The following is a 576,716-nucleotide window of genomic DNA, read 5'->3' as shown; positions in this document are numbered from 1 at the left end:
ATACTCTAAGTTCTTTTCAAGCACTATTATTCGTCATAAAATGTTATTGCATAGTCATTATGACTATGTGCTTAATTATTTCCTTATTGAAAGGGCTGTTACCAAATTTTGGTGCCACTAATAATGATGTGCTATACTTATTTCCTATTATTGGATTCTTACTAAGTTTTTGCACTCTGATGAGAACAGAAGTGTAGGAAGCAATTGATCAGAGCCAGAGCTAAACAGGACTTACACTGATTTTATAGAAGATACAGGAGTCAATAATTCATTCATTCAAGTATTTTGGGGGAAATGCCTGGGTGGCTTAATCAATTAAGCATCTGCCTTTAGCTGAGGTCATGATCCCAGGGTTCTGAGATTAAGCCCCACATCAGGCTCCCTACTGAGCCTGCTTCTCCTTCTCCCTGCTTGTACTCTCTTCTCTCTCTCTCTCTCTTTCTCTCTCTCTCTGTCAAATAAGTAAATAAAATATTTTTAAAAGTATTTTTTTAAATAACTGCTCTTTTTTGGACATGGTTCTATTGGGGACACATCAGTAGACCAAATTTCTAAACATCCCTGGTTTCATGGAGCTTGGGTCCCAGTGTTCTCATTGATTATGATAGAGACAAAAAGAATTAGAAACAGTGTTTTGTGAGTTTTTTGGTGGAGAAGGGAAGCTGGTAGAGTTGTGTAAAATTCTGATTCAGAGATGTTGAATTTGTGGTGCCAGTGATGTATGCAAGTAGAAATTCACCAAAGGGGATCAGGAAATGAGTCTGGGTTCTATACATTGACTCAGGACTCATCAGCGTGCAGATGGAGCTTCCACCAGGGGAGTAGATATAGTCATCCAGGAAAAATTGCTGCTTGAGAATTACCAAAAGTGGAGGACATGACACCTGTGGAACACCAACATTTCAAACAGAGGTATTTGCAAAAGAAATGGACAGAGGAAAGAAGGAAACTCCTAAAATTAATTGTGCAGCCATGGAGCCGAGGGGAATGTATTGCCAGGGAAAGGAAATAGACAGTGCTAACCCTTCTGAGAAATCCATCAAAATAAAGACTGACCAAGTGCACATTGTATTTGGATACATAAAGTTCTTTACAACACAGATTAGAAATACAATCCATGGGGAGACTACACATTTCTTTGATCTCTTAGCTCCATCCTCATCCTTCATTTTAGCCACCTCCTGCTCTGGCCATACCTGCCAATTACGTTTTGGTTTGTTACTGTGCCATTCCTGAAATCACGAAGTCAGACACTACACTGTGTACATCTCATGCACCAAATGCTCCCAATGTACAAAGCTACTTGACATGAAGCCTCCCAGTAAATATACTCCCTTTCTTTCTACCCATTAGCCTTTTCCATTCCATAGTCCAGCACTCTTCCAAGAATCTTGAATGACTTTGACCTAGGAAAACAGGAACACTTCAGAGATATTGATCCTGTGACAATGTGCCTCCACTTGGGAACCAAAGGAAATGTTACACTGAATAGGAAAACATAGTGTATTCTGTTCTTATAAGATGTGTGTTTTTTTAAAACAAGTGAGAGATGAGTTCTAGCAAATCTCCTTTAATTGCATAACACATCAGGAGGCATACCTATGGTTCCAGAGTGGAAGGTGCAACTAAATTTCCATGAAAAATTCTTAACTGTCCTGTGATATCCATTTTAAAAAGTCTACCCACTCACTTGAAATTGCCACTTATCTCATAAGTTCATTTAGAAATCTGCTAGAGAGTGATAAGATCTGAATCTATGGAAACCAGAATGGTTGGGCTAGATGATGTTGTCTTAGTTTGAGTTCCTATCACATCTTAAGGATTCTTATCCTTAAGGATAAGGATTCAAGTGTGAGTGGTTTATTTGGGTGCGATAGTAGGAAACAACAATTAGAGGAAATGGTTTGGGGTGCAAGTGAGACAGAAAGAAAGGCAGCCAATAAATAGTGTGTTATTATACCAAGTAACCCATTATGTTTCTGGAGCTTAGTCCTACTGAGGAGCTGCGGGGTTCAGTGTAGAACCTGTGACTCAGAGTTATCCCCACTTCTCCTTTGCTCTCAGGAAGGAGCTGGAGTTTTTATATTCACCAATAATCCTCAGTTAACAGTGCCCCATTTGGGGTGTGGGTGTCAGTAGGGACAGAGGAGAGGTAGAGAGGAAGACAAGGGACAGGAAAGGCCTCAGAAGCAGACATCATGCATTGCAAAGCAAAGACAGCCTCTGTTCCAGCCTCTCCAATGATGCTCTAATAGCTCTAACATTTTATCTCCAAGGTATAGGATTCTGTAAAATTGTATGGGCTCCTATTTTGGGAAAGGGTTTTGTTTAAAAATTGTTATTTGAATTTGAAAAGTTCTAGATGAATGATATTCAAATTGTTCCCAGTTATGTTAATCAGCAGACCCCTTTTCTGCTAAATTTCATTCAAATAAACCAATATGGGGACTGTTGGTTTTGTCTAATGATATAACCCAGTAGAAAGAGATGGTTGCACACATGCAGATGGTTAAATAAGACCAAACACAAGAGTTTGACCTTGTTCTCCTCATTTTGTTCTCCTAATGCCCCTTTAACCAACATAGGCTAGTGTTACTCTAGCATAAAAACTAACCCCCAAATTCTAAGAACTTAACATATCAAAGGGTTATTTTTCACTCACACCATGTCCATTATGGCACCACAAGGATCTCTGCCCCATATAGTTATTTGAGGAACCAGGCTGACAAGGGGTCCATAATCTTATAGCTGCACCCTATGCAAGAGGCAGCCTCTTTAAACACAGTAGCAAGGGAAGAGAATATGATGAACCACATATGCGTTTCCTTTGTTTCAACTCAAAGGAGACAAACTTTTTTGCCCATATTGACCAAAACCAATCACAATGTGATGCCTAACTGCAAGGTATAAGGAATATACGGGGCCAGAGAGAGTATGTGATGATCATTATGGTTTTTGCCACACATATCAAATAGAAGACAACTTGACGCTCATCCACAGGGAGGTTCCAAGTGTGCATTCCAGAATTATAGTGCTCCCAGCACCCCCTGGGGGTAGAACAGTTATTCCACACACACACACACACACACACACACACACACACACACACACCCTGGCCCATGTTAACCAGAAAAGCTTTTTCTTTAGTATTGGTGTACATATTAATGCCCCTCACAAGATTTGGTTTGAAGAAAGGATTCTTAAAGAATATGGAATACAGCAAATGTCCAATTGCTTCATTTTTAAGATAAGAAAAATTGAGAACTTAAGCAAGAAATAATTTGGGAAAAGAAAAGTGAAATAAGAAAAGAAATCAGGAGAGACGGGTGGGGCAGGGAGGAAGTTTTGGCAAAGTGAAAAAGGGATAAAGTGAGAGAGCCAGAGAGAGAGAGAGGTACAGGAGGCGTGAGAGGCTGAGAGCCCAAATGAGAGAGCCACTCAGTCTAGACTCCAGATGTGAATACATGGCTTCAGTGAGTTCAGTACTGGACTCTGCAAATACTCCTGCCAGATGTCATGGCTGAGCTACAAATCCTTGGATGGGTGACAGAATTGGCTGTTGTTCTGTTCAATGTTTCACTTCTTATTGTGTGACTGGTCAGTCTGCTGGTTGCTCTAAGGTTATAACACCAGATAATGACTTTAATCCAAAAGTTAACATTTTGGCTGACCTCAAAGAAGCAAAGCACAGCACTGGAGCCCTCTTGATTGTCCAGAGGTGGGTTGATAGACTCAGACTAGCAGGTATGGTCATCTCAGAGGGAGGTCAACCTAACCCCAAGAAAGGTCAAACTATGGAGAGACACAGAGTACATAAAATAGAAAGAAGCTACCCGCTGGCAGCAAGATCTTGGGTAAATTGCCTTATCTTTCTGGGACTCTGTTTCCTCTAAGGGATTTAATTAAATGGTCTTTAGCTTCCATCTGAACATAGACAATCCATAATCCTATGCAATGGCACCATGAAAAAGGATAAACGAGGAAGCCATGTTCTTTCCAAGCTTATATGCTAGAACAGCAAAAAGCAAAACACTGCTTTGTTAAATAAACAAGGTAAAAACTTGTATTTGTTCTCTTCAAGTGAGCAATTTGTACAGTCTAGTGATGAGCTTAACACGTGAGAACTAAAATGGAACAGCTCTAAGGACAAAGAATGGTTCTAGAAAAACGAAAATATTAAAGGGCCAGCCTCATGCAACAAATGAGAAGTCCACAGAATTTGTGTTTCTAATTCTTCCAATATTCTTCCCTTCTTTATACCAATATGTAGTACCTGTTGTATTCCATGGCCTAGAAATTTGATGACAAGGGAGATCGCTTGGTCTTCATCTTTGTCAGGCCTATGATGCACTGATGGGCACAGGCTTAAGCAAAGCTACAGTCTGGTGCAGATGGGACCATCATAGGGAAAGAGATATGGAGGATGGGGTAGGAGAGGCATGCAGATCAGGCTTGGAAGACCTGAGATCAGTGGAGGAAGTGAAATTGAAGCTGAATCCTGAAAGAAAGGTGAGAAATAGTCAAAGAAGTGGAGAACAGTTGTAGGCAACCACTTGAAGCATGTTCAGGAAACTGAAAGTAATGCATTATGACTCTGAGACTGTTGCCCATGTGACATGAGCATGCTACTTAACATTTCAGAGCCTCAACTTTCTCATCGGAAAGATGTAATAGTAACAGGTTGAGCAGAGGCCTGGACTTAGCGTTAAACAAGATGGTATATATATCACCTACTAAGAGCCTACCACATAAGAGGTGCCCAATAGATAATACAATCACAATATTACACTGCTAGATTTGGAAAGGACAACATAGGAATCAAATTTAGCCCAGGTTTTTAAGTTTGGGGGGATTGGTTAAATGGTATCACCGACACTCATTTAAGGAATATAGGAAGAAAAGGTAGATGGAGGAGGGAAGAGCAACAAGATAGCAGATTCAATTCTGGACATACTGAGTTGGTGGTATATGTGTACTAGTGAATAGTGTCCAGTGAGTGCTTTAATATATAAATTAAAGGAGAAAGATGAGGGCTGAGATGTATATTCAACTTAGTACATGTATTATTAAAAAACAATCCTCCCATTTCATTTTTCGTCGTGTCATGTTGCCCTTCTGGAAAAACTCCTTTCTCTGATCCATGTTGTTATTGCCTCATAGCTGTCAACTCCTGAATTATTAGCTGATAAAGAATTGCATTTTAATAGTGAGAAATTAAAGACATTTAGAAAACTGAAATTCTTTCAGGACCCCAAGAGACAGAGTACCAGTGGACAGTCACCTGAGGTTGAACTCTTCAGCCAAGATGGACAGGCTACACAATCAGTTGGAGGCTCTGAAGCAGAGTTTTCTCAACTCTCATATTACGTTCTGACAAGAAAATGGCGGTGGGTTAATAGGAGGCAGCAGACATCATTGCTAACGTGAATCCTTAAGATTTCCCTGACATTTCTTCCTACCTAATAAATCAAATTAGCTACAAAACATCATCAGTGTAGCAAATCTGCCCGCCCCTTCTTTTCTGTTTTTCAGTTCAAATTAATATCAGATGAAACAATTAATGCCTCTCAGAGCATTTTAAAGATCAAAAACACGCACTAATCACATGACAAAACTGGCATTTAAAGAGGAAAAAAAAAACTCCACAACTTTATTTAACGTAAAACTTATTGAAAAATTCAAAGGCTGCCAACTGGGCAGGAAATGAAGGTGAGCTCTCTGAAAAGTCTCTCTGCTCATCAATAGGAGGGAACAGCAGGAGGTTTGGCTGCCATTCCCTAGATGTTTCCAACGTGAAGTCCTTGTTTAGTGAGGCTATAAACTGTCCCACATATTATCTCCTTCCCTCCCACTGAGTATAAAATCCTATCAAGCCTCTACTCTAGAATTAAATTCTCAGCATACTAAGGCTCCTTTTCTGCTCTTTCCTATGACCTCACACTTTCTGGAACAGCAATTTCTGGTTTACAACCCCTTTCACTTAGTCCCTGAGCTCTGTCTTCAGTGCTGGGTAAGCAGTAGCAGGAGAAAGCTTAGACTTAGGTGGAAGGCTTTTTGTTTTTCTTTCAAATGGGGGTGGGGATGAAGGGTGTTACATCCTTGGAAGAGTATTTAATTAATAAGTGCTTATTCATCCTAAATCTGATATGTAACCAGAACTCTGAGCCAATGCCCACTGCTTACATTGAGGATACAGCTGCTATTGTTGCTTTCAACAACATAAGATTTCATGTGGAATGTGCATCCCAGCTGTATCTTTAATACCTGTTTGAAATTGGGCAAGTCCTTATCAGGACTTTGAAGTTCAATTCTCCCCTCCCTAAGAAAAAATGGAAAGCCAGATTTTCTCTCTGTGCTCCTGTTTCATTTTATTCATGTCTCTGTTTCAGAAATTCTCCCCTTTAACTGCAGTGATGATTTGCATGTCACTTTGATCATGGACTATACCCAAGACACCTCTGTATTCCCAGGATTTAGAACGTTGCATGTTGTAGATGCTCCATGAGGGCTTATAAGAAAAATGAAAAGCATTCCTACATCACAAAATTGTCAACTATATTAAGAACAAGCATCACAGTTGCCTGAACTGAAATGTGGATTTGCCTTGTCCTTCAAACCCTCAGAAATAGGGGCTATAACAAAATGATGCTCAAAATAAAAGGAAGGAAATCCTCATGTGGTTAAAATAAATAAGGAAGTCAAAGCCAGAATTTCTAGCTTTGCTAATATTAAGGTTATGAGAATATATACCAAACGGCTAGCTAAAAGGGTTATAATGCCTATGCTGGAGAAAGGAGATGTGGCCTTTTAGAAAAAAAAATTATTGGGAGAATTTACTATCCACTAACCCTTGCCATAAAAACTCTAGAAGAATGAGTATCAGCAGGAGAGGAATCCAACCCAAAGGAGGAAGCAAAAGTTCAAGAATCAAAAGTGATCACGTAGCTCAGAGAGCAAAGAAACTGATGAATAAAACTAAGGAAGCATGGGTTCTGAACAGCCATAATAATTCAAATAAATGGTTTTAGTGGGGTTTGTGAACAAGGTAGAAGTAAAACACAAAATTGTAACAACAAAATCGAAAATGCAGTTTAAAGCACTTAATGTCCTTAGTTTTGTGGGGCTATAGTAGAGAAATTGTTTAACTCTCAACATGGTTGAATTAAGAATGCCATAAGAAAATAGAAATAAAATGAATAAATGTATAAATTCTAACCCAGTACAAAAAGATAAAAAAGGAATGAAGGAAGGAAAGAATTAAGTTTCTATCAGTGCAGTTAAGTCAGGAAAGGAGAATACTATAGCAAAGAAAAAAACATAGTTGCAGGAAACAAAAGGTTCCAAGTGTATTAGTAATCTCAATAAAAGTAAATAGACTTAAATTGCTTATTTTTTTTTGTCAGTGATCATAATATAGAATTGAACCCAGCTACCTGCTGTTTTTGACAAACTTAAAATGTAAGCACACAAAAGGTTCGGAAGTTAAAGGATGAAAAAGATATCTGAGAAAATACCATTAAAATAAAGCTTGTTTAGCCACATTAATAGCAGATTAAAGAGAATTCCAGGTAAAACTTATTAAGGACAAAGGCAATTATTATAATGAAAGAAGGAAATGTTTGCAAGGTTTACATAGCAATGCTAAATTCTTTTGGCACGGACAGCCTCATTTTTGTTCCATAATGATCTATTATATAAATATAAATATATTGCAGACAGAACTGCAATAAAAAACTGAAAAATGAAAAGTTAAAAATGTGGACCAAAGTCACAAATAAAACTTTGAAATTCTTAGAGAAACATAAATTCAGAACACATAAGATTTGAATAAAAAATGACAAGCTAGATCTAGTGGACTTACATTGAGCTCTGTAATCAGCAATTAGAGACTACACAATCTTATCCGCCATGTAGTGAACATCTCTTAAGTCACAATCAAAATAACAAAAAAAATTATATGAGGCCATGCATTCTGATTTTAAAGCAGGAAAATTGGCATTGGATTATAAAAAATAGCTATAAATTCACAAATTTGAAAATTTTGGAAATTCACGGGTGAATAATCTTTGGGTCAAAGAAGCGCTAATAGAACTTGCAAAGTATTTAGTACTAAATGATGAAATACCACATAGCAAAACTCTGTAATGCTGGTAAAATACTATTGACATGTAAATTTATGGCTGACCTGTATAGATTTATGTAAATGAGTCCCAGTGCCCTCTGGCTTCATAGTGGAGCCACAGCAGGGGATCAGACTGAGTTTGGAAATTGATGTTAGGGGATTTGTTCTCCTGGCATTTAGCCCAAGAGGTAGGCTAGCCCTGTCCCACAACAGTTTACTGCTCCTCTCAAAGGACCGGACTCTGCTTCACTCTCTGGGCTTCTGGGTTCCAGTAGGTGCTCCCTGCTCTCATCTCTTTGGGCCTGCAGGTTAACTACCCAGCTGCTATCAGCTCTGGATTACTTTGCTGTCCCTTGCGGTTCCCTCTACCCACATCTTTGTAAACAGTCCTGTTGTAAATAAACCCTTCTCAAATTATACTGTTTGGAGAGTGCCATCTGTTTCCTGTTGGGACCACGACTGAATCAGTGATACAGACTTAATTTAAAAGACCCGCAGACTCTTGGAGAAAGGGAGGGAGGAGAATAAGTACAGGAATGGCCTGGCTTTTCTGGTAGAACTATAATCTGGACACTGGTGCTGGCTGGGTCTGGCAGGTGCACAGTCGATGCCCTTTCTTTCCCAGGGCACAGTTATGGATTCTTCAGAAACTCCGCACCCTGAATATCTCACCTGTAGCTTCCTTGGCCTGGCACCTTTCTCCCTGGCCACCCTTAGGCCACCATTGACTCACCACTCAGGTGCTGTGCTTCTGGCAGGGCAGGCAGGCAACTCCCCTGTTTCTTCAGGTCAATGGTAAGAATAGAGAGAGGAAATGTAATTGGATGTGTGAAAGGCTAGCATTTCGACTGAGTGTGTAATATTTTATTTCTACATCTCAAAAAAGATCTTTAACAATCTCAAAATATTAGCATTAATAGTCACATGTTCAAATGTGGATGGGGAGTAGAGTGATGTTATATTATTTTCTGTGTGTTTGAAAATATTTAATACTTAGGAAAACAACAACGTTGAAAAAGACTAAGGTGACAAGGTACGTAAGTCTCTCACACAGGAAGTGGCACAGAGGGATTTAGCACATTTCTGTGACATGCTGCCCCCACCCCATCCCACTGCTGCTACCACCATGTGATTTCAGGTTGCAGTACCTTCTGCCCACTGCATCCCAAAGATCCCTCACCAGTTTGCCAAACAAAATCGCTCCTCATTCTTTGGGTTGAGATTAGATTGGGAAGGGAGGAGAGGAAGATGAGATAGGGTTATGGGATTTCCTAAAGAGTTTGAGCCCTCAATTTGGGCACTCTCCAATCCCATAAGCAGACACCCTGCTGTGGCTGCTTCTTTCTCTTATTTCTCTTCCCTTAATCGGATCATCTTCACCCCAGCAGCCACTGCTTCTCTTTGGGGAAACTTCAGCTCCTCTTTATTTCCTTATCTCTGCAAAACCACACTCCAGTTCTCTGTAATTTAGGAAATCTCTGAGCAGTGGGAGGTGTAAGGTTTGCCTTGTGGCCCGGGTAACAGGACATAGAAGGTTCATTGGGAACGGTTGAAGATTGAATACAAGGCCCCCATCAGGATTTAAACAAGAGCCTGATAGCACTTTATATAATTAGCTCCAAGATTCTTCTGCATTAAAGAGATTGTCATGAACTTGAATCATACCTAAAACTTGGCCCATACCATCTGCAGACTCCAAGATTTTCCCTTAACTAACAGCCAGGATATGTTTATTTGTATGTATTTGTATAAGATTACATGGCATATAGAAAATAGAATATTCAAGCCAAATCTTTCAATTTAGAGATAAAGACATTGAAATCTTACAGTTTGTTAGCAGCCAGATTTTAAGTCAGGTTTTTCTCTGACAGTAGGCCAGTGCTTTTTCCAACTGTTAGATAAGATATGTGGATATCTGTAAAAGCATATAAATTTTCTCAGTTAATAAGTATAATACTATTTTGAATGAAATACAAGAAATGAGAAACCACTGACCCAAGTTATACAAACATTTTTTTATTAACATACTACTTTATCAAAAATTATAAAGGACCTATTACACACCAGATGCTGTTGTCCATGGGTCATACAATTCCTGAAAGAAGCCATGGTGCATTTGCCCAAGATATATGGGCTTAACTAACAGAAGTAGTTATTTTAGGGACTGCTTATAAATTTAATACATTTATTTTTATGAGCACATCATAATGTTCTCCCACTTTTTCGGAGAGCAATGTGCATTCAAGATCTTGGTGCTCTGATGTTATCCAGGACACTTCCCAGTTTATTTTCTAATAATAAATGTATGAAGAGTTATCATTGGCTTCTAAGGTCCTTCCTTTAAAGTGGCCAAATACTTTCCTGTATCCATGTTTGGGATCCATTAGAAACCAGTCCTGTCTAGTCTCTCCCTTGTTACAAGAGTTTGAGAAGGAAGATGACACCTGACTGTAGTGTGCTGATCATTGTACAGAGAAGTAATGCCTTCAATCGGCTGCCAATCCATCCTAGTGATGTACTGAAATACGGAGGAGAAATCAATGTGCATTTCCTAGCAAGGCCTTGTGGACTAATCCAAAGCTAACGATGGATAAATTTATGTAAGTTGGGAGCAGCAAGGAGAATCAAAGCTAAAGAGGAAGATGGTGAATAAGAAACAGGTCTTTCTTTCTGTGGGAAGAAACTCATTTACCACTTACCCTCAAAACTCTCCATTTCAAGTGGCTTCTATTTGGCTAACACTGTTACTTTTTAAGGCACTTACCAGCATATTGTTGCCATCTGGTCCTTTAGAAATCATATAGCATTGGCCAGGACATTGGGGCTTACCAAAGCTATGTGAGTCTCAAGGATAGAGCCAAAATCTAACTCAAAAGCTCATAGATCAAGACAGGTAGAAGGTTAGAAGGCCTAAAGGAGGGGAGCATGACATGAAGCAGAACTGAGGGAACAGAAGCAGTTGATTTGGGAAAGTAATTCTGAAGACTTAATGAAAATTATTGAGATATTGATGGTTACCTAAGGTAGTGATACAATTTGGTGCTGATAAGGACTCAAAACCTATTCAAGTGTATTGCTTCCATTGATTAACCATTTGGAGCTTCTTTTTGAAGTTGGCTCTAATGAAATGCACTTTTCAGGCATTGCAGCTTCTCAAGAGACTGGTCAGTCTTGGGGACCTTTCTTGACTTCAAAGCCCCAAAGTCAAGCCATATTCTAGGACATGCTGACTTTATTACTATTTTCATATCTCCCATATCTCCTTTAGCCCTGGCATCCTGGTCCCTGCTGTGATAACTAATACCCTGTGAGTCATGGTCAATGGCCCAGCAAACCATTTCCCACCTGGACTATGAACTTTAAACTACCCTCCTCTTTAGAAAACTTTGTGATGACTCTTGGAGAGAAGAAGGGAATTAAAGTGTATTACTGTTCAACCAGGTTCTGGATTAGGTACTTTTCACATTTAATCCTGTAACATTTGTTTGAATTGCCTGTTAGTATACTGTTTTGCAGTTGACAAAAATGAAGCTCAGAGTGTTAAGTAACTTGTGTCTGTCACACATGGGAGGGCCAGAAGTTATAACATTGCAATTTGCTCGTATAAACATAATTTCATTATAAAACCACTATCTCATACTCCCAAGTAAGTAGTGCTTTAAGTTTTGGCAGAATTATAATGGTGGGAAGGTACACTTCTCTTGCATCTTCAAGTTAGAATGAACACACAATGACATTTATAGAAGAAATGGGTCCCAGAAGCCTCTCCAATAACTTCTCCTTTTGTTTTGATGCTGACTTCAGCCTTCTTTTCCACAGAGTTCCTGGATTTTGTGCCCTCCTACCCACCTTGCCTTGTATTCAGATTAGTATGATATGGGCATTGAGGTTTTACTTAAGTTGTAATCAATTTCTCCCTGCCTTGATAGGCTTTTGTATTTTCCCCAAATAGAATTTTACTAAGGCTGTTGAGATAATTTGATGTAACCTGCATTTTGGGGGTTTTCTAAAGGCTTTTAAATATTTTACAACCTTGAGTATTGGCTTACACTCCTATACCATGTAGAATACCCAGCACCTCATCTACTATTGCTGAGGATTTCTTGGGGAGTGATATTTCTCCCAATTACCTGGCTTTATATCCTGCTTCTGTGCTCAGTCTCCACACTTGATTTCCTAAAGATGCTCTTCCTTTCAACACTCTACCTTATCATGGGAAAAGCCGTGGTGCTTTCAATTTCCAGATAAGTGTACAGCAGATAATCCTGATGGCCTAAGGCTACATACTGCTGTTACATTACAGAACAATCAAGAAAGCTACTCGTCCTTTATAATCCTTGGCCAATCTCACATTCTTGCCTCTAGGAAATGTTCTCCATCTTCCTCATCATCCTGGATTCAGTGTCCCACCACGATGCTGGGTTCTCCTTTCTCTCAATGAGTCCCTTCTCTTCCTCACTATTTTTCTGTTGGTGACCTTCCTACAACCCCACTGTCCCTACTTATATTAACAGCAAGAGCCCTTGTGCTCTGTCCTTACAGAACAGAAATACTTTTCAACTATCATGATATTGTTTGTGGGATGACATAAATAACTAAGACATAAATACTTAAATAAGTAGATATCACATTGGTGTAAAATGAATCCTGCTACCAAAAGAGTTAAGAAATTATAGATTTTGAATAATCAGCTATCTGATAAAGAGAATTCCCGAGAGTAACATGTATGGGTTAACATTTTTCTTAAATTTTAGAGAATAACTAAAGTACTCTTTCCACTAAAATTACACTGAATAGAATCTGCTTGTTCTTGCAAAGCATAGGAGTATTTCAGCATCATAGAGTACTTCCAATTTATGTATGTTGGGTTTTGCATTAGAAGAGCACAAAAACGTGTTAACTAATAAATACATTTAGATACTAAAGCTCTGAAAGCAGAAAATACAAAAGGCAACTGATAAATGTGTGGGTTAAAATATATATGCAAATGTCCCCCAGTGACAATAAGCACACAAATGAATAATTGTGACTCTAGATATCTGGAGAGACAGACAAAATTACACAGGGGTGCAAATGTTGCCTTCACATTGAGCTAAGTCCAAGGAGCATTTGCCATGGGCTTTAGTACCAGAGACTGACATTAGAATTGCCAGAGTATGGACATTGCCTGGGAAAAAGTGGTTGATTCTGTATAATGAATTCTCAGACTGAGAAGTATGTGACAAAGACTCTCCCCACACTGTACAACAAGGCCATCCATGGGCTTTAGCAGATTTGACCCTATTTGAAGTTTTTTTTTTTTTTTTTTAAATAAAGCCCTGATACCACATTTGAAATGTGACAGGGCCAAGCTTTCCATAGATTTTTTTTTCTCCATCCATACAAAGCCCCTGCCCAGTTGTTTTAATTTCTCTTTCTACATTTATTTTTACTATATTGTATTGCTTCAAATCATTTCAAAATGTTTTTAATACAATATATCTTAGAAAAAAAAGTTCTGAATTCATAAGCAATCCCTATGGCATGTCCTTGGCATCAGCTGTAAAATTCCAAAGTACCTAATTTGTTTGATTTATTTTTCAATGTTTTAAAGGGTACCAAGCACAGCGGTGTATAATCTTTCTCTTATTAAATGGAATATGAATGAATAAAAGATAATTGCAATTTTTTTTGTATTTAGTCTGTTGTCTTGTGAAAGATTTTTTTTCTTCTATCTTGCAGTTCTGAAGTGAATGAGAAAGATTCTTTCTCTTTTTATAGCAGTAACAGCTCCCCCCACCATTCCTCAACAAGGTTTATAGGCAGGCCCAGCCCTCTTATGTTACCTCAACCCAGATGCTGCGAATGGCCCACAATTCCAGTGAACACAGCAAACTAGGGAGGGACTGGGGCATGCTTGGACCTTTCCTGTTTAGTGGGAAGAAAAGCTGTCCTCTACATTTTTTTTTTTCTAGTTGAAAGATGCATCTCCATTCTCTGACAGTTTGCAGACCTAAGCACAATGCAAAGAGATTAGGTATAATTTTCCCAAGGAAGCAGGTGGATACAGCCTATAACTTAGATAAGGGCTACATAACATGACCTTGAAGAAGCAATTCTTTTCTTATTTTCTCTTCTCTCACTTCCATCCAGCTTCAACTTGGTTAACATTATGAGGTCGGCCAAAAAAAATCGCAATACTTATCTTGCTGACCACAACAATTGCTCTTTGTAATTCCAGTAGAGGAGCATCAGGTGGTTATGAAGGGGCCAGAAGGCTGAAGGACAGGAGAAACTATTGCTATAAACCCATTTTGTTAACACCAACATCTCCATGGGCAGCTGCTTGCCACACACGAAGCGGTCCTATCTGCAACTCTGGAAATCCATTACCTTAGGAGAAAGTTGGACAAAGTCAAGTTGATTTTAAGAACACTTTCTAGATATGATAATGAACTCCTCTTTCATCTTTAAAAACCAGGAAGAACTTCAACCAATTATTTGAAATTTTTATTTTGTTAGTCTGTTTTGGACGGGAATGATAATGACAGGAGCAAAGTAATTCTCTCTGAAAAATCCATTTCAGGTTTTGTATATGATTATAAGTACCCTCTTAAATTTGGTTTGTCACAGAAGCAAAATCAAACAAAAATGTGAATTTTTCATTCCAAGAATAATAAATTGGTTTGTTTTCATTTCTCTAAACTTAATAGAAAAGCACACTAGGGTGAGGTTAAGGGAAATGATCCTGTTATTTGTTTTTGCCATAGGCCTTTGTAAGGTTTCAGAAGGAAAATTAATCAATTATGGAGTATAGACGGAGTACTGACACTGTGCAACACTAGACCAACAGCTTCCAATGTAATCTTCAGGGTTCTCAAGTTTTCTACAAGATTAATCTTCAAGGCTCAGCACCTCTCATGGGATCCTTATGCAAATCAACTAGTAACCTCCAAATCTGTGACAAGACTGTATTTATATGGCCTCTCAAAGTACATTGCATCACAACTATGGAGAAATACAGCTGCAAGAAGGTTTAGCAGTATAAGTTTTAGCCCAACACTGGAAGCCAGAAGCACTTTGTCAGTGGTCATGTCAAAACAGCAAAAGCAGAGAATATCTGAGAAAGCGTCTGGCTAATGTGTTTATGTAGTGAGCTGAGCTAAGGTGCAGACAACCTCCTAGATTAAAGACCTACTTGTGGTGTGCTCATTGTCCCCAGACATTTATAAGAATCAGCAACAATAAAGCATATTTTTCAGAGTGCCATTCTAAATTTCACCAGAAATCATTTTTTAATAGTTCCCTCTACCACACATTCACTTTATGTACTGGAGTGAATGAGCAGATTTTTTTTTTTTTAGGGCAATTTCTCGTGTTGGGGCCAGAGACTTGGTGAGGAAAGATATTTTGTAATTAAAGCTCATCGTTTGCACTTGAAATGACTGTTCATTTGATTTTGTTTTTGTCTTTCGAAGAGTCAAGCTTCACTAGATTAGGGAGCAGGATCCAGTGCAATGATGGTGTTCTAAAAGCAGTACTGCAGGAATCCCTCACATTGACCCATTATGAAAGGATGACTTAATGTCATAAATGTCAAGGAGCAAAAACCAAGGAAACAAATGGAGGAACTTGGCATAGAGGCACAATGCAAAAGAGCTTAACACCAGTAATTGCTATATTCACCTGCAAACATTGTACTGATGAATCAGCTCAATCTGAGCATTGTCACCAGTAATCTCGAGTCTGAAAGATTTATTCTGAGAAGATATTCTTATTTGTGACTTCCCTTCTCTTCCTAGGAAGTGGTAGCAACAGCTGCTGAGGAGATAGAAATGAAGTGGGAAGGGTTCAAAGGGACTGCAAGAAAGATGTCAAGGCTCCAGGGCCTTATGTCCATCTAAGGGAGATATCTAGATGCTGAGAATATCCTTCTCGTGGGAATGGGTCACACCTCCCAGTAGATGGCATGAACTCTGGCATTAGATAAATTACCTCAGAAGATTTACTCACATTACATAATTCCATATACTATTTTGTTCCATAAAAAAATCTTCCCAAGAAGACAAACTTAATATATACAGCATGGAAAGGGAAAGAGATTCCAGGCCTACAAAAACAAATGAGGGACAAAAATAATATCATTCAAGAACTAACAAATAAATTAGAAACAGCAAGAACCACAACCTACATAATTGTCAATTACAAAGAGAAATGTCTGAGGTAAGTACAGTGAAGGCTCATGAAAAAAAAATGTAGAAAAGAAGGCAACAGAGAAAAGCTAATAGAAATGGAAGACAGAGAAGAATGATCCTAAGTATAGTAGTTAAGCATCCATGATTTTTAGAACTCAGCAAATTGAGAGGAAAATGCATTCAAAAGTACGAGAAGTCTTCTTTTGGAAAAAATTTCTAAGTTTGCAAATTAAAAAGGCACACTATAAGTCAAGACACCTCTTACTGTATTGGACTTCAAGGAAAAAGAAACAATTCCTCTGTAACCCTGACAGAAAAAATGAGTGACCTCCAAGTAGAAAGAACAGATTTCTCTTCAGCCATGTTCAGTGACGAGAGTTAGATATTTTTCAACAAAGTTCTGGATGATGGGTGTTATTCTGTATGTTAGTAAATTGAACATCAATAAAAAAAATAAATAAATAAAGCAGCCAAAAAAAAAAAAAAAAAAAAAAAAAGAAACTGTGACAAAGAAAATGAAGCCCCAGAATGATGCAATTCAAATCTAAAGGCAAAAGGCTGCATTCAAGAATGTGACAGAAATTCAGGAATTACCACTACAGAACCCAGTCCAGTGCTCATAGTAACTTAAAAACAGAGCCAAACCCATTCATATGAGGACAAAATTTAAACGAGGGGTGAAATTACTGAAAATAAAGAATTGAGGAAGATAAGATTTAGAGAGTGTGTGTATAGAATCCTCTTTAATACTGAATTAACTCTAAAAATCTTGCAGCTTATTGTTATAAAATAGAATGAAAACAAAAGAAAATTTGAAAATATGAAACAAATAATTAACAAAATCAGGAGGAGGAAGAGGAGGCAAATGAAGAAAGTGGCACGAGCCTTAGTATTCTCATCTTTCACTGCTGGGAGTCAGTCTGCAAGGTGTCCAGTAAAAACATAACCAAAAACAATAATGATACTTGTTTCTCAGTTTTTCGTAGATTACTTTCTTATTCTTAAAATTATCTTTTAGAAAATGATAAATCTATCTGCTGCATGGAATAATAAAGCAGAATTTCTGCTTTCTTTCTGTCTTCCTTCAATTTTCCTTCTAGAATTAAATTCAAAGTAAGATTTACCATATATTTTAAATAGCAAATATGTTGATATCTTTCTTTTTGTTTCATCAGGTAGGATTTACATAGAGTAAAATTCACCTTTTTTAAGAGAAATATTCTGTGGGTTTTGACAAATGTCATGTAACCACTACCATAGTCAAGAAGTATATAAATATTTCTATCATGATGAAAATTTCTCCTCTTAGGTCCCTTTGTGGTCATTCCTTGCTCAAATCCCTGTCCCCCTTATGCCCCACTACCCCAGCAAATGTCTCTGGCCAAACTAATTCAACCACTGATGAATTTCCAGTCTCTCTAGTTTTGCTTTTTGCTGAATGTCATATAAAGGGAATCATATAGTACATTTGTTTTTTTTTTTTAATTTTTAAAGGTTTTATTTATTTATTCATGAGAGACAGAGAGAGATAGAGAGCGTGAGAGAGAGAGAGGCAGAGACACAGGCAAAGGGAGAAGCAGGCTCCACGCAGGGAGCCCAACACGGGACTCGATCCCAGGTCCCCAGGACCACACCCTGGGCAGAAGACGGCACCAAACCACTGAGCCACCCAGGCTGCCCATATAGTACATTTGAATTTGATTTTTATTTTTAGCATAAAGCCTTTAAGATTTATGCAAGTTGTTATTATGTGTATTTATTCTTTTTTTATTGCCACATACTATTCTACTGTAGAGATACCACCATTTGAGGGACATTTGTATAGCTTCCATATTTTTTAATAAGTCTGAACATTCACATACAGGATTTTCTGTAACACTTATTTCCATTTCTCTTGGATATTTAAAAATGGTTTTTTTGGCCATATAGTAAGTACATATTATTGAACTTTATGAGAAACTGTCATACCATTTCCCAAAGTAGTTTGATCTTTTTGTATCACAACCAGCAACATCTGAGAATTCCAGTTGCTCTGCATCTTTGTCAACACTTAGTATCACTGTTTTTTTAAAGATATTTTTGTAGGTGTTTAGGTGCTAGTAAATGAAAATTGAATTTTATAGTATAACATCCTAATGAACATGTATCACTTAGAATCTAAGATCAATAGCAAAAATATTGGGGAGGAAAGAGCCATCTAGCATTTGTATTTGATGCTTAACCATTGACAAAGTCTTCCAAAAAAACTAACCTAAAAAGAAACATTAATTAAATTCATCTTTCTATGTATTCCTTATGGGAATTATCTATATCAAAGCCATACAGAAAAACAGCAAACTCCAATTATTTGATGAATCTCATGCTTTCTTAAACAACAGAGATCTGCAAGGATGCTATGACACCAAATAGGATATTCCTTTAATTATATGAGTTATCTAGATAGATTTTTCTAAAGATATCATTAACATGTCTATCAAACATTTATTAGGAGTCTTGTATATGGAAAGTATTGCATAGGCATTGATAGAATAACAAAGATGAATAAATCATAGTCTTTCCTTTCAAGGGATATACAATATCTGCTATAGAATGGGTGTTTGTAGTAAAATGGTAGCAACTTTGGGTTTAGAAGAATCCTAGTTGAGCATAAGGTTAAAATAAAAACAATCCACTTTGAGGGTTTATGTGTGTTACTAAACCAATTCTACTCAGTGTTATATTATTTAAATAAGAGGCAAACTTCTATACACCACAATACATGCCTTGCTATGTCCCCATTATAACTCTGTCAGATGTAATCTTGCCAACAGAGTCTTTAAAAAAGTGAAACAAAGGACAGGGTGTTGAGTCAAGAAACCCAAGTTATAATTTATTTATATAAAAGGCATTCAGCTGACAAAATAATATTTAAGCTGCTTTTCACTCCAAGATTCCTGATGTCACTCAGGTTAATATTGCTTCATTTAACCAATTAGTTCTGCTAGTCTGTCTTGGGCCATTATTTTTGCCACAAGCCAAGAAGCAGAACTTTAAAGGTGCTAAGCATGCAAAACGGTGTACCCAGGCTCTGAAAACACTTAATATAGTTTTCTTACTTTCTGAGACTCTGAAATGAAGATTTTAGCTAGAGTTCTCATTCAATCTTTACACCATAAAGAAGTGTGTAATACCTACATGATGAGATGTCATTATTCCTATCACACAACTGGTGAAAATGAGACCTGAACACACATATACATATATTTCTAGTGATAGATGTGCATATGCCTATTTCTAACGATACTTATCTATATACTAGACGTCTCTGTCACTGGGATACAAATCTTTTACTATGTTATGAAATTTTCTCTAAACTCCCAGACATATATATTTTTGATCAAAACAGTTTATATCATGACAGATGGTCTATCCACTATGGTACATTTAATAATCCAAGGCTTGCATTATACAGTAGATTATTTAATTTTACGTTCACTTGAGATAACATTTCATCACAGTAGTCTTGGAACAGATTGAGGCTGAAAAAAAAAAGTGGCATCGAATACCTCAGAAGCCCATAATCAGATAGCCAGGACTCCAGAGATGCGGCTTAGACAGAATTCCATCTAATGACACTCAAAGAAGTTATCATCGTGGACTGAACTCAGATGGCAGGGAGGCAGCTCAAGAATACCTGCCTCTTGGCAAATTGTATAAAGGCCTTTCACCAGAAGGTTTGCAGAACAGCAAGAGGAGCAGTGAGCAAGGCGGCCACACTTCTGAGCTCAATTTGAATTATTATGACAGTAAACTAAATTTTCTAAATGAACATTTAATGGTATTGGGGCAAAGAAAAGAAGCAGAACTTACATCAGTAGAATCTGAGACAGCTGCAGCCCCTCACAAAAATATCCCCTGTGAATTGTCAGACTTTGGTAACATGTGACCTTGTGCTATTTATAAAAGGAGCATTCCTCCAAGAGCCAAGATCTAAGGCATAAAACACAATTGAAGTATCATAGAGTTTCAAGGGAGTAAAATGAACCTCGGAAGTTAGAAAATGTTACCAATCTGATGGACTTTTGCCCCAAGAATTAACCTCTGCCTTCCTTCAAAGTAAATATTATGCGTTAATGGGAGGAATTTGCCTTTGGATTCAGACTTTTTTTTCCATTCTCTTATTTATTGTGTGCTAGATGTGCCTGATGTGGGTCATGATGACATATTAAAAGAAAAATAATAGCACCTGTATCCTTGGCACCTGCTATTTTTTTTTCCTGCACAGCACCATGCAAGCAGCATCTCGTTATTCTCACGACACCCTTATGAGCCTGCATTTAAGCTGATTGGGACAAGAATCTGAAACATGGGGATGTAAGTGGTTGATAGAGCTCGGACATGGTGTCTAGTCATCTGACTCCAAGGCATTTGTTTTCAGTCCCTGCATTGTCCTAATTTAAAACCAGGAGACAGAGGCGCCTGGATGGTTCGGTTGGTTAAGCATCCGTCTTTGGCTCAGGTCCTGATCTCAGGGTCCTGGATCGAGTCTCGCATCGGGCTCCCTGCTCAGTGGGGAGTCTGCTTCTCCCCCTGCCCCTCCCCACTGCTTGTGCTTGAGCTCTTTCTCTCTCTCTGTCTCAAATAAGTAAAATCTTTAAAAAAATAAAATAAAACCAGGAGACAGCCTGTCATGCTAAGCCTTACATTTAGTTGAACTTTGAAAAATAACTAAAAGATCAAAAAACTAGTTTGGTGGTTGTTCTCCAACTTAAGTTCAAACGCAATAGGTCCTACCTTGCACTTTTCTAGGCACAGTAGAGAGAGAAGAAGAAATGTACAGTAGAGCTCCCAGGTGTTTGTGGGCTTTGGTCGGGGGAGGGGGACATTATTGACCATAACAAGACTTCCATAACACAAAGGGTAGCTAACACTTAAGGAACAATTTCTAAGTGGTACACATGCTCCCCTATGCTCTATATGTGCTAAATCTTAGGTGTGCTCTGAGGTAGGTAAGATTAAGGTCTCTCTCTCTTTTTCTTACTGATCTTGATTTTATGGCAGTGTAGGAACATTTCTTTATCTTTTTCTTAAGATTTCATTTATTTATTCACGAGAGACACAGATCAAGAGGAAGAGACATAGGCAAAGAGAGAAGCAGGTTCCTTGTGAGAAGCTTGATGCAGGACTCGATCCCAGGACCCTGGAACTATGTCCTGAGCCGAAGGCAGACACCCAACCACTGAGACACCCAGGTGTCCCTGTAGGAACATTTCTAAACACAGAATCTGTACTTCTACCCAATAGGCTCCCCTAAAGTCTGGGATCTCCATACCTCCCTATTGCCTTAGAATAATGATTTGACTCAACTTTCTATCCAAAAGTATTAATTCTAGCTTTTGTTAAAAAAAATACTATCAATATGAGGCTGCTTTGAACCTGTTTGAGTGGAAGGCAAATAGCTCAGAAAAGGGCCTAGTCTCTTTTCTACTTAAAACATCAGACCAGAGTGCACCATTACTAGTGGCTTGGGGAAAGTTGTTTAGGGGGACGTTTGCCCCCTCCTGACCAGGACATGCCCTGAGGGATTCAATATACATCCCTTTATGTCTGAAAGTTGATGTCATGGTTGTTTTCACCGATTCTATTGCTTGTCCTAAGTCCTTGTTTTGGAAATAGGTGCTGCTGAATGGTTTCCATTTTAATAGTTTGATACTGTAATATAGTTAATGGTTCAAAAAATCAAAAACTGCTTAAAAATACAGAAATACATATGGTGAAATGTCTTGCTCTAACTCTGATCCCCATTCACTTCTTCTCAATTCACATCACCTACTCCAGGAAAGCACTGTCTGCTATGTATCCTTCCAGATTTTCTTAATGCACATGCCAACAAATATGAATATATATTAATTCTGTCTGTTCTTAGACAAAAGCTAGCATACTATATACTGCTCTGTATCTCCATTTCTTGATTAATAATATACTTGGAGATCTTTCTATATTAGCCTATAATTTTTCTTTCTCCCTCCCTCTCTCTTTCTGTTTTTTTAATGTCACTGCCTAGTGGCCCCTTGCTTGGATGACCATAATCTATCTGATCCCTGGTAAACACTTTATGGACATTTGGATTCTTTCCAATATTTTGCTATTACAGATACTGATATACTGGATGATATATCCAGTGTATATGATGCCAGAGACCTGAGGAGGTCAGCTCCTTCCAGCACAGAGGCTGGGAAGCTCTGGGACAACACATTTCCATCAACAATAGGTGAGAGCGCCTATTTCCCACTCAGCTTCTCTAGTGAAGAGCCATAAGCTTTGGCATTTGAGTTAACCCTATAGATCAAAAAGGTGGTATATCTGTGCAGTTTTACTTTAGTATGAGTGAAGGTGATCATATGTTATACGTTCAAAGGTGTTTGTAAGCTTTGTGCATGTAAACTATTTAAATCATTCCTCTCTTTTTTCTACTCAACTTTTATTATTGATGTGATGAAGCTAAATATTGAGAAAAAAATCTCTGTGCCTAAGTGATATGAATTGCAACTCTTTTCGGATTTCTATCTGTATCTTGACTTTATTCATGGTGTTTGCTTTGTTTTGTCTTGTCTACATTTGCTTACAGAAGTTTCTTTTCTATTTTCTTATGCTGTCTTTTACAGTTTGGATTGGGAGTTGTTAGTTAGAAAGGACTTTTCCACATTGGGTTGACAAATGAATTCTGCCCTCCCCCCCCACCCCCCCAGTAACTTTTAGGACTTCATTTCTTTAACGTGAAAAAAAAGATTCCATGTGAAATTGATCCTGGGACGCCTGGGTGGCTCAGCGGTTGAGCGTCTGCCTTTGGCTCAGGGCGTGATCCCGGAGTCCTGGGATTGAGCCCCACATGGGGTTCCCTGCAGGATCCTGCTTCTCCCTCTGCCTGTGTCTCTGCCTCTCTCTGTGTGTGTGTGTCTCTCATGAATAAATAAACAAAATCTTAAAAAAAAAAAAAAGAAATTGATCCTGATGTTGAGTACGCAATACCAATGGATTTGAAAATTTTCCCCAGATGGTTTATACTAACACCATTCATTGAAAGGTCCATATTTGCCTTCACATTTGAGAAGAGTTTTAATTTTTCTTCATATGGATTTGTGTACTTTTATTGTTTATTTCTAGAAATATTCGTTTGCTTATTTTTGCTGTTTGAAATGGTTTTCCTATTATGTGTTCTAACTGCTTGTTTTTTTGTACATAATACATTGATTACTTTCCATTTATTAATATTTATATCCTCTAACTTCCCTGAGTTCTCTCACTCTTTGGTGTTTTAATTGATTTTCAAATGTACCATCGTATTATCTTCACATTGTTATATTTTTACAATGTTTATGCTTCTTATTTTCCTTTATCTTGTCTGATTTTATTGGCTAGTAATGCCCATACTTTGTGGGATAATGGAGGTGACAGCATTTTTGTCTTGATCTTGATATTAGTAGGAATACCTCTTAGTATATCTCCACTGAGCATAATGCTGACTTCTGGATTGAGAAGAATATATGTTTACGGCTTTAAAAGGTGTCCATCCATCCTGATTTAACTTAATGAGTTTGTGAAGAATGGCTATTGTATTTTATCAAATGACTTTTCGGTATGTATGGAAATGATAATTTTTCCCCGACATTATAAGCTATATTTTAACATATTTCTTAATAATGAACCATTCTTGGACTTCCAGAATACATTCCCCTGTCAAAAGAATTATTCTTCATATGCTTTTGGATTGTATTCACTACCATGTTCCTTAGCTCAGTTCCATCAGTATTTAAACAGAGATTAATCTATAGTTTTATTTGTGCATGCAACATCTTTATCAGATTTCACTATCAATTGCATTCTTTCTTTCCAAAATGAATTGGAAGGTTTTCTTTTGTCTACCATTCTCTAGAACAGTTTAAATAACATTGGTGTTATCTGCTGTTTAAATTCCGTTATGAAAGTGTCTAAACCTGCTGCTTTGCTGGAAATAAACTTCTGATAATTGTATCCATTGCTTCTATTGAAATGATTCTAGATTTCTTATGTTTCTTGATGCTATTTTGTATAAATCACATTTTTCTGAAAAAATCAATTTCATGCAAGTTTTAAAATTTAGTCTATTCATAAATCTTAAATTTCTTCAGTTCCTGTATAGCTAGTTCTTTTTCTGTTCAGTTGTGTTTCATTGTTTGTTTTTAATTATAGTTTTTCTCATTTTTTTTTCTGAATAAGTTAGCTAATGATTTGTTATCTTTAAAAACAAACAAACAAACAAACCAGGGATGCTTGAGTGGCTCAGTGGTTCAGTGCCTGCCTTCAGCATGCTTGGTCCAGGGGTTCTGGGATCAAGTTCCATATCAGGCTCCCTGCAGGGAGACTGCTTCTCCCTCTGCCTGTGTCTCTACCTGTCTCTCTCTGTGTCTCTCATGAATAAATAAATAAAATATATTTTTTAAAAAACCAACAGATATTGGAGGTACCTGGAAGGCACAATCAGTTGAGCAACCAACTCTTGATTTCAGCTCAACTCATGATCTGAGGGCTGTAGGATCTTACCCCACTCCAGGTTCCCTGTTCAGCTTAGCGGGGAGTCTGCATGTCCCTTTTCACCTGCTCACTCGTGTATACCCCCTCACTCACACACACCCTCTCTCTTTCAAATAAATAAATAAAACCATTTAAAACAAAACAAAACAGATTTTTGTCTTAACATATTAGATCTATCATTTTTCTTGTCGGGATGAGCACTGGGTGTTATACTATATGTTGGCAAATTGAACTCCAATAAAAAAATATACAAAAAAAGATCTATGATTTTTCTAATTTGCTGCAATTGGAAAATACAGACCATGGAGTCTCTGTCACAATTAATCAGCTTTTCCATTATAACACAAGAGTAGCCAAAGATAATATGTAGATAGATGAGAATGTCTGTGTACAAATAAAACTCTTTTATGGATACTGAATTTTGAATTTCTCACATTTTTCACATATCATGAACTATTAACTTCCTTTTGATTTTTTTAACCATTAGAAATAAAGGAAAAACCATTCTGATTTTGTAGGCCATATAAAAACGGGCAATGGACTAGATTTTGCTCATAAGCTGTGGTTTGCTGGTCTCTACTTTATCTTAATGTCCAAAATATATAAAGAACGTATACAACTCAATACCAAAAAACAAATAATCTGATTTAAAAATGGGCTGAAGACCTGAATAGATATTTTTTCAAAGAAGACATACAGATGGCCAACAGACACATGAAAAGATGCTCAACATCACTAATCGGGAAATGCAAATCAAAACCACAATGAGATAACACCTCACACCTTTCAGGATGATATGTCTTTAGTATATATATTGTTCCCTCTTATTTAAATTCAATTTAGTTGACATATAGTGTATTATTACCTTCAAAGGTAGAATTTAGTGATTCATCAGTTGTATATAACACCCAGTGTTCATCACATCATGTGCCCTCCTTAATGCCCATCACCCAGTTACCCCATTCCCCCCATCTTCTCCCCTCCAGCAGCCCTCAGTTTGTTTCCTGTAGTCAAGAGTCTCTTATGGTTTACCTTCCTCTGTTTTTATCTTATTTTTCCTTCCCTTCCCCATGGTCATCTGTTTTGTTTCTTAAATTCCACGTATGTGTGAAATCATATGGTATTTGTCTTTCTTTGACTAACTTGTTTCACTGGGCATAAAACCCTCTAGTTCTGGCAGCCCTGGTGGCTCAGCGGTTTAGTGCTGACTTCAGCCCAGGGCCTGATCCTGGAGACCCGGGATCGAGTCCCATGTCAGGCTCCCAGCATGAAGCCTGCTTCTCCCTCTGCCTGTGTTGCTGCCTCTCTCTCCCTCTGTCTCTCGTGAATAAATAAATAAATAAATAATCTTAAAAAAAAAACCTCTAGTTCCCTCCACATTACTGAAAATGTCAAGATTTCATTCTTTATAATCGCTGAGTAATATTCCAGCGGTGTGTGTGTGTGTGTGTGTGTGTGTGTGTGTTTATTACACCTTTGTTAATAGCAGCAATGTCCACAAAGCTAATATATGAAAAGAGACCAAATATCCATCAACAGGTGAATGGATAAAGTAGATATATATTTCTTTATGCAATATTTAGTAGTTACCTAATATGAACAATAGTAGAATATTTCCTGTATTTTTTCCTGTACCTTCTTTCCTTCATCTTATTTTCTTTATCAATATTCTCATATTTGTTGTTTTACTTTGTGCTATTAAGAAAACCTCTATTTTCCTTATGTGAGTTATTAACATTTATTGTCAAGCTTTGACCCTGAGTTATCACAGAGGAGTCAACTCAGAAATGTATCCAATTTCTTTCACTTCTCCAATTTCTTTAGCATCTAATATTTACATTGTCAGTGAAGATAGATTGAATGTGGGTATACATATCCACATTCTACCCACATTTGTTTTATCCACAATCCTATGAGTAAATAAATTCAATGCTGACCACCAGTTTTGTTGACATAGTTCCCACTCTTCCTTAGCTGAAGATGATCTACTGGTAGTTTCCTTAAAAGAAGCTTAGGTTTTATACCCTTAAAATCTTATTCTTGAAGGTAAATGTATCTGGATAAGAAATTTATGCCTCGTCTTTTCTTTTTTTTAATATATTTTATATGTTCTCTACTGACTTCTGACTTTGTATATTGCTGTAGAGAAATACGCAGACAGGTGTACTTGGGTGGCTCAGTCATTTGAGTGGCCAACCCTTGGTTTCAGTTCAGGTCATGATCTCAGGGTCATGAGGTCGAGCCCTTTGGCTGGGTGTGGAACCTGCTCAGCCCCTCTCCCTCCGCCCCTCCCCTCATTCACACTCTCTCTTTCTCTCTAAAAAAAAGAGAGAGAAATATGCAAACAACCTGATCATTATATCTTGTCTCATTTGGAGATTAATCTTTTTGCTTGAGCACTCAAATGATCCTCTTGTTTCAATCTTGAAATCCCAACAGCATTATAAGCATAGTTCTGGTGCTTTTCCTCTTGTTTCACTGCTCAATGTTCATTGTCTTCCTGGCATAAGAACTCAAGGAAGATTCATTTTGGAGAAATTTTCTTTAATTATTTCTTTACAAATAAGATATTCCCATTCTGTTGTTTTTGTTTCTTACTTCAGGGATTCTAATGATACGTAATATTGGCTTTTTATGTTTGCCTGCTTTCTACATTGATCATTTTATTTCTGACCTTTAACACTGTTTATTCTGCTAATTCTAACACATTTCATTTATATGTCTCATTTCTATTATCTATTTCCTTTACTATATTTTCCACAGTGTATCCTGGTAATTTTCATCTCTAGCTCTATGCTGAATTTAGTTTTTCTTCTAATTCTTCCTGAGTTCTACCAGGATAATTTTTATCTCCTCCAACTTCAATTCCCATATTTCTCTGAGTTTTAGTATTGCTGACTAGTGATCTAAATTTTTAACAGATACTGTTTAATTAATTAATTAATTTTTTATTTACTGGAAAATTTTGAGGGCAAATATTCACTATGTCACCGTTTTTCTATAAGAGTTCCTTGTGGGGTAAGATACTATTCTTTGCCTGTGTTTTCATGTAAGAATTTTGTATGGAAAAAAAAGATTTTTGTATGGTTGTTGGTCTGGTTCTTTTCACATTCCCTGTCATTGAAAAAGCTGGATATTCTTGGATCAGTATCTATAGACATTTGGTGAGAGAAAGTGGAAGCTGCAGCCAGAGTGATGTTTGAATTTTCACTACCCAAGGTGAGGTTCTATCAATAGCTTGTTGACTTCACTTCCACCCGATTTAAAAAAAAAAAAAAAAAAAAAAAGAAAGGTTATAATTTTAAACTCCAGATGAGCCCCTCACTTCCAGTCACTACAATTACATTACTACCCTCTGAGGTCTGCTGCTGTTGGGCTCCTTCTCACTCTTGGTATTTCATAGATTTACTGTCTCCCAAGAGAGTTCTGGCAATTGCTTATAGTTCCAAAATCCCATTTTTTTTAAAATAACTGCCTTCTGTGTTTGATAAAATTAGAGTTTCTAGAGGTTTTTGTTGGTCATCTGTTGCTATTATATGATTTCCAGGAGGGAAAGAAGGACCATGATGACTTTCTTAGCCATGTTTATGCAAGAATTCTATAATGCTATGCTTTGGAAGAGTTAAGCAAGACAGGGGCACTTATGCCTACTTTTCAACAGATGGAGTGTAAACTCTGAGAAGCAAATACAATGCGATGATGAGACGGTGAAAACCTGAAATCTCCAAGGATAATCCTGGAGTAAAAAATCTAAAGAATCAGCCTAAATGATGGAGATCATAAAAATCATAAGAGTTCAGATGAAAAGAAAATTGTGTGTTGACAGGAGCAATGACTGAAGGGGTTATATGGGAACAGAGATCAGAAGGAGTCATTGGAAGCTTTAGTAAAGCTAACGCATGTTCTTCCTTTAATTTTTTGGTCTAAGAAATTTGGAAAATTCTTTCTCACTACCATTCTGTGTTACTGGTTGCTTTTCACCTACTTCAGGATATGTCAAACTGTGAAGAAAATGGAAAGAGATAGAACTAATTGAGGGGGAGGAAAAAAGTTTTGGAATAAAAAAATATTTTTCCTCTCTGTAGTCACCAGAGCCTATGCCAGTTCCCCAGAACCAAACCAGGCTCCCAGAGGCATTCTGGACCAAGGGTTCTTGGCACAGACAAGATTCCAAAAGACAGAGGTGCCTTTGAGCCATACCCAGGAACCTGAAACCAAGCCAAGATAGCTTGGAGAGCAAGAGCAGGGAAGTGGCTTCAGAACATTTTGTCAGATACTTTTTGCTGGTCTCTTTGCTTTATAATCTTTTAAAAATGATTTTTTTCCTTCTGAATATTTTCATCTATTTTAACTAGTTATTTCAAGGAGAATCATAGAAAGACCTGGGGAAGGCTGAACCCACATTCCTCTTCCCGCCCTCTGGTGCAGCCCTCTGCCTTTTGTCTCTCCATCATCGTTTACTTATAAGCTTGGTTTTGGCAGCCAGTAAGTTTATTTTACATTTTACTGAAGTGTGAGGGGAAATACTGATAGAAAACTAAACAAAATCCCTCACAAAATGGTATCACCGAATAAGCAAAGTACCTGAAAGAGGCAAACATTCGGGTGCCTAGAACTCAAAGCCTGATATTTCTTCCCTATAAGGCACCCTCAGAATCTCTTCCTGCTCTGGCTGGTGATCAGATCATCTGAAAATTAATCACTGGTGGAGAGAAGACTGTATTCACTGTCGAACTATGCTGCAGTCCGTGCCTCTGAATCCCTGCCTCTCCAGGTTTCATGCTTGTGTTACCATAAGCTTTTCAAAACAAGGTGCATAAGCTCCTTTGTCATTCTTTTGAAGATATGAAAATGCTAGTTATAGTGTAATTTTTTTCTTACTCCTGCCTCAACTATTAGCAATTATTGAAAAATAACATAAAAATAATTTCTGTCTTATGCGTAATTATGTATATCACCTTTAAAATACATATTTTTAAAGGGAGAGCTACAATGGCCATACATAAAACTAAAGATATATAAAAAGACTTTGGAAAGCATTAGTTTACATAATTTTTCACAGCAATTCAATGAGAATAGACATTAATCAGATGTATGTGTGGGGGGTGGAGTATGTGGATATATATGTGTGTATGCATATATCTCAAAATAAATTATATTTTCCATTAAGTATGTCAATGGTTAACTGTTACACATCCCCATAACTTTTTTGGAGTAATGTGCCAATTTCACACAGAAGAAGGATAAACCTTTTTTCTTTTCTTTTCTTCTTTTCTTTTCTTTCTTTACTGGATTCCATTCCCAGTGTGGACCTCAGTGTGAGACTGAACTCACAACCCTGAGATCAAGAGCTGAACTGAGATTAAGAGTCTGATACTTAACTGACTAAGCCACACAGGTACTCCTGAGGAAGAATATAACTTTCAAAAGTAAACACAATAGCTAGAAAAAGTTATCCTCAAAGAATGTAAGAGAGGGATAGGTATTATTTGTTAAATGAAAAAGGAAGAGCAAGAACTTGGAGATATTTGTGAATAGAAAAATACACACAAACTGAGAAACCCTACACGTAAAGAAATCTAACAACGATTGACAAGCTGTTTGTAGAAAACCAATGCCCACTTTATTTCCAACTTTCCACATCTTTGGGTGAAACTTGAGGACTTCATGAAAATTTCAATGCATTCTTTCTACAATGAAAATATCAACTCAGGGCTCCTGAGTGGCTCAGTCAGTTACATGGCTGACTTTTTATCTCAGTCCAGGTCATAATCTCAGGGTCCTGAGATTGAGCTCCACATCAGGCTCCACGCTGAGAGCAGAGTCTGTTTAGCATTCTCTCTCTCCTTCTCCCTTCGCCCCTCAATTGCTCTCTCTCTCCCTAAAATAAATAAATAAATAAATAAATAAATAAATAAATAAATAAATCTTTAAAAAATAAAAGAAAATATCATGGGTTGTTGACAGCATATTTGTAATCTGGCTTGGGCCTTCCACATTCAGAGGTGGCCCAGATGTGAGCTGAGATGTTGATTACACTGATGAAATTCATTTCCCTGAGGAATTCAATAGTATTAGTAAGAGTAGCTAAATAGATAATGGAGAAGTAAAAAGCACACATGTCTAGCAAGAAAAAAAACAAAGCTGGAGGCATCACGGTTCCGGGCTTCACTCTGTATTACAAAACTATAATCATCAACATAGTATAGTACTAGAACAAAAACAGACACATAGATCCATGGAATAGAATAGAGAATCCAGAAATGGACCCTCACTTTATGGTCAACTAATCTTCAACAAAGCAGGAAAGAATATCCAGTGGAAAAAAGACAGTCTCTTTAACAATGGTGTTGGGAAAATTGGACAGCCACATGCAGAAGAATGAAACTGGACCACTTTTTTTAAACCATACAAAAACCAAATAGATGAAAGACTTAAATTTGAGATAGGAACCCATCAAAATCCTAAAGGAGAACACAGGCAGCAACCTCTTTGACCTGGGTCCAGCAACTACTTGCTAGACATGTCTCCAAAGGCAAGGGAAACATAGCAAAAATGAACTATTGGGATTTCATCATGGTAAAAAGCTTCTGCGCAGCAAAGGAAATGGTCAACAAAATTAAAAGGCAACCTACAGAATGGGAGAATATATTTGCAAATGACATATCAGATAAAAGGACCAGTATCCAAGATCTATAAAGAACTTATCAGGGATACCTGGGTGGCTCGGTGGTTGAGAATCTGCCTTTGGCTCAGGTCATGATCCTGGGGTCCAGGAATTGAGTCCTGCATCAGGCTTATGTCAGGGAACCTGTTTCTCCCTCTGCCTATGTCTCTGCCTCTCTCTCTCTCTGTGTCTCTCATGAATACATAAATAAAATCTTCAAAAAAAAAAAAAGAATTTATCAAACTCAATACCCAAAAAACAAACAATCCAGTCAAGAAATGGGCAGAGGACATGAACAGATATTTCCCCAAGAAGACATACAAATGGCCAACAGACACATGAAAAAAATATTCAACATCACTCAGCGTAAGGGAAATACTAACCAAAACCACAATGAGATACCTACCATCTCACACTGGTCAGGATGGCTAAATTTAACCAATCAGGAAATGACAGTTGGCAAGGATGCAGAGAAGGGGGAACCCTCTTAGACTGTTGGTGGGAATCTAAGCTGGTGCAGCCATGCTGGAAAACAGTACGGAGGTTCCTCAAAAAAATTGTAGAACTACCTTACAACCCATCACTTGCACTACTCCATATTTATCCTAAGGATACAAACATTGATTTGAAGGGACCATGTCAACCCCAATGTCTATAAGTAGCTATGTCCACAATAATAAAAATATGGAAAGAGCCCAGATGTTCATTGACAGATGAATGGATGATGAAGATGTGGTATAGATATACAATGGGATATTACTCAGCCATTAAAAAGATAGAAATCTTGCCATTTGCAACAACATGGATAGAGCTAGGTGTACTATGCTAAGTGAAATAAGTCAGTCAGAAAAAGACAAATGCCATATGATTTCACTCATATGTGGAATTTAAGAAACAAAACAAATGAACGTAGGGGAAGGGAAGAAAAGTAAAATAAGATAAAAATGGAGAGGGAAGCAAACCATAAGTGACTCTTAACTTTAGGAAATAAACTGAGGGTTGCTGGCGAGGAGATGGGGGGAGGGTAACTGGGTGTTGGGCATTAAGGAGGGCACATGATGTGATGAGCACTGGGTATTATACACAATTGATGAATCACTAAATTCTACCTCTGAAAGTAATAATATAGCATATGTTAATTAAACTCAAATTAAATAAAAATAGAAATAAAAAAGTGTGAGCACAGGTCCTTAGTCATCCAAAAAGGGAAGCCCTAGCTTTCCACAGGGAGTGCAATTTACTCATCATTGTGGTGCATATCTGGCCATAATAATCACCCCCAACAGTGTTTGTTGGAATAAATGGTAAACTGTCAGTTTCAAAAAATAAAACCTCATTAAACTTTTCTCACTACTCCTTTTTAATATTGTACCAGAATTTCTAGCTAATGTAATAAGAGAAGGAAATGAAAACTACACAGATTGGGAAAGAAGAACTACAACTGTCTTGTCCACAGGTGAGATGATCATCTCTGTAGAAAATCTGAAAAAAAAAATCAAGAAGAGAACTGGAATATTCCATTATAACAAGGTTGCATGATACAAAATTAATCTAAAACCAACTGCTTTCCCTGTATAAATAACAATGAACAAACGGAATTTGAAATTTAAAAATGCTATGTCATTTACATGAACACCTTTAAAAGGAAATATTAGGTATAAATCTATCAAAATATGTATAAGGTATATAGGAGGAAGACTATAAAACCATGATAAAAGAAATCAGAAAGGAAAGAAAGAAATAGAAAGATAGTCCGTGTTCCTAGGTAGAGACTCAATATTGGTAAGATGTCAGTTCTTCCCAACTTAAACTGTACATTCAATACAATACCAACCAGAATCCCTCCAGGTTATCTTGTGAATAACAAAACAAATAACAATATCAAAAAATTGATTCCAAAGTTTATATAGAGAAGGAAAAGATCCAGAATAGCCAATACAATATTGAAAAAAAGAACAAAGTTGGAGAATTGATACTATTTGACTTCAAGGGTCACTATAAAGCTACAGTAATAAAGATAATGTGGTATTGGTGCAAGAATAGAAAAATGGATCATAGGAACAGAATAGAGAGCCCAGAAATAGACCCACAAAAAAGCAAAGGCAATACAATGAAGAAAAGAGTCTTTTCAACAAATAGTGCTGGAACAACTGGATATCCACATGCAAAGAAAAATAAATGAACCTAGATACAGATCTTATATACCTCACAAAAATTAACTCAAAATATATCACAGACCTAAATACAAAATGCTATAAAAAACTATAAAACTCCTAGAAGGTAAATAGTAGAAAATTTAGGTGATCTTGGGTCTAGCGATGATATTTTAAATACAATGCTAAGAGCAAGACCCATGAAATAAAAAATAATAAATTGGACTTTATTAACATTAAAACCTTCTGATCTGTTAAGAACATTTTTAAGATAAACAGAAGTCTGGAGAAAATTTTTGGAAAATACAAATCTGATTAGGAACTGTTACCTAAAATATATAAATAGTTCTTTTTTAAACTCTATAGTAAGAAAAAAAAACTTAAAAATGGGCAAAAGATCAGAACTGTTACCTCACCAAGGAGAATATACAGATGGAAAATAAGCAAAGAAAAGATGTTCTACCTCATATGTCATCAGGAAAATGCAGATTGAAACAGCAATGAAATACCACTTACATACCTATTAGAACAGCCAAAATCTGAAATACTAACAACACCAAATGCTGAAAATCATGTGGAACAACAGAAAGTCTCATTCATGCTGATGGGAATGCAAAATGGTACACTTTGAGAGACAGTTTGGAAATTTTTTATAAAACTAAACATACTCTTACCATGAGATCCAGAAATCACACTCCTTTGTATTTATCTGAAGGAGTTGAAAACATGTCCACACTGAAATCTGCACAAGGATGTTTATAGCAGTTTTGTTCATAATTGACCAAACTTGGAAGCAATTAAGACGTTCTTCAGTAGGTGAATGGATAAATATACAGTAGAATATTATTCAGTGCTAAAAAGAAATGAGCTATCAAGCCATGAGAAGACAGGAAGGAATCTTAAATGCATAGTACTAAGTGAAAGAAGCCAACCTGAAAAGGCTACATACTGTAGGATTCCAACTTTATAACATTCTGGAAAAGGCAAAACTATGGAGACAATAAAAATATTGGTGGTTATCAGAGGTTGGGGAAGTAGGGATGGATAAACAGATAGAACATAGATTTTTACATCAGTGAAAATACTCTGTATGATAGCAGAATGATGAATATATGTCATTCTACATTTGTCCAAACCTGATCAGTGAGTGTGCAAAACCAAGTGTAAGCCAGAATTTAAACAATGGACTTCAGGTGAAGATAATGTGTCAGTGTGGGTTTATTGATTGTAACAAAATGTATCACTCTGGTGGAGAATATTGGTAGTGACTTTTCAGCAAAAATTTATAAGTTGATCCTAAAATTCATATTGAAATACAGAATTATGTATATTTAAAAAAACATTATTCCAACTTCAAAACTTACTACAAAACTATATAATCAAGACAGTGTGCTACCTTCATAAGGATAAATATATCAACCAATTGAACAGAATCACAAGTCCAGAAATAAATCCTCACACTTATGGTGTATTTATTTTTTAACAAGGTTGCCAAGACCATTAAATGAAGGGAAGAATAGTTCCTTTAATAAATGATACTGGAACTAACTGGATAGCTACCTGTTGAAGAATGAACTTGAATGCTTTGCTTTTAACATACATGAACATTAACTCAAAGTAAATTATAAAACTAAATGCAAGAACAAAAGCTATAAAACTCTTAAAACAGAGAGGCAATACTTGCAACCTTGGATTAGACAAAGACTTCTTAGATATAACAGATAAAGCACAAGTGATAATGGGAAGCACAGAGAAGATGAAATTCAGAAAATTATCCACAGAGTGGGAAAAAATACTTGCAAATCATTTACCTGACAAGAGAATCTTAAATCAATAAAAAAACGATCAATTAAAAACGAGGAAAACTAAAGGCAAACATTTTGCTATAGTTGGTAAATTTGTCACACATTCAGCAAATATATTTGTATGTTACAAATAAAGAGGAAATCCTGGGACAAACTTAGTGGTGCTGGACCGGAATCAGAAGTATTAGGATAAATTTATGATTAGGTAGATGGTGAGGGATACATGATAGATTATATAGATAGATAAATAGATAGATATAGATATAGATAGATATAGATATAGATTCATGAGTATATATAAATTAATACACATGATGTATTTTCTACTCCTGTCTGGTAAGAAGGCCTGGAAACACTGACACTCCAGTAGCAATAAGCACCCCCTAGTGCCTAGATACCCCTAGCACCAGTATCCAATAAAAGAAACCAAGTTTCCTTTGATAATTGGTTGGTTCCAGGGATGGAACAGACAAAGCACAAGTTGAGCCTGGAAGATTGTATGGTACCAAAAAGAAAGAAGGAAAAGTTGGGGACACATTGAAAGGACATAGAAGTAAATCTGAATGAACTCCCCATGGCCAATTGTTCAAAGCTGGAACAACTTGAATAATAACATTAGCATTAGACTGTAAGTTAAATAATAAAATAAATATCTATGTGCCCATATTGATATAAAATATATATAGAAAAATTCCAATCAATACATGTAGAAGAAATGATAAAAATGGGAAATCAGGGATCCCTGGGTGGCACAGCAGTTTAGCGCCTGCCTTTGGCCCAGGGCGCGATCCTGGAGACTCGGGATCGAATCCCACGTCGGGCTCCCGGGGCATGGAGCCTGCTTCTCCCTCTGCCTGTGTCTCTACCTCTCTCTCTCTCTCTCTGTGACTATACATATAAATAAAAAAATTAAAAATAATTAAAAATAAAAAGCAAATGCTTTAAAAAAATGGGATATCACCACTAGAGCACCAATAGTGCTGTAATAATAATAGTTGCCACAGGCATGATCATCTGATGATGCTAAAAATAGTGAGTGATATTTAAGGAAAAACAGGATATTTGCATAGTTCCAAAGTCCCTCCACACAAGATACTTACTAATTATAATAGGGAAGTAACAACTTTATAGTGAAGAGACCTGGCAAACACCACCTTGACTCAGTGATCAAGGTCAACATCACCAGGAATAAGACAGAGTGACATTGTGTACTTCCTGACATGATGCACTGAGGAGGCATATCACCTCTGTGGTTTTCTCTCCCAAAATACAGTCTCAACCGCAGCATGAGAAACTAATATTGATGGACATTCTACAAAATATTTGAGGACTTGGAACACATGTCAAAGTCATGAAAGACAAGGGAAGACTGGGGGATTATCACAAATTTGAGGAGTCTAAGGAGACCTGATGACTAAATGCAATGAGGAATTCTGAATTGGATATTAGAACAGAAAAAGAACATTATCAAAAAGCTGGTAAAATGTGAATAGAATCTAATGAGTTAACAGTATACTACCAACATTGATGTCATTTTGAAGAGTGTACTATGGTTATGTAAAACGTTAACACCTGGGGACGCTGGGTGAAAGGTACATGGGCACTTTTTGTAAAAATTATTTCAAAATAAATAAAAAAACTTCATCTAACTCAAATGCTCATCAGCAGTAGAGAGATAAATTATTGTGATGGTTTCTGAGGTGCTGGTGACATTCTGTTTCTTGTTCTGCATTGTGGTTGCAGTTTTTCACTTTGTGAAAATTGAGCTATAATTCAATTTTACTCTTAAGTTCCAAACATAGCATTGGCTTCTAAATTCGAATCGTTCTATTATGATCAAGATTCATTGGTCAGGTTTACATCTAAAATTAAAGGCTTGTTAAAGAATGATCTGGTGCTTAAACAAAAGTCTCATTACAAACGTAGCGTTCAATGAATGAACACACTGGCCCCATAAAGGGACAGTCTCAGGGGTGCCCACCAGATACCACCTGGGTTTTCCAAGAAGACAGTAATACTATTGGCAAATAATAAACATGCTTTCCTTCCTTTTCTAAAGTTAAAGATTTTCTGTCAAAATCTCAGATAGTTTTTTTTTGTCTATTTTACCAGTTTTATTTAATTTGTTAATAATTTTGGTAAACATGGTATATCAATGGCTTTAGCCCTACATACTAGAAATCCCACGTAAAAGTGGCTTACACAATAAATAAGATTAATTATTTCATGTCAAATAACCCAAGGCTGGTTATTGTATCTCTGCAACATCATTAAAAAGTCCAGATTCTGGGACACCTGCATGGCTCAGTCAGTTAAGCATATAACTCTTGATTTTGGCTCAGATCATGGTCTCAGGGTCATGAGATGGAACCTCACATTGGGCTCCTCACTAAGCCTGTAGCAACTTGAGATCCTCTCTCCATCTCTCTAAAAATTAAAAAAAAAAAAAAAGTCCAGATTCTTTCCATCTTTCCTCTCTGCCATCTTCAGGAAGTTGGCCACTCCTGGTTGCAAAAAGGATGCCTTCATATCAGGTTTTGAATCCTCCCACCAAAACATACTAAAACCAGAATACAAAAAAAAAAAAAAAAAAAAAAAAAAAAAAACAGAATACGGTGACTTTCATGCCTCAATTTCACCCATTTCCCCAGAAGCCCCACAAGAGTTATCTCCTATTTCGTTTTTAGAATGTTATCATTTGCTCTATTTTAGGTCAGTCTTCACCCAGGCAAACAGAATATTACCAGGATTGGCTCAGGCTTCCAAAGTTTGGGCTCTGGAACTGGAGAAGAACCCAGCATCTTACAGAGTACATGACAACTTGGTGCCTGAATCATACTGAGGTTCTATTAGCAGAGGAAAGAAGAAGCATTTCTTGAGTAGGAATTCACCAGCTGCCAGAGTGGGTATGATTCTATTATTCATTACTGTAATGTATTCTTTACAGGAGCTCTAGTGTTCCTCTGAGGAATGATGCAGCTGTTGGTTGAGATACTCATTATAATATTAAGAAAGTACCATTTTATTTCTAGTGTACTGAGAATTTTTATTGGGAACTGATGTAGTTCTGCAACAAATGACTTGTTTTGTTTCTAAAGGTTTTTGTTTGTTTGTTTTCCAAGAGGGCAAGTGTTTGCCTTGATCTAGAAAATATATTTTAGCTTACGAACATGCTTTATTTTATTAAGAAACATTATAATATTAAGTCCTCCTTATATTCTCAGAATATATCTTCCTCAGGCATAAGGATACTTGGATTTGACCTAAAATTTTTCTTCCAAATTTTTCAAATACACATTTGCACAGTATGTGTTTGATCAGTGGTTATAATAATAATCATAAAAGGATTTTAAGGTTTTCCATTTGTTTTGTGTTTCATTTACTTTATGAACTATCTGGTCCTTAGAATTTTGAAATATCTTTTCTATAATATCATCAGGCCCTGGAATCTTTAATATATCTTGGCTTCTGGTTTATGTAGGTTTATCATTGTTTAGGAAAAGGGATGAATTTTGTGAATTTATTCTTTTTTCTCAAAAGCCATGAATTTCATCAAAACACACAAAAAAGGTAGCCTAAAGGTATAAAAAATATTACCATATATTTTCTCTCTTTAATTATATCTGTTTTTCTTTAAATTTCTAATCTTGAGTATTTACATTTTCTCTAGTCTTCCCAAATTGTTTTCCATTTTATCAAATTTTTCAAAGAACCAATGTGTGGGTGTATTTGTTAAATCATTAATTGTTAACTTTCATTTTTAATATTTTTATTAAATATTTAATATATTAAATATATATGATTATTTTTTCTTAGGGTTGCTTTGTTGTGAATATTTGATTTCTATTATTGAATACTTTGTTTACATATTTTCATTCTTCTAGTATAATGTTGGCATTTAGGGTTCTTGACTAGATATTTGGCTACATACCATAATTATATTTTTAAATCATATTATGATTATTTCCTAAATAGTCTAAAATCAAAAACACTATACCTTTATTTTATTCCTTGTTAACAATGATAAAATTTCAAGTGGTACCGAAATATATACCTAAAAATAAATTCTCTTGTCTTCCTTACCTCAAACCAATTTTTCAAAGTGCCAACTGTTAAGAATCTCCTTATTCTTTCAAATATTATTTTATTCACACAAAATACATTACATTAAAAAGGCTGTAACAATTCTTGTGCTCAAACTGTTGCCTTCATGGTAAATACTTCCCTACAATAGATTCCAGGGAGTGGGTTTCCTAGGCCCAGGAGTATGTACATGTCTAATAGTTTTTTTTAGGATTTTATTTATTTATTCATGAGAGACACAGAAAGAGAGAGAGAGGCAGATACACAGGCAGAGGGAGAAGCAGTCTCCCTGCAAGGAACCTGATGCGGGACCCGATCCCAGATTCTGGGATCAGGACCTGGGCCAAAGGCAGATGCTCAACCACTGAGCCATCCAGGCATCCCTGTACATGCTTAATTTTGATAAGTACTCTCACATTGCACTCCACAAAAGGCTCTATCAGTTCACACAACAATAGTATATATTTATGCCCATTTTCCTACACTCTGGCCCACCTTGGTATATAATCAACATTTTAATTTATAATTTGTACTCAGTGGTATTTAGCAGATAAGTTTTAATTTTTCTGAGAAGCTGGACATTTCTGTTGGTGGTGGTGGCTGTTTAACCTTTTGTCATTGTTCCAGAATTATTTTTGCCATGATTCTATATGAAAATATGATTGGTTAAAACTTTACCTTCCAAAATTTATTGTGGTTTCCTCTGGAGATTTTTAAAAGAGCTATATACAGTAAAATATGCCATAAGTGCCTAAAAAAGATGAAGTCTTGTCTCCCTGTCGGGTATAATTTTAATATGTGTTCCATATTAATATATTACTGTTATATTGGGGAGATTCTATATATCTATATATTTTTTAAGATTTTATTTATTCATTCGAGAAAGAGAAAGAGAGCTCGAGAGAGAACACAAGCAGAGGGAGAGGCAGAGGGACAGAAGAGAGGCTCCCGGTCAAGCAGGGAGCCTAATGTGGGGCTCAATCCCAGGACCCTGGGATAATGACCTGAGCTGAGGCAGATGCTTAACCGACTGAGCCACCCAGGTGCCCCTATATATCTATATTTTATATCTGGTTAATTTTCTACAGAATTTGTCTAAAATTTTTACTGCTATGTTAATTTCTTATCATGTTCATAATCATTTTTGTTCATTCAAAATTACCATGTATCTCTGAAATCAAATTAAAGATTTCTGATCTGACTAAGAAGTAAGTCAACATATTTCTAGTTTACGTATGTATAAATGATATACATTTATATGCAAACAACAAGTCCAGGCTTCTGGCTTCCTCCCTTCAACTCAAATCTGGAGGTACCACAGCAACTAACAAAAGGTTTCAGTAAATACCTTGAGGGGAGTTAGAGGTGAGCATGTCCCAAAACGTGGGGAGCAGCTGCCAGTGGGAGAGCTCCAGGGTGCACACTCGTGGCCTGACCTAGGGACAATTTTCTAGGGGTGCTTTTTTCTCATTGTTTTCTCCTTAGCTCCACTGGGCAGCCAACAGTAATAAATGTCAGCATGTCTAAACCATTTTCTTCCCACTCCCTAAAGCAGACAATATTCTCAGATGGCAGCTACACTTGAATTAAAACATAGCTTGGGCCAGAGGCACTGGGTGCTTCTCTCTACAGTCAAGAGATGCCTGGGGAGACAAAGAAGGAAGGAATGTAGAGTAGAAGTTCTGTCCTATAATGCTCCTTCCCTTTAGCCTCACTGAGGTAAGTACAAGCGAAGGCCTATGTTTTCATCAATTCGTCTAAAGTAGACATTACTAGCCTTTGTAGGTGATAATGAAGAGAGGATAAAATTTAGGTTTCTGGGGAAATCAGGATTTAAGAGAATATTAAAGTAAGTGGTAAGTATAAGAAGCTGTAGAAAAAGAAGTAGACCTAATGGAATACAAAAAATAAGAATTTAAAATATGTATGGGTGGAGGAAGATACTGGAAACATGAAGTAGAAACAAGCAGCCAAGAAGAAAAATTAATTGGACATATCTTGTATAAGAGATACAATTAGTGAAATCATCTCTAAGGACAGGCTAATGAGCTACTTAGGGAGCAGGAGGTTAGCTCAAAGAACATTCCCGAAGGGCATCAGGAAAGAATAAACGGTGAGCAAATGGTGAAATGGTAACAAAAATAGAAGGAAACAGAAAACATTCAGTAAATATTCAGAAAACATTCTAGAAGTTCCAGAAAAAGAAGAGGAAGCATTTGAGCCGATAATGGGGATTTTGCAAATAGTAAATGATGTTGTAATATTTCAGATTAATCAGGCTCAGATTACCTAAGGAGATAAGAACTCTAGGTGGTTTCAGTAACATTGAAGACAAAGAAATATTATAAAAGTTTCTAAGGAGAAAAATCAGATCTTTCCCAAAGCAGTAAAAATTGGATGGACATTAGATACCTTAACAGCAACATTGGCTTGAGAAGATAATAAAATTTTATTCTGAGAGTCCCAAAGAAATGAAACGAATAACTTCATAGACAACTGAATCTGCATCTAATGCACGAAAGGATCCAAGATACTCTCAGGCACGGTGAGTCTCAGGTAGTTCCAAGAATATCATCTTTGAAAGCATTCTTAGAAGTCATTTTTCAGGAATAGGAAAAATAAATGGAGGAAGAGAAAACAAGAGAGAACAGGGAGGGGATGGCCTTACTAAGGTTTATGTTTTGGTCCAAATAAGCCGCTATTTATAAAAATTGGGTTAATTCCTATAATCAGGTATTGAAACTCTAGAAAATATGAACTTGACTGGAACCTGGTGATGGTGATCAGGGCACCAATAGAAAGTGAGAACACGATGACCTGCCTGGAAATATAGAGATGCAGCTTAGCTTTTTAGAAGTATGCACTTGAGTCTTCATAAATGAGAGGAATAGAGAATGTGTGAGTCCAAGATAAGTAGGGGTAAATGTGCCATTTATCCAGTGGTAAATATGAAGTGGCATAAGAAGAAAGCTTAAGAAACAGAAAACAAAATAAAATGGCAGGAATTAAGGCCGCAGCATAAGGTGGCAACTCCAGTACCAAAATAGTTCATTTATACCTCATGAGAGTCTAGAAATGAATTGTGGTGACTTATAAAGAAAAAAATGTGTACAGTAAGATAAACTAAACTTAACTGGGAGAGGAATTCGGGCAATGATACAAGTACGGGCAAGGCACATGTACTCAGTGCTGTCCTTGAACAAGACCACACAAAAAGGTTGATAATCAACACCTGTTAGAATAAGTGTATAAACTCAAGTACATGATATTACTATTTCCTTCTGACATGTCACCTCACAGGACCCTGCTTAATTGGTCTATGGCTCCAACTTCAATTGCTACTCGCTGTCAGCTGCTAAGGTTTGTACAGTGTTAACTACCTGCACTAAAAAACAAACAAACAAAGACAACAACAAGAAAAAAACAACTACCCACACTAACACCAAAATGCTACTAGGTCAGGGTAGTCACCTCACTAAAAATGTTCCGTCTGTTTGCTTTAAGCAGGTTACAGTCAGGGCACCTTGGTGGCTCAGTGGTTGAGCATCTGCCTTCAGCTCAGGGCGTGATCCCAGGGTCCTGGGACTGAGTCCCACATCAGGGTCCCTATAGGGAGCCTGCTTCTCCCTCTGCCTATGTCTCTGCCTCTCTCTGTGCCTCTCATGAATAAATAAATAAAATCTTAAAAAAAAACAGGTTACAGTCTATCTCTCTGAAATATCAATGCTGCTCTATAGTCCAAGTCATAATGATCTGTTCCTACAAAGACATAGTTGTGTGTTATCACATAGTGCCAAAGAAGAGAATGTCTGATATTTCTACAGGATCGTTTCTTCGTTTTCTTAATCCTATATCCAATAAGAAAGCATCACAGCGAAAACTTCCCAACACATCATTTTAACAAGTTAGACCACCACAGAGATTTAAAACCTGTACGCACACTGGACAAGTCACTTCACCTTTCTGGGCTTTGAATGTCTCCTCAGTAAAGACAGATGTTGGACTAGATGACATTTAAGATTCCTTTTGGTCTTCATATTTTATAATGACTTCCCATGTCAACCTTGCCCTAATTTATTCATGCTAATAACTTACTTTAAAACTAATGTTGATACCTTTTGTTTTGTTGTATTTGTTATAGAAAGCAAGAGCAAAAATGTGAACCAAAAAACTCACCTATAAATCTGATCATCTCTGTCTCTTAACATCAGTTTATATTTCATTCCTTCTTGCTTATGGATTTAAACGACTGAAATCAGATTTCCATAAATTTTGCAATATGTTTCAGTTGCTTAATACTATTATAATTCACATGCTACATAAATCTTTACACATTTCATTTAATATTCTATAACATGATCATAATATATGATCATTTGCTTATTTTTTCTTTATTCTCTCATATGTGGTCATTATAATTGCCTCTGTCATAAAGGTTGCAGTGTTTGTCTTTCTGCTTTTATAGCTGTTTGTATTTAAGAAGTTTTTCTTGGGCTGCCTGAGTGGTTCAGTTGGTTAAGCATCTGTCTTCAGCTCAGGTCATGATCCCCGGGGTCCTGGGATCAAGCCCCATGTGGGGATCCCTGCTCAGTGGGGAGTTTGCTTCTCCCTCTGCCTCAACCCCTCCCCTTGGCTTGTGCATGCTCTCACTTTCTCTCAAATAAATAAATAAAATCTCTTTTTTAAAAGACATTTTTTCTCAATAGAATTTCTATATGAAATGATATAAATAATGTTTTATATGTTGGTAACAGTTTATGGAGGCTTACTATGTACAGACATTGTTTTATGTGCCTCACGTAGATTAACTCATGGATTCCTTAAGTCAATCTACTGGAGTAGGTACTATTATTATCATCCCTTTTTACAGAAGCAGAATCTGAGGCACACAGGAGAGAACAAATAACTTCCTCATGGCTTGATGGTAAATGGCAAAGTTGGAGTTCAAATCCAGGTTCCAAGGGTGGAGCACTGCAGAAGCACCTGTGACCAGGTATACCAGCACTGAGCGCCAGCCTTTCCAGAACGATGCACAGGACATGCTATTGTATCAATTCTCCATTAAAGGGGTATCTGGCACCTTCATGGCATAGACAGATTCGAGCTGCTTCAGTGTCTCTTTTAGATAAAAGAGCATGCGTGCCGCATTTCTGTTTGGAGGCAGTCTCCCCCGTCTATGAGGTACTAAACTACTCAGGACGTCTAAGATTCATTTGCCTACATTTCCTTGTGCGATGAATAGAGAAGAATTTATAAGGATCCTTAAAAGCACCCTAGGTCTCAATGCAGACATTATTTCTGGTTTTATATAAAACGGTTTTTAAAATTTATTTATGTTTTTAGCTTTCTTTGCTAATTTATCATTTTTAATAACCTGAAAGCACGAGTCATTTAAATAATAAACTACTCTCTGAAGAAATTGAACATGAACTGTCATACTCCCCCTTTCCTTTTTAATTTCCGTTGGTGTTAAGTGACATGGTCAGTAAGCAAGGCATGGGAAGCATTTAATTCACCATGGATCTAGCCGTACAAATGCAGTCTCAGTATGGCGTAAGCAAAACTCCACAGTATCATTTTTATACTTAGGTTTAGTATTTAATTAGTCAAGTTTTCATCCACATCGCCTATTTGTCTACTGAACCCTGCCAAATACACTCTTTGGCAGATGGTGAAATAATGAAATTGCTGGCTTGAAAATCCAAAATCTTGGAGATAATTAGAAGACTTGATACAGGTAACATTTATTAGTCATGAAAAGCTTGACAGCATGGTGAATTTTTCAACCCACACAATTTTGAAAGGGGAGAAAAGATCCTCTTTTTGAATGCCGATCAAATTACACTTCTGTGACAAGAAGAGAGAAATACACTCAGGAAGCTTAGCTGGACAGCTCCGTCATTTAAACACCACCTAAACAGAGAGAAGGAAAAAAAAAACAAAAACAAAAACAAAAAACCTTTATAATGGTGATTCCACTACAGAGCCACAACCTCACAAAAACGTATGAACCACTTTTTGAAAATTTCCTCTGCTCCTAGTTAAACAAATTGCAAGCTCACTAGATAAAAGTGAGCACCAAGAATAATCTTTGTAATCACTAAAGTAGCTGCAAATGAATTAAAATATCTTCTAACTGGTCCTTCTTAATGTAAGCATCATTCTTGGGTTGGGAAGGAGCCCTCTCGTTGTAGAAACTTTCCTGGTTATAGAAGCTTCATGTTTTAACGTTTTACCATGTAGCTATTTCACACCTACCACTCCACACATTAGCTGCAGGGGCAACTTTATCCATATTTTACCAAAGTGCCACTTGTAGACATAGCAAATCAAATTCTGATATCGAAACTAAAAAAAGGGGTAAACAGTATAGCTGATTTGGGGTTCAGAACTCAGGGCAGGTCAGACTGCTGTAACTTGATCATGGACATGGGCTGTCTTCCTGGAGTCAAAGCATTTCCATGCCAAAAAGAACTTTCAAGATCTCCAGCTTCATTTTCTCATCTTTTAGAAGAAAAGAAAATCGATGCTTGGTAAAATTAAGTGACTTGAACAAGCTATACCCTGGAAAGCTTCAGACTTGATCAGAGATGTTCTGACTCCCTGCATCTTGTCTTTCCCACTGCATCATTGCTGCAAGTTTGTATGATGCGGTATCTGGCCAAATTCATTAAGCCTAGTGACCCCAATCATGTTCTATGAATTGACCTAGAATGAGTGTAAAGCCAAATAAAATTGCAATGTGTAAATTTTTGAAAGTTAAATTCAAAAGTGAATAATCAGTTGAAAGCCTTGGGAAGGAAGGAGAGGAAGAAAGATATGGGAGAAAGAGGGAGGGAATGAAGAAGGGAGAGAGGGAGAGAGGGAGGAGGGAGAGAGGGAGGAAGGAAGACAGACAAGCACTTTTTTTTTCCTGTTTTTCTAGTTGAAATAGAATGACCCTTAAAAGGGAAGTTCAGAAGAGAATGACTGACTCTATATATGTTATCAAAGACTGAGATGAATTCTTCTGGCTTATGAAAATGGAATGATAAGCTGGCAAGGAATGAAATATAGCTAAGCAGACAGGAAAGATGTTGAGGCAAAACAAAGTAAAAAGCCAGTGGAAAAGAGAAATCTCTCTTCAAAGGTTTGGACATGTACCATTGAAATCAGGAGATTTAGCTGGTCATACTCTGTGAAATGCGGCCAGGGAAAGAGGGAATATCAGTGTGCAGAAATAGAGATGAAGCCATCATGGAGAAGGTAGGACAGGTGTGAGTCCGGAAGGGATTTAACACTCCAGATTTCACCTGTTTTGGGGGTCTCACTGCATTCCTGCCTTTGGACTCCATAATGCTCTCCACTAGCATTTCAATAAAAGGGCTACTTAGAATTGATTTGTGAGTAAGAGAGCAGCGTTTACTTTGGTCTTTATTTAAATATGACCTAGAAATTTTTTTGCTTTTATGTTTACAATTATTTTGCACTTAAATTTGAAATATGTTGTGATTTCTAAATTCCATTTTATGCAAAAAAGAAATGTAATATAATTTTACTTTGATTCATCTCTACCTTCCCCTTTCTGATCGTGGTCAGTGTAGCTTGCTGATAACAACCAGGAATGTGGATGCTATTCAATCAATTTGTTGTTGTTGTTGTTGTTGTTTTAAGATTTTATTTATTTATTCATTAGAAACACAGAGAGGAGAGAGAGAGAGGCAGAGACACAGGCAGAAGGAGAAGTAGGCTCCATGCAGGCAGCCCAACGTGGGACTCGATCCCCGGTCTCCAGGATCAGGCCCTGGGCTGAAGGCGACGCTAAACCGTTGAGCCACCAGGGCTGCCCTGAATCAATTTGTTTAATATTAAATGTTTTCTTTAAGGAATCACTTTGTCTTTTGAATTTAAATTTGTCACCACGTTTACTGGTATTTATATATATTTCTAAGTGTTTACTGCTATTTCTTCCTTCTTGCATTTTAACTTATAGTTCATGGCATTGATGGCTAGAATATACTTCTAGTAACTATGTCAAGAATCGTGCAATGTAATCTAAATCTTTACATACCTTGAAATGACATATGAATGATACAGTAATAAGTGTAGCATTTGCTATCGATGCTGCATATCCCTTGCACCATGTATTTCCAGCATGTTCCACTTTCCAACTGCCAGGGTCTATGTTTCTGTGCCTGAATAAATTTTTTCACTCCACAGAAAGCTACTCTTGCCTTGCCTGTGCAGTAGTCTAGAAGTTTTGGGGAATCAACAACCCCAGAAAGAAGCTCTCAACCAATGACTGATGATTGGCATGAGGTAGGGTGTGAATGCCTCAGCTTCTTCACCCAAGTGAAATAACTCTGAGACATGTATTTTTCTAATGTCATAAATCATTTTTGTTGAAGCGATTAAAAAGGTGATGAATGGAGGATCATCAGAAAAATCCAAAGTAAACAGTTTGGTGATGGGGGAGCCCAAAGGAAAGCACTTTGCTTCTAGAGTCAGATATTTAAAGTGCATCCAGTACATCTGATGCGCAGGTGAGCAAACACAGGCTCTTCTTGCTGGACTAAACAGAACCTTCACTGAGAAATAGGACTCTGGCCTGGAACCCAGGATCCTGGAGGTCTAGTCTTACAGAGTAGCAGATGTGTAGCAAATTCTGGCAGGAAGCAGAATTCTGCTTTTAAATTCTTTTAAATTCTGCTGAGAATGTGATCAGTGAACAGCAGGGCTTAAGAAGTTGACACAGGGTTGATACCCCTCTAGAATTGGGTTTTTGAAAACTATTTTGCTGAATACTTTTATTTTTTTAGTTATTTTTTAAATATTTAATATTCACTTCACCCTTTTGTCCTCCCCCACTTGTCTCTGGCAACCACCCCTTAATGTTGTATTTTTATGAGCTTGGTTTTTTTGTTTTTTGGTTTTTAGATTCTACGTATAAAAAAGATAATATAGTGTCTGTCTTTCTCTGTCTGCTTATTTCACTTTGTGTAATATTCTCCAGGTCCATCAATAGCATGAATGACAAGATTTCAATTATATATATATATATATATATATCTATGAGAAAGCATACATCTTTTCAAGTTAGTGTTTTTTTTTATTTTCTTCAGATAAATACCTAGAAGTGGAATTGCTAGGTTACAATGATAATTCAATTTTTAATTTTTTGAGGGACCTCTATACTCTTTCCCATAGTGGCTGCACATTCCCACCAACAGCACACATCCTTACAACATCCTCACCAACACTTGTTATTTCTAGTCTTTTTGATAACAGTTATTCTAACAGGTGGGAGATGATATCTCATTGTGGTTTTGATTTGGTGATGAATGAGTGATGTTGAGCATCTTTTCATATGTGTGTGGGCCATCTGGATGACTTCTTTGGAGAAATGTCTGTTCAGATCTTCTGCCCATTTTTAAATTAATTTTTTTGTTTTGTTTTGTTATTGAGTAATATGAGTTCTTCATATATTTTGGATGTTAACCTCTTATCAGATACATGATTTGCTAACATTTTCTTCCAATTTGGAGATTGCCTTTTTATTTTGCGATGGTTTCCTTTGCCATGCAGAAGCTTTTTAATTTGATGTAGTTCCACTTGTTTGTTTTGGCTCTTGTCATCTTTGCTTTTGGTCAAATCAAAGAAATCATCTTCAAGACCTATGTCAAGAAGATTACCACCTGTCTTCTTCTATAGTTTCAGGTCTCATATTCAAGTCTTCAGTCCATTTTGAATTAATTTTTATGTATAGTATATGATCCAGTTTTATTTTATTTTTTGCATGTAATTGTCCAGTATCCCCAATACCATTTATCGCAGATACTGTATTCTTGGCTCCTTTGTTGTAAATTAATCAACCATGTAAATTGTGGATTTATTTCTGGGCTCTTTATTCTGTTCTATTCATCTATATGTCTGTTTTCATGCCAATACCATACTATTTTGATTACTATAGTTTTGTAAGACAATTTGAAATCAAGGAGCATGATGCCTCTAACGATGTTCTTTCTGAAAATCATTTTGGCAATTTATTTACGGTTCCCTTTTTGGAAGTCTGCACAGAAAATGATTTCTTATTCTTATTCATCTGGATCGTAATGGAGAATCTTTTTCTTTCCAGAAAAACCTCTAGAGAAAATTGGTTGTTTTTAGTTTCAGCTACTATGACCCGTTTTCATACAGTTTTACGGTCACATCAATGGGAATTGGGAAAGGATCACATTCCAAAACTGAAAAGCAAAACTAAATGGCTGCATGTGAAACTATGAATTTGTATGTCTATGTTTGGAAGATAGTGGGAGGTGGATAATTTAAGAGGACTTTAAATAGAGTACACTTGAGTCACTGCTGCCTTCTCTTAAAATTTGAAGATCATGAGTGGAGGGCACTAAGCTGGTGCCACAGCCCAAGAGAAGGTAATAAAATAATGAAGTAGCAACCTAGAGCAAAAGCAGCTAAATATGCCTAAAGCAGGAATTTTTTTAGCTTAGTCTTTCTCCCACTCCTAACTATTAAAAAAGCAGTTGGCTGTTTCTTTAACTTAATCCTTTGTCTATTTTAGAGTTGACAAAGAAAATTCTGTTTAAAGGAGACTTTTATATTTTCAAAGGAGAAAAAATGAAGTAAGGTGGCATATATATGAAGAAACTTTAAAAATCTTCATAAAATATATATTTTCCAAGAGAAATGTGTGAAGGGGAGAATCAAATGAGTCAAGGTTTCCTTATTTTCTGCATACTCTCTTGACTTGAGCTCTTATCTTAAAACCCTGCCACATAACTTGGCAGACTATTTCTATCTGTTTGGACAGCAGGTACTCCTGATCTTCTGGATTTCCTCATGAGGTTTTTAAATTCTGAATTCCCTCCAGTGACCCAAATTCCTACATAATGTGGGAGAAGCCTTCACACTGCATTTTGTTCTGTAGGACCACTGGCTTGGGAGTAGATCCAGATTAGTGGTCTTACCATTTCATCTAACCAAAATGCTATATTATTGTCTGCTTTCTCAGCATAAGTGAGGGGGAGTCTTAGACTGAAATGAACTATCTTCATCTCAATCTGGACAATACAAATACTGCTCAGCAAGAGCAAATATCCAGAGGAACACACACTTTGATTGTCCCTTATAAGAAAATCACATGTCTTAGTTCAGCTGGTAAACTTTTCAGCCATAAAGCTGTATTGAGTTCATATCCACAGCACTGGGAGAGACATCAAGGACTTATCTCTTGTGTGCCTTCAGCTCTTGTAACTTAAGTCAACTCTCCTAGATAAGTTGAAACACAGTCAGCTTTTGATTAGCCATATACATGCAAGCATCCTTTGGCATAAATGACCCATACCAGCAAAAAATCCATGAATTAAATATATCTGGCCTTGAGATACATTATGTTATTTTGCCTTCATCAATTTATACTTCCACTTAGGTAAAGAGGGAAAAATGCATATTTCATTGATCCAAAGATGCTTATTTTTCAGATGTTAATATTTCTCAAATTAGGGTGCATTTTATAATTGAGTTATAATCTTTATTGGTGATGTCATTTGGGGAGATTTTATTAAAATATTTTAAATTACTACATCTTAAAATTGATATGGCTCTTAAAATCTTAGATTAGATGAAATACAAAAATTGAAATTTCTTGGAAAGTTTTATCTTGGTAGTTCTAGGAATAAGGATGAAATAGGAAGTGAACTTGGAAAATGAACTTGGGACTATTAGGGATGAAAGTTTTCTAATTTTTTTAAGATTTTATTTATTTATTCATGACAGACACAGAGAGAAGAGGCAGAGACACAGGCAGAGGGAGAAGCAGGCTTGACGCAGGGAGCCTGACGTGGGACTTGATCCTGGGACTCCAGGATCATGCCCGGGGCCAAAGGCAGGCACTAAACCATTGAGCCACCCAAGGATCCCTGAAAGTTTTCTAAATTAACCTTGATATGTATTTGGTTCTCTTGCCTCTTGTCAGTTTTTTTAAGTGCAGGGATTAACTGTTTAATTCATTTATTCAGTACAAAACCTAATCTATTATGAATATTTGCTAACTATGTAGTCATAATGTAAATAACAAGTAGTCATTCATTGTGAGAGGACAATATCACTAAAAAGAAAAAGAAGGACCCAGCATTAAGATTCTGACTTACCATTTTTATTGACCAATTCTATATAATAGCATTATTTTCCATTATCTTGTACAAGAACCTCCCTGTTATAAACATATATGTTGATTTAGGAAAATGCCATTAAATACCCCTGGAATCAAGGATTTTTTTATACCAGTGATTCTCATATGTTTGCACAATAATATCACCTAAGATTTTAGAAAATACTGATATCTGAACTCTATCTCACCCTGAATTAAAGGAGAACACCTGGGAGTATGGCCCTGGCATTTAAAAAAACAAACAAACAAACCAATAATAGAGAAAATCGACAACACCAAGAAGTAGTTTTTCAAAAAGATAAACAAAATTGACAAAACTTCAACTATACTAAGAAAAAAAGAGACAAAGCTCAAAATCAGAAATAAAAAGGGGACATTATTGCCTATGTACAGAAGTAAGAAAGGATTGTAAGAGAGTGCTGTGAACAATTGTATTTAAAAAAAAATCATACATTCAAGAGATTGAATCAGTAATCAAAACCTTCCAAGATAGAAAAGCTCAATTTAAGATAGCTTCACTGATGAATTTTTCTAGACATTTAAAGAAATAATACCAATCCTTCCAAGAAACTGAAAAGGAGCAAACATTTCCTTACTCACTTTATGAGGTCAGCATTACCCTGATACCAAAGCCAAACAATGATATTACAAGCAACGAAAACTATAGATCAACATCTCCTATGAATATTAATAAAAAAAACCCTCAACAAATACTAGCAAACCAAATTCAACCACATATTAAAAGGATTATATGCTGACCAAGTGGGATTTATTTCCAGAATGCAAGGATGGTTCAACATATGAAAAATAATTTACAAACTTAACACATCACATTAACAGAGTGAATGACAAAAAACACATGATGATCTTCATTGATAAAGAAAAGCCATTTGACAAAATTTAACATCATTTCATAACAAATACTCAACAAACTAGGAACAGAAGCAAATTACCTCAACATACTAAAAACAATGTATAAAAAAATCCACAACTAATATAGTACTCAATCAGAAGACTGAAAGTTTCTTGTATAAGATCAGAAAAAAGACAAAGATGCCTGCTTTAATCACTTTTATTCAACACTATACTGGAAGTCCTAGCCAGAACAGTTAGGCAAGAAAGAAATAAAATAAAATAAAATAAAATAAAATAAAATAAAATAAAATAAAATAAAATGCATTCAAATTAGATAGAAAGGAGCAAAATTATCTCTGCTCACAGGCAATATAGATAACTCTAAACATTGCACCCTTCATACAACTGTTAGAATTAATAACTATATTCAACAAAGTTTTGTGGTACACAATCATTATTCCCAAATTAGTGGCATTTCTATGCTACAACAATAAACAATTTGAAAGGTCCTGTTCATGTGCTTTAACAAAACCATCTTTTTGTACAAAAAAAAAAATTAAATGAGATATTAAGAAAACAATGCAATTTATAATAGCATCAAAAAGAACAAAATGCTCAGGAATAACTGTAACAAAGATTGTAAAAGACTTGTACACTGAAAACGAAGTAACATTGAAAGAAACTAAAAGGCACAGATAAATGGAAAGACAACCCATGTTCATGGGTTGGAAGGCTTAATTTGCTTAAGATGTTGATACTACCCAGGGTAGTCTTCAGATTCAATGCAATTCCTATCAAATCCAAACTTTATTTTTCAAGGACATAGAAAAAGCCATCTTAAGATTCATAGCCAAGATGGTCTTGAAAAAGAAGAGGAAGTTCTTTCGTATTTGCTGATTTCAAAATTTCAAGCTATAGTAATTAAAACAGTATGTTAATATCATAAAGATAGACATATAGACCAATAGAATAGAATAGAGCCTGGAAACAAACCCTCATATATAAAATCAAATAATTTTCAACAAGAGTATCTCTTTTAAAGGTAAAAGACAGTTAAATGTTCTTGGGAAAACTGGATGTCTACATGTAAAAGAATGAAGTTGGACCTTAATTTTACACCATGTTAAAAATAATAATAATAATAAAATGGATCAAAGACCAAATGTAAGAGTTAAACTCTATAATTCTTCAAATATATGAAAAAAGCTTTGTGATATTGGACTTGGCAATGATTTCTTGCACATTGTACAATTGTGCATTTATGGACACTATGAACATAGTAAGAGGGAGACTCAGAATGGAAGAAATTATTTGTGAATCATACATTTAATAAGGAGTTAATATCGTAATGTAAAGAACTTCTCCAACTAACTCCATGACAACAGTAACTAAAAACAAACAACTTAATTAAAAATGAACAGAGGTCTTGAATTAATATTTCTCCAAAGGAGATATACAAATGCCAAATAAGCACAAGAAAACATGTTCAACATCACTAATCATTAGGGTAATGCAAATGAAACCCATAATGACATACCACTTTATACTCCTTAGGATGGCTATTATTAAAATAATAATGATGAAAAACCAACAATAACTGACAAATGTTGGTGAGGACATGGAGAAACTGAAAACCCTTGTGCATTGCTGGTGGGAATGGAGAATGGTGCAGGTGCTGTTGAAAATAGAATGACAGTTCCTAAAAAGAAAAGGAAAATTAATCATAGAATTAGCATGTGATCCAGAAATTCCACTTCAGGGATTATACTCTAAAGAATAGATACTTGATGTGGAAATAAGCATAAAGATAGATAGCTTGTCAAGTGTGTATTTCTGATGTGTCTGGCTCCAAAAGTTTATGTTTTTACCCACTATGGTCTTCTTTGCAAAAAGGAAGAGTTACTAGTTCATTCAGGTGGTCTTCCCACTCACAGAGGACTTGTTGGGGTCATTTTCTACTGACAGCTTGACCAACACTGTCACAAGAGGCCCCTTTTGTTTCTACTAAAAGTACATCTAAGGAATTTGTGTCATGTATGGCTTCAGAGGAAGCTCTTCAGAATCAAAGGGCTTCAGTTCGGATCCTAACTATACCATGAGGTCTGCATGGCATTAAATAAGATACTTCCTCTTTCTGTGCCTCAGTTTCCTTAATGGTGCAATGGGCTAATGACTGTATCTAATCCATAGAAGTATTGTGAAGATTACATGATGGAAATCATGTACAGCTTATAGAATTGTGCCCAGAACATTAAACACTCTGTATCTGCAACTACTGTTACTGTGATGTCTTTAAATATTGGCTCTTAAGTTTTACTATTATCCTCTATTTTTACAGTCAGATTTGGAGTGCTTTTATCAATTTCTAGATTGTGTTTCTCTATCCACCACCATGTTGTAAAATGATCCCGCTGATGTTGTTAGGTGGCAAGACATAAGATGAGCTCTGGTTTCCCATTTATTTTCCTGTGAGCAGTTACATACTAATTCTCCTGCGGGTATAATTGTGGAAGAATGAGTCGAGTTATCCACACCACCAAAATTTATCCTGCAATTTCATGCAAAGTGATTTCGCATAAGAAAAAAATGTTATCCTAAAATATGTGCATAAGCTATTGTAATATTTGTGGTTGCAAAATGAAAGCTATTCCTTCCTTTTGCTACACCCTTCAATATTTGCTCAGGTGCAATTTGATTTCCACATGAACTGATTCGGAAAACTTACCAGAGAGTTAGAGTGGTTGTCATTCTGGCCTCTAGTAACTTCTCAAACAAAATCATATTCCCGAAAAATGGTTACATAAAATACCTCTAATAAATCTCTGTGTGTTTGTGCCTTATTATAAACCCCATCGGCAATCTGCCTTTAAGCATGAGCACATTTTTAATCAAGCGGTAAAGCATTCAGAATATAAAGGTCATCAAAGCTGGAGTTGCAGTGAACTGTTCTGTCCCCCTGGTGAAGGAGCTTGGCTGGAGAGTTTATGCAGTTGCCCCAAAGTTCTGTTCCCTGTCCGCCTGACTGCACTTCCCCAGTGACAGCGAAGAAGACACTTGAAGGAGACGATGTCGTTTTACTTATACTCAGGCCCCTAATTCCAGATGGAGAGGGGTTTTTCCTAAGAAAGGAAATGTCTACAAAGTCTCCGCTAAACGTACCTTGCTTCAAGGACCACACAAGTAATAAAATCATAAGTAGTAAAATAAAGCTCAATTAACACCAGAAGTAGATGTTATATTTACAAAACATAAAAAGAGGAAGTAGAAATAGCAAACTGCAATGGAGCTTAGGTCTCAAATCACTTCAGCTTGAAGCCAGTGTCCCCAGTTTCCTATTGGATGCAAGACCATCGCCTCCACAAAGGCGATGACTTCTGATCTCGAAGTCCACTGCCAATATTATGTCCATTTGTTTGCAGATTTATTCTTCAGTGAATTACATGCATTCTCCCAAACTGGTTGGCAGTGTCTTGCTGACTTTTTACAAGTTTGCATATGATGACTTAGCATAAAGAGGAATAGAGAGTAAAGTAACCTAAACATACCCTTGCACTAGCTTTAATTTGAGACATGACTAGTAGGTGAAGTGAAATACACTTTGAAAATAAACACATTTTCGGATGCATATTATCTTATTTCCAAGTATGAGATAATTATATCTTCATCTCTATGTCTAGCTATGTGTTTACATCTCTTTCCATGATATTTATCTCCACAGTGTGACTTAAAAATAAATATTTAGACAGAATTTACAGTTAGCAGATCAATGAGGCATTTAAAGCAGTCTGCAAGTTCAAAAGAAAGTACAGGACTCTGCAAATTTAGTTAGTATTCCGAGTATAATCATGAGTCATCACTGATCTAGAATTGATGGCAGTATTACTTTGAAAGAACGAGCAAATGATGAGCCTAAAGAGACAAATTAAGAAAGGAAGGAAAAAAAGAGCTAGGGGAGGCTGGATGCTCACATTTCTATTATGATTGAGTATCTTGGTCCAGATGATTGGTATTATGCTGACTCTTATAGGAAAAATATGGATGAGACTCATTTTTGATCCCAAATCTTAATTTCCTGTCTAAGTCCAAACAATGTAGAGTAAACTACGCCAATGACTACTATGCCTGTCTGGTCATGGCCACTGGAACACGCCTGTCAAGCAGAGTCTGACTTCTCCTTTCCTGTCTTCCCAAATGCTGTTCCCAAGCTTATCCGTCATTGCCTTATCCATTTTTCTCTTTCTTGTAGAGCCTAATAATCTCTTTTTCTTCTACTTTCCTTTGCTATTTCATTTCCATGTATTTTTAGGACATCCAGACTCAGGAGTATCTCTTTCATTTTCTTTACCTCTCCTTAGATTTATGCTCTATTCACAGCACAGACTAAAAGTGTTCCATGAATACTCACTCCATCCCCCTCCCAACCTTACAAAAAAGCAGCCGGCTACATCTTGTACAATAATATTTTTTTAAAGGTAGAGCCAGAGATGATTATTACTTTTTGCCAGTGACCTGGCTTAATAATGAAAGGCTTTATACACACTAACAATGAACACTTTTTTCCCCCAGTAACAATTTTTAAATAAAGCCACTGAATTGAGGTACTTTTGTTTTTACAGCTGGAAGGGGTCTCAGTGACTATTCAGTCCCACACCTTTATTTAATGAAAGAGGCACCTAAAGCCCAGAGAGACAAAGTGTCTTATCTCTGCATGGCAGCAGCAGGGCTGAGAGCAAGTACCTGGGTTCCCAGGTAGGCTCTTCCCACTGCTACACTGAACCTCTCTGAACCTTGCTTTCTCTCTGAACCTTGCTCTGAACCCCTGCGCTGAACCACTAGGGTTAAATACTGAAGTACAATGTTCTTATCTGTGTCCAGTCACCAAATGGTCGTGACTTTGAAGAAATTACTCGGTCTCATTCTTTGCATTTGAAAAAAACTGCATAATTCTTCATTTCTCTACAGTCCATTTAGAGAGAGAATATATGTGTATGTGTATATACATAAATGAACACAAAGAGGTCCTTTCAAATAAGCAGAACTTTCGAAGGCATCATTTAGAAACTGAGTTTTTGCTCAACAAGCAAAAGCATGATCAAGAGAGGAAATAAATTGCCTTCAGTCTTTAAGCATCAAGAAGACTCTATTTCTTATCCTCCAAGAGCATCATTTAATTACCTCTAGTGTTACCAACTCAATGGACCACCTATCCCAATTAAACAGCAGTGCATGCTAATTATCATTAGACTTAATTGGTTTCCCAATTCAGCAACTTCCCTGATCAAGTCTGCCCCAGTTAAGTGGCATTTATTGAACCACCTGAATCTTGCTTAAAAGAAACAAAAGAAAATTTCCCATCTCAAGTTCAGCAAATATGACCAAGTCTCACCAAGTCACACTAGCCAGTTTATAATTAATTTTGCAAAGCATACCCTGAGGTTGAGTATGGTAAGCGTATCTTCTCCAATTAGAGTGCATATTTTATTACAATCAAATAAGATTAAGCAAAACATTTCTAACAACAATCAGTAAATGTGTGAAAGTTAACAAATATTTACTAACATATATCCCTCTCCTTCTTGTACACTTTTTTTTTTTACCAAGATGTTATGATTATTTCATCCTTTCAGATTTTCCACCCTTAAAACTGTGTTTGGCAATAACACCTGTTCTGAAGAGTAGATAAGCATAAAGAAAGGAGAAATTATGTGCTTGGGCTTAGCCTTCCCAGGGAAATTTATGTGCATAATAGATCCTTTGCATCAGCAAAGTAGATGAATGTAAAATCTGGTACTTGAGAACAGCTCAGGACACGTAGGATCCTAGCTGAATGGTCCTCACAATCTGCATAGATTTCGGAAGGTCAGGGCTGAGGATAGACAGGAAGGAGATGACTCTCCTTCTGGAAGCTTGGCATTTAGAATGGCATATCATATAAGCACATATGTTCTGATGTTGGGGGAAGTGTGACTCTGGAATAATTGTTCCAAGTCTGCTCTGTGACAGCTCAAATGAGCTCATGGGCCTCAAGAGGGTAGATGAGTGTCTTTTAGCTCTTTCTTGGAAGTCTAGAATTCTCATCTCAGACTCTCCCTGCCAAAGTGAGAGCGTAGCAACAAAGAGAAATCTATGATTCCAAGGCTCCTGGTTTCCTAGGTTCCCCCAAGGAAATAATGGGACAAGAGGATAGGTAGGAATTGCTGGCAGAATCAGGTTGTCTTGGGACTACATTTCGTTCCAGAGCAGTAAAACTGTTCACTGTATCTCTGGGGGGAAAAAAGCCCATGGCCACTCGGAGGCAGAGGTGGAGATGGGAGTGGAGGCCCTCCCTAGTAGCCCAATGCATGGGCACCAGCAATGGATCACCCAGCAGTGAGGTGGCATGCTGTCTAATGGTCTTACCAAAGCCTTGTTTCTGGTAAGTGCACTGGGCAGACAAGGGTTTGAGATCAGCAGTGAAAACAGTAAAATGCCCAGTTGCATACTGAGTGGGAGGAAGGGGTACCATCCCATGTAGAGGGCAAGTGGTAAGAGCTCCTTGAGTGGGGCACTTCACCACTCTCCTTCACCAGAGCAGCTCCATCCCAGATGGCCTAAAAAAAGGCCTATTCAGGAACCCAAGGTTAACTAGAAAGAGGAAACTCTCATGAAGTTGGTGGTTACCTAGAAGCTACATTCTCAAAAACATGGAAAGGATGGACATTCCTCAAAAATTGTCTTTTTTTCCCCCTGCATTCTAGTGATATTGCATCAGAGGGGCTTCTTATGCCACCAATAGAGAATAATTTATAATAATAATAACAATCACGATGATGATGGGAAATAATATCATCACATTTGATCTTAGCTTTCTTTAAAATGCTTGAAATTTGGGCCAAGGGCTCCAAAAAGAAAACAAGAATGTATCACATAGAGCGCTTTCCCTTTTCTTGAGAAACTAGTGCACGTTTAGATTATATAAGAGTTGATGGAGCCCATTGCTAGAGTAGAGCCCTTTATTGGCAGCATGAAAACATGGAAAGTAACCTAAATTTCTAGGATGCTATTTAACTAATTAAATCAATGTTCCTAGTAATATGTGAAATTACCTCCAATACAATTTCTATGTTTTCTCATAATTGAATTAAACTGTTCTGGCCTAAAGCAAAATTGTAAAGTGGAATCATTGGAGGTGGAGCTGGATGAAATATTACTCCTTATCAGTTACTCCCAGGTTCTCATTCTACATCTAAGGTTCACTTTGGTCCTTTAATTATGAATGGATTTGGCCCAAGAAGAACCAAGTTTGCCACTTATTGTCTAGGAGTGATTCTGTTATTCATGGTGGAAGCCTCTTAGAAACTTCCAACTGGGATTTCTGATTCCTCCCTTCTAACTCAAACTGGATAAGATCTGCTACCAGTTATTCACTGCTGGCTTTCTGAAGATCTGATTGGGTCAAACAGCAATGTGTCCTCACACTTAGATGCATTCTATCTGCAGCAGGAAACTTTTCTTAGGAAGTGAGGGGACACAGCCAGGTAACAGGAAAGAATGGAGGAACATGAGCTACTCCAACTGCAGGGGCATCACTCTGGTACTTGTCAGGGAGTATATGATTAAAGTTCAACTATTTGTAAGATGAGTGGAAAAAAAAAAAGCCTCTGAACATTGATGCGTGTTCTTAAACTAGTTAATTAACAATAGAAGATTAAAAGCTATAAAGATCTGTCAAAAAATAGTACTAATTACGGTTATTTATGTGGACTACTAAACTATTGGCCTGAAATGTCATGGAACAACACGTATCATTAAATATGTGTCAGATTAACTTTGTTGTAAATTGTATTTCATTCATTTTCTGTCATCGGCAATTATCGAACACCTGCTATACGCAAGATTGCTATTTTTTTTCTCTTTTTTTTCACTCATCTCCAACTTCCTCCTTTTAGCATCTCCCTGTCTTTCTCTCCTCATCCCTGGTGATCATGAGATAGCCCTGTCATAACTGCATTTATTGGTTGTCTACCAATGCTATTCCTTATCTTTGCTGAGGAAACCAAATTTTCTTGAGATACATTTTTTTTTCCCACCATGCAGCCAAGTCCTTGAAAAAAGGACAGCCTTAGCTCCAATAAATTTTGATTAATCTAAATCAATTGTGGTAATTTCATTTCCTTTATCAATGATCTGTTTAGAAAGGACCAAGTGACCCAGCTCTGGCTAATGAAATATGAAAGGAAGATCACTGGAAGAGCTTCAGAGAAACATTTCTTAGCTCTTAAAGGATGTCCAAAAGAAAACACAGGGTTTTTTTTCTATTTTTAATATTGTATTTTGACCTTTGACCTTGAAATATATGAATGAGATACCTGAAGCTAGACTATGAGGAGAATTAACATATCCACTGAGGGTAGAAGATGAAAGAGATGAAAGGAAACCGAATTATCTATGATACTTTGAATTACTTAGTGATCAGACACTAGAGCCATACCACTCAGTGTCATATGTTACATGAGATAATATGTGCTTATTATTTAAGCCACTTTGGGTTAGATTTCCTGTTACTTGTTGCTAATTGTATTTACAGATATAGCAGCAAATTGATTACATGATAAGATTTGGGGGTCAGGCAGACCTGACCCCCAAATCTGCATAAATCTGTTTTTATCCGTAAAATATAAAATGCGTAATATATGTCTAATGCATAGTATTTGCACAAAGAGAGTTTGTTAATAATTAAATAATGGTCTGAGTGACATAAAAACATTAACAAAGTAAAAAAAATATTAAAAAAAAATATTTAGATAGGACATCAAGAACAGTATCAAGTGGTATAAAACATGCAACTCTGATTTGGATTTCTGTTTTCAAATTTCAGAATTCACCTTCCCCGATCATTGAGTCAGAACTGAAAAATTTCCAAAAATTATGCCACAGCTCTGAATGTGTCTAGGGCTGAAACACAGAGTAGCAGTAATTGAGGGAAATTTCTTTTGAGCACCTTTTAACACACTGCTATGTCCTTCGGGTTACACAAGAATGAATAAGACACCTAAACAAAAGTTAAGTTTGAGAAAATAAAGCTAGTGTCAAACTTTAATTAAAAGTATACATAATCATGTTTATTAAATGGCAAAAAAATTAATTTAAAATGATTTTACTGGGCAGCCTGGGTGGCTCAGTGGTTTAGCACTGCCGTCAGCCCAGGGCATGATCCTGGAGACCGGGGATCGAGTCCCACGTCGGGCTGCCTGCATGAAGCCTGCCTGTCCCTCTGCCTGTGTCTCTCTGCCTCTCTCTCTCTCGTGTCGCTCATGAATAAATAAATAAAATAAATTTAAAAATAATTAAAAGGATTTTGCTGTCAAATTGTTTATTTGCTTGCCATATAAGGTATTTCTTAGTATAGAAAAGTATGTGTGTGTGTATTTCTGTGCATGTGTGCATGTGTGTGTGTGTGTGTGTTCTGTGTGCATGTGTATGATACAGCATTCTTTATCTTATCCTTTCATATTAAAAATAAGTCAATTTAGGGGTACCTGGATGCCTCAGTCAGTTAAGTGTCTGCCTTCACTTCAGGTCATGATTTCTAGGTCCTGGGATTAAGCCCCATATTGGGCTCCCTATTCAGCAGGGAGCCTGTTTTTCCCTTTCTCTCTCCCCATGCACCCTGCTTGTGCTCTCATTCTCACTATCTCTCTTTCTCTCTCAAATAAATAAAATCTTTTTTTAAAAAGTCAATTTATACATGGGACGAACTAAAAACTGGAAGACATATATTAAAATATTTGCCATAGCTAATCTAATGGCTACCCTCAGTTGTCTAAATTATTATATTCCCAAAGTACATCACTTTCTCAGAGCATTGTATTTAAACGATAAATCTTTTTTTTTTTTAAGATTGTATTTATTTATTCATGAGAGACACACAGTGAGAGGCAGAGACCTAGGCAGAGGGAGAAGCAGGCTCCCTGTGACCCCAGGATCACAACCTGAGACAAAGGCAGGCCACTGAGCCACCCAGGTGTCCCACAATAAATCTTTTTGAAATGGAATATTCAGATTGAAGAAAATAGTGCTTTGAGATTATTTCATTTGAATAACATTCTGTGCAAACTCTTAACATATTGATTTACAAAGAGGTCTGAGAAAGCATTCCAGAATATTGCTCAAGAGCAGTAGATATAGAGAAACACCATCTTGGGTGCCTTTAAGTGTCTGTTTGAAAGTTTCCTACTGGTAAGGTACAATGTCACACATGAATGTCTAAGAGGAAAGGCTTATGCTTCTTAAGGTTTAGGAACACATCAAATTGATGCTTATATCCATTCTCCTTATTTTTACTTTTTAAAATTTTTTCCCTTAAAAAAAAATGCCTTCTGGGGGCACCTGGGTGGTTTAGTCAGTTAAGTGTTAGACTCTTAATTTTGGCGCAGGTCATGATCTCGAGGTTGTGAGATTGACCCCTGAGTTGGGCTCCACACTCAGTAGCGAGTCTGCTTGAGATTCTCTCTCTCTCTCTCTCTCCCTCTGCTTTCCCTTCCACTTATGCTTTCTCTCTCTAAAAACATAAAAAATGTCTTCTGTAGTAGACACATGCTCAAAGATGTAACATATTTGAAAGTAATTTGAAGCCAAATACTTAGCTCTGGAATGGTGGAGGATGGAGGAACCTATAAGAGAGATTAAAGTAGATAAATTTCTTAGAGGAATAATTATAATTAGATCATATTGCTTATCCAGAAACCAAGGAGTGGGAAGAAATGCGTAGGAAAGGGGTTCACTCAACAAATGTCCAGTGATCACTATGTGCCATGCAGCATGATAGGTGTCGGGGACACGTATGTTCTGTTAGAACTTTCTGTCAGATTTACCATTCAACAACCCATTCCACACACGTATCTGGCTGATGTTAATTTCCAAGGTAAAGTGTTAAAAATGAAAATAATGAGTACACGTCAAAATTATTTAAAATATTTATATTGGTTATATCCCAAGAAGAATGTTATATTTTGTCTTATTTTTAATGAAAAGTTTATTGTCAGAGGAGAATCTCTTTACAAGCAGTTGCTGGGAAAAAAAAAAAAAAAGAAAAAAAAAAAAACCTGGATCTGGGATATTCCAGAGATCTCTGGCTGAGGGACATTCTCTGCTGATTTACAAAGTGGCAATCTGATTTTTCTTTCCCACACCTGGAGGAGCTCAGCAAACAGCAGCTCACAGGTGTCACCCAAGTGTGGCTAAGGCCGGCTCCAGCAAGTCTAGCCAGGATCTGGCTTAGGTATGCCCTGTCCTTGGAGGGGGCCTGCCTCCCGTGAGCTTGGGCTTGAGTACATGCATGTGGGTGGCTGGGCATATGTAACATTCTGGGTTGTAACTCTCCACCTTTCTGCATCTAAATAGTAGTCAAACACTTAAAATAACATTAAGACACGTTCCAGCTTGTCCTGCCAGTCAAAGGGATAGCAGGGGGAAAAATTGAAACCCTGCATTTCAGAGCCCCAAGGGCTTGCTGATTTGTTAGGTTTAGCGGTTCAGAGGATTAAAAAGGCAGCAATATTAAGAAGGAAAAAGAGAGAAGAAAGAGCCAGCATATCCATTGAAGCAAATCTAATGGGCTGCTGGAGCACAAGAAGAAAAGGTTCTACTACCTGAGCAAATCTTATTTATTATTCTTGCTTCGCAATTAAAAATTTTTTAAAAACTAATAATAATTTCTTAGACATTTGTCTTTTTTTGCTATGCTAGTCACATTCCCCAAATCCTTTATCAACGCTGCTCTGCATATGAATGGGCTGTAATTGAACTGTCACATTCATGAAGGTCAGTAACCTTTCATTAGTAAGAATGTGTCTTTCTTGATAAATTATAAAGTCTCTGAGGATTTGAAAGCATATTTTAAAAAAAATTCTCTCTACTATACCTTGAAAAACAAAATACAGATTTTTTTCTGTTATTCTGTGTATGGGGTAGGAGAGAATGATTGCTTATGTTTCTGTTTAATTTGCTTTGTGTAGGTTTCTTCCTTTCTCTTTCTTTCTTTCTTTCTTCTTTCTTTCTTTCTTTCTTTCTTTCTTTCTTTCTTTCTTTCTTTCTCTTTCTTTCATTCTTTTCTTTGTTTTTTGAGTAAAGAGTGGAGAATCCTCTCTATACCCCACCAACCTTGGCTATTTTGTTTTTTGTTTTTAATCAGCAGCACTATGCAAAATTGTGTTGTGTGAGCTTTTCCTGAGTCCTTCTTATAAGCAAAAACGGAAAACTTGAACTCCTTCTCCAAAAAAAATTACAGCTAGTTATACTGTCTGTTGCATTAAAAACAGTAATTATGGATGTTTTTCTTTCTCCTTATAGCACACTTCAGCATTTGCCATGGAAAAGACCAAAGTCATTATGTGCAAATGAAGACCCACCTGAGTTATGCATATTCTGCTAATCCCACCCAATGATTTAACTGGTAATTAACTCACACAAGCACTCAGCCATCCCACCTTTGCGTTCAAGATGGCTGACCCCAGAGCATTTCACGTCCTGCAGGAAATGTCTGCTTCTGCTTCCATGTAATTGGACTTGAGACCCCTCTGGGGATTTTCAACCAAAGCTGCAGACTTACTCAACCAGGACCCACTCCCAGCAGCCCTTTAAGTCCAACTGATCTTTGGTCAAAAAGTGCAAGTTATGCATGCCTTTTAATGCTCACCAGTATTTTAGATGAGGAACCTGGGAGATAGCCGACAATTTGGGACATAGTTTCTTTATTCAGCTTTATCAACTTTAAATTGGATTAAAAAGATTCTTGTGGCATTACTGACAGTGTAAAGCCCTTAAACCACTTAACATGAATTTGAAAGACAATGGCGCAAAGACGGAAAATGAAGTGACAGAAAGGACTCCATGCACTATTGTTTCTGCCACATTGACAGCCTGTGTGCCTATTGGACACACTTAGAGCTTCAATTCCTTAAGAACTTGCTTACCACTCAAACATGTGAACAAGCATCAGTGCAAAACATATAATCTGCGGATGGAAATTTTAAATTTTCATAAAAGAGACAAAGGAAAATAGAAGGACTTGAGCATGAGATGACTCCACTTTCAAAGAATGTTATCATCATTTGCAGTTCTATGCAGTGGCATAGTGCGTGTATTAAAAAAAACAACCTTCTTATCAGAAAGATTAATATTTTCCTACAGTATTAGTTAGGTTCCAACTAAGAAAATAAGACCAATGCCAGGTAATTCAAAAGGCGGAATGTAACAGTGGTAAATGTTTTCAATGCCGCTAGCAGAGCTGAAGGAGGAACTGGTTTAAGAAGGTGAGTAGCCACTACAGAAAGTTCATAACCACCCTTAGGGCTAGAGGGATAGGAGAGGAGATGGTATCAGTGAGGCCTTAATGCTGATGGCAGGTACCAATACTTGTGCATTGGGAGGTCACAGCTGAGATCTACAAGTGCTCTTCTAAAACATGATTCCAAAGAAATCAATCTAATCATTCAGCCAAGTCTATCCAATTTTATATCCAAATAGTTCAGCTGAGGGAGCTGGAATTGTAGCAGGTGTGTCTTGTGGGAGCTGGGAACTCTAAGGGAGGTACTGAGGAGTGGAAGCTGATGCCACTGGTAAGACACAAAAGAGACCTTACAAAGCAGAGAGAGATGGGATTAATCTGGTATCTCCTTCTTCTGATCCTACAACCTCCCACCAGTGTCTTCTGTTTTAGAACTTACCTCGAAGCAACTTGGCCCAGAAGTCTGGGAAATGTTGGTACAGGGTTCCCCCTCAGGGTTCCAATGGAAAGGGCATTGAAGACATTTGAGAGCAAAGAGGTAGAAGGCCATCAGGACAGCTCTCCCCCTGGAATGTGCCATCTAGGGCAAACACTATCGTTGCCCTGCTAGGTTCTGCAAAGAGGATACACAAGCAGGGAATAAAAACCTATTCTATTAGAATAGACAACAAGTTATCTCATTCATCTTAGTGGTCAACTGAAGTCAACCAAAGTTCCTGAGAGATTTCTCAAAAAGTAGAAAAGAGAAGCTCATCAGGTGTGAAGCTCACCACAACAGTATCAACACAGAGTTCACAATTTCCTGGGATGGCCTCCATGGTTCCTGTTGGTTTGGTGGTACTTCCTGCAGGTGCCGATGCATGTGCTTTGGGATGTTGAAAACCATGCCTGCACCTACAAAATATGGTTTCAAAGAAATAAAACATTTAAAAAAAATATGTCAGAATTCACATGCAAATAGTTTTTCTCCTTTAATTTCCTTGGCAAATTTAAACTTTAAAAAAAAAAAATCAAAGTAAAAATCTTTGAATAGTGCACATGAAGGATAGACTATTGTTAGAAATACATAAAATTCTACTTTGGATTCTTTTTAAATTTTTATCTCTTTAGAGAGGGAGAGAGAGAGAGAGAGAGAGAGAGAGAGCGCATGAGTGGGGGGAGGGGCAGAGGGAGAGAGAGAATCCCAAGCTCGTTCTACGCCTGGCATGGAGCCTAACACCTGAGATCGGGACCTCAGCCAAAATCAAGAGTCTGGTGCTTAACTGACTGAGCCACCCAGGAAACATTATTCTTCACCAGGAACAACCTAACCATTGTGGTTACTTCTCCTTCTACAGATAAGAAAGAGTTCATATGACAGACGAAAGCTAAAGGAATCATCTGGTACTTTTGATGTAAGCTCAGAATTTCTAAGCCCTTGGAGAAGGAAATTACCCAGGATTCACACCAAAATGATTCCTTGGGTTGATGTCCTTGCTCTAAAAGTGGTTTCAAACTGGAATCCAGCAATCTCCTAAGCAGTACAAAGCAGTGTTTGAAGGGTAAAGGGGAATGAAGGTAGACACAAGAGAGGGGAGAACTGTCTGTGCCCTCCACTCCTACCTCAATCACAGCAGCTTCAATAATTGCTGTATGGATGTTGTGGTTCACTTCCTAAATCATTCTACTAGTCCCTCATTCTGAATTATGAGAATTTTTTAGTTTCTGATTAGTCCTCAAGCCAATCACATAATCTCAAAGTCTCTTTTACTGATTGGTTCACAGACCCAGGCACAACCCAATCAGTGGATGCCATTCCCCTCTAGGTACATGGATCTGGTGGTTCATTGAGACCAAAGGGAAGGAGCTTAACCCATGTTAGGAGAGAATTCTTTCTCCCACCAGTTGTGAACAAGGCAGAACTAAAGCTTCAGTATGCATGCAATCATCTCATGACTACTGAGGAATCACGTGGGATAAAATAACAGTGGAATTTGTAGGATAGAAAAAATGAAAGAACCGGTTCCTTTATGAAACTATTGAACAACCGAATCAATCAACCCTAGAACTCACTCTTATATCTGGTAGTCTTTTTTTTTTTTTAAAGATTTTATTTATTTGGGGATCCCTGGGTGGCACAGCGGTTTAGCGCCTGCCTTTGGCCCAGGGCATGATCCTGGAGACCCGGGATCGAATCCCACGTCGGGCTCCCGGTGCATGGAGCCTGCTTCTCCCTCTGCCTGTGTCTCTGCCTCTCTCTCTCTCTGTGTGACTATCATAAATAAATAAAAATTTATATAAAAAAAGATTTTATTTATTATTCATGAGAGACACACAGAGAGAGGCAGTCACAGGCAGAGGGAGAAACAGGCTCTCCGCAAGGAGCCCGATGTGGAACTCGATCCTGAGCCAGAGGCAGACTCTCAAGCATGAGACACCCAGGTGCCCCTTACATCTGGCAGTCTTCACACACAGGTGATGATTTCCCTAACCTTTCAATCTATTCCTTGTGTTGATTTCCAGTCACCAGCAGCAAAAACCATAACTGGTAGCATTCTATCTTTAGAAAGATTGAAAAGTACTGCCCTGGAGAAACTTCTAAGAAACCTCAGATGTTAGATGGTTTTGTTTTCCATTTTCCATCCTCTATCATCCTTTCCTGCCTTATGCCGCCCCTACCCCTTCCCTTCAGCCCAGCATCGTCCTCATTCTGAGCCGGGCTGCCCAGGATCTTGCTAGAGGGTCTTCCCCGGACCTGAGTCTTCACCCGACGTTTAGTTACCCTGTGTTGCCTGAAGCCAGTTGACTGGCATCATTGATGAATTTTTTCATGGCTGGTAATGGCAGTGGAGACTTTATGTGAGATCACGGTGCCTTGAATATAACAGAAGATTTATATGTGTTGCTGGCTCAATAAAAGAATTAGTGAAATAAATACGTGATATCATCTATAGGGTATTTATGATTGATGAGAGAACTTATAAAATATTATGTCAGAACCCCAACAGACGAACCTGTGATTGAATCTCAGACCCAGCGGCCAGGCATGGGACATTTCTGCAAAGAGGTGCCTTCTCGGAGCTTTTTCAATCATTTTTCAATGAAAGCATTTATTTAACCATGTACTTCACTTTGCACTAAACCAACCTAGGTGGCAAAGGTACTCATAATAATAATAAAAAAGACCTGACCACTGGAGACAGGTGTTGGGAAACGCACCCTTCGTGTTAGCATGAACACCGTCCAACATTCGAAGAGCGCCTCACGCGTCTCTGCTGGGGCCTGGCAGCCGGCCCTTCCAACCCCCTTCCCGTTCTGTGCTGCTTCATGTTTATACAGCGAAAACGAAACTGTTGCCAGTGTTAATACAGCAGAATTTATAAGCTGAGAAGAGAACTCAGCATGCATTCCCTTTTCAAGTGAAACAGACTGTTATTTTCGGAACCAACTGAAGGGTGGAGACATTTCTTGGAAACCAGAGGAACTGCTGATTCTCTAGATCCTTTCTGCTTCATGGGACCCACATCTCATGAGGCAGGCAGGACCAACCCACAGAAAAGCTTGGTCTGACAAACCTGTCCCCTGAATTATAGAAGGCAGATTCATCTGATGAGACCATTCCTTCTAGGCTCCAAAAAGTCTTACTTACTCCTCTGGTCCAGAAAGAGGTGCCAGGGACTTGAAATCTGAAACATTGTTATTAGAGGGGGCCCATAGCCCAGAGTCTATTTCTTGCCCATTAGGGGGGTGCTGCAAAGCCAGACCCTATCTCCAAAGCTGGACATAGGACACAAAATCCTAATCCCCAAATAAATGTATTGAGATTCTATAATAGACATCATATGTATCCATGTCATATCCATTTTCTTTTGCTTCTAACGTAGCAACTGAGGTTTTTGACTGTAAACATTCATACACATACACTTCCAAATTCCAGGACCAATCTTAAAGAAAGCAGGAGGTAAGATTTCCTAGAATAACTGCATCAAATCTATCTTGCTGGTCCCAACCCAAATTCAGTAATTATAGCTCTCCAAAATTGGGTTTCTGTATCCCCTCTAGGTCTCCCAGTGATTTTACCCTTGTATCCAGTCTCCTAATTACTGAGTCTATTATATTTCTTTAAGGCATCTGACCTCTCACACCTTCCCTCTGAGACTTCCATGGCTCTTTTGCCAGATTACTGGCCTCTCTAGATTGTGGACTTGAAGCGGCCTTTGTACAGTGTAACTTTCCACCCTACCTTGAAATTTTAGACTTATTGTTAAGCTTACATTTCTATTTGCCTGCCCTTGCAACCATGTGCTGCCATGTATAGATGCTCAGCTTTGGCCTAGCCTCATGCGATCTATCTGGATGACAACTAAAAACCAGTTATAATAGAATATTGAGCCCTTGAGACATGATGCCCAGGATCAGAATGGGTCAATTATGCTGATTATCCTGCTAATCCCCACCATTAGGATAAAGAGCCATGGTATTCAATGTAGTGTAGGATAGGACTCTCAGGAATAAAGCTGGAGGGTCCCTAATGTCTGGGAAGAGCTTGGTAATGATCCACATCGCATTCCACTGTGATGGCTTCAACCTTCACAGCTGGACACATATCACCTATATGATGAACTTGGCTTTGGACACTAAGATCCAAACTGGAGCTAGAAAAGCATGACAGCTGCTTAGTGCTATTTTGAGTTCCTTGATGTCTGGGTGACTGTCTTACACACATTTTTTTTTCCCTCCTATTCTTCCATTGCTAAACCACGCATGTCTTTGACATAAAATATTATATCTATTGTATCTCATAAAATCCCATTAAAGTTTAACATTTCTGGAGCTATAGGCAGGCTTCCAATCTGTTGCTAGTCCATCAGTACTTTATTGGAAACCGTTCATTCAAGAATTATTCACTGCTATTATTTTCCAGTGTAATTGGTGAATGAGAAGAACGGGACCTAGAACAGATAAATTTTGACTGCAGAAGAGAAATAAGTTATGGAGAAATAAATTTCTCGGAGTTTTCTTTTGGTGGAGAGGGTAAGGCAAAAGCTAACCTGGAATGAAGGCCTGGGAGTGTGCCTCTAGGATTCCACTGTAGCATTGCCAGGGAATAAAATAATCCCAGACACATAGAGGTAACAATAGAGACCGACCCTCCAACTCTGGAGGGAACTGACTGCCTCCCTTTATTCTCTATTTGCCAAATACCCAGCTCTTCCCAACCTCCTTCCTATTGGAGTTCTTTCAACCAAACCAACATAGGCATGAAGATGTTTGCTACATTCATCTTAAAATTAACCCCAGAAGCCTATAAAATGTTGAAGTTAGCTAGAGAAACCTATATAAAAGTATTTCGATTTCCCAAGACATACAAGGTGGGATTAAGGCACCATTTTTTTTCCAAGAAGAGGCATCAGGACTGTAAGATTAACAATGTCGGTTCAAAGCCCATGGGAAATAAAACCACTTGAGGTACTTCATGGATTAGTTAAGCAAATCTTATTGAAGTAAATAAATTTTAAAGAACAAAACAGAAAGACATCTAGGTTCATGATGTTTTTAAACAATCCAGTTCATATTCTCTTGATCCCTCTGTCTCACTTATCCCCCATTGTTGTGCTCGATCTGCCCCTCTACAGGAAGGGGCTTCATGAGAGTTCATGGCAAGATGAGTTTTCCTGGCTTGTCTGCCAGCCACATGAGTTTTTCCTGACAGCCTGGTTAGGAGTCACTTCATGACCTCAGTGTCCCACAGACACACTGTCTTGTCTCTTTGAAAGCCATATGGTGGCAAGAGTCATCAGGCCCTTGTCTAAAATGCTAGCTATTAGGTAGGGGTCTATTGAAGCAACCCATGGTGGGGAAATTGAAAAATAAAAGGAGGAGTTTATTTTATTTTATTTTATTTTATTTTATTTTATTTTATTTTATTTTATTTTATTTTATGTTTTTAACATTCCAGCCAACAGGCTTCAGCAAGACTTTCTCATCAGCTAAGTGAAACAAATTTGAACAGAACATTTTTCTTTTTGGTTCTCACAAAACCACCCAACACAAACATGGTAGATAAAACTTGAAAATGCCAGGTTTCATCTTAAAAGTATTATAGGCTATTCCTCTTCCATTATTAATTAAACTACGGGGGCAAAGATCAGAGTAACAGTGTCCATTACCTTATAATAGGCAAGTCTGTGTTCCAGCTGATATGTATATTTTTCCTTTCAGAAAGCCAAACTTAAACTTTTTATTCTCTTCTCAGGTGGTTTTTAAAGATGTCCATTTGGCCTTTAGAAAGATTTAAGTGAACATTTTAATAGAATGATGTTTCTAACTCTAAAAAGTTATAAATATTATTATGTACAAAAACAACACACCCTTACATAACAGGATCCTGTCAGGTCCAGAATTGTTACCAGCTGTAACGCTGCAAAATATATATAACTAGGAACCGTGTTGCATTCTCACTGGTTTGAATTTGGACACGTTAACAGATTGACAATACAAGGTAAGTGCCCTCAAATAGATTATGAGGTTCTGGGAAGTATTCAACAAATCAGAAACAATTTCCGATTAAGTGTCTTATACTCTAGATGTCCCGGTAATCAGTTTCAATGGGTGTAAACAAGAGATGTCCTGACTCTTGAAAGCTTTACAAGATTTGGTTAGTGGACATTCAAAAATATATGGACACTCAGAATAAGCTCCTTGCAAGGACAAAGGCAGCCCTGTCTTTCGTTCAGAAACAGTCAGAAAGGCAGAAAGGAAAGCTTCTCAATGTGTGACTAATTTTTTGGACCTAGGTAATAATGTCTTATCATTCTTGCTCTTCAAAAATACCTCAGGAGGCATTTGGTTGTCAAACAATTCCAGACACTGTTGACTTCCCCCGGGTAAAAATGTCGTGTCTCCCGTGGCCGTGGCAATCGCAGCTACTGGTAGGCATTCCCACTTCAACACAGACCCAAACCTGGGTGCCAGGAGGACAGGAGCTTCCGGATCACAGAAGGCTTCCCCAGCGGCTGCCCTGGGGGAGACCCCGCTGTGTGGCCCCAGGAAATCCTGGCACTGCTAACAACAATGTAAACATCTATGAGTCCATGATGACACCAGATTCAGAAGCAGGCATAATCTTTCTTACCTCTTAGAGACTGAGCCACATATTTACACGACCTTCACTCTAATGTCTTTCTGGCATCAAAGACAAAAAGGGATAGGAGCCTAAGGGAGACTAGAGAGAAATAAGAAAATGTCATGCGTCTTTCCCTACTGAATCTCCTACAGGGAAAATAAAGCTATAATGGCATCTATTGAGACAGTTGGGGGAAAAGGAGTACGGATTTTGTTTTTTTAATCAGATAATCATGCTGCATAAAATTTAAATGTCCTGATACTGGATTGTGGTTATGCAGGGGAATGCCTTCGTTGTTGAGTGGATGCTAAAGTATTAACAGATAAAGTGTCATGATGGATGCAAATAACTTAAATGGTTCAGGACAAAAATGTTGATAGTTGATAGATAGATGTAAAGCAAAATGCAAACAGTTGGTGATTCTAGGTGAAGGCAATGACATATGGCTGCTCATCACACTTTTCTTGAAAATTTCTCTGTGGATCTGAACGTTTTAAAATAAAAAGTTAGGGGAAGAACACCAGTCTGGGATGGAGGAAGTGTAAAGGATTCAGATGAAAAAATATTGGTCGTGTGTCAATGATGGATTCCATGGGCAGAGCAGTTCATGGGAAGTTTATCAGATCAGTCTTTCCATTTCTGTGTGTTTCGGAAGTCTCTATAATAAGAGCATTTTATTTTTTATAGAGCAGGAATATTCCCTCCTCACCCATCTCCATGCTCTGGTTGGCTCAGCGCTCCCTCCCACTATAAATAGCCAGAAAACCAACCACAAGCACAGCTCCATTTTCGGGACAGGACACTACAGAGTAGGTGTGACATAGGTTGGCAGCAGCTGAATGGTTGACCTGCTAAGCCTCTCTTCGTCCCCCTTATTAATGTCTTCAAAACAAAAAGTATTTGCGGGGCATTGGCTTCATTTGCAGCTAGGAGCTGGAAGGAGAGGACAGTCATGTGAGAACAGTTCAATTTAAGAGAAAAGTCTTCACGGAAACAACCCAACTGTCCTGGGTGGATGATTGGATAAAACGTGGTCTATCCAGACAATGGAATATCGTTCAAAAGGAAGGACAATCTGGCACACACTACAACATGGGTCAACCCTGAACACCCACTGAGTGCAGTAAACCCATCACAAAAGGACAAATACTGTGTGCATCTTCTCATATGAGGTCCTTAGAGCCATTAAATCCCCTGGGACAGAAAGTAGACTGGTGCTTGCCAAGGTCCAGGGAGAAGGGGAAATGGGGAGTCAGTGATTAATAGAAATAGAGCTTCAGCTTGGGAGGATAAGAGATCTGGAGGCAGATGGTGGTGGATGCTTGCAGAGCAATGAGAATGTACTTCATGCCACCTAACTGTACACTTAAAAATGGTTGAAATGGCCAAAAAAAAAAAATTTTGTCGCGTGTATTTTATCAGAATGGAAAGGAAGGAAGGAAGGAAGGAGGGAGGGAGGGAGGGAGGGAGGAGGGAAGGAAGGAAAGAAGGAAGGGAGGGAGGGAAGGAAGGTAGGGAGGGAAGGAAGGGAGGGAGGGAGGGAAGGTGGGTGGGAAGGAGAGAGGGAGGGAATGGAAGGAAGACAGGCAGGCCAGCCTCTGTCCTTAAGGAGGATCTCTGGACTGTTAAAGCATCCCTGCTTCATTCAATGTTTGCAACAGCCCCGGGTAAAAATGTCGTGTCTCCCGTGGCCGTGGCAATCGCAGCTACTGGTAGGCATTCCCACTTCAACACAGACCCAAACCTGGGTGCCAGGAGGACAGGAGCTTCCGGATCACAGAAGGCTTCCCCAGCGGCTGCCCTGGGGGAGACCCCGCTGTGTGGCCCCAGGAAATCCTGGCTGCCCAGAAGTGGGTCGGGGTGAGGGGTGGGGCTGAACAGTTCCCGGCAGCGTCTTGTAATACCTTGTTAGTGCTTGTAATCAACGGGGCCAGGATGAGAGAAGTCGGCCTTCAGAACAGAAACACTGCGCTTTAAATTAAATCAGCTCCCTGCTGTGAGCCACTTACTCCCTTCCTCCCCGCAGCCGGGGACACAATTCAGAGGCTTCTCTGCGCCGTTAGCAGCATGAGTGACCTTCAGTCTTTCCACTTAAAAATCCATTCAAGATGATCACACTGGTTTAAATTAAAGTCTCCATCCCAGCCTCCCTGCCTCTCCTCTTCTTCCCAGTGGCCTGGCTGTCATCTCTCTTTGTGTCTGCCTCTATCTCTCTGCCTATCCTTTGTCTCTGTCTCTGTCTGTCTGTCTGTCTGTCTCTCTCTCTCTCTCTCTCACACACACACACACACACACACACACCAACATATTTCTTTTCTGCATCTGTGGATAAGAGTTGCTACACTCACCTCCAAGTGCATTGCCCTTCTACCTGGCTCGGAACTGACAGTGAGATTTTTCACCTCCTCGCTCTTCTTTCTCCTCTCTGAAGAACAAGGAACCAGATGGCCATCCCCCAGTCTCCCAGCATGAGTTTGACTGACAGGAGCCTTTGATAAACCTCAGAAGAATGAAGTCATCTCCAGGTCACTGCTGCTGCCTGGCCTTTAACACCCCACACAGACCACCATTATCTGCTGAATAGGAGACAAAGGAAATTAGCCCTGCTTCCCTATCATCCCCATTATTTCCAGGCTGATTTAAACAAGGAAGCAATGAGATGCCCTTCACTTTCCTCCAAAAGGTACAAATGTCAGCTGTTAAAAAATGCAAACAAGAGGCTTTCCTATGTTAATGGCTGGGTTTCTTTGTTAAGGCTGAGGAGTGGAAAGTGGCATTTTATTCTCTGCCTTTGAGGAAAGACTTAACAAGCTTCTAAACAACTTCCTTAACTACCCGTACCTTAGACCAGCTGGTGGGTATTCTCAAGCCTTCAGGTTTCAGCCAGAAAAGGAAGATGGAAGAGAAGCTTCATTTCTAGTCTTTAACAGCAGATAATCACAGAACCTGGAGAGATGAGTGAAAGAAGTTTCCTATCAGTTTCACCCTAAAATTGAAAAAGAAGAAGAAAAGATCCTCTCACCTTTCCCCAAAACATTTTTTCCCCCCAGAAACTAAATGTTTCAGTGTCAGCAGAGCTAAAAATAAGGCCTGGGTACCATGTGCCCTTGTAGATATGACATCAGAGGAAATTGTTGCTGACCATCTCTCGCCATGTTGTGAAGGGCAGATGTGTGTGTATGTGTGTGTATGCACGTGTGTACTGTTATTTGTTGTGATGGGTTAGTACCCCAATGTTAGCTAGAAAATGGAAAATTATGACAGAAAGGCCCATTATTGGGAAGGAATTTGTTTCACTATTCCACAGTTTCTGAGTCTTGAGGTTTGGAGTACGTTTTCTTTGGATGACAGTCTACACTTCTAAAAAGGCAATGTTTGCTGTTGTCATCATCCGGTCTATTCTACTTTAAAATTGTGGGTTCTACAAAACAGCCCTGTTTTGTAGGAGATTGCAATAAAAGAGCAGATCTCAGAAAGATCATGATAATCTAGATAAATTAATGACCCAATTAATAGACACTTGTTAGGCATCTGAGCCAGACACTGCATGAGGTCATTCAGGAGATACTCATTTGGAGACATAGTCCCCACAAGGAGTTCACAGTCAGGGCACAGGAGAGAGACTATACTTCATTCCTAAAAGACAGATAGGACCTAGATAAGTAAAACCAGGAGAGGAAGAAACAAAAGCCTGGGGAAGAAAGCACTGTGTTGAGAGATTTCTTTGGAATGGGAAGCACTTTTATGAATGAGGTGAAAAGAAAGTAAGAATCAAATTGTTGGTGTCTGGATGAGGAACTCACACTTTTTCCTACGCTAGTTGGCTGGGGCTGCCATAACAAAACACCACAGACTGGGTGGCTTACACGATAGAATTGTATTTCTCACACTTATAGAGGCTGGAAGACCAAGAGCAAGGTGTTGACACCTTGTCGGCGGATTTGGTTTCTCCTGAAGATTCTCTCTTTGACCTACAGGCTGCCACCTCCATGATGTAGCCTCCCATGACCTTTCCTTGGTGTGTGATCATGTCTGTCTCTTTTTCCTCTTGTAAGATCGTTGATATTACATTAGGACTCTACTCTTATGTCTTCATATAGCCTTTACTACCTCCTTATAGTCTCCATCTCCAGACATAGTCACAATGGGGCTTAGGGCTTCAACAATGAATTCTTAGGGGATGTAATTGTTCCTAAGACTTCCTTAGGTAACAAGAAGGCAAGGGAGTGATGGAAGAAGGGATCCACAGGATGAAAAGTTGCCTTAGAAGCACAAGCGATTAGTGAAGAGAGAGGACAACTAAGAGATAAATCAGGAGGTTCTAAATCAGACAAGGCCTGACTTGATGTTGGCAGTAAAAAGAACTTGTTGTAGGCAGATGCAAAGTAAAAGTATGAAGGGAAAATGAATAGGACTTGAGGATTAGTTAGATATGGCATACAAAAGAAAAGATGTCCTCAGATCATTAGTTCTGAGATACTGGGTAAATAGTTAAAATATAGAATGGAGGGATCCCTGGGTGGTGCAGCGGTTTGGCGCCTGCCTTTGGCCCAGGGTGCGATCCTGGAGACCCAGGATCGAATCCCACGTCAGGCTCCCAGTGCATGGAGCCTGCTTCTCCCTCTGCCTATGTCTCTGCCTCTCTGCCTCTCTGTGTGTGTGTGTGACTATCATAAATAAATAAAAATTTAAAAAAATATATAGAATGGATATGTCAGAGATACTGTTACCACTGGACAGAGTAGGAAGAGTAGGAAGGTCTTAAGTTCTGCGGTCAGACCTACTGTGTTAAAAAAAAAAAATTAGGGCAGCCCGGGTGGCTCAGCAGTTTAGCACCACCTTCAGCCCAGGGCCTGATCCTGGAGACCTGGAATTGAGTCCCATGTCAGGCTCCCTGCATGGCCTCTTCCTGTGTCTCTGCCTCTCTTCTCTCTCTCTGTATCTCATGAATAAATAAATAATCTTTAAAAATATATAAATAAATAAAAATAAATTAAACTTTATCACCTTTTAGATGTACAGTTATAGCAATTTGCTTAACCTACCTGGGCCTCAATTTCCTCTCTTATCAAGTTGGGATGATAGAACCAACCACATTGAGTGGCTGATGTCTTATGGCTGAAAGGATATCATCTAATTCAACCATGAGAGGGAATTCAAAATTACTCCAAAGATTGCAGAAGAACCTTGATAACAATGTATCATTTCACTGAGATTCTTTTAGGTAAAAGAGTGTTGAATAAGTAAGACCTACAGCAGCCATGTAGATGTAGGAGTCACCATGAGATAAACATGAAAGCTCTAATATAGTAGCTTTCATTGGCAAGAAAATGAGCCTGAGGTTGGGCACACTCAATAGAAACATATCACTAGAGAAATCTGAAGTAGTTCTTTGCACTGGAAGATAGGACATAGAAAAAGAAGTGAAAGGATAAAACAGTGAGCTGAGGAGGAGATGGGATCATCTCACATAAACCAATGAAAAGTTATTGTTTGGAGACTAGTATTCTATTCTCCACCCCTATATAAATGGGACAAGGGGGAAAGTGGACCCAAAGCAAATCAGAATATAAATTATCTCTGTGAAAGAAATTCTGACAATGTGGTTAAGTATATGTTATGGGTTGAACTGCTGCTCTCCCCTTCCCTCAAAAAAAAACAAAACAAAACAAAAAATCACATGCTGAAGTCTTAACCCCTCTTTACCTCAGAATATGACTGTGTTTAGAGATAGGGTCTTTAAGAGAGATGATTAAGTCAAATGAGGTCGTTAGGCTAGATCCTAATCCAATACCACGAGTGAATTTATAAAAAAAAAAAAAAAAAAGGGATCCCTGGGTGGCGCAGCGGTTTGGCGCCTGCCTTTGGCCCAGGGCGTGATCCTGGAGACCCGGGATCGAATCCCACGTCAGGTTCCCGGTGCATGGAGCCTGCTTCTCCCTCTGCCTATGTCTCTGCCTCTCTCTCTCTCTCATTCTCTCTCTGTGACTATCATAAATAAATGAAAAAAAATTTTTTTTAAATTAAAAAAAAAAAAGTGATTAAGACACACAAGGCAACACCAGGAAGGCACATACAGCAAAAATGCCATATGAAGACATAGCAAGAAGCCAATGAGAGAGACTTCAGAAGAAACCAATCCTGCCTACACCTTGATCTCAGACTTCTAGCCTCTAGAACTGTGAGGAAATAAATTTCTGTTGTTTAAACCACCAAGTCCATGATATTTTGTTATGGCTGCTGTGTTTAGGACATGCTACCCCCAAGAAAACATGGCACCTTGGCATATTAAATATTTTAAGCTGAAGAGGAATTTGAGAAAATAGAAAAATCAGGAAAAGCATGTCATAAAACTCTCAAGTGAGAGGTGCCTTTCCTGAACCTGGAAGAAAGGAGCATCCTTACCTCTGAAGACAAAACGACACTGAGGAGAATCTAAGTTTCCCAGTTTGCGACACTCACTTTATACTCCTTAACCTGTCCTATTTCTCCACTCTTCATCCAACCAACAACTTGTTTATTCAAGTCTTCATTTCCTTATGAAGGCCCCATGTTATGTAAAACTTTCATGTAAAACAGTAAATTCATTGCATTTTTCCTTAATCTGTCTTTGTCAGTTTAATTTTCAGACCCAGCCAGAGACCTTAAGAGAGTCAAGGAAAATTTTTCTTAGACCCTAAGAGAGCCAAGGAAATTTTTTCCCCTATGGTATCTGGTGCCCAGGTGTAAAATTCCATCAGTTGAAGACACTCTGCTTAGTCCAGAAGCTGCAGTTAAGAGATCCTGGACTTCAGACAGCAGCTGACACAAGGTGAGTGTTCTTACCATGTCAATCTCTTGGGTCTCTGTCTATGGGGACTGGTTGTATAGACTCTTTTCCTTTTCAAATTCAAATTAGCAGAAGAAAAACATTTGTCTAAAAATTAGTTGTTTGGAGAGTGATTCATATTAAAGTTTCGTTTGGGGGTACTCACTGATTATCAATTCCTTCCCCCCAAGGGCCAGTTATTATTTTCCTGTTTGTCTTTGATTTTGTGTCCTTGGCTTAGCTTTCTATCCCTTAGGGCACACAAGTGTTTGTTTATGTGTGTGCAGTTGGCCAGTTGTCAGATTGGAGACCCCCAAAATATGTCCAGACAGAAGTGTGGGTTGCACCCCATTTGTAGCTAATATCATACCAGCTGTTGCCCATTCTCAAGAAAGTTGTCTATCTTTCTTCAGGCTATCTTTGAGAGTGGCTCTGGACCTTAAGAGGGTGGCATCTTTTGCATCTTCTTTGGCATCTTTTGCATCTTTTGCATCTTCTTTGAGAATGCCTCTTGCATTCCTGGTTACATACTGATTTTGGTTTCAAGTTCCTTGATAGATATAACTCTGGTTTAAATACTTAAATTGTTTTAAAAGACTTCTATGGTCAAAAGTTGGACAAACTGGAGGCTGATACTCAGAGCCTGATAAAACCTATTTTCTCCATTTAGGAGAAAAGGAACTATGTATTTAGAGGGAAAGAAGCCTATGTAGAACAATTTATTAAAACATTCCAAAGACACATAGCTCAAAATCTAGGTCTTGGGCAGCCCTGGTGGCTTAGCGGTTTAGTGCTGCTTTCGGCTTGGGGTGTGATCCTGGAGACCCAGGATGGAGTCCCATGTCAGGCTCCCTGTATGGAGCCTGCTTCTCCCTCTGCCTATGTCTCTGCCTCTCTCTCTCTCTCTCTCTCTCTCTCTCTGTGTCTCTCATGAATAAATAAATAAAATCTTTTTAAAAAAATCTAGATCTTAGTTGGAAAGTTTCTCCCTGATATAAAGAAGTAAGTTGGAGGTAATTAAGATAATGGATGGGTAGGTCAGCCCCTTGATATCATTCAGGCAATGACTCAATACTTGAAGAATTATAAGCGACTGGCCTTGTCTTATAAATCAAGTCTTTACAAAACCAAAAATGTGGCCCTTGAAGCAATTCAGAGCTTACATATCCTTACCAATCTCCAAACCTCCCATATTCATTTCAAAATGCTTGCAGATATTGTAAAAGGTCAGGACACTGGAGACAGAACTGTCCTGCACTTAAGAAAAAGAAGGAAATTTATTAGTAATAACACTAGATTTCTGACCTGACACATGTCAGGTACCTGACACACGGCTAAAATTTTAAAACAAAGCTAGAAGTCTTCCATTTGTATCTGTCCATATGCATGTGTGTGTTTGTGTGTGTGTGTGTGTGTGTGTGTGTATCTAAATTAATTTATAAAAAGCAGTTCTACTCAAGTTGGCTTAGATATAAATGAGCACTCATACAAATTAAGTATTTCTAAAACTCTCAGTAATATAGCAACTAACCCAAATGTTTTCTTAAGTTCACATGATCTAGGATAATCTTTGGCAAATAAAGCTAGTTTTTAAATTGCTCATAAAATGAAAACAGGAATGTCTTCAGAGTTGTCAGCATTAAATATAATGCAAACATACAATTCTTTTCTCTACCTAGGTTTACTATTCAAACAAGTCTGTTATCTCTGCTAGATGTTTATGATTATAAAACTATAAATCCAACCTAAGAACAAAATGTACAATAAAAATGAATTGCTTGATGCATGTCAAGCATAATAGTTAAAAAAAAAAGAAGGAAGAACCATATGTTTAACTTTTTAGGTTCTCTGCTTCAGTGAATTTTGATACTTCGCTGCTTTGTCAATGAGAAAAATAAGATGGCTAACTTTGCTTTGTCTCATGAAATTTTCATAAGCAATTCAAATATAGTTGTTAAAAAAAAGTAAGTCAAATGGATGTAAGTGGAGTAAAAATTTATAAATGAACTTTGTGACAAATTATGTTTTATGACATCTACTATAAAAGTTTCAAAAATCTTTTTGATAACTTTAAACCATAAGCTATACAAAGTTAGGCTAAATGATTACGATTCATTAAAAATAGAGATTATAAATAAAATAAAACACTGAAACATTAATGGCTGAACATACACGTTAGCTTATATACTTTTGGCATCTTGCTTTTATGTAATATAAAGAAGCTAAATATAATCAGATCAGTTAATAAATATGATAAATTTTACTATGAAACACATGCCTCTGGAAATTATGAAGTGATGTATTAACAAATTTGCTCCAGAATGATGGAATACATTAGTTCACAATTTTTCCTACCTTTCACTGAAAAGAAAGACCACTGATTAAAAATTCTAATTAATATATATTATTGAAACTAATAAGGATAATAAGGATTAAAAAAATTCCTCTGTATACAAGGAAAATAAGATGTGTTTTATCAAGGCAAAGTGGAATGACTAGTTGTTTCAGAATGAGAAAAAGAAAAGGTATAGGACAATAACTGAATGGTTAAAAAATAAATTGTAGGCAGTTGCAAAAAAAGAAATTTTAGTGTGGTTAAGCTTCTAAGCTTGAATAGATTTATTTATGTTCTTTTTCTTTTTTAAATGGACCTAAATATCAAAGTACATTGATGCAAAACTAGAATGTTTCTCTTCATGATAAAATAAGGTTTTCTTAGATTATTGATCTCCTCTTGATAAGAAATTATAAAAAACAAAATGTTTTTTGTAAACTTTTAAATAATTTCTCTGAGAAACCAAGATTTTGTATATTAAAATATTTTCCTATCCTTTGTATTGTCTTTATCAGGCCATTGATTAGTTAAAACAAAACAAAACAAAACAAAACAAAACAAAACAAAACATTAACCTTCCCAACATTAAAGAACTAAGTTGGGTTTTTTTTTCTTTTTTAACGTTCATACAATACATACAATCTATATTTATCTCTGAAATATTTTATTACCCCTTCTTTTAAATAGATAACTAAATATTGTTTTATAGTGAGGTGTGATCCTATTTCATCAAGTCTGACCCTTGTCATTATGTATATGATGTACAGTTTCCCCAAATCAATATCCAAATGGAGTCTTTTTGACCGCAAACTAACTTTGAGATTTCTCAGAAGGTCCCTGGAAAACCTCAAAAGATTCACATCTTACCACATCAAAGAGAGGTAGAACACTAGTTAGGATTATTTGGTATTATTTGGCATTACCAAATAGGAAGTGATGCTAAACCTTCTTAGGTTATAAATGTATGGATATTCAAGAAATTACATGAAGTTCATAGAGATTTGTTCAAACCCTTATTGCTCAATTACTACATTAAAATGTTGTGTATAAATAACTAAATTTCCTTATCAAATGAACTCTTAGCAGATATTTAACCATGGCCATTTTAAGTCATTTGTCATTCACAGACAGTTATTGATTTACTCGAACTGTGAAAGCATTTGTGATGAGCTACAGGTGACAATATTCCATGACAGAATCACTGGAACACTGTTGAGACCATTCCACTGGACTGAATAAGAATTTCTAGAATTAATGAAGTTGATGAATTCATAGAACTGCTAATTCAAGATCAAGTGGAATAAGAATTAATCACAGGGAACTAAATGGACTGATGAGGATAATTATAATTTTTATAGCTTTTTGTTTGAAACATTATTTGTTCTTTAGTGTTTTGTTTGCCAGATTTAAGAAAACCTTTTTCTCTTTTCTCTGAAGCTATCTGTAATTTATAGCAGTTTGGTAAAGTATGCTTTTGTGAAAGACGATGAAACAATTACTTTTTCTTCCTACCTGGTCCCACCAGAATTCAGAAACTCTTAGTAAGTATTCTTATTTTCAAGGCAACATAATTATTTGCAGCAGTCCAAGAATCTGTTTTTGTAGATTTTTGTGTCCTTGTAACAGGACACAGTTGGAAACATGCTTATATTGTCAAGGCTTTGACTTGAATGTTATATTTTATAATGATGTACATGGACTTAGATATGACCAGACACCTTTAAGGAACAAAGGTTGACCCTACGGAAGCAACAGAACCCTTTGGAATAAATCACCTGATGCTTTTTTTTTTTTTTTTTTTCAGAGTTTCTATCCTTACCAGTTGAGTGAGGAAATTCATTTCCTGGCAAACCCAAGAACTGAAAGTTATTTGGGAGACCTCAAGAAGAGAAAAATTCATCCAAATCCATAGGTGTTATAGGCCTAGGATGATGCAGAATCCTTGGCTTGGCTTTCAAGCCTCAAGAGGTTTTTAAAGGTCCAATTTCATTCTTTATGAAAAGTTTCAGCAAAGTAGACTCAAAAATAAATAAATAAATAAATAAATAAATAAATAAAGTCCATGTGGTCAATTTTTATTTTGTCTGCGCTTATGCAAGCCATCAGACCAAATTAAATGAGACTAGATTTATTTTGCAGTTTAGTCTTTGATCATCTTTGATAGAAATGGAGGAGATTGTAGAGAAAAAAAATATTTGAATGGAAAACTATAACTCAGTCTTTCAGGTATTGCAGTCTTTTTGCCAATTGTCTTTCAGGTTTTGTCACCTATCTGTTCACTGGACTGGATCCTGAATTCTGCTAATTTCCTCTAATACCTGGCTACAACACTCCAAATTAACATTTCCACTTTTCCCTCTACCCTTCTGACTTGGAATCACTAAAAGTCAAAACTACAGGCTTTTTCTTAGGTCTCCAAGCTAACGCTGTACAGCCTGATGACGTCACCAAAGGCATTCAAACTGCAAATCAGAAAAATCTGTTAGATTGCCACTGCCTGCCTTCACTCCAGAAGATGCTTTGAGTCCAACATCTAGACTCCAACATCTAGAAATCTTAACTTACTGCTCTTTGAACTTCAAAGCTGAGTTTATGTTTCATTCTAAACATTAAGCTTGTTTTTCTTCTGTTTTCATGAAAATACCCAGGACTATGAGACTAGTTCGATGGGTTATGGGGAATCTGCTCAGTTTCCGACCTGTGAGATTTTGGGAGCAGTTTCAGATGGCATGGCAGGAGGATGGGGTTCAGGACTTGCTACCAAATGTCAGGCACCCCGGTATATTAAATATTTTAAGTTGAAGGAGTTTTGAGAAAACAGCAGAAGCAGGAAGTTTACTTTTACCACCTTCTCACTCTTCTCCCCTGAAACAGGTCAGAAAATCCTGACGTGAACTGTTGCTCTTCCTATATCCAGAGGAAAAGAACATCCTTATCTCTGAAGACAAAGGAATACCAGGAAGAATGTGAACGGACAGAGCTTTCTGAGCCTCTCCCAGTTCACTACACCCACCTCATATTCCTTATCTAACATCTTCCTGCATGAGTTCCCCCTTCACAAATCTAGCATGAAAATACACAGCTCTTTCTTTGGGTCTTTGTTTCCTCAGGAAGGTACCCTGTCTCATAAAATTTATATTAAATAAATTTGTATGCTTTGTCTTGTTAATCTGTCTTTGTCAGTTTAGTTTTTAGTTCCAGCCAGGGAGCCCAGGAGGGTAGAGGAAAATATTTCCTCCCCTACGCGCAGCCCTAGTAATACAGTACCCATTCCTCAGCACACATACACACACATATACACACATTACTCAGCTCACATATACAATTCTATATTTGTGTATATATATATATATATATATATATATATATATATATACACACACACACACACACAATTGAATCCAGTACTCAAGATGTGGTTGACCAGGGCAGCAGATTATTTGGTTTGGGGAATATATTCCCACTGGAATATTTATAAAAGCATATATTTCTGTGTAATACAGCATGTGTCAGTGTAGTATCTCTCTGCTTTGTAATTGTTGAGGACAGGATAAAGTTTTCAGAGAGATATTATGAAATCTTCAATTAATTGCTTTATTTCCTGCCTACATATCTCAGCATTGCCAGTTCAGAAAGCTTTCCTTGCCTCTAGTGCTCAAAGCGAGTTTCGAATAATTTGGGTTATGCTCAGTACTACAAAAGCAAATGGTCTCCCTTTGCCACAACTGGTTTTATGAGAGCCCAGAATTGCACAGCACAAAACATCCCTAGAGAATACTCTTTAAATTTATTTTATAGCTTTACTGGGTCAGTTCTAATAGTTTTGCAGTAATCCTTGGGTCCTTGGAAATCCATGCAATTTTTAAGAGTGGTGATTATTGGGCAGCCTGGGTGGCTCAGCCGTTTAATGCCGCCTTCAGCCCAGGGCGTGATCCTGGAGTCTCGGGATTGAGTCCCACATCGGGCTCCCTGCATGGAGCCTGCCTCTCCCTCTGGCCTGTGTCTCTGCCTCTCTCTCTCTCTCTCTCTCTCTCTCTGTCTCTCATGAATAAATAAATAAATAAATCTAAAAAAAAAGAGTGGTGATTATATCATTTCTTATACTGGGAACTACAATTCTTTGTAATGAAATATGCAAAAACTAAGGAAAATTTATGGAAATAAAGTGTTTTGGGATTGCATGGAAATTTAAACATTGCCTAGCCAAATTCTGAACTCAAACCATGAACCCTTTAACACGTCTCCCACCTGATAATTAAACACCTTCAGGGACCAGAAACTCATCTTTGGGAGATGGCCTCTATAATCACATCGAGCTAGAGTCTGTTTCTGTGTCCCTTTCACTGGCTGACAGCAATTTATAGTGGTTATTATTTTAGTCTGCCCTGCCTGCCTCCCCATGCTACCCCTCACCTGGTCCCTGACCCAGACACACTGAGGCAAAGTCTTTTCCACGTGCTTTTCCAGCTAAGCTGACAGTGAAGAGCTTCCTTTTCTCTCTAGTTGCTAAGATTAATGAGCACCCTGCAGCAGGAGAATATGAAATCTGCAGAGGAAAAGAAAGAAGGGAGAAAGACAGAGAACACCTTGGTTCTAGTTCCTTCCATGGGCAATTCTGCTTCTGCCTTCTCCACAATTTGGTTATGTGAGCCAATAAGTCCTCTCTTTTCCCCCTTTTTAAAGATTTTATTTATTTGAGAGAGAGAGAAAGCACAAGGAAGGGGAGGGGCAGAGGGAGAAGGAGAAGTAGACTCCCCACTGAGCAGGGATCCCAATGTGGGGTTCGATCCCAAGACTCAGGGATCATAACCTGAGCTGAAGGCAGATGCTTAACTGATTGAGCCACCCAGGTGCTCCCAGGAAGCCCTCCAATTTGCTTAAGATATTTCAGGTTACATTGCTATCACATGCAAATAGGAGATTGGTTAAGGAAGAAGGCCAATTCAGCCTCATTGAAACAGCTCTTAAAATGTTTGAAAGTCATCATTAGAGAGATCTGATTTTTATTGTCCAAATTGGGGCACTTTTAGGTGTGAACTAGAACACAATTTGCAGTTATGCTGACCAGGAGCCAGGAACGTTGACTGGTCCAGAAAACTTATTGCTGGCCTTCCTACGCTTATTTTTTCCAATCCACTCATCTCTGATTCATTCACACTTTGTTACAAGTCACAGTTCCTAATCCCCAGGCCACACTGACTGGTACTCTTTGAACTCTGGGCAATTTGCCAATGTCTCTCTTGGAATGTGGCAGCTAGAATTGAATCCCGTGCTCAAGATGTGGTTGACTGGGGCAGCAGATTACTTGGTCTGGAGAATGGACTCCCACAATCCCACTAATGCAACCTTAAATTAAATCTCTCTCTAACTAGTTCTTTCTCTTAAACAACACTTTAGATTCTGCCTGACATGTGGTTGGTGCTTAAAAGCCAGTGAGTAAATGGCTAATTTTTGAACTGGAAGTCAACTATACTCCAATTAGTATTCATTTTTTTCAAAGGTTATTTATCCATTTATTCATAAGAGACACAGAGAGAGGCAGAGACATAGGCTGAGGGAGAAGCAGGCTCCCCACAAGGAGCCCAGTGTGGGACTCAATCTTGGACCCCAGGATCACGCCCTGAGCCAAAAAGGCAGACGCTCGACTGCTGAGCCACCCAGGAGCCCCAGATTTTAAGGATTCAAATTTGGGCTCTCCTATTTGTCTATGTGAAATTTCATCTTCCACATATCAGTCTACTACATTAGTTTCCATTTTACAATATCGTTGTTTCTACCAACTTCTGTTCTTCAATAAACTTCGTGAGCGTGTCATCTGTGTGTCGCTATTATTGATATTGGTATTAGCTAACACTTACTGCTTCTTGTATGCCAGTCCTTATTCTAAGCATTTTAGGCATTTTTAACTCTCGTAACATTCACAATAACATGATGAAATGGATATCATGATTATTGTCACTTTACAGATAAAGAAATTGAGATACAGAAAGGTTAAATAAGCTGCTTAAGGTCACAGGGAGCCAAGATTCAAAACCAGACCATATGCCTCCAGAATCTGTACTCTTGCATCTTTCTGTTCTCAACAAATGCACTGATGACTAAGATTAGGAGCAAATCAGGGCCAAGGACAGAGACCATGAAATCCCACCAGAGTGTGGGTACCCAGCAAGCACTCAATGTGTGTTTTGTTCCATCAATTCCTACTCTGTATGTAACTGTATGATAATAACCATTTAAAAAGAAAATGTCATGCATCTTGCTGAAGCCCAGATACACTGTTCTAATATAAGTGTTTTAAGTATTTACAAAGCATCATTTTCTTAATCCAATCTAGAATTTTCCCTTGCACCAATGTCAAACTCAATTATTGTCCTGTGGAATCAGAATCTCCCTCCCTCCCTCTCTCCTCCCTTTCTCCCACCTTTTTTCCTTTCTATTTTCACTCCCTTTCCCTCCCTCTCTCACTCCTATCCCCTACAACTTTCTCTTTTAAGAAGAATTGCATTTGCCTGGCTCTAGTCCACTGCCTCCGGTTCCATAATTTCTTAAAAAGATCATAGCATTTTACCTGGAGGAACTCTACCTAACACAAGGCTCTAATTTCCTTGGCCAGAGATTTGAATTTACTTAGAGATGATAAATAATCGGTAGCTTTCTCACTTGAGAAATTACAGCTATTAGCAAAATCTGCAAACTTTTATAATATTGTAATTATGATAATTAAATTTTTATACACTGCAAGTTCAACAGAGGCTTGCCAGACCAATCAATGACCTAATGACCTGAATCAATTTTGAAAATCTTTCTTCTTTTGGTGAACATAATTTTACTTTGACAAATTTATATGTCAATCTGACCATGGCAAGAACAAACCAACACAATGCAGTGGTACTGACCAACATGATGGGCACATGGAAAATGTACAGTGATTACAAGATTGATGGTTTCAAAGATAGCAAAATAATTATTTGAACAACTCCAAACTTGGGACACCTGGGTGGTTCAACAGTTAAGCATCGGCTTTGGCTCAGGGGGTGATCCTGGAGTCCTGGGATCGAGTCCCACATCCGGCTACCTGCATGGAGCCTGCTTCTCCCACTGCCTGTGTCTCTGCCTCTCTCTCTCTCGCTCTCTGTGTGCTTCTCATGAATAAATAAATAAAATCTTAAAAAAATGAATAACTCCAAACTTGAATGTGGAAAGTGAGAAATGAACTGTACAAAAATCTGAGAGAAAAAAAAAATCTGAGAGATACCTGATGCTATGGTCAGTCTAGATCCAAGTCCTCTGAAAGGCAGAGAAAGGCAAAGCCAAATACGGTGGAGTCTCCATGGAAATTAGCCTATACAAACACAAGGCGTTAAATTAATTTGGACAATCCTGAAAGAATTAAAGAAAGTCAAGATATAAATAAAAATGAAAAACATTGCTCCTGACTAGCCTGGCTATCAAATGACCAGCAGCCTGCCGCCAGGAAGGACAGGGCCAGTGACAAATACTGCCAGCTGAGAGATGAGTTTTTTCACCTCTCTGCAAGGCTGAATAGAAGGAATTTAATTTGCCTGCTTGGCTCTTATGCAATGCCAGGTAACCTTAGAATAACGAGGGCTTTGAGGGAGAAAACCAGACTTCCCAAACACTTTGCTCCGATCGTATCCTCCTCTTGTCAGATGCCTGCAGACACAGCGACCAACATGTCCCAGACTGCTTATTGCTATCACTCAGATTCATAAGGCTCTGTCTCCCACAGAGAAGGATGGGAGATAGAAAGGCTCCAACTGCTCTCCCTGTGAAAACTCCAGAGTGAAATTCCATCAGACAGAAGCCAGCTCGCTGCCGAGTGAATTGAGCCTTTTATCAGTCAGATTTGTATACATTATAGAGACAGCCTAAGAAGGGAGTTACTGTATACTGCGTATATTTTTAGCTCCCCAGGATTCGTTGCTATTGGACTTAACATGAGGGGTAGAGAAGAAAAAAAAATCGTCAGTCTTCTGTGTGTACTGGTGGCTTTTTGAGGTCTCCAAGATTTGCTGGACTTGTCTGCTTGCTTTTTAGATATATTCAGGTGAATTCCATAGCACAGAGAGCATGCTATCGGTTTCATGGTACAAATTCAACCCCCATTTCATTTATTTTTCAAATGATTTTCTGATGAGGGCCTGTGTGTGTGTGTGTGTGTGTGTGCGCGTATGTGTGTGTAAGTACAACACAAACTTGCACAGATCTGATTATAGCTTCAAGACTCATTCTGCTCACCAAACAGCAGCACGATAAAAGCATTTCAATTGGCAGAACCAGCAAGGAAACCTTGCAATCCTCTTACTTTCTTCACTGACTTCAGCTTTTGCTGAAGCAATTCCCTGTGGGGAAAATAAACACAAAAATGAGCAAGCAAGATATGTGGATGTGGATATAGTATTGCCATCACTGGTTTGCAGTAAAAGAACATTTTTTTTTTTTAGTTGACCTCCTTAGACTTTTGAGAATAGAAATAATCCTTCTACCATTTTAATCCTTCTACCACTGCCAGAATAATTTCAAGTGTCAGTACTTCCCCTCCAGTGCCCTTTTGATCATTCAATGTTTCAATCACTCAACAAGAATTTATTGAGCACCCATTATGTGGCAGGCAAGTGTGAGGTGCTGGGGACAGAATGGGATGTAAGACTAGCATGGTTCTTGCCCTTCTAAACCTAACAGGGATGAGCCAAGGATAAAATCCCTCAAGTTGTAGACACCACAGGAAATAAGTGCCACATCTCTGGGGATGGGAGAGGAAGTAAGGGGATACTTATCATCCAAATAAAGTAATTTCTTCAGCAAGATGTTTCTGGAAGCATTCTGGGATTGCTCTCAAAGGCTGTGCATGAAGAAGCTGTCTTTGCTTTCTTCTTCTGAGGTAAAGCTTATGGAGTGAACACCTATCTCTTTAGACCTGAGTGGCTTCCCGGACTTACAACCTGTTCAGTCACACAAAGCCCCAAACCCTGAAAGACCCCAGGCTTGGTTTAATGGTCTACTGTTGCTGTTTTGAAATTCTTGATACTTTTTGAACAAGGGGCCCCACACTGTCATTTTGCACTAGGCCTTGCAAATTATGCAATTAGTTCTGCCTTTAGAATTGGTGGACAATGCTGGGAGGGGAAGATGTGTGGACATGGGGGTAGGGTGACTCTGCTGGGGGTGCTAATTCTAAACTCATACTAAGGTTTAGCTAGGGTTTTATAGAGACTCAAGTTTAGGAGGTTATGGCACTGGATATGTATAGTCATAGACGTTCAAGAAATAATTTACCAAGCAATTACTTTCCTAATATTTCTTCAACAAAAATTTACTGAACAAAAGCTTTAAAGATGAACCAAATAAAGCTTAAAGATTTGACTTACCAATCATATCTGGGCTCTTTGGCAGCATTATTTTAAAAGGGCAATAGAGAAAGCTTTATACAAGATTATGAAATTATTTCTAACAGTTCTTATGTAGAAGGCAATATATTGAATATTGTATTCAATACTTTTCAATATGGTATTCAATACTTTTTTGTATCAAAAGTCTGGTTTCATATGCAGGGTTTTTGTCTCACTACTTGGCTTATCTTGTCTGAGATTCTTAAGCATTTGGGGCCTCTTATTTTTTCTAGCTACAAAACAACAATAATAATATTATGTTCTTGGGTTGCTGAAAGGATTAAATTGATTGGCATAGGTAAGGTGACTCTCAGAGTCCATGCTACGTAGTAGGCACTCAATAAATCATTGTATTGGTTTGATATAATTATAGGCCTTTACTTAGAGACAGAAATAGATTCCCACTGTATGAGTCCATTGAGAAAAAATGAATTATTATTAATATATTAGAATTTAAAAGATTATGCTTTCTCAAGGAAAAAGATCATACAAAAGATTATAATTATACTTTTTTATCTCTACTTTATACTTCTTCTCAACACAAGCTAGCATTCCTATCATTAATGCTAGTATTCTTCTCTTTAAATAGCATTTGTACTTTCTACACATAATTCTTAAATAAATTTTACTCAGATTCCAGGAATTTTTGCTTCTGTGGTACATGTATGTGCATAACCATACACAATTAATAAGAATTTTCAAAGTAGAATTGAATCAACTCACCACCACCATTTCTTCAAAATTACTACTGTCTCTCTTTTTAGAACTTGAGTGGTAAAAAATCTGAGGTTTCAGCTCAAAACTCTTTCCAGTCCAGTGCTAATCATTCCTATGTCAGAAAACAATCATTGTTTGCTTTACCCACTGTCCTATTAGCAAACCAGGAAACAGAGTTTGTACTTTTTTTTAATTTAAAAAGCAAAATTCAAGTCAATTAAATTGAATTTGATATTATCCCAAAGAGAAATGCTATCATTCTATTCCACTCTCCTATTACTTTCTTTTGGACTTTGAAAGGTGTACATTTGGATATCATTCTTTTGTTGAGTAACACAAAATAAGATCTAGGTCAGATATTAGAGACCACTCCAGGTTCATGGAAAGCACTCAGGGGAATGGACAGCTGGGTGTCTCCAAGGTCATAGTCCTGGCTATTAGACGAGTTTTGGGGCAGCCTGGGTGGCTCAGTGGCTTAGCACCGCCTTCAGCCCAGGGCCTTTTCCTGGAGACCTGGGATCGAGTCCCACATCAGGCTCCCTGCATGGAGCCTGCTTCTCCCTCTGCCTGTGTCTCTGCCTCTCTCTCTCTCTCTCATGAATAAATAAATAAAATCTTAAAAAAAAAAAAAAAGAGTTTCTATTCGACACTGCTGAGAGTACCTGTGATCACAACCAGAAACCATGACGACTGTTCAAGATGTAAATTCCATAAGTAATGGAAGTTGTTTAGCATGCGTTATAAAATACTTGTAAAGGATTTGTTGAAACAGGTATCGAGTGTTAATTATTTGCCTAGCACTTTATGTGTAAAACCCAAAAGGACTCCGTGAAGCAGCTCCATTTTACAGAAGATGGATCTGAGGTTTAGAGAATTTGAGTCCTACAAGAATCAGGACTAAAATCCAAGTACGTCAGACACCAAAAATGGAGCTCTTGTCCATGATATTATTAGCCTGCCTCCCACTTTGCCATTTGCCATCTGGTTCGGTACCTCTGCTGACTTTCCTTACCTAGAACTAAGAATCTTGGTAAGTGACCTAACCTGCAGGTATTACCACAAGCAGAAGAGTACCTGGACAGAAGCCAGTTACTTATATTCTCAAGCTCAATGTTCAGAGTCGATGTTGTCTAAATATCCTAATCCTAGAACTGCCCTCAGGCGATAGTACACCCCTAGAATTACATTAACACACAACGCAGGCATATGCAAGTGCCACCTCCCACTAATGTTCTTCAAAATGAGAATGAGCCTTAATTTAGACAATAAATACTTCCAGGACACAGAAACCATTGAAACATGCAATATGAACTAGCTATTTGAAGTAATTAGTGATTCTGGAGCAAAAGTCAATAATTGTCATGGCACTCTCTTTTTAAATAAATATTTTTCACATTCTAAAAACTCTAAGTAAGCCATTGGTAGCAGAGATTTGCCAAACATTGTGATATCCAATTTCATTCCAAGCAAGTGTCTCACACGTGAAGGATCCTTGGTGTGTATGCTGATGTGTTGGCCAAGTTGAAACCTTTATTGCTCTCTGAATTATATGAAAGTTTTCAAATGTGTTAATGTGGACTTTGCACCTTGCAGAAGCGGAAGACATTTTAATAAGCTGTATTGCATCCGCTAAAGGAGAATGCAGTTTGCAGAGATATTTACTTTTTAACCGTCAGTGAGAAAGCAATAGAAAGACAGACAACAAAACCATGAAACTCACTTGGATTGTGCCTTTCTTTCTCATATCTTATTTTTCTGACTTCACCTCCTCTTCTCTGTAATTTTCTGCCCAGGCTGACTGGTATAAAATCCTTCAGCTTCTGCTTCTTGCTAGCAAGTAAAAAGAGGTCAAGCCAGAAAGACAGCAGAATACACACTGGTTACTATGCTACACACACCAGAAAATCTCCAAGAAAATGTTCGGAGCTCTCTCCAAATTGCCACTAAAAGTGCCACACTGTGGGATGCAAGAAAGCCATGTTTTTATGGTTATTTAAACTGAGCATCTTTGAACCAAAATAACTTCCTAACCTTTTCAGTAGCGTATTCTTGGCCACCCCCCCTCAAAAATACATACAATTGGTTTCCTGGATTCAACATACAGGTCACTTCATTTAAGCCTCTGCTCAAATGTCACCACCTCAGAGTGGCCTTTGCAAAACGCCACTGTCTAAAATGTCACCCCACACCCTCTACCCCATTCTCTCTTGCTTCACTTTTCTTCTGACCAGCGATGGCTACCTGACATTTTACAATATATTTTCTGATCATTTGTTGGTTGGTTCTTTCTCCCTCTGGAATGTATGTGCCATGGGAGCAGATCTGCTTCGTTGGCTACTGTACCTCCAGTGCCTAAAATAGTACCCCACGCATGATAGGGATTCAATAAATATTTGTTGAATTAATTAAATACCTGTGAAAGCAAGCCGGGCCATATGGAGCTGGCATAAGTATCCCGACGTGCTATTTTCTGATGTCATTTGTTCTCACATAATCCCGCCAGAAAGAAACCTTTCCAGGGAGAGGATCTCTGGTCCAAGTTTCTTCCAGTTCTTTTCTTCTGTTCTCTGTGTAGTCAACCCAAAGGATATTTGAGTTCCATTTGCAGAGAAACGCTAGAGATAGAAATGATAATGTCCCCTCAACTTAAAAGGGCCGAGCATGTTTTGAAAGTGTTTTATGAACTGGAAACCTTTCTATGAGGTATTTCACCACAGCCCCATAAAACCTTACACCCTGCTGGAATCTCATCCTGTTAAATTTGGCAGGGTTTCCTTCATCAAGTAATGAGTTCAATTCACGTTTTCATTTAAGTTCATACCCAGATACAAATCAGTGTCACTGCCACAGGCAACAATTCGTAGAATTCCCAGGAACTCGGGCTGAGGGAATGGAAGGCCTGGAAGATGGTGCGCCAGATTCTTCTGTTCGCATGGGGGCCCCGTGGCACAGAGCCTCTCACGTCTGCCCGGCTGCCAGGTCCTGTGGAGGCAGTTGGCTGACTGGGCTTCCGGCTTCCATCTCAACTCGAGCTCCTCTTCTAAAGCCTCCCTGGATTTCCTGTGGTAATCCCTCTTTGTGTCCCTCTGAGAAAGAAACAATAATCGCTTTTTTTTTTTTTTCTGAGAGGAAAGTTCAAGAGCACAAGTGGTTTTAGTTAGGGATTCAATAAACACTTTGGCAGGAATGAGAAAAGCAGTGGAGAAAAGACCTAGTGGCTCTTCCAGTTCTAACCAAAAGTGGATATTCTTGTGTGAGGAAAAACCCAGCAGAGTGAATGCGAAGAGGGAGCTACCTCTGTCCTTTGCTGATACACCAGGCAACTTAAATCTACAACGTCCTTCTCCTCGGTGGTTTATTTTAAGGAGTTGCCATTATCAAGAAATGATTGTTACTGCAAGGCAGTTGGTAAGGGTGACAGCCAGGGCACCAGGGTTGGGTGTTTGGAAGTTCTTTTCTGCCTGTGGGGAATTTGCCCTGATTTGCATTGACTTTATGACTTCCTGCAGGCAAACACCTGGAGACTCTTTCCCGGAGGTACTGCTGAGCCTCAGGACAAAGCCATCATATTAAGTCTTCATTAACAGCATGGCGGCCAGCTCTTCCCTTCCCCAAGCCAAATTCTCAGACTTCAAAGAGCTCAAAAATAAAAGGGTACTTAAAGGAAAGTTTTGTTTTGTTTTTAAATGTATATATTTGTCTTCTTCATGTTCAGAGAGCGAGCTAATTTACCCACCCGCATATGGACCCACACAGAAACACACACACACACACACACAGATATTCCTATTTTACTGGCCTTTTTGCTCAGCTGTAAATTTGTGACTCTGAGCTTCTCTGATCTTAGGGTTGAAGCCATAGTTCTAGGGACCCCAAATCTTGGTAATGATAGTGGCATTCCATCACTTTCCTTGATGCCAGGAGAGGCAGCCAACTGAGGACCCCCCCTCCACCCCCCCCGCAGAGCTGATGGTTGATATGCCCCTCTGGGAGATCTACCTGTGGGACTTTTCCCACAGATAAATGGCTGCATTATGACATGAGTCATATTCTTTTGTGTGCAACATTTGGCCTAGTGATGAATGACAGGACTCACTTTATTTAAAAAAAATTTTTTTTACTCTTATAGTCTCTAATTTGATCCCTCTACTTAATAAAGATCAATATGCCATAATTTGGCATAAAATGGCATATTTTCCAAATTGTCCCATAATAGGCTGAACTATATATATATATATATATATATATATATATATATATATATTGCTTTCAATAGGATAGCTTTATACCAGTGTGATTCACTTGAATCAGTTAATGCATTAATTCAATAGTAATTTTATTGAACACCTACAAATCCCAGGCATTGTACTAGAAGTCGGACACTGTGAGAAATCACAAATAATACAAGTTCTTTGGTGGTGTATTAAAAATGTGGGGCTAATAAGGGAAATAGCCAGTCATTAAAATCAACCAGACATCATGAACAGAGAATGTATGAAAAACCTACTTAGGCCCCTAAGGCATTTGGTTTAAGGCATAGTCTCTATATTACAGCTTCTACTTTGTTTATTCACAAAATTCTTGGAATTTTTGAGTGGTTACATTTTACATTGTCATATCGCAACCCAACATGCAGGAAGTGGCCTCTTTTTTAAAAAAAAAATTATGTTTTACCAGGAGCTTTGATCTGGTGTGACATCAGTGTGGCTGTCACCAGAAACTCTCACAAGCCCAAGGAAGAAAACTATCGTCTCTATTATCAACGTCTTACCTACAGATACACTGGACTTTGTTGGGGGGTGACGGTGGGGGCACTGAAGAGTGGAAGTTCACAACCTAGAGCTTGAGTGGAATGCACTGAATGATGGGCTCAGGTCCCTGGAGAAATGGAAAAAAAATCCCCCTCTGAAGACCTGCTACAGAAACCACAGAATTTTCTTTGGCAGCCAAGAGGAAGCAGGGCCTGCCAGACTGTTAAGATATGCACTCCGTGATTTCCAGAGAGAAGATGAGAGGTGAGGCTGGGATAGGACTTAGCCAAGGCTGGGGGGTTGGGGCTAGGGAGGAGGGAACGAAGCGAAGAGAAGGCTGATGCCAAGTTGTCAGGAGAAAGGGAGGATGACGCTCTTACAGCACTAGAAGAGGTCAATAAATCACCACCCTTATCTTGCAAACAGAGCCTGTGACTTCAAAAATTAGCTCATTTATTCTGCACAATTAAATTTATTGAAGTGTGACAGAAAAGTTTAGCAGGCAGCGAAGCATAAAGCCAGCAACAGCCGAAGCGAACATCTGAGTGAATGACACAATTAGTTGATTTTCATTTTATTTATCAATATAATTATTGAATTGTATTTATCCTTTTTCACAGAATTTTACAATTATTACAGCCCAGGCCTCTGGGGAAAGAATTAGTTCAAATTTTCAGTCTAAATTAATGCGATTATGGAGTTGCTAATAAAAAGAAAGTTCTTTAAAGTGCTACACAATCTTGTATTCAATGTCACTCCAGTCCCAGGGCTTAGCAAGCCAGCCCCTTTTCAAGTGAATGTGGTCAATTGAATTTAAATTTGTGAATGTGACAGATTACCTAGGTGGGGACTGAGCTCTCAGGGGCCAGTGCCCTCACCTCCCAGACTTTAAAGCAGCTCCAGGTTTGTCTGGTATCTCTCACGTTGGAGTTAAGCACAATTTTGTTTGTTTGCTTTGAAAATGATGAAAAACTCTGGAAATATTTTCTGGCCTTAATGAAATTTGGAAAAGGAAAAAGCCTGGAGGTGATAGGAATGCTTGCTTTTTTTGGCCTTATCTTAAGGCCCCCTACACTGGCTGGCATTCCAGTGGAGCTTGTTTTTTTTTTTTTTTTTTTTTTTTAAGATTTTATTTATTCATGAGAGACACAGAGAGAGAGAGGTGCAGAGACACAGGCAGAGGGAGAAGCAGACTCCATGCAGGGAGCCCGACGCAGGACTCGATCCCATGTCCCCAGGATCACACCCTGGGCTGAAAGCGGTGCTAAACCACTTAGCCACCGGGGCTGCCCTCCAATGGTGCTTCTTTAAGAGAGAGCCATCAAAAACATAGAACAAATACAAGTCGGTAAGACAGGGTTCATGTTCTAGAGGGGGTGGGAGGTGGCCCACCACACAGTTTCTGGGAGCCTGGCTTATCCCCCTGAAGCAGCAGCATATGAATACACCAGCTGTCTGGAGCTGAAGAGTCTTCTCAAAAGACTTCTGGGTGCCCAAGTACACACTTCTCATGAGGTCTGAAAAATGACCCATTTCCCACAGGAAGCACAGTTTCATTCAGCTCCTACAGGCCTCTCAGTGAAATGTGTGTTCTTTGGCATGTGAGAGATGCTCAGCTTCTCTGTTAAGCTTCTCTGTTATGCTCTCCTTACTTCTCTGGAGTAAGGTAATTCAAGCTCAACATTCTTTTTTTCAGAGAGAGAGAGAGAGAGAGCAAGCGCACACATGCACATGTGTAAGCAAAGGGAGAGGGAGATAGAATTTTGAACAGGCTCCATGCCCAGTGCAGACCCCCACACAGGGCTCTATCTCAGGACTATGAGATTGTGACCTGAGCCAAAATCAAGGGTCAGATGCTTAACCGACTGAGCCACCCAGGCACCCCAAGCTCAGCTTTTAAGACACCCAGCATGGGATGCAATTCCAAAGAGATCTACGAAAGCAGTGATTTTCAAGCTTAGAATTTCTAAGGATGGGGGAAGCTTCTTAAAATAAAGATTCCCGGGCCTTACTTCCAGGAGAGGAATGTGGTGTGCAATTGCAAATGAATACTCCAAGAGGTGCCTTTGACTATGGCCTTGTAACCAACTTTAAAAAGTACTGATGGTACTAAATAAATCATGCTCTTGAACAGTGTCAGCTTATTCAGAGATAAGCAGTCCTGCTACCCATAAAACCTGTAGACCGATTAACTCACAGTGAAAACGAGAGCACTGAATTCTGACCCTAATATGGCCAACTAACATGCAAACTAAAGGCAGACCATCACCGTCACATACCCGTGTGCTAAGTTTATCCAATTATTAGTCACATTTTTAGTACTCACAGGGTGTCCATCATGACCCACAGGAATTCTGCATCCCTCATTGTCTTCAACCCTCACGTTTAATGTATCAGCAAATCCTGTCTATTATGCCTCCAAAATGAGTCCCAAAACCATCTACTTCTTCCCATATCCACTAGGTAAAATCTTTATTCCTCACCCTGGACGCTGGAAGCAGAGTGGGTAGGAGGCAGCTAAAGTTTCACATCTGTGAGATAGCCAAGGACTATGTTCTGTAGGGCCTTGGATGACTTCCACATTGGATTTTATCCTAAATTTGACAGTCACAAGATTGTTGAGATGTCATGGCCATCTAGATCTGATGCTTCCTTTTAAAAGATTTTGCTAGCTAGATGGAACATAGGATGTAAAATTATATAAAAATGAGTCCAGTTGAAACTAAATCTTGAAGTCGCAGGATTGATGCCAATGACATCCAGGGTTGTATCTCTCAAGAAGTCAAACCTTGGGTGTGCTGTGTCCCACAAGGAGACATGATCTATGACCCTAGTTGGCACCATCCACCTCCACTGATACCCCATTATTCCAAGATGGTCTTTGAAACAGGAGAGTTTGATGATGCTGAAGATTGAGTGTGCAGCTTCTGGCCTGGTGGGTGGGCATGCCTTCCATATGAAGGTCTCTTTTCCTTTCATGGAGGGGAGAGGTCACATTTGATGACACATTCCCAACAATCCTCAAGCCAGGCACACAGACTGGCATTAGTTAGGGTCCCAATGTCCTCCAGTTATGCTGTTGTTGTTCTTAATGAGCTTCTCCTTGGGACATGTGAGTGCGTCTGTGTCAGGAGGAGTCGTGTTCTTTATAAATAAAGGTAGAAAAAATTGAAAAAAAAAAAAAGAATTCGGAAAGATACCTGAGTCTGCTGTTAATTACAACATAAACAGATACTAAAGGGGGTGAAGAGAAACTCTATTCTGTTATGACTCATTCTTTTGCAAATTATGGACTACTTTTGACACAATTCTACTCAATCTTCATGCCATTATAACACAATTTTTGGATATATACTTTGAATCATGTTTTTAATGGTCACAAAGATTTAGCTACCTTTTTTCTACCCTGTATATTTTGAGAGGGGCTAGCAGTGAGCTGCATACTTACATAAGATGGAGAAGATATAATTTGTGGGAATTATTGAGTTATCTCCATAGAGCATGCGGTCTATCATTGTAATGACAGCCTAGACATCTCATTCATAAAATTCTATCACACCCTGATGCCAAGAAGGAAGTTTTTATTAATGTCAAGACACTCACATTCTGAAGCTATACATTTTTTTTAATGAGGGAGCAGGGAAGGGAGAAAAAAGTGTAAGATATTCATGGGTCATTGGAGAAAGGGCTGACTCGCCTCTATGATGATTGGACCTCACATGAGAGCACAAAGGTCGAAATTATGCATGAGTGAAATACATGGGCTTACCCTAAAGTGAAATAAACAAGGTCAAATATTTCATTTCAAATTAAAAGAGCAGAAGGAGATATGCTGTTTACAAGTCCATCCTGTAGTGATCCAGTTATACCCATGACCCAGGGCTAGACAGTCGATCCTTAATGTGGATTTGAACTGTGTGGGTCCAGTTATGTGTGGATTTTTTTTCAATCAATACAGTACAGTACTGTAAATGTATGCCCTGTTCTTTATGATTTTTCTTAATAACATTTTCTCTTCGCTAGCTTACTTTATTGCAAAAATACAGTATAAAATACATAAAACATACAAAATATGTGTTCATTGGATATTTATGTTATTAATAAGGTTCTAGTGAACAGTGGGCTATTAGTAGTTACATTTTTGTGGAATCAGAAGTTCTATGTGGATTTTCAACCCATTTCTTATGTTGTTCAAGGATCAACTGTCTATCAATTTACCCATGTCTGCAAATTTTCAACACAGCTTTCAAGCTGTATGGGAACAAGTTAAATGAACCTAATGGCCCTATTTTGAGTGTAGCACTTCTGTGAATTTTTTTGTCCCTAGACCTTAAAATTGTTCTTGGTCAACTTTCCAATTCAGACTCTCTTAATAATACCCAACACCAAATGTATGTGTTGAAATTTCCAAGAAATTGCCATTTTCTTTCAAATTGGGCTTCCTGGAAATCTCCCATGGGTTTTAATGCATATGCTGTAAATGAATCTGCTTTTGCATTTCATTAGGACAATTTCTTAGGCCAGAGGCTAATAACTTCCTCAAAGGATAGGCTATGACCATGTACACTGGGACATAAATCTTTTTAGCCTTCTTGGATTCCCTCAACTCCCTCCCTCTCCCTCTCCTTCTCTCTCTTTCCCTAATCAGTTTATAAATGCTCCTTCCTCCATGCCAGATCACCTTTCCAGTGCTGGATTTTAATAAAACACCACACTGTGGGGTATAGGATTAGCATCTGGAAAAGTGGTGGAAGGGCCAGCTGACGTAGCTTCTCCAGAAGACACAGAGTTAGCTTCTCATGGGATGAAAGTTGGCCACTTGGAAAGGGGAAAGAGGAAAAAGCTGGACAAATAAGTTTCCCTACTCTTTTTTGTATCCTATAGGTTACTTTGGGGTAACGTATCTATTTGTAAACCTTCTGTAGAATCCCCAAGTATAGCACTGATAATCCTACTAAGTGATTTGCTGTGGTTTGGTGTAAAGTAGTGATTACATTTCATCCCATCTTACCCTGCTTTCCTTATCTTCTGCTCCCACCTTCACTGCTCTGGACTTGTACCTCCAAGGAAAATGTTTGCACCAAATCCTTGTCTCAGGATCTGATTTCTAAAGGAACTCAGGCTAAGACTCCAAGTTTTCTGTAAATGTGGAGGAAGGCAGTTCAACCAGCTTAAAACAGCCATTAGATTCTGAGCCCTGGGTGACCATCAGAATGATTCACGTTTTAATAACAAAGTCGTGTAAAGAAAGGGTAATAAAGCCAGAATGGAGAAAACTGATAGCAAAATGGAGAGTGAGACCCCCTCCCTCCAAAGCTACATTTTCCTAACTTCAACTTTGGTCTGGAGTTGGCTTGGACTTAGTGGAGCCACTAAGCCACACTCTCGGGCTTAACTGGACCTCTAACCCACAAGTCGTAGACCTTGATGGGGAGACAAAGACTAATTGACAGTGAACATTTCAATTCTGTTTACTCCACTACTTAGGTGACTGAGAAGAAGAAATATGGATAATTTTTATGTGTCTGGGTGTGTTCTTTTGTGAGCTGTTTGTTATTCTGAGCCCTATAACAATAACAAAAACTGGAACTTGGAAATGACAGTTCTTACTTAAAACAAAGTCTGGCATTACATCGATTCATTCACCTTGGAGATTAAGAAGAAATATTTTTCCAGAGTTCGTCCTATCAACAATACTCCATTAGGATACACAGCTATCTATCTGAGGGTATTAAAAGAAGTGAGGGCTAATGGGAATCCAAGAAATAGCTTAAGTATTGGGAAACAAAATGGAATTACTCTATGTAATGTGATTGTATGACTCCTAGGCCGCATGTATCATTCTAAACTTTTCATGGGCTTTAAATCATTTAATCACTGACATGATCCTATGAAAAAAGTACTATCATCCTAATTATGCAGATGAAGAAAATAGGTTGTTGCATAGTTAAGTTAAAGAATTGGATTTGGAATTCAGCTCCAACCAACCAAAACGCAATTTCTTCATCTTACACTGAAAGTACAATGGCATTATTTTACATATTAGATACATTTTCAGCTGTGCATCAAATACTATCATTAAGTAAATTCCTTTGCAGACTAGATAGTATATGTGTTCCTCGTGTAGAAGAAAACAACAACAATAACCACAACAACTTAGGGATACATTCAATCTTCCTGAAGTCATTTTCAGTCTCTTTTCCTTGAGCAACTATAATGCCAAACCATAAATGGCTGTTATCCTTGTCCATCTAAAATTAGCTTTGTTTTAGTTTGGTCATGAGAAAGCTGTTAGATATGAATTAGGCTAAGAAATTAGGATACAGATCTCCTACAAGTGAGGAAAAAAACATAGACAAGAATTCCTCTACCAAGAAGCTGTGCAACAGATGTCACATACTCACTGATGCCAAAGCACATCAATCATGGAGCAGTTATGGGAGGATAGTTCTGAAGCAATGTTCCATCATCAGTCAGTTCTTTCTGGGTGAAAGCTTTCCCTTCCCTCAGTTCTACTCTCAGAATCTATTGTGATTAACTATCACCTCCTCTTAGAAGTCCTCTCTACTGCTACTGCAATGTTCTGGCTTTCTTATCATTGGACTCTCTCCCAATATCTCTTACCTAAACAAAATATACCAAGACATATAAAGGTAAATTAGGTGTTTTATTCAAGTTTTACTACAAATAATATAACAACCAAAACTTCTTGAATGCTTTGGTGCAAACAGGAATATTGTATACATTTTCTTTTTCAAATTGCCTTACTAATCTATGCATTAACATGCTTTTTCTTTCTCATTTCCCCCCTTCCTTCTTTCTTCTCTTCTTTCCTTTCCCTTAAAAATGTTGCAAAATGAACCCTATCAAGTTAGTTTATTTGCATATAAACCATCATGGAGCATCTAAAGAAGGCTAGATGAAATACCTTACTGACTGTTGTGGTAATCCTTTGTTCTGTGTTCCAGAAATAGCTGATCTCACTTCAATTTTCTTGAGAATCTGGGTAGGACTGTCAGATTCTATCTTCTTTCACAAAATAAAAACAGAAAAAAAAAAGGAAACAGACATTCAAAGTTTTTTTTTTTTTTCTGCAACCAAATGCATTAAGTGATTTAAAGAGCTTGGTCAGATCTATTTTCTACAAATTATTTCAGACAGTATTTTCCAAGGCATCTTAGGAAAAATGTTAATTAATTATTGTGGATAATGTTAGGTTATATTTTGTCTTATTACAATGAGTCCACTTGAAAGAAATTTCCATGAGCCTGAGTAATTATATCTGCCTTTTATACTCTAGAGTCTTGGATGCATACAATCTCTTATAACATTTTTCAAGCTGCACCATTAAAGAGGTTAAAAGACTTGAGAATTTTGGAAGCTGGGGTGTTATCACCCTCTCTCTGGCTCACACCCCCTCTCTGGCACTTTGGGATAAACGTATATGATGGAAATAATTTCTTCACTTTCCATGAGGCTAATAGGTAGCTCTGTCACTACAAGTATCTGTTGACAATTAGAACTCTGTGTTCTCCTTATAGACACTTCATGGACTTTTAATCTTACCTAGAGCCCTGGGAGTGAGCAAAATTAAAAAGAAGAGACCCGGTGAAGTGTAGAGAGGGAGAAATAAAAGATACTGAACTATTACTCCAATTTCAGACTCAGCAGAAGGGAAGGGATGGAGGGATGAGGGATGAGGAGAGGAATGACAGAGGAAAAAAGGGAGGGAAGGAGTATCAAAAAGAAAAAAAAATTTTTGTTAGGTGCCCCGTAGTTGGATCTACACAAAGCAAAATGAAACGTTGAAATTAATTAGGCAGGTTAATTAGAAGATAAGACTTTGAAACAGATCCAGAGAATTCTATGATATCCTGGGAGCATCACACTTCTATGATTCAGAATATAAATGTTTTGGCCTAAAAAGGAGTGGGAGGAGGTTTGGGAGGACTTGGGGGTCTGGCTGAAGGGAGAGGAGGTGCAATCCATCTGGGGGAAGGGAAGGGGAAGGAGAAGTTATGGAGAAAAAAAGCAGGGGTGAGTCAGGAGGGACCTGCAAGAAGAGTTGAGAAGCACTCAAGCTGAGAGACTCATTTCTTAAAAGCTTAGCAATATTTTATATCCTCGGCTATAGTGGTTATTTCTTGATTACTGTTGATAGAAGATTTCCTAGGTCATAAACTTGCTAAGACTGTAATCTGGGTCTCATCAAGCTTCCAAATCTCTCTTCGGAAAATATAACTAGGCTGTTTAATTAATGAACATCAGTATATTATTATGATCTAAGGGTATATGACTTGGTATCACAAACTGTTAAACTTCATACAAATTTCTCTGTGACATTAATAAGGAAAATATCTCATCTAGCCTATATATTTCATAATCATAAATCCAACCTTATTTTTATGGGCACTGATGCTAGAATTATTTTGGAGAAAAAAAGAAAAGAAAAAGAATTTCCTAATTGTAAAAATAGTCACTGAAGGTGGCTGGCATTCCTGTCATCCTGATCTCCCACCTTACTCCCAGCTAACAAAATTTGAATCTCTAAACAAAATCATATTAGATATGAACATCAAGAAAGGCTGAATTTTCTCACTTCTACACATAAAACTCCAGAGACTGAAATGAAAGGTCTTTTGGAAACTTCAACATCATCACTAGCTCAAAACTTTATACCTTTACATTGTCTCAGAGAATCTATAATTAATTTTGTCAAACACAATATTCCCTTCACTTATTTAGAATTGAGGAGGGTAATATTATTGTCCATCATCTCAAAATAACAAATTGATGACTTTTAAAAATGAAAACCAAAATCATCCAAATGCACATATTTATTTTTCCTGGAATGATACATGTTTTGTTTATGATGAAAGTTCCAGATTAAACTGTTTAACAGATTAGTGAAAATCTGATCATGCTAACATTCTGGTTTTGTGCATTCTGTGTTCCTATTATAAAGAAACAGGTTAAAAAAAGGCACTTGATCTAAAAGACGACTTAATGAAAGGAAAGTAAATTTAGAACTTGACAAGTAGTTTTGTATTAGCAGTGTATAATACATGACAGAATTAAAATTCTTACTGAGTCCTATTCACTGTGAAAATCTGAATATTTTTTCTTGCAATTGTTTAAGCAACTGCTTTTAACTCAAATGTAGAAGGCTTTAGTTTTGTCTTCATGCTTACTATAAATCTGTCCATCTCTTCGTAATCATCCATAAATGCTACTGACCTGAATTGTTTGACAGATATTATGGAATGAAAATGATGATAGACTCTTAACAAAAATACTTTCACATGTTTCTAGTCCTTACACTTAGGAGTTAAACTGCTTCAAGTTAAAACACTTTGGTTAGCAATGCCTGGGTGGCTCAGTGGTTGAGCATCTGCTCAGGTTGTGATCTGAGGTCCTGGGATTGAGTCCCGCACCAGACTCCCTGCAAGAAGCCTGCCTCTCCCTCTGCCTATGTCTCTGCCTCTTTCTGTGTCTCTTGTGAATAAATAAAATCTTTTTTTTAAAAAAAAACCACTTTGTTTACAATACAGAAAATACACCTGAGATACAAAGCAAACCATTGAAGGTCACAAAGCCAATAAGCAGGTGAAGATTAAAAAATACCTTCTTTCCTGAATCTGAGCCCAAATAGCTTCCTTCCCTCAACAAGCCAGCTAGCTAGCTCTTTTTTGGGCCTGGAAAATGTACTTAGATACTGATTCTCACCTTCCAGAAGCTTATATCCCAGTGGGGTCAGAGAATTATGTAAATGAGGCCAACTCACCTGCTCCTGTTCCTTTTTAGTTGTCTCTTTTGTACCTGCCTTCACTCTAAGGTGAGTAATAGTACCCAAACTTGGGAAATGATTCATGACCCTTTGAGTAAATTGGCCTGTTAGCAGCATTGGTTCATATGGTCCACGTTAGGAGCACAGAAATTGGATTTATGCCTTATACTTTGGCCAACAGTGGATTTAAAATGGCTGTACCCTTTCCAGAACTTCCAACCTTCAAACAAGGGGTGTTCTTTTGCCTTAAAGTCACCTTCAGGTGATTTTTTTCATAACAGATAAATATAAAGTTGAATTTGAGCTTTTGCATGATTCTTTGCACTGATTTCTTGAAAGGTCAATTTTTTTTCTTTTTTTCACATGTAACATAAACAAATGAAGAAACATATCAAAACTCAAAATTGGCACAAGGCTACTACACTAACAAATATTTTTACTTAAATTTACTTCACACATTTCTGAGTTAGAATATTATTTCCTGGAGATTACAAAATGCTTCCTTGCCTTAGAGAAGCCTAAAAATAAATCTGTACATTTAACTCTTTCTAACAATGCAAAATCCTAAGAATATTTAAATTCCATTAACCCCACTTCCCACCTTATGTACTATTGTTATTATATATTTTTAAATTCTGCAAGACAGGGCACCTGAGTGGGTCATGTTTGAGCATATGCCTTTGACTCAGTTCATGATCCTGGGGTCCTAGGACTGAGTCCCGCATCAGACTCCCCGAGGGAGCCTGCTTCTCCCTCTATGTCTCTGCCTCTATCTCTGTGTTTCTTATGAATAAATAAATAAAATCTTAAAAAAATCCTATAAGACATTATAGGTGTCTTACGTAGTCTGTATCAATTTAGAATTAGCTGCCTATTTTCCTTTCCTGTTGCTTTAATTCTTTCTTATTTATTTATTTATTATTTATTTATACTGATTGGCATATATTTTATGTTTTTAATTTTTAAAAAAATTTATTGTGATAAGATGCTTACCATGAGAGCTATCCTCTTAACAAATTTTGAGTATACAATAAATACGTTACTGTTCACTACAGATACAAAGTTAAACAGTAGATCTCTAGAGCTTATTTATCTTACTTAACTGAAACTTTTGTCCATTGATTAATAACTCCCCATTCCCCTTCTCCCCAGCCCCTGGTAGCTACTACTCTGGTCTTTGGTTTTATGAATCGATGATTTTAGATACCTCATATAAGTGGAGTCATGCAGTACTTGTCTTTGTGTTTCTGGATTATTCCACTTAACATAATAAGCTCAAGGTCCATCCATGTTACTGCATATTGCAGGATTCCTTTCCTTTCCTTTTTCCTTTCCTTTCCTTTCCTTTCCTTTCCTTTCCTTTTTCTTTCTTCTTTCTTTCTTTCTTTCTTTCTTTCTTTCTTTCTTTCTTTTTCTTTCTTTCTTTCTTTCTTTCTTTCTTTCTTTCTTTCTCTTTTTTCTTTTCTTTTCTTTTTTTTTTAGGCTGAATAGCATTCCATTGTATATCTAAATCACATTGTCTGTATGCATTCACCTGCTAATGGTCACTGGAGTTGTTTCCACACCTTGGTTATTATGTATAATGCTGCAGCGCACAGGGGGATGTTAATATCTTCTTGAGATCCTAATTTCAATTCTTCTGGCTATATACCCCAATGTGGTATTGCTGGATGGTATGGTAGTTCTATTTTTAATTGTTTAGAGAACCTCTACACTGCTTTCCATGGTGGGCCTATATTCCTTTATGCAGCTTTGAGTTTTTCCTAGAGTCATTTTTTTTCTTCCAAAAAGTGCTCTTTATCATTTCCAATAATTTCCATCTTTGGGTGAAAAGTTCTTTCTATTTTGAAGAGACTCTGCCAATGTCTTTATTATCACTTTTAGTTCTGAGAGATATTTTCACTGATTATGGAATTTTAAGTAGAAAGGTGTTTTCCCTTGTTAATTTGATGCTCTAATTCCATTGAATCAGTTTTTGTTATTTTAGTGAAGACAACTGTGCAATTAGTGGCTGTTTCAATAAAGATACATTTCCCCTTCTGTATGCCCCTAAGATTTCCTCCATGATTTTGGTTTTAGTCATTTTTGCAGTGATGTCCTAGGTGTGATTTTCTTTATATTACCGAAGTTTATACATCTTTTCTAATATTGGGCTTCATGTCTTTTACTGGCTTCGGAAAATTCTCACCTATTATTTCTTGTTATATTGCATCTACCACGTCCTCTTCTTTTCTACTGCAATGCGATGTTTGTAAGCCTTTTCACTATTTCCTCTTTTTCTTATATTCCATCTATATTCTTTTCTCACTTCAGTTTAGATTTTTTTTTGTCATATTTTCCCTGGACTCTATTTCTTTCTTCCTTCAATCTATCTACATTAAATTAAATATCTTCTTGTTTCTTGTTTTTGAGGTTTTAGAATTTTCATTCTTTTCTTTTTTTCAAATATTTTCCAGTGTTCTGATGAAAGCCTTCATGGGAATTTAGAACACAGGAAATACAGATATCTTAAAATCCTGGTCTAAAAGCCCCATTATCTGCATGACCTCTCGGAATTCTTGTATTCTCTGTTGTTTCTTTTGATATTCATCCTTCAAACATGTCCTTTTTGTATCCCTGGTCCCTTTAAATCAAATGCAGGACATTCTGTTTTTATAAAACTTGCAGGTAATTTGTAACCTAGAATTCCATCTTCCTTTACAGAGAATTTATGCTTACCTTTTTTTTTTTTTTTGTAACTAAGGCAGGAATATTTGTTTATAATGGTCTGCTTTCCTTGGTGGGCTTGAGGCAGTTAGAGACCATGGAACAAGCACCTACTGAGAAACATAGTACACCTGCTACTTCATTTTTTAAGATTTATTTATTTAAAAAAAAGATTTATTTATTCATTCATGAGATACACAGATAGAGATAGGGGCAGAGACATAGGCAGAGGGAGAAGCAGGCTCTTTGCAGGAGCTCAATGTGGGACTCTATCCCGGATCCCAGATCACGACCTGAGCAGAAGGCAGGCGCCAACCGCTGAGCCATCCAGGCGTCCCAACACCAGCTATTCTTAACCACCTTTCCTATAAAGCAAAACAGGACGCAGTCAAGGATGCGCCACACATAGAAGCTGAACTTAAAACAGAGGACCCAGGCTCCTAAAAAGACGAGTGAGCTGCCTGAGCGGCCTATCAATATCGACCAATCAGGACGAAACTCTGCCAACCAATCCGGATGAGGTCTTGCCAACCAATTAAGACCAGGACTTTTCAACCAACCAGGACACAACCCTTCCAACCAGTTGGGGCGATGGAACTTTCTCTGTATAAGCAGGGCCTCCCACCTGGTCAACAAGGTAGCTTCCTCCCTCCCTCCCTCCTTCCCTCCCTCCCTCCCTTCCTCCCTCTCTCTCCCAGTGATGTTTTTCGGTTCAGCTCAAGCCATAGATGCAATAAAACCCTGGCTGTGTTTGGTTTTTGGGTCCAGGCTCGTTTCTTAACAGGCTTGTGACTTTATTTTTGTTTTTCCAGACTTGTAAATCTGTCAAAAATTTAGTTAAACTTCTTAGGCTGCCAGCCACTAATTTTGGAATAGGTAGATGACTTTAGGCGAATAGGAACTCTAAAGGCAAGGCTTTCTTCTTTGACATCCATTCTTCTCCCTAATTTTGGCTCTGTAATTCCTCACTTTCTTGTTAGCTTTCTAACAAGATGTAATTTTTACTTTGTCCAGGTTTTTTATTTGGTCTTAGCAGAAGAGGTGGTCCTGATTTCCTGATCCAGCAATCCTGGAAGAAGAACTTTGCATCACTTTAAAAGAAAAACCAACCAATATGAGATGTGTCCATGGTATAGGAGGCTTCACACAGGCTAAAAAAGGAATTTAGAAACCATCACTAAAAGAGGAATTTAGAAACCATCACTAATTTAACTCTTGTACCGGTGAACAAAATAAGACAACTGGTTAGTCAAAGCTAGTTGAAGTATCTGATATCCAGTCTGGTAATTTATACGAAAAATTACTATTATATGAAAAAAAAACAAAAGTTAGCTAGTAATAGAAACAATCACTGTATTCACCTTTTCTCCAACATCAAGGAAATAGTTATAATATTGTATTATACTGTGTGTAATAAAATAACATAAGGAACAAATAATGACCTAGAAGCAATAATGTTCCAGCCATTTACTGGGAACAGAGAGCCCGCTATCTGTATTTTTTCTTAAAGATATTTGGGAAAGGAAATTCACTAGGTGTTTGGATTTATTATTTGAGGAGAGTGAGGAAATATTGTCTTAAATTCAATATATACTCTATTGCTGTAGCTATTTCTAATTTTTCTACTGTCTTTGGAAAAGATGACAAATGGTTTTTCTCTTCCACTGAGTAATGCCTAAAACACTGAAAACTATTTTTAGGCCAGCTTTCTGGCACTTTTGCTTTAGAACAGTTGATTTTAAAACTTTTGAATAAAAAAGAATGAAATACTGATATATATATATATATATATATATATATATATATATATATACAAATGTGTATATATACATGTGTGTACATATATATATCAACATAGAATAATCTTGGAAAACATTATGAAACATTATGTTGGGGCACGAAAGAATACATTTATATGGATCCATCCACATGGAATGTCCAAAAAAAACCCCAAATCTATAGAGACAGCAGATAGCAGATTAGTGGGTTGCCTGGGGCTGAAATGGGAGAAGGGATTAGTGGCAAACTAGTACAAAAAATCATTTTTGGTAATGAAATGTTCTAAAATGTATTTTGGTAATGATTGTATAACTATCAATTTACTAAAAATCAATGAATTATACCCTTCATGTGAATTTCATAATGTGTACATTATGCTTCCATAAAGCTGTTGTTGTGGCCACTCTGAAGACATAAATGATCCCCTAACCTCAAAATCTAGTTCAGATGTCAAGACTAATGATACCACACATACCCAAGAAAGTATGGCAAATTTTGTTATTCACATCATGTGGCTTTCTGGAAATAGTAGGGCAGGCTTCCCAAGTTGGTCTGAAAAGTGCTCAGAGAGTTGAGAAGGAGATTAGGGTTTTTATTGTGGTTAGGTGGAGGGACGGGGGTGAAGGTGCTCTTTCATGGGCAGGGGTTTGCATGGTTTGAAACTCCCACAGGTACCAAAGAAGGGAGCGTCTGGGATTTCTTATCGGCTTTCCCACATGCGAGGCAGAAGGGAATGAAAGAGAGGTATGGCTCAAAGGCTGTCAGTAGTCAGACATCAAAAAGTGTGGAATCAGACTCTTTATTAGGGCTGTTAAAAAATTATTTTCCCCTAGCAGTTCTGTAGCAGTTCCTCAAGTCATCTTATATCCTCCCTAAACATATCAGGGTAAACTATACCTATAGCACTTGTCAATCGTTATTGTCCATTTATTGTCCCCCTCACTAGATGGTGAGCTGCCTGAATGACCTTGAAAGACCTAATACTTCCATAACATTTGGAATATGGTGCATACCATCGTTTTTTTGTTGTTGAAAATAGGTGACAGTGTGGAATGAACAAAGCAGGGAGGAAAAAGATCAGGGTTGTAAGGAAAACCTTCCCCCCAAAGTGTGTTCTCCTTACTCATTCCCTTTTTTGCTCCATCTTGGATGATTTAATTTCTTATTGCAAAGAAAATAGAAAAGTAACAGCATAGTAAAAGTGAAGCTCACATTTTCTTTGTTGTCAGAGAGGCAACCAGTTCATATTTCATATGAATATTAATATATTCTTGTTTGATTACTAAATATGTAATTTCAATACTGTGTTTTAATATACTTAATTCTTACCCTTTTATGTAATCTTCTCTCATGTTCACAAAATAATTAATCTGAGAACTCTGAGCATACACAGTGCCTATTTCTTCCAGTCTCTTACTTCCTAATAAATTCCAAGCTCTGCCACACCATCCTCATCCATTACCTGGTTGACTAGAAGTTACTTCTTATGAAAGAAAGTTCTAGATCACTCTATTATTCTAAAGAAATTGGGGAGAACTCACTCTTAAAAGTGGTTTGGTTTGGATAATAACTTAAGCACAGTTATGATACGCATTATCCACAGATAGATTTCAGGAACTTTTTAGATAAGACTACTTTGAGTAGACTTTCTAATTTTAGGTCAATCATGTATAACTATATATAGTTATGCAATAGCATCTTAAATGTATTTAGCTTTTCTAGGTTTATGTGTGTACATATAATACATATACATACACATATGTATAAAATTATATATCATTTGTGACATAAAATTGTTGAGGAAAAAAAATTGTTGAGGAAGCATTGGTTTAACAATCAAAATGCATAAGTTCTAGTCTTGGATAAATCATGCCCAACTTGGTAAATCATATAATTTCTTTGAGTCTCAAATTCTCTATAAAATGGAAGTAAAATTTGTGATCTACAGAAAACCAACTAATAGGTAGTAGCTGGAAGCCCTTGGAAAATTTTGCAATTTTACACATTTTTAAGATATTTCAAAACCTATTGCCAGCTCCCGAAGAGATGACCCAGATATATAATCACAAGAGAAGCATATACAAATATTGCCAAGAAGCCAATAACTTATCCGTATGGGCTGTAAATGGTATGTGGGGTTAGATGAAGGACAGTGTACTTAAACCACGTGATCAGAGAAAGTCTTTGAGATGAGTGGCACACACTGCTAACTCATTTACTCAACACCTAGTCCAAACTCATTCTTAATCTATCTCTCTTATTGACCTTGAAGATTTTAAGTACAAATTCTTCATGCCTCTTTGCCATTAATGTGTCAGGCGATACATTTCTCAGTCCATGAGTTTAAAGAGAATGTCTCTGGAGACTCCTGGGAAGACTTTTCCTGACTTGATTAGAGGACGGATATGACAACAGATAAGACACTTCATCCTGGATATGTGGCCATCATGGGAAGATGCCAAGATCTAGCCCACTGAACATGATATAGTGGATTGCCTACCTCTAGACCTTTTGTTCCATGTGAAAATTAGTGTCTTTATTGAGCCATTCTTCATTAGATTTCTTTTATTGTAGGCAAAAGTACTTTTAGGGATATTAGACAGGACATAAGAAGTGAGTAATTTCTGCAGTCAAGTACTGGCTCAAAGGAAAACACCCACTGCACTGACCACACCTAAAACAAACTGAATTTAAAGATGAGGGAGACAAATGTGGTACAACAAATTGTGTTTCCTACCTGAATTTGCTGCCACTGACCAGGGCTTTATTTAATCCATATTTAACCCAATGTTGATAGGATTACTCACCTGTATTTGACATTTCATCTTGATCTTGGCCTCTTGTTGAGCAAGAGTTTCTTCAGAGAGATGGTAAGTAGATGGATCACAATTATATGGAGATAGATATTTTGTTCAACACAGGACAGTACTTTTTAATAACTAGCGCTACTCAACCTGACCCATGTGACGCTTTTGTAACAAACCAGTCCATCAGAGGAGCCATGGAATGGGCTTTCCATCAATGGATCTAAATGGAAGGCACTGGGTCTTTAACTCTGAGAGTCTAGGACTATCTGATTATAAGCATTTATTGATTCATATTAGATGCTACCATTATGCAATAAGCATAAGATGCAGTCTCTTCCCATTGGAAGTTTATCACATAAGAAATACTCCTTTGAAGAAGGAAGGACATTAACGTGATAAGGAAATTGCCCACATTATCTTATTCAAATCTCAGTGAAAATTTTAACTTGCTTTACATGTGCATGGATGAATATTACGAAATGCAAGTTACTTTCCTACAGTTGTCATATCCTCTTGTAGGGGACATCAAATCCTAATTTCGAGCTCTGCCCCAGCAAACCAACAGGGCCTTGTTGGTGTCCATTGCTATTTGGTTCAGAAAATAGATTAAGCATGACAAAATTGGCTGAAATGAAGATTATTGCAGGCAAAGTAGTTGATCTTTCCTCCGAAATGCTAAAGGAACCAAAAACCACTGGGAGTAGTTTTGCCACCACTCCTTCTCCAACTCTGAACCACCCTGGACTCAGACATCTTAGTGCTGAGACTTTTCAGTTAGTCTCTGAGGATTTACCAAGAGCTACTTTATGTTAGGCACCCTGTGTGCATTATTCACCTTCATTAGTAGGTTTATCATTATCCCCATTTTACAGCTGAGTAACCTGATGCAGAAGATGCTGTGATCTGACCAAGTATGAATAGCTAATAAGAGACAGAGTAAGGTTCAAATACAGGTTTGTTTTTTTTCTTCCTGATTCTAAAGCTTACACATTGCTCGTCAATATTGTCCTTATTTGCTTTCTGTTGCCTACTGATAAATGATGAATTCTACTCACCACCTTCTCTCTTTTATCTGGATTGCAATCACATGACAGCTGATCAGTAGCGCCTTTAGAGTGTCACTATATGTGGTTAAGGTAGAGCATGAGGAAATGGACAAGTGCGGTCAAGTGCCTGATATCATAACAGGAAAGAGTCAATGTACAGAGATGGTGCCCAAATCATGTACTTTTAAGGTTATACTTCATGTACTCCAGCCCTTTCATTTTAGAAGAAAAATAGCAAGGCTGATTGACAGAGAATATTTTCTAAGAGCAAAGTCAAGGGAAGAACGGTGTCTCTCCTCCTCCAAACCCTTTCTCCATTGCCTCCCCAACTGCCACCCAATCCATGACAGTCCTCTGTGTTAATTTCAAAAGAAAATGATGCATTCAGGTTTAGGTAATAAGGTTCAGAGACTACATCCATTCTATATCATGGAGAGTGCATGGTTTGTTTGAAACTTGTGCCACATCGTTATTCTAGATTATGATGACTTAAATGTACACAGGAGCATTTCTGAATGTGTAAGCATTTGAAATTCAAAGAGATCCCATGGGTCAATCTTCGTCCACAGCTGAAAATTACCCAGACCAGCAAACCAACATAGGCATACATAAGAAGGAGAGCACATGCTTTTCCTTCATAAATCTTTTCCATATTTTATGGCTTTTGCTGCCTAAAAGTTCTCTCATAGGACTAACTAAGATGCCTCTTACTAGAGTGTATTCATGTCTTCTATGCTATATTCTCTGAGGTTAGACAGCAGGTGGAGATTCTAGAAACTGTCTTAGGAGATGAGAGGGAGAGGCTAAAGTGTGTGTGTGTGTGTGTGCACAAGGGGGTACACACACATGTGTGTATGTATGTATGTATACCAAAGGAGAGCCACTTGCAGTAGAGGAAAAGATACTTGACTGAGCTAGCTGCAAGTCAGAAAGGCAAAGTTGAAACCACTGTATCTACATGTCTTTGCTCCTACTTCCTTCTATGAGAACAAGAGTTGGACTTAATCTCTATTCCTGGCTCCAACATCCAATTACGCTGTAGAGAGGTGCAGTGTGAATTGTGGCCACAGGTCAGTGGCCATTTTACCTCCCTCTAGATCAGGATTAGAAGACTAGTGTCTTTTAAATTCAATACTTCCATTATAGTATTATTTGTTCCAGTTGAAATGAATCGCTAACAGGGTTTATAAAGGCCTAGATGATCAAGTGATTTAATAATGATGAAGTAGAAAAAAGATGAAACAACCTATAGGATTCTTTTTCTTTCTTCTTATTTTAAGAGAGTATATATGGCCTCAATTTTCACCAGTAAGAAAGGGACATTTCACAGGGGTGCTGCAAGGAGGTCTAAGTGGACCACATAGCAGGTCAAATGTGGCACTATGTTGTAGCATGCACACTGGCAGACATAGTGTCCTCTCCACTGGAACAGCTCACCTTCCTTCACTGAATGCCCCAAACTGAACTCTGTTACGTTCATCTCTCTATATGTTGGAAACCAGGCAATCTTTGTATGAATAAGCCATATTTTATGCATGTAAATCCACAAAGCCAAAGACAGAGTGTATACTTCTCTACTTCTATATTAAAAAATCCCAGATTTCCGGTCCTAGTCCATTCTATACCTTGTTTTTCTCTACTTGGAATTAATGAGTAGCATGTACGAGTTTTGAACTAGGGCAGAGGGGCTTTTGGAGTATGCTAAGGTTAATAACAAAACAAAATGGAAACTACATTAGCAATTTACATGTATATAATATATATCATAAATATTTGAAATTTTTTTCAAGAAAAGGCCTCTTTGTTATTATAATTTTAAGACAGCAGTAAAGACTACAGAGCCTAGGATTTCAAGCACTTCCCTGCTGGGCTAGTGACTTAATTTATTTCTTTAATTTGTTATAACCTCACAAAAAATGATATTCTTTGGAGACCTCAGTAGCCTGAGTTCTGCATGTATTATTTGCTGTAAAAGATTAATGAGGGAGCAGAAGCAATTTCTAATAGAATCCCTTGGTTTTCATCTCTGTCTTCCCAACCCCCACCTTCGAACTCGCTTGCCAATTCAGCATTATGAATCTACTAAATGTGCTTGGCAGGTTTGATGGGAAGAGGAGAGAAAAGGTTAAAAACCCTAGGCTAAAAATTTGAAAAACCTTTTCATTCTTACCCTCACCCTGTATCCGTTAGGTGCAATGCAATAATTTACTGTCTCATCTTCCATAAGATAAAGTACATTCACAGGCAGCTTGAAATCTTCAATGTTTTTTGACTTGTACTCTGTGGAGGTTTCCAGGGCCTGGTCCATACCCCATCTCTTCACAGACTACCTAAACCACCAGATTTTGAGAAGTCATCACCAATTTCCTTTCTCAATGATGTTAACTTGCATATATTTCAATATTGTTGGTATTAAGACATACTTTTTAATCATGATACCAGAAAAAAAAGTAAAAGGTCAGTCAAAGCATCGACATAAGAGGTGTGTGTGTGCTGAATGAGCTTTTAGAGGCGGAGTTAAAGATCCATCCCCTCCTGATAATGACCTACAGCACTCCCTAGGTCCATTCTGGCAAATACTCTCAAGGCTAAGTGCCAGGGAGTGGCATGGATTCCCCACCCTCAAATAGCCCTGCTAACTCTGTAAAATAAGTGACAGCCAGGTGATAAAAGCCAAGAGGATCTTAACAAAAGCAGCATTTCTCAGAACAGCTGCAGAAGGGTTGCCACAAAAGAAAATTTAAGAATTCAAAACTTCCTTTGACTTCAAGCCCAAAGTTAAGTGGCTACTGAGCCATCATAGTAGAAATGTAAATTGGGCCCAAAAAAGGACTGTTGGGTGGAAACATGTTTACTACATGAGATATTCAATGAAAATAGAAGAATACAGAACTGAATGGTAGGAATTCAAATTTGGAAAAGAACAGAAACAAAGACAAAACAAAACAATAGTGTACATTCGCACGTCTGTGTGTTTGAAAAGAGAATAGGAGTAATTAAACCAAAAGATTAGCAATGAGTGGTAAGATAATCTATGGTTATAGTTTAATAGTAATATTTTTTAAAAATTCTGTGTATTTACTGTGAAATACAGAATGCATATTTCAAACATGCTTTAAGGAAAAGAAGCTTTTAAGGAATTGAATTAGAGCCTTAACTGGTTTCACCTATTATCTTTGCACCTTCTACATTTATGCCATCTTTCCATGAATTATTTCCGTCCTCCAAATGTGTATCTAGCTTTTTGGATGCTGGCTTATAAGGCACTGATAAGACGAAGGATCTACAAGTTACCACATAGGTGCACCAGAGTTAAGATTAATGCAAACTTTTGGGGCATGTGTGTGGCTCAGTCGTTTAAGCATCTGCCTTGGGCTCAGGTCATGGTCCTAGAATCGAGTCCCACCTCGGGCTCCCTGCTCAAAGGGGAATCTGCTTCTCCCTGTGCTCCTCCTCTCTGCTGTTGCTCTCCTTCTTTCTCTCTCTATCAAATAAATAAATAATAAAATTTTTTTAAAAGATCAATGAAGACTTTTGAATGCTTATTATGGACAAGGTATCAGACCTAAGAACAAAAGTTCCTGAAATCATAAAGGACTGGATATAGCATTATGCTGAAAGTATGTTACAAAGGAGTGTAAAAATAAAGTTTGAAAGAGACCATAATTCAGGAGAAAGCAAGCAGGGCCAGTTAAGTGTCCACATTCCTCACATTCGGGGTGAAGTCTCTGAGGACCAACTGTCCATTCTTTCAGAAAATAATTCACCATATATATTTTTAACCAGGGATAAGCCTGACATGGACTCCATGAGCAATAATAACTATTACTAATATTTATTGGTTGCTCACCATATGCCAGATATATTCAGGAAAACTGTGCTACAATATTGTACACCTGTTATCATATTTACTTCTCCCCAAATAGTCCGCTTTCATAATAATGAAATTGTGGCTCAGAGATGAATCTACTTACCTCAAGTCATCCAGCTAAATGTATGTACTGTGCCCCCTGACCCCATGTTGGCCTCATCTCAGGGCCTGTGCTTTTTCCTGCCTTCTACCTCAGCCTACATAGTGTAACGGGAATACAACGCATCCCCCAAAAAGCTCTTGGGTAAAGATAGCATTTCTGTTAGGGAGAGAATTTACCTTCAGTAAGGGAGCCTCTTTAATGGGTATATTTGGCTACAAAGGTTTAACTAGGTAAGATAAGGCAATAGTACGTCAGTGATTTAAGGAATGAAAATGTCCATTTCTTGCTTACACGATGATCTGGGGTGGATCAGTTCACAGCGTGGCCCTCTGCGTGATCATGCATGAAACCAGGCTGAGGCCATGTCGTCATCCTCAAGAGATGACTTCCAGCGTAGTTCCCGCTATGGGGCAGTATAAGATGTGGGGCATCCAGCCATTTTATTGGAATAGTTACTGACAGTAGTCCCAGAAAGCTCGAGAATTTGAGGATATTCTGATGACAACAGCTATAGCTATGGTAGTGAAGAAAGACCACTGGATTTAGAAGTAGAAATCCAGGATCTTTTTCCAGTCCTTAGTGCTAACTAGTTATTCAATTTTCTTCTAGTTATTCAATTTTAAGGCAAATCTCTTCATCAACCCAAGCTCAACTTTCTATGCCATTGAATCAGGAAATAATACTTGCCACGTTGGGCGCTCAGCCAGGGAAATAAGATAATGTATGTAAAAAGTATTTGAACCTATATAATGCTATGCAAATGTAAGATGAAACTTACATTTTAGAAATGGCCTAGAAAATGCACAAAGTATGACCACTTCACATTGTCTGGGATATGTGGTCACATCAGTTAATGGAAGGGTAGGAGAGCAAGAACTGAAAAACACTGTGAGGGTTAAAATAGGGTGACAAAAGAGCTATTCAGGATTAGGAGAAGATTGGGTGCAAAAAGTCAGGTATCTGAATTAGTCATATATTTCAAAGAAATTTTGCCCAAAATCTTACAAGTCTCTTCAATAATGTTTGGTATTTTTAGCCAACGAAAGACCAAGATATTTAGAAATGTAGTGCACAGGAGAAATTAGGCATATTTCAGATTTAAAATCCAGACAACTACTCATTTTGCTTGTGTGTGCATGTGTGCATGTGCATGCAAGCATGCAAGCATGCCCATATGCATTTGAGCAATGCTTATGGCTGTGACTGTTGCTTTTCCTTTAGAGATGGATTTAACTTGCCTTATGTTCTGTGGAGTTAATTAAATACCGGAGAAATATGTTTACTGTTTCAGGTTCCACATACTTGTGAGGATTTTGTCATTGACTTTGGTCCAAACAGGACACCTTTAGAAACATAGCAACACTTAGCTACTCTTGGGAAAAGCTAATGAGTCATTAACATGTCAATATTGCTATTTTCTGCCTTAATATCTCATATCCCTGCCTTACCCAGTCTCATATATACGTGTGTGTGTGTGTGTGTGTGTGTGTATTGTTAAGCACTCAGGAATTAATTCCTAGATAATTTTAAAGTATATTTCCTTATGAAGGGTGCACTGAAACTCCCTGTACATTTCCTTGCAAATTCTTATGTATCTGTAATTGCTTCAGAAATAAAGATCTTTCCTTAAATATTTCTAATACATAGGAGAGCATGAGCAAGTTTGGAACTTTGGTTAAAGCATTTCTATTGCCTACCAAATGCAGTACTAGAAATTCTACCCAGTAGATAGGAGATAAAGAGGATTTTCCATTTAGATGTTCTCCAAATTATGGTGTAAAAAGGATTTCTTAAAAATGAGGATTCTAAGTAGAAGACATTGTTTGATTCAGAAGAAGCCACTATGAGGGAAAAATTCAGGCATTAGAGCTGGTTCTTATTTTTGACAAAGCCCCTTAAGAGAAGCACAGACACTTTGTAGGGTCATAAAAGTCTATTGGAATGGACTTTTCAAAGGATCGTAAGCCAACCAAAGCATCAATATTTGACTGTATTTTTTTATTATTTTTTAAAGATTTTATCTATTCATGAGAGACAGAGAGAGAGAGAGAAAGGCAGAGACACAGGCAAAGGGAGAAGCAGGCTCCATGCAGGGAGCCCAATGTGGGACTTGATCCCAGGGCTCCAGGATCACCCCCTGAGCCGAAGACAGATGATAAACCGCTGAGCCACCTGGGGATCCCTGACATGTATTTTAACACTTCAAAACATAGTCACAGACCTTTTTTTTTTTTTTTTTTTTTATGTTGGAGCCACTGCGGCAGGCTTGCACAAGAAGTGAAAGACAAAGAAGCTGTCAGATACATCCAGTCATTGAAGTCACCACCCCAAACCCTTCATCACTCTCTGCATCTGAGCCTCACCCAGGAGTAGTAGATTATATACCTCAGCACTTGCCACCCCATTCTGTCCTCTCTCCTCCCCATTCCCACTGAGATTTTTTGAAGTCATAGGACCAGCTTTTCCCAGGATTAAATAACTGCTTCAGGCTCAACTGTCTTTCTTGTCTGACTTCACCATCAGGATGATGATTTTTTTCCCCAAATATATCACCATGTCACTCTTAAATCCTTTATCAGCTCACAATTACCTATGCTTGGTATTTTCAATTCATATTTTACCCAAGGGGGATACTGTTTGGAAACAAAGTAATACCTCAAGATATTGGTGTGCCTATCTGGCTCGGTTGGTAGAGCATGCAACTCTTGATCTCATGGTCCTGAGTTGAAGCCCCATGTTGGGGGTGGTGTTTACTTAAACAAATGATGATTATTTATTTATTTATTTATTTATTTATTTATTTATTTATTACCTTAAAGTATTAAGTAGTTGGAACCAATGGTATTGTATTACAATGATTTATTTTATGAGTCCCAACTAGTGGATCTTTTTTTTTTTTTTCCAACTAGTGGATCTTAATGGCAGTCAATGAGAACATTAAGATCATTACTAAAATTTGAAATCAGGTTTTTGTTTTTTTAATAAAGTATCAGCCTTATTTTGGCCTGCATGTCCAGTTTTATTTCTGTGTTTGGTTTAGAATTGAGAGAAATTTCAAGTAAAATAGATCCTAACCTATACCAATAAGTACTTGAAATTAGGAACATGTTCTTATTAGCTACTTTTGCAATCTCAAACCTTTTTTCAGTTACAGGAGAAGTTTTATTCTGAAGTCTGCAAGAGGACGTGAGTTTGGCAGCACAAGTGAATTGTATTGACCATGCCTAGTGTGTAGTTTCTTAGAGAAACTACTTCCTTCTTTTATTGTTAAAATAGTTTAAAATCTAATAATACAGAATTCAAATCAATCCCATGAAGGAGAACCGAGTCCAGAGTTCTCATCATGGCCTAAAAGGCTCTCCTTGTCCTTTGTTTTTCCTCCAATTTCGTATCTGCACATCCTTCTCTGCAGATTTGAGCCCAGGCAGCTGTTTTGGGCTCTTGGAAAGTGCTCCTATATTAAGAAACTCTCCTCTAGCAAATTTTATGTTCCAACCCTGTGATCTAGAACCTTTGGGGTTCAGTTCCAAAATCCCCTCCTTATCTGCTGCCAGGATATGTGGATTGGGTCCCAGGACTCTGTCAAAGTAGAGTTCTCTCCTTCTTTACCAAGTTCTGGCCTTACAAATGTGTTATATAATGACTTGGCCCTGATTTCTGGTGCAGTGGCCATGAAAAGAGAGGAGGGGTAGATATACCTGTCTGAATGCTGTCCTACGAGGCATCCAGACATGTCTTCAATTGTCTTCAGCAAGGAAGGCAGTGTGTGCTGTTTAATAAGGATGAGTGGGCCACTTCTGCAGGCTCCAAGATTTCAAAGTGTCTGGGATTTTAATATATGTGAGGATATTGATTTAGATACTTTAGAGTTTACTCTTCCCCAACAAGGGTCCTTGACCTTGGGAAAACAGATTTTCCAGAGTTGAGAATTTAACCTTTTCTGGAGCTCTGCTATACTTATAATTAAGTCCTGGGACTGATCTTTGGCCTGTTCTGCCCTCTGGCTACAGTAGATAAGAGTCTCTATGTGCTGCAGGAGAGAGATCCTCTGACTTTCACACTTTGCCTTTAATTGGTGATTAATCATTCTCAACATTTCATTGTCTTTCTCCTGCACAAAATTGTGTCAGAAACAGCAGCTGATTCCTTTGTCTTTATAATACTACTGCTCCATCCTTTCAAATGCCTGAGAGAGTGCATCTGCCATTGCCTCCCTTCCATCAAGATTCCATCTCCTTTAACCATCACAGAAATGTTAACAGTGACATAACTGCCACATGCCAGGAACTCTGAATACTTACCTCCAGTGGTGATGCCATCATTACCAGCCAGCCCTCACATGACCCAGCTTCACAATCCTATTTTAGGATCTGCTTTCTCAGAAGATTCCTAATCCCAACTCTTTTATGTCAGATTCCCTGAAAAATGACTATGAGATGGAGATTTTCATTTTAGGAAGAAAATCAAGGACGTTTGGTGGCCATGGGGATGTGTCACTCCCATCTACCCACAAAACAACCTGCTATTAGGGAAAGGTTGACTGAGAGACTCTAGATGCTATGCCTTTAGTTTAGGGTTTTTTTTTTTTTTTCCAGCATTCACACTGTGACCATGGTCTCCTCGCTCTTCTCCATGGCAAAGGTCCTACAGTCAGGAAGTTTTTGCACAACTCAGGATTCTTTTAATGGGCAATCATTGCCCTGGACCCCTGATCAGGCAGGCTTAGGCTTTTTCAGAGACTTTTCTCACTCAATACCACATGTTTTCCTCTCCCCCTTCATTGGTGCCAGACCTGTGATACAGTCTAAAGGCTCCACTGCTTACTCTTGCTTCCTCTGCCCCATCTTTCACAAGCATTTTACCAAACACATATGTATGTCTAATTCTGGTTTGGCATCTGCCTCTTGGAGGACCCTACCTGATGCTGGAGTGTTCTCAAGAAAAACCCCTGTCAGAGATCCAAGAAGGGATGAGAGAAGGAGGAGAAAATAGAGCATCTGATTTCATGGGATGTTCTGGGGCTGGGGTGGCCCTTAAGAGTTGTCACTAGTTGAGGCAATAGAACCAACTATTTATATCTGCATCCATGAGTCATTTGATAAAGGCGGTCACAGGGAAGGGACACAAACTTGGGTGAGCCAGTGCCCGTTGGCTGAGAGAAATTCCCAGGGAGAGACTCAGCTGTGAGCACTAGCGGCAGACACTCCTGAAAACTGAGAGAGTAGATGCCTTGGTTGCCAAGGGAATAATCTAAGTGGCACACGACTTCTACTTCAAAGAGGAAACGGAAGACAATTCTTACAGTTAAAGAACAATGGTAATAATTTCTGTGCTCTTTTTGAAGGGAGGATATCACATTTTGTAAAATTGTGTGGATGAGCAGAGCACCTCTCTGGGACTAGTTTAGGGGGTCAAGGGAAGAGAATCTCATTAGCAGACTGAGCAAGAGCTACACCTTGTGTTGATGGAGTGTACTTTGTATGGGTGAGGTTTCTTCCTGACCTTCAGGGCTCCTAATTCACATGGGGAAGATGTTTCTTCCTCTTCTAATAAAGGAACAGGAAAGATGTCACCAACTATTCAGCCATGCTAAAGTCAGCCATAAGATCAGGCCAAAGGGAGGCTGCATTCTTTTTTTTTTTTTTTTTTTTAGATCAGGGAAGGGGTAGAGGGGGAGGGAGAGGGAGACAGAGAATCTCAATAGACTCCATGCCCACACAGAGCCTGACACAGCATCACAGGGCTCAAGCTGAGATCATGACCTGAGCTGAAATCAAGAATCAGATGCTTAAACGACTCCGCATCCCTGGCACCCCATTCACACTTATTTTTTTTTTAAGATTTTATTTATTCATGGGAGAGAGAGAGAAAGAGAGAGAGAGAGAGAGAGAGAAAGGCAGAGGGAGAAGCAGGCTCCCTGCAGGGAGCCCGACGTGGGACTCGATCCTGGGTCTCCAGGATCACACCCTGGGCCTAAGGCGGCGCTAAACCGCTGAGCCACCTGGGCTGCCCCCCATTTACCCTTTTTAAGTTCCTACAAAGTGCTTTTTTCACAGCAAAGAGAAATAGCAATAACTACAATGAAACAGGTAGTAAGAAACAGGTATGATCATCCCTGGGGCTTGCCACATCAAGTCATTTAATCCCCAGAAAATCACACGAAATAGAGATTATCATCTTCATTTAAAGGTTGAACCAACTGCCGGTTGGAAGGTGAATAGTTTTCCCCAATGTTCTGCAGCCAACAATCAACAAACTTGGAATTAAACCCAGTTCTCCTCACTCCAAGTGCAATTTCCTTTATACTCTCCAGGACTTTCAAATTGGAAATGGGAATTTCAATGGCAAATGCTTTCATTCTCCATCACACCTTCTCACTTTAAAGAGAGGACAAAGTCAAAGCCTCAGAGCCTCTGGACTATGGTGATCAACTCCATTGATAACGGTGATCGGGAGACAACTGCACAGGTGTTTGGTGGCAGCAGTGGCAGATTTCATCTGAAGACAGGGACACCATCCTGTGAAATGTGTGCACTCTTTGCCAGTGTGCATTCACTCAACTGCATTTGTCCCACAGTATCTCTATCCCCTCACCTGATTATTTTCCCTCTGTTTGGCAATCCTCAACATAGGGGCTGCCGTGGACATGCACACACACATGCACGCACATACACACACACAGAGATTCTCTCGCTCGCCAATTACCAGGCTGCAGCAGGCTGCAGGGGTCTTTCATTCTCTTTCCATATTCAGCCTTTTGATATGTTGCCTGTACCATTCTTTCCCCATGTGCTAACAAGGCTGTCTGTGAGGAAGGTTTCACAGGCAGCCAATTACAGAGAGGATGTGAGGTGGATCAGAGGAGTGCAGCCTGCTGGGGGACTGTCATTTACAGCATGAAAGGCAGTGCAATCATTGCTAAAAGGTTTAGTTTGGACAGGAGCTGTAACCTTCCAGCCATACTTCCAGTCGCCTGAATTTGATGAGTTGCTTTGTGTGCTTTAGGTTGTTTAATTTTTGCTGTTTTGTGAGTAATCAATGCTCCTATTTTCACATGTCTAATAGTAATGGTGATCTCTCTGCAGTAAAACATGAATGAAGATGGCTTGCTCATAAAATGCAATGCCGTGAAAAGAAGCCAACTACCATTTGTGTATATATATATATATATATATGTGCATATATATGTATATGTACACATATATATATGACTGATGGCTGTGAATAGAATCTCCACATGCAAATAAAGAAAATTGTGCCTCTGTGTGTGTGTGAAAGCCAAGATAATGCCACACTACTGTCGTAAATGTAGGTGCTCCCAAATCAGAATAGGTACCACAAAAAGCTTATGACAATCAGCTCTGTCCCCACACTCAAATGTATGCAACCGTGGGAGCTGTGGGAGCCTCTGGATTGCTGGCCAAACAGCAGAGCAGAGGGCAAAAGGGTCTCTTTACTTTCGTGTCTCCCTTTATCCACAATGAGAAATCTGTCGTGATTTTTCTTAATTTACTTGAGTCTTGAATGGGAAACCTAATCTCATTTTTCTCAAGGAACAAAAAGGAAGAGGGAGAGAAATGGGGGTGGGTGGGAACAGAGGTGGGGGATGAAAAAGGATCACCCTGTCTACCTGCTACCCACAGCCCACCAAGTCACGGCCTCCTCCTCCCTACCCTTCCCAATCGGCTCCAGCCAGAGTCCCTAAATGACCTGACTGAGGCTGTTCTGTGCCTGCAACAATTTCCATCAATTATTAAGGAGTACACAGACAGGCTTTGACACATTCAAGTGTGTTTTCTGACCATGTTGAAACACAAACAGAAGAGTTGTGTGTTTATAACCAACATAAGCAGATGTCAAGGAGTGCAAAAATATGCCTCTTTTAAAGTCGGCCTGTCTGTGTATTTGTGGCGGCATATGCCCAGAACATGTGTATTTTGAGTGCTAAGTGTGAGGAGTAATGAGTAAAGGAACAGCACTCTTTCCTTAAAAAATAATAAATAAAAAGTCTGTTGTAATCTCAGTTAAGTTTAGAGTATTTGAACATGATGATATTCCACCCTCTATTCAGGAGGGTAGAAGATGGGCAGGCTGACATGGGTCTACAGCGTATGGCGGAGTTGGTGACCTAAGTCACATTGCTTCACTCTTCCACTGAGATGTAATATCAAGTCCTTCTAATATAATAATGAGAAGAGCTCAAGGAATATCCCTCATGGATAGAACAGAAGTGTGGAAGCAGGTTAAATACAGGAGGCAACTTTTTTTTTTTAATTTTCTAAAAAGATTATTCTTTTATTTGAGAGAGAGAGAGAGAGAGCTCATGAATGGGGGGTGGGGGCAGAGGGAGAGGGAGAAGCAGACTCCCCGTTGAGCAAGGACCCACCCCCCTCCACCCCCGAGGCAGGGCTCCATCCCAGGACTCTGAGATCATGACCTGAGCTAGAGGCAGCCGCTTAACTGACTGAAGCCACCCAGGTGCCCCAAAAGCAAATTTTAAATAGGAAAAGATGGACTTTAGTTAGGAATCTTGAAGGGAGCTAATGTAAAACCAATAGTTCTAGGAATTATCTTTGGAAGGTGGATGAGGAAGCTTCCAAACAAAAAGGCAGAATTAACAGTGGACCAGGGGACACTTTTTAGGCAGCCTGAGTAAGGAGGGTACTGGAAACCAATATTTAAACAGTTGCCATGGTGCTAGGCCCTAGGGTGGCACCTTCCAAATATTTCATTATTTAACCTACATTAACAGTTCTCTGAGGTAGGAGCAATAGTCTACCTTTTACCAATGGAAAATCTATAATGTCCTCATCAGTAAAAGAGATTAGAAAGCAGATTCTTGAAAGTACTGGGAATTTTCCAGACCCTACAGTAGGGTCAATCTAAATGGAAGGCAGATAGTCTGAGGAGCCTGGACTTTATCAAGGGAAGATTAGATGGGGCAGGCCCTAAATGACTCTGTCACGTTCTTCCAGAAGCATTTGAGCCCATGTCTGAGCAGGTCAAGAATATTAGAGTCAAACCATTTCTACCAATGTAGAACTGCTCTAACAGGCAGTCGTTCCTTGTGGGCTCCTCAGCAGCTCGGCGGAGACTTTCTCAGAGCTGCTTTATAGTGTGTGGCTCTTCCTACTCAATCTTCCCTCATTCTCTTTCTCTCTCAAGAGGTGTCAGCACTCTGTATCCTGGTCTGAAGCTCTTCTTGCCCACCTCTCTTTACCCTACCATTACACTTCACAGGTGGTTCTCTCTAAAAATCCTTTGTACTTCTAATTCAGTCTTGGCAACAGCTTCCCAGAGGGCCCTAAAGACTCAATCAATCCTGGGGGTGGCTCCAGAGAGCCAGTGATAAAATGGGATCAGGATATGATCACTCTCTGAATCTAGCTGATAAGTGGACCTCATTTCATGTGTTAGGTGGAGCACCGATAGTCTCAGGAGCCCAAGATGGTATCCGAACTGGTAAAGGCTTACACCCAGGGTAACCTGGGAAGATGACTCAGTGGAAGGGCATGCCATTGCCAGAGGGAAGATTCAGGTACTTGTAAAGTGTGGAAGAAATAGTTCATGTAAAGACAGTGGAGCTGGCTGGCCATTACTAAGTTGCACTGAATAGCAATAAAGAGATAATGAGATTATGAGGTCCATTAACAAACAGTTAGAGATGAAGTATGAGAGCTAGAGGACTTCGTAATTAGCTTGCAAAGAAGTCCTTATCTTGTGCAGTAGGAAAGCAGACACAGCTGAATTGCAGTCTTTAATACTTAGAGACTTGAGCAAGGGTGGTACGCTAAGGTCAGAGTCCTGTCTGGGAAACCAGGGTCCCTGAAACATGGAATAGGATTGAGTGGATGCCTTGATGACTGTGGTTCTGTGGACCTACCTGGATGCTCAGAGTCTACAAGGTACCACCCCCTTGAAGAGTTAGCACTTTCCCTGTGGGGGAAGACACTGCAGAGGTCTCTCTCCTGTAAAGCAACAGGTGTCCACTCAGTACCTGTCACCTCCACTCCTGGCTGCCAGATTGATCATTACAGATAAAACCCAGCATAATCCTGCTGGAGGATGGCTTCCATTGGTAAGAGAACAAAGAGATGGCTTCTCAAAGAAGCTAAAAGAATTAGTAGAAGCCATGGTTGCATTTTACAGGTACTTGGTCAAAGGAACCAGGCTATAAAAACGGAAAGGCAAGAATTTATTGATTTGGAAGCACTTTCTTGGGACACGGGATATAGTCCTGTGGCAAGGATTTCAGGGATGTATGGCCCTTAGAAGCCTGGAGAAAGCACCGTTGTCCACGTTGTGCATAGATGAAAAGTCTGAGTTGCCACAGCAGACAGCATGGGGAGGGATAAGAAGTCTGAGGATGTGGGCATCTGGAGTGGCCTTATCATGACCCAACAGCTGACCATTCCCCAGGAGGGCCCCGAGGACACACCTGCTACCAAGACCATCAGAAGCGCGCTGGCGAGGGACACTGGTGTCACTAAGGAGTTGCATGGGAACTGTTTCCTGCGGGCCAAGCTTGAGGGCAGAAGTGACCACAGAAGTCGGCCTCTTAATAGCAGTGGGAGAGCAGAGGCCCCCTAAGACCACGCACACCCAGTCCAGGAGCTGAGCCGCTCCCTCCTCCCTCTGCGGAGACCCCATGTGCCCAGGGCCACCAGGGCACAGTTCAGTTGCTGTACCTCCAGGATCAGCTCCCACCAGGTTGCTGCTAGCCACGACTACGGTGGGGCAGGCTGTGGGGGAGCAGCGAGGAATATGGGGAGGGGCATTTTCATCTGGGGCAGGGCTCCTCCAGCATGCACACTTTGCTGCAGGGGCCGCAGGGGCCTGGCTGAGCCGGTTTTTGGAGTTGACCCAAGTGGGAGGCTCTTTCTGTGCAATCCTCCTGCCCCCTCCTCTCTCGCAGACGTTGCACCTGCATCGTAGTCGGATACCTGTTCCTCTGCCCTTTACGTTTCTTCCCCAGTCACTTCTCTCCAGGAATCTCTTACATTTCTAACGCTGTCTTAGCGTCTTTTCCCCAGAGGCCCCAAAGTAACATAAAAACCGTGCGGAAAGGGAGTGAGAGTCTATGGTGTGAGAAAGGGGAGCTTGCAGCCACGGGTGTTGTTGCACTAACACCCCGGGACTCATTCATTCACAGTCTCCGTGTTGAGCTTTCTGAGCCTTTGCAACCGGCTTGGTGCTTGCTACTTCTTGCTTACTGCTGCTTGGTGTTGTTGTATTCACTGACAGTAAAAGTTCTTAAGAATTAAAAGCAGTGGCAGTCCCAATTTCAAAGAGAGAGGGCAAGTTAGAAGCCGTGTTCGTTTTTTCGGTAGCCGGGGCAGAGAAGAATCCAGCAAGGAAAAGCTGTTTGTGGCAGAGAAAGTGATGCTCAGCCACAGGGAAGCGGGGGAGAGGGAGGAATGAAGTACTCATGAAGAAGCAGCTGGGGCCAGGCCGCACACCTGCGCACTGAGTCAGATTGCAAACATTTACCTTTTCAGACCAGTCTTTGGTTTTCTCTGTGCCAAGTGATCTTGAATACAAAGCCCCTGGAACAAAATATTCCCCCCACTCTTCTATCTTGCTCCTGACATTAAGGCAGGGTTCTCTGGCTACATCCATGGTCCATCACAGCCTCACTTGCTGGCCCCCCATCTGGCTGTTGTCGCCTACATGTGCTATGCACACCTTTCAGTTTCTCTGTCATGCTTCCCCAGACCTCTCTCTGCAGAGGAGAAATGCCCTCTCCACTTCTCAAAGGCTTCTTGAGTTCCCAGTATCTTGGTAGAGATTTGTGGAGTTCTTTGTTTCTTAAATTTTCTCTATATTGGATCTCCTAGGTTGCTTAATGGCTGAATATCTGCGTCCAGCTCAGGTCAGGATCCCGGGGTCCTGGGATCGAGTCCCACATTGAGGTCCCCACAGGGAGCCTGCTTCTCCCCCTGCCTATGTCTCTGCTTCTCTCTCTGTGTGTCTCTCATGAATAAATAAAAAATGTTTTTTAAAAATTTATCTGTTTCTTTTGATTTTCCTGAGACTTCTCTATCTAAAGCTCTGTGTCGGGATCCCTGGGTGCCGCAGCGGTTTGGCGCCTGCCTTTGGCCCAGGGCGGGATCCTGGAGACCCGGGATCGAGTCCCACGTCGGGATCCCGGTGCATGGAGCCTGCTTCTCCCTCTGCCTGTGTCTCTGCCTCTCTCTCTGTGTGTGTGACTATCATAAATAAATAAATAAATAATTAAAAAAAAAACTAAAGCTCTATGTCAAATTTGAAGGGAAAAGAGCAGAGTTTGAGGGCAATCTGAACACTGTACATAAGTCCTATGAACTTAAAAGGTGTCTTCATTTCACTTGCTCCACATTGACTATGTTCTTGGGAAAGCTCCTCGGATCATTGTCTTCCTTGGGGCTCTGTAGTCTTAGCCTGCCTCTGGACTTTCCGAGGTGTTTGGATTTACAGTATCTATAGTCTGGGATCCCCTTTATAGCCACAAAAGTCATTTCCTTATATGAGTGCCAAAGACATGTGACTTTCTGCATTATTTGTCTTCTCTAATAGGAATTTTCAATATTGACTAATTAATGGTCATCACACCAACATTATGGATCTCATCCAACAAATTAAATGAGTACACGATCAATTGCAAAGAACATAAGAGAAATCTAGAGAAGCCTAAAGGAAAAAAAATTTAAAAAGATAAGCTTCTTCTTTCAAATATTATTTCTTGTTCTGGTTGATGGGCAGACATGATGGAAAGAATGAGGAAAAATTTCAGAGCAGTATCTACAGTGATTCAGGAGTACAGGGTGTGGTCATGTTCTCTGGTCTCCATAACAGCATAAGTGGTGAGAGAAAATGTGTGTAATTGGGGTCAAAAGAAGCCTTCTTCCTTTCAATCCTCTTTGACCCTAAATTATTTATTATTCTCAGAAGAACAATACAGACCAATGTGATTGACATTATAAGAACCAAAGATTTTGCTTTCATGGGAACTTTTCAAAAAAGTCGCAGTGAACGGACGAGCTAATCCAGCTGTACAATTTTTCTTCTCTGAACTTTTGACTAGGCCAGCAGCTGAACGACTCTGCAAGTGAGACTCTATTGTGATAAGATACAAGGTGGTGACTTGACTCACTAATCAAGATGGAGTTGACACGCTCTCACTTCAGAGAGATGCAGGTGCCAGAAACACAGTTGGAATTTTGATGGGCAATAATTATTAAATCTGAATAATTAAACATATCTATTCTTAGGGATTATTTGACCCAATAATTATTACCCAGAAAAATTAAACGTGTGTTTGAAATCCACATTTTATCACCAATGATAAGCCTGTCAATTCTATCCCATTAGTCAGTGTTTCCTTACAGGGTAGTGTTAGTATAAGGAAAGTCATTGAAAAACCAGTTTATAACAACATACCCTTACACAGTCCATGGATTATAAACTTTCAAAATAATTTACCACTTTATGAATAGAACACCAAACAACTTGATTCATTTGAAAATAAATACAGCCTGACTAGATCATATTTCACATTTCTCACTTCACTATGAGAAAGGAAGAGGGGAAAAGATCAACATTCATATGCTGGCTACATTTAAAAGGATGAACACTTCACCAGCATTGTCCCCACATCTGCTTTATTGTTAGCCTCGGTTATAAGGAAACTGAAGATTTGAGAAATAAAGTCTGTTGCCCAGTTCACAGAGCTGATTGGTGAGAGAAGTGGGAGTTGAACCCAGATCCGTGTGAGTCAACAACCCAAGCTCTTCCCTCACTTCTCAACGTGGGTTATCTGTTTTACTAGGAGAACTCATCCCAGTGCCAGGGACAAGGACACTCACAGCATAATCCAATATAAAAAAGAAAAGAAAAGAAAAAAAAAAGAAAATGAGGCAAAAGGAAAAGTAAGCCATTCAACTAATAATTAATTTCAAGCCCTATGCGGAGCAGAATCCAGCAGTCACACGGATTTTTAAAACTGATGTTTCCGTGATATTTCTTGCTTCTGATGTTGTGTTTCCCAATTCACTGGGGCTAAAAATTTTATTATTATCAAGAAGCAACTTTCAAAGGAAAGGGGAGAACACCATCAAGCTGCGGCAGAAACAGAGAAGTCGCCGAGTGGAGGCAGAAGCTTAGGAACATTAGAAGCTGGCGTGATGTTGGCCACAGGCTACAGCAGCATTTACTTTACTCAATCCATTTTATTTCAGGGGTTATAGGAACGATGAAGGTTTGAAGTCATTTTCATGATTTTCCAAGTGTTCTATCAAGAAGACCTAATTCAGACCTGTTATTTCATTGCATTATTCAGTGGTCACCTCGGTGACACATGTCAGAGACCAAGGACTAAGGTGGAGGGCCTGGACCAAATGCCTCGGTATCTCTCACGGAAGCACCTTGCAGCATGTGCTGTGGGGCACTGAGAATTTTGCTATGGATCTGCCCGTGATAAAGAGCATATGGATTTAAACTCTGAACCCCTTCGGGGACAAGGTTTACCAGTACACGGTAAAAGCAAGTCGCAGCAATCTCATGTAAGATGACCACTTAGAAAGATGACCCCTTATGAGGTAGAAAAAGAAAAGTTCCAGATTTCAATTTCTTTTTTTTTAAATTTTATATATTTATTCATGAGAGAGGCATAGACATAGGCAGAGGGAGAAGCAGTGGGACTCGATCCCAGGACTCCAGGGTCACAACCTGAGCCAAAGGCAGATGCTCAACCACTGAGCCACCCAGGTGCTCCAGATTTCAATTTCTTTGTCTCCAATCTGGGTCTGTCTGTGTAGATCACTGCTTGTCAAATGGCCATCACACAGTCAATGTGGTGGCACTGATAAACATTACCTTCAAGTGACATAGGATGGAAAATAGTGGAGAATATTGTCCATAGTTAAAGGAACTAAGTATTGTTGTGGTCAAGTTTCACTTCAGTTATGTACGTATATAATGTGTGCACCGAAGTTCCTGAGCACTGGGTCACACTAGTTCTTAGGGTGGGTCACGATTGAATTTGAAAGTCACTGGTCTAGATAGATGACACCTGTGCTAACTTCCAGCTCTAAAACCTCACGATTCTGCGTTTGTCTGAATTGGTGATGTCCGATATTCTGAGTTTCCTGGAGCTTCTTCAGGGGTGGAGTGGCTTGAGGATGGTCTCAAAGGGGCTGACGCATCAGAGCGGGGAGCCACCAAATGCAGGGCAGCTCCACTTCCTTCTCTGGCATATCCCACATCGTTAAGCGAGATATGCATTGAAGAACAATACAGCTACCAGAAATAAAAAATAGCTCCATGACTTGTCTGGGCATATGCTCAAGATCTGGAGCCAGTGATCTCCCAGAAGGGATACTGAAATGTGTTGACCTCCCACTATGGGCCAAACACATTATATATTTTATGCATTACATGTTAGACATATTAGTTTATTTTGCTTTTACAACCCTCTTCGTTGATTATTAGGTCTTTCCCCCTCTCTTTAAATTTGAATAAAATAAGCCTTAGAAAAGTAAGTAACTTGCTCAAGACCACAGATCAGAACCAAGCTGGTTGCGATCGGGGTCTGATTTTTTTTTTTTAATTTTTTTTTTCATTTATTTATGATAGTCACAGACAGAGAGAGAGAGAGGCAGAGACACAGGCAGAGGGAGAAGCAGGCTCCATGCACCGGGAGCCTGACGTGGGATTCGATCCCGGATCTCCAGGATCGCGCCCTGGGCCAAAGGCAGGCGCCAAACCACTGCGCCACCCAGGGATCCCCCGGGGTCTGATTTTAAAGCACTTCTCACTGCACTGCTGTGTCTCCTTAAACCAACGCGTGCCCCTTCTTTCCGTTGCTCAGAGGAACAAATGATGTCGGATGCTTTTTTGAAAATGCAATTTTCTCTGGGATTACTAAAGGTTTGGGAAGTTTGATTAAAGCAAATATTACTGTTGGAAATTTTTTTTTTTTAAAAATGAGGAGTGGCAGAAGAAAAGGAAAGAATGTAGAGGGAATTATAGATAGATAATACCAGATACCAGACACATCCTTTCAGAACTACTCTCTGAAAAACAAAGTAAAAAAAGGGGGGGATGCTGAATTCGGCTTTCACAAAGTAACGAACAGCTGGAGTGTTTCTGCATGATTTATCCTAATGTAACAAGTTTGGAATTTTTAAGTTTTGGGGAGGAGAGATGAAGTGAAGTTCATTCTCATTCTTGGTTATTTTGGGAATATTTACCCTTTGACACCTGGGAATCTTCCACTTGAAAATCTAGATAATTGAGTCATCCCAGAGTTTGGAGCATTAACATTCCCACAAAAGGCCCCGCTACATTTGCAATGGGACCTCTTTTGTGTGGAGGGGTGTCACAGCTCCTGGTCACCTATGCCTCTCCACCTGCACTGTACTGGCATTTCAATGAGGGCGAAGTCACAGGAGACCTTCTGCAAACACCGAGCTTCTGGCTCCTTCAGATTTCTGTGTGGGCCTCCTGGAAAGCACGGTGGAGACAAGACAGATGTGCCAGGGAGCCATGAGCATCTGGAGAGTTTAGCTGAGTGGGTCAGGATGCGCTCCAGAGGTATGATGACCTCTCCTCATTGGCAGTGACAGGAACCTTTGTCTCAAGACTGGTGGGGGCCCCTCCAACCTGCCAAGTCACATTTCTAGGCAAAAGATGAATGGCGCCACTGCAGCCGTGCCATGTTTCAAAGACCTTGTCTGGGCAGTAAATTGGCTTAAATAAAATATGAAGAACCTGGCTCTGATTCCAGTACCGCAGTGAGGTAGTTTCAGAGCCCATGGGGGAAGGGCAAGGAGGGCGTGATTCTCTTCAATCAAGTAACTAAATAGCAGCTGTTCCCATAGGCAAGAAGCACAAATGACTCTACCACCCAGATAGGCTTACAACAAATCCCAACTAATCTTTGTGAAACTGTGCTCTAAATGATTAGTGTTAACAAGCATTTACAAAGACAGTTGCATTATTTTCTCTCCTCGAAACTTCTGAGCCCAGCAAACCCCTCCCGCTCTTCTTATTTTGTCATTCCATTGCAGCATCTTTTTTTGCTTCTACAAAGAGAGAAATGCCAAGAATCTGAACAAACATGTGGCTGTTAGGGAAAACACACACACACACACGCACACGCACACACAACTATTAATTCTCACTCTGGGCATGGACAGTAGACTCTCCTCTATGTAGTACACATCAGGAGGTGACAGGAGTCCTGTAGGAAGACCAAACCCTCAAATCTATCATCAATCAGAATTCAAGAGGCGAGAGAAGGAGCCTCAGAGGTCAGACTCAAGGTCTCATTTTGCCTACAAGTATTTCTCTCTTTTTTTTTTTTCCTGCCAGGGGACTTTTACTTCAGATTGTGCCAGCTTCCCTACAGTGTTGTTCAGCATCGCTTGCCCCAGCTGCCAGCTTCACTTTTGTGAGTGGAGAAAGCATTAGACACTGGCTGTGACAAATGATTGATTAAAAAATAAAGAGGTGCCATTCCCAAACAATATCAGAAAGGTGTCGAGGCATTGGGGTTTTTATTGTTTTTATCTTGCCTCAGGGAATGTTTGCAATTTTGGTGGGGTGGCAACTTGGTTATTGGGACAGAGGAAGAAAGAGCAGTTGGAGGATACCAGAGGGAAGAGTGAGGTTTTGGTCACCTAGGTGAGCTGGAACAGGCTGGGCCGAGCCTGGAACTGAAGCCTAGAGAGGCTGGACACGTGGCCACATGGGCAAGGACCCTGCTTTCTTTCACCGTATGTTCTGTAGAGACAAACCAATACCCTTACTCTCCACCTGTTGCTCTGATGTTCTTTCTCTTTCTCCCACAAGCAAATAAAAAAGACTACCACCCCAGTTTTCCTACTGAAATATGGAAATCATGTCTAAAAACATCTCAGTATAAAAAAGGGGGGGAGGTGACAGGCATGATCTGGCATCTGGCTGTGCCACTGTAACAGGGCTCCTAGGTGAGCTCCCAAGTGCTAGGAGAACTTTTGTCCACAATGCCTTTCTCCCAGGCACTTTGGCACTATACCTATAAATGAGGTTGGTTCCATCAAGAGAAATAGGAACATTAAAATGGTTTAAGGTGATCCAATAAGAAAAAAAAAATCAATGGTACACCTTTTGTCTCTTTGTTTCAGGGTAAGTATGAGTAGAATGTAAACCTGGGTGGCTTCTCTCATTAATTTTTTCTACAGAATGAATCTCTTCCATTCATTCTTTTGGGTTTGCTTCACTTCTTTTGAGTTCATTTTGTGCCCATGCAGCACTTCTCTGCTTTTTGCAAAATACTTTAGGCCTGTCTCTCTCACTGAAGGTTTTGATTCAAGAATGACCTGATGGCTCTATTCACAAATGATAGGACTTTTCTGAAAGTTCAAGTACAAGGTTTCCACCAATTCCCTCTCACTTTGGAATTTCTGCTGAGCCATCACATGTCAGGAGAGAAGATTGATGGCACGAGATGACACAAGATGGTGTCTATAAGGCATAAAACCCGTGACTAATACATCACTCCTTGGGAACAACTATTCTGGTCCGTGAAGACATCTATCAGAAAAGTTGCTTCACAAACTGCATGAGAAGAAAACCATCACGAGTGTGAGTTTTCATTTCTTATTTGTTGACTTAGTGTAGATGCAGACTTAGAAATATAGAAATGAGAGAGGCAGGGTAGAAATGAAAGATAAAAGAAATTCATTGATCATTTCCTGAGATCTGGAACAAAGTACATTTTCAGGGAGCATCCTAAGGATTTGGTGAGTAGGAAATGATGCATTTTGTATACATATTTCTTCTTTAGATTTTGATAAAAGAAAAAAATACATGACTTAAAAAAACTAAGACCTTTTCTTCTTTAAAGTGAAAATTCGGTTTCCAGATTTATTTTTGTTCTTTTGACTGGGATTTCCACTTCCTTCCTTCCTCTTTCCTCGAAAGGGTGAAGCACCAAAATCCTGGAGTCTAGCATACACATTAAGATGGAGTTGTCACTTAGCCCTGTCCCTTCTGACATGCCCTCCCTATGGAAGGTAAACACCAAGTTTTTGTGAAGTTCTGCCCTCAGTCCATCCTCATTTAAAATGTGAAGGGACCAATTATCCACTGGATAATGGCGAGTACTGTGCAAGATTTGTCTACCCTCTCCATCCCCTTTGCTCCTAATTCTTTCTTCCCATTTTCTCCTCCTTAACCCTGCACTCTGACCACAAATGCAGAAAAGAACAATAAAAGCTATTCAGTGTTTTGGTAGAAGGATCAACTGTATTTGAAACCAATTTCATCAGGAGTGTCTGAAATGAGTTTGAGATTATCGGTGGCTTTTGCATGTTCGTAATTGAAAGCTAGATCTATGTCCTATATGTCTAGCAAAGACATAAGAACTGACTCTTTGAGCTGCAACATCTAATTTAATTCTGGGTAGACTCCAAAAAAGGTCACTGTGTAAGGAGATAAACCAGGGTCTTCTATGTTCCCCATTCTCCCCACCCACCTCTAATGAAGGGACAGCCGCTCCATGAAAATTTTTAAAAGCAAATTTGAATGTTTTGCCTGCACTAATAAGCACCCAGATGATCAAATACAGACATTACTCACACAATATCAGCACTGCCGAAAGTACAAACACATCATTTTCTATTGCAAGCAGAGCAAGAAACAGCTATTTTTGAGGGTCTGCAGAGTGATTGCGTTGTGTACAAAAGGAGAGTAAAAATCACACAAGAGTGAGAAATGCATTACACGCCTGAAGAAGACAACCTAACAGTCTACGAATATGGAACGGAATACATTTGAGCCCTTGACTGCAACAATGCATTCTAGAACTTTGCCCTGGAGATGCAGTGTTTAGAAATAAATATTTTGCTGTTGATATCATGGTGGTGATATGTTTGTTTGTTTTGGTTTTCCATAGTATTTTAGGGTAATTATTATTGGGCTTTGCCAAGAAACTTATCTGAATGACAAGTAATGGTGATTGTTCTTCCAGGAGTTAATCCCTCTCTCATAAAAGCAAAAGCTGAATTTTACACACTGCTTTCTTTGTATGGTCCACATTCATTATGGTATTTGAAAAAGTCAAAGAACCCCATGGGACTCTAATTAAGATTCATTGAAATACTCAACATAAAAAAAATTAGAATAGAAATATAAATAAATAGGGGCACCTGGGTGGCTCAGTGTTGAGCATCTGCCTTCAGTTCAGGTAGTGATCTCGAGGTCCTGGGATTGAGTCCAGCATCAGGATCCCCACAGGGAACCTGCTTCTCCCTCTATGTCTCTGACTCTCTCTGTGTGTCTCTCATGAATAAATAGATAAAACTCTTAAAAAAAAGAAATATAAATAAATAAAATAAGAACTATGATAGGCACATATTAAATGCTTTATAAACATTAGCCATAAAGGATAAAGTACTTCCAAAGCCTGGTGTTTCTTGCTATGTGGAATGTTCCTCCCCTTCATCCTTCCTTCAGTGAGGTCGGGATGTATAAGTGACTAGTCCCTTTTAATCTCAATCTCTCTCTCTGTCTCTCCCTGTCTCTGTCTCTTTCCCTGTAGCTTCTTCTATACAAAATGCAAAGAGTAAAATTAAAAAAAAATATTAGTTTACTACTTAGAGAACAATTTACTGAGATTCTTGTCTGAGGAAAATACACCTACTTTTTGTTTGTTTGATTTACTTGGTTTTAAATTGGTTGGCAAAAAGGAAAGAAAAAAAAAAAAGGGTTGGGGAGAACAAAAGTAGAAAATGAACTCCAAAGCCATTTGCATGGGCAAACCCATGGCTTAAAATCAACAACTGAGCCCCTAAGGTAAAATGAACTTAGGTTCAGACGCTGTAATCTCCACTGTCTGTCTCTTCAATTTGCTTCCGGCAATAACATTGTGCTTAATATTACTGGGGGCAACATATATGTATATTAGATAGCATCACCTTCTAATCGGGGTGCCTGGGTATTAATGACAAAAGCAAAGTATCTGGGATCTTTCTGCTATACCCACCTTTCCTTAAATATATATATATATATTTATATTTATATATTTATTTGCTTATTTAAAAGGAGGAGGGACCAGGGGAAAGGGAGAGAGAGCCACTCTCTCTGAGACTCCACTCTGAGCATGGAGCCTAATGGGGGGGTTGGATCTCTCAACCCTGACATCACAACCTGAGCCAAAACCAAGCATAAGAGGTTTAACCAACTGTACTACCCAGGCCCCCCCTCCACCTGTCTTTACTAACAAAATTGATCTGGCAAAAGAACCATTTTAATATTATAGGAGATTATATTCAGGTTTAGATTTGTGTGTGCGTATGCATGCACCTATGCATACATACATGTGCACACTTATGCACTCACATTTAAATAGATATATACATATATTCACATATACCCACATGGCAGGAGAAATTTATATCAAAAGTGCAGTTTAGAACTTTAAAAAAAAAAATTCAATACCTATCACTGATCTCACAGTTGATGTTTTTGACAATCGTAGCCAAGCATGCAAAAACCATCCAAACAAGATAATAGAACATCTCCATCACTGGACAAAGCACTCTGGACTCGCTTTACAAATTCCCATTCTCCAGAGACAATGACTATCTAAGTTCTATCATTAAGGATGAGTTTTCCCTGTCCTTGGAATTCAAACAAATGGAATAATGTGTTTTCTTTTGCATCTGGCTGCTTTCACTCAATAGAATATATTTTAGATCATTTCATGTTGGTGAGTTTATCACAAATTGTTCCTTTTTATTTGTATATGGATAATCTGCAAATTGTTTATCTGTGCTCCTGCTGATGAATATTTGGTTTGTTTTTCTTTTCTAGCTATTAAGAATAAAACTATTACCAATATTTTACAAAAAAATGTTATGTGGACACATGTTTTTAGTTTTCTTGGATAAAGATCCAGGGGCGTAGTTATTGAGTTAATGATAAGTATGTGTCTAGCTTCAAAAGAAACTGTCAAACTGTTTCCCAATATGATTGGACCACTCCTACCAGAAACATATTGGACATCTTTGCAAATATTTGGTATCATATCACTAGTCTTTTTATTTTTTTCTTGCCAATGCAATGGGTGTAAAATAGTACTCCATTATAGATCTCATTTGCTTTTCCCTTGTGACTAATCGATGTTAGCTATTTATTAATGTGTTCATTGGTCTTTTTGGAGAAGTGTATGTGCAAGCCTTTTAATCATTTTATATTGGGTTGTTTGCCTTCCATTGTTGTTTTGTAGGAGTTCTTTATGTATTTTAGATAAAACTCCTTATGATATATACACATTAAGAGTATGCCATCTCTCTATACTTCTTATGCGTGGAGGCTTGCATTTTCTTATTTAATGTGATAAGAAAAATGGTTTACTTTAGATGAATTCCAACTTATCGATTTTTTTGGTATTTTATTTAAGAAATCTTTGCCCATCTCAAAGTCACAAAAATATTCTGTTTTCTTCTGAAAGACTAGATGATCAAAATGTAGTTGTCTATATGTGGGTGAATCTATTCCTGAACTCTCTGTTTTGTTACATTTCTTTTTTTTTTAATTTTTATTTATTTATGATAGTCACACAGAGAGAGAGAGGGGCAGAGACACAGGCAGAGGGAGAAACAGGCTCCATGCACCGGGAGCCTGATGTGGGATTCGATTCCGGGTCTCCAGGGTCGCGCCCTGGGCCAAAGGCAGGCGCCAAACCGCTGTGCCACCCAGGGATCCCCTATTTTGTTACATTTCTCCGTTTTTCTCTCTCAATACCAACACCACACTGTCTTGATTACTTTGGCTTAATATAAGTTTTGAAGTTGTATAATGTTAATCCTTCAAATGTATTCTTTTCCCAAGTATTTTGAATATTCTAGATACTTGGGGTTCCATATGAATTATAGAATCAATTTGTCAATGGCAACTTCTACAGAAAAAATAATAAGTCCCGGGATTTTATTAGTTTTGCACTTATACTATGACCAATTTAAGGAAAATCAACAGCTTATAAAATACTGAGACTTCTGATCCATCCATGTACAAGATGTATCTTTCCACATATTTATTTAGGTCCTTTTAAATTTTTCTTTTGTTGTTTTTACCACACAAATTTATGTCAAATCTACCCCTTCATGTTTTTGATGTTATTGTAAATGGCACTGTTTTTGTCATTTCAATTTCCAATGGTTCCTTGATAGTATAAAAATATGATTGATTTTTATAGATTGATCTTACATCATGCAAGCTTGCTAAATTCGCTTATTATTCTAGTGGCTTCATATAGATTCCATTGGGTTTTCTACAATCATGTCATCTATAAATAAAGAGACTTTTACTTCACCTTTTACTTTGTATTTATTTTTCTTTCCTAATTGACTGGCTAGACCCTCCAGTACAATGTTGAGTAGAAATGAATAGTAAGTATTCTTGTCTGTTTCTGATCTTAGGAGAAACTCATTCAGTCTTTCACCATTCAGTATCATGTTAGTTGTCTGTTTTTCTTAGATGCTCTTCTCAGGTTGAGGGGGTTCTCTTCTATTCTTGGTTTACTGAAGGTTTATATGAGAAATGAATGTTGTATTTTATCCAATGTTTTTCCCATATATAATGAAATAATCATATGGTTTTCTTTTATAGTTTGCTGTGATGATCAAGTATATTCAGTAATTGGTTTTATTTTATTTTATTTTATTTTTTAATTTTTTTTAGTAATTGATTTTAAAATGTTACAGCAACCTTGCATTCCTGGAAAAACTTCACTTGTTCATGATGTACTGGTATCCTTTTTATATGTTATTGAATTTGATTTGGTAACATTTTGTTTAGAAATTCCACACCTAAGTTTATGAGAAATAATAGTCTGTAGTTTTCTTTTCTTATAGTGGTTCACCTGGCTTTGGTAGTAGAGTACTACTGGACTCACAAAGTGATTGCAAAATACTCTTTCCTTTTCATTGTCTGGAAGAGTTTGCATAGAATCGTTATCACTTCTTTTCTTTTTTCTTTGGGTTTAATTTGTTGTTCTTTTCTTAGTTTTGTAAAATGAAGGCTGAAGTCCTAATGACTTTGTATATTTTCTTCTTTTTAGTAATAGATATTTAATGTAAATTTTCCTTTACATGCTGCATTAGCCATATCTCATAGATTCTAATTAGATTCTTCAAATTACTTTTAATAAGCAATATTTCCTCAGTCTTATGCAGTCTTGGTTTAGTGATTTCAGGGTTTTTTTTGTGCTTTTTGGTAGTTTTGAATACTTTTCTATGGATTATATTGATTGCTTTTATTTTTTATAGATATCTGTTGGTATTACTTTCATAGTTTTTACTAGTTTTTAAAAAAATTATTTTGAAATTATTATATGTCTAAATGTTAACAGCAAAAATAGAATCTATAATTTAACACACTACTTCATAAAATTTAATATACTTTTAGTTCCTATGCTTCCATTTTACAGTATTTGGATGTATTAACTAAGGTTTTAAATGTTATTTTTACGTACACTATGAATACATATGCTTTCAATAATTACTTTTTGACAGATCTATAAATTTCTATCAGAATATATGTAACATTTGTTCTCTTGATTTTTTTTATTTCAAAATTTTGCTGAGATAAGTTTTAGTTTGGGTCCTTTTTTTTGAGAGAGAATTTGTGTGAGTGGGGGAGGGAGAGGCAGAGGCAGAGAGAGAGAGAGAATCTCAAGTGGGCTCCACACCCAGGGGAGCCACCCTGAAATCATGATCCGAGCTGAAATCAAGAGTTGGACACTTAACCGACTGAGCCATGCAGGTGCCCCTAATTTAGTTCCTTTTTAATTAACTTTGCTTGAAATATAAGAAGTCATTTTGTTTTGAAAACATGGGCCATTGTTTCCCAAAGTGTCTTCTTTGGTTAAATCATTGATTAGTGTATTTTTTCCTTTTATTCTTCCCTTTTCAGGAACATCAATATTCTATAAATATGATACAAAGTCTTATTCCTCAATGTCTAACAACATCTTTCTAACCACCTGTCTTATTATCTACATTCTTAGATGGCTTCTCTGGTTCATGTTCTAGATCAGAAAATCCAATTTTCCCAAGTATTCTTTTGGTCCCTTGCTCTCTTTGACAAAGATTTCATTTCTGCCATTCTATGCGTTGTGTCCTTGCTATGCATTTCCGTCTTACTGAGCTTCTTTTTTACCACAGTGCCTTTTATTCAGTTCTTTGGCATTCCTCACATCTCTCTCATGTGCCATTGTGTGTTCTGTTGAGCTCATCCAGCGGTTATCTGAAACTACTCTGTTTCTGTAGGAAACTACATGAAATATATGCCATTACTTTAAATCTGTTAGTGATATTTCCTTTCTCTTTATTTGCCTTTAAAAAATATACTGTATTTCTGTAATGAATTTCTGTAATCTTCATTCTGTAATGAAGATACTTCTAACCAGCAATACTATTTTCAATAGAAATGGTTCACAACTTTCTATTGACCTCATTCAGTGTTGCCTAGGTATTGGTAGAATCTTTTTTCTTATTTTGAACCTGGAAAGCATATTCTTGGTCACTCTTCCTCGCAGGAGTTCCAGAACCTAGTAAGTATTGAACTCAAGTTATTCTACTAAATTGTTTGGAGTTAAATCTATCTCTACTATTTCTTTCTCACTCTGAACCTACTAAATACACAGCAAAAAAACAACCAACTAACTAACCAACAAAACCAAATGTGCCAAACATTCAGTGCTTGGTGCATATTTTGTCCATATGCTAACCAACCATGGTCTACTTCTTGGAATTATACTTCTCAGGACATGATATGCCACAACTAATCTTATTTCTCATTCACCCCAGTTGCTATTCTCTTTGATTTGTTCTCTGAGAGTTTCATTTCAAGGTAGATATAGAAGAGGAGGTGCCAATGGGGTGAGGGAACAAGTATGAGGACTCTGATTGTCTCAAGTGCAGTGCCCACAAAGCAAACAACTTGATTTCAGTTAGCATACAATGAAAGGCTCTGAATCAGTAGCCTCCCCTTTTAGACTGGCAGTTTTTCTTGATTTCTGGAGAAAAGATGAGTTCATTACATTCTCTGTTAAACTCCATAGTTATTTTAGTAGTTGTATTTGATAAAAGTGGACCAACAAGTTTTGGTATTTGTTTGTTTTCATTTTTTCCTGATATCTTTATTGGGATTTTAGGGGAAAATCAGAGATATTATATTATGGACAGCTTGTCAGGCAACACTTTAAACTGAAAAGCCATTGTAATCCCTCTCTTCGCCCTTTAAAACCCCCATTCATTCGTTTCAAATGAATCTGTCAGCAACCACCTACATAACATTTGACTTTGTGACCCTGCCTTACTCATCTCTTCAGTGGTAAGTATGATTAATCACTCTTTCTAAATGAGCCAGCCTCTGATCCTTTACAATCCAACTCAGCACTGCAGAAGTTATAGAGAAAATACTTTCTTTAGGGGCATCTGGCTGCCTCAGTTGGTTAAGGGTCCCACTCTTGATATCAGTTCACATCAAGATCTTGGGGTCATGGGATGGAGTCCCACATCAGGTTCCATGCTCAGTTCAGGGTCTGCTTGAGAGTCTCTCTCTCTCTCTCTCTCTCTCTCTATCCCTTTGCCCTCCACCCCAATAGTCTCTCTCTTTAAAAAAAAAAAAAAGTCTTTTAAAAAAATCCTTCCTTTAAAACCATCTCATGAAAGTCAGAGAAAGAGAGAAGACTCACTTTTCAACATTGGAGTAAGGTAAAACAGTGTATTTTCTCAATTTCCTTCTCATTGTTTTTACGGACATGAAAAATATTTCAACATTACCAATAGAGACCACTTGCCATTTTGATGAGTTATAAAAGGAACTAGCATGGGGTACTCAAAGAGATATTGAATTAGGATTTTCAAAGTTTAGGTTCTAATCCCAATTCTGTTTCTAATGAGTTTTGTTGCCTAGATCAAGTCTCTTTACCCCACCAGATCTGTTTCTCCATCTGTAAAATCAATATCCCTTTCAATTCTCTCATTCTATAATGAAAGAAAAATATCACACACTTTAGTGGGAGTGAAAGTCATTGAGAAGATATATCAGGTTATACAGTTATGTCACATATTTTCAAAGGTCATCATTTATATAATCCCTAACTCTGAAATAAATGCTTTTCTTAATCTGGTAGCATTTCCCTGAGTTCAGAGGTTCAACATTGAATTAACCTATCTCTCTTTTCCTTATGTCCCTATAATGCAATTCTGGCTACCAGATTCTTTTCTTGACTGGACCAATCATTGCCTAATTCATTTTTTCCAGTTTCTGTATCTAGACTCAGCTTTATGGACATTCAACTAGTGCAGTTTTGCAGTGTCCCACACTTGGTTTAATGCTCTGCTGTGAGAGTCTTGAAATTCTTAACAGTTTAGTCTTGAACCTGTATTTTGTACGTGAAGTCTTTTGGGACAGTGGAACTTGTATATGAATGTAGGATATATGTATGCCTACCGTGCCTCTCTGTTCACATATAGCATTGATGCCCCCAGGCTCAGAATTCTAGTGGATCCATAGGAACTCTATTGTGTCCTTTCCTACTTGTGTTACTTTCTTGCATTAGTTACTCACTTATGATAAAAAATAATGACAGAAGAAAAGAGAAAATCAGGGCAACCCATAATTCAGTCTTCCTTTCTTCTTTCTTTCTTTTCTTTCTTTCTTTCTTTCTTTCTTTCTTTCTTTCTTTCTTTCTTTCTTTCTCCCTCCTTCTTCTCTCCCTCCCTCCATCCCTCCTTCTCCTTCTTCTTTCTTTCTTTTTTCTCAGTTGTTTCTTACCAGCAAATAAAAGGCAGAAAGTTTTGATAGAATATGTGCATACCAAGAAGTCAAAAATAGTTGCATTATTTTTGTGCAATGTTTCCACTGTGTTGAGAACAAAATATATATGAATGTATGAGCTATGAAATATGTCATTTTGGCAATTCTGCATAGAAATAAGTGCTCTCATATTTGCATCTTAAACAGGCCTTGTGCAATTTTTAGATGGCAAAATTCATGGTAATAATTTAAAATTTTTCTTTTTCTTCACTTAGAATGGTATTAAGTAAACACTATAATAAGTTGAGAAAGATCATAGAAGAAAGGAAGAAGCTTTATTCTATAGTATATTAATGGCACTTATTTCCTACTTTACTGATGAAGGGGCTCTGCATTTTCATTTTTCACTGGGTTTACAGATTATGAAGTCTGTACTTCCCATCTCTCCATGGTAATTCTTGCCTTTTAGTCTCACTGATCTAGAAGGAGCCATGTTTTGATCTTACTAATCTCCAAAGGAACCAGAAGTGCCAGTCCTTATTGTCAAGTCCTGTTACCCTTTGGCTGATGTCCTCGAATACCTAGTCCTCTGACTCTCTTGCATCATTCCAACATGTTCCCCACCTTCCCAGTCATCCTATTTCAGCTAGGTATCACTTCCCTCCACACATTAGAGTGTGCTTAGTCACCAGCTCATGATCTGTGTCATGGTCAGCCCTCAGTTACTTGGGCTCAAATATTCATGTGGTCAGAGACACACAGTAGAAAAGCCTTATTCATTGTTTGGAGCTGATCTTACTATTTTATATTTTATTTTTGGTTATTTTAAAGTACCCCCAAACCAATTCAGATGCTGCTGGTTTCAGAAACAACCCCAGATTTTACCTTTTCGATATGTAGGTCATGGCATCCCATCAAATTAGTTACTGAGACAACCATCAAACACATTAACTAGCAATCCCCTTCAGTACAGAGATGAACAAACTGACACCGAGAGGATTCAGGACCAGTTTATTGTCACACAACTAGTTAGTAACAGAATTGGAATTAGGATCAAGATTTTCTAACTCATACTATTTTATCCAGTATAAGTGAGGTTACTGTTTGGGATCATAATATATATATATATTTTTAAAAAGGCTCAATCCCAGGTATCTACAAGAGGTGGAACAGAAAGGCATCACAGTCACTTGAGAGGCCTTGTGTGTGGACAACCACAACCATCTCTACCAGTTGTGGTCACGTGTTAGTCCTCCTGCTGTCTCTTCAGCCTTTGGCATCATCTAGATAATAGTCCAGGAAGGGCAGCACCAGCATCACCAGGAGGGGAGACAGTTGGAAGTGAAAATCCTCAGGTCAGAATCTGCATTTCGACAGGACCCCAAGGCAGTTTAAACGTGCTTTAAAGTTTGAGAGGTATCAACCTCAATTTAAAATGCTTTTTAAATGAAGAGAGAGAGAATGAAAGAAAGGGGAAAAGAAGAAAACAAAAGTGTCCCTAAGAATCTCCCATTCTATCCTGTTTAATAGGAGAGGCTGGGGACTTAGTTTTATTGTTTCCTTTATTCCTTTCTCTTCTTCTTCTTCTTCTTTTTTTTTTTTTCCCAAGGCTTTTTGTTGCTATTGCACCGAAGAGCTACATGAAACAGAAAGCTTGGCAGCCTTCCCACAATCCTCAGCATGTGGGAATAGCAAGTAACAAAGTGTTAGCCCCTGCCAACTGGTGGTTCGGTGTAAATGTCTCTGTTAACAACCAACACTGCTGCTAGCAGCCATCGGAGCAAAGCGGCAAATCTGTTCCTCTCTCCGGTGTGGAAAACACCACCGAAAAAGTCACCTAATTACTTGATTAAGATGTATCAATCCCGGAAATTGTTGATCTAGAACATTGAGTCTCTGACATTTGATTAATTCTTGATTAAACAGAAAAGTTCTAACCTGACTTTTATGTGTTGTTTCCAAGTACTTGCAGAGGATGAGAACAGTGGAGACTTTTGGGGGGGCGGGTGGAGAAAAAAAGTTTAGGGCCAGATCCTTTTTGGCTGTCTCAAGACAACCTTTCAGTAGGTCCCTGCGGCAATAATCAAAAGAGATGGATGACCCCGGAAAGATCACGATTCTATAAATCTCTGGTAATAGGGGGAAAGTCATTAAGTTTGTGAGCATCCCAATTCTGTTTTGAAGAACATTGAGAATAGTCTTCCGTATTTAAGATACAAAGACCCTATCACACCTCTACCTTGTTTAAAAGCACTGTTGAGGAAGAATTCTGACTGTACAATCTCACACCAAATTCCTTTTCATTTTTCACCCCGCATCCCCAGATCATGGCTAGTTATTTCAAAGATGCACTTTCTATTTTTAATTAAAATAAATTGGTCCCACTTTCCTCCTAGAAACACTTTCCTCTATTTAAAAAGGATGGAAATTTGCTTTCATTTATTGACTTCCTGTTGACATTCAAACCGAGTCATTTACATAATTCCATGTTTTCTTCTTCATATTCCTATTTGGTCACTGTCACATAGACAGAAACACGAGGATGACTGTGTAAAACAACCCCAGCCTTCTGTCTAGTTCCCAAGGGTGATGAAATGAACCAGGTTGCAAGACAGTATCATCCATGGCTTCATGTACATCTAGAAAGTAACCCTACTTGGTCCAGTACTAAAGCACTGCATTCAAACCATTCAGATGATCTTGGGCTTTAAAGATAACCGAGTCCCTGTTTGGTGTTATCACCATCTAAGAATCCGAATCCAGTAGTGCAGAAGAGGCTTCAGTGGCTCACTTTAACACTGTAAGTATACCAATTTGTTTTGGCTGGCTGGCACAAAGATGGCTTTGCAAACTGGAATAATTCTCATTTGCCAAAGCAATAGGTACAATTCCCAGCATCAGGCTCCCCTGTCTCACTTGGAAGTGATTATTACAGTAAGATTTACTAGATCTCGACCAATGCCAAAATCTCCTAAGACAAACTTAGTTTTAAATATTGTGTCCTATTATCTCAGTCTATGCTCTTCACCATTACAATACCGCATCCCTCTCTCCAGAAACAGTGAAAGTGCCTTAAGTATCTAAAGTCCATTTTCTAGTGTTCCCTTTGCAATGAGAAATGATCTCATGTCCTCTTTAAATCATGTTCTTATTTTGCATTCAGGAAAGTAGTAATGGTGTTCCACGCGACAGCCAAATAATGACACTTAGGGATACTCATGAACTTTCCAAAAGATAATAGCTGATAAATACTGGCAAGAGGAAACATACTCATTCTTGAACTTTTTACATCCAGTATATAGTATATTTGTCCGAATGAACCCTGTATGGGAAATAACTGATAATTCTGGAACAAGGAAATAGCATTTAGATTCCCAAAGCTGTTCGTTTCTATCTTTTCAGAGCAAAATCTTTAGCCAATCCCAGTAGTGCGTCATGTCTGAATGTGTGTCACTGAGCTTTACCATTGCCTACAAAGCAAGAACTACCCACTCATTTAGGGTAAATTCATAGAAAGAATGGGGAAAATTTGTGGAGAGGTTTATTTGTTTTGTTTTATCTTTAAGTTATGTGTACTTTTCTTCTGGTAGATGATTATTTTTTTAAAGATTTTATTTTTTCATTCATGACAGACAGAGAGAGAGAGTAAGAGGCAGAGACACAGGCAGAGAGAGGAGCAGGCTTCATGCAGGGAGCCTGATGTGGGACTGGATCCCGGGACTCCAGGACCACGCCCTGGGCTGAAGGCAGGCGCTAAACTGCTGAGCCACCCAGGGATCCCCATCTAGTAGAGGATTATTTATAACAAAAAACAAAGATGCACCAAATGGAATCCAGGGCAGAAGAAATATCTCTGAGTCTTGGTGTGATTTATAGCCAATGAGATCATTCCTACCCAGAAGCAAGGATAAGAGAAGCTTTCAGTAAACCTGACACACCTGACCTTTTTTTCAACTTTTTCTTCCTTTTTTACTCCAGAGTTCTCCTCTTACTTATCCTGCCATGTTTTTAAGTCTCATATGTTAGATTCCTTTTCCTTATTCAGATATGATATCATTTCCCAGCATTCTGTCATTGATTCTCTTCTTTTTGCTCCCCTTGGATAATTTGATTTACTTCCATGACTAATACAGAATCTCATGATTCTCACATACGTAGGATCAATTCCATTCTCCTTTCTAGGCCAGACCTCCCACTCATCTGTAGTCTTATTGGTCTCCAGATAGTTTATTCTTACCTCTTACCACTCTCAAATCAAATTCAAAATCCCATTGACCTTGAGCTTTTATCTCTTCCTATATTTCCAAGCACATAACAGTATCTATATCTCATCCATATATTGAGCTAGAAACTTGAGATCCTTCTGTCTCCTCCCCTAGACTCTGAGCTGCATGACTGCAAAGACTTTGTTTTGGATGCCATAGCTCTATTCCAGAACCAATGTTGGAACTCATCCTCTTTTCTCCATTTGTAGTGTCTGCCTCTTATGACTTCTTCCTTCTCAGTGCCACAAGGGTTATCTTCCCCAAACAAAAGTCTGATCATACCATTGAACCATGGGCAAACTCTGGTTGGCCTTTAACATGGTTTTCCGCATGAGGGTCTAGCTTCTCACCTTCTGCCATTTTCTTATTAAAAACCTTAAACTCTACCCAACTGGACTTACCTCCATTCTTCTCTTTTTTTTAATTTTTTAAAATTTATTTATTTATGATAGTCACAGAGAGAGAGAGAGACAGAGAGAGAGAGAGAGAGGCAGAGACACAGGCAGACGGAGAAGCAGGCTCCATGCACCGGGAGCCCGATGTGGGATTCGATCCCGGGTCTCCAGGATCACGCCCTGGGCCAAAGGCAGGCGCCAAACCGCTGCGCCATCCAGGGATCCCTCCATTCTTCTTTTTTTAAGATTTTTTTTTTCATTTATTCACAAGAGACACACAGAGAAGAGGCAGAGACATAGAGGGAGAAGCAGGCTTCTTGCAGGGAACCCAACATGGGACTCGATCCCAGGACTGGGATCATGTCCTGAGCCGAAGGCAGGCCGCTCAACCACTGAGTCACTCATGCGTCCCTGACTTGCTTCCATTCTTAAACATGATTCTCATTCTCCCATTCCCCATTGATTTGCTCATGCCCTTCTCTTTGCCCAGAATGCCCTTCCACTGCCCTTGTCTCAGGGCAGGAAACTCAGTGTCACCTCTTTTATGAAGGTTCCATAAATTCTTCCCATCTTGCATGTCCACTGAAATTTGCTCAGCACCGTCTCAAAGAGTTATCATGTCATTTTTCTGGCTGAATTGTGAGTTGCTCAAAGGAGGAATCATACTAATTTTTTTTTCTGTCTCTGCTGTCCAGCACATAGTACAGGAGTGGCCATTCAGTATAGGTTTCAAAGCAACTCCTTTTCTGGAATATTGAGACTAGAAATTCTATGTCTGAATGAAATAGGAAGTGGAAGTATGTGTTCACTAAAATTCTGGAAGACTTAAGAAACCATAAAAAACAAAACAAACAAAAAAGCTAGCAATCAAACCATTGCAACTATAAAAACCCAGGTCTGCAATGGAACAGGACAAAAGGCTGAGAGAAGGGACAGGTAGAGAGCAGTTAAAAGCTTGTTTTTATGTCTGGAAGAGTTACTTGGACAACTTTTACCTTTCTGACCTTGAACCATAAGCTTCCAAGAAGTCCACCTACACAGGTTCCCTGATGAGATCAGCATGAGACACACTTGAGTGCTAACTACAGTTGTTTATCTAAGTGGTAGCAAGTAACAACTGGTACAATTCTAACCCCACTGTTAAGTGAAAAAATGATTTGGCACAGACTTCAAGCTATGTCAACATAATTGAGCACTGAAGGAGGGGTACAGGCAACCTTCATTCTACTTTTCTTTCTGAAAATTATTTATCTTCTATGTATAGTGTGCCACAATCCTCTACATAGGTGACAATAGGTAGGTATACATACAGAATATGTCATGATACACACATAGCTATATTTTATCTATATATTATAGACACATTTCATCTATCTCATCAGTAAAATTAACTGATTAAAGATGATTCCATGTCTAAGAGAATTAAAACTAAATGTTTTTCAAAAACTGGAAGGAGTGCATTTGCCTAAAATGAGGATCTTTGAATTCAGCCTATATAGAAAGAAAACAAAAGTTCATAGCTTCACTTTTGCAATTTTAACTCACTTACATTATCCCTTCTACTTAGCGCCCTGTGGAATCCTATATCTAACATAGCCAGTGCCTAGCATTTATCTCAATATCAGACATTTGTATGCTTTCCTCAGGAGTACCTAGTGAGAATCTTCTACTATGTGATCTGATCTGAAATTGGTCTGAAAAGGAGAATTGCACTCAGTAGTTACATAGTCAATTTTTTTGTATTTCAATGAATGAGCAATATGAAGAGGGCTAGTGTCTTTCATTGAGGATACAGAGCCCACTGCTAAGCACCAGCTCACTGGAAATATTGGGATTGGAAGGGGGAAGGAGTCTCTCAGATCCCATTAGAGCCAACCCTCTCAGTGTTCATAGATAGTGCTCTCTGCCAAAGACAACATCTTTCCACTGTTGGCTTGGTGATATTAAGTCCTTCAGTTTGGGGTACAAGTTCTCTCACAATTGGAGAAAGATAAAAAACCCAACTGAGAATGGAGTGGATAATAGTATATTGATTTAACATTATAATAAGTAGGAACTTCTAACCATGATCAGATCTTTCAAAAAAGATCCCCTCCCCCTTTGGATGAGTAACATCATCAGAGAAAGTGACAGTGTGAAGGAATAAACCCTAAAAAGGATGGGGAAAGGAGAACTTGAAGTGTAATGAAGAAAGCTTAAAGAATGAAAATAAACTTTCAGCTATTTTAGCCATTTTCTCATGACTGATTGAAAATAGTGATGACAGAGGAACCTGGGTGGCTCAGTCTATTAAGTGTTTGCTTTTGGCTCAAGTCATGATCTCAGTGTCCTGGGATCAAGCTCCATATCAGACTCCTTGCTCAGTGGGGAGTCTGCTTCTCACTCTCTCTCTGCTCCTCCTCCAGCTCATGTTCTCTCTCTCTCAAAAATAAATAAATAAATAAATAAATAAATAAATAAATAAATAAATAAATAAAATCTTTAAAAAAATAATAGTGATGACAATAATAATTGAGTGCTATTATATGTCAGATGCTATGATAACCATTTTTCATAGGGTTATCTGATTTAATCTCTAAAAAGATCCTGGGAGGCAGTTAGTATTAAACTCATTTCACAAACAAAGGTTATAAATGTTGATTAACTTGCCCAAGGTCATAGAGTTTAAGTGGTACAACTGGGATTGAAGCTTAGGTCTGTCTGCTTCCAAATCCCATACACATAACAAATACCATGTCAAGTTTATGCAGTGCTTTCCACATAAAAACTTCTTACATGTGGCCTCTCCTAGCCCAATTCTCACTTTAAGTCATAATAAAACTTAATGATAATTGGGGCAAGATTAAGCTCAAGATGAATTGAGTTTGGTCTTGAAGTTAAGAAAATAACAGGTTGCATACCTGAATTTTGATACCCAAGAATATCCTCCTACCAGCTCCTGGTCATAATGGGGCACTTTATTTGAATTGAGTGGATAGGATAAATTGGAAATTTGGTTTGCGATCTGCTGCAAGGTTGACCCCAGCAGAGGAAATTAGCGATCCTAACTACAAATCAAATATGGCTTAGAGAAGCAGACAAGGCACATTCCTTCAGCTGGAGAAATTGTTCGATTCGATTTTGTATTTAATATTATCAATCACATTAGATTGTCACTAATGAAGACCAACTGCACATTACCATCATCATCATACATTATTGTTAATAAAGAGCAAGCTAGACATTTATTCACTCAAGGCACAATTACTGAGCTCTACCGTTGTGGGATTCAGCCGCAATTATGACACAGAAGATAGAGCTTTGGAAGAAATTGTGGTTGAAGAGAAAAGAGTGACTCATTATAAAATAAGCAACTAACAGGGAAAATATCCAAGAGCTAAAATGGGTTGGTAGGAAGGGGTGTGAGCAGGTGGATAATTTCAGTTGTGTGGTCAAGGACAACCTGTCTGGTAAGATTCTTTTTTAGCAGAGCTCTCTATGAGAGAAAAAGTCAGCCATGACAGGGTCGGGGGAAAGGGCTTTATAACCAGTGCTATTATCTTTTTTGGGTGATTCTGATGCATTTAGTTGATTATTCCGGGAGGCAGTTTCCTGCTACCTCATTATCTCTAGCCAGAACTACTTCCAAAGAAAACAAGCCTCTCAGGTGATTTACATACACTTTAAAGTTTGAGAACATCACCTATAAAAGGCTGAAAAATCCCTTTGCATTTTTTGCAAATGACGTGTACCTTGACTTGCCATCAACTTATGCAAAGCCATAAGTCAAATGGACAGATCATTAAACATTCTAAATAATTTTTTTTTTTTTAAATCACAAAATCCCAGGACAGCCTGAGTGGCTCAGCGGTTTAGTGCCACCTTCGGCCCAGGGCCTGATCCTGGAGATGGGGGTGGGGACATGGGGGGAGATAGAGTCCCACGTTGGGCTCCCTGAAGGGAGCCTGCTTCTCCCTCTGCCTGTGTCTCTGCCTCTCTCTCTCTCTTCCTCTCTCTTTCTCTCTCTCTGTCTCTAGTGAATAGGTTTTTAAAAAAATCACAAAATCCCAAGTATGTTCACAAAACTTAATAAGGTAAATCCGGATGTTAAATAAACATTCAGTCCAATCTGTAATAAAGGTATAACAAGTAAGAGGCTACTCTTTCAAATATCACATGTAACATAACTGCCCATCAAAATGATCTAGAAATTGTAAAGTTGTTTCTTTTATTCTCCCAAGATCATTGATTATTAATTGCACATTCATGAGTTTTGATGAAAGAAACATTATTAATTTGGCTTTGTGGGGGACCTTATAAAATTGTGAAGGAGTCAGAGAGCCTGATGAAAAGAAAAGATTAATACCCATGTAGTGCCAAGAGGGTGACTAACACGATTACTTCCTTATGAAGCTGTAGCTCTCAAACTGTTGATTCCGATTTTAACAAAACAAAGCAGATTTGAAGCTGATGTATTGACTTTTCCCCAAGAAGATTTGAAAATTCTTTTTACTGGAATTAGAAACTTTATTCCAGTAATGAGAAAAGCTTTTCCCAAGCAGAATTAGATAATTATCATACTTGTGAACAAATTGGCTTTAGCTACAATGAATAATACATATGGGCACAAGAGACTAAAATGTTACTACACAGTACTTTTTATTTAGTATAGAAATACTAAGCAGCCAGAACTATAAAAACATAAGGAATTCATTTGCTACTGCCATTTCTCCATACTAATAATGTCATGGTAATAAATGTTTTTAGGGTATTTATTATACATTTTTAATTTAGATTCAATGTGTCTGCATTTTTTCTTTCTTAATATAAATATCCTTCTATACGTATATATCTATATATCTATATCCATATTCACACTTGATGCTATATCTATACCTACCTATATCTAGAATGAGAATGCATTCTTCAATTAATTATAGCACCCCCGCCCCCAGTGTAGTCCTCGTTAGAGTTCCCTTTTAAATATAGCAGGAATCCCATCTCCACTCCCTAAAATCAATGTTTCATTTTGAATTGAAAAGATATCTAACAATGTCTTTCCATTCTTGAGAGAAGTCATCTATTGACCTTCCATACTGTCAGAAGGCCAGGAGCAAAATGGAGAAAATTGAAAGCAGAATTTCTCTCCTAAGATTAAAAAAAGATAAAAGACCTGTTTGAATAAATAAAATAGGCATTTAAAAAATTCCTGTAATCTATAGTTATATAATAAACAATCCTAAAATTTAGATTTATTATTATCTCTCACATTTCTGTGAGCTGGCTGAGCACAACCAGATGGTTCTTGTGTGTGATTTCCCAGGCAGTTGTGGTCAAATCCAGTTGGGCTGGATGGCCAACATGTCACACACCCATGACTGGCAATTGATGCTGGGAGCACAGGTAGGCTTCATGTGACTTGGGACTTCTCACATCATGGCAGCTGGGTTCCAAAAGCAAGTAGTCTGGGGTGCCTGGGTGGTTCAGTGGTTGAGTGTCTGCCTTTGACTCAGGTTGTGATCTTAGGGTCCTGGGATAGAGTCCTGCATCAGGCTTCCCACAGGGAACCTGCTTCTCCGTCTGCCTATGTCTCTGCCTCTTTCTGTGTGTCTCTAATGAATAAATAAAAATAAAATCTTAAAAAAATAAAAATAAAAAATATTAATAAAATCTTTTTAAAAAGCAAGTTGTACAAGAGAAAAAAAGTAGATTAGTTGTCTACTGCTGTGTAACAAAGGACCACAAATTTGGTGGTACAAAACAACATCTATTTATCATCTCATCATTTCTGTAGGTCAGAAGTCTGGGCACAAGTTACTTAGTTGGTCCTCCACTCAGGATCTCACAAGACTGCACACAACGTATCAGCCAGGATTACAGTCTCATCTGAAATGTAAGGTCATTTTCCAAGTTCGATGGTTGTCAATAAAATCCATTTCCTTGCAGCCGAACTAATGGCAGCTTGCTTCTTCAAGGTCGACAGGGAGGGTCTGATCTTAAAAAAAAGGAATAGTTTTATGGATATATAATTCACATCTCATGCAGTTCACTCATTAAAGATGTGTGATTCAACAGTTTTGGGTATATTCACTTATTCAACTACCAGCACAATCTGATTTTAGAGCGTTTTCATTATGCCGAAAGAAACATGAGCAGTTACTCTACATTCTACACCTCACCCCCTATCCCCCAGCTCTGGTGACTATTAATCTATTCTTGTGTATGGATTTTACTGTTCTAGCCATATTCATGAAATCATCCAATATGAAGGTTTTTATGCCTGGCTTCTTGAACTTAGCATAATGTTTTCGAGGTTCAGCCACATTGTCCCTTGTATTAGTGGTTCATTCCTTTTTATTGCTAAATACTACTCCTTTTTATAGATACATCACATTCCATTCATCTGTTTATCAACTGATGGACATTTAGGTTGCTTCTACCTTGGAGTATTGTGAATAATACTGCTATGAATGCTCATGTAGAAGTTTTTCTGTGGCTATGTATTTTGTTCCTCTTGGTTTTATACAGGGGGTGGAATTCATAGGTCAGAAATAGCCAAACATTTTTCAAAGTCTCTGTATCATTTTCTATAGCCATCAGCAATATATAAGAGTTCCTACTTCTCCTTATCCTCATCAATATTTATTAGTATCTTTTTATTATAATTATCTTAGTGGGTGTTTATTATCTCATTGTAGTTTTGTACATCATTGTACTTTTTAATTTTATTTTCCTAATGACTAGTGATGTTGAGCATCTTTTCAGGTGCCATTTGTATATCTTCATTGGGAATCTGTCTACTCAGAGTCTTTGCCCATATTTTTAATTGAGTTATGTATATTTTCATTGTTGTGTTGTAAGAGCTCTTTACATCTAATAGATACAAGTCTCTTACCAGATATATGCCTTGCAAATATTTTCACCCTTTTTTTTTTCTGGTTTTTGCTTTTCTATTTTATTAATTATAAAGGCAAGTTTCTCGACTGAAACCCAGAAATTAGTGGTAGATTAATAAAGGAAAAAAACCCTAAGCCATATCACAAAAACCTGAGAGCACAGGTTAAGTGTATATTGGAAGGAGGGAAGGGAGGGATGGGTTGACTTTTCACTTTCTTATGTCCTTTGAATCACAAGTTTAATTTTAATGATGTATAGTTTGTCTATTTTGTCTTTTGCCACTTACACTTTTAAAGTTTTATCCAAGAAATTTTGCCTAACTCAAATTCATAAAGATTTACCCTTGTGTTTTCAAAGAATATTATACTTTTAATGTATACATTTAGGCCTACTATCTACTCTGAGTTAATTTTTGTGTATTGTATGAAGAGAGGTTCAACTTCATTCTTTTTTATAACTATCCCAGCACCATATGTTAGAAAAACTAAGCTCATCTGAGTAAAGCTGACCTAATCAGGATAATAAACTTTTGATTAACTCAAAGTCAACGTATTAAGGACCTTAATTACATCTACAAATCCATTCACCCTTGCCACATAAGATAGCACATTCACCAGAGTGACATCCATCACAGGCACAGGTGCCACCTCAAATCAAGAGGAGGGTATAGTACAGGGCATATGATCTAGGGGGTACAAATTTTGAAGGACATCTTAGGACACAGATAGGTCTCAATGTCTTAAGGCCTGGACTTAGATACTGGCAAAGCATCATTGCTCTTCCATTATATTCTACTCACCAGGCAGTCACAAAGCCCACACAAATGCAAAGGAGGAATTATGAACTCTACCCCTTAATGAGAAGTAAGTCTAAGAACTTGTGCCTATCTATAATTTGCCACAACGTACTATCACAAAAAGCAGCTTTAGGTAAGGTTGTTTGTTAAAATATTTACTTCTAGTTTTCTTTCGTCTATATTAAAATTCTAAAGAACTCTGAAAAAGCAAGAAGATAACATCTGGAACAGAATGCAATAGCTACTTAAGTTCATATACTAAGGAGGAAATAAAAACCCTGTTCTAATGGGAGTTGGGCTGGTTCCTCTATTAATTTGTATTTAGTACATGCCCAGATGAATCACCTTGGCTGTTCCATGTTAATACATTTCCTTCTTTGTGAGCAACAGGTGACCTATGACTGACCTTGGGAAGATGATTCAAATAACGAACAGAAACAATTTTCTCAGAATTAAGGACTCCAGAAAGACTTTATTAGAGCTGAAAGAAAAATCTCATTCTGATCCTTGAGGAGACATTTATAAATCCACTTTTATTTCTGTGGCTTCAGGCTCTGAGCTAGTGCTACTAACAACTCTATGCCTATCTATATTACTTTCCTTCTGTCTTCCAGGTTAGATCCAATAATGTAATTTAAAAAGTGAAATTGACTTTGAGTAATTTATGAGCGTTTTTGTTAAGGTGTCCAGAAAAAATGAGACCTATTTCAATATGCAAATGACACAAGGATAAGCAGCCTATAGTAGTCAAAGCATTGTCCAAAGCTTATCTGCATGCAAGATGACCAAAGTTTTAATTTCCTTCAGATAAAGTCTCTGTATTACTCAATTTTTGCAGCATGTCAATAGGCCTATCAGATATATAAAAATACTCCCTTGAAATACATGAAAACCAATTCTCTTTGGAATCCAAAAGAAAAACTGAAGTGGAAATCTATAAATTTGAGGCAGTTTGATAGAATACTATATAAATGAACAAATAGGATATCAAAGTGGATGTGGATTTTGCTCTTTTGTTTGGCAAGAATGTACAGTTGCATCTTTTAGCCAGGCTGGAATAACTATAAATGTCTTTTCCTAGTGGCCACAAAGCAAAAGGAAATAATATACAGATTCACAGAACACTTGGCTGGGTTCCAGAGCAGTTTCTAAAATTTATTCCAATTAGTAATCTCAGTAAATCAGCTCCACATTTCTGAGTTTGAATCCTCATTTTTAAATGATAATAATTGTACCTATCCTACCTGCCTCACAGAGCTATATTATGAAAATCAAGTAAAATATACTTGCATGTCAAATGGGATGCTTTGAGCTGCTTTGAGGCAACCAAACTTACTTGAAAAGTCAGATAATTTCTTGTCACGTGACTTTCAGAGGAATAGCCAACTTGAAGGTAGACTGCTACAAAAACCCCATGATGTCATTAACAACACATGTTCTTCCAAGACTCTTTTCTGTTGTTCACAGATTTGGCTTAACCCATGGGTTTGTTCTACTACTCATTGTTGTAAGGAAATCCTTGCTTCTTTTATTTATATCCAAAGAAAAATTGAAATATTTAACTCCAGGCCTTATACATATTTCTGGACCAGTATCAATGATCAGAAAATGATGCTATGATTGATTGATACCTGGATTCCTAAAAGGATCTTTTCAGGAAGCTAAGATAGGAGGAGATGCTCATGAGGTGCAAGAGATAGGTGAGGGACATGAAGACACATGCACAAAACTGTGGTTCTTGGAAGAGGATATATGGGGAGAGAATAAAGGATAAGTAGGCAATCAACAGTGGGAAATCACTTAAAAATACCACATTTTTACAAATATACTAGAAAGTGTTTTAAAATTGTATTTAATTCAAAGGGAACTGGTTTATCTTCCCACAGAACTATCCTGAAATTCTTCAAAACAGATTTCATTGAGAGAATATGGCTCACTTGGTGACTACAACCCAATTTACTTGCTTAAGGTAGATTTCTGAAGGTAGATTTTAAAAGTTATGACATTTTAAATTATGAAAAGTATAATACAAGCAGGAATGGTCCAAGGCATAAGTATAAAACATGACATTGAGAGAAGAATTTTGAATAGGTAGGAAGATCTTTATATTTTAAGTGAAGAAAAGCAGGTTTAAAAAATAACATGTACACAAAAGAATGGAATTGTAATTTTACCCTACACTATAGACAAAAATTAACTCAAAATCAATAAAGATCTACATGTAAGAGCGGAAGGAAAAAATATTCATGACATTGAATTTGGCAATGATTTCATGATTATGACACCACAGTCAAAAAAAGAAAAAATAGGCAACTGGACAAAAACAAAACAAAACAAAAAAAACCTTATGTTCAGCAAAGGCAAAATCAGCAGAATGAAAAGGTAACCCACAGAAATGAAATCTTTGCAAATGATATATCTGATATATAGGGTCTATAAAGAACTGCAACTCAACAACGAAAAGCCAAACACCTTGATTTTAAAATATGCAAAGGACATAATTAGACACTTCTCCAAATGACCAATAAGCGCACAAAAAGAAGCTCAACATCACTAATCATTAGGGAAATGAAAATCAAAACCACAATGAGAAACCATCTCACCTCCATTAAGATGGTGGAAAGCAAACAAACAAATAAACAAAAACAAATGCACACAATAACAAGTATTGACAAGAATGAGGAGAAACTGAAACACCTATTACTATTAGTAGGAACATAAAATAGTGCCACTGCTATGGAAAACAGTATAGTGATTGCTCAAAAAATTAACAACTGACTTACCGTAAATCAAGCAATTCTACTCCTAGGTATATACCCAAAATAATTGAAAGGAGGATCTCAAAGAGGTGTTTGTACACTCATGTTCATAGCAGTATTACTGCAACTACTAAAAGGTAGACGCAACCCAAGTGTCCATCAACAGATAAATGGATAAAGAAGATGTGGTATATACATACAATGAAATATTCTCAGCCTTAAAAAGGAAGAACATTTTGTCACATGCTACAACATGGATGAAATTGAGGACATTATGACAAGTGAAATAAACCAATTACAGAAAAACAAATGTTGTATATGATTCTACTTAGTATCAGTTACCTAGAGTAGTTGAATTTATAGCCGCAGAAAATAAACTGGTATTTTGGCTCCTTCCTTCTTTGGTTCCCAAGGGCTACAGAAGGCAGAATGTGGAGTTATTGTTTGGGGTTGTACAGAATTTCAGTTGGGAAGATGGAAAAAGTTCTGGAGATGGGTGGTGGTGATAATTGTATCACAATGTAAATGCCCTAATGCTACTAAACTGCACAGTTAAGAATGGTTAAGATAGTAAATTCTGTGTTATGCATATTTTACCACAGTTTTTTTTAACATTTACCAGCTTATTAAAGGATTTGATAAGAGATACAGATGAACAACCAGATGAAGAGACACAGGACAAGTCTGGAAAGGTCATGAACACAGGAGCTTCTGTCCCCATGGAGTTGAAATACATCACCCTCCCAGATACATGGATGCATTCACCTACCTGGAAGCTCTCTGAGTCCCATGCTATTGGGATTTTTATGGATGCTTCATCAGATAGGCATGTTTGATCATTAATTCCATTTCCAGTCCCTCTCCCTTCCTAAGAGAATGGTGGGAAGGAGGAGGGGACTAAAAGCTCTAAGCTTCTGATCATGGTTGTGTCTTCCCAGGGACTAGCCCCCCATCCATTAGCCACCTAGGAGCCTACCCAGAGTTACCTCATTAGAACAATATGCACCCATATTGTCCAGGAAATTATAAAGGTTTTAGGAGCTCTGTGCCAGGAACTGGAGGCAGAGACCAAAATCTATTTTCCATTTTTGCAGCTTGAACAAATGAATAGGGCAGAACTACCAGGAAGAGACTACATTAGTTAAAATGTCATATGTTATCCATTCACAAATGCATAAAATTTATCTACATATTAGAGCCATTACATGGCTCCCTAAAGTCTGTCCTAGACTATAAATTAAAACCCCCTCTCTGCAGTTCTTCTTTCTTTCTCAGTAATGTTTCAATCATTCTTCTAGTCTTTATTTTCTATTACTCAATTGTCACTTCTAAATAGGACCCATCAGCTTAGCTGAGTGCATTTTCTGAGTGTATTTTATTTTTTATTTTTTTTTAACTTTACGTGAGTATACTTGACACACAATGTTACATTAGTTTCAGGCGTACAGCATAGTGATTCAACATCTCTATACGTTATGTATGCTGTGCTCACCACAAGTATCCTCGTGCTTCCCTATTACAATATCATTGACTATATTCCCTATGCTCTTTTATTCCTGTGACTTACTCATTTCATAACTGGAAGCCTGCTTCTCCTACCTTCCTTCACCCATTTTCCAGCCCTCCATCCCCATCTCTCTGGCAACTACCAGCTTGTTCTCTGTATTTATAGGTCAGATTCTACTTTTTGTTTGTTTGTTTTTTCATTTGTTCTTCAGATTTCACATATGAGTGAAATAAAATGATATTTGTCTTTATGTGACTTACATAGTATAATACCCTCTACGTCCATTTATGTTGTCAACAAGACAAGATTGAATCTTTTTATGCCTGTGTAATATTCCAGTCTCTCTGTGTGTATGTGTGTGTGTGTGTGTGTGTGTGTGTGTATCTCACATCTTTTTTATCCATTCAATGGACACTTGGGCCATGTCCATATCTTGGCAATTATAAATAATGGCATTAATAAATATGGAGGTGCATTTATCTTTTTGGATTTCTTTGGGTGAATACCCAGTAGTGGAATTATTTGATCATGTGGTACTTCTCTTTTTAATTTTTTGAGGAACTTCTATACTGTTTTCCACAATGGCGGCACCAATTTGCATTCCCATCAACAGTGCACAAGGGCTCTTTTTCCCCACACCCTCATCAACACTTATTGTTTCATATCTTTTTTTATTTTAGCCATTCTCACAGGTATAAGATGATATCTCATCGTGGTTTTCATCTGCATTTTCCTGGTCATTAGTGATGTTGGACATGTTTTCATGTGTCTGTTGGTCATCTGTAAGTCTTCTTTGGAGAAATGTCTTTTCAGGTCCTCTGCTCATTTTTCAAATCATATTGTTTTATTGTTGTTATTCTTGTTATGGTGTTAAGTTGTATAAGTTCTTTATAAATTTTGGATATTAGCTCCTTATTGAATGTGTCATTTGCAAATATCTTGTCCCATTCCATAAACTGTCTTTTTGTCTTGTTGATTGTTTCTTTTACTGTGCAAAAGCTTTTATTTTGATATGGTCCTAATAGTTTATTTTTGCTTTTATCTCCCCTGCCTCAAGAGACATACTAGAAGAGTGTTGCTATGGCTGATGTCAGAGAAATTACTGCCTGTACTCTATTCTAAGCTTGTTATGGTTTTAGGTCTCACATTTAGGTTTTTAAAGCATTTTGAGTTTATTTTTGTGTATGGTGTGAGAGAGTTCACCACAGTTTTTTTTAAGTGTACATAAATGTACAATTTTGCTATTTTACTCCAAGAGCTTATAAAATGTATTACATGGATAACAAGGAAAGTACTGATTTAGTACAAATATCTAGTCCAGGTGTTTATCTGGTATCTCTGTACCTGCTAAGATTTTCAAAAGATTGTTTGAATTCCTATTCTAAATCTGGTGGAAGTTGAAACTTCTATCCAAGATTTGTACTAATTCTTAATAGTGGAGTTTGCCTCTGGTTCTTAGTTTCTAATTCCATTGAACTATCCCATGTGAAGGATTTTTTTACACACTCCCAAAAATCAATTCCCCTCTGCGTTATATATACCCAGACTCTCCTCAATTTCACAAACGTGAAATGAAGCATTAAAATTCCTCACAGTCATGTGTATTTGGAGAGTTAACTGAAGGTTTCTAGAGCTGGAAAGTGGGGCTTGCTTGTATCACAACCTAAACAATTTCAAATGGACTATTAGGCACCCAGCTCTGAAAAGTCATTATCTCTGTCCCTTGATCACTTCACACTTGTAATACCCCAACCTCACACCACATCAGGCTCATACTCATACTATCTCCTGCCTTGCTTTTCTCTCTTCACATCTCTTCCACACTCTTTCATCTACTTTCTCTCATCTTCCTCAAACTTCCAAATTCTTCTCTATCATATTAGCAATGAAGACTTCTCTAACCCCTACCCTCAAATCTAGCCCTAAAACCTACTAGGACATCAGCAGAACTAAATGACATTCATATGGCTCTTTTCCTTTTTAGAAAGCAGCTGTGGTCATGATAGGTATTTTCCCCTTGTTTCCAAGGAAAAGGACCAGTACTCAGACCTTTCCTACACCTTCTTTTCTTTCTCTTTACCTAAGGCACCATGAGCTGGATTCGCCTCCTCAAAGACAGCAGGCTATTCTTCTCTGTGGCTTCCCACAGAGAGGAAAAGTTCACCTGACTCTAATCAGTCCAAAGCTTAGTCATACAGTTTCAGTTCAACAAATGTGGTTTATTTCCCAGGTCCTCCACATTGATGCTGGGACTAGTGGTTGGAGTAGAACTTCTGCAGTGAATTCTACAAATTGCAAGAAAATCTCTTCACTCTTCCATCCTAAGAAAGAATTCCATGGTGCCCCTCAAGCCTTGAAAATGAAGACAAAAAAAGAAGTATCTCACATTCAGCTAAACAAACCACTGTGTAAAAGCAAGTTTCATTCATTTTAGATGTGTAGGTTCTGTGAGGGCTTATTAGTTAATGTTTATCATTTATTTTAAAAGAAACAATAGCTTCATGTGTAGGACCTAATACTTTAAAAATGAATGCACAAACCAATTTGAGTTTCTATACAAGGCTGGCCCGGGTTGAGTTTTACTAACCATCTATTTCGAAGGAAGAGGAAAATGTTTTAAGTAATGTCTTTTAAATTAGTAGAAATGGATGATTGCTAATGTTTCAATACAATATTTTAAGATTCCTAGCCATCAAACAAAAAACATACAAAAAAACTCCACCGTGCTACTCTGATAATGTAAGGAGACTACTTGAGAAAGATGCTGGATCAGTCATTTATTATTTTCTGAAATCTATTCCACTTATTCTTATTTCCATAAATTAAGTGACTAATTTTTTTTCCTTTCACTCTCTGACATAACTCTCCAAAGATGTACACACAGTATTGTATCGTTCCCAAGCCGAAGTAAGAGGAATGTGAAGGTAAAGGATAGAAATCACCAGAATGGTGAATGGAAAGGATTCTGTGACTTATTAGGATAAAAAATCAGAGAAAAAAACCTATAGCACAAAAATACCCAAATAGATAATATTTTTAAAAGATTTTATTTACCTATTCATGAGAGACACACACACACACAGAGGCAGAGACACAGGCGGAGGGAGAAGCAGATTCCATGCAGGGAGTCTGATGTGGGACTCGATCCCAGGTCTCCAGGATCATGCCCTGGGCTGTAGGTGGTGCTAAACCGCCGAGCCACCCGGGTTGCCCCAAATAGATCATGACCTGAGATATGAAGCTGTTAAGCTCTCAAACCCCGAAAGAGACATACATTCAAGAATGGAGGGGAAATTATTTAAGTGTATGTGACTTATGTGTTTTGGCAGCCAGATGAATAGTAAGAAGACTATTCTAAAGACTCTCTACCCGCATTCAGCGAAGTGGACTCTGATTTATGGCTGTGATCCAGTTTGGAAATGACTGGGCTGGTGCCAGAAGCAGGCTGTAGTGAGGGCTGCCACTTACTTACGGGGAGACCAGGTCACAGTCACTTGATCATATGGATCCATACTTCTTCGTGCTCCTTCAATACATTTTTCTTGAAATGCTTATTACAAGCACTGGGTGTTACACTATATGTTGGCAAATCGAACTCCAATAAAAAAAAACATATTAAATGAATGAATGAATGAATGAATAAAAAAGAAATGCATATTACTATGCGTAAACCAAAAATAGTAAGTTCTGGATTGTAAGAATTCCTTAAAAATTGGCCAGTGACCTCAAATACCTGCTCGCCTACGTAACAGATATTTGTTGTGTGTCTTTAGCTTATGGTTGCAACACGCACCTGGTGTTATGGGAGCAGAGGGAATCACATTCTTGCACTACATTCCTTGCTGTCAGAGGAAATACCACAGGGCTCCTTCAACCCGAGCACCTCAGTGATGACGCAAATACGCCCCTGAAGATAAAGTTCTGGGTAAGCTGTGAAGGCCTATCCAGCCGGCCCAAGTGGAAAGAGTAGTATCTTCAGATGCATTCTCAGGCTGCTGTGTCTGGTGGGTACCACACCTGCAACAGGAGAATTATGAACTTTTCAAGAGTTTACAAAAATGTTTGCACCCTGAAAAAGACAAAAGCAAAAAAAGAAAATAGTCTAGTCAAAAATTATAGTCATTTGTTGTAAAGCAACAAAAGTTGTTAGAATTTTTCAAATGCAACTCAGTAGATCTGGTAATATGTAAATAATGTTTGAAGTGGGCTGTTTATTCTGTTTATTTTAACATATTTGAAAAATGTGGGCTGGGGCCCCCAAAAGTAAGAGTATCAGGACTTAGAGGGACCTTGAATAGTCTCTGCAGAGATGAGTCTGGATTCAAAGCTGGCCTCAATTGCATACCAGTTGGGGACTTGGACAAACTACTGTCTTAAATGTCCTAAGCTTTAGCTTAGTATTATGGAACATGGGGATGACATCAAACAAAGCATTATGAATAAATAATACTTTATTACATCGAAACTGCCTAACATAATGCCTGGCACACTTCGGTTTCTTAATATTTGTTGTTTTTCTTTTCTTCCATATATAGTAGGCACTGCTGTTGATGTATTTCTAAACATGTATTTGTGGGTAAGAATGCTTGGAATCAGTTGACAAATAACAACTTCAGCACACAATTGTTCTGGTCATGTGAAAATCAACTTCCCTCGGTGCATATCTGATTGTTGTCATCCTCCCGAACAGGCCCTGAGGAGATTGTTAGGAAAATAATAATATATCTAGAGATGTCTTGACTTCCCAAGGTGGTGCTATTGTGATACTAAGAAAAGGGCTTGCCCGGCTGGGCTGGATGATGTATACTCAAGAGACACTTTATGGTCTCCTCAGAGAATTTCCCACTCAGCTTCTCCCATTCTCTCCTTGTCTTTCTTTTGCCTGAACCTCTGGAAAAAAAAATAACAGATTTTGCTTTTGAAAACGGCATCCATCTTAATTAGTGATATGCTGGATCATATGATTTCTTTTTAAAATTATGAAGCCTTGAGTCGTTTTCTGAGAGTTCATTTTTTATTTTATATTTGGTAGTTACAGTCCTGAAATAAATTTCATCTCCAGAGAGATATGAAAATTTGCGTGAGGAACAGATGAGTGAAATTTTCACAACTCAGCCTGCATTTCTCTTCCTTCCCATAGTTCATCATTTTTGTTTCGAACATCGCTTTCTTGCCTGTATGCCCCAAATGCATTCTTTTCTTAGTCTTTCTTAAAAGTTTGATGTGTTTTCTTGGACATATCTTCATTAACTAGCCATTTGGTTAGAAGATCACATTGATTTTATTGATGTCTGTATGGTACGTAACTAATAAAAATGTTATTAAAGCTAATTAATTCCCTTCCAAATCAACCATCTTGTCTCTGTCCACTAAAAGTATGATTTTACTGCATTATGAGCTCTGCATGACCCCTAACACCTTTGATCTCAATGAACCAGTCCAAGAACAGGACTAGGGAATCCTCTGACTCCATGTCACTCCGAAGTATTACATTAAGCTATCTATGGAGGCAAGAGATTTTTGGCTTTTACAGAACAAACTCTAGTCACACACAAATATTGTTATCCATAGAAATATTGTACCAAGTGCGTACATTTTCAGTTGAGGTCCATGAAGAATCCAAACTATGAGCCCATGTCAGGAGACTTCCCTTTTGCCCAAGTGTACCCTTCATGGGTTAAGAGAATATCTAGATCTGGGTTATAAGAGACTCATTTTGTAGAGAAGGAAATTCAAGTTTAGGAAAGTTGAGTGGGTTTCCCAAGGTAGCCACTGGTTTGATGCAGAAGTAGAAACAGAACGTAAGTCTTCTAGGCTTTTGATCTACGTTTCTTTCCTCTGCATCAAAATGTGCTATAAGCCTCATGGACTTTTTAATGTCCCTGGTGATTTCTGGGAAAGGAGAGAAAGTTGTTATCCAAGAACCAATGAGTTAACAGTCCTGTTTCCTTGGCTCTGACCAACCTTTCAGAGGTCTAAGTTGGCTGTCTTCTGCCTTCCTGAACCTCTGCTTTTTAGTCTTTTTCACACTAAAAGCAGCACAGGAGTCAGATACTGTGTGGCACTGCTATGCTCCTGATTGGAAAGCATATTTTTTCATATACTCAGAATAGGTCCATAGCAATACTTTATAGATACATTTATTATAGTTTATAAATTGACTCCCAGTTTGTTATTTATCTGAATTAAAAAAAAAAACATTATTTCATTTTACAGTAATATGGAATCACAGAATGGAAACCCAGAAACAGTGAAGCATATAGATAGCTACATTTGCTCAGCACTTGACAGTTAAGAAAGTCCTTTTCATATACATTCTCTTATCTGATGGTAGCAACAACCATAGAAGCATAAATCATTGTTACCATTTTGCACATCAGAAACTAACACTCAGTGAAGTTACAAAACTTGGCCAAGGTTACTCAAAGAGGCAATTAGCAAACACTTGTAATCTTGTACACCGTTGGTAAAAATATAAATATTCATTTTCATGTGTACATGTTTATTTATAAATTGTACATACATGATACTCTGTTAATAAGTTGACTATGTTAGAAAACCTACTCTCAAAATGGGAATTTTAAGGATGAGAAGAAGATAAAATAACCAAGAATTGTTTAAGTTATATATTTTTATCAATGAAATAAAAGTTTGTGCTAACACAAAAAATAGTATTAATGACATTTTGAGTGAGAAAAATATAGTTCCATATGGTTTATTATTTTTCAAAATTCTGGTTTCTCATAATTTAGCAATTTGAATTTCTGTTTTTTGGCTAATTTATTTGGGTACTTGATGTTATAGCCAGATTAAGATTAAAATGGAAAGTCACTCATCATTAATATGTAAATAAAATAGAAGTATGTTGTTGATCATACTGACTAAATTGTGGAAATCATTTTCAAGTCCAACTACCAATTATGCAAAGTTTTCTATTAAAATTCTGTTGAAAATTTTCCTCTTGTCTGATTTGAGCTAATTATTCTTTCAAACTAAGCAGAAGATATTAAGATACTGCTATTTCGTGTTATTAGCAAATGGGCTTGGACTTCCAGTTTCATCTCTGGCATGTCACTTAGAAGTCATCACTGTCATCTGTTCAACAAGATAAAATTGAACGAACTAAAAATCAATGACCTTTTTTGTATCTATGAGAGAACTGATGTCATGAAGCAAACTGTGACTGAAGTCTCATAGCTGAGATCCCTTGTCTGGAGCAGAGGTCACTGGAGCCACTAGTAGAAATACTTAAGTGGGGGGCTAAATGTGGACTGCCTGGAGGGTGAGAAACTTCTGGCAGCTGAATTCTTGGGGGACTCCTTACTTTTACACGTGAGGACTCCAACTGCTCAAGATGGAGAGCCAAGAAAGAGCCTTTCATGAAATACACTCAGTGTGTTCTCTGTAACAAAGGCCTACTCTCCAAGGGGGAATAAAACTTTCGTAGGGCCTTATCCCATCTGGGGGAAGGACACTTCTCCAGTTTATCCTCCTTTAGCCTTCCTAAATCATGTAAGAGGGGAACAAAAACTAAAAAATATTTGTGAAGGTCAAAGCCCAGGAACTCGGGACCACTGCATGGCTAAGGTTTAATCATAAGATGATAGAAAACTTCCACTTTCTCACCTTACCCCTATACCCACAGGACTCAAGTATAGCCACAGTTGATCACAGCTGAAAGAGCAGTGAAGCATAGACTCTATATGAGGGGGGCGGTCTTAGGGAAGCCCAAGGGGGTTCAAAAAATAGACACTATAGAAATTTAAGGTGTTACTGCCTACATCTACAACAAATATTCAACAGCACAACTGTAGCCATTACCATAAATCTTCACACTAATTACTTCAGTTCCTTCTACTCAATGTCTGATTTAAAATAAAACAAAACAAAACAAAAAGATCCAAGGCACACTAAAAGACAATGAGAAATTAAAAAAAAATACAGATTTCAAGAGGCAAAATAATCAGAATCAGACTCAGTTATGACATAGTGTTTGGAATTGTCAAAGAATTTAAAAATAGCATGTGTTAAAAGCTCTGATGAAAAAGGTGGACAACTTGCAAGAAAAGATGGATAATATAAACATAAAAGCAGAAAGCTTTATGTTTTTCCTCCATGTTTATTTTTATTTATTTATTTTAATTTTTAAAAAACTTTTATTTATTTATGATAGGCACACAGTGAGAGAGAGAGGCAGAGACACAGGCAGAGGGAGAAGCAGGCTCCATGCACCGGGAGCCTGACGTGGGATTCGATCCCGGATATCCAGGATCGCGCCCTGGGCCAAAGGCAGGCGCCAAACTGCTGCGCCACCCAGGGATCCCTTCCTCTATGTTTAATATGAGCTACAAATTTGTTCAAATCCATATAAACTTGAACCTGTTTTCATTTAGAAGACATAAAGGATGCAATAATTAGGGATCATGTTTTGATACCATTTTCCATTGTGACCCTTGGTTGAACTATGGCCTCCAATAGTTGAATATTTTTATAGAGAGAAGAATAATACTTTTCACTCATATTGACCCATCATCTGATCTGATATATAGAATCAAAGGTAGTAAGAGTAAGCTAGTATTTAAAAGGATGGAAACTGGCCTGACTAAAGGTTAATTCACCTTTCATTTAATATAAGAATAGAGTTGTCTAAGCTAATATTTATTTCCAAGTTATTTTAATTGACACAAGTGAGAATTGAAGAATCTTGGGTTTGACTTTTTCTCTAGTTGATTATGACCGAATTATAGTGCTCATCAGATGTATATCATTTGCTACCCTTCATGTCCCAGTCCTCTTTGGATACAGCAGGGCATGAGACTGGCTCTGGATGTTGGGTTGTGAGTAGAATTGGCATGGGTCACTTTTAGGTCAAAGCACAGAAGAAGAGGTGTGAATTCTTCATCTGTACTCTTTCAATATGGTAGAGGCTGCATTAGCTGTGTCCTTAAGTTTCCAAGAGTAGAAGAACCTCATTCCACTTCTCTCCACACACACAACTACATTGGGATACAGCATGAGAAAGAAAAGCATTGGTTATGTCACCAATATTTCAGAGCTTGTTTGTTACACCGGTATAATTTAGCCAATCCTCCATGATACAGTGATCCCGAGGCACTTGTGGGCTTTTTGTTTTTGTGCCTTCTCAGCATTAAAAAGAAAACAAGAATTGGAAATCTATCTCTTTACAAGTTGTCATGCAGAATTAGTCCTGGGGTCATTTATAAATCTTATATATGCAGATGAGAAAATACAGCATAACATTATATATGTGAATATTAAATTTTCTGTAGACAGTACCATTCAGAAAAAGATCAGATATCTTTTAGGTAGGAATAGGGATGGCCTGTGACTGTCTTGATATTGGGCTAGCTCTTACTAATCAGAAAAATAAGCTCCAATAAGCTCACCTGATTTGCCGTATGGTGTTATTCCAGATAAAGTTCTTCAGTATGAAGCTGAGTTCTTTAACCCCATTTTTCCAATGTACATCGATACCCCCTTGCTGCTCTGTGATCTCCACAATCACACACGTATCACCAGTCACTTCAATACACAGATTATGAAGTTACAAGTCTTGACTGTTTTATTCTCCAGTTATGTTAATGGGTGCTTGTTGCAGGGAAAGACAACTATGTGGAGAAGACATGAAAAAATGAGAGTAAAGTAGACACAGGCAGGATCAGCCTGCCTTTTTATTTAACTCTGAAACTGAGTACAACATAAAACTGTCATGAACAAGTGAACACTCAAAGCAGCAAATTTCTCGAGTGACATTTGAGATGACTCACAAGGTAGTTCTTTCAGTAAGTTAAAAGATAAAAATTTAACCACTAAAGCAATGCTTCATGTTGTCACTAATTGTGAAACATAAACTTAAAAATATGCTGAAGGTAGAAAAAGAAAGCAAATTGATTTTCATTTTTGTCTACTCACGCCATCCACCTATTAAATAAATTAGAGTGATTCAGTGGTCTACATACTGGTTTAGAAATATAAGTAACTCAACTGTTCAGAATAAGAAAATTTCACTAATTAAAATTTTTCCTATTTGGGGCACCTGGATGGCTCAGTTGATTAAGCATCTGACTCTTGATTTCATCTCAGTTCATGATCTCAGGGTCATGAGACAAGTCCAAGCCCCACCTTAGGCTCCATGCCCAATGGGGAGTCTGCTTGAGGATTCATGTTTACCTCTGCCCCTTCTCTTGCTTGCATGTGTACATTCTCTCTCTCTCAAATAAATAAGCATTTTTAAAAAAGATTTTATTTATTTATTCATGAGAGACACAGAGAGAGAGGCAGAGACATATAGGTAGAGGGAGAAGCAGGCTCTCTGCCGGAAGCCTGATGCGGAACTTGATCCCAGGACCATAGGATCATGACCTGAGCCAAAGGTAGACACTCAGGTGTCTGCCACTGGGCCACCCAGGTGCCCCTCAAATAAATAAATCTTTTTTTTAAAATAAGTTCTTCTATTTTAAGTAGAGGACATCTACAACACAGCATGTCAAAATTTATATAATTAGTACCATCGAAATAACTACTGCACATTTTATACCTGATTCATCCAACACCAAGAGGTCTTTCAAAACATTAAGTATGTGTTACTACAACTTGGAACTTTATGTCATTTACTTCTCAATAATTTAATCTTTTAATTTTGTATTGAGTTTTAAGTTACAGATTAAGATAAATAAGTACTTCAGGGTCAATCGATCAGTGAAGCACAAAGAAATTGAAAGAGAAGGTTGTAACTTCTAGTTCTACTGCCCTCACTGTAAACATTGAATGTTTAATATGAGCATCAGACATGACCACAAAGGAAACAATTTAAGTTGATATTTAATGTTTGATTTATCCTTAGATATAGTTTCAATTGCCTGCTATGAGTCAGAAAGAGTACTAGATGTAAAAAGACTGATATTGATAGCAGAGAGTTCACACTGGTGGGAAGACAGGCAAGAAAACACATACAGTGAGTGTTCTGCAAAAAAGGTCCATTTAGCAGGCTACAAAATCCACAGGAAGAGCACCTGCCCTGGGTTTGGATGGGGATTAGGAGAAGGTGAGTAGGATGTGACAAGACAAAGATAACTAGGATGCTGGACAGAGACGAGAGGCTGGGTAACAATATGGAAGAGAGGGGAGTGGACGTGGTTGGAGAACTTCAAGGCAGAGGGCCTATATGCTGGCTATGTGACCTCCAACTAGTGCCGCTGAATGGGACTCTCAGCGTGGATCCAAAGGTACCTGTTCCCCTCTCATCAATGCAGGGCCACTAACCACATTAATCCTTTGAAACTTGGCAAGTATGACTGAGAAATGGAATTTTAAATTTTATTCCATTTTAACTCATTAAAAAAATATTTTTGAGTATCCACCTGTGGCTAGTGGCTCTCCTACCAGACAGCACACCTATAGATTCTGAGTGCTGAAACTGGGGGGCAGAGTTGTTGAAGAGTTTTACACATCATGTTAAGTAATTTGGATTTTAGTCCAAAGGTAAAGGGGACTCAGTGATGAAGAATTTTAAGCAGGGAGTGGAGTGATGAGATTCCTTGAGAAAAGTCACTCCAGCAGCTGCGCTGTTTACAGGTAAAGAGGCTTAAGGTTCAGGAGAAAGAGCAGATAAGCTCGCAGAGTAAAACAGATAAAAATGATGAAGACAGTGTGAGGAGGAGGAGACAAACATGACCGGACGTGAGATTAAGCAACAATATGAAGAGCCAATTCCTGGTGTTGGGATTGAGCAGATAGAAGTAGGTGTTGGTCACCTGCATGAACAATAGGCATTAAGATTGTGAGGGGCTGCTGTGTTCCAGTGACATTGAGTTTGAGTTGCTTATGGGACGGTGACGCAGAAAAAATGCACAATAAGGTTGGTCCACTAGCCAACAAAGAGAGAAACAAAAATAGCACCTAAACATATTTTGTTATTATATTCATTGGCAGAAATTTGGTGACAATCTGTTGACATCTTGCAACCTCAAAGAATTCCAATTTAATTAAATGCATTTAATACTAAATGCTTGTAAATGGAATATAAAGAGGATCTTAAAAGTGCTTGCAAATTTTACTTTAAACATTATTGTATATGGTTTGAAAAGCATATTATTTAAACTCCCAGACTAGTTATACTCTGGATTGAGATTAGTAATTTCTCAAATGCCAAGTTATGGTGCCTTTCCAAAAATGCACTCTAGTGAACAATGTCCTGTATTATATAGGTTTTTTTATGTAGATTTAATTTTAGCATAACATGAATGTCCTTTTATTTGCCAATGTAATCAGTATGTACTCTCTTACAATCTCCCCTTCTTCCATACAAAAGAGCTTTATGGCTTCAGAATTCCTTCCAGAAATTTATAAATCCACTCCAAGTATCTACAGATAATAATTATGGCTCATATCAAAATATACAAAAAACAATAGGAAATATAATTTCAAATGTACACAGTGACTATGGCAGTGTCTGAAATTCCTATCTGAGATCTGAACAAAAACCCTGTAAGTTGAGATATGACCCACTCAACACATCTCAATCTTAGTCACAAATAATGAAATGATCATTGGTTTCAAAGGCCTCTTTGGGCTTTTGACATTATTTCTCCAATGACTTACATATGTCTTTGCAATTTCCATACCGTGTGTCTAGGTCTTGTATGGGGGTCCTTTAAATATAGGTCGCCCACCTCCAAATGATAACCTCGTTGTGTCCTAGAAGTGTGGGGAGGCAGTGTGGCACACAATATATCTTCACCATAGAAACAATGCTGGAAATGTTTGAGAGCTTCCCTGGGGTGAGGCACAAATGCTGACTTGCCATGTGGTCAGAGCTCCCAGCACTGCAAAACCAGAAGGCAGGTGGTTTGGGATCCTGAGACCTGGCATGCAGGAGGGATGAACCTCTTTCTCCCTTTCCCCCCCATATCCCCTCCTAGAACTGGCTCTTGGAGCTACCCCTTCTCCCAACTGGGCCACATCATGGTGAGAGGAAAGACTGTATACAAATTAAAAAAAAAACAAAAAAAAACCTTCAAGAACAAAGGCTACCCAGTGAATTGTTTTATGTAGATAATTATAATATTGGCCACTGTCTTCCAGAACAATTGCCTGCTGCGGTCACACAGCTGTAATGAAGAGATCATGCTGTGAAGTGAAAAGTCTCCTTATCCTGTGGGATTAGATTTAGATTTGCCTTCTTCAGAAAGGTTTCCCATCACAGGGAGAAGAGAAAGAGCAAGATGCAGCAGAAGGAATTGTCTTGTTCTCCGTTTTGCTAGCCTGAAGAAAAGGTGCCTTTGCAGGAAACTCGGTTTGCAAACAATGAACATCTTTTGTGTTCCTTGTTGGCAAAGCAATTGATACTAGTTAGAGATTGGCTGGGTGCCACCATGCGAGCAGTTTGTCTTTTCTCTTCTGAAGGGTATAGTAGGAAGAACTGTAGTCCAGGCTTTTTTTATTCTTCTCTTATTATAGCCAACTTATTATACACTGTGACCAACTGTACTGCCATGCATAGGTCACATTTTAGAACATTATATGTATATCTATATCTATATCTATATCTATATCTATCTATATCTATATCTATATATCTATATAGTATAAATATAGATATAGATATAGATATATATAAAACAAAAATAAACCATTTGAGACATTTTTTAAAATAATAAGCTGGGAGAAGACAATTTCTTATAACCCATACCCCCTCCTTGCCCCTGCCCTGAATGTAATTCACATTTACCTCTTCCATCTTAAAAAAGAAACCAAACCCAAACATTATACTAGAGGCAGAAAGGTAATGGGGGTTTCTATGAACTATATAGTGCTGATGTGGATATTACAAAGATGGACTTTGTTGAGAGAACTCTCCTTTTTCCTGGGGAGCACACAAGAAATCCACAGCAGTCATTAAGTTTCTGTTAGGTTTGCTTCAATAAGAGTGAAAACTACTTACTGTTGAGTTGTATTTAAATTGTATGTGTTTTCTTAAGAAAGAGATGAACATCTACTACTAAAAGCACATTTCTTAGCTCCTCCCTGTCTTCTGTCTAAGGAAATGTGAATACTATATAGTGTATATACTATAAAGTGTACAACGTATATGACCATTGAAGATATTGTACAAATGATTTAATATTACAAGGTATCTAATAATAGACTTTGGTGTAATTAACAGAAGCAACAGAAGTTGAGGACCTTACAGATGACCACAGACAGCCTGAGGATGCAGAAGTGTGGCTCCCCTCCTCTCACAAAGGGGCCACCATGATGTCAGGGAGGTGCTGGGTAAATACACTCCCCAGACATTACTGTTTCTCATCTATGAGCGGTGATCTGGACTAACTCTGAGGAAAGTCCATTGTGAGTATCCCCTTGGACGTCCTTGGGTTTGGGATTGGAAGATGAACCCCATGCCTAGAAAGGAGGGAGAGGAGGTAAGCCATTTCCCCCAGATCTGAGAGGGATGTTGTTTGCTTGATTTCACATAGGGAAGGAAACATAAATCATCCTCCTTTGTAACAGTAAAATGAGTCCTGCAAAATAAACATACAAGCTTATGTTCCAAAAGGCAATAGCCAGCAACAGATGCAAAAAAAAGCCCAGCAAGAGGCCAACCAGAAAAGGTTTTGATCATTGTTGTACTGATTAATCGCTATCAATGCCAAGGGTGAAAGAAGAGCCCTTCATTTTAGCAAATATCCTTCCTGATGGCAGCAGAACAATCTTTTAAAGGACTATTACTTAAGTGTATTTTATTAAAATGTTCTAGAATATTTTGAAAATATAGAATTAATCAAAATAGTTTTTAACAATGGGATCATCGGATCACTGTTACTCCTTAAAGAACTCAAGAGTTGAGGGGCAGCCCCAGTGGCTCAGTGGTTTAGCGCCTGCCTTCAGCCCAGGGTCTGATCCTGAAGACCTGGGATCAAGTCCCACGTTGGGCTCCCTGCATGGAGCCTGCTTCTCCCTCTGCCTCTCTCTCTCTCTCTCTCTCTTTCTCTCCTGAATAAATAAATAAAATATTTATATATATAAAAGAAAGAACTCAAGAATTGAGAACATAAAGTGATCCTACTACAGTCTACTGAAGATTTTAATTTAACTATCCAGGAATACACATTTGTGAAACGTTCTCAACAAAAGTAAGAAATAAACTTGAGGCAAAAAGATGTATTTTACTTCTCTTAGTCAAATTTTATCTCCGAATAGAAAGACAGAAAGATAAAGGATTTAATAAAAATTTTAAAAATGTAAATAACAAAATCGTTAGCAACTTAATTAGGACTGCTCATGAGTAACTGAGAGCTAAGATTATATATTGACTTATTCTTCCATTTATATGTGTGTATGACAATTCATTTAACCTCTATTTTATTTTTTTAAAGATTTTACTTATTTATTCATGAGAGACACAGAGAGAAAGTGAGAGAGAGAGGCAGACACAGGCAGAGGGAGAAGCAGTCTCCATGCAGGGAGCCCATTGTGGGACCCGATCCCAGGTGTCCAGGATCATGCCCTGGGCTGAAGGCGGCGCTAAACCACTGCGCCACCCAGGGATCCCCTAATCTCTATTTTAAAAGCTGATTTGTTTTGCTGTAAAAGAACGCATGCTCATTCATGAAAAGAAATAAAGGAGAATAAGAAAAAAATATGATTCATAGTTTTGGCACGTGAAGACATTGCAAATAGTGTGGCCTGCTTTGTTTTCTTTATGTGCATATATTTGTGCATATTTATGATATAGTCATCTGTATGCACGCACGATTTTGTTTTCTTCCTTTTGTTTCTTTCATACCCTTTTTGTTTAAACATTAAAATATATTTGATAAGACTTTAATTTTTTTCTGATGATAAATATGTTCATTATTTTGTTTAAAAACTATGGGAATTTCTATAAGGAAGATTTAATAGTTGTCATTAATTCTATGACAATGGAGTTAACCACATCTGGTGTAGATCACTTTCACCCATAGTCCACGTACATCCAGCCATCCGTTCAGATACATTTTCGGGGAAGCCGTTATGTTCCAGGCTCTGTTGTTTGTACTACAAACACAGCAACGGATGAAACAAAAATCCTTGTCCTCACAGAGCTTTACATTCTAGGCAAGTGAAACAGAAAATAAATTAATTAAGTGTGCCGTTTGTCTGATGGTGAGAGGAAAAGAAGACACAGGGTAAGTAGGATGGCTTGCAATTTAAAATAGGCTGGTCAGGAGAGAATTCACTGAGATGAGAACATTTGAAAAAGACAGAAAAAAAGGAGAAAGTAGGGGAATAGGGAGATGACTATTTGGCAGAAGAGCAAGTGCAAAGGTCCTGAGGTAAAAGGTTAGCCAGTGAATTCTAGGAATAGCAAGAGGACAGAGCATAAAAAACTGAGAGTGTATAAGTTGAAATCTTTATAAAGGGCAAGGGCAGTAAGATCCTCTTTCTTTTTCTCTAAATGAGATGGGAAGCCACTGGAGAATGTTGAGCAAAGAATTGCCCTGACCTAGCTTATGTTTTAAACAGTGCATTCTGGGGGCAACTGGGTGGCTCAGTTAGTTAAGTGCCTGACTCTTGATTTTGGCTCAGGTCATGATCTCAGGAGCCTCATGTTGGGCTCTGCCCTGGGGGCGGAGCCTGCTTAAGACCCTTTCTCTCTCTCTGCCCACAACTCCCACATACATTCTCTTTCTTCATTCTAAAAATAATTAATAATAAAAAATAATGAACAGTCCATTCTGGAATCTCCACATACAGAGGACTTGAAGGAGTCTATTGTGATCGTCTGTGTAAGAGATGATGGTGGGCTGGACTAGAGAATTAGTTGATAATTAGAATTAGTGATAATTAGTGATAATTAGAATTATCACCTTTATTAGTAAAGGTGATATAAAGTATATGCCTGCCTTTGGAAAGTCCAGACAACAGGATGGACTAATGGAGGGAGTGAGAGAAAGTGGAAAGTTAAAGGTGAATCCACCTTTGGTCTCGGCATCTAGTAGAATGTTTTCGCATTTTCTGAGATGATAAGGACTCAGGGCAGGACAGGTATGTGTGGTGGGGACATCTAATTCAGTTTTAGCCATGCTAAGTTAAAACTGATGTGTGAATCTACAGTTGAGGGGAGTGGTCCAATAGGAGATAAAGCTCTGATGATTGTCAGAATATTTTCAGTATTTAAGGACATGTAATAGGATGAAATGACAGGTGGGTTGGGGGGCAGTTTCTTTTGGGAAAAGAGGAAAAAGAGAAATGCATAGGAGTGATTAACAACAGAAGACCAGGGATAGTGGTCAGGTAGGATTTTATCCAATCACAAGGCTAGCCTAAAAGAAAGAAACATCCTGTAGTTTTGGATTTTTAATATTTTGATGGACTTTTCAGAAAGTCACTCGAAGTTATCTAGATGACATAGTGGTTTCCAAATATGGTGTAGAGACCTCTGGCGAGTGCCTCAAATAATACACACTGAGGATCAGAAAGAAAGCATCAGACATCATCCTTACAAGAAGTTAAAGTCTAAGATATCTTGTAATAATAATAACATTAGATTGGGGATCCCTGGGTGGTTCAGCGGTTTAGCGCCGCCTTCAGCCCAGGGTGTGATTCTGGGGACCTGGGATCGAGTCCCACATCAGGCTCCCTTCACGGAGCCTGCTTCTCCCTCTGCCTCTGTCTCTGCCTCTCACTCTCTCTCTGTATCTCTCGTGAATAAATAAATAAACTCTTAAAAAATATTAATAATAACTTTAGATTGTGTGCTTTATGTGAATTGACAGTGATACATGCATATATATGCACATCTGAAACCATTTTTGAGGCAAGAGGTTTAAAATGCTTGGAAAACACTTTTACTGTAGTGATAGGATCAGTGCCAAGCTGAAAGGATATTTTCGCTGTTTATTTGTGTTATGGAGCATCTGGATGCACAATGCCATCCTCATATTTGGATCCGTGGGTTAAGAGGCCAGCAAGTGACCACCCACGTGGCCCCAGCGGGGGAAGGTCCCTCATGTGAGCACTAATGTTCATATCTAGTACTTTCCCCACCTCCCGGCCCAGGCTCTGGAGACCCTGGCCTGGGCTTGGACTCCATGCCCGGGTCACACACTCACTGGGGGCACCCTACAGAGCCTCGGTGGGCCCCAGCCCCTAGGCAAGAGGAATATCAGCTGCATGGTGAAATCAGAAAGCCTGAGAATATTGGCCTGCCTCCCTTTGTTGTGTTTCTTTGCAATTATTTCATCTGAGAAAGACTCTCTACGCTTCCACATTTGTCCTCTGAGGAGGGGGCCCGGCCCAGCAAAGTCCGGAGGCTGCTTACAAACCCTGCACGCGACTCTGTGATCATTTCTTGCCATTTATTTTTGTTGAAGTTATGTACCTTTGATTAAACCTGGCAGAGCATTTTAGAAGCCACTGATACACATCAAAGAAGTTAGCTCTCCTAGATCAAAATAGACTGAAGGCCTGGCCTAAACCAGCACTGTTTGAACAGTGAGAGCAGTCCGCAGCGGGAGGCAATTGCTTTTGGACAAGAATCAGGAAAGAACCAAATGGATTTCCTCTATTTTTTTCCTTCATTAGTAACATGGCAAATGCCTTCCTCCTATCAGATGAGAAGTCCGTATTGGATTTTCATTCAAAAACCTGTTTGGGAGGTAGAATTTGAGGCGGAAAATGTAAGCAACCTTCTAACTTATTTGAGTTTGTCCTAGGGGTAAACCTAATGTATGTCAGACAAGTAGAATAAATACTTTTATTATTCCCTTTATTTTTTATGTAACTGTAGCCCAGAGCCCAAAGATGTTTGACGGATGTGGGTTTACGCTGTCTTCTTTTGGTGATCTAGGCACAATGAAAGGGAACCTATAGACACATCATAAATAGGATCGAGTGGCAAAAATTATACACATAGATATGCTTTTGAGAACTTTTTTCAAAAGGTATTTTGCGAGAATGAAGCAGCTTCGTTTCTATATAATCCATCTTTCAAGGATGAGCACCAGGGTCATTACAGGCATTCAATAAGTATGTGTTTAGACTCCTTTAAATTGCCTAGTTCTAAATCATGTCTAATCTGAATAAATGTATTACATAGACCATACATCATCTATTTAAAAATAAATTGAGTCAAACTGGTAGAAGGATAAGTCCAATGATCAGAATGAAACAACCAATAATCAATAATTCTGTTTTTACTTTTGCAACGGCTAACAACCAGTAATTCTGTTTTGATTTTTTTGGAAACAATGAGATTTCTAGATGCTGAGAGATAATAACCTCATTTGTTCTTCACCATCGCTCTGTGATGTCGCCATGGTTATTGATCCCTGTCTACAGATGAAGCCACTGAGGCCCTGAGAGTAGATTAACCAGCCCGTGATCAATCAACTGTGTGAATCAGGGATCAGCAAAGTGCTTCTGTAAAGGGCCAGATAGTGAATATTTTAGGCTTTGTGGGCCATATGGTTGCTGTTGCAACAATTCAAGTCTGCTGCTGTTGCAGGAAAGCAGCCATAGACCATGCATAAATGAATGAGTATGGCTATATTCCAGGAAATTTTATTTACGGACACTGAAATTTGAATTTCATATAATTTTTGCCTTGAAATACTGTTCTTTTTATTTTCCCCCAGCCATTAAAAAAATGCAAAACCCATTCTTAGTTTGAAGTTCAGGCTCAATGGGGTGGTGAGCTGGATTTGGTGCACAGGTGATAGTTAACCAATCCCCGATAGAGCGGTAGGGTCAGGACTCAAATCTAGATCTTCTCTGACAACTCATGTTTTTTCCACCTCGCTATGTGGCTTTGTTTCATAATTGAGGAGGGACCCTACTCAGAGACTTGAAATCTGGAGAGTTTTACTGCTGTTCCTACTTGAAATTAAGTATAAGACTCAAACATTAAGCTTTAGCATCCAAAGAGAGAGAGAGAGAGTAATCACAGGCAGCAGAGCAATTAGCAAAGAGAGAGCCAATAGCAAGCCCAACGAACACTTCATTGTCAGCTAGAGGGTTTGGCTAAAAGTAAATTTAATACTCATTAAAAAATGAACATTGCTTTAATGCCACTTCAGAGGCTGGTAAATTGTAGCTAGCTCTAAGCAATTCAGGAAGCAGTCCCAGTTCAAGGCTGACATCTATTTACAAGCAAATCCTTCACAAGGCAGAAAGATTGGGAGAAGCCCCATCTTGGAAAGGTTAGGTGTCCCCTGAAACATTCCAGACTTGGAATTCTGCTTCCCACAAAGTGAAGTAGGCATGGTCATGAACAGAACAGAGAGTAGCCGTTGATTCTACAGAAAGGCTGGCAGTTGAACCTCACATAGTATGGCCCCACCGAGAAAAAGTTTTGAGAATTGCACCTGCCTATAAAAATAGTGATTAAAAACACACTCCTATCCAGGTACATTTCATCATTTTTATATTTGTTTTCCTCCTCCCATGCCATGATTTACAACCACCCCTCTGAAGCATGAAGCTGAAATCTGTCTCCTTAAACATCTCTTCCCTGAGTGATTTTGTTGGGATAGAGATATTCATAAAAAGTTGAGCAATTGCTCGTGTGCTGTGGAGTAAAACCGTCAGTGTGATTTAAAAATACATATTATAGAAAATAAGAAAATGCACTTTGAAAACCTTGTCATTTCATCTTCTATGGTGAAAGAAGGCAGTGACGTGGAGAGTCCAAAATAATAAAAAGGCTTGGTTAATTGCGAGGCACTTACAATGCTCAAACCGTACCTGTGCCACAAGAACTAGCAAGTATTTGGGTCTCTCAGATCTAACATAATAGGTGCTGGTTGCCCAACTGATAAATGATCTCAGAAAAATTGTACTTGAGCAGGTAAATTAGTGAGGACATGAAAGAAACGGGATGAGGGACTAGCCACATATATGTGGGGGGATACTTTTCATTTTTCGGATTTTAGATGCAGGAGGTCAATCAGCTTTTATCATCCTCGTTTTCCTTATGCTTTGGCTGGTTTTATGACATCATGGAATTAGCCTAAAAACATGAAATGCTGGGCTTGTCTTTACATTCCTAGTAGTTTTATACTTGCCTATAATCCATAGTTGAAGAACATTCTCAGCCCTGGGGTTTGTATATGTACACATAGCGGTCTGTGGGACATTCTTTCATCAGAATGGCATTAATATATCTTGTCTCATAATGAATATTCCATTCTGCACTACCCTTTGAAGGGGAAATGCATATTAATGCACTAGGTGAGTGGATGAGGGAGGAAAGGAAAAAGAAACACATGATCTGCAGAGGAGAGATGATTTTACTCTTGTAATCTAGATAGATGATGATGATAGATAGATGATAGATAGATAGATAGATAGATAGATAGATAGATAATGATAGAATCTCAATACATCCCTTAAACATAGAAATATGTATTTGAAGCTTGATAAATAAGTCTTCCCAATCTTTTTTTTTTCATGAAGCACACAAAAAAATGATAATATTATTTAAATTCGCCATGGTAAACCAGAAAGAGTTTGAGAATATCTATTTGGGGATTGGTTACCAATATTCTTTTAATTTACTTATATTGTAAAATTGTGGTAAGAGAAATAAAATGGAAAGTATTAGAAAAGATATCCTTTTTAAGTCAAACTTCCAATACAATTATGTCAAAATATTTAAAGAGAAATTTGAGTTTGCTTCTGCAAATATGTCTCTTTTTTTACCAGGTTGTAATCTTGAAAGGGCTATGCCTACTTCCTAGCCAATGCTTTGCAATGATGGTTCCTTCAAATTCTTGGTATTTGTGACCTATTAAATACATGTAAATGAGTACATAATGTATTTATTTAAAATATTTTATTTATTTATTTTTAGAGGGAGAGGGATTGCGTTCAGAGGAAGGGACAGAGGGAGAAGGAAAGTCTTAAGCAGACTCCCCACTAAGCACGGATCCCGACGACTCTGTGGATTTCACTACTTGAGATCACAACCCTGAGATCATAACCTGAGATCATGACCCTGATATGAAGACATGAGTCAAAACCAAGAGTCTGACGCTTTAACCAACTGGGCCACCCAGGCACCCCTAAAACATCTTTAAAACCTTTCAGTTATAGCAGTTGACTTTTCAAAAGGCTCTAAGGATCCTTTTTTTTTTTTAATTTTTAAAGAAGGGCAGACTGCCACATGCAGTGCCTCATTTGGATGTGTCTGGAGTCTTGGAAGCTTGACTACCCTACGTTCTCCTATAAATGGACCTTGAGAGCTTGCTTGAAGATTCTAGCAGAGGAACACACCTACTTTTATACCCTCGACCCAAGAATGATCCCCTTCTGTCTAGGAAAGTCCTCCACTTGGACCAAGTATGCAGCCTCAGGAGGATGCACACAGAGCAATGAGAGAGGAAGGGACACCTGTCTAGCCAGCCAGATCAGCCTAATCAACCCTGGCAATCAACAGGGTGACAGATGTCACAGCCAGATCACCCTCACATCCTATGGATCTTTTTGAAGGACCAGTTTTTCTTAAATTATCAATTATATTGAAATTTCTTGAGATAATGTCTTCCGATTTCAAATCCAAGTGAACTTTTTCTGTATCAATTATTTTAGTAAAAATGAAGCACTAATTTGCAAACCATGCCACATCTGTTAAGGTAGTCACTCTATGGTAGCTTATATGTCAACAAAAGGTATATTCAGCAAATGGACATGAGTATACAATATACATTTTTAACGAGAATTCAGGGCCTTTTTAGGTATGCACCAACCAGTAGCTCCTCCCCTTTCAGCCGATTCCGCATGTCCCACCAACAGGACACATTTTGGAATGAATGCCATATATTTTGTACACTTGATACATTAACTCTAGAAGACCATGGTCCCCTGGTCAGTAATGAGCAACCACGGACTATGTGGCTGGTAGAGATGCATATGTCTGGGAGCTTAAACATCTTCTTGGTTATGCTCAGCTATCTTAGTAGGCAAGGGTACCGTGTTGCTCATGGTCTTCTTTTACTGTGGGCTCTTTGAGTGGCCTTTAAACAGCCTACCAGAAGGCCCAAGGAAACAAGTGGCATATGCTTACCCAGCCCTGGCCAAGGCTACACTTAGGTCCCTCTCAACTTTCCAACCTCCCAAGCAAAAGAACCAATCACCAGTCTGGAATACCCCTTTCTATCCTCCGGTATAATGAGATTCTGAGGGTCTGCAAGTTAACTGAAAGTCTCTATAAAAAAAGATGTGCTACCAACCAAGCAATCAACATTAATGATAAAGCAAAGGCTTTCTGGGCAGCCCTGGAACTAAGAGTCCTTTCCATGCAGGAGAGAGCCGACTCCTTATCAGCAATTACATTGCAAATTATTTATGTTGACCATACTCTCAACCAAGGAAGGTATGGTTGTTTATTCCTGGGTTTTTTCACCTGCTTATCCTACCATGGGGCAATTGTGGAAACAAAATAACAGCTTGATCAACATCACATACACAAGCTAAAGCCCCAGATTAGGCTTGTTTGTTCATTTTTACACATTGCTAATGATTGGAAAATGCTTTTCTTGTATATAAAGGGATTTTTGTTCTGATTTACTAACATTATAGAAACTGTAAGCTTATCATTATATTATGAAGATCTCAAAAATATCTCTTAAATGCAGATCTCCCTTGACTTATGATGGGGTTACATCCTGACAACCCACTGTAAGTTGAGAATACATAAATTGATGCACTTATCAACCTAAGCTACCAAACATCATAGCTTAGCCTGGTTTACCTTAACATTCTCAGAATACTCACATTAGCTTATAATTGGGCAAAATCAGCTAACACAAAGCCTAAGTGATGATAAAGTGTCGAATATTTTATGCAATTTATGGACTCTTGTGCTGAAAGTAAAAAACAGAATGGTGGGCTGGGGACAGAATGGCTGTAAGTATGTCCATTGTTGAACCTCCTGATATCCTGGCTGACTGGGGGCTGTGGCTGCCACTGCCCTGCATCAGGGGAGAGGATCATACTGTATATCTCTAGCCCCAGAAAAGATCAACATTCAAAATTCAAAGTACAGTTCCTACTGAACATATAATTTTCATATCACAAAAAGTCAAAAAATCGTTAAGTTGAAGCATCGTAAGTCAAGAACCGTCTATGAATTACATCTGTCTAAACGTCACTTTACCCAGAGACTGTTCATAGAAGTTTCACTTTGGCCTTAGTCAATGTATTATATTTAGAATTAGACATTTAAAAAGTGTATGTTTTGCATCAGGTAAAGATTAGATCATTTATAATTCCAATTGCAGGAATTTGTTTTTTAGTGTTTTTTTAAATAATCATTAATATATGTAAACTACTTGTTAAAAACAGTCTCCATTCTTCAGAAGCTTAAAAAAGTCTTTTTAAAAAATATTTTATTTATTTATTTTAAGAGAGAGAGAGAGCATGAGCAGGGGGAGGGACAGAGGGAGAGGGAGAAGCAGACTCTCTGCTGAACAAGGAGCCCAACACAGGGCTCGAATCCAGGACCCTGGGATCACGACCTGAGCCGAAGTCAGATACATAACTGACTAGAACCACTCAGGGGCCCTAAAATACTCTGCTGGTAGAAAAGTTAGGACCAGTTTGACAGTATGAGATTTTAGGTAAGATCTATGAGACCAGGACAATTTGGGGACATCTAATCCAGCCTGACAAAGCTGAAATCTTTAGAGAGCTACTTGTCATGTCTGAGTGGTCATCACAGGGACCAAAATGAGCTGAAAGAGCCCAAACTATAAGGCTACCCTCTAGTTATTTGGTTACTTAGATACATCCATAAGTAACATAAGCAGTAGTATTTAATAAAAGAGAAAGCAAATTAAAAATGAGTTGGATTGATAAATGTGATTAACCCAATTTCAATTTCAAGGCTTTAATATTTTAATAGGCTTAAGTCTTTTGTTCTCAGTCACATGCATAATTACTTTTTCTCATTCCTTTGAATTAACAGCAGAAAAATCTCAATAATCTCTGTAGAAAAATACACAGTCGGAAAAACTGATCTGAGTGAGTATAATTGTTATCAAAGTTCTGCGGTTATGTTATATATGGCCGACTGTAAAAAAAAAAGCATTTATAATCACGCTGGCTATGGTGAGAAGGAAATACATTGTTTCCTTCAAGTATGATTATGCTGGAGCAAAACAAAGTTTATCTAGTTCGTCTTTAACTCCAGTGGTTTGTGTCAAAATTGAAACAGGAAAAAAAGAAGAAAGTTTTCAGCATATAAATCCCATGATGCAGGCTGACTCCCACACAACAATCTCCCCCTCCCCACTTCTTCTTAAGTACAGGGTATGTTCCTAGAAAAGAGGCAAAATTCAATTAGTAATTAGTCTTTGCAAGCATATTTAGACAGTTTGCTACTGTTGTCAAATTTAGACATTCTCAATAAGAGCATGAAGAGTAGCTTCAAAATACATCTTTTACCACAGAAAAATTAGGCACATAAATAAATAATAAACTCACTCCTAATCTTCTCTAGAGGACAACTTCTTAAAGAGAACAATGAAGAAAAACTATTTATCCAGGATTATTTTGTACTTGTGTGTTACATATGTGTGTGCGTGTGTGTGTGTATAAATCAGCCTTTCACCCTACACCTCAGGGCAAGAATTGCCTAATTTGGGGATGCGTTGGTGGCTCAGTGGTTGAGCATCTGCCTTTGGCTCAGGTCACGATCCTGGGATCGAGTCCCACATCAGGCTTCTTGCATGGAGACTGCTTCTCCCTCTTCCTATGTCTCTGCCTTTCTGTGTCTCTCATGAATAAAAAAAATAAAATCTTAAAAAAAAAAAAAAAGAATTGCCTAATTTGATGTTAGAAGCACTCACTTTCCAAGGAGATCCCCATGTGCTGCCTCTCCGCCCTAAGGCATGGTTAAAATGTGGATTTGCCAAGCATCCATGTTTGTTTCGCAGTTAAGGGATTATCACTCTGGCCATGTTTCCCCCTCATTCTGCCAGAGAGCTTACCCGAGACCTGAGAAGCAAGGGAGGAGCCAGCATTTGTCCACAATAATTTGGGAGATTCTGTGGCCTCACTCAGAAACCTTAAAACATTCATGGCTGGGCACCTGGGTGCCTCAGTGGTTGAGCATCTGCCTTTGGCTCAGCTTGTGATCCCAGGGTCCTGGAATCGAGTCCCACATCGGGCTCCCTGCAGGGAGCCTGCTTCTCCCTCTGCCTTTGTCTCTGCCTCTCTCTGTGTTTCTTATCAATAAATAAATAAATAAAATCTTAAAAACAAACAAAAAACCCAAACACTCATGGCTTCTGGGGGGCCAAGGAGTGAAGGGTAGGGAGGGGTTGAGATTACTCAGAGCTTCTTTCCCAGGAAGCACAGGTATCTAAACATTAGCAAGGGCCATTCGGTCTTAATAATGCCTTTGCCACTTTTTGTCAAGGTGAATACAGTTCTAGAACACTTAATTATATGCAATAATTCATTCCTATTCTTTTCTTCCCTTTTTTCTTTTAGCCTAAAACCTTCCTCTAGAGAAACAGGACACACTAAACACTGATGAATGTGATCCAAACACTTTGGATCCCCTGGAGAATTTTTCAAAATACCGGTGCCTGGGGCCAACCTCCAGAGGTTTTGCTTTGATGGGTCTGGGGTGAGCCTGGGTATGAGGATTTTTTAAAAACTCCCTCAAGTGATGCACAGCCAAGATTGAGAATCACTGCTCTTTGGAGGAAAACAAAAACAAAAACAAAAACCAAGGCTAGGAGTGAGAAGAGTTACATATGAGTAAATCAACACGATCCAATGTTCTATCACCAAAAGAGAAAGACACCCATTGCTACAAGGGTAAATGACAGCCCAGTCACCTTAATTCAGAATTTCAGCTTTGTTCACTGTTTCACAGTCTCCGTGTTATTAATTTTCTGTTTCATAAACCTGACAAACATAATTGTTAATTACATAGCATACACTCCACCCTCACAGTGCTGGTTTCTCTCAGAACCCTCAACTGATATAAAGCTATAGTGCAAGCCCCACTATATTAAATTTCAATTTAATTATCTTTATTATAGTATCACCTCCTAGGAGGAAATGATTAACCCTGAGACAGACTTAAAATAGAAGAGAAAGGTATTGCAGTGAGCCTCACCCTAAAGCCCTGTGCTACTATACAGGCTGCATTTGCAGGCACAAAAGCAACAATAAAATGGTTGAAAAAAATGAGCTTCTTTTCCACTTTCTCTGATCCCTGCATTGTGATCCCTCAAAAGTCCCCACTGGCACACATGAGTGAATGACATAAAAAAAAATGGGACTTTAACCCACAACACACACAAACACACAGGCACACTTTAGTTAACAGCAAAGAATGATTCCTGAATAATCAGCACAGGAGAGAGTACATGGACAGTACACGTTCATTATTTAATATTAATCTTTCCTAGTTAAACTTTACTTAGTACTATGTAATCTTAAAAAAAGCTGAGGGAAAAAAAAAAGCTGAGGGTGTTTTACTTTTAAACATTACTTGACGTGACTTTTAGTAAGAATCTCTTTAACCTTGGTTTGCAAATTAAAAGAGCTAGAAGCTTGCAAGGTTAGTCAAAATAATTGTTTCCTTAAATTAACACTAAAGGGGCTTGAATCCCATGCCACTATGATATTAGGTGACTTCGAAGAAACAGATGAGGAAATGGGACCACGGGGCATTGAGACTCCATGTTATTGAAGCAAAACCGTGAAAGGAATTTTATTATCATTAATTAAAGCATTTATGTAGCAAGTATTTACAGAAAGTATTTTGAAATCAAATCCTATCAGGAGTGGACTAGCACCATTCCACGGATATTTCTCCTCGTTCTTGTCTTCGTTCTTTTAAACGTGGTAAGGAGGGATGCCTGGGTGGCTCAGTGGTTGAGCATCTGCCTTTGGCTCAGGTCTTGATCCCAGGGTCCTGGAATCGAGTTCCACATCAGGCTCCCGGCATGGAGCCTACTTCTCCCTCTGCCTATGTCTCTGCCTCTGTGTGTGTGTGTGTGTGTGTGTGTGTCATGAATCAATAAATAAAATCTTAAAAAAAACAAAACATGGTAAGGAAATTCAGGCACAGAGAAATCAATTGATCCAAATTGCAAACAATGGTGCCCAACATAGGCACAGACAATGCCATGGAAACTTGAACTCTTTGATGAATGGAGAATATTTTATGTAGCTAAGGGTCCAGCTTGGGCCTAGGTTGAACTCACTGCAGGATGCTGACACATTTGGTTTGGTGGGGATGTGGGAGGGGCAAGGTAAGATCTAAGAAGGCTCTTTGGTAAGAAGGCATCTTGAGGGAGAACACGCTGAGACATTTAAGCAAAGAGCCAGTCTAGGGGGAGAGTGTTTTGAGTACACTGTGTGCCTGTGACTCATATAACCACCACCTTCAACCCAAGGGAGGAGTTGCAATAAAAAGTCATACTTGAAATAGAGATGTTACAAAAATTTCCATAACAGATTGGAGTGATGGATGCTTTATCTATTTGGGATTCTTCTAACAGAACAGAGATGACCAGAAAAGATAGCTTTCCAGAATTTGCAGCCACAGTACAACGAGGGAAGTAGGAAGGGGCTTCGTGTCATCACTGAGTCCTGCTTTCCATGAGTTTTAACGTATTTGATGGAATAAGATGGTAGGAAATGGGGAGGGACTGTAACCGGAGTGCCAGGCTAATAGGGAAGAGATGAGACATGTCAGCTGTTTATTTTTACCATCTGTTTATATGAACAGAATAAAGATAAATGATTAGAGTCTGAACAAAATTCTTGCATCATAAATTAGCAGCCTCTGTAGCCTGAATATACAATCTTTATACTCTTATACTCTCTGTTCCTTGTTAGAATTTAGTACAACATGTTGCCAATGGAAGTTTAATAATATTTGCTCACTGAGACCTGTATGCACGATCAAAGTCCCGTGAGTCCCCGTTTGGGTATTTCCCATCTGTATTCTCAGATTCTGCATGGTTTTACAAAATTCACTGGTCAGGGCTCAGTCAGGAAAACAGAAACAACTTTAAGAATTTCAAATGGAGCTAACAGGACAGGAAATTGGTCACTAAATATTGGAGAGGTTAAAGGAGTAAGGCAGGAGGGTTTGATTAGTAACTACAAGACAGCACTTCCACTCCACCGGCAGGAGGAAAAGAAAAAGTACTATCCAGGAGCCCATGGTCACTGCTGTGGCACCTGCTGGATAATCTCCCGCTGCTGGGGAAGCCACTGCCACTGCCACTTCTCTCCAAGACCAGGAGATTAAGCTCATTCTTTGGCTGCTGCCACCAGAAGAGCCGCCTGAAGCAAAAAAAAGGAGAGAAAATGTCCTCTCTCTTATTCCCACCTTCCAATCTCCTGCTAAGGCCTCCTGCTAGAAGAACAGAAGGAAGCCGCTTGGTAAGGGAGTCTGTTAAATAAAGTTTGCAGACTTCCACCCTGCTTGTAAAAGAACACAGATGCCTGGGAACGGACCTGAGAGTCAACAGACAAGCAGCCAGCAAACTGGCCATCCAACGCAGCTCAGAGCAAGGAGGGAGCTGACAATCCTGTGGATGTCCCTCCAAAGAGATTAAATTCCATTGCCCAAGGGGATCTTTTGGTAGAGATTATGCAGCGATTGCCTCACAGTGTAATAGGAAAACCATCCAGTTCTTTTTTTTTTTGCTTTGTGATCTATAGACTTTGCTTTAAAACACTTGCTTCTATTGTCTCAGATTTTGGTTGGAAAACATTTATGAAAACAATCAACAATACGTATAATATATTACAATCTGTAATGCACTCAATATAATTTATTAGACCGTTAACTGGCACGAGGATTACCTGCAAACACTCATATAAGAAAGACAACGCCAACAAAGAAATCGAATGCCTGACACGGGGCCAAATGCGGCATCTGAGGATGAGATTTGATGGAAATAGCTTATGAAAATTCACTCCCATTAGAGAACGGCTTTTTTTTTTTTATGTCAGCTCAATAACTTCCAGGAAATAAATGAAGACATTTTAAAAATCAAAGTGATATAATCGTGTAAGTGGAGCTTTATAAAAATTGATAATGGCACAGCATACCAGCTCCAAAGTATGACAACATTAACCACATCAGGAGAAAGTAATGAATTGTAATAAGTCTGGAAACAAGCTAAGAAGTAATTAATATCTCTGAATCAGTTTCGTGAATCTATTATCTTAATTTTGTGGTATTTTGAATAGAATGAAAAATATTGAGTAACAAAAGCAAGATGTTAACTAAATGCTGGTGATTTCTGAGACTTGTGTTGACACACATACCGCATCTTTCCTTTTCATTGGAGACTGGAACGTTACATTTCATCTCCGGCAAAAGTCATCATCTATATAAGGAAAGAAAAATTTTAAAGCAAGTTAGTAATCAAATAGCACCTGAAAGACAAACACCAGATCTCCTCAAAGGCTGTACCTACAGACAACACATGGTCTAGGGAGGAAGTATCAAGTGCAAATGATCACATTGTTTTTATTTTACACTCAGACTTTGCCATTGGGTACATACTTCAAAACAAAGCCAAGGACACCTGGGTGGCTCAGTTGGTTAAGCATCTGCCTTTGGCTCCTGTCATGATCTCAGGGCTCTGGGATTGAGTCCCACATCGGGCTCTCTGCTCAGCAGAGACCCTCTGAGGTCTCCCTCCGCCTGCCTGCTCCCCCCGCTTATGCTTTCTCTCCTTCTGTCAAATAAATAAATAACTTTTTTTTTAAAGCAGCCATATCATTAGTTTTGAGGTTCTCATCCTGTTTATTTCTAATAAGTATCTGTCGTTCTTAGGCCAAGGATCCAGCTATTCCCTGAGAAGAAGCTAGCATCACTCTCCGGAGCCCCAGAGGTGGCTCTGGTTTGCTAGAGACAATCAAATCAAGCCCTGAGGGGGCAGAAAAGACAGCTCCCAGACGCACTCCTCTCCCAGGTGGTAAGGGCATAGCTATCAGCAGTGGGGAACACGGGAGCAGCCACCCGTGTGGCTGTCTTAAAGGCTTAGGAGCTTCGCACAATGGCTATCATTTAGGTAGTGCCTTGCAAAATAGAAGAAGTAGAAGGAGGAGGAGAGGAAGAAAGAAAAAAATAAGAAAAAAAGAACCACAAGCTGCAGAGAAAGAAATATCTGTAATCAGATGAGGATATTGGAAACTTGTGCCTCACAGGGGCATAAGTAATAGGTTTCTTTTTTTTTTAATTTATTTTTTTTATTGGAGTTCAATTTGCCAACATATAGCATATCACCCAGTGCTCATCCCGTTAAGTGCCCCCCTCAGTTTCTAATTTTAGGACAGCCTCTAGCCAAAGAATGTTTTAAATCTTGGTACTCCCATCTTCCCTTTCCTCTTCTGGGGGCTGCCCTCTCCCCAACCTCAAGAGCTATCTTGATTTCTCTTTAGAAGGAGACATGTGCCTATTCCCCACAATATTTGTTCTATTTATGAAAAACAAGAGTACAAATTATACATTCCACAAATGAGAGATATGTTTGTGTTCATGCAGTAGTCTGACACTTGCAATCTCTCTGAGATCCGGATGTGTTTCACTGGCAAAGTGAATTCATAATTTAAATCAGCAATGTTTCTTTTTCGGTCTTATGGTTCCATGAAGCAATGGTATATTTTATAAATCTTTGGTGTCAGAGACTAGATAAAATATAGCACATTGCAAATGTGTGCTCTTGGATGAATTTCAGATTCCTATTCTATAAAAAGTAGGGGCCACCACTAAATGCAGGTGATTTCTTAAAGTTTCTCCTGCCCTTGATACCTACTCCACCGTTTTGTGGATTCTTGGCAAAGATTACTTGGTAAAGGATGTGAATTGTTATTGAAGAATGATAATGAGAGAAAACTAAGCTGTCGCTCAAAGTGAACAGGTACAAAGCAGCTTAGCTGAGGACAAGACTGAGCTCCAAAATAGGGGAGAAGACAGAGGAGCCCAGAAAAGAACTGCATATACTGTAATGTTTGTTTTGTTTTTAAATTTCTTTTTATTGGAGTTCAATTTGCCACCATATAGCATAACACCCAGTGCTCATCTGCCAAGTGCCCCCCCTCAATTCCCATCACCCAGTCACCCCAACCCCCCGCCCACCTCCCCTACCACTACCCCTTGTTCTTTTCCCAGAGTCAGGTGTCTCTCATGTTTTGTCAACTGTAATGTTTTAAAAGATCAAGAAATCATATTCACTATTGACAAATCAAGTTAGAAATTTTCTGATTGGAAGAAGAGACTGAATTACTCCATGCCAAAAAAGAGAGCTTAACAGTTTCTAATGTGGCGGTGGCCTCAGAGAAAGCTCCCAAGCCATTTATCTGTGGAAGGTATAATTACTTTTGATTCTACAAACTGTATCAAAATTTGAATGTATTATGTATTGTGATAAAATGTCCCTTTCCCCTTAGCCTTTTGAAAGTGAGTGCACTCAGAAGGCCCGCTAGATGCATTACAGGGGACACATCAGGCTATCTGTGAGCTGCGAATGTTCCACTTTAATCTCCCAACAAGCGGATTGTGACACAGGGTCCCCACAGAGCGGAATGCACAGCACAGGAGGGTCTTTTAACTGAAGTGTACAGAGGGAAAAATTTATGAGGTTCTTATGAAGTGGTTTGTTTTAGCTCTGAATTGGAGGAAGAGAGGGAGAGAGGAATAAGGGGCAGTTTCATGACATAAAGATCCAGTTGGGGCCTAGTGTGATTTTTATCTTTAAAACACATTTGAGGAGACTAATCTCAAAGGGTGAGACTGTCTCAGTACTGCACATAAGAAATGTAAGGCAAAAGTGGCTGGTCTGTAAACAACCCACAAAGCAAATTGCCAGTTGATATTTCCTGAACTAAAATTCTTTGAGTTACAATGGGAACAGCTTCTTAGTATATAAAGAGCGTAAGTCCTCTCTTTGGTTCCAATAGGGCTTTGTCATGACTTGTAATGAGCTGAACACTGCAATGCATGTTCTTAAAAAAAAAAAATTGACTATTACTGTGTGTGCAAAAAAATACAATGCCCGTGCACCAGGACGTTAACAAAACAGCACCTGCACAAACTGAGATCGCAACTCTATTCTCAGCTTATCTTTGCTCTTCGCTCCCTGGGATCGTTTCTGTCTCAATGGGAAAGGAGAGCCGCACGCGCAAGCATAATTCATATGTTAGACGGCAGCTACCACTTTTGTGTGAATCAGCGCTCTGTAAACAAAACAAAAATCTGAAAAATGTTTAAGTCCAAACATTCTTGGACAGATAAATAGAACAAGCTTCCCAATGACAATGGTAAGAATGGGAGGCTGTAGGGAACACAGGCTTTTAAAATTGGAATTTAGGGGAGGCACACTGAAATTAGGAGCTGTTTAAAGACCTTTAAACTGGCTATCCTCTTAAAAAGTGGCAAATTCAAACTTTATTTAGAGACATGGGATGTCTGCCTTTGGCTCTGGTCATGATCCCGGGGTCCTGGGATCGAGTCCCGCATTGGGCTCCTCTTGGGGAGCCTGCTTCTCCCTCTGCCTGTGTCTCTGCTTCTCTCTCTTTGTCTCTCATGAATAAATACATCATAAAATCTTAAAATAAATAAATAAAGCCATTCTTAAAAATAACTTCATTAAGAGAATTACAGAATGGAAGTACTCTAGGTAAAAGGATGGAAATCGCAATGATGATTATACTTACTCATCTTTTTTTTTTAATGCTAATAATTAGCAAAAGTCTCAAAATCAAATCCATCATCCATCTGTGGCAGACGAGTGACAGATCTGTTGACTAATTGAAAACAGACAACCCAGGTGAGTAATCAAAACCACCACGGCCAACAAATACTGAATCTTCATAATTGTCTTCACTAGAAGTGCCTTGCACTAAATCCTCCATAGCTGTTTTCTTCACCTTTTCAGCAGCCCGGGGAGGTAGGTACTGGTTATGCTTTAAAACTGTCAGATAAGCAGCCTAAGGTTTTGGATTGAGGGACCTCGCTCATGTCAAACCGCCCGCTGCACCAGAGCTGGGCTGCGTGGCTGAGGACTGAGCCTCAGCACCTCCCTGCTTTCCCTACTTCTGGCCGTCGCCTATTTCTGAGTCACTGTCACCATAAAATAAAAAGGGCAGAACCACATCAAGAATGCTGTTGCTTGGCAAATGCCCAAGTAAATCATGGAAAGAGAGAGAGTTGACCAAACGAATTAAAGCTGGAAGTGAATGGTGAGCCTCCGTAATCAGAATCACTGCAATCTTGTTAGTCTGAGACTTGGTACAGAGACCTTGAGATTGGGAAGAGCCTCTAGAGAGTTTGTGACACGTGGCCATGTAGTCTGTGCTTGAACACTTCCAGGGATGGGGTGCTTACTACCTACCAGAAAGCTCCATTCCAACATTGGATAATTTGAATTTTTAGAAAGAACACCCTTAGGGATATCTGGGTGGCCCAGTGGTTGAGCATCTATCTGTCTTCGGCCACGGGCATGATCCCAGGTTCTTGGGATCCAGTCCCACATCAGGCTCCCCAGAGGGAACCTGCTTCTCCCTCTGCCTATGTCTCTGCCTCTCACGCTGTGTCTCTCATGAATAAATAAACACAATCTTTAAAAAAAGAAAAAGAAAGAAAGGACACCCTTAGATGAAGCTGAAATCAGAGTTGCTGTCACCTCAAATAATTGCTTTTACAACAAGTCATATGAAGCCTTGATCATTAAAAGGGACTACTGTTTCACTGTAAACCGTGAAAGGTAAAGTACAGCTCAAAGGGCAGCATAATTAGTTCTGTAAGTGGTGTCTCAACGTTTGGATCTGTTTCCATCAGTTGTGTCAAGGCCAGTAAACTCTGACAGCCAGCTCGTTTATAGTGCACAACCTTAACTAAAATGTACCAAAGAACCAAGGGCATTACACATTACAAAATCATTGCATTTTTTGTACCAGCTCAATCGGGGTTGTGTTGGCAAAGATGCACCCAGCACCCAACTGGACCAAAGTTCAGAACTGGGCAAGGCAGCGAGTCTGGGTATGCAGTGAGTCTGTGAATTACCACAAAGGGGGTGAGGAGCACAGGAGGGAATGAGTCATAATAATTCCCACGTAGGGTGAAGGGAGGACACAAGGACGGGCTAAAGAGTGACTGGCCCGCCAGAACGCCAGGCTTCCTTAAAGGGCAGGGTTTCTGATGGACATGGCCAGTCATGGTGCCCCACTTCCCATGCCCACACTGCACCTCTAGCCACACAGACTTAACTTCAGGGAAGATGTTTGTTCTCAAAGCAAATAGATTAGGAACACACTCTAGTCTATTCTATAGACACACAGTGCCGCTCTTAGCCAGATGCCTCCCTCCTGAGCAGTTCACTGCCCTCTGTAAACCAAATGTCAGACAGGATGGGAGAATGTAACTCCTTCATTTCTAGAAGGAAATGGAAGACTTGCTCGTATCGTCTCATATTTTATATCCATTATGCCTAAAATGAAAACTTAGCAGTGACTAAGTATACATTGTATTCTGAGTAGAAGCTACATCAAGAGAACTCCGGGGTGTGGTTCCTTAGGGGTGCTTCACAAAGTGATGGAGCACTCTGATCCCCCCCACACCCCTACATCCCTCACCACCCCTCCTCTCTAAGAGGAGCTCCAACTAACCTCCAGAACTGATAGAGGTCTATGGCCTCACTCTGAATTTCAAAACATATTGCTGGTTGTACTTCTTAATTACAGAATCTGTGTGAGCAAGTCAACTGATTTTTGAGCAGCCATAGAAGTCTTCTGATGCCAATTTTATTCAGTTTTGAACTCAAAAGTTGTAGTCATTGTATTGAAATTGCATATTTTCTATTCTTTTTTTTTTTTTTTAATTTTGATTCTAGGGTACTTGGGTGGCTCAGTGGTTGAACATCTGCCTTCGACTCAGGACGTGATCCCAGGATCGTGGGATTGAGTCTCGTGTTGGGATCCCTATAGGGAGTCTGCTTCTCCCTCTGCCTGTATCTCGGCCTCTCTCTGTGCCTCTCATGAATATATAAATAAAATCATAAAAATAAATAAATTTTGATTCCAATATTTTAAAAACTAGTGACACTCTGAGTTCCAAAATGATCCACCACCTGTCACAGGCTCTCCCAGAAGTCTGGGTGCAATTTCAAGCTTTAATGACTTCAGAAGCAAAAATGCTACAAACTCACAAAGTACACTCTTCGTAATAGTTATGGTTACCTTTACACATAGGCAGTTTGGGGAATTTTTAGATTTTTTTTAAATTTTAATTTCTTTCCAGTCTCTTTTGTGGAAATGGTACAGACTGAGGAAAAAATTAAAAATGATACCAGATTCACAAGATTACGTACTTATAAAAGGAACATAAATGATTACTGTTTCAAAAGATTATGATAAAGCAATAGATTTAACTTCTGAAGTTAATAACAGCCTCAAAGTAAGCCAAGGCTTTTGAAACACCCTGTGAACCACTGTGAAGTCACAGTATGTCTTGTGGGAATGCCGCCACTGAGATGCCGTCCCTGTATGGATGCTTCTTTACTCACTGCCCGACAGTGAACAAGTATCAAAGAGGATCCCTGCCTTTAAGACACCGTTTCCACTTTGTGAACATGTAAATTCATGGTGGAGGAGCTTGCAAAAGGGCATCTGTTTCTAGATCGAAGCCTGGAGAGCAACATTTCACCCACCGCAGTTACTGAATCTAATCACAGTGAAGATGGGAAGGCAGAGAAGAGATTTTCTTGATTGAACTTTCAAAGGCAGAGCATTCAAAGAGCCTGCTTTGAGAAACTGGGAGTTCATGCTGACTTGGTTCATTCTTTCTACTCCCTGGACTAGAAAAATACAGAAAAGTTGAGTATGGTGCTCAGATTTTAATTCTCGTTCTTCGCCTTCATTCCTGCCTGTCTTTCTCCTTTCCAGTTCCCTTAAGGGACACCGAATATCACCACCCCAGAAAAATCAAACTGAACTACGAGGACACCAACATTAGACTTTATCACTCAACCAATATAGGATAATTGAGCAGAAGTCATTTCCTGGCCTAATCACATTGACTTATTTTGTGAACAAAGAAAACAAAGAGGATGGAGTTTTATGGCCTTATCTTTCATCAATCTGGGATAAAACTCTGAGTTGGAACAGAAGCTTCTTGCCTCTCAGTAGATACTTTGTCTATAAGACCCTGTCCATAGATGGTAACCTGGTTGAAGGTAGAGACTGCATCTATTCCTTGTTCTCCCAGGAGCCTGGAGCTGTCACACGGAACGTCACCAGCAGGTGCTGCAACTGAAGGGAATCATCAAGATAGCAAGAATGCTGACACTAAAGCAAGCTACTAAAGCATGCTCGTGCATTGCTTCCTGTCTATTCTGGGTTAAGTAAGAAGCAAGAGTGCTTTCCTAACAAAAGATGCTATACCGTGCTCTAATTTTTGATAGAACAAATTCCAGGAAAGGGTCCACGCCGCTCTGGTTTGAATTTTTAAAAGAAAAAAAATGCCAAACATAAGACAAAATGTGTCCCAACAAGAAAGACGTCTAGAAACTGGCCCCAAACCTTTAAGAGACCCAGAATAGAACAAAAAAAGATCCCGGTGGTACCAGGAATTAGAACGACTCCGTGTAAATGTTACTTTAAGTGTTCGGGTTGTTTTGTTTTGTTTTGTTCTGTTTTTGCAAAAGGCCTAGAAGATCGTCATCTGCCAACTACATGAAGGATCGCAGTGGTGGACAGGGCTATCCCCCAGTAGATTTTTTTCTCACAAATGTCTACATTTCTGGACAAAAGAATGTAATGCATTCATCTGAACAAGAAAGGCCTGATGTCTCTATCTGCCCTTGGTTCCTTTGCTTCCTTGGGATGCTTATCCAAGGAGCAACATGCGGGTAGGAGGGAGGCAACCAGAAAATTTTGGCTTTGAGGTCATGGAAACTGGTAGTTAAGAAGTTTCAAACTCTGCTCTGCCTGTGTGGAACTGCTGTGGAAAAAAAAATACTTTAAAGCAAGACACACATTTTTAGTAGATGGAATCCTAAACAGCTATTTTTATTTGTTTGGACCCTCACATCATCCTATGCCTCTCAATTCCTTTGGAAACACTGACATTTTAAATTCCCATGTTGCCTTCAAACTGCTCCAAGGAATGGCAGTCTTGCTCAATTATCTTTTGCAAGAATGGAAAGTAAAAGTAAATCTTTTTTAAACGATTTTATTTATTTATTTATTTGTGAGAGACAGAGAGAGAGGCAGAGACATAGACAGAGAGAGAAGCAGACTCCCTGCAGGGAGCCCGATGTGGGACTCGATCCCAGGACCCTGGGATCACGCCCTGAGCCAAAGGTAGACGCTCAACCACTGAGCCACGCAGATGCCGCTATGGTAATTTTTTTTTTAAAAAGGATGGTCCCTATTCAACCTTACATAGACAGCTGGCCATTGAATGACACAGGTTTGAACTATGCAGGTCCACTTATATGTGGGTTTTTTTTTACAGCCCAGCACTATAAGTGTATTTTTTCCTCCTTATGAATTTCTGAATAACATTTCCTTATTTCTAGCTGGCTTTATCGTAAGAATACAGTATGTAGGGGATCCCTGGGTGGCGCAGCGATTTAGCGCCTGCCTTTGGCCCAGGGCGTGATCCTGGAGACCCGGGATCGAATCCCACATCGGGCTCCCGGTGCATGGATCCTGCTTCTCCCTCTGCCTGTGTCTCTGTCTCTGTCTCTCTCTCTCTGTGACTATCATAAATAAATAAATAAAATTTAAAAAAAAAAGAATACAGTATGTAATACGTATGACATAAAAAATATGTGTTCATTGACTGTTTATGTTCTAGGTAAGGCTTCCTGTCAACAGTAGGCTATTTGTAGTTAAGTTTTTGAAGAGTCAAAAATTGTAAGTGGATCCTTGACTGTCCAGGGGCCGGGGAGGTCAGTGCCACTAACCCTCAACTTGGTCAAGGGTCAATTGTACAAGACATGCTTCATTTGTCACTTCTTTATCCAACACATGGAAGCAACACCAACAATCCTCTAGGCCTCTTATAGCAATTCTCTGCTCCTCATGCTGTATTTAGAAGTTTCATAAATGGAACTTGAAGTTCCACATGAAGTGTGAATTGCCCTCAGTAAACGAGAGAAACTAGAGACTCTTCAGTTTGCAGTTTTCTCCCAGTCTTCTGTCATCAATCATGGAACTGAATGTATGTGGAGACTCCCATCATTTCATACACGGTGAAAATGAGAACTAATGTCTGATATTTGCCCAAGATCATGCAGCTGGTTCTGCAGACCCAACACACACATGGATTCCTCACACTATTTGCTCTTTCTTCTGGGCTATAAGAAAATATACGTCTATTTTCGAGGCACTTTGCTAGATGCTTTAAATGTATTAAATTAATTTTCCTCATTATCTCCCTATGAGATCATTATTATTCCCTCCATTTATATGAGAGAACTGAGGTTCAGAAAGGTTACATAACACACCCAGTGTTACAAAGCTGGCAAAACCTGGACGCAACGCAGTTCAGGCTGTCTGCAAAGCCATAATGGCTAAGCTATCACTACATCTTTAAATCTCTAAATCAAATGAAAATCTGTATATGGAAATGAAGGAAGGGGTTTCCCTGAGGACTGTGACAAGAAAAAATTGTGAAAATCAGGCTGTTTCTTGAAGTAATGGGAGAAAATATAATCTAGACAGAGAACCCCCAGCCCTGTTCTGTCAGTTGCTAATGGAGGGAATATTGGCAAAAATCAGCCCTTCTGGACCTCGGCATCCTGCTCGCTGAAGCCAGGACTCAGATCCACTCCACCTCCTTGACTCGGCTGCTGAGAGGACCCAGTGAGAAAGATAAATAGGAAAATAATTCTGAGCATTTATCAGAGAATTACCATTTTAAATTCTAAGCACTGTGGAAAGTGTTTCAAAACTCTGCATTCACCTTTATTAAATGGAGAAACCACTAAGTTGATAGATGAATCAATACAAAACTAAAAAATGAACACATCTCCCACCATGCTGCTCAGGGAGAAAATCACTGAAAAGATTTACCTGCCATCTGAAAATCCTCTGCCATTTATATCATCCAAGAAGCAGTGAAAGTGAGTGAGAGTGTAGTGGGTTGAATTATGTCCACTCAGGATCTCAGAATATTTCCTTATTCGGAAATAGGATCTTTGCAGAGTATAGATCTTGAGATGAAATCATCATTGTGGATGTTCTCAGAACCAATGACTGGTGTCTTTTGAAGGAGAAGAGAAGACACAGGGACACACTGGAGAGAGGATCATGTGAGGGTAGAGATGGAGACTGGAGTGATATGGCACAAGCCTGGGATGCCAGGAACCACCAGAACCTGGAAGACACAAGGATCCTTCCCTAGGGGCTTCAGAGGGAGCATGGCCCCAATGACACCTTGATTTTGGACTTCTAACCTCCATAACGGCAAAAGATAAATGTCTTTTGTTTTAAACCACCTGATTTGTGGTTATTTGTTATAGCAGCTCTAGGAAACTAATATGGAGAGCAATGTGCCTTCCTGCCTCCTATGTCACCAAGGAGACCACCTTTCCTGCATTCCCACCTTGAGATGTATGGGGGAGCTTCGGGGGATGGCATTGGTCAGGCTGTGCCAGTTGTTTATAGTCAACCTACACTCACTAATCAGTGCTTGGCTATTAGATAGAATAAATATCTTAAATATTATCCCTGCTCACAGGTTTTATAGGGAAACAATATTCACTTACAAATATATGACTTGGTCTAGCTTCTCATCTATTATTACATGATATAATTTTGTGTTCAGAGCTTTTCATGAAAATAAACTGATGCTGGAAGAAACCAGCAGCCTGGGCAGCCCAGGTGTCTCAGCTGTTTAGTGCTGCCTTCAGCCCAGGTCATAATCCTGGAGACCCGGGGTTGAGTCCCACATCGGGCTCCCTGCATGGAGCCTGCTTCTCCCTCTGCCTGTGTCTCTGCCTCTCTGCCTCTCTCTCTCTCCCTCCCTGTGTCTCTCATGAATAAATAAATAAAATCTTAAAAAAAAAAAAAAGAAACCAGCAACCTAGCTGGGAGAAGAATAAAAATGTTACTGATAAAAATTATACATTGAACATTTGGATATAGCTTATGGTCTCAGGGGAAGAGGTCTCAATGGATGGAAATTACTTTCACTTTTCACCTTTGCCGCAAAAAGAATGTGAAAGACAGGAAATGGGAAAGCACGGTTTTCAGTTTATAAAAGGAAAGAGGATATAAATTAAAACAAAAACCGAAAAACAATCCATTTACATATTAGAGGGATTGAGATCAGGGCGATGGTTCAAGGAATTTACAGAGGGCTCCACATAGCACAGGGAGGTCCTGAGTATTCGATGGAAGAACAAACAAAAAATAATTTTTTCACATAACTCTTATCTTATTAAAATGCTTATAGGTTACCCTGTAGTGTGTAATCTAGAGACTGAAATATTTCGTAAATTAGAAAACATTTACTAGCATATAGGGGTGTTGGCATGGAGATTTTTTAGGTAGGGGTCAGCTCCAGGCATCTTCTGGATCTTCTTCCCTCTGGTTCCGATTCCTCCCATGTCACCATTATTTTAACATCTAGAGACACAAAAAGGCTACAGAACCATGAGGGGCTCTTGAGAAGAACAATAAAGCTTAGCTGTAATAAAATCATAATGTTTAACACTCTTCACCTCGCTGATCTTGCAAATACAACTTAAGGCCCCACCTCACAAATGTCATACCCAGCAATAATGCAGGCAAAAGAAATGGACACAGGTGTTCCCCATAAAGGCCTGGGCCCTTAGGGCACCACCTGTGTCCACATAAATCCAACGCAAACAGTATCCAGCTAAGTCCTGAGCGAGGTTATAGGATTCATCACATTCTGCTGTCAAGGCAAGAAAACAAGGACAGGTAATTTGGCCCTTTTAAGCATTAGAGACATGCTGCCAAATACAGGAAAGGGGACAAAATTCTCTTCCCTCCTGAAATTCTTCAGGAGAAAAAAATGAGGCATCTTGGCCAATACAAAATGAAACCTCCAAAGGTGCATTGAAAATATCAAACAGCTCCGAGTTCAACTGACTCTACTTCACTACTTGGCTAATTTGCCAGAATAGGCCAAATTATACATGCCAGGAATTGAGCACACCACCAGCTCCAGAAACAGCACAGAAAGTGCTGGCTGAGAGTCATGTATTTCAGAGGACCCTTGGATCATCGGGGTCCACGGTAGTATCTCCCTTCGTTGGGCAACAGATCTAGGAGAAGTGACAGATCCAGTGCACCTCAGATTGCTAAATTCAGTAAGGGGCCCCCACATGGAACCGTGGCAAAACCTCCTCTTTTCTGATCACAGCTTAGAGCCTGAAATGGCAAAGCGCACGAATGTCTAAGAGTAGAGGAGACATTTAGGGAAGATGTGCTAATGGATCCACAGAGTGAATGGTGTCTAATCTTCTCCAACAAACTTCTCAGCATCCACAGAAACTATTCCCTCTCCCAAAGCAGACACATGCTATAAAAAATTCAATATTCCACACTCTGGAAAGTCACATTTATTCGCCTAGCTTCCTTAGAGATTTTTGCCTTCACTGAGCGAAGGTGTAAACTTTTTCTATCTCGGGCTGCCTGCTGAGTGGTTGCCTTGATGCTACAAATCTTGAGAACCTAAAAGGGGGATAATTTCTTTAATCTACAGAGAATGCACAGCAAACCTAGACATGTCGAGAGAGGCATTTGGAAAAACATGCAAAGAGCCAGAACACTCAGTCTTGGGTTGTTAGGCTCTGACTCCTCTGGGTTACAGTTATGATTTTCCAGAGGCGATGTCCCCTAGGAAATATGTCAGGTCCTTGCTATTTTTGCAGGGTGGATTTTATGGACACAATGCTGGACCCCACACCTGGGCCTCATCAAGTCCATTGTTAGCGATGGTCTGTGAATGCTTTGTGGTCTTGGGGCATGTGAAGGTGGACTTCTAGTCACATTCTCCTTGTACACTTCACACCCTCAGCTCAAGGTTATCCGTGTGTGGGAAATTCCTGGGGCCTTCCTGCCAAGTGCCATGTGACAAAATAAGACCTGGTGCTGCAAAATAAGAAAAGAATGTCCAAACTCTAGATGCCTTTCAGAAACTGTTACCATGGCTCAGATCTGTCCCTGTATACAATATTTACACATTTGTATAAATGTAAACATTTATGTATGTTCTGTTCACTACATTCTTCGTTCATTAAATGTTTCACTCAGGAATATTTTATTCATTTAGATACAGGAGAAGACAAATGTCTTGGTTCACCATATTTTCTTAAAATATGAATAGTCACCATTTTGGTAGGCTTCTGCAGAATTCCTGCAGAACAGACTTAATAGTTCAAATATCTATTTTTGTTTTCCACCCTATTTTCAGGCATTTCTTTCCTGTAACCGGGATGACGTCTCAGAAAACAACCAGGTCAATGGCTTTCAAAAGTTTTGTCTTCAAGACCAGATTTCCAGCAGCCTTTAAAAAAGCCAAAAGGACACTTGGATAGTGATTTCCAGAGCACATAAAAGTTATCCTGTAAAATGTGAACGGATGAAAAAAAAAACTAAAGAAAACATGCTTGCTAAAACGATCACTGAATATTGCAGAAATTAAATGTTCGAGAAATTCAAAGCACTTAATACAATCAAGAGGCCGTGTGGTTTGCCCACCCCACTCCCGCGGACTAAATGGCTAACCCCACTCCTGCTTTGCAAACCTGATTTCTTGCCCAGAATGCTGCTCATAATTGGCTCCTGGGCTGGCATGCCCATTGAGAGGTATGAAATAGCTCTTGTTGATATTTTGATGCCGAAAAGGGTCTGTCAGATTTTTCTTGCCTGTAACCACTCACTTTCTCTTTCCCTCTTGTCACATTTCCCCCCTCTCCTGCTCATTTTACCCACATTAAAGCTGTAAGTAAATAAATGACAGGCTGTGGCCTATCATCAGGTGACAGATCATCCTGCATTGGCTCTGAAGAACGGAGACGTTGTCATCTGTCTGGTCTCCCTCACATCCCCTGTCAGCCTCGCCGCGTCCGGGTGGCATGTCACAGTCATCGGAGCAAGATGAATACAGCAGTGTGAACATCAGCTTGGGAGCGAGTCAATCAAACATGTGACTCTTAGCTGCACAGAAGCCCTTCTGCTGCTGGAAAGGAAAAGCACTCAGAGAGAAAGAAATGCCTTTTAGTGGCCTGCTTCTGCCTCTGGTAGTTATTACTTAATTGAATTTAACAGTCTTTTTTTTTTAAGTTGAGGGGGAAACATCCTATTTTTCCCCTATGGAGAGTGGGGGTGGGGGCGGGCACAATACAAATCTCTATGCAGAGATAATTTGCCTAACCGTCCAAAGAAGAGGCATGTCAACGTCATGGCCCTCAAGGGCTCTCACAGAGTTTTCTACCCTCATCCAAGATCAAAGTAGGGAAGTAAGGATTGAGGGCATGAGTGAGGAAGCATCTCATTGGTGACACTAAAGTGGCATTTGGGGGCATTGTTTTGAGGGCTGTTCCAAAACAAATAATGAACCATGTATTAAAACAAAGTCATAAAAACGTCAGGAGGAATGCCAGAATAATAATGACTTCCCAGTGTGAGAGGACATTACAAGAAGGATAATGAAACTTCTTCCCAGATGAAAACGGCCACTCTAACCATCCCCGTGGATTTTCCTTTTCCTTCCTGTTATGGTTTAAGAAGCTTTCTTGTGCTGCCATTTTTGGAAGGCTCTTTCAGGGCACATGAGAAAAGAAGAACATGATGGGGAGTTCCTTTTTCCATTGAAGTAAGTCACTGTCAGCCCGCCATGGAGGTTGAGCTGGAAGTAGAAGGACTAGTGGAATGACAGCCACTTTCTGCTGACTTCCTGGACATGAGTACCTCACTGTCATATTGAGAGCAGCCACTATTTGAGGCCATTTAGTCAAGCATTGATAGTATATGAAAGCTCGATAGTCTTGTTTACCTAAAGCATTTACGAGACTTTTCCACAATATAAAGCATTGAAGCAATAGTGTCAAAAACTCTGGAATTATCCCAAATCCTTAGCCATTCTGAGGGAAGGGACTGTGCAGAGACTATCCATCGTCTCAGATTAAAAGCCACTGAACACACACACACACACACACACACACACACACACACAAGCCACTGAACACCGAAAGCTGATATGCCTACATTCTTTGATCAACCATTGAAGACTACAAATTCTGGTCCTAGCCCAACTTTTCAGCCATACTTCTTTATCTTTTGTTACTCAGGGGAGTAAATAAACTTCGGACTAAATGTGTCTCCTCCCAACCCCCCACCTCATAATGTGTGTGTTGAAGTTTGAACCTTCAATGACATGATATTTGGAGATGGGGCCTTTGGGAGGTGATCAGGTCATGAGGGTAGAGCCCTCATGAACAGGATTAGTGCCCTATGAAAGAGACCCCAGAAAGCTCTCTTGTCCCTTCCACTAGGTGAGGACACTGGGAGCTGCCAGCTAGGAACCCAGGAGGGGCCTTTCACCAGCTACTGAATCTGCTGTGGGCGCATTGATCCTGGACCTCCCAGCCTCCAGAAAGGTGACAAATAAAAGTCTGTTGTTTGTCAGTCACTCAGCTTTTGGTATTCTTGTTATAGCAGCTGGAATGGACCAGGACATCCCCTTTTACCCTAGGTTCTTCAGGCAAAACATCATACCCATTATACTCTATCCCTAGTGGCCCAGACTTTCCTATGCCTTGGCTACTGTCTACATTATTCCACCCCTGGGATATAGCTCAGCCTTCTACAGATCTGTTAAAAATATGCACATGCATTGACTTAAAAATTCCACTTCTAGACATTTATCATCAAGGAAATGAATTCATTTTAAGGATTTTATTTCAGCATAAAACATAACAGAAAAGAAAAAGACAACAACCCCAAATTACCAACATTATAGGATTAGTTGAATAAATCATCATACATCTATCTACAAGATAGTATTCAGGCAACAAAAAAAACGATGCCACAGTAAATGAATGAAATCCATGTATGTTTGCTGAAAAAAAAATTAAGTCATAAACCATCCAATACAAGTTGGTTCTGTTTTCGTAAAACTAAACATATCCAATTATGTATGTATCTTTTTAATTATACCTATGTTTATATCTATACTCATATTTATATTAAGGGAGAGTCTGGAAATACACACCTATGTATACATGTGGGTTATCTGTGGATCAGGGAGCTATTCTGTGTGTGAATGTATGTATTATATAAACTTGCAAAAGTACACATTAGGGCACCTGGGTGGCTCAGGTTAAGCATCTGCCTTCGGCTCAGGTCATGATCCCAGGGCTTGGGATCCAGCCCCACATTGGGCTCCCTGCTCATCAGGGAGCCTGTTTCTCCCTCTTCCTCTGCTTGTTACTCCCCCAACTTGTGCTCTCTCTCCCTGCCAAATAATAAAAAATCTTTTTTTAAAAAGTATGCTTGGGGGATGCCTGTGTGGCTCAGTGGTTGAGCATCTGCCTTTAGCTTAAGTCGTGATACTGGAGTCCTGGGATCGAGTTTCCCATCAGGTTTTCTGCTTCTCCCCCTGCCTGTGTCTCTGCCTCTCTCTGTGTGTCTCTCATGAATAAATAAATAAATAAAATATTTTTTAAAAAGTACACATGGATTGTCTTTGTATTAAAATAACTTCAATGTGAATCATTTTTCAAACTCCAGCTCAAATGCTCTTTCTACCATCTAATGCTTTCCCAGAAACTTCATCAGTAAATTCTTCTTTTTCTCAATTCTATCTATATCTATTTTACGCCATTTAAATTTCAGCCTACTTTAAAGACATTTGTGTATTATTAGACTATAAAGTACATTGGGAACAGGATTCTTTTCTAATTTATCCTTGCATGTAAACTTGTAGCAAATGTTTAACAAATGTCTGTTGTATGAATCAATATGGTTTGCTAAATCAGTAATTCAAAATTTGGCTGCACATTAGAACCACTTGGAATGTACCTTTTAAAGGTACAGAGCCCTGAGTCCATCCATACTGTGCTCAATGTAGCCAGCCTTGCTTTGTAGGTCAGAAGTGAGGAATTGCAGTCCTAAGGCTACTTCTAGACTATTCCCTTAATCTAATTAGCATTTCTTCTTCATGCAGGCATGCTTATACTACCTGTCTGCATAGTTGGGCTTTGGATTGTTAATGCCCTGAATTAATTCCTGCCCTTGCAAAAAGCATATAAACAATCATTAACTGATCAGACTTGATAATCAAGTTGCCTGGAACACTGTAAATGTTTAATAAATGTTTGCTGAAGAATGCTTATATTCTCCTATCATGTTCCTAACCTCAGAACGTGTAGATTACCTAACTCCTGACTTGTGCGGGGTGTTCTCTGTCTAATTGCCTTGACTTGGCCCTTTCTGTCTCCTTGATACTCATCTAATTGTCTTCTTGAGAGCTGATTCACCTCTTAGCCTTATCATAATATTTTTGTAAGTGCAGACTTCTCAGCCAGCCTGGCACAGGAAAATGAGACAAATGTGCACAAGAGGGATGCTTTGAGTATAGGATGAGAGGTTCTTGGGTGGGGAATGGGATCCTTAGGGTCAATCCAGGATCTCAGAGGTGAGTTAGGGGCAGGTAATGAAAATCATCATCTGGCAGTAGGAAAATGGGAGGAGAAAGAAACCCAAACAAGGCTATTCCAACAGCATGAATTTAGGGAGAAAGCTGCACATAGGCATGTGGAAATTCCATTAGGGAGATTAAAGCAGAGAGGTCGTTCAAAGAGTAGTGCCAGATGCCTTCTGTTCCCCATACAGGCACAGCTGAGTGCTCATCACTGTCACCTGTTGTCACGGCTGCTTATCAGCTTTGTCCTTTACCCGCCGTTTCTCCTGACCTCACACTTGTCCAGTCCTAAATCCCAGCCTCCCCTCGGCCCTCTGTCACTACTCATCAAGGTCCAGTCCCAGGAGGGACTGTGGTGTGTCTTACCCAGACACATGATTATCAGGGGAGAGGGTAGGGACGGGAAGAGATTATAGCATATGCTACGGAACATGAATTGCCGCTGAGACTATTGCATTGCTATAGACCACCCTTGCCTTGTATAATCATTATATTTAAACAACGCAGCACATGAAATATCATCGATCACAATATTGCCATCTGCAAATCCCTCCTCACAGAGGTCAAAGTTCCCTTCCCGGGTACTCATGAATTATGTGTTTTAAAAGCCCATGTTGAGCAATACTGCCTGAAGTTTTCTATTTGAAACCAGTATCAATGGGAAAAATAAGTTCCAGTCTATTCAGTGGCAACGAAGGGAATAATTTGGTAATTAGAATGTGTGAATATGTGCTATATTATCACTAGCATTTTTTTTTTTACTTTCCAGAAATCCCCCATTTTTAACTGAAATGAGAAACCCATCACAGACTTTGGAAATCACATCAGAACACTTTTGAAGACATTTATTTCTTCATGGAAAAAAATTGAGCCTTATCATATGATATAAGTATTTAAAAATAAAGTGTAATAACTTTTATGGAAATGAAGTCATTTGATATTTGGAGAGCCTCTGTCTCGCAAGCAGGTTATCTGGGGAATAACAGGTGTAGACCACCATCCTTGATCCTTTTTCTTTAGCATGCTTATTTGTAATTGATAGGATGTGAGTCTCTCCCCCAAAGAATCAATATATTTACATTATCCTTTGATGCCTTCTTACTCCAGACTTCCCTTTCTTTCTTATCAAGCATCTGCTCTGTGCTGCCTTTCCCCCCACCCCCCATCCAGGTCTCAGGTTGGTTTCCATGGTCCCCATGGGGATTTACCTGTGATCACTGTCTTCATAGTAAACATACTGACTCTTTGTTTTCTTTTTCATGGATTGTAATTTTATAAAAGCTGTCTTGAATTTTCTCAAATTTGTCTAGCATCCTCCTTTCTTCCCTCATCAAGGTAGAAAATACAAAAAAATCCATGGAAACCACATTCACAATGATTATAAACTTATAATTCTCCTCAGGAAAGTGTCATTTCAGCTTCTCTTGCTTGTATGGTTTGGGCCAAGTGCAGAGTGAATATGTGCACACTGAGGCAATGTGTATGTGTGTGTTTGTGTGTGTGTGTGTGTGTGTGTGTGTGTTAGAGAGAGAGAGAGTTCCCTGCTTTATACAGACCTATTATACAAAAATCCAACCACTCAGTACAGATATTTGGAAATATCTTTTAAAAAAAATATTTCATGTATTTACTCATGAGAGACACAGAGAGAGAGTGGCAGAGACATAGGCAGAGAGAGAAGCAGGCTCCCTATGGGGGGCCCAGAGTGGGACTCCATCCCAGAACCCTGGGATCCTGCCCTGAGTCGAAGGCAGACGCTCAACCACTGAGCCACCTGAGTCCTGATATTTGGGAATATCTAACAACTCAACAAGAATTCCTACTCTTAAATCCTTTATAATAACATTAAATCACCTACAATAACATTAAAATAACATATCATTTAAAACAAATTTTATAAGAACTATCTCAATGCCATAAATCTAGGCACGACTTTCCAGATCTAGGGATCACCTTCACTTTCAAACCATGCTTTCATCTAATTTCATACAAAACCATGAAAAAAATTAATTCCACTGGGAATTACACAGTCTTATAAAGATTCAAAAACGTCTGTTCTGGATAAGTACTTTAGCTCTAATCTGCCATAGTGTTCTTCTACTTGCATTCTAGTGTAAAGATATGAAAGGTTACTCTGAGATTTAATAGTTAAGAGAAAAACGAAAATTTTAAGGAATGTTCCTAAGGAGTAGCATATGTATCTCTTCTGATAAACTGCATAATGAATTTTCCACATTGTTGGAGTTATTTAGGCCAAAATTAATTAACTGAAATTTTCAAATTGGATCGTAACAAGTGTGGATGCTACTTTTCTGTGTTGGCGTGCAAACCTGAGTCTGCATCTGTTTCCATTCAAACATCCCATCAAGGAGCACTTTATGTTGGCTCACCCCATAAGGAATTCAGAAGATGAAACAGCAAAAAAAGATAAGAGGGTTCATCAAGTGATTAGAGTCACTGGAATTGAGAATTTTTCATGGTGAAAGATTTCATGGAGAAAATGAGACTTTAGGGATGTTTAGATATGTCATTTCTAACTTTGGGAGAGGGTGAGATGAAATCCAGGGGGATTCTTAAATATCAGTGTGGGCAGCCAAGATTCTTACTTACACATAGCCCCCCAAAGCCTCCTGGGAGTAGTGATGACCATGACTTTGTGACTAATCACTGCATCTGAGATGACCCAGAAGAAACCTGCCAACATCAAGAAGGAAGACAAAGAGTTGCTCAGCTTCTGTTTGGGTGGGCAACTTGCATCACATTAGGAACAACTCATGTATGCACAACCTAAAAGGAGAGTGCTTTTGAATTTGACCCAAGATACCTTCACGCAAGTGAATCTGCCCACCGTGGCAATCTATCTGTGCTTTCACACTCTTGTTTTTGTTTTTTTTTTTTTAATTTATTTTTTATTGGTGTTCAATTTACTAACATACAGAATAACCCCCAGAGCACAGGTAGGAGAGAGCTCTGCTCTACCCTGGCAGCACAGGATAGGAACAGCATGTGCTGAGGGGGATACATACTCATGGCTCCTGAAACAAGATGCAGAAGACTAGAAATGGAACCAAAGATCTCAAACATCACCAACCCATGACTAAATTTATCCGCAGATCTCAGTGCCTATGAGCTTTCCTTTCCTTAAGGAAGGCGATATTTAATGATATATATATATATTATTAAATATATATATCATTAAATATATATTTAATATATATCATTAAATATATATATATATATATATATATATATATATTTCCTAATGTGTTTCTAGGGATCCCCTAGGGGTCTGTGAGTCATGCATCAGACTTCTGTGCATAGCTCTGGCGGGCCAGGTCAGGGTCCTGCTGCTGCTGCCTTGGGCTACAGGAGTCTCCCAAGAAGGCTGGGCTGCACCAGGATGCTTCCCTCACTGTCTGAAGTGCCATCAGCATGTTTGGGTAGGTGAGAAGAAGCTAGACGGTTATCACCACTGTAGCTGATGAACCTCACTCCAAAAGCTCCAAGGTCGTGATGAGTCAGACATCACCGCAACTTAGCATTAGGGAATGAGAGAGAGCTGTCTCTTTGCTTTTGTAAAATAAGGTGTGTTTCTTCTATTATAATTAGTAAGGGGCCTAGAAAATGTTGCTGTAGCCGCAAAGCGTTACAGAAAGCTTAGTTACACAGTAATTTTGTCTCTGGGGTGCAAAATGCTCTCAGAATGGCTGAGCCAGAAAAATTATATTTGTCAATCACCATGCTGTACCTAGAACCACCACTCTCCTCCAATGGGAATATATACTGAATAAATTCAGTAGACGGTACTCACAAATAGTGCTCAATATTTCTCATAAGTCAGCAAAAACTGACCTAGCATAATATGGGAAATTTTTTTTAAATTTTTATTTATTTATGATAGTCACAGAGAGAGAGAGAGAGAGAGAGGCAGAGACACAGGCAGAGGGAGAAGCAGGCTCCATGCACCGGGAGCCCGATGTGGGATTCGATCCCGGGTCTCCAGGATCGCGCCCTAGGCCAAAGGCAGGCATCAAACCGCTGCGCCACCCAGGGATCCCAATATGGGAAATTTTTATTTGTTGCATATTTACATTGAAAACATATTTATTTTCTAGTTTAAAATTGATGGAAAATACATTCAAACAGGGTGTCTCCTTTTTTGCTTGATGAATTAGAACTTAGAAAAAATATCTTCTTTCCTCATCTTTTAAAAACTGGTGATTCTGTAAAATTGTAGTATATGAAAGAGACATGTCCAACCTTGAGAAATCATGTTTCTTTATGTAGGAGGCCCCTAGAAGAAGAGATGTCTTGGAGCATGTAATACAGTCTACTCAGAATCACCCACATGAAAATTTGGCCTGGAAGTATTTATTTCACTATAGTTTTTGATATTTTGAGCGCCATCCATCAATGAGGAAGCACGATATACAAGGTTGAAAGCTAAAAGATTTCAGGCAATGTATTCTTTAAAAGCTATTAAAAATATTATACAACCTTAACCATATTTCTTTCTAAGATAAATCTTTGCAAGATATTCTTTTTTGGTATACAGATAATAATACAGGGTAGAGAGATAACTTTCCTATAGAATTTCTCTGTTCTCTCTGTTAAATACTCATGAGTTTACAATAAGTCAACTTGGATAAGCTGGAACTTCATTTCCTAGAATGCCCTTCCTGTGTGGTTCTGAGTTAAAGCCCAGGGAGGAATGCCCATGTGATCTGGAAGCACAAGTGAAGCAGCATCACTACTCTCTGAATGAAGGTTGTCATGATTAGAAGGGAGGACAGAAGATGCAGAGATGCCAGCAGGTACCAGGTTATCCTCACTCTCCTCCACGCTGCTTCTAGCAACTCTTTACAAACTGACCCTACCGTTGACCAAATTGGTGGCAGTGAATCCACAGAGGCAGCCTCTACATAGAGGCCCAGCTCCCCAAAGCCTCCAAGATCTTCCCCTTCACCATCCACTGTGCTTGGCTTCTGACTTACTGAACCTCTGACTACCCCCCACCACCCTGATCCCTAGCACCAGCCCATCTCCCAACACACCACGCTGTGGAAGCCTTAATTCCTGTAATGAATCCCTTATCCCATAACTCACAGTGGTTCTGCTCCCCCGACAGATCCAAGTAAGTAAATGCATAGACATCCCAAGTGACAAAGGAAACATAAAAAATGATTATCCTGCATTTTTTGGTAAATGACTTCCTTGTGGGGACATCAAATTAGAACACAAAGTATCTGTCGTTAATCAGTTCTGTTTTTAAGATCCTACACTGTTGCTCTGTAAATCCTTTCCTTAATATGAGAGAAGGCTCGGGAAGGAACCATACGTGTATGGACAGGCTGTCTAAAATGCATACGAGTTATCAGGTTTCTCATGGACCATTCCCTCCGAGGCAGGAGAAAACGTTTCTGCCATCAGGGAACTAGGCCTATTTTGGTGTAGCTTTCTCCCAGTCAGCCAGTTTCTCCCTAGATTTAATAAACAGCTTTCAAAAGGGGTATAAAAGTGTCTGCTCAAAAGCTTGCAGTCTGTTATTTGTGGAAGTGCTTGTGGATTCACAGACCTGTTTCCAGAGAAGTGGATTATCATCTTGTGATAACTCATTGCCCAACACTGAGCAATACAGTTCTGTGGGCAAACAAAAAAGCCATTCTGTTTTGGTGACAAAAGATGAAGCTAGTTATTAGCAATTCGATACAAAAGAAGCAAAGAGGGCTGGAAATGAGGAGTCAAGCCAAGTTCGGCATCTATTATTTGCAAAAATCCTTCTAGTAATGACAACCACCCAAATCATAGAAAAATCCTATTCACAGAACCCATTTTCTTGCTTCCCAGTCAAAAGTAAAGATGATAGATTAACTTCCAGTGACTGTCAAAATTAAAATCAAATCAATTTTAATGAAAGAAAATAGACTATTTCTGTTTGTTGGTTCCAGAGAAAATGTGTGATGATGAATTTCTGAAGTCTTTAATTTATCATTTCACCTTAAAAAGAATCTGCTTTTGCAAACAAGACTTCTCTAAAGCATTGACATCCATTTAAAAAATAAAATGTATCTGCTTGAATGTTGAGCGCTATTTTCTGAACTCGTCCACTGGGTTTTTTCCCAGAGATATTTTTTCTATATTATCTCATAGCTGCAGGCTTCATCAAAGGTCATCAAATCCACTGATTTTTGTCAAATATCCCCATGTTATTTCATCTGATAAATTATAATTTGTGATTGGCCTTTTGAAATTTCAAAGGATGGCAAACAGTAGATATATTTTTCAAAATAAAGAACCATTGCAAATAAATACTATACTTCAGGTCTCAAACACATAAACATCAAAGGGAAAATATTAGAGTGTTCATAATTCAGATGACTTAATTTTATTTAACAAATTTACTGGGGTTTGTCTTGTTTTGTTTTCCAAATGAACATGTGATCCAATTCTTCATAAATGCTAATGTAACAGGAACAAAGGAGCACATGTGACAACTTCCATCTGAAGTTAATGTTTGCAACGTGAATTTATCTCATACAACAGGGATCACACACTATCCCCAAAACTTGGTAGGCCAAAGCCAATCGTGACCACTAGCCTGATGTGTTATTTTAGTCTTCCTTTAAACAGTACTTACACTTAATTATATGACACTACCATGGTCTTTAAGAACTTTGAAGGCCATGAATACATAATGTATTTTTCTGTTCTTTGAAATATGGAGGGAGACGCCTGGGTGGCTCAGTTGTTGCATATCTGCCTTCGGCTCAGGTCATGATCCCAGGGTCCTGGGATTGAGTCCCGCATTGGGTTCCCCTTGGGGAGCCTGCTTCTCCCTCTGCCTATGTCTCTGCCTCTCTCTGTATGTCTCTCATGAATACATAAAAACAATTTTTTTAAAAAAAGAAAGAAAGAAAGAAAGAAAGAAAGAAAGAAAGAAAGAAAGAAAGAAGAAAGAAAGAAAGAAAGAAAGAAAGAAAGAAAGAAAGAAAGAAAGAAAGAAAGAAAGAGAAAGAAAGAAAGAAAACAACAGGACCAGTTAGCATCAAACGGAGTAATCCTTCTGTTAGCCAGGCCTTATCACAGCTGATCTGAACCCTAAACAGCATTTCATTAATTAGATGTCATTACACTGTTAAGATCCATGCCACTCTGGGGCAAGTCATCTAATATCTTTACACTTTCATGGTGTATGAGTGACTAGCATGGCTCTTGTTACATGCTGGGCAGTCAAGATATGATTAGCTAAAAGAATGGATCAGCAAGAGGAAGCAACTAATATAACCTATTCTAACACCCTACCTTGCACTGAATCATCTCAATGTGTTCTGTTTTTAAAAGAGTTTGCCCCACGCTTTTTGATCACTGCATTCTGTATCTTGCTACTCTCTTTCTCTGAAGCTTCAGAACACCTCTGTGGCTCCTATTTATTGGGAACGCATTGCTGACATGAAAGATGGACCAAAAGGCTCACTTCAAAGTGTGTCTCAATCAGCTATTTTAGAAATAATTTATTAGTAAATATCTACTCTAATATATGTGTAAAAATATATATATTTTTTTACTTGTTAGGAGTCTATCACAGGCTGCAATACTAGTGATTTAAAGACATTAAGCTTCAAAGAGCTCCTTTAAATCTGTAAGAATGACACCAGCACTTCAGGAGGAAGACGGGCAAAGGGTAACTGTTAATGGATCAGTTACTCAGAAATAAAATATGCAATATTATTTCCATAGTATTTTTCTGTGTAGGAGTTACATGTAAAATGAAACATAATCATTTTTACTACTAATCAAAATTGCAGAAATATTAAGTTTATAATTATGAAAGAAAAAAATGGCAAAGTTTTCCTTTTTTCATCTTTTAATGTTCTTTTCGGCTTCCTTCTGTTATTTTCTTTTCTTCATTGTTGTATTGGTAAAGGGAACCTAGGCTGATTCAAATTTCCTAAGTTTGATTCAAATCGTTGAGCAAGGGCAGCCCAGGCAGCTCAGCGGTTTAGCGCGTTTCTTTTGGCCCAGGGCCTGATCCTGGAAACCCAGGATCGAGTCCCACATCAGGCTTCCTGCATGGAGCCTGCTTCTCCCTCTGCCTGCATCTCTGCCTCTCTCTCTCTCTCTCTCTCTGTGTGTCTCTCATGAATAAATAAATAAAATCTTAAAAAAACAAAAACAAATCATTGAGCAACAGAGTCAGAGCTTTTAAGTGTCCATACATCATGTGAAAACGGGCATTCTAATACACTATTAACATGAACATACTTGTAAAACTTTCTGAAGGACAGTTTGGAAATATGCATTTACTGTTTAAAATGTTTATGACTGATCATTCCCCCTCTTCTATCTGTTTCTCTAAAAGAAATACTCACAGGGATGCCTGGGTGGCTCAGTGGTTGAGCATCTGCCTTTGGCTCAGGTCATGATCCCAGGGTCCTGGGATTGAGTCCCACATCCGGCTTCCTGCAGGGACTCTGCTTCTCCCTCCACTGGTGTCTCTACTTCTCTCTGTGTGTCTCTCATGAATAAATAAATAAAATCTTTAAAAAAAAGAAATATTCATAAATGTGCATAGATACATAAGGGAGAAGATGTGATAACAGTTTCAACAACTCTCAGTAGAGGAAGTGTTAAATTAAACTTTAGTTCATCCATAAGACGGAATAGCAGGCAGCCACTATTAAATGGAGATATAATGAGTACATCGATGGGAACGTTGTCCAATATATGATAAGTGGAAAGATAAAAAGTAAATCACGCAGCAGTATGCTAACTATAATCTGTTTTTAAGAACTTAATATTAGTAATATAGAGTAGCATATCTTTCCTGTAACATTAAATTTTAGAAAATCCTACTTATAATCAAGTGAAAAATAAATATATGTGTATATGTGCAAAAATTCTATTTCTAGAACTTTTTCCTAATCATAATTAACATGTTCCCATTATAAATGATGATTTAAACAGAGAATGGGTTTGGCATAGTATGTATATAAAACATTAAATTATATTCAGTACATTGAAATGATATTTTAGTTATATTTTTTAAAAATTAAAATGTTTGGAGCACCTGGGTGGCTCAGTAGGTTAAGCATCTGCCTTTGGCTCAGGTCATGATCTCAGGGTCCTGGGACCCTGTCTCATGAAGGGCTGGCTCCCTGCATTGGGGAGCCTGCTTCTCTCTCCCTCTACCCCTCCTTCTCTCCCCCCCTACTCATGCTCTCTCTCTCTCTGATATAAATAAATCGTTAAAAAATTAAAATATGTTTATAATATGTTTTTAACATTTAGATAGAATATAAACTGTATGTAAAGTGTAACGTCACTTTGGCAAACAACTCCTAAAAATATTGCTTATGTTTGTAAGCAAAATATATGAATGAATGCAGACAAATGTATACACATATGCAAAGAAAAATGTCTGGCAGCATGTTAAGAGTGGTTAATTTTGTATTGTTGGATTAGGAGTGTTTTTTCTCTTTTTGTTTAATGTTAATTCTATTTTTTCCTCAGAAGGCATATACAGCCTGAAAAGATAAATGAAATCTTTTTTCAAAAACAGATATATAGAAACTGACAATCAAAGTAATAAAAATAGAAATGCCCAAGAAACAAACAAAAAGGTTTACATTTTAGGAAAACCAAGGATATATAAATTTAAAGCAATAAAGACAAGCAAAATTTCACTATTAAAACTGGCAAAGATTTTTAAGAGAAAACTCACTGGGAGTGAGAAATGAAAGATTTCTCCTGTATTATGCAGGGAAGAATATTTTGGTGGTGCCCACGTGGAAAACTATTCAGCAGGAGTTACCAACTTTAAAAACACTCAAATTTGGGCCAGTAACTTCACTTTCATCTTAAGTGACATCTTAAGAAAGTCATCACAGTTATGGGTAAAGCTGTATGCCATTTGGGCATTTAAAATTATGAAAAATCTGAAACGGATATTCCATAATAGGAGAGAAACATAGTTAAACCATACCAATAATTACGTCAAAGTATTATGAAACAATTTAATATCATGATTTCAAATAAATTAGAATGCAATCGTGCTGTAGTGTGAAGAGGAAAGAAAACTAACCAGGGGTCCAGATGACATAAATAGCATAATTCCAAAAAGAAAAGAAAAACCGAGAGAAAATACATCAACATGTAATATTTTCTTACCCCTTGTGGGAGAATTGCAAGTAATTTGCATGTTCATTGTGATACTTCTTTCTGTTTTTAAAAGTTGTGTCCTTGAAAATTACTTGAAAATCCACTGAACAAGAGGCATGGGCCTACACAATTGACCCATGATGCAGCCCCCAAGAGAGACAGCGTGGGGGCTTCCAGGACACACACAGGCCCCCACCTATGGAACCCTGAGCATTTATAGAGGAGTTGTGAAGAGAGGAAGAACTTGAGGTTTTCCATTGCGGCTTACAGCCTTGCTCAGTGGTCCACGGACCAGGAGCATCAGGATTACCTGAGGACTTAAAATGCAAATTCTCAGGCCCTACCCCAGATTTAATGAATCAGACACCCTGAGGGCGGGACCCAGGAAATCCTGTTTTAACAAGCCTCAGGGTGCATCTGATGCATACTGGAATTTGGGGATCACTGGTCTTGCTGACACAAGAAACCTCCCGGCTTCACAAGCCAATCATTGGGAATTAGGTGCATCCACACTGGTTTGGGCTGCAGACATTGAAGCCAGAGGACTGAAGGGACCATTCCATGGTTAAAGAGCTGGTCTTGCCACAACGGTCATGGTCTCAAATGGTTTAGAAACCACCGACAGAAAGTTGTTTATTGTGTTTGCAGAGATTTAGTTCTGAAATGCAATTTGGAAATGATCTGACTTCAACATGGTTAAGGATAAGAAAAAGACCCTCAGCACGGTGAAATGATGTGACAGGGTCTCATTGTCATCCAGAATCCAGTCTGAGGAGAGGGATCAGCCCACTAGTTTATACTACACTCTATTGTCCAACAAGCAAAAAGTCAGAATGAGAGTCTTTCAAATTCTTTTTTTCAGGAAAAAAAGTCAATATTCTTTTATATCCTAAACAAACAGGAATATTTATTCCAACTAATAATGTCTCCCATGTATCTTCCAGGCCTGCCATCAAACATCTGTCTATTTTGGACAGCCTTGGGAAATTATCTACTAGAAACATAGCTAAACAGATTTTGTGAATTGAAAGGAAACCAGGAGGCCAAATAATTCTTAATTTAGGAGGCTAAAATCCACAGAGATTATTAAATGATATTAATATTTTAAAACTGCAAGTCCTCTAGGACCTTGTTAGACTGAGTGTGGTCAGTGGTGCAGGCAGCATTAACTTTATCTGGGAGCTCTTTAAAAATGCAAACTCTCAGACCCCACCCAGACCTACTGATCAGAATCTGCGTTTTAATAAGATTTTCATATTCTTATGCACAGTGAAGTTTGAGGAGTATTGCTTTAGGAGTTTTCCATTTGTCTTTAATGATAGGAAATTGTTTCTTTCGGGAAAATACAGTGCTTTCTATAGAACTAGCTAAGTTCTTACAAGGGCATGAATATTCCAAAGAAAATGTATCCTTCCCTGGGTGGCTCAGCGGTTTAGCGCCTGCCTTCAGCCCAGGGTGTGATCCTGGAGTCCCGGGATTGAGTCCCACATCGGGCTCCCTGCGTGGAGCCTGCTTCTCCCTCTGCCTGTGTCTTTGCCTCTCTCTCTCTCTCTCTGTCTCTGTCTCAGAATAAATAAATAAAATCTTTAAAAAAAAAAAAAAAAGGAAAGAAAACGTATCTTATCTGACATGCACGTATCACATGGAGATTTATATGAATCACATGGAGATTTGTTATAGAAAGAGGTTAGAACTTCTTCATGGGGATATATATCACTAGGGTCATCTGGTCTCAAGTAAAAGAGTAACAGGTTAAGCTGTCATACACAAGAATACCGTTTGTTGATTCATACAAGTCCGGGGGCGGGGGGGTAGGATCCAGGATTTATAAAAATCAGCAACTCAACGGTGTCATCAAATATTGAGTTCTTTAACATTCTTCCCTTGACTTCTCAGATCTTAGGGTCAGAATCATCTAAAACAGGTGTCCCTCAGATTTCAAGATAACTGTAAACCAGACTACATAATTTTTGTTTATATTTAGTGGGAGAGAAAAAAAAAAAAAGAAAATATCTCCCCAAGTATGGTTCACTGTAAGGATGAACATATGATTTGTTTCCTAAACCACCAGGCTTTTAACAATGAAGGAGGAACTATGAAGAGCCACACCAAGAAAATGAGCATAAACATCAACTGTCAGACAGACCAAGACATACAGTCGCTGATCACCCTACATGTAAAATCTATGAATCTTTCCATTCAGTCACGTTAGGTCACACGTCTGTCGGTGGTGTGTGTATGCGTACATGTATATATGAACAGCTATGGGGAATACCATGACATAACTGACTTCTGCTAAATTTGGATTCCATCCTACAACTGGAAACAGGATGGGCTGTTAATTTTTAAAATGAAAAAGAACATTAGTAGGAAAGAAAAAGGAGATGAAAGGAGTGTTTCTTTTTTTAAATTATTTTTTATTGGAGTTCAATTTGCCAACATATAGCATAATACCCAGTGCTCATCCTGCCAAGTGCCCCCCTCAAGTGCCCATCACCCAGTCACATGCAGCTGACAGAGTTGTTTACAGGAGGCATTGGTAAAACCCTACTGGCCCCAAGAGTTTAGATGGAGTGTTGGGGTTTAGCCACCACAGCACCAAAAGGCAGTCCCCTCAGGCACTCGGTGATTATTTGTGCTCATCACTCACACTCCAGTGAAGCCTCTGCGCTTCATTAAGTATAGTTTTCTGGTGTTGAAATGGTCTTTCTTTTTGAAAAAGATTGTGACTGTGCACAGTGGATACATTTCTTTTCTTGCAAATGTAAAAGCCGGCCACCCCATGCCAGCTGCTCATAGTTTTGTTTATGATTTCACTGACCAGAGGAATTTCAAAATCAGAGCACAACCTTGGCAGGGCTTGGTGATAACTTTGATCCTCTCTCAGATAAGGTGTTTACTGTTGATGTTATTATCATGAAACTTTCAAAATGATAGAGGCAGTCTGGATGGCAATATTAAAAAAGTTTTAAAGGTGAAAAATAAATCACGTCAATTTCCTGCCTCTACATAATAAGTAATTTTACCTTAGGGTTATTCCCTTCCAGGTTTTCTCACATGCGTACATATTTTAACACAGATGTTATCGAGGCATAACTGTAATTTTGAGTTCTGTTTTATCACTTTAGCACCATGTTGTAAACATTCTAATTAGCGTGCCATTCCGACAAGATGTGTTCAGGGCAAAGATGCTAAGGAAAAGAAACCCTTGAAAGACCCGCAGCTACCTGAAAATGTTCTGTTCAAGCCCGTGTATTCTAAATCACTATGGGATTGGGGAAATTATTCCTTTTGCTTTAAATCTAGCTTTTATTGACAATCCAAAATCAGTAATCATGGATTAAAGCCCCTAAAAAATATGGTGCTGATTTTCAAAGAGAAGATGTGAGTAGCAAGAGGCAAATTGGTCTTTTGGCTAAAGACAAAATTCTCCTCATTCTTTGCTCTTATTAGGGATTTTGTGATCACAGTCATTCTGCTATTTGGTGCTGTTTTTTCATAGATCTGCAGAAATATTTGACATTTGAGACTTAATTGACATAGGTGTCCATATGTACCAGTTTTAAATGGAAAAGAATGCTAAATGACTACCATCAGTCATTCTAATAGCTGGCCATGGAGAAGAGGTAAACAGTATATAAGGCACCTGATGTTTCCCTTTTTTTTCTGTGCTCACGAGAGGACAGAGCACATTTCCACCAGGTCGTATGTGCAGGCAAGAGCCTAACACATGGGGTGAGGATTCTGTGGCCAGGTCCTCAAGTGTCACCAGCTACCACTCTTCACATGTCATACCCCATGAGGCTGCGAGCTCCTAAGTCAAAGTGAATGTTTTACTCTTGCCTATACTCTAAACTCCTAGCATAGTTCCTGCCAATGCAATGCACAAAAAAAGTTATTGACTGGGTGTCTAAATTAGTCATGAAGTAAGTTCCATGGTATCTTTGAAGACCACAGTGTTCACTGCACTGTTTTTGTTAAAGCTATGCTCTCTACCTCTCCCAGATACTTTCTTCATAAGAAGGCACATTTAATAAATCGCCTTTCTAATTCAGTGGACCAATCTGTTTAAGCAGAAGAAGATTCTGAGGACCACTGGGACACCATTTCATAAATTGTCCCCTGCTTCTGCCATGGGAGCTTCAGTGTGCCTACTTAACAGGCATCAAAGTACCGAATGTGTGGCTTCACCAGAGAACTGTACCATTGTTTCAAAACTAACTAGTCTGGATTAATTGTTATGCTAGAAGTAGAGCGAATATTTTCTGGGAAGCAACCACATCCCTACAATAATGTTGAGAATCTATTGGTACAACCATTCTGAGGAAGTCGGCAATATGCATAAAAAGATGTTATCAAAAAAATCCCATCTCCAGGAATTTACTCTCAAGGAATATTTGTGGTGGTATATAAGAGCCTTAAAATAATATTTATGGCAGTGCAATTTGCATGTATTCATTTATGAGAATACTGATCATTTTAATATGTGCAAACACTGAGCTTCTCATAATCACAAAACTTTGATGGGGTGAAGCCTGTGCCTTTTTTTATCCTAAAGGGGTCCTTTCTATGTAATGGAGAAATCTGATGGATCATGGAGCCCTCTCTGTGGACCAGGATGTGTCAAGTGCTGTATTTAGGGAAAATGAGAGAAATCTGGGTTTTTAAATGTCCAAAGTAAAAAATAAAATAAAATAAAATAAATCTCCAAAGTAACAACTTTTTCTCCCATAAATTTCCAGAGAAATTTGACCTGACATCCGAGAAAAATCCACAGTTAGAAGTTACAAATTAATAGGAATATTTTTGCCACTAGGCAGTAAGTACTATTCAATATACGACACATACTATTCAATATATATACACATATATATGTATAGTTTATATATATATATATATATATATATATATATATATAGTAACACGTCTCCAAGGCAATCAAAAGTAACTGCAGAAAAGGTGGAAACAAGAAATGAACCACTTTCATATTATTTGATGTCCCATGGGAATGGGATGCAGCATCTCTGATAGTCCAGTTTGATTCCAGTTTAAAACTGACATCTTCTTTTATAGGTCTCTTTTAAATATTATTTATCCTATTACTTTCAACTCCTCCCTCGGATGACTATGTCCATCCAATGCTATGTTTGTGGTAACTATGATGTACAGGGCACTATATCTGTACAGTTGTGTTCCTGAGCAAATAAGAGACCTGGTTTCCAATCCAAAGATTTTACAATCCAATTTAGGCAAATAAAACGTACAAGGGATTGAACTATATTGCCCCCCCAAAATTATCAACATATTTCTTATGGAACCCAACCTTTGTTAAAATAGCCATTTTCATTAGGAAAAATTGGAAGGAAGTTCTGTTAGAGTACGTAGGACTCTTTCACCAACCTCATCCCAAGAAAAATCCAATTGCATATATTTTTTAAAATTATGATTTGTTTCCATGTTGAAAGTCACGTAGTCCCTTTACACTATAGGGACTTAGCAAACAGAAGCCACATTTAATCATTTTCTATTTACTTCATTCTCAATAGCAAGTCATTACCTCCTCCAACCCCCAGGCCCAAAGTACTTTCTCCCAAGAATATTCCTTCCAGAATACAAGGGATCCCTGGGTGGCTCAATGGTTTGGCCCCTGCCTTTGGCCCAGGGCATGATCCTGGAATCCCGGGATCGAGTCCCACGTCGGGCTCCCTGCGTAGAGCCTGCTCTGCTTCTCCCTCTGCCTGTGTCTCTGACTCTCTCTCTCTCTCTCTCTGTGTGTCTCTCATAAATAAATAAATAAAATCTTTAAAAATAAAAAATATTCCTTCCCAAATACAGAATATTTAGCCGAATGCCCCATTTTTAACCCTAACACAACTTAAGAGATTTTACAAGACAGTGCCTTGCTCCAAGGTCCCTGGGAAACACAGAAAGCACTCTTCTTTCATTTTTCCCTTCTCCTTCAGAAATGTTTGCTTCTCTGCAAGGACCAGAGTTTGAGCCCCAGATTTGGTGTGGAGCCTACTTGAAAAATAAAATCAAATATACTACAAGAAAGAGGTAAAACGGAGACATTTTTTAGAAGGCACACAAAATTTATCTTCTTAAATTTTTAAGTGCGTGGTTTAGTAGTGATATATAATATATTTACATGGCTATGTAACAGGTCTCTAGAATTTTTTTATCTTAAAAAACCAAAACTCTATGAGTGCCTGGGTGGTTCAGTCAGCTGAATGACCAACTCTTGGTTTGGACTCAGGTTATGATCTCAGGGTCATAAGATCGAGCCCCTGTCAGGCTCCACGCTTAGTGGGGAGTCTGCCTGAGAGTCTCTGCCCCTCTACCCCTCCCCCGACTCATATGCAAGCTCTCTTTCTCTCTTAAGAAAAAAAAAAAAAGAAAAACCAAAACTCTGTATCTGTTGAACACCAACTCCCCATTCTGTGTTCCCTAGTCTTGGTAATAATCATTCTACTTTCTACTGCTATGAATTCAGCTAACTTAGATACTTCATATGAGCAGAGTAACATAGTTTTTGTCTCTTTGTGACTGGCTTATTTCACTTAACATAATGATCTTAAGATTCATCCATGTTCTAGCATGTGACAAAATTTCCTTTTTTAAGGCTGAATGATATGCCATTGTATGTACAGATCATATATTTTTTAATCCACCCAGCCATGGACATTTGGGCTGCATTTCCCTTTTGGCTACTGTGAATAATCCCCCAGTGAATGTGAGTGTATCAATATCTCTTTCAGACTCTTTCAATTTCTGTAGCTATATATGCAGAAATAGAACTGCTGGATCATATGATAGTTCAATTTTTAAGTTTTTGAGAAACCTCTATATTGTTGTCCATAATGGTTATACCATTTTATAATCTCACCAAGTGCACAAGGGTTCCACTTATCCTCATCCTCACCAGCACTGGTTATTTTCATTTTTTTGTGTGTGTTTTTTTTATTTTTTGTCTTTTTGTTTTGTTTTCTTTTTCTATCATGGCCATCCTAATGGGTCTGATGTGATATCTTATTGCAGTTCTGATGATTAGTGATGTTAGCATCTTTTCAAAAACTTATTAGAGATTTGCATTTTTTTCTTTGGAGAAATGTCAATTCAAGTTTGCCCATTATATTGCTGTTGTTGTTGAATTGCAGTTTTTTAATACATTCTAGATTTTAACCCCTTATTAGATATATGATTTGCAAATATTTTCTCTCATTCTGTAGGTTGCCTTTTCACTCTGTTGATTGCTTCCTTTGGTATGTTTTTAAGATTGATGCAGACCCATTTGTCTATTTTGCTTTTCACCTGTGCTTTTGGTATCATAGCCAATAAATTATTGCCAAAGGCAATATCATAAAGATTTTCTCCTATATTTTCTTCTTTGAGTTTTATATTTTAGGTCTTTATATCTGTTTTTAATTATTTTGCATATAGTAGAAGGTAAGGTCTAATTCCATCTTTTGCATGCAGAAATACAGTTTTTCCAACACCATTTGTTGAAGACTGTGCTTTTCCTGCTGAGTGGCCTTGGCACTCTGTTGAAGATCATTTGACTATACATGTAAGGGCTTATTTCTGGGATTTGTATTGTTCCATTAGTTTATGTCTGTCCATATATCAGTTCTACCTATTTTCATACTATAGTTTTGTAATGAAATCAGGAAGTATTAGGCCTTTAATTCTGTTCTCCTTTTCAAGATTGGTTTAGCTATTCATGTCCTTAGAAATTCGATATAAATCTTAGGATTTTTGTTCTGTTCCTGAAAAAAAATGCCATCCGGATTTTGATAGGTATTGCACTGACTCTGTAGGTCACTTTTAGTAATATGGACATTTTAACAATATTAAGTCTTCCAATCGTGAACATAGGATGCCTTTCCATTTATTTCCATCTTCTTTAACTTCTTCCAGGATCATTTTAGAGTTTTCAGTATACAAGTCTTTTGCCTCTAAGTTTGTTCCTAAGTATTTATTCTTTTTGATGCTATGGTAAATAGTATATTTATATATATTACTCTTTATAGAAGAAGCTTGCCAATTCCTGCCTAGAGCATATCATATCTATAAAACACATAATATTTTTTATAGAGTGTAAACACTCAAAGGATTCTGCTTCTTTAGTCCTCAAAGCAAAGCCCTATAGGAAGAAATGCTTAAAGCATAGTAGAGAAGAAGAAAAGAGAATCCTCAAGGCTCTGCTGAGTTTGATCATCCAACAGGACCTAGACAGTTGCTGACTCAAGGCTTAAAGCTCTTTTGGTCATTAAACCTGCTCTACTCTGCATCTACCACCTTTGGGAAACCATCAGGCAATTATGGATGAGTCAAGCCATGCCACTTAGATCAGATAAGAACCATAGTCAATAAAATCCTTGATTACTTCTCACTTTCATGAGAAAGCCCTTTAAAGAAATCAAGCTAGTTAAAATATGGTCATATAAAAAAATCTCTTAAGATTTAGAGGGATTATACTGACTTCAAAATGGTGTATGGGTCATAATGTCTACTTTTCTACATTGGACACTTCCTTCTTCTTATAATCATTTTGCATCCCATTGTCTCTTTTTCTCAGTGTGCTACTTCCCCCTTAATTATCCTCACCACTGCCTTTCCCCAACCAAAGTCAATTTCTACATTTTAGTTTTCCCACATGTTGCATTATTTTATTTTTCCCACTCACTTTCCAACCCCAGACACAATTATAAAAATTATTGAAATAGAAAATGGAATACACAGATTCTATTCTGGGCTTTTCCAATGTCTTGCTTGGTATTTTAGGGACATATTTTTATTCCATGGGTGTTAGATTAACCTATGACTGAGTAGATTGATCCAGGATCTCTAAGACACATCAAAGTATGTGGGTAAGATAAAATGTAAACTGCTTATTTCTCAGCAAGGAAAGTAACAAGGAACAGGTGTTTTAGATGCTATGAGCACAACATTTCACAGCATTACACCAGATGTATATGGGCAGATTATCTGCAGAGCTGCCAAAAAGATGCACAAAGACACTTCCATCAAGGACTACAAACCATGAGCTAATCTCTTTTAGCCAAGTTGCCAGACATGCATCTAGGGCCAAGAAAACTTGGTCTGATTTAATATAAACCATCATCCCTGTTTTCAAGGAAAATATGTTCTGTAGATCAGAAAGTAAATAATTTTATATAATATAATTATCTTGTGTATGTAAAATATATACCTTATTAAGAATATAATATATAAAATATTACAATTTTATAATTGTAGTCAATTACTTGGTTTCTTCTGGAACTTTGAGTGAAAAATACAGCCATTCATAAAGAGAAGGGAAATAGAGAAGATGAGCAGTGATGAGCAGAACTGCTACCAGAGTGATGCTATGGGCCATGAAAGGAGGTGAAAAAATTAGAGTGCCAGTCCTCCCTTTACAACTTATCAATGGTTTTCCATTTAAACTAAACTCACACATGGTTCTCCTGCCAAAAGGCTCCGATCCTCTGCCATTTGCCTCTCTCTTACATCTCATCTCTGTCTATTCTCACAGTTACTCCCTACACTCCAATCATACTATATTTTGTATTTTGTTTTTGCTGATGTTTTTGTTCCTGTCTCAGGCTGCTGTGCTTCCTATTCCTTTTATCTAGGATTAACTCCCATGCATGCTGGCTCCTTCTCAGCTTAAAGAGTACTTGTCCCCTTAGCATCCAATCTACAGTAAGATTCTTCTAATCATTCTCTACCCTACTGGCTGGTGTTTCATTCCTTCCTTGTACCCCCTCCTCTGTTATTAGGTTATTTTCTGTTTCGTTATCTACTTCCTCCCACCAGAATATAGTTCCATGAGAGAGGAAGAGTCTTTGACTGTCTTATTTATTGTTGCATCTTCATTGACTAAAACAGTGAATGGCAGTGTTTATTAATTATTAATAGAATTAATGTAGTAAAATGACATTAAGTTAGTGAGATCCTAAATCTGCCATATACGTGTTGGGTTTCTGACTTCAGTTTCCGGCCACATGTGTTCCTATAATCATCCTCATTTTCTTTAAATTGATTTATATTTCTGTTCCTTGCCACCAGAGAACATCATGCACATGTGTATGACTTTGAGCAGAGGGCCATCTGCCACCACATCCTGCTGCTAGAGCCCTCTCCCACACAAGGCAAGTTCCATAGCTTGCGTTCATCCAGATTCCTGTTTTATTTTCAGTTCATTCCAATATCTGGCAACTCAGAGTCCTCCCTGTCCACTTCCACACTAGACCGAGCTTTCTGAAGTCCAGCCAGGACACAACTCTCGACTGGCCAATCCATTGGGAGAGGAATTCGGATAAATTTTGCTTTATCCCATGAAAAACACTTATCGGATTCAATTGTATCAAAAGTGACAGAATGATTGTGTGATACGGAAAATTCTGTAGTGAAACAACACTATGTTCACTGAGTTTCAAGGATTTGCTCTATTTGCTCACTACTGGGAAAATAGAAGACTTTGGTATTTCCATGGGTAACTGGGGAAGATGAAGATAATGCAGGGCTGGAACATGGTGCTGGCAATGAAAATAGAAAGGAAGAGACAGAAATGAGGACAGTGAGAATAAAATATGACAAGGACCCTCGTTGTCATCTGAATCTCAGGGACGGGGCACAGATGTTTCAATGATAATGCAGTATTACCAGCCTGAATGACTAAATGCTTTATAACCACTGGCAAATAGACAAGAAGAGGATATAAAGCATGAAAGGCATTAATAGAGCCTATCATTTGATAAATAAAATAAATAGCCAGATATACACTTAGTTGTACATATTAATTAATGTGGGAGTGGTCAGAGATGAAAGAATGGGTTTGATAATTTTACCTATCAGGACCCTCTCTGACTTCCATGAACTGATCTGACACTCTCAGACTGCAGCCTGTATTTTTTTTTAATTTATTCATGATAGACATAGAGAGAGAGAGAGAGGCAGAGACACAGGCAGAGGGAGAAGTGGCTCCATGCAGGGAGCCTGACGCGGGACTCGATACCAGGACTCCAGGATCACACCCTGGGCCTAAGGCAGGCACCGAACCGCTAAGCCACCAGGGATCCCCTGCAGCCTGTATTTTTTTAAGATTTTATTTATTCAGAGAGAGAGAGAGAGAGAGAGAGAGAGAGAGAGAGAGAGTCCTGGAGCACAAGGGAGCAGTGGGAAGACCAGAAGGAGAGGGAGAGAGAGAATCCCAAGTGGACTCCACTGAGCATGGAGCCTCCCATGGGGCTTGATCTTACGACCCTGAGATCATGACCTGAGCCAAAATCAAGAGACAGGGGCTTAAGCAACTGAGCCATCCAAGTGTCCCCTGGAGCTTATATTTTAACCTAAAATCCTTGGTTTTGGTTACCAGGAAATAAAAAGCTAAGAAACGAAATAGAAGAGAAAATGCTCAATGAGTTTTAAAAAGCCAAGCAAGTGCAATGCCATGGAAACCAAAATATGTAAGAACTTGAAGAAGTGAGTGGAAAACAGTTGCACTGTTTAAGATTTCGAGATCCTGAAGATTTCAAAAAGTAGAACTAATAAAAAGATGATTGCATTTGTGATTAGATTATTGGAGAGTCAATAATTAAAATTGCTATTATCATTATACAAGAACTGATTGCATCTTTTTTTTAAATTCTAGGATGATGGCATAATTCACATTTGAGAGAAAGCTCTATATTTAAAGAATTACTTTGATAATCTTTTTGTGTATCTGTGAGAACAAAAAGCCCATTTCTGCCTTTAGAAGAGGGTTTGAAAAACAAAGAATGAAATTGCTCTGTACCAAAGATGGAAAAAATACTGTAGAAAGAGAAGATAAAGAGGCATGGAATAAAAGAAATAATCAGGCATGGGAGAATGAGCCAGGAAGGAAGGAAAAAAGAGATGTAGTGCCAAGGTAGGGGTCCTGAGAAAAGAGGAAGCTCACCTCCTATTATCAGAAATGACTACTGAGGGGCACCTGGGTGGCTCAGTCAGTTAACATTGAACTTTTGGATTTCAGCTCCGGTCATAATCTCAGAGCATAAGATTAAGCCCTGTATCAGGCTTCACACTCAATACACAGTCTGCTTGAGATTCTCTCTCCTGCTCCCTCTGCCCTTCCCCCTGCTCATGCACACACATTCTCTTCCTTTCTCTCTCTCTCAAATAAATAAATCTTAAAAAAAAAGAAGAAATGATTATTGAGACTGTAATCTCTAAACTTAAATTTAAATTAATGTCCACATGGTACTATCTTATAATAGCCCAACATTACTGCCAACCTTGGAAAAAGTCTGCCCTTACACAAGACCATTACTGCCAGTTATTCATAAGGGAATGAAGAAATCAGGGTAGTGTTCACCATGGGGGAGACTGGGCCAGCAAGAGGAAAGGAATCTCCAGGTATGGCAAGTGATGTTTAAGAAGGAAATGGCTAAGTGGGCCGATCAAGATTTCTATCCCCCTCAAGTCTGTAGGAACATCAAGGATATTTTCATCTTGGGACGAGGTGGAGTCTCAAGTCACCATATTTGGATATTACAAAGAAGGATGATCTTTGGAATCTAAAGAAGCAGATGACTCTTGGGCTATAAGAGTTTCACAATTTGTGGGGGTTTTTCTGTAACCAAAATTGGAAACAACTGCTTGAACTGACCCCAAAGCAAGCACTCATGTTTTCCTCGGTGTCACTGAAGGGATTTCATGGAACTCAACCCTGCTTAAAATGGTCTTGCTACGCTTCCTGAATCCCATCAGTTGCAGATTAATTATTCCACGTTAGTATAAAAATGACTGCCTTTCCTTTTAGAAGCTATCTGAGGTTATCTGAAAATTTCTAAGAGAGGAAAGAGGGGAAAGAGAGGAGAAGCCTGGAGGTACAAGCCCTGCCCAAGGCGGGAGAAGATATTGGGGTCCATTAATTGGCACTAATGTCCTGGGTGCTGAAAGTCGTGGGGCAGAGCAAAAGGAGGCAAAAGTGGTAGTGCCCAAAATAATTCCACTTATGCAGAATCTCTGCTTAGAGCCAGATTTGTCTCAAACTGTCTATTTCCTAATCTTTTCTTTTGGTGTGTGTACCATTTCTGCCACTCCACCCTTTATTCTTCCAAGGATATCTTCTATTATTTGTTTTAGCCACCCCTCCCCACCCCTTTTGTTCTTTATCTGGATGTGAAAAGAAGCAGGAAAAGGGTTACATTTAAGCCATAGGAGGGGAAGGTGACACCAAGAGTGTGAGTCATCAGCCACTCAGCACTGTGATGCCTCAATCCTAGAAACTGTCCCCATTTTCCCTGGATTTTGGCTCACATCTCTGGTTCATAGACAATCTATCCATGTAGAGCCAACTCCTCAGTAAATACTGCAGAGGAGGGGCTCTGAGACTCATCCAAGGAGAGGGGCACCTTGTCTCAGTTTAATTTCTCACCTCAGCTATTGATTTGTTCTGAATAAGGCCTATAGGATTAGAAAGGCAATCACTTACTCTCTCCCAAAGCAGCTCTTTCAGCTACAGCAATAAGTCGGAGGCCTCATCTTTAGTTTCAATGATTATTAACATCTCTCTAGTCTTCTATGTTGGTCTGAAGCCTCTCTGTGGAGGAAAAGAGGTTAAAAAATTATAAGCAGTGACAAAGCTACTGCTTAGAACAGGTGTGAGCAAATCACAACCCACAGCCCAAATCTGCCCTGTTGTCTCTTTTTTTAAAGTTTAATTGGAACACAGAGAAGCTAATTCATTTACACACTGTGTATGGCTGACTTCACACCACGACAGCGGAATCGAGTGGTTGCAAAGGAGATCATATGGCCTTTAAAATAAAATAAAAAAATTAACTATCGAATCCTTTCTAGAAAAAGCTTCCCAGCTCAGGACTGTGGCATTACCTCTGCTGGTTATAGCCTCCTTAAATGTGTATAGTCCATCAATCATGCTTAACTGGTTTAGTGCTACAAGAATCTGAATAGCACGGGAACTAGCTGAAGCTTGGAGTTAAAATAAATATTTGAAGTATCCTTACCCTTGCATGTGACACAGTCAGCACAGTGATCCTCTCACTCCCCTTGACCATTCTGAACAGAGCACAGGGCTTCCAAAAGTGTACAGATCTTTAGTGGAGCACATTCTAAACATTTCATGAGCTCTTCAAAGGTTTTCAACTATTATTTAGTAAGCTTGAAGCAACACACTGTTATCACGAGAAAGGATTATAGTTTATGAATAGTGCAGCAATGCAAAAGGTGTAAGTCACATCTGCACTATGAGAGGTATTTACAACACAACCTCACTGGCCCCCAAATTTCAAAACCTTTTAAACAACTTTAGCTTAGTGTGCATTTCAAGTGCATTTTCAACTGAAGACCAATGTTCACGAGTACTTTAAAACATATCAGTTAGAAAAAAAATTCAAACTCTTTTTAAAGGTGTTTAGTTTGGAACACCTGGGTGGCTCAGTGGTTAAGCATCTGCCTTTGGCTCAGGGCGTGATCCTGGGGTCCCGGTATCGAGTCCCACATTGGACTCCCTGCACAGAGTCTGCTCCTCCCTCTGCGTATGTCTCACCTCTCTGTGATTTATTTATCAGAGACAAATAAATAAATAAATAAATAAATAAATAAATAAATATTTTTTTTTAAAAGCTAAAGATTTTTAGCTTAAATATAGTTAACATATACTGGTTTCAGATGTCTAATATAGTGATTCAACAATTCTATAGATTATAAAATGCTCACTGTGTTAAACTTAGTTGCCATCTGTCACCTTACAAAATTATTATATTATTGACTATTCCCAATACTGTGCTTTTCATCTCTGGGATTTATTTATTTTACAACTTACTATTTATAAATTCATAAAATTTGTATTAATACAGCATTTTAATAATATCCATAATTATACTTGGGAGTGTCAGACTTTCTTATTCATTTAATATTTTCTATAAGCAGTTCCCTTGACTACCATCTCTGAAACCTTCCCACGAAGTAGAAAAGAGTTACATTCTTAAAAATAGCATTCTTCTTTTACAGAAAATATCAATGCTGTAAGCTCTAAGTTTTACAAAACAGAAATTGGTTGGAATAATTCGAGTACAAAAGAAATAAAATTTGTAAAATAGTTCCAAATTCCACTGAGCAGAAATCTCTGCCTGTGCATATGAAATTTTAATACCAAGACTTTACTCGAGATAGGCACTGCTGTGTCTGGCTTAATTCTTTAAGTCATATTTTTTTTCCTGTTTCTAAAGGCTGTTGCAGACTAACACTAATGTTTGTAAGCACGTTGTTTGTGATTTCTGCACTGATGTAACAAACATATTGTTAGGCTGAAACATCCAGAATTGCTTAGAATTCTAAGAAGCTAATTTAAAAATAATTTACAGAAATGATTCTAAGTTTAGAGAACATTCAACCTTTAGCTCGATATGTCTCACAGATCTAAATTTAGCAAACTATAAAACAGCAGTTCTCACCGGTTCCAAAGATGATCTAGTCCAGAGTTGGCTATCTTTCCAAGGTGATATGCCAAATCTTAATGTGTTCATTCTTGGCTTTAGGAGAGTCTTGTTATTATGGTTTGAGGGGGATTTTCTGTGTTTAAGAACCTTCTTTCAACTAGCACAAAGCAGCTTGGTGTTGATTTGCAAAGTCCTTCTACATATTTTATCTCGTTCATTCTTGAGAAGAGGCCACACAGGCAAGCTGTGCCTGTCTCCACTCAAGTCTGGGTAGTCAAGCAGTCGGACCTGCTGCAAAGTCAGGCCCACAAAGTAGACTCACAGCAAGGAAGAAAGACAAACTTCATAACAATATAAATACCAGGAAATGTAGTGAAAGAGAAGACTCAGTAAGTAGTGGGGAATCAGGGAACCCTTGGAAATTGAGGGGCAGAAACAAAGTTGATAACCAAAAGTCTTGGAAAAGGGTCAGCACTCAGAAAGTTACACACAGCATGTACACATCACAGCATGTATGCATGCACCCTGGAGAAGGCCATGTGCTTGCCTGCCATTTCTACAGGCTAGGAAAAGACACAGAAGGATTTTCCTATACAGGTTTCAGAGAAAATTTGATGCTGCTAACACCTAGATGTGCTAACACCACACTTCTAGGCCCTAGAACTTTGAGACACTAAACTCGTTTGTGTTAAGCAAACAAACAAAACAAAAACAGAATTGGGAGAACAAAGGAAAGCAGCCGAAAAACAGATTCTTCTACTTATTTGTCAAGCTTTCTCTTTTATTTTTATTTTAACTTAATTTTCTATTTTATTACATTTTATTTTATTTCAGACACTCTGCTAAGTACTGGGAATGCATCAATATCATACTACCTTGGCTCTTTACAATTTCATAATATTGTAGGAAAGATAGATTACCCAGGAATCACCTTGCAATGTTATAAATGAGAGAGGGAAAGCCATATACAGAGTTCGGTGGAAGCACAGAGAAGAAATGATACAAGAACACAGTGACAAGGGATAGTCCTGGTAACCGCTTCACAACCAGAAGCTTTCACATTGGTCTATGAATGTGGAGGTGGTGGCTGGACTGAAGTTTGTAGAGCGGAACAGTGGGGAGCTCTTGGCTGGTTTGTGGATGAAGGATGCCGATGGGACATTTAACAGTAACCAGTTACTAACCAGCTGTGACAGAATGAGTTAGGATCACACAGAGGTTAGTCTGGGAAATTATGCTGCCAGGAGGGAGGAATGGAGGAGGTCTGATCAATGATGTAAGAGAAACCCAAAGAGGGACTCTCCCCACTTCACAATTTTGCATCAGATCAATCCTGGTGAGAATTAACTAGGGTGATCATACGATGCATGGACTACACCAGCTATTGACAGTCAAGTGAAGCTCTATCAGTAATTATCCACGGCAACCGGGACGAATGGTGATCTTATATCTCATCTCTGGGAATGTGACTGCACCTGCTTTCTGAGCCTCCACTTAAATGGGATATTAATCTCTACCACAGAGTTGAGAGCTTTTAATTAAACAGGAAAGCAAGCTAGGTGAAATTCCTGATGTGCTGTAGACAACACATATTATTGATGAATCACTAATTTAAAAAATCTAGGGTCTGTCCCAATTCCAATTTGGGTCTTATGTCATCAATACACATTCCTCAACTGAAAGCAGAGACCACACGAGTAATCAAGACCTTTAGAAGTTTGGGAAAGAACTTGAGGACTGTGCTATGTGAGGAGGCCATTCTTCAGGCTTTTCAGTCTGCCAAGGAGGCCGAACATACCTTCAGTTTCTGCAATGGTCACAGAACACTGCAGGCTCTGCCTTGGAATCAGAGGTCTTCCTAAGGGAGGTATCTCAGATGCAAAGCCAGACAACAGCAGACGCCCTGGGGAATAGCTTTATGTTTAAATGAAACACCAAAAGCAATTTGTAAGTTCTTGGGTCTGAACATTACAGGCGATCCCTTTGCCCATGTCATCTTTTCCTCCGTCTGTGCTGAGTGTATATCATGGCTGTCTGGACATAGGAGAGCAACTCTTCCAAATGACCAGATCTCATGTGTGCTTCTCTCTTATTTTATTAGAGCTGCCAAGTAAATACTGCAAAATCATAGCAATAAGCAGGCAGGCAGCTCAGCAAGCTAGGGGAGAACATTATCTTCGCTTCTGTAGGTTACAGTCAGGTACTTGGGGGGTCTTCTATACACAAGTGGAAAAATGCATGTCCATCTCCTTTACAATTTGATGTAGGTTTTGCAGAGCTCATTTTACAATATGGCTCAAGGCTAAAGGCACAATGTTGGGGAGAATACAACAATTAGTGATTGTCTCAATCTATGATGGTCCTAAAAATCCATACTTGCAACCCAGATGTATCTACAGTGATTTATACACTGCTTTCCTCACTGTATATATATATAACCTATATATAGGTTATATAATATATATACATATTATAGGTTCTGCTACTGAGTATCTTTTGACCTGGACCACACAGTGTGTCTGCTTTGCTTCTGCCTAATGGAAACAATATTTTTTCTTAGGCTCTAGAACATGTGGTATACAGAGAACATGCTTTAGAAACAAAGCAAATGTACATGAATAAAACATAGTAATGAAGGAGAAGAGAAACAATTTTCAAGTCTTATTTCTTCAATTAAATAGCAATATGACCCTGGACATGTTACCTTATTTCTCTGAGCCTTGTACTTCCTATTTATAAAATAGTGATATCTATAAAATAGAGATAAAGTTCTAGTGTCCTAGGATTCTATCATCTGAAAGTCACATGCCTCAGATAAGCAGAGTTGTGGGCTAGTGGTATGCACTGCCTATACCCTGCAGACATTTTTAAAAAGAAAAGAAAAGAACATAGATCTGTATTCCTGAGATGACCAGTAGACCTTTGGGGAGCAGATTTCCTCTCTTAATGGAACAAAATGTTTTGTTTTTTTTTTTTCCTTTTTGTGAGGTTCAGAAAGATGCCATGTGCCTCTCTTGGGTGAGCATTTATTTTCCAGAATTAGAATTGATTCCAATGAAATGAAACATTTATCACAAGTGATAAAACACAAATATATTTGTCACAGACTTAATAATCTATGGCTATATTTAAAGCAGCTCTATTAACCCTGCAGTGACTTGGAACCCTTCTGAACAAGAGTAAGTTCTCAAAGCAACAAGCAAACACTTTCACTTTATCCTCCAGAGGCTGATTTAATGCAAAAATAAGAATAACAGAAAGGGAAAGAAACAAAGGTAAGCACACATCACTAGGTAAATGTTTTTAAAACCTCAAGGAAAAAAAAAACGTGAAAAAATTGATCATGACATACACGGTTTGAAGAAGGAAGAAATAAGAAAATTCTTTTTGATTTAATAAATACGATTTCAAGTTTTGCAAGCCTAGTGGCTTGTTTATTTTTTAGGTCAGCTGTCCATAGTAGGAAGAAACCTACAAAATTCTTTAGTTTAATCTTGTTTCTCTGAAAATGGTCTGAGTTTGTAGAACAGAAAATGTCCTTCTGCTGCTGCTGAGGAATGAGGGTTCTTGTCCTTGTATCAGCCTAGGGTGTTTACAGGTTGGTGGCACAGGGCTGAAAGCTCCACATTCATGGCTTTATGTCAGAATGTTTTGGGATGCTGCATGGAGAGGATCAGAAGTCCTCAGGAAGGAAGGGGCTCCCTGTCTCCAGCAAAGCCCTGCCACTTCCCTCATCAGACTCAGAGTCCCAGGGACAAGTCCTCCAGGTAGTCAAGGGCAGGCAGGAGGTGGGACAGTGAGGGGAGGGGCATTCTTGGGGTACAGAATCCTTGACTGCAGTGTCCAACAGCTCCGGGCCGACCACCAGGAAGCTCGGCATATCTACGTCCCATGCGCCCTTATACTCAGAGTGATAGCTGTTCCCATATGGGCTGCTACTTATCCACCTGAGCAAGCCCCAAGGCATCATGGGAAATATGGGGCTCGGGCTTGATCCTGAGTGTGAATCAGAAGTCATCACTGGTCTGCAAAGCAGCATGTTTGAAAGACCCAAATAACATATTCTTTAAATTACTCCAGATAGGTGGATACCTTCCCTTTGCTAAAACAACTATAATTTTAATAATGTTGACAACAGGAGAAACAGGCACCCAGAGAAACATGTTGTACAAAACCCAGCACCCATTGTAGACTGACTCAGGTGGAAAGGACTTTTTTATACCTCATTCTAATCCTTTGCTTTAGCTGAAGCCCATTTCTGTCCCTGAAGAAGACACAATTCTAGTCCTCTTTATCTTATGCCAGGGTTTCCCACAGACTCCAAGAGAGTTATTAGTTATGTCTTAGTTTCTTTTCTTTGCTTCTTTCTATTTGACTGTGGAAAGGGATGGAGTCCAGGGGAATTACAGTTTCTAGAAATACCTTCTGTATTTCCAAAAGAACATTCTTAGACATGTCAAGCTGACTACAGTAAGAAAGCAAATACATAATCTAATAAAATGGAATCATGTAACCCAATTGGTTAAGAACATTTTAAGAAGGAAAATTCTGGCTTGGGTTCATCTATTTCCTGGGTTATTCTCTAAAGTTCATGGCAGCTTCTCTGTGCAATGCTACCCTATGGCCTCTGGGATCATCCATCTTATAGATCTCTTTTCTTTCTTACTATTGCTATTTGGCCAATAGTCAAAGGGCAAGTGCTTTTCCTCTGATAAAAATGAAAAGCTGGAAAAAGAAGAAGCTGATATCTACCCTGCCTCTGCTCTCTTATTTTCAAAAGTCCCACCATTACTGTGATCCCTAAATCACATACATGACATCAGTCATTCAAAAGGAAGGATGGTTTGGTGGAATAACTAGGTAAACAACTTCAATATTCCTGCATTATCCCAATCCACACACAAATCTATGGCTCTCTGCATTTCACCTGATGCCTAGATGACACAAGACAGATATTTTTTTAAAAAATTAGAGAAATCATCCCAAATCTGACTGCCAAGGAGTGAGCCACGCCTTTTTATTTAAAAGCAAGCAAACAAACAAAACTAACCTTCCCTACAAGGCTGCAAAGTGAAGATTTTCAGCCAAGGAAATTCTAAAGGATCTATCTACCAGGAAGCCGACATTGCCCTAAACATATACTTATTGATATTTTTGGATACTAGAAACGTGATTACCTGGAAATGTACAATAATGCTATACAAAGTCCTAGGCCCACTGGAAGAGAAGACCCTGTAAAGTCTACAGCCGTAGTATTTTAAGATACTTTTACAGAATGTACCTAATTATGTCATCATAAGCTTGCATGAACACACATCCAAGCCAACATCTTTACATCATGCACATATGTTTAATATCTTACTAACGCTTGTGAGCAGGAGAATAAAGCCTTTGTGTAACAACAAAAGGATCATACTGCTTCCTTCATACAACACCCACTTTTGTGTAGCCAGACCCTCCAACACCGAAGCTTTTAATAAGCCACTTGCCCACAAATTAAACAAGATTCTTCTGCAATTCCATCACTAGAAAAGAATGCGATTACAGTGTCAGAAGAGTAAATAAAATAGTAATCCTAGTGTTATAAATTATGCATCTTTCATCTCAAAGGACAATAAATAAAGCATCTTTCATCCCTATGAATCCCAAAGCAGTTAACAATTTATAAACTAACACACATGGGAATCACTTGATTCATCACTGAAAGACATCCTGTCCTAGGATGCGGTGGTATTTTTTTAATAGCACATACAAAACCATATTGAAAGATGAGAACCAAGGATATATTACACCAATGGCACAGATTTGAGACATTTGAGTAGAGGAGAGAGAAACTTGATTGAAATTCACTCAAATTTCAGAAGATAGGACAAAGAAGGACAGAAGTTCTTCTATGCTACTGGAGCTCAGGAAGATGTTAATTTCATGACTTCCCAGATACTGAGATGTAACTCTTCAAAGCACTTGCTGGAATTCCCATTTCTTCTCACTGGACTATTATAATACACATTTCTGAAGCAAATATTTGGTCATACCCTCCACCTTTTGGCAAACCTTGTTACTTTCCTTTCTCTAGAAGGAAACCCAAACTTCCTACAATGGCATGAGGGATCCTCCACCATTGAGTTATGGATTATGAAAGATCCTCCAACATCCAGTTATCCCACCTCATCCAGAGAGAAAAATGGGCTTCTCCAAAGGTAACCAAAGTAATGTGATTGACACGATTCACACTCAATGTGAGCATTGGAACTACAGAGGAAGTAGATGATATTGTCCACAAAATCCTATTATTTTAAGGATCATACAAAACCATAGGAAAATTAGATGGCTTATCCAAATTCATATAGCTATACAGAGACAAAGTTGGAACTATCCTGGAAGAGTTATTCTCAAATGGGGGGGAGGAGGAATTAGGATCCAGGTTAAGAATAATGTCACCATATACTTTATCCTTCAAACTAGGACATGTATGAGAGAGAAAAAAAAAAACAGTAATATTTATACTAAGGCAAGAGTAAACTGGGACTATGCAAAGCAAATGGGATTATGAGTCCCCAAGTTAAGAAAACTGCTAGAATTCCCAAAAGGTTGACATAAAGGGTAATAAGCAGTTTCATAAAGCATATTCAATATACCTACTGCCTTTATAACAGAGATCTACAGGTGGTCAACATCTATTTGCCTGGTTTTGCTTCTCTGGAAGATAGAATGAAAAAGCAGTGCAGGAGTTTTGAACATTGAAAAGTTGAGTAACTGTCCTAGAATCAGCACAGCAAAATTCTTTCTGAGAGTCTACCAAGCTCTGTGAGCTGCACTTGAAGCCGTGTCTCCTCACTTCAGTGGGATAAGGGGCACTCCTGAAGAGAGGTGACACATGGAGAAAGAAAACTCTTCATCTTTGGCATTGTATGAACCTCTGGATGGGTGCCAAAGGCTTTAAAAAAAAGGTTGTATTTTTCTTGTTCACACATTTCAGATATAACTTCATGAGTGATGACTATTACCAAAGACCACATTTTCACCTGCCAAATATGGCATCTCCTTAATGAACTAGGTAGGCCTCTCTACTCATATCAGATCCTGAAGTTGATTATGATCAAATAGGACAAATGACATTTACTGAACTATTAACACCACGATGCAAATGCTTGTGGTTTTCTTTAAAGGACATCTTTTCAAATACACATTGGATGAGGAGACCCTATGATATCAGAATTCAGAGCAATAGGTTGGATTGGCTTCTTATAAGGGCCTCATATCATCTTTTCCGCAGTCTTTGGCTCTGTGTATGCAATAGTTTGTCTACTTTTGGCTTTTTAAAATATATATATATTGACAATATCAACCCTGTAATATCCTTTACACATGTAAGCATTCAATCAATATATGGGTTGATACTGAGGATGTGATCCACAGCAGTCAAAAAGAGTAGTGTTTGAGAATGCTAAGAAAGAATGACTTGATTCCAGCCCCGGTTTCTGAATACACTGCAGAGCTCAGAATAGGGTAGGTGTTCAGTAAATATTTGTTGAGTAAGTGTTGAAAGAATGCCTATAAATCTTTCTCTCTTCACAATGACTCAAACATATAAAACGGAATGATAGCCCCTGGGCTAGGAAGGTTGGCCTGCGTGATCTCCCCGTTTGCCTGCCTGATTCCAGGTGGTGACAAAGCAGCTTGGCTGCCTCTGCTTCAGCCTCTAGTTCTAAGCTTTCCTAGAGCCTTATTAGATAACTCATCTTTTCTTCACCCTAAACAGATTCAGGAACAGATGGATATCCCAAGGTGAAAAAGTAAGACTCTGCTTGGTAAAGACATAGCTGTCAAGACAGGCCATGCATCAGGAAAAGCCGGCTGATTCCCAATTTTCACCCTTCTCTGAACCTAACTAGCTCACCGACGCAGACTCGGAAAGACACTGGCTCTTACCCATTGGACCTGTCTTTGCAAATGGATTACAGGCAAGGACCACCAACAAATTCTGCTGTGCATGGTCATGTCGCACCTGCCCATTCACCAAAAGCTCTCTTGCTCAAGTGGAATGAAACACAGATCCCTCAGAGCACTCAAATTGACCCACTGTTACCCACTAAAAGACAAACCAACATTAGCTTAGGACCAAGCAGGTCCTTTCACATCTGGCATTATTAGGGAACAAGGCAGTTCAGATTTACGAATTTGCTAGACAAATGGTTTGGGAAATGGTAGATTTTATATGCAGACCGCATACAAGGGATTTTGTAACTCAGGATCCAATTAAATCTGTGCAAGGAGAAAGTAGGGGTCCTAGAAGGTAAATCCTAGAGGATTTAACTGTAAATCCTCAAGAATCCCTAGAGAAATTGAAAGGAATGCTGGGTTTCCCACAACACATAGGTTGTGGGGCTAGATTCACTGTGTTTGCAACCAGTCGCTGGCTCTTTTCCAAAGATCCCTTTGCCCTTCACCTATGTGAAAATGTGCTCTATCCCCTTGCCCAAGACGGAGCGGAAATTTCTTTAAGCTAACTTTATAAGGGGCGGGAGTTGGGTTTTTACATATTATACATGGAAGAAGAAAAACGTGCTTTACATACTGCACGGCACGGTTTTGGCTTCCTCCGTTCTGCACTATGGGAGCCCAGGCGGGGAGGGGGCGCAGCCCCCGAGGGCCGGAGCCAGCCTGCTCCCACCTGCCGCCGAGGTGACAGGCGGTGGCGCGGCCCGCGGCCCCGGGAGCCCCTCGCCCCGCCCCGCCCCGCGCCGCCGCCTCCCAGAGCCCCCGGCCCCGCGTCACCTGCACCCGCGCACCTGAGCGCTCGGTCGGCCGGCGCTGCTCACCTGTGTGCTCCGGCCTGCGGGCTCCCGCATTACGCTCACTCCCCGGCCCGGGGAAGACAGCAGAACTGATTGTTTTCCTTCTCGGTTTCCAGGAGCCCGCAGATCCACTGACCAGCTCTCCGCCGCGTGTCCCGAAAGGCCAAGGTATAAGACACCAGGGCCTCAGCCTCCAACACGTGCCTTTTCGGCAAGTGTCCGGTCTTATTTGGGGAAATACAACTGTACCCGTAAGCCAGATCCTTTACTTGGCAGAGAAAGTAAAGAACTCTGAACAGTTATCAGAAATTTATTTAAAAAGAGAACCAGGGATCCCTGGGTGGCGCAGCGGTTTGGCGCCTGCCTTTGGCCCAGGGCGCGATCCTGGAGTCCCGGGATCGAGTCCCACGTCGGGCTCCCGGTGCATGGGGCCTGCTTTTCCCTCTGCCTGTGTCTCTGCCTCTCTCTCTCTCTATGTCTATCATGAATAAATAAATAAAATCTTTAAAAAAATAAAAAGAGAACCAGGGGCACCTGGGGGGCTCAGTGGCTGAGCATCCACCATTGGCTCCAGCCAGGTGTGATTCCCAGGTCCTGGGATGGAGCCTGTTTCTCCCTCTGCCTGTGTCTCTGCTTCTCTCTCTCGCTCTCTTTCTCTCTGTCTCTCATTGATGAATAAATAAAAATCATAAAAAAATAAAATAAAAAGAACTAAAAGTTATATAACAATGATGGGGGAGTTGTTTTTGCTTTTTTTTTTTTTTTTCTTTTGGTGTGTTTTTTGTTTCTGTGTGTTTGTCTTTTTTTTTGCTTTTATCTGTTTCTCTCTAGCCTCTTTCCACCAGAAGGGGCTCATGGTGTCAAAATTCTGGGAGAGAGTCGAGGTAGTGGCTCTGGGACTGGTCTATCTGATGGTCTCCGTTTTCTGGAAGCAGAGGAACATCTGTAAGCACAGAGATTGAGGCTGCTTCCAGTGCTTCTTCCTTCCATTGCCCCAAGGGGAGTAAGTCAGGGCAGGGAAGAACCCAGCCAGATGTGGATGTCTGCATGCTGCTGGGGCAACCTCAGTAAACATTTTGTAAATGTTTCTTCAATCCCTCTTAGTGCATCAAGGAAAAAAAAGAATCTGTTCTCACTTTTCAATGCACCATACTATGAGCTTTGCCGTTTAGGCATGGATCAGGCTTTTTTTTTTTTTTTTTTTTTTTTTTTTTTTGGATCAGGCTTTAATGAAATCTGACCTCCCCTGCTCATCTAGTTTTATTTTCCCTGATTCCATTACCTACACCACCATCCCCTGCGCTGTACAGTCCCACCCTGCAGCCCAACCAGTTATTTCTTTCCCTATCTCTCCCCCTTCCTTCTCCTCATCTGGGACCCCCATCTTCTCCTACTCCTCTTTGTTCTCCCTCCTCCATCCCATCCACCCTTATTCCATTCTTCAGGCATTCACTGCTTGGCCTGAAGATGGCCAATTGGGGTGTTTAAACCTCTGTGAAAGGTGTTTTCTGAACCATCCTGTTGTATCCTCAAGAAAGCCAAAGTGTAAAGTAATTGAGGAGTCCAGTGGCTTCCACAGACTTTTTTTTTAGGAGTAGGCAATCCCCCTTGTGAAGGTGCAAATATTGGTTGCTGTTGCTCTCATCAATTCCATTCTTGCTTTTGGGTGGGGTAGGGGTGAGGGCTCTTTCTGAATCATCCTGTTTCCTTAAATCTTTTGGTGTTAAGCTTTGCACCTAAGGCTACTTGTTTCCCAGCTACTTAATACATACACCCACCAGTTAAATCCTCATAGGCTTTGAGCTGCTAGAATTTACAGTGAGCTCTCTACCCTCCAGGGCTCCTTTACACGTATTGAGGGCTGATGATGTGGAGGTCAAGGTGACTTTGAAATTCCTTCCTTTTCTTCTTCCTGCCTTCTCACAAAGACTCAGACATTTTCTTCTAGGCAAAAACATAACAAAACAAAAACAAAAACAAAACCCCCAAAACCTGTTATGTTGCTATTAATGATTTTTCAAATGTGTTACTTAAAAAAAAAATTAAGTACAGGAATGGCATGCCAAACAAGCTGTTTTTTAAGAAAACGAAATCTCTCCCTTTAGGGGTCTTTTATAATTTACTTTGTTTTCCAACACTGAGATTTTACAAACCTGTTTCTCTCACAATATAACTTAAAAAAAAATCTCCAGCTCTCTCTCTCTTTTTCTTTTTCTTTCTTTCTTTCTTTCTTTCTTTCTTTCTTTCTTTCTTTCCTTTTTTTCTGATAGGGTTGATTGTGTTTTGAGTTTTCTTGTTTTAATAAGAAACATTTACATGTTTTATGTGCTGTATATATATAAAAAAGAAATCATTAGCAATGCCCAAAGTTAATAGCCTAAGAATGTATAGCATAATATATTGCAGTGTCACTGAGAGAGTGAAAAAGATTTAACATAGGACTCAGGGGGAGAAAGTATAAACTGTGTGAAACTATTACTACTCCAACTAGTTCTAAAAGAGCTCAATGTGAAACCAACCAGAAAATGATCATCCCACAACTATAAATATAAAGCACTAAAAAAGACAAAAGCTCTCCGGCATTGTGAAAAATCCATAAATAAAAAGCACCCCCAAAAGCATTTGCTGGCAAAAGTATTTAGAGTGGCAATAAAAGAGAGTATTTGTTTTCTTTATATTAAGTGATTTTTTATGGAATCTGTACAATTAAACACTGCATAAGAGCATAAGAATTAGAGTTTGTGTTTGGCACCTAATTGAGTATGGAATCAGGAAGATGCAGAATCTGAAGTGGTTATGTGCCTTAACATTGTACAGTGAAGGTTACTTGCACTATCTTATTAAATAAAAAGCTTTCCATACTGAAAAAAAAATCGGTTCTTTGAGCGTACTCATATACCTACATATATATCAATACACAATATGAAAACGGGATTCTTTTTTATGGTTTTATATTTTGCACACAAATGTTGACGTTGTGTAAGCAGAGTGGCATTTTGTGAGGTAGATAGCTCTACTCCAGGGTGATTCCATCAGGCCAACCTTCATAGCAAAAATATTTTAGTTAAGGGATATGTTATCTCATTTTATTTTGTTGATACTCATGAGGCTACTACATAATAGTGACTTTTTAAAAGATGGATTACCTGTTGTCAGCTAAAAGAAAACCACAACAGTTCTTAAGCACTTAGGACCAAGAAACAGCAAAGGGGTAACTTAACAATTTATATAAAATATCATTTTGATTCATCAAGTCAAAGACTTCCGAGTCAACCAAACACTGTAGGTCATGGGATTGATAACAAACCTAATAAGGACAATAATAAAGGTACTTTTACCTTATATGTTTTGTACTTTGATGAGACCAAGTAACTAAAGTGTGTAGGCCAGGTGCTCCCGCCCTCACATTCACGATAGGACACAGAGGAAGCTAGGGTACCTGATGGGCAGAAATACTGGTAATGAAGACACAGAGACAGAGGTTGGCATAACCTTTGCCTCCACCCCGATATCATTAGCAAAAGATTCGCAAATGCAAAGTCAAGGGTGCCATATGCCCTTCCAATGTCTGGATTCTCCTGGAGCCATGAAAGGGAGGTAAAGTGGGAATAACCACTATTAGTTTGGACCATATGCACCTTCAATAATTGCCTTTAGAAGCCTGTTAAGAATTGCAATGTCATGTGGATTAAAACTGATAGTTCATAGAAGTACAGAGGTTGATCCATTGAGAATAGTTTGCTTATTGCAAGAGAGAGGTTCTAAACTGATCTACTGATTCTACTTTTTGTTCAAGCTTCTCTCTCTGAGAGCAAGAACCACTGTGAGACTATACAGCTGGTCACCTTGAAGATTAAATCACAGTATGTCACTTCAGAATTTGTATAGAACTTTCATGCATATTAATCTCTGCAATCTTTATAACAATCTTTTGAGAAAGATATTGTTATTATCTTTTTAAAGACAGGGACCCTGAGGTGAAAAGTAGGTCAGTGATTCGCCAGAGGTCCCAGAGGCACTTTACCTCACAGAGGTAAAGCCTGGTTCAAGTTCAAGTTCTAGTCTTCCTTTCCAGATCCAGTGTTCTTCCCTCTATTCCAGAGCCTATCTCAGAAACTAAAAATGTCCTATAAACAATTACAGTGGGAAGCACTATGACCTATAATGATTCTACAAAGATGGCAGTGAATCAGGGAAAGGGCAGGTTTGAAGCGGATTCCAGGGTTTCAAATCTACACAAAGAGGGAGGATTTCTCCCGTATTAACAAAAAAAGTGGGGGAGGGTGGGTTACTGGGAAGAAGTGGATTTGAAGAGAAAGATGGTAAGCGTAGTCTTAAGCTCGCTGAACGTGTGTAAATTATGCAGGTGGAGGTGATCAGCAGACAGTGCTCAGGAAGGAGGCTGAGAATCAGGATCAGTTACCACAGGTCACCGGCTGAGATTGGCCAAGGAAAAGACTGACAGTAAACGGGGAATGGCCTGAATCTCAGGAAAACATGGAGAGTGGGGAAAGAACGCGTATATTCAGAAAAAGGGAAAAAGCCAAGCCCCTTGGCAAAGTGGAAAGATTAGCCTTCCAAATGGAGAAAGATCATACTTTTGCTCAAAGGTAAAAGCCAAACAGGATAGTAAAGGCAGAAAGAGACTGTGACATGCAAGAGCTGATAACTTGCTTGTTGGATGATCCCAACATTCTCATGAATGAAAAAGGAAAGAGGTGTCTTATGTTCTCAAAAGTAACATCTGGGGACAGCTACTGGGGGAAGGTTAGAAGACATAAAAAAATGTATCTGACCTGCAGCAAGAACGTAAGTGTTGCTCAGACAAATTGAACCTATGGTGGGAAATCATCAGAGCCACCAGAATTTCTCCCCAGAGCTGAGAAATAGAAGAATTTGAGTGGGTTTCAGGACTAACAAGAAACATATGCTCCCAGGTCAAAAGAATGAGAGGGATTTCAACATGACATGAGAAGTTAGCTGAAACGGCTAAAACATAAAGTCTGATATTTGTAAGAAAGAATGAGAAGAAAGAAAGATTGCAGTAATATGGCCAGTGGGGCCGGGCAGTGTGGGAAGCAGGAGGGACACACAGGGACAGCCCATGTGTCCATTTGGTGGCTGGAAGTATAAGCTCAAATTCATCAGTTTTTTAGCACTTCTTCCATTTTCATTTTTCACCACTGACTTTACCTGTCTGTCCCTTGAGAATGTTTGTGTGTCTAACCATTCGTCAAAACTTTCTATCTCCATTCTTTTACTTCCCGTTTGCTCATGAATGCCCTTGTTTTGGTTTCCTGTGGCAGTTGTAACAAATCCACACACACTGGGGGGCTAAAACACCAGAAGCTGATTCTCCCACAGTGCTGGATGAGAAAAGTCAGAAATCAAGGTGTCAACAGGGCAACAGTCCTTCCGGAGGCTCTAGGAGAGAATTGGGGGGTTTTGCCTCTTTGAACCTCTGAGGGCTGCCATGTGGACATATCTGTGGAGACACCATTCAGTCCACTACACTCCTCAGCCTACCTTCTACCCACATTTACTCCAACATAAACACACACACGACTCCTCTTAACCAATTGTCACTAACAGCATGGATGGATGACCTCCCATTTTGTAGATCTCACAATCAATTGCCAATTTTCATGAGATTTTCTATAGTATCAGGCATCCTCGGCAGCTATGGACTTCTCTAAACACTCTCCTTGCTGAACTTTTAGGATTTACAGTTTCTAAAGATTTTTTTAAAAATTTTTATTTACGTATTCATGAGAAACACACACACAGAGAGGCAGAGACAGGCAGAGGGAGAAGCAGGCCCCCTGCAGGGAGCCCAATGTGGGACTCTATCCCAGGACCCCGGAATCAGGCCCTTTGCCCAAGGCAGATGCTCAACCATTGAGCTACCCTGGTGCTCTAGGATTTCCAGTTTCCATTCTTCTTCTGACCATTCCAAGGACATTTGCTTGTACTATCTCTCCCGCCATCCACTTCTTGAATGGTGGTGTACACCACAGGACTTTGCCTGCTCACTTTTTACTCTCTAGATAAAGCTATTCCACTCATAGAGCTTCACCTCCAGCTTTGCGTTCACTAAATCCTATCTTTTACTCCACCCCGACTTCTTGCCTAACACCCACAACAGCACCGTCCAATGGAAACTTCTGCTGTCATGTTCAATAGCCACACTGTCTAACACAGTAACCACTAAGCATACATGGCTACTGAACACTTGAAATGTGGTTTTTCATTTTTTTCTTTTTAATAAATTCAAGTAGCCATGTGAGGTCCTGGCTACCTTATGAAATGCTGCAAATCTCAAATCTCCTCTACCTTATGGGTAGTTCATTCTAACGAACTTCTTGCTATGCACACAATATGTCTTTCCAGTGGGTAGGTAACTGTCCCTAGGACTCAACTACTACCTCCTCTGAAAAGTCTTCCCAGCAACTAAGGTTAAATGATCTGTTTCCACTTCTGTCTTTCCACAATTCATTTTTCACTATATTATTATATATGATATGATACTGTATTATATATTATACATATTACAATACATATTATAATAAATATATTACATATAATATTATATATATCCATCATTTTATACTTTTATCTGCTTGTATCATGAACTCCTTGAAGAGAAACACTGTATCTTACCCTAATTCATTCTGTAGTCTTTGTAAGCCAACACCTGGTAACTTCTCAGTGAATCAATACAAAAATGAGCAACTGTATGTTGCTTGGAGGTCACCTTGCATTATCAGAGACAAAGCTGAACAAGGTGCAGGATCTAAGTAAAACACAAAGAGCTTCTGGCTCCTTTCATAATCCCTTCAGGAGAATGGCTAAATCCACGTAACTCAAGAAGGTTTTGCATCCATAAACTCAATGATAAAAAAAAAATAGCATTTTTTGTTTGTCTTTTGGGTTGGGTTTGGGTTGGGTTTTGGTTTTTAATGAGTTACGGTTTTAGGAGCCTTAAAAACTGGAAGTTAACGTGGTTAGCTGGGTACATGAGCCATTTGGCTGTCACCCTTCATGCTTAAAGTGCAAATCATTCTAAGCATCGCTCTTCTCTGAAATCTGAAATATGGTGATTTAGAGAATTCCAAATAGTGGTGCATAATTCTTCAAAACTGTAGTTAAAAGGGGGGGGGGAGCTCATATTTTTGCTAGAGAGGAAAGGAGAGAAAAAGCAAAAATCTTCTCTGATTTTGGCTATAGGATGTGCGTGGGTGCCTGCATCTGTTAATGGGGTGAAGGGTGGTGTGTTAGTAAAGGGTTAGGCAGGCATACAGATTGCAGGGAAGGAGACTCATGGAGGTTTTTTTTCTGATCCTGTGCATTCAGCGCAGCCTTCATCGCCTGTGGCTGCTCTTTTTATGAGAACTGGCACACATTTAACTGCTTTAGCTGTTGGCTTCTAGGCTTAGTTTAACCCACAAAGGAGGCACTCATTCACATTTTAGCTATCATTTCCATTAAACCATGCAAATACTAATGGTACCTAATCTAACTGGATAAGGCACAACCAAATAAATATATCCCCTAAATACCCTAATTATGAGGTATCTAGAAACATAGTGGTGGTACTTACTGAAAATAAGTACATTAACTGGAAACTTAAATTTTTCCTTCCTAAGTATATGGAAAAACCAAATAATCTTTGCACAGAAGGCAGGGAGTAGCAATTCCATTAAGATATTACATGAAAAAAAAAAAAAGCTCTAGTCCCATTTTGTCTATTTCAAGCTCCATTTTGCTCATATTGTAACTTAGAGAATCATTCAGAGAAACAGAGTGGGAGGAAGAATATGAGCTACATTTCGTTAGAACTTCAGATACATTTTTCTTTCCTGTTTTATCTGAGCTTGCAGGCGACATCTTCTTAATGAGGGTCTTCAAATTTCCCTGCCTTTTAGAAATGTCTCCCCTGTGCCCTGGGACAACAGTCTCTGATTTTAGCTTTTAAATATGCTCATAATATAGAGTAATTTTTTTTTCTTAGCATGATTCATTGTTTTACCTGCTTTAGTGGGAATTATGGGTTTGATTAATGGGCTGAAAGATTTGGTCCTTTTAAGTTTCCTTATCTCTATTCCTTCCTGATGCATGATGCTTCCAATAGTCTCTGAATCCTTGAGAATCATAATGGCAAAGGGGATTTAAAATAAGAGTAAGAGTAAAAGGGGGGTGGTTTATCCATGATCGTGGTATTTGTGGCGACCATTGACATGAAATGTATTCATACAAGCATGTATATGTTCAGTCATATACTCATTTATTCATTCAACAAACAGACTGCTCCAGGAATTATACTTGGTCCTGGGAAGAGTCTGCAATGATTTCAGGTTCTACTAAATGAAAATGAGATTGGGGGGGGGAGGGCTACAATTTTCCTCTACTTTAAACAGCGCAAATAGGTATGGAAAGAGAAAGTAGATATAGCAAGGTTTATTTATTCTGCTTTAATTTTGGTCACTATGTTAATCAAATAGATAATCAGGAAACACCTGTGTTCAGTGAGTTACTAAAAAGGCATGCTGCATGCTTCTGATGAAACAAACCATCAATCTTGGAATCTGCAAGCATTGCAAAAATAACCACAAATAACCAGGCAACTAACCCCACCATCACTGGGACTGCCAGCTTTGAGTCAAATATGCATATTTATTGCCCTAAGTAGCTCTTAAAGGTGAAGTAATGCTTAGGGGCCTACTAAGGGGCTCAGGGAAGAAAGATTATCTAACAATACAAAGTATTTGGGTTTGAGGAGCACAATTAAAACATCAGGTTTTAGTGATAACTTCTCCTGGATTTATCTAACCAACAGAAATGTGCTCTTTTGGCATGTCCACCCCTTCGCTCACATGCGTGTACAAAACCAGACAAGCAGGTGAATTTCTTTTTTCCCTGGGGTGATCAAATAGAATGACAGGCTAGCACTAGAATAGCACTAATAGCAACTCTTTGGAGAATAGTGTTTTTTTTTTCCATTTGGGCAAAATATGCGTAAGTTCACTAAAATAAGCTGGAAAATATTCCTGACTCGTTGAAATGCAATCTGTGAGCTCCAAAAATAAATAAAGATTGCTCCTAAGAAGTCTAGAACATGATATGATGCAAAGCAGTGGTAACAGATTAAGTGCTCTCATGCTCCCAAACATCTGAATCAGCCCATTCCGCCTGGTTAACATGAAAATAAGATGTGCACAGAGATCTTAAATTATAACTTTTCTCACAGGTCCTCAGATCTGGAATTTTAAACATGCATTTATTTGCTGAAACATAAGCAGTGGTCATAAATGTGTGTGTGTGTGTGTGTGTGTGTGTGTGTATGTGTATTCACTTTAAAAGGTAACAAAAGCACAAACTAGTATTTCATATATATTGAGGGGCATAGGAAGTGCATAACAGTACTGCCATTATAGAAAAAGGTAGTCTGTTTAATTGTAAAAGAAATACAGTCTGCTTAATAGTACATACATGTAGGTTCATACATACAAGTTCATAGGCCCTGCCCTCCTCCCCACCCACACCTCACTGGATTCTTAATAAAGAAAAATGAGAGCACAAAAAGTGCTTAAGAAGTTGATTACAAAGCAAAACCTCAAGGTGATGCAGCCAGAGAAGATGTCAATGTAGTTCACAGAAGTCTAAGGTTGTTCCTGTTTCTGCCCAGAGGAGGAGCCATTTGCAGATCAATTTCAATCAAGTTGTTCTTCACACCACAAGAGCATGTTTTATACATGGCAGAGTAGAACACAAAGTGCACTTAGATTCCAGAGAGCTAGAGCAGAAGAGAAAGAGTGCAATCTCCATGGTGACAAGTACTTCCTGGAAAAGGATTTTATCACATGGCCCTGAAAGAGGAAAATGCCATTCGAAAAATATTAATAATGGACTTTGAGCAGATGCAAAAGCTGAGTCTTGCAATTTTGTGGAACTAGTAATGAAAGGTATGATAGAAGAGTATAACTGCCTCAGCACACAGCTGGATAGAGCAAGAGTAGCACAAGGGCATGCAATAAGGAATGAACAGAAATTGGACAGATGGTACCAATTCTTCACTCTTGACTTCGAACCATGTGAACTACATTTCCTTCCCCCCACCCAAAGAAAAAAGCGAAGATACTTACTCACTTTGGGTTTGACTGTGGGACTTGCCTTTACCAATGGAATGCTAATGGAAGTGATAGAACCAAAGTTTTTTTTAACAAGGTTTGAGCGATTGGGCTGTCTTTTTGCACTTCTGCCATTGTTAAGAGAATAAAAAAAAAAAAAAAAAAAAAAAGATGTACTTGCCCAAACTAACCACTGACTCCAGCTGGAGGAAAAGAGATAATAGGAGGCTATATTTGCTTACAGTGGCCATGGTCATACCTCTTGCCTACCCTCTGCTCTGGAAGAAAGAATGCTTATTTTGTAAGTCACTTAGATTTCTATGGTTATTTGTCATGCAGCACTAGCTAACTGATAGTAATTATGTTCAAGTATATGAAGAAATTTCCTTTCTTTCCTGGAAATAAGCTACTAAAAAGAAATTCAGGTCAAAAATAAGGAAGTTAGTATCATTAATACCTGTTTTAAAAAAGGGCACTGGGGGTTATTCTGTATGTTAGTAAATTGAACACCAATAAAAAATAAATTTAAAAAAAAAGGTTGCACAGCAAAATAAAAAAAAAAATTAAAAAAAAAATAAAAAAGGGGTTTGGGAATGAGAAAGACACATGCCGGAACCTCAATTACCCTCTAGAAGAAACAAACCAACTGATCTCTGTTTCTTCTTTCTTATTTGATCCCAAACATAAAATCACAGATAACCCAATAGAAAACAGAAATTCCACCTGATTTAAAACAGATTCTCTGGTAGTTTCTTGAAATAAATAACAAATGTTTCCTTTATGCCGACCTACTGTACCATGTTACAGTTACTCTAGTACTTTCCTAAGTCATATGGTTTAATTGGTTCTCATTATCTTAAACACAGTTTCTCAGAGCAAATGTTCTCATAAGTTAAAAAATAGAGACATATATCAAAAATAAAAGAAAATCTTTTAGGGATCCCTGGGTGGCGCAGCGGTTTGGTGCCTGCCTTTGGTCCAGGGCGCGATCCTGGAGACCCGGGATCGAATCCCACATCGGGCTCCCGGTGCATGGAGCCTGCTTCTCCCTCTGCCTGTGTCTCTGCCTCTCTCTCTCTCTGTGGCTGTCATAAATAAATAAAAATTAAAAAAAAAAAGAAAATCGTTTAAACTAAACTTTGAGTTAAATTAAGAGTTTTTATCTTCTTAAATTGTAAGGTGGTGACAATCAAGAAATTTTCAGAGACTATTTGGATGAGTTTGCTTATATTTGCAAATACTGGGTATAGCAGTTATGGTGCTTCCCCTGGAGTCAGAAAAATATAGGTACAGATCTCAGCTCTGACATTTTATAGCTATGTGATCTCCTGGGAAGTTAAGTTCTGAGCCCTGGCTGCCTATGAAGTAAGAAAATCATGCACATAGTAAGTGTTTAACAATTAGTAGCCATTACCACTGTCATTATCAATACCATCATCATTGTCAAAATCCTCCTCCTCATCATCATCATCACTGTTATCATGAAAGTTTTGGGGAAGATGAGATAGGATCCAAGCTGCACTTTAGGAGATGAATTTGACAGGAGTGCTCAGAATGAACTGGAGAGGGCAAGCAAACTAGAAATGCTAAGATTTCATTTAGAACATCTCCATCTTTTCCATCGCCTGCTTGCAATATCCCGTGCACTCACACCAGAGCTGGAGTAGAAAACTCAATACTAAAACACAAATAAGAAATGCCAGCATTTCTGCCTGAAGTTAGTCATGGCCAAAGATCTAGATGAAAATATTCCCCATCCCCACTTTGTTCAGGAGCTCAGGGCTAACTAATGGACAGACAGACTGCAGACTCATGCCTAGAGAGCTCGCCCTCAGTACTCACTTGTGATGCTCCTACATGGTCTCTTTGCTGCCTACGCTGCCAGCCATCTGTTATAATGGCAGGATGCCAGCTTACAGGATAGCTTGCTGGCTTTGCAGAAGCCCAAGGGCCAAGAAAAGGTTTTCAACAAGAAGCCCTTATGAAACTCACAAGTGCGCCTGGAGAGAACTCCTGGTTGCCTCTCCTTCTCCCCACACAGCAATGCTGAGGGTGATTTTTTTCTCCATGACATTTTGTTTTACCTGTTGATTTAACTAGTTGGGTCTCCAATCTAAATCTTGAAATCTGGAGAGGAAAAAAACACGAACCATGTGTAGGTACCTGTGGCTGCCAAACAGACAGGTGGTGTTATTGCCTGCTTCTTGGCAGGGCTAATGGGAAGCAGCAGGATTTCCATCAATACTCTGCTACTGCCTCCTCTAATTCCCCAACGCTCCCCTTTTTCCTCCATGATACCTCCCTGTTTCCCCGATCCTTACATTCTCTGTAAGAATTAGCAAAGATTTCTTTGTTTTACTTGTCTTCCACATGTGTCCACATTCATTTAAATGTAAAACATGAAAAAAACATATATAGAAGTTATTCTTATAAGACACAGAGAAAGATATGTAAATACACTTGGAGTTTTAAACCAATGCCTCTGTGACTAGAACATATTTTATAATTACATTAAAGATCATATATCGTTTGGAGCTGATAGAAGCAGAAGAATAAATGTCAATTTGAAGTTAAGGAAAGAAAAATTTTCAACCTAATGACCAAGAGCATTTTCAGTTTATATTCTAGTAGATACTAGCTTTTAGAAAAAAAATAGAGAAATGTACTCAAATATCTAGAATATGTGGTAGTAAGTACAACAAAAACACCGTAGCTCATCCTCATAGATATTTGTGCCTGTTAAGGAGAAAGGGCAGAAGCAAGAGTTTAAATGTCACCTGATGATGATAAGAATGTTGATTTTATAAAGGCCAATATTCACTTATTCATCATTTAACAACTATGGACTAGGCATTGAGCATAGGACAACGCATTGGGCTTAAGGTTAATGATAAGAAAGCAAATCAACCAGAACACCCCCAGTCAAGAATTTCACCATGCAGGAGTGCCTGGGTGGCTCAGTCCACTAAGCATCTAACTTTTGGTTTTGGCTCAGGTCATGCTCTCAGGGTCCTGGGATGGAGCTACACATTGGGCTCCACACTCAGCTGGGAATCTGCTTGTCCCCCACTCTCTCTGCCCCACGCTCGCTCACACATATGCACACACCTGCTCTCTATCTGAAATTTAAAAAATAAATCTTTTTTTTTTAAATAAGAATTTCACCATCTAGTATTGTGTGTGTATGTGTGACCAGACAAACATAAAATAAAGCAGAAATGCAGTGATGGGGACACAATAAGTATTATGAGACTGCTTCCTCCAGCCTGGAGGGAATTAAGGAAAACTTCCTGGAAGACATCAGAGGCAGGTTTCCTTAAGAGCCTGAATTCATAAAACACAAAAAGAAACATATATCACTTGTCCTTACTTAAAAAGGTTGGTTGAAAAAAAAAAAAAGGTTGGTTGATTCTATGTATCTATTCACTATTCAAATATGGCTAAATTTCTGGGTTAGATTAACAAGAATCTATGGAATGGGATTAATTCTTGTCCTCTGTCACCACAGGATGTACGTAAAAATCCATATGCATAAAGGAAGGGTACAGCATTGTATAAAATAAAATTATTATCATTTATTTTTAATATGCCTTTTCATCTACTGAAGGATCAAGAAGGAAAAGAAAAAGAAAAAAACCCCACAAATATATATATAATATAGATATGCAAAGTAGTCTTTGCTTATCTACTTCAGAAATGAAGTTGTCCAGATAGTCATGGACTCTAACTTGGGACCAGTAGAAGCTTTGTGGCCATCTGTCCACCTCCCTGTCCTCAGAGGGATGATAGAAGCCCCCAGTAGTGGGCAAACCTGCCCATTCCTTCCAGCACTGGTAAGACTATTTTCTTCTCCAGAAACTTCCTCCCCATTAGGGGTGCCTTATTGTTTACATTATGGGTGGGTTACAAAATATAGAAGTTGCAGATGCTGACAGCTGAGCTGACTTCTTAAGAAACAAGCAAACAGAAAAGACTAAATTTCTGATTCCCCAATATAAATAGATAATTACAATTGGTATGTTCTCTTCTAACTAAAATTGCCTCCTGACACTCAGGTTATACTTAAAGAAGGAGCTCTTCTGAAAATGTGCCTAGTCTCTGAGTAAAGACAATATAAAGGTGGCAGGGAATCGGCAAAATCGAAAAATACAGTGATAGTATGTGGTATAGTACAACTGGCCAGAGGGGCAGAAGACCTGAATTCTGGACCCAACCCTAGTCACTGCTTCGCTGTGAGAACACCCACAAAGTATTCAATGGGATCTTCATTTCTTCACCTATTACATATGGGGAATCAGCCTAGCAATTCCCAGGCTTCCTTCTGGTTCTTGGTCATTTAAAATCTTGAACCAAGAAGCTCCATCCATGAGCTCCACCCTTAGCACTGACTTCACTCTCATTGCTCTATGAGGATAATACTAATGCACGTGAGAAGCTTATAATGGGCTTCTTTGTAATTTCTATTATGTATAACCTTTCAATTAACTCCTCATAGATAAAGGATCTTCTTTAAATTTTATGTGTTGAGGCATAAAATGATTAACCTTCCTAAAAATTCTGCTGTTCTGCTTCTTTCTCTTACTGCCTAGTACTAGTTATATTGTTATCTCAGAAGCAAAATAATTAAATATCATTTTTGCTTTTTTTTTTTTTTTTTTTTAGAGTGTCCAAGAAGAGTTAAGCTCCTGGATTTTATTTGAGTCAACTTTTAGGATTAGCCCTTTCTCAGACAGTGGGAGGGCCATGGGGGAGGTGATATTTCAACATCCAAACATTTTAAATGAGAAACATGTGAAGATATTCACATAGATACATGTATCATTCCCAAGCATGTACGTATATTTTCCCCTGATGTACGATCTCAGTAAAATATCAGAGAGAAAAAATGTCAGACATACATAGCATAGCAATCAAGGTCTAATGAAGATCCAGGTATTAAATCAATTAAGAAGTATCAAAAGCTACCTAATCATCAAGGAACAAAATTGGCACCACAATATGTAGTGAGTATGGGAAAGCCTAATTTACTAAACATACCCTGCAGTCACATAATTGCATGTAATTTTACCAGCATAATTAACTAATTTAATTACCACTTCTCAAGTGCATCAATTATTGACATTACAGAGTTTTCAGACAGCAGAATTACTGTGTGGTACATCCAGAGAATGCAAAATGCTTTGTACGCCTATTTTCCCCGTCATAGTCAACCACTGAGGAAGAATGTGGAGTTGGAGGCGGATAACTCCTTCAGTGGAAGGCTCTGTTGGTGCACAGGTTTAAAGGATGGAGCACCCACAAATGTGTCTCCCAGAAGGCAGAGGAGGGGAGGAAACCCCAAGATTCTGCTCTTTGTCAGGGTACCGACGAAATGTGTAAAGCCCAGTCAGGGAAAGAAATTACAATGTTCTAATTTTTTGGGAAAAAAAAATCTATTCAACAGCAATTCAAAATATGACTAAGGATACTTGCTGGAAGGAAAGAATATAAAAGAAAGAGAAATTTGAACATTTTTTTTGAAAGAACCGAAGCTTGTCTTTAAGAATAAGATTTTTCGACTTTATATCTTTTTAAAAATGTAATTGTTATGAAAGCATTAATATGAAGGATCTTCCTGGAAAGTTGCTTGAGCTTGTCTAGTCAGAGAGATGTTGTAGCCTACTCCCAGAGGGATCGTAGCTTCACAGCTGTTTAAGAAAAAAATAGTCAATATTGGCCAAAATTGTTCTTATGTCACAAAATTTGTAAACAGAGATGGCCCAAACTCCTAAGAGCTGTGGTGTGGTTCTGTGTGTCTTTCCACATGGCCCTCCTATATCTGAGCTTTGCACTGCTTCCTCCCATCCAGAGGTGGCTGAGCTGCAAAGTCAGTGTTCACAGCAGCGAGTATTGTGATGAGGCCGCTTACCATGGAGTAACATGTGAGAATGGGACATCTTTTTTACCTTTGGAATCCCTGAGTATCTACATTATCTTTGGATTTAAATTGGGATTTTAAATGCTTTATTGAGACTGGAAATTTAAAAAGGAGTCTTTGTCACTTATCTTTTAAAGAGTTTACCCAGTGCACATCACTTTTAAGTGACTTAGTCAAGCAATCTAGAAATTAAGAATAGGAAAATATGTTTTCAACTCTCATGGTTGAAAATCAGATTACAGTCTCAAGATACCAACTTGTATTGGGGAAAACTTTCTGAGCCTAGAAATAAGTGGTTGCAAAATAATTGGGCCAGGTTCTACAAAGAGTCAGTTTCTGCGAATTATATTTATTTACTTTTTGTAAGAAATTTGGAACTGAGAGTTGGAGACCAAGAATCCTTATCTCAACCTCGGTGTGCCTCACTAAGCAGGGAAACCCTGTCAAGTGTGTGGAGTTGTCTCTGGAGCTTTCAGCAGCCTTGCCCATCCCATCTTCTTTAGATAATGCTTCTTCCTCCCCCACCAGCTTTCAAAGTTACAGAGCTCCTTTTTGTTCTCTCCTACCCTCTATTTTAAAATAGCTTTAAAAAAAAAAATAAAATAGCTTTAACTTAAGTCAATGCATTACTTCTAGGAGGGGTATTTAATGCAAGTTTTCTCTATGATTTTCTGTGTAAAGTTTTAGGCCTTTGTGAGACTATTACAACTGCTTAATGCTATTTGTATTATTATTATCTTCTTAAGGTTTATTTATTTATGTGTGTGAGAGAGAGAGAGAGAGAACATGCCCAGGGGAAGGGCAGAAGGAGAGAATCTCAAGCAGACATGGTGCTCGATCTCACGACGCTGATAATGACCTGAGCTGAAACCAAGAGTTACATACAACCACCTAAGCCAATACTATTTGTATTATTAATAGTCAAGTGAGAACTGGTATTTTGGGGCTGGAGGGAATGGGTGGGGAGAGGGCCTTCCTGGTGCTCCTAAAACTGCATTGGATTAGTAGCATTCTTCCTCCTTGATGAAAGGTTGTTTCCCAGTGTTGAGACACTCCTGTGAATTAAGCCTACTGAATTTTTTAGTCCTAACTATAAATTCAGCCCACAGAAGAGTCAATAAAGTATGTTCTGTGTGAGAAAAAGACTTTCCATTTCAGGAATTCCTGTTATGAGAAGTTTATTAACTTAAGTCACACACTCTGTCTTGAGGAAGTCTCTGATAATTACGTTTTAAATTAACTTTAGTCTTCAATTCAAACTATTGATATTTACTCTTCACTTCCTGTTACGATTACCCACATATATTATACTTTCTGTAACACAGATCTATGAGGATGGTGATTCAGGAATATGAGTACAAAGGCGGAAAAAGGCCACTCCAGCTCACTGGTGCTAAAATCTTTGGTCCAGTTAGACCAAAAACATCAAAGATCAGATTGGAAGATGCAATAGAGCATATGGATAGAGTAAATGTATAAGGCATATTCCTTCTACGGCACTCTTGATCTGGCCAGACATTCAGAACAGCCCATACGTAAGGACAATACAAGGATGAGCCAGTCAGTAAGCTCTACTAGCTCAGCAGGAGCGAAAACTACAGGAGGGTCTTCAAGGAAGTCTCCATGGGGGGAATGACATTTGTAACAAACCTCAAGGGAAGGATAGCATGCAACACAGACGTAAGAGAAGGAGTCCAACAAGCGTAGGAAACACCACGGCAGAAAGCAGAGGGATGGCAAGTTTGTGAGAATATAAGCCTGCGGCATGGTGGCCGTGTACAAAATCAGGAGGGCAGTGGGGAGAAGGAGAAGGAAGTAAGTCGGGGACTGAGGCCCCAAGGCTCTGTCCCTGCCCTGCTGGTAACTAGTCTGAGATCTAGAAGAGCCACCTCAGCTTTCATGTAAAAATGAACAGGTTTATTTGGACAGTCCCTATGCCCTTCCCACACATACACAAATCCTGCGGATTGGAACTGAGGTCTACCATTTCACAGGCTTAAAAATATTTTTTTTTCTTTTTCTTTCTTTTTCTCTTTTTAAAAAAATCTTGGCACACCTTCCCGGTCTCCTCCATACCTCATTGATATTTGTTTCCCATGCTGGATCAAATCTTTCATAGCAATCAAACTTAGAATATTGCTCACAACCACATCCTTGAGGCAGGGTTACAGGCTCCCTACAGAGGATGCCCCAGTAACAGTCGGCTGAATCAAGGGTGTCCACACACTCTTTAGCCATATAGCTCCTTTCTTTTCTGCCAATGCTTTCAGACAAGTGATTGGTCTCCCCGGTCTCCATATCCTCAAACTATAGTTTTGTTCCTTAACCTCAGAATGTACTTCCGCCACCACACATTTTACCAGAATCTATTTTCAGAGATTTTGGGGTAATATTCTAATCACCATTCTATGTGAATTCTCTGCATATTGTACTATAAAGGATTCAACCCTGGAACAGCCAAAAGGAAGAGATACCCCTCACAAGTATGAGGGTGGAGGAGGGCATAACACTTTTGAGCCCTCTCCAAATGCCCCATCTGCCCAGCTGTTCGATCGATGTGTTTACCAACTGAGCTTCCAAACTCCATGCTCATGAGTTTTTATGGAAGTTTCATTATGTAGCACAATTAATTAAATAATTGGTCATTGGTGATTGAATTCAATCTCCAGCCCCCTCTTCTCACCAGAGGTGTGTGTGTGGGAGGGGGGGGCGGGGGGGGGCTAAAGTTTCCAAACTTCTAGTCACAGCTTGGTCTTTCTGGGAATCGGTCTTCCTTCAGAAGCTATCTAGGGGTCCCAGCCAGGAGGCATCTCATTAGCACATACACAAAAAAATTGTTACTACTCAGGGGATTTCAAACATTTTAGGAGATCTGTGACAGGAACTGAGCTCAAAAATCAAATGTTAATTCTTACTATACCACGCTCACACTATTTAATATTATCAGGGCACATCCTGATTTTACCTCCAGGTCCTTAAATCAGCATTTACTGCTTTTGGCCCAGAGGTAAGCCCAGGATGAACCAGGAGAAAAAAATTTTTTTTTCAGGAGAAATTATGTTGCTTATGGTGATCCCTCTGTCCAGGACTATATTCATTAACTACTTGAAGTATACAGAGATGTAACAACAGCTAAGTTGGCATTTCTAAAAGATTGAGGATCAATCAAAAAAACGAAAATTTTTCATCAAGAAGCCAGGTGGTTGGACAACGTTCATTCAATCGTTAGCCCTCTGCTCATTTCACTGTCCACATTTCCTATAGATCTCACCTAGCAGCAAGGTTTCCACTGTGGAAGTGATGCTTTCTTTGAAAAAGTTGCTCAAATCCATATTTCTAATCTGTCTCTTAAACACCAGGCTTCAACATCAGCTCACAACTGTGAGTTATTCATGGAGTATTACAATATCATTTCCTTCTCCACACTCTAAAATGAAACATATCATGTCCCTTGAGATAAGATTCCTACCAATTGCTCCTACTTTTTCTTTTTTTTTTAATAGTAGGACAACTGATTCTCAACTTATCAAATTCAAAATTTAGACACTGACTTTTTTAAGTTTTTATTTTAATTCCAGTTAGTTAACATATAGTGTAATATTAGTTTCAGGTGTACAATATAGGGACTCAACCCTTCCACACAGCACCCAGGGCTCAACAGGATAAGAGCACTCCTTAATCCCCAACACCTGTTTCAACCATCCCCCAACCCATATCCTTTCTGGTAATCACTCGGTCTCTATAGTTAAGAGTCTGTTTCTTGATTTGTCTCCCTCTCTTTTTTCCCCTTTGCTTGTTTTGTTTCTTAAATTATACATGAGTGAAATCATATGGTATTTGTCTTTCTCTGACTTATTTCACTTACCATAATACTCCAGCTCCATCCACGTTGTTGCAAATGGTGAGATTTCAGTCTTTTTATGGCTGAATAATATTCCATTATATATATATATATACCACTCTGCTTTATCCATTCATCACTTGGTTGATGCACACTTGGGCTGCTTCCATGTCTTGGCTATTGTAAATAATGCTTCCATAAACATAGTGGTGCATGTAGCCCTTTGAATTAGTGTTTTTGTAGTCGAGTACATATCCAGTAGTGTGACTGGATCATAAGGTAGTTCTATTTTTCACCTTTTGAGGAACTTCCATACTGTTTTCCACATTGGCTCAACCAGTTTGCCTTCCCACCAACAGTGTATAAGTGCAGCGGAAATCCTTTTTCTCCCACATCCTTGCCAATACTTGTTGTTTCTTGTGTTGTTAATTTTAGTCATTCTGACGGATATGAGGTGATAGATCATTGTAGTTTTGATTTGCATTTTCCTGACAATGAGTGATGTTGAGTATCTTTTCATGTGTCTTTCAACCATCTGTATGTCTTCTTTGCAGAAATGTCTATTCATGTCTTCTGCCCAATTTTTAAAAAATGGCTTATTTGTTTTTGATGTGGGAGCTTTATAAGTTCTTTACATATTTTGGATACTAACCCTTTATTAGATATATCATTTGCAAATATCTTCTCTCATTCCATGGCTTCCCTTTTAGTTTTGTTGATTGTTTCCTGGCTCTGCAGAAGCTTTTTATTTTAAAGTGTCCCCATAATTTATTTTTGTTTTTGTTTCTCAGGAGACATATCCAGAAAGAAGTTGCTATGGCTGATGTCAAAATAGTTACTGCCCATGCTCTCTTCTAGGATTTTTATATTTTCAGGTCTCATATTTAGGTCTTTAATTCATTTTGAATTTATATCTGTATATGATGGACACTGACTTTATTCTTACCCTTTTCTCTAATTTCATATCAAAGCAGTCATCAATATGCCAATTATTTTTCAGTAAACATTCTCATATTTGCCCCTTTCCCCATTCTCTGGCAGCCTCTAGCCCTGAAAGTGAGCTCGCTCAATCAATTTTGGAGTAAACTGGGTTGTTACTTGGTGGTGGGATAGTGGCTAATCTGTTGCCAACAATTTCTCCATCTCACCCTAGGTCTGTGTAGGATCATAGGATTCATTTTTATGAAGGTATTACTCCCTTTACTAAGATTTCTTCATTCAAAATTTACTGGTTCCCATTGTCAAATTTCTTAGCCTACTTGTGAAGAGTTTGTGAAGTCTCAGTCTTAGCAAATTCTCTAGATATCTTTCCTACTTTTCCTATACATGAAACCATCACTCCAGTTAAATCATCCTACTCTGATATAGTTTGAGGTGGTAAAAGATCTGAAATCAGAAGAGGAGAGTTCAAGCCTGCCTCAGCCACCATATTTCTGTGGGGAATTAAACATTCATTTCCCTCTCTGAAAATATTATTCATTAAAGTAGGGGTAACAAATATCATCATCTTAAGGTTGTGTTGATTATGCAGGTAAATATCAAATACCAGAAGCATTCCATAAACTCTTCCATACTACACAAATTAAAGGATGTATTACTTATTATTGAATCAGGAAACAGGAACTGTGTCCCGCTCATTGGTTTCTATCTAGCACCAGGCATAGTGCCTAATACCTAGGCCCTTAATAAATATTAGCTGAATAAATGGACAAATGAATGATAATATAATTGTCTTTGCTGTCTCCTGAGACTCATGAAGAACTTCCTTATCACCATTACTTCCTTCCTTGGACTCTTATGCGTTTGTGGTCTGTAAAATTTTAGCTATATTTTCATATGAATTTGACTTGTCTTCCTGGCTAGATCATAGTTGAATTGAAGGCAGGGATTCCATTATATCTCTTTGTGTTTCTTACACTGTGCTTAGACTTAACAATAACCTTAAATATCTTAGCAATAACATACAAACATTGCCATTTTCCCTAAATAATTCTTTAAATTATCAGAAAGGAGTGTGTGTGTGTGTGTGTGTGTGTGTGTGTGTGGTTGTATGTACCAGATCTAACTAGACCAAAGAACTACACTCACTTTTGAGTTAATTGGACTCCGAAATCTCATCCTTATTAGCAAGTATTTCCAGATGCAGTGTCTCTCTCTGCTACTAATTTGAGGAAAATACCTTTTGTTAACAAACCTTCATTCTACCCATCAAAATGATGTCTAGAATGCCATCCTTGGACAAATATGCTCTTCATTAAAATTTTCTACTTGATATGTGCTTCATTTTGTTTCTTTTTATTCCTAAGCATCTGAAATAGTTGTATAGAAATATGAGCACCTCTTATATATGTGATCACAGACTTATTTGTTTGTTTGTTTGTTTAAAATAAGTCCATTTGGTGGAGATAAGTGACAGAGCATTCAAATAGCTGTTATTTGGAGCTTCAGGGCTATGAGAAGGAAAAAGCTTTCTGGGCTTGGAGACCAAGATGAATAACCATCAATATCCCATCTTGCAAACGAGAATTTCATCCATGCAAGTGACTTCTTCACTTAAGCTTGTTCCCACCAACATGACAGAGCTTCTGGTAGAATCAGAACAATCTACAACCTCTTCTGTCATATAGTGGCTTTTCATTTTGCTGCAGTTGAGGCTGGAGAAACCTAAGAGTTAATTTTAATAAGACTCATCAGCCCATCTTGACAATAGAGGGGAAGGAACAGGGACAGGTAGATAACTGAGTGTTTTGACATTAGACCATTAACATGCAAATCATATGCAAAATCATATGCTAACAAGTGTGAGCCTTTGTTTGTGGATGGACGCTTTCCCCCCAAATGGACAAGAGCCCTGATTCAATTCTATATGGGAAGGCACTTAGCAAGGCATCTGGTATGCACAGGAAAAGTGTAAAATGCTCTCTGAGCTCTTATTTTGACCTCTTTGGAAGACCAGGATTCCTTTAAATTTGACTTTATTGCCTGCTCACCGGAAGGGAGCACTGAAGCATGACATGGAACAGAAGCCCATGTAATGCCCACACTCACCGCACATAGTAAATAACAGTAGTGAGAACACAGGGCAGCCCGCACAGACAGTGTCCTTCACATCACCCAGAGGCCACTGCAGAGCTCCCAGGGACAAGCAGCATTAATTATAGACTAATGATGCCATTTGCATGCACATTTTAAAAAACAGTAGTGAATGTAGCCCTAATAATTGAGGATGAGTGAGATGAGGCTGCATTAAAATGCTCTATTGAGTCTCCTATCTCATTTTTAAAAAAGACCTCTATCACCTTGGTGCTCATCAGTACACATTAACATTGGGTAACCATGCGACATGGAACATTATGCTGGTTCTTTACAGATACAATCACTTCATCAACCTGCTTTTGAAGTGTTTTCCCCCCCTCCACAACCTCTTATGATCACAAACTCAAGATTCTGGGTGGGTCGGGGGAAGAAAATATAACAACTTTTGATGTGAATGGAAAGACAAATGAAATGTCAGAAATTCTGATGTAGGTGAAAAGATAGGATTGCATAAATAATAAATCAGGCCTCATTTTGTATGAATATTAGGATTGTGCTCTGGGGTAATGAAGTACCAGTTTATGTGGTTCAGGCAATTATTGAGCTGGAGGACTGGAAGGGAAAAATCAAATCAAGGAAGTAACTTATCTGTTTCCACAAAGCCATGGAGAAGCTCAGTATTGTTATGGCTCAGGAATGAACATAGTAACCCCAGTGGAGGGTATCAGCCAAACTTTCAAGGAACTGAGACTTGCATCTTAGAAGGCCTGGAGGCCCTGGATTCCATAGGATTTCTGCATCATGGTCAGCGAGGTAGCCTTTTCTGCGGAGCGCTTTGTGTTCTGAATTGAAACTAGGCAGATGGGGAGCTTAAGGAGATACTTTCAAAGTTTCTCCTTTTCAAAAACTTATTTTATAAGGCATGTTATAGGCACTCTATTAACTTCATTTTATTCCCACTCAGATAGTACAGAAGCATTTGATACAAACTCAAGGGTTGATTCGAAGTCCATTTGGGCAGCATCTCCCACTCTGACTTCCTAGTTCTTACAATTCCTTTTACAGAATATATATATTTTCTATATTTTACATATTTATGTATTTTATTTATATATACATTTACTTGTAAATTTATAATATTTATAAAATATAAATTTTATATTTTTATATTTTATATACCTCTTTAAATTTTTTTCTCATGGAATAAACAAAAGAAACAAAAGAAAAAAAGACAACCCCTCTTTGTCCTCCTGACAAAGGTATTTCAATGTCCTCCTAATGTAAGTAAAACTGGCAACAGAATGATGACAGCTTCAGTACTTACAATGCACAATTCCTTTTTTGTTTTTTGGGGGTTTTCTTGAGGGAGAGCCTGTGCATGAAAGTAGGGGCAGCTGGCGGGGGGGGGGGGCGGTGGGGAGAAGCAGAGGGAGAGGGAGAAAGAATCTTAAGGTGTCTCCACACCCAGTATAGAGCCTGTCAGGGGCTCAATCTCAGGACCTCAAGATTGCAACATGCGTTTATTTTTTTTATTTTTTTAAAGATTTTTATTTATTTATGAGAGACAGAGAGAGAGAAAGAGAGAGAGGCAGAGACATAGGCAGAGGGAGAAGCAGGCTCAATGCAGGGAGCCTGACATGGGACTCGATCCCTGGTCTCCAAGATCAGGTCCTGGGCTGAAGGTAGCGCTAAACCGCTGAGCCACCCGGGCTGCCCCATGACATGAGTTTAAATCAAGAGTCTGACACTCAGCTGACCAAATCACCCAGATGTCCTTACAACATACAATTTCAATAAGACATGTTACTAGAAATCATGGCATAGGGAATGAAGACCTGAGATATGTGTGTGGGGAGGTGCTAACTGATGTGTCAGGATTGGGAAGACTTTGCACACCATGGTTAGAAGGTGGCTCAGGAAATCAAAAATCCTTACAGATAAGAGATAAGAAATGAAATAAGTGAATGGCATGTTCACAATTGATAAAATCCTTCAAGATCATCTGTTTCTACATTTTCATTCTCATTTTAAGATAAATAACCTGGAATCCAAAGGTTATTCTTGGCAGGAATTATAAAGTTTATTCGTGATAGAACTGGAACCAGAATAGAGGTCGCTTGACATGCACTCTGGTTTGATGCTGTTCTTTCCCCATGTGAAACAGGTTGTAATCAATGTTTTCCTAGGACAAAGAAGCTGGGAAAGGTCCCTTCAGTGTTTCCCAGTACATTATGTGGTAACTCTTGTGACCACACTGGGTATGTTTCTCCTCCAGTAGGAGATTGGCATGGGGACCTCATACAAGAAAGTTTTTGGGGGCTTATTATTAATCTTATGAATACGAATACTTTATATTGCTATAGGTTTATGTCTTTTTTAAAGTACTTTCCTGAGCTTCATCCATTCACTCATTCACCCAGCTACTTCTTCCTATGTACTATGCACTCTAAGCCTTTCTGGATACTGTTTTATTTAATTCACGTATTAGGCCTATGAGGAGGTGTTAGGTGTTACTAGTCCATTTTATAGACAAGAAACAGGCCAACAGAAATAATGTAACCTGCCCCAGTTTACTGTTACTAGTCAATAGGAGAACCAGCTATCAAACCCAAATCTCTCTAATTCTGAGAGAGTTAGTTCTTAACCATATTGCAGGGTGATCTCTGCAATGGCATGAGTATGTATCCACCTAGATTAGGTTATCTAATTGCTGCAAAACCACCAGAAGGTCTATGCTACTGTAGCCATCTTATCGATCATTCATTCAACAAATATATATGGGTGCCTACTGTTGCCAAGCACTCTTCTGATCATGGATGAACAAGATACATAAAGTTTCTGTCTTCATGGAGCTTACTTTCTAGGGAGCAAACAAGCTATAAGCAAGTCGTTGTATGAATAAATAACACAATATCCAAGTGAACACAAAGAAGGAAACCAAGTAGAACAGGATGACAGAATGGCACTGGAAATGGAGACTATTTTAAATATGGAGGTCAGGGAGGCCCATTCTCAGCAGGTGATGTCTAAGCAGAAACCTCTATGATAAGAAAGAGCGAGCTATATGACTCTCAAGAAAATGAAGCCTTATAAGATTATGATGAAACCGAACCATAGAAATGAGAAATCGCCTTGCCTGAGGTCACGTAGCTAATAAGCAGCAGAGTGGGGGAGTCAAAGCCAAGTCTCTAAGCTCTGCCCTCTTTCTACTACAACACATATGGGTTTCTGCAGGTCAACTGCAAACCAATCAGCCACATCATTTTCATTTTCTTTTATTATCTGCAAGTGCGTTCAAAAACAATTTTCATATAGAAACAAATAAGGACAATACATGTTTTCCTTAGCCAGCTAGGTGAACCAAAAAGAATTTACTAAACACTTCAGTGGGGCACTTCTCAGAAGATGTCAAATAGGAGAATGCCCTATTTTTACTAAAAACAGAGGGGGATAAAGATATTCCCATACTTGATATGCGTTCCTGAATAGTATTTCTTCTTACTCTTAAGTCTAATAAAATATTTTTTATGTATACTCAAATTTATATCTAATTTGTTTTTGAAAGCAAACTAAATAATGTGTGTTCCATACAAGCCAAAAATTGAAGGAAATCCATACTTATATCCCCACTTTCCTGAGATTATCTGAAGCCCTGGGCTAACACAGTCCAGGAGCCATGGGGAGGGACCTCTGGCTTTCTGTTCTTTTCTCTCTTTTTTAAAAAAGATTTTATTATTTATTCATGAGAGACACACACAGAGAGAGAGAGGCAGAGACAGGCAGAAGGAGAAACAGGCTCCACGCAGGGACCCCGATGTGGGACTAGATCCTGGGATTCCAGGATCATGCCCTGGGCTGAAGGCAGGTGCTAAACTGCTGAGCCACCCAGAGATCCCAGGCTTTCTTTTTTTTTTTTTTTTTTTTAGGCTTTCTATTCTTGATAGCCTCCCCAGAGATGCTCACTGCGCAAGCTCACATGGCACACAAATAACTGGCTGGCTCTGGTAGCAGTGTCTGTACGTTCTAAGCCAAACTCATAAACCAAGATCTTCACTGCCACTCTGAAGGCTGCACATCTAGTGATTGGTCTCCAGGCCTCTCCTCAGACATTCTGACACCTACTGGGACATTCCATGTAAATGGGAACCATTTGCCAAGTGCCCTCTTCTCTCTGAGAATAATCCAGGAAGACATACTTGGATGGGTTCAAAACACAAAGGTTATCTCCTCTCTCCACACCTTCTCCAACTTCAGAGTTCATAAAACTCACCTAGAGAATTTATTAGAACACAGATTGCTGGTCTCCACCTCAGGGATTTTGATTCAGTAGGCCTGAGGTAGGGCCAAAGAATATATATATTTTTAATTTATTTATGATAGTCACAGAGAGAGAGAGAGGCAGAGACATAGGCAGAGGGAGAAGCAGGCTCCATGCACCAGGACCCCGATGTGGGATTCGATCCCGGGTCTCCAGGATCGCGCCCTGGGCCAAAGACAGGCGCCAAACCGCTGCACCACCCAGGGATCCCAGAATATACTTTTCTAACAAGCTCCTGGGTGGTGCTAATGCTGCTGGTCCCTAGACCACCCTTTGAGTAACACGATTTATGTTACTTTTGCTTAAAAGGGATACAAATTTATCTTCTCATTCTTTTTGTGAAACGGTATAGGGCAGCAAAAAGGATAGGACCCCAATTAATTTTTTTAAGATTTTATTTATTTATTCATGAGAGACACAAAGAGAGAGGCAGAGACATAGGCAGAGGGAGAAGCAGGCTTCCACGGGGAACTTGATGCCGGACTCGATCCAGGACCCTGGGATCACAACTTGAGCAAAGGCAGATGCTCAACCACTGAGCGACCCAGGTGCCCCCCAATTAATTTTTCAGTAACTCACACTGTTACACTGGTAAAGAAAGAAGAGAGAGAAAATAGCAAAGGAAATTATATTTCCTGAAACAGGCGTGGTGGAGAGGGATTTCAATGGTGAGAGCTTGTAACAGGGGTTGCCACCCCACCCCAGATCTTGCCTTATAAACCCACTCTGAGGTAGACCAGCTGCAAGAGGAGCCGTTGAGAAATTTCTCCCAGACAAGTCTAGGCATTTCCTTTGCACTACCAATTAACTAGCCACAACCAGAATGCTCAGGCGCCCTGGCCCAGAATGCAATCCACACAAATACTCATTGTGTGGCAGACCGTGTCTCTGGCAGCATCAAGAATTTCATATTGCAAATACAAGGGGAAGCAAAAGAAATGAATATATATATATGTATATATATATGTATACACTTACACATATATGTACAACACGTTTCAAACACCAAGAGCTTTGCCTTGCCATCGTGCATTTTTCAGTTTTTTTCTGCATTACACTCTAATCCTGTGTATGTTTGCCCTCTGCCTTCCACTACAATATTCTGCTGAGACTATATTCAGTTTTCTTTGATGTGCTGGCTTTTGGCAAGAAGTAACCTGGAAAAAAAAAACACATTTATATCTGTTGCCTCCTTTCATAACCTGAACTTTTACCAAACCTCATTTAAAACAAAAATGGTTCATGAGTCATGCAAGAAATGCTATAGAAGATGTGCAAAGAAATAAAGAACTTGAACAGAGAGCGTGTCCCATTATTTGAAAAGTTTTCTCTTCCCCACCATGGATCTATGCTTTCATATCAAAGCTAGGCAAACCGGGATGAAAAGTGTGTTCTGGAGGTACCCAAAAGAAGCAACTTGCGAATCAATTCAGTCCCAAGTCACAGCTTTCTCTAATGTAAAATAACCTTAAGCTGCTCTGGGGGAGCTTAAGTTGCACTTGAGGATATATAAACAGACAACCTGAAAAACGTTCCCACAATGCCCAGGCTAGCGAGGGTGGACACAAAAGTTTTGAAGAGGTGGAGAAATACCGTCATTATTGCTGTAGAGCTTTGAAGGGGGCAGGAGAAAGTTGGAGAAAGATCCACCAACAATAACAACACTATTCAACCAGAGCATCTCTGCGTGATTACAACAAGGTATCTTCCAAACTTATGCTCCTAATGGACACAGCTGGGAAAGCGGAAGAAGGAACTACTTGCATTTTTCCTATCCTGAGGCTATACTCAATTCAGATACTCCTGTCAGCCAAATCCTGCACTTGCCCTTCTTCAGCAGCCTGTAGTATAAGAATGCCAGGTATCACAGTACATTGTTCAATCATTCATTCGCTACTCAACCTTCCCTCCACTATTCTTCTCTTACGTCAGGAATCATCATCATGACAATAATATTACTGATGGGGAAAGTGTGCTGAAGAGCCATCAGGTAATTCAATTTCTCTCAACAACTTGAAGGAGATGGAGGAATTATCTATTCAAGAGAAACGTGTGTGTGTGTGTGTGTGTGTGTGTGCGTTGTATGTGTTTGTGATTTCATATTCATTTTATATGTGAGAAAAGGGAACTGGGCATTTCAGCCATCTACTTGCTAATTAATATTCTAGCCCAAAATGCTCTGCTATAGATATTAGAAATCAAGTTTCCCATAGGACTGTCACATTGTTTTTAACCCAGAGCTATGATGCTTCGTCTTACAACTAGGAAGGTTTCATTACTGTCTGCTGTGTCTTCATTCTCCTTTGGAACTTCTCCAATTTCCCCAGAAACACAGGTGGTCTTTTGAATAAACAGAACTAACATATTGAGCTCCATAAGCTCTATGATGAGATGCATTTCTCTCGTTCACAGCTGTTGCTTGCACAGTTGGAATAATGCACGACTATGAGGTGGCTACTTAGTGAACTGGAGGTTCCTATTCAGAGCATAAATTCATAGAAAGGCGTCTTCAGGTAAAGAAGGAACAGAAGATAAGTGGCACTCCACAGGGGTCTGTATATTTTTCATTATCTATGTGAGGGACATGAAAACGTGTTTAAGGATCCACTGAAGAATTTGATGGTATTCATCCTACTTCAGAGGAAGCCTGTGCTGAGTGGATTTCATTCTATCACAAAATAATTGGGATAAAGGTCCTTGAATCAGCATGCTCTATGCTTCTGGCATTTAATCGAACTCAAATGGTAGCTGCGATAAAATCATTTTACCATTTCCTTCCTGTTCGTTTAATACTAAAAATATTTGAAGAGTCACGGTATGATGCAAAGTCCATTTCACAATGACACCATGGTCAGTGTTCAAGGGTTTAAATAACATAAACAGAATAAAAAAACAAGCAGGAACAATGATGTTTATACTGCAAAGTTGTGACATCTCTGTTAGCACGTAGCACTCTTGAATTTTTTCTCAGCTTTTCCCCTGTTGGTCTAGCTGGTCTTCTGGGGGAGGGGCCTGCTGTGCTGGCACTGAGGTGGACACTTGACGGGATGAGCACTGGGTGTTATTCTATATGTTGGCAAATTGAACACCAATAAAAAATAAATTTATAAAAATTTAAAAAAGTAAAATTAAATAAATAAATAAAATTTTTTTAAAAAATAAAAAAATAAAAATCATAGGATGATAGAATGTGAAATTTTTCTCAGCTACTGTTCCTCTCCAAATAGAAATTTAATTATGAAGACTTTTAATGGCTTTACTTACTGAACTGTACGTCAGTACTTATAGCAATACAAGAAAATGCTTTGGAAAATGAGATAATGTCAACATATGCCAAAAAGGTAGAGGGGACTTTTAATTAAAAACAAACAAACAAACAAAACCGGAGCACTGGAGTGGCTCACTCAGTTAAGCAGCCAACTCTTGATCTCAGCTCAGGTCTTTTTTTTTTTTTTTTTTTTTTTTTTTTTCGGCTCAGGTCATGATCTCAGGGTCATGGGATTGAGCCCCACATTGGGCTCCATGCTCAGCAGGGAGTCTGCTTCTCTCCCTCTTCCTCTGCCCCTCCTGCCACACTCTTTTTCTGTCTCTCTCTTTTAAATAAATCTTTTTTAAAAAAGAAGAAATTAGGTGTGTAAAATATAAGTTATTAAACAAAAGTAGTAGTTATGAAATAAGAACAACTATTTATAAGAACTAATCAGGGATCAGAGATGTGACTGGAATAATTGTTGAAATAAAAGATTCATAATCAATGTATCATAAATGGACATTGCTATGGGGGATTTACTTTCTCACAGTAACTAAACCCTGGGGGAAGAAAAACTTATTCTTGGAGGTATCGTTGATCTTACAAAAGGGGGAAACATTCAGAGAAAGAAACATAAACACCGTTGGTCAATCTGGGTCTTGAGTCAGTTGTTAACTGAGATAGAAGAGCTCAGGAGTCAGGATAGGAATACAGGAGCTGAGGCCAGCATTAAGGAAATGTGCTAGAGTGGAAAGGTGCTGAATTATGGAGCCAGAGAGGAACTAGTAGAATGGAAATTTATAAGATGTAAGTGTGAGGGAAGACAATCAGATGTAAAATGTTCTAAATTTCATATATTGTTTTTTTTTCCAGTATGTAAGATTTTATTTTATTTTTTTTATTTATTTTTTATTGGTGTTCAATTTACTAACATACAGAATAACCCCCAGTGCCCGTCACCCATTCACTCCCACCCCCCGCCCTCCTCCCCTTCTACCACCCCTAGTTCGTTTCCCAGAGTTAGCAGTCTTTACGTTATGTCTCCCTTTCTGATATTTCCCACACATTTCTTCTCCCTTCCCTTATATTCCCTTTCACTATTATTTATATTCCCCAAATGAATATATTGTTTAGGATACAGATAAAGGTATTGTTTAACTTCAGATTTTACTATGTTAAACATGCATCATAAAGCTCAATAACCTGAAAGAGATAAAAAATAAAATGTATGGGGATCCCTAGATGGCTCAATGGTTTAGTGCCTGCCTTTGGCCCAGGGCATGATCCTGGAGTCCCAGGATTGAGTCCCACATCGAGCTCCCTGCGTGGAGCCTGCTTCTCTCTCTGCCTATGTCTCTGCCCCTGTGTGTGTGTGTGTCTCTCATGAATAAATAAATAAAATCTTTTAAAAAAATAAATAAAATAAAATGTATAATTTTGAATGAGAGAAAAAAATTGAGGAAGAAAAAAAAAAAGATTAAAAAAATTCAACCCGGGGCACCTGAGTGACTCAGTTAAGCATCCAACTCTTGATTTTGGCCTAAGTCATGATCTCAGGGTTGTGAGATCAAGCCCTGCATTGGGCTCTGGGCTCTGTGAGGTGTCTGCTTGAGATTCTCTTCTTCTCTCTGTCTCTGCCCTCCCCCCATGCTCTCTCTCTCTAAAATAAATAAATAAATCTTTAAAACATATTCAATCTAAAAATGCTAAGAGAAAAATGGAGCAGGTAGAAATTAGTAGAAATAGTTGCCTATAACAACAATGAAGACTACCAAATGGACTGAACTCAGGTTTGAGGAAAAAGAGAATCACACTGGATTTAATCAATATGTTAGTCCTGAAGGACTCACCCCAGTGAAGACCAAGTAAATAACTTATGGACAAAATCACCAAAACCACTACTATTAGCATCAGTAATTATAAACAAGAAGTAACAGATTTTGACTGACAAAAACTACAGATGTTTAACTTGATGGATATATTTTATGGCTACATGAAATGATTGAGTGAAATAGTCAATATAAATTCAATATGTAATTCAATATATATTCGATATAATTTGCTTTCACCAAGAAATTATTGACAATAGAAAGAAATATTTAGAAGAAAAGTCTTCCAGGACTGAAAAATGTATTCATAGAAATAAAAGATTTGGTGGATGAGTGATACAGCAGTTTTACACACTGAAAAGAAAACTGGTAACCAGAGGATATAGCTACAAAAAAAATATATAGATGGGACACCTGGGTGGCTCAGCAGTTGAATGTCTGCTTTTGGCTCAGGGTTTGATCCTGGGTCCAGGGATCAAGTCCTACATCGGGCTCTTTCTGAGGAGCCTGCTTCTCCCTCTATGTCTCTGTCTTTCTCTCTGTGTCTCTCATGAATAAATAAAATCTTTAAGAAATATATAGATAGATGAACAGGTGGATGGATGGATAGATAGATCTTCAAAATACAATAAAAGAGGAATAAGGATTTAAGAAAACATGAGAAATTAAGAGATGTTGGAACACAGAATGACAAGGACCAACGTGAGTTTACTCTTAGCCCCTTGAGGACAGCATGGAGGGAACGGAGGAAAAGTAGCATCTAATCTCAGAAAAGCATGGATCTGTAGATGTAGTAAGCACAATTTGCCCCAAAACGGATAAATCAAGAAAAATTCCTTATGACATATCTTTGTAAAACCAGAAGACTTCAAGGACAAAGAAAATATCTTGAACAGCCAGAGAGAAAAGACAAGATCGTATCTTGTTTAGCATGAAGAGAAAAGGTATTTTTATGTTTGGATTTTGTTAATTTAGATAAGCATGATAAAATTTCAGTGGCCATCAATAAGGTATTAAAAGTGGAATGTCTACATTTGAAGGACAGAAAAAAGTTGAGGAAGAAAATATAAAAAACAAAAAAGAAAAGGAAATATAAAAAATATTAAATCCAAAATTGGTAAGGGAAAAGAAAAATAGCACAAGAAGAAAGTAATTGAAAAAGTTCCAAGAAATCAGGATAACCAAATGGGTTATATTAGGATTTTTTTAAAAAGAAATCACAGTGAATTTAACAAATATCTCTTCCATATCTAAAGACAATGGCGCCTGTGTAGTAATCGACCTCCCCAGTTTCCTTCCCAGTATGTAATGAAACAACTACATAACTAGGAAAATTCTACCCAAGATTGTGCCCTTACCCTGCTCAGATAGCCATAACAAAATACCTCATGCAGGTGGCTTAAACAATAGAAATGTGTATCTCCTACTTCTGGAGGCTGGAAATCCAAGATCAAGATCTGGCTGGGCTCTGTTTGGGGTTACAGCTCTCTTCCTATCTTGCAGACGACTGCTTTGTCCTCACATCCTCTGAGCATGCATGGAGAGAGAGAGATACAGAGCTCTCTGGTGTTTTTTTCTTCTAAGGACACTAATCCTATTTGTCAGGGCCCCACTGATATGACCTTATCTAACCTTAATTACTTCCTTACTTCAAATACACCCACACCATGGGTGAGGGCTTTATATATGAATTTGGGAGAACATATATATTCGGTTTATAACATTCTACCCCAGGCCCCCCTTAAATTCATGTCCTTCTCACATGCAAAATACATTCATTCTATCCCAATAGTCCCAACAATTTTAATTCATTCCTGCATCAATTTTAAAGTCTAAAGGTCAAAGTATCATCTAAATATTTAAACCAGCTATGCATGAGTCTGAACACATGATCCATCCTGAGGCAAAACTCCTTGACAGCTGTGAGCCTGAGAAACTAGATGAGTCATATGCCTCCAAACTCCAATGGCAGGACATTCACATTACAAAAGGAAGAAATTGGGAAGAAGAAAAAATCTAGCAAGGCAGATTTCCATTGGATTGTAAGGCTCAAGAATAATCCTCTCTGATTTGATGCTCTGTCCTCCATGCCCGCTGGGGTGGCAGCATCATAACCAGACTCTGTGAGGATGGCCCTGGGCCGTGGCATCCAGGTCCCTAAAAAGGAAGAGGCCCAATTCTTTGAAACAGGACTCTGGGCCAGTGGTGGGAATGGCTTCCCTGCTGATGTCTAAAGCACCTTTGGGGTGATAAAATATTATAATATATGTCATAGACAAAGGGAAAATATGTAACTATTTCCTTATATTTTATCTTAGTTTTTAGCAGCTTCCCATAATGGCTTAAAATTAATTTTCTCTGCCCTTCATCCCACTAAGAATTTGATGAGATTCTCACATTCATGGGATGATATTTTTAAGTCAAATATGGCAGACTGTCATCCATTATTTTACCTCTTTCTCTGGAACTCCATTTGCCTTATTTTTAGACTTTTTTCATACTGTCCTTTAGGTCATGAACACTATTTTTAATTATTTATTTAATTAATTAATGGTCTCTCTGCTATAGTTTACATAATTTCCACTTGCCTAGTTTCATTGCATGAATCCTTTTTTCTGCAATGTCTCTTCCAATATTAAGTCCATCTAGGGAATTTTTGTTTTTAGATATTGTATTTTCAATTCTAGAACTTCCTTTTGGTTCTTTTTAGAGATTCCAGATCTCTCATGAAAACCTCTGTCTCCTCACCTCCTATAGCCACATTTTCTTGTATATTTACAAAATATTTAGCATGGTTATTTTTCTGCTATTTCCAAAATGTAGGTCCTTTCTTTCTCTGCTCAGTAATTTTTACTGTATACTAAATATTCTGAATGATATATTTTAGAAGTTCTGTGTTCTATTTTCTTTCTCTAAATCTGTTAAGGTTTTGCTAGTAGATGGTGAAATCACTGGCAGCTCCCCTTAGTCTTGTGGAGACTTGGTGTTAAGTTTTTGTTGAGCAGGTCTATTTTGGTTTTATCTGTATCTCTTAGTCAGAGTCCTTTGAAGATTCACAGAAAAGTTCAAGCTGTAGATCATGTACCTCTAGTTTGAAAGGATTTTAACTCTAAATTCTGTCTCCCTAGCTGTGGAGAACCACCAATATCAAGGCTCATCTGTTGTTCAGTCTTCCTACAGCTGCTGATCCCAGAGCCATTTTGAGCCTTACCCTGTGCTTGTGCAATCTGGGAGCTGGCCCAGAGCTTTGTGGAAGTTCATATATGGATTTGGGAGCTCCCCAAGGGTGGCTCCTTCTTTTCTAGGATTTAATTAATCAATTTCTAGTAAGTGTGACAATGCCTAAGTCTGACTTCTGATTTCTGATACCTTTAAGACCATTGATCTCTTTCCTTGTTTTGTTGTATGAATAGACATGAATGCCTTGGAAAGAGAAGTCAGATGAATGTGGGTCTCACCATTGCAGTTACTTTCTTACAAACATTGTATTTTATCTAGTTGATGGCTGTTTTCTATCTTTCCCAGTGCTTTTAACAAGTTTATAATTGTAGCAGCAGGAGGGTTAGTCTAATACAAGCTACTGTGCCATTATTAGAAGCCACAAGTCCTGTGTTAATAATGAATATTTAATGATGTCCTAAAAGTTAGTAAGATTAAAAAAAACACAATAGAAAAAAAAGTAAAGATACTCAATTGGGCACTTCACAGGAGAGGAAATGGGTGAGAAATAAACATGAAAATATGAGCTTCATTAGTAATTAGGAAAATACAAAGTAAGACCATAATGAGATATTGATTCATATCCATTTGAATAACAAAAATAAAAAAAGGTAGGTGATATGAAATGGCAGGGAAAATGTAGATCAATAGTAGAATATCACATATTCTGGTGAAAATGTAAATTGGGAAAGAATAGTAGTCAATGTCTTATAAATTTGAATATTCATATAACCTAGGACCTAGCATTTTCACTTCTATTCAAGAGAAAATTTTATGCATGTTGCAATAGACTTTATTTGGTCAACTTAGTATTATCCCCACTCTTTTCTATACTTCCTATGTAGAAAGGAAGCAGCATAGTAACTATATATTTCCCAGATATCTTAGCCAACAGAATTATGGGTTAGAAGATACCATTATGAACCACTTCTGTGAAATTAGAAAGCCCAAAAAGAGAAGCCATTAACTTTCAAAAGCGCGGTAAGCAAAGCAGGGAACATTGGTAGGGAATAGAAACCAGGTTTCGTCAGGGTGGCTGATAATCCTGCTGAAAACAGCCCACTTCACTAATGCATGGAGGTGAGATCATTGAAACCAGCTTCCCTCCACCTCAAGATTTCCTGGAAGCTAGCTGCAGTATCTCTGACCTTCACAGGTCCTTTAAACAAATATGTAAGCACCTAATGCCCTGTATTAAATCCCTTCCTATTCAATACACTCTAAATAGAGGTGTTTTTTTTTTTTTTAATTTTTACAATAAAAACAATGTGATGCTGTCAACCCAAGGACAGATATATAAGTAGTGGTATGTACATATAATAAAATATTTTACATAAAAACATGGGCAAATCTCAGAATCTTAATAATGAATGAAAAGGAAGTCTCAGAGGATTTTATACACAAGTACCCTTTTAATAAAGTACAAAAATGTGTAAAAGTAAACCGTTTATTTTAGGCATATATCTCTGTGCATAACAAAAACTTTTAAACAGCAAAAGAAAAACACAAGACTTACAACAGTTGAGTTAGAGAAATAGAGACAAAACAAAAAAGGAACATAGAGACATATGTAAGTTATTGCATAAGTTTCTGTTAACAACTTACTTTGGTGGCATATTCATGGATATCCACTGTAGTGTGAAAATAAATTAATTAAAAATGATACTGGCTATGGGGCACCTTAGTGACTTAGTTGGTTAAGCATCTGACTTTTGGCTCAGCTTAGGTCTTGATCTCATGGTCGTGAATTCAAGCCCTGGATTAGGCTCCATGCTACACATGGAGCCCACTTTAAAAAATAAAATAAAAGATACTGGCTAGAGCAATGTTAATGTGTTCATGAACCCAGGATTAAACAAACCCAATTTTGTGTACCCATACTCTTAAAATAAAACCTCATACATGGTCTTAACAATTGGAGAGTACTAATTCAGTCACTTGGAAGATTGGATGGAATAATTTTTTTAAATGTAGCACAAAGAAGGGGTGGGGGGGAAGGATGAAAAGCCATAACAAAATTTAAAACATTTCGAATAGAAACTCCAAACTGAATATATATGTATAATGATATTTCTAGAAGCAAATAAGAGATAGCATGAATGATAGGCAATACTAGAAAATACATAAAATAAAATAACAATAGCCAATTGTTTCCCAGAACTAGGAGGAAAAAAACATGAGTTGATAGGTTGTCAGTGCTCAGTAAGGGCCAGGAAGGGAAACAAATATAAAACCTCACTCAAAATGCCATAGTACAAACAAAACTATAAAGAGAGAAAAAAAAAGAGGTGCCCGGGTAGCTCAGTCAGTTAAGCATGCAACTATTGATTTCAGCTCAGGTCATGATCTTGGGGTCATAACATCGAGCCCTGTGTCGAGCTCCATGCTAATGTGGAGCCTGCTTAAGATTCTCTCTCCCTCTGTACCACCCCCTCTCACACGCTCTTTCTCTAAAAATAAATACATAACTAAATAAAATCATAAAATCTACCAGAGAAAAAGGAAGAGTATCCTTAAAAATAAAAATTGGACTGGCATCAGATCGCTTATCAGTACCACAGACTATAAGAAAGCAGTTGGAAAAGTATTTCTAAATCCTGAGAGAAAATAACTTTGAACCTAGAACGCAATGCACAATAAAACTTCAAGAGTAAAAGTTTAATGAAGATATTTTAATATCCTTAAAAGACTTAAAATCCTACTCCCTATACACTCTCACAGAAGTAAACAATTCTAACAAGAAAAGAAGTAAACACAAAAAGAAAAACTTAGATTCAAAAAATGCACTGGCAAGCAGTATATAAGCAGGCATGTCTATTAGTAATAGCTAAATATTGATAAAATTATTTTAACAATTAGTTCAAATTAAAAATTAGATGATAGCATGGGCTATGGTGGTTCTTGTGAGGGGGCTGGTGGTTAGTGAGTAAAACCCAGAATAAAAAAACATTCTAACATGTTTAAATTCTTGGAAGGAAGAAAGTAGTTGGAAGGAAGAAAGTAATTGAGTAACACCAGACTTTATTAGGAACTCTAATAAATCTTGAACAATTCAACAAAAGCACGATGGAGAAGAAAAGGAAACAATGACCAAGCTCATACAAGCACACCTCATTTTATTGTGCTTTGCTTTATTGTACTTCACAGATACTGCTTTTTTTTTTCTTTTACAAATGGAAGGTTTATGGCAACCCTGTATCTAGCAAGTCTATCAGTGCCATTTTTCCAACAGCATTTTCTCAATTCGTGTCTCTGTCACATTTTGGTAATTCTTCCAACATTTCAAATTTTTTTGTTTATTATCATATTTGTTGTGGCAATTTGTGATCAATGACTTCTCTTTCATGTTACTATTACAGTTGTTTTGGGGCGCCGTACCCATGTAAGATGGCAAAATTAATTGATAAATGTGTGTGTTCTGATTGCTCCACTGACCAACTATTCTTTCCCCCATTTTCTTTCCTTGCCCTCTGAGACACAGCAGTATTGAAACTAGGCCAATTAATCAACCTACAATAGCCTCCTGTTCGAGTAAAAGGAAGAGTCACAGGTCTCTCACTTTAAATCAAAAGCTTGAAATGATCAAGCTCAGGAAGGAAGGCATGTCGAAAGGCAAAAAAGACTGAGAGGTAGGATCTTATGTCAGTTAGCCAAGTTGTGAATGCAAAGAAAAGTTCTTGAGGAAAATAAGAAGTGCCACACCCTTTTTGAACTCGGCCACAGTAACTTCTTGCAAGATACATCCATGAAGGCAAAAGAAACAAAAGAAAAAATGAACTATTGGGACTTCATCAAGATAGGAAGCTTTTGCACAGCAAAGGATACAGTCAACAAAACTAAAAGACAACCTACAGAATGGGAGAAGATATTTGCAAATGACACATCAGATAAAGGGCTAGTTTCCAAGATCAATAAAGAACTTATTAAACTCAACAACAAAGAAACAAACAATCCAATCCTGAAATGGGCAAAAGACATGAACAGAAATCTCACGGAGAAAGACATAGACATGGCCAACATGCACATGAGAAAATGCTCTGCATCACTTGCCATCAGGGAAATACAAATCAAAATCACAATGAGATACCACCTCACACCAGTGAGAATGGGGAAAATTAACAAGGCAGGAAACCACAAATGTTGGAGAGGATGCGGAGAAAAGGGAACCCTCTTACACTGTTGGTGGGAATGTGAACTGGTGCAGCCACTCTTGAAAACTGTGGAGGTTCCTCAAAGAGTTAAAAATAGACCTGCCCTATGACCCAGCAATTGCACTGCTGGGGATTTACCCCAAAGATACAGATGCAATGAAACGCCGGGACACCTGCACCCCGATGTTTCTAGCAGCAATGTCCACAATAGCCAAACTGTGGAAGGATCCTCGGTGTCCATCAAAAGATGAATGGATAAAGAAGATGTGGTTTATGTATACAATAGAATATTACTCAGTCATTAGAAATGACAAATACCCAGCATTTGCTTCAACGTGGATGGAACTGGAGGGTATTATGCTGAATGAAATAAGTCAATCGGAGAAGGACAAACATTATATGGTCTCATTCATTTGGGGAATATAAATAATAGTGAAAGGGAATAGAAGGGAAGGGAGAAGAAATGTGTGGGAAATATCAGAAAGGGAGACAGAACATAAAGACTCCTAACTCTGGGAAAAGAAATAGGGGTGGTGGAAGGGGAGGAGGGTGGGGGGTGGGGGTGACTGGGTAGCGGGCACTGAGGGGGGCACTTGACGGCATGAGCACTGGGTGTTACTCTGTATGTTGGCAAATTGAGCACCAATAAAAAATAAATTTATTATTAAAAAAAATAAGAAGTGCCACTCCTATGAACATATGAATGATAAGAAAGCTAATATGGAGAAAGTGTGAGTGTTCTGGACAGAAGATCAAATAAGCACAGTATTCCCTTCAGCCAAAACCTCATCCACAGCAAGGCCCTAACTCTCTCTTATTCTATGAAGGCTGAGAGAGGTGAGGAAACCATAAAAAAGTCTGAAGCTAGGAGAGGTTGGTTCATGAGGCTTAAGGAAAGAAGCCATCTCCATAAGGTAAAAATGCAAGAAGAAGCAACAAGTGCTGCTGTAGAAGCTGCAGCTAGTTCTCCAGAAGATCTAGCTGAGATAGTTCATGAAGGTGGTTACAATAAACAATAGATTTTCAATGTAGATAAAACAGCCTTCTATTGGAAGAAGATGCCATCTAGGACTTTCAGAGCTACAGAGAAGTCAATGCCTGCCATCAAAGGACAGGCTGATGCTCTAGTTAGGGGCTAATGAAGCTACTGACTTAGTCGAAGCCAATGCTCAGTTACCATTTTGAAAATCCTAGAGCCTTAAGAATGATGCTAGATCTACCCTGCCTGTGTTCTATAAATGGAACAACAAAACCAGGATGACAGTACATCTGTTTATAACATGATTTGCTGAATATCTTAAGCCCACTATGATCATCTGCTGCTCAGAAAAATGATCCCTTTCAAAATATTAGTGGTCAATGACAGTGAACCTAGTCACCCAAGAGCTGGTGGAGATGAACAGTGAGATAAATATTGTTTTCATGCCTGCTGACACAACATCCATTCTGAAACCCAAGAATTTTTCCTTCCAAATCATATTACTTAGGAAATACATTTCATAAGCCCATATAGCTGCCATGCATAGTAATTCTTTTGGTGGATCTGAGTAAAGTGAACTGAAGACCTTCTGGAAAGGAGTCACTATTCTAGATGCCATTAAGAACATTCATGATTCATACCTAGAGGTCAAAATACCAACATGAACAGGAGTTTGGAAAAAGTTGAATCCAAACTTCATAGAAGATTTTGAGGGGTTCAAGACTTCTGTGGAGGAATCTTGAGGACTGAATTGTTGCCATCTTTTGATAAAACTTGAAAGGATGAAGAGTTGCTTCTTATGGATGAGTAAAGAAAGTTGTTTCTTGAGGTGGAATCTACTCCTGGTGGAGATGCCATGAAGATTGTTGAAATAACAAAGGATTTAGAATATTACATAAACTCAGTTGAACAAGCAGTGGCAGGGTTTGAAAAGATGCACTCCAATTCTGAAAGAAGTTCTACAGTGGGTACAATGCTACCAAACAGCATCACATACTACAGAGAAATCATTCATGAAAAAAAGAGTTCACTGATGTGGCAAACTTCACTTTTTTCTTGTTTTAAGAAATAGCAAAACAAACAAACAAACAAAAATAGCCACAGCCACCTCACCTTTGGTAATCACCACCATGAGCAGTCAGCAGCCAGCAACATCAAGAGAAGACCCTCCACCAGCGAAAAGACCAGAACTCATTGACTTCTCAGAAGATGGTTAGCATTTTTTACCAGTAAAATATTTTTAAATTAAGCTACCTGCATTGTTTTTTTAGACATAATGCTATTTCACACTTAATAAACTACAGTATAGTGCAAACATAACTTCTATATGCACTGGGAAACCAAAAAAATTCATTTGACACACTATATGGCAATATTTGCTTTGCTGTGGTGGTCTGGAACCCAACCTGCAATATCTCCAAAGTATGCCTGTTAGTAGAAAACACATGGAAAAAGAAACTAGATATAAACCTAAAGATCGGGGTCCCTGGGTGGCGCAGCGGTTTGGCGCCTGCCTTTGGCCCAGGGCCCGATCCAGGAGACCCTGAATCGATTCCCACGTCGGGCTCCCGGTGCATGAAGCCTGCTTCTCCCTCTGCCTGTGTCTCTGCCTCTCTCTCTCTCTCTGTGACTATCATAAATAAATAAAAATTAAAAAAAAAATAAACCTAAGGATCTTATTAACTATAGTAAATGTTAGTACTGTATTAAAAGATAGAGAACCTCAGAATGAATAATATAATATGCAAATAGAGGCTATTTATAAAATGCACATAGCTTAATGAAGAGGAATCAGAGATGTTGAAAATAAGAGAATGGAAAAATGCAAAACAGTCAAATATTAATAAAAAGAAGGTATAATGATATTAAATCTGACAAAATAGAATCCAAGGAACACAGAGAGACATTTTAAATATCAATAAATGGAAAGTTGCAGTAATGAGATAGAAAGAAGGTTTTGAACTTGAATGAACCCAAATAAAGCTTAAAATATATAAAAGCAAATCTGATAGAAACACAAAGAGAAACAGACAAATCCATAATCATAGTGTAAATCTGTCATATAGTGACAGATCAAGTACCCAAAAAAAGCAAGGATGTAAGAGATTTGAACAACATAATGAACAAATTTGCTGTAACAGATTTGTATAGAACTTTGCATTCCTAAAAACAGGGAATGTACACTCTTTTCATCTACACAAAGGCCGTTTACAAAGACTGCTCTAGACACAAAAGGAAGTCTCAACAAATTCCATACTGTTAGCATTAAGATGGCCACATTACACACAATAAAATGAGAAGTCAACCAGAAAACAGCCCCTTCCCTACTAACTCCATATATCTAGGACTTTTTTCCCTGTGTGTCAGTAATTAATGAGTAAAATAGGAAACCAGTGTGAAAATTGCAAATTATTTAATAATGTAAAAAAATATATATATCAAGGCCAGTGAGATAAAGGCAATATAGCCCTCAGAGAATTTATACACTTCAAATTATTTCTTAAAAATACTAAAGATTAAATAAATTAATATTTCTAAGGAATATGCTAGAAGAGGAATAACAAAATGAATCCAGATAAAGCAATGGTAGGAAATAAAGCTACCACCTTGTAATGATAATAAGTATACAAAAAAAAAAAAAAAAAAAAAAACTAGAATTAATTAAAGCAAACCAGTGCCTCACTTAAAACTAATGAAATAATTTTGTGGGTATATTAAAGGAAAACACATGAAATGGTGAAAGAAAAAAATAAGTCAAAAAAACACAAGTTGATAAATGTCTCTATAAATCAAGATATTTTAAATTTGTTACATTGTGACAGGACATTTAAAAATTACCAAGAATCTTGAAAATCTGAATGACAAGGACAGTTTTCTAGAAAAATATAAATTACCAAAGAGAAGTAGAAAACATAAACAGACTAATTAGCACAGCATAAATTGAAAAAAAAATTGCCAACATCATCTGATGTCCCAGTGTTACTGGTATCATATCAAACAAGGTTTTCTCAATTTAACTGCATTTAACCTTGACACTACTAATTTCTAGTAGCAAGGTTTTATGGACACTAAAATGAACTATGAATAGGAATTTACTCAGCACATACAACTGTATAGACAACTAACACTGGGTTGCTCTTGCAAATATGGCAGCCTTTACTAAATGTGTGTTTTTTAAAAACCTAAATACTATAAAAATGGATGTAATAAAGGAATTGCTTACATATCCAGTGGCATTCTTAGTTAACCCCATTAAATTTATAATGTCCTTAGCCTTGGAATTGTTCATTATTTCACTGGGACCTTGCTTTTGCAGGTTTCCAGGTTTAATAGCAAATGCCTAAGTTGTACTTAATGAGGAAATTGTTAGAGAATAAACTTACAGAACAGTTTAGAAAAGCTTTTCTTTTTAGTAATCCAAGTTTCTAAGTGAAAGACAGACTGAGAAGAAGACAGAGAGGTAAAAGTAACCTTTTAAAGCTACAATTAATATAAACTATTGATGCTGATAATCACTACGGTAGGCAGAATAATGGCTTCCCAAAGATGTCCATGCCCTAGTCCCTAGACCACTCACTCAACGTGTTACCTTACATGGAAAAAGGACTTGCAGATATATTTAAAGTTGAGAATTTTAAGGTAGAGAGATGAGCATGAATTATCCAGGTGGATCCAGCTTTACCACATGAGCCCTTCCTTACAGTCCAGAGAACTTACCCTAGCTGGAGTCTGAGAGAGCCAATAAAAAGGAAGGTCAGAGAGATTCCAAGTGTGAGCAGAACTTGACACCCCATTGCTGTGGTTCTGAGGTATAAGAGGACCATGTACAATAGTGGCAGAGACATTTCTAGAAGCTAAGGGTTACCCCTGTCTGACAGCCAGCACACAATGCTCCAGTACAGAGGCAGTAGAATTCCACCAACAACCCAGATGCAGTTGGACAGTTTCTTTCCCCAGAACCTCCAGAAGGGAATACAGCCCTCCAATCACCTTGATTTGGGTCTTATGAGACTCTACGGAGAGCAACCAGCTGAGCCACACCATATCCGGACTTCTGACCCACAGAAACTGCGAGATAACAAAGAATCACATGAATATTCTGTTATGTCACTGAATTTGTGGTAATTTTTACAGCAACAGAAAAAGAACAGACCCACCAACCAAAATAACAAATACAAAGGTGCAGTGATCTTACTCTTACCCACAAAAGAGTGGGTACTCAAATCTTCCTGAGGCTATCCCCATGACTTGGAAGAGGCATTCCCCAATATTGAACTCACCAATGTGAAGAACTTTCCAAAATGTCAGCCATGTCTTTACTTGCGTAGCAAGTTACAGTGAAGTGAAACTACTCTTTGTTCTGCTGGCAATCCACCATGCAGTAATGGATCCACGTTTGCTGTGATGTGCCGGATGGCATTGGGACACAGCCGCTTACAGCGTCATCTAAAACACAGAGGTAAGCAAAAACTTAGGAATCCCTGATGTTAAAATTGGAGGCAAGAAATTTCATGACCCTGTGGAAATCTGTGAGTTTTTATTTAAACTGACCACGGGCCTGTTTTAGGATTTTTGTCCAGTTATGAATCTGTGCCCTAAATTATACCACTACTACACAGTGCTGAAATCATCTTCATTATCTATGACACATTACCAGTCATTAAAGCAATTTGAAATACTGAGGCTCCCAGTCATCTGCCCTTAGAAATACCCAATTGTATTATGCAACCTACTTAGGAAACTTTTATGGTGCAAGATCTCCCTAACTCACATCCGCAAGTTGATAAAAAGGCACATATTTTACTATTCGACATTTCATATTGGCTTATATCTGATACCAGCTGTACAGTTTCAGAGGTAGAAAAACTTTCTAAAAAATTCAAGCTATTCACCCAAAATTGGCATGAATTCTTTGCCATAAATCTGACTTTTTTGAAAGACATACACTATTATAGATTTTTGTCATCATATTACCCTAGGGATGTCATCTACATCTAGGAATACTTTTTTTTTTTTTTTTTAGGAATACTTTTTAACAGGATGCTAAGTATCTGAGATTTTAGGTCAGGCTGTAACGATGATATAAACAAACTAGTTCTAGAGGTGTTTTCAGAGAGGGTGCCGAGAATCAGTATGTTGCTCAATAATTAAGAACAGGAGTCAATCTTGAACTGACTTGCAAGCCTTGCCAGTCTCCATCAGTAGAGGGTTAGAGACTTATGAGAAAACGCAGCACCTACTCTGAGAACTTTCCATAACCCCGTTGCTATTAGATAGGAAACTGGCTTTTTGCCTCAGGACAAGAGGGTTCCAAGCCTGTCAATTTGGTCCAGATAATGATAAGTCTAGTCTAAGATTTACACTAATCCTTTGCTAATTAAGAGTTCAGCTCTTCAGGGAGATGAACTACATAGCCATTCTTCCAGATGAAAAAAATTACAAGAAACATTTTCTGTGTGATCATCTCACACTATTGCTTTTTCTCAAGCGGTGCATATACGTAACTCATTTTAAGATAAAACATAATAGTTTGGAATTTCTGTACTCACAAATACAGCACAGAGACAGCCTAATAACAAAGCACAAATTAACTGGTCACAACTTGATGCTACTTTTGGGGCAAGGGTTGTGTATATGTTAAGAAATGCTGCTGGTCAAAGCTTGTGCTTTCGTTTCTTTTGAGTTCCTGCAGTGAGATGATCAGCCAAAGGGCAATTTCACAGAAAGAAAATGATGACTTGTTAGAGAACCCTCTTTCCTTTTCTGTTTAATCACCTGCTCTTTGGCAGATTTGAAGAGATACTTTCTGTGAGTGATAGAGCCTGATAAACTCTATTTATTCTTTCTTTTTTTTTTTGAGAGAGAGAATGCACATGTGGAGGTGGGGGCATGGAGGAGGGGTAGACGGAGAGAGAGAGAGAGAGAATCCCAAAAAGACTCCATGTCCAGCAAGAAGCCTGATGTAGGGCTCAATCTCATAACCCTGAGATCATGACTTGAACCAAAATCAAGAGTTAGATGTTTAACTGACTGAGCCACCCAGGAGCCTCTCTATTCATTCTTTTAAAAAACAAAAATAAATGCTTACCATGTACTAGATGATGTAAGAACAAAAGAACAGAACACTGTTTCAGTTACAAACAGTATGTTTTCACAGCTCATAAAGAGACTCTGCATATACCTTTATAATAAATAAAATATGCACAGAAATATCATGTCTCTATTTTTTTGAACAAGTTCACATGACTCATTTGGGAACCAACCCACAATTTAAAAAGCTAATCACCCATTTCCATACACTTCCAAAGCATACAACAATTCCAGGTTTTATAATCATTTTTCTGTAGCATACATTTTAAGTAGGCTTATAACAGAAAAGGAAATATATACTTTAATCAGAATACTTTATATCATATTGTAGGATACTTTCCATGGAAACATTCTATAGGTGTTCATTGCCCAATACTAGAGTAGAGCCACCAGTGATACGTGACCTTTTATATATAAATTGTTTCAAATTAAGAACTCAGTTCCTCAGCTATACTAATCCATTTCAAGTGCTCAAGAGCCACCCGTGGCTACTGGCTACTGTACTGGGCAGTACGGAATATCTTATTCATCACAGAGAGCTCAACTGGATAGCTCATTTATAGTTGTCCTTGTTTTTATCTTAATCCACAAGAGATGATATTTTCTTGTTTTAGCGGTTTCGTACAATTATAGATTGTAAAGGATGTCTGAGAACAAATATATCAATGCTTATTATTACCCAAGAGAACTAATGCTTAGAAAGTTTTAGGTAACAGGAAGATCACTCAGGGCTTTCCTTTAGATTCTGAGGTCCATCTTGCATTGAAATCCTTATCCGTCTGGTCCCTGACAAGAGTATGGTGGCTGATTGAAATCTAGGGCTGAGATGATCAGATTTTATCTACTATGACAGTGCTGATTGATTCGTAATAGCTGCTTGATTCAAGCTCCAGAGCTCAGAGAGAAAAAGTGGCTTGATGTGTTAATGATGACTCGCAGGTCAAGAGCTGATGTCGTGCTTGCTGAGCATTTTCTATCACTACAAGCATTCACGCACAACTAATAAGCGCACACACAGTGGGAAGATACACATGCAGAAGTAAAACAATTTTGAAGAAGGTGATGGTCTGTTTCATATCTCCTGGACTACTTGAAAATTATCCTTTAGCTTTGGCTCTCTAACTTTAGAAGGATATAGATGGAACTCTGGTGATAAAAGGAAAAACTTTAAATTACTCTCATACACGTTCCCCAAGCCCTGAATAACCTAGCCCACCTTGTCTCCATCTTTTATAAGAGATATGAGTCCTGTCTGGACTAAGAAAAACCTCTTTGGGATGGTTCTGTGAGAGAAACTATAAAATAACCTTCCAAGAGAGTCTTTTATGGAGAAAATGAAATGTCACCTCTCCTGCAGTGGCTTAAAAAATATGTTTTCCTGAAAATCAGAAGACACATGGAAGGCTCCTTCAGGCCACATGATCCTGCAATAGCCTCTAGAGGATTTAAGAAATACAATTTCTCATTCTTAGACTCTTGCCTGTCCACCGCATAAATTCCTAGTGTACTCTGTCCCTAGGAGAAAAATGTATTATTCTGCTCACAGGAAATGAAGTTTGAGATGTGCTTTAACTCCAACTTTCTCTTTGGAAGGCTGAGTTTTATAAAGATTTCCAAGCTTATCCATCTAATTCTTCACGTTGAAAATTCTGGTTCAGCCACTGTGAAGTTACACGAAGGTTGATTCCAGTTTGGGGGTTGTCTGGGAGCCTTGCTTCATCTTAGACTTTTGTATAGAGCTTTGGCCACACTTCCACAGCAAAGAAGAAAACATAAATCTACTTTTTCCTCTTTGTTAGCAATGCTCAGAGAATATATTGGTTAAAACAGAAGTCTCTTTGATGAACTGTGATTTTTCAACAATCTGTATGAACTTTTTTTTTTTTCCATTTTCTGGGATAGCTGTGAGTTGGTAGCATGAAAACAGAAGTGGTTTTTAAAGCAGATATATTAGAGAAGAAATTGTCCAAAAGCTTCAATGCATACTGGAAGAATGTTGTGTCTTTCGTTATAATCAGGGGGACCACAGTTACATGAAAGAGAGATGATCAATTTAAATAGGAAAAAAACTTGAAGGAAAAGGATTCTATTTCATTCTAATTGAAATGTTTACATTACTAAGATTTTAAGATTTTTTTGTTCTAAAATGTGATTTAGCACCACAATTCATATGGCTGTCACAGTGGAAATCTTGTTTCAATTCATTTCTTAAGAAAATTCAATGATTCAATGACAAGAATATCTTTGATGACTTAAGTTAAGGCATCAGGTATTAATCCATGGTAACGTGCCTACTGGATAGAGGGCTTCCCTGTACATTTTAAACATGCAACAGTGACATAAAGCAATGCACAGGCCTTCTACCAGCCAGACATCATTCCAGAGTGCACAAAATGAGTATCTGCTGATTTAAAGATATACCTTCAAAAACTCAAAATACACAAAAAAGTAAAAGAAAATATAGAAACAACTATTTTATACAATTTTATACAACTTCTAAAAAGAATATAGTAGTTACAGGCTTATGTGACAAAACATCAAATACAATCATAAATATAATGCAGTCCCAAATAAAAAATATATGTGTCAAAAATATATATATGTGTGTGTATACACATAAACACATACGTATATACATATGAAGTCTATATATATAAACTGGAGAATACCTATGTAGAATATTTTTTACAAAGGGACATAGAGGCTAATTACTAGCCATCTGCCAAAAAAAAATGCTAAAAGAAAAAAATGTGTAAATGAATTAACTTGGAAATGCAGGTAGAATGTCCAGCTAATAACATTTATTGAGAGCTTATTATGTGGCAGGTATGATGTTAAACACTTTACACACATTAAGTCATTTGATCCTTACAAATCAGTAAGGTGCAATTAATGACCACATTTCATATGAAAAGACTAAGATTCATAGTGGTTTGCTAATGTGTCCAGTTCCATGGCCAATAAATACCAAAGTAGATGCCAAATCTGTCTGATACCAAATTCTCTCTTTCGGGATGAATAGGTAAGAATTATTTTACATTAACATTTCAAAGCACCAGCTTATGAGGGGTTGGTCGCTGCTCACTCAATTATGGTGTTTTATATATATAAATGGTTATTTCCCGAGTGCTTAAAAATACACATTTATTTCAAGTGAATCAGTGCATATTGAATATGTACTTTGTGTTGGGCACTGTGCTGGGACATGAGAACAAAAAGATGAATAAGAGGTTGTTCAGGCCCTCAAGTAGGTCAGTCCATTGGAGGAGAAAAGCACATAAACAAACGTTTACAATATACCATGCTAAATACCACGCTGCCAGGATCCAAAGTGCTTCAGCAGAAAGAAGATGGCCTATTATTTGGGGAATCCATGTCATTTTAAAAGCCTGTTTTCAAGATTAATTTTCTTAGCAAGCTTTTTACTACACACCATTTGTACAGAATTCTAATGTAAATTTTCATAAATTTCCGAATAGCAGAGTTTTAAGTAGTATTGTTAATACTATCATCCCTAAGAGTATTTCACAAATAAGCTAAGACACACTCTAGTTATTCTAGAAGGAAACGCATCAAAGTCACATAACATAGGTAGTACATTTTGGAGAAAGAAAATTAGGGTAAAATGTGGTGGGAATATTTCTTTGAGTCATACGTTCATGAAATTCTTAAATAGTTGGATAACAATTTGCTTCTGCCTTGTTGAAATATCTATTAATATTTTGAATGTTTAAATATAAGCTATAGAATATTAAAATGATATTTTATTGATGACACTAGGAATATTTAAGATTATAACTAGTTCTCACACACAAAGCACATTTTTCAAAATAAAAGAAATCTGACTCCTGGTGAAGTAAGGGCACTTAAAAGTTGATCTCTTCTAAAGGAATTTTTAATTAAATCCCTATTATCTTCTCGTTCCAAATAAAGTGGTGATAGCTCTCAAAAATTTGTTCCACCTTATAGGATTTAAATTTTTTGTTATGTACTTAAGGGATTTTTAAATACAGCACTATAAAAACATATTGTCACACTACCAAGAGGCAAAATGCAGGATAATAAGTGATTCTCAGTTTTTACAATTACAACTGGTCTTTTCTTCATGGGCAGACTAGAAGACTAACCTTTTCTTTCTTCTCCATCCCTATCCACTCTGTTCCTAATTCAGTGTCCCCATAAGCTGGAATTAAGCAACCAGAGAGGAGAGAGGCGTAAATGGCAGCACAGAGGAATGTGTCAATTAAGAAATCCTCTGGGAGGTCAGATAAACCTCTTGATCAATGTATCTGCAGATTTCTCCAAACCCCATAAGATAGAGGATTCCACAGCCATTCTTTTACTGGGGCTTTGGATTTGAGTCAGAAATTATCAGAGCATTACTAGAACTATGAGAACTGGAAATAGCCTTTTCACGAAGTAATTGTATCTATAAAATGAGAACACTAAATTTGATCATCTGTAAGATCCAGCTCTTCTACTTCTGAGGTCTTGATGTCCAAGAAGCAATTAAGTAAAATATCTACCTATGTGTGAGCAGAGAGATCCTACCTTTTTCTTTATTCCAGGCATTTTAATGTCTCCTATTTTCCCATACAATTTAGATAAATGAGCTAAAAACCTAGAGGAGACTTAGAAGTAGGTTGTTGGGAAGATTTCTATGACTTTATAAGCCCATAATAAAATATTAGCAAAAGGAATTAATCAAAAAAATAGTGAAGCGATGACAAAAAGCTTGTATTTGTTGATGAATTGGTGAAGCATGCAGCAACCTAAGATTTATTGTTTGGGAAAAACTAAGACAGGATGTCTTCTCATTCTTTTCTACATAAGGAGAAATGTATAGATGCATAGATATATTCATAGATCCCAAATATATACATTGTAAAAAAAAGGTGGTAAACAAATGAAACAGCCTTCAAGGGTACTTACCTCTGAGTGATGGAATAGACAAATGCTATTTTCTTCTCTTTTTATGCATTCCCCAGGTTTCCTCTTATTTATCATCAGAAAAAGATATTTTGATACAACTAATTTGTTTCTGGATATGGTCTGCTTGACATGTGGCCTCCTTTTTAGCAAAAAATAATGTTAAGTAATTTTAGCATATAAGAACATCTATGGCTGATGTGCCTATGCTCAAGAAATATGAGAAGTTTGATCTAAATACAGAAAAGCTGAATTCACATGTCACAGATGGGGCCCTTAGAACAAAAAGAAAAAATGTATTATGGTCAAAAGTGATGGTTGGTGGGCAGAGTTTACATTTCATATGGCAGAGCAATAGATTGTGTTGTGCCAACTTTGCAAGACCTACTCGTTACACGATGGGATGCACAAAGAGATAGAAACTATAAATTATCCATTGAGAATTTATGGAGTATTTTTAAGGAATTGAAGCCGGATGTGGCCATTTATTTTATTTTACGATATTCAGAAAACATTGTAAAATTTTGTTGAAGAAATTTACTCAATGTCTTCCTCAAAATGAAGACATTTTTTAGATTCAAGATTCCCAAAAGTCCAATTTCTTAGCTTCCTGTTGGCTCTTCAAAGACATAATGCTTATTGATGTGATAAAGCATTTGAACAAAATGATATTGAAACTATGGAAATATAAAAACACATGATTTGGTTTCACGAAGAAGATATGAATATGTTCAAAGTCAACACAGACCCCTGGATGGAGCTGCTCTGCATTCCCCCCTCTTCTCATTGCTGCACTCCAGATAAATAGAATCACAGTCTTAGGAAAATTGCAAAGCTATGTTATGGAAATTAGTGTGTGATTTCAGAAGAGAGTTATGGGAGGAAGGAAAAAATTAACTGCTTCTCCAGTCTTCCATAAATTATGAGCACCTGATTGGAGAAGCAGAGGGCCAGAGGGATAGAAAATAGGAAAAGGGACTTCAAAGATGAGCAACCAGGAAGCTGAATGTGTCCTATCATCTGGAGAATGAAATGGACCCCAAATCAACAGATTGCAGGCACATTCTCAGAGAATGTGTTTCTTCCTTTGGATCAAAATAAATGACAAGAAAAAAGTCAACTGTCTGTTGTGATATGTGTCCAGAAAGGTTTTTGAAACTTTTGTTTTTATCATTGAAGATCTTATCTGGAATTATCAGAAAGAGAAAGAACTCATGTAACTGGATTATTTGGAATACATGTTACACATTCATTGACTTCAGCTAAGTATATGTTCAAATGTTTCCCGGTTTTGTTTTGTTTTGTTTTGTTTTTCAAATATGTTTGGGTGGCTAAAACTCCAGAATAGGCAATATATTTTTTTTTCAACAATCATTTACAAAAATCCAGTAGTAAGTAGATGTTTTACATGTATTTTTAATCACACTAATCCTTCTATGGCCGCCATTACTAGCTTCATTTCTCAGATGAAAAGTCTGAAACCCAAGAGTGAAGTGATGTGACTCAGGTCTTATAACTGATTGCATTTTCAGCATCTATTGTAGGAGTATGCTCCCTTACATGAAATGAAAGGGAAAAACACTGTTCTCAAGGCCACCAATACTTGGGCCACAGGAGAACAGGGGAGGATGGGCACCCAGTGAGCCCCACTGGGGAGGGAGGAAAGAACAACAAAGAAGAGAGTATTTGGGTACAAAACACAAGCGTTGTTTACGTCCCAGAGCTAAGAATTGTAGAGAGTGTAGTTGCCTTTCAGTATTGTGCACAAGGTAGGCTTTGAATACATTTTGAATTTTCCTATAAGGTTGAATGGATTAAAAATGTAAGATCAGTAAGGGCTGGATGCATTCATGACAACACAGAATAGGAATATTTGAGAGCACACCTTATTTTTCTGACAATAATCTCAAAGAATATGGCAGTTGACTTTTACAACCATCTGGATGGGGCTAAAGACCAGGTCTAAGCCCACACATTGCAGTAGTTTCATCATTGCTCCACCCACATGGGATGTTTTACACTTGAGACCCCAGGCTCCTATAGGGATTCTCCTTTTCCTTTATTCCTCTTCATTATATTAATCCATTAATGCTATCTTTCATCATAGAGATGAGAATGGCTGACATATGGGAACAGAGGTTATTTATCGTGGAATGGGTACACCTCCAATACGGCCATAAAGAGTACCAAATCCTTATCGTCCTTTGTGTTAAGTGTGTTATTTAGGCTTACCTCATCACTGTTAATCGGCCTCCTTCATACTCTCTCCATGAAGCCAAAGATGTACATATTAAACACAGGAGTGTTTGACAGCTTCTCCTTCCCTAGGGCAGCTTGCTCAACTAATAATAACTAAGATATCTTTTGACAAGTGCAGCTAAGAGCTGGTAAAGCTTCGTCAATCTGCATCAGCCTTGTTGGCACTTTCTTTCCATTTCAAACCTGCCTTACCTTGAATAATGGAAGCTGGACAGTGACCAAAGAAGCTCTAAAATCCAAGAAAGATGGTGGATAAAATCGAGCAAGGAGGGTTAGGAAGGATGAATGCAAAACCAGACTCATATTGATCAGGGGAAGGAAAATACTTTTTCCAACTGCAATTGCAGCTGAAACCCATAAATTAGATGATTGAAGTAATAAGACACGTGAAATGGCTTTTAAGTCCACTACCCACTCTGTGTAATAAATTCCGAGTGACATCGAAGCTTTTAGTGGAGAGAATGATTTATTGCCATCTGCAAGAAGGAAGCTTTCAGGGATTATCTCTAACGTGGCAAAACACTATTCCAAATTTCACAAAATTAGCAAAGCTTAGTGAAGCTTGGTGACTGAACTGACAAGCAAGCTCAAAAAGACAATTTTAATGGAACAAAAATACCGCAAATGCGCACTCTCACATACCAGTACTTAGGCGTGTATTATCTCCTTAAAAATAATCCAAATTTCATATTAAAGGAAGATCTTTAATTTTTACAAAGAAATTCCTGAGACTGTTAGATTTATTTTTTGGTTATTTTTACTATGTGTACATGTCGCTAAAAGATACATAGAAAAGCATAAATATATTCTAACTTACTTTCATCATGGAAGGGCCAAAATCCTAAACTGATTTAACTTTTCTTGCCTCAGGCACAACCCTCTATTTAGTCCATCATTCGAAAAGAACCACACAGTTCAACCATGAACTACCTGAGCAAGGAGGAGAGGGGACCATCACCGGAGTAACTTTACATCTCCATCTTTATTTTTTTTTTTTTTTATTTTTTTTTTTTTTACATCTCCATCTTTAAAAAAAAAAGTGTGATTAGGCAACTTGAATAAAATCTGAGGGGTTCTTACAAAAGCATTATTACTTGCCAAGCAGATGACATGACAGGAGGTGACAGAGAAGTCTGAGGATTGGGACAGGAAGCGATAAGGATGATGCTGTGGAGTCCTGAAGTCCAAGACCTGGAAAGACTTCCTAGATCTGGGATGTATCGCAATTTATGCTTTCCTCCCACCCATCTAGTCCTGCTTTTTTCAGCAGGTTGCAAAGAATCAGAAAGTGGGGAATCGGGGAATCTACACTTTCTGTGTAGACAACAGGCTCTCGATGCCAGAATTGTCAGATTCTAAAAATTGAGATATCAGGGGTTGCTTTATTTATTATTTATTAATATTAATATTAATAAATAGCAATATAATTGCTTATTTATTTATTTATTTATTTATTTATTTATTTATTTATTTATTTGGTCCTGGCTTTCAAGAGGGGCATCTACCATGTCACATCCAGTGCCACTCCTTCCCGTCTTTACCCAGAGTCCTCTCATTTCCCTAAGACATATACTCCGTCCTGCCTGAGACATAATTGGCATTCCTTCATTAAGCATTTCTTACACCTCTGTTTTCCCTCCATGTCACCAATTTTACTACCACAGAGATTCAGATTTAACTATCTCATCTGTCAAACTACAGTCTAAGAAAGGAAATGTTTTGGTTATTAACACGGCCTCTCCCCCCCCCTTCTAAATTTAACGGAACTGTGTTCCAATTATTAATGATTTCTCAATTACTGAAAGATAGAAAAATAGTAGGGAAAAAAGTGCTTCTCAATTACATAATTAAGAAGAGTATCTTCCTTAGATAATTTTCAGGTTGCCAATCTAAAAACTTACATGGTTTAATTGTTAATAAGTGGTACAATGGAACAAATAACTGAAGCAGAAGAGAACTGTACCATTTAATAGTGAGTTTTCCTCCAAATCCTCCTCACAGAAGCAAACTCTTCCTACAAATGATAATTAGTAATTAAAAGTCACAAAACACATTATGTTTGCAGTAGCCAGTGTCTCTGAATATGCCAAGGCATACTCTCCTACTAATCAGTTACTAAAATGTGGTGTCTCATAGCTTTATGATATGAATATCAAATAAATCACTTCTTTCCAACATTTCTATTTGCACTAAATCTGAAGATGAAGAAAAGTAATCTTCATCATAAGAAAGAAAATATTCCTTGAGAAAGCAGTCCTATAATTTTACAAATGTGAAGAAGTATTTCAGTTGGGGATGAGCTAGCCAGACCCTGTGATTTGCATTTAGAAAGTAATTAGCGACTAAATGTTTTCTCAGTTTCTGAGTTAGCAGAAAGACCTGTGTCCAGGAACACTGACACCTCACCGCAGGCACTATTCAAAAACAATACTATTCTTTGAAAGATAGTTCTTTCTTTGAATCCATTTGTTCTAATCATCTACTGCTATGTAACAAACCACTCTCCATACCTAGTGACATAAAAATAGTGGCCATTTTATTGCGGTTATGGAGTCTGCAGGGCAGGATTTTGAGCAGAGTACAGTGGGGATGGCTTGTTCCTGCTCCAGGGCATGAGGTCTCTGCTTGAAGACTCAGGTGGGTTGAGAATGACTCAGTCATTGGGGGCTGTAATTGTCTGGAGGCTTCTTCACTCACATGACTGGTGCCTGAACTATGATGACCCATAGGCTGAGCTCAGCTAGGGCTGTTGACCAGCATGCCTGCATACAGTCTCTCCATGTGGCATGGTCTCACCAGCATGCCTGCATACAGTCTCTCCATGTGCCAGCATGGCAGCTGTGTTTCAGAAAAAGCCCTCTGAGATGGAACATCTGGTAAATGAGTATTGCAGAAGATAAAGGCTGATATCACTCAGCCTTTCCTGGGCCAGCCTTAGAAGCCATATAGCATCTCTTCCACTAAATTCTGTTGGTTACAAGCAAGTCCTAAAGACCAGCCCAGTTTAAAGGAAGTGCCATGAGACTTTCTCTCGATGGGGGAGTGGCAAGGTCACATTGCTGAAGGGCCTGAGAGATAGATGTTTTTGCAGCCATCTTAGGAAAAGACATCTGTCATACATTCAAAGGAGGAAGATGGGATATAAAATGCACTTAGCATCTTTCACATGACATTCTTTATGCTAAGCAATACACACAGGATACCACTGAGTTACCAACTGCTTCATGTGTGTCAGTCCTAGCATTTGCCACGTTATATGGAAAACATTTGCTTTTAATCTTTCTTCCCCTACTAGATAGTAAATTTGCCACAGCAAAGACTCCATTTTTCTCTGTCCTCAGTGCCTTGCATACCTGGCATATAATAGATGCTCAAGTATTCATGTGTTAAATTTTTAAAAAAATTTTTCTAGCAGGATTTTTCACAAGGTAGTTATGATCATTTATACATGTTTTTTCTGCTAAACTCTCTGCCTCTTGATGATTCAGACTTTATCTTCTTAATCTCTTGACTAACACTCTGTCTGGCACAGAGTCATTTCTCAATAAATAGTCATAAAACTGAACAGCTATTTTCTATGAAGATGGCCTATATGGAAACTAATAACAGACCTAGAATGAGGTTAAATATAGTTAGCTACATTCAAACCTATAGTCATGGAGATCAAAAGAATATATCTCCCCTGTGTAATTGCTTTATAACAAGTGACTTCAAAAGCTACTGACTTTAAAGTCTTAAGACACAAATGTTTCATTATTGTTTGAGATTATATATGTTGAGTAGGCTGTTATGATATTGGCTGGCCCTGCAGTTACCTGAGAAGGCAATCTAGAGTGAACAAGAGGGTTCCCCTGGCTGGTACGGGGTGCTGGCTTGTTGGGTGGGAGCTCAGATGGGAGCTCAGATGTTCTCTGGAATACCTGCAAAGAACCTTTACTTCTCCCAGTGGCTTGAGCATCGCAGAGCATGAGGACTGGGTGCTGAGAGGCAGTATCCTGGAGTGAACATCCCAAGAAAAGAGAAAGGAAAGCTGCCAGTCCTCACAAAAGCTAGAATCAGAATTGCAACAGTATGACTTAGGCCATCAACTGGTTAAACCATCACATCTCTAGTGAGATTCTAGGGTAGAAAAAAAAACAGTTTCATTCTCAAAAGGGATCACTCAAAGGGATCAGTCAAGAATACATAGACACATTTACCCATCATGGAATGAGAAGAATGATAAAGGAAAAACAAATAGGAACTATTTTGGTATCACTTCTATTTGTGATTAATTAGGTTCATCAGACATAATACTGTTAAAGCTTAAGGCTGCTCTTGACGCAGACTTCAGAAACAGGAAACCTGATCTTTCCCCAACTTTCAGTAGGGCTGGTTGCTCTACAAAGGGATGTGTATCATTTCTTCATGAGGCATTTGAGATAACCCAACTGAAGACTGCAAGTTCATTGGACACACACACCAGTGAACATCCTAAACATCTGCCCATTTATTTTAACCAGTGCAAATTGAAATTAAAAAGTTGTAATGGGAAAAGGGTCATGATGCTAGTTAAAAAGAGAAAGAGTTATAAACCTGTATTCATATCAACATTCTGATAATGTTTTTGCTTAGATGTTTTTTGAGGTGTTGGCATTTAATGCAATAGTATATGAAAACTCTAATTTACTAGATAGTAAATTAGAGTTTTTCCTGCTGCTTCTAGGAGAATATTCCTATACATCCTTGGAGGATGAGTTTTCAGAGATTGAATGTCAAGACTGGAGCTTCTTAGCTCCTGAGAAGCTAAATAGTCTGTAGCTGGGTCCAAGGACCTAGGAACTGGCCATCTTAAACATGAAGTCGTCCAGGCAAGCCTTCAAATGTCATGATACAACCAAATGAGAAAGAAAGTCTGGGTATTTATAAAGACTGGAGGCCAGCAGGTCTGATCTAGGGACTAGAAAGAGTGGGAAGATTCTTCAGAATTGTGAGAAAAGGATGAGAGGGTTGAAAACACCTTCACGGAGGAGTCTAGATTGCAAGTGTTATGTGTGCTTGAAGAACAAACTGGAGGTGGAAGGATCCTCATGTGGGGTGTGTAGGAGGCCCACCAGGAGCAGAATATTGAGAACATTTAGCTCCGTGTGTCCGAAAACCATACCAGGTCCACAGGTCGCACAGGACAAGAGACACTGAGAGGAATGGTCTTTAAGTCACCTGAAGAACAGGAGTGCTTCCTGATTTCCTAGACTGCAGAGATGCTGGTGTTCTGTGTCAGCCCAAGGAAGGAGCCAGAAGAGGCTGAAAATGACTAAGAGTGGATTTCAATCCCAACCAATGACAGAGTCAGACGAAATTTGATTGTATCCAGTATTAAGAAATGTAAGATTACTGAGATGACTTTTGGCTGGGGAGCAATTTAGACCTTTTCTGCCTTTCTCTCTCTCTCTCTCTCTCTCTCTCTCTCTCTCTCACACACACACACAGAGAGAGAGAGAGAGAGAAAAGAGTAGAAGAAAACAAACTATAACTATTAACAGTGGCGATTTATATGCTGTTAAATTACAGCTGACATTGTTACATTTTTCAGTATTTTGGGGAATATACATTTACTTCAAAATTGCAAAAGTGTAAGGAAAAAACAGAACCTAATTAGATGACAAGCTAAAACCTAAAGCGTATTCTACTCCCCAGTAGTACTCCTTAATCTAGGAGCAGGGACATGGCTCCAAGCTAAATCGAAGGAAATGAGTTTATATGGTCAAAAACAGAGCAGCAGGACCAGAACCAAAATACTTCTAAGTAGTGAAGAAGTAGCAGCCCAGTGTTTACCAATGCTGGCATAAGCAGCCAACAGCTCTTATTCTTGCACGCTTACTATCTGCTCTCTCCACTTTCAAAGGATAGATTGCTCTGAAGCAGACACTACAAATGTGTCTTTACTTTAGTGAAATTAAGCTTTCTAGGAAATAAGGAAAATAAAACATTTGGAAGCTAGAACATCTCTGACAGAGGTAAATTCTAGGGTGAGTTCAGGGGGAGAAGGAACAGGAGAGAGTCCCAGTAAGTCAAAATATTGTTTTCAGAAAAGATGACAAAAAGAAAAAAAAGAGAAGGAGGATGTGGTAACTCATTGAATAACAATGATATTTGGTGCTTTGTAGAGAGCACAGGATCTCTTTAAGTGCTGTAAAAGTGGAGTGAGCTTCTTTCATGAGAATAATATTTCCAACCCATTTTATATTAAGGATACAATATATAAACTTCCTTCTCTCAGATTCAGATTAAAAAGAGAGACAGTGTAGAGGAAGTATGTACTCTTTTATCAAGTAAGTGAAGGCTGATGATGGGGGAGACAGGAGGATAGGAATCGGGGCAGAAAAATATAACTCCACGACTTCTGGGCTCATCAGCTGGATTTTAAAAGTGTTGCATCAGAGCTGTTTTACTATGAAAAAACAACTGAGTTAGGCTTCTCCAGAGAAATAGAATCAATAGGATGTATGCGTGTCTTTCTTTCTTTCTTTCTTTCTTTCTTTCTTTCTTTCTTTCTTTCTTTCTTTCTTTCTTCCTTCCTTCCTTCTTTTCTTTCTTTCTTCTCTATCATCTATCCGTATATTTAGAGATTTAAAAAAATATATTCATCCTACTATGTTGGCTGGAAAGTTCAAAATCTTTAGAGTAGGTTATCAGGTTGCAGACCCAGGGAAAGTTGATGTTGCAGCTAGAGTCCAAAGGCAGTCTTTTTTTTCCAGAATTCCTTCTTTCTCAGGAGATCTCAGTCTTTTTTTTTTTTTTTTTTTTTTTAAGGCCTTTGACTGATTGGAAGAGGCTCACCCACATTACAGAAGGTAATCTGCTATATTTGAAGTTTACTGATTTAAATGTTAATCATAGCTAAAAGCTACCTCACAGCAACATCCAGGCTGATGTTGACCAAACATCTGGATGTCATAGACTAGTCAAGTTGACACATGAAATTAACCATCACAGAAAACAAACACTTCACAGAACGCCAAGAGAACACAGGACAGAGTACAAGTTGACTCGCTCAGATGATGAAGTGGTGTCATAATGAAGGTAACTTTTTCTAAATGAACTCCTTAATAACAAAAGGCGGAGTGTCAATTTGCATGAGGTTATTCCACAGTGGGTAAAGTCTCAGCTCTCTGTCAAAAAGAAAAGGCATTGGGTTCCACCTGCTTTCTGAATCAGATAAACATTTTCAGGTATCTTTTCTGTAAGCCTGCTTTCATTGGAACAGAAAACATTCTGTTTTTCAGGAAGGATCCTTATTTCTTGTGGCCACCTTGTTGTCACTATCTTAGTCTCAATTGTAACTGGGTCTCAGCAGAAACCTTCACTTCCATACTGAACCTCATTTCCTTCAAGTCTCCAAGTGAGGCTTTCAGATGCAAGCAACACATCCCTTTGTAGTTCCACAGAATCTCTATCCTAGTCCCACACTGCAGCCATATTTATTTTCTTCTCATCTACATTTTTTTTTCTTTTTCCTCTGTCTGTTCAGCAAGGGACAGGTCAAAGTAAGTTCTAGTTATCAATCAACTTCATCTATGAATTCCCTACTTTTGCTAACCGTCAGTGCTCAGTACATCTTCATTAAATACTTTGTAATATGATAAGGCAACATAAGATCAATGATACTATTGCAATAAATTCATATCTATTAATTTTTTTTTCTAAATTTTGCTGATACAAAGAGGAATCGTGTACAACATCCAAGGAACTGCACTGCTTTCCAATCAGTACACAAAGGATTTATAGTGATAGAATTACAAAATTTTATTTTCAATAAATAAAACATCTATTGAACTCATATTGTATGCACTAAGAACTGGGGTAGACTCTTGAGTTAAAATGAGAGATGAGATCACAATCTGGTAGGGGAAAAATGAAACAAAAATTAAACATCTTTTTGATATAGCATGATACTTGTATAATAGAAAATGAAAAAAATACTTAAAAACCATCTCATGTGGCTCCTTTATTTTAAAGCTGAAGACACCAAGGCTCAGAAAATTAAAAAAAGCAGCTTCTCCACAGTTACATGTATATTTCGGCAGCAGAACCAGGTACTGGACCCCAAGCCATTTACTGGTGGCTTCAATTAATTACAGCAAATAGAAAATCACCTACAGGGATCCCTGGGTGGCGCAGCGGTTTGGCGCCTGCCTTTGGCCCAGGGCGCGATCCTGGAGACTCGGGATCGAATCCCACGTCGGGTTCCCTGCATGGAGCCTGCTTCTTCCTCTGCCTGTGTCTCTGCCTCTCTCTCTCTCTCTCTCTCTCTGTGACTATCATGAATAAATAAATAAAATCTTAAAAAAAAAAAAAAAAAGAAAATCACCTACAGAGAAAAGGTTTACCCAAATAGCATGGCAAATGAGCACAGCTCCAGATTTCACCTAAAAAACGTAGGTTCACCAGGTTCTCAAGCCAGGACTTTTTCTTTCTTTCTTTCTTTCTTTTTTTTTTTTTTTCCCTATTTTTTTTTCTGTAGAGCAATGGCCCAGCCTAGTAGCAGTAGAGCATTAATCTCACCATTAAGGCCCTGACATTGCTGAGATCTTTACCACCAGTGAGTAGCAATTATTTTTGTAGTAGAGGTCCATGTACAGAGAATTGATTCCCAGTGCATATGAATATCCCCTATTAGCCCCACTTGATAAGTGGGAGCTGTGCTCAGGCCTGCAGTGGAGGGCTACAATTGCCCAATCGAACAGTCTCTCTTCATGCATAAACATTACTCCTGCTATCACTAATGGGATAGGGTTCCACAGCGCTGTGGAAAATAGAGCCCACAGTCTTGTGATAAATCTGTCAAATGTGACATGCTCTATGTGAAGAGCAGCGCCACGGCTGATTAAATGAGCAACCCGGTGTACAGTACAATAATGCGTCAAAGCACTTTGGTGCAGACAGCTGGTTCGAAGCTCTGGGAGACAAATCAGGACTTCAAATATGAGTCATTAGAAGTAACCAAGGTAAAAAAAAAATGCCCATACTAAACACGCAGTAGACTTCTCTCATTAACATTGCCCTTCACTCCTCTTCTCTGTGTTGCCTTGTTTTGGTCACTTTCTTAAATCCAGACATGGAAGGCTGGACAAGGTGTTGCATAGTACTGAGGTGATTAGCTAGAGAGGGGTACATGGCTCATTTGTAGTCTGGCTGGATGCGACACAGGCCTACCGCTGGTCTCTGGCTACCCTTCCACACTGTGACCACTGAACACAACACATACCATCCTTGATAAAATCCCCACCGATCAAAGCTCTCCCTCCCCCCACTTTTGCACCCTCTTCCCACACCACACAGTGATACGGTGACATAACATGAAATATATATTTAGTGTCCTTGGTTCCTGGCCCTGAGCTCCTAAAACTTTTGGAATTTCTTGAGTGGCAAAGGTGAGAGGAGCATCTCCTGTTACTCATAACAAGCCCCTTTCCACCTTGAGTTTATGCTAATGAGGTGACTCTTGGAGGAGGGAGGCTGGTTGCCAGGGGGAACCAATCACACCATTAGAGGAACTTTCTCTCCAACCCCCAACCCTTGAGGGCTCCATCACCTATGGCCAATGACTTAAACAATCCTGCCTACATAACAGAACCTCTGTAAAAATCTCTAGGTGACAGGTTTGTGAGAGTTTTTGAGTTGGTGCTGGGATAGGGGTGCACCAAAATCCAGCATGAAGATCTGAGGTTCTTCCCTATACTTAACTCTATGCGTATCTTCCATGTGGCTCTTCCTGAGTTGCATCCTTTATAATAAACCAGTAATAGTAACTAAAGTGTTTCCCTGAGTTCTGTGAGCCATTCTAGCAAATTATCCAACCCAAGGAAGGCTCCTGGGAACCCCTGATATATAGAACTGGTCAGTCAGAAGTATAGGACAGGAGGCCTGGCCTTGAAATTGGCATCAGGTAGTTAATGTCAGAATCCAATTAAATTTATGTGCAAAGGACATTTCAGTTCTGCTTCAGATAATACTCCATCAACTCTACCAACTCAAGGTTGGCAAATCCTGTACACTTCTGGAAAGGATTTCTTACAGAGCGTTCATTAAAAAATTTTCTTTTCAAAGCCAATTTGAAAAAAAAAAAGTCCTTGAAGACTTTTTAGATTAATCATTTATTTGTTTATTCATATTCATTCATTTACATAAACTATATTTAGAGTTCACTGTGTAGGTATTGTGCTAGACTGCAAGGGTCTAATGTCTGTTGGAGACATTTTTTTCTGTCCTCAAGGAGTTTACTATCTCAACAGGACTCAGTACACCTTTTCTGTAAAAACCAGATAGTAAATATTTTAAGCTTTGGAGGCCATCAGGTTTCTGCTACAGCTCGTTAACTTCCATTGTAACACCAAAGCAATCATAAATCATATGTAAATGAGTAAGCAGGTTCCAATGAAACTTTTTTTATGGATCTGAAACTTGAATTTCATATAATGTCCACATATCACAAACTATTTTCTTCTTTTGACATCTTAAAAATGTAAATGCAAATTTAAAAATGTAAGAACCATTCTTATCTCACCAGCCATACAAAAACAGGAGGTAGGGCACCCCTGGTGGCTCAGAGGTTTAGCGCCACATTCAGCCCAGGGTGTGGTCCTGGAGGCCCAGGATCGACTCCCACATTGGGCTCCCTGCATGGAGCCTGCTTCTCCCTCTGCCTGTGTCTCTGTCTCTCTCTCTCTCTCTCTGTGTCTCTCATGAATAAATAAATAAAATCTTTAAAAAAACATAAACAAAAATAAAAACAGGAGGTAGGCCAGATTTGGTCCATGGGCTCTAGTTTGGCAACCCCTGGTCTACATAGGGAGGCCTGGGACTCAATAGATCTCTCTGTTCCCATCAGGTATGACAAGAAGAAAAGGAGCCTGTGTAAATTACCACGTTCAGTGATACAAAGCAAGCTCTGGGTTTGACTATGTTATCTATCAACAGAAAGCTATACAGTTCCTGGAGACCAAAAAATATTTTTCACCTGCTTGTGATGGCATTGTTCTTCATCTGTTAAATGAGATTAAAACTCCCTCCCTCTCGATGTTATTGCCAAGATTAGAAATAATGCTCATAAAATACCCAGCACGCTGCTAGCCAATAGAATTCACTCTATACTGGATGCTATGAACAAATCAACTTTGCTGTGCTGGACGCATAGGGAATTTGAAAGATTGTTGTTTCATTTTAATTTGTATAGGGCACTTCTTGGTGCCCTTAAAGTAAAGGCTTTTGTTTGATTAGTTGCCTGGTTGGCCAATATTTTTAAGTTAGGATTATAGTATCACTATCATTATGGTGAAGAAAAACATAAATATAGGTCACCCTTCTCTATTTCTTGAGAGTGTCACTACCCTAAAAAGATCTCTTTGGGTTTGGGGTAGTATCCTTGGCTGAAGAACAATCCTTTTGATATAGACTGAATGTTTGCATTCTCCACCACCACCCCCAAATTTACGTGTTGAAACCTAATCACCAGTGGGATGGTATTTGGAGGTGGGGGCTTTGGGAGGTAATTAGATCAGGAGTGTAGGGCCCTCCTGTAGGGGGTTAGTGCCCTTATGAAGAGACATTTCTCATCCCTTTTTCTACTGTGTGAAGATACAGCGAAAAGATAGTCATTGTGAACCAGAAAGCTGGCTCTCATCAGACACCAAATCTGCTGACACTTTGATCTTAGAATCCCCAGCCTCCAGGACTGTAAGAAATAAACTTCTATTGTTGATAAGCCACTCAGTCTATAGTAATTTGTTACAGCAGCCCATTTGGACTAATACACAAAAGCACTGATTCTGACTTGTTCAGCAAATTCCTGCTTTCCCCTCCACCCTCCACACGTATGCTTGCCAGACTCCAATGAAACAGTCAGTTCAGCCCTAATCACAGTACCTAATCTCTGAGCTCTCCTTATACTTAGTACATGGAAACTGCCTTTTATGAAGGATGGTGCCCACCTAAACCACTATGCCCAGGATTCATACTTTTTAAAAGTCAGCTAATGTCCAAAGAGTTTCTAAATTTAGCAGAATAAGGCTGCAGCCTTATTGTTATTCTTTTGGTTTTTTTTAAGTAACTTAATAAAACTCTGTATGAATTGGCTAAAAGCACACTGATCCTTACAATTCTGAGAGTAGCACACCTCTTCTTATTCAATGCAGTGACTTACTAACACTAGCTTAGAGTAATGTTGACAGATCACTGGACCTCATGGGTAACTGTTCTCAGAAATAACACTTGGGCATTAGCTGTGTTAACACAAAACTAGCATATTTCACAAACATTTTTCAACTGAGCAGGATCTTTAAAAATAGGTAACCTCATTTAGTCACATTCCCAGTTGTGAGAATGTTTTTTTCACTTAATAATTATAAATAACAGGTATTGAGTACCTAACTCACACGACACCATGCTAAGTGCATCACTACATATAATCGTCACACAGCATCCTGGACTAGGCAGCACTATTGTTTTTATTTCATGGAAAAGAAAAATTAGGATTAAAAGAGTAATTTAAAAAGAGTAAATTGCCAACAATCCCACAGCTAATAAGCAATGAATGTGCAATGTGGAATTTGAATTTTGGTCCATCTGATTTAACCACATCTGGCTAATGGCTAATGGCTAAGCAACATCATTTCTCATGAGCCAATTCATGCCTGTGAATCCTAGAGAAGGATGCAGAGTTTTCCTAAAGTCAAGTGCTCTATAAGGCTCCTGGATGGTGTTAAGTGTTCAATTGGTAATAACAGTGTTTGCATTTATTTCTTAGGTTAAAAACTGCTATATTATATATCCAGAATGCTGGATCTTCTCTAATAGTTTGAGCACACAAAGAGACTGAACTCCATTTTTTAAAAATAATAATGGCCTTATTTCTAACTATTCTCACGTCCATCTCCATAGGTAAGAATGAAAGCCATATCCAAACATTTCACAACATCTGTATGTCTGGTATCTAAAGTATATAGGTTTCTACAAGGGTCCATCCACTAATGAATAGAAAAAAAGGTGATACACACACACACACACACACACACACACTGGAGTATCACTCAGCCATAACCAAGAATGAAATCCTGCCATTTGCAACAACGTGGATAGTATAATGCTAAGTGAAATAGTCAAAGAAAGACAAATAACATAGGTTTTTACTCATGTGTGGAATTTAAGAAACAAAACAAATGAGCAAAGGGAAAAAAGAGAAAGAGAAATAAAGGAACAGACTCTTAACTAGAGACTGATGGTCACAAGAGGGGAGGTAGGTGCGGGGATGGATGAAATAGGTGATGGGGAGTAAGGAGGGCACTTGTCATGTGATGAGCATCAGATGATGTATAGAAATATTGAATCACTATATTATACTCTTGAAACGGATACAAGACGATATGTTAACTGTACTGGAATTAAAAATACATACATACATACATATGTACATACATACAGAAAGCATATGAGTGTCCTTTTAGTACAAAATGCAAAGGTTCTGCCCTTAGTCTGGCTAGATCATTTAATCAAGCTTTCACTTTGATACTGATGTTGATTAACTCTAATATTTGAACTAAAGAGCAAATGGAAACTTTTTTGCTTAATTAAATTTGGACATCAAAAACAAACTATATGGATTCTATTAGCCTATATTTTATAAAAATGTTTTATCTGAGTTAATATCATGTTATAACTTTAGCTTTTACAGTTCATATATACTAGTTTCCAATTTTGGAAGGACTCTTCATCTGTTACAAAATAACTGAATACATACATTGTTTATCATGTTACCCAATATCCCTTAGGTAGAGATCCAAATGATAGAGTCCATCCAAAATTTATTGTAATTGTCTTTCCAAAATAACTTGTAGCCTCCCTAATTACCACTCAATAAATACCATCCTAACCCACTGGGTTTCCTATATTGTTTTTGTGCCAAGCCTGTATTGTGCTTTGTCTTTTGTGAAACACAAAGTCAAATTCAGTTTCAGATATAGTAACCAACTAATCATAAGTTCCTGTTAAATTTCTCCTATTTCTCTAACTGATTTTTTATATCTGCTATTTTTTCCTTCTTAATGTTTATCTGCACTGTACAACTGTCTTTATATCGTAGTATCATAAAATATTGCTTATACTACAAGGGAAGGTCAATTGACAACTAGAAGATGGATGCATAGTTGCACAATTTACATAACATACATACATATACATATATATGATAGTATGGTGAAAATAAGATTGAAGGAGAGGATTTGATTCATTAGGGAGGAATTTTCTTCTTGGGGGAAAAAAATCTCCTCTGCATTGTTAGATGCTGTCTGCTTAAACAGTGGCCAGCCATTTACCATGAACAAGACACAAGTGTTTGGATGAGTATGTCCAAGTCATCATTTCAGTGGAAAAAACAACTTAAAATGCATATCACACTGATGAGTCCCCAGTTACTGCTCACATCATAAGAAAGTGGATGGAGAACCAGCAACATTGGTATTCAACTGAGAATACTAAGGGTATTCAATAAATAGGGGGTGATGACATGATTAGTATCTATGTGGCACTCTTTGAATATGAGAATAGATTATATATACAGATTTAGTCAATGTTTAGGCCATATTTGCCAGTCCTTATTCTTTTATGTTATCTTAAAATAAAGGCCATATGTTAAAATAAAGACATAAATTCTAAATCAATGTAATCCATTTGTCACTGATATGGAATTGAGTTTTAAAAATATGCCCTCCCTACAGTTCAGGTCATTTCTAGCAAGTGGATGATGCTGTCTATTTAGAATAGTAGTTTCAACAGGTAGATTTCTCCAGTTGTAGATAATTATGGAAAGAGTAAAAAAAGTAAATAAATATGCTATCGTGGGTCATATTAAAATAGTATAATCAACTCTACAAATATAGACAAATAAAAAGATGGATTGGGGAGCAAGATCTAAAAGCTAGAAAACATTTAAGCACCAAGGGACACTATGTCTACCCAACTCTTTCTCTTCATTTAATCAATCAAACAAATGTAACAAATTGCTGCTGTATATAAAGTATTTTTTTCTGGAAATGAAGAACACAAAATTCAATTAAGCAGTCTTTGCCTTTAAGGATCGTATGAGTTAGTTAGCATTTGTAACCATCTTGGGTACAAATATAATTTTAGGGTTCGAAGCCTCTGAAGCAATACCTGGCTCTATCCATCCTCACAGTTGTATATGCTCCTGCCTTACATCAGTTTGATTTTGTTTTACCCATCCTACTTTTTTAATGTCTTACCAGATTCTATTTCTATTTAAGGTAAGAAGTTGTATGCATATTTTTCCATTTCTATATTTTGTCTCTTCCAGGCCAACTGACAAAAGCCTCCCAGGAAACCTTCCTAAGCAGGCATGTACCTCTGCAGTCAGGTGAAAGTACCAGTCACTCAGGATTGACTTTTTTATAGAAGACCCTCTTTAAAGGTCAGTAGAATCTCGCCACACCAAACAATGCTAACATGTTTAATATATTAATAATTGAATGCCTCTTACTCTTCAAAGGGGGTATTCTTTGTCATTTTGAGAACTGGTTTCAAACAATATTATATGGTAATTATTCCTTATGATGCAATGAGCACCTTTGGACTCTTTTGTCATTCAGACAACTAAATGCACACCTGAGACTTCATTCCTCTATCACAGGTGTGTATGTTAGCATCACAAGTAGAAAATAAAGGATTTCAGAGTTTGAGTAAGATGAGAGATACATTTTTTCTGACCAGATTAAGTCCTATTTAAATCATTGTCAGCCACATGTCAGATTATTTCAGAAAGGGTATATACAGGAAAAAAACAATAAGAAAAAAAAAGACAAAAATTCCCAGGACCCTGGGTCTGCTAAAAGTTTACTTTAAAATGTGATGGATTTTTTCTATTTGTTATAATTCTGAATTATTCAGCAGCACTTTTGGATGCAGGGGAAAATGCACAAATATTGAGTTTTTGTATTTGGTCTACTTAATGTCACAGGTTCTGTATAATGTGACAGCATTGCATGATGTACATTGGAAAAATACATGTTCTGCTCACTTTATTCTCATAAAACCCTATTTCAAATTTTAAAGTGAAGGCAAATTTAGTGGCATGGTCCCTATGGGCTGTTATTTGAAACTCTGCAACTTTGGGCATGTAATATAGGACTATTCATTAATAAGATTATTTAGTTTGCAGATCATAAGAGTGTTCTGAAATTGATTTCAAAAGAATTACTACAGGATTTCCAGTTCCAACAATATGACCAACTCAGTCTGAAGGTCCTCCCAAAAGAAACCCTTAGAAATAATGGATAAAAGAGAACATAAAGACTCCTAACTCTGGGAAATGAACTAGGGGTGGTGGAAGGGGAGGAGGGTGGGGGGGGGAGGTTGGTGAATGGGTGACGGGCACTGAGGGGGGCACTTGACGGGATGAGCACTGGGTGTTATTCTGTATGCTGGTAAATTGAACACCAATAAAAAAATAAATTTATTATAAAAATTAAAAATAAAAGAGAGAACTAAAAGTCTTCTAAATGCTTAATTAGCTTTCGGGAATGAGAAAGTAATCTGTAGAAGCCAGGGGGGAGCCAAAGGGAGAACTAAAAATCAAAGTGGTAGGACCTGAGTGAACTTGGAGGGGAAGACTCTGTCTTACTCAACTAGGAGCTGGATGTTAGTATCCATGTGATGACTGAAGGTAAGCCCATCCGCTATATAAAAAGGGGAGTTAGAAAATAAGTTAGCTCATAAAACTGGGATCCTTGGAGATACACGAGGGAAAGAAGACAGAGAAAAAATCTGCCAGAAGGCAGAGGGAAAGAATAGGAAAAAAGAAAGATTATCTTTTCCCTAGGCTCTGCTGGAAAAGCAATGCACAAAAACAAAAAGCCTCTTTGAAATACAAACTCAAATACACTTTCTTCGTGGTCAAATATTACCACATTTTCTGGGAAACTTCAATCTAAGAATTAATCCAAAGCTTGATCAGGAACCACTGACAGTCCAGGTGCACCTAGACACTTCTAAAACTCAGGCCCGATGGATTGTCATGGAAACAATAAGCCCTACCTAGAAGATGTGGGCACAGTGAGAGTTACCAAACACAAAAAAATTACCCCAACATGTGCAAGACTATACAGTATTAGAAGTGCAAAGACTTTAGATGATAAAATAATAATTAGAAGGTAAAATTTATAGAGTAAAATACTCTATAAATTGGCTCCTGGACAATGCAGGGGTAAGTAGTACCAACCCCTGTGGAGTCAAAATTCCATGTATATCTTTTAATTCTCCCAAAACTTAACTACTAATAGCCTACTGTTGACCAGAAGCCTTACCAATAGCATAAACACTCACACATACTTTGTATGTTCTATGAATCATATTCCATATTCTTACAATAAGGGAAGCTAGAGGGATCCCTGGGTGGCGCAGCGGTTTGGCGCCTGCCTTTGGCCCAGGGCGCGATCCTGGAGACCCGGGATCGAATCCCAAGTCGGGCTCCCGGTGCATGGAGCCTGCTTCTCCCTCTGCCTGTGTCTCTGCGCCTCTCTCTCTCTCTCTCTGTGGCTATCATAAATAAATAAAAATTTTTAAAAAAAAAAGGGAAGCTAGAGAAAAAATATTATTAAGAAAATCATAAGGAAAATATCTTTACAGTACTGTATGGTATTTATGGGTGGAAAATCCACTCATAAGTGGACCCACACAGTTTAAACTCATGTTGTTCAAAAGTCAACTGTAATTAAAGGTATAAAATCCAATTGCCAAGTTACTTAGGCTAGAAATAAGACATTAGAAATAAGCCAATTAGAAGCCATAAAAATAAAAATGTAATCACTGAAATTAAAAACTCAATGGATAAATTTGAGAACAGATTAAAAATAGCTGAGAGAATATGTGGACTGCAGTACATATCTCAGGAGATTGCACAGTGTAATGGACTGAAAATCACAAAGATAGAAAATATTAAAAGACAGCAAAGACATATATTAGATAAAATGAGGAATTGCAACATGTGGCTAACATAAGTTCCAAAAGAAAAAGAGCAAGAGGTAGAATGCAAGGAGATGATGGCTGATTTTTTTTTAGAAATTATGAAAGACATAGGTCTTCAGATTGAAGATGTCTGTCCAATGGTTATGGAGTAGCATAAATAAAATCTATCCACACCCCAATACATCAACATGAAATCAAAGAATACCAAAAACGAGAAATTTAAAAGCCAACAGAAGGATGAGTGAATTATCTACAATGGGGCAAAAATTAGACAATAGATAATAGAGTCCACATAATAATGGAATATCTTTTTTTTTAGATTTATTTATTTATTCACGAGAGACACAGAGAGAGGCAGAGACACAGGCAGAGGGAGAAGAGAAGCAGGCTTCTTGTGGGGAGCCCGATGTGGGACTCGATCCTAGGACCCCGGGGTCAGGCCCTGAGCCAAAGGCAAGACACTCAACCACTGAGACACCCAGGTGCCTCAATAATGGAATATCTTGATAATATTTACAGAAAATAATTGTCAAGTAAGACTTTGCATCAAACTAACAATTTTTGAAGAGTGAGAAAAAAACCAAATCATTCTATCAAAAAAAAAAAAAAAAAGAAAGAAAGAAAAGAAAAAGCTATGGAAATTTACTTAACAAACATTCACTGAGACTGAGAGACATATTTAATGAAAAAAGAAACAAACTGAATGGAAGAAATAGGATGCGAGAAACAATGGTGAGCAAATAAATTAGCAAACAAGCATTGACTGATAAAAAAATAACTAAATGTGCTATAATAAAGACAAAATGTAAATTAAAATATTGCACAACAATTACCCACCTACTGTGGGTGGAGAAGGGTTGGGAGGTTGAAGAAAAAGAAATCTAGTTTCTTTTATTATCTTGAAAAATAGATAAACAACTTTAAATATTTAACAACTTTAAATATCTTCTATTCAAATTTTATGGGTAGCCATTAAGAAATACAAACAAAACTTTTATTTTTTCAAAACCAGTAGAAGAGAGAAAATGAGCATAAACAAAATTCAATACATTTAATAAATATTATAAAGAAAGGGGGAAAAGGAAGTGAAGAAAAATGTAATAATAAAGTAGTATAAAAATAAGTAGTGGGGAAAACAATGCAAATAACTCTAAATAAACAAAAAGCTGAAATAGCTGAAAAACAGTGATTCTTAGATTGTACTTTATTGTTTTTTAAGGTTTATTTATTCACTTGAAAGACGGCAAGCAGGAGCAGGGGGACAGACAGAGGGAGAGGGAGAGAGAGAATCTCAAGCAGACTCCCCAACTCAAGGCTCAATCCAATGACACTGAGATCATGACCTGAGCTGAAACCAAGAGTCTGATGCTCAACCAACTGAGCAACCCAGGAGCCCCAGACTGTATTTTTATTTTTTTAAAGATTTTATTTATTTATTCATGGGCGGGGGGGAGCAGAGACATGGGTAGTGGGGAGAAGCAGACTCTATGCAGTCCCGGGTCTCCAGGATCATGCCCTGGGCTGAAGGCGGCACTAAACCGCTGAGCCACCCGGGCTGCCCCCCAGATTATATTTTAAAGGTTAAACTCGGATGTAGTTAAATTAACCTGAGCACTGTTAATGCCTAGCCCTGCAACCCTGCACCTTGCAACTCCTCCTCCCACCTGAATTCCTCCACAGCCGCGGTTGATCACCTGACCTAGAGAGTTCCCCCATTCCACCCCATTCAAACACCTGTTCTCTTCTTCCCCACCTGAAGGCTTTTGTAAGTTTCCTAACTGCACAGAGGGTCAATCAGGATATGTGAGGGACTTAACATCCAGAGCAACCCTCAAAAGCACAGAATCAGTATATAAACTGCTCAGCCATGCGGAAAGTTTCTCGGAGGGTCCCCAAGGTGATTGAACCCCAGTTCTCAACCCTGCTTACTCACAAACCTCTTTGTCTTTCTACCCATCTCACTTCGCACCCATTTTTTCACTTAAACTTCTTGTCCTCAATCCCCAAATAAACTAGCTGAACCCAAATACAGGTTGCAGAGTTTGCTTTGGAGGAAGTAAGCTTCCTTGTATCATAAAAAAGAAATGCTTTAAACAACAAACAAGTATGATAAGACATAAATTCAAAGGAAAGTAAATAGAAGAGGGTTTATCAGGCAAATACTAAACAAAAGTGATGGAAGGAAGGAAGGAAGGATGGTTGGATGGGAGGATAGATAGATGGTAGATAGCTAGATGTCACTATAAAAAGATAAGAATGATTCTGAGCTTTGCACTCTCAAAAATATAGTCTCAAAAGTATTAAAGAATTCATAAAATTACAAAGAAATTGACAAAATAGCAATTACAGTAGGAGCTTGTAAGAGAATGTCTTTTAATTATTGATAGACCACACTGACTGAAACTCAGTAAAAGTAGTAAATAAATTTAGAGCGCAACCTTAGAAACATAGCTAGAACATACTAGACCACAATCCAAGTTTCACCAAATACCAAACAGTATATATCAAGTAATTCTCTGTGATGCAACAAAATTAAAATAATAAAAATATTACTAAATCCTCTCATCCATTTGGAAATTTAAAAAGCATCCCTAAATTACTCATAAGTCATAGAAGATATGAAAATGGAATTAGAACAAATGTAAAAACTGAATGACAAGGAGATATATGTAAAGCAGTAATTTGAAGAAAACTATAATCTTCTTAAATTGATTATACTAACATGAAAGGAAAATTAAAAATTAATGAAATAATCATCCAGTTGGAAAAAAATGAATAGAATATACTTGAAGAAAATTGAAGAAAGAAAATTGTTAAAGGCCAAAATGTTATAAACAGAAATGAAAAACACCAGAACTAATTAGAGCTCCACTGTCCAATCAGGTAGCCCCTTGCTTTGTGTGTCTATTGAGCACCTGAAATGGGATGAGTGTGGCTGTGAAACTGAATTTTTATTTAATCTCATTGACAGAAATAGAGATTTTAAAACTGAAGCAATACAAAGTAGCTTTCCATTCCATATTATTGTTTTGGTAGGATTTTATTGTTTTAGCAGAGTTACATTTCACTGTAACTATTGGAAGTGAATCATCCTATTTGAGTATAAAATACATCCCAGATTGGTGGGTTAGTATAAAAAAGAAGAAAATATTTCATTCATAATTTATATATTGGTACATGTTAAAAATGATATTTTGGATATATTATATTAAATATACTATTAAACTTAATTTCACCTGTGTTTTTTTTCCTTGTGTTTGAATGTAGCTATTAGAAGATTGTAAATTACTTATGTGGTTAACATTGCATGTCTACTGAACAGAGCTGACTTAGAGTTTAGTAGTGTTATTGAGTACAAGGTTAAAATACAAAATGCAATAGCATCTCTATGCAGCAAAATAAATTATAAATAAAATTTAATTATGATACTATTTGCAATTGCCACAAAATTATAAAGAACTAGGAGAAAAAGTACAGAAATACATAAAAGTATACCTAGATAAAAGGAGAAATATTCCATATAAAATGATTAAAAGTTTAAGTGTCTTAAAGATGATACTCTTCTCCAAATAAATGTATAAATTCACTGCAGTTCAATGTTTCTATATACTAGACATGAACAGTTGAAGGCAGAAATTTAAAAACTGCACTGTTTATACTTAGATATAAATCTGACAAAAATATTTGCAGAATCTGTATGTTAAATATCTGCAGAAGAACTGATGAAAGAAACCAAAAAAACCTATTAATATGAAAATTTCCCTCATATTGGTCTATGACTTCAACAAGATCCCCATCAATATCCCATTAGGATTTTGGCAGATAACAATGAGTGAATCTGAAATATATATGGAAACATAGAGGAATTCAAATAGACGAAACAGGGGCATCTAGGTGGCTCAGTCGGTTAAGTGTGTGCCTTTGGTTCAGGTCATAATGCTTGGGATCAAGCCCTGTGTCAGATTCCCTGCTCAGCAGAGAGTCTGCTTCTCCTTTTCCCTCTGCCTGTCATTCCCCCTGCTTGTGCATGCTCTCTGTCTCTCTGTCAAATAAACAAACAAACAAACAAACAAATCTATCTTTAAAAAAAAAGAATAGTTGAAACAATTTTGACAGAAAGTTGGAGTTCACACAATTGTATTTTTATCATCTACATAACTGTAGCTTTCTACAGTTATCAGTGTAGTATCAAGTAGGCCCACACAAATCTGGCGAATTGATCTAGACAAAGGTGCAAAGACAGTTAATGGGAAAGAATAGTCTTTTCAACACATGTTTCAAAATAGTTGGACAGTCATAATCAAGAAGCTGAGCATCAACCAATTCTTCATGCCCTATTATAAAAATTGAATTGGAATGGATCATAGACCTAAATGTAAAATGTACAACTATAAAATTTTTAAACATAACATAGGAAACAAGTCTTTGAAAGTTGGGTTAGGCCAAGAATTTTTACACATGAAACTATAGACACAACCAGTAAAAGAGATAAAGATGGTAATGTGGACTTTATCATAATTAAAATGTTTAAAGACATGGCTAGTAGAATAAAGAGCTAACCACCAAGTAAATGAACATATTTGCAAGTCACATATCTGATGGACTTGTATCCAGAATATATAAAGAACTCTTAAAAGTCAACAATAATGAAACAGACAAATTAACAAAAGAATGGACAAAAATTTGAGCAGATATATCATAAAAAAGACATACACATGGCAAATAAACACATGAAGCACAATGATATACTATTACATACCTATTAGAATGGCTAATATAAAAAAATCATAAATAGGAACTGACTGTGCCAAATCTGGTGAGGATGGAGATCAAGTGAAACTCTTCCATACATGGCTGGTGGGAATGCTAAATTGTTCAACCACCATAAAAAGCTGTTTGATAGCCTCTTAGAAGGTTAAACATACACTTCTCATATAGCTGAGATATTTCACTGCTATTTGCTCAATTAGAAACAGGCTGTTAAATATAAATGAGTTTGGTATAAGACAGAGATACCTTACATATCACTGGGGAAATGATGGACTAGTCAATAAAATGATGACAGAAATTAATGATGTATGATCATTACATACATCTAGATATGTAAGATCTAGAGATACAACTAGATCCTTACCCCACGTTGCATCCACATGCTGATGGCCACACACGAATGAAGTCCCAAACATGAAGAATTAACTTTGTAATTTTTTAGGGTAAAATATTTAAAAAATAGATCTATATGATATTAAGGTAAAAGAAAATTATTTTTATTTTTTTATTTTTTTTAAGATTTTATTTATTTATTCATGAGAGAGAGAGAGAGAGGCAGAGACACAGGCAGAGGGAGAAGCAGGCTCCATGCAGGGAGCCTGACATGGAACTCCATCCCGGGTCTCCATGATTAGGCTGGGCTGAAGGCAGTGCTAAACCACTAAGCCACCCAGGTTGCCCAGAAAATTTTTATATAAGCACAAAACCACGAAAGAGAAAAAAATGCTAAATTTGAGAACATTACAAAAAACAATTCTTCAATGTGAAAGCACTTCTTAAATTAAAAAAAAAAATCAGATTGGAAGATTTTGTCTTACATTTAACTGACAAATTAATACTATCCAGGACATAGAATTCCTTTTAAAGGCACCTGGGTGGCTTGGTCGGTTAAGTGTCTGACTTTGGCTGGGGTCATGATCTCAGGATCGTGGGCCCAAGCCATGCACTGGGCTTCCTACTGAGTGGGGAATCTGCTTCTCCCTCTGCCCATCACCCCACTTATGCACACGCTCTCTCTCTTTTTCTAATAAATAAATATAATCTTTTTAAAAACTAGAAAAAATTCCTTGGGACGCCTGGGTGTCTCAGTGGTTGAGCAACAGCCTTTGGCTCAGGTCATGATCCTGGAGTCCTGCGATCCAGTCCCACATCAGGCTCCTTGCAGGGAGCCTGCTTCTCCCTCAGCCTATGTTTCTGCCTCTCTCTGTGTCTCTCATGAATAAATAAATAAAATCTTAAAAGAAAAAAAGAAAGAAAAAACACTCTGGCGACTGATGGTGACAATGGGAGAGGCTGTGCATAAGGGGGGGTGCAGGGAGTATATGGGAAATTTTTGCTCCTTCCTCTCAACTTTGTTGTAAGTCTACATGGCTCTACAAAGTCTATTTTTTATGCACAGAAAAGATTCACAACCATTTCTCATGAGTGGCATCCTCTGAGGAGGGAGAGAGAACAAGTGGGGTGAGAATTTGGGTGTATCAGTAGAGTTCCACTTGTGTAAGAAGGGGTGGGGAGAGAGAAGGAGAGAGAGAAGATGTGAACTAAATATGGTGCATATTAACAACTATTTAAACTTGGTGTTGTGCCTATTTTCTGCATGAATTTTTTCATAATCTTTAAACAATTTCTCTACAGAAACACAGCATTTCATAAATGTGTTAAACAATGTTAAAGTTATTAGAACACACATTTCTCTTCTAAAATAGCTTTATTGGGGGATCCCTGGGTGGCTCAGCGGTTTGGCGCCTGCCCTAGTTCCAGGGGCGATCCTGGAGTTTCGGGATCAAGTCCGCATTGGGCTCCCTGCATGGAGCCTGCTTCTCCCTCTGCCTGTGTCTTTGCCTCTCTCTCTCTCTATGTCTATAATAAATAAATAAATAAATAAATAAATAAATAAATAAATAAATCTTTAAAAAATAAAAAAACAAAATAACTCTATTAAGGGGCAACGCTCATTTACTTAATGTACTTCTGAAAAGTAAACTCTATTGCTATTACATGTATACTCCTCAATGAAAGATTGGAGTAAAACACTGAGCAGTAAGTATAGAGTTCAGAATTTACCACAAAGGGAAAAGGTGATGGATTATTGGATTATCTCAATTATGATCTGTCTCTGATGTTCTTATATATATTGCTGATTAGGTATTTCGCATTTTTTTCAGTAAATATCAGACTTCTTTCTTTCTTTTCTTTTCTTTTTTTTTTTTTTTTTTTTTTAGAGAAATTGAGAGAGAGAGCACAAGCAGAGGGAGTAGGATCCTTGCTGGGCAGAGAGCTCTACGCAGGGCTCGATCTCAAGACCCTAGGATTATGCCCCCAGCAGGAGGCAGATGTTCAACTGACTGAACTATCCAGGTGCCGCTATTGGACTAACATTCTAAGAGCATTTCTTCATTTTGCCTGAGGGGGCGGACCCTTAGATAAGGAAATGACATGAAAACTGGAAGCTTAGAGAAGCTGAGTCTCTCACCCTATGTCCTGGTGTACTTGTTCCTACTGAAGCCCACAATATATTGTAAGTTGTCAATGCCCAACCCAGGAAATGATATTCAGAAAGGTCTTCATGCCTCCTCTACTCTGAGCAGGATACCATGAATTATTTAATTTCCTATAATTCCTTAATCTTCTTTTTACAAAAAAAAAAAAAGTTTTTCCTCTACTTTGACAGTTATATCACTTTTTTTTTTTCTCCCAGTGCCTTCACGAAGTTCTTGATATGAAAGCTTAGCCTTCCTAGATGGCTGTTATTTGAAATGAAAAGCTGCATGAGTCTTGTCAGCCTCCATCTTACACTATTTAATTTTCACTCTGGAGTTCACAAAATGGCCATTTCTATAATGCATTCCATGTTTCAGGATAGAGAAGATTGCTAGCACAGTAAATATCCATCTAAGCCTTCATTCTCATCAACAAAACATGTCGTTTGTAGTACCCACACATCAACAGAACTTCCTCAGCCCGCCACTACTGCTTTTTCATAATTATATTTTATAATCCTCCTTTACACACGAGAGCTCAATTCACTTCCTCCTACAATGCATTAGCATCCTCTTCAAATCCATTAGTGGTATCACAAGCTCCACAGCATCGTTCCCTCTTCAAAATATTTTATTATTAAGTTACTGTACTGTGAGCTGGGAGTCTATGAATATTTAAGCAAGGCATTGTATGTTTATGTACACTCTGCCAAGACAAAAAAAAAGCCTATTTGCCCTAATATTTTGGCAGTGGTTTAAAAGCTGCTATGTTTTTGAAAAGAAATGTTTGTTTAAGTTGAAAATGATTGGCTATAAATAAGTACAGAATACATTTTTTTAAAAAAAATCTTGGTGATTTAAACATTACCTGTTCTTCAGGCCTCAAGTTAAGTGTCAGTGCTAGTTAACAGCTAGGATAGGAAGAGGCAAACAGACCCCAGTGGTCTGAAGCCAGAAAAATTTAGTAGCACTGCTAACTCATTCCAGTTTTGCTGGCTCAATGTTCACTTGTTAGCATTTGAAACCAATTAGCCCTACATCTCATTAGTGGTTATGGTGACATCTCCACTATCGTTCATAAATTTTTAAGATACACCATTCAAGTTAGTTGGGTAAATGTATGGACATCGATAATCCATTGATTTCATCCAAAATAACATTAATCACATGATTTGGAACATTCCATAGTTGAGATGCAATGATCAGAAAAAGCCAAAAGTTTGAAATGTCCATCAACGAATAAATGGACAAACAAATATGGTACGTTCACATATGGAATATTTTTCAGCAATAAAAAAGGAGCAAAGTACTGCTATATCGTACAACACAGATAAAACTTGAAAGCATTATACTAAGTGAAAGAAGCCAGTTACAAAAAGCAACATATTATACAATTCCATTTATATGAAATGTCCAAAGTAGATAAATCTATACAGACCAAAGGTTCATATTAGTGGTTGCTTAGTGTTGGTGGTGGGGAGGAGGATAAGGGATGGGTTTATTAGTAATAAACAGAATCTGTTTGTTGAAGATGGCATCTTCAGGAATGCTCTGATCTTAAAAGCTCAGATGGTCTCAAGCTGATTCCTGTTTGGGCTACGTATAGTCCCCAGGAAGCACTCCTGTGCATTTGTCTCACCAATGTCAGATAATGCAGGCCACATAACACAGCAGCTGCTTGTTGCTCAACTTGTCCAACTGGAGTTGGCCAGCCTGTTTGTGTCTCAGGGAGGATTTCTACCATCCACGGGGGTCCCCGCACCACGGAGAACATATATCAAGGGTTGTCTCAGTAAAAGCCTTCTTATTAAGTTGAAGAATTGAACTCGGTTTCTTACTGAGTTGGAGTACAAAAAGGGAACTCAGAAAACACACAAAAGTGTCTCCAAAAATTCTCTCTGTCTGTCCATTTTCTCCTTCTTGTATCCATTTATCTCCCTTATTTGGTAGAGGGAGTTAAAATTTTTCTGAATGATTTTTGCCACTTTTTAAATCTTTGTTTAGGGATCCCTGGGTGGTGCAGCGGTTTGGCGCCTGCCTTTGGCCCAGGGCGCGGTCCTGGAGACCCGGGATCGAATCCCACGTCGGGCTCCCGGTGCATGGAGCCTGCTTCTCCCTCTGCCTGTGTCTCTGCCTCTCTCTCTCTCTCTCACTGTGTGCCTATCATAAATAAATAAAAGTTTTAAAAAAATAAATAAATCTTTGTTTAGCACAACTCAGTTTGGCATTTGGTACCTAAGACATCGTGTGTGTGTCTGTGTGTGTGTGTTTATATATAAAGATATCTTTATGTTTATTTCTGACTCTTCTATAGAACTATTAGTTTGGCAATGGCATTGACTAGGTCTGTTATATTCATCACGCCATACACAGTATTTATTTCAGTATGTGGCACTTAATAGGCATTCATACAATATTTGTACAGTGAATGAATGAACGAACACAATTTTTTTTACTTATTCATGAAAATATATAAAGCTAATTCAGAAGATCCCCTACCCAGCTCTAGCCATGAAATCATACAAGTCCCAAAAGCAATTACCATTTTTTCCACAAGAAATGCTTTTTCATTTTGAACCTTTCCTGTAAATGCATCAGTTAAGTAATAAACATTATTTCCAGAGTTCTACACAGTTCTGCCAAAATGTCAATCATACTATGACACAAACAGGCTTTTTTTAAAAACTAAAGCAATTTACAATACAATTGTATACTAAGTGCCATGAATTCTCAGTTAGCTATACAAAATATCAGGCCTCTCTGCTAATGAAATGAAGGGAAATATAATTGACAGTTATCTTATGAGATTTCATTGTAATGCACATGATGTTATAATAAATCTAGTTACCAGAAATTCTGTGGCACACTGTTTAAAGTATATCAATTGATTGCCTTGGAGTCAGCTTATTTTGAAATTCCTGATTGTGAGCATTGAAGTGAGTGTACTACACATATGAAGTATATTAGAATAGGCCTTTTCCAAATCCAATACATATGATCAGTGTAGGAGCCCCACAAAAACCTCTGTTACCATCTACTGTCAATTTGTAACAGATGCTGTGGCAATAAAAATTACAATTTAAAACAAATAAAAAGACTTTCCATATTAGCCTTTCCATGGTGCCTTCTCTGAGTTAGTCATTCCAAAGAAAAACCCCTAACTCTTTGCAAAACAGAACCATTCAAAAGTCAAGAACAAACAAAAGTGAAGTTCTATGTGAAATTAATTTGAGAACTGTATCTTGAGTGAGATTTTATCTAACTTTTAAAAAGCAGGGGTTTTGTTTGATTTTAAGAAGAGCAGAATGATGGCATTGTTTTTGTTCCTGCTGCTGGTATTTAATCAGCAATACCCTTAAAAGATCCATTAACGTGAAAGTCCACTAGGTCTACAGAATGCTTAAGATAGCTTAATTTGTGACCGAATTTATGACCAAGTGAGAGAAATATGTTTCTTTTTGTAAACTGAAGTGTTCAGAATATCTATACTTAAAGTGAAAATATCATTCAAAATGTAAATTTATTTTGAGCATTTGTGTAGGAAAATATCCAGATGTTTAATGAAACTATTTTTAAAATTAGGTTGTCTTTTTATTATTGAGTTGTAAGAGTTTTTCATTCTAGATACAAGTCCCTTATCAGATACATGATTAGCAAATATTTTTACCATTATGTGGGTTGCCTTTTCACTTTCTTAATAGTATTCTTTGAAGCACAGAATGTTTAAATTTTGAAGTCTAGTGCATTATTTTTTTTCTTATGTTGTTTGTGCTTTTGGTGGTATCATATCTAAAAAACAATCACCTAATCCAGAGTCAAAAATATTTGTGATTCCATTTTCTTCCCAAAGTTTTATATTTCAACCATTTAAATTATAAATTTGAGTTAATTTTTATATATGGTGTGAGGTAGGAGTCAAACTTTATTTTTCTACATATAGACACCTGGTTGTCCCACCATTAACCCAGTACCATTTGTTGAAAGATTATTCTCTCCTCTATTGGCACTTTTTAAAAAGATTTTATTTATTTATTTGACACAGAGGGAGAGAGAACAAGCAAGGGAAGCAGTAGGCACGGGGAGAGGGAGAAGCAGACTCCCCACTGAGCAGGGAGCTTGATGGAGGACTCAATCCCAGGACCCCAGCCAAAGGTAGATCCTAACCAAATGAGCCACCCTGGCCCTCCCCACTGGCACTCTTGAAGAAAATCTCTTGACCTTAAATGGACTTATTTCTGAACTATTAATTATGTTCCACTGATATATATGCCTATCTTTATGCCAATACCACACTGTGTTGATTGCTGTAGCTCTACATGAAGGTTTGAAATTAGGAAGTGTGAGTCCTTCAGCTTTGTTCTATTTTTCAAAAAAATTTTAGCTATTCTGGGCCCTTTGCAATTCTATATGGATTTTAGGATCAAGTGATTTGTTTCTACAAAAATGAAACTACAATTTGGTAAGTATTGTATTATATCTGTAGATCCCCTTGGGCACTATCATCAGCTAACAATATTAAATTGTACTAACCATGAACACAGGGAGTCTTTCTATTATTAGATCTTCTTTAATTTCTTTCATGATATTTTGTAGTTTTCAGTGTACAAATTTGTTGTCTACTATAAAAATTACCACATACTGGGCAGCTTGTAAACAATAAATATTAATTTCTCACAGTTCCAGCAGCTGGAAGTTCAGGCTCATGGTGCCAATATGGCCACATTCTGATGAAGGCCCCCTAGTTAGCACCTTCTGGCTGTGAGCTCATCTGGTAGGAAGGAGCTAGGGATCTCTCTGGAGCCTTTTTCATAAGTCACAAATTCCATCCATGAGAGTTCCACCCTCTGACTTCACCTCCTTAGGGCCCTACCTTCTAATACCATCACATTGGTCATTTGCATTTTAACATATGAGTTTTGGGGAGACATAAATATTCAGACCATAGCAACAAGTCTTTCAATTGTTTCAAAATGTATACCTAAGTATTTTATTATTTTTTGATATTATTGTAATTGGGATTGTTTTCTTAATTTATTGTTTTTTTGTTAGTGTTCAGAAATATGAATGATTTTTGCATACTGATCTTGTATCCTGTCACATAGGTGAACACATTTATTAGTTTATTACTTCCTCTTTAGCTTTCCTGAGGTATAACTGATGATTAAACATTGTATATATTTAAAACGCATAACCTGATAACTTTATATACATTGTGAAATAATTACTACAATCAAGCTAATTAATATATCCATCACCTCATAGTTATCATCGTCTTTTGTGTGCATGTCGACAACACTCAGACTGAACCTATTTTTATATTTCCAGTCCTACCTTCAGCAGTATTTAGACATATTCTGAGTTCAGAAACCAGTCATTGGGAAGAGTACAGAGCAAAGGCAAGGGAGAAGCAAGAGAAGACCAGTCAGATGTTACATCAGGGGTAAGAGCAAAGGGACAGAGTCTACCTACAAATGTGTGGATGTTTAAGCATTCTTCAAAGTCCCACCTTTGGCCCCTTCCTTTCTCAATTTGGTTTTCTTTTTTCTTTCCCTCTTATTTTTGTATTTTTTCCCTGGATGAACTTATCCACTTCTCTGGTATTACAGAGACTAAGAATTGCCTCCAAATATCCTCTTTTCTCCCACACTTTTAAATAAAATTCCAATTTTTTGCTGGGCATATGTCCATCAGTTGAATTTCTACATTACCTAGGGTCCCTTGAACCTAATTTAAAACATGTGACTACATTCTAGCAAATGAGATGTAAACAAAGATGTGATACTTCCAAGGCCCTTATTATTATTACTATTAATTATTATTATTATTATTCCAGTATAATTAACACACAGAGGTATATCAGTTTCAGGTATACAATATAGTGATCCAACAATTCTATACATTACTCAGCCTAGGGTCTTTTTTTAAAAAAGGACAGTCAAAGCCTACTTTTTTCCCCTGCTATGAATAAACAAATAATATGTCAGTGTTAGAACTCCGATAGCAGTTTTTGACCTAGAGATATCTAAGCAGTGAACTGGCAGGAGACAAGGTATTTGTAAAATTGCCATTCTCTGTCTCAATTATGGAATATATATATATATATATATATATATATATATATATATATATAATTATTATTTTGTTGTTTCATTAAGTCACTGTTACCTGAATACAGTAAAACTGAATCCTGACTTATAAGTGTAATATTAGGCAGTCACTTCATAATCAATGTTCCCTGTCCTGCTTTCTCCACAAAGGTTTTGTCCTAAATATCCAGCCACCTACCAGATAGTTGACTTGAATGTATTTAAACAAACAGCAATAAGAAACTTTATTTTTTTTTTGCAATAAGAAACTTTAGCAAGAATAGCACAAAACTTACATTTCCTCAAAAATATGGTCTTTTCCCTGTATTTCCTAGCTCATATTGAGAGAACATCATCCATTTATTTGCCAAGTAAAATGCCTGGAAACTCTTCTGCTTCCACATACTCACCATTTGCCAATAACCAGCATCACTCTTCCAAGGCTTACAGGGTCTTCCCAACTATTTCTCTTCATCCCTATTTCCATCATTCTGGTTTTGACCCTCACCTAGCCTTGCCTGAATTACAGTAACAGCCTCTTAACTGATATGCCTGCATCTCAGCTCTATTAACTTCTACAATCCCACATAAATATCTGATAGCACCATATCCCTGCTGAAAATCTTTTAATGGCTTCCACCAAGAATGAAATGAACCCAAATTTCCTGGCAGTGCATACAAAGCCCTTCAGGATATAGTAAGGACTGACTCCCCTAATGTAACTCCTAATACATGACCCTTCCTGTACTGTCTACTGTCTCCTTCCTTTGCCTATAAAGCAGTTGCCTTTGGAAAGCCACACTGTTCCAGGCTTCTAAATCTTTGCCATGCTGTTCTCTCACCTAGAATGACCTTCTCCCTACTTACATCCTTAGAGAATTCATCTAAATATGCATCTCAGGTGATAATACTGCTACAAAGCTATTACTGAAATCTACTTAATAAAATTCACATATATCTTTAAAGTTGTACTTTTCAAATTACATGGCAATTGTTTATTTGCACATTTGACTTCTATAATAAACAGTGATGCTGTTGAATTAAGATTTATATCTTTTCATCTTGGTAGCTCCACCACCCAGAAAATAATAGGTATTTATTACAATAGTGGTAATAACAGCTAACACTAATTGAAAATTTACTGGACACTGATATTGTTCAAAATACTTTATTTGTATCTCCATGAATCATCAAAGCAACCAAGACACTACATCTCAAAGAACTAGAAAAGAACAAACTGAACTGAAAGTTAGTAGAAGGAAAGTTATAACAAAGAGCAGAGCAGAAATAAATGAAATAGAATCTGAAAAGATAATAGAAAAGATCAATAAAGAGTTGCTTTCTGAAAAGAAAAAAATAGACAAATCCTTAATGAGATTATCAAGAAAAAAGGAAAGGGCCCAAATAAATAAAATTACAAATGGTAGAGGAGACATTAAAATTGATGCCATACAAATACAAAGGATTATAAAAAGGACTACTATAAACAATTATATATCAACATACTGGACAACCTAGAAGTAATTATCCATTACTAGGATAATTTATCCAATTCCTAGAGGCATACAACCTACTAAGACTGAATCATGGTGAAATAGAAAATCTGAACACATGGATTACTAGTCAGGAGACTGAATTACAATCAAAAACATTCCAGTAAACATAAGTCCAGGACCAGATTACTTTATTAGTAAATTCTACCAAACATTCAAAAAAGAATGAATACCAATCCTTCTCAAACTTCAAAAAAGCAGAACAGGACAGAATACTTCTAAACTCATTTTATGAGGTCAACATTATCAAGAAAATGGTATCAAGATACCAAAACCAGGTGAGAACACCACAAGAAAAGAAGATAACAGGCCAATATTCCTGATGATCATAGATGCAAAAATCCTCAACAAAATTCTAGCAAATCAAATTCAACAATACATTAAAAGGATCATATGATCAAGGGCAATTTACTTCAGGGATCCAAGGATGGTTCAACATCTACAAATCAAGATGATACATGACATTAACAAAATGAAATATGAAAATATATGATCATCTCAATAGGTACAAAAAAAGCAATTAACAAAATGCAATATGCATTTATAACAAAACTCTCAACAAAGTGGAAGTAGAGGAAATGTACCTCAACACAATAAAGATCTTATGATAAGCCCATAGCATCATGCTCAATGGTGAAAGACTGAAAGCTTTTCCTCTAAGAACAGGAACTAGACAACGAAGCTCATTCTTGCCACTTTTTTTCAACACAATATTTGGAATCCCATCCAGAGCAATTAGCAAAGAAAAATAAATCAAAACATCAAAACTAGAGAGGAAGACGTAAAGCTCTCAGTATTTGCAAATGACATAATATTATATATATAAAACCCTGAAGACTCTACCAAAAAGCTATTAGTGTAAATAAAAATTTCAGTATGTTGCAGGACACAAAATCAACATGTGAAAATCAGTTGGACTTCTATACACTAACAATAAACTGCCAAAAAGATAAATTAGGAAAACAATCCCATTCCATTTACAATTTCATCAAAAAAAATAAAATACCTAGAAAATTTAACCAAGAAGGTGAAAAATCTATACTATGAAAACTATAAGATATTGATGAAAGAAATTAAAGATGTGAATAAATGAAAAAAACTCAATGTTCATGGATTAGAAAAATTAATATTGTTAAAATGCCCATACTACCAAAAATGATCTACAGATTCAAGGCAATCCCTATCAAATTCTAATGGCGTTTTTACAGAAGTGGATAATTCTAAAACTTCCATAGAACTACAAAAGGCCCTGAATAGATAAAGCAATCTTGAGAAAAAAAGAACAAAGTTTGAGGCAACATACTGCCTGATTTCAAACTATATTACAAAACTATAATAATCAAAGCAATATGATATTCTCATAGAAACAGACACACAGGGAATCCCTGGGTGGCTCAGCGGTTTTGCTCCTGCTTTTGGCTCAGAGCTTGATCCTGGAGTCCCGAGATCGAGTCCCGCATCGGGCTCCTTGAATGGAGCCTGCTTCTCCCTCCGCCTGTGTCTCTGCCTCTGTGTGTGTGTGTGTGTGTGTGTGTCTCATGGATAATAAACTCTTTTAAAAACAAAACAACAAAAAAACAGACACACAGATCAACAGAACTAAAAAAGAGCCTAGAAATAAAACCAAGCATAATTACTTTTTGACAAAGGTGCCAAAAATACACAATAGAGAAAGGATAGTCTCTTCAATATATGACGTTGAATAAGATAGAAAGAATGAACCTGGACCCCTCTATTATACCACACATAAAAATCAACTCAAAATGAATTAAAAACTTGCATGTGAGGCTTAAAATGGTAAAACTCCTAGAGGAAAATGTGGGGGGTAAGCTCCTTAACATTGGTCTTGGCAAAGAGCTTTTGTGATTTGACACCAAAAGCAAAAGCAACAAAAGCAAAAATTAACAAGTAGGACTATATCAAACTAAGTTTTGCTCAACAAAGGAAACCATAAGTGAAATGAAAAGGCAACCTATGGAATGAGAAAAGACATTTTCAAATAACATATCTGATAAAAAGCTAATATCCAAAATATACAAGGAATTCATACACATCAATAACAAAAACACCAATAACTCAATTAAAAAATAGGTAAAGGACCTGAATAGACATTATTCCAAAGAGGGCATACAAATGGCCAACAGGTACATGAAAAGGTGTTCAACAGCTAATCATTAAAGAAATGCAAATCAAAACCACAATGAGGTGTCATCTCACATTTTTTATGATGTGTATCATTAAAAAGACAAGAGATAACAAATGCTGGCAAAGATGCAGAGAACTGAAAACTGTTAGGTAGTGATGGTGGGAATGTAAACTGATGCAGCCACAGTGAAAAGCAGTATGCAGGTTTCTCAAGAAATTAAAAACAGAACTACTGGAGCGCTTGTGTGGCTCAGTTGGTTGAGCATTTGACTCTTGGTTTTGGCTTAGGTCATGATCTCAGGGTCCTGAGACTGAGCCCCACATCAAACTCCTTGCTCAACATGGAGTTGGCTTGGGATTCTCTCTCCCTTTCTGCCCTCCCTTCCCCCCAGCTCTCTAAATCAATCAACCTATCAATCAATCAATCAATCAATCTTTTAAAAATAGAACTACTATGCAATCCAACAATCCCACTTCTGGGTATATATACAAAGGAAAAAAAAAAAAACTTGTCCCAAAAAGGTATCTGTACTTCTATGTTCATTGCAGCATTATTCACAATAGCCAAAGTATAGAAATAACCTCAATAACCTCAGTGTTTGTCAATGAATGAATAGATCAAGAAAAATGTATACATATATATATTGTATGGAATATTATTTAGCCTTAAACAAGAAGGAAAATCTGTCATTTGCAACAACATGGATGAACCTTGAGGACATTATGCTAAGTGAAATAAGCCAGACAGAAAGAGGCAAATACTACATGGTATCATTATATGTGGAACTGAAAAAAAAAAAAAGCAGAATTCATAGAAACAAAAAGCAAAAAAGTAGTTGTCAGGGGCTCGAGGGTGGGGGGAAATGGAGAGGTTGTTAAAATGGCATAAACTCCCAGTTATAAGATAAAGTCTGAGGATCTAATGTATAAAATGGTATGTATAATCGATATTACTGTATTGTATAAATGAAAATTACTAACAGAGTAGAACTAAATGTTCTCACAAAAAATAGGGGGAATAATTATATGGGGGATGGATGTTTTAATTGACTCAATTGGAATCCTTTTCCAATGTATACATGTATACATCAAATTACCACACACACTTTAAAAATCTTATAATTATATTTGTACTTATACCTCAATAAAGCTGAAAAAAATAATAGAATACAAATTCCTGGTCTCAAGATCTACTGAATCAGCTTTCCAAAAAAGAAGAACATTGATTTAAAGTATATGCAAAACTTCTGGGAATTTTAAACGTGCTCTGCTATTTTAATTCCAATCCAGTATTGCAAGTGTGCTATAATTTCAATTTCCCCAAGCCTATCAGGCTAATAAATCTCTTGAAAGGTAAAGCTTTGGTAGTACTCATTATTAGTGAACCCATGCTGGTTCCCAGTACTACTGCTCCACAAACTATTCCTTTAATGAATTACTATAGAAAGTTTCCAGATATCAGCTTGCAGTTTTAAAACATATTTTGTCTCCTCCTGATGACTGAGGAAAAACTTTCTACTCAATGGTATTCTATTGTTGCACACATTTTCTATTTCTAGCAGTAATTCTGCAAATTACTTCTATATTATAAGATGCAATGCATCTGAACCTAATGTGTGGAACTCATTTCAGCAATCTGGATGTTTTCTTCCTCTTAAAAATGTTTGTCCTATCCTTGTAAATGGTTGAGAATTTAATAGTAATATTTTTTGAAAAAAAAATAATAGTAATATTTTTTGAATATTATCTTTTGTTGACTAAGATCTGTATTATTTAAAAATGTCTCTTTATGCAAACTGTTTTATTCATAATTTTTAAATATGTTTCTTCACGTAAATTAACTAGAGAATTGTCAATTCAGACAAAAGCACAATCAGGAGGGAAGGAGTTTATACATCACATTGTGCAGAGATAACTTCTACATCTTAAAGGTTTGACGTCTTTAAGCCTATGCGATGTAAGTTTAATTAAATTCTCTTTGTTATTTCATGAGCAAAGTGAGATCAGTTCTCGAATTAGAACATAGATTTCCCAATTCTAATCCAGGACCCTTTCCATTTTACCATGAGGTTTCAAAGCTGTAGAACGCTAACATAACACAAATTTCAGCATTTTTTAAGTTAGAAAGATTGTATCAGACAAGCAGGGTTCAAAAATTAGTGGATATCCTTTGGACAGTTCCCATATCCTCCCTTAGGTCAGCTGCCTCATCAAAAGTATTCTACACCTCATGTTCTATTTTTGTAAAATCAAATGAGTTGAAGTACATAGTGCCTGGGAGTATTATAATTAGTCATATGATATCTTCTTATTATGACTAATAATGACAGAATTAATTTTTTGGTATAATGATATGGTCTAAAGGAGAGGAACTTGTTCTATTGTCTGAAATATTTATTCTAAATGAGTTTAAATCTCTCTGCTTTTTATATCTCACAGAATTTTATGATATGGTACTAATATTTTGCATTTTGAGCTAATGAAAAGTAGGATACTTAAGAATATAACTCAAATTAAAATTAGTGTTGCCACTTTCATACAGATGGTATAAAAAGTTATGATGTTACTAAAGACTCAGCTGGATTCCTGTCAGGGCTAATAATGCTTGAACTTCATCAGTTATTCGTGCAATTAAAAAATCCTTTCAACATTTCTTCACAAACCACACCTCCTCTCAAATAATTCCTCTTCTTCATTCCAAGGCATGCTTAGAGCCTGCTGACTTGATCAATTTATCAGACTGAAGAGAACAAACAAGGAGAGAAGTCCTGTCTCCTCTCCCAATCACACACCAAGTATTCCATCAGATGACAGAGCTTCTGTATTCTCCAACAAGAAACACTAAAGTTTAGATATAAGGCACCCAATTGGACTTCCAATTATTACAGAGAAAATTAAGCTTTGTTGCATTATTTTTTTCTGCATCCATAATTAGATGTTTTAAAGCAACAGAGTATGTGCTATATAATATGGTTGTATTGTAGACTATGTGTACCATACCAATATTGATGCAGTCATAATTTAAAAAAAATTAAAAATCAAGCCTTGACATGATGCAGTTTAAACTTTAGTAATAAACTCTGATAAAAATCAGACATCTCTCTCCAATAAATTTTATATCTTCTCTTAAGATGTCCCATGTCATCCATTGTGACAGAGCAGAAGTGTGAGGGTGTATATAACACATTAAATATGATAGTTGTCTGACTTCAAGCGGAAATACTTTTCAATTCAAAAGAATACAAAAATAACCCTTCAGGGATGCCTGGGTGGCTCAGTGGTTGAGCATCTGCCTTTGGCCCAGGGCAAGATCCTGGGGTCCCAGGATCAAGTCCCACATCAGGCTCCCTGCATGGAGCCTGCTTCTCCCTCTGCCTGTGTCTCTGCCTCTCTCTCTCCTTGTGTCTCTCATGAATAAGTAAATAAAATCTAAAAAAAAAAAAAAAAAAAAAAAAAAACCTTCAAATGTGATTGATCATTAAATCTATCAAAGTCACAGTTCAAGACCGAACTTTTTATCACTCTGTGATAAAACCCATCTAAAGAAAACTAAAGTTAAAAGAAAGGACACGAAGTATTCCAGTTTCCTTTAGGGGATATACAAATGCAGGTCAATACTTTCCAGCAGTCAAAAAGAGGTTAATAATGCCAGCTCTGGACTCATTCAAAAAGGTGCATGTGAAGCTGTAATGATTTAGATAGCATGGCAATAATTTCCAGACATTCCCCAACCTCACCATTTTCTCAAACCTTGAGAAAGCTTTCTGATTCTCCCCATATATGCCACTTTTGACAAAGGAGCAGAGCCTTTGAAAGAAAAACATTTTTGGCTCTGTTAATGCTAGTGTATTCTTCGAGCCCAGTATTCAGTGTTCCGGACAGGCAATTACATGCAAATTTGTTGGGAGCTAGGAGGTTCATTTACTACATTCAACTCCATAGAAGAAGATCAATAGGAGTGCAAAACCTAATCCTAGATGAAAGCACCATGATCAGGTAATGGTTATAGAGTTAAGGCCCTCAGAAGAATGTTAGGAATCAAAGGGCATGCTAGAGAAAAGCATTATGCATAGTGCTTTTTTGAACCATATGGGAAAGACAACAGACAAAGTGAACCAAAGAGTTGGAACACAAGAAGGTAGACATGCAGTTCAACACAAATTGTTAGGGTTTTTCAAAAGATATGAATGAGGATTTGACCAATTAAAAATGGCTGCCTCAAAAACCTTTTGTTGGCTATTTAAAGAATAGTGGTGTGCAAACTCATTTCTCAAACTTACACCATGCAAGCCAGGCTTGCATTTAACTCTTAAGGAAAAGAGGAAATCTTTACTGCTAGCTTTCCTGTCTTCTAATTTTTGTGGGATTTCTTCCTGATGTTTTCCCCTAGCCCAGGCCACATACCCTATTGATGTTTAGTAAAAGTCCTACTCACCTATTAGCCCTCGTTGCTGTACAGAGGAAACCGTTTTGTGGGAAAACATGGACATAAGTGACTCTGAGTTGAAAAAAGAATTCAGAAGAGTCAAACTCTGATGCTTTGAGCATACCTTAATTAGTACATTTATTTCTATTTTCCTTTTTATGAATCTCTAAGAGTGATATGTAATTAAAACATCCATATATGAATCAGTCTAAAAGTTCTTTCAACAAGTATAAAATTAAAAAATTAAGATTTTATTTATTCATGAGAGACACAGAGAGAGAGGCAGAGACATAGGCAGAGCGAGAAGCAGGCTCTCTGTGGGAAGTCTAATATGGGACTCGATCCCAGGACCCTGGGATCATGCCCTGAGCCAAAAGCAGATGCTCAACCACTGAGCCACCCGGTGCCCCTAAAATAAAAATTCTCTCTCTCTCTCTCTCTCTCTCTCTCTCTCTATATATATATATATATATATATATATATATATATATATATATACACACATACATAGATAGTCAGGGTTTAATCAATAGGTTTTTTCCTGTCTTGGTACATAATAGTACATCTTAAGATGAGTGGTGTTAGAGTTGATGAAATAAAGCACTACTGAAGAATATCATTACATGCTTTTTAAAACTCCTTAATCGATATCAAAAGAGATGGGAAACCTATTAAGAACAGTGGCCCATCAGCTGGAAAGTAGAATAATGCAGAAATTGTATAATTATCCATCATTTTAGCAGCAGAGGACTGTTCCTTTAGCCCTAAGATGAGTTAACCTATAATGAATTTATTCCAAACTATCCAAGGAGAGTAAGCAATTCTCTTGTAAGCAAACTACTTGCTGCTATGAGGTAAATTAAGTCTTTCCAACACCTTTTAATAAATTGCTTCTTACAGAGCACTAAATTGAACCCCGATGTTCTGGGATGTTAATTTGCCACACAGGACAATTTTTCTCCTGGAGGGCATTTTATTCCTTTTACCTCACATCACTCATGTAGAGGCTAGGAAGCCATTTAGATTACTATGACACTCTAAAGTTTCATTCATTTCAGTGAATTACATGATGACTTCAGTACTGTTTGGGAACGTGGTTGAATTTCTTTCAGGCAACAATTTCAGGGTTTGTGTTTGCTTTTTAAGGAAAAGAATTTTGGGTAGGTTTAGGGTTTGATGCTTTTTTTAACCCTAGTTTTCTATAGATTCTCTATTTTAATGTTTTGTTTCCTCTCCTCTTTTTGTTGCTAAGCAGATGGGACATGTTGCTATGTGACATTTTACACAACCACTTTTAAGCAGCTTCCACAGTAATGACCAGAGGTCATGAAAACATAATCATTCACATTGAAAACTGGAGCACTTGCCTTTTTGTTCCTGGAAAACTGTGGAAAATGTACAAAAAAAAACACACCTTTTTTAGAATATAATAATTAATAATTATATTTATTCAGTGAGTTTTTCCATATATTATCCCATTGGAGATTCACAAAAACCCAATGAAGTGTTAAGGGAAAGTATCAACACCAAAGCCATAATCATCATTGTATTTCAGGTCAGATAAATGAGACTCTGAAAGCAGGTCAGATGATAAACACATGGCAATGATAGGAAATGAGTTTGACTCATTTGATTTCCCAATCAGAAAATAACAAAATGCTCTCTGAAACATGAAGGCTGGAAGTTTGACACCTGTAATAAATGCTCATTTAAAAGCATATTTTGAGGGGTGCATTGGTGGCTCGGTTAGCTGAGTGTGGGACTCTTGATTTCAGCTCAGGTCATGATTTTACAGTCATGGGATCCAGCTCCACATGGGGCTCCATGCTGAGTGTGGAGTCTGCTTGAGACTCTCTCCCCTTCGCCCCTCCCCCTCCCCCACCACTCATTCCCACATGTTCTCTCTTTTAAATAAATAATAAGTAAGTAAATTTTTGTTTCCCCTACCTCTATATGCTAATTTTGTATCTTTCTTACTCTTTTTTCCCCTAGATTTTATTTATTTATTCATGAGAGAGAGAGAGAGAGAGAGAGAGAGGCAGAGGCAGAGGGAGAAGCAGGCTCCATGCAGGGATCTTGACATGGGACTCAATCCTGGGTCTCCAGGATCAGGCCCTGGGCTGAAGGCGGCGCTAAACTACTGAGCCACCCGGACTGCCCATCTTTCTTACTCTTTAATAATAATTAAAATAATAAGATTAATAGCTGTCAATTATCTAATACTAACTAGGCACCCAAATAAATGCTGTCCCCATACCCGTCTATGAAATCCCTACAATAACCTAATCATTATGAAGAATCAGAGGCTCAGAAAGCGAATATGCAGGCCAAGGTCAATCATTTAGTACAGAGTAGAGCAAAATGAAGACTCACATGCGTCTCTGACTTCCAAACCTGCACTCTAACCATCACACCCTACTGTCACAGCAGCCAGCTCCTTCCAATTCATTCTGCAGGTTGCTTTTTTTTTAACTGCTGTTTCAATTAATGTTTCTCATTCTCAAGAAACATAATTTTGAAAAGCAATAAAAGGTTTGTATTTGGTAGGCATGACAAATTAGCTGGGTGAGAGAGAACTGGAAGGCAACCACCCTACAATGCCAATCACATGGGTATATGTGTATAATTAATTGTTCTGTAATACACAAAATAGAGAAAAAACAGTGGCCATGTACATAGTGCACTGGAATGAGCACTACAACGAGAATCAGAAACTTGGGTTTTAGTCCATTTTCTAAAATACCTTCTTAAATATTGAATAGATGGAAAGAGACATTTATAAATATTTGTAGCATAAAGAGCCACAGTAAAATTAAGACCTATCTATCCAGTTACAGAAATAGAGCATTACCATTACCAGTGTAGCCTCCCTTTCTACTCCCTGCACAGGTAACCACACTCTGCTCCTGAATTCTTATTTATCATTCCCTTTCTTTCTTCGTATTTTATCACACAATTTGCATACCTAAACAATGTATTGCTGGGTTGTGCAGATTTGGGCACATGACTTTTTCTGTATGCATCTGCAATCTATGTGACTGGCTCTTTTTCACTATACATTTCTGAGATACAGTCATGTTGCTTATAGTTGTAGCCTTTCTGTGTAAATGTATATGGACACATTTGTCAAGTGTATGATTATATCACAATGTATTTATCCATGTTAATTTTAATGGGCATCTGCATTCCTTCCAATTTTTTGCTAATATAAAAATCACCACCCTAAAGATTTTTTTTATCTTTCCTCTTTTTTTTCCCCCCTCAGGTGCAAGAATTTCTCAAGAATATATGTCTACAAGTAGACATGATGGCTTATAATATAGGCAGATGGACAAGGACAAGATAATGTTCAATGATGTTTCAGTGTTCCTACAAATGTACCCTCTTCATGCAGTGTGCAAATGTTACACTTGCCCCACAGACTTACCAATAATTGTTTTGTTAGCCTCCTAATGTTACCTATTTGCTGAGTGTGAAATGGTATCCCATTGTGGTTTCAATTTGTATTTCCCTGAAAACTAATGAGATTGAACATCTTTTCATTTGTTTATGACCAAGTTTCTTCTGTGAAGTACCTGTTCAAGACTTGTGTCCATTATTATACCAGGCTGTTTGCTTTTTCCATTTCTAATTTGTATAATATTCCTTTATATTCAAAAATGAATCTATTTTTAGCTCTATGTGCTAAATACCTTTTCCCAGTCAGAGGCTTATATTTTCATATTCTGTAGCAGGTCTTTTTTATAAACTTAAGTTCCAAATTTTACTGAAGCCATTTTTTTATGGTTTGTGCTCTTGCTTCTTTTTAAGGCAATCTGTTCCTGCACTAAGATTGTCAAGATCAGCTTCGACATTATCTTCTACACATTTCACAGTTTTGTCTTACACACTTAGGTCTTTAACCAGCTTGAAATAGATATCTTTATATGGTGTAAAATAGAGGTCTAATTTCATTATATTATTATATCAATATGGTTCTACTGCCATTTGTGGAAAATCTGTTTTTCTTGCTGTCCTGCAATGGCTAACCAGGTCATAAATCAAATTTTCATACACATTAGGCCTCTGTTCAATTCCACTGTTTTCTTTATTGGGCAATTTGCCAGCATCATATTGTCTTAATTATTCTGTTCATGTTAATTCTTAGTATCTGGCAAGAAGGTTTCTTCATCTAAGTTTTGTGTTATTAACCAGTAGGTAGCCAGGTTCAACTTAGCTTTTGATTTTTCCATATAAACTTTAGAATCAGCTTGCAAGACAACACAAAGAAAATTATGTTATGATTTTTATTGAAATTGTTTTTAACCTCTACAGAAATTTTGGTATTTAATAATATAGTCTAAAAATTTTATATAGTCTTCTATTTATTTAGGGCTTTTTCAATGTGCTTCCATAAAGTTTTAACATTTTCTCTGTAAAATGTTTATAGATATTTTCACTAAATGGGAAATATTTTTGAGACTATTATAAATTGTATTCTATTTTTAAATATTTTCTAATACTTTAAAATTATAAATAGATAAATATTGATTTTGTACATTGATTTTATATCTATCTAGCCACCATGTAAATCATCTTGCTAATTCAAATAAATTATCTATATATTGTTTTCCATATAGATTATTATATGCAGATAATAACTATATTTACACATCTTATTTAATTTTTCTTATGTGTCAGCTACAACTTTTAGTACTATATAAAAAAAGAAATAATATAGTATGCAAATCTGTCATATTATTAATCTTAAAGGAGTTAATTCTAATATTTTTCCATTAACTGGATTATTGCACTATAATGATGTATTTTTCTTTTTTTATAATGATGTATATATATTTTTTAGGATTTTATTTATTTACTCATGACAGACACAGAGAGAGAGAGAGAGAGAGAGAGAGGCAGAGACACAGGCAGAGGGAGAAGCAGGCTCCATGCAGGGAGCCCAACATGGGGACTCCATCCCAGGTCACCAGGATCACACCCCCGGCTGCAGGCGGCACTAAACTGCTGCGCCACCGGGGCTACCCTAATGATAAACTATCTACCTTTAGTTCACTATAAGTTATATAATAGATAAATTCTATATTTCATCAAAAGCTTTTTCTACATACATTGAGATGATAATATATACTTCTCTTAATTACTAATATGATAAAGTTAATTTATGTAAAACCAGCCTTGCATTCCTTATAGTTAGAGGAATGCCAGCTTTGTTATATATTATCTTCTTTATGCATTGTGTGATTTATTTTATTAATATTTTGTTTAGGAGAGAGTCATCTCTATCAGCAAGGTGAGATTTTCTTTTTTATTCCCTGGATTAGTTTGTGTGAAATTAGAATAATTTATTACTTGAATATGACATAAAACCTCGTTGACTAAATCATCTGCATTAACATTTTGTTTTTCATTTTGTTTTGTTTTGTTTGTATGTGCGTATGTGTGGAGAGGAGAGGTTTTTAATTGATGAATCAATTTCCTTCGTGGTTATAGAATTATTATGATTATCTATTCTTACTCTGTTAATTGTGGTAAATTATATTTTGGGAAATTTTTCTGAATCTAATAAGACTTCAACACTAACAGAATGTTGTTCATTGTTCTTTGAATGTATGCAGACTCTGCAGTACTGGTCTCTTTTATTTCTAAATTATTATTTTTGTGTTCTCTTTTTTCTTAATCAATTTGGCTAGTGGATTCTTTTCAAAGAACAAACTTCTGGCATTATGGATTGTGTTAAGCATTTGCTTTCCATTTTATTGTAATTTCCATTTGATCTACATTTTTAGGTGATTTTTTTTTCTTGTGGTATTATAAGTTAAATCATTAGCTCATTAATGTTCTTTTTTTGTAATGTCATCATTTAAACTTTCCTCTATCAATTTTGCTATAGGCCATAAGTTATGATAATAAGGTCTTTGGTTTCTTTCTGTTCTAAATATTTTCTACTTTTATTATAATTTTTTATTTGGCCCATGCTTTACATATAAATATGTTTCTTCCTCTTCAAATGTTTATTGGTTGTATTTTGTTCTTAATGTCTAACTCAACTATTTTGTGTTCAAAAAAATCACCTGAATGAACTCAATTCTTTGGAATTTGTTCACTTTTTAATTCTTTTCTTTACTTCTGAAATTTCTAACTTTACTAATTTATTGATTTGCTTGATTAGACCATTACAAAGAGGTTTTATTTTTTTTAAGATTTTTATTTATTTATTCATGAGATATATATATATATAGAGAGAGAGAGAGAGAGAGAGAGAGAGAGAGAGAGTGAGGGAGAGAGAGACACGGGCAGAGACACAGGCAGAGGGAGAAGCAGGCTCCATGCAGGGAGCCCAACGTGGGTCTCGATCCCAGGTCTCCAGGATTACGCCCTGGGCTGAAGACGGCACTGAACTGCTGAGTCACCCGGGCTAGTTAACTATTTCACTTAATGTCCATTTTATCTGATAGTAATATAACTATCTCATCCTTTTTTTTTTTTTTTAACTCTTACTGATCTGGCCACTTTTTTATAGATGTTCAGTCTTTTTCTACTTTTAGAATTTTCTTTTCGTCTTTGGTGTCATGAATTTGCACTGTAAAGTGTCTGGAGCTACAACTCTTTTAAGCATCCTGTGGCATTTGCTTTGGTCTCTGACTCTGAAAACTGTTGACCTTAAACTTCTGGAAAATTCTCAGCCATTATTTTTTTAATGATTGCCTCCCTTTTGTTTTCTCTCTTCTTTCCTTAAAAGCCCCAATTCTTTTTAATCTCTTTTTATTTTATATCTGTTTTTCCTTTTCCTAGATTATAAATACTCTTCAAATACATCATGTCAACATATCCTAATGTGTAGAGATGTAATCTTCTGTATCATTTTAAATATTTAATTTTAAATATTGCATATTTTTTCATTTCAAAAATTATAGTTGAATTTTTAAAAACTTACTTGACTATTGTTAAGACTCTTGCTCATATTCAATCTCCTTTTTATCTCTTTAAGGCTATTGATAGTATATATTTCCTAATAATTCTAATATTTGAAGTCTTTGGGATTCGGTCGTTGTTTCTGCTCTCATTCATAGTGCCATTTTCCTTGTATGTTGTGCTATGTTTGTAAGCTTATTTTCCTTAGATATTCAGCATATGGGAATTCTTTAAGACCTGGACTCAATGTGAGATTTTCCCCAGGGAATTTGCCTTTGCTTCTCTCAAATGTCTGGTCACACTGTTAACTAAGGTTCACTTTATGTTAAATTATTGATTTGAGTTTATTGAAACTCAACATATAATTCAGATATTAACTCTTGGGGTGGACTTCCTCCCTTTCCCTCAGCTAACACTAAGGTTTGATATAGGAAATTTTTATTGCTATCAATGCTACTCTCTTCCACATATACAATCCAGAATAGGGGCAAAGTTTAATTCTAGTTACCTAAACAGTGAGGATGTAGCTTTCTGGATTCCAACTCTTATTCAATGGATCTCCTGTTAAATTTTCTCTCTCCTCTCTCCTGTGGGAATGGAAAAGTCAAAGGCCAAGGTCATCTGGATTCAGCAAGTATTTTCATTGTGAAATCAGCTTTAGTTCTAGTTTACTTGTCTGGATTCCTGCTTCCACTTAGTTTTTAGCCTCTAAGTAGTTTATTAGATTTAGCAAATAAAAATACAGGATGCCCAACTAAATTTGAATTTTAGACAAACAGGGGCAGCCCCGGTAGCACAGCGGTTTAGCGCCGCCTGTAGTCTGGGGCGTGATCTGGAGACCCTGGATCGAGTCCCACGTCAGGCTCTCTGCATGGAGCCTGCTTCTCCCTCTGCCTGTGTCTCTGCCTCTCTCTCTCTCTGCATCTCTATGAATAAATAAATAAAATCTTAAAAAAAAAAAAAAAAAAAAAAAAAGAATTTTAGACAAACAGTAAATAATTTTAGCATAAGTCTATCCTATCGATATTTGGCTTATACTCCTACTGAAAAGTTATTTATGGTTTATCTGAAATTCAAAGATAACTAGATTTCCTGTATTTTTATCTTGCAACACTCTACCAATGGAATTCTCATTTTCTTGCCAGTTCACTGATGCATCTACAGAGCCTTTTTAAAAAACTAAGCAGTGTTTTTCATTGTTTTCTTCAGGAAGATCAGTTAAGTTACCAAGTTTGCCATGTTGCTGGAAGTAAAACTAGTTCCTGTCCTTCTCCTTTACCTTAACCACCCACAATTTTTCTTCTTCATATCTTGGAATTTGTAAAGGATCTGAGAGATCATCTCTTATAATCCCCTTATTTGAAGATAAAGAAAACTGAGACTCAGATAAATAAAACAATAAGGCCAGCATTATACCCAATTTCAAAGTAAAAACCCTGTCTCCTCACCCCTTCAGCCTTCTTGCCACTCCACCATGTTGACTCTAAGGACCAAGTGAACTAATGCCATGAGGTACTCACTGGGGGAATATAAAGTATTGAAGGTACATCAAGTAGTAGAAGAAAAGTAGATAAAGTATTAAAAAATGATCACAATTACAGAGTCTAATAAATAATTGGGCGGCTTAAAATGTAAGATTGATTGTGGAACAATATTTCCGGAAGGAATCTCATAGCAATATAATAGCATACTTACACTTTCTTTTCTTCCAGCAATCTTAAACATAACAATGAGAAATTTTCTATGAATATTTAAAACAAATAAATTAATATTAAAATAAAATATCTGGCCAGAAATATATTTCATCAAACAAGAATTTCTGACCTAGAATATAATATATTCTCCATAACAAATAAGACAAAAAAACAGAACTTAATTAACAAAAGCACTCTCTTCTTTTTTCCTTCCTCTTTTCTTACAAAGAAATGCTTTCAGAATGCTTAAGACGCTCACCATGCTACTTTCTTTGCTACAATCAGTGCATGATTGCCACTCAAATTGCTATACTGGTCCTTTTTCCTCTAGCTCTGCATAAAAAGAAGATGCAGATGAATGGATTTTCTGTGGGTTAATTTATTAGGAGTGCAAAGCAATTATCAGCAAGGTAAATCATGGAACATGAAGTACACTGTTACACGCTGGTTGCTGTATAATGTAGGTCCCTTGGCCACAAATGCAATTAAAGTGTTATATTTTATTCCTTTTAATTTTATCTCCCACTCTATCCTTTGCTTAACGTCGACAAGTCTGACTGTACATCAATATGTGATCAATAAGTAGCAATGTATAATAACTACCACAAACAATTTTGTATTTTTGATGCTATGAAATACATTTTCATGATACAATAGCATAAATCTTCAAAATGAGGGCTGGGAAATTTAAGTGTAGGACTCCGTTCCCAGGGCATCAGGCTGTCAGTTTCTCGTGTGGCTGTGATCGGGTGAAATTATATTACTGTCATGTGACCAGAGACTGATGTGAAGTGAATTAAGCAGTGCTTGCAAATGCCTGTCACATTAATAGTATCTAAATCTTCTGTTTTTAATTTTAAAGGGCAGGTCCTAAGAAAGTCATGTTTACTAGGCTTTCAAGACTCATAAAAGAAACCCTTGACAACAAAAGCAAGCCTTCTCCCTACGTAGACCAGTACAAATCTGGATAATATGGAAGTGATAGAGAGGCAGGGTTTTAACAAAGAGAGCGAGACTAAAATCCCTGCTCCTGCCACTTGCTAGCTAAATTTGGTCAAGTTTCCTAACCCCTGTTTGCCTTGGTTCTCTCTTTGACAATGCAGGGATAATGATAAACTGCCTGGTGCAATTATTAATAATGTATGAAAGATATGTAGCTTGTAGTAAGGGCTCTATGAAAGGAAGCTATCCCAATGATGTTGGCGATTCCTTGTTTACGAAGAACTGCAAAGTAATCACAATATTAAATTTTACACATTGGCAGCAACACATCAGGAAATACCTGGCAATAAGCCATAGCATTTAAGAAAGCTATGACACTGTACAGAAATGGTGGGTGATCCAAACGGGCAGATTTAGAAAGAAATGGTGGTTGAGAAGAGTGGGTGGTCTGTATTCTGAAACACCAGACACAGATCAGAGGATTGGTGGTGATAAGCATGAGAATTTAGGGGACCTGGGGGTAAGTGTCGCTTGGATGGTATAGAGACATGAGGTACCAGAAGGGCTATTCAGCATAGCTGAAGAAGAATCTTCAACCATCACTAGCTTGAAACATTCAGATTTGTCCTAATGGGCAATTTGAAGCCTCTTGAAGGTTTTGGAAGAACAAAGTGGGTAGTAATTTGAAAATTCTTCTGACACATGTGCTTGTGGAATTTTTTTAGCCTAACTAGCCTGTTTGTTGTAAGGAAAGGCTTGAAAAATGAAATGACCAACCAGAGGGCTGTTGTCATAGGATAGGTAAGAAGTGAAGAAGGCGATAGGCACAGCAGGTGACTGTCCGTGATGTGAGCTCAGAGGTGAAGGAAAGATCAACATCTGCTAAGATTGCTACTTCCCTGAATGGCTGGAGCCTGGACATCCAAACCAACCATTTTCCTTTAGCAAAAGGCTCTCCCCTAGTGATAATGTGAATGGTCTGCACAGAGGGACCTAAAACTAAACATGTCACATTTTAGCACCTCAGTGTGAATTGATTTGTTTGTCTTTCCTAGAGCAGGTGTCCAGGAGGGATTGTCAGGGAGGTGGTAACAGCTCTAAGCCCCACGGGGGTGGGCAACCATGACCAAAGCAGAGAAGGATTTGAGAGGAGAGCCTTGGGCTGAGAGCATTGCTCTACTGCAGGGTTTGGCCTGGGGCTGCCCTTGAGGATGGTAATGAGGATGGAGCCAATAATGTTCTAAATAATTAAATGTGGTAGTGGGAGATTATATCAGTTACCTTGGGAATTAAAAACTAATGTTATAAAGTATGCTAAAAAAACAATGGCATTAAAACGTTCCCCAAAGTCACCCCTTTTGCTTTTTTTTTGAGAATCCAGTCCTTGTGTGTGTCACACACACACACACCCAACCCTAGCCCCCTGGAATCCTGTTCTTTTGTGTGAACAAGTTTGGGTTTCAATCCTGTTTTGCACTGCACTTCTGTGGCACAAATGTCTTTTTAGCTTCATCTCCCTTCCTTCACTTGAGATAACCCATCATTATTGTCTCAGCTTATCTATGAAACATGTGTTTTGTGTTTAACTTACATGTACAAATTGAAATGAGTTGTCAACATCACTGTGGACAGATACATTCTAAACTAAATGCGGGCAGTGATATCGGCTCAGTGTTGGAAGCAGCCTCCTTACATCTGCAACCGTCCCAGCTAATGCACAATTGTGTTTTTTGAATAATCTAATGCTTTTGTTATTTAAAAATGGGATGCATTCACACTTTGATAGTCCAGCTCCAGTGCAAGCTCTTGGAGGCCTTATTCACCTGTGCATCGTTCCCTGTGTGCACCCTTCGCCCAGGAGAAGACCGGGATTTTCTGGGCTTAACCATCAACTCCTCACATGGGTGGGATGGCTTGCTCTTTTTTGGAAATGATCATTTTACATTGTGTGACACTTCAAGTAATTATGTTCACAGACAATTAATGGGGAAGGGTGATGAGGGGCGTTTCAAAACCACTTTTGAGAGTATAGTGAAACGTGATTACATCGGATGCCATAACTCTGAAGTTGGTATAAATCTGAACGTGATTCACGTGTGTAGCTGGTGAGTCCCTACCCACCAACTTGTGGTACAAAGCAAGGTCTCATATTCAAAATAAAATTGTTTGGAATACTCGTGCCCTCCCCATCATACTCAAAGCTGAATTCTCTTCTGCCCTTCAGATGCAAGTCTGTAAGGAATCTTGGGGGACCTCGAGGAATTCAGTCACCATTCCTGATTCTGTCCTCTCCACTGCTTATCTTTTGTCTGCTGTCACCATTTCTAGCATGTCCTACTCGTGTGACTGCATGGACCATGACATCAGTAGGTCCTGGTAACACCACTTCTGGTCCTGTCAATGGCTGCAACTACCTCCTCTATTTCTTCTCCCATCACTTCTTACTTCAGGCTTGATGCAGCTTCACATGCCTGCCATGGATGGCATTCAGACATCCACCACTTCATCTAAAGCTGTACCCTCTGCCTAGTGTGTCCCTTATCCTTGGTGGCTCCCTTGTTCACAGGAGCAAACATTTAAATCTCAGCTAAACTACTTTCTCTACCATCACTTATCCCTGAGCCACATCCCCTCCTTTCTACAGTCCTCACAGTGCACCTCCAATATCATATGTATCACACCAGATTATAATTTTTTTCCTCCTGTTTTTCTCCTTGCCATATAGATCATGAGAACCATGGTGGCAGTGGATGAAGAGCAGCTCTGTAGAAATAAAATATGTGCTCAGCTAGGCAGACTCATTTAGATATTTTACCAGTTCACCAATAACCAAACCTTTTGTTCATTAGTAAGACAGGTAGGTAAGTAGGTAGGTAGGTTGATAGAACAATAGATAGATAAGAAAGAAAAAAGTGGGAGCACTTGGGTGGCTCAGTGGTTGAGTGTCTGCCTTTGGCTCAGGTTGTGGTCCCTGGGTCCTGGGATTGAGTTCCACATCAGGCTTCCTGTGGGGAGCCTGCTTCTCCCTCTGCCTATGTCTCTGCCTCTCTCTGTGTCTTTCATGACTAAATAAATAAAAGCTTTTTTAAAAAAAGAAAAAAATTTCTTAAGAGAGAAAAAAATTAGTTCTTAATTAGAATAAGCTTTATACCATAATTTAGAATTTGACCTTGATTCAGTCCAAACCACATTCTGAGAAAATCTGCTTAAAGTGAATACTATGTGGCTACTAAATTAGTATATTTGAGAATAGCAGAGAGAATAAGACTCTATGTGTTTAAGGTCAGTTGTATGAAGGATAGGAGAGCTGGATAAAATTAACTTACCTATTTAAATGTTCCAGAAAATTTGAAAAACTGAACTGTCAAAAAAAAAAAAAAAAAAAGCAAAGAACCCACACATTGCTACTCAGCATAATTTTGCTTAGAAAATAACATTATTTCTGCTTGATTTGATTTTGTGTGGTTAAGTTTGGAGGAAATGTTATTTATTATATACACAGCTAAGCTTATGTAATTACCCTCAAATGTTCTAGCGTAGTACATACAGCCAAGAACACAATTGCTTGTTGCATCAATTTGGAAAAGAGAGGGAAAAATTAGCCATGTAATAGTTAATTCAATTTATAAAATTAAATGTGTATTGAAAATATGCCTGGTAAATATTATGCCATCTGCACATGCTCAAACAGCAAGCCTGGTTAATATTTTATAGTTTATCTGATAAAGTTAACAAAAGAATTTAGAGTGGAGACATACACTGAATATTTCATCGCCTTCTTAATTGCAGAATACAGACAAGACATTTTTTTCCCTTTGGGAAAAATAAATGTTAAAAGTTATTACAGATGGAATCAGTTTGGCAATTAAGTTGAAATCCAACTGAACCAAGCAGAAATTGACGGCTACAAACATCACAATACCAAAGTATTTTCAGCCAACTCCATCAATTTACATGATGAAGCAGAAATGTTGATAGCAATGCTGTATAACTCAGCTAGCAGAGGTTATATTAACACAGAAGAAAAACTGGCTTTGTGCCTTTTTTCCCAATAGTTAATTCACAGCCATCAAGAGCTGTCATTCTTATGCACAGCAGACAATATGATATACCTAAGCCTTTTCATTCTGACTTCTGATTTAAAGGTCTTCAGCTTGTGCTGTGGACCTTAACCTTGAAGCCAAGTGCAAATTAGCTTTAAATCAATGAAGCTGATTAAAGCTCCATTGTGGTAGAGCCCTTAATAGAAGAAGGGAGGGGAAGGAACCACTTGAAAACAGCAAAAGATTGGCCTCTCTTAACTTGGAACATATGTAATGCTTTTCAGCTCTTCTCTACCCTGACAGAACCATGAATGGTTTTAAGGCTATTTACCTGCTAAGAGAATGGAACCAAATTTTCCAATTCAGTGGAAAAGGCCAAGGGAGAATCAAAGGTATTTTTTTTTTTTTTTGCAAGCACTAGAATATAAAAGGTTATTTTAAAAAGAAGTAAAGAGGGGAACATCAAAACATCTCCCCAGTAGAGGCCAAGAGAATCAAGTTTATATCATGTAAAAAAGAAATTCCCATATTTAAAAATACTTTGGGTTTCTATTTATTTTTGTTTTGTTTTGTATTTTATAATATACCATTTCTCAAAAACAAGAGGTTGCGACCAATTTCTGACCATTGAAAGAAAAATCTTTTCCTCCGTCACAAGTGAATATATCTGCCAACAACACGTCTCAGAAGTTCTTTGCTTTGTGAGTGGCCAGAATGAACTGCAGCCAATAGGCAGGACCATTTGTTTCTCTGCACCCCCTCCACCAGCACCACCCACCTATCACCACAGAAACTGTCTGACAGATTTGCCAGTTCTTCCCAATATCCTTGTGGCTGTCAGACTCAGGACAATTTTTTTTTTAACCAAAGAATGATTTTTATAGCATTTTCAGAAACACTGAAAGTGATAGACTAGAAAGAATATTTTAAATAGAGAAAGACTTATTTCTACGTAATTAAATTCTTTAATGCAGCCATTCAGTTATTCTTCATGGGAACACCATCCCACTGTCACAGTGACCTTCTCCACCAACATGTAGATGAATTCTTATCCTTATAGTTCAGGCATGATGAGTTTGAAATTATGGGAAGGAAATTTCTACCGGGAACCTCAGGGAAAATAAAGCAAATGTAGAAAGGAAGATCACATCAACTTCCTACATTAGTTAATATTTATAAAATACTTTCAACAGTGCTTGGCATACAGTATGTGCTCAGTGAAGATGAGGAACTGGCTATTATTCTACTGGGTTTGGATGAACACACTTGTCCACAGCCTTCAATCTTTCCTCTTACCTCCCTCTTAAATCATGCACCCCAAAAGCTCTACCTTGAAATCCTCAAGATTTCCTCTCCTACTCCAATTTCTGTAGAATCTTAATGGAGAAAGAACAAGGGAGCTGACCTAGAAAATAAATCTGTCACTCTTGGGTATCAAAAGTGGCTAAAAACATGCTAATAGTCAACCAAAGGTGGATAAATAGAATTAAAAAAAAATTAAGACACAAAACATGTATACTAAAAACATAGCAGAGCACATTCTTCCCTACTTTTGAAAGTTAAAAAGCTGGGGCACCTAGGTGGCTCAGCCGGTTAAGCATCTGCCTTTGGCTCAGGCCCTAATCCCAGGGTCCTGGGATGGAGCCCTGCATCAGGCTCCCTGCTGAGCAGAGCCTGCTTCTCTCTCTTCTTCTGCCTACCACTCCTGCTAATGCTCTCTCTCTCCTGCGCTCGCTCTCTCTCTCTCTCTCTCAAATAAATAATCTTAAGAAAGAAAAAATGTTAAAGAGTTGTTCCCTATATGCATCACTAGGTCTCTAGTTTATCTTGTATAAACTTCCAAGGAAAGGCTGACTAAGGGACAGGAGAGATTTGAACTGACCAGTGGTAGTAGAAAAGGAGCAGAGAATGGAGGTGGGAGAGGCAGTAGAATGCTAGGAAGGAGAGAGAAAGAGAAGACAGATCGCTGAGGGAAAAAAGGATGAGATGGCAGAGAATGAGCTGAGATCTAGTATAATGTTCCCCAAGGTGGGAGTGAGCGGCAAGCGATGGAGGACTCCAAGTCAGGAGGAAAGGCAAGGAGAGAAGGTTGGGACATCATCATGACTAGACAGCCAGAATCCAGAGAGTGATAACCAGGACTTCTAAAACCACAACTGCCCTCTGTCATCAACAGGATGTTGTGAAAGCAATCAGCTGACATCTCTGGAAAAAGGTACCATTGAAATGTAAACTGTTATTATTGATGGTGATGGTGGTGGTGAGAAAGAGCACAATGCTTGCTTTCATTTAGGATCTCCTTAGCTAGAACTGTCTGCCTGGATGGGGCCTAGACTGTTTTCAAATCTCATTAAAGCTTACCTGTAATTAATGGTCATTTAAAATAACCCCTGTAAAGTATTTTAGAGGTTGCTGATAAAACGAAAAGCAGAATTAAATGATTAGGAGTAACTCTCATCTGGCCACGGGATTTTGATCACCTTATTCTGTTTGCTAACAACACCATTCAATGGAAGACACTGCATCTATGACTTAAACTAACCTTTTTTTTTTTTTTTAATGTAGCCTCCCCTAGATTAACCTTATAAACAGATAAAGACAGTGGTATAATCCAGTGCCAAAGTGGTATAATCCAGGTAACTTTCCTTCCCTCAAAATATCTCCTTTGCCTCGATATCAAAAATGCCCTAAAATCTGTCCTTAAAGGTCTATTCCTCTGGATTTCTGAGCAACCAGATCTCCTTCCTTCAAATGCAAACGCTTCTGAATTTTATCAAGAAATTCAGCTATCTTTGCACCCCAAAAATAGCTGTGGTTTTGTTGGCTCAGGTTTTCTTCTTCTTTGAGGAGGGATCCCTGGCTACATGGAATGATCAGTCATCTGAAAAATTGGGGTGGCACCAAACAAAGTAAAAGAGATTTTAAAAATTAAAACATAAATAAAAGGAAGCAGCATGCCCCTAAAACAAAGTCATTCATTTCAAGAGTTTGCTTAGTTTCACCGTGGGTTGTTCTAAAGATCCAGCACGAGAATAGGCAAAACTGCAGATTCAAAGAGGACTCAAAATAAAACCTCTTCTGTAGCTCTAAGAAAAAACAGCATCCAGTGAGTGCTGGTAGTCAGGCTCAGCTTTGTCCTGCTACAATTCAAAGCAGAGGGATGAGTGATTTGTCTCCTCCCATTATTTCTGGCTCTCAGCTTTGCAGCAAAGGGAGGAGGGAAACAGTTCTGGAACTGCCAGCAGGGAGACCAGGACCTACGGCAGAGGGACCAGGACACATACCCTGCATCTAGTCATTGCACCCTCATTGCCAAAATGCTCCTCAGCAGGATTGGGGTCCTCATACCTCACAGAGGGCACAGACAGGATGAGCATCTTTCAAAGGACTTACTGTACTTCCTTCCCAACAAAGGTGCCAAGAGGCTTTCAGAATTTTTTTTTTTAGCCCTCTATGCATCATAGAAAGCAGAGAGAAACTTGTTTGAGACTTGAACTCCTGGAGGGGAAATAGGCTAGCCTTCCACAGACTTGGATAGAGTTCAACACTTGGTTAGTAGAAAATTAGTTATTAATCAGGTGCACAGGCTGAGATGGCTCACCAGTCAACCTCAGCTTGTCGCCTCAGACAGATCCTCCAAAGTTCATTTTTTAGGTGTAGAGGCGTGCTGCCACAGACAAATATGACAAATAGGATGTGTACTCTGCTCACTTTTCATTAGCATCTTGAGAGTCCCTATATGTCACCACCAAGGGGCTGCTGAGTGTGTGTATGTGTGTATGCATGCATACGTGTGTGTGTGCATGCTTGGTATGTAACTAAATGTAAATATGTTTCCCAACAAGTTGATTTCCTGCATTACAAGGAATGTACCCATCTCATGAGCACTGTGAGGTTGTGTGTGTTCCTGTAGAAGAGGCTCTATCACCCACACCAGTGGACACACACTGTCAGGAGAAATCCTACTGAATCATAGCACAAGATCCATCATTTCAAGCATCCTTAAACTCTTTATGTTAGCAGGGTTAGATCATGCCCTTCGGAGTCTATTTCTCATCTCCCTAGATCGTCTACATCCCCAACACTCACCACTGTCCCTGGCCCACAGATATCTCTACATCTCCCAGGGTCTGTTGTTAACTCAATCCAAGGCTTATGTTCTCATAGGTTTCAGAAATGGTTCAACGGATGTTGAAAGGAAAGTGAATCCTCCCAGATCTTGCCGCCCTCCTCAGGGCAATTCTGATGTCTCAGAATTTACTATGAGTGGTCCACATTTTGTTCTCCATGTTTTTGCTGAGGTCACAGTGTCAGTAAGCACTGAGCTTCTGACTTTGAAACATCTTGATGAATCCAGGATGAACTATAGCCCGATGCTGATGGCAGATCACCTGTCTTCCCTCCACAGTCAGACATGTTTACAGATGACAAAGGCCAACATCTAAGCAGGCAGCTTTTTTACAACAACAGCAGGACCATGGGAAGTTGGTCACTGTGTCCTCTTCGACCAGATGGCAAAAATGTGGATTGCTCTTGGCAGCCACTGTCAGGTTTCATAGCATTTTACTCAGACTCCCCAATTACATGAAGAATGTACCTAACTCCTACCTATTCTCCAAATAAGAATCTCGACAAATCCCTTGTGAGATGGTTTTTTCCCTGCTACCAATGTGCCACCAATCTGCTCACAAGACTGTTTTCACTCAGTATGGGTTCTTGTCTATATGATTCTTTGGGAACAAGGACCCATTTTTCAATGTAGGATGACTGACTCAATCTCTTTCCAAGTAGCTTATGAAAAGAAAAGAAACCAAGAGGATATTGTTTTTGTAAGTTGGCCTTAGGGAAACAAAACAAAACAAAAACTATTTTCTAAGATAAAGTTTCTCCTGGAACAAACTCAGTATGTAGCTATTGGGATAGTGTGCTCTGTGGCATGCCCTTAAAATAAAAATACAGATGAAACATTGGAACAGGAAACCTTCCTTCTCAGATGCTACTTAAGAACCTTGAACCCCAGAATTAAAATTTAAACATTTTAATGCCTTTTTACCCACTTCTGCCCCATTCCAGTCTTCAAAAACAGATGTTGCCCTAAGACAGAAAAATATACCATCTCACAACAAAATGTTTCATAATTTACTACGAGGGATATATTATTGTTCATTAGTTGATTAGATTTGGTAAAAGACTTCTTGTATGTATTTGGCTTTTGTGTTGACGTTCATTACCACTGAGTAGGAACTTTCCAATACCCTTTAAGTATCTTCCAAATATTTAATATAAGTTCAAATCAACTACAAATGTAAAGGTTGTTTATATGATCAAACAGCATACATGATGGAAAATAAAATTATTTACATCTTAGCCTACATAAAATACAGAGGAACTTCAGAAAACATAAAGAGCAGTGTAATCACTTGCCCCTGATTTAGGAGACTATTATTTGCTCTCCCCACAGTCCATCTCCAACCCCCACATCCCTGACTCAAAATACCATTTAAAATAAAGCAAACCTCCTGGAAATGTGACACAGTGTGGAAAATTGTTTTGGATAACTTTTTTTTCTAAGAGATTCTTCAAAGTGCGGGTCAGATTTGATCACCACTCCATTTCATTGTCTTAAAAATTATAAGTAATTTAAGAATTTCACGACCTACTCGGTTGCAATTTGATAGTTTTAATGAGAAAAATCATCGTGTTCGTGTACAAGTCAACCCATAGGAAACATTCATTATGGAAAAAAAAAAACTAAGACAAGAAAAATCTATTTTTAGGAAACGTATGACCACTAAATTTTAAAATTAAGAAAAATAAAATATCCCTTCCGCTACCTGGAATTAGTGAATCATCTCTATACAAAGTATCTCAAAAGTTTCCTTTATTTTCTAGAGTGGACATTCTTAGGACTTAATTAAATACAAGTCAGTCAAGGAATTGTGTGCCGACAGTAAGAGAAATATGAAGAAATTAACCTTTTTGTTAGTAGAAAGTCCCACCTCCATGGAGGGAAAATAAAAGTGCTGGGGGGAGAGGAAGAGGGAAGAAAGCCCCAGTGAGTTTAATAAGTGCCATTATTGCTGAGAAATCTAAAAGGGTGATAATATGAATCACAAGAGAAGTGCAATAGGGCAGCTATTTGAAATTTGTTTTTCACACATTTTGTGCAAAAACGACTCTTGTAAGAAAGGTCAATCTACCCACACGTTAATCTCCAATCAAGCAGCACTTTGAGAATCCAAATGTGATTGCAAATCTCTCACATGCCAAGATAAAGAGATTTTTCATTTCAACCTATTACTACCAGCATTTTACATTCATTATGGTCAGAGGTTGAAGTGCACACTGGGTATTTGGCTGGTGCTGAATTCCAGCACTCCCCTCATTATATGAGAATAGAATTAACATATGAACACATACACACACACACACACACACACACACACTCACACACACACACACAACTACGCGATAGGAGCGTAGACTTACCCTCACCCAAGTAATGAGATTCAGACTGAGGCTTCCTCTCCAACCTTATTTCACCCCCCCTGAAATTAGGGCAGGGGCTCTTCTCAGCGTGCCCTAGCCTGCTGCATGTGCCGTAATAACAAGGCGCAGCAGGATGAGTGAAGAGCAACATGCAATTAGCAGAGGCTGTCCTTGTTTTTGTTAATTCAAGTCAGACCCTGAAACTTTCTTTATATCAACACCTGTGATCGGGCCTTAATTTCCTTTTTAAAAATAGTTCAAGAACTTTATTTTAAAATATCAAATACAGGGGTGCCCAGGTGGCTCAATCAGTTGAGCATCTGCCTTCGTCTCAGGTCATGGTCCCAGAGTCTTGGGATGGAGCCCTGCATCAGGCTCCCTGCTCCTCGGGAAGCCTGCTTCTCCCTCTGCCCCCACCACCGCTCATGTGCATGTGCTCTCTCTCTTGCTCTCTCTGTGGAATAAATAAAATCTTTTAAAAAATAAAATGCCAAGTACAATACACAGACAAAAGTGCAGGAAACAAATGTACACCTAACATAACCCACACTCATGGCAAGACAGAACAGACTCCTAGGCTTGTCCCTTCTTGAGTATAAATACCTCTCTCTCTGAAGCTCTAACCAGTATTCCTGAAATGCATTATATTTACTTCCTTGACTTTCTTTGAGGTTATATTATATAATTTTATATGCCTAAAATACAAATTACTCCTGTTTTTAATGATGGAATTCAATTCATATAGGATATATGCCATCATGTCTGCCTTCTTTTGTTCAGTATCATACCTTTAAGATTGATCTACCTTCTTTTGTGTATTTGTAGTTCCTTTTCTATTTTTGCATACTATTCCAATGTATGGATATGTCATTAAAGACTTACTTGTTTATGAATGGGTATATAGACTCATATATATTCAATGTAACTTTGAAAAGTCCCATATATCAGACATATTCCAGTACCCATTTGCAGGAATTTATGGGGGATGTATGCATGTGAGTGAAATTACTGAATCACAGGGTATATGTATGTTTAGCTATTAGACAGAGGCAAAAATTTTCCAAAGTTTCCATTCCACCAGCAAAGCATAGAGTTCTTGTCGCTTTACCTTCCCGACAACACTTAATTGTATTTTGTTTTTTTGTTTTCTTGCTTGTCTGAAGGGTAGTCCTTTCCTTTTTAAGTAGAATTTTGAGGAAGAAGCCTTCACTGGACTTTCTGAGACTCTTACAATTCTCAATCATTGACCCACTCCAAAGGTCATCAAAACATCCTGGATCTTGTCAGCATCCACTATGGGAAAGCCCCTTAATTTAGAACTTCTTCAGATGATATACTGTATTGGTTCTAAAAGAGCTATTGCATTTTATAAAATCTGGAGAAAAGTATGGATCAAAGATCCAGTAGATCTGTAACTAAATGAGAGTGGAACAGTTCTGGACTATCTGTAAATCAAATAAATAAAGACCAGATTCCGTAGGGAAAAAAAAATCAGATCTTATTAATGCATCTGAGAAAGTTCATCACAAAAAAATAAATAAATAAATCTGGGAAAAGCAGTGTGGGAACATGGGAATTAAATAAAGAAAAAGCCTGCTCTTTCTTAATTTCTGTCTCCTCCTACACGCACACACACAACACACACACACACACACACACACACACACACACATTATTTCACTCACCACCTCCAGCACTAATTAGTGAGTGACTTCTTTCCCTTGAAATGCTGACAAGTTCCAGCTGAATACATTAAAAAGGGAAGATTGAAAATTATTTGCATATGAGTTAGTATTTTTCCAAGAACGTATTTCTCTCATGACTGAGTTCCATATATACAGAGCTGTACCTAAATTGATCGTTTTCTTCACATGGCTCCTACTGAAGATCCCAAATATGTTTCCTAAATAGCTTTTTTTTTTTATTTTCCACTTAGAAAACTGACAAGAACAATAGATGTTCATGTGAAGTTGTAGAAACTTGATACAGTCAATGAGTACCTCTTAATCCTCGATGAAGAATTTGCTTTCCAAGTTTCCAAAATCAGAACTATGATTTTTCCTACCTAGATGTATTTAGACACCAGAATTCATCAAAGAGTCAATGTAGTATTTGGAAGATTACTTATTATTGTATATTTCATCATTCCGGCAAGATCCTACAATGTGTAGACCAGATCAATAGTTCACTGGGAGATACAATACTGATAACTGATTGCCCTTCTGACATGAACTCATTTCCAAACACAAGCAAAGGATTTGAGGTGGTATTATCAGAAGGGATAGTGGTTCACTCACCACATTTATCACATTTTTCTAAGGGAGTTTTGAAAATTCAGATATCATAAAAATTCTGATTTAAAGGTACGGAGGTATCATATTTATTTTTTTATATTTTTTTAAAGATTTTATTCATTTACTCATGAGAGAGAGAGAGAGAGAGAGAGAGAGAAGCAGAGACACAGGCAGAGGGAGAAGCAGGCTCCATGCAGGGAGCCCGATGTGGGACTCAATCCTGGGTCTCCAAAGTCAGGCCCTGGGCTGAAGGCGGTGCCAAACCGCTGAGCCACCCGGGCTGCCCTCATATTTATTTTTTTTAATTACCCTGGTTCCTTTGAAACCTATCCAATGTTAAAAAACCAATGAAATAAGGTGGGAGAAGAAGCCTAGGAAAATCAAATGCCAAAGGACCAATCCCTTAACTTTGAGACTTTTTAACATTCGAGTTGGTAGATAAAATTTATGGTGACATAGGCTCATTATACTCCTCCCACTATCTTCCATCCCCTCTCAGCCACCATAATAAAGAAATATGACCATGAGTTTGTCAGTCTGAACTCTATTTCTATTCACAAGGCCTATATATCAGTTGAGTTCATTTCCCCCTTTTTCCACAATGTGCAAAGACTGCATTTCCAAGGGATCATTGCATTTTACCATGTTCTGGGTTATGATAACTTTCTTCTGCATACCCCCAATATATGCAGACATTTGTGCTTTTTTCAAATGTGAAAGAACTAAGGAGCCAAATAGGTCAAATGTTAGTTTCTTTTAAAGTCACAACAATGTTGATGTACCACTTTCTTTGAAGAAAATATGACTGTGTGTGCTCTTAAAAATGGGACAGTTTGCAAAAGAAACAAAGAATAACTGAGATTAAAAACCTGTGTATGGGCAGCCCTGGTGGCCCAGTGGTTTAGCGCTGCCTGCAGCCCAGGGTGTGATCCTGGAAACCCAGGATCAAGTCCCACGTCAGACTCCCTGCATGGAGCCTGCTTCTCCCTCTGTCTGTGTCTCTGCGCCCCACCCCTCTGTGTCTCATGAATAAATAAATGAAATATTTAAAAAATAAATAAAAAATAAAATAAAAACCTGTGTATTTTTCAGTCTTGCAGATTTTCAAAATTTTACTAGGATAATATGTATAGTTACCAAGGGAAGTAAACCCAATATCAAAGTTATACTTTATTCGAAACAACCAAAACTCCATGACTCCTCAGACATATATACTGGCTAAGCTGCAACCAAGACCAAAAGCAATGCATCTGGCCACTCCTATCAACCCCAGCCAACCCTCTCTAAGAGAAACTGATGTTTCCAATGTCAAAATTATAGTAACAAGAAAAAATAAGCTGCTAAATTCAAGCTATAAGATAATTCATTATTATTTTGCATTTTATCTTTTAAAATAATAAATAATAGTATTTTGTCTTCTGGACCAAATCTCATAGTTTTTTTTTAAACTAATACAAGCTAAAAATATCATCAATCTAAAAGACTACAAAGAACAAAGCCCTAAATGATTCCCATATAGCCAAACTAGAATTTTATGATGGGTTCTATAAAGATAATAATTAATCTTCTGAGTTCTAAATGGCAGACACTAGTCAGAATAAGAAAAGACAAGGACCGCAATGATAACAGAGCATTAAGAGGCAATATGCTTTTCTTGAATAATAACAAAATGTTGTTTTCTTCTCGCTAAAAACAACAAAACTATTAGCTAAAGCATTATCTGAATGGCCTATTAAAGCCAAGGAATAAAAACTATTAGATTATCTTCAATGGTTAAAAATCACCACCCATTATAAACATATCCAGTCATCTGAAATTGCTTAAAATGAAAATCAGAAATACACCCCATTTTACTAGGATGAAGGCAGAGTTCTTCTTCTTCACTATGAAAGTACTTTCTCTTTCACAAGCACAATAAAGAAATAAACTCATTCATAATACTTAGAGGCCAGTGCAATGATAGCCAGTCTTCATAGTAAACAATGTCAATTTTAAAGAAACAAGAGTTCAAGTTTACCAGGTAAAGTCATTCTTCTCATCCCCTTTCTGTTCTATACACTAAATATACCAAAGTAAAGACACTTTAAGTGAAATATGGTCAAGAAACACTCAAGATAAAAATTTGATTCTCAGAATTATAATATGGACTTTGTTTCCCCGGCCAGATAATAGTGCAGGGGGGCATTGCTCTCCTTTTGGTCAGCAAATGGGATAAAGTTTAGTATAGCTTCTCCCCCAGCTACATGTGAGATTCTAAAGAGCCCTCTCTATAACACTTGAAAACAAAGTATTCCCTTATAGCCCTAAATGGAAGCAACAGCAATATGTTGAGAAAATAGAATGCTGAAGTTATTTTTTTAAAACGTTTTTGTTATCATAAATGTGACTATATAAACCAGTAGCTAAGAGCTAGTGAATTTCTCTGAACCATATAAGATAAATTAAAGTCTTAATATTGGCTTTTCACTTTGTGACTATTTCTTTTTTAAAAAAAAAAGTGTATCATAAAACTAAATAGCATGAAAAAAATCATTTCAGATGCAGAAGTATAATATATACTTCATATTATTTTATTTTTATTTTTAAGATTTTTTATCTTTTTTATCTTTAGGTAATCTCTACACCCAACATGGGGCTCAAACTTAGAATTCCAAGATCAAGAGTTGTATGTTCCATTGATTGAGCTAACCAGGCACCCCGGAAGTATAATATATATTTTAAATATTTAAATACGTAATTGAACTTACAAAAAAAAATAATAACCCATAGGTATTGCCAAAGGCTGAAAACATCTAGAATCTTGAATCTATAGTTAACTAAGCACTGAAATTAGCCATAGCCTTACGACCATCTACCAAATCATGATGTCATGTAGCTCTACTCCTTCATGGAAAGTAAGAGACCAAGCTACAGTTATCCCAAAATAGAAGCTAAATCAGATTCTCCTGTGAACAGATAGCAAAGAGTAAACTAGAAGACCACAACAAAAAAAACAAACAAAAAAACAACCCACAAAGGAAGACGGTGTGGAAATTTGCTTACCAGTTTCTGAACTTGGGATAAAGAGGGCCAAGAAGATTTCATAATCATAAACCAGACTTCATGTGGCATTTGGGCTAGAATTCATACTATTTGCATAACTCTAAAAACCCCAAGTTGAAAATTATTAAGTCATGCTTAATTGGTAGGGATTCCAAGAGGTCAGCATAAACAAAGGTAAATTCTCAGAGGAACCATTTTCAGCCTAGGCCTCTTAGAACACCCATGCTCAAGTTAAATTCCCACAATTAAAAAGAAAATACACATTGTATGAGCCATGAACTAGCCCTCAGAGAAAGAGAAATAACAAATAACAATTCAGGCCCACAAACACTACAGATATTGCAATGATCAGATATAGAATATAATGTAAATAAATTATTTTTAACATGTTTAAATAATTAGAAGTTATTGGGATTCTTTCACAAGAACATGAGACTATCAAAGTGAGACGCATTTGAAAAATAAACCACTTAAAGGAATGAAATATATAGTAACCAAAATTAAAAATTTAATAAACAAGTTAAACAACTGAAAAGAGGGCAGCCCAGGGGGCTCAGCGGTTTAGCACCTGCCTTCTGCCCAGGGCGTGATCCTGGAGACCCAGGATTGAGTCCCATGTCGGGCTCCCTGCATGGAACCTGCTTCTCCCTCTGCCTGTGTCTCTGCCTCTTTCTCTCTCTCTCTCCCTCTCTCTGTCTCTCATGAATAAATAAAAATAACATCTTTAAAAAAATTTTTAAAGAAACAATGGAAAAGAGAAAGCTAAAGACAAAATCAATGCGCTGTGAGATAAATCTGGAGAAATTATGCAGAATAAAGTCCTGAAGGTAAAGAAAGAGAAAACAGAAGAAGCTAAAGGAATGGGTAATAAAAAGATAATCTAATATTTATTGATTGACATACTAAAAAGAAATAGCAGAAGAATGTGGGTGAGACAATATTTAAAGAAATATTGTATAAAGTTTGTTTCAGAATTTTAGACAAATGCAAATTCTCAGATCCCCAGTATATCCAAAGCAGAATAAATAAAAAGAAATCCATTCTGGACATATTGCAAAAGTCTGCAGAGTATCAAAGACCAAATATCTTAAAACAAGCCGAGGGTAAAAGGTGAGTTAACAAAAATAAGAATCAGACAGGTGGCTGACTTTTCAATAGTAATAATAGGGCATCTGGGTGGCTCAGTGGTTGAGCATCTGCCTTTGGCTCAGGTCATGATCCTGGAATGCTGGGATCAAGTCCTCCATAGGGCTCTCTGCAAGGAGCCTGCTTTTCCCTCTGCCTATGTCTCTGCTTCTCTCTGTGTGTCTCTCATGAATGAATAGGTAAAATCTTTTTAAAAATGGTAATAACAAAGTCAGAAAATAACAAAATGATATCCACACATAAGGGAAAATAAATGCCAAGACAAAATTCTATATTCTCTAAAATTATAATTTAAAAGCATGAATAGAACAAAAGCATTAAACAAACTCTGAGTATGTACTATTAATAGAGCTTTATTAAAGACATACCAATAGGATTTAACTTAGGAAAGATAAAACTGAATTAAAAAGAAAGTATGAAAGACCAAAAAGAATGGTCAGAAATCCAAGATGAGAAATGTAAGTATAAACCTGGATTAACCTAAAGGAAAAAGAAAAGACATTACATACATAAAACTGTAGTATCTATTTTGTGGTATTTGGGGGGAAAACCCACTGGAAAATAATAGCAAATAAGATAGTAAAAAAGTAATGAGACTTCACGTATTCTAAAATCACTACATTGTTGAGTGAGAGAGTGATTAAGATTCTTAAGTTAGAAGAAATGGATAATTTCCTAGAAACATGTAATCTACCAAAACTGAAGCAGGAAGAAATAGAAAATTTGAACAGACTGATTACCAGCAATGAAATTGAATCAGTAATCAAAAACCAGCAACAAACAAAAGTCCAGTACAAGATGGCTTCACAGGTGAACTTTACCAAACAAAGAAGACTTAAGACCTATTCTTCTCAAACTGTTCCAAAAAACAGAGGAGGAAGGAAACCTTCCAAGTTCATTCTATGAAGCCAGCTTTACCCTGATACCAAAACCAGATAAAGACACCAAAAAAAAAAAAAGAGAGAGAGAGAGAGAGAGAGAGAGAGAGAACTACGCCAATATCTCTGATGAGCATAGAAGCAAAAATCCTCAACAAAATATTCCAAACAGACTCTAATAATACATTTTTTAAAAATCATTCAACACAATCAAGTTAGATTTATTCCTGGAAAGGAAGGGTGGTTCAATATTCTCAAATCAGTCAACAAGAGAAAAGATAAAAATCATATGTTCATTTCAATAGATACAGAAAAAGCATTCTACAAAGTTCAACAACCATTCCTGATAAACCCTCAACAAAGCAGGTTTAAAGCGAACATACCTCAACATAGTAAAGGTCACATATGAAAAACTCATAGCAAACATCACATTCAATGGGGAAAAACTGAGAGCTTTTTACCTAAGATCAGGAACAAGACAAGGATGCCCACTCTCACCATTTTTATTCAACATAGTACTAGCAGTGCTAGCCACGGCATTCAGATAACAGAAATAAAAGGATTCCAAACTGATAAGAAAGAAGTAAAACTTACACTACTTACTGGTGACATGATACTATATATAGAAAACCCAAAAACAGAAACAGAAAACTACTAGAACTACTAAATGAATTCAGTAAAGTTGCAGGATTCAAAATCAATGTACAGAAATCTATTGCATTTCTATACACTAATGATGAAGCATCAGAAAGAGAATTTACAATTTACAATTGCACCAAAAATAATAAAATATCTAGTAATAAATTCAACCAAAGAGGCGAGAGACTTGTAATCTGTAAATAAAACACTGATCAAAGAAATTAAAGATGACACAAAGAAATGGAAAGACATACCATGTTCATAAATTAGAAGAACAATTATTGTTAAAATTGTTGTAAAACAATTATTGTTAAAAATCTATACTACCCAAAGCACTCTACGCATTTAATGTGATCTTTATCAAAATATCAATAGCAGTTTTCACAGAACTAGAGCAAACAATCCTAAATTTATATGGAACCACCAAAAGACCCCAAATAGCTAAAGCAATCCTGAAAAAGAAAAACAAAGCTGGAGGCATCACAATTCCAGACTTCAAGTTATATTACAGAGTAGTAGTGATTACAAAAGTATGGTACTGGCACAAAAATAGACATGTAGATCAATAGAGCAGAAGTGAAAACTCAGAAATGAACCCACAATTAAATGGTTAATTAATCTTAAACAAAGAAGGAAAGAATATACAATGGGAAAAAGTCTCTTCAACAAATAGTGCTGGGAAAACTGGACAGCAACATGCAAAAGAATGAAAGTGGACCACTTTTTTACACCATCCACAAAAATAAATTCAAAATGGATGAAACATTTAAATGAGACCTAAAGCTATAAAAATCCTTGAAAAATGCACAGGCAAGTAATTTCTCTGACATCAGTCATTGCAACATTCTTATAGATATGTCTCCTGATGCAAGGAAAATAAATTATATGGATAACATCAAAAAAAAAAAAAACTTCTGTACAGGAAAGGAAACAGTCAACAACACTAAAGGGCAACCTACTGAATAGAGAAGATATTTGCAAATGACATATCTGATAAAGGGTTAGTATCCAAAATATATAAAGAACTGATATAACTCAACACCCCAAAACCAAATAATTCAATTAAAAATGGGCAGAAGACATGAACAGACATTTTTGCAAAGAAGAGATACACATGGCCAACAGGTACATGAAAGACGCTGAACATCACTCATTATCAGGGAAATGCAAATCAAAACCACAATGACATATCACCTCCCACCTGTAATAATGGCTAAAATCAAAACTAAAAGAAACAACAAGTGTTGGAGAGGATGTAGAGAAAGGGGGACCCTCTTGCACTATTGGTGGAAATGCAAACTAATGCAGCCACTGTGGAAAACAATGCGGAGTTTTCTCAAAAAGTTAAAAATATAACTACCCTACTATCCCGTAATCACACTACAGAGTATTTACCCCCAAAATATAAAAATACTAATTCAAAGGGACACATGCACCCCTGTGTTTATTGCAGCATTATTTACAATAGCCAAATTATGGAAGTAGCTCAGGAGGTCATGGATAGATGAATGGATAAAGAAGATGTAGTATATATACTCGATGGAATATTGCTCAGCCATACAAAAGAGTGAACAATCTTGCCATATTTTAGACAGTAAATATATGCTCTAAGTAACTCAGGAATGTTGGTAAAATGAAATGTAGAAAGAAAATTAATGCACTAACTGTCTATATCAAAATGAAGGAAAGACTAAAAAATACTGGGCTTAGCAGATAACTTAAGTTTTAAAAAATAGAATGGGAAGTATATGGGATGAAAAATACAAATAAGTCAGCAATTAATAAAATAAGGGGAAAAAACAAACAGTAGAGGATCACAGACATAAGCTGAGCTTTCAGAGAAGACCAATTAAATTGACAAAGCTCAGGAAGGCCTAATTAATAAAAGAGAGCAAACAAATAAACAGTATACGAATAGAAAGGTATATAACTACTGGTGTTGCAAACATCAAAAAGAAAAGTTAAAAAAATATTATTAACTTTCTGCTACCAAATATGTTGAAATCGATTCTTAGGGGGGAAAGATATATATATTTATATACCTTGCCAAATGGACTCAAGAAGAAATAGACCACATGAATAGTTTTAAAACCATTAAATAAATTTAATCAGCAGTTTAAAACATTCCCACAAAGGAAACACCAGGCCCAGACAAGTACTATTCATTATTCACAGACAGATAATTCCAGTCTTACACATAATATTTCAGAAAATATAAAAGGAAGGAGCATTCCTCAACTCATTTTATGTGGCAAGGATAACTTTGATACAAAACCAGGAAAGGAAAGTATAAAAAAAGGAAAGTTAGTTACTGGCCAATTTCACTCATGAATACAGATACACAATATCCCTTAAAAAAATATTAACAAAACAAATCCAGCACTTTAAAAAATACCAATTTTACAACAAAAGCATAGTCAAGAAAGCAAATATAGCCAAACTGGACAACATCAAAGTAAAAACTTCTTTGTCAAAGAAAACAATCAACAGAGTAAAAAAGGTACCCTACAAAATGAAAAAAAATATTTGCAGATCATATATCTGATAAGAAGTGAATGTCCAGATTATATAAAGAATTCCTCCAACTAAACAACAATAAAAATAAAACAAATAACTTGATTTAAAAATGTGGGAAAACCTCAAATAAATGATATATAAATACCCAAAAGCATATGAAAAGATGCTTAGCGTCACTAATCATTAGAGACGTACAACTCAAAAACAAGATATTATCTCATACACCTTAGAATTGCAACTATCGATAAACCAGAAAATAACAAATGTTGGCAAGGATGGAGATAAAAAGGAACCCTTATGAACTGTTGGCAGAAATGTAAAATGGTACAGCTGCTATGGAAAACAGTATAGTTGTTCCTCAAAAATTAAAAATAGAATTACCATATGATCGAGCAATTCTACTTCTGGGTATATATCCAAAAGATTTGAAAGCAGGATCTCAAGAGATGTGCGCACAACCATATTCACAGCAGTACTATTCACAATGGCCAAGAGGTGGATGCAGTCCAAAGATAGATGAATGCATAAACAAAATGTGATTTATGCATACAATGGAATATTATTCCATCTTTAAAAGGAAGGAAACTTTGACACATGCTACAACATGGGTGAACCTTAACGACATTATGCTAAGTGAAATAAACTAGTCACAAAAGACAAGCACTGTGGTTCCATCTCTTTGGGGTATCTAGAGTAGACAAATTTGTGGAAACAGAAAATAAAATGGTAGTCGCCAACTGCTTGGAGTTGGGGAACATGGGGACTTGTTTGATGGGAATAGAACTTCAGTTTTGTAAGACGAAAAAGTTCTGGAGATCTGTTTCACAATAATGTGAACATACTTTTCACTACCGAATTGTACATTTAAAAATGGTTAAGAAAGCAAATTTTATAGGTCTTTGAACACAATTTAAAATGTTTAAATGCCAATATAATTTAACCCAGGAATGTATAGTTGGTTCAATTTTAGAAATTCTATTAATATAATTTGCCACATTAACAAATTAAAGGAAATGGTATTATCTCAAAGATGAAAAAGTTGATAAAATCAAAACTCATTTTTTTAAAGATTTTATTTATTTATTCATGAGAGAGAAGCAGAGACAAAGCAGAGGGAGAAGCAAGCTCCCTGTGAGGAGCCTGATGTAGGACTCGATCCCAGGAGCCCAGTATCATGACCTGAGCCAAAGGTAGACACTCAACCACTGAGCCACCCAGGTGTCCCGAAATTCATTCATCATTCACTCTGCAAAAAGGCCTAATGATCCTCTTTTCAAAGGCTATCTCCTACACATGCACACACTTGAAGCTTACAACTAACATATTTAGTGATGATATTCAAAAGGATTCCTGTTGTAATCACAGATAAGGCATATTTACCTGTTGTCAGTACTTCTCTATGATGCCATTCCCGAGCTCCTCACTGGTGCAATAAAATAGTGGGATGGAGTATGGAAGGCACGGGAAAGGATAGGGGAGAGGAAGGAAAGAATGAAGAGTGAAAGAAAGGGAGAGATAGATGCACACAGGGAGTGAAGAAGAAAAGCAAAAGGAAAGAAAGAAAGAAAGAAAGAAAGAAAGAAAGAAAGAAAGAAAGAAAGAAAGAAAGAAAGAAGAAAGAAAGGAAAGGAAGAAAGAAAGGAAAGAAAGAAAAGAAAGAAAGAAAGAAAGAAAGAAAGAAAGAAAGAAAGAAAGAAAGAAGAAAGAAAGGAAAGGAAGAAAGAAAGGAAAGAAAGAAAAGAAAGAAAGAAAGAAAGAAAGAAAGAAAGAAAGAAAGAAAGAAAGAAAGAAAAAGAAAGAAAGAAAGAAAGAAAGAAAGAAGAAAGAAAGAAAGATGTTATAGCTATAAGGAAAGGAGGGAAAAACTATTATTTTCTCATAAGGATGATTTTTGTATGGCATGTAAATAACCAAAATGAGTCTACAAATAAATTAACAACTTTAGTAAGGCAGTTCTGCAAAGTAGCTAGATGTAGTTGTTACATAAAAGTCAACTGCATTTCTGTACAATAGCAACAATTAGAGCCTTTTGTTATTTCAAATATACTATTTTTAAAAGATTTGATTGATTGATTTTAGAGATAGAGAGTGCACGCACACACAAGAGGCAGGGGGAGGGACTCTTTCACAAAGTAAAAGTTTTTAATTGTAATGAGATGGGAGAAGGAGAGAGAATCCCAAGCAGGCTCCCCACTGAGAGCAGAACCCAACTTGGGGCTTAATCTCACAACCTTGGGATCCTGACCTGAGCCAAAATCAAGAACCAGAAAGATGTTCAACCTACTGAGCCACCCAAGTGCCCCTCACATATGCTACTTTTAATAGCATTGAACATTAAGTATCCAGAACAAAAGTCATGTGAGACCTTTTAGAAAAAAGTATCAACTCTCATCTACAGACATTAAGGAAGGCACAGATACATGGAGATTTCTCATATTCACAGATTAGAAAATTCAATAGTGTAACACTGTGAGCATGTCAATTTTCCCGAAGCTGAGCTATAGAGTCAGGGAAAATTTCAACCAAAATTCGGAAGAAACTTTACATAGAAAATAACACATGAATTCTAATGTGTACTTGAAAGAGCAAAAGACCAAACAAGGTCAAGTCTTTTCCTGAAGAAGAGTCAAGTGAGAATTCATCCTTTGTCTGATGTGAAGACTAAAAAGCCATTTTTAATTAAAATAGTGTAGAATGAGGGCATATATAGCCAAATAAACTAACAGAATACAAGTGGGAGCCATGAAACAGATCCAGGTGAACATGCAGGCTGAAAATATAAAAGAAGTGACGTCACACCAATAGAAAAATAGGCACTATTTAATAAACCGTGCTGGGATAAAATGGAACTGGATCTCTTCTTCACACCTTATAAAAAAACAATATCAGGTTGATAGAGGGCTTAATACTTTTATAAAAAGAACATGATGATGTCTTTTTGATAAAAAGGATTTCTTCAACAAAACACAAAAAGTAAAACATAAAGAAAATGATCAGTAAGTCATTTAAACCTAAGAAATTGTTTATCAAAAGATACCTTAAAAAGAGAATGAAAAATCTCTGCTACAAAGTAAGAATAAGCATTTGCAATGCATATAATCATCACAGGATTAGTATGAGAAAGTTCCTAATAACTTAGAGAATAGAAGGGTAGGAAATTATATGGGAAATAAAACAAAACATGAATGGACAACAAACGTGGAAAAGGATCAGCCCCATTAATAATTAAGGAGAAAAAATTTATTACCAAAATAAGGTGAAATTTCACCTCCTGAAGGTTGATAAAATTTATAATTTTGATAGTGCAGTGCATTAGGAAAGATACAGAGCAACAGGAACTCTTATACACTGTGGTAGGAGCATGTACTATTTGGAAAACAGTTTTGCTTGCGAAATTGAAGAGCTACATATCCCTCAATTAACAATTCTATTGTGCAAATACATGGTACCAGTTTAGGGATTACTAATTTGTTAATAAAAATTACAGGTTAGACAGATAATGCATCACAAAAGGAAGATATCCTAGAGAGAATACGGCATCTTTGCATAACAAGCATAATAATGATTATTGCAGCATTATTTATAATAGCAAAAATAAATGAAAACAACCAAGATGTCTACCATCAGGAAAACTGGTAAATAAAACAGACATACAATGAAATAAATGCATTCAAGTCTTACCATTCTTATCTAATGGAGTACCCCTGTTCCAGAGGCTTCTGCTGTGGTCAATTCTCTCTTTCCTTCTGGAGATTAAAATCTGTTATTTCTGGAGCCACCTGGGTGGCTCAGTGCTTGAGCATCTGCCTTTGGCTCAGGTCATGATCCCAGGGCCCTGGGATCAAGTCCCACATCAGGCTCCCAGCAGGAAACCTGCTTCTCCCTCTCCCTATGTCTCTACTTTTCTCTGTGTGTCTCTCATGAATAAATAAATAAAATCTTTTTTAAAAATCTGTTTTTTTCTGGATATCTGCCCTCTATACTATATTTATATATAATTGGCCCATTGGATTCAAACCATGGTTTTATTTCAAAACAAGAAAATATTCTAGAGCCCTATTTATACTATCATTTCCCACTTTGTCTCATCTGATTTCCCCCTTCCATTTCGTTGCTACACAATACAGACACACACACACACACACACCTTATTTGTCACACTCTGCATTTGACCTCCCCAAAATTCAAGTCTCTTAGATACCTTAGAAATACCCACTGCCTCTCTGTGATGACATCTTAAACGTTTTAAAATCCTAACTCTACATTTAAGACCAAGAAAACAATTGTTCAACACCTGAACCAAGCAAGAGCACAGGATGATTAAGATACAAATTTTATATGCCAGTTTATTTTATTTCTAATTATATTCTTAGTAAATGATGTTAATATTTAATAGGAATGACTTTGCCACTCAGTGCTTTGCCCAGTAAAAACCAGAGCCCTTAGCATTTTATTGGCACTAAAGCAGTCAGCTGTAACACAGGATAACGACAAGGGTAAAGAAATTCTGCTCCGACCCTAAATGAAATGTCTCCTCAATGACTTGAATGCTTAGGTAGAAATAGCAGTTGCTCAAAGAAATTGGCTCCTTTACAATGAAAAACAATCAACATGGCATTTTCTCCAAATCCAAGGAGACTGTAACATATGTAGAGGAGATGACAATAATTTTAAAAGGTGTTGACAATATTGTTTAAACCAGTGCTCACCCTCTTGTTATGTGGTTTTAGTAAACCCAAGCAGACCCTATACATGTAATCCAGAAAGAACCACCAGGATCATCCATCCCTCATGACTGTCATTGAAAGAAAGTGAACATTACTTACTCAACAAAGCATACTCAACATCATCATCGTCCATCCTGAACACACAACGTCGCAGAACTAGTTACCGGTGAAGCTCTCCAGTCTCCTAGAACAGGTTTCCTCAGCATGTTAAGATGCCTCTTCAACCAAAGATTAATTTTAGGTGTTTATTTCACAAAATTATTTACATATGATTTCTTGGACTACATATTTCCTTAATGCATATAAAAATATAATTTGAGAAAAATCCCTCCTGGATTAAGTTTACTATTTGTCTTACAATTACCATGGCATGTGTCCATAGTCAATTGGCTGATACAATTATGATTTTACATATATTTTAGTAGCATGCAAACAGAACCTAACTTAATGTCATGTCACTTAATGAGACAGGATCATCTTCTCACCATCAAAAGATTTTGCTTTTCTGTGTCTCTTTCCATGTGATTCTATACCAGCTATTATGGAAAGTCAGAATTAAAAAGCCTCTCTCTCATAGGATATGCAATTTAAAGTAAAACGAGAAAATGTACATATTAAAGACGCTAAGATGAAATACAGACACCACCACCCCACAGAAGCCTATAAGTATGTTTAATTACATTAAATGGTTAGATGAATAAGGGAGTTTTAGTATTTTTTTTTCTTAATGGTTAAGGTTTCAGAAAAATCCCTACCTTTCTGTCTTGAAGCAACTGGGTTTGAAGAGAGGTCTTAACAACAAAGGAGAAAGAGCCTGTGGAGGATTTCAGGGAAAGAGAAGAAGAACCAAAATGTAGGCTAACAAAAGAAGCACAAATGCTAAGATGGCCAAGGGGCAAGTTCAGTGCAGGGGACCTTGAGTGTCTCAATATCAGAAAACAAATATGTTTCATTAATATACCAACCATCCCTTGAGAACCCCTTCATCCACCTAGCAGGCCTGAATAGTATTTTTCTTATGCTCATTTTTCCTTGGAAAGACATTACTTACTTTGAGTTCCTAAATAAGTCCAGCCAACAATCTTTAAAAACTTATATAAGAGAAATATTTAAATTTAATAATAGTTCTTCAATCTTAATTCCTAGTGTGGATAGTTCATCAGTTGCTGATGAACCGTTTTTCTCTAAGCTATTCTTGTAAAAAAGGAAACTCTTTTATTATATTGAGTTCTCTCAAAAGTATACACTTCTATGATTCTCTTAGGCTGGTGCTTCTCCAAGTCTGGTCCTGGAAAGAGGGCATCACAGCATCACCTGGCAGTTTGTGAGAAATGGAAATTCTCAGGCTTCACATTAGACCTGCCGGATCAGAGACTCTGGAGGGGAAGCTCCACCATCTGTATTTTTAACAAGACTTTCAGGCAATTCCAGGATCACACTTAGGTTGCAAACCGCTGCTTTGTACCTGTCAGATAATAGCACATACATGCTTGCCTGGGTCCCACTGTTAGGGCAGGTATTTCAGTGCCCCTGTAGAAATACTGTAGGAAAAAAAAATATGTTTTTTTAGCTTAATCTTAACATTTAAAATGGCACATTTCTGTCAGTCAAGAAATGCTCCTTGAATGGCATAATATTGTTAAACACCAGGCACTCATGGACTTCCAGAGTTATAGGCATTGTAGATTGTACTGTCACAAAACATGTGCCAATACATCGTCCATGAAGCCGATAGATTCAATGAGCTCTCAGGGGTCTCCATTCTCTCATGGGTCTCAGGTGAGCAGGACCCTACCAGGCTGAGACCTCACAGCATCTTATGTGAGACCTCTCCCTTCTGTGTGTGACAGGTGGAGGATGGCCCCAGGAGGAAGGTCTGGAGAAGTCTCCTGGAACATCTAAGGGTAAAAAAGACGAAGAAAAAAGAAAAAGAAAAAAAAGAAAAGAAAAGAAAAGAAGAAAAGAAAAGAAAAGAAAAGAAAAGAAAGAAGAAAGAAAAAGAAAGAATGAAAGAAAGAAAGAAAAGAAAAGAAAAGAGAGAAAAGAAAAGAGAAAAGAAAAGAAAAGAAGAAAAGAAAAGAAAAGAAAAGAAAAGAAAAGAAAAGAAAGAGAGGAAAGAGAGAGAGAGAAGGAGGGAGGGAGGGAGGGAGGGAGGAAGGAAGGAAGGAAGGAAGGAAGGAAGGAAGGAAGGAAAGTAGAGAGAGAAAGAAAGAAAGACCTGAGATTTCCTTCTTGCTCATCAGCAGGCCTTCCCTCCTGGTAGATCTGGGTCACCTCCAATGGGCCCAGGCTCATCCTCACTGTCAGTGTCTGGAAATTAATGGATTTATAGTGAGAAATGTCATACCCCTAAATCTTAGTCTGGTACCCAGACTAATCAATGGTGTTTAACACCCAGAACTCCTTATCGAAATACCAAAAAGTAAATAAATACAAAAACAAAAAAGAAAAGAAAAAGAAAAAAAAAAAGAAGTCTAAGCCAAGTCCAAAAAAGAAAAACCTAAAAAAAAAAGTCTCTTTTTTCTTTCTTTCTTTTTTTTCTTTTTCTTTTTTCTTTTTTTTTTTTTTTTTTAAAGAAAATGAACTTCTAAACGAAAGCAAACTAAAGGATATTTTCATGCATGCTAGGCCCACACCCCACCGCGCCCCTGGAAAAGCCTGTACCTGCAGCAACCCCATCCCCGTTCCCATCGTCTGCGTGATAAAGACCTTCCTCCCCATCACCAACATCAATTACCTCACCCAAACTTCACCATGAAAAGGGGGGGGGGGGGATCACTATGTTAGCGGTGGTCATTTAAGAAAGAAAGAAAAAGAAGGGGAAAAAAAAGAAAGAAAAGAAGAAAGAAAGAAAGAAAGAGAGAAAGAAAGAAAGAAAGAGAGAAAGAAAGAAAGAAAGAAAAAGAAAGAAAGAAAGAAAGAAAGAAAGAAAGAAAGAAAGAAAGAAAAAGAAAGAAAGAAAGAGAAAGAAAGAAAGAAAGAAAGAAAGAAAGAAAGAAAGAAAGAAAGAAAGGAGAGAAAGGAAGGAAGAAAGAGAAATCCCGCACATCGGCCACAATGTCGAACTCCCTCCAAAATTAGCCCGCGCCGTCACATAAATTGGTTTTCTTTGTGATCCCAAATTGACTTGCAGCTCACTAGTGAGAAAATAGTTATAAAGAACTTCTTAAACTCAACACCAAAGAAACAAACAATCCAATCATGAAATGGGCAAAAGACATGAACAGAAATCTCACAGAGGAAGACATAGACATGGCCAACATGCATATGAGAAAATGTTCTGCATCACTTGCCATCAGGGAAATACAAATCAAAACTACAATGAGATACCACCTCACACCAGTGAGAATGGGGAAAATTAACAAGGCAGGAAACAACAAATGTTGGAGAGGATGCGCAGAAAAGGGAACCCTCCTACACTGTTGGTGGGAATGTGAACTGGTGCAGCCACTCTGGAAAACTGTGTGGAGGTTCCTCAAACAGTTAAAAATATACCTGCCCTACGACCCAGCAATTGCACTGTTGGGGATTTACCCCAAAGATACAAATGCAATGAAACGCCGGGACACCTGCACCCCGATGTTTCTAGCAGCAATGGCCACTATAGCCAAACTGTGGAAGGAGCCTCGGTGTCCAACGAAAGATGAATGGATAAAGAAGATGTGGTTTATGTATACAATGGAATATTACTCAGCTATTAGAAATGACAAATACCCACCATTTGCTTCAACGTGGATGGAACTGGAGGGTATTATGCTGAGTGAAGTAAGTCAGTCGGAGAAGGACAAACATTATATGTTCTCATTCATTTGGGGAATATAAATAATAGTGAAAGGGAAAATAAGGGAAGGGAGAAGAAATGTGTGGGACATATCAGAAAGGGAGACAGAACGTAAAGACTGCAAACTCTGGGAAACGAACTAGGGGTGGTAGAAGGGGAGGAGGGCGGGGGGTGGGAGTGAATGGGTGACGGGCACTGGGTGTTATTCTGTATGTTAGTAAATTGAACACCAATAAAAAAAAATATGATTGTGAAAAAAAAAAAAAAAAAAAAAAAAAAAAAAAAAAAAAAAAAAAAAAAAAAAGAAAATAGTTGCTGAGAAGCCGGGGCCTCCAGCTCTCGGATCCTGCCCGCCTTTCATCGTGTAAACAAACGCATCAGATTTAAAGCTTTCCCATAATTGTTATGCTAACCTTGGAGCGAAACCTCTCCATTTGCATTTGAAGGAGCTAAATATTAGGCAGGAAAGAAAGTGCTCTTTTTGAAAGCCTGAGAAAGTGTCCCCGCGCGGGGCTGGCCGGCCATCTGGGCCCAGCACCCGCGCCCCGCACCCCGCCCCGCACCCCCCGCACCCCCGCACCCCGCCCCGCACCCCGCCCCGCGGCCGCGCAGGCCCGCGACCCACCGGCCGGGTCCCCCCCGCGCGGACCCCCGGGCCCGGGGCGCCGCAGCACCGTGGAGCGCCCGCGGCGGCCCGTCCGGGCAAAGGCGAGCAGCGCGAGCCCACGGATGCACGTTCATTGCGGAGTAATTAAAAATAAAAACACTGCACCGTGGGGGTTGTTTCAAGAGAGGAAGGCAGGCTCCGACTTCCCATCAGCCTATTCTGGGCGAATAAAGAAAAGCCAGGCATCCCTCCACCTCTTCGTGCAACCTGAACACAAAGCATGTCTACACTGACTCACGGGGAAATCAGTCCTGGGAGAGTTATCCAGGGCGTCGTAAGCCCGATGAACAGAGCTGGGGGTGGGAGGCTGGGAGGCTGGGGGTGCAGTGCGGGTGGCGGGGTTAAGAGGCTGAGAGAATCGAAGAACATAATTATTTGCTTTCGACGCTTCTCATTTTTAATTTCATTTCTGATATAATTCAAAGGTGCTTTGGTTTTTAAATGATTTTACTGTTGTCAGAATTAGCATTTTTTTTCCCCCACTAGTCCTAGGAGACATTCCAGAGGAGAACGGTATTTTTATTTTCCTTCTCCCCCTGCCTAGGGTTTGACAAAGGCTTCTCATGCATCGCTGGGCTGTGTTACAAAGTTAGGGGATTTTTCCCTCTCTCAAAAGAAGATCATTGAGGCTGCAAGTAACCCTGGTAGCTGCTAGGAGATGGAATTCTTTAGGCTAGAACTGCATGTTGCACAAATAACTAGCAAAAAGAGGAATGTGGGACAGCACTGGAGTCCCCCACTGGGCAAAAAAAGGAGGCAGCAGTGACCCCACGGGTATCACGATGGAACACGAAGGTTTTTGTTTTCCCTGGTCACAAACTAAATATCAGTGTTTGACAACTTCCCAACATGTGCCAGTTACCATGTGTTCTATTTACTTCATAAGTATTTATTAAATGGCTGCAAGTTTGTTTGTTTGTTTGTTTGTTTGTGGAGTCAGGACCTTGGCCTCAGACAGACCCAGGTTCCAGTCCTGTCTTTCCACACTTACTACCTTGATGGTCCTAATCGAGTTAGTTTTTTTGAAATCCCAATGTTCTTATCTGTAAAATGGGTGTATTATCTCCACCTCAGAGGGCTATTGTCAGGATTGAATAAACATAGCCTGGCACATAGTAAGCTCTCTATAAATTAGAGCCGTTCCTAGGTACAGTATCATCATCTTCATCATCATCGTAGCTCTCATTGTCTTTTCTCTGAAGACCCTAAAATGGATCTTTAAAAATATGCATTAAATGAGGGAAATGTAGGGGACACTTACAAAAAACCTTAATTCGTTGCCAGGTTCTGTTCTAAGTGCCAGAGGTAACAGGTAAAAGTAAAGTTCCTTGCTCTCATGGAGCTTGTGTTCTAGTTACGGAGATAGACAACAGATCAGGGAAGTAATAAATACGATCACTGTAGACAGCAATACATTCCATCAAGACAAGAAGCCAGGGAATTGGGAAGGAGAGTGACTGGGACAGGTGCTGGCGGAAGAGCAAAAGGCCGGTTATCATGAAATGGACAGAGCACCTCTCAGAGGAAATAACGATGGGGGTCAGCCCGCCAAAAGCAGGCTGGAGAAACAAGCAGGGCCAGATTTTGTAGGGTCTGGAGCTTCCAGTTCTTCTCAGAGCAATGAGAAACCATGAGAAAGTTTCAAGTGAGGGAATGACATGATCTGATTTATTGTTTAGAAAGGTCACTCTGGCTCCTCTGTGCAAGAATGGACAATGGAAAGTGGTGGAGGAGGATGGGGTGAAAGCGGAGCCTTAGCCTGGCTGCACCTGTGAAGCTTTTACAAAGCCAAGCCCCACCTGTGGGCATGGAGTAGCACCCAGGCATTTTTTTTCCCTTGCTTTGTTCTGATCTTAAACTCCCACATGATTCTAATGCACAGTAAGACTTGAAAAACACTAATTTTGAAGATATTTTAATTGTCCGGCAAAGAATGATATGATAAAAGTAGAGATGCTAAGAGGTGGTCATAGTCAGGATAGGTCTTGGAGGGGAAGCAGATTAACCTGTTAATGGATTGAAAGTGACAGAGATAGTGGGGAGAGAAATATAGGAATGGGGAATGACCTCAAAGTGGGGACAGTAGTATAGAAGGTGATTCCATTTACTTGGAGGACAAAAATGAAGTCAGAACAGGCTGGGATAAATGGGAAGCCAGGTTGCTGAAGACTGGACTCAAGAACACTCACCGTGTTTTGTATACAACACTTATTTGGTATATATTAATAAGATAATAATCCAATTTTTCTGTGGAGGCATCTAGCAGGTGGTTGATTTGAGAGACTAGTAGGACAGAACTCTAAATGTATCAATGTGGCCCAATAAAACTTTCTGCAACTATGGAAATGGTCTGTGTGGGCACTGTCCAAAGCAGTAGCCGCTCAGCACCTGTGGATATCAAGCACTTGAAATAAGGCTAAGCTAGTGCAACTGGGGCATCAATTTCTTTTGTTTTAATTAATTTAAATTTAAATAGCTCTAGGTGGCAAGTGGCTGCTCCCCTAATGGAAAAATGTAGGTATGCGTGGATGACTCCCGTATCTGTCCATCTGGCCTGAACCTCTTCTTTTAGGCTCAGATACCTTCTCATCACTAGCCCTGGAAAAGATCAAAGCCTCTGTCATCTTCAGCCTGGGTTATTCAACATTAGATTACTGGCCACATTGTTTCTCTCTGATCTTCTACCATATATTCTCAAAACAGCAGCCAAAACCATCTTCACAATTTGAGCCATATCCTGTGTTCTTCAGTTTAAAGCCTTCTAGTGGCTCCCTATCTCAACATAGTAGAGCCAAGCTCATTTGACTAGTACACCAACACCCCTGCATCATTGGGCCCCTTCTCTGCTTCTCCAACTCCACTTCCCATCTTTCTGCACTCCTCTTCTGTGCCCCAGCACTTCTACCTCCTATTGGGCAATGAAGTTAACACAGCTATTTTGTTTATTGTCTGCTCTCTCTTTCTCAGAAACAGGCTCTATTAGGTGGGGATTTATGACAGCTTTGTACACTATTGGAACCTTTAGTACAAAGAACACAGTAGCTTATCAGATATTAGGTACCCAATAAATACTTACTAATGATTAAATCAGAATAGAGATAATATATGCTCACCTGGGTCACCTAGAAGAACTGACACAGAGGACAGAAAAGCCTCCAGGACTGAGCCCTGGGCTTCTCCAACACATATACTGTTGCCTTGGCCAATATGGTAGCTATATGTGGCTTTTGAGCCAAGTCCATATTTTTTTAAAGATTTTATTTATTTATTCATTAGAGACATAGAGAGAGAGAGAAAGAGAGAGAGAAAGGCAGAGACACAGGCAAAGGGAGAAGCAGGCTCCATGCAGGTGCCCGACATGGTACTCGATTCCGGGTCTCCAGGATCACACCCTGGGCTGAAGGCGGCGCTAAACTGCTGAGCCACCCGGGCTGCCCGAGCCTAGTCCATATTAAGTATAAAATACCAAATTGTGAAGAATGCAAAGCATCTCATTAATTATTTATATAGATTATTTACCGAAATAATATTTTGGGTATACTAGGTTAAACAAAATATATTCTTAAAATTGATTTCACCTGTTTATTTTTACTTTCTTTAATGGGAAAATTAAATATTAGGAACTTTAAAATTATCTGTGTGGCTCCTGTTGTATTTCTCTTAGACACATTACTTCAGAGACTGAGAGGAGAACAAAAACCAGCAGGGGATGTGTCCAGCAAGCAAGGGAAGATATTAAGCAAGTATGGTGCATGGGAGATTAGAGAAATAGTTGGGTTCAGAAGGAGAGAACAGTTAACTAAATCACATGAGTAATGTGAAGATGGAGAATTGGCCAAAGGATTTGGCAAGGTGAAGAGTACTGCTGACCTTAAGAAGGGTGAATTCAGAGAAACGTATGGACAGACGCTCAAGTGGAGAGAGTCAGAATATAAAATGATGAGGTAGAGACAACCCTCTCAAGAATGATTGCTATGGGAAATGGGATGATTGCTGATCACAGAGAGAAAAAAATTAATGATGGAAGATATTTTGATAGCTGAAGGAAATACTCAAAGATAGCCCCAAACTGGAAAATATAGGCTCAATACAAAAAGTATACAAGCAGGGCACCCTGGGTGGCTCAGCGGTTTAGCACCACCTTCAGCCTGGGGTGTGATCCTGGAGACCCGGGATCAAGTCCACATCGGGCTCCCTGCATGGAGCCTATGTCTCTGCCTCTGTGTGTGTGTGTGTGTGTGTGTGTGCCTCTCATGAATAAATAAATAAAATCTTTTTTTTAAAGTACACAAATATAGCATTTCAAATCTGAAAGTGCCCTTGAAGTTCATCTTAGATATTATAGGTAAGAACTTTGAGGTCCAACCAGATTAAAGACTTGTCAACATCATACAACAGGTAGGAAACCAGAACGAGAAACACGGTCTATGAACAATAACTTGCAAAATTCCATTTCCACAGAGAAAAACATATCCAAATTCTAATATATTTGACCCAAAATATTATTCCTCTTGTAAATCAGAAAGTTTTTGTGATTGTGAATGGTCCATTGAGAGCTAACTCAACACCCCAAAAACAAATAATCTAGTCAAGAAATGGGCCAAAGACATGAACAGACATTTCCTCAAAGAAGACATACAAATGGCCAACAGACACATGAAAAAGAATGCTCCATATCCCTTGGCATCAGGGAAATACAAATCAAAATCACAACGAGATACCACCTTACACCAGTCAGAATGGCCAAAATTAACAAGACAGAAAACAACAAATATCGCCGAAGATGCAGAGAAAGGTGAACCCACCTACACTGTTGGTGGCAATGCAAACTGGTACAGCCACTGTGGAATGAGTATGGAGGTTCCTCAAGAAGTTAAAAATAGAGCTACCCTACGACCCAGCAATTGTGCTACTAGGTATTTACCCTAAAGGTACAAATGTAGTGAAATGAAGGGGCACCTGCACCCCAATGTTCATAGCAACAATGTCCACAATAGCCAAACTGTGGAAAGAACCAAGATATCCATTGACAGATGAAAGGATAAAGAAAATGTGATATATATAAAATATAATATAATATATAATATTTCATTATATATATATGTAATATAACTCAGCAATCAGAAAGGATGAAAACTTACCATTTACATCAACATGGTTGGAACTGGAGGGTATTATGCTGAGTGAAATAAGTCAATCAGAGAAATACAATTATCATATGGTTTCACTCATATGTGGAATACAAGAAACAGTGCAGAGGATCACAGGGTAAGGTAGGGAAAACTGAATGTAAGTCATCAGGGAGGGAGAAAAACCATGAGAGACTCTTAACTATAGGAAACAAACAGGGTTGATAGTGGGGAGGTGGGTGGGGGGAAAGGGTAATTGGTTGATGGGCATTAAGGAGGGCATGTGACGTGATGAGCACTGGGTGTTATATGCAACTGATAGGTCGTTGCACACTATATCTGAAATGAAGCATGTACTTTATGTTGGCTAACTGAATTTAAATTGTTAAAAAAGAGCTAACATATAAAAATAATATCTAACATTTATTAAATATTGTGTGCTATGTGGCTGGTATTTTACATATAATTAATAGCAATCCATGGAATAATCCCATGATGTAGATAACATATTATACCAGTTTTACGAATTAGGCAGACAAAATTTCAAGAGGTTTAGCTACTCGTACACATAACTGCTTGGAACCAAAGCTTATAGTCTTTTCAATATATTATATGGCCTCAAGATCATACTTTTTTTTTTAACCTGGAAATCATCCCGCAATAGAGCAAAATACCCAAATTTGCCAACTGATATAAGTGAAAAGTAATATCCAAATTAATAAAATAATATTCACTTGCAAGTTGAGTATTTTTTCTCCAAATTATTTGTTTGCCACAATGCATCCAAGGTCTGAACTTAAACAAAAATTTCAACCAGACCAATCTTACAACTCTGAGCAAAAACAGTGGCACAATCATGGCAGGATTTGCTTTCTGGAATTAAGCACACTGGTTTCCTAAGGAAAAGTCCCAACACACTGGGATTCCAGAAAGTCCCAACTTTCTGGAATTAAGCACACTGGTTTCCTAAGGAAAAGTCCCAACAGGCAACGTATGTGCCACTGGTATAGAATGACTGAATGCCTCCACTGGAATAGCTTCAATAATTCTCTGTAAATTGGATAAGACAAAAAGATTCATATTCAGGAGTGAAAACTCATCTGCACTTTATACTTAAGACATTTCATACCAGTGACCATGTATAACTCCTCTATAATAGAATAGTAGAATAAAAAACTCTGGGGACACCTGGGTGGCTCAGCTGGTTAAGCGCTGCCCTCAGGTCATGATCTCAAGGTCGTGGGATCGAGCCCCATGTCAGGATCCCTGCTCAGCAGGGAGTCTGCTTCTCCCTCTCTCTCTGCCTCCTCCCCTCTGCTCATGCTCTCTCTCAAATAAATAAATAAGATTACATTTTAAAACTCTGGGTAATCACTGTTTCCATGTACAAAATTTAAATTAACTGGAGTGCTCAGAGAAGGGGAGAAATGAGAGGTTCTGGTAAATTTTATTTTCTGCTTAACCTGAGGTCAACAAAATGAATATTTTTGTATTCCAGCTTTGCTGAAAATCTTTAAATGCCTACGTCTTCTTTCCTTACTATGTAGGAAATTAAACACAATTTGATCTTTTCTTAATGATTCAGTATTTTTCAGTGCTTCAGGAAATGTTCAATAACATCTCACAATATCTTTCTAGGACTTATGTATACAGAGTGGGAATGTAGGAAAGGAAATTTTACAAGGTATATTTCCATGAACTTGGTAGGAGCATGTTTATTTATGATTTGCTTCTTTTCGCTAAAGTTTGGGTAGAATAAGCTACAAGTAATGAGGTTATCTGCTGATTCAACTTTTACCACCCAGTTTTTATCTCTTGTACACTAAGATGATACAATACTGCTAACTCACAATATGGTATACATTAAAGGATTTTGGTTTTGGATTTTGTTGTTGTTATTGCTGGTGGGTTTGTACTAATCTTGCCATTGTCCTCACTTAGGAATTGTTATGAACAATGATATACATTCGATGATTAGTCTGGGGTGATAAGTCTGTGGCCACAAAGACTTTCACATATAAGCGGATTGAACTAACAACCAACTTTCATATATAAGCAGATTGAATGACTAGCCTGGTCTCACAGAGAGGAAAGATACGTTCCATGTGTGAACCCCATCAGGTACCTCCTCTCCACTTTACCTCCACATCAGTACCTATCCTTCTCCAACTCCAAGGTCAATGCCTGTATTACACATTCTCTGCACTCGTTGCTCTTTATCAGTATACAAACCAGCTCAGTTCTTGCCACTTACAAACTTTGCTCACCTCGATTCTACCTCTTACCACCCTTTTGCCTACCAATCCACTTTCTCTGGTTCCTCTCAAACACTAATCTTGAGGACTTTCCATCTTTACTTTTCTTTACTTCCTATGGGTCTCTGACATAGTGGGATCCTTCCATCTGGAAACTCTCTTCCCCAGTCTACCACTTTACCTTTTCTTCCTCTCTCTCGTCCTCCTGCTCTGACCACAGCTTAGTCTCCCTCCCTAGTTCTTCCCCTTGTGCCCTAGAGATTAGTGTTCCCAGAGCTTCATCCTCAGCTCTCCTGTCTTTTTTTGTCTATTTCTTCCTTCAGTTATTTCTCTCATTCCCCAAACTTTAACTGCCACAGATCCACTGATAACTCAGAAGTTCAGTAGCATTCCTGAGCTCCAAAGGCATATATCTGAGCAGCCTCCTGAGCAAGTTCAGCTGGATATTCTGGAAGTGATCTTGAAAGTCATCCAGCCAAAGGACATCCATGAGCCCAAGGTTTTCCTTTATCAGTTAAAGAGGCCAATTAATTATGTAGTTACTCAGGTCAGTCCCCTGGAATCCCATTTTTCCCTCACACACTCAACTGATTTTAGTTCAGACATATAGCAAATCTGTCCGCCTCAAAGCTGGTTTATAACCTTAGTTCAGATTTGCAAATTTCCCCTCTGCTTTTCCTCTTTCCACCTGTTCATTGTTTCCGTCCATCCTATACATGGGTTCACAGGAGCATCTCTCCAAAACTCAAATTTGATTTACTACTGCTCTTCCTTTTTGGACCACCTCCCTCATCTTTGGGGACCACTTCTTCAATCCAACCCATGGAATAAAGTCCAGAATATTTTTCAGAGCATGTCATATCCTTCACATCTGGCCTTAACCTATCACCCCACCACCACCTCCCAGTGCCTTTGCACACACACCTATCAAGCACCATCTTCTGCTCAGCACACTCCTGACTGTCTCATCCCCCTGGAACTCCTGTTCAACCTTCAAGACACCTTGTCAATATCTCTTTTATAGCACTTGTAATATTGCATTGTAATTAATTTACACAACGCTCCTTATGTTGTGTTGTAATTATTAAAATATACACACTGCTTAATGATAGGGATGTTTTCTCCATTGTAACCATTATCTATCATGGTACTTGATAGGTACTTAGTAGGTACTTGATAGTACTTAGTAGGTACTCAACAAATATATTGGAATTAAATGGCTTAGTGGTGAACTCAGTCTAAATGATATAAGTCTGGTCCAATGAGCTAATCATCATCGTCTACTCCTTCATTGTTCATGACAGGTATTTTCCTGGACATAACGGAGAGGTGTTTTCTAATTTCAGACACTGTGTGTCTTCTCGACTTGTGAGAAAAAAAAAAAACAGCCCCTGTTTGCTTCACTTTCTTGGGGGAATAAATTGCATTATGTAACTGTGTAGCCAACACGCTTTTTAGGGGCACACTTTGTTGACCTGTTCAAATCTTTCTTGTCTCTCCTGTTATTCTTTCTGTGAGCCTATCTGCCCTTTTTCAAAAGAGAAAACATCACAGAGCATTTCTGTAATAATATGGTGTATATTATCACGTTAGCCACAGTTATAATAAAAGTAGCTACATAATCAGATTATACTTTGCCTCATAGCCATAGAAATAATGGGGCTTTATCAGGAAATTTTTATAACCAAATGGAAATTCACTAATGCAATAGGAAGTTATCAAATGTAATATAATTCAGGAGTCCCAAACTGCTAATGTCTCGGTAGGTGAAGGGGAAAAAGAAAGTTACTTTATTATAATGAATCTCTTAACAGAGACATGTTTATTATTTTTGTAAAAATGTTCAGCATATGTTTTTTTTTTCTCTTATATAATCATTTCTGGTCTTGTTTCATTTTGTTTTCATTTGGATGCTTTTTTTATGAAGAGTTTCTTTTGAGTACCAAAAGAAAATTAAAGTGATCGGTGATCAGGGTATTATTAAGTAGAAGAAATCATACCAATTTTGAAAATATGGACATGTGCTTTCAAACTGCTGAGAGCTTTATTTTTTATTTTTTAAAAAGATTTTATGCATTTATTCATGAGAGACACAGAGAGAGAGAGAGGCAGAGACACAGGCAGAAGGAGAAGCAGGCTCCATGCAGGGAGCCCAATGTGGGACTCGATCCTGGGTCTCCAGGATCACGCCCTGGGCCGAAGGCAGGCACTGAACCGCTGAGCCACCCAGACTGCCCTGCTGAGAGTTTTAAAAAGGCTTCCACAAGTGTAATATACACAATGGAATATCAGTGTGACCACATGTTGTGGAAAGTGACTAGCTTTCTATTCACATGCATGAACTAATGAGCAAGAAAACACAGTATATGTTGAATAGCCAGTGTTCAAATCCCATTCAAACTTCTACCTCAGTTTCCATCTAAAGACAATGAACAAATATGCAAAATCAAAGTAGGTAGAATTTTTGCATTTACTAAACAGTGGCTTCGTGACAATCATATCAAATTCAAAAAAAATATTAAATGGCCTTTCTGCTTCATATTAAATCAAATTCTTGCTGGAATTCAAAGGATTTTTTCTTTGAAGTCCTTTTCCTTTCTCTAAAAACATTTCTTCCTGAGTCCAGGACTGGGAAAAGAGGGTAAGTGATTACACATAATACACGCATACGCATACATATATATATACATACATAATAGATAGCTGGTGATCTGTTATTCTGGAAATTTTGAAAGGGAATATAGTTACTTCTTCTAACCTGAAATCCAACCACTTCGGAATGCATAAAAATTAGATAACAGTTGTAAGCCATGAAAATTTACTTAAGATAGACTAGAAATACACATTTGTAATTTTGTCATTTTGATCAATGTTTTTTCTCCAATTTTGTGTCCAACCAGAATATTCCTACTGCTCAGGTTCAGGATCTGATTTGTGCTGAGGGTCTACAGCTGTACATATCAGCTCTTCCTCTCTAGATGACACACATTCTCCCCTCCAACATCTAAGTGTCACACAAAAGGAGGATGTGACCTGGTAACAACACAATCAGATGTAATTAAAATTTTTAGGATCATGCTTTCCAAATAGAGCACAAACCTATTTTTAGTATGTCATTATACATGGTGGGATATATTAGTGGAGGTATTTAGAGGATACAGGGAAAAACGGAAACCAATTTGGGGTGAGGACAGGTGGTGTTAATTCAAAATTACATATCTAAGAAAAAAATCATCTTCATCTGCAAATTGAGGAGAAAGTGAAAGGAGTAAACACGCTCTTCAGGAAGTGTCTTTGTATATGCAGAATCAAAAAGAAAGCCAGTTTTCTGTTCTTCAAAACAATCCCTTCCTCCAAGCAAATAGGAATTTTAAGATTCCAGGATGTGTTCAAGGTCTCCAAACATATTCTCACTGCTCAGGTTCTTTTCCTTTGCCACCTGATATTGTTGCTTTAGTCACCTAAGTGTACTTCTGCCCCGGTTTGGATTCCCTGCCCTCTTCTACATATACATTTCATGATCTGCTTCTCAGAGCACTATGGCCCAGTGTGGGGCGGAGTGATCACGTGGCAGTTCATGTAAATGACATTATGTTCTCATTCAAGTGACACTGTGCTTAAATATCCCGATATGATGAGGAGTAAAGATTTGTTGTTGTTGTTTTTTAACATTTTATTTATTCATGAGAGACACAGAGGCAGAAACACAGGCAGAGGGAGAAGCAGGCTCCATGCAGGAAGCCCGATGCGGGACTAGATCCCAGGTCTCCAGGATCACGCCCTGAGCCAAAGGCAGGCGCTAAACCGCTGAGCCACCCAAGGATCACCAGGAGTAGAGATCTGTAATGAATCCTTCCTTCAGTAATATGGACTTCTCAACCCCAGAGTTCTGAAACTCCTGTATGAGTAAAAGAAAATTGAAAACCATAAAATTCCTATAAGAACACATAGGTGGCAAGCTCCTTGGAGATGACTTTGTGGATTTGACACCCAAAGCAAAAGATGACAAAAGTAAAAATAAACAAGAGGGACTACATCAAACTAAAAAGCTTCTGCACGGCAAAGGAAACCGTCAAGATGAAAAGGAAATCTACCAAATGAAAGCAAATATTTGCAAATCATGTATCTGATAAGGTGTAGGGAGTTAATATTCAAGATATATAAAGAATTCATACAACTCCATAGTAAAAAAAAATCTATTAAAACATGGGATGGGTATCTGAATAGACATTTTTTCCAAAGAAGACATCCTTTTTGTTTTTTTTCAAAGAAGACATCCTAATACCCAACAGATACATGAAAATGGGCTCACATCCTAATTATCAAGGGAATACAAATCAAAACCACCGAGAGATATCACTTCACACCTGTTAGAACGGCCATTATCAAAATATAAGTGATAATAAGTATTGGCAAGGATGTAGATAAAAGGGAACAATTGTGCACGTTGGTGTAATGTAAATTGGTGCAGCCGCTCTGAAAAACAGTATGGAATTTCCTCAAAAAAAAAAAAACAACTAAAAATAGAAATACCATATGATCCACCAATTCCTCTTCTAGGAATACACCCAAAGGAGATGAAATCACTCTTTCAAAGAGATATCTGCATCACCATGTTCATTTCAACATCATTTACAATAGCCGAAACATGGAAATAGTAGGTTTCAATTGATGGATAAATGAATAAAGAAAATGTGATATACATATACTATATACTCATATATACATATGTATATAAATATCACTTATTCTCATATATAAGAATATTACTCAGCTATAGAAGAAAATGCTGAAAATGGTACTATTTGGGACATGTGTGGACCTTGAGGTCATTATGCTAAGTGAGATAAGTCTGAGAAAGACAAATACTGTAATATCTTACTTATATGTGAAATCTAAGAAAACTAAATTCATAGAAAGAGAGGGTAAATTGGTGGTTGCCAGAGGTGGGGGTTTTGGGGTGGGGGAAAGCGGTAAAGATAGTCAGAAGGTACAAGCTTTCAGTTGTAAGATAAATAAGTTCTAGACTTATTAATTACAGCTTAATTAATGTACAGCACAGACTATAGTTACAATGCTGTTTAGTGTATTTGAAAGCTGCTAAAAGAGTAGGACTTAAAATTTCTTATCACAAGAAAAAAAATGCAATGGTGTGAGATGATAGATATGAATCAAACTTATCGTGGTAGTCATTTTGCAATGTATACTTTATTTCACAATAATCATTGTGCATATATCAAATCATGATGTTGTACACATGTTATATGTCAACTATATCTCAGTAAAACCATGGGAGGAAAGATTATAGGCACACAAGTCACAAAGGCATAGACTTCCTTTTTCCCATCTCTCTGTATTTTGTGTGGTATAAATTTCTTTATTTTTTTAAAGATTTTATTTATTTATTTATTTATGAGAGACACACAGAGAGAGAGAGAGAGGCAGAGACACAGAGGGAGGGAGAAGCAGGCTCCATGCAGGGAGCCCAACATGGGACTCGATCCTGGATCTTCAGGATCAGGCTCTGGGCTGAAGGCAGGCACTAAACCACTGAGCCACCCGGGGTGCCCTATAAATTTCCTTAGTACAGAAATCACCCTTTTGGAATTGCTGCCTGCTTATCAGTCACCCAGAGATTCAGAGGACAAGCTCTGGAATTGTAATGCCTCAATTTGGTACCCCACTCGTCAACTTTCATGAGGGCAAGATCTTGGTCATTTTGTTTCAACTGTATACACTTCGGTTTCCTAATCTGGAAAAGAAAGTAAAAATAATAGCCACAAGGGCTTATTATGAATATTAAATGAGTTACTGTGTGTGATGTTCTTACTACAGTACAAGGCAAGCAAGTGGTAAATGTTAATTATTATAAGAAATTAAAAGATGTATTGCTAGTTAATAGTGAGTCCTATTGTTAGTTAATTGATATTAAGAATACATTTATTATGATATTTATTTTTTAAAATTTTAGTATTATCGCTAAAATATGTAGCAGTTTCATGTTATTTCAGCTATCTCAAAAGATATACTTTGCATAATCATTCAAAGGAAATGAAAAGATCAATAATTATCAGGCATAAACCTCAGGATGCCAAACAACTTCACAGAATCACAAACTGCCGTAATGATTCCCCATCATTTCTCTTGTGGCTGCTACCTTATAAAAATCTTGCCAATGGGGACGCCTGGGTGGCTCAGCAGTTTGGCGCTTGCCTTCAGCCCAGGGTGTCATCTTGGAGACCCGAGATCGAGACCCACGTCAGGCTCCCTGCATGGAGCCTGCCTCTCTCTCTCTTTGCCTGTGTCTCTGCCTCTCTCTCTGTATCTCTCATGAGTAAATACATAAAATCTTAAAAAAAAAAAATCTTGCCAATGGACTCATGTCATACCTAGATGCAGGTTTTCCCTGGCCTCCCAAGAACTTCAATCACTTAGCTTCTAGTAGATGTAGGCCTCTGGGATAGAGGAGGGAATACCAGCACTTAGCTTTTCAAAATTGAAAGTATGTTTCTCTGCACCCAAAGAGAAATGGACCCAAGTCTAGCAGGAGGACCATGCACTTGCTGCAAGAATATAGAGAGGTTTCCCCTAGAAGAAGGCGAACTAGCCATGAGAATGGGAGGCTGGAACATAGGAAGTATCCTAAAGTCAGAGGCTCTCAGTAGGACCTGTCCTTGGCTGATGAGGCCATATAAGGCAGACAGGTTAAGAAACTAGAGAAGATCTTATGCAGAATTTGAAATAGGAAAAGAAATAAAAAAGAAAGAAAGAAAAGACATTCTTAGACATTAGACACTTCAGCTGAGATGATTCTACAATTGAGGCTCTGATGAAAAAAATAAACAGATCGGGGCATTCATTGGGTAGTTAAGCTAGTTTTAAAAGATGATCAAATAGAGACAGTTAGTACTTGGATCCTGGCTTCAAAGTTGGGACACTGTGCCCTATAGGTCCTCTGACTTCCCTTTAGGGTACTCTGTTCTTCCCTAAGTGAGTATGGAAGCAACGGCCTGTACAACTGTTTTAATCACACACCATTGATCATTCTGAGAAGAATGCTAACCATTCACTGAGAGTAAGTTTTGGTTCTATTTAAAGATGGTGAGAATGACTGCGGTATCATAACGCTAGAACATTCCACTTGGAATCAAATGCTCTACATTGATGGTTCTCCTTTTCTCCATTAATCTGACTACCTTAATGACCTATCCAAAACTCAAACCAAGGTCTATAGTGTCAGATCACAGCAGGCATCATATATTCCCATTATTCTTCTACTGTAGTTTTTATTAAGGACAATTGTGGTTCTCTATTGAAGGGATTCCTGAGATTTTACAAGTATTTTGTTTGGAGAAGGGAAAATAGAAGCCAAAGGTCAGAGAAGATTTATGAAGTCAGTTGGGCAATGGGACATATATGAGCATGCATGCTTTTCACATAACCTTCACATCTCATTCTCTATTCCACACTTTCTACCCACAAAGTGAGCTCTACCACTGTGATTTCATTTTTGTCTCTTTAGGCTTCATATGAAAATTTGGAGAAAGTGTGTTGATTACTTTGCAAAAGACTTTGATGGATTTACCTCCACCAGTTTCCATGAATTTTAAGAATGAGCTCTCCAAAACTCTAAAGCAGGGATTCCTGTTTTACAAGACCAATCTTGAGACAGTCCTGAGTCTTATGAAATTTATGGAATCTCCAAATTTGTACCCTCTTTCTTGAATGGTGTTAGAAGGACCATGCTTTTAGAGGAAGGATTTGGTGCTTATTGAACGGTGGATGGTGAGTCCAGTGCTGGGATTATGTAAACAAACTTGAGTTTAGCCTATGTCAGATGTTTATTTCAGATGGCGCTGCAGTCAATGCCATTGGGTGAGTGTGTTTTGTTTTCCTCATGACCAACACTTACTTGGTATTTTCAGAGTTCTCACTGCTGCTTCTTAGTTTTCCAGTTCCAAGAGACACAGTGGCTTTCTCCTCCATGTCTGCTTCACTGGTGCCAGGCTTGTTGAAGTCTTCAGTAAAAACTAGATTGTCAAATCTAGAGTGTCCATGGAGTCAGTAAAGCTAGAAGCCATGGTGCAGTCAAAGAGCAACCGCAACCGTCTCACCATGGTAGTCCTTTCTTAACTAAGAGATGAATACTATCATTGTACAGATGGGGATCACTAGAAGTCACCACCACTCTTTGATTTAACAAACATTTATGGAGAGTCTGCATGATTGAGATGCTGAGGAGATAGAAATATGATGCTGCTTTCAAGAAAAAAAAGTTGATATTATTAAATGACAAAGGTACTATATTTTACACACTTTATTCCATCTAATTCTTACAACAGCATTTTGAGCTTGGGAATATTATTTCTGTTTCACAGATAAAGAAACAGGCTCAAGGTATTTAAGTAATTTGCTCAAGATCCTTCAGTTGGCAAGTGATAGAGACAGAACTGTCTGACTCCATAATATAAAGTCAGTTTAATGTAGATGAAAAGGCAGTTGCTTAGACAACTAGAATTTAAGGAAATGTGTGATAAGTGTAGTAAGAAGAGAACATTTTAAAATGCCTTGAGAGGGATGCCTGGCTGGCTCAGTTGGAAGAACATGCAAGTCTTTATCTTGGGGTCATGAGTTTGAGCCCCTCATTGGCTGTCAAGATTATTTAAATAAACTTTTAAAAATGCCATAAGAATTTTCAGTTAAGAGATAAGAACTTTATCCACCCCCCCCCACACACACACACAAATGAGCCCCTTCATACGTACCAGTTGGCATGGAGCAGAACAACCTAGAAATACATTAGAATACAGTGTTGAGTCTACTTAGGTTAAAAGTTTAGGGATAAGATTGTTCACTTTCTATGCATGGATGCTGTCACATACTGGGGTATCCATTTCTCAAGTTGCCCTGATCAGGAGACCAGTTGGGGCTTAATGGGGTGAGGCCAATAAGAGCACTTCTTACCCCCAGATGGTTTTCTGTTCTCAGGAGCCAATTCTGTTTTTCTCTTATGGAAAGTAAATATCTGCAAATCTGAAGGATATTAATTTTCCGTCCTAGATGAAGCAATTATTGGTAACTAGGTATGGAACAATCTGCAAGCTATGTGAGAAAAAAAATGCAAATCAGGGACACCTGGGTGGCTCAGTGGTTGAGCGTTTGCCTTCAGCTCAGGGCATGATCCTGGAGTCCCGGGATCGAGACCCATATCAGGCTCCCTGCATGGAGTCTGCTTCTCTCTCTGCCTATGTCTCTGCCTCTCTCTCTCTGTGTGTCTCTCATAAATAAATAAATAAAATCTTTTTTAAAATATGCAAATCTATAAAATATACTGGAATAAAATCATTTTTCCATATTTGATAGCAAACATTAATTACCTTGCACCTTTTGGTAACTACTTCTCATGTTTGAATCCAAAATCATATAGTAATGGTAACACATTTTATACAGTACATCATAGTACAATATGGTACATTTATTCCCCCAATCCCTTTGAGATAAATAGGAATTATTTTCCCCAAGTGAGAGATGGGGAAAATAAAGGATAGTACTTCAAATAAAGTATATTTCCAAGGTTCAAAAAGTATCTTTCCAGGATTACAGAGCCAGTGAGTGCAAAGCTAGAACTGTAGGCCAGAGCACCCTATTGCAAGTTACATGGTCTTTTCTACACATGGTGTGGTTTTGCAGTAGGTATGATATTATCTCTTTACTACTCTCTATCATCAAAAGGGATGCTCTAAGAAGGTGATAGCCTTTGCCAACTTTGCCCGTGGCAAAACTCACATTAATTCACATATACCTCAGCATGTCTTCTTCGAATATGGAAACCTTCCATTATAACTGACTCTATCTATATTGCTGAATTTCCGTTATTATGACTTTTCATTGTTTCCTAGAATGTGTTATTCTGAATTTGTTAATTCCCAGCTTTTTCTTCTGTCTACACCAAATAATCATACATAGAAAATGACGCTGGAAGAACTGGATCCACATCTAGACACAGGAATGGGTTACTATTTCAGTAGTAATCTTAGAAAGCTAATCCAAAAAAAATCACTTAAGCAAAACTTAGTTCATTTGGGTAAAACATGAATTAAGTGGTGAGTTTTCCAAACAAACATTTGAAATATTAATATCTCCACAGTTCTTAGAGGAAGCAAATGGACAGATAGAGACCATGTATATATATTTGCATCTGCAAATAAGCCCTACGACCCAGCAATTGCACTGTTGGGGATTTACCCCAAAGATACAAATGCAATGAAACGCCGGGACACCTGCACCCCGATGTTTCTAGCAGCAATGGCCACTATAGCCAAACTGTGGAAGGAGCCTCGGTGTCCAACGAAAGATGAATGGATAAAGAAGATGTGGTTTATGTATACAATGGAATATTACTCAGCTATTAGAAATGACAAATACCCACCATTTGCTTCAACGTGGATGGAACTGGAGGGTATTATGCTGAGTGAAGTAAGTCAGTCGGAGAAGGACAAACATTATATGTTCTCATTCATTTGGGGAATATAAATAATAGTGAAAGGGAAAATAAGGGAAGGGAGAAGAAATGGGTGGGAAATATCAGAAAGGGAGACAGAACGTAAAGACTGCTAACTCTGGGAAACGAACTAGGGGTGGTAGAAGGGGAGGAGGGCGGGGGGTGGGAGTGAATGGGTGACGGGCACTGGGTGTTATTCTGTATGTTAGTAAATTGAACACCAATAAAAAAAAATAATAATAATTAAAACAAAACAAAAAAAAAAGGACAACTGGGTACAGAAAATCTCATAGTTTTAAAAGATTTCTTGTATATGACCAGTTTTTAAATAAAAATTGTATTTATCTAAGATGTCCAGCATGATGATTTGATATAAATGGTGAAGCTTTTACTAGAGTTAAGCTAATTACCATATCTTCTCCTCACATAGTTATCTTATTGTGAGTGTAATGAGAGTACATGAAATCTACATTGAAATTTTATGGAATTCTCTCCTCTGACCCCCACCATGCCATGCTTTGAGAAAGTATTTTTCTTCTAAAGATACTGGGTATATATTCACATCTTCTGATGATATGTATTGGGTTTGTAATGTCTTACCAGGCCAAGAATGTATCAACTGGAGACCGTCTAGAGAGGCAATTAAAATGGCCAGTTTACACCAAGCTGCAGAAAAGAGAAATGGAGTTAGGGGGAAAGAAATTCAAAGAAATGGTCTTTCCAATCCCACTCCCATTGACTACAGGATTCGTCAAGGGTGGCTAGAATTCTGCTCTCAGTTTTCCAGTCCTGGGCCTTAGCAGATTCAGAATGGAAAGAGAATCCGAAATTGCGCTAGTAAGACACATGAAGACCATATTTAACACTTCCTATTCATCAGGCACAGTGTGATCTCTTTACATACGGCCTCTCATATAGCAAATAACATAAAAATCAGTTTGTGAGGGCATATCCAAGGAACAGTGATATTTCCTAGAAATTAGTATACATAGAACTCCTGCTGAATGTAATTCATCAGTACTGCCCACAAAAGTAACCACTCATGAGACATTTAGCACCTGTGAGATACAACACACAATATGAATGTATTGGGTTATTCAAACTCAAACATCTGTTGGCTTTTAATAACTAATAACGTGACTATTTACTCCAAAGATTTTTGACTTGTCACTCTTCCTACCATCTTGTCACAATTTTTTTAATGGAAAATCTAAAACCAGACATGTAAAAATAACCTAGTTTCCCCTTAATTCATGGAAAAAAACTCTGAAAAAAAATTTTGTTGTTTAAGAAACCAACTAAAATAATTATGAGGACCTAAAATATTGGATGCAACTTCCTAACTTCTGTACCTCAGTCTACCTATCCCTAAAATAGGATTAACAATATTGCACTACACCTGCAAAGGAATATAAATTTAATAAGCCTTTTAAACCTCCACTTTGTAATCCTCAGAGGAAAAGGCACTATGTAAATATCAAGTAATCTTATCTTTGTGCCTCATTATCTGAGCTAATATTAACTGTAGAAAAGTTATGTCAAATAACATAAAATGGATATTAGACTAAAACTGCAGTTTGATTTTATTGTTTTACCATTAATATTGGCAAGTAAGGATAAAATATGCACAAAGGAGGACTAAATGGCAAACACTCATTATATTATCTCACCAAAATTCCAACAGAGAAATAATATCTAGTAATAACATAGCACAGTTCCTGGTTCTGCCAACTTCTAAAATAAAAACCAACTTGGATTAAGCATGCCAGCTGAAAATAAAGTAATACCTTAAAAAAAAAAAAAAAAGCTCACACCTACTTCTAAAAATCAGAAGGCAATAATCGGCCAGTAGCATCATTTCCCACTATTTAATGGCACATCATTAGCAAAAATAAAATTGTCAAGAATCTCATATTGATACTGTTTTCACTTTTATGATTTGGCCAAGTGATCCTCATGCCGGGACAGCTTACTCTGTATTTCAGATCTGTGGTCTCTATGATGCAGCAGGAAGGTTCCATGACTGGCCCGAAACATTAGGAAGCTCAGGAATGGCGCCCATGTCTCATGACCTTCTTGTTAACATTGCAATCCTTGCACGTTCATTTTGGACAAGCTTCAAGTCTCTTAGTCCATGGATGAGTGTCAGAGTATTTGCAAGATGATCTGCAAAATCCAATCTGAAGCTCATCCTAATACACAACGAGGAGTTAATCCTCTGTGTTGGTACAGTGCTGTGCAATTTTTAATGCTTTACAAACCTTCATTTACCTCCCTCAGAGTAGGGAGGACTATCTTATTTATTTTACTTATCTCTATTTTTCTTGTGGTAATGCAGTGGCTAGGAATCAGCAATTATTACTGTTATTTAGTTGGGACCCTAATTCATTAATCTTATTATAACCAGATTTTACCTCAGCTTTGCGTTACTATTTTCCTAGTTCAAATTTTCTTTTTCTTTCTTTTTTCCTTCCTTTCTTTCTTTCTTTCTTTCTTTCTTTCTTTCTTTCTTTCTTTCCTTTCTTTCCTCCTTTCTTTCTTTCTTTCTTTCTTTCTTTCTTTCTTTCTTTCTTTCTTTCTTTTTTTTCTTTCTTTCTCTCTGGCATTTTTCCCCCATTTGTATCTTATCCATAGTTACATAATTCCCTTGGCAGCTTCAAAAGTTGTCCAAACTCCTGCAGCTTTTTTCTTCATTGGGGATTTAACAACCCAGGCAAGGGTGTTTACCCCTGGGACTGCTTTCTGCTAACTCAGCAAAGACTTTAGATCAAATTTCCCAGGGCTCTTGATTGTTCACAGAGCACCAAGGTTATTTTCATTTCTACAGCCAGAAGTAGGGAAGATAAAGTAATAATGGTCATTTTCAGGGTGTACTTCCCAGTAGGGTAGCTTCCAGACTTTCCTTTTGCAATTATAACATTTTCCTCCTTAACCACCCTACCTGTTAGTTCCTCAGCCATTGAAACTAAAGGTCCTATTATTTATATACTGCATTGAATCTTTAAGGGTTATTGTTGTTGTTGATTTTTTTTTTTAATGAATCACTAATGCTCAGGTGCCCTTAATAATAACCTCTAACCACTTTCTAGTTTAAAATCCTGCTTCGGGGTCTAAAGGAATACTGTAAGTAAGAAAACAGTAAGTAAAACTGTTTTTAAGGCATTTTTTTCTTACCTTCATCATAAAGAATTTATTAGAGATTGTGTGAAACTGTGCTAAGTATTTTAAGATGATATCAGAATCATAGATGGCCAACGTGACCAAAGACCAGACTGTCCTCAAGAGTAAGGGCAATGCAGGGGTACGAGACCAAATGCCAGGAGATCTGGTTTTAAGTGTAACACATTCTCGAAGCTTAGTTTCCTCACTTTTCTACCTGTAAGGACTGGTGTGAAGAGGTGGGTGAAATTAATTTATAAATGGTAACACTCATGTAAGATTCTTATACCTTCCTATCCATATATGTTTACATTGAACAAGAGAAATTGAAGTAAGATTTTCAAAGGGAAGTCGAGGAATGTTACAGGTATGCCAATAAATCTCTACAAGATTTCCTTTGACATAGTTCTTTAGCAATATATTCTACTGTCTAACATTTCTTTCAGGAAAATTCTATCTCTAACCTAAAGCCCAAACATCATGAAATAATGCCCAAACATCATAAACAATTTGTTTTGACCACTACATAGGCTACTTCATGGTTCCTACAATAAGCCCCAAATTATATTACAACCCTAATTAATACTTGCAGTGATGGGCAGACCCTACCTTGGTATATGATGATCAAGCATTCCAACCCTTAATTGGCAATTTTGCTATACTCACCAGTATTTGTTGCCCTCCGTCATCCAAATTACTTTGCTTAAACGCTGTCATCCCATTTGGCTTTAATGCCTATAGAGTCAGAACAATCCAGCCTAATGCTTTCTTGGTGACTAGCTGCGGTTCAAAGGTCAGCATATCCCCCAGGACATAGAGGGCCTCAGCTCTACCAAGAAGGCACCACCACATCACATACTACACACTTTATAAGAGAAACTGATTGGTGACTTAAATATGAAGTTCTTTTTCTCAGGGATGGGGGTGTAGCAAGGAGCACCCAGCTTTTCTGAAGCAAGTTCACAGCCTCAAAGCTTTGGCCTTATAAACAATCTATCTTTTGACTTGCTTTTTTTTTTTCCCCTCAAAGGTGTTCTGAAAAGCAGAACATGTGGGAGCATAATAAAAATGAGTCATATGGGAGTGGAGGACACCCCCCCACCAGGGGACTGACATTTAGAGATAAATACAGCATGAGAAGGTTACTGAAATTGCATTTCCACTGACCAAGTCCTTTTTCCGCGGAGTAGCAATGTAAAATAAAAATGCAACACAATGACCACGCAGGATTGTTTGCAGGGATAAACAGGACAGGAGACAGACTCCCCTGTGCTGCATTTTTCCCACTGCAGATGAATGAAAGAGGCAATTATCTAATAAAAAATTTACTGTTAATTGCTACCAGTTAAGCAGTACTACTGTCAGCACTATTAAGTACTATTTGGACTGAAGAGATTTATTTCACCTTCTTCTGCTTGGAAATTTGACATCATTCCTGGCTTCTACCTCACCCCCCAATTATAATCCACTGGAAATGGGAAAGCGACAAGAGCCATTTAATGTGTCACAACAAGAGTGAGGGGGAAGAAGTGCTGGAAGTGGAGGCTTTTCAAAGAGACTGGGGGAAATAGTATGGCATGATGATTACAGAATCTGGGTTGGTTTTTTTTTTTCTTCTTCTTCTTTCTCCCTCCTTTTCTGTATGGACTTTTGTTTTTGTTTTTGTTTTTGTTTTCTCATTTATGGCCAAAGCCTTATTCCCAAAGGGTGTGTTCTTTCAGGTTTATGGCTCTGACTAATGGAATTGCTCTAAATAACATTTTGATCTCGCAAGGTCACCCAGAGTGCTATACCTTTCCTTTAATGATTCAGGTCTGGACCAAGCATTTCCCAGAATTGAGATGGTAATGAAGTCATTAGTTTCTTCCTACTTGAAGCCCTGGCTAGAAAGCAGAATTCTATGGGCAAAGTCTGAGTGGGCTTTTTTCATAAATCTCACACCCAGCTGAGCTGTAACACCTGTTACATTTTCCCAGGAGCCTGAGCCATAAGACCATTTCCAATCTATTTGCTCTTCTTCTTCCACAGGACACTGACAAAGGCAGGGGTCCCTGCTTTCTAAGGCACTGCTAATTGAAAATCTCTGGCTGGTGCAAATGTGAACTCAAACCCACAAGAGTTCCAAATAAGGCTCCAATGATTATTTCCTCCTCTTTTTAAAAATAGCCTTTATAATGCAGGTTATGCAAGATTAATTTGTTGGAGAGAAAAATTGTCATTGAGCCTCTTGCCCCCAATAAACTTTTACTTTCCATGCATTTTTTTAGAGAAAGAAAAGAGAGAGGAAAATAATAAAACCCAGAGTTCAGCTAACCCTACAGGACCTGTACTTGTGAGAATTGGAGGGTGGGGGTAGGGTAGCATTAAAGTGTATTTGCTTTTGTTGGTGTGCTTTTAAAATCTTCTCTATGTTCTAATTTTGAACATAAAAATGGAGAACAAAGTTGAGTCAGATGATCAAGCAAATGTAAAGTGATTACAACGGCAGAGCAGGTTTAAAAAACTGTGCTCGAAAACTGAATAATTAAAAGAAGAGGAAATTTTCTTGTAGGATTCTTGAAAGGAAAAAGAAAATGCATTCATTCTATAGAAAAGATGGGCATTTCTGGCCCTCGTCACAGTCTGTGGGGAAAAATAAAAAACTAAATAACAAGAAGAAGCTTAGGAGATGCAGCTATCAGGCTTCAGGTGGCATTTGACAGAAAAATAAATGTTCGAAATAAAGTAGTTGTAAACAAATGAACACTTATGTATTCCTCTGGGAATCTGAACACCCTAAGAATTCGAGTCTTAAAGACAAAACATAGGAGACCTTAGCCCACAAATGACAACAGAGCCAGTGATCAGGCTGTCCCTTGTGATCCCACCATCTGTATTCTACACCCAAATCCACTAAAGAAATGGACTATCTGTGAATTCTGTACTGTGCTTTATTGGTGTTCTGTAGTTTGTTGGTTTGGGGTTTGTGGAGTGCATTGCTTGTAGCCATTGTCATTGTTGGAGCCAGATATCTCTGCATGCCTCATTCTTAAGGTGCATTCTCTCTAGGGGTACTCCTCCCATGCCAGCAGTTGAGAAGATGGTCTATTACAAGCTTGCAGTCATGAAGGGGTATGTGTATCAGTAGGAAGATGGCTATTATTTCATTGCAAGAGGGAAAAAATAATGAATGAGTTTTTAAGTAAAAGTCTAATGAACTGTATTCCTATAGCATAAATTATTTGAACTCTACTGTGAAATCTGCATGTGGTTCTGAATACAATTTCGAGAAGAGCTGAGACACTCAGAACCTCTAGAGAACATTTATTCACATAGGTCCTAAACGTATTTGAATCCACTAAAAAATAAATTTGGTAGCCTATTTGTTGAAAAAGAATGAGGTTCTCCACATATCCTTGAGTGAAAAGCTTTTAAATTGCCAATATTTTTGGTAGGTCAAAAATAGTCAAGTATCTGCAATTTCATATTTCAACTTAAATACTGTGTAAGATAATATAAACATGATCTTATTTTGTCATTGTTTTATATACTCTGAAAAGTTTCTAGCAGTTTTCCCTAAAAGTGGGATTAAGGGTAACATGTACTTCATTTCTTCTGGCTTACCTTTATTTTTTACTTTTTCTAGAATAATCTCTGGGTTCTCCCTCAGAATTCCAGGCTGAAGCTAAAACACTTGAGAAAATGTTAGCCATTCCCATTGGACTGTTATTAATCTTTTTCCCAATTCTTCAATTCTTACTCTATTTATACTACTCATAGCAGGTGGGGATGGAGGGGGTGGTGTTCTCGCCCATATTTCACCAATTCTGACTTTGTCCATATAAGCTATAGAGTCAAACAATTTAATAATAAATTTGGATTGGTGATTAATTTTTTGTACCACTTCAGTCTACCATAAAAACAATGTGTCACATTCTGTTCAGAGAATTTTATGTTCCCATTCACTATCCTAAAAATTAAAGATATGCTCCCATGGAGGAAAAGTCAAGCAACACAAACATTCTCAACAGACTGATCCTAAATTTCTAGAAAAAAATATATGGTTAAGGTGGTGACCTCTCATTTGTTAGGAAACACCGGCAACACTGATTCTATCAGACATACCTTCTCTGACTTCCAGAGTTTGGGTTATTTCTAGATTCTTGCATCTCCTTTCCACCATCCACTCCTTTGACTCCCTGCTTGTCAAGGAAAGGATTTTTTGACTCTGTATTGATCATTGTCGATTCTTACCTTTCCTGCTTCCTCCTTTAATTCAGTTATTTATGTCCAGGAGAAATGGTCTTTACCACTCTGTGTCACCAATAGGTGCTGCCACCTATTGCAGTATTTTCTGACTTATAGTAATACCTTGCTTGATCAATTTTCTATTTTGTATGTGCTAGTGATAAATATTGGTATTCATAATCTTTCTAAGAGCTCAGAATTTAATTTAAAAGGGACCATGTATTATTTAGGTGGTGATATTGATCTATATTTTAATTAGGGAAGCTGAGCAAAAATAATTTTAAACCCTCCACCACTGGGGAGGCAGCATGAAGTAGTAGGAAAAAAGATCATCAGTAAATTAAGGTTGTAGTCCAGGTTCTACGACTATGTGACTTTGAGCATGTCACGTAAGCCCCATGAGTCATCATCTGTAAGATAAAAGATTTTCAAGAGATGGAACGTAGCTCCTGAAACCAATATTGCACTACACATTAACTAACTAGAATTTATTTATTTAAAGATTATTTATTTATTTATTAGACACACACACACAGAGGCAGAGACACAGGCAGTGGGAGAAGCAGGCTCCATGCAGGGAGCCCGATGTGGGACTCTATCCCGGGACTCCAGGAACATGCTCTGGGCCAATGGCAGGTGCTCAACCACTGAGCCACCCAGGCATCCCAACTAACTAGAATTTAAATAAAAACTTGAAACAAAAGAGAGAGAGAACATAGGTGTCTCTATTTGTACTTTTGTTTGGCTCTCAATCCATTAATCCATAAATTCCTTTTGAATTCCCATGTGGCTCTGGTGCAACACCAATTTTCTACAATGACCAACAGCCAAGAGTAGTTGAGCCACCAGCCCTGGGATTTCCAAAGCTCTGGGACTAGGATGAATCTTGAGCTGCTAGGCATAGAGATCTTTTCATTCCTTTGCTGCTCTTGAGCCAGTCAAGGCACAGAGTGAACTCTACTTCTGGCAGGTGCCTTGGTGGGTATAGGTAACCGTGCTTGAATAAACTCCGCAGAAACACTTGATAGCTCCGAGTTTCACTGCGTCCACTGATGTCCTATATCCTATGCAGGAATTTCCCAGACTCATTCCTCCATAAATTCCCACCCAAGCTAATGGAATAGGAATGGAAATCAACTATGAATGGCATTCAGAATCAAATGGGAAAATTTTCTCAGCTTCAGGTAATAAAAGTAAAAAGGCAGGGTGATCTTTGAATTCTCCTGGAGAAAAATTAAAATGTTCTTTATTAGTTGCTCCAGGGCCCCAGGAAGGCATCCCCCTCCCCACCCCTTTTAAAATAAGAGCTTGCCCTTCCCTACACAGCCCTTTTAATACAAGTGAAAAAATTCCAAATTCCTCATTTGTTTAGCCTGAAAATCCCCTGCACATTCCCACAAACTACTTCCTTTTCTCTCTTTTTAGCAAGACTCCCCTCTCTCTCTTTAATGAAGAGAAGTTCAGAGGGTTTTTCCCATGAATAGATGGCAGGCACCTGGGAGTTATGAATTTTAAAGTGATCATTTTCTTTCAGCCATGCCGGACAATGGGCATCTCCTTTTGACTCACTTTCACAGCTTTGAGAGGCTCTCAGATCAGCCACATTCCAATCGGACTGGAGTCAGCTCAGAGCTGTGCTGGACCGCATCAAGGTCTCGCATAGAAAGACAAGGAGCAGATGGCCGGCACCGAGCTCTCCTCCCCCTTTCAGTGCGCAAAGGCAGGCAATGTGGGAAAGCGTTCGCCCGGCATTGCCTATTGATCCCTGAATAGAACCACCGCATGCCACCAGCCTGTAGGTATGAACCTCTGTTAACAGATGGTGAGATCATTATGAGCAATTAATTCCTTTAATGTATCAGTGGGAACATGTTGGAAAGGATGACGCAAACACTCAGTGAATAGTGTGAACTCCTCACTCCTGGGGGAGCAAGCTGATGCTACCTTGGGGGGCGGCTGGGAATATCTCCCCAGGCTGCCTGCAGCCGTATGGCTTAGGACAGGGTCTGGGAACGGACTGCCCAGAACTGAGGTGTGGTTTTCATTAACTAATTGTGAATCTTTCCCTTCCTTTCATGATTAATGCCAGATTTGTCCTCTAGGTCATTTTGATACACAAGAACCATCCAAAAATATAGAGACAAACAAAAACAAGACTTGTCAGTAAATCCGAGATGCATGGGGAATTATTTCACAGAAATCAGCAGAGAATCGGGTCATGGGGTCACTTTTGCTAAACACAACTATAGCTGTGACAGTTCTCAATTGAAAATAAATGTTTCTTTCAATAAAGATAAAGCAGTGGTAAAACTATGCACATTCCAGGGTTTGAGTCTGGAAACTGAATGGGTGCCGTATAAATGGGTAGATTTAAAAGAGGATGTTTTTAAAAATATGAATTCACAAATAGAGTGAATTTAAGCAAATGACACATTAGCAAATTATCTCTCCTTGTATCAGTGAAATAATTCTTACATTTCAATGACAATGTAAAAAAGATGATCAGGGGCCAACTGGGAAAAATGGGCACCTCCTTCTTCAGATATTGCTCTGATTTATAATCAATGAGATAATGATATTTTTACACGTTTTTACATGTTTTTCCTACTTTTAAAAATGATATTTAGTAGTAAGGGCTTTTTTGTCCTACAGGAAAAAAGATAATCTTAGGATGCACTATAGATCCTTGGATAACCCTTAGATTTTAAGAAGATAGAAAATACAGGAACAGGAAATACTGGCAACTATTCACTTAATTCATATTTAAATGACACTTTTTGCTTGTAATTAAGACACTCAAGCAGTGTCTCTGTTCATGAAATTTACATAACTGTACAATAGCTTGCCTAAATGAACAGCAAATGGCAGTTAACCTTGAAGTGTATTATCTTAATTGAATAAATCTGGCTTTAATTCAATAAATTAAAAACAGAAATAATATCGCAAAAGACTTTTAAAAACAGACTTGCCATCACCCCCTAAATACAGAATGGTACTGTTTATAGTTGTGTTGGAATGCTCGGACATTTTCCAGTATGATTTTAGAACTCTAAAAGCATTCTGGTACACATTCGCTATTTTTCCATCATTATTTCCAAAGCAAATCAATGTCACTTTTTGGATATTGATAACAATATCTGAACATTGAATCAAAACTCATAAGTGTGCTTATTTAAAGATGATTCTTCATCTGGGTTTCCAATTCCTCTACCTCCATGGGAAATTTGGTCTTATTCTTTTTTTTTTTTTTTCCAATTCTTTCTGCGTGTCCTATGACACACAGAAAAGACTAAATAGGGGAAAATAGACTTCTTACATAGGAAAGAGGCATTCCCACTACTTTTTCATTTAAATCAGATTTACATGGACTGCAAATCCCTTCACCATAAGGGAACTGACAAAAAATGCTGAATTCTTCCCTCTCAAAGTTTGTTGCATTAATCAGCACAATCATGTTTCAGTGATTATATAGTTAAGGAGAAGAAATCATGCAATATGTTTTTATTTGCATGAAATAAGTTAATGAGGCACCACCTGTGCCTTGTATCAGTTTATGGGGGGAGAAAGCAGGAGAACACAGGTGTTCTAAGAGCATCATGGTAGACTTTATACATTCCTTTAAAAACCCTAAAGCCTAAAAGAATTTATCAGAATCTACAGTGCATATTGCCAAGGAATAACCTATACACACAGAGACATACATAAAAATTATTGTGAAGAAATTCCTGGTTTCTTGGCTAGCAAGGGAAAAAAGCTGTAATTCATTCTTTCCTCGTTCTCACAGAGTTTGCTATTGTACCATCTGCAATATACAATGTACATGCTCAGCCATAACCCGTACGGCTGGAAAAGAAGCATTCACACTGTGAATTACCATTTTTCCCAGCATCTAGCTCTAGTCAAAGACAGCACAATAATAAACTAGAAGCTCCTTTGTCTGTTAAACATTGTTCTTCATTACTACATGAAAAGCAAATTGTCTTTGTATAGAGGAAGAGTGGCACATACAGCCATGGGAGTGGGGGGAAGGGATTTGCCTCTCTCACTGACCACCTCACAGACACAGAGGCCACTCATCTATCTTTCCCCACTGGCCCACCCAACTCTGCTTTCCAAATCATTTCGTCAACCAGCTCGTTGGAGAGAGATCCCTTGTTCAGCTGAGTGAGATGCTAGTCAGAGGCTCACAGGAAGCTTTTACACTGAATATCCTAACACGTCCACAGATTTCTTTTTTTTTTAAATCACTTCGGTGTGTCCCTTTAGGATATTTGGGAGAAATGAAGCTTATCTGAGATGCTCTTTTTTCCTGGGACTAAATATACTCCACAAGTTATTGAGCGTTTTGGGGGGCTCTTAAGAGCCAAATGAAAAGAAAGCAAACAAAACGTTTAGAGCAGCAGATTAGATGATACATAGATAGATAGATAGATAGATAGACAGACAGATAGATATAAACATACACCAAGTACACAGTAACAGTTACCATCAAAGTTAAGAAAATGTTAGAAGAACTAACCATTCAAGGAAAGGGTCCTCATAATGGAAATTAGTTATCTACAAGAAATGAATAGTTTTCTGAGGGCTTTTTAAATCTTTTGAATATAATAACTTCCAACAAATCTTACAGCACAATAAGGGTGCTTGCAAAAGCCTGACTAAATTAAAAAATCATAAATCTCTCCTCATAGGGAAGGCAATGGGCAAACCCAAATTCTCATTTTAAATGTCAAAGAAAATTTCCTCTTAGTGACATCTGATATGACCCTCAGTGGATCATTTCCTTAGTGTGTTGCTGGAGAGGACTGCCAGGAAAGGTTGTAGAGCACTCTGCTAGACATGACGTGAGGAGTCAAAATCACATCTGTAAACTTCCCTGGACAGAGACTGGCTGGATGAAATAAATTTCCTGCATATCAATCCAAAAGTAGTTCAGTTTATGTATCTACTGTTAAAAAGAAGTTGAGATCTCATCAGAGAATGGTAAAAATCACTGAGGGAAGAATGTCCAAAGATCTGCTTTGGACATAAAACATTGTTTCCATATTGTTGGGTTTTGCAGTATAATTATGTGGGCGATTGCTCGTTTTTCTCTCTGGCATATGAGAATAATACCTAGCTCACCGAATTGTCATGAAGCTTTAGGGAAATCACATCATAAAATAACTACATTAGTTTGCTATTTAGTAGGCTCTCAATAGATGCCAAGTTGTCTTTTCAGGTATAGATTAACATTTGATTTTAATATAGGGGGGAAATCCATAATTGCCAAGTAGTATACTCACATTTGTTCTCTGCTTAGGAGAAACACAACTTTTATTTTTAATGCGCGATACCTGATGGCAACTTTCAAGTCATGAAATGTAATTTTGACAATCCCTCTCAACTCTGAAAATTGTTATTCTAGCACATTCTCAAATATCTAAAGTTCATATTTGCAACCAGAAATCAAGTCTGTTATCTGAGAGCTTGCAACCATATTCTATCTAAAAAGAAACCCGCCTATGTATTTTTACCATGCATCACGTGATGGGTTAGTTTTGACTTAGGCAGGCTCATTCTGTGTAAACAAGACACTGACATCACCAAGATACAGAGAGGAATAAACTCAGTCCATGCCCATGAGAAAGTGGTAAAAATACATGAGTCATATCAGAAACATCTGTCTTCAATCCCAAGTTAAGCACTTCCCAGGCTAAGGGGCAATTTGTGAATCATATGATCTACTATCCAATTCAAACATTTGCATTTGTCTTAATTCTACTAACATGTAAGAGGATAACTGATGGTTTATCTTTTTTAATAATACTGCTTTTCCTTGAAAGTTTGCATATATGGATTTCCAAATTGTTGCAATAAATACATTTTTTTTCTTTTTTCAGTTTGAACGCTTTCTCCTTAATTCAGAATGACAATATTTGTCCCTAAACTCATAAAACAAAGTATTTACTAGTAGTCCTTATGGTTGTGCTTTTTTTTTTTTTTTTCACTTTCAGGGAAAACATGTTGAACTTCCCAAGTGTAACTCCTCAACATTTAGACCCTTCCTTTCCAATATCTGTTCTCTTTCCTTCTCCACAGGCTCTTTCTCCATCATTTCAAACATATTCAGGCCATCCCAGTTTGGGGCAATTGTTCTCCATCGAGGGTGATTTTTCCTCCAGGGGATACTTAGCTATATCTAGAGACAATTTTAGTTGTTGCGACTGGATGGAGAGGATGCCATTGGCATCGAGTAGGTACAGGTCAGGGATGCTATTGATTATCCTATGGTACATAAGGCTGTCCCCTCGCCCACTCCACACAAAGAATTATCCAGCCCCAACTGTTCATTGTACCAGGTTGAGAAACCTTGATCTGGAAGGGGGAAACAAACCCAAAATCCTCTTTTATATCATTTTGTGCCCAACTACTTCCTTAGCCATCCTTTCCTCTTTGCTAATTTAAAAAAAAAATCTCCCCTCTATTTCCTCTTACTCCTTAACCATATGCAATTTATTTTCCTTCTACACAAGTCACTGCAACTATTCTCTTCAGGGTCACTAGCCTGCTTAAATGCTAGATCTCACCATCCAATGAACACTTCCCTGCCCTTTACTTTGACATTACTGTTGCATTTCAGTTGTTGGCCATTTCTTCCTTCTTAAAAATCTCACATCCCTTGGTACCACTGACAACAATGGTCTACAAGTCTTTATCATCATCATCTTCTTCTGTCTCTTCTTCAGCAATCATCATCATCATCATCATCTCATCAATCATCACCACCGCTAACACCTTGTGCCTGACTTCGTTCCATTCTCCATTTAAATATTCCCTCATCAGAGAGGTTTCCCTGTCTGCCCAACTCAGAGTAGCACCATGTGATCTTCCTATCTCTTTAACTTGCTTTGGTTTTTATGACTATCTAATATTATATGTTTTAGTTTGTGTCTTGTCCTCCCTCACCCTACTCCCTCTTCCCTAAGAATATAAACTTGAGGATAGAGGAGGGTCAGTGCTTGTTTTGTTCACTTCTATGTGATTACTACCTGGCACCTGGCTACACATGTATATTTCTAGAATGGATGAATGAATGAAATAATTAATGTGTTTGGGAGGAAATCCCTAAATCTTTGAAGTGCTTTCTACCTGCTAGTGCTGTGCTCAGTGCAGTATCTGTTTCTTAAAACTCTTTCTTTTTTTTTTTTTTGGTTTTTTGTTTTTGTTTCTTGTCTTCTGAGACACTGCCCTGGGCAGATACTCCTATTTCCACGGTCATTTCTCTGTCTCCTATAATGCCTCCTCTCTCTGCTTGACTGTTATTAAGACTCTGTCCTCAAAGGCATGCCACCCCCTTGTTCTGCTCCCTCCTTGACAGCATGTTCCAAGGTCTCACTTGACTGACCCTGATGAGATTCTCTGTGTCACACCCTACATCTGTAGAACCAGTTGTATCATGGGTTGTTCTGACGACCAAACACGTTCTAGGTCAATGCGTGTTGCTAGTGAATGCTTCCACAAGGTATGACACTTAACAAAGATCTTGAGGGAAGAAGAGACCTTGCATATTTGGGAAAGTGAAAAAAAAAGGCTGTGTGCTGGAATGAAATGATTAAAGGGCATAATGCTAATAACATATGATTGCAAGCAATTTTCACTGGAGGTCTCTTCAGGTACATCTATGTACATATAATTGTCCAAGACATGTGAACAAAGAAATTAAAGATGAAATGAGATCCCCTTCATAGCTAAAGTTATGTGATGTAGTAATCACAAACACTCTGTTTAAATAAAGCACACTCCGTTTTATTGCACCTCATTTTATTGCACTTCACAAATGTGTGGGTTTTTTTACAAATTGGATGTTTGTGGCAAGTCTATTAGTGCCATTTTTCCAACAGCATTTGTTGACTTCATGTCTGAGTCACATTTTGAAACAATTTTAAAAATATTTCAATTGTTTTCATTATTATTACATTTGTTATGGTGATCTGTGATCACTGATCTTTGACTTTACATTCTGATTGCCTTGGGATGCCATGAACTGTACCTATATGAGCCAGAGAACTTAATAAATGTTCTGTGTTCCAACTGTTCCACTGACCAGTCATTTCCCCCATCTCTCTCTCTCCTCAGGCCCCTCTATTCCCTGAGACACAGTAATAAAGAAATGAGGACAGTTAATTACCTTACAATGGGCTATAAGTGTTCAAGTGAAAGAAAGACTCACATGTCTCTCACTTTAAATCAAAAGCTAGAAATGATTAAGCTCAGTGTCAGGAAGTCATGTCAAAAGCCAAGACAGGCTAGGTAGGCATCTTGTGACAAAGAGAGAGCTTGGATATGCAAAGGAGTTAGTTCTTAAAGGAAATTAAAAGTGCTACTCCAATGAACACATTGAGTGTCTTGAGTGGTCTGGACAGAAGATCAAATCAGCCACAACATTCCCTTAAGCCACAATCTAATCCAGAGCAAGGCTCTAACTTTCTCTTCAATTCTTTGAAGGCTGAAAGCCGTGAGGAGGCTGCAGAGGGAAAGTCTAAAGCTGCCAGAGGTTGGTTCATGAGGTTTAAGGAAAGAAACCATCACTAAAACACACAGTGCAAGGTGAAGCAACAAGTGCTGCTGTAGAAACTGCAGCAAGTTCTCTAGAAGATCTAGCTGAGATAGTTCATGAAGGTGGTTACACTAAACAACAGATTTTCAATGTAGATTAAATAGCCTTCTACTGGAAGATGCCATCAAAGACTTTCATAGCTAGAGAGGAAAAGTCAATGTCTGGCTTCAAAGGAGAGGTGACTCTCTTGTTGGGCACTAAAGCAGCCCCTGACTTGAAGTTGAATCCAGTGCTCATTTACCACTCTGAAAATCCTAGGAATTTAAGAATGATGCTATATCTACCCTTGCTTGTGTTCTATAAATGGAACAACAAAGCCAGGGTGACAGCACATCTGCTTACAACATGGTTTGCTGAATATTTTTTTTTTTTTTGGTTTGTTGAATATTTTAAGCCCACTGTTGGGACCTACTGCTCAGGAAAAAAAAAAAAAAACAACTTTCAAAATATTATTGTTCTTTGACAATGCACTTTGTCACCCAAGAGCTGGTAGAGATGGACAACAAAATATATGTTGTTTTCATGCCTGCTGACCCAACATCCGTTCTGCAGTATGTGGATTGAGACGTCTTTTGGACTTCCAAGTTTTATTTAGGAAATACATTTCATAATGCTGGGAGCTTCCATAGATAGTGATTTCTCTGATGTATCTGGGCAAAGAAAACTGAAAACTTACAAGGACTCACCATTCTAGATTCTATTAAGAACATTCATGATTTATGGGAAAAGATCAAAAAGCAACATGAACAGGAGTTTGGAAGAAGTTGATTCCCATCCTCAAGGATGACTTTAGGGGGTTCAAGACTTCCATAGAGGAAGTAACTGCAGATGTGGTGGAAACCACAAAGGAATGAAAAGTACAGTCTGAAGATGGGAATGCATTGCTGCAATTTCATTATCATTCATTATCTATTCATTATTGAATAGATGAGGGGGTGCTTCTGATGGATGAGCAAAGAAAATGGTTTCTTGAGATGGAATCTACTTCTGGTGAAGATGCTGTGAGGATTGTTGGAATGACAACAAAGGATAGAATACTACATAAACTTAATTGATAAAGTGGGTGGCAGGATTGAAAAGGATTGACTTCAATTCTGAAAGAAGTTCTACTCTGGGTAAAATGCAATCAAATAGCATCACATGCTATAGAAAAATCACTCAAAAAAGGAAGAGTCAATCAATATGGCAAACTTCATTACTGTCTTATTTTTAAAAATAGCCAGGGGCACCTGGGTGGCTCAGTCAGTCAAGGGTCCAACTCTTGATTTCAGCTTAGGTCATGATCTTAGGGTCATGAGATTGAGCCCCACGTTGGGTCCCATGCTCAGCACAGAGTCTGCTTGAGATTCCCTCTCTCCTTCTCCTTCTGCTCCTCCCTCTGCTCATGTGCTCTCTCAAATACATAAACAAATAAAATCTGTAAAAAAGAAAAATAAATGGTCACAGCCACCTCAACCTACAGCAACTTCCACCCTGACCAGGCACCAGCCTTTAACATGGAGACAAGGTCTTCCACCAGTAAAAAGATTATGATCTGGCTGAAAGCTCAGATGATGGTTAGCAGTTTTTAGTAATAAAGCATTTTACATTAAGGGTGTACATTTTTTAGCCATAATGCTATTGCATACTTAATATAGACAGACTTATACAGTATTATGTAAACATATTTTTTTCAAAGATTTTATTTATTTATTCATGAGAGACAGAGAGAGAGAGAGAGAGAGAGAGAGGCAGAGACACAGGCAGAGGGAAAAGCAGGCCCCACAAAGGGAGCCTGATGTGGGACTTGATCCCGGGTCTCCAGGATCACGCCCTGGACCAAAGGCAGGCGCCAAACCGCTGAGCCACCCAGGGATCCCCTAAACATAATTTTTATATGCATTGGGAAACCAAAAAATGCATTTGATTTATTTTATTGCAATATTCACTTTATTGTGGTGGCCTGGTACTGAATCTGCAATATCTCTGAAGTTGTCTGCGTTAAATAAATAGATGCGAATGAAAGCAATAAAACACATACTCTTTGATGGAATAGACTTGAGAATGGTGCTGGTCATTCTCTAAATCAGTTCTGTGCCCTTTCCTGGCCTGCTGTGTGCCCCCACCTGACGACCCAGGCCTTAGGTGGCTGATACTTGTACCAGCTGTAGATGGGAGGACAGGAGGAGGGAGGGTGGGGCCCATCTTCCTTGTTCCCTCCTGTTTTGCCTGTCATGAGGACAGCTCTTTACTGGGCCCAGATGACCCCCTTCTCTCTCCAGGCCCAGGAATGGGAACAGACTGTCCTATTGCTAGTTTCTGGAAGTCTCCCCATTCCTCTCCTCCCCCCATCAATGCCACAGCTGGTGAACTGAGCCTTCATGACAGTCTCTATCTGTACCATTTGGGATGAAGTGTCTCTGGTTGGAATCTTGTCCCATATTCAGGCAACTCTGTTTTTATGTATGTGAACTAAGTATCTTCTGTGTATATGCATATTGTGTGAGCATGATTTTCCTTTCTTTTTACATTTTTTTAAATTTGCAGCTTTATTTTTATATTATCCTCTGATACTGTCATACTAACTAAAAGTGACTCATATCTGCATTGTGTGTGTGTGTTTGCCATCAAGCAAAAGCTTTTAATTGTGTAAAAGTTAAAAATATTTAAACAAACGATATCTTAAAACAAAAAAAGTTTTTAAAAATAACAAAAAAAAATTGGTTACAATACTTAAACTCCCCTAAACTAACCTATGGATTTAGGTCTAATTTAATAGAAATATTATGAAGTTAGAATGAAATGTTCTTGTTATTTAGGGGCTTTTCCAATTAAAAAAAAAAGACAATCAAAATTCATTCAGGTATATTAGATTTCTTGTACAAAGTTCTAATACATGTTCACGTATTTAAAAATGGCATACAAAAATGCTTATGCCATACAAAAAATGGTCTTTTTTGTTTTAAATGTTCGTATCCATGCCAAATTTTAATGATAATTAAAGCCATAGTGGATTTTTTATTTAAATCAAAATACAATACTTACATTATCTAATTCTAGAGGGTCCAATGATGTGAAAATGATGAATTCATAAGAATTATATTAACTGAATCTTTATTTGAAAAATATTATCTTAAAATTATAATGCTAGATCTACTTGAATAAGAGTGATTGTAGCTTCAATTAAATTACAATTCTAAACCAAAAAGAGAACAATGAAAATTGCTGTAAAGACAGAAAACACGTGCAGATGTTGTGCCCTGGCTGGGGGTGCTCGGGACCTGGCCGTTGTGAGCTGAGTCACACCTGCAAGTGACCCTGGGGACCCCTGGACACTTGCAGCCTCTGCGGGCTGCGGGTGGAGCAGCGGGAGCAAACGGGCCCCTTGGGAGAGGCTGGAGTTGGACTCGGCAGTGGCCAGCATTTGCCTGCGTGATGATTTTCTTCTCTCAGCTCCTTGAGGATTCTCTCAGTCAACAACAGGCCGCCTCGCTGTCTTGGGCCCTTTCCTCATGGAAGAGGATCTCCTTTCGATGGTGCAAGTGCTTCTCTCGATTCTTTGCCTGTATCTTCAGTCATCTTCTTGCAGAGGCTGCAAATCTGATTTGCACAGTTCATGTTTCTCCACGTGCTGGGAGGTTTCTTACTGATTCCCCAGCAGAGTCCTTCCTCCTCAGACACTTTTTTCTGACGTTGCGTGATGTGTTCCTGGTGTAATTCAGGCAGAATTTGAAGCTTCGGCTTTGGCTGCTCAATCTCACTTTCAAGTTGTGAATTTTCACGCTGCAAAGATGCTTCATTGGCTTGGAAGCTTATTTGTCCCTAAACCCCTCATTCATCGGCTTTCCTTTCCACGATAGTCCGGCTAGTTCTTCACTTTTCCCTTCAGTACTTTGAAGGGACACGTCAGCATCCCTTGATGAGCCTGATGAGCCTGATGTGGGACTCAATCCCGATACTCAGGGATCATCCCCTGAGCCAAAGGCAGACGCTCAACCGCTGACACCCAGGTGTGCCTAAATTACTTTTTAAGAGAAAATTTGGGTTTAAAGAAAAACTGAGTATATATATAGTTCACCTAGCAGCACTTTTGTTTGTGTCTGTATGAAACACCTTCATCTCACCTCCCTTCACATCCCTACCCCCCATTTCCTTTTTGGGGTTCCCTGTGGTCATTCCACCCTTCCCATTTCCTTGAGAAAACAATTTATCAGTTATTATTTTTTTCAAAGAGTGATCTATATTTAAGAGTAATCAGAACAAGAAAATTTATTCCAAAGTGCTAAGAATCTGCATGGAACTTAAATTATATGTAACAGAAAAAAGCACCGGTTCGGGAAGTAGCCATCTAACTACAAGAGACGTCATTTGCTTTTCCCATTTTCTTCTTTAAACTTTTTTTATTCCCTCCTCTGATTCATTTTTCTTCTATCCAGCCTCTTTGCCTTTAAAGAAAACTCCAGTGGTGGGCAGCCATTGAAAGCAATCAGACATAATGTGAGTTATCAAGGGAGATTTGAAAGAAAAGTAACTGATGATTGGGAATAACAGCCAAGACAAAGATAAAAAAGCTGTGTGTGTGTGTGTGTGTTGTGTGTGTGTGTAGGGGGAGAGTGTGTGTAATATGGGGGAAGGTATGTGTCGTATGTGTGGGGGGTATATGAGTGTTGTGGTGTGTGTGGTGTGGAGGAGGGTGTATGTGGTATGGGAGAGGGTGTGTTGGGTGTGTGTAGTATGTGGTATGTGGTGTAGTGTGGTGTGTGGGTACATGTGGGTGAGTGGCTGTGCATGATGTGTGTATGTGGGGTGTGGAGGAGGGTGTGTAGGGTGTGGGGGAGTTTGTGTGTAGTGTGTGGTATATGTGTGTGTGTTCACGTGCCTGCTCATGGTAGTGTTATGCATCCTGGAATCTGAGCTTCTGGAGTATCCTTAGACATCATCTACTTCTTAAATTTTCACACAGACATGACCCCAACAAGGGCTAAATGAATGAAGATGAAGATGACTGCTATTTTATTTTAAAGATTTTATTTAACCATGAGAGACACAGAGAGAGAGAGAGAGGCAGAGACACAGGCAGAGGAAGAAGCAGGCTCCACACAGGGAGCCCGATGTGGGACTCGATCCCGGGTCTCCCTGGGCTGAAGGCGGCGCTAAACCGCTGAGCCACCCGAGCTGCCCGATGACTGCTATTTTAAAAGCAAGACAATTACATACATTATTTTAAAAACCTTTGAAGAAAAATAACCAGGTATTGTGAAAAGTGAGTTTAAGCACTTTGGAAACTGTAAATTATTAGATAAACATAATATATTAGTGTTATTGATAAATAGTTATTGATAAATAATTATTCATAAATAATTATTTTTATTTGGCTTTGCATGTACAGATATACTGTGATTCAAATAGTATTATCGGGAGCTCTTATGTCTGAGTGGGAAATCAATTCTAGAGAGAAAATAAAAGGGAAAAAATTAGTTTTCTCTTTCTGCATTTGTCCCAAGAGTTTATATTTGGAGTTTTTATTTTAAATCTCTGTTCCCTTCTAATGATCTTCTGTATTCATTTTTTGGACATTGAGATATAGGCTTATATTCTGCATAGAGAGAGTCTTATATTTGTCACACTATACAATGAATTTAACTGATTAATGAAATAACCAACTGGCAACCATGGGTGTTTGTATTACCTGGGTGTGTTTTAGCATATTTTTCAACTAAGAGAGATGAGATAGTAGAGATCACTTAAGAGTTTTTAATAAAAGCGTACATTTAGATAAAGGAAGTGTGATGTTAATTTTTAGAGAAAAGAGTAAAAATTTTGCAATATTTTCTGTGGAAAGGGGAATAGGTGGAGTCCGGAACTTTGGTTATTTGACTAGCCATCGACTTTAAGACTGATCCTTACAGAAATTGCTTGGTTTGCAAAACTGTCAAGGGACCAAATGACTTAATCAACTTTTCTCATTTTTATCTGTAGTCAATCTAAGCTTATTATTATCAAACCACTCAAGTGATGGACCCTGATTGAATAGAACATTCCACTGGGAACAACATGAGTAGCCTTCCCTCCTGGGAGGCGAATATTCACAGGTGTTGCAATATTCCTTTTTCACCTTCAACCTCTATAGGTAGAAACTTAAAAGCCCTTTTGAACATTATCTCATTATCCCTTCATTCTTGAACTAGGAGTTGATTATTCTTAATTTACAAGGGGATACTATATTGAGATACCATTTCTCTAATGTCATATACAAAGTACTTAGTGTGGGGCTAAGAGGAGAATTCAAAGCTTCAGGTCATAGTTTAGCTTTTGCTTCAGCATTTACGTAGCATAATATTATGACTAAGATTGTCCCCACCTTTGAAAAATAATGAGATATTATTAACAAACAAAAATCCTTTTGTCCACATTTAAGTCCTCTTTCCTAAATCAAAGGTGGCTGTTTTTGAAAGAGAGACATATTCGGACATTCAAATATAGCAGTGGTTTTATTTTATGTGTTTATTTTTTTAGTTAGAAAGCTTCTCTGTTTAGTAGGAGCCCAAACGAATGAGTACATTCCTCAAAGAGACAAACTAAGGTAACCCTGATTGTTTTGTTGACTTTGCTAAAGGCAATGGCCCAAAGCATTAGTAATTAAAACCCATTTAAAATTAATTTAATTTCAGGAGCTCCACAAACCTATAAAATCAGACACTTGCAAAATTAACAGCAACAGATGCGTTTTTGAAACCAATGGTTTTCAAAGTGAAAAGACAGAGAGCAGAAGGCAGGAGGCACACAGGAGAAAGAAAGGGAGTAGGGAGAGAGCCAGAAAAGAGAAAGTGCTTGGATTATCTTGAGAAGCTGCCTTTCCAGCCCTAGCCTCCTGTTTCAAAGACCGGATTCCCCAACTTTGTAAAGTTTCAAGTCACTGAACCATCACTCTGTTTCTCCCCAGAATGGAGCCCAAACTGGACTGAAACATTTGCATATGGTTCTCTGGGCAAACATCCTATTTGTATACATTTCTCAAAACAAATCGGAGCTTCCACAGACTAATCATAACCTCATAGAAATTAAACAACTACTTTTTGCAATGGAGTGTGCCCCAAGCTCTGCTTTCATGGAAACATCTACTGTCGCTCACAACTTTAAGACACAGGCTTTTAGATCATCAAACATTGGTGTTTGGGGAAGTGGTAGATATATCTAAACACTGGTGCAATTCTTGTTCAAAAGGAAAAATGTGGAAACAGCCTGGCCCAGATGTGGATAAGAACACCATGGGCAGTAAATTGCAAGTATAGAGTTAGAGGTGGGGTCAGAGGGTTGGGTTTGGGGGGGAGAACCTAAGAATGAAAGAGTCTCTCTCTACCTATCCCTTTCTCTTGCCAAATAGACCGTTTCCAACTACTGAATGACCCAGCACTGAAAATAAAATTGCCTAAAAATACCTAGACCACTTACAGACCCCTATTGGTGGAAAAGACTAGAAATGACCCAATTCTAGGTCTGATTACATACAGCGAGATCAGCCACAGGTCCTTTAACAGTGATATTCATTACCTCTAGCCAGTTGCTCACTTGTAATTGGGACAGACAAGACTATTGTTGGCACAGACAAATTCTTAGAAAGTTCTTCTAAATCCGAATTCGGCTTTCTTGAGGAACAGAGGATACAATATTATCCTCTGGTGGAGCACACAAGCAGTAGTGTGGCAGTGAGCCCTGGAGCTCTGGGGTCAGACAGACATAGGCTCATGCCCAGGACTAAGGAGGATAGGTATGTGGCTACAAGGAGGTTACTCAAACACTTTGAGTTTGAATTTCCTTACTTCTGAGATAGAATAATAAATATGTCCCACTTCATAAGCTTTTAGTAAGGATTATTCCTGGCATATAATAAATGCTTAGACAAATTAATGATTGTCATGGTGTGAAAGGCATAGACATCAGAGTCAGATGGTCCTGAGTTCAAATCCCAGCACCACTGTTATGTAGCTGCCCAGAGGCTCATTAATTTCCCTGAGCTTCAGTTTTTCCAATGTTGACATGTCTCCCTCAAAGGGATTTTGCAAAGATTTAATAAAATAAATGAAAGTGTTTAGTATAATGTCTGTCCCTAATTCTTTTCATCATCATTATTGTCATCCATGTGCACTTAATGTCCTCCCTAATACAAAGTGCTAGGAACTAATACAATATTCCCCCCACTGTCAGAAACAGTACAGAGAATAGTGTGAAGACAGTCTCCCTTGACCTAAGCATGATACAATGATTAATGCAGTCTAATGTTGTATTTGTCTCTTTTCTTTCAGCCCCTCAGAAATGAGTATGAGAGGAGAAAATAGAGGTTCAGGGATCCATTGGTTCTATCTGACTCATTCAGAATAAGTCAATATAAACAAGGTACATCAAGTCAGAATGTTACTAGTAAAGGTAGGTGATATATGACGGTTTTCTTTAGAGAAAGATCTACTTATACTTAGTTAACTTAACACCCACTAATTGTTCTGCAAACACTTGTCAAGTGCCTACAGACTGCATTAGATATAACTGTCCTCTTCTGGATCTCATGGGTTTAGTGGCATCTGGCTTCCTAAGAGCTGCTCGATCAAATGCTATTTCTCATTGTAAAATGACCTCTAGGTGTTTCATTCCATATAATCATCCATGTTCCCACGAAAGGTAAGATGATCTATTTCTTCAAAATCCAGATGTCAGATTGAAAGGATGAACTACCTCCATCAAGATGGTGGCACATAATGGGAGAGTACATTCCCAGTCCTAACATGACTGACAAGCATCCACATCGTTTGGACTTTTTGTTCATCTGTAGAATAAGGGCACCATACTAAGTCATCTAAAGAGTTCATTCTAGTTATCTAGTTCTAAAATTGTAAAATTGCATTATTCTATCATTAACAATTTCCTATAGACAAACAAAGCTACATATGTCACTAAGACAATATCTTTTGGATCACTGATAGAAGGATCTCTCAGCATGGGTTCTTTTTTTAACCCTCCAATATTCAAGAGGAGATTCTTAATGTCACAAGAAAAATGTGACCAGCCTCATAAAAGCTCTTACAGCATACACTGTTGTTTTTCTCACCACCTATCTCCCCTATGCACCTTTATTTCTTCCAAGTTACAGAAACAATTTTGTTCAGATATTTAAGCCATGTGCTTCAAAGGAGGCTAGGCTCCTACATGGTTCCAGAGGTTAAATGTTCATTGGCCTTAGCCAATCATCATTATTCCAACCCCTTTGCCAGTAACCAGTTAAGGAATGGGCAAGTGGCTCCAATTCTAGACAATCAGATATGAAACATGTAATATGAAGGGAAATCTATTAAGTGGCTTTTGGAAAATGTTTCCTTGATGTTAAAAAGGCATATAAGAAAGGAAGCTTCCTTTTCCTACCCCTTTTCTTGGCTGTGCTAGGTAAAGCCTGGAGCTTCTACAGCCATCTTGTGACCACAAAAGGATAAATCTGAGTAGGAAAGTAAGTAAACTCAGCAGAACAAAGCAGAAAAATGGAAAATATGCCAGCCTTTCTTGACATTGGTTGGTTGCTGAGTTAACCCACCCCTGCACCACTTACCTCTAGCCTACTTGTTATATGAGATGTGTTTAAAAAAAAAAAGTGTCCTTGTTTAAAGCTGTACTTTCCAAACTATAATACACATATGAATAACCAGTGTCTCTTGTTAAAATGCAGATTCTGATCCAGAAGATTTGGGGGGGGGGGGAGGGAGCTGTGGCTTCCACAAGTCCGACAAGCTCCCAGGCGATGGTGATATTGCCAGTTCTAAGCCCAAACTTTGAGTAAGAAGGGCTTGTGTCATTTTATAGAGATTTTCTGCTAGGAGTAGTTGAAATTATCCTAAATGCTACAACCCTCAATCTCGCCTTCTTGTTCATCACCTCTTACCTGTGTTGATGAAATCCAATTGACGACCTGAAAATTTTAACATTAATTTCAGTCTCTGTGAACCTGTAATTCAGGCTTTGACTCAGTTCCACACATTTCAATACCCCACCGTCACCAGCACCTTCTCATTCTTTCCCACCTTAAATAAGGCATTCATGGCCCAGGCACCCAGAGTGTGACAAAGGCGCCTGTGAATGCGGGGTGCATTTGCCCTGCTCCACCTCGGAGAGCTTGCCAGCGCACCTGGCCCAAAGGTGAAGCAGCTGCGTGCACGTTGGTTCCTTCCTTGCCATCTCCAGCTCTAAGGAGAAATGCTTGAGCGCTTTTGCAAATCAAAACCTTTTCATCCTGAATTTGGTGATTCACCCTGAATGGCGTCTTCTTGGAAAGTCTGTAATGCACTATTGTGTAAGATGGGTAAAATTGGCCTGTCTCGTTGACAACGCTCTTCTCATGGCTCAGGGCTGGGCTGGGGGAGGTGAAAGAGTCACAATAAAAAGAGTTCTTTACAAACGGCCTCCCTCCCCAGTTAGTGCAGCCATTCCCGTGTACCTGCGTGGGCTGGGCTGTCTGCACCGCAGTTGATATTACTGCCCCCTTTGTTCATCAGAGCCTCTGGATGAGAATTAGGTTTCAGCAGGTATGAAGATGGGGCTTGTTTTTAACAAGGCAAATTTACAAAGCTTCCATACTAAAAAAAAGTGTGGGGGAGTCCAACGTTCAAAGGCCATGCCAAATTTGCTTTTCCCCAAAGCAGGGAGAGACAAAGGAAATCTCAAGCATACCTCCCAGACACAAAGAACATGTGTTTACCCTCCAAATTCAAGCTGAGTGAACTCAGCTCATTATCCCAGGAGCTGGTCACTAATTCTACTCAGTTAAAACAACAACAATGACGACAAAAAAAAACAAAACAGAAAAAACAAAACCTACAGTCGCATTCAAATAGTGAAGTATTATCTTTGCATTTAGGGTTGACTAACATTTCTTTCAGTGCCAGACAACTCTACACCATGAACTTTCATGTATATTATCTTATTTAATCTTTTCAGAAACTGTGTTAAGTAGATGTTTGGATTAGTAAGAAAAAAGTCTAGAATCTGAAATGTGCATATTGAGCCCAAGAGATTTTTACAAGAGGAAAAGGGGAGATTGCATTGAGAAACTATATTAAATGGTGCTAGGACAGTTTTAGAGCATTCATACATTTTTTCCACAAGCTGAAGCAGAGTTCTGGCTTCTGCCTCGTAGTATGGTCATGGTCTTTGGGAACAGGACTGATGGCCAGAAATTTCCTGGTACTTTGAAGCCCTGTATTTATAACCCACACCTACACAGCTGAGACAAGACTTTCTTGGACAGTGCTTGTTAAGTAACCACTGAGAAGAAACGTCTAGTGTGGCTCTTTTAACCGTTGTTCATTTGTACTAATTCCTGCTATTTTTAAATGTAGAAATTTTATGTAAAAATCTGAATTTTTTTTAACTTTCCAAAGAAGTCAGAAGATCTGTCTACACTGGGTCATGGGACAATAACTTGATTGCTAAATAGTAAGTGCCCTTTATTCAGGGAAGGGGGTCTCCAGTTGGCACACTGAAGCTCACCATGCTGTATCTCCAACATAGGGTCCAGTGTCACTACCAAATGCATATCACTCTACACCTAGCTTCCTCTACCTTGGAACTATTGGCATTTTGGGGTCAGATCATTCTTGGTTATGGGGGTGCTGTCCTAAACATTGTAGGATGTTTAGCAGCCTCCCTGGCCTCTACTCACTAGATGCCAGTCATAAGTACCCTTCACACCAGTTAGGACAACCAAAAATGTCTCCAGAATATACCAAATGTCCCCTGGGGGAAAATGTCCTCTGGTTGAGAAACCCTGCTTTATATCCAGCCAACTGTCTTTTCTTTTCAAAGATTTTATTTATCCATGAGAGACACAGAATGAGAGAGACAGACAGACAGACAGACAGGCAGATGGAGAAGCAGGCTCCATTCAGGGAGCTGGATGTGAGACTCCATTCCGGGTCTCCAGGATCACACCCTGGATCACACCACCAAAGGCAGTTCTAAACCGCTGAGCCACCTGGGCTGCCCAGCCAACTGCCTTCATTCATTTAAGATACCAGTCAAGCCCTCATCTACATCAGAGTTTGGATCTCCTGCGGCCTACAAACAGTCCCTCATCCCACCAACAATGGAAAGTCTACGAATACATGTTGATTTCCCTCAATCTAAGGTTTTGTGTTCCCTTTAAAATGAGCATCAGTCTGAGTGAGGTAGTACATTAAGTATCAGTGATTTATATCTTGGAGTTCCCAGATCTTTTCTTAAGGGCAAATTTTCATCAGAAAGGGGATAAGGGACACATGAAACCACCATGTTCAGGTTCAAGAAGGTTGATAAGGAAAAGTGACCTTAAGGAGGGATGGAGCAGGGAAAGTAACAAACGGACTCCATCATTTCCTTAAGCACCAGCCCATCAGGCATCCCCCTGAAACAAAGCTTTATGAGGATCACCTGTGCTCATGCTGAACTCTGCTGCTCTGAATGAGTAGGAGAATAGATGTTCACAAGTCTGCCCCCCTCCCACCTTGCATAATGATGCACCTCATCATATTCTGATGAAACCTGGATGCAATCACATTCTTGTTTTAACTAGTTGTTCTGGCAAGGGGTCTTTCTCCAAGCTCAATTTCTCATGTTGGCAACACAGCTAAGAAAAACATACCCATTTGCCAGCTCCCCTCATTGTCTGCCCTCATTAGAGAGAATGTTGCTACTACTTTCAAAATGGCTGTGGAGCACAAAGGGACTCTGCAAGGAGGGTTGCACTCTGCAGGAGCAATTGCTCCAGGTGTCCTCTTAGCAGGAACGTCAGGACCTAAAAAGATCATTGGGAGAATTTTAGAGCAGGACAAACCCAACTTTACAAGTTGTTTATAACTGAGCAACCACAAGAACCTCATACCCCAAAACTTTTGGTGTGTGGTTAAAACAGTACCCAGAGGAAATGTATAGAATTAGAAGAATATACTAGAGACCAAAAGGTTGAAAATGAATAAACTCAGAAAGCTATAAATAACACAAAAATCATTTTTTAAAGTAGAGGTAATTGATAATAATAAAATGTTAATATAAATAAAAAAAAAAATAAAATGTTAATAAAAATAAGAATCAAGAAAATAAACCATTTTTACAAGTATGATAAAGAAAAAGAGATCAAAGTCATAAATAAATGACATTATGTATGAATAGGGGTGCATAATTATAGCTATCGATGAAAGATTTTAAATACTAAGGCACGAGAGAAACTTTCTGCTCAGTATTGGTCAAACCCTACCTGGAACATCTTGCTTAGGTCTGCACAAAAAAGACAAATGATTCTCCCACAATACTCTATGCATATCCCTATTATACACTTATTCTGGTATATATTTTTCATTTTTCTCACCCACTAGCCCCAGAATGATTTCTGAGAAGAGGCTGAGGAAATGTCATGAGGAAGGCTTGAAAGAAACAGGAATATCTGATCTTTAAAAGAGATCATTACAGAGCACACTAGCTGCCTTCAACAGTGTCGCTTGTCATGGGGAGGAAGGATTCGATTTTTCTCTGGAGCCCTAGGGAGTAGAACTTAGAGCAGTGGACACAACAGAGACAACTAAGATCCAAAATGGTGGAAGAGCCAGTTGGATTATTTGACTTCATTAAGATGCTTCTTTCCCAGAAAGTTTCTATTTAAATTATTTAAAGGTAGGAGGTAGCTCTTGCTTCTTTTAAATTAATTGTAAACTTCTCTGCCTTTCTTCCCAGATTAGCATCCCCATCTCACCCCAAATCACCTGAACAGAGTACAGGGCTCTATGCAGTGGATGGTCATTGTATTCCAGTGAGCAGCTTCCTTTCGGCCAGCTTTGGGTTATAACCATGCACATTTCCACTTCCCATATCTCCATCAGATTCCCAGTTTCTGAAATAAACCTCGTCAGGTTGGTATGAAGCCCGATCTAGCATGGCTAAATATTCCACTGATCTGCCTGCCAGACGCTGCTAGTATCAACATTCTGTTCCTCGTTCTGAATTGCAGTTTAAAATCAATCGGGCTTTTTCCCAAATATCATGCCACCTGTTTAAATCCTCCTTTTCTCCATGCCCAGCATGAATATATTTCTCCAAAAATTTGAATTAATGACTTTTCTTCATCAACTTCATTAAATGTAGAGATTAGACTGACTTTTTAACCTGATCACAGCTCACCCACTATCTGCAAGGATTTGGGTCTTCAGGCAAACAAAACTCCTGATATGTTCACCTAAAGTTATATTTTCTACGAATACCACTTTCAGACAAGAAATGCAATTACTAAAATTGCATCTGATATTTGCAATTACTTAGGTCTATACCTGTGGTGAATTGGTTTCACACTAGAGGAAATGCAAATTACTTTACATCCAGGTGGAAGAGTATTCTCAGAGGTGTTTATTGAAAATCCTACAGCACAACAAACCTAGCAGTTTAGAGAATTAGCAAAAGGTAGGGAGCCGAAAGTTTTTTACTTGCTCAAATTAAAGATATTGCTGTGTATGTGTGTGCCTATATATGTTTATAATGTAAATATATATGAATATGTAGCACACGCTCATCTAGAACAGGCATGGCTAGATGATCATGGTCCTCAGACTGTTCTCCTGGAATACCAATGTTGCTGGCATATCTATCTCCTCCCTCCCCCAACCTGGCTCCTCACAGGGCCAAATCTCTTGGGAGTACATGAAATATGCAATGAATGTGTCTGTCAAGCCTCTTGGTTTCCTATCGAAAACTCACTATCACTAGGATAAAAGTTAGTTAATAGGAACTTATGTTTAGTAAGCCAAACTAACAAACAGCACACCAGACTCCCAAGTATATCAGCTAAAGAAATGACAAGCTTTCTGGAATTAACTTCTCCTTGGGTATGTTCCTTGATGCACCACCCCAGGGTCTTCTACTAAACATCACACATACTCCTTACAGAAGCTGAGGCAAGTCCATGGTTTATCCAAAACTTTGTGCTCAGTTCTTGGAATTATTTGGAAAGATGATACTTACTCTTCAGTTTTAATGAAGGGGAAGGTGGGAGAAAGCTTTTTTTTTTTTTTCCTTTGGGGGATGCTATGTTTTCTTCTGTAGGTAGAGTGATCGTCTCTATCTCATTCTGATTTGTAAGTTTTTGATTTGTAGAGTCCTCTGGTTTCCTTTGGAATCTGTATTTCTAACCACTCTGCTGTTCACACTCCCTCTCTCACACACACACTTTTCCAGAGTGTCTGCTGTGTTATACTATTGTTTTACTAGTGGTAATACTTGGGCATACTGTGAGGTATGTAGGTTTACTGGTAGGGAAATGATATATTGATGAAGAGAAGATGATAGATAGATAGATAGATAGATAGATAGATAGATAGATAGATAGACAGACACCATGTACCCTCTTCTAGAAGTAAGCCCTCAAAATTTAAGATTCCCTAAAAATTTGCCTGAGAGGAGAAAGACAAACTATTTAAAGTGGTCTATACTTTCATCAGAAAGTGACCACAGTATATATCTGATATTCAACATCTGAATCACCTTCCTAGAAATTAGACTGTGTTTGCCATATGAAACTTTACAGAAGGCAGAGGCCATCTCCTCCTTTGCTCATTTGTCTGCTACCTCCACCAAACTGGCTGCCGTTTGTGGCACACAACCTAGTCAGCCAATCAGACCCCACCACCCAAGACACTGGGCCCACTGGCCATGATGAAAAGATGCAGGGACAGCGGACACTGCCAATTATGTCTCATGACCACCATGGCAGTGAAGGCTGTGCCAGCTGGGGCTTAGCAGCATCATCCTCCACAGGACTTCTCTTGTTCCTGCCCAACTACCAAGCATAACTCTCCAGGCTTCCTGGAAATTCTGTAAGACAACCAATATCCTTTTCTTTTCATTTTCTGGCATTTCTTTTCCTTTATTGCAAAGATCTATCAACACAAAGCATGTGTAGAGTTTAAAATTTCAATAGAAGTAAAAGACGTTTGAAGAAAAACAACCATCCCCTGCTTCGTCTCTCAGCCCCTCACTGCTCAGCTATGCTCCCTGGAGGCATCTCTTTCAACCTCTTTGTGTATTTCCTCTGGAGTTTATCTCCATATTCCTCAGTAATTACCCTGCTAGTCCTGGATTTCTCAGTATTAGACACCATCTGTTGACTTCTTTATTTTTTCTGCTAGATGATGGGTAGGTTGCTTCACCTCTATCTGTCCTCACCAAATCCTCCAAATACAGTCATAGAAAAATTTTATTTAACCCAACATTGAGTGGTCACGTTATAAGATCCAGAAAAAGGCCATATAGTACATTCTGATGATCTTTCTCCCACACCATCAATTTTTGTCACACTTTTTGAGACTTGCATGGTTTTCTACTTACCGGTCATTAATATTATTTCAAATGCTTGATTGTACAAGAATTTCAGAAGCTTTTTTTTTTTTCTGGATGCATGATCATATCAGATAATCTCCTTGTGCTCCCTGTTTTCCCTGGGGATATGATGTTTATCCGACTGTTCTCTTTTCAGTTGGAAGCTTTCCTCTCATGTTTGCAGGTTGTTAGTTGTCTGTTTATAGAGTGAAGCCCTAAAACCGATGGGAAGTCCAGCATACATGGGAGGGCCCATACCCTTGTAGGTGTTTCTGTAGCATAAGTGAGGGGAAAGCCCACTCTTTACTGGTGAACTCCTAAGATAATGAATTTTTTTTCTGAAGCTGTTCAATGTCTCCAGAGTAGAATCCCACCAGTCTCCCTTACCAGGGCATAAACCTAGCTGCTGGCCTTCAGAAAAACAAGCAAGGCATCCTACCAGGGCCACTTCGTGCGTCGTGTGGCCCAGTGCAAAATGAAAATGTGAGCCCCTTGTTTCAAAAGCAGGAAAAATGCCATCAAAGTTCCTAAAATATAAAGCGTTCTTCTGCAGTCTCTCTCTCAATTTGTCATCGTGGTTTTTTAGTTGCTATTTAAAGTTGTTCTAAATTTTAAAGAATTAAAATTTTAAATTATTAGCATGATTTTTACTGCTCATCTTTACATCATGCAATGCCAGTTTTAAATGCATCTAACTCTGAAGCAGAATCACTGAAATTACACAATTTTTATTTCCTGAGCAGGTACTTGCATATATATTTTTTGTTCTTAACCAAAACAATGGAAATGCTCCACACACACAAAAATAAAAATAAAAATAAAAATTGTTTTCCTTTCACTTTTTGATATGCACATATTCTACTGAACTCTCCACCTTCATGATGAATAAGTAAGGGCTGATTGCCCTACTTGTTCTTTCGCTTTTTGACATTGGTTTAATTGTAGATGATTTGACAAATACAGGAAATGAACAGGGATAAAGGAAGCACACATGATAGGGTTCCTTGGTGGTCATGTTTCTTAGAACACAACTGCCCCTTTTCTGTGTTGAAAGTTCTGATATGAGCAGAAAGCATGGCCCCTTGAGGATGTCAATGTGCTCACTCTGTGCTCACTTTGAGTCTTGCTAAACTATCGCGCGGCTGGGTCCACTGAACCTCTGTGCTCATGGGCAACAACACTGGAATGGCAGGACGCCTGGGTGGCTCAGTGGTTGAGCATCTCCCTTTGGCTCAGGGCACTCCCGGAGTTCTGGATCCAGTCCCACATTGGGCTCTCTGCTGGGAGCCTGCTTCTCCCTTTGCCCATGTCTCTGCCACTCTCTGTGTCTCTCATGAATGAATAAATAAATAAATATTTTTAAAAAAAACAAAACAAACAAACAAAAAAACACTGGATGGCAAAGAATAGTGGATGAGCACATTATGTGTATCTCCTCTCCTCATATTAATGCTCCATCATCCCACAAAACCTTACTTGCAAAACACAAGCCTATAGATAAAATGATTAAGAATTTCAGAACAGCAACAGTGTTAAGTCAAGCACAAGACTTTTTTGGCCACTTGGTTCCGTGATGGTAGGCCCATGTTCCATGCATAAGTGAGGGGAAAGCCCACTCTTTACTGGTGAACTCCTAAGATAATGAGTTATCTCATTATTTCATTATTTAGCCCTTTACTCAAAACCCTTTTTCGTCATTATTTAGCCCTTTACTCAAAACCCTTTTTCCAACCCATGGCGTCATTATTTAGCCCTTCACTCAAAACCCTTTTTCCAACCCATGGCTTCTCCCTCACCTATCATGGTGCTTGGTTTGAGTCTGCAATTTTTCATATTCAGTTTGTTCAGAGAAGACATATCTTCTAAGTTTAAGAAATATACCTAGAACATAAAACAGATCCATAAGGCATGTGGGAAGCAGGTCCACAATTGATAAGGGTCTCAGTGTGACAAACATGAATATAAAGTCAGATAGGTTCCTATAGCCTGAATGGAGCAAAGTAGGGTAGGTAGGGAATTGGCTAGAAGGGGATATAGAAAATACCAGACTAGTTAACATCCATCAGGGCTTAGAAAAGTAATCTGTTATTGACATATCAATTTATGTAGCTGAAGACTATTGCTTCAATTAAATGACATTTTGCACTTTAAAAATTGCCTTTGTTAAGTCTGGCACTGCAAAAATGTGTGATTTCCCCAAAGTGTTTTTGTTGATGTAATGGAAAATAGTGCATTCTGGAGTTTAAAGAGCTGGCATTGAACCCTGATCTTGGTGCTCCCCGAGTGTAGTTGTAGATAAATTATTTAACCTCTCTGAGCTTTACCTTTCTCTTCTGTAAATAATGGAGGTAACAATATCTGATCTCAGACCACAGTTGTAAAGATAAAATATAGGTTGAAATTATAACATAGTGCCTAACACATTCTTGATGCACAATGAATATTAGTTTTCTTCCTTGCTTTTGATATTATAAAAATCTCTTACAAAGATATATAAGTGAACCAAATATTAAATTGGGAATGATAAGGGGCCAACACAAATTTCTTATCCCCCATGGATAACAGATAATAGATGATATATCTGTAAGTTTTCCTTATTACACTAATGACTTTGCATTTATATGTGGGGTTAAACGTAATGCATAACTGGCTTCCATTTAAGCACTGTACACATAAATTTGATTGGATTTGAGCAAGCAGAAGCACTTTGGAGTTTTTTATGAACTTGTTTTTAAAGATATCTCAAATGTGTCTAATTGGATATTTCTAATTGTTTATTTCTATCAATAGTTATATATTTTCTTATCTTAGTGGACTTGATGCTGCTGTTTGTGGTTAGCCCATTTCAGGTCCCCAAATAATGGCCATTCGTGGGGCCATGTTGTGGTCCATTCATGACCCATGTCTACACTGGGTATCTATCTGCAAGCATGTCTTCTGTACTCGTATGTTGGATGTGTTGCAGATCCTCACTTCAGCAGCTATATTTTCACTTTTTTCACATTAAGATCATGATTGCCAAGATGGTGAAGAAATGACTCAAGAACCTATATATGTCTATATGACTAGCCCAAGATTTAGAGTTAAGCAGCATTCTGCAGCCCTGTACTTGTCATATTTCCTGTTTAATCAGAAGAATAATGCCTTATAGAAATGTCATGAAGGTGCAATGCATATGCAACATAATGTAAGTGTTAATATACAAACTAATATCAATACATTATTTAAGTGCCAGGTATTTGACAATAAGAATAAGCAATGTGAGAAGTGATCGATCTGGGTGGTGGAGTTTGGAGGGGAAGGCCAGGACTTGGCTAGGTAAAAAAGCCATTGCATAGTTATGAGACAATCCATGATATCTCATAGGAAAAGCCTTAATGATTCTCAAAGTTAGGAGTAATCTTGTAGCACATATTCCTTATGCACAATGAATTTTGGCTTTATGCCTTACTTTTGGTATTATAGAAATCTCTTATAGAAATGATGGCTTCCAGTGCAAAGAGTAAGTAGGATGGAAACACTTGACTCTCGGTGGGAAACATGAGAAAGTTCGCTCTGCTCTTGTCTTCCTCCATCTGCTCTGCAGGAAAATAAATGCCCTTGGTACTGCCACTAAACTTCTTCAAAAGAATGTGGGAAAGGGAGAGGAAAACTTTCCAGATGTTCCAGAGCTTCAGAAGGCAATAAGGAAATGTATATCATGCCTTGCCAGGGAAACAGGATATAAGTAAAATCTAAAAAGATCTCCAGGAAAGAGTCCAACCAGAAAGACCAGAAAACCATGATGCAAATTAGAATCTCTGTTTTTAACTTCTGATAACAAGGGTACTCCAGAGTTTGCCCATGATCGCCTACAATATCATGATCATCTTTCTTTCCATATATTCTTAGACCCAAGACTGGCCTTAATAGTACATAGAGTAAGTGACCAACCGAGTCTAAGAACACTGGAAATGTTTCCCCTACCACTTATTGTTTTAAAGATTTTATTTATTTATTCATGAGAGACATAGAGAGGCAGAGGGAGAAGCAGGCTTCTCGCAGGAAGCCTGATGTGGGACTCAATCCCGGGACTCCGGAACCACGCCCTGGGCTGAGGGAGACGCCCAACCGCTAAGCCACCCCTACCACTTATAATTGTAGTTCCATCATTGGAAATTCCTATCTCTGGATTTAGATTTGTTTTTATCTGTAAGAACCCACAATAAACCTTTAATGCCCTTAAAAAACAAACAAAACAAACCAAAAAAAAAAAAAATAAACTTTAATGCCTTTTAGAGGCCTATCTAATGTTGGAATCAGCTAACATTCAGAAAGCTTGCACTCCACTGGTTCTTTAAATGAGAGCATAAATTAAAATAAGTGTCAAAGTTGACTGAGACCCAGATGAACAAAAGGCCCCAGAGGAAACAAGGGAGAATGATCAAGATAACCACACATCTCCTTCTTCACTATGCTCCCTAGAGATGGCCGTCCATGGACCGCCTCTTAAAAAAACAGAAAATAGACTTGCTTCACCTCTAGTGGTTAGACTTACCTGCAAGTATTAACTAAAGAAATCTTGTTCAACAATGAGCCCATTTCACCAACAAACTATCCAATAACCCTTTTGTTCACTGCTTACTCCGCAGCTCAAAAAACTGGGCCACAGAGAAACACCTGCTTAAAATTGCATGGATCATCATATATAGGAACAATTACCTAATTCCTAATCCCCTGAGCAAGAATCTCCCCAGAGAATGGGAAGAGTGTTAGGATAATTTTCCAGTTCTGTTACTAGTCCCTGCTTTTAAATGAGCTTTCTCGGCACACTGGCTTACAGAGAAATAGGTCTCCCATTGTGTGTATGCATAGAATAGTACAGGAAGTAGTCGGTTTTTTTTTTTTTTTTCTTCATGATAAACAAAAATAGCCATTCTTACATCTAGGCAAAGTAACTGCTTGCATTTTTTCCAGTCTTTGGATCTGCCCTTAGAATCTACCAACAGCAGTTGGATGATTTTTTTTTTCAAATGGACTGGCACAGATGACCTTGTGTTTGACTCACTGCAACTGACAGTATTTTCTTTGGTTGAGGACCAAATGGAAAACTATGCTTGCTTTCTGAGACACAGGAGCTCTATTTTGAGAAGGAATCAGACACCAAGGGACATAGCTAGTGTTCTCAGGCAAACCTGAGTCAGATAAGCCCTTTCTTAAATCCTCAATTTCAGCCAAAAATAAACTTCTCTAAGGTTTAAGTCAGCATGAAATGTGTGATGTACCTCTTCCTTCCAGCATCCCTATACTGATGGAGCAAAAAAAAGAAAAGAAAAATAAGGGGATAACTGCCTCTTAGAGGATATTCATGAAAATCGGGAGAAGAGTGGAAGATGGGTAAAAGAAAGTTGAAGTAATTAGGATTCTTATACAGATAAAGGCAGCCAATGGGGTGAATTAATTCTTGAGTATGTAAGGGATGAATACCTGCAAGATGCCATATGATTTTTTCCAATAAGGACAGAGAAAATTATTACATCTGAATTGCTGTCACTATAACAAAATTGGGCAGTAAGGAAAGTGTAAACAGAAGTTAAATCAGAACTCATCTGATCTCTCTCTCTCTTTCAACTGGCCTGTCAACATATTAGGAATCAGATACTCTAAAGAATACAAAACAGATCCCCTTGTGCATACTTTACGAAAGAAATTTCTGAGAATTGATTGTGTAATTTCTGAAAGTTCTCACTTATTTTGAAAATATAAATGGATGGACATAGGAGAGAGGAAAACAGTGAGGAGATTGTGTGGAGATGGTGGTGGTATGCCTTGAGTCTGACACCCAGAAAGGAGTGGATCGGAAGGGAAAGCCTCCTCTGTCATCTCAGCCTAGACATCAGGCTTCCTTGGGACCATGAAGATCCTGAAATGAATTATCCTCTGTCAGGAAACACAGAGGATTTGATCATGCCTCATCCCTGAGAAGGCAAAAACATTCTAAAGAAGAAGGATGGACATGATACCGGGACTGGTCTTCATCCTACAGCAAGAAGTATATAATTTATCCCTATGGACCTCATGTGAACTAAAGGGGTTTGCAGAGGGGCCCAAGAAGTGAGATGCTAGAGATTAAATCCATCAGAACTACATCCTCCCTTCTATTTTGTTATGAAGACTTAAAAAAAAAAAAGACATCTTGGCTCTAAAAACAAATAAAATTGGAAGATTTAAGTGAGACAAAAAAAGAAGTAAATAACTTGATTGTTCTTAGATTTGTTCAGAGCAAGGCAAAAGAGAAAAAAAATCAGTTATAAACTTTAATGTAAGGTGCCATACTACTGATAGAGAAATTAAGAGTTTTGATGCAAACCCAGCTGTCAGACAGGTAGAAAATATGATATAGCTCTTGAGAAAAGAGAATGCTCCTGGAACAGATGGGCGTACCTCTGAGCTTTATAAAGCATTAACTAGCTGTTTAAATAAGTCCTTAGCAGATGTTTTCAATGTAATTTTGGAGGTGAAATGGAAAAAAACAAAGTCCAAGGCACAAGGGGAATTGATATCACAAATAAGAGACATCCTTGAATTCAGAGAGCAAATTATTGTCAAAAGTTTTTCTTTTTTTTAAAGAATAGCCGCAGTATTTGTAAAATCACAATACATTACCAAAATGCAATTAAAATAATGTATATTGTGGTATTAGCCTCTAGAAGAAGTAAAGAGACATATTTAAAGAAAAAGATGGTTTACAGGGGAAGCTACGTGAGATGTACAGCTACTCATCTAGGACCAAAAAGGCAAGCAAATGCCCATATCTCCACTGTGATACGCAGGAGATTTGTTTTTGTAACAGTACCCTGTATATAATGTTTACATGTAGTAGAGGAGAGATAAATCACAAAGAGAGAAAGGAAAAGATGCTCATAGGTCTATGTTGAATATATGATGTTTATGTGTCCAAAATATGTAAAAAAGAAAAAGTCATAGCACACAGAAAATAAAGGGAACAGTGACTTTTCTCCTACAAAGGCTCACATACATCCATACTTCAAAAGATCAGCAAACATTTCTCAGGTGCCTCTCAGTAGTACCAGCCAGTGGACTAGGTGATGCAGAGGGAGATGAGTAACACCCAGTCCCTACTCTTGAGTAGCTGGTCTTCCTTGAAGGCTTCTTACTACAAGTCCCTTCACCTACAAGTGCTAAAAACCCATACCTTTACCTACCAACTTGGAGAGATGATAGAGGGAGGAAAAAGACGGAGAGCCAGAGAGACTCAGGCTCCACATGAGAGAGAGGCTAGAGCAGAAAATGTCTAAGACCATCACTCTGCTGGGATGGAGACCCATATGTCTAACCACTCAGCACATTCACCTCAACAAATGACTACATATTATCATTTAGTGTGGAAAGAGAGGACAAATGAAGAGAGAGGAGGAAGACACATGCATGCCTGCCAAATCCAGGCATGTGTGTTGAGAAATGACGTGGGAAAACCCAGGAATGAAAAACACACGTTTTTGACAGAATTCACATCATTCAAGGGTTCATTAAATCCAGAACGGTGGCTTAGAGCAGATTTTTGCTCCTAAATAACCCAGGACTAAGCCAAGGCTTTGCCAGTCACAAGATGTGTGACTTATAAAGTTTATTCATCTGCAAAATGGGAATAAAAACACACCCACAAAGCGTCGTGGCAAGAATTAAATCAGATCATTCACACAAAGTGTGTTTATCATGGTGCATGAGACTAACAGGAGCTCAACTAATGTTTTCTATCATTACCATTACCATTACCAAACCTGCTTATATTCATGCAACTTTTTTACTTTATTGTGTAGCTATATCTACCTTTCTGACCTCTCAGCGTATCTTGTTTGCAATGTTTATCACTGGTGCATTCCTGAAGTCCTTATTGAGCATCTGTTCTGTGGCGGACCCTGTGCTGGGGACACAGCGGGGGTCAAGACAGGTGTGGTTCCTGCCCTTGGAGTTCAAAGTTTGGGAGAAGAATTACTAGAAACATGATATTACTGCCAACATTCTTAGCATCAAAAAATTTCAGAAGAATCCTTCCAAGACTCACAGTGATCCAAATAGCTCTTACAAAATGGAAGAGAAACTCTCCCCCACAGGAAAGCTAGAAGGGGAAAACATGAGCATGAGACAGGATGAACACTGATCCTGGCACTGAGTCTTCTGCGTTAAAGTAATTCTGATGACCACAGATCTTGCCATTCCACGCTCCATTTCTCTGACGGTTCTGCTCTTCTTTACCTTTGCTGCTACTATTCTTGTTCCTAAATCATCACCTACCAGGCACTACCGCTAGAGGCTCCTTAGTGCATTCCTTAGTGCATCATTCCTCCAACCTCCCCTGACAGCCTTGCAAGACTTTCCCAATCATCTCTACCCTACTCCAAACTTGGCAACAGTCTTCCATTACCCACAGGGCAAAAGCCAATGACTCTCCCTGGCAAACAAATCTGTTCATGAACCAGACTCTTCTTATATGTCAGGTCTTGCCATTTGCTCTAACCAAATTTTTACCCTGTTTTATTTTCTTTTTTTAAGATTTTATTTATTTATTCATGAGAGAGACAAAGAGAGAGGCAGAGACAGAGGGAGAAGCAGGCTCCCTTTGAGGAGCCTGATGTGGGACTCCATCCCAAGACCCCAGGATGACAACCTGAGCCAAAGGCAGATACTCAAACACTGAGCCACCCAGGTGCCCCAATCTGTTTTAATTTCTTAAAGGTTTCAAAATGATAATATTACCTCTCATCTGTTTTTCCACAGGCCAGCCCCTCTGCCCAGAGTACTCTGTCCCTCTCTCTTGGGCTCCCTAGTATTATCTTGGCTCCTCAAACCTTGATTTTAGGAATCTTAATGGCTTATCACATTTTTTCTGTGTCTATCTCTCCACTGGATGGCAAGGTTAATGTCTTGCATTTTGGTATCCCCACATCTGTGATATTGCGTAACTCTAAATAGATGCTCAATGAAAAAAATACCTGTTTTTTCATTCATTATATCTTATTGGATATTCATTGAAACTGTGCCTTTTAGAAACTATGTGAGGCTGGCAGAGCCAGTTTGGGATTTTTGTCCTGTTGTCAAATGATAAAAACCAAAATCAAGAAATATTCAGAAGTGATGGTCCAGGTAAATAGACATAATACAAGTTGTTTCTTAAACAACCTTCACATTCTCTCTTCTACTAGTCCACGTGACCTCTGAGTATAGGGATGTGAAGCAAGAGAAATAGATTGAATAATAAAAGTAAATAATATAGCAAGAAAGCAAAAGAAGGGATTTGCAGGTGTAAACCAAAAATAAATTAGATCATGATCGTGAATTTGTTAGTCACTTTCCAAAAAATTTACTCCTAAAGAAGAATTTTCTACACAATTTTCTACAGAATTTTCCATTCTCAAACCAAACAAAAAACATTCATGCTTTTTGATCTACCTACCATTTAAAACTTTTGTTCTTTCACTGTTTGTAGTCCTCAACTTTCAGTTTCCAAAATGACATCAGGTATTCAATTTAGCTATAAAACAAACCTACAGCTCAGGTAGAATGTTGCCTATAGGATTGCTTGGCTGGTGATGCCCGCAGGATTCAAACAGGGAAACAATATTGCTTTAAGCTACATCCACTCTCTAGACAGTGTCACTGGTCACGGGTAGAGAGGCAAATTCACGAGCAGCATTGTGGGAGTTAATGAATGGCTGGCCAGATGGTGCCTGTCAGAAGGTGTTGACTCTTTAGACAACTGGGACTGTTTCCTGAGAGTAAATGAGAAGTGCAGCAGAAACGGATTGCATCTCAATCACACAGAGGCAGACAGACCCACTGCTAATGAAAATAATCACATAGCCAGGCATAGTTTTCCTCTTTTGATTTTGTTTGTTTGTTTTATATGGTAGACATGGAGGAGGATCTCGCTGAAGATATAGTTTTCATGTTAAGTTATGCTATGGAGAAAATATGAAAAGCTATCTATAAATTGCATATTAGTATTCTTAATTAGGAAGTATCAAAATACAACAAGGAAAAAAATTTGATATAGGGGTAAACAAGCCTGGAAATAATGAGAGCATTTCAGCTACTATAGCATGAACTGCTTGGAAAGAAAGACAAGTTAAAATCCAATGACCTACAGAGGTTGAAAGATGCTTAAGCTGATAGAGCCCACTAACGAAATACTGACATCTTAAATTTCTGACAATACACCTTGAAATAAACCACTTTGACCAACTTGACCATATTCATTTGTTGCCTTATTCAACTGGTGATATTTTCCTCCTACGTGTTCACTGACTTCTTTAATGGGCAAACTCTGATACTCAATGCTAACCTTTTAACAGATATAATCAGGAGAAAACTTCATTGATGTTTTGTTGTTATCAGACAAAATTACCTGAACATATATATCTGCCTGTTGTGTCACCATTAGATATTGCATAAAATCAGCTAAATAAATGCTGTCCCTGAACAGCAGTTGGATGTGGCAGTTGGCAGGCAGTTGGATCTAAGTGAAGAAGTCAACAGACTGGAGAATCTGCTCTTTGTCAGCTATGTGACATTGGGCATTTGCTTAGACCATCCATGCCTGGGTTTCCCATTGTAGTGCTGATTATATGAAATGAATGTAAAGAACCTGACACAGTAGCTGGTATGAAGTTAACTCTCATATCAATTGCTCCTCTTTCCTGACTACAAAGAGCACTCCGTTGAATTCATTCATTCATTTCATTTTTATTTTTCCATCCTCCTAATTGCAAACTCTGGGTTTGCCTTTGGCCCTGCCTCCATCCCAAACAGTCCTCTAGAGCTTCATAGATGTATCCAGAAATTTATCTTGCTTGTTACTTAACAGGAAGCAAGGACCATATGAGTACTATGTGGATAGATATTAAATATCTTACAATCATCATTTTGCTACTAGAGTCACCTCCATTGGTAGAGGTAGGTGTAATGGGTTTTTCCATTACAATTCTTTGTTGGAGATTGATAATTTCCTAAGGGCAGACATTTCTTGCAGTGAGTTTAAACAATGCAGTCAGCAGAAAAAGTCAAAGTTCCATATTCTAAGCATTGACCAAAATATGTTATTTATTTCTCTTTCAAACATGATTTTTAAAAATTTGTTGTGCGTGAGACATGCATCAGATTACATACACATACACATTTCTCATTACATGGGGTTAGGCTTTCATTCAGCCTCCATCTCCTCTTGCATGAGAAACTGAAGCAACTATCAAGATGTGGAGCCAGGTTTTTGTGCTTTTTTTGGACAGGATAACAATGGCATACTTTTTTATCTCCAATAGACTTAACAGTGAAATATAATAAATAACAGAATGAGGAAGGTTTTGACAAATTATACATGAGTATCCAAAAATGAAAAAGAAGCAAAGAGAATACTGAAATCAGGAGAGAACATTAAAAATGTTCAGCACATCATGGAAGAACGTGATTAGCATGGCTCAGAATACAGAGGTGACGTTGACATTGTTCACAAGAGTTAGTTCAGCCAGCCTAGAAAATGATGTGCGGTGACCACCATTTAACCATAGACTTTAAAAATCATGATGTCTATCCCAGAAACGTCTCCAACTTTTAGAACTTCCCTAAATTTCAACTCAAGACATTCAATCGTGAGGCAAATATCCTGAATATTTATTCAGAGAGATTAGAATTCTTAACTATTATTTAGTTGAGTTGTGTAAATGCTTTGTGCAGACAATGAACTGAACAGTATGATTAATAAGAAAAAGCAACAACGTTTCTACATATATGTTTCTTGCCACTACTCCCTGAGTACTATCCTTTTATCTCTCTCATGGCATCATCTGTCAGGGTCACAAACAACATTCAGACTCAGATATACTCAGCACTCCGCTGATTATTTTCACACTGAGAGTGATGCATGCACACCTGTGGGTCAGTTGCCCTCTTAACTGTAACCCATTAAATTTGTCACATGTTCGTGAGTGAGTACCATTTACAGAACTAGACAGGCTCACTCACCAACACTTGCAGGCCATGTCTGCCTGGTTATTTAGGAATGCTTTCTTGCACTTGCTTGTGAGATGACCATCATAAACATACATGGCTTTTTCCACATTGAGCTGTCAGATATACATGTGAAATAGAAGTTGAATTCTAACATGACCTTCCTCCCTAAGGATCCATGATTTTCACATTTCAAGTTAGAAGCTAGGACCCACTCCTTCTTGAATCCCAGTTTCTCAATAGGGAAATAGCTTTTCTCCACTGGGCTACGAAAGACTGGAGAGCAACACAACACTGGATCATTTGGGCCAAAATCCACTTTAGCTTCATAAATTTGTGCCCAACAGCACTTTTGCCTCAGTTCTTCTTCACTTTGCATTTGCAGACCCGAGTAAAGAACTGAATACTGACAATGATGTCAGCCAAGGTATTATTGGGCAAGGTTGTAAGAATACACTCGAGTTAGCTAAGTCAGAGAAATCCAGTGTAAATCATTCACCATAGATCATCAAATGAGGCTGAGCAATTTAAAAACTGGAATTTCTGGCCTTCTGTCCCACTATGATAGAGCTACTTATAATTAGGTAAAGTAAATGTGGGGATCCCTGGGTAGCTCAGTGGTTCAGAGTCTGCCTTCAGCCCGGGGCGTGATCCTGGAGTCCTGGGATCGAGTCCCACATTGGGCTCCCTGCATGGAACCTGCTTCTCCCTCTGCCTGTGTCTCTGAGCCCCCCCCCCCCCGCCCCTCTGTGTGTGTGTGCGTGTGTCTCTGTGAATAAATACAATCTTTAAAAAAAAAAAAGAGGATAAAAACCTTATTTAAAAAAAAGGTAAAGTAAATGTTTCACTTCTGAGTCCAGTGACCTAGAGTAAATATCCCTGCCACCCATTCAATCCTCATCCTCCTCAAAAATATCTTCTCAAATTGCTTAAGAATTCTTAAAATTCTTTTCACTTGAAGCAAAATTTTTCATTTCAAAAATGCCACTAGGAGAAGTTGTATGTTTACTTAATATTGCATTAAGGTGTCGATATCCTTATATGGGATGCCTGTCTCTTAGTACAATGTAGACCATTAAAATTTAGCACTGGAAAGAAGGTTGGCTGGTCAAGTATTGATCCTTCCTCACTACTCTCTTCACCATAGCTTTATGCCTCTTGGGGTTTTTGCCTTGTGGTTACCATGGCCACCTCCAGGAATGGCATGTTCTCCTTCTAATATTCTGGGTCATGCATTGACTAAAGCCTCTTAGTATATCTTAGCAAAGCTTATACTGACTGGAATACTCAAGTAAAATGGTGGCAGGAACAGGGGAAGTGGAGAGAATGGGAGAGGGAAAAAGGAACAGAAACTAGTACTCTGTGACTCCAGTCTGGGAGCTTCACATGTCTAGGAGCTATTTCATTTAATTCTCACATCAACCATACAAGGAAGATTGTATTATTAACACTTCATAAGTAGGACAATAAGACCTAGAGAGATTTAGTAACTTGCCCAAAATAAGCCATTGATAAACAACAGAGCTGGAATTCCAACCCAGATCTGCATGACTTTACGGAGTACACCTGGCTCATATTCAGGGAGGGCTTGCTCCTTCAGAGTATCAAAGGATCCCCAAAACTTTTCTGTTAAGTCTCTTGGCCTTCCTAACTCCACATCCCAAATCCAGCTCTATAGGGAGAGTGCCAACACCTTCCAAAGGGAACATCTCTAATATATAATTAACTCTATGGGTAAGCCCAAGAGAAACATCCTGCAAGCCCATCTGGATTTGACACTCTGGTTTCTGACTGTCTAGCCTGAGACACTCCTTTTTCAGGTGACTGTTTCTCCCGCAAATCCAATCTGAATTTTATAGACCACAAAACCAAATAGTACCTCATAACCATGTGATCTTTCATGTATCTTCCACACGAGAGTTACACACAAATATAATCAGAGGGAGTAGTTCTCCTACACATTATAGTATCATAATATTTTCTGAGGAAGTCATCAAGTACAGAAAGGAGGAGGAATGAGGTAGAAACCACTCTGAATGCAAAGGTTAAAGAAAAGATAGGCCTGGCCAATAAAGCCCTCTTCTATTAAGATCCTGCTCATTTCTGAAGGCTCACCACTGAGTCTTATTCCTCAGGGGGCTTGTTCTGATAGCTCTGTGTAATCCAAATTTACCCAATTTCTATTCCAATAGTTTGTTTCTACCTCTATTATTGCCCCAAATTATGCTGTCTTGTGGCATAATTAGCTGCTTACATTCCTCCACCCCAAGTAAAATGAAAGTTCCTTATGAGCAAGGACTGTGCCTTATCTCATGCAGTTCTTGAGGCATTTCTGAGCCAGTAGCAGTGGTCATCATATTAACAGTAACCATTACTACTTACCGAGCTCTTACCTTTGGGTTTCCGATCTGTACAACTCCTGAGATAAGGACTATTAGTCTTTAGATAGATGATTGATAGATAGATAGATAGATAGATAGATAGATAGATAGATAGATAGATAGATGATAGATGATAGATAGATAGATAGATAGATAGATAGATAGATAGATAGATAGATATAGGAATCAGTGTTTTAAACAGTTAAACAACAGTTAAATATATGGCTTTGATCCAACATATGACTAATTCCCAGAGGATATGAGTTTTTTTTCTTTCCCAGTGACCACTAAATAAGTGTTTACTGAAAGAATGAGGATTGTAAAACTTCACCTGTTTCTCAGTTTTAGACTGCAAATGCCCCAAAGTAAATCAAACAGGTAAGGAGGTTTTTTTTTGTTGTTTTTAAGATCCAATAAGGCCCTAAGTAAACCCAACTCAGACATGCATTTCTAAGATGAATCAGTGGTTCAAACAAAAAAAATGTATGTATATTAAGAGTATGAAAATAGAGGGAAAAAAGAATATAGAAATGGAGATAGAATATAAGAATAGGTAGAGGTGGTCAAAAGGTATAAACTCCTAATTATATAAATAAGTCCCGAGGAGGTAATGTACAGCATGGTGATCATAGTTAACAATATGGTGGGTATTTGTCATTTCTAATAGCTGAGTAATATTCCATTGTACACGTGGATGGAACTGGAGGGTATTATGCTGAGTGAAGTAAGTCAGTCGGAGAAGGACAAACATTATATGTTCTCATTCATTTGGGGAATATAAATAATAGTGAAAGGGAATATAAGGGAAGGGAGAAGAAATGTGTGGGAAATATCAGAAAGGGAGACAGAACATAAAGACTGCTAACTCTGGGAAACAAACTAGGGGTGGTAGAAGGGGAGGAGGGCGGGGGGTGGAAGTGAATGGGTGACGGGCACTGGGTGTTATTCTGTATGTTAGTAAATTGAACACCAATAAAAAATAAAAATAAAAAAAATTAAATTAAATTAAAAAAAATAAAAATAAAAAAATAAAAATAAATAAAATAAAAAAACAATATGGTGTTGTATATTTGAAAGTTTCTAGGAGAATAGATTTTAAAAGTTCTCATCACACACACACAAATTGTAACTATGGTGGTGACGCATGTTAGCTAAACATATTGTGGTGATCATTTCACAATATATACATATGTCAAATCATTATGTTGTAAAAACTAATATAAAGTTATGTGTCAGTTATATCTCAATAAAAAAGAGTAAATATGCATTTGACGATATAACTTTTTATTTTCATCTCTGCTATGATTTAGGAGGTCCTTTTACCAAAGATATTTTATGTCTCAGCAAACCAGTTGACTCACTACTAATCTAGGATAGTCAGTCTCTCTGTCAACCTCTATAGATAATCTGTGGATACTCAAATGGTTTGGGAAGGGATAAAACAAAACAGAAATCTATATTAGTATGTATTAAGCCATGTGAATTCAGTATTATCATTTTTAAATAGAATTAAGAGTCTGTAAGCGACGAAGTAGTCTTCAGGTTATTTTCTGTGGGGAAGAAATAATTCTTCATTCCTCCAGAAATCAAGTTTCATGGTATTGTGCACAAAACCTGCTTGTCAGGGGTCAGTGCTGGGAATATTAAATGGTTTCTGTGCTAGAATATTTAGATTTATCCTAGCTTTTGGATACAAAGACTGCCCCTGCTCCACTGAGGCAGAGAGAGACAAGCCATGGTGATAATGTAAATCAGACATGAATAGATAAACAATGGGGATATGAAATTAGCATTATTGATGTGATGAAACTGGAAAGAAATAAAAATAAAGATAAGAAGGGTCACACAAACACAAGGCATACACTGAGGAGAGAATAGGAAAAGGAAAAAAGATGTTCTGTTCAGTATATCATACAGGGCAGCTGGTACCACATGGCCACTAATATGATGGGCAACAGCACAATTAATCTCAATAGATGTTATAAGACTAAAAATGGGAGGGGTTTTTGCTCATTTGATTAATCAACTAATCAAATTAGTTGGTTCTAATAAACTAATAATCTACAGATTATTAGTTATTCACTGTGTTAGGCTGTGGCGGTGGAGACCAGAAAATACTAAAAGCTAGTTGCTCCCTTCAGCTGCCTATAGTGTCCTTCACTGCACACTTACTGAATGCCTACCATGTGCTGGGCACTGTTCCCATGTCTCTCTGTCCCACTAGACCAAGAAATCCTTGAGTGTAGGAACAGACAACCAAAGCATTATGACACTGCATCATCAGCACTAATCAGAAGGACGGCCTTTGGGAAGGTTTCCCAGAAGGGAACTTGATGGAGATGATCTTCATTAATGAGTAAAAGCTACACATTTGAGGCAACATGGGCATAAGACAGTATGCCACTTTTTTAGCAAACAGTAAGAGAATCCACAGGGTGAAGGAACAGAGTCTTGAAGGAAATGAAGGTGAGGCAGCTAGAAAGGAGGGCACAGGGTGGGCATAAATGGTCCCAGATCCTATGATCTGGAACTTGAGCAAAATGCACATGCAGAAAAATATAACCAAGAGCATAAGAGAGTAAACATGATTGATGATGAAGATCTACAACTTTAGAGGACCCGTCCTGAAGGCTGAGAAACCAGAGAAATGAGAAGACCACTCTGGCAGACAAAACAACCATTCCTACCTCTCCATTATCTTGCTTGCCTCCCAGCACAAAAACAAAAATCAGGACACTGGCTTTCTAGCTCCCTTTACAGCTATGTCTGGCCATGGGATTCTGATCAGGCCAATGAGCTTAAGAGAATGACTGTTGGTGCTTCTCTCTATACACAAACACAAGCAAATTGTGCATGCTACTTATTCAAAGATTTGTCTTCCCTAATTAAAGACCTTTACCAAGCAAGCAAGGTTGTCCCTCATTCTCCTACAACTACCTATTCTCTGCCTTTGAAAAGGCCTTGTAACCTTGTGAATCCCCACTAGCCAATTTAAGATCATGGGAGAAGGTTCAGGGTGCTGTTTTCTAAGCTGAGATCAATCTCATCAAATAAATCATTCCTGCTTGAAATGTCTCTTCCACTGAACAGAAGATCACTAACCATCCAATTACAATTTATTTCCAAAGATAAGTAAACAAAATTTCATTTTGCTGCATCATCAGGTTCAACCATGTAAGAAAATACAAATAGCTAAAGGTAGATAACATGGGGTTTAGAGTGAAGTCCTGCATGGGTTTTCCTTAAGGTGGTCATACAAAATCATTTAATAGCATGAGCACTAGACAGAAAGTCAGATTCTATTATATTAGATGAGGAAGTTAGATTAGCCACAAAATGAGGACACCAACTGGAAGTCATGACCTAGAACCAGAACCATTCCCTTGGTCGAAGACATGGTGAGCACAAAGATACCCATGAGTAAGGGCCGAGGAGTTTAGGACCAGGGATAATAAGGATTATTAGCAAGGTAGCACTTGGGCATCAAGAGCTAATCGGAAATCTATTGCTATAATTGAGTTCTAAGCAGAGTGATACTAACAGAAAGTGTAATGTTTGAGTTTGTTAAATCTAAAGTAATGGAGCCCTGCCTTTCTAAAGCTGGGACTAGTCTTAAAGACTGGGAGGCTGTTTGCCTCCTCCTGGGGGACAGGTGGTACAGCTGTGTAGAAGGATGGCTACTCACCAGGAAACAGGCAAGACTTGACAGGCCTATTCTTATCTGGTTAAATGAAGACCTTGGATCTCTTAGCTTACTCATTCCTGATTGTCCTTCAACTAGTTCGAGATCCATGCAGAGATTTACCAGAAAGTAGAGCTACATAAAATAGGGATTTTTCTGTACTTAAATTTAATGGGGGACACTTAGAAGTAGCCTTAAAGCCCCCCCAACCAAAAACAGCACGACCATCCAATGTGTATCAGACCCCCTGGGGAGATATTAAGTAAGACAGAGCTTAATTAAAAACAAAAACAATTACCTAATTAGCTCTAGACCAGTTCATTTTATACCTTATCGAAAAAGATCCATAAGCCCATAAGCAGTATGTTAATAATAGTGAGTCACAAAGTCATATGACACTAATATCGCCCCAAATTTGAAAATTGGTTTTGTAATACCTTCCTAGTATTGTTGCAGGCTTTATTGTTTACTTTTTGTATGATTGCTAATTGTTACATAGTTCTCTGTTGGGGTTTTGAATCCCTTAATGCATCTCTTAGAAATTCTTAGTCTCACAGCTTCTAGAATGACAACAGAGCTAAAACAGAAGGAAATACAGTATGAAAACCCCTGCTGGTGTGATTCTATATAGCTTCCTCGGAATGGAAACATTGTGTTTATCCATTTGCATATCAACTCCAACCTGCGCAGGAATATCAATTGCTTTCCATAGCTGCTTTCCTCTTTGTTTTTCTGAAAGTAAGGGATGCCAATGGTGCATGCTGATGAGCTAGTATCCTCTCCCCCCACACACAGAGGGATTGTACTAATCATTGAACTTCAGTCTGTTTCAGAAACAGGTTTTTTTTATTAGAAGATTTGACAGCAGGTGTAAAGTTTTCTATTTATAAAACACATTGACAAATCAATACAAGATTTTATTTAGAACAAATGTATTTTTAATGTTTATTTTGACAAGGATACAGTATGCTATCATCACTGATTCTGATTAATACATTGGTACTGAATGAGATGCCAGAATGTGGAATGCATTAGCTCAGTTATCCTATTTCAAGGGCTTGAATTTTGTTAATCAGAATATAATAATTTAAGTGCCTTTTACATTGTCAATGTCTGATCCACAAATACGATATATGCCAGAAAATATGCATTCTAAACAGACCAGAGGATAAAAATCTCAATAAATTGATAGCTTCTATCTGCTGGAAAAAAAATCCAACAAGAGAGAAGCACTAAGGAAGATGAATTTAAAAAAAAAAATAGATCTAAGTCCTGGCTCAACATGACTATAATGAGGAATAAAGGGGTCAGTTTAAACAGGACAGTATCCACAGCTGCTGCTGTAAAGGCCTCGACACTGTAGCATCGCCCTACATACTCGAGGCTAATAATGAGTGCTATGAGTATGTTAGAGTTGTGACCACAAGAACTGCAGTTCTTTCTACTCATGAGCAAGAAAGAATCCTTTGACTTCTGGTTACAGCAATGATTATCAGAAGCTGGATACTGATTCTGTTTAAAAAGGTTCAGCCTATTTTTAATATAATGCATCAAGATCCTGATTGCTTTATGGTCTGACATGCCCCTATGGCTTTCTGGATCTAGGACTGCATATCAAAGGTGTGTTTGCATTTCTAAGAATTTTAAGAATTGTCTGAAATATTCTAGAACCGCTATGAGCAACTTTAATTATACAATCGAGAGATGTGCTAAAGGAAGAGAGGATAAGCTTGAAAGAGACATGACCTGCCTCCATCCCATCCCCACCCCCATGCTATAAAAATATATTACATATTGAGAGTTCTTCATACATTCTGGATAAAAGTCCTTTGTTGATGAAATTCAAAAATCAATTCTAAAATTCACATGGAAATACAAAGAACCTAGAATAGGCAAAATAACTGCAAAACAACAAAGTTAGAGAAATAACATGGCCTGATTTCAAGACTTACTAAAGAAACTATGGTAATCAAAACAGTGTGCTATGGTGTCAAGGCAGAAACTGAACTCAGTGGATGAACTAAAGAATCCAGAAATAGACCCACATATATATGGCCAATTAGTTTGGGGTTTTTTTGTTTGTTGGTTAATTGGTTTACACATATCTAGGGCAATTCAGTGAAGGAAATAAAAAGGGTTTTAATAAATGATGCAAGATAAAAACTGGATAAATATGCAAAAAAGTGAAACTTGACATGGATTCATATCACATCCAGAATTTATTTAAGGTTTTATTTATTTAAGCAATCTCTATACCCAATGTGGGGCTCAAACTCACAACCCCAAGATCAAGAGTCACATGCTCTTCCAACTGAGCCAGCCAGGCACCCCCAGAAATTAATTTTAAAATGGATCATAAATTCAAATATAAAGCCCCAAATTATCCAACTTCTAGAAAAAAATATAAGAAAAAATCTTACAGACTTTGAGTTAGGCAAATATTTTTTTACCTAGGACCCAAGAAGAAAAAAATTGATTAAATGGCCTTCATTGAAAAAATTTTAAATGTCACAACTTTGCTATTGAAAAGGTACTGTTAAGAAAATGAAAAGGTGGGGAGTACCTGGTGGATCGTCAGTTAAAGGTCTGATTTTTGGCTCAGGTCATGATCTCAAGGTCCTGGGGTTGAGCCCTGTATCAGGCTCACTGCTCAGCAGGAAGTCTGCTTCTCCTTCCGCCCCTCCCCCCTGCTCATTTTCTTTCTTTCTTTCTCTCTCTCTCTCTCAAGTAATTAGATACATCTTCAAAAAATCTTTGGAAGGAGAAAATGAAAAGGTGGGCTACAGATTGAGAAAAAAATATATGCAAATATCTGGTAAACTTATAAATATATATCTGAATTCATATGCAGACTGTGTTAAAAATTATTTCCATAAGGAAAATAATCCAATATAAAGACGCAAAGGATTTTAAAGAAAATATAAAGATGACAAATAAGCACATGACAAATTTTCAACACTGAGTTATTAAGGAAAAAGTGGTCATTAAAGCCACTAAATATCACCAAAAAAATACCTAAAACTTAAAAAAAAATAAAAATAAAATAAAATAAAATAAAATAAAAACATAAGATGCCAAGTGTTGGCACAGAGGTGGAACAACTAGCCTTTTATTTATTGCTTGTGGGAATGCAATATAGAACTGCCACTTGGGAAAATAAATTGTCAGTTCTTTCTCAAGTTAGATATACACATACTATATGGCCTAGCAATTCCACTTCCAAGTGCTTATCCAAGAGAAACAAAAATGTATCCATACAAAGATTTGTACTCAAGCTCAGGGCTGCTTTATTTATATCAATAATTGTCCAAAAATTGGAAAGAAGGCAAATACTCATCAACTGTCAAAGAGATAAACTAACAACGGTATATTCATACAATGAAATATTCTTCAGCAACAAACAGGAATGCATATATTTACATCAAAGCTTAGATACTCTGGAGAGGCTTATGTTAAGTGCAAGAAGCCAAACATAAATGATTATATGATTCCCTTTGTATGAAATTCTAGAAGAGGCAGACTAAAGTGATCAGGATTACCAGGAGTCAAGAGACAGAAGAGAGGAGATTGACTACAAAAAGACACAAGGAAACTTTTAGGCTAATAGAAACGTACTATATCATGATCCCAGTGTGGGAATAGGACTGTATACACTTGTCAAAACTCATGGCATTGCATACTTAAATTGAACTTTATTGTAGATAAATTATACCATAATGAAGCTGGCTCCTCCCCCCAAAAAAGAAGGATGCCCTCTGTGTATCAGATCGGATGAGCAAGTGAGATGTGAAGGCTACACAATATATGTAGTTTATGGATGTAAGTATGGGTTCTTCTGGAAGAGAGATCATGGAGATACTGGTCCCAAATGATATCCAATCCTAGGAAAACTGCTTTAAATTTTGTGCCTGTAGGCCTTTTTGAAACAGTGACTAGAAGTGAATTAAGAAACTGGTACTTACATTTTATTATAGTGAACAAATTGATCAATGCAATTTTGTTAAAAGGTTATGGACATATCCAAATAATATAAAGGAACAGCCAGTGAATGAATGTTTGAAGCATGTAGCAAAGCAGACACATTTTCTCTCCATGGATTTTTAGTGCATGATGAGCCAAAAGTATATAGATAATCAGAAAATGAAAAGTGAAATGCCTGTTGGCTGGCAAGTCTAAAATCTGGGACTCTATATTTGCTGCAGTTAGTTATGACTATACAAAATTGATTAATAGATGGAAAGTACAATAATGAAAGGTATTTTAAGAAGTGACAAAATGATATGTACACATGTGAATGATCTTTTAACATGCACAGGAAATCAAAAGACATACCTGAAAATGTTGACACTGATTGTCCATGAACGGGTTGTTGATTAAAAAAAAACAACTATTCTATAATTTCAAATTTTAATGAGAATGTATTACTTTCATGATATTGTCTTAAGCTGTATGGAAAAGAATGCAAATAAAACATACAAATGCCTTTCCAGGGAAGAAATTGCCAGCAAATTTATCATGATAGGTAATTTGTTCTGTATTATGTATTGTGTTTGCTTGTTCATGTTTTTCTTACTACTGAAGAACTTTGCAAAAATGTTTCCTCACCTTGCAAGTAATGCTGACCCCCGAATAGCTCAGCTTCCACAAAATGCAGGTCATTCGAGCAAGACAACAATGGCTAGGAATACTACCTGGGCAGGCAATTCACAACTTAATATCAGCCGTGTTCAGGAATGGAACCCTCTCATCACAAACGGTTTCTTCAAATGCTATATTCCGTCTGACACAAAGATAGTTTCCTACGACAACAAGCTCATTAGTGTATTTTTAATGTGAGTTAAAGGTACAAAACCATAGAAGTCATTTTCTTGAAAGTAATTGCAGAACAAGACATTATCTGTTATCAAAGCATATGAAATGTGCTGAAAAACATACAAAGAAAATTGATGCTGTGGGAAATTTTAAGTACATTTCATATTGACAACCCAAAATATGAGAAAAATGTCTGGTGCATGTTTCGGGGAATGTTCACGCAAGATAACAGACTTTGAATATAAACGAGTACCTAGAAAACACTTCTGAATGGCTTGAAAGGATATCTGTTCTTTTAAAAATGTATGGATTTGTGAAGTAACTACCAATAAATACCTGAGGGGCTAGAGTTATTGAGCAGGGCAGCAAAGCAATGATACATCTCTCCAAAGGCATTCTACTTTTAGTCACAAAAATACAAAAATGAAAAAGATAAAAGCTTTTTGCAATGGGCAAATATATTATACAGGATCAAACTCAATCACCAAACATTATGCATTATATAGCAAATTCATTTGAACCACTACCTGAAACACAAGCCATTACTCTATCAAAGAGATAACAATAATATCCAATATTTGGTGAATTCTTAGTATATACCAATACCTAGTCTAAGAATTATTGTTTTGTATTAGTTCATGGAATCTTACACTTAGAAGTAATATTTTTTCATCTGACTTTACCTGGAAACATTAAATTGTATGATTTGCCCTTCTTGCCCACCTCTCCCTAAATCCATATAAAAGATATTCAAATTAAGTGTAGACACTTAAAAAAGTGTAGACACATTTTTTTAAGTAAACTCTACCCTCAAAGTGGGGCTCCATCGCAGGACCCTGAGATAAAGAGTCATATGCTTTCCCAACTGAGCCAGCCAGGAACCCCAACGTAGATACTTTTTTAATGTGGCCCTCACAAGGAGCAAATTAACTCTTTCAAATAAAGTTACCATTAATACCAGGGGAAATTGTCTTCTCACATAGTCTTTGTTACTACTCAAACCCTACCTGACACTTTTCTGACTGATCATTGCTCTACATTATACAGCACACTTTGTCAAATTATTTATAACTATTATTTTGCATTACTTATCCTATCTTTTTATAGTCACATATTAGTGTCTCTCTAGAAAATGTCTATCAGTTTCATTTGAATGCAACGTTTCCTCCAAAGCTCAAAGCTCCCACAGGATAAGTGCTGGTTCTAATTTACCTTTATTTTCCTGGGGCCCAGAACAGTGCTAGGTACACTGTAGGAGATTCCGTTGCTTTGAGCTGAAGTCCATTAAGCATGAATGCTTAAAAAGAATTTCCCTCACCTCAGGATGCAGTCTAATAACCTTGGGAGAGTCTCAGGTGCGAGGTGATATTAAAGTGCAGGGGCTGCCTGCACAGGTAATTAAGCAGAAGGCAAGCAGGACTCAGCTCGTTCACGGACCAAGTTCAATAGAAGCATCTTTAGTAGTGCAAAACCAGTTTCCAAGCACAGTGTTCAGTGACCTTCATTCCTGCCCTGGCTGAAAGTAAATGGGATTAAGAAGTGTCAAACATGCACACTTCTACGTGGCATGCCCAGGCCCTGCTCTGGCTCATTACTAAGTAGATAACTTTAGACATCTCCATCCACCTCACCCAGCCTCATTTTGTCCCTCTGTAATTTTGAAATAACCTCAGAGGTCTTAATGAGGCAATCTAAATAAAGCACTTTCTCTCCTAGTAAGCCCGCAACCAATGGCAGCTGTTATTACTACCTCTTAGTAGCCCACTGGTAGGGCAAAGCTGAGTGGATGTTTCATTAAACGGCAGACTCTTGGGCAGAGGGCCCCTCTCCAACTGAGAAATGACTGAACCAAGGCAATGATGGCTGGATTCCTTCCACCTGGTGAATCTGTAGGGCATGCCCATCAGAGACTTACTATTTGCAAAAGGGTTTTTCCTAGCCTGGCAGGAAAAGAGCTACTTTTTCTGAGGTGGTGGGCATCCCACAGGGTCTTCTTCTAGAAGCTCCAAGTAGATGTGAGCCCCACAGGAGCCAGCCCAGATTCAGCTCTAGCTGCTGTGAACTTGAGCCTTCCCCCCATGAGTGTATAAAGTAGAGGATCCCCTCCAGGCTCCTGGTAAAGCCTTAACTAGCTCAGGAGTTGGAGTTAGGGGAGGATATTCCAGAGAGAGGAGCTGTGTAAAGGCGAGCAGGTGAAAGTCATGGCATATAAGGAACAGGATCCTGGGGCCCAGATGTCTGGCTTCCATGGCTGAATAGTGATGGCACTCAACTCCATGGCTTCCATTTTCTCAGCTGGGCACATTCATCATAACAACACTTGCCTTCCTCAAAGTATTCTTTGATAATCAGAGAAACAAAGGTGACTCACAAAAATATACTTTGCAAATATAAGCCTTCATTATTTCCTCAAGACACTACTTGAGAAATATTTAAGAGATGTGTCTCTCAGCCTCCTTGGGGATCTTTGGACAAGCCACTGGACTCAGCTTGTCTGGAAAATGGAACACTAACTCCATCTCACTATATCAGTATGAGATATGAAAATAAAGATACTGCCACAGCCTTCTGCGATTTCCAAGGCCAGCAGAAAATGGGCATTAACTAATGAAATGTTTCTCCTAGAAAAGCAGCTCAAGTTTGTCTGCTCATAAAGAGCCAGCAATCTTTCTACTGCAATACAGAAAAACAGAATTAGTTCTGCTGTCTCTCTCCCTCATCCTGTCTGGCTGCACCTTTGGCTCTTTGTTTCTCTACTCCCATATATTTTTCTTTTAATTTAGCTAGAGTGTTGAACCCAAACTTTTGCCATTTCTTGCCCCTCTTTTTTCTTTAGGCTGTTCCTTTTCTTTTTCTTTTTTAAAGATTTTATTTACTTATTCATGAGAGAGAGAGACAGAGAGAGAGAGGCAGAGACACAGGCAGAGGGAGAAGCAGGCTCCATGCAGGGAGCCCGATGTGGGACTCCATCCCAGGTCTCCAGGATCACACCCTGGGTTGAAGGCAGCACTAAACTGCTGCGCCACCTGGGCTGCCTTAGGCTGTTCTTTTCTAATAGAGTCTCCATACCCCATAATACCACCTCCTTTAGGAATTAGGAAGACAAAACAGTCCTCTAGGGGACCAAGCTCTGTGCCCTCCTTGCCTCAGCCCTACTCACTCCCCAGTCTGGCCTGGATGTGGCTGAGGCACCATTAAGTTCCTGGTCCCCTTGGAGATTAGGGTTGCAAAGTTCAAAGGGGGTGCATTCAGCACACACATTCTTTAGATCTCTGTAAAAATTAAAATGCAGCAGGTATTGTTCCTGCAAATCTCTATGCAAAAACATTCTGCCCATGCTGACCAAGGAAATTAAGTCCATTAGAGCTACTGGTGCTCATCCTTCCTTTCAAGAAGAAAAGACTCATAAATACCAGACTGCTATAAACAGCAAGCAAATTGTTTTTAATGCATTCTCTTTGGCTCTTAAATCTCTTTGGCTTTTGAATATGAGCAAATTAATATGGTCTTTGACATCAGAAGAGTGAAAACAAGTCACTAAGAAGTGAGTGGATGAATATTTGAATAGAACCTAATATTCCATATCTTATCAGAAAACGTGAGTCCATCCCACTCTATTTCTCCCCATGTCCAACACCCCCACAACCATATATGCTTCTCTACAATAACAACCCAATGAAAAAAGTCATTTAAAAGATGCTTTTTTTAAAAGGGGCACGCGGTAGCTCAGTGGTTGAGTGCCTTGCCTTTGGCTCAGGGCGTGATCCTGAGGTCCTGGAGTGGAGTCCCACATCAGGCTCCCCGCAGTGAACCTGCTTCTCCCTCTGCCTATGTCTCTGCATATCTCTGTGTGTTTCTCATGAATAAATAAATACTTTTAAAAAAGAACATTTTAGGGGATCCCTGGGTGGCTCAGTAGTTTGGTGCCTGCCTTCAGCCCAGGGCGTGATCCTGGAGACCCGGGATTGAGTTCCACATCAGGCTCCCTGCATGGAGCCTGCTTCTCCCTCTGCCTGTGTCTCTGCCTCTCTCTCTCTCTTTCTCTCTGTGCATCTCTCATGAATAAATAAAACCTTTGGGGGAAAAAAAGATTTTTTTAAAAGATGCTTAGATACAGCATTATATAAGGTATAAATAGTATAATATTGATTTATATCTAACTAAACCCCCAGTGCCTTATGAGGCGGCAGCATAGCATAGCATAGCTGTTAAGACCTTAGTCTGGGTTTGACTCCTGACTGGGATCCTCAGTATCTGGTGACCTTAATGAAAGTCTTTTAATACTTCTGAGGCCATGGTACTTGATTAGGGACATGCATGGTACTTGTTTAGGGGCATGCAATTACAATAATTTTACTAATCCTTTTGCTATATCTTTCCATGGACTGCCAAGCATCAATTCAGAGAACTCATCCTGAAGATTCTCTTCTTTCAGAATCATCTCTAGGACCAAAATCTGTATCAGCATTTAACCAGAAAAGAACCAGTAAGAGATGGATGACAAATAGATAAATAGATAAGTTGGTGATAGATACATGGATAGAGATTTACTATGTAAAATTGGTTTGCAGTTGTGAAAGCAAAGTAAGCAAGTGAGAATTCACAGGCCAGGCAGTCAGGAAGGATCATAAGCAAAATGAACCTCCATGGACCAGAGCTATCATCCACAGAGAGAATTTCTTCTCTCTGAAAGGGAAACCTCAGCCCTGATTTTAAGGTCTTCCAACTGATGTAGTCAGGCCCACCCACATAATTGCCCTTAAGGTCAAGTGATTAGAGTGACTAATTACAAATGCAAAATGCCTTCACAGCAAGACCTTGATTAGTGTAGGAGGGACTGTAGTCTACTCAAGTTAACACATGAAAACATTATCACAGATACTTTAAAAAATTGAATAGCTAGGTATCCATCTAAAAATATAAAAATACAAAATTGCAAAGCCTCTGCGTTGGAAACTACTAGGAGAAATATGTTAAAAGATGTAAAGAAAGGACGTATGGGTGGCTGAGTCGCTTGAACATGAAACTCTTGATCTCAGCTCAGGTCATGATCTCAGGGTCATGAGACTAAGCCCTACATGGGGCTCCATGCTGGGCATTCAGCCTGCTTAAGATTCTTCCTCTCTCTCTCTCTCTCCCTCTGCCACTCCCCGACCTCTGCTCACATGCTTGTGCTCTCTCTCTCTCTCTCAAAAAATAAAAAATAAAATGTAAAGAAATGGAAGGTTATACCGTGTTCATAAATTGAAAGTCCTCAATATTACAAAGCTAAAATGCTCTCCAAATTTAATGATAAATACAATTGTAATTAAATCCATAGCAGATTTTTATATAATTGACAAATAATTTTTTTTGACAAATAATTCTAACATTTATCTGGAAATACAAAAAAAAATAAAAAAACACACAAAAATCACCAAAACAATCTTGAATGACAAAAAGCTGGATAATTTACACTACTGATTCCAATTTATTGTAAAGCTATATTAATTAAGACAGCATAAATTGCCATAAAAATATAGTAAAAAAAAAAAATATAGAATCCAGAACCAGAAACACACAAATGAGATCATTTGATTTATGACCAAGAGGCAATTCACTGAAATACAGTGGGGGAAATTACAGAATTTTCTACAAATGGTTCTGGGTCAGTTGAATAGCCATGGAAATAAGTAAATCTTTATTCCTGCCTCATAACATACACACACAAAAATCTTTCCCAGAGGGACTGTAGATCTAAATGTGAAAGGTAAAAAAATAAAGCTTTTAGGAGAAAATATATGAGAATATCTTCATGATCTTGTAGTAAGCAAAAATTTTATAAATAGCACCTAAGCACTAACTATAATGTTTAAAAGGAATTTCTATTCATCAAAGGAACAGAATGCTGAAATAGACCGCCTACAATATGTAGTCAACTGATTTTGGCAAATATGCCAAGATAGTCTAATGGCGAAAGGAAAATGTTTTTAATAAATGGTACTTAAATCATTGAATCACCATATGAAGGGAAAAAATGATCCTTTACTTCTACTTCAAATCTTATTAAAACAGCAACAATAGCAATAAAACTAAGTAAAAGCTAAAACTAAAAAAAAAAAAAAAAAAAAAAAACAAAGCTAAAACTAAGTGCTGAAAATGATCCACTTCTTGATCTGAATACTGGCTAAAGGGTTGTATGTATATTGTGAAAATTGTCCAAGCTATACACTATTCTTTTCTACATGTGTACTATGCTTCTATTTAAAAATTACTATATGCTATATGTGTGGGTGTAGATAGATAGATGATGATAGACGACTGATTGATAGATAAATAGATGACAGACAGATGGAACAGCAGGATCTTTTTATTTTTATTTTTGTTTTTTTACTTTGAGCCCTAACCCATGTGCCATCATTACACGCTGTCTGGAATCCACACCCTCGTTCTACAAAGCTAGAATTTATTCCCTTTACCCTTAATTCAGTAGATTTTATTTGTGCCACTGTCTGTTTGGGCTGCTACAACAAATATACCACAGACTGAGTGGCTTCTAAACAAAAATTTTGTTCTTACAGTTCTGGAAGCTGGAAGGTTCTAGCATGGTCTGGTTCTAGTGAAGGTCTTGCAGACTGCTGACTTCTGGCTGTGTCCTCACATGGTGGAAGGGGTGAGGGAACTCTCTGGAGCCTCTTTTATAAGGGCACTAATCCCCTTCATGAGGGCACCACCCTCATGACCTAATCACCTCTCATGCCCCACTCCCTAATACCATCACTTTGGGCATTAGGTTTCCAATGTATGACTTTCCAATGTATAACAAGTTATAACCCCTTAATGATACACCTTACTTTTTTCCCTATAGCAACATTATCAGGTACAGATTTTATTTCCTCACTAGAATGTAAATGTTTCCATCAAAGAGAGAATAGCATTTTGACCACAGTCACTGCTAGGTAATTTACATGTTGAAGGAATGAATGAAACTTTAAGTTAGTTTTAAAACAAGCCTGAAAACCTCACTTGTATTTTCTTTTTAAGCAGTCATCATAGCATTGAAACATTTATGATTAAATGAATTTCTGACAGTGTGAATTCATTTCAGGCATAAATTCTATTTTACAAATTATACGAAGCACATATATATTTCAATAAAGCAATATACTGGTACAATTTTTTTAAGAATTGAATATCAATATATTTTATTTTTTAATTGAAATGTATATTTGAGCCTGAAACAGTGGTCTCTACTAGTATGTGTAAGAGAGGCATTACGGTCCAGCGCTCAATATGTTTACCAAATAAGTGGACTACTCTCGAATGTCCACATTAAATTGTGACTATTTTTGTACCTCTCACTTTCCTCACTGGACTGGGAGCCCCTTGAGGACAGGGACCACATCTTATCCATCTTTGCATGTCCAATATCAATTCCACATCTTCATTTTGTATACACACATAGTACTTACAAGTTACATATAAACTCAGAGTCTTGATAGATAAATAAATAAAACTAACTGAATTACTTGAAATCGAGAGATGTTCATTTTAAGCCCAGTCCAGCTTTGAACTCTTGTATGGCCTAAGAAGGACAGGATATTTCTTTTCCTTCCTTCTTTGTTCCAACCCTTTCTACCTGCATTGATAGCAATAACAATACTGCTATGTAATTTATGGATCATTTCTATGTTCAATCCTCTCCTTACCAATTGTTTTCTCTTCTTATCACACAATAGGTTACACGTTGTAGTCCTACAAAACAAAACTGATATGTCTTTTGGGGAAACTCATGTCTTTGGAGTCCTGCATATCCTGGTATGTTGTAAACATTGAAGATTATCCAGGGTTAACAGACCCCATATAAGGGTCATGCCCATCATGAACCCTCACCTTTTAATTGTTCACTCTCTAAATATTTCAGGACTGCAAATATGCTTTCTTTTAAATGAACTCCAGTTGGCTGATGGGGATATTTTGGGGTCCTGCACTGAGAAAGATACCAGGGTTACCCTCCTTCTCAGCAGGACAAAAAGCTCTAATCAAATAATAAGGGAGGATAGACAAGTGGTATGCATGCCCCATTATTTGCTATCTCTTTTCCATGGCCTTTAATTATTTAATCCAGATGTGAAAATTGAAATAGTCATTCATTTATTCATTAGTTCTTCCACTTATTCAAGATATACTTATCGAGGACTGACTGTGTCAGGCCCTTAATAGCCAAGATTAGGGAACTACCTAAGTGCTCTAGAACATTTACTCATAGGGCTGTTGGAATCTGACATTCGTTTTGTGATTTAAACAATTACTTAAACAGTGTTGATGAGTTGATGAGTGATATTTCAGAGTGCATCCCTTGGCTAAAAATAAAATAAAATAAAATAAAATAAAATAAAATAAAATACTATTTTTTTTAAAGATTTTATTCATTTATTCATGAGAGATACAGTGAGAGAGGCAGAGACAGAGGGAGAAGTAGGCTCCATGTAGGGAGCGTGATGAAGGACTCGATCCCAGGACCCCAGGATCACAACGTGAACCAAAGGCAGAGGCTCAACCACTGAGCCATCCAGGTCCCCCAACACTATTGTTTTTTTTTTTTTTTTTTAATTATGCTATTTTATTCAAAGCTGTTCTCTTTGCTTTTCAGGGTGGCCACAGGGCATTAAGAATGGCCAGCCCTGTTGGAGGGCACACTGGGTAAAGGAAATGCTATGAGGTAGGTACTTTATCTTTAAAACCTGGTATATTTTACCAGCTGAGGGTTGGTTATTGCTCCCTGAAGCCAAATTTATTTTCATTTTCTTGTTCTATTTTCCATGCAACTTCCTACTGAAAGAAAGAACAAGAAACTGTATTTCCTGGGGCCAAGTCAGGCTCTCAGGAGTGAATATTTGGATAGCTAAGTCTGGCCCCACACCTCTTAGATCAAATGACATCCCTGCTGTAATCTAAATTTGGCCAATTTTGACTTGTGAATGTCAGAATTTCAGAGTCTGGAATGTTTTTCTGGGCCCTATCTTCCAATTCACTCCTTCCAAATTAAGTATCTTTTTTCTCCAAGTAGAGATGCTTAAACTATTGGCCAATTATTTCCTGGTAAGACATTATCCCCTATGCATTTCTTAAAGATTTGGCTAACTCTTGAAATGACCGTTCTACCAAACACTTGTAAATGTAATTAATTCATTTTCCTGATTTCATAGGTGTGATATCACACGTACAAATTATAATATACAGATCTGCTTCTTAGCAGGGAGCACCATGTGTTTAGCACAGCAATCTATTATGCCACACACACATTATTCATTAACACTAATGGACATCATGTGCATAATGCCCACTCATTAATTAGAATATTAAATCCCCTCGTGTATAAATAAATCACACATTCAGCTATAGAAAGGCACTTATTTTTATCTTTAAATTCGTACTTTGGTGCTTGTCTAATAAATATAGTTGGACTGTTCTATATCCTTTATTGCAGCAAAGATTTAGCTATGCTCAGAACAAGTTCTATGTCTTAAACCTGTCCATTCCAAGCCGAACATAGTGCAGGCCTACATCTGAGGGCCTGGGTTCAGTTCTAGACTATTGCAATAAAGCAAATACTGCAATAAAGTGACTCAAATTGCTTCTTTTTTTGGTTTCCCAGTGTGTATAGAAGTTATGTTTACACTATACTATGGTAAATTAAGTTTGCAATATCATCATGTCTAAAAAAGCAATGAATATAGCTTAATTAAAAACACTTTATTATTAAAAAATTCTAAGTATTATCTAAGTTTCAAGCAAGTTCTAATCTTTTTGCTGTGGGAGGGTCAGTCTTGATGTTGCTGGCTCTTGACTGGTCAGGATGGTGGTTGCTGAATGGGGGTAAGGGGTGCTGTCACAAGCTCTTAAAACAAGATAACAGTGAAGTTGGCCCCATCCATTGGCTTTTCCTTTCACAAACAATTTCTGTGTGTTGCTGGTTGATAGCCTTTTACCCACAGTAGATCTTCTTTCAGAATTGGAGTCAATCGTCTCAAACCCTGCAATATTCTAAATCCTTCATTGTCATTCCAGAATCTTCCTATCATTTTTACCAGAACAAGAGTCCATCTCAAGAAACTACTTTCTTTGTTTATCCATAAGAAAATTGATTCCAGTTCAATCATGAGTTTGCAGTCCTATCTTCTAAGACTAGCTCTCTTGTTTCTACCACACCTGCAGTGACTTCCTCCACTGGAGCGGAGCCTTGGATCCCTCAAAGTCTATAGGAGGGTTGGAGTCAACTTCTCCCAAAGCCCTGTTCGTGTTGCTATTTTGACCTAGTCCATAAATCATGAATGTTCTTCATGGCATCTAGAATGGTGAATCCTTTCCAGAAGGTTTTCAATTGACTTTGCCCAGATCCATCAGAGGAATCGCTGTCTATGAAAGCTTTAGCCTTATGAAATGTATTTCTTAAATCATAAGGCTTGAAAGTCAAAATTATTCTTTGATCCATAAGCTACAGAATAGATGTTGTGTCAGCAGGCATGAAAATAAGGTTCATCCTCTTATTCATCTCCATCAGAGCTCTTGGGTGCTTGGGTGACCAGGTGCATTGTCAAAGAGCAGTAAGATTTTAAAAGGGATCTTTTTTTTTTTTTTTTTTTTTTCCTGAGCAGTAGGTCTGAACAGTGGGCTTAAAATATTGAGCAAATCATGTTGTGAACAGATGCGCTGCCATCCTGGCTTTGTTGTTCCATTTACATAGCACAGGCAAGGTAGATCTAGCATCATTTTTAAGGGCCCTAGGGTTTTTGGAATGATGACTGAGCACTGGCTTCAACTTTAAGTCAGGAGCTGCGTTAGCCCCTAACAAGTCAGTCTGTGCTTTGAAGTCAGGTACTGACTTCTGCTCTCTAGGTATACATGGTATCTTCTTCCAATAGAAGGCTGTTTCATCTACATTAAAAATCTGTTGTTTAGTGTAGCCGCCTTCATTAATTCTCTTAGCTAGATCTTCTGGATAATTTGCTGTAGCTTCTACATCAGCACTTGCTGCTTCACCTTGCATTTTTGTGTCACAAAGACGTCTTCTTTCTTTAAACCTCATGAACCAACCTCTGCCAGCTTCAGACTTTCCTTCTGCAGCCTCCTCACCTCTCTCAGCCTTGTTGGAATTGAAGAGAGTCAGGGCCTGGCTGTGGATGAGGCTTTGGCTTAAGGGAATATTGTGGCTGGTTTGATCCTCTGTCCAGACTGCTCAAATTGTCTCCATATCCGCAATAAGGCTGTTTCACTTTCTTATCATTCATGTGTTCACTGGAGTGGCACTTTTAATTTCCTTCAAGAATTTTTCTTTTGCATTCACAACTTGGCTAACTCTTTGGTGTAAGAGGCCTAGCTTTCAGCCTATCTTGACTTTCAACATGCCTTCCTCATTGAGCTTAATCATTTCTAGCTTTTGATTTAAATTGAGAGATATTTGACTATGCCTTTCACTTGAACACTAGAGGCTATTATAGGGTTATTAATTGGGATAATTTCAATATTATTGTGTCTCAGGGAAAAAGGGGGCCTGAGGAGAGGGAGTAAGGTAGAGAAACTCCTGGCTGGTGGAATAGTCAACACACAAACAGGATTTATCAGTTAAGTTTGACACTTTATACTGGCCCAGTTTATGGATCTGCAAAATAGTTACAATAGTAAAATCAAAGTTCACTGATCACAGAGGACCCTAACACATATAATAATAATGCAAAGTCTGAAATATTATGAGAATTACCAAAATGTGACACGGAGCTACAAAATAAGTAAATCCTGTCGGAAATATGCCAATAAACTTGCTTGACACAGGATCACCATATGTCCCTGTGTGTAAAAGGAAAAAAAAAAGCAACATCCGCAAAGCACAATACAGCAAAGTGCAATCAAACTAGCTATGCCTGTAGTGTTAAAACTATTATCCTCTACTTGGTGTACTTAATGTTCCCTGCCAAAAGACACATGGTTAAGTGGGCAAATGTTTTGCAAGCTGATAGCGACCCCCTTAAATCCTATTAGTAGGGAAAACTTTGGTTGACTTTCAGGAGAAAAAAAAACAACGCCTTTTGAACTCAAAGTGTCACCCTCACCTGTGTATTTCTGTCTGAAATGGCAAATAAGCTACCCTCGGTCTCTGTGTTCTGATTTCCTCCTCTGTAAATGAGATAATAACAACACCCACCTCACACGGCTGTTGGGAGGATAAAAGAATGACATGACTTGCCTGCCAAGACCTGCTAAGACCTGCCATAGCCGGGCAGAAACGAGAAAAGGAAGCCGAGATGTCCCACCAATTAACTGAAGACATTCCAGTCATGATAATGAAGCCCCACTATGTGTCAGCCACTCTAAGCGATGCTCTCTTTACCCATCCCAAGCAATGCTCATGATTCTGACAGACAGTTATCATTCTTCCCATTGTGTACATAAAACAATGCTACAGTTTATAGCCCTCTGGCCCAGAAAAGTTAAGCAGTTCTCTTCAGATCCTGGCACCAAGATTCTGTGATTAAAGTCTGTGTTCTTCCTCTGATCAGAAAAGGCTCAAGAGCAAATGCAGGAGAACTTTGGTTTGGGAAAAACAGCCAAAACCCCATAAATTGCCATATCTTTTTCTTAGCTTCTCAATTTTTATGGTTGAGAGTTTTATAAAACTAGAAATCATTAACAATATCATCAAGTATAGGTAGATTGCAGGAGAGAAACTAGAATATTAAGCATCCTGAGAACGAAATAATGAATGTTAGAGCAACTTTAGGACTGCACACACTATCTCAGCTCAAACTTACGTTGCTCCATCCGCAGGGGAAGAGATATCAGTCACATTTTTCTACATGTTTGTAAAGATTTCCTGGTAAAATGGCAGAATGTCTAACCTAGTATAAAAAGAAGAAATAAAGAGTTGATTTGGAATACAAACTGCAAAAGAACAAGTATGCTTTTATCCGCATTTATACAGAGATTTTTTAAATGTTTACTTGTAATATGATTAGTGTTTGAAAAGATTTATCTAGTATAAAAATAGTTTTAAAGTTGTAAAAAATGTTTTAAATAAATAAGAGGCTCTGAGAACCATCTAGCATTTACAACATTGTTAGTACTGATTGAAGTGTCATTTTAGTAATGCTTCTAAAATTTCCTGCATAAACTAGTGCCCTTATATGTCTACACAAACAGTTTCTCCATCGCAAACAGTATGTATTCTTGGCTCTTAACAAAGACGGATACCTCCAACAGGGGATTAGTATTCGCATTTCTTCAGCAAATGGTAAAAATTCATTATGACCTTCTCTTTTAATCTATCCCTACATAATCTACTTTATATTTGGGCCCAAGAAAATAGTGTAAGAGTTTTCAAGGGGGAAAATAGTGGCATTTTATTGTAAGCCAGATTTTTTTTTTCCATACAGGAACTGCTACCCTTCCTGTATGCAAAAATTAATAGGCAATACATTCTTCAAAACTTTACCATTTTAAAACACATATCATCTATATGCAAATATAGAGGACATTAATATTTTCTATTTTTTCTCAAATCCAATTCTCATATTCTTTGATTTTGTATTTGTTACCACTTAGAATACCTAAGATTCTAAAATGCTGGCATTCTGAAACACAACCATTAGGAGAGTTCTTACATATTTAATTTCATGCTCCACTCAGCATAAAGCAGTTGTGGGACTACAGACCAAAGCAAATTAAGTGGCTTCTTAGATAATTTCCTGCTTAATTGAAAGCAGGTACCTTTTTAAAAGTAATAATTAGCATTTGTTTCAAAATGATTGTAAGGTTATTTCTTTTTTTAATACATGGTTGTAGGATAACTTTCTACTGAGTCCAAGCACAGTAGGTTGGGAGCCCTCCCTGCCCAGAATCTAAGGGACATGAATGTGGCTTGGTGCTGACAGCAAATGATTGGGAGCACTCCGTGAAGATATGTGGATGTGGGGATATGGACCAAAGTGAGAAAAAAAATACACACACACACAGACACACACACACATATATACGTGTGTATATTTATCATTGACATGTATAATAGACTGGATTCCCTTTTATATCATTCTGCTTAACTTTAAGCATTGGTTTAATATTAGCAAGTGGTCTATGATAAGGTTGGCACCCCAGTTCATCTCTAACAGGTCTTCCTCATTACAGTATAAAACTGGCCATCACCTGTGATACATTCTCTCTTCTGGAGACATAGTCCTAGCAGTGAATGTGAGCATACCAATAAGAAAACGTGAAAGGAATTGATTTGACATAAATGCCTATAAAATGAGTGTAACTATGGAGTTCTGTTTTGTCAGGAGTCAATTTTCAGACATTTTCAAATATATTGAACTGCTAAAAAGCTTTTAAATTACAGAAAAGAGAAAATGCTTTCTTGTTGCCTAGATTTAATAGAAAAACAGAAAGAGAGAGAGAGGGAGAGACAGAGACAGAATGAGACACAGAAGGGAAAAGGTATTCTTCAGAACCAAACATTTTAAAACACTCAAGGAAAAAATATACACTAAATTTTATATTGATCAATTGCCATGGTGATTCATACAACTAACAGGGAACATCAGCATCCTAGAGCTCCAGGATAAGGTCAAAGAGATGCACTTTGGGTCTTTGCTAAAACTCTAATTTGTCTACAGTCTGTTCAGACTCTGATTCTATTGTCTGTGCATCATCAGATTACATTTAGAACCACTAGCTAGGCAGTTACAATGCAATGTACTAGCAAATCAATCTTTTTTCAATATTTGTAACAATCCTACAGTACTGAATGCTTAGCCTCCCGTTTTTTTCAAGAATTCCAGGAATGTTTTTCTAGTCATTTGCAAAAGGTCAAAGAAAGGAAGGAAAAGAGGAAGGAAGAAAGGGAGAGAGAGAGAGTATGAGATGGACTGAGGAAGAGGGAAAGGGAAGGAGAAAGAAGGGGAGAGAGAATTGCCAGCAGAACAGCCTTGAATGAGTCATTAGAGATGTTCACCAGCTATGCCAGTTCTCTATCCTCATGGCATATAGAGTAAAATGACACTTCCCAACCTACTGGAAGTTGAGCATGGTAATGTGGCATGCTTTAGTTATTAGATGAGCCCAATTGATGTTTATCACTGCCAAGCAGAAACCTTTCAGAGTCGATGTAGGATAACCTGCTTCACCACTTTTTGTGGCACAGCAACAGACAACTCTCCAGATGGTAGAGGCTCCATAAGCCTTACTCAAATTTGGAAGAAAAAGACTTGGAAGAAAAAGACACAGAGCAGTGTCTTTAACCAACAGAGAATGGATTGCAGCAGAAGCAAGAAATAAACCTTTGATTCTACTAACAACTAAGATTTTCTTTAACATAATCTATCAGGTAACTAATACAGTGAATGACTAGAGAAAAGTAAGAGGTCCACTTAGAGCAGTGATTACCATAAAGCTGAAAGGAGAAACAAAAAAACAGAGAAGGTATATGAGGATATGGAGTTCTAGAAAGAATATGAAACTAAAAATTCAAATACTAGAAGTAACTAACTGGTCTCAATGCCAAGAACAATACTTACATTTCCATCAGGTATCTCATAACATATACAGATGGTAAGGGGATATTAGTTTTGAAACTGGGGGAGTTATTTTAGTTCCATTCCGACATATTTTGGCTTCCTTCCAACATTACTTCCCTTAGTGCTCAATATAATTTTTGAGGGATTCCTGAAGGAAAAACCAATAGGAGTTGACTGTCGCCTAAAAAAAAGATACCTGAGTTTCTACTTTGAGTATCTGAACTAATGGAGATGCTGGTTAATGAGACAAAGAACACAGATGAGTGGGAGAATCTGGACATGATGAGATTGGAAAGCCAGTGACACATTCAAAGAGAGACCTCCAGGGATAATCAGAGACCCACTACATGAATCTAGAGTTTATGGGAGAGATTTTGAAGGGGCAATAAAAATTGAGAACTTTTAGCTTTTTTGTACTACTTTGAATTGGATAAGATTATCCAGGGTCAGTACACGTGGGAAGAGGAAGACAAAACCTCAAATTACACCAACATTTAAGGAACTGGTAATGAAAAGGAACTCACAAAAGAGAATGGGAAAGTAAAGTGAAGTAGGAAGAATCTTACATAATGAAGCTTCCAGGTCCTTAACTTCTAAATGTTCTTCCAGTTCTTGAATTCCTGTTATGGTTTTACTTTCTTCCCTATTCATTTAGACCACAGTCACTTTTACCTCTTTCTTGCAATGTCAATAGTCTTTCTTATTGATTTACACCACTACCTTATATAACTTCTGCCCTGGGTCAATAAAAGATAATAATAAAAATCCACATTTCTATTTTTACAATACCTTCCCCAGAACTATTTTTCTGGCTATCACTGAATCTGAGGTTAAAAGGCTTCCAGGATAAGTCCTCTGATTCAAGAACCCAGCCTAAGTATGCAGCTTCTATAATCAAATATGCAAGTACTATATTGAGCATGACCATGGGAAGAAAGACCTAATATTTGAGCATATATTATTTGTTGGTCTTGCTCTGTGATATTTTTTACATATACCATACTTAATTTCAGAAATAAGGTGAATTAATTTTTATTGATTTTTTAAAAGCTAAGTAGTTTACGAAAAATGTCATTAAAATATAGTTACTCTCCTTCCAAAAGTCTTAGCCATACCACTAGGCTTAGCTGCCTTCCAAAGAATAAGAAGGTGCTGTTCCCTCCTTCAAAGTATCTTCAATTCTGGCCAAGAGAAAATCCACTTATGTTAGAATTATTTGAAAATAGTCCCAAACCTAATAGAAATAGAAACTGAGACCCCTTCATAACCTACAATGTTACACAGATAGGCATAGCTCAGCAGTTCTTAACTCTGACTATACATTTTTAGAAACACCTATGCTGCTTTTAGAAAACACTGGGTCTTCTGTTTCCAGAGGGATGGACTAGAAGCACTTTTCTGTATTCCTCTCCCCAAGCACAACTAAAAGCTCTAAGCATTATTAAAAAAATAAACATGAGAATACTGAAGACAAGGCAAAGAGAAATGGGCAAACCAGCTAGGGAAGTTGGCTCCTAAGGAACAAGATGCAGTGCAATCTCTGGGCCTTTTTTTTTGCCTCAAATATCCCAGATGAAGTGCTAGAAAGCTAGCAATCCAGAAATGCCAGAAAGCATAAACCAAAAAAAGTCTCAACAAAAGCCTGCTCTCTCTAGGCAGAGGACAAGGGGGCATTGTAGCCAGAGAGAAAATGCTTAAACAGTCATGGCTTTACTTCAAATACCGCAGAGAAAACTGTGACTCCATCCCCTCCCCCACTAGCAAACACTGAGCAGAAGCCTAGATCTCTCCCCTTGTCGGGTACCCCAACACTCTTACCTGAGTAGTGTCAGAGAAAGAAAGCACAAAGCCAAGATTCTCATCCCCACAAGGAAATAAGGGGGTCTCCCCAGTGGTATCCATTGAGACCATGTGAGGAACCTGGACCAGCACTCCACTCAGAATTAATAGTGTTCCTTCTTTCCCCACTGGAGTGGTATCAGAGAAGACCTACTGGAGGGTCAGGACTTTCTCCACCACTCAGCAATAACAAGACCATCCCAATTCCACAGTATCAGTGGAAGCCACAGTAATGAACAATAATGAAGAGTAATGAAGCCTTCATGCCCAACAGAGACCTAGTGGGGAGCCATAACTCTTAGTGAAAGGCCCATTCCTTTCAGGTGTCAACACAAGCATGGATTTCAACCCCTACCAGCAACAAGACAGCACCTTTCTCCCTCCCCCCCCCAACCCTACTTCCTCTGTCATACCTGTGTTAGAGACCTTCTAACACAGAAGTTCTAAGTAAGATTCAGAGTCCCAGCATAGTACTCCCAACATCCAAGTTTCAACAGAAAATCACTCTTCATCACAAGAATCAGAAAAATCACAACTTGAATGAGAAAAGAAAACTTATAGACACCAACACTGTAATGACAAAGTTGTTAAAGTTATTGATCACAGACTTTGAAGCAGCAATCATAAAAATGTTTTAGTGAGCAATTATGAATGTGCTTGGAACAAATAAAAATTAGGAAGTCTCAACAAAGAAAACAAAGCTATAAAAAAGAACCAAAAGAATATTGTAGAAATGGAAATACAGTAACAAAAAGAAAACAAAACAAAAAACTTAATGGATGACCTCAACAGCAGAATGGAAGGACAAAAGAATCAGTGATCTTGAACACAATCATACAAATTACCCAATGTGGAAGATAGAAAGGAAAATAGACTTTAAAAATGAGCTAAGCCTCAGATACTGTTAGTACAATAATAAGATACCTAACATTCACATCCTTGGAGACCAGGAAAGAAAGGAGAAAGAGGATAGGGCTGAAAAATGTATTTTAAAAAATAATAGCTGGAGCAGCCTGGGTGGATGATAGGACATCACATAATAATAAAAGGGTGGATTTACCAAGAAGATATAGTGATTCTAAATGGTATACACCAAATAATAGAGTTGTAAAGTATGTGAACAAAAACTGGTAGAACTGAAAGGAGAAATAAGCATATTGACAATTATAGTTGGAACTTCAAAACTCCTCTCAACCACTGATTGAACAACCAGAAAGAAAATCAGAAAAGGTATAAAAGAACTTAACAACATCATCATCCAACAGAAGCTGACACTCTGCCCAAGAAGAGCAGCATTCTTTTCTAACAACCATAGAACATACATGAGGCTAGGTCAAATTCTGCGCTGTGAAACAAACCTCAAGGAATTTAAAAGAATTAAATCATACAGAATGTATTCTCTGATAATAATGAAGTCAAACTAGACATCACTAGCAGAAAGATAACCGAAAAATAAGCCAAAACTTGGCAACTAAACAACACCCTTCTAAATAATTCAAGGGACAAAGACGAAGTTTCAATGAGAATCGAAAAACACATTGAACTGAGTGAAAGTGAAAATACAACATACTAAAACTTATGGGATACAGCAAAATCAGTGCTGAAAGGGAAACTTACAGTATTGGAAACTTATATTAGAAGGCAGGAAAATTCTCAAAAATCCAAGATCATATTTCAAGAACCTAGAAAAGAAGGAGCAAAATAAGCCCAAAGCAAAGAGAAGGAAGAAATAATAATGATAAGAGTAGAAAGCCATGCAACTGAAAACAGAAAATAGAGAAAATTGGTAAAAAACAAAAAGGTAGTTCTCTGGGGAAAATACAAATAAAATTGACAAATCAATGGCAAGACTAGCAAAGACAGAAGAGAGGACACGAATTAGTAATATTAGGAATGAGGGATCCCTGGGTGGCGCAGCGGTTTGGCGCCTGCCTTTGGCCCAGGGCGCGATCCTGGAGATCCGGGATCGAATCCCACGTCGGGCTCCCGGTGCATGGAGCCTGCTTCTCCCTCTGCCTGTGTCTCTGCCTCTCTCTCTCTCACTGTGTGCCTATCATGAATAAATAAAAAAAATTAAAAAAAAGTAATATTAGGAATGAAACAGTAATATCTGATAGCACTACAGATCCTGCAGACATCAAAATAATAATAAGAGAATACTACACACACAAATTTGACAACTCGGGTAAAATGAACCATTTTCTCAAAAAGTACCCCCAATCCCAACTCCCACAACATAGAACAGATATTATAAATAACCCTATACCTATTAAGGAAATTGGATGTGTAATTTTAAAGTTCTAGGAAAAAAATCTCCAGGCTCAGATTGTTTCATCACAAAATTCTACCAAACACTTAAAAAAAGAATTAACAGGATGCCTGGGTGGCTCAGCAGTTGGGCGTCTGCCTTCAGCCCAGGGTGTGATCCTGGAGTTTCCGGGATCGAATCCCACATCGGACTTCCTGCATGGAGCCTGCTTCTCCCTCTGCCTATTGTCTCTGCCTCTCTGTGTGTCTCTCATGAATAAATAAACAAAATCTTTTAAAAAATAAAAAATAAAATAAATTTAAAAAGAATCAACACCAATTACTATGCACTTTCTTCCCTACATTAGAAGAAGTAGAATACTTTCCAATTAATTTTAGAAAGTCAGTATTATCCTGATATCCAAATCAGACAAATACTGTCCTTCCCTTCCCCCCACCAAGAAAAAGAAAGAAAAAGAAAAAAAGGGAAGCTATAGTCTAATATCTCTCGTGAATATAAATGCAACAATCCCTGACAAAATATTAGCAGACAGAATTTAGCACTATGTCAGCTTAGAATTTTATACTGTGACCTAGTGGGTATTTATTTCTGGGATACAAGGAGGGTTCAACATTTGCAAATCAATCAATATAATCTACCATATTTATAGGCTAAATAAGAAAAACTACATAATCCTATCAACTGATGCAGAAAAAGTTCTTGACAAAATTCAATATCAATTCATGATAAAGACTCTCAGAAAACAGGAATAAAGAAGAACTTCCTCAAATTGATTTTAAAAAATTAAAAAGTAAATAAATCTATAACACCATACTTAATGATGAAGAGCTGAATGCTTTCCTTCTAAGAATAGGAATAAGGCAAGGATGTTCCACTTCACCATTGCTGCTCAACATAGTAGTGGAAGTTCTAGCAAATACAATGAGGCAAGAAAAAGAAAAAAAAAAACCAAAGAACTAAAGCCCCCTGTTTGCAGATGACATGATTCTCTATGTAAAAAAATCCCAAGGAATCCAAAACAGATCAACAAACTACCAAAAAACCTCCCAGAACAAATAAGTAAGTACAGCAAGGTCATGGAATAAAAGATCAACATACAAAAATCAAGTAAATCTCTACATACTAACAGTGAGCACATGTAAACAGAAATTAAAAATACAATAGGGTTTGCAATTGCCCAACAAGGTGAAACACTTAGGTATAAATCTAATTAACATGTTCAGAGCCTATATGATAAAAACTACAAAATGCTAATGAAAGAAATCAAACAAGATCTGAATAAGTGGCGACGCATACTGCACTCATAAATCGGGAGACCTCGCATAGTAACTAAGATGTCAATTCTTCCCAAATTGATATATAGTTTATAAATTGGGAGACCTCACATAGTAACTAAGATGTCAATTCTTCCCAAATTGATATATAGTTTAAACACAATACCTATCAAAATCCAGGCAAGGTTTATTGCAGATATACATAAGATCATCCCAAAATTTGTATAGAAAGGGAATGGAACTAGAATATATAGACATATATTCTATATTTGCATACACACATACACACACACACATGCAGGGATAATCTCAGAGGAAGCAGTCTACTAGTTTTAAGGCTTATTGCATACCTACAGTTGTCAAGACAGTGTAGTATTACTGGAGAGATGGATATACTGATCAATAGAACAAAACAGAGAAACCAAGAATACACCTCACATAAATACTGCCAACTGATTTTTGCAAAGATGCGAAAGCAGTTTAATGGAGGAAGGATAGTCTCCTTCAACAAACTGGATATTCAGGAGCAAAAAATGAAACTTAATCTAAACTTCACACATTATATGAAAATTAAGTTAAAATGGATCATGGACTCACATGTAAAATGTAAAACCTTTAGAAGAAAACATAGGAAACAATCTTCAGGACCTAGGACTTGATGGAAAGTTCTTAGGCTGGAAACTAAAGGCATGATTCAGAAAGGAAAAATCAAAAGATCAGATCTTATCAAAATTAAAAACTTTGCTCTCCAAAAGATCTCTTTAAGAAGATGAAAAGGCTAAGACAAAATACTTGCAAACCAAATGTCTGATAAAGGACTCACATCTAGAATTTCTGAACTCTCAAGACAACAGTAAAACATGGGCAAAAGATACGAAGGACACTTCATCAAGGAGGATATGTGAATAACATATAAGGACATGAAAAGGCATTCAACATCACTAATAATTGGGGAGATGCAAATTAATAATACCACAGTGAGATATCACTACACACCTATCAGAATTGTTTGGAAAAAAAGTACTGACAAGGATGGGAGAAACTGGCTCTATCATACATTGCTGTTGGGAAAGGAAAATAGTACAGCATTCCTGTAAAATAGTTTGGCAGTTTCTTAAAAAAACTAAACATATATGATCATGTGAGCTAGCAGTCCCCCTCCTGGGCATTAATTTCAGAGAAATGAACATGTATGTACAAGCAAAAACCTGTATGTATATTAATGTTCATAGCAGCTTTACTTGTAACAGTCCCCAGAAAGGAAACAACCACAGTGTCCTACAATAGGCAGATAATTAAACTGTGGTATATCCATACAATGTAAGACATCTCAGTAATAAAAACGAATAAATTGTTAATATATGCAGCAACTTGAATGGATTTCAAGGGCATTGGGCTGAGTAGAAAAAAAAAAAAACCTCAAGTCATAAGCTTGTAAGAATCAATTTATATGACATAACACTGTCTCAAAATGACAAAATAATAGAGATGGAGAAGAGATTGGTGGGTTTAGGGTTTAGGGATAGTGTGGGGAGGGAGGTGACTAAAAAGGGAAGAAACTTGTGTTGGAATAGTTTTGTCTTGATTGTGGTAGCAGTTACAGAAGTCTACAGGTAATGAGCTGACACAGAATTACACAAATACTTTACAACAAAGTAAAATCAGCTTCCTGATTTTTATTATTGTACTATAGATATATAAAATGTAACCAATGGTGAAAACAACCTGAAGGGTAAATAGGACCTCTCTGCACTACCTTCTGAACTTCCTGTGAATTTACAACTCAAAGGAAAATTTTTGTTTTAAAACATAGATTTTGAGGCCACACCCCAGATCAGGTGAATAAGAATTTCTAGGGAAGGAATATAGCCAACAGTATTTTTTCAAAGTTCGTGGGGGTAATTCTAAAGTGTGTTTAGGATTGGGAATCACTGGTAGCTAGTGGTATTACTGAAACTACAAGTGAGCAGCATACCTGTAAGTCTAGTGGGATAAGTGAAGAGATAACTAAATATGTGATATATTTTAAGTCTCCTGAGGGTGGTTGTTTTTTCCACCCTAATGATGAAGCCTTGGCATTTAAGCTGAATCCAAATAATGTGGATGGGATAATCAGCTATCCATTATGTTATAGACCATTTTATACAAAAATGCCAAACCCGATAGACTGTTCTTTGGATTCTACAGCATTTGGTACCAATGTTATAATTTTAAAACGCTAAGGAGCAATTACAATCACATTTAAATAGGCAGCAATTTTAGAAAATTAATGTTTCACAGAGTCCTCATTTTTGATGGGTAACAAAATGGGTTCAAGGGTGTTTTTAAAAAAAAAATTAACAAACTGTTGACAACTACCAACTATAACCCTGGGGGAATATATGACAATTATTTCCTATCTTGACCAGGGATTCTAATATATTAGTTACTTTTATTAATAATCACCAACCATTGCCTAGTAACTCTTTGTAATTAACTATTTGGGAAGCATGTTGAAGACATGGAATCCAAGGATTATTATGAGCCAATAAATGACAACCTGACCAACTAAATGCCTTGTGTCCTTAGCACCATCATCAAAAGATACTGCACTATGCATCTTCCTCAGCCAGGCCAGATTTAAAAATTTTTCAGAAAGAGTCCTCTGCCTTCAAAGGGTTTAAAACCTGTTTGAGGACTAGACGAAATATATAAACTTAAACAACAAGGCAAAGAAAGACATGGTGAAATCTGGACTAATAGAAAGTAGAAAGAGGCCAAAGTGCTTGTTTTCACTGGAGGTATTTTTATGAGGTGGGAAGGGAGTCTGCATCTCCTGGGCTCATTCATCCTGCAGATAAGCAGCTTCAACAATGTAGATCTATCCTCTCCGTAGGAGGGTTGGTTGCCCTTAGTTCTCACTTGTGGACTTAGATCCAAAACTGCAGCTGTTTTGAACCAAGAGGTTTGGCCAAAAAAGTGAAATGAGGCATAGGAAATCACCTCCTACCTAATTCTGGTCAACAGTTATGTCTTCTTTCCCCCCTAGCTCCAGAGTTTAAAGATTTTGCCTTACTCCAAAACCACGAATCCCTTCCATCTCTTCGTTTTCCTCCTCCTCCTTGCTCTTTCTCCCTAGCTCACTCCAAATAGGATCCTCACATACTCCCCATGCTAATTTAGAGCACTACAATTTCCCAGACTTTTCCGCCTCTTCTGGGAAGATTTATCTTTTTGGAAGAGCGATCTCATTCCCAACTTTAAGTTTCTGTCATAAAGTACGACTTAAAAAGCAAATGAGAACCACCGCGCTTTAATAAGGGATAGAGCGAATTCTTTTAAAGCAAGTCGTTTTGTGATTGTGGGAGGTAATCGACACCTACTCTGACATTCTTCTATAAGACAGCTGAGGTTTATCATTTTCGTTATTACGGCGATGAATTTTTCCTCCTTTGCTTTATGCCTTTTGGCAGGAGCCTCAGCTCTGCAGGTGTTGGCGCTGCAAGGGCTGAACCCAACCGCCAGTAGGTCGGCCGAGCCTAGCATGGGGTGTTGCCCAGCAAAACACAGAGCCCAGGGAGACCGCGACTGACGAAGGGCGCCTGCAAGCGCGCTTCGGAGGAGCCTGGGACCGGAGCCCTAGAAAACCAGAGCGAGTGCCCTTCCGGGCAGGGGGAACCCGCAGGAGCCTAAAAAGAGAGGGAGGGAGAGAAAGAGAGGGAGGGAGGGAGAAGGAGAGAGAGAAGAAAGAAAAGAGAGGAAAAAGAAGGAAAAGAAAAAAAGAAAAGGACAGAAAAAAAAGAGAAAGGAAAGGAAGAAAAAAAAAGAAAAGAAAGAAAAAAGAAAAGAAAAGAAAAAAGAAAAGAAAAGAAAGGAAAAAAGAAAAAAAAGAAAAGAAATGAGAAGAGAAGAGAAGGAAAGAGAAGGAAAGGGAAGGAAAAGAAAGAAGAAACCCACCCCCGCGCTCCTCAGCCCCGCGCTAGCTGCGAGCGCGCGGGCTGGCTGGGCTGCTCCAGCTGGAAGTCATTGTGCCGGCTGGCGTCTGCGTTGTCAAGACGACCGCCCGGCCGGCGCCAGCGGAGGGGGGAGGCGGGCTCGGTGAATGGGTGACGTCACGCGGCCGGCGCCAGGCAGTCTGGGCTGCGGAGCCAATGAATCAGCTGTCGGGGGAGGCGGCGCGGCGCGCGGGAGGAGGCGCAGGAATGCGCGGCCTGGGCGGGCGGGCGGGAGGTGCCTGCGCCTGCGCCTGCGCCTGCGCCTGCTCCTGTGCCTGCTCCTGCGCCTGCGCGCCCCGCCCCGCCCCGCCCCGCCCCGCCCCGCCCCCCAGCGGCCCGAGCGCCCCGGGCTCGCCTTCCCCGCGCCCCGCGTGCCTCGGCCTGGCTGGCTGAGGGAGCATCCGCTCTCCACTCGTTTCCACTCACCCACGAAAAAGGGAAAACCGAATAAAAACTTGTCGAGAAAGTGGGCTTTGAAAGTGTTGATGCCTCAGTTCGCTGGGGCCTTAACCGCGTGCCCTGCCCTGCGCTGGCATCACTACAGAGGACCCCGGAGGTTTGGAAAAAGCTCAGAATTGCACAGGGAAGAACGGAATGTAAAGTCTCGACGACTCAGGCTCGGAGCCGGCTGCCGTTGCTCCCGCGACTCCATTGTGTCCTTCCTGGACGGCGCTTTTGAGGGTCCGGAAGGCAAGTGCACGACTCCAAAAGGCGCCAGGGTTTCGGGGCTTGTGTTTTGGTTGCCCTCCCTGCACCTTGCTGTCTGCTGCGCGGTGACCTCCCGAAGACCAGGGGTCACGGCCGTTTCTGGATCCCCAAGATGCAGGCTCTCAGGTGGCTGGTAAAGACCATGTGATGGATCATCTACACTGCAAGAGCCAATGATCTCTGGGTAAAGGCTGGAGTAAAATGAATACCCTTGAATTCCTAAACATCTATTTTGGGCGCTTACTTACCGGTTTTTGGCGGCGTCCAAGATTGATGATGCATTGTTACTGACGCTGGACAACTGGGGGAGTGTGCCCGAGTACGACAGAGGATGTCAACTCTGCCCTCCCTGCTGTAGTCCTTTCTCTCTCTGGGCCTCCCGTTTCTTCATCTGTAAAAGAAGTCGACCCTGGGAGATGTTCTCTCAAGGCCTCTAAAGTGCCTCTCTCTCTGTCTCTCATGAATAAATAAATAGAATCGTTAAAAGAAAAAGACCTCTAAAATGCTAGAAGCCCACCACTGTATCAACCTTTAAAATTAAATTTTGGGTTCACTATCCCTCCAGTTGCATTTGGTAAACGCGATGATTACTGTTTCGTTCAACAAACAGCTCACGGTGAACTGCTAGGTGAGTATTAAGTACTAGAAGGTTTAGTTAAAGATTTTTAAAGTTAGAAGTTCCATACATGCAACTCTCAAGGACGAATGAGAAAAACCTACCCAAACACCAAAGAGCTGGAACACTATGAGATTTTACTGCTGTTGCGCATCAATAGAAATTTCATGTCATTCCCTGTTTCTCTGTGTTCTAGGATCCCTGAACTGAAAGCACTTCCTATGCAAGAAAGAAAGAAACTAGAAAACAAAAGTGGGGTCCCCGGGTGTCTCAGTTGGTTAAAGATCTGACTCTTGGTTTCAGCTCAGGTCATGATCTCAAAGTCCTGAGATAAAGCTCCATGCCCAACAGGGAGTCTGCTTCAGTTTAGATCACCCCCTCTCTTTCTCCCCCTCTCCCTGCATGCTCTCTCAAATAAATTGTTTTTTAAAAAGTAAACAAAAGACGCTAATAAGCTGTTATAGACCAGTGCATCTCAAAGTTACAGGTGCACTGAGTCACCTGCCATCTGCTTGAAACGCAGACTGTGGGGAGGCCTGGGATACTGGATGTATATAACAAGCATCCAAGTGATGCTGGCTCGTGGACCATACTTTTAATAAAGAGGGTCTATACTACAAAGTACCAAGGAACTCCTAAATCAAGAATATGATGGAGGTAAACCGGTAATATGTCCCAAAACCTCAAGGTGAACTTGAGCCAGGTAACTGAGGATATGTTGGGGGAGGGGAATGAAAACGCTTATAGGAGAGCAAATGGCATAAAAACCATCATTGGAGGGAAAAGAGCATGGATTAAGTGAGGCAGTGGAGAGGATTTTGTTTGACTTCAGTTAAGAAATACTTTAGGGAACTATAAAAGATGAGATCTGTTATTTACGAGTGGGGTGAGTAGTATGACAATAAACCAGGGAACTTACAATTTCAGAGTTGAAAAGCTCTCAGAAGTTATCTATCCCAACAATTGGGTGTGGATGAGGAAACTGTGCAACAAAATGATTTCATTAGGTGATGGTAGGGTGGGGTGAAGCCAAGCTGAGGAATTTAGGTTGCATACATTCTGTAGACAGCCAAGTCCTTGATAGAAGGAAAACCATTTGTATTGTGGTGCAAATGGAACCATGCAGGAAAAAATGAAAGCAAGAGAGACAGGCCTATAGGAAATAATTTAACAGTTGAAGCATGGGTTTGGGGGCAAGGTCTGTTCTAGGGAGATGAGGAAATGAAAGGTTTAATCTGAAAAACTTTGTTCATAAATTAAAGGCTGGAAGCAGTTGATTAAGTCACCTTATACTATAAGAGAATTTCCTCCATCCCTCTCCATTCTAACATAATGTTTTTCAACTCTGACTCTATATTAGCATCACCCCTAGGAGCTTAAAAAATAATAATAAAAAAAAAGGAACACCTGGGCCCCACCCCACATGAATTTAATCAGAATCTCTGGGAGTGGAGCCCTGGCATCAGTATTTTTAAAAGCTCCCCAGATGAATATAATGTGCAGCCAGTGTTGAGAATCACTAATCAGATATATAGTCACCAGCTCATTTCATAGACTTCATTTCTGTCCCTGAATATTTCCCCAAGTGTTAACTATTACACTGGCACTAGATCATTTTTGATACTTAGTGTGTTTTGTGGTGGGTTTTGATGTTTTATAGCATATTCCCTAAGTTCAATGTCTTCTACCCCTCATTAACTGTCATGACTTAGTTGTGAGCATATCCTGATACCTCTCATTTGCAAGAAAAGGAAAAGTGATTTGGCATATTATTGGATAGAAACGATAGATCCGGTTTATGAACCTATATGGTACCACAGTGTGGCAGTGCATTGCCTTGCAGCCATTTTATTTGATTTTCCTTTTGCCTTAATAATCTGCATCAACAGGCTCTTTAGGATTAGAGTTGATGAAAGAAGTACTTAAAATCGCTACTTGGACTCTTGGAACTTTTTGGTCTTCTCTCAAAAATTAGTTTTTGCCAAAAAAAAAAAAATCATGAAAGTGAGATATTCTTGTGGCTTTTTCCTTGATTACTAACAACCTTTAAACCTTCACAGATTCATTTATTCTTCTAAAATTAATTGAGTACCTACTATGTGTCAGGTACTTTTTCAGGCTTGAGGATTCCAAGAAGGAAAAGCATTTTCTCTGCTCTCAAAGAGGAACAGATAAGCACAGTTAATTTCAGGCATTCTATTTATTCAGTTTGGACACTTAACAGGTACTTGGTTTTTCTACATGATCTTACAGTTCCATTTTGTGAGTACTTTACAAAATTCTTCAAAAACCAAAATATAGAGAATATTTTCCCCTCTCATTCTCTTTCTACATTTGCCTAATTGCACAATTACACCCCATGAGAGTCACTATTCTTAATTTTTGAGATATCCTTCCAGAGTATTTTTATGAGTAAACAAGCAAATGCAAATATATTCTTTTTTTTTTTTCACTGTTCCGTATCTTTTTAATTTAAAAGTACTCGTGAAGGGGGTTCCTTCTATATCAAATATATTCTTTTTCATTTTGTTCTTCCTCCATAATATTCTGTTGTCTGGAAGTACCCATAATTTATGTTACTGTTATTGATGGTGAGCTAGGTTACTTCCAATCTTTTATTACAAAGCTACATAAAAACCCTGTATCTGTTTCATTTTACACATGTGGGAGTTTATTTGCTTTTGTTTTGTTTTGTTTTACCAAGATAGAGAGGGAGAGACAGAGGGAGAGAGAGAGAGAGAAAATCCCAAGGAGGCTCCATGCCCACCACGGGGCCAAAACTGGGGCTCGATTTCATGACTCCCAGACCATGACCCATGCTGAAATTAAGAGTTAGACCATTAACTGACACAGCCACCCAGGCACCCCCGTATGAGTTTGTGGAGTAAATTCCTCCAAGTGAAGTCACTAGGTCTTTAAAGAGTATATGTTAATTTCCTCAAGATAAATTCATAGGCATGAGATTGCTAGGTTGAAAGCTGTAAATATTTTTAAGTTTTTTGATACTGACAAATCATCCTGTACCAATTTATTTTCTCATTTGCATAGTACATAAGTACCCATTTCTCTGAAACCTTGCCTGTACTAGAAACAATCTTTCTTTTTTTTATGAATTCTTGTTCATTTGATAAGTAAAGAATGATATGTATTTGTATAAATATATATTTTAAATAATATGGTATACCATTTAACTATATATATACATATATATACTAATATATATGTTTGATATGTGTCTTTAATCCTTATTTAAACACTATTTTCACTTAAAAATCTACAGAGGCTTTAAAAATCATGTGATAATATCAATCTTTTATGGGTTTTTTTAAGATTTTATTTATTTATTCATGAGAGAGACAAAGAGACAGAAAGAGGCAGAGACACAGGCAGAGGGAGAAGCAGGCTCCATGCAGGGAGCCCAATGTGGGACTCGATCCCGGGACTCGATCCTGGGACTCGATCCTGGGACTCCAGGATCACGCCCTGGGCCGAAGGCAGGCACTAAACCACCAAGCCACCCAGGGATCCCCTCTTTTATGGTTTTTGTTTGTTGCTTTAACACATAAAAAAAGCCTATGCCACTCTAAAATCATAATAGTATTCACCTTTATCTTTTTCTAGTACCTAAGGATTTTAAGTAGTGTTTAAAACCCAAATAAGCCATAAATATGAGTACATAACTCTGAGTACTTACAAATGCTTTATACCTACAATGTAACTATCTTTTCTGTTTTAAGAAAACTTTTGTATTCTTTTTAAAATACAGATAACTAGAAAAGGTAGCAAGGGGGACTAAGACTATCCAGTGCCGCATCAGCCTGAGACAATCCCTATTAACATTTAGAGCAAATCCAGTTAGTTTTTTATGCATAAACACACACACACACACACACACACATCGGTTTTCTTTTTTAAAAAAAAAATTGGTATTATGCCCTGCATATATTTTATGCCTGCTCTCCACCACCCCCATCTCAGCCCGTTAGCCACACAAGTGAATATCTATGTCAGTGACTCTACATTCTCATCACTAGTAACCCATTGTATGTTGGAGAACCCCCTCATAAGATCATTTCAGCTCCAAGAGAAAGAAGCCTAGGCAGAAGCACTCCAGGGGAAATCTCACCTGTCTCTTTGATGTTCATCTGGCCAGAACTTGTGGCAGCAGTTTAAACCTATTGTTTCTCAAAGAATTTCAGTTTCTTTGAGGGAATAACTGCCAGGAAAAAAAAAAAAAAAAAAAAGGAAGGAAGGATAAGAAGAAAGGAAGGAAGGAAGGAAGAAAGAAAGGAAAGGGAAAAGGCGAAAGAAAAAGAGAGAGACTGGCTAACATAGTGGTCAATCATTAACCTGCCCTAATAAGGGAGACCACTGTGAAAACCAAAATCACTTTATTTGCAAGACACGATTCAAAATATTCTTCTAGACTTGTGTGCTTCCTTTCACTTTCCCACACCGGTTCTTTTCCCCCTACCAGTACATCTCCTTTCAGATAATTTTAAATGTTTGTCCCTTATGTATTTCTTACCAAAAATAATGACATGCTTTGCTCTCCCAGAGATCTGACCTTAGGTTTGTTCTAGTTGCAATACTAGTATAGACCATCTCATCAATTATGAATGTATTCATGTGTGTGGAAGCAAGAGTAGGCCAGTGATAATGTTACCTTTTTCTGGAGACTTACCCTTATAAATAAATAATGAGATGTTTCTGCAAAGTGCCTTTAGCAAAGGCAGGGGAAAGCATTACTTCTCAGACTGAACATTTTAAAGATTAAAAACTGATATTAAACAAAAGTAATACCAAAGTTTTCTCAAATGGATGTAAACAATTTATGTGGAAAAAATAAACAAAATGAACTGGAAATTCTATAATGCTAAATTGTGTGGCCAAAGTTCTCTAGCTGGCAAGTATAAAATCAAAGTGAACAAATTAGAAGATCTAAAATAGATATGCTGGGAAATTTATGCTTGGATATGCAGGGAAATTTATCTACCTCCAAATATCTTATGCTGTTCATTAAAAATAAATAAATCGCACTAAAAATTTTTAAAGATAACATTTTTGATACTAGCTACATTCTTACCTATTAAGTATAATACTGAAAAACTCTGAAAATAATTTCAATGAGTAATATAACACAGCAGTATGTATGATACATTTTTATTATTATATATCTATAACCTCATATTAGGTTTATGTATTAAGCTAGATATTCAAGTCTAGGAACTAATTCAAATAGCTTTCCGAAGTATAACAAGTGCTAGCTTCCCAAGTGGATCTGTTCTGTACTGTAGATTCTAGTCCCATTGCTAGCAAAGTAGAAAATGCTTTGTGGTTGCCACTAGAGGGCAAATAGCCTCCTGGACTTCTCTTTGACCAAGGAGCATCTCTCCAGGCAGCCAAAGTTTCAGTGTCTCATAAACCTAGTTTTAATTCTGGCATTGCCAACGTCTAGTCAACCCAGTCTCAGCAAGCTAAGAACTTTTTAAGTCAAGACTTAAATGTGCTCTTTTACCATTTTACCAAATGGACAGATCTTTTGCCTGAGTGCACTAACTCCTGACCTTCTTATCCTAACCCTTTCCAATCTAAATCTTAAACCTCACTGCTCTGCCACTTAGGTGAGCTAATATCATAGCGTTCTTAGATCTCAGAGTGGCCCAAGACACCCTTTCCAATCTGACCAATCTCTGCTTACCTCTCCAATCTCATCTCCTACTGCTCTCTGATACTCCCTCTGCCTTGTACCACTTTACAATTGTTGGCAGGTCCTTAAACATACCACATCATTCCATACTCCCATTCAGGCTATTTCCTCTACCTGGGATGCTGGCATTATCCACCACATGTTTTTGAAGACTTGGTTCAGATATCACCTGTGAGAAGCCTTACAGTCTCTGCTGATCCCTTTCTTCCCCTTCTTCTTTTTCCTAAGCAATAGATTTAGTGTCTCCCTTCTCTCTACTCCTCCAGCATCTTGCACACCCCTCTGTTAACAATGCTAACTCTACTTACTATTGGGATTATGTTTGGCAGAGTATGAACATTCAGTCTCAACTGTTTTGTCTTTTCTTTTTTTTATTAGAAATTGTTAGGCATTCTGAAAGGATGAAATATGAACACCCCCTCTCCTGTCCAGGATGCAGATTCCAACAATTGTGGGTTTTGAATACTCTGCTCTTTCTGCCTTTAAAAAGGAGGTACAGGATTTCTGCTGATGAAAAATTGGATGTCATTGCTAATTAAAAGAAATATTTGGAATCTAGAGAGACCGAGGAAGACTGGAAAAGGTTTTGAGAGGCCAAACATTACTGCCCAGAGTCAAAGAAAGTGTGAAAGTACAGCCACTGTCACCGCCAGGAGGTGTCCCAGGAGGGGCACTGTTGAAATGTGCCCGAGCCCTAATGAACTAACTCTTCGCAGCTCCCAAGAGAGGACCATCTAGTTGAATCGGATTCCTGCCTTTACTAGACAAATAATCATGGGGTATGATTCTCAGCATGATTAAGTATTTTAGTTTAGTTATTTTTTTCCCAAGCACAAACACACAACTCCTCAAAGCTATCAAAGAACATTGAACACAAGAAGTATCTGAGAAATCATCCCAGGCAAGAGACATGGCAACTAAAGGTAATGTGGTATTCTGAGTGGGATCCTGGAACAGAAAAAGAGTATTACCTGAAAACTAAGGAAATGTGAATAAAGTGTAGACTTTTGTTAATAATAATTATCAGGGTTGGTTCATTAATTATAATTTTATATATATATATATATATCATATGAAAGTAAGATACTACCACCAGGGGAAACAGTGCATGGGGTTTATGGAATTTTCTGTATTCTCTTACCCAATGTCTCTGTAAATCTAAAAGTGCTCTAAACATTAAAGTTTATGAAGAATAAACAGGGAGGAGAAGGAGGAGGAAAAAGAGAAGGGGGAGGAAGAGAAAAAGGAGAAGAAAAAGAAAAAGAAAACCCTAACCTTTGAAAATGTCTCCTTCAAAACTCTCAGGACACTGGAAGCATTCAATGCACCTGCAGCCATGAATCCCATGAGTGCAGGACCAATTCATGCTGATATCTGCAGTGCCTGGTTTTATTTATTTATTTTTAAAGGTTTTTATTTATTTGTGAGAGAGAGAGAGAGAGAGAATGCGAGCAAGGGGAGGGGAAGAGGCAGAGGGAGAAGCAGACTCCCCGTTGAGCAGGGAGCCAGACACAGGGCTCCATCCCAGGACCCTATGATCATGACCGGGGCTGAGATCAAGAGTCAGGTACTTAACCAACTGAGCCACCCAGGCACCCTCCCACATCTGGTTTTAATATTTGGTACATGCAAAGTTGTTGAGTTAAAATTTCTTTCCAATAAGGAAGTAGCAAGCGGTGGTAAAGAGAACACTTTTTCTTCTGATACATAAAACTATAAAATATATTTTGTTTGCTTAAGTCGATAAAAAAAAATTTGTAGGCCTATCCAGTTCAACAGCTTTTGCCCTGACATTTAGGAAAAATGTTATAAAACAAACTACTATCTCAGTGCAGAAAAAAAAAATCAAACTCCATTCTTAAAAATGTTACCATTTTTCTGTTGTTCACCTGGAGGAAAACCATCCTTATAATAATGAGATATTAAAATTGAGGCAGAAAATACATAGAGATCTGGTATAAAATGTCTAAATAGTTTTAAGTAAAGAATGAAGGTTCAGTTTCTTTTCATATAAAAGGGAGCAAACATATAAAAATTATCCTAAGTACTAATATTTGAAGTACATAGGGTAAAAATAGAAAGTGCTCATATATTTTTGATATAAAAATTGTTCTCTTGTATGTTTTTTAGTTTAGTGAAAAATCTCTTGGCAAGTGATACACAAATAGCATTTCTTCTATGAGGGATATTTCAAAATAATTTGGAATATAGACATTGTATTTTTAAATTTAAATATCTCATGACCTTTGTCTTTCAATATGGCAATATGGTAGACATTTACACGAAAAGAAGGTGTGGAAGAAAGGACTCATATGTGGAATATAATAAATAGTGAAAGGGACTAAAAGTGAAAGGAGGTAAACTGAGTGGGGAAAAATTAGAGAGGAAGACAAACCATGAGAGACTCCTAACTCTGGGAAACAAGGGGTTGCATAAGGGGAGGTGGATGGGGGATGGGGTGACTGGATGACAGGCACTAAGGAGGGCACTTGATGAGATGATGAGCACTGGGTGTTACACTATATGTTGGCAAATTGAATTTAAATAAATTTAAGAAATTTAAAAAATTAAATTAAAAAAAAAATGAAGAAAGGAAAGATGGCCAAAAAATAAAGGTTCCAGATAATGAATTCAAAAATGTTTCTTCTGCCAGCGTTCTGTGCAATGACTGAAGCAGTTGGGGTCTTGCTGATGACTCAGGACTCTGCTAAGCTGTCTTGCTTATCACAAAAGAGGCTATCAAGCACACAAATATAAAGCTGTAAATCTCTCTCCCGGGCAAGGAAGTAAAAAAAAAAAAAAAAAAAAAAAAAAACCTAATAGAATTTTTAGTTTGAACAGACAATCCATACTGATATTTTTGATACAGTGTGAGAAAAGTAAAAAGGTCATTTTTTGGTACTCTCAGAATAAATGTAAATCAATGATGTTTCAAAATATACTTTCTTCCAGGTATAGATTAAAATATATTCCAGATAATATATTAAACTATATTAATCTCAGAAGATGCTAATTAACTCCATGAGATAGATGTGCTAATTAATCACGAGATGAATTTTCCATTTCTCTTTTAAAATGAATAAAAGCAATTAGTAAAAGGAGACAAGGAGGAAATGCATGTGATGAGAGGCAACAGGTTGGAAAGAGCTCTAGGTCATAAAGAGAGGAAAGAAGACCAGGTCCTTACCTGTGCCAACAAATCTGAGTGAACTATCATGTTTACTCTATGTGCCTACTGTGCTTGGGTATTACATACGCATTTTCTAAGTTTCTTGAAAACTTCAACAAATTGATTACCCATATTTTAGAAATGAGAACTATAACATTCAGAGAGCTTAGTACTTGGTCCAAGGTCATCCTCTTCCCTATCCAATAAGAAATAGACCCAGGTGTCAAACCTAGATCTATCTGATCCCATAGATTATTATATTAGTACCTACTGTACTATCCCTCAGCATTTCCTTGTTAAAACATTTCAAGTCTGATTTTAGATTGGAGATTTTATAAGTTAATTCATATTTGTTAGAGTTACTGAAAGTCTAAACTCATTTTATTGACGCTAATTGCATCATTTCCAGGATGCCTGGGTGGCTCAGCCGTTGAGCACCTGCCCCTGGCTCAGGGCATGATCCCGCGGTCTCAGGATTGAGTCCCACATCGGGCTCCTTGCCTGGAGTCTGCTTCTCCCTCTGCTTATGTCTCTGCCTTTCTCTCTCTCTGTCTTTCATGAATAAATAAATAAAATCTTTTTTTTAAAAATTGCATCATTTCCCTCATCTTTTTTGATCTATAATCTTTGCTATCCTTTCTGGTCCATAAAGAAAGATTTCATTACTTTTGCCAAATGCTTTATGCTATATACCATAAACCAGGACAATTTTTAGTAGACCATTATGCTATAGCTACACTCAGAATGTGCAGAGCAGTAGTTAAAGTCTGATTTCCTATATATGTTTTTATGGCTCAGTTTTAATTCTGTAAATTTCTTGTGGTTGATTATTATTGTTTCCAGTCCTCTGTAGATATTTTTCATCTTGTCTTTTACCTTCTTAAAATATGAGTGTTGGTTGTTTTAAAGTCTTTGTATGAAAACTCTATTATCTAGAACACCTGTGAGTCTGTTTCTCTAGGCTACTTTTCTTCTGGATTTTGATGACATCTTGTCTCCTTGTTTCTGGTTACAAGGCACTGTATGTGAAATTTATCAAGAGACCCTAAATAATGCTATTTTCCTCCAGAGAGAATGTGCATATGCTTTTACCAGGCAGCTAGGTTAGCGGCACTAGGAACCCCTACACACCCTAGCCCAGTTGCCAAATGGAGGTCATCTGATGTTGGGCTCCCGTTCCTCCAAGAATTGATCTATTTCCAGCTCACTGTCATTTCTGGAGATAGGCTTTCTCGATCCAAATTGACTGCTTGAAGTATTTACCAAGATCCCCCCTCCTTGGCAAACTATGATCTCCAATTTTTGGTCTCCCACCTCCATGAATCTGCCCAAAGCTTTGTCAGATTGCATCCTCTCAGCCACAGATTTCAGAATTAGTAATCACTTTAGGGAAAAGTATATCCAAATATCAGGCTCACCCCTAACGACTCTCATCCTTTGTCAGATCTTGACCTCACAATTCTTCATTCCTTGCTGGTTCTGCAATTATTTTAGATTTTTTTATTTTTGTATTACTTAGTCCAGCTTCTCTAGCTGCTCTTGGTGGGAAAGCAGATCTAAAACAACCCAGTCTATCATTCCTGGAAGTGGTTTTACCCATACAGTATCCACTGTGGGTTTTTAAAAATTATTTATTGTCAATACAAAAATACAGCTTCTTTTAAAAATTTAGATATTTGGCTTCTAATGAAAAAATAAAAGTTATAGCAAACTGACCCCAACTCCTGCATGTTACAATCTGTTGATTGGAGTAAGGGCTGTCATCTTGAGATTGATCAGGAATGATTCTATTTCATAAGACTTTCCAACATCCTAGTTCAGTACACCAGTCACCTTTGTTCATTTCTGCTACTTTCCTGGCTCCTAATAACATTTGCTTTTGTGACCCCTGGTTCCAGTGACTGTTTATAAACTTGCAACAGGGGTCCAAAAAGGCTAACTAAAGTTCTTTTCCCAGAATACAGATATTTTGCTTACTCCCATTGATAACCCTCAGAACTAAAGAAATTTCTGTCCACAGAATATGGTTGATGTAAATCACACATCATTTTTATAATGTATTCTGCAACAAGTTTGCATCCATAAACATCTCTCTTACTTGCTAAGTCACAAATTTTGATTATCTCACTCATGACCAAGCAATTCTAATCTGGAGATTGCTTAAAGACTTACAATTTCTTCTTTAATTGAGTCTCATTTCCTTGTTTCCTCAATTGAACTGATTAAATATTTGTGCATGGAATTTTGCAAAAATTAATTTGGGTGATAGTGAGTGTTCAGTTTTGGAGGAAAGGCCAACTTTCCCATGCATTCTCTCCACAGCTGGCAAATATTCATTCTGTCTCTAAACCCATCAAATATATATAAGAAGACACCTTGTACCAGGCACCATCCTAAATGCTGAAGATGCTAAGACGAATAAGACATAGTCCCAGAACCAGAGAAGCTCACTGTAATAGGAAGACAGACACAGAAAACAATATTTGGGTTTTTGTTTTGTTTTTTTATAAGACAATATTTGTAACACTCCAGGATGACTATGACAATGGAGTTGTGAATGAAGACCTATGGGAGGTATGTCTGAAGAGTAGGGGAAAGAAAAAAAGGCTTTTCAGAGGAAGTAGCATTTCAATGTGCCCTTAAAATGATGATATTGGTGTTAGGTAGAGAATAGGAAAAAGGTTTTTATGGTTTCTTGTGTAAACCATCTTTCCCCAAAACTCCCCCTGGCTCCCCTGCCTCAAATTCTTTCCTCTAGCAATCTATTCTCTAGATTGACATTTCCAAAGCAAAATCAGAGCATTGGTTTCCCAACCTCTTCATGATTAATTCAGACCCTTCAGGTGACATACAATGCCTTCATCATTTTGAACCCTCTCCCATATACCAAGTCCCAGCTCCTGCTTCCAGTCAGGACATGAACACTCAAAAGATGATGCTACTTCATGCTTCCATGTCATCTGCATGAGTTTCCTCTGCCTTATCATGGCATCCATGCTTCCTTCTACAGTTCTTCAGGAATACATTTTTTAGCACCTGCCCACTGTGCAATAAAGCCTGACTATCTTACCTTGGTTCATTTAAAAGACTCTGGATCAAATAGTTCAGCCCAGTGCTTAGCACGGAGAGGTTCCCAATATCCTTGGGTTGGGGGTGAATGAATGAATCAAAGAAACAAACACTGTGATGCTTATTGTAACGACAGGTCAAGGGAGAATGGATAAGTTGGAAGGAGATGAAATACACAAGGTACTATCTATGTATGAAGATAACTGTATCTTAGGATATTATATACACATGTTCCTATAGATGATACTACTACACCTCTGAGATACTGTCCTTCACTTAACTAGAGGAATGTTTCATGGTAGACAGATTTTTCAATATTTTGACTTAAAAGAACCTTTTATATTCTGATAATAAAGGAAAATACCAGCTGACCTGACAGCAACATCACAAATATAAATGGCTTGAAATAAAACATAATGATGGTTACATCCTTGAAGTCAAGGTTTCTCCAAGGCTTACAACTCTGCTATTTCTATTTACTCTTCCTCATTCCAAATCTCAGTCACTATCCCATTATAGCTCTAACTCTGGTCCTAATTTTTCTCAACAGTTGGAACTTTAGGCCCAATTTGGTATCTTGGATTGGATCCTTGAAAGGGAAAAGAACACTACTGAAAAACCTGGTAAACTCCAAATAAAGACTGTAGTTAATAGTAAAACAATAAGGTTAAGTTCTTAATCATCACAAATGTACCATAGTTTTGTAAGATGTTAGCATCTGGGGGAACTGAGTAAAGGGTGCACAGGAGCCCTCTGTTCTATCTATGCAACTTTTCTGTACACCTAAAACTATTCCAAGTAAAAAGTTTATTTTTTTAAAAAAAAGTTGGAGTGTGGCAAGAATTATATTCAGAGCATACATATCACCTACAGAGAAATCAAATTCACTCTGATTGACCCATGATATAATCCTACAACCTAATAGGTCTTAAGCACCCCAACAATGCAGGGTATTAATGGCTTCCTTTATAAACATCTTTCTGTGTCTCTCTTTGCCTTCCAGACTGACTGGATTTTGTATTTGTTTTCTGTTTGGTTGGTTTTGTGTCGTCTTGTTTTGCTTGTAGTTTTTATTTAAATTTCAGTTAGTTTACATACAGTGTGATATTAGTTTCAAGTGTACAATTCAGTGATTCATCACTTCTATACAACACTGGTGCTCATCACAGCAAGTGCCCTCCTTAGTTCCCATCACCTATTTTATTTGTATTCCAGGGAAAATTCACATGTATCTCATTTTATATGCTTATTGTCTTTACCTAGAACTGATATTCCCAGGATCCCTCATTAAGCTAGAAATATTACTAGGAAATAATCCATACTCTTTTAATAATAACACTATATAAAGAACAGAAAAAAATAAAAACATTTATAGTAAATTCTTTGGTGGTATATTTTTCTTTTTTTCTTTTTTTTTTTTTTTGTTGTTGTTGTTCCCAGTAATTCACGTTTCATGTTGTAGAATTCATGTTGTGAAAAATTCAGGAAAGGAAGACAAAAAATTATTTTGTTGTATTTTTAAAAAAATGAACCCTTAATTTGATAAAGGGAAAAGGAAACATTCAATGCATTGTCATTATATGGCATTTAAGGTGACTGTGGAAACAGAACAAAAGGCTAATTTATGTTATGCTAAGCAGATGTTTCTGGGTAATGTCAGGTAAACAGTACACAACTTAACATAGCGGGAAGCACATTTTACCAAGTTACTTCCATGGTTTGCACCTACACAAACACAATCTACATAACTGAGAACCCAAAATTTTAAAAATCCAATGACTTGACAACTCAGATAATTAGCAAAACTAGCTGCATTATCTGCATTGTAGAGAATCAAAGTCTAATGATAAAGTAGTAAAATGATTACACCAAAAATCACAGGCCAGTCAAGGCGCCTCTTCTCCTAAAATCTACCAGGAAGAAGCATTCTCTCCAAGAACATGAGAAAATATCACGCTCCTGAATGCGATTTGGAAATCCACGGGCAAAAAGGATCAAAGAGAGGAGAGGCAAGAGACAATGACTTAAGGGAAGGGAGAAGAAATGTGTGGGAAATATCAGAAAGGGAGACAGAACGTAAAGACTGCTAACTCTGGGAAACGAACTAGGGGTGGTGGAAGGGGAGAAGGGCGGGGGGTGGGAGTGAATGGGTGACGGGCACTGGGTGTTATTCTGTATGTTAGTAAATTGAACACCAATAAAAAAAAAACAAAAACAAAAACAAAACAAAAAAAAAGAGACAATGACTTATATGGGAAGAATTTGGTTTGACCCCCTACAAAGCAAACAGGCAAGTGAGGAGACCAGACCTATAACCCAGATTTTCTGGATTGCTGTCAGAGCCGTGTCCTGCCCACAGTGGGGGAAGTGCAGAAATACATGTGACCTCATAGACCACCTGGCAAACACCTGATAGGGCCAGTCAGAGCTGAAAGGAAGGTGACAAATAAAATAGGTGTTTTAAATGACAGATCTCAGTGTCACCATGTGCTGGCTGCACAAGGTGCCCAGAGAGCTGTGTACATGCCACAGATCCATGTGAAACCAAGCCTAGCATGTATCCTTTAATTGGTAGAGACTATTAGAGCTCATGCACTCATTTCATGTACCCTATTCACAAGGAAAGAGTTGTAATGATGAATAAGAACAAGAAGGAAATTTTTTTTCTTAAAGATTAAAATAAATCCTTCTACAATGACTTCTTCCAGTTGGAAAGTAGGCTCTTCGGATAGCTACATCAAGTCCATCAAAATACTGAAAATACAGAAATACATAATTTCTTCTTGGAAGAAGTTACTACATGGTAACCTCGCAGACCAAATGTAGAGGGAGGAGGTCTTTTTTTTTTTTTATGCGAATGGATATGTTTTCATCTGAATACATCAAATTTAGCAGTCTTCCTTTTGTCCTATGCTTGTTGACCCAGGGTACGAAGGATAAACCAGAAGATGAGTTAGATAAGGTTTTTTCCCCTTGTGAAGTTTCTTTCAGCTTGTACCGTAGTAAGAGCACTTGACCTGCCTAAGGCAGTCTCTGTCTGCCCTTTGAAGCTATTTCTTCCCTTGGCTTCCATATTTTCACTGGTCATTCTTCTCACACTATTTTCTGCTTATTCCTCATCTCCCCAACCACTGAGCATTGAAGTGATACAAAACATGATTCCTGGACCTCCCCCTCTAGTGATTCTCTCTCCCTAGAAGATGGTATCCAGCCTTCATGTGGAGATGATCATCTACACAAACATCTCCCTTGAACTCCAGATTTAGACATTCAGTTACTTACTCGACATTGCAATCTGGATGTTTAGCAGGCATTTCAATTTCATATGGGCAGAACTAAACTGTTTTTATCCCAATCCGGCTCCCCACATAGTGGGGTTCTCCACTAATAAACGTCAACTCTGTCCTCCCACTTGTTAAGATAAAAAACTACAGAAGATTTTCACTTCTCTTTCTTCTAACAACCCGCATTCATTCCATAGGTCATAGTTTCAAAATAGATCTAATTACTTCTTACAACCTCTGCTGAATCAGCCAGGTCAAAGCCTGGATTATTAAAGTAGCCTCCTGCCTCCCTCTGTCCATTTGTTCTAGAGAATGGGGTCATCACAGCAGCTATAGGCTCTCTGCTGACCAGTACTTAAAAACTAGCATTAAGGCTTTGCTATTATTCTTCAGGAAGGTAGATCACGATAGCTCACAACCTAACACTTTTTGAAAACAACACGCAAAGTGAACAAATGAATTAATTAATCATAGGCATCAAGTCCTGGGGTTACATGGAACCTTATAGATGAAGCAAGTCTAGCCTCTCATTACACTGACAGATGGGGAAGCTGTAGAATCAGACAAGCCTGACCCAGTCAGTGGTACAGCTAGGACTGAAGTTTAGGGTATAGGCCTTATCACTTCTCCAGAGCTAGGAATCCACGGATTTTTCAGAATATTTTGCAGATTGTAAGTCACACCCTCCCTCCCACATCAGCTGATTTTTTTTTATTTTACATATTTAATGTATAATAACTTGATGAGTTTGGTGATAAGTATACATCCATGAAACCATCATCGCTATCTATGCCACAAATATATTTTCACCTCCAAAAGTTTCCTCCTGCTCTCCTTATTTTATTATTATTATTACTATTATGTGTATGATAAGAGTACTTAATGTAACATTTATCCCTGTAGAAAATGTTTAAGTATACAATACAGTGTTAACTATAGACACTATGCTTTACTTCTATCTATAAATCTCTAGGATGTATTCATCTTGCATAACTGAAACATTGTGCCCTTTGATTCTATCTTCAGTCTACTTATTAATTATAGAAGTCACATAGTTCACCTTTATAAAAGGATGTTGTAAAAAAAATAAATTAATTAATTAAATAAATAAAAGTGTTGTTATATGTAACTTCAGTTTTAAAATAAATACTAGAGTTAGTAATATGTTTTTCATGACATAATTCTGCTGAATTTTGAGATCTTTTAGGGAGTGAGCTCATGTTGTTCTCACCAAACTCTGTGAAGTGTTTTCATTGTCAGAAAAAGCGCTCCACCCTCCCCTTTGCGGGCTACAATAAACAGTAATGCCAAAGCTGCCATGGTGGTTACTCTGTACTGGGAGTTCTCCTCCAAAGTGAAACTTGGCTGGGTAAATGCTACTCCTCCTTTCACGTCTAAGAGTCTATATTTGGAGAACCAGTTTACCCTGCTCATCTTGGTTTTTTTGTATTTATTTTTTGACAATTTCTCCCCCGTGGTTAATGCTTGGCTTAATTCTAAACTTGAAAATGCAGCATGCACATGAATACTGTATTTACATGATTCATGTTCAGACTTCTGAAAATGAGTACTTGGGTATTGGCATAGTTATAGATAGAGATTATTAATCTCTTTGCCTCTGATTCACTTTTTTTCTTTTCCTCTTTCAAAGTTCTTAATCTACATTTACTCTGTTGGTTGCGACTGCTAACTAATTTCACTCAGTCCTTCATTTTGGGATACCTCGGAGGATTGTAAGAATTACATATCCATATGTGAAGGTAGATCTCATAGTGCCTAGTACATAATTACAGTTCAATAAATGATAGCTGCTATGTGCTGTCATTTCATCATTGACACTTGTCTCCACTTTGTTCCCTCCCCAACTCATTTCCATTCATTTCTCACATCTAACACTCGAAAAATTCTGTCTTGAATTATCTACCTTTACCTACAGGCTGAGGACATCTCATATGTTCATTTTTTTCAAATTTATTATTACATTCACTGTTAACTAGACATTATTTTTCAAAATGTGGTCCTTGATTCACCACATTTGAATCACCGAAGCAGAATGAGGTAGAAGTGGTTCTCAGATGTCTGTATTTAAAGCAAGGATGCAGCAGATCATTCTGCGCACCAACATTTGAGAACCAGCTGTTTCAGCGATGCCATCACTTTTGCCATTGATTTTTAAGATGGTGAAAGAGAGTGATCTTACCATATCCTTAAAGTAATCCATATTTGTAGAGTATAATTCTCTATAACTTAATAATTATAAAAAATACATATTACAATTGTAAAGATTTAAATCTCCAGAGGAAATAGAAGGACCTAGTACAAATTGGTAGATATTGAATGAATGATAATACAAATGGATTCAAAACCTCCTCTGGTTTAAGTACATTTGGTATTTGAAGAGATGAAAGAGTGAATGCATGCACTGCCCTAAATTGTGAACTCCAAGTGACATAGTTATAGGGAAACTGGCTATTTATTTCCCTGCTTTAATTAGAAGATGAGTCCAACAATGTGCTGTTGTATATGAGGTGAGTTGCTGCAAATCCTTTCGAACTATATAGACACTCTACCTCCTAAAAAAAAAAAAAGTCAATAAAAATGTGGAAGATAACCAGGATTTATCTGTGCAATAGGACTATGGAGTAATGAGACTAGTTTTCTCAGATGACTTATGGAAATCAGAACTGATAATAAAGACTCATACTTTGTATTTCAAAAATATAGCCACTACATGAATATAAATGTCTACCAAGTTATAGATGAGACTCTTGTGCTAGATGGTAATGTACAAGGCATGCACAAAGCAAACAGGATGCTTTAAAATAAGTGCTGAATCTTCTGCAAGATGAAATATTTCTATTATTGACATAGGCCAAGTACCTTCATCACCAAGGTACCTGTTTATCTCTGCTGCCTGTACTAAAGTGGTATTAGGCATTTAAAAGTGAAGACCTGTGAAGCATTTTACTAAAACTATAATTGCAAAGCTAATTGGAGATTGCAAATTAAGGAGGAATAGCATGCATGGTGATAAAAGAATGTCATGAAATCAAGAAATTTACATCTGGAAGGGGCCTAGATAATTTCTACTCCAACCTTCTACCCAGATCATTATATTCTGCTTTGAATATGTGAAAACGGGGAAAATTCTATGTTTATCTAGTATCACATTCTAGCAACTCTCGTTAAAATAGCTCATTCATTCAAAATACCAACTCTAATATTTTTTCCCTCCTTGTATTTACTTTCCTAAATGTCAGACCTGGATTCTTGCCCCACCCCTCATATTTTCTTTTCTATGTGATCTCTGAAAAGTTTGCTCTGAAATATTTATTTGCTCTATTAGTGCCCAGATAGCTCCTAGTCACTAATTCAAATGCTTCTGCTAACTATAAAGTAGACTTTAGTTAGCATGTTACAGTCACTGATAGAAATCTAAAGACTAAATATCCAAGATGAAAAGCCATATTGGTTTAGATGTGTGATTTTTACTCATGACGAGGGAATGAGAACCAACAGCGTGACCTTCAGCCAGTTTCCTTCCTCTAGCATATATGATCCCACTAGTAAGCTGATGCACTATTTAGAAAGGGTCTTTGGAGCTGGCTCTCATATTTGCTCCACCTGCCTACTCACCTCTAAAATCTGGAATTGTCTGAAAATCCAGTGACAAGAACTGAAGAGATAAAGCTGTGGTCAATGCTTTTTTCACATTTTTTGAAACAAGTCTAAGTTTGATCAAGACCTAAAACAGATAACACTATTTTTTTTTTTTTTTTTTTTTTGGTTACCCAAGTCAGAAGGAAGGAAGAGATCCTTGTTACTCCTGCCGTAAAAACCTTAGCACCACCATTTCAGTACATTGACAACCACTCTTCCTCAGTTCGGCAGGACAGATATAAAGATCGGAGCCTGATGGCTCAGCAATTATACTATGGCAGGATGAAAAAGAATGCTCTGCCTTTGCTATTTCATATCCTTTCAGAAATTAAATAATGGATATCTGACCACCTGGATTATAAAACTGCTGTCTCATCAACACATTAATCATATTACAATTGAGAAAATAAAGACTCGTCCTTATACTAAAGATGTTTCTATTCCAAGACAAATTTTGCAAAATAAACAATTATATTGGTGACATTATTATAATAGGCATTTCTTAAACTCATACTACTGAAGGGGATCCTTATACCTACTTGAGTTACATAGCTCTGTCCTTGGTTGTTCAATGAAATGAATGAATACCTGAATCTCCAAAAAGAAACTTGATAAAAATTGCTTTCTCTACTTACTTATCCCTCATTTACATTTTGACCAAGAGGACAGGCACTTTATCATTTGCTATTGGATTACAGTAGGGTGGTGACTACAGATGTCAAAAGAAAACTGGTTTGAACCACAGGAATAAAAGGGTTTGGGTCAATGTGGGTAAATATAATGATTAGTTGGTATGCAGAGGGGACATAGACTTCATTGTCAAAATATTTGTAACTGCATTTAAATTCAGGTTGTAGGAGATGATTGGGCAAGAAAATAAAGAATTGAAAGAAAGGAATGGGAAGCTCAGCCTAGAAATAAACCCTGAGTAGAGAGAGAACCAACAGTAGCAGAAGCACTGACATGATCCGACTCATGGTACACATAACAGTTCCATTGCTCACTCACGCAGGTCACATTCTCTGCTTTCTATCCCATGACTTCTCCTTCCCACCATTTACCTCCCTTGAGAAATCTCCAGCAAATTCATAATTTAAAGTTTTAGCAGCTTTGCTAGAGCTTTTTTGTTAAGTAGGCCAGAACGTTCGTGGGATGTCAGCAGACCCAGTGGATCCACCATTACTTGGCTCCAACACTTCCCATTTCAACAAGCCAGCCACTCTCTGAATATGTGCAAAATCTGCAGGTCACCCCTGAACAGTTCTTCATTAGAATGTATCATAGGGGACTGTGCCAACCCACCTGAGTAGCCACTTGAGTACTTTCCACATGAATAAATCTCCTTACCGACCAATAAAAAGTAGCAAAAGGAAGAAATGGACTTGCCATAAGATGCTTCTATTCTGACACAACTTGAAGAGAACTGCACAGTAGCATGCCAACAAATGCAAACTGCCATGTAACACTGAGTTAAAACAAGTGCATCAGATGTAGTGAGAATACACAGCCAAAAGTTGGAAACAATAAAAATATTTGTAATAGTTTGTTAAATATGTTATGGCATGTCCACATAATAGAACCAAGCAACTATAAAAATTATGACAAAGAAAAGTAACTACTGATAGGAAAATGTGTCCATGCCATATAAAGTGAAAATTAGATTCCCAAGAAGTATGTACTGCACATTACAAATTTTTGCTCAAGATATTATATCTACATTCATGGGGAAATATGCACGACAAAATATGAACGGTGGTTATTTCTAGGTGTGGGTTATTTTCATCTTTATGTTTTCCAGTAGTTTCTCAATTTCATTATAAAATGATAAATCAATAAAGTAACTTGTAAATAATTATAGTGAGGGAATTAATGATAGATAGTTTCATGGATGCAGAAACCATGTTTTTTAAAGGAACTTGTGGCCACAGATTGGGAGAAAAGAAAAAGAAAAATGGTTTCAAAGGGAAGAGTATGATGGGATGAGGAAGAAAAGTACTAGTTGAACATAAAGCAATGGATGTTGAGCGTTTGGACTGAGGCATGAAGAATGACAAGGGAGACCTTTGCTTTTCGCTCCTCTGAGCTTCTACTGCCACTGCCACTAACTGGAAAGCCTTCACCACTGATGAAGTCATCTTTCAGGATGGAGCTTGAGTAACTCTTCCTCTTTCAAGCTTCCTTTGACTCAGGCTTTGCTTTTTACCTCCACTGTGGCTCATCCATGCCTGTTCTATGGTACAAGAATGTGCTGTATTTCATTAATTAATTTTTAATTTGTGTAAGCCATCATCTCAACAGCAAGCTTCATGAGGGCAAGAGACTTCTTTTTCTTGAACAAAGTCTTGTCATATAACAAGTGTACAATACGTGTTTTGTAGGCTTTCAAGTCAAGCAGACTTGAATTGAAACCATTTTGGAGAAGGGATCAGTTGACAGAGAGCCTTAAAGGCTGAAGAGTTAGGTCTTATATAATTCATAATACAGAATGTTAAGCATAAATCTCTTTGGGATATTAGGATGCTTTTCCTAGAAGCTGGATAAAAAGAAAGCATTATTATTCTTCCATGTTCACCAGAGATCAAGAGTCGGCAGCTCTGGGAAGAGTGTTGATGGACAGTATAGGAAGGTGCCAAACTTGCCCACTTAATAGTCTGCTAAAGGGCAAACTCATTTTATGTAGTACAAGTTGTAGATTTCTGATAAAGACAGAACAGTGGGTTGATGACCAATGTTAAAGCATTTTCAACAAGTTACTTGGATATCCCACAACTTCAACCTTATTATTCCCCAAAGCCTCAAAGACAATATATGTAGCATGTTTACAGTGTCACAGTAATTGTCTTAATTTTCCCAATAATATGTGTCTTACCCATTTTTAGAACATGAATCAAACAAAGAGAATCATACATTGATGTTGATCTAATGAACAAGATATTTTAAAAATGGTATATAGGGTTCTCTCAGACCAAGTAGTATTGTCTAAGGGTTTATCAGGTTTTTTTTTAGATTAATCTGTCAAACAGACTTAAAAAAAAAAAAAAAAACACTCTCATTCAAGCTTTCAGTCTTTCAAGACTATAAATATCATTTAATTCTATTAAAAGGAAAATAGGCCTAACTATAACCCCTCCCAAAGGGAAGGTTTGTTTAAACTGGACAATTTTCACATACAATTATCAGTGCTGATAAAGTTCAGAGTTAACTCAGTCCCTTTTTCCTTTAATTCTGCATCTTTAATTCCTTTAGTGTTTTGTTGCACATGTTTGGTAGGAGAAAAATGTGCTAGTTTAATTATTTCACATACAAATGGTTTTCATGCTGTTCATCTACTTTCCAGAACCATTTTCCATGGCAGATACATAGTTCATGGACATTGGGAGCCATCCAATGACAATGACAACTGTGTAAGATCTGCAAAAAATGTCTCAAAAATTCTACCTCAGGGAAAAAAGTGCAACTGTTTCTTGAACATTGTATCTGTTCTTAGGAACCATGACCTAGATATCAACAAAATGGGAAAGTTCTCCTCAGCAAAGGCAGATTTACTGCGATGGGCTCCTGTCCAGCCATCAAATCCCAAGATGTGAACCAAATTACTGTTTGGCTAGCACCTTTCCTTTAAGAAGTTAAAATACATTTAATTGTGCTTTTTTCTATACTGGAGGATTATTCTGTATTTACTGTAGAAGAAAGGAAAATGTAGCTGACACGCTTCATCAGTGAAGTTTAGTACCAGTTTGCACTTTATAGAACAGATCTTAGCAGTGATGTCACTTGTGGCATTCCTGCTCAAAAGATGCAGCAGATGGATACAAGTCAGCATTTATCAGGATGAAAGTTTTTATAGATCTTATTTATTTATTTATTTATTTATTTATTTATTTATTTATTTTAGAGAGAGATACAGTGTAAGTAGGGGGCAGGGCAGGGGGAGGAGTATCTCAAGCAGACTCCCCTCTGAACCTGAAGCCTGACACGGGGCTCCATATCACAACTCTGAGATCACGACCTGAGGCAAAATCAATATTCAGATGCTTAACCGACTGAGCCACCCAGGTGCTCCTACTAGGATGAATTTCAAATAATACATATACGTGTACATACATACATTCTTGTCTTGAATTTCTTTCCTAAAGAACAATGATGAGCTAAAACAAGAACTTGTTTCTTTGGCATCTTTATAACCATTTTATTGAGTACAAACCCCTTTTAATAATGGACAGACTCCAGTGGATATTGAGTATCTAGTATACACAAGTCTACTACCTCCTATTGTTTATTTACTGCCCTTCTCCTGGAATGTCCAATGCAACTAATCCTCACTCCATCCTCCTAAACCCCTCCTCTTGCCGGATGAAGAAGTTGAAGCTATAGACTACGCCATAAGATTTTAGAGGCAAAACTATGACACCAGCTGGGATATTTTTTTTTTTTAACTCCCTTCTCTGGAGGTGAATGCATTTAATCCTGTTAGATTGTTTATTTTCTTGAGACAGAAAGGGTCAGCAGAAGAAATGGTAAGCCATCCTGAATGCAGAATGATGGAACTTCTTATCCTTCCCATCCAGTGTGATTGTGCCCCCAAGGTAGCTGCTAATACAGGTACCTGAGGCAGCAGAGGCTACAGCTGGAGTGAAACCCAGAGCATAGCTTTCACTTTGCACAAGGAAAAAGTATTTCCAATAATTAGGTTGAGTCCTCCTCAGATCCATGTCACATTAGAACAACACACACAGTTGAAATAGTCAAGCACACATGTCTCATGCCTGCTTTGGAGGACACCTTGCCAGCATTCAGTTAATGCTATGATCCCTGACTGACACCTCTATGATACAAAGTTTAAGAGAGAGAGAGAGACTATAAAGCACCTATTGACAGAACTTAAAGAACAAATGCTAGTGGATTCATGGAGGAAGCTCTTCTGAGATCCAAATCATAATTTAAAAAATTATTTTAAAATTAATACTTTTAAAAGGCTTTACAGAAATATAATTGTCATACCATATACAATGACAAAAGCTATATATACACACACACACATACATATACACATATATACCTACATAGATACATATATGGCACAACAATGATACATTTTGACATCACCATTACCTATGCATATACAAATATATACGTACAAACCTATATACCTTTATACATAAATATCTACATATATATGCGTATATATACATATATATATATATGGCACAACTTGATACATTTTGACATTACCATTACTACAATCCAGATAGTAAATGTACCCATCGTTCTTGTGTCCTTCGAAATACTATTTTACTTCTCTTAGATAGACACCTCACAGTAGAATGTTACACGGTGTGCATAAGTTTAACATTTTAAGAAACTGCCAAACTATTTTCCAAAGTGGTTTTTCTCATTTTATATTCCCACCAGCAGTATTGAGAGTTCCAGGTGTTCTGAACCTCACCAATATTTAGTGTGGTTAGTCTTTTTAATTTTAGCTGTTTTGACAGGTATGCAGTGCTATCTCATAGTAGCTTTGAAGTGTACCCCAAATGCCTAGTGATATTGAGCATCTTTTCCTGTGCTCATCTGTCACTTGTATATCTTATTTAGCATACTGTCTGGTCAAGTCTTTTGTCCACATTTTATTTTTTTTTTATTTTTAAAGATTTTATTTATTTATTCATGAGACAGATAGAGAGAGATAGAGAGAGAGAGAGGCAGAGACACAGGCAGAGGGAGAAGCAGGCTCCATGCAGGGAGCCCAATGCGGGACTCGATCCCGGATCTCCAGGATCACAACCTGGGCCGAAGGCAGCACTAAACCGTTGAGCCACCTGGGCTGCCCTGTCCACATTTTAATTGGGTTGTTTGTTTTCTTGTTATTGAGTTTGGGAGATCTCCACATGTTCGTGGTATATGTTCTTTATGTATTTTGAATACAAGCTCTTTTTTGAAGACATTAACAAACTGATTTTAACATTCGTATGTAAATGCAACATATGTGCAGATTAGCCGAACAACTTTGGAGTGAAGAGCAACAAAGCTTGGAGGATCAGTCACTCAACACCACCTGATTTCAAGACTTACTATAAAGCTACAGTAATCAAGACAGTATGGTATAAAAACAGACAAACAGACTCATGAAACACAATTCAGAGGCTAGAAACAGAACCATACATATACACACAACCGATTTTTGACAAAGATGTAAAGCCAGTCCAATAGAAAAAGGAGTCTTTTCAACAAAGGGTGATGGAACTATTGGGCATGCATATGCAAAAATATAAACTTCAATTCATATCTTGAACCACATACAAAAATAACCACAAAATGGATCACAGACCTAAACCTAAAACCAGCCCTGGCTACATGTGGCAAAATGAAAACACACGCCCCTTTGTTCCAAAATTACTGCGAATTTCAAGATGGTAACATTAGAACATTAAACCAAGCACAAGACCATTCTATGTATGGGACCCTATGTGGCTGTATATACTGTGTGCCCATGAAACCAACCTGGCCTAAAAATTATAAAATGTCTAGAAGAAAACACACGAGGAGACCTTCATTTTCATGGATAATGCAAAGATTTCTTAGATACAACACCAAAGCATGCTCCATAAAAAAAAACAAATTGATAAAATGAACATCATCGAATTTAAAAATCTGTGTTCTCAAAAGATTGTTAAGTGAACAAGAAGACAAGCCACAGACTGGGAAATAGCATTTGCCAAAAATAATAATAAAGTTTAACAAATTATTAAGTGTCAGATACTGTTCTAAGAATTTTATACAAGTTTAAGTATATATGTGAACACGTATCAAAGCAGATACAATTTCTATCCTCATTTCATATAAGAAAGGCACAGAAATTTAAAAATCCAGCTTAATGATATAAAGTGACTAACCCAAGGAGCCAAAATTGGGGCCCCGGAGTTCTGACTTTTAAATCCACACTCCGTACATATCCTAAGGTAAAAAGAAATGACACCTCTTTCTTCTCCAAATCAGCTCCTTATTTCAACAAACTACCTTTCAAAACTGCTGAGGTAGGCATTTTTGATGGCCATGTCTGCTCGTCTGTGCTCAATATATAATGTCCCTTTTTAAGGGACATTAAGTTGTCCCAGACTTTTCCAAGACTGGGCAAATCAAAAGGTTATCAGTGCTTCCGGGACTGGTATCAGCAATCCAAGGGTAGCACAAGTAAGTCTGTAACACTCAGTGCCAGATAAAGCAGCCTTGAGCATGAACTGCCACATTGCCCAATTTGCTTTTTTGGAGCAAGGGATGATCCCACAGCAGAGTACATACTGGTTCCTTGTGCCTAGAAAGAATGCACACGCCTCCTTCCAGTGACCATTTACATCTAGAGAGGCACCAAGGCATGGGAACGCTCATGTTTATCTGTGTGTCTGAGCCCACCCACTGCTTCACTGCAAGCCATGGGGAAAGAAGTATCAAGTCCTAAAAAGGCATTTGGACTGAATAGCGCAATATGCTTGGATACCCTTGCTTCATGTAAACACAGGGTGATTGTGAATTCTAAGAGCCTGGGTGTTGCAGTTCAGCGAGGCTCTGATTAGCGTCTAAAATGCATCCCAAGAAAGGGCTGCAGAATTCTTTGTCTGGAGGAAGGGTGTACACATGACTCTGGTCACCCGGGCTCCCTAGCAATTTTCCTACGACTATTTCATCCCAGGTTCCCTTTGCGGAACATTCTGGGAGCCTCCGGCACTTTCATGGCAAAGGACTTTTGGCTAGCCCATCTTATTTTTACAAGTGCAACTGAAGGATTTTGATGTAAAAGGAAGAGTCGTGGGAAACTAAGTTTCCATCTCCCCGCACAGTAGAAGTAATGTGGCATGCGAGGTTTTCCCAAAAGCTGGTAATTGCTGAGTAAACTCTGGTTTGAACTACCAGTGCCGGGAGTCTCTTGTGACTTCAGCTTTGACGTCATGCAAGTGACTGTGTCTGAGAATCAGAAACATACATTGCTTAGCCTCTGGTACTCTCAGGATTTTTAGGCCAAAAAAGGACAGGATTGGATTCTTTATTTCCATCGTATCATGTTTTCCTAGCCTTGAATTGTTTAATTGTCTTCCAACCTTCAAAACGAGGAATATAATAACTGCTTCTACCTATTCTCCTGGCAGGATCTGGGGGATCACATTTTTCCTGGGTGTTCTTGATCATGTGGTCGGAGTACATTCCTTTGAATTTAGGCTGCACACTAACCCGGCTATTCTGACTTTAAGCTACTCACACAGAGCAACTCCAACAAAACCTGAAACTCTGGCATTTGGCACTTGTCACACCCAGGGTACGGCTCTCTGAGATTTATCAAAGTCCAACAAGATAGATGTCTCTGTTCCTCTGTGTCACGTATTTAAAACTTAAATTTTAAGTGTAATCAACTCAGGCTCTGTAAAGTTCTGAAATGAGTGTGCCCCGGGTATATTAGCATGTTCAATTTTCCCCGAGGGGAAAAAAAAAATCAGGTTTTAAATGTTGGAGCAGCTTTTAAAGTTTAACCAAGAAAAAAAAAAATCAATGGAACAGAAACATCCGTCCATACATCCACTTACTATTATCATCTGTGAGGACAGGACAAGCTCCATGACAGTAGCTAATCCCCACGAATCCTACTTGGCCCACCTTTCTATCTAAAATGACAATATTCTCTGTGTTTATTTATTCTAATTTAAGAATATACAAAACTACGCCTGTATTTAGAAGAAGGTTTTCTGTGAGGTTTGACAATTCTCCCTTTCTTGGTAAGTGCGTAGGCCGACCATGTAGGTATGCATATGAGTGAGAATGTCCCTCGTTTCCAAACCATCATTAGAGGCAGTAAAGTGTGAGTATTATGGGAGAGGAAGGTTGTTGCATCTTCCTGTGAAGTCAGCATTACATAGTTACTCCTCATTTCATCAGGAAAAAGGAATGTGCTCTGGGGAAATAGTAGTGCCATAGTTATAAAATATCCACGTGGCTAAGCAAAGTACCTACCTGCCTGATGCAGGTATTTCGGTTCTGGGCAGGGAGGGAGGGCGTCCTTGCAGAGGGTAGACGGGAAAAGAGGTGAGGTCCGTATCTCTGTCTCTTAAGGATCTATAAAAACGAAGGCACCAATCTATATCATGTCACAAACGAGAATTCCGGAGGTAACTCATCTCCTAGCTTTTCTAAAGGTGGGGGGTTTGCAGGGTGAAGGCACTCACAATCTATACCCTCAACGACCGAAGGGTCTTTATACTCACTTCTCAACCAAAGGGGTCTTTTTTCCCTCGAGGAGTGCACCCAAGAAGATCCCATCAAAGCGCATTTTGCAATTTTGTGCAAACACTTGTGGGACAGCTTTTCTATTAGAGAAGCCACAGAAACGTTCTTAATTAACAGACTTTTCTGCAGGGTGTGGCCAGAGCAGGACTCCAGGAACTGCGAGTGTGAATTTTAATGCTTTGCTGCAAAAGGAGACTCTGGACATTCTCAGCATCTTATTAAAAAAAAAAGCGGGGTACACTACCACGTGAGGCTCTCTGCGCTAATGGCCTACATTAAGTTACAGGTATGAATTTTACATAAAACGGATTAATATTATATGTCATGGTGGAATTTTAAACACTCCGTGCCCATGCATTTTTAATATTTACGTGCCCTCATTTAATGCTTTGAGGCAATTGCATTTCTGGAGCTCACTTGTGCATCATGTAGATGGGTAAAAGAAAAACCCTGCGACGTTTTGATTTGTATGTCCCTTCAAAAATCTCTGCGTTCGGCACTCTTTTCCTTTTTTTTTTTTTTTTTTTTGTTAAGCTTTAACCTTTAAAAAAAAAAAAAGAAAGAAAGAAAGAAGGAAGGAAAACGGAACGGCTGCACATTCCATTCCATCATTACGGGTTTTTTTTTTTCTTTTTTTTTTTTTTTTCGGCGATTGTGTAAAGGCGAATAATGAAACGGAGAGGGAAAATACCGAAGAGGACGAGCGCGCCTTCTGGAACCGCGTCCTTCGGAAGGCGCTGCAAGCCCGGGCTGGAGTGGCGGGCGGCCGAGGGTCCCGCGCCCCGCGCCCCGCGCCCCGCAGCATCCGCAGCATCCGCAGCCGGCGGACCGCGGGTTCCAGCCGCGCATCCCCGCAGTTGTCCGCGGGAACTTCTCCGTCCCTTCTCCCCTCCCTGGGGCGCACACCAGCCTGGCGCGACTCCCACTCCGCTCGCTCTTCTCAGAACCCCGACCCACGGCGCTGACCCACCGGAGGGCCCTTCCCATTGGCCCGAGCCTCATTCCCCGAGGTGGCACCGCCCGCCCGATTGGCTGCCCGCTCCCCCCCGCCCCCGCCCCCGCCCCCGCCCGCCGGGCCGCTCGGGCCGCCCGGTTCCCCGCCCCCCCCCCCACCACCACCACGCGGAGCCTCCGCCCTCGCCGCCTCCCTCCGCGCACCCGCCCGCGCGCCCGGCCCGGCCCGGCCCGGCTCCGCTCGGCTCTCGCGGCGACCCCGCCAGCGAGCAGGCCCCGCCCCCGGGGCGCGCGGCTCTATAAAGGCAGCTGCGCGGCCGGCGGGGCGAGAGCGTACGGGAGGCGCGCCTGGGAGCCGGGAGGCGGCGGCGGCCGGGCTGCGGTCGGCGCTCCGGAGCGGGTGGCGGGGGAACCGGGGGCTGCTTCCCCTGCCTTTCGGTCCCGGCCGGGGGCCGCCCTGAGCGCAGGTCCCCTCGCGAGGCCCGGAGCGGCCGCGCCGTCAGGTGTTGGGCGCGGGGCCGCCGGCAGCTCCGCGGTGCCCCGAGCGCGGACCGTGCGCGCCGGGCGCGAAGGCGGGGGCAGCGGAGCGGGTCGCGGTCGCGGCCGCGGGCGGGGGCCCGGAGCTCGCTCGCCCGCCCGCCCGCCTGCCTCGCTCGCGCCGGCGAGTCCGCTCGCGCAGGGCGCAGGGCGCAGGGCGCAGGGCGCAGGGCGCGCGATGAAGGCGGTGAGCCCGGTGCGCCCCTCGGGCCGCAAGGCGCCGTCGGGCTGCGGCGGCGGGGAGCTGGCTCTGCGCTGCCTGGCGGAGCACGGCCACGGCCTGGGAGGCTCGGCGGCGGCGGCGGCGGCGGCGGCGGCGGCGCGCTGCAAGGCGGCGGAGGCGGCGGCGGACGAGCCCGCGCTGTGCCTGCAGTGCGATATGAACGACTGCTACAGCCGCCTGCGGAGGCTGGTGCCCACCATCCCGCCCAACAAGAAAGTCAGCAAAGTGGAGATCCTGCAGCACGTTATCGACTACATCCTGGACCTGCAGCTGGCGCTGGAGACGCACCCGGCTCTGCTGAGGCAGCCGCCGCCGCCCGCGCCGCCGCACCACCCGGCCGGGACCTGTCCGGCCGCGCCGCCGCGGACCCCGCTCACGGCGCTCAACACCGACCCGGTGAGAGGCCGGACGCCGGCCCGGGGCGGGCGCCGCGGGGTGGGGGCGGGGGCGGGGGGCGGGGGCCGCACGCGGGCGCTCCCCTTCCTCCGGGCGGCGGCGGCGGCGGCGGCGGCGGCGGGGGATGCAGCCCTGCCCGGGAGCCCCGGGAGCCCCGGGAGCCCCGGGAGCCCGGGGCGGGGGCGGGGGGGCAGCGGCGGGAGCGCGGGGCGGGACCGGGGACCGGGGGGCGGGGGCGGCCCTGCGCATCCCGGGCTGTCAAGTCCAGCCTGCGCCCGGGGCGGGGGGGCCCGGCCTCCGCGCTCAAGCCCAGGACCGTACGGGGCGCGACGCCCGCGCCCGCGCCCGCTAACCTGTGCCCCGGTGTCCGTTGCTGTTGCAGGCCGGCGCGGTGAACAAGCAGGGCGACAGCATCCTGTGCCGCTGAGCCGCGCGGTCCAGGTGAGCGCGCCTCCCCCTCCCCCTCCGCCTCCCCCTCCCCCTCCCCGCGCGGGGCCCCGAGACGCCGGCCCAGGGGCTTGGCTTCGGCGGCCCGGCACCGCCGCGTTCCCGGCCCCGGAGTGCGGAGGGCAGGCCCCGGGAGGTGGGCATCCCCCGTCGGTGCCGCCGTACTTCGCTTCACTAATCCGGGGTGCGCTCTGGAGGGACGCGGGTCCCCGCCGCCCCCGAGCCCCTCCCGCGACCCGCGGGCTCCTACCGCCTGCCCCCCCCGAGGGAGGGCCCCCGCGTGGGCGTGGGCGTGGGCGTGGGCACTGCCCGCTGTGCGCCCCCCACCCCACGCCCCGAGCCGTCTGACACCCGCAGAGCGGGATGCGGCAGGGCCTGGGAGTGGATCCCCGATCCCGGCTCCTCGGGGGGCCGGCCGCCAGCTGCCTGCTGGTCCGAGGGTGTTGTCTGACCTGGCGGTTTGTTTTGGGTTGTTGATCAAGCATGTCTTGAGTTTGGTCGGTGGCGCCAGTTAGTCTGCAGCGGGAAGGTTCACACACCCCCTCTATTCATTCGTCTTCCACAGGTGTGCGGCCCGCCTGAGCCCGAGCCAGGAGCACTAGAAAGGGAGGGGGAAAGAGCAGAAATTGCAGAAAAAGCCACCCGAGGAAAGGAAAAAAAAAAAAAAAATCAGCAAATCCTAGAAACGTTTCATTCGTCATTCCAAGAGAGAGAGAGAGGGGAGGGGGGGGGAAGAAAAATACAGTTTTCATCCTTTTTTTTTTTTTTTGCACGTTCATAAACATTCTGCATATGTATTCTCTTTTGTCTCTTCATTTATAACCGCTGTGAAATGTACATTTCTGTGTTTTCGGAGGTGCAGTTAAACTTTTAAGCTTAAGTGTGACAGGACTGATAAATAGAAGATGAAGAGTAAATCGACTTTAGAAGCCTACTTTGTGACCAAGGAGCTCAATTTTTGTTTTGAAGCTTTACTAATATAAAAGAGCATTGTAGATATTTTTTTTTTTTGACATCTATTGTTTAAAATAGATGATTATAACGGGGCGGGGAACTTTCTTTTCCCTGCAAGAATGTTACATATTGTATAGATAACTGAGTGACATTTCATACCATGTATATATAGAGATGTTCTATAAGTGTGAGAAAGTATATGCTTTAATAGACTACTGTAATTATAAGATATTTTTAATTAAATATTTTTTGTAAATATTATGTGTGTGTTTTTTTAATCTATGGGAATATTTCTTTTGGAAAATTATTTTTCAGCTCCGTTGCAGAGCTCCTGATATCTTGAATGTCTCTTCTGTTTGGCCTAGCTTTTAATTTGTTTTTGTTCTATCCAGTGTCCTATAGACTCGGAAGTAATCGTTATAGCTAGTGGTCCTGCATGACTGCATGAGATGTTTAATCACAAAATAAACTTGCTCTGAGTCCATTCAAATGTGTTTTCTTTAACCTAGATTGAAATCTTTGTATTTGAAGCATACATGTTGGGAATATACTTTATCAGTTCTTAAGTACAGGGTTTGATAGTGTAATATATAAAGAGTAAGTGTTTGCTTTCCTGTTTTTTAACTGAGGTCAAAATGGATTCTGAATGGTTTTGCATATGGGATGGGGAAATGCTTGGATCCTAAAGGAGTTTATGAAATCTACTGTTTTATCAAAGTGGAAAAAAAATGCTTATCATCCTTCATTTTACACTAAAGCTTAATGTCCGTACGTTTCATGTCTGTACAGATTATTTAAATCATAGAAATGAAAAATGTTCTCTGCTTGCTACCAAAGGACAAACTCTTGGAAATGAAAACTTTCTGCTTTCCTTCCTCCAAAGAATATTAATAGGCGACAGTGGGAGAAAAAAAAAAAAGAAAAAAAAAAAAAAAAACAAGGCATAATGGCAAATCCTTCAAGCAGGGATAAAAGTCGATCTTCAAACATTAACTTAAGTAGACCAAAAATTCTGATGACCGCATCTAGATTATTTTTTTATAAAAATGATTTTCACTATAGCTATGTTAGTTATGGCTAAACTACTGTCCAATCTCTTGTGATGTGTAACTTTTACATGTGCATATTAAAGTAGATTTATCTGTCTTGTACTGTGATTTCTGGTCTCGTTTCTTCAAAACGCTTTACTTATTTTTTAAGATTTTCTTTTCTCTTTAATGAAGTCAGTATTTTCCAGGTTGGATAGGGACCATCAGGGCCTGTGAACATGATGCATTTAATGTGGTCAGTACTTTGCACACCAGTTAGATGGAATTTTTAGAGTGAGAGAGAATTAAGTAGGATTTAATTGGGTGCTTTGTAAATAGTTAGTCAACTGTGTGTGTAACGTGGTCTGTTTGATTTTTAAAAGGAAAGGATTTGTTTCAGATTATACAAGAATAAAAGTATTATAGACCCAAGGGACTTTTTATGAGGTCAAAGTCAAATATTTATATGAATATGAAATCTCATGGACTCCAGTAGTCTGTTGAAGTGGCAACTATGAACATAAAGTTAATGCTAGTAGGTTCAAATAAATCGAAAGACTTAAAAACCTGTTCTATCCCCAGCATGTTATCCCCTCAGCTTTGACATTTCACTGGTCTTTGGTATTTTTAGAATTTGATATATTTGATGTTGAGCCTTATAAAGTCAAAGAACTGCTTGTTTACATGAGGTTTATTTTTATTTTTTATAGTATTCGTTCTTGTCACACATCAAGAAGAAAACAGAGAAACACTGCTGGAATTCCAAATCTGGAGAATTCTAACGATAGCATTCTTTGTTATTAAATAAAGAGCACGATTCCTCTTTTTTCCTTGGCAGTTTAATTTCAGGAGGAAGCAGATCACATGTGTGCTGTTGATTGGAGTTAGGCATCTGCCAGGCCTGACTGCCAAACCCTACCTAAGCCGTTAGATACAGTTTAAAGTTCTAATGGGAGATTATGAACCTTAAAACAAATAGTTAAATATTTATGTTTTTGAAGATAGATGTTGCACCTTAGTTCATTTTAGGTTTAGGGCATGAAAAAAACACGGAAAGGGAAGAAAAGTATAATGGACATCATATTTCAGAGACTTGGCATTTTACCCTTGGCCACTTGCATAGCTTGGATATCTCTAAAGACACTGGCATTATTTATTTTTTTTAATTACCTGGAGTTGTATAAGATATTACATTCTATGTATGGTCTGTGACCTAACCAAGCAACCAGACAACAAAAACATTTCAAGTTGTTTATCTAGTCCTAAGTATTCAGATACTTGGTTTAACTGATGAAAATGTCCTAACTTCTTAGTTTAGGTAGTTTTCATTTTATAGGGACAAAGAGTACGAAGCATTTAAAACCTGCAAAGGAATAAAAAAGTATCCCACAGTGGGATGTCATTTCTAATATGGTTATAAAATCCTGAACACCTCAAACATCTCAAGTTAAAGGAATGAGAAAAATAAAAACTAATATACTTTGATACTGTATAAATCTGTTGATTGTCAAGCTCTAACTGAATTTTTAGAAATTTAAAAAATTTTGACCTCCATAATCTATCGTATTAAATGCCTACTATAAAAATAAATCTTCACTGAGCAAAGGGGTCTGAAGTTTGTGGTTTTTAATTGACTTCTACTGAGTTATGCAATTTTTCATTATCAAGAATGGGTCTCTTGATGGATCACCTCAATTATTTACAGTGTTTCTTACCCTGTGATGAAAAATGTGGCTTAAAAATGGTGATATGAATGGAAAGAAAATCTAGTTTGAATGCTAGGCAAAGCCTGTCTACTCTTTTTTTTTTTTTTTAGATTTTATTTATTCATGACAGACACACACACACACACACACACACACACAGAGGCAGAGACGCAGGCAGAGGGAGAAGCAGGCTCCATGCAGGGAGCCTGACGTGGGACTTGATCCTGGGTCTCCAGGATCACACCCCGGGCTGAAGGCGGCGCTAAACCGCTGGGCCACTGGGGCTGCCCTTCTGTCTGCCAGGATAGGAAGCAATAATAATAATCCTAAACAAGGCAGTGGAAGGATGTCCAGGGAAGCTAGATCCCTCCTCTCCCTCCCCCACACGGACACAGAAGGTAAATAATGTAGAGAGAAAGAAATTATTCACAGAAGTACAGAGCCAAATAAAACTGGTTCTGCCTTTCTAGCTGGTGCACTTTAATTACATATATGTTAATCAGCCCAAATAGCCCTTAGGGTCTCAACAGGGCCAAACACCAAACCCTCCAGGCTTGTAAGGAAGGAAAACCTTCCCTCTCCTGCTTTGCAAGTCCAGGAAATTAATCTACACACCTCAGAGTTAATCTTAACAGGGCTGCCCTCAGTAGGTATTCTTCAGACCCAGGTGATTTCTTTCAGGTATGATCCATGATGTTTTGCTAAAATATTAATTATATTATTAGAACAGTTGCCCAAAAAGGTGTTAGGATTGTAATTGGACCTAGTTCTACCTTGAGCATTGATTTGATCAATACTTTAAAAGACAAAACTCTTAACAAAAGCGAACAAATCTGTTCAAGGGAGACAAATTGCAGTCCTATCGACTTTCATTGAAAATGCTCTCAAATTTTCAATGAATTTTTTAAAGTGCACATTGTGTTCAAGTGCCTCCTTCATATTGATTCATAACCTGGCCTGCTCTAAAAACTTTTGCTTCAGTGCTAAAACTCAGGCCTGCGCCGCATTGCCAAAGGTCCTCAACACTCACCTAAGCCAACCAATTCACTAGTGGGCTGCTGAGTGCAGTTCCATCATTCCTAAGTCTCCACAGCAAATTCACACATGGGATATGAAAAAAAGGGCCATAAAAATTTGAAGTTAATTTGAAAAGCCCCTCTGAGTCCATAAAAGTAAACACACCAGTTTCTGGGGGAAAGAACAAGACGTGTTACCTGTATTCCAGTGGCTAAAATGTTAACTGACAAAGAATTGGACTTAAAAATGTTTAAATAGAGAGAAGCAAGACCAATTTTTCTATGCTAATCCCCTTGTATCTGAATTTTTTTCCCAATAAGAAATCTCACACTTTAGAAAGGAATTTTCTGAGATCAGAATCCATAAGCATTAGCAAAATATGCAAATTCCTAGTGGGACAAGACACAATTATTTGCTTTAAATTAAGGTTCCTCAATTCCTTATGCTATAAAGTGTGACTTAGCACTTTTAGCATGTGTATTAAGTTCACATTTTGAAATTTTCTTTTTTTTTTTTTTAAGATTTTGTTTATTCATGAGAGACACACAGAGAGAGGCAGAGACCTAGGCAGAGGGAGAAGCAGGCTCCGTTCAGGGAGCCCAGTGTGGGACTCGATCCTAGGGTCCCGGGATCAGAACCTGAGCCAAAGGCAGAAGCTCAATCACTGAGCCACCTAGGCGCTCCTGAAATTTTCTCTTTAGTTGCAAAGTTTCATTTCCAATGGAAATATTGGAGTCTACATACAGTCCTCTTGCAAATTCATATTTTAGGACATTTCTTAAATTTTATTTAAATATTTGCTTAAATGTTTTAAATATTTTCTTAAATATTTTAAACGTTTTCTAAAACATTTATTATTTTCTTCACAAACTTTGGCAGTCAACTGAGAGACTGTAGTTGTATATATGTCTGTGTGTGTTTATCTAAAAACAGTTAATGAACATACAGAAAAGTATTTTTCAAAAAGGAGTTACACTTTAAAAAAAATAAACGAACTGCATTAACCTTCCATTTTCTCTACACTCTAATTGCAAAGATTGAAAATTTCCATAAAAAATGCACTCCCCATCTTTTCAGATGGCTATAAGTCAATCATGGTATGTTTAAGCATAAAGCAGGCTGGAAAATAAAGAAGGACATCAATTATCATAACCTAGAATTTGTCTGAAATTCATAAGTAACCTGAAGAAAAAAAAAGAAAGAAATTCATGAGTAATCTGAAGGAAAATAGAAAGAAAGAAAAAAGGACCAATATGTCAAACTCACAGAAAGCCCAGGAAACAGACCTAGATTTGTAGACATGAATTTGACATCTTATTTCAGCAAGAGTTCTTAGAAACACTTTTCATTGGTGTGGAAACCTGAGTCCATGGCTATAGTTAGAACAAGGCAGGCTCTTTGAAGGAGAAGGCTCTGTGTGATTCTCCTTTGCATGTCTTTCAGTGCCTAACCTTATAAAATATTCGTTGAACTGAATTAAGAACATTTCCCCTAAGAGAGTCTCTTGGTACTGCCCTCGGTTATTCTTTCGTTGCCTATTTATTTTCGTGGCTCACAGCTGAGCTTCAGACCATTCTATCTAACTGCCTTCTGGTCCTTTCCACCTCCGAAGCACAGTGGATTTGAAACCAGATTTCATGGACCCCCTGCCAAACCTGCCACCGTTTGTAGATAGATCCCTTCTTCACTCAGTCAGTTGGGGCAGCTGTAACCAAGTACCATAAACCCGGTGGCTTAAACATGTATTTATTTCTCACAGTTCTGGAGGCTAGGAAGTCCAAGATCAAGGCACCAGCCTATTAGGTTCCCAGAAGTCACTGCCTGTTACCAGATGAGCAAGTCACATGCTTCCTTCAGATCCCCGCAGTCACACCTGGCATGTGGTCTCCTCCTTGAAGCTGCACTATAAGATAGATGCAAAAGGAACCCAGAGGCTAAGCAAGGTCCTCTACCTGCCCCAGGGCCTGGATGTAAGGATTTTTTGAACGTCCCGCCCCAGCCATCCTTTCTCTCCCCTACTTCTGGCCGCCCTCAAGTACACATTCTATGCCTTTGCCACAACTATGCCATGTCCTGTACATGCTACACAGCAAAACATGCTTATCTCCCTAGTCTTGACAGTGCAAGGTTGATCTCCCAAGAGAAGGACACACATGGATCATGGGTAGGGACACCTGCCGAACCACCTGAATCAGCTAACTTGCCCATCTGTGGATAAGGGTTAACCTGTCCGCTTCCAAAGTAATGTGCTCATGCTCATGCATGCTTCCCTTCCTTTGCATATGGTATTACTTCTGTCTGGAGCCTTTGATCCCCACTTTCAGCCTGGCCAGCTGTTAAACTCACCATCCTTCAACTATCACCATTTCTTTCTTTTTTTTTTTTTTTAAAGATTTTTTTTTATTTATTCATAGACACAGAGAGAGAGGCAGAGACACAGACAGAGGGAGAAGCAGGCTCCATTCAGGGAGCCCGATGTGGGACTCGATCCCGGGTATCCAGGATCACACCCCAGGCTGTAAGCTACACCAAACCGCTGCGCCACCAGGGCTGCCCACTATCACCGTTTCTGCAAAAAGTATACGATGCCTCTCTTCCTCACCCCCAAAACAGCCACCCCTCCCATGCTATAGTGTTATTATTTTCACATGTCTGCATTCCCTGTAGATCCCTGACCCTCCAGGGATTCCAGACCACAAAGTACCAGAAGAACATTCCTGTAACTCTCTGTGCCAGCAAATCTAGCAAATTCTTTGCAACTCAAAATTGTGGTTGAGGGGTTTTCATTATCTCGTAAAAAGCCTTTGGCTGCCTTAAACATGAAAAAAACAGATAAGCTGTGGGTTCTTGAGAATAAGGGAGTGTGGTCAGCCTTAGGCAAAGAGAGTTGGAAGGAGAGATTGAGAAGAGAGAGGCAGAGCAGATCCTGTATCCCAAAGAAAGAAATATGACTGACCCAAGTTGGGGTGAGTCAACAAAGATGCCTCAGTGCCAGAGATGAAAACATGCGGTAAGGAGGGATGACTCTGCAGAAATAGACTGAGATGGGTCTGTGGTGGAAGCAGCTGGCAGGGGGCACTCAGGAAGATTGTATGCTCAGGTCTCTACAGATGTGCCTCAGGTCTCTGTTCTCATAGGCCAGGGAAGACACTTGGGATAGATCAGCCACAGTAGGTGCAATGAATCCTCACAAGTCAGTTCTAAAGGATGAGACTTGCCTCTCCAATGGGAAAGAAAACCTTCTAGGGATGAAAATTTCATTTCCACTCCTATGCTCTGGGGCCCTAGAAGTAGAATCAGATGATTAGCAACCTGGAATATGTCTGGTAACCTGCCTTTTATTTTCCAGTGTAGAAGACAGAAGCCTGAAAGGTGGAGTGGTGGATTCAGATGGTTTCTCTGTCTCTAATCCAAAGGCCACAAACTCAATACTGATGGATTCTATTCCAGTTTACTCCTAAGTGGTTTATCTCGCTCTGTATTCTAATCTACAAGTTGACTGGTGTTCTCTCCTAAGAAGCTGGGGTTCAAATCTTAAGCAAATAACCATTAAATGTAGGACTGATCCGACTGACTTTTAAAATAAAAAACAGGGGTAATATATATATATATATATATATTTAGATTTTATTTATTTATTTGAGAGAGAGAGAGCACACAAGCGGGGGGGGGGGCAGAGGGAGGGGGCAAATCAGACTCCCCTCTGAGCAGGGAGCCCCACTTGGAGCTGGATCTCTGGACTCCGAGATCATGACCTACGCCTAAAGCAGACACTTACCCGACTGAGCCTCCCAGGGGCCCTGGTGATGTGCTTTTATAGCACATATTGAGTATTTTAAAGTCTGTTGACAAAGGAGCACAGGCAATTCAATGCAGAAAGGATAGTCTTTTCAACAGCTGGTGCTGGAACAATTAGAGGTCCACATGCAAAAAGCGACCAAGACCTTAGACCTTTCAAAGAGCTTGACTCACAATGGATCTTAGTTAGACCCAGATATAAGTACAAAAGTGTAGAACTTCTTGAGGAAAACATAGGAGAAAATCTATGTGACTTTGGGTCTAATGATGAATTTTTAGATATGGAACCAAAAACACAAAAGACTTTCAACCCTATTGTCCTGCACATTTGTGCGTGTGGACCCCTGTGGTCTACGGAGGCAGTGTGGTGTGGTGGAGGGGCACAGACTGATGGGCTCAGAGCTCCTCAGCCTGCTGTGTCCCCTCAGGTAAGTCACTTCTCCAAGTTCCAAAGGCCTCATCTGTAAAATGGCTGGATATTAATAATTACCCAGCACAGAGGGCTCCCGAAAGAGACAAAGGAAGCAACATAGATGAAAATACTTTATAACACTGGTTATAATTTGGATAATTTGGATATATATATATATATATATATATATATATATATACACACATATATACATACATATATATAACAATTACCTCTAGAGATTTTTAAATTTTGGATTCCTGACTTCCACTCATCCCTTCCTCCTAACCACTGAGATTCTGATTGATTAGGTATAGGGTAGGAACCAAGTATCTGCATTTTAGCTTTTCCCTGGCAAATCTGAGGCAAGTCTCCCAGGAACCCCACTTTGAGAAACACTGTTGTAATATATACAATGTTACAGAGTCTTAGGCTGTTCTTGTTACGCCACATCTGGTGTATTTGTCCTCCTTTTTGACATCACTTTCCAAAGTCGCAGAAGCTCTAAGTGAAGAAGAGAAGTTAATATATCAACAGAAGATCACGGCAAAAACATCCAACAGGAGAAAGGAAGTCGGTACTAGTAGGGGATGCCTAGGAGGGAGCTGCTTGGAAAGGGAGACTGTGGTATGGTCTCTGGGACAAGTGAGCCATCAAGATGCTGAGTTCTCCATACTCTTATTTCAATCTTTCTTTAAATCAAAATATTTGGGGTGCCTGAGTGGCTCAGTCGGTTAAGCATCCGCCTTCGGCTTAAATCATGATCTCAGGGTCTTGGGATGGAGCCCTGTATCAGGCTCCCCTGCTAAGCGGGGAGCCTGCTTCTCCCTCTGCCTCTGCCTCTCTCTCTCTCACTCTCTCTGTCTCTCATGAATAAATAAATCGAAAAAAAACCCAAACCCCAAAATATTCAGAATAACCTTTGCTTTACCTATCATACTAAATCTTAAATTTTCCTTTTTTTTTTTTAAGATTTTATTTATTTACTCATGAGAGACACGGTGGGGGGGGGCAGAGACACAGGCAGAGGGAGAAGGAGGCTCCATGCAGGGAACCCGACATGGAACTCAATCCCGGGTCTCCAGGATCACGCCCTGGGCTGAAGGCAGCGCGAAACCACTGAGCCATCTGCGCTGCCCCATATCTTAAATTTTCTAAAGAAAAGCACGAAAGAAAGAAGACATCTTCTACCTTCCTCTGTGTCATTCCAAATCATGACATTCTCTCGTGACATCTATGTGATGACCTAGCAAATGCCTGGAGGAGGTATGCTTGTGTAGGCAGCAATAAGCATATTATTTTAATGGTAAAGAGAGTCTTCTGGGTAAACAAATTTAGAAAAAAAAATATGTCATTTTCCCTAGTATATTATGTCATCCTAAAGCATGACCTAGAACATGGTGTTGAAAAACAGTCTCGCTGGTCTTGCTCCAGCTGCTGTGCTTACCTTTGAGCTGTCCTCATTAATGGCTATCAAACATTCAAATACTGCACGCATGAAAAATTGGGAAAGAATACAATTGTGCCTTAATTTCATCTAACAGATTTCTCTGTGGTAAAATTGTATATGACTTTAAAAGGAGTAGAAAGAATAGTTTTAGTTCTTCAAAAATTGAGTAAGGACTCTATGAAAGGAAACAATGGTAAGTCTGTGGAATTAGATTCGGAGCTCTGCCATTGACTGTGTGCCCTCAGGCGAGGTACTTTACCTCTCTGAACCTCACTCAAACTTCCTTTTATAATGAGGTCACAATACTTAACAATAGGAGTCTGTATGCAAATCATGTGTGGGAAGCTCCTAATGCAGCACGGGGGCCATCCCCTGATCATTTAGTTCCTTTGCTCCAATCATTCCTGCCCCTACTCATCTTGTAAGACCTACACATGTGCGTGCCCTCTAACGGTAGGAAAATGGGGTTCACGAGAATGGAGGAGCAAGAAGTGGACAGGCACCTGGGTCCTCAGTGTGGAGGACAAAGAATTCCATAAAGGCTCCAACATTTCTGGGAGAACCCCGATATCCAACCTTCTGTGTCATTTCTTTCCTGAATAAACCAGAGGGACTCTGCATCCAGAAGTCATAAATGACATAAACGTTGATGGAAGAAGAAGGGTTTGAGGGAAGGTGGCAGTCTGAGTAGCAAGAAGGAACTGCAGAGGAAGAGAGATGATTATGGAAAATGAAAACGGGGGCCTTCATATCTGCTGATTTTGCTGGTCGCATGGTCAGGTGCCCTGCTGTTGGCTCCTCCGTCTACGTTCTGATGCATAGCTGACGGCTGCAGGATGGAGACAGGTGCTGAGGATGGGGCCAGGGGAGGAACTCCAACCACAGACTGCCACACTCTGGGCTAAATACACTGGGATCCCAACAATAATCTCCTGGTAGAGAAACGATTTTGAAACCAAAGACCTAACACGGGCGCAGGACACAGCATACTTACAGTATACAAGCGACAGAGTAAAGTTCAAAAGAGCATAAAACCTGTGCATTTCTGCATGGCTTAGCAAAGTATGCCTTTTATCATAGATGTTTCACATAATCTCTGGTAGCTATGCTTGGCCGTAAATAAAGCCAAGATTAATTCCGCAAGGTAGAGAGACCAATGTTTGGGAGCTTGCTGTGTCAGTTGCAACACTCCAGTGAATCATAAAATAAGAAATTTGAAGTAAAATCAAATGCCCTCATTTTCCTGATAAGGAAACTGAGGGTCAGAAATGTAAAAATGTGCCTTTTGAACGAAGACGTGAGGCGGGGCCGGAGCTGCCAGCAAAACTCAGGTCTTCCAAATTGTAGCCTCCTTAACTTTCCTAAGATCAATAGAGAATACGGTTGTTTATATTATCAGGCTCCTATTTATCCTGAGCCATGTATTTTGCATTTTTTTTTCTTTCTTGCAGATCATTTTCCTCTTAAAAAAATTCTGTAAACACAGCCTTTTGTTTTTTGCATTTGTAATTTGAGGACTGAGGTCATTCCCAAGAGGGCTATGTTCCTAAGAGAACAAAACTTTTTTTTTTTTTTTTTTTTTTTAACTCTAGAGATAACTGCTCTGGAAAAGAGAAATGTATCTTTTAGTGTAGAGTTATTTTGAAGTGAAAGATCTCATGATCATTCTAGATTACAAGCAGACTCCAAGGATACCTACAAAAGCCCCATAAATCCTTAGTGATCCTATAGGACATTAGGGACCTTATCAATTTGTTTATCAATTTGCGATTCTAACTTCATGACATGTGAAACACCAGTAAAAAATAATCTCCTCCCTCATTATTTTAGAGAATACAAAGAAATGCACAATCACTGCAGACCTGCTCGCTCTTGCCAAGTCTGGTTTTTATTATTATACATATAAAGAGAATCCTCTGTTCACCAGCATCTATAAAGGGGCTGATTTTCTCAGCTCTGTAGTAATTGTTTAATATTAAATCAGCCCAAAGTTTTAGGGCATGTTTCTCAGAAACCGTTTGTCTAGCATCAGGTGTGCATCTAGGCAGTATAGCAGCTGTTAATTTTTAGGTGAAAAAAAAAAAAAGATAATATGCATTTTCTCAAGCCTTAATGGCAACTCTTCACAGTTTAAATAGTCTAACTTGTTGATGAAATAAAAAAAATCTTCAATTCTTTCTAGAAATCACAAACATGCTAAAAATAAAGAGTTCAACTTTTCAGAGGCAACGTCTTCTAGATTCCTTATGCAGTTTGATGCCCCCTTGGTAGATCGACAGGATTTTAAAATGTTTTTTTAAAAAATCCAGGGTGAAAATAATTACTTCAAGCCAGGTCAAATAAAAAAAGACTATCATGGATGTCAGAGACCCTGGAATCTCATTTCAGGGTTTATTTTAATATTAAGATTTCCTTTTTGTTCTCTGTGACTCCTTGCCAGAAGACACAGAAGAAGTTCTCCGTGAAGCTGTGTTTGGGGTCAATGCCTCATCACCACTCTTTTTAGGAAATAGGATCATAAAGCAGTGCACTGAGTGATCCCAGGGATGAAACCCTAATACTTTCTCTGTAGGATTGGGTTGAAGACTGTGGTTTCCACTGAGAACTTCATCCCTCTTCCCCTTCAGCAATTTTCTCTTCTCTTCCATGTGCCCCTAACCTCCCCCCCAAATCCCAGTCTCCAGATTGGGATCCAGATTGGGCCTGTCCCCACTGCCACGAACTTTCTGTCCTCTGGAAGCCCTGGAAACATCGAAGGGAATCTGCTCTTCCCATATCCTTCGAATCTCACACTCTGTGGAATTTACCAGATAGGAAATGATTACATACACTTTGTGGGAAGGGTCCTGCCCATTTCAAAGGATCAGTAAAAGTACTTGCAGGAAAGCACAGAGCTTATGGGTAGGTCTCTCCACCTCACACCCTCGTCCCGGGCCCTGACGTCCTGACATTGCCATCACAGATTTTACAGCACTAACTAATGTGGCATGAGGCTGCTGGGGTGTGCAATAGGCCTACACTTGCCCTCAACGCCACCAAAGCTCATTAGATTCCATTAATCAAATATTTGCTTTTACATTAAACACACGGTCTAGAAACACAAATTTCTGGCATGGCTAACTCTTGCATGACATGAGTTTTGATAAACTGGCAAATTTTCCTGCTGACATTCCTCAGGTTACATGCCTGCCTGGTGCTACAGGCAGTGTCAGTTATCTGCTGCCCTCTTTTGAATTTTAGGGCACACTGCACTCATAAATAGGGCCTGTTGGCTGCAAGAGCCTCTTTTCCCTGTCCTGGGGCAGGTGGGATCTTCTGGCTTAGTTTTCTGAGGTCCAGCAAAGGCTAGTCCGGTGCTGTTAGAATAGCACTTCAACACCTCCCCACCCCTATGAATACTACTTTCTCTGCCGGTGTTCTTCTGGGGCGAAAGCAAAACCCATTTTCTGTGACAACAACGCGGTACATGGATTACAAGACATTCTGTTGTGTTTTCGGTTTTGTTTTAATTTCCCTATCTTAACCAAATTTATCACCCAGACCACTGCCCCCTCTGGGCTGATCTATTCATTCCCTGAAATTGCATGCCTACAATTCTGGTGATAAGGAATCGGGAAGAAGACTTATGTCTGAATCCATTCCGGAGGGCAGCTAAACACATCTGTCCTCTGAAGACAACAGCGAGGGGTGGAGGTCCTCACAGAGGTGGCAGGGTCACTGAGAAATCCGAAGGCCTTGCAGGAAGGTAGGCCTGCAGGGCTGGGTAGAGCTCACCAGCACGACTGTCCTGCTGCCCGCCCCCCCTCCACCAGCCATGCTCTGCTGTGATTGTGTACCCCCAAAACCATTAGTGTGATGCATTCTGTCCCTGCCCTCCCTCCTAGCATCTTACCCACTCCATCCTCACGGCCTCTGGTCATCCTCCCCACTTCAGATACTAAATTCATATATGAAGGAATAAGTGAGAACATGCTCATTAAAAAGAAAGAAAGAGAAACTCTTGTCATCTCTCCTTCAAAATCACAGGAGTTGTTTGGGGAACAAGAAGGCAGCAACAGTGCAGCGCTCAGGAAAACCAGGAGACTGTCTAAGATCAGAGTCTATGAGTAAGTTGTTTTCTGTTGTTCCGTGGTGCTCTCTCTGTGTGTCTGTCTGCCTGTCTCATGCTGCACTGAGCTCCGTGCCAGCCCCACAGCCTTCTCAGACTAGATGGCGAATCTCGAATCTTCTATCCTTCCTGGGCCCTCCCTGGGCCAGAGCAGTCTCACGCTGGGAATGGCTGCTCTTGGTGGAGATGGGAGACACGATCCATCCCTCTGTGGCTCCTACTGGGAAAAAGAACGGGTAGCACTGTCGTTCTCTGGGCAGAAGAAATGCTGAAAGTACCTGATGGCCCCATTAGGCTGCTAGCAGATGAAAAGACACCAAAAATACAGAAACCCTCCCAAAGCACTGGGCGGATGTCCCTCTGCCACAGGGCCAGCTTCCTGGGGGTACAGCCCACGCAGTTGTACAGGGCCTGCACTCGGGGCAATGCTCTGCTATCGCTGTCTCAAAATTCTGCACAATCGGTGAATAATTGTGAATGGCTGTCTTTTTGCACTGTGCCCTGCAGATTACATATCTGGTCCTGCACAGCATTCAGGGGCAGCCCTATTCTGAGGCACCCTATTTCCTCCCCAAATGGTGGATTTGTAAATATTTATGTTTGGAGAGGGGCAGGGGTTTGTGTTGGTGGTGTGTGTGTGTGTGTGTCTGTGTGTGCGTGTGAAATGACGTGTGCTTTGCCTTGTACCTGTTTCTGATTCTCTTAGCTAGAATGGCTGCTGGTAAGAATCACACCGCGTGGCTGACTGGCAGCTGCATTCCCAGGGACTTGCAGGCTTGGGCAATTGTGGAAAGAGAAAGTTTCCATGGAGAACTATGCAAAGTGCCTAGAAGGAATCATCAGGGCAGGTAGGAAGATATGGAGAAATTCTGCATCGAGGAGATGGCTCAGTAAGAAGACAGGTGCACAAGCAAATCCCAGGGGCGATCCTGTTGTGTCTAGAAAGAAGAGACAAGAAAAACCTTTTCTTCCAGATTCTTTTTTTTTTTCCAGCCAAAGCCACAAGGCCTCTGGCACATACACACTCAGCTGATATTTTTTTATGTGTCCTACTGTTTCCTCTGAATTCTTCTGAGCTGCCGTAGAGAAACACTACATCAACACAATTTATTTGATTACAATGCCATGTCATCTCATATATCTCGTGTTCACATTAAGTTGACATGGCACTGCGTTTGTGTATGAGCATATATGGATGCACATTATCACAATCACTGCAGAATAGCATTTGTTCAGGGCCCACTACCCTAGTAGATGCTACACACAGAGCTGAGAAGGCACACAGAACAGTTTAATAAGAGAGGGGGGAAAAAAGATACTTTCTATTTAATTCAACTTGCAGAAAAACAAAACAAAACGAAAAGCTACTTGATATTTCCTCTCCATGCCTGCTGTATGGTGGCAAGAAAGACCTCTAAAGCACATAAAGCTCTTATCTTTGTTCATTCCCCAAAGAATAATAGACCAGTCAGAGCTCTGATGCTGTTTTAATAATGCACAATTTACAATTCATTGGTTACCAAGCACTCACAGTATAATTAATTTTACAGACCTGTTCAGCAAATCCACATGGTTTTGTACGATCTGGGGGGAGGGGTAAGGGAGGGGAGGGCAAAGGGGGAAAGGCATCTTCTCTCTCTTTTTTTTATATCAAAATAGCCAAGCCCTGTGCCAGCTGGGCAGAGTGACAGGCAGCTGTTATGACTGTAGGAGGGACAGGGTTTGATGTACAGTCTCCCCACCAAAAAGTTTTGAACCAGCAAAAACTGCCATCCTTATGGGTACTGTGTTTAGTCCCCTGGGAACATCTCACTAAGGAAGCAAGGTGACTAAGCCACAGAGCTATGTCAAGAATCACTCTTTCAGGAAAAAAAAATGATCTTCGTCTCCTACATCTATACTCTTGTAAACACAATTCAGGCTGCATGTGATCACTCCTTCCCTCTCAAAAGTCTGTAGCAAGAGTACGGGTACCAAATGACGTAAGGGTTGGGGTAGCAGAGACAGAGATTCCCTGCCTGCTTTCACGATCCTTCAGAGAGCCATCATTTATGTAAAGGGGTTTCTGGAACTTCACAGAAAATTCTCAAAACTGAATAAAATTCATTTGCAATATGTCTGAGTATATATTTTTTCTATCAATGGGCTGCTTTGTTTTTAGGATCTCTGCTTTACCCCTTTTGGATTTCCCAAATATATGCATAATGTTTTAACTTAGAATCAGACTGTCCAAAAAAGGAGAACCTGCTTGATTATTGCCGCCCTTAAAAACAGAACACAAAGGAGAAGGTGCAAGTGAACTCCACATACTTCTGTTTATTCCTAAAGTCTGGTTTTTCTTGGTGGTGGTTTCTAAGATCTCCAGAATGGGCCTTACACACATGTCAGCTGGAGATTCTACAGAACCGCTAAGTGGTTACCGCCTGGGTCACCATGTCTCATGCAGTACAGAGGCCAGGGGCTCAGGCTCCCCGGGCAGACAGACTTGGGTTCAGATCCTGGCTTTGTCACTTGCTCGCTGTTCAGTTTGGACATGTCAGTGAACCTTTTGAAGCCTTAGTTTTCCCATCAATAAATATAAATTTGGGGGCAGTCTGGGTGGCTCAGCGGTTTAGTGCCACCTTCAGCCCAGGGCGTGATCCTGGAGACCCAGGATCGAGTCCCATGTCAGGCTCCCTGCATGGAGCCTGCTTCTCCCTCTGTCTCTGTTCTGCCTCTCTGTGTATGTGTGTGTCTCTCATGAAAAAATAAATAAAATCTTTAAATAAATAAATAAATAAATAAATAAATAAATAAATAAATAAATAAACATTTACCTCACAGACTTGTGGAAAGACAAAAGGAGATAATTTGTATAAAGCAGTCAGTATAATGCCTTGTTTGGGGTGATTATATATAATAAATGGTCATTATTACCTCATTGATGTTACTCAGCCATGGTTAGTCCTTTTATGTTTAGCTCAAAATTGTTAACAACCCATTTATTGATCTTCCCGCACCATCAAATATCTCTTTTTAGCAGCCCAGATAATAACCAGAGGATATACTGATCAGCATGGCTTCATTCTGAGCTAGGATGTTGACACAGTGGCCATTGCTTATAGTCTACCATTAGGTTTAACGGGAGAAGTGAGGGTCTAAGATCATTTCGAGGGTAGAAATGCCAAGCATAATCCTACTTTGAGGAGCCTGAACTCTTTTTCATTGGAATTCCAAATGGGTTGGTCAGCAAAGTTGGGACATTGTTTTCAGAAAATCAAAGATAAAATGGACTCCATTTTGCAGTGGAAGGAGAAGGCACTCGGCACAACAAGGATGTTAGATCAAGGACATTAGGCCTGCCATAAAGGGACACCATCACTTCTAATAAGCATCCAAGTTAGAGAGGTGGCTGGGTGCATTTATAAAAGGAATGGAAGTCCCTGAGAGTAGAGGGGGGCATGCAAGACAATCGCTCCTGTGTGTTAACGGTTTAATATTCCCTGGATACTCTCCCAAATGCTTTACATGGGTTTATTCGTTTATTCTTTCCTCTATTCTATTAATTCTTCATAGTAATGGTTATGATCACCATTTTACAGATAAGGATTATGAGGCACAGAAAGCGTAAGTCCAAAGTGATGTGAACTTCTTTTTTGTTAACCCAAGAGTGGCTCTGCAACTACTTGAGTTACTGCTCAAGACCATCTGGATAGGTGTTCTACTTGGGACTGGGCTGAAATTAACAATGGCTTAAAATATTATTGTGTGATTATAAACTATATCCACCTATAGTTGGAAGCCTGGGACAGCTGGCTTCACAAACCAGGAGGCTGGTGGGAGGGGTGGCGGGGGAGGGGGCTACGCTGCAGAACCAGAGAACAAACAGCCCCAAGAAGATGCCCAGCACACTGCTATGGCACTCCAGACCTGTCACTATGGTGACCTATTAAGGGTGTTGAGAAGAGGGGGGATTTTTCTCAAGTGCCCATTTACTAGGAGCCCTTCCCACTGGGAACCACAAGGGCTTTGTGCCCTTCTGTTTTCTTTGGATGCTTGTGGTTAGGGCAACAGAGATCCATTCAGAATACAAGAAAAGGGGGCAGAGTGTTGTTGTAAGGATCCTCACGGACTGGAACTGGACCACAGAATTCAAAACTCTAGAAATTAACACAGCTCCAGGGATCAGCGACTCTCCTGCTCCAAGGCAGCATTATCTCTTTTCTTTCCACGTCTCTTCATTTCTTAGCACCATCAGCTGCCTTTGTGGCACTTTACTTTCTACCATCAGCTGCCTTTGTGGCATCAAGGCTTCCAACACCCCCTCATCAAACACAACCCATCCTGGCCTCTCCCACCCCTATTTTACCTTGAGCAGCCTCTTTCTCACCATCTGAATATATTTGTTATAAGAGAGAAGTCTGATGGACTCTGTTTCTCTATTTCTGAACAGCGTTACAGGTAGGGGCCAGCCCAAGGGCTTTCTGTCCTGTAGGAGGATACTCATCTCTATCCCAATCAGCTGTGAGATGGGCAGGGCAGGGTAGTGAGGGGTCACAAGGTGCAAAACACAGGCCTGGGAGCTGCTCCTTCTGCAGCGGCTCTGGGCAAGGCAGGCCAGTCCGAAGAGACTGCCCAAGGCTGGTGCTTCACACCCTCCTGGTACAACTGCTGATCTGAGTCTGGATCAGACAACAGGTCCACGCTCTCAGAGGAGGATCATGGGGTCCTGGAAGGAGGCTCTGACTCAGCAGAAAACTGTCCTATAACTTCTTCTGTAATTGTAGCATGTATTTCCAAGTTTTTCTTATGTTACCTACTCCTCAATTCCTGCTGCCTTTCACCTGGGATCATCCTCAACACACACACACACACACACACACACACACACACACAAATGCACACAGTAGGGTTTAACATCTATTTCCAGTCAGACCCTGACTTCAGCCCCACTGTCAATATGCTCCTACTCTTCTTCCTATGGAGCTTTGGCACCTGCTCTATGTCCTCCCTGGCATCTGACCTCAGTCAAAACTGTTCTTAGCATAGTTATTCTCTCCTCAGGACCAGTGCTTTAAGCAGTTCCCATTTTCTGAACTACACAATCCATGACAAATGAACAAATATGTCCTGCTGTAAGGCCACATCAGGTAACAATGCAGGTCACCAATGATATGGAGCCAATGTCTATCAACTGTCCATCATTGGTTTACTCAACAGCATCTGTCATTTGATTTCAGCCAACTTTTCTCAGAGATGCCAGTCCCTCCCAGTTACTGCTTGTCACTCAGACATATCAAATTCTTAAGTTTTATTCGGTTTGCAGCAAAAAAAAAACAGAACAAAACAAAACTCTCCTACAAGCTAAGCTTAAAAGGTTCATTGGCTCATTTGGTTCATTGGATTCTTCTTAATATTTTCATTCCCATCCCACTTGATCTTTTTTGTGAAATTTTTCTTTCCTTTGACCATTTTTTTTTTAGGTTAACTTCTTTCTGCCTTTGGTTTTTCCAGATCTCCTGATAATCATTTATTTCATGGCAACTCCCTGATCTACCCATCTGGCCTAGCAGAATATAGTCTATTTTATTCCTTTAAAAAAAAATGCTTTCAATACTGTACAGTCACATCTGATTTTTTTCCCCCAAGGCAACTGTCAGGGGCATTCTAAGTGTCCCTGAAATATAAAACCCTGATTTATATCGGGCAGTAGACAAATTTGTTACCACTAGAGGAAGATGGACTCTTCTCTCACAGAAACCATGCATCATGGTTAGGATATGGGCACGTTAGGACCCCGGTGTAATAGCTTTGGATATGGGCACGTTAGGACCCCGGTGTAATTAACAGAGTATTGGGATGACCCTTTGCTCCTCAAGGGACACTTTTGCATATCTTCTGACTCACTGCTTCTCTATCCCCCAGGGAGGTTTAAAAATTATGGATGCCAGGCTCCCACCCAGATCAATTAAGTCAGAACCGCTGGGGTTGGGGTCTAGGCATGAGTAGGCTTTTTTTAATTCTCTAGGTGATTCTAATGTGCAGTCATGGTTGAGAACCCTTCCTTAGTTCAGTGGTTTATAAACTTGGCTGTACTTTGGAATCACTAAGGAGCTTTAAACAGTACCGATGCCTGGGTCCCACCCTCGGAGATTTTGATTTAATTAGTCTGGGTTTTGGCCTGGCCATTGTGATTTTCAAAGCTCCCCAGGTAATTATAATATGCAACCATGGTGGAGAATCAATACGTTAATGGATGCCTGAAATTTCAACATTAGGCTCCCTTCTTCTCACCTCAATTTCTTTCTTTCTTTCTTTCTTTCTTTCTTTCTTTCTTTCTTTCTTTCTTTCTTTCTTTCTCTTTCTTTCTTTCTTTCTTTCTTTCTCTTTCTTTCTTTCTTTCTTTCTTCTTTCTTTCTTTCTTTCTTTCTTCTTTCTTTCTTTTGATTTTATTTAGTTATTCATGAGGACACACAGAGAGAGGCAGAGACATAGGCAGAGGGAGAAGCAGGCTCCCTGCAGGGAGCGCAATGCAGGACTCAATCCCAGGACCCTGGGATCATGATCTGAGCTGACAGCAGACGCTCAACCCCCGAGTCCCCTCAGTTTCTAACTGACACAAAAATATACACGCTCTTGGGTGAAAGATGATGCTTTTCTCAACTATGTATACCTAAACATGAATATGTTTCAGAAGTAGGGTTGCCAGATTGAATACAGGACAATGGTTAAATTTGCATTTCTGATAAACAACAAATAATTTTTGGCGCAAGTATATTCATGTAATATTTAGACGTGCTTATTATACTAACACATTATTCACTGCTTATCCAAAATTCAAACTTAACTGGGCAGCCTATATTTTAGTCTGCTAAGTTTGGTTAAGCCTATCCAGAAGGCTTTCTGAGAGCAGGTTGTGGAAGGAGGGCACAGATGACAGAAAAAGCAGAGACATAGGGACCCTGAGGGGAGTCAGAGGAGTTCTGTAGAAAGATCACCAAACAAAGAAAGGCTGTGCCAAACAGGAAATTATTTGACTTCTCAAACTCATTCAGGTACCACACTGCCAACATCCTTGTAAAAAATCAAGAGAATCTCCCCTCCCTTAGCAGCTTGGATGGCAGAAGGGCCGGGGCACACGTTATCCTTCCAGACATGCCAGCAACGACCCACGGCAGCTGACAGCGTCAATCTAGAATCCCATTCCTGCCGGGACAAGAGCAAGGTACAGGTGTCATCCATGGAGAACTTACTCACTAATGTTCTGAGGGTTTTTTTTTTCTATTTAAAATGCACTACATTGAGAATGACAAATTTATGAAAATTCTAACTATAGAATTTAATTAAGAATTTAATTAAATCTCAATATAAAATTTAATTATAGTCGAAGGTTTCAAAATAGTTGGCTTTGACTTAGGATCATTGTAACCTACTTCATGAAAGTTAGGCAGACAAAAATGCCTTCAAAATTAGGAAAAGAAAGTAGGTATGTAAATAAATATGATAAAGGCTCCCTATACTAAATTCCTGGTAAGCCTATTACAAGGTCTTGTATTCCTGTGTGTGCTAATCCCATCCTCTACATGAATCCACCTGTCATTTTCTCAAGGACATTCTTTATTTCATTTTTCTTTTGAACCCTTCCTTTTACATCTGTGGATGCCCAGGGGATTGTCTTCTCACTGGTTTCCATGTTATCGAAACAGAACGTACTTACATCTGGTAACGTGAAATGTTGGAGCACCTAAGAGAAATGGATCTACATCCCAAACCTCTCCTTAGATCTCCTAATTCAACATATTTCAACACATTGGATTCCTAGGGTCTAGAAAAACAAATTTACTTCTTTATAAGCATCTTCTCCTTTTGCAGCTGATATTTGGATTGTTAAATCTGAGCATGAAGGAAATACCCCCAGATGAAAATAGAAGACATTCCTGTGATCCCACACAAGTTCCAGAGAATACCAAGGCACATAGGATACTCTTTCTACTCCATCATCCCACTGCCCCAACCTCCCTTCCTTTCCACCTCCACCAATATTTATGTACCTCAGTACATAAAAGAATCTCTTATCATGACCTCATCCTCTCATCTGACAACTCCGAGGAACGACGCTTCCCAGATGTCTTTGAGGTCATTCAACCCTGGGTCTGACTGCTGCTTGAGATGCACAGGGCCCCATGGCCCCTCCATACCCCTTACCTTAAAATGGAAGTATTGCTTTCCAAAGATTATCCAGAAAAGAAAGTCTGGAAAAGAGTATCGCTTTCTAGCAAAGCTAAAGACAGTGGTACTCTATTCTGCAGCAGGGCAATGCAAAGTAAGTGTTTAAAAGATAAGAGACATCCTACCTTTTGCACTGGGCACTCCAAACCTCCCATTGACCTTGTCGCATCCCCAGGATATAGCTAAGTGGACAGGAGCAGTCCGTCTGCTATAAGAATACCAGGTAACTTGGCTGCTCAGCTTATCAATACTTACCCAATCAGCCTTTTGCAGGATCTCTTCTTGTCTCACCCTCTGCATAAAATTTAAACCACTGGAAGTCAGAGGAACTGAGCTAACTGCCAGGGAGGGCACGTTTGGTCAAGTAAGGAGCTGCCAATCATTTTAAGACCTGTTGGATGAGCTTATCAGGTTCCCAATTTCTCCAGTATAAAATGCCTGGCGGTTTCAATGATCGAGATAAGCACAGCTGTAATCTACCATGATCCAGAGCTTATTCACAGATCACAGCTGTGTAATTTCAGGTAACATGCTTCCCTTGTTTGGATTTGTTTAACATTGTTAAATATATAGTCAGACCATCTGCACAGTATTTTTTTTAAATTGGAAATTACAACCATAACTTCCTTTTTATATATCAATAAACTAAACAGCAAAATTTCAAAGGGATCCTTCTGCACCAAGCACTGAAGCAGAATGCCTGTCCCACGCCACACCACTGCCTAATTGCACACTAATTGGACAAACGTGATTAAATATTTCAAGATCTTTACTAATTGCCTCTATTTTAGCTTTAAAATTTGCTTGCCACCAACAAATTTAATGACACTGGTGTCTAGTCATCAGCAAAAAGCCCAAGAGTTGCTCTTTAAAATGTACCTAGTCAGAGTATTTACTGATTGTGCATTGTTTCCAATGTAGCTTAATTAGAAATCCAATCAGTTCGCTAAGTCTAATTATACTTGATTTGTAGATTCAGACTATGATACATAATGAAGCCAAGCAGCTAACAGTAAACGTGCCTGAAATGTAACAATAAGAGAAATATTTTTTAATGTACGTCTTGTCACTTTAGAAAATCAAGTAATACACACGGTCTTTCATGATGGGGATTTTGGAGGTTTGAGCTTTTCAAAGTTTCCATAAGCCAGGTTCCAATTCTATTGGTAAAACCTGCTTTGAAAGATGATGGCCAGAAAATATTTCTATGTCCTCATATTAAAGAGTAAAAAAAAAAAAAAAAGAGAGAGAGAGAGAGAAACAATTACTTCTTTCCCATTGACTCTGTGAGAAACTTTGCTGCATTATTTTACAGAAATTGCCTTGATGAAGCTGATATAGTTAAAATGGACACATTCATGTAATTCTTATTAAAAAAAAAAGTTGTCTTCCCAGAAGTTTAATTTTTCTGTTTCAGAAAATTCTTATCAATGCCTAAAAATCAGTATTCATAGAAGCTCATATCAAATATGTGAGGATATAATTTTGTATATGCACAGAATTTTATTAAAGGGAAATATTTCTAAACATTATGGCATATGTACAATAATCTGCAACTGATTCTTGGTGGGTGGGTGAAAATGGGCTAGGTGAAGTAGAGAAAAGAAGCTTTAAAAAAAAATAATGCATGCCAAGATGACCATTACTACGGCTTCAAGAATCCAAACAATTTCAGACGGTGGAATTTAGAGGGCCCTAAATACCCACCACACTACACCCCAGAATCCCAGCATTTCCATATCGGTGTGGACGAGGCACACAGGCTGCCTTCACAGAATAGGCCTGTGTTGAGAAAGGTCCTTCTTGCCTTGCAGTTGTCATCCACCAAAAACTGCAGTGTTTTGGAACTGTCAAGCTGCTAGTGGTACTGTTGGTTCAAAACAAGTCTCGAAAGTTATGATCATTTCACTTCCATTTTGAACACGGTGGGAAAAAAATCAGTAGGTGAATCAGAGTGGAGAGCAATGGGTAGGAAAGAAACGTAATTTTGAAGCATAAACATAATGCAGGATGACTTAAAACATCCGGAAACTTAAATTAATTACTGTTGACTGTGTAACAATAGACTATTACTTTAGCACAGTTATCTTCCCTTGAATGTAAAACTTATCTTTTTCTAACAACTCAGCCTAAAAGGAACATTGGAATATTCGTAGCTGGAAGATTCTGCACAAATGCAAAATGTGAGCAGTTTTCATTTTTGCATTAAAAACCCATTATTTTTGTTTATCCTGGTGTTGCTTTTCAAAAGCTTTGCAATAAAACTGCTCCTTGTGAGGGTGTGCATGTGTGTATATGTACGTGTGTAAATTGTATATACATTTTGAAGACTGTGACAAATATCTTTTTCTTTCTCCCTTTTTCAAAAGCATCTCATCGTGCCTACTGAGTCTGGAGGGTTTTCCTTTGCTTTTCCTTCTTTGCCTTTTGACACAATCCTGAATCAACACAGCCTCTAGTCAAGACCCTCATTTTTACTCTTCTGTGTGTTGTCTTATTTTCCCTGTACTCTGGAGTCAGCCTTTCTCAAAATTTCTCAAAATTAAATTTCTCAAAATTTAAGCAAAATGCTACTCATGGAGCTGGTTTTCCCCAAGCAAGATTCATCACAATGACATTGGGGTTAAGAAAGCCCCTTGTTTGGATGTCAACACCACAGAAAGCCTCTTCTTTCCTTTCCTCTCCAAGGAAGGATTGTTTTTCCAGTATTACCGCTCAGATTTTCTAAGGCAGTGAGGTGGGGAAGCTGGGAGGAGACACAGATCCTTTTATTTCTGCAGGTTGTGGGCAGGTTCTTTCCCACCTTCATTAACTGACATTGTGGGAGAAGGAAGACAGGATTGAAATGCAAAACCCGACTCCAGAACAGCTATCCAAAAGCAAAAGTTAACAACCACATCACCCGTTTAAAATAACATTGTTTCTAAAGAATATAAAATAAAATACATAAAATAACATAGTTTCTGTACTATTTCACATTCACTGAAACAATATATTTATATTTTCTTACGTATTGCAAAAAAAAAAAAAATAGAACTTAATAAAGGAAAATACCCATCTTCGCAAATGTCTAGGAAATCAGGAAGGAAAACAATCACCCCGTGCAGCCTTCTCCCTCTTAAATGCTGGAGAATTTTTAAAGGCGCGTTCTGCTCCTTTATTTTCCTCGAAGCTGAGTTTTTATCTTTTCCTCTTCTTATTAATAAGGCCTGGCCCCTCGTTAACATGCAGCCAGAGCCTAATGAGCCTTGCAGACTCCTGTAATTTCTTCACTGTTGAAAATGCCTGACACTAATCTATGCCATTTATACTAATAAGAGGTGGATCAGCTGATATTTGGTGCAATGAAAATATGCTAAATATACTTTATTGAATTGCACGTACTTAGTTCTTCCCAGTTCACTGTATTATGGCAACAGATGCACAATCATTACCTCTGTGCTCTATGTGGAGCAAAACCTTTGGTTTGAATAAATGAGGGAAGAAGGAGTCAGACATTTCCTCTGTTAGCTTCCCCCTTTTTTCTTTTTTTTTTTAAATGCTGACAATATTGACTCTCAAACTTCCATCTCAGAAAAGCCATTTTTCCCCCCACGATTTCCAAAGCACAAATACAGGACTTCCCACGGAAATGGCAATGAACTGAAGACCTGACCTACAATATGGCATTCAATATTAAGTGGGCTTTAATGAATGCTCAATTTGGTTAGATTTTGCGTAGAGCTTATTAATTATATCCGTAAGGATTCCCAAAGAGCTTTTGGTGATTAGTCATTTTCTAATGACTACCAAAGAAATTTTTATCAATCTGAATATACATTGACCGTTGTGTTATTAGGTGAGAGCGACCGTTTTCGTTTTTGCATTGCCAATCTAATTTTTTGATGACTCTGTTGTGTTCGCCCATCTTCTCTTACTTGCAGAGAGACATGTGACTGAGGAGCCTGACTGCAGGTGTTGGTAAATGTTTCCAACACTTGTGTCAATACCTGTTTTTGGCTCAGACATCACAAGCCAGAGGGTGCTTTTAAAAACCTTATTTAAAATCTACATATTTATTCAAAACAGCCAGCTCTCACTGCATCCTCTGAGGTGCACTAGTGAATTGTGGTGGAAGCTTCAGGGGTCTGAGTAAACAAACATTTATACCTGTGGACCCCCGATGCCAGGGAGCCGAAGGGCAGCCAGTAAGGGAGTTCAGCAGGGGAAGATCAGCCCTTGGAGGGAACTGGATTACAGCATTGAAATTCCTCATTAGCGTTGCTCATATTTGACCAAAGATTTAGGAGGATAGGCTGCATAGTGATTTGGAAGGCAAAGGTGAGGGTCGCGGGGTGGGTGTGCAGTATCAAACATCATTCGGAACCTCAGCTCCCCATCTCACCTAGTCTTCTTTCTCCTCACAAGACTCCCATTTGACAATATACCTAAACCACTCAATGGTGAAGAGGGAAGACGATAATATGTAGTGTTGCTTAAACATATATCATGTGCCTTTGACTATCATTCATTGGTAAGCCAGCACCCTTGACTGCCTCCTGACCAATATTTTCTTGGAATGTGTTTTGTGTTTGTTTGGGTGGTACATCTAGCACTTATCTACAAGCATATTTTTCAGATTTCGAAACGTGGTTTGATTTATCCCCTAAGAGAGTTATGGGTCCCTTCTATCGCTACCCCTTCCCCTGGACAATTGCTCTATCTCTGCCTTCTAGAATCTCTTGCTTCTTAACCTTTGCCAGCACAGGTGCAGTAACTCCCTAAAGATTAACAGTCTGGTTGGAGGTGTGATTGAAATTGGCTTGGCCTGCCTTCAGAATCCATTGCCCTGGCCTACTAAATCACCTCCCATAATCTTGTGCACTTAGGCAAAGCAAACAAAATAATCTGCCAGGAAATACTAATGGGGCAGTGTCAACACAGACATTGTTTGTATTAACTGTCCCATTATTATTACCTTGCTCCTTAAATCCAATCAAACTTCAGTTCCTACTCTGCAGGGGTTGGATGTTAATTAGAAAGGCTGTGTGTTTGTATGTACCTACGTGTACACACACATGCCCCTTCACACACCCACTTGCCCCTCGTGCATGCACGCCTGTATCCATGCAGACACAGGTCCCAATGCTAATTAATTTAACTTGCAAGTGCTGCCCATGTTTCCGGTTTGTTGTTCCAACTCGCGAAAGCCTACATTCTGCGCGCATGTCTTCAGCCCTGCGTCTCGACATTTTCCAACAGATGTTAGCTAATGTGGTTGTAGAAGGTTCACAGTGGATGCTGCGAGTCCAATAAATCTTCCTCTTAAATGCAGGCACTCCACCATCCCGGCATCTTCTACCTATAATACATTTTAATTACTTGGCTATTCAAATTACACTAAATTAGATCTGCGCAGAACAGCACCACGGATTCCTCAATTTACATTAAATCCACCACGAACCCCATAAAATCGGCAAGTGCACTTTGATTAGAACTTGCAGGAGACCCCGAAGCCTGATACCTTTAAAATTATTAAGTGACAAAGATGACTAGCACTAAGGTTCTACTTTGCTTCCCCATTAGCCGTTTAGGTGACAGCTGCTGGATTACACATAAAGATGAACCGTTCCTTGAGGGATGATAGTAGCTCCACGGTGACACCGCTGGCACAAAGCGTTATCAGACCCTGGCTGCTCTTGGAGCCATGACAGCCTCCTAGGTCCCTATCAGTACCCTCATTATCTGCATCACAGAGGGCCGAGAACGAGCACTGCCAGGCCTCACAGCTTCGCAGCTCATTTGAGAAGCGGAAATTAAATGTCCCAGGAGGGAAAACAGGCGCACTGTAGCAGCCCCGGCGCTGTACACCAATAACAGGCCGGCCGCTGCAGCACGGACTTCTAGCTCATTAATTTAATAGGCTCCTGGAATGAGGATGGGAAGGTGGAGAGGCAGGCTTGACAAGGAGATCACGGAGCGGCGCTGGCAGTGTGTGTCTCGCCAGCCCATCACGGGATGCGGACTTTCTGTACGTAGGGCAGCTCTTCAGATATTTGTTGGGGCTTTTAGAAGCACTGAGCAGCAGAAAGAGATGAAACATGGGAGAGAGAGAGAGAGAGAGAGAGAGATATCACCGAACAGGGGCAAAATGAGCTGAGCATAAACATGACCTGTGTTTGTATTATGCAGCCTTCCTATATGAGGTGAGAGGAGCCCGAGAAGCCTGTAGATAACAATAAAGGCACTCCTTGCACACAGCACAAGTATCCCTAATTGTGTGTGGAAAGCCTATTTCACAGAAGTCCTTGCCCTGCTGAAGATTGCTTTTTTTTTTTTTAGTACACTACCCCCCCCCCACATACACACACAAAATTCGTACATGGTTTTGCTGCAAAAATATCAGCTCCTCTATGATCAGAGTGACACCAAGCAAAACCAAGCTGAGAAAGAGGGGATTAGCCAGATAAGCCAGAGCAAAGAAACCTTCTCTTAAGAAAAACAAAATGCCTGAAGTCTGCAGGTAATAGAAGCAATAGTGCTTTTTCACCTTGAATAATCTGATTAATGGCCTCAATTCCCAGCTGGGGAGACTGCCTGTTTGGATCCCTGCAAGCCCAAAGAGATGCAAGACAGTCAACTCCGAGATTATCAAGACAGATTTTTTTGTACACTGGAGTTTTACTTTTAATAACTGTTCTCCATCATTGTCATTTGTTTAAAGGCCTCGGGAGAAAGAAACAAAGATGGAGAAATCCAGTCTGCTGCACTTTTTGACATTGCTCACAATGGCTCTTCTTGGCCTCAGGTTCTGGTTAAAGGGAGCTATAACAGAAGCAGGGTGTTGGGTGGTTATGAGGCATTGTCCATCTAGCAGAGATAAGCCTCTGCTCACCGTGATCATTGTCTTCTTGCTCCAGCCTGGCAGGATTATGGGGGGCAGTGGAAAGCTAGATAGCCTGCTCTTCCCAGCATCAGAGGGTAGCGGGTGGTACAGTATGGACTTGCTGTGTGTCTTCGGGTAAGCTGCTTTACCACTCTGAGTCTCAGTTTCTTTGGCAGTTAAAAGGAAGAATGACAATCAGCTCTTAGGAGAGTTGTGAGAATTAAGATAAGTTAATGAAAATCACTGGTATGGCGTGCCAGGGCTCCATGCTGTCTGAATCGAATCAGACTCTATATCACTGACTTATACTCCCCGTGTTTTCTAAAATGGATTTGCCAGAGAATCCCCCGGGGCAGGAGCAGATGGGGGAGGGGAGCTTTTAAAAAGCAGGAACCTGAGGAAGGGAGCGACATGAATAGAGAGGCCTCCCTCTGTCACACATCAGAGTGCTGCCTCTCTCAGCACTGCTGTTCTCAAGCCACGCAGGTCACAGACTGCATGGGGCAGGGGGTTCTGAAGAAAGCTGAGGATTTCCTTGTTAAAGAAAAAAAAAAGTCTCTAGTGCTTATCATTTTAGAGAGTCACAGACTTCCTGAAGCCCACGTGGACCCCACGTCAAGGACACTTGTTCCAGAGAATGGAAAACAAATCCCTCTAGCCCTTCCTCCCGAAACACATGCACACATGCACACCCGCACGCACTTGCACAGGATAATCCTGCAATCATATGTAAGGACACAGGCCAGCTAGAAAGCAGAGTTTTGAGAATCACAAGCCATCAGTGTTCTTTCTCTTTTCCGTTTTGTTCAACGCTATTTTCCTCTTCTACATATAAGGGGAGGGTATGCTCAGATGTCGCAGTCCTGAAAGCTTGGGGCGAGTCCTGTCCCTGAACTACTGGAATGAGTGGGAGCATGGGCCAGGAGCCAACGTAGCTCAGTATCCATCAGCCTTAATGATGGCTAGTGAGCAGCAGCAGAAACAGCAGAGGCTTTTACCTCTGAGCAGAGTGTCCCTGCACTGGGCAAGGAGCTGTGGTCTCCGCCAGTTGGGGACTGGCCCCACCCAGTCCTTGTCACTGGTTTGTTCTTATAGGTCTTTTAATGGCTAAGTTGCATAGGACTTCAGTTATTTTGGGAGGGGTCCCTGTCAGGTCCTTTTCCCAAAAGGGAGCTAGATCCTTGACCCCAATTCAGATTGAAGAAAGGAGGTTAGGGTTTCTGCCCATGTCCAGATACCAACCTCCTCTTCACATCTCACCTTTCTGTCCTGGATTCCTTCCTCTCCTGCTGATCCCACCTGGTGGCCTGAGAGAAGCACAGAGTCTTTAGGTTCTGGTCCTTCTTGGTCTGACAGGCTCTGCAAGTAACACTCAATAATTATCTCTTGAATAAATAATCTGACAATAATAAAGTAAAGAGATAGAGAACAGGAAGAAGAAAAGAATAACAGGTGGACAGAGACCAGTAGGAGATGGGGCTGGTAGGTGTTACCATAGTTGTTACCTGCTAAGGATTTGAATAAATGGATAATTCTTCCCCAAATCTCTAAATGTCATGCTACTTTCTAATAGTCCATATTGATGGGAGTAAAGGAAGCCAAGATGGTAACTTGTAAGAGAAAGCCCATGGAGGGATCCTATGGCCTTGGCTCCATTTGGATGTCCCATCCTGTCCTCCCCATGGGAGGGTTCATCATTTATGAGAGCATCATGATTGCAGTATCAAAGGACAAGCATTTCCCTAAAATGTGTCCGTCACCCAATCCAAATCTGCTGTGAATTGCAAATATGAATGTTTTCCTCCTGGACTTAGCAGATTACATTTTGTCCTCCTTGAAGATGCAGAGAATGCTTTTCAGGAAGCTTGCCACACCAAAGTAGAGACCTGCTTTTCCAGGACTTGTCTCCAGTCCTCCATCATACCCACAGAGCAGCCAGGAGCTATCCCTTCCAAGGAGGAAAATAATGAGAGGTGCCATGTGACTACTCTGCGTTAGCATGGGGCAGCTGCAAATTCTAGCAGGAAGACCTCACTGCTCTGTAGTGACTGGTCCTACTGAGAAAAACAAGAATGCAAGCAATCAGCTAAGAGTATATGATTAAAACTACTACAGCAAGAGACACACCTGCCTGAGCAGGATATTTTGTCAGAAATTACCTCCACGTTATCCACAGAACAAATAGACAAACACCCACGGGTGTTTGACCCTCTAACCCAGTGGTTCTCAAGGGGACGTTTGGCAATATCTGGAGACATTTCTGGTTGTCACAAACTGGAGGGTGCTACAGGCATCTCGTAGGCAGAGGCCACAGCTGCTGCTACAATGGACAAGACAGCCCCACCATGAAGAATTATGAAATGTCGGTAGGGCTGAGATCGAGAAAGCCTCCTCTGGATGAGCTCTGTTCACTAACCACATTTCCAGTCACTTCCTCCCCTGTTCTCTTCCTCAGTCCCTGGCCTCTGCTGTCGTTAACCATACTGCTTCTCCATTCTCCGATCCAGGCTTCAGCCAAGCCACATATGTACACATTTGCTCCCTGCACCAAATCTTTTTACTTTTTCCTTTGGCTATATTATGGTGACTAAAATTTCTGCTTCGATCCCTCTTTGAGGTAAAAAACAAAGCAAAACCAAAACAAGAACAACAACAACAAAAAAGAACACGCTCCCAAACACTTAAAATATGCGTTTTCTATGAAGGAAGGCATAGTTACCCACTCTCATGCATTTACAATGAAGATTAGATTGTGTAAGATCCTATGTTAGTAAGTGATAGATTGGGCTGATTTCAATTCTTGGTAAATACCCCAAAGATAAAAGATTTGCATTAAATACCTCCAGCTTCCTGTAATCTTACATTGTGGATCTATCACTTATTAACCTAACTAAATACTTCTAGAATATATTTATATATTTTAAATATCCTTTTAATTTTGGAGTAGTTTTAAATTTATGGAATAGTTGTAAAGATAGTAAATACAGCCTATATGACCATCATTCAGCTTCAATTTTAACATCTTATGTACCAAATATGTTTGTCCAGACAAAGAAATTAACATTGCTACAGACCTGGTATCTAAACTCCAGACCTACTTGTATTACACTGGTTTTCCTACTAATACCCTTCTTCTGTTCCAAGATGCCATTGGATTGCCTTTAATTGTCATATATTTTTGGTTTCCTCTGAGCTGCAAGTTTCTCAGACTTGCCTGTTTTCCACGACTTTTGACAATTTTGAAGAATACTGGTCAGATACTTCGTAGAATGATCCTCAATTTGGATTTCTCTGACGTTTTTCTCATGTTTAGATTAGAGTTGTGAGTTTCTGGAAAGAATACCAAAGGGTAAGGTGACCATCTCCTCACAAATTAGAGGTACATGATGTGGACATGGCTTATCCCTGGTGCTGTTGACCCCGATCACTTAGTTAAGCTTGTGTCTGCCAGCTTTCTCCACTGTAGGGTTTTTCTTTTTCATTCCTCATGTTGTATTCTTTAGAATTAAGATACTAAGTCCATGCCACACTTCAGAGGGAGAGAATTAATAAACCCTCCTTTCTGGAGGGGAAAATATCAATATGTAATACTTGGAATTCTTCTGTAAGGAAGATTTGTCCCTTCTTTCCCATTTATTTATCTAGACCATCATTTGTATTATCATTGTAGACTCATGGGTGTTTATTTTATTCTTTGGGCTATCCTCCAATGCAATCATTATTTATTTTGTGCTATTTATATTTTCAGTCTGTGCAATTTTTTTCAGAAACTGAGATCTATCTAGGATTTTCTTATGAACTCTGTTAGAAATTATTTCATTTATCTTAAATTTGTATTTTCCCAGCTTCTACAGCTGCCTCACAGTTCCAGGTTTCTGAGATTTGTTATACAAATGTACGCCATCTCCAGGGCTACCACATTGCAGAGCCCAGGGAGTACTGATCACAATGTAAATGATGCTTGGCACCCCTGGAGTCTTGCAACATGGAAACATAGGCTGGCTTTTCTTTCCATGTTTTTATAAAATCTGTCCTTTAAATCTTCATTTTAAAAGCTTCAGATTAAGAAGAATCTGAATTTCTTTTTATTCTATCACAATATCATAAGTTGTAAGGCATATTTAGATAGACCTAAGTTCTCAAACCTGAAAATTCGGATTTTAGCCTCAATTCATCATACAGATCAACTTTAGTCTTGCCACTAAGACCTGCCCCATGAATGACTTCTTCCAGAACATTGCATAAACAAAATTGCAGCTAGCCTGATGTTTGTCCATCAGTAATCAAAGCAGCAACAATTGATGGTTAGGTTAGAGGATGTGGGGAGGCGGTGAGGAGGGGTCAAATATCAATAGATGGAGTCCATGAGATTGACTCAGATATTAAAATATGCAGTGTCCCCCAAAGGGGGATAATCTCTTTTATTATTTGAATTACTCTTCTCTAAAATGTCCCCAACTTTTCTATATCTTTCTTGAATCAACTGGAGTGACACACAGGGGACTTGGATACTTTTGAGGACTTTCTGTTTTCCGATCAACTGTGCACACACAAAGTCACTAGGCCTCTGCTCTGGTATTTTGAGGGAGCAGTTTGCAATTACCCCCAGGTCCTTCTCTGGGCCAAGGCTCATGTCAGGTGCCATCACACCCAACAGGCTTTAAGACCTCTCTCTTTCTGTTTAGTTCAGGGGCCCTATGAGCTCTCAGGATGCCCTGCCCTGTCATAGCACATGTCATAACCCATTGCTATTATTGGTCTAATTAATATTTTTTATTATTTTTTATATTGGTCTGATTATTTAGCTTCCCTAAAGATTGTGAGTTCTGGGGGCAGGAATCCCAGTACTTTCTACAACAATCAACATATACTATGTGTTTTTGTATAGTAAATGAATGAATAAAGAGTTAATGGCTCATCCTCCATCAAAATTCACCCACAGTAAAATTCATCCCCTTAATTTTCCCCACCAGCTTTTACAAGCAGGTCTTAAAATTTCCTGACATTTCACTACTCATAAGAGCTCAGGATCGTGTGCATATCTGGTGATTTCCCTGTCCACCTTCTCTTCCAGGTAATTTAAAACTATGTTAAATCATTACAAAACAAACAAAAATCTGGGGATTCGGTAACCAGTAATTCATACAGAGATGTGTCGACTTGACCCCATCTTTTGTTTGCTGCTCTAAACAAGATATATCAGTAATTCGATAGTAAGATAACGCTTATTTTAAAAGATGTCTGTTCACTTGTAACTGGTCAGCCCTCCAGAAAGAGATAGGGTTGGCTCTAAGAACCTCTTCTTTTCTCCGTTTCCCCATTGCCCTTCCAATGCTTGTGCAGCATGACTTAGGCGTCTGGGAGATGGAGAGCAGGCAATTCTATTTAAGACACAAAAGAAAGCCTCTTATTTAAAAGTAAAATGTGTGTGTGTGTGTGTGCATGATTTAAAAAGTAGGTTTTGTATTTCGAGCAGTTTTAGGTTCACAGCAAACTTGAGTAGAAAGTACAGAAATTTCCCTCATATCCTCTGCCCATCCCCCAAGTCTCCCCCATTATCAACATCCCCCACCACAGTGGTACTTCTATTATGGTAGATGACCCTACGCTGACATGTCATTATTACCTAAAGTCCACAGTTTATATTAGGGTTCACTCCTGAGGTGGTACATGCTATGGTTTTGGATAAATGTATAATGACATGTATCCACCCTTGTGGAGTCTGTGCAACAGAAGTTTCACCACCTTAAAAATCTTCTGTGCTCTCCTTGTTCATCTCTCCCTGCCCCCAAACTCCTGGCAACAACTGATTTTTTATGACCTCCAGGGCTTTTTTGGCCTTTTCCAGAATGTCACATAGTTAGAATCACACAGTGCGTAGCCTTTTCAGGTTGGCTTCTTTCCCTTAGTAATATGCTTTTAAGTTTCCACGGCTTGATAGCTCATTTCTTTTTAGTGCTGAATAATATTCCATTGGCTGGATGTGCCACAAAAGTAAACTCTTTCATTGAGTGTAACATACCTGCACCAATAATTAGTTCGCAGCTTGATGAATTTTCACATAAACACATCCACACAATGAACACACACATCTAGAAGCAAATCATTTCAGTTCAGAAGACATCTGCTGCCCTGTTCTAGTCAATACCCCCAAAAGGCTCACCACTATCTGACCTCTAATGCCATATATTAGTTTCGCCTGTTTAAGCCAGTTTAGTGTAGACTTTGGAAATGTTTCTTTCGATCAGTAACTAAGAAGGCACCTGACAATTTTCCTCCTAGAATGTGGCTCACATCTACATTAAAGAGAAAATCTGAAAGATAACGAACAGAATAGTGTTTCTTTGTTTTCTCAAAGGACACCCACAGTGCCCTCCTAGAAGTGAAGAATGGATTCAAAGTGCTTGTTTCCTCTCGAGACTACATGGCCGAGCTTGTACAACACCAAACCGAGCTGTTGACAAGTGGCAAGTTCAAGCATATAATTTATTTGACATTGTCTAGGCCAGAGAGCAGTTGTCTCTTTGAATCTAACATGTTAAAGTAAAACACTTTCGGATGGAATGTGGATTGGATAGCTACTCGATGAATTCATTCGTTCTCAGGATTTAAAGTGTATTTAGGGTGGGTAAGAGCTGGCCTGAGCAGACCTACCCCAGGACATTGTGTATCTCTCATACCTATCACCCCTACCATATCAGCCAATGTTCCTAAGGCAAAAACGTGGAAAGGTTTTAAAGGTGGACTATAAAATGTTGATACATGCATGCTTGCACTTATATACACACACAGAACATATAAAGAGACAAAAATCACCCATAAACTTTCTAGATGCAATGGGAAAAAAGCAATAGATACTTCTTTGTGTTTATTACCACAGTGAGTTACTATCCTATAACAGAGCAAAACCCACAGAGCCTTACCTATCATAAACGTTAGAACTGTAGCAGCTCAAAATGATGATCTAGAAAACTCCCACCCGTCTCCATCCTTGGACATTATTGCTATAGAAGAATGGATTGAATTTTTAATCATAGCCACATGATATTTTGAGGGAAATATAAAGTAACTCATCATGAAAGATCAGTGGACATTTTCTGCATTAAATTCAGATTTGTTATTTGACTTATTGGAGAACTTGTGGCTCCTCTCAGCAGAAAGGGACAGAGGCTATCAAAGAGTCTACCCAAAGGTCCAGAGCCTCCACCTCATCTGCCCAGGAGGGAGAGAACACTACCTTGTAACACTTGCTTAGGAAACACAAAGGGCAGAAACCCAGAAGCCCAAACTGACATACCTTATAATATAATGCAGACCCCTAAAATAGAAAATATATTTAACCTTAATAATTATAGCTATGAAATCTGGTTTTTATTGAGCATTTACTATGTGCCAGATATTTTACTAAGCACTTACATTCTCCAATTCACTCTCTCAAACAATCCTATGAGTCAAATATTATTGTTATGGTCTTTTTTACAGATAGGGAATCTGGGGATTTAAAAAGGGAAGTAATTTGCCCAAGTTCACATACCTAGCAAGTTTTAGAGCCTGCTTCATCTCTTCCCTTAGACCCTGAGCAATGTATTTTCATTATGTCACTGTGAACCAGGAATGCAGGATGATTCAGAGACTTGTTCAAGACAACACAATCATACTAGAGCTAAAATGAGGGTAACTTACTCTTTACTCTTAAACTGATTCTTTGTATTAACCACTTGATCCTAATGAAAAGTAATTGATAATTTAATATAGACTAAAAACTAAAATCATCATTAATTAGTTTCCCTGGACAAGCCTAGAATTGCCTGTAAATATCCCCATAGCAGTGACAAGGGTTAGCTGTATCTAAAAAAGGAAATACACATGAAGGCTATAAGTGACAACTCTGCTGTCCCCATGGAAAGTATCTTTTTTCATGGACCTTGGCTACTCCACTTCCCCTGCCACTGAGGCCCAAGGTTCTCATACTCTTCCCCTTCTGTCCTATTAACCTATGCTCCCTATGCAATAAAAACAATTCATCACAGAAAACATAAGTAATTATTATTATCCCAAGTACAATCAAGAGGATGTTATTCAATGCAAACTGATGAATTCAAAATTACTTTGAACTTGGATATATTGGTGTTTGTGTAATTTTAAAAGTATAAGAAAACATTTTGATTTGTATAATTTTGTTCTGTGTGTTTTAAAAAACATATTGATTGATATACCCAGCACCCATACCTTCATTTCTAAATACCAGGCTCCAATGAAAGGAAACAGGGATTTTAGTGAAATGGCTGATTCTAGGGCTGGGTCAAGAAAAGTACAAGGTGGACTTGGAGCATAGTCTAGTGCCAGAAAATAAGAAAGTGCTCAAAAAACAAATCAAAACAAAAAGGTGGAAGCATATCAAAGGAAAATAGGAGCCAACCTGAAAAAGCTCTCAAACCAAAGCAAGAATGATTTGAGCAACAGCATATTGATACAAATGGATGAATGAATGAATGAATGAATAAATAAATAATAAATAAATAAATAAATAAATAAATAAATAAATAAATAAATAAGAAGTGTATATCTTCCCTAGAGAAATTTCTAAATGATAATTGCCAAATAACATATGTCCATATATTTTCTCTAAGAGGCAAAAGGCTGGACTTAGTACTTGCTTTCAAAGGGTAGTGTTCGGAAGGGAGAAAATAGTAACTTTACAGTAGAGAAACCAAAAAAACACTCCTCTTAACTAATAAACTGATTTTAATTTCATCACTGATGAAATTGATATCATATACTTCCTGATACAATGTGATGATAATGGCACTTCACCTGTAGCATTCTTTCTAAAATTCACAACCCTGGTCTGATCATGAGAAAAATATCAAACAAGCCCAAAATAATGCACATCCTACAACATGTGACCAGTTGAGATCATGAAAATAAGGACAGACTAACAGATTGTCACAGACCAGAGGAGACATGATGTATAAATATGACAACCCAGATGGGATCCTGGAACATAAAAAGGGCTTTAGTGGAAAAACTCAAGAAATATAAATAAATTTGGGAGTTAATAGCCATATAACAACTTCATTTTTGACAAATATACTATGATTTATATAACATGATGACATTAGGAGAAATTGAAAATAGATGATATTGATAACTTAGTGAAAAATCATATGGGCAATATAATAACTTAGGAAAAATAATATAGATTAGAAATATGACTCATGCCATGTTAGTTTAAAATGAGGATTCATTCCAGGTATTGGAAGATGTGTGCCACGGTAAAATCTGCTCTTTTTTGAGTGCACAAAGAAGCCCTTGTCACCTGAGATATGATTGACGATTTATAAGGAACACTTAACAAAGCTGTTAAAATTGTTCATCAATTAAGAGCAACTTACTGGCCTCTTGAATTTTTTTCTCAGGTAAAAATTGAGCAATGTTTGTAAAAACATAGTTTTGTATCAATGCTCATTGGCAAAGAAAATTTATCATTCACCTTACTGAGTCACAGTGAAAACTTCAAGTGTTTCTGGATGAAACCTTTAATCTGGGGATTGTATGCATGACTGAAAATGGCTTTGCAAATTAGCATCTTTTACCTATCTTTACAAAGCCAGCTCAATTTAGTATTCCAGGTGTAAGTCAAAGTAAACAGTAATTCTGACCTGGAGCTGTAGAGTATATACCCTAGGGAGGTGAGTTGGATTCTCTCCATGGTCTGAACCACCTGGTTATGTACTCATCTGTCATATTTGCTGATAATGTGTTCAACCTTGTTTAGAAACCCTTGAGAGACCTGATGAAAGATCTTTGTAAGTATATTCCCAATTTGATGGCAGAGATGAGATAAGCAACACTTTCCCATCACTTCATAGATATTAACAAATAATTTCATACCTTTCATAGAAGAATAGATGACTGGAGATGGCTTTGAATAGCTTCTTGAAACAGAAGTGACCTGGAAAAATGTGATTAGCGGTGCTAACATTCGTCATTTTGGGCTGCCAACATTTTTGAGCACTCTTCTCATATTTTGTTAATTTCTACATAGGTAGAAGCTATGTATAATTCACATTCCCAGGATGCCTTGTAGCTAGTATATAAATGATTAACCTCCCTTCAGCTAATTAGAATAGCCATGACAGACTTAAGTTCACAATTAACCAATATGAAGGAGTGGCTGGGTAGGCATACTGATTCAGGGGCAAGGAATATTTTTTCTGCTAGAGTAACAATGTCCAGTGCTAAGAGTCATGTTTGCTCAATAGCCAGTAGGCATGTTTCATAAGTGCTGCTTCAGTGTGATTGGCATTACTCATGGCTATATAACCTCAAAATCTGGCTTTTTGGATCAAATGAAGCCTCTGTGAGTTACTCAAAACCTTTCAATAAATTCCTTTTTTGCTTAGTTTCAGTGGATTCTGTTGTCTGCAACTAAGAGCCCCCACCTACAGAAAACATAATAATTAAATAATTTTTTTTCTCTTCTCTAGTCATGTACACAGAATCTTTGCCAGATTGGGTCAGCACAACACTTTCTTTGCTCCAACTATTTTTATCCAAATTAGAATGGAGCTGCTGTATTTATCCAGACATCTCAGGCTGCTTGAGAGAGGTAGGTAGACAATTTTAACTATCTATCTATCCAACTGTCTGGCCTTCTCTTTTCCTAATTCTCTCCTGTGCCTTCAACTTCTGGCTGAACAGTGAAATAGTCAATCAGTTGTTTTGTCCACATGGTACCAAGCAACCACTGAGACGAATCTTTTCTACTAAACTGACGTCAATGTTTACATATACAGAGATATACACATACAGATGTAGATGTACGTTACATATGGCTAGAGATGTACAGGAATGAGTGAACTAGCTGGCTTTAGCACTGCGGTGATTCGTTACTAACACCAAAGATGTGATTACTGGTAACTACTGCCTAGGCTTTCCATTCTGCCTTTGGCTATTATAAAGTTCTTGAAGGAAATCCAAGTGACTAAGTGATCTTCTATTCTACTTGTTCCCATTAATTTTGAAGCAATCATACTAGACATTTAAACCAGCCGACATTTAAAAACTTCAAAACTAGATGTTCCAGCAGCCCCAGTGGTGCAGTGGTTTAGCGCCTCCTGCAGCCCAGGGTGTGATCCTGGAGACCTGGGATCCAGTCCCACATCGGGCTTCCTGCATGGAGCCTGCTTCTCCCTCTGCCTGTGTCTCTGTCTCACTCTCTCTCTCTCTCTCTGAATAAATACATAAAAAATCTTAAAAAGAAACTAGATGTTCTTACCCTATTCATTTACTTTCTGTGAACCCAAAATATTTAATTAAGATCCCAAGTGTTTGGTAAGTACCAAAGAGAAAAGCTCCACTAAGAGGAGAAGCTGATCAGTGTGTAATTGCCACCTGATAACCATATATAGCTATCGATCTTCTGCATTGTATTTAGGTTCATCTTCATTTTTCAGGTAAATATTTGGGGCTTGGGTCCTATCCAAGTTGGAGACAAAATCATTGATCTTTGATCTGCTTGTCTAATTTCTGTTTTTTAACTTCACAATGTTCATTGTCATAATGTGCTCTGAGTCGGGATTATGCACACACCCTGGCACACAGTGGAAGATCTGTAACCCAACTCCCCTTCCCAATGCCCAATGTGCCATCTTATAATTGGGCTGTCATATTTGATGATCAATGCCAATTTTCCCCTTTTTTGTTTAAGTGATTAAGTTGACTCGATTTCTTTTTTTTTTTGTTTTGTTTTTTTGACTCGATTTCTTTGCAGACACAATTAAATATTCAAAACCAACTGGATTCACAATCAACAGAGACAATGTAGAGAAACAGAAAGTTATAAGGCTTTACGTGAAATTAGCCTACGTTTTGACCATATGCAATGCAAATAACCCCCATAATACTCATTATAAATCTCTTAGAAATAAAAAAGATATTTACTTAATTTGAATTCAAATATACCATATATGAAGCATATATATTGAGTCATTGTTTATAATCATATAGTTTTTTACACTAATTTCTCTTAGAATTTTTAAATTAAAATTACTATTCTTTTATTTTTATTATTATTTTTAAAAAGATTTTATTTATTCATGAGAGACACAGAGAGAGGCAGAGACATAGGCAAAGGGAGGAGCAGGCTCCATGCAGGGAGCCCGACACAGGACTAGATCCTGGGTCTCCAGGATCATGCCCTGGGCCGAAGACAGGCACCAAACTGCTGAGCCACCCAGGCACCCCAATTACTATTCTTTTAAAAGATTATGCATGCTTGTTTTTAAAAAGCAAACAACACTGAAAAATATAATAAAAATATCAGCAAAGACCCCAAATCCAACCACCCAGAAAGAGCTAACATTTTGTGCCCTTCCTACATCTTTCATGCATGTAACACACAAATGGTTAACTGATAAAACAGAAATAATTTCATAACAATTGGAGCATACTGTAATTGTTATTCATTTGTTTTATTTTTCTACTTCAGGGTATTTCTTAATTGTTCTAAACACCATTTTGTAGTTTTCAGCATACCAGTATTTTCCATCTTTTGTTAGATTTGTCCTTAAGTATTATTTAATTTTCTTTTGGATGCCATTTTTAATGGTTGGTGGTGTTTTAAATTTCAACTTCAGATTGTTCATTGCTAGTATATAGATATATAATTGATTTCTGTGTATTGACTTATATATATTGTATATTGATCTTGTTTCCTTCAATCTTGTTAAATTCACTTATCAGTTCCAGTAACATTTTTTGTAGGTTTAATCATATTCCCCAGACAATCATGTCTTCTATGAAGAAGATAGTTTTATGTCTTCTTCCCAATAAGTATGATTTAATTCCTTTTCTTACCTATTGCCTTGAATAAAATAGAAAAATATCCTGTTCTACAATGTTGAATAGAGGTAGTAAAGCAAGCATCTTTGTGCTGATCTTAATGTTAGTGGGAAAGCATTCATTCAGTCTTTTACCAGTAAGTATATTGTTATCTGTAAGTTTTTCTTGTAAATGTTCTTTGTCAAGTTGAGAAAGTTAGTTTCTATTCATAGTTTGTTGAGAGTCTTTATCAGAAATGAATATTGGATTTGGTCAAAATGCTTTCTCTGTGTCTATTAAAAAGACACTATGGTTTTTCTTTTTCAACTTGTTAATATGGAGAATTACACTGAATTCTGAATGTTAATCTATCCTTGTATTCCTGGGATAAACCCACTTGATCCTAATGCTTTTTGTATATTGATGTATTCAATTTGCTAAAACTTTGTTTATAATTTTTGCATCTATGTTTATGAGTGATATTAATCTGTGGTTGGTTGGCTTGTTTTCCTCATATATCCATCTGGTTTTGGTATCAGGTAATGCTGGCCTCATAGGATGAGTTGGATAGCAGTCAATTCTAACTTTTCTGGAATACTTGGTTAGGATTGGTGTTATTCCTTAAATGTTTGGTAAATTGACCAATGAAGTAATAGGAACCTGGAACTTTCTTTGGAACATGGTTTATAATTACAAATTCAATGTATTTAATAGATATAGGGCAAGTCGAGTTACCTATTTTTTCTTCAATAAGCTTCAGTAATTTGTGTCTTGCAAGGAATCTATCCATTTTATCTAAGTTGTGAAGTTTATGGCATAAAGTAGTTTATAATATCCACCTGTTATTCTTTTAATATCTGTGGATTCTATATTGATTTTAACTCTCTCATTCCTATTACTGATAATTTGTGACATCATTCTCTTTTATTTCCCAATAAATCTGGGTAGAGTTTTCTCAAGTTTAAAAAAAAATTCATTCAAAGGACTAGCATTTGGGTAAATTTTTTCCTGTTTTCTATTTCTTTATATCTGCTGTGATCTGAATTATTTCCTTTCTTCTACTTTGGGTTCCATGAGCTCTTTTTTTTTTGTTTTTGGTTTTTTGTTTTGTTTTGTTTTTTTAGTTTTAAATTTTTAAAGATAGAAGCTAAAGTCCTTTTTTTTGAGAACTTCTTTCTCTACTACAGGCATTTGGTGCTATAAATACCTGCTTAAATGCTCCTTTAGTGGCATTTTCACAAATTTTGATATGTTTTGTATTTGTTTCTACTTCCCCTTTGGATTTCTCCTTTGACTCATTAGATTATTTTGAGTTATGTTACTTAATTTCAAATATTAAATATCTAAATTGAAGTTAAATATTGGGGGATTTTCTAGAGATCTTTCTGTTAACTATCTCTAGTTTAATTCCCTTGCAATTAGAAAATATGCAGTACGACTTGAATTCTTTCAAATTTGTTGAGATTTAACTTATGGCCCAGAATACAGTCTATTTTGGTAAATGTTCCATGTGTGCTTTAAAAAGAATGTTTATTCTGTGGTTGTTGAGGGGAGTTTTCCATAAATGTCAATTAGATTTAGGTGAATGATAGTGTTATTTAAATAGTCAATATCCTTACTGATTTTCTGTCTAATTATTTTATCAATTCTTGACAGACAGATATTGATACTTCTGATTATTTTGAAATAAATTCATCCGAAGACACTTGGAGGCACATTGAATAATTGAATTAAAGAAAAGGACCACATAATTTTATTTTTAAAGAAAAAATTGGGGGTCAGGGATGGCAATTAACACCATAAAATGAATGACTAGGTATAGAATTGAGGGCATGAGAGGAGATCCTTGCTGAGCCCCGAAGAATCTTTAGTTAGGTGGCCAACTATTTTACTTCTGCATTGAGATGGACCCTTCTATCAGTGCCAGTAATGAGTTTTCTAATGAAACAAGTGGAGAATATACGAGACTAACCCACTTGAAAAAGGAAGAATTTGCCAATAATGACAATCTTTAGGGACACCCTTAGCTGCAATCACAAGCAGCGATGCTGTAATGTCATTAACCTTACTTCTCTCACTCTGTAAAAGGTCACTTTATTCGTGAATTGTGCATCCACACACTCACACAGATAAGGAGCCATTAACAAAGCGTGTGTGTTGGCGGCCCCACCAACTCTATCTAACCCCGCTAGCACATTTTCTAGCATTCTGTCATGAAGTCATTGGCAGTGTCGGTGTTCGAAAACTGCATGGCTCAGATGTTTCTAAACCCTTTTAATCCATGACAAAGGCCTCCCTTTATTGTTGTTTTGTTTTCCTTTGCTGCCCTACAGCATGGCAGCCAGTGTGCGCTCCTGATAAGCAGTGAGCCATGCAGATGCGGTTCAGTCTCCTTGTGCACACCACCATGCAAACTGCCAAGGCCCAAATGTGGGCTGCAGCATGGCTTCCCCTCCCCCCCCCCAGAACCCATGCCAATGGCACCCTGCGCAATGGTTAGCAGGCCACATATCTTCAGAACACAAAATTATTTTTGTGTGTGTCACAAAGAGCACTTTAGCATTGTCTAATTTGGGGGATGCAGTATAGCTAATGTAAATCATTTTATTCTAAGTGAGATATTATCGAAGCACGATAGCAGGAAGCTTCCAACTCGAACAAGAAGGAAAAGAAATTGCTACTCTGGGAATGGATTTTTCTGAGAGGTTATTTTCTCTTTCCCTTCCTGGGTTTGTACAGCAGGGACCAAGAGAGAACTATACTGTTTCAGGACACAATGCTGATATTTGCTACTGTTAACAAAAGAGGCCCCTGTGTGTCCAGGGGAGTGTGACAAAGGATGCGAGAGCAGACTCTGTAAATGGCAATAGCCTGAATAAACTGGGTTGGGAAAGAAATGCACGAAGGAATTGACAGTCAGTTGACTATGTGGCCTGGATGACGATCCCGACTGCTGAGTTTAGGCAAAGAGGCAAGTCAGAGTACACGTGGGGGAGATTCAAAGGGAGAGCCCCAAGCTGCTGGTAGCTCAATGATGGGCCAGGGAGAGTCTTGTTCAAGATAAGCTAGAAAATTGGTGGGACACAAAAGTCAAGGTAAAGGGCAATTTAGCATCCAATGGAGAAGACCAGTTGCCAAGAGAATATTAAGAATCAAGGAGATTAAGACATGGAGGCCTGTTTCTTGGGGAAGAGGTTAATCGCTACGTCTGGATTAGAAGATGAGAATCAGTAGGATCCGTGGGATATTGGAGGTAGGGGATCAGTTGTTAAAACCCACCCAGCTGTGGCTGGCACCTTGTAACTGTAATGGGAAGTCCCTACCACCACCTCGGCTCCTAAAGGAGCTGAGGAGATTTTGAAAGCCACTTCAAGTTCTGTGTACACTGCAGATCGATATCCTTGAACAGGTTGTGACAAGAGCTGTGGTGCTTTTTCCCATTCTCCTTGGTTTTCAAATGGACCAGAGATACTGCCTTTCTTTCTCTGGAAACACACAGTAAAGGTCAGGGAGCTGGAGAGAGCAGAACTACATCATAGACATTTTATTTTCCTGTGAACATCCTTTTAGCAAAACATAGTCCAGATTTCCAATTCTCAAGCTTCCTACCACCTTTTGCCCCTCAGCGTTGTCCAGGCCATACCTTCCCTGGCACTTGCTGCTATCCAAAGAGAGGACCAGAGATAGTCATTCCATCATTGGAACAAGAGAGCGGTCTTTTCTCAGTCGGGGAGGTAAACGCCCATTTTCCACCCGATCTGCAGTTGGTGACTTGGAGTTTCTGTCCATCTGCCAATCAGCTTTGCAAAACATTGTTTAAGTAAATGATTGAGAGGCACCTCCAATTCCCTTGAGATTCGGGAGTCACCCACTGTGTCCCTGCTTCAGCTTGCTTCCTAATCCAGCCCCCTCCTTATGCAAATTGACCCCTGCAATTCCACACAAGCCTTGAGCTCCTTTCCCCAGACCCCCCTGATCTGCCACTTCCTCGGGTCCACTGCTGGAAACATGCCTTCTGAACTTGGGTGACACCATTGACTATGTGCTCTCCAGGATAGTCAACTGGCAGAACTGGTTGTTCAGAGGTTCTGACTCGGAAACCTGCCTCTCCTTCCACCAGCTGTGAGACCACACCTCTGCCATATTTTTTTTTTCTTAAGATTTATTTATTTTAGAGAGAGTGCATGCATATGAGCAGAGGGAGGGGCAGAGAGGGAGAGGGAGGGGAGAGAATCTTATGCAGACTCCCCACTGAGCGTGGAGTACCACGCGTGGCTGGATCTCAGGACCCCGAAATGATGACCTGAACGGAAATCAAGAGTCGGAAGCTCAACCAAATGAGCCACCCAGGCACCCCACTGCCATCTTTTAAGATATAACTCAGGTCACAACTAAATAGTTTTCCCTGATGGTACAAGTCAATATCTCATACCTAAGATCAGCTCTCAGCATCTTCCTCTTCCTCTCTCACACCCTTCCCCCCTCCTTCCCTTCTTCTCTCCATCCCTCTCTCCCTTCCTTCTTTCTCTTTCTTACAGTAAATATTTAATGAACTCCCACTATACCCCAGGCACTCATTCTTTAAGGAACTGGGTTTACAGGAGTGAATAAAACATACAAGGTGTTGGATCTTAAGGGGTCTACATCCTAGAAAGGTGGAGACAGACAATAGAAGATTAAATAAAGAAGACTGTCAGATGGAGGATAAAGGGTGTGTGGACTATGAATACAATGAGGAGTGCTCGTAGGTACTTTATCTGGGCCGTAGGAAGGCTTCTTTGAGGAGATAATGTTGAACCTATGATATAAATGATGGAAGAAGGAATCCATGCTCCATGCTTCCTTAGAGAAAAGAGCATTCCATTGAGGGGAAATTACCAAAGAAAGGCGTTAAGATAAAGACAAACAGGGAAGTATAATCTTTTTTCTTATTGCTTTGCTGTCATACCTGTATACATCACATGTAACATAATATATAAAGATATACACAATAAGCTTTATATTATCCTGTGAGGAATATCTGCCTTGATTGCATGTTTGTAATTTTTTTCCCTAGTGGATTCTCTCCAGGACATCTAATAAACTTACCTAACCTAGTAGATTCTCAGTCTAGATTTGAGGATGATACTAAGAAGCAGATCCAAACCTCTCATATTTAGGAGGAAAGTGGCCATTTGCAGGGGGCAGGGGGGCCATAGTAACTGAATCTATTTCACAGCTGGTTTCTGGACTGCACGATGCTTAAACCCAAGAGAGAAATTAATACACAGGTCATCAAGATTTACACTTAAGTACACACCTAACTCTTGACTTTTTCTCATTAACTTTTATGACACAAGTTCTTTTAACTGCCCCCTTTCACAGGATGACCCCATGCTCCACATCATCCATTAACCAGCTTCCCCTGACTCAACTGAGCACATCATAAAATTATTTTCAGTATGAGTGAGAGCCCACCTTCACATTTTATGACCTGTACAATAAAGAAACAAGAAAAATATGCAATTTATAAAATGATAATATGCAGTAATATGGAGCTTTTAAGTTAATAGGATATACAGGGAATGATGTCATTAACAACAACAAAAAGCAGCAGCAGCAGCAGCAGCAGCAGCAAGAAACATGTTACCATGCAACTAACTGCTGCTGGCTGTGGTTGGATCCACAGTGCAAAGAATGGAGCAAAACCTAAAACAAGGAATGTGCCTATGTTGTCACTTTGCTCCTTTCAACTCCAGAATTTTCTGAATTTAAGAAAAAAAAAAGTAACAGCACAGCTTCCATCAGTGAACAGAGGTGTGTGAACCTGCTCGTCTTGGCTTTCCGGCTCGAGACGTCAGGAGAAATGCAACCAGAAGAACCGGATTCAGTAAGGCTGAGTCACCCCAGCAGCCGCCCTGGGATGGCTGGGGCACCGTGGGGCCCGGGGCCTCTGAAACAGGTGTGAGCTGTGGGGTGGGTTGCAGAGAGCAGATCAGCTGTTCTGCAGTCTGGTTCAGGTTTCACACAGAAACAAGAAAGTGGTGATGAATTGGCAAGTACACAGGCACAAAAGGTTCTCACCCACAGCTGGTGTGTCTCCTCCTCTTCCCAAAATCAAGGGCCATGCCGGTTGTTATAGGGCCTTGTGATTTTCATCCGCCGAGAATAGCTGAGAGTAACTAAGATACCAAAAAGCGACGATAAATTGTGAATCTGTTACCAGTGTTTTATTACAAACATGAACTACCGATTTCATGAAACAAATTTCAAGTACTACAGAATATAGGCTCAGGAGTCAGAATGCCCAAGTTCAAAACCGGCCTCTGTCATTTACAGGGTAACTTCAGTGAAGCTATTTAAATGTGGCATTTCTCAGTTTCCTCGGCTATAAAATGGGAACATTAGCAGTATCTACCAGAGTTGCTGTGGGGACAACTGAGGGGATTAATTAAAATGCTTGGGGACATGCACAGCTCACAGTAAGTACTCAGTAACTCTTTTCTGGTGTCCTCACAGGAAACTATGGCTGCATTAAACACTAAGCCCCCTACAGAGCCGCAGTCCTAGAGCAAGAAAATCACACGCAGATGCACACACGCGATTTTATATATATATATATATATATATATATATATATATATATATAGAGAGAGAGAGAGAGAGAGAGAGAGAGAGAGAGAGAGAGCCCTAGGTTTGTAATGTAATCCCTATGTTGTATATGTATTATATATAATATATATTATATTATTATATATTATGATACCCACTCTCCGAGAAGAAATGGATTTAGAATCAGATGATGATTTACTTGTCCTGTGAGAAATGCTTCGGGAGAAGCCACACTGCTCGTGGATCTTCAATATATTAAAGTGGATCAGAAAGCTCCATGCAGCACCTTGTGGCTTCATCATCTCTCACCGGGTAAAGCAAATCTGCTGTTCCCTGTTAATGTTAATTTCTGAAATGGTAGATCAAACACTGGTGCCCAACTTCTCCTTCATGGGGCCTTTGTTTTCATTTTTTTAAAAAAGATTTTTATTTGTTTGAGAGAGTACATGCATGAGCAGGGGTGTAGGGAGGGAGAGAAGCAGATGCTCCACAGAGCAGGGAGCCCGATGCAGGGCTCGATCCCGGGATCCTGAGATCGTGACCTGAAGCCAAAGGCAGATGCTCAACCAACTGAGCCACCCAGGTACCTCTCACATGGCCTGTAAAACAGCCTTGTGGACGTGTCATAGGGAGGGCTGCTCATCATTTGTGGAGGGGCCCAGATAAGAAGCGAGCTCTTTAGCCACACAACTTCAGAGCTATGCACACAGCAGCATCACCTCGGGAGCTTGAGATGCCCAAAGTCAGGGCCCCACGCCAGGCGACAAGTCATACTTTTGTGGATGGGGCCCAGGCACTTGCATATTATAGACTCCCCAGGGGGTTCGCATGCACAGGGATGGTGGACAACTGCTGAACCAACTAATGCTCTTATTTTAGAAATAGGGACATCAAGGCCAACAAAGTGATGTCAAGGCCATGGGGGTTCATGAGTGGCAGAGTCAGGATTAGTCCAAGGCATTTTTAATGCAAACAAAGTGCCTGTGTTCTCTTTTTTTTTTTTTTTTTAGTGCCTGTGTTCTCAAATGGGGAGAGGGAATTGCAGAAGAAGAGAGCATATGAGAATCACGTGGAATTTTTAAGAGCCACATCTGCCCCATTCCATCTCCCACCCCTCACATGGCCTCCGGATCTGATCTAATTCTGATGTACCTCTGTTGCTCAGCTTATGTCCCCAAACATCCGTGCCACCTGAGATGTGCTGGTACTACCCCATCCTGAAGCTGCAGCTGGGATCTTTACCTCCTGAGATGGAGACAGAGAGAAAGAGCATGAATGGGGAGGAGAGGGAGAAAACCTCCTCAGCTAATTTCTTAAATGAATCCAGGTTTGAGAAACACGCCTTGGACGCACCCATGGTCTGTTGAAATAGGAGCATGTCATCCATGATTAATAAAACCTGGGGTAAGAACTGGCAGTGATGAGATTCTTAAAAGGGGAATGGAGGAGCCCGGAGGCAAAATCTGTGGCAATAATCTGAGATCGGCCTCCTAGGATTCGGTATGACTTCCTGCAATTCCCTTTTATCTCCCAGAGAATTTAATTGGAGTTAAGATTCCTTATTTCCCCTTTATTTGCTCTGTCTATGCAATCTTGGTGTTTGCTTTATCTTTGATGTATTGACACTGGGCATGGAGGGGGCAGTGTGGACATGGACATTTTTGAGCAGAATCCCGGCCGTCAATGCTTTGGAAGAATCCTGATACACAAGGGCTTTTTATGGAGAAAACTGACTAATATCGCATTTCATAGCACATCAGGGCAGGAGGAAGAACATACCGTGCCTGAGACCCCACAGGGCAACCCCACCGAGGAATCCTCCCCTGGTTGCTTGATAATAATGAGCTCAGCTTGGGACACCTGGCTCAGTGGTTGAGCGTCTGCCTTCAGCTCAGTCATGATCCCGGGGTCCTGGGATCGAGCCCTGTGTCAGGCTCCCTGCTCAGCGGGGGAGTCTGTTTCTCCCTCTCCTCCCCATTCATGCTCTTTCTCTCTGTCTCCATCTCTATCTCTCTGTCTCCCTCTCAAATAAATAAATAAAATATTTTTAAAAATCATTTTGTCTTGTTACAAGGTGCCGATTGTTTGAGTGATAATATATCGGCTGAGGATACTGCTATGCTGGGGGGCACGGTGAGTGATGCTGTCGTCGGAAAGGGGTTTGGCACTTATAGGTTGTGAGTGCAGCTTGCGTCTTTTGAATGCCCACTTCCACAATGCAGGTGGACTCTTGGGAAAGGTCTCTCTTCCATGCAGACCATGGGAAAATTTATTTTCCTAGCAGCCTGATCAATGGGGGTGAAATCTATTTCACCCATGGTGGGGTGGCATCTTTCTAGAACAGCCAAATGGACCAGTGCAGCCCCAGCTCACTGCCCTCCACAACGACCTTCTGAGTGTGGCTGGGGTCTGCAGGAGACAGTGGTCTAGATGGGGCTTCTCCCCAGGAGTCAGAGTCCTGCTTCTCAGGGCGGCAGCCTTACGTTCCAGGCGTGCTGCAATATAAAAAATAGGGCTTTTGCTGAAAGCCTCCTTTTGTTTTCTAACCTCGTTTGCCATCCGAAAGATTCCACAGAGTTGATGTTTCCGTTCCTTTAATTCAGTGTTTGGGATGACCCAGCCCCAGCCCAGCTGTCTCCCCAGCAAAGGGGTGTGTGTAAATGTTGCCCACTGTTCTCAGCTTCTCTTCTTTCTTTGGGTCGGAAGCAAGGCTGTCACGCTGTATGTTGTTATTTAAGGGATATGCTGAGATGTTTCCTTTCTGTGGTGGAAAAGATCTTTTCAAGGGAGCCTCTTTATTCCTCTGACATTTCCACTCTTGAAAAGCTGACCCAGTTCCCGCAGAATAACAAAAGAAGCACACAGAGAAAACAGATTCCCCTGGGGGACTGATAAACCCAGGTGAACTCTGGCCAACTGAGTTTCCCTCTGAGAACTGGGCAGACTGCCAGAGAGCTGAGGAAGATAGTCACATCTCAAAGATAGATGGACAAATTAGGATCTGCTCAACTTTGAGCTGCCTTTGACTCCTTTGATAGGAGTCCATGAGGGGATGCAGACAATCCTACAACCAGTCTATGTGTATGTGTGTTCACATGTGCTAATGTCCGGACATCTGGTCTACCATTTGTCTTCCTGCAGGCCTAAAGGGGCCTCCTTGGGCCCGAGGGCTCAGCCTTAGGCCCATGTTCCCTAGTCAATATGAATGAATCACAGTAGCTTCCAAGGGTCCCAGGACTTGAGCTGGCTTGTGTTCACCGTAGGTATTGGCCTCTGCAGAAATTAGCACAATTGTGAATTGTAGAATCTGGGAAGAGGAAGGAGATAAAGGGACGTGGCACCAAGTCCTGTACAGTTCACACAGCTTTAGACATTAGTATTATTTATCTAGTCATTGTTCAGAATATTCTGAATACAAGTCAGTTCCTCAATTTAACTCTATCTTTTCTCTGATAGTTTCTCTTTACTAACAGTTCAGCCTTTTCCTTCTGATAACAGAACTAGAGAGAGGCTCACGATCTAATTTCACTCTCCTCTGTTCTCCTCTGTTTAGGGTGGGTCTGAATTATAAAGCCATGACTCGCTTTTGTGACTGGCCTGTAATTAGCTTTTCTAAACCATAAGTCGTTTGTTTGGCCTTGTTATGTACACAGCCAAGAGGAATTCCTTAGAGTATGTGTTCTTTTCATCAGAGTTTGTGAACAAGGACCAACAGAGATAGCCACTTGACTTATGTAATTGTTTCATATCTTCTTGTCGATAATATCCCTTGTCCTTTACATTTTCAACCTAACTCATTGCCTTTTTGTGGCTGTTTTTCACTGACTCATTCAACAAATAGTTTCCTTACAAATCTGTAGGTATCGCCCAAGGGAATGGAAAAACAAAGAGGCTCCCAGCCATCTGAGAGGTGATGGTCAAGTGGAAGAAAGCAGCAGAAGATCATCACAGCATCATCAGTATCAGAACCAAGCACTGGGAGGGAGGCAGGTACAAAGTGCCTCCAGGGCAGAGGAAATAAAAATCCCTTCTTCTACCAGGGAAAGACTGGGAAAATTCTACAAATGAGGCCCCATTTGTAGTGGCCCTTAAGAATAAATAGGAGTTTAGGGGCGCCTGGGTGGCTTAGTGAGTTGAGGAGCTGACTCTTGATTTCTGCTCCGGTCCTGATATCAGGGTCATGGTATCAAGTCCCATGTCAGGCTCTGCGCTCAATAGGGAGACTGCTTGGGATTCTCTCTCTCCCCCTGCCCACCCCCCACCTCTAAAATAGATAAACAATTCTTAAAAAAAAAAAAAAAAAGAATACATGGGAGTTTGGTAAGTGGAGAGTGTGAGGGCATCTGAGGCAGAAAGAATGGCTCATGTCCAGTCCCAAAGTCGAGATAGTGTGTAGGCTTCTTTGAAAGCTGCTAGTGATTGAGTGAGGTGTGAGCCCAGAAATGCATCGGTGTAGATGTGTTCTAGAAAGGGGATTGTAATTACAATGTGGGAAATGGGCCTGGCTGACCCTCATATTTCTTACACAAGTGTGCATGGGGCGCTTCCACGTGCAGGGTGCTGTTCTAGGTGATAGCAGGACAGCCCCGAGCAAAACAGTGAGTTAACTTGTCCTGCCTACTCCTTCATAGTCCCTAGGAGAAGTAGAAAGTGAAATCGGGATTTTCCTCTGTTTGAACTTGAATTAATTTTTTTAAATTTATGCAGAATGCATGTATAACAGAAAGTAATGAGTTCAGTGGCATCAAAGCTACCACATGTCCCCAATGAGGGAATCTTGCTGATACTTTTGGAAAAATGTGTTCACACACATACACACAATGTGCACACACACGTATGCACATGCACAGTTATTTACACACATATATCCATTCTATACTTTTTTTTAAAAAAAGATTTTGTTTATTTATTCATGAGAGACACAGAGAGAGAGGCAGAGACATAGGCAGAGGGAGAAGCAGGCTCCATGCAGAAAGCCCAATATGGGACTCAATCCCAGGACTCCAGGACCCCAGAGCCAAAGGCAGACTCTTAACCACCGCGCCACCCAGGCATCCCCTATCCATTCTATCCTAATGGCAGATTCATGAGTGGGAGAGGCAGGTATGCAGCAATGACTGTACAGCCATGGCACATCATCAAATCACTCCTCAGCAGCCTATAGACCCTCTGACCCACATGTGTGTACACCTCCCGATGCCAATGCCTCCCAATGTCAGGGAAGCCATCTCCAGTCCCATGCCAGCTCCAACAGCAGGCAGGAATAGTCCTGCTGCTTCTGGCCCTATCTCCCCACCAGCATATTTATCACCCAGTCAGTTTCCTGAGCACCTAAGGCATAGTCAGCTCTAAGGAGGTGAAAATTTTTTTTATTTAATGCTTTCCATGTGCTAGGATCACGCTTTTGCTTTCACATATGTCACCTCATTTAAGCCTCCCGAGTATCCTATGAGTAGGTATTGCCATTCTTAAATTTCGTTTCAGTCAACTGAGGCTCAGAGAAATTAAATTGCCAGGTTGACATCATGTAGCTTATAAGTAATCATCCTTTGCAATAAAAGGGAGATGGGTTAGAAGTGAGAGCACCTGTGTTGGGGTTAATCCTCAGATCTGGATCCTAGCTCTGGGATAGAAATATAATATTGGGTCACCTTGAAGAAGCTTCTTACTCTTCTTTAGCCTCAGTACCTTTATGTGCAAAAAGGGATAATGATTTCAGAGGTTTGTCAGTATTCTATGAGACAATGTAATAATGTGATTCATTCAGTACACAAGATCTGTCCTAAAAAATGGTTAAGTTGGAGGCCAAGGACTCTCCAATATGTTACCTCCAGAGGAAAACTTTCCTCCGATGAGTTTTCTTTTCCATTTTTTCAGCTCCACCCTTAATACCAAAGAGATGCCACCAGTTCAAGGCCAGAGCCTAATAGACCGTGAAAGAACAGTTTTCAGGTATGAGCTACCAGCTGGGAAGCTTGTCGCTCATAATTTGACCCTCTCTCATTTTCTGCAGCTCAGTCCCTATGGGCTCTTGAGGATGAAGAGAGCAGCTATTCTGGGACTCAGAGCATGGTAGGGTGTTTTCTCTTCATTAAGAGGCACAGGCAATCATCCAATCCCAAATAATACATAAAACTAAATGATGGAGCCAGCCCAGTATGCCTGGAGAGGCCAACATTCAACAAGTGATGAATAAATGCCTACCTAGGACCGACATTAGCCATACAAAGAATTCACAGCCCAGTCTACAAAGGGCTCTGGGTCAAGTTAGGAAGACAAGTGCACAGGCCTCACTCAGGGTGTAGAGCACTGGGAGAACACAATGAAGGGGCATCCAGAACAGACTGGGGTCTAGGGAAGGTGCAGGAAAGATGGTCCTCCTGGCCACCACCCTTCTCTGGCACTACCTTTACCCCACAAAAGGGAAAAATGATCAGCCTTGCAGAAAGAGGAGAACTGTGATTGGGGGTGTGAGCATCCCCATCCAGCTTCCTGGGCAACCCAGATCAGCATGTAGATGGCACATGAATGGTGCTGAAGACACTTGGCCGAGCTTGTCTACAAGCTTCAAAAGCATCTATGATTGAGCTCTACTCATATGAAAAAGTGAATATTTCCCCCAAACGTCCTTGTTTCCCCAAAACGTCCTTGACTATTTGTCTTGATCTATTTGTATAATTTCCTTCCACTTGAGTACTTAAGCAAAATTCAAATATAAAATAAATTCTGTTGGTAAGGTCCCACAAAGTTACAAAACATGATCCTTGGCAGGATGATGAGACTTTTTCTGTTCATTCTGGTGGAGGAATCGGAGGTGAGAATCACATGGAGAGGCACAGAGGGGGAGGCCATGCCAGGACCTGCCACATTGCCAAAAACATGAATCCAGTTTACCTGGCTGTGGGGATGGCCGCGAGAGGAAAGCATTTTCCAACAGAGCCAGGGAGATCTGAGCTTTAGAGTGGGACTTAAGAATACTTGCATCAGAATTACTTAGATTTATAAAAATGTTTTCTTATGAAGCTTTGGTCATACCTAAAGAAGTTTAGTTGTGTGTATGAGTGTTTTTCTTTTGGGAACTGTGAAATCCCAAAATGCTTGATACTACAATGCATGAAGCCCCTGAGGTCGCACTCAGCTGTTATGTTCTTGCCTTTGCCAGTACAATTTGGAGATAGTTCCTTATACCTACTCCTCTGCCTGATGTTGTGTGGGGTGCTGCAGGGCTGTGGGAGACAAGCTGTGTCTTCTGAGCCGCTTATGTGCAGAGGCTGACATGGAGATCCCACCTACCATTGGAAAAACTTTGAGCAAGTATATAAATCAATGATGAAAAAGAATAACACTCTGAGCCAGCATGGGGTAAATGCTGCATATAAATCTTTGCATTACTGCAAACCTCAGAGGTACTGCAACTGTCCTCAGGTGCTTTGGAACCATTCCAAAATGCATAGTTTAGTTAAATGCGCCTATCCAGATGTCAAGATAAAATTAAGGCCTCTCTTCGACTCCATACCAGAGAACTCCATGCCCATCTCCACATGACTCAGTCACTTCCTGAAGTATTTAGTGTCACATGAACGGTCTGTGAGAGAATTTCAGAGAAACTAGAAACAGCTAAAAAGTTAAAAAAAAAAAAAAAAAGGAGAAATTACAAGGAAACATGACTAGTGGAGACCATCCTATTTACAGAAGGGAGGTAAGTGGAAATATAATCTCCCTAAGGGTGGATTTAAACTAAAACTCCCAGGGCCCCTGGAAGCCAGAGGGAAGCAAGACAGACCCCAAGTGCAGAGAATAAGAATTGAAGTCAGCTAGTGGGAAGAACCAGAGCATGAATCCAATTTTGTACTTAATCTACAGGTAAATTGGAATAGATCCTCATTTCCCTAGTACTTGTCTCCAGAATCATGGGGAATCCAGCCAATATTTGCTCCCTGTGGGCCACCACACACTGCCAGCAGGCAGATAAGATATTGGAAGATATGGGGTCTCTCCCAAGCATACTAAAGTTTTTGGGGATGCAGGTAACAAAAACGACTTTAGCTAAGAGGGAATTTACTTGAAGGTACTGGAATAACTCCTGGATGCAAATGAAACCGGTCTCAAATGAAATGAGACAAGTTTCGGGAAGGGCAAAACCATAAACCTCGTCTCTAAGGGCCTGGCATTAAGGAGACTCCAGTCTATCATTCCGAGGCTTGTCTCCCTTGCACCGGGAGAGAGGATCTGGTGGGTGCAGACCTGCACAGATTGTGAGGCCAAACAGGGACAGGGACACAGTATGGGCATGCTAGCTGGGCATGTACCAGAGAAGAGGGGTATCCTTGTGAGCATCCCCAGAGATAGATCACCACTGTTCTCCCAGGCGAGCTCTTTGTTACAGCAGCATATGGCAAGGAGTGGTTTCCAAAGTCCACAGGTGGGAGGGGCAGGGAGTGGAGAGAGAGAGAGAGAAAGAGAGAGAGAGAGAGACATATCAGAGGAAGAGTCATTTAGGTTTATGCTAAGGAAGAATATTATGATGTAGAAAATTGTTAAATATGGACTGTATTACCAAAAAAAAAAAAAAAAACTGAGATTAGGAACTGGTCATGCCTGAAAATAGGATATGTTCTCCTCTATCAAAAAAAAAAAAAAAAAGGCTAAGTTGTGCTCCATCCAAAAAACAGGAGGACCTCCTGAGCTCCTTTTAGTACTAAGGTTCTGTGATTCTGCGGTAAAATGTCTTCTCTATTGCAGATCGGCATTTCTCAACTTGTGTCCATTAGAGGTTAATTGATGTTCTGTGAATAACAGAATTCCATTTTCAATCAGGTTTGAGAACTACGGAAAGAAAGTTAAAATTTCTGTCTGCAGTTGTTACTTATGTTTGTATGTTTTGCTATAGAATTTCTCCCAATATTAATAGAGACCATAACTTTCCAAAAGAGGAATGGGATAATGAATGTAAGGTTTCCCAAATGATTTGACATCAAATCCTTCCATGGAGGAGTGACTTGGAAACTCTCCCCCACCCCTGTTTTTTGAGCATCACCTAGTGACATATTTAGGGACGCTTATGTTCCACAGAGCATACTTTGGGAAACACTGCTGAAGACTATGCCTTTATATCCCCATAGTCTTCTCAGTGTCTCTATACATGAATGATCGACCCATAAAGCTGCCTACTTTCTTGATAATGTTTGACTGCAGATTTATTTTATACAACTTTTTTCCAGTTAATTGATATAAAATAAAATTCACTCTTTGTGGTATATAGGTTTTGATTAAGTGCATAGAGATGTGTATCCATCCCCACAGTCAATGATATAGAAGAGTGTCATTACCCCCCAGATTCCCTCATGCTGATTCTTTTGTTTTTTAAAGATTATTTATTTATTTATTCATGAGAGACACAGAGAAAGAGGCAGAGACACAGGCAGAGGGAGAAGTAGGCTCTCTGAAGGGAGCCTGATGCGAGACTCAATCCCATTACCCCGGGATCACGACCTGAGCCAAAGGCAGATGCTCAACCACTAAGCCACCCAGGTGCCCCCCCTCATGCCGCTTCTTTATAGTCAATCCCTCCCCCAGTCCCAATCCCTGGCACCCACTGACCCGTTTTCCATCCCTATAGATTTGCCTTTCCAGAATGTCATTTAAATGGACTCATACATTATGTAGTCTTTGAGTCTGGCTTCTTTCACTTTAGCAAAACGCATTTGACATTCACCCATGTGATTGTGTGAATTAATAGCTTGCCCCTTTTAATTGCTGAGTTGTGATCCCTTGTAGGTATGGATCACAATTTGTTGGTTCATTCATGCAACAAAGAAGATGATACAACATTCTTACCAAAAATGATAAATCAAAAAGAGCATTTGTTCATTGTTAACAAATGAAGTGAAATTATGTCTCAAGTGAATATTATGTCTCAGTAAAAGAAAATATCTGACAAATTGGGACATGATTGTATTTTTTTTTTTTTTTTTTGCTTGACAGTAAGAGTCCAGGAGAAGAGACTGGGTTTGTCCATATCGTTATTAAACATAAAAAAAAAAAATCCCCCAGTAAATTCCCATGCAGCTCAAGAGACTTCCCACAGAAGCAATCTCTGCCAGATAGGGAAGCTGCTGTCAAGTGGAATCTCCCAGAGGTATTGGAGGGTTTATTGGTTATTTGGTCCTATACCATGACCCTATTTGCAGGACTGAAAAAATAGCTCTTTTAGAAGCAGGAGGTGATGGGCAGAAATGAAGTTCTCAGAGAAAAAAGAAAAGCAACACAATATTACTTACGAAGATCAGAATAATGAATTACATTCATTTATCAACTTGTTATCTCATCTCATTCTGAATATCATCTAGGCTCCAGTAATTCTTGTAGAAACTGTTAGGATTGGTTTTATAGACCAGGTGTGTCTCTTGCTGCAAGATGAGACAGGCCACCCTCAGATGACTCAATTCAAGACAACTTGTCAATACAAACTCTCCATTCTGCTGTGGCCTCTAAACCCACTTTGGTCAAGGGAGTCTGATTCTATTTCTACTGACCATGGTGCATTTCATCCATGGCTTTAAAGAGATCTGAAGTCCTTGATGCTGTCTCCCTAAAGAAGAACCATTTGGCATCTCCAAGCATCTCTGAAGACAAAGAGGTACATAGATATCTTTTATTTCTGCTGACATTTTGCGTTCTTTTGCTCTTTTTTATTTTTAATGTACTTTCTGGAGGTCAAGTATACTTCTCTAAATATCTGTGACAGTTTCTCTTGACACTCCCAGGACCCCAAGAGTAATTCCATTTAGAAGGTGGAGGGTTCTCAGAACTTCACAAAGACAAAGAGAAATATGGTCTTATTTTACCAGCTTGAAACTCAGTACTGAACAATTTCTGTTGTTCATTCAATAAATAATTGAATACGTTCCTCGGGCAGAGAGGACAGAGCAGTGAACTGGACAGATAAATGTCTCTGCCTTTATATACCTTATAGATACACAACTGACAAATTTTAAGACAATTAGTAGGGCTAAATATGCTTAAAACTATCTTTATCCATCTATGACAGTAGCATCAAATTGTCTACTTCAGCAAATATTCCAAAGGATATCGTTAGAATTTTAAAATAAAATGGCTGCAGACTTCCACTTCCTCCAAAACTGTAACTTATTGATATACATCCTCCATAAAATTATGTTTTTCTTTTTAAAAAATATTTTATTTTTTTATTCATGAGAGACACAGAAAAAGAGAGAGAGGTCTTCGAAGACATAGGCAGAGGGAGAAGTAGGCTTCATGCAAGGACCCCGATGTGGGACTCAATCCCGGATCCCGGGATCAAGCCCTGAACCAAAGACAGACGTTCAATCACTGAGCCAACCAGGCATCCCTCATCCTCCAAAAAATTAAAAGTGTATGAAAACTGTTCGGATTCATAATATTTAAGAGGAATTAATTTATAGTAGTAAAGAAGTCTGCTTTTTATTTGAAATTAGCAAATAATATATGTGCCCAGGATGGCCTTTGCATTCCCTTGCAGAGAATTTTTTTAGAGATAGCTAAGAACTCAGAGGTATAAAGTGAAAAAAACAGAGTTTTAGAAAATTCAGATAACAGGCTAGATGTCACTTGTTTAAGATGTTCCAAACTCTATTTAATAAAAGAGGACAGTGAGAATTCTGGTAGGTTATTAATAAGCAGAGGGAGATTTTAGTGTGAGCCAAGGCTCTGCTGGGTTTCCAGGTGGATATTAACTGCCCTCACTTCTAGCCTAGAAAAGAAGCCAATCCCCACACCACTGCATGCGAAGATGTCAACTTTAGCCACACTCTGAATACGGAGATGGTTAATCAGAAGTACTGAGCAAGAGGTGATCCTGAGAATGCTGAGTAGTCACAGAATCTGAGAGTCTCAGAGATACCCCCATCCCATGCCCATCACAGACCATGGTCTGCAGCAAGCTTCACATGAAATAAAATTATGTCTCAGGCCTTGTTCTGAATTGTGGGCCTCATTAGCTATGAGTATCACCCCTGAGAGGCTGAACTGCCAGATGTAGGAGTCAATTTGTGGCTTTCCCTCAGCCTAAATAGATTGGCCAAGCTAACTTTTAGAATAGCTCACTTTTCCTGTAAAGAGTCCAGCAATGAATTTAGAGATAATTTGTACCATGAGATCACAAGATCTTTGAAGAAGAGGGAAAAGATCAACAGAATAAGACTCAGAGGACCTAGGTAACTCTCATGATGAAAACCCACTAATGATTTCCCACTGGCTTTAGGAAGCACTCAAAACTACTTAATCTGTTCCCAAAATCCTTTATGACTCCTCCTTACCTCGCTTGATACACTGGCTACACCGACCTTCTTTCAACCACCCTAATGCCTAAAGCTCTATGTGCATGAGGACCTTCCAAAAGGCTGCCCCAGCACATGCAATGCTTTTTCCTCCAGACCTGGTCCCTTCACCTAATCATCTCAAACTCCTCCACAACCTTCCAATGCCAGCTGAACTCAAGTCTTAGGGAAGCCAACCATAGCCTTAGGATCTTGAGGCAGTACTCTGGGCTGGCTGCCTAACACCCAGCTTGAACCTTACCCCGGGGCCTTTCCCATATACAAATGTTAGAAAGTTAAACAAACAGATAAATATATATTTCCTAAACTTTCTTGCAGTGAAGTCTGGATATGGCTTATGTTCTTTGGAGAAGATGCATCCACTGCTGTAGTAGTTCTTGGCAGTGCCATCCTAGCTGGTTTACTAGTCCCTCTGGAAGCTCCTGTGAACTCATTATCCTCTAACAGATCACTTTCCTTTTAAGCTAAGCTAAAACAGATTCAGTTCTTTGCAATTAACTGATGAATATTGGCTTCCTACTCTATACCCTTGTTGTTCTCTATACTTTTCCTTCATAGTATATATGATAGCTGCAAGTAAATAAATGTTTAGTTTTTAGTGTATATGTGTCATCTCCACTGGACGAGATGAACTCTTGAAGGACAGCAGTTGGGTTGTATTTTCAGCACCTAACATCACGCATGTCACATAGTAGGTACTCCATAGGTATTGGTGAATGAATGAGTGAATGAATAAGTGGCTCTTTGTCCCAACTCTATCCCTTACTAGCTGTTTTGAGTAACCTGAGTAACTTAGCTCACCTACCAGAGCCTCAGTGTTCTGAGGAGATGGTGCTCTAATTCAATGACATTGTATAGCTCAAATGGGAGAACATATTTATAAAGACTTTATAAACATTTTATTCAAATGTTAAAAGTTGTTATTCTGGGCTACCAAGAAACAAAGAGTGAAGAAGACGAACGTAGTCAATAAGTCTTTCTGAGTCCAGCTGTAATAGATCTTTTATTTTCCTAATATTGCACGTCTATTCAGGTCCACATATATAGAACTAGTTGGCAAATTCCAGCGTCATCTTATGAGCTCTCAGATGTCCAGAATTCATAACATAAACATTAGAGAGCAATATTAAGTTATAGTAAGGGCATGGCACTGCTCTTTATAGCAATCCAAGGTCAAATAAATGTCTACTGGGACACATGGAGATTCTTCTCTTGGATGATTCCAAAAAGGGTTTGGGGATATGAATGTTTGTACAAAACGTAAGAAGTACTCAAAATATAAAAGTGAAATGACATCACAACTTTGGAGCCCAAATTCCATAACTAAAATAGTACTTAATCTTGAATTAAGTGCAATAAAATCACCCCCATTCCTTTAGTCTGCCTGTAGGGTGCATCAAGTTGAATTACGTAGGGCCAAGTGCAAGCAGTCATCAACCTACCTGCCTGGGGAATGGAGCTGGGCTTGCTGTTTTTTCTCTCCTGTTTTTTTTCAGGATCTGCTTTGACTCTAACCCTCTGTTGAGCTGCTCTGACGGCGGGGTGAGGGAACTGAGGACTGAGGAGAAATGATGGCAGAGCATCTTCCTTTGCAAGAGGGAAAGAAAAAATTAGTAGCAAAGGAAAATTGAATAGGCTTGTAAGGTAATTAGCAATTTTCAAATGCAGCAATGGGCAAAGGAAACAAAACGTAGAACATGTATTAAAAGTCAAGCGGATGGTTTAGAAAATACAGCTGTAGGATCACACAGATTTTGACCATCCAAACCAAATTCAATTATCATGTCTGTGCTGCTTTTCTATTTCCGCCACTGAAAGGCTATTATTAGGTGCTCTCTCTCTTTTTTACATCTCCAAGTAATGCCTTCATAAAACATTCCAAAAAGTAAACATTAGCTTTAGGCCATTTGATTACTGGTTTCCCAGAACGCTATGTTCTGTCCTGTTTCTCTCCATATTCCTTTAATATTAAAAATAGGAAATGACTGAAGGCAGTTGAATGGCTCTGCCTTAGAGGCTGTTTCCCTAGCCAGCCTCTCAAGCATTGTTGGGTCCTCATCCCTCTAAAACCCATTTCATCCTTATTACACAGACAGCCTGATGCCAAGCAGGAAAAAACAAAAACCAAAAAAAAAAAAAAAAAAAAAAAAAAAACCAACGAAAAAAATAGTAACCGAACATTTCTTTCCTCTCTGCCAATTATTATTTTTTTTTCCACAAAGTGCCTATGCTTTGTTTCCCACACCTCCTTAGCTGTGCCTCCTTTTAGGAAAGGGTCGTTTTATTTTTTGTCCTAGACTATCTTTGGGATTGGGAGGAGAATTGGCTACGAAAGTGTCTTTGAACAGGTGAGGAGAGCAGAACCTGGGACGAGAAGGAAGCGCAGGTGCACACGCACACAGGCCTGGGTGGGCAGCACCCAGGAATGATCTGGGCTGATGGAGGTATGGGTTCTGCATATGCAAAGCAGGTGGTGCTCTTTCTCACATGCTACTCCAGCTCTGAGCTGACCTGGTGGAAATGACCTATGACAGGCCCTGAGAACCCTAGCAATCATTCCTGGGAGTCTCAAAAGAGAATCAGCCAAGAAGCCAGACCTGCATCTTCCTTCTGGCAAAGGAGATGAACAGGAGTTGAACATCCCCATCTAGACAGAAATTTCTCCTGTATTCCTCAAAAGCACCATAGAGCAAAGCTTGCCCAGGGTTGGTTGGTTTTCCCTCAATACACACCCCTAAAGCAAAATAAAAAGGGAAAATGTGAAGAAAAGTAATGGTCACCACAGTTACAAGACAGAACTGAATCCTGAAACCAAATCCATTTTAACATAATAGGCTTCAGTAACATTTCAGAAAACCTTAAATCATACATGGCTTCCCATTTTCTTCAGGCTTTCTTTCAGCAATATTCAAATATACATTTGTACATAGTTGTAACTGTTAGACACAGATTATTTTGTCTTTTCTTCCTGAAATGTAACATTATTTTGCACATTCCCATACATGCGTCATCACTATTTGTGGACTTGGTATGTGTCATATAGATTCAGAGCCCGTTCTGTTCATCTACTTAATCATTCCACAAATATTTATGAGCACCTCCAGATACTAGAGACCTATCTATACGACCACAGAAAAGAGGCTAAAAGATAACATGCTGAGGTTGCTTTTCAATTGTCTTAAAACCAACCTCTTTTCATTTTATTTATTTTACAAAGTCAGACTTCTACATCACTAAATAGAGACCTTTCTCCTAAAGAAAATGGGAGCATAATGTACAAGATCTCATTTCACTTCTCTGGGCCTTAATTTTTTTTTAAGATTTTATTTATTTATTCATGAGAGACACAGAGAGAGAAGCAGAGACACAGGCAGAGGAAGAAGCAGGCTCCATGCAGGGAGCCTGATTCAGGACTCGATCCCAGGACTCCAGGATCATGCCCTGGGCTGAAGGCAGGCGCTAAACCACTGAGCCACCCAGGCATCCCTAGGCCTTAATTTCTTTAATGTAAAAGGAAGAAGGGATGCCTGGGTAGCTCAGCAGTTGAGTATCTGCCTTCAGCTCAGGTTGTGATCCCGGGGTCCTGGGATCGAGTCCCACAACAGGCTCCCACAGGGAGCCTGCTTCTCCCTCTGCCTATGTCTCTGTCTCTCTCTGTGTGTCTCTCATGAATAAATAAATAAGACCTTTTAAAAAAAGGGAGAAGTGAATTTGATATTGAGGCTCTCTTCCTTCCCTGGAATTCTGTGATCTAGGTTTAAGGCGATAGTAGCAACATAACACACACTATCTCACCAGACATCTTACAATTGCCCTTGAGTCCTGATGCTTTCTAGAATCCTCTAACTCGCCAGTGACAAACAACGAAGCAAGAGTGTAGAATGTGTGTCTTAGAGACCCCACCGAGTCCTCAGCTTCAGTATGTGCATCCACAGCAGCCGAGGCCAGAGATCTAAGAAGTGGGAACACACCTGCAGACATAAGCAGTACAGTTTTCTGTTTCTTTCACTGTGTTAAGGGAAGACCAAGGAGGGCACTGGGAAAAAAAATAAAAACAAAAAATCCTTCCTGTGATTCAGAGAGGAATCAAACATGTTCCCTCTTTAATAAATATGATTTTATTTTTATTCCAGACACCTATTAATCCAAATTTAAAAAAAAATGTTCTTGGCACTGGTGATTCCGTCTGAGCCCATTGCTGTTCTGATTTCCCACTGAGATCTACAAGTGATCAAGAGATCAATAATTCCAAATGGTGTTTTCACAGGAGCATTTCCTTCCATAGTACGTAAAATGTTCTTTCATGAAGACAGATGGACACAGTCTGCAGGACCCTGCTTACTCGAGAGAAACCGTCTTTGAAAACTTTTGACAACCAGCGGGATAGCACGTCTGTTTCTATTTAAATGAGCTCATTATAGTTAATATTTTTGTGACTTCCAACCAGTTGTTCAATCATTTCTCAAGTGTGATACGTTTTAATCAAAAATGAAACACTTTACGGCACAAATATTGTTAAAACCGCATTTTGGCTATATTGCTTTTGGAACAAATTTTCTGGAGCAAGGTACTTTTTACCAAAAAGGGATGTACAATGCTTGTGATGTTTCTTTGTTTGCTAGAATAGATATAAATGGAATAATAAACAGACCCAAGTTAACATAAGAATGACATGTTACCCTTTCTTGTCTGACTTGGAAGATTTTATATTATTGACTAGTTTAAAAGCTATAGTAAATCTATAGCCCATCTGATATTTTAATGACAAAAATTATGTAGTAAATGGCATTTCTAAGTTTACCAGCAAAATGATGGTTGATACTTATAACAATGATAGAGCGCAGTGAGCTTTAATCCAAAAGTCAGATGACATCCAAAATGTCTGCTCCAGGACAGGACACATCAGAAAGTGACATTCTTTGAAGAGAAAAAAGCTCTCCTCTCCTGTTGTAGGACTCCAGACTGATTCTGGGGCATTTTAGTACTGGAATTGAGGGCCTCCTTTAGATATTATTAGGAAGTGATGTTTTAGTTAGTGCGCACTTGTAACAGAAACCTATTTGAGAGAACAGCCCTGTGGGGTGACGTGTGATGAGGTATTGCCATGACAAACAGACCTGAGAGGCATGGATCTAAATGGATTTCAGAGGTGGAGAGCAATAAATTCTTTTTTTTTAAATTTTTATTTATTTATGATAGTCACAGAGAGAGAGAGAGAGAGGCAGAGACATAGGCAGAGGGAGAAGCAGGCTCCATGCACCGAGAGCCCGATGTGGGATTCGATCCCGGGTCTCCAGGATCGCGCCCTGGGCCAAAGGCAGGCGCTAAACCGCTGTGCCACCCAGGGATCCTGAGAGCAATAAATTCTTATTGTTTCTTTTCCAGTATAAGGATAAAGCTCACTGGAGCACCAAGAGTGTTGTGGAACATGCCAGGTGCATTTGGATAAATTCTGTAGGTCACCACCTCTCCAAGATATGCCCTAGAGATCACTCAACTCCCTATGTTCCAAAACCAGCCATCATCTTAATTTGGTTTCCTCATAAAAGAAGGGAATAAATTGATTGAGCCAAGCAAATATATCCGTTCCATTTGGTAGTAAATTACGACTCATAAATTAGTAAATTGAAGTTCAGGTACAAATTCATCTCATATAAGTTGGATGACCACTGGGTGAGGTGTGGACTTGCAGTCTCGATTCCCACTATGTGGGAAGGATCTGCTTAAATCGATATGTTGAGTCCCTAACTAACAGAACTACAGTCATGGAACCAAAGTAATGCCTATCTCTGAACTCATTACTCAAGAAAAATTAAATAATGTTAAACGAGAATTGTGTTATATTTTAATTCCTTGAAAAGCATGATTCAAATAATAATAATAATACTAGTACCTGTTCATTATTAAGTATTTGCTAAGTCCATGTAACCTTTTAAGTTTTTTCCCATATATATCATTTGTTTAAATCCTTATCACATCCCTCAGAGTATCCCCATTTTCCATATGAGACAATGGAGGCACAGAGAGGTTAAACATATTGCCAGGATCACACAGCTAGGAAAAGGCATAGTCAAGATTTGAACACTGGCAATTGAGGTCTGCAGTCCATCCTCTTAATCACTACGCATAATCTCTATTAAATAAGTGTTTTATTGAGTAGCTTGTACCATTCTCCAACTAAGCCAGACAAAAATTTCATTAAGTTAAACAAGATTTCCCTGTTCCTAATAGCATTCCCTAGCAGTTCTTCAGCCTGCTTTGACTTTGGTCATCGGGAACACATCTTTCTTCATGACCCCAAGGTGTCTGAGGTCAGGATTTTCACATGTGGTACAAGCACTCCTTCCCAGATCAACCCCTTGACTTCCAACCACACATTTACTACGAGTAATCTAATACTCTGCAATGCAGAGATCATCGCTGGGCCAGACAAACTGGGGAGAGACTGGAACCAGGCTGCAATTCTTATTTGTTTTTCGGCATGGCTACTGAGACTACCCAACTGGCAGCTTTCACCTCCAGCATCATTTTTCTCCTTTGCCAATTATTGACCCTGGGAGCGTTAAACAAAAAAACTTTTCTCCCTTGCTGTTCTTGAAGCAAACACACAATTAAAGCACAGGTGTGTTTATCTCATTGGA

The 576,716-nt window shown here is 38.6% G+C and overlaps 1 protein-coding gene and 5 long non-coding RNA genes across 57 annotated transcripts; 4 read left to right on the top strand and 2 right to left on the bottom strand.

Annotated features, from left to right (window-relative positions):
* Nucleotides 1-51,680: 51,680 nt before the first annotated feature.
* LOC144306427 (uncharacterized) lies at nucleotides 51,681-95,588 on the bottom strand. Of its 3 annotated transcripts, XR_013373544.1 has the most exons (14): nucleotides 94,628-95,588; nucleotides 93,935-94,044; nucleotides 92,221-92,326; nucleotides 90,347-90,450; nucleotides 89,343-89,429; nucleotides 80,926-81,009; nucleotides 75,786-75,890; nucleotides 75,293-75,520; nucleotides 73,715-73,877; nucleotides 72,954-73,043; nucleotides 71,989-72,100; nucleotides 66,610-66,727; nucleotides 66,279-66,452; nucleotides 51,681-54,271 (listed from the first exon to the last, which is right to left on the bottom strand). It is a non-coding gene; the product is annotated as an uncharacterized LOC144306427 (long non-coding RNA). The 3 variants fall into 3 exon arrangements; XR_013373545.1 differs by lacking the exons at nucleotides 73,715-73,877; nucleotides 92,221-92,326; XR_013373546.1 differs by lacking the exons at nucleotides 71,989-72,100; nucleotides 72,954-73,043; nucleotides 73,715-73,877; nucleotides 92,221-92,326.
* Nucleotides 95,282-95,882, top strand: LOC144306428 (uncharacterized). Its single transcript, XR_013373548.1, has 2 exons — nucleotides 95,282-95,622; nucleotides 95,724-95,882. It is a non-coding gene; the product is annotated as an uncharacterized LOC144306428 (long non-coding RNA).
* Nucleotides 95,883-156,185: 60,303 nt separating this feature from the next.
* On the bottom strand, nucleotides 156,186-507,036 carry LOC144306781 (uncharacterized). Of its 50 annotated transcripts, none has more exons than XR_013373855.1 (11): nucleotides 476,121-476,688; nucleotides 464,620-464,706; nucleotides 397,219-397,284; nucleotides 394,883-394,905; nucleotides 290,490-290,655; nucleotides 234,776-234,883; nucleotides 219,504-219,671; nucleotides 213,745-213,828; nucleotides 193,770-193,831; nucleotides 172,862-173,083; nucleotides 166,521-167,471 (listed from the first exon to the last, which is right to left on the bottom strand). It is a non-coding gene; the product is annotated as an uncharacterized LOC144306781 (long non-coding RNA). The 50 variants fall into 50 exon arrangements; XR_013373873.1 differs by lacking the exons at nucleotides 213,745-213,828; nucleotides 219,504-219,671; nucleotides 394,883-394,905; ... (1 more) ...; nucleotides 464,620-464,706; nucleotides 476,121-476,688 and adding exons at nucleotides 338,969-339,031; nucleotides 346,383-346,461; nucleotides 374,385-374,469; ... (1 more) ...; nucleotides 375,772-375,826; nucleotides 378,839-378,973; XR_013373854.1 differs by lacking the exons at nucleotides 213,745-213,828; nucleotides 219,504-219,671 and adding an exon at nucleotides 156,186-157,490 and having other exon boundaries at nucleotides 167,248-167,471.
* Nucleotides 477,060-492,123, top strand: LOC144306783 (uncharacterized). The gene is made up of 3 exons (XR_013373894.1): nucleotides 477,060-478,068; nucleotides 484,145-490,627; nucleotides 491,922-492,123. It is a non-coding gene; the product is annotated as an uncharacterized LOC144306783 (long non-coding RNA).
* Nucleotides 507,037-507,826: 790 nt separating the features above from the next.
* ID4 (inhibitor of DNA binding 4) lies at nucleotides 507,827-510,886 on the top strand. The gene is made up of 3 exons (XM_077886458.1): nucleotides 507,827-508,328; nucleotides 508,711-508,769; nucleotides 509,341-510,886. Exons 1-2 carry the CDS (start codon nucleotides 507,888-507,890, stop codon nucleotides 508,753-508,755), a joined length of 486 nt encoding a protein of 161 aa, XP_077742584.1. The 5' UTR covers nucleotides 507,827-507,887; the 3' UTR covers nucleotides 508,756-508,769; nucleotides 509,341-510,886.
* An 8,592-nt stretch (nucleotides 510,887-519,478) lies between these two features.
* Nucleotides 519,479-524,834, top strand: LOC144306388 (uncharacterized). The gene is made up of 3 exons (XR_013373454.1): nucleotides 519,479-519,986; nucleotides 523,167-523,246; nucleotides 523,955-524,834. It is a non-coding gene; the product is annotated as an uncharacterized LOC144306388 (long non-coding RNA).
* Nucleotides 524,835-576,716: the final 51,882 nt, after the last annotated feature.

Source organism: Canis aureus, chromosome 37 (genome assembly GCF_053574225.1).
Source record: "Canis aureus isolate CA01 chromosome 37, VMU_Caureus_v.1.0, whole genome shotgun sequence".
Taxonomy (NCBI): Eukaryota; Metazoa; Chordata; class Mammalia; order Carnivora; family Canidae; genus Canis; species Canis aureus.
This window is presented reverse-complemented; position numbering and strand designations above follow the sequence as displayed.

Excerpts from the sequence above, each read along its gene's own strand:
- ID4 (XM_077886458.1), top strand. The coding sequence starts at position 507,888 with ATGAAGGCGGTGAGCCCGGTGCGCCCCTCGGGCCGCAAGGCGCCGTCG. Across the intron at positions 508,329-508,710 it reads CGGCGCTCAACACCGACCCG|GCCGGCGCGGTGAACAAGCA; the intron begins GTGAGAGGCCGG and ends TTGCTGTTGCAG.